This window comes from Oryctolagus cuniculus, chromosome 12 (genome assembly GCF_964237555.1).
Source record: "Oryctolagus cuniculus chromosome 12, mOryCun1.1, whole genome shotgun sequence".
NCBI classification, from domain to species: Eukaryota; Metazoa; Chordata; class Mammalia; order Lagomorpha; family Leporidae; genus Oryctolagus; species Oryctolagus cuniculus.
In genome coordinates this window covers 25733366-26237372 of record NC_091443.1, presented here as the reverse complement: position 1 = coordinate 26237372, position 504007 = coordinate 25733366, and the positions used below count along the sequence as shown (strand labels likewise).

The following is a 504007-nucleotide window of genomic DNA, read 5'->3' as shown; positions in this document are numbered from 1 at the left end:
CCATCTTCTGCTGCTTTCCCAGGCCACAGCAGAGAGCTGGATCGGAAGAGGAGCATCCAGGTCTTAAACCGGCACCCATATGGGATGCGGTACTTCAGGCCAGGGCGTTAACCCGCTGCGCCACAGCGTCAGCCCCCCATCTTAACAAAAAAGTCCATATCAACAGACCTTTGCAAAATCTGCTGTGTTGCTTTATAGTGCTGCTAAGTTCCTTGCTCTGGCCCAAAGCCCTCAACTTTCATTCTTTTAACAGTCTCTAAGCCAATCTATCTTCAAATGCCATCTATGTACTTCACTTGTGTTCAAAATTAAAAGTTTCCACAATTTTCCACCTCAAATGCAAACTCCAGACCATGAGCTTATGGTGGCCTTTCTGTAATTTAGCCCCCCAATTAGCATCCGATTACCCTCTATCCTCACTAACTTTTCTCATATCCCTAGTACAGTTTTTCTATTAAAACACTATTAGCATGTCAGGGGCCAGCACTGTGGTGCAGCAGGCTAGGCCACCTCCTGCAACGCCAGCATCCCATACTGGAGCATCAGTTCAATCCCAGCTGCTCAGCTTCCATCAGCTCCCTGCTAACGTGCCTAGGAGGCAGTGGAAGGTATCCCAAGTGCCTGGGCTTCTGTCATCCTTGTCAGAAACCCAGAGTTCTGGACTCCTGGCTTCAGCCTGGACCAGCTCAGCAGCCATTTGGAGAGCAAACTAGCAGATCAAAGATCTTTCTGTTCTTCTCTCCCATCCATTACTCTACCTTTCAAATACATACTCTTCTTTAAAATAAATGTTTTAATTAATAATGATCATAGAAGTTCACGTTGTATTATAGTTATGTGGAAGGACCAGCATTGTGGCACAGCAGGTTAAGTGTCACTTGGGATGCCAGCATCCCACATCAGCCAGTTTGAGTCCTAGCTGCCACGCTTCCGATCCAGCTCCCTGCTGATGTGCCCAGGAAACAGCAGACGATGGACCAAGTGCTTGAGCACCTATCACCAACATGGATGGAGGCCCAGGCTCCTGGCCTTGGCCTGGCCTAGCCTTAGCCAATGTAGCCATCTGAAGACTCAACCAGTGAATCTACCTCATCTATACATTGAAAATAATGGGGGCTGCTGCTATGGCGCAGCGGGTTAAAGCCCCAGTCCGCAGTGCCAGCATCCTTTATGGGCACTGGTTCAAGCCCTGGCTGTTCTACTTGTGATCCAGCTCCCTGCTATAGCCTGGGAAAGCAGTGGAAGACTACACCGATGTGGGAGACCTCAAAGAAGCTCCTGGCTCCTGGCTTCAGATCAGCCCAGCTCCAGCCATTGCGGCCATCTGGGGAGTGAACCAGCGGATGGAAGACCTCTGTCTCTGTCTCTCTCTTTCTCTGCTTCTGCCTCTCTGTAACTCTGCCTTTCAAATAAATAAATAAATCTTAAAAAAAAAAAAAAACTGAAATGTGTTCTTCATATTCAACTGAGTTGTTAAACAACTTACATGAATGCAACTGAGTATCATCATGCTCAGTGAAATAAGCCAAACCCCCCAAAAAAATCACATTTTCTGATTTGTAGTAGCTAATAAGTCAACAAAAATGTACTGTACATGAGTGAAAACAATCACATGAAATAAGTGTCATTTATGTACTTTAAAAAAATCTATTGGCACTGGCGTTTGGTCTGGGAGTGAAGATGCTGGCATCACATAAGGGAGTGTCTAGGTGCAGATTTCAGCTTCCTGCCAATGCAGATCCTAAGAAGCAGCAGTGTTGGCTCAAGAGACTGGGTTACTACCAAGCACAGGGAAGACCTAGACTGAGTTCCTGACTCCTGGCTAAAGCCAGCTCAGTCCTCAACCACCGTGGTCATTTAAAAGAGTGAACCAACAGATGGCACTGCTCTCTGTCTCTCAAAGACAAAGGGGTTGCACAAATACCCAGTGTTACTATTTTTCAGGACAAACCCTCAAAAAAACCGTTTGAGGTTACCACCGAGTGAATTAAACTTCAACACTGGTAATTCTGTGATAGCTCCTGTGATATGGAAAACTACTTTGTAATCCAAAATAAATCCTAAACTGCTGAGAGGAAACCACTGTCAGTGAAACCCTCTAACAAAGCGATACACTGCCACAACAAACAAACTTCAAAAGACAGTGAGGAGGAGAGGAAGAAACACACACAGGCACAGCTTTAACAGTCGGGCACTGCTTTACCTGTTTTCTCAGTTACTTCCTTTAATCCCCACAGCTAACTCCACCTGAGATACATTAAATCCTAGGAGGTTGAGTAACTTTTTCAAGTTGCAAAAATTACTCGGTGGCAAAACCCTAATTCTAAGGTTTATCTGAGTCTTTCTTCCGTACCACATGAACTTTCACTCTGCATGGCATGTCAAGAAATGAATGGGTAACATAGCCACAGATGAGTAATTGTTTTAATAATAAAAACAAAAGCAAAGAGAGAAGTAAAAAATAAAGATACAATGACTTAGTAACATATTAATGTCCCTGAATATTCCAACAAACTACAGTCTGGGCAGATGCGGCCAGTTCATTAAAGCGAGCTCTGGAGGGCGGCCTTCGGTACAGAAATTACAACACCTCTTGGAACACCTGCGTCACTTACCAGAGTGCCGGGGCTCAAGCCCAAGCTACGTTCCCCATTCCGGCTTCCTGCTAACACACACCATGGGAGGCAACAGGTGAGGAACCAGGTCCTTGTCACTCACCTAACTAGGTCCATGGCAGACCTGGACTGGGGTCCTCGTTCCAGGCTTTGGCCTGGCCCAACCCTAGCTCCTGGGGACATGTGGGGAATGAACCAGCAGATGAGAGCTCAGTTTGTCTCTATCTCATAAATAAACAGATAAAATAATAAAGTGAGCTCTGGAAGACAAGATTCGGGAAAAATGTGGGCAGGGCAGGTCATAGAAAGATAAGAATGTCTGATTACAGAATAAGGATTCAGAAATTAAGAAACCATAGAAGGCGAGATAATGAGAGGACACTTCAGAAAAGCTCACGCTGGTCGACCACCGAGCTGTTCTAAGGGGAGCCGGGGGTTAGAGGGTAAACGTAACAAACGCTTGCTCTGGAAGGGGCTGTGTGAGGGCAGTATGCAGAAGGCAGTGACTGGGCAACAGCTCCACTCGTCCCACTGTCAGCTGCTCCCTCGGCCCTTACACTTCCTTACAGCAAAAGAAAGCCAAACACCTTCCAAACTCAGCTGCTGGAGACCAATCCCAGGGCCTTAACATTCAGCTTCGAGTAGCACTTAAGATTTACCTTCATAGCAAAACTAGACGGCATCATATTTTTTGGCCACTCAAATTCTGTTGTGTGAATTCGTATGCCAGATTCAAGGAGGAGTGTAGCTTTAAAGTCTGGCCTGCAGAAGAAAAAAATATTTCTTTTAGGGCATATTACCAACGGTACCTCTGGGAGAAGACACACAGTACAGGTTTAAAAAACACACACACACACACAATCATCTCATATTTAATTACCAAAATCAAAAGTACATAAAGCGTTCTTACTTTTGAAGACGGATAAGGTAAGTCTTATTATCCACATCATAAACATTGTTTACTCTCATTCCTAGCAAGCTGAAAAGACAAGGAAAACATGTAACAAATCATACTCCAGTTTGAAACAAAAAATTACAATTAAAGGTACGAAAAAAGGAACTTCCGCTCTAAGGATCTGGGGTCAACCATTCGAGAACAGAGTGGCTATCAGCCAGACATCTCTGCAACGACTCGACACTCTTGGGGGCGGGTGGAGGACAACTCATTAACGTCTAATCCAATGATGTGTTGCAAAGACGAATAAAAATAAACGCGCCCCCTGCAAGCCTGACAAAGCTCGCACAGCTGCAGAGGGGCGAGCCTGCAATCCAGGTCTCAGTTCAGATCTGCAAAACCCAGCTAACACCCGGCTAGCGGGACGGCGCCCCCGCTCTCGGCGGGGTGCCGAAGACATCTGGCCTCTGCTCTCTCCAAGCTCCGCGGCCAGAGGCCACTCCGGCGTCTCGCGGTCTCCCACACGTCTGCCCCAGCCCGGCCAGTGGAGACGCCGCGCCAGCCACGCACCAGGGCTGCGGGAGCGACAGGTGGCCCCTGGCGGGCCACCGCAAAGACGCCCTGCACTCGCCCAGCCCGGCCTAGCCAGGTCCAGGGAAAAACACCACCAGGAGAGAGCCAACAGCAGGCTGGTCTCGCTCCCACCACGGGGCCCCGGCCTGGCCTCCTGCGCTGCCCGCGAGAGCCGCGGTCCCCTGCGAGACCGTACCTCGCATTCAGCTCCGCGAGTACCGCGCAGAGGTCAATGGTGCTAAACCGGGTCTTCATGGCGAGGTCCGAAGGTAGCCACCGCAGTTCTCGCCGCCGACTGCCCGACTGGACGCCGCGACGCTTCCGCGCAGGCGCACTTGGCGGTCATCTACGGCCGCCCGGAGGATCCAATATTCCTTGAAGCGAACGTCTTTGCGTCAGCAGCCTGAAGAAGGCTGTCAAGATGCCTTCAGACTTCCTTTCTGTGGTACCGAAAACAATTCAGAGTAGGTCCAAAATGTTTTCTCGGATCTGCAGTGCTGTCCTGACCGCGTACGGACGGAACCAGATAGCTTCCCGCCCCGCAGGCGGGGACTCGCGCCGGCCCCCACAGTGACCCCTACTGGTCGTCGCCATTTTCGCGGCGGAGGCAGGCGGCCGGGCTCCGGCACCGAGAACCACCACCCGGTTCGGCCCGGGTGCTGGGACTTGTGGCATTTTTAAAAGTAACGAAGCGGAACTCTTGGGTTCGTCCTGTGACGACCCTTAACGATTAGGAGGAACCTTCGGAAAGGACGTCCTACTTCATAGGGGCGGTGTAGGGTTGCTGGACACTCGGCGTGGTGCTGGGTATACAGCTGGCGCCCCATGAACGCAACCTGAAATAGTCAAGTGCTTTCGCTAGAGAGCAGTGAAGTAAAATAAGACAAGATTTCCGGGAGGGTGTGGGGTGTGGAGGAAGAGTTTAAAAGGGGGTGGGGGGCTTGTTGTGTCAGGATAGGTGCGTGGTCGCAAAAGCCGACTTTAAAGGGTGAGGACGCAAAAGAGACAGGGTCTCGCTATGTTGCCCAGGCTGGAGTGCAGTGGCTATTCACAGGCGCGATCCCACTACTGATCAGCACGGGAGTTTTGACCTGCTCCGTTTCCGACCTGGGCCGGTTCACCCCTCCTTAGGCAACCTGGTGGTCCCCCGCTCCCGGGAGGTCACCATATTGATGCCGAACTTAGTGCGGACACCCGATCGGCATAGCGCACGACAGCCCAGAACTCCTGGACTCAAGCGATCCTCCGGCCTCAGCCTCCCGAGTAGCTGGGACTACAGGCGCGCGCCACCGCGCCCGGCGGCTGCCGAGGCTGCAGGCGGCGGGCTTGAGTGTGGCTGCAACGCGACTTCCCGCCAGCAGGGGGCGGTGCGAAGCAGAAAGCGGGCGGCGGGCTGGAAAGAAGTCAGGGAATCGCCAGGTGCCCAGCGGTGCAGAGTCGCCGGCCGTGCAGAACAGCGGCAGATATAGAAGGAAAGACTGGGAGTCAAGGTGACCCTGGTCCAAACCAATCGCGTGAGGTCTAACTGCACAACTAAGCTCACCCCTAAGGCATGTCCAACAAAGCGGTTATTTTTGCATAGGAACAGCCCGTGTAAAGGCTCCGCACTGAAACACGTTTTTGAAAAAGTTGGGCTCTTTGATGGCACAACTCCCACCTTGCAGCGCTACAAAGATATGAGAGGAACAGGATACCAATTTAAGTTTGCAGCAGGACAGTTAGCCCGTCCACTAATTAATACTTTGTTTCTACTTTGGGGAGAAAGAAGGGGCATCCAAAGGTATATTCAAGAACATCCCTAAGAGGAGTAAAGATACAAAGGGCTTCAAAAAGTACAGGGACAAAATGAAATGTTAAAAGGAATTTTTTGGTGCAAAAAAATAACCCTTGAAATCCATGTGTAGTTTTTTCTTAACGCTCATTTTTCATGAGCTTTTCTTCATATGCATGGATTTCAGAACACTTTGTGCCAAATAAACATCTTTTAATTCAGTTTTCCATGAGCTTTTTAGAAATACCCCATAAGTGTAAAGATTACAAGGGAACTTTAATTACTACTGGATTCTATCATTTTTAAGAATATCATATATCTATTTTGAGAAAATTCTGAACCAAAGATACTTGAAAACTGTGGAAAAAAGAAGAGGTAACAGGAGAAAGGGAAATTGTTTGATTTTCAAAAGGAAGATATGAAAGCAAATACCTGAAACTGTAAGCAAGTGTGCTGACCTTCGACCCGACCAAAAACTTTCAGTGGATTATTAATGGGTGACTTAGGGCACCCATGGCTGTTTCTCAACCTTTAATATGCAGTAAAACATTCCTGGGAGAGCATTTGGCCTTGTGGATAAAATGCCAGGTAAGACCCCCGAGATCGGTCCCGGCTCTGTCTCCTGACTTCAGCTTCCCACCAATGCAGACATTTCCAGGCAGCCCTGGGGATCCGTGCTGGATCCCTGCCACCCACTGGGAGACCTAGATTCAGCTCCCAGCTCCCAGCCTAGCCCAGCTGTTCTGGGCATTTGTGGAGTGAACCAGCCGACAGGAGATCTCTCTTCTCTCCCCTTCTCAAACAATTTTTAGGAAAAATTCCTGGGTATCACACCAAAAGATTCTAATTTCTTAGTTAGCTTGGTTCAAGGTGTCTGCCCGGATGAAATGGGTCTTCCATGAAGACTGTGAGAAACAAAGTTGTGAGGAGAGCGCCACATCCTTGAAGAACAAGAGCTCTGCGGTTGGCTTCTCCAAGGCCAGGACTCCAGAGGTGCCTGCTGCCCCTGAATTGGGAATCCTAAATGCTATGAGTCATTAGATCCCGAAGCAGCAGGGGCTGGTAGTCCACAGCCAAGGGCAAGCTGTGTGTGGAAGGCACCATGAAAACAGCAATCCGAATCCAGGAGGCCTGTGGCTTTGGCTTTGCCTGCTTGGTCCTAGTGCTCACCAAGAGAAACAGACGGGAAACCTGGTAAATGCTTACTTAGGCTCTGCAAGCGGGAGCATTCTAGATCAGTTGAACAAAAGCTCTTATCACAGGAATCACGAGAACAGAGGCATAGATAGCCCCTCAACCAATTTCCAGAGCTGAGCCAGTTTAAAGACCCAGAAACCCTTGTGTGAAGAGGAGGCAGGGTCCCCTTGAGGAAGGACCCTGGTACACCACCAGAAAAGTATCCTGTTCACCTTCCTCCTAGCCTACCCCAATCAGACCTGCCCTTCCACAGAGACGATGATACAGTAAGAAGACGAAACAAGCAGAGGTCAGAGTATACTGCTCACTGGCTCCGGACTGGCACTAATTCCAGGACTGTGGTCCACCAGTCAGAGCAAGGGCTTACAATCAGGTAATCAACGGCGTTTTAGCTCTGATCGGTCTCACAGGGGGCTCACAGCGCCCCAGAACCCATCCTGTGGCTATTTCTGCAGTTTCAGAATGCACAATCGGTATAGACATAGTCACTGACAGACAGAACGCCCACACTGGCTCCCTGACCTGTGGAGTGAGCGCTGTGTTGCTGGGAAAGACCAAAGGAAAGCCACTAGGACGGCTTCTTTCTGTTGAACTAGTCAACCCCGGGCAACAGCACGTTCCTGAAGGAATGAGAGAGCGATGCCACCGTGAAGGACTTGAAAGATGCAAAGGGGGTGGCTGTCACCACATCCCTGTGGAACCTGCCCGTGCAGCTGCGCAGAAGCCAAACAGATCTTGGAGAAGGGCAGCGAACTGCAGCTACGACAGATGTGATGGAAACAGACACATCTCCTGGTGATGCAGTTCCGGTTCTGGCAAGTGCCTGTCCCTCCCCCACCTGTTAGACTCACGAGTAGCAACCTGCTTGTCGGCTGGTAAGGCCAACAACACACCTGCACTGTCCCAACTCAGAGGCGCAGCACCTCTCCAGCCCTACGTCAGAATTCAGTTTGACTGTCTTCCTGTTCCACAAGGGGTCACGCAGGTCACATTGATGACATTATGCTGATTGGACGTGGAGAATGAGAGGTGGCGGCTTCTCTAGACTTATCAGTAAGGCATTTGCATGTGTCAAAGAATGGGAAAATGAATCAGAATAAACTTCACAGCTCTTCGACCTCAGTGAGATTTTTCTAGGGATCCATGGGTGTGGGGCGTGTCAACATAGCCCTCCTCAGGTGAGGCTAAGTTACTGCATTGGGTCTTCCACAGTCAAGAAAGAGGTATGCCATGGCGTTTTTTTTTTTTTTTCTGGATATATTTATTTATTTGTAAGGCAGAGAGAGTTACAGAGGCAGAGAGAGAGTTACAGAAGCAGAGAGAGAGAGAGAGAGAGAGAGAGAGAGAGAGAGAGAGAGAAAGGTCTTTCATCCACTGGTTCACTCCCCAAATGGCTGCAACGGCTAGAGCTGGTCTGATCCAAAACCAGGAGCCATGAGGTTGTTCCAGGTCTCCCAAGCAGGTGCAGGGACCCAAGGACTTGGCCCATCTTCTACTGCTTTCCCAGGCCAGTGGCTGGAAGATCTGAACTCTCCAGCAGAGGGCTAGATCGGAAATGGAGCAGCCAGGACTCGAACCAGCAACCCATATGCCAGCACTACAGGCAGTGGCTTTACCTGCTACGCCACAGTGCCCTGGGCCCCGGACTGGTATTTTGGAGACAACAAACACATGCCTCATTTGGGTGTGTTTCTGCAGCCCATTCCCCCAGTGATGTGAAAAGCTGCTAGCTAGTTTGGAGCGGGGCCCAGACAGAAGGCGCAGCAATGCTCCAGCCTACCGTGCAAGCTGCGGTGCCACTGCCCATGTCAGGCGGCAGAGTCAGTCATGCTCGCAGCATGCCCGTCATCTGAAGCCCGGGGCAGGCCGTGTGCGTGAGTTGCAGTGCAGGTCTGCAGCCTTTCGAAGCAGAGTCCTGCTCAGAGACCTACTCTCCTTTTGAGAAACAGTTTCAGCCTACAACTTAGCCCTACCCGAAACTGAACACCTCACCAGGGGCCTCCAAGTTACTGCTCATAAGGACCTGGATGGTATGTGGCCCACCAGGCAGTAAAGTTGAGGGGGTGCACGGTGACAATCCAAGCGGCATATACAAGATAACGTTGGAGCGGGGTCCAAGGCATTGGAAAGTTACTTGGCATGGCTCAAATGCCGTAGTCCTGCCTCCTGCCAACTGGTCTCTCCCAGTGTGTATTCACGCCCTCGTGGAGAGTTCCCTGTGATCGCTGCCGGGACGGGAAGACCAGGGCCGGTGTCCAGACGGTTCAGTGTGACCTGCTGGCACCCCCTGACAGTGGACAACCTGACAGCTGCAACACCCTCGCTCCTTCCTGGGCCATCCCTAAAGACAGCGGCCCAGGAAATCAGCTCAGTGGGAAGACCCCTGAGCGGTTCACCTGGTCATTCATTGTGCTCAGAAGGGAAAATGAGCAGACACACAATTATAAACTGATTCCTGGGCTGTGATGGTTTCTACCGGTTTGCTTGCCTGGTCAAGAACTTGAACATGATTGAAAAATTGGTGACAAGGAGGCATCGTGTGGACCAAACTCTGTGAGTGAATGAACACTACAATACTGTGTCCCACGTGGATGATCCTCAAAGATGACCTCAACAGAAAGGCGTTTTAATATCCAAGTGCGTACCATGACTGGACCCTTCTGTGGGTGTCACTCAGCCTCCTTCCCCAGCACCCCTTCCCCGTCCTGAAAGAGGCCACAGTGGCAAGGACAGAAGTTATGTAAGATCTGGGTAACACAGACTTCCAGCCCCGAAGGCCAGCCTGGCTAAGGCCGCTGCTGCCGGTAACCGAGATGAATACTGAGTCCTCCATACAGCGTCACTACCTGGCATGATCATCCGCCTGGACCACTTCTATAGGTGCAAGAAACCACAGGGACCATCGAGGCTATCAGGGCAGTACAGTGGTTCTGCCTTAAGAGCGAGGAGCATCTGAGTGTCCGTTTCTCAGATGCAGCTAAACTGTCCAGACATCAGTTATATGTGAGTCGTTCATTTTATACACTTGTTAACCTTATATCACATTCATGTCTTAGGTATGTAGGACACAATTCACAGTGTTAAAAAATAAAACTAACAATAACAAAAAAAAAGTGAAGAGATAGAGGTAATAGGGATTGAAAATGGCCACAACTTTTTTAATACGCCCGCAATAGGATTTGTTCCCCTCCACCTTTGAATATGGGCTGGCCTGTGACTGCCTTGACTATTAGGGTGCCAGAGATGATGCTGGCCTATCACCTTTTTATTTATTTATTTTTTTTTGACAGGCAGAGTGGACAGTGAGAGAGAGAGAGACAGAGAGAAAGGTCTTCCTTTTGCCGTTGGTTCACCCTCCACTGGCCGCCGCGGCTGGCGCGATGCGGCCGGCACATCGTGCTGATCAAAAGCCAGGAGCCAGGTGCTTCTCCTGGTCTCCCATGCGGGTGCAGAGCCCAAGGACTTGGGCCATCCTCCACTGCACTCCCTGGCCACAGCAGAGAGCTGGGCTGGAAGAGGGGCAACCGGGACAGAATCTGGCGCCCCGACTGGGACTAGAACCCGGTGTGCCAGCGCCACAAGGCGGAGGATTAGCCTAGTGAGCCACAGCGCCAGCCCGGCCTATCACCTTTAAGAGGACTGGCAGTGCCACCAGCATTGTGGCACAGCAGCTAAAACCACCACCTGTGATGCCATATGGGCACCGATTGGAGACCTGGCTGCTCCACTCCCTGTCCAGCTCTCTGCTAATGCCCCTGGGGAAAACAGCGGAAGATGGCCCCACATATGGGAGACCCAGATGAAATTCTTGGCTCCTGGCTTCAACGTGGCCCAGCCCTGGCCATTGTGGCCATCTGGGGAGTGAAACAGCAGATGGAAGATCTCTTTCTCTCTCCCTCTCTCTGTAACACGGCCTTTCAAATAAATAAATCTTTAAAAAAGAGAGAGAAGACTGGCAGCTTCCAACTTCATCTGTTAGGCCTCAGTCCCTAAGCAGCGAGTATAATAACCTGCTGTTGAGAAGCCTTGAGACTACATGGAGATGGGGAGAGCCTCTGAGCCCGCTTCACGGCCAGGCCGCTGGGCCTCGGGATGAGACCAGCCAGCCGCCAGCTGAGTACCACAGCCAACAGCACCTGGGGCAGAATCCTCCAGCTGAGCTTGGACAAAATCACTAAACAGAATAAGATGGCTGTGATTTCAAACCACTAAATTTTGAAGCAATATGTTATACACAACAAACACTGCAAATAGGCAGATTGAAGCAAAATACACTAAGCAAAGGAAGGACTCTATTAAATTAAATTCAGCTTAAGGCAATCCATGTAACATGAGTCCTTGCTATCCAACGGCAACCTAATTTATGCAAACAAAATGAAACTATTTTTTTTAAAGATTTATTTATTGTATTTGAAAGGAGGGAGAGGCAGAGGCAGAGAGAGAAGTCTTCCATCCACTGGTTCACTCCCTGAATGGCAGCAAAGGCTAGGGCTGGGCCAGGTGGAAGGCAGAAGCCAGGAGCTTCTTGCAGGTCTCCCACGTGGGTGCAGAGACCCAAGCACTTGGGCCGTTCTTCGCTGCTTACCCAGGCACATTAGCAGGGAGCTGGATTAGAAGTGCAGCAGCCAGCGTCCATATTTGTAGCTTGACCCACTATGCCACTGTAACCAATAGCTGAATCTCAGCCAATCACAGGCTGCCAAGCCATCCAGCCCATGCCCACAGGGCATGTACCTCCAAGTCTCTTTTCTATCAAAAATACTCTCTTCCCATAATCCAGGGCTCTCAGGATCTCTGCTGCCTAATTCATGAATTGTTCTTTGCTCAAATAAACTTTGATGAATTTGTCTAAACCTTTTCTTTTTAGCAATTCTAACAGTAAAAAGAAAGCTTTGAGGGTAAAAGACCTTTAAGTCAGTGAAGTGTGTACTTAAAAAAATAAATGAGTCATAAACACTCATGTGAATGTTTATATCTCCTTGGCACGAGTGAGACCTTGCAAAGCAAAACACCAAAACCAAGAAAGAGCCAAAATAATAGGTCTAAATACACAAAAATTCAGAGTTGGTGAATGTTTTAGTCTATTTCTTATTGTTATAACAAAGTCCATGAGGCTGGGTAACAGATAAAGAAAAGGGGCGTGGTTAGCAGACCATTTTGGCAGCTGAATGTCCAAGACTGGTTTGGCCTTTGGTGAGGGCCTCTGGCTGCGTCACAGCATGGCAGACAGCATCGTGGTGAGAGGGAGAGAGCAGCGACCTGGTGAGACAGGGAGCAGGGGGGCGGGGGGGGGGGAGCGGGAGGCCAGGCTTGCTCTCATAGCAACTACTGGATCGCCCAGAACTACATCAGGCCCCTCCAGACCAGCACCCACGGTGACCCCATAAGGCCACCTCAGCACTGGGGAGTGTGCTGCTAGCACACAGACCTTTAGGGGAACACACTCAAAACATGGAGTTTCCAATATCTGAGCCACAAGCGTATCCAAGCTATAGCATTCCAAAGCAGACGTCCAAAATGCTCTGCCACAGGTACAAGCAAGAGCTTAAAATAAAGATACGGTCAAAATGCACACATGCCCATGCGCTTGGAAAAAGTGTCAGTGTGAGCCTGTGTCCAACAGCAAAGCCTTCACAGAGGTAGTGCACGCAATGCTGACTTGACTCCCTCCTCCCAAGGATCACTTTCCTACTCCTGCTCTAACAAGCCTCCACAAAGCTAGACGCTTAGATGACACAAATGTATTATCTTCTCTCTTGCTTTTCTTTAAAGTTTGCTTTCATCTACTTGAAAAGAGAGGGGGGGGAGAGAGAGAGAGAGAGAGATCTTCCATCTGATGGTTCACTCCCTACATGTTTGCAAAAGCCAAGGCTGGGCCAGGCTGAAGCCAGGAGTCCAGAACACCATGGGGTCTCCCACTCAGGTGGCAGGGGCCCAATCAGTTGAATCATCGCCTGCTGCCTCCTAGGCGCGTTGGCAGGGAGCTGGACTACAAGCAGAGGCTCCAGGACCCGGACTGGGATGCAGGTGTCCCAAGCGTGGCTTCCCATGCGCTGCCACAGTGCCTGCCCCTCAATCTGCTATCTCAGAAGTACCAGTGGGTCAGCAGGTGCATGCCTCCTGCAGTTCTAGGGGAGAATGGCTTTCCTTGCCCTTTCCAGCTTCCAAGGGTCGTCCACGTACCTCGACCAGTTCCCCCTTAGAACTACACTGTGCGGCGGGATCATCTCCCCACGAGACCCCCAGTGGAATCTCGTGTGGAAAGTCCCTTTCACCCTGCAAGGTCATGTGTTTCCAGATGCTAGAATTCCAGTCCTCCAGCAGCTCCACAAACAGGGTTCTGGCTGCTAGGACTCCGGGGCTAACTCACAGGCAGTGCTTCTGCCCAAAGCTAAGTCACTCGGGGCCCCAGGCAGGGGCCCACTTCTTGAAAAACAAACAAAATGTGTCAAAATTATTTTTCCCCCATTTCTAAAGTGGAGAAAGAGTAAAGCTCTTTATTTTTTTTTTTTAAGAATCATATCTCCACTATTTCCACTTCGTAAAAATTCGTTGGAGATACATTTTACATTCTGAAGACGTTGTCCTCAAGAACTTGATGCAGTCAGACCTAGTCCACGGGGGAGCAGAGCCCAGACAGTGGACCGAGCCACCTCGGGAAAGGCAGCGGCTGCAAACCTAATAATTGGCGTTAGGAGAACTGTTCTCCACTTTGTCCCCTCTTGTCCTCACTTCCTGGGGGAGGAAACAGAGTCTGTGTTTGACGCTTGGCGTCGTCAGACGTGCACGGATGTTCAACTGCAGGCACACACGGACCCCCTGACACATGAGCTGCACGCAAGGCCTGGCCACAGGCACCCACGGGCTGAACGCAAGGCCTGGCCACAGGCACCCACGGGCTGAATGCAAGGCCCGGCCACAGGCACCCACGGGCTGCACGCAAGGCCTGGCCACAGGCACCCAGCACTTTCCAAAGCCCAAGTCTCCTCGCACACTTCCGACCTGCTCCAGGCTGGGGAGCTGGGTCCCACGAACTGGGGGTGCAGGAGCCAGGCCCGCAGCGGGCCCGCCCAGAGCCCCGAATTTCCCCTTCCTCAGGCCCTTCGCTCTCGGCGGCCTGCGGGTCACGTAATGAGGTGGCGGCACGGGGCAGCGCACTGGGCCACGCCGACGCTCCTGGCCCGCGATTTTTCCCGCCTACAAGGCTCTCGCCTTGTAAGCGGGAGAACGTAAGCCTGTGGCTCAGCCAGTTGTCCGTCCCTAACACCCAGAAGGGACAGGGCTTCTGCGGCGGGAGGCAGGGCCGCGCCTGGAAACTGCCGGGGAAATGAGAGCCGCAGCCAGGCCTCTGCCGACCGCATTCGCGAATTCTTAAAGGGAACGCTCCCTGGGCTCCGCGGGGCGGAGGCCATTTTAGCTCTCTGGTGTGTTAACGAGCGACCCCTGGCGGTTCCGCGGGCGATAACAGCTTCTCTCAGAGACGATTTCGCGCCGCTCCAGTAGGGGTCAGTGGTGAGGAGGCGCCAAGCCTTTGGGCATCTTGGCTCAAACCGTTGATTTTTAGCCCTAAAGAGAAGTAAAACTGGAGACAAACATGGAAAAACTGTACGAAACAGCCTGTAACAGGGTGCAGTAATATCTCATCCATTTTTGGTTCACGCGTTATTAAATTGTTGAACAGGGAATGAATCCCCCCTAACAAATTTTTCTTAATTTTATCCTACTAATACTAATTATTTCTCCCTCAGCAATCTAAAATTTTAGATGGAGAGGGAGCAAAAGAGACAGGGTCTCGCTATGTTGCCCAGGCTGGAGTGCAGTGGCTATTCACAGGCGCGATCCCACTACTGATCAGCACGGGAGTTTTGACCTGCTCCGTTTCCGACCTGGGCCGGTTCACCCCTCCTTAGGCAACCTGGTGGTCCCCCGCTCCCGGGAGGTCACCATATTGATGCCGAACTTAGTGCGGACACCCGATCGGCATAGCGCACGACAGCCCAGAACTCCTGGACTCAAGCGATCCTCCGGCCTCAGCCTCCCGAGTAGCTGGGACTACAGGCGCGCGCCACCGCGCCCGGCGAGCCTCGGCAGCGCCGAGAGCATACTAAAGGCTGAGGCCCGGTGACGTCACCGGGGGCGGGGCGGGCCGAGCTGGGCCCCGCCCCGCGGGAGGCGGTCTCTAGGCGGAGGCAGTGCGCCTGCGTCGCGGGGTTCCGCCCGAGGAGGGGCTCTGGGTGCAGGGTTGCGGCCACGGGTGCCGCTGTGTTGCTGCAGACTCTGCTGTGTTCTGATGTCGCCGACGCTGGCCGGTGGAAGATGAAGCCTGTAGAACACGCAGCGAGAGAACAATGCGAAAGGCAGTCCTTGGTCCCTCAGCATTGCTATGCTCCAACAGCCCTTGTTAAATGCGTGCTGCGTGTTTGCGGGTGTCTTCCTGTCAATCTCCCGCTATTAAGGTCCGCACAGCCATGGCAGGTGGCCACGCTGTACCAGAGAGAGTGGCGCCTTGGAGCAGAGGTCGGGGGTCCGCACAAGGGCCCGGGCCCAGCTCGGCCCTGCTTTCCACGCCCCGGCGCGCTCACGGGGGACAGAGAGCCAGCGCCTGCGCAGGTGGGTGCAGGAGCTTGCGGGAACCTGCAGTCTGTTGGTGTCGGGGGAGGTGGGTGGGGCCGAGCCTAGGTTAGGCAGGACTTACGAACAGGAAAGAGTTTGCAACCAGGACAGGCGTGCAGCATCGGGCTTCTATTTGTCCCCCAAGCCCTCTCTCCTAAGGAGCGCAAACACCCCCTCCGCTTCTCTCCTGGCCGCAGACGACGGAGCCCCGTCCCTGCCAGGGGAAGAGACGAGAACCGGCACCTGTGCCCGGTGGCCGCTCCCCAACTCAAACTCCCTGCGTCGGGCTCTTCCGCCCATCTCCCTCCTCGCTGCCCGAAACCACTCCGAGTCTGGATCTGAGAAGCAGACACTGCCCTGACTCTGCCTCTCCGCCCACAGGGAAGCCCCTGAGCTTCCTGACGCAGGGGGCGCAACACACGCCCCCCAGTCTGTCACCCGTGGCCACGATTGTTCCCTGACGCCTCCTCTCCGCTGCCCGCCTCTGCGGGGTCTCCTTGGCCCAGCCCCTATCTGTTCGCTCCTAGCCATCCTGCTCTTTCTTGGAGCTGCCGCAGACACTGCCTGGTGGCTGTCACTGTGCCGCAGCACGGACCAGCTCCCCTGGTCCTGCGGACCTGCCCGGCCTCCTGCGTTCTCACTCTACCAACGCTCTGCGTGCCCCCTTCATCCCTGGGCTGGTTTTCTTCGTTCCAGGCCAAGCGCCTGTTTCTGGCTTATCCAGCATCACTAGGTGATGAAGTGGAGATAGTCAAACGAATAGCAAAATAAATAAATAAATAAAACAAATAAATACTATCTGCGGTAAGTACTAGTGGGACAAAGTACTGAGATAAGTGGCCAAGGGACCTACTTTAGGTAAGCCCTCTTTGGGGAGGTGTCATTTAAACTGGGTGGGGCTGGAAGAATCGGACAACAAATAATATACTTTGATTGCAAGCAACACGGGCTGTGTACGCTAATGAACTTCCCTTAAGGAGCTGAGCGGAACAAAGTAGGGCTGAGCAGAATGGTTGTTGGCCCCGATCTCCCCTTTTAGTACCGAATAGGTTTTTGGATGGGCACACGAGGCCCCGGCTTGAGACTGCATCTCCCGGTTTTCCCTTACAACCGAGCGTGGAATGTGAATGTGAATCATAGGTGCACCTGCATAACTAAAATCCACCCGTGGCCTACTATGTCTGCTGTTCTGCCCCTCTTCACCACCAGATGGCGCCAGTGCAGCCGGGCGGCGCCGCGGCTCTCGCCGGGGCCACGAGGGAGCTCAGGCCGGGCGCGGGGGAACCGGGCCACGGGAGAGCTCCGTGGGTGAGCCACGCTGCCGGCCCGGCCACTCCTCGCTCCCTGAGAACAAGCTTCTGTCACATCGAAACCGCGGGCTGCGGCACTTCGTCACAGCGACGATGTACTCTGCCCCGGGGGTCGGGGGTGGGCGCCTGGAGGACACGCCGGGTCAGCGCCCGGAGTCCTCGCGCTGCCGCCGGGGCCCGAGGGAACACGCGCAGGGCGGGCCCGGGAAGCTGACGCCACTAGGACGCCGCGGTTGCAGACGAACGACAGGAAGGGGCGTCCGCCGGGGCCTGCGGGCAGCCGGGACACCGGCAGAAGCCGAAGAGCAGGGATTTCCGGCCCCGGGAGAGCCGGCGCGGAGCTGGGGCCGCCAAGGGAGGAGGAGACGCGGGGCGGGCGGGGGCGGGCGGGAAGCGGAAGAGGGGCGGGGCCGCCGGGGGCGGGGCCTCCAGGGCGGGCGGGAAGCGGGGCCAATAGGGGTGGAGGGGCGGGGCCGTCGGGGGGCGGGGCCTCGATTAGGATTGGGGGTGCCTCTCCGGGAAGGCGAGAGGCGGGCCCCCAGGGAGCAGCCAACAGAAGAAAAGGCGGAAGGGGGGGAACCTCGGGCCAGGGTTGTGGGGGGAAGTAGATGGGGCACTGGGGGAAGGGGGAGAGGCGTGGCCTTCAAGGGGGCGGGGCCTCCAGGGGCAGGAAGGAGGCGGGGCCGCCAGGCGAGGGAGCGTCAGGGCCGCTAGGGGGCGAGGTGAGCGAATGCCCAGCGGGACCTCGCACCCCAGCCTAGCGGCCCCGCCTCCGGGGCTGGGGCCCCGCCCACTCCGCCGGTGCGGATGCGGGCCGCGGGAGCGTGAGCGAAGCTTGAGGTCTTCATTCTAGGGCCCAGCTCCTAGGGACGGACCCTGGTTCTGCTGGGTTTAGTAGAGGAGCGAGGAGTGAGCGAGAACGACACTGAACGCTAACATACTGCTCCTGAGTGGCAGTACTCTGCGTGGAGGGTATTGATCGGTTAGTCACATATGGCAGGTTTCTAACTGGGAATAAACCCCCACAGCGGGCAGTTAGCCCGTGGCACTGAGTAGGCCTATACCTTTAAATCCAGGGCCCGTTCTCTCATACTGGGCTATGCTTTGACTTCCTTCTGACAATTCTGCCTAAACGTTTTGAAATTTGAGAACGTGGTGGAGCTCCACGGTAGCCTAACTGTTTCTTCCGTCCATCCAGGTTTGATGAGTGACACATTATGGTCTCAACCCAAAACTTCATTCATTAAAATCTCAGTATTTCACAGTCTTTCCTTAACAAGTAGTTGTATCCTCACACCAGAGTGGCAAAAATTCTGGACTGTACTTTGTCAATTTCTAAAAAAATCATTAGAAAGCTTTTATTTATACTTAATTTGAAGGGCAGAGAGGCAGAAACAGAGATCTCCCACCCTCTAGTTTACTCACCAAATGCCTGAAATGGCTGGGATTGGGCTGGGCTGGGCTAAGCCAAGAGCCGGAGGCAGGAACTCAGGAACTCCATCCAGGTCTCCCACGTGGGTGGCAGGAACCCCATTACTGCAGCCATCACTGCTGCCCTGCAGGGTGAACGTTAGCAGGAAGCAAGCGTCAAACGCAGGCCCTCTGCTGTGTGGTGCCAGCCTCGTCACCTCTTCACTAAGCTGAAAGCACACCCAGGGTGCTTCATCAGCTAACACTGAAGGGCGCTCCCTTTGTTTGTGGATTGGTCACATTAGTCAGAATAATTGAAAAACTAATTTGCTTTGCCTGGTTTTCTATTCTGAAGGTTAATTATTTGCCACAGCTAATAATACATTTTTAACAGCCTAGATATTGGTGGGAAAACATCCTTTAACTTGCATACAGCTTTCACTAAGGTGAGAGAGGATCAAGGCAGCTTTCTTTCTTGAAATTATTTGTTTACTCACCCAACAAATAAATATTGAACACCTGCTATGTCCTAAGTGCCCCAAAGTGTCACCTATCAGTATTGGGGATAAATAATAATTCTGAGAATAAAATTATAAACAAGTAAACAATTTCATGATACAAGCAGTATAACTGTTTATAGGTTTGTGCCCATTTATCTTTTTCAAAAAAAAGATTTATCTTTTGAAAGTTTGAGTAACGGAGGGGAGATAGAGATCTTTCATTCCTTGGCTCACTCCCCAAGTGGCTATAATAACTGTGTCTGGGCCTGGCCAAAGCCAGGAGCAGAAACTCATCCTGGTCCCCCACATGACAGGGAGGTTTAAGCACTGTGCCAACCTCTGCTGCCTTCCCAGATGCATAAGCAGGAAGCTGAGCACCAGGACTCATCAGCACTGCGATATGGGATGCCTGTATCATCACAATGCTGGACCCACGAGTACACTGAATCCAAGATAAGTCACAATTTCTGAGCAGAGGAATGACTGGATAAGTGTCTCATCTTGCGTGACCTATGGCCCTGGCCAACGACTCAGATAAAAATCCTAGGGCTTTTCCTATGTGGAGGTGGTGAGGGGAATGGTTTCTTCCCCTTGACCTCCTCCTCTCATCACAAATGCGTGAAAGAAGGTTGAGGCTGCAGCTGGCCTGGTGAGATCCAATGACAGCCCATTTTCACTTCTTTTATTCGGGAAGGGGAAATTTTAAGCTTTCCTGAGTACTTTAAACACAGTTTTCATGTTACTCTGTCGTGACGTTAAGATGTGACCGCTGACTATATTGCCTCACGGGTGCTTGCTAGGGATGCTTTTTAAATCTGTTGGATCACAATTCACAGTGTTAATCATTTTACAAGAGATGGTGTTACATTCTGGTTTCTGTGTATGAGGTGGTATGAAACAGGGGTTCACACTTTTCTCGGAGGTTGTTTGTAGGGCCTGAGTACCCTGAAACCAGCCCTGTCTCTGTCTGTACAGAGTGCTGCAGGCACAGGCTGCTGTGTGCTGTTCAAGTGAAACCCCTCACTGGACGGTGACAAAGCTCTGCTTCATGTTGTGGCATAGCTCATTTCCCAAGGGGGAGCACAGCCTGGGGTGTGGCAGGAAACACAGAGAAGCAAAACCACCACACACCAGTTACAACATTCAAGTTCAAGGGCACAATCTGGAGTATATTGTCTGTTACAAAAGGGCATGTGTGTAATCAAGGCAAATGCTGAGCTATGATTTACTGTTTCAGAAGTAATTAATGCTCTTATACATTAGTATAATGCAAAAAAGAAGAGTGATTTATATGCTTTTGATCATAAGATTTATTAAAATAGTAAGTCCCTTTGGGCAGGTGTTTGGTCTGGCAGTTAAGTCACTGGTTGGGACACAGAATGTCTAGATTTGATGCTTGACGACAGCTCCTGCTTCAAGCTTCTCCCTGGGAGGCAGAGGGTGCTGGCTGGAGCGGTTGGCTTCCTATCTCCAGCGTCAGCCTCAGCCCAGCCCCAGACATCTCCATCTCTTGAGGAGTGAACCAGCAGATGGGAGCTCAATCTCTCTCTCTCTCGTAAAATAACTTTAAAAGTTTTTAAAAATAAAAAACTAAGTCCCTTTTTTCATTTGTACATTCAACCAACTAATTCCGCATCATTAGTCATTAGGGAAATGCAAACAAAACCACAACAAGACACTCTGTTAAACCTGCTAAAATCACTATAACAACAACAAAAACAAAACAGAAAATAACAGATGTTGGCAAGGATGCAGAGAAACTGGAATTCTCTTACTTTGCGGTAGTTACATCAAATGGTGCAGCTGCTATGTAAAACAGTTAATCAGTTTCTCAAAAAGTTAAACATGCAATTACTATATGACCCAGTTTAGATACAGACCCTAACAAGTCAAAAGCGGGGACTAAATGAATACTTGATAAATAATGTACATTGCAGCATTATACACTGCAATTAAAAGGTACAAACAACCCAAATGTACATCAACAGACTAATGGGAAAACAAAACAAGGTGTTTGGGAATATTATCCAGCCATAAAAAAGGAATGAAGTTTTGACGCATGCTACAAATTGGATGAACTCTGAAGACATGCAAAGTGAAATAAGTGAGACACAAAAGGAAAAACATTGCTGAATTCCACTTGCTGCCTCCCAGGTGTGCATTAGCAGGAAGCTGGATAGAGGAACAAAGTCAGAACTGGAACCTAGCCGCTCTGATACGAGATATGGGCATCCCAAGCAGTGTCTTAACCACTGTACCAAATGCCCACCCTTGTTTTTTTTTTATTTCTAAATTTCCTACTTGATTCTATTTTATATCTACTGTGTCTCTGCTGAGACTTTCTATTTTTGGCCAGGAATTCATATTTTTTTTCAATTGCCTTAAATGTGTTAATAATTGCTTATTAAAACATTTTACACTGGCTGCTGTAAAATCTTCGTCAGATTTTTTTTCATTTTGGTGTTGACATTTAAAAAATTTGGGAAGCAAAGAGACATTTAAAAAAATGAGAGACAAAGATAGCTCCCACCCACCAATCCACTCCACAAAAGCTTGCAACAGCAGAGACTGGGCCAGGCTGAAGCCGAGAGCCAGGAACTCACTCCAGGACTCCCTTGTGGGTGGCAGGAATCCACTGCCTCCCAGGTCACAGCAGCAGGAAGCTGGGGTCAACAGCAGAGCCAGGTCCTGATCCCAGGTCCTCTGACACGGGCTGCGGCTTTCCTAACCACTGGGCCGAATGCCCATGCTGGTGCTGCCATCTATGAACTACCTTTTTGCACTCAGTTTGAGATCTTGCCTCGATGAGTGATTGTTGACGATGACCTGGATATTTCTGGTATTTAGGACTCTGGATTGTATTTAACCTCTTATTTTAGCTGGCTTTCTCAACACTGCTCCGACAGGAAAAGCAAAGCACCACCTTGTTCCTGCCAGGTGGAAAGAGCAGTACAGGTTCCTCACTCGGCCTCTGCCGACAGCCTAGGTGGGTGGCTGGGGGCCCCGTGTGGGGAAGGGCTGCCCACTAGGCCACCCCTCTGTGGATTTAACTGACGCCAACAGATTCCATACGGCGATGGAGGGTGGTGCTGAAGGTGAAAGAGTAAAAGGAAGACAAAAACAATGTTTCCAATACACTCGCACGACACTGACGCCAATGGGTGGGCAGCTTCCCTCACACTGACCAATTCTCCAACTCTCTGGGCCCCAGCTGAGTGCCCTACAATTCGATTATGACAGTAACCACTCAGAGTTCAGTAGACTCAAAGGGTGAAGGTTTGGTCCCATAGATTGTCCCCTCACTTCAGACGCCAGTCTCAACCCCAGGTTTTGACCTATAGTTCTGATCGACTGGTTTCAAATCCACAGTTCCCATGACCCCTTCCTGGGGTTTGATCATTTGCTGGAATGGCTCCCAGAACTCAGGGCAGGAGTTCATTTACTTCTACCGGTTTATTATGAAGAATACCCAATACCCAAATGGACACAGGCATGCAGGGTCCATGGAGCTCCTGTATTCTTTCTGGGAGCAGCACTCTTTCAAGGCCGCAGTGTGCTCATCAAGCCCCAAGTTCTTTGAACCTTGTTGTTTCTCATGGAAGCAGCTTTGGTTAGTTAAGTTATTAGTCACTGGGGACCGACTTCATCCTTTGATAACCAACCTCCATCCTCCAAGAGTTGTCTCATTGGCATAAACTCAGGAAAGAGGGTACGTGGTGGGGGTGCTGTGGCGTAGTGGGTAAAGCCACCTCCTGCAGTGCCAGGATCCCATATGGGTGCCAGTTCAAGTCCCAGCTGCTCCACTTCTGATCCAGCTCTCTGCTGTGGCCTGGGAAAACAGCAGAAGACAGCTGAAGTCCTTGGGCCCCTGCACCTGTGTGGGAGACCTGGAAGAAGCTCCTGGCTCCTGGCTTTGGGTTGGCACAGCTCTGGCTGTTGTGGCCATTTGAGGAGTGAACCAGTGGATAGATAGACACCTCTCTCTCTCCCTCTCTGCCTCTGCCTCTCTGTAACTCTGCCTTTAAAATAAATAAGTAAATCTTAAAAAAAAATTCATATAAAAATGGAACTAAAAGATGTTAATTTTTTGTAAAAAAAATTTTGAAATATACGTACATGTTTTTCATAATATACATATTCTATGAACTTTAGGAAGTTCCTTCCAATGGCTGAAAGAGAAACTTGGTGCCATGAACCAGAAACAAAAACCAAATGTATGTCTCTTATTATCTCAGCATGATGGGGGTAACCACGGGAGAGAGGCTGGCTTCCTGTGATCACCCCAACTCTCCACTAAACTTCTTTGACACCACCCCAGCCAGGAGGGAGGACACGAGTGCTGCCACACTGCCAAGTGAGACTCCCCATGTGCTCCTCCAACACCAAGCGCCTGAGTGTGTGTCATTACCATCTGGAGAGGATGGATGTCATTGTTCCCTGCTCCGTCTGGCGAAGGGACAGGTGGTTGGGGCACGTCATTAAGAACCTAGCAAGTGCGGAAGCCTGGGCTGTCCGCCTGGCCTCTGTAGAGGCTGTCTGACTAGAGTGTAGTGGTTATGCTCTAAAAGTTCTTATTTATTTATATATTTGAAAGGCAGTGCAACAGAGACAAGGAAAAGAGAGAGAGAGAGAGAGAGAGAGAGAGATTTTCATGCTAGATTTTCATCCTAGGGCTCACTTCCCAAATGGCTACAAAAGCCAGGTCTAGGCCAGGCTGAAGCCAGGGGCCAGGAGTTCCATCTGGGTCTCCACCATGAACGGCCAGGGTTGGAGCAGCTGGGCCATCTTCCACTGCCTTCCCAGGCACACCAGCAGGAAGGTGCGTGGGACGCAGAGCAGCAGGGACATGCACAGGCACCCTGATAGGAGCTACAGCCATCCCACTGCAACACCACACAGGTCCCTCCAAGAGTTTTCACTACACTTGATCTTAGCCAAAAGGCCGAGAAGCGATTGAAGAGTTTTCTTTCTTCCTAGGTTGTCCCTTTCCTAGTCCTTTGGCTAATGATATCTGGATTGGAAGCGGGGCAACAGAGACTTGAACCAGTGCCCATATGGGATGCTGGCTTCACAGGCTTAACCCACTGTACCACTGCACCACCATGCTGGCTACTTATTGTGTTAACTTTGTGATTGCCCTTCTGTTTAGGGCAAATGATACTGACTGAAAAACTCTTCCAGTGATTCTGTGATATCCCTCTTTCCTTCCCAGTTAAGACACTGTTGCTACATCATGAAGGAGCACATCAAATTGTTCTAAGAACACTATAAAGCAATTCAGGGATAGGTCAAAAGGCCAGGACACAGGCCTTTATGTGTAGTGCTCTTTATAAACTGAAGGGTCGGTACACAGACAGATCCCTGGAAGGATCTGGAACAATCACCCTTGCTCTTCTTTACACATATGCGTCTTTCTCCCCAAAGACTAACTTCTATTGCCACCTGGACTCCAAGCCAGACAGGCTGTGACAAGGCAGAGTCCCTAGTTAGGATGCAGATCCATGGAGGAGAGACAGGTTGCTGCAGTCTTTCTTCAGATCAGATTCTAAATTCACAGGAATAAGAATCTGGTTAGCCAATCAGCAAGATGAGGCTGCTTGTGGTCCAGCTGGTATGCCCAGAGATGTAGGAGGGGACTTCAAAAACTGCATGGAAAATAGAATTTAAAGGATAAGTTTATTTTGCTGCAAAACTTTTGAGATCCATGTGGAGTGTTTCCCTACTATGCTTTTTCCATGAATTTTTTGAAGACTCCTTGCGTATGTTGAAGGATCGCATGGAAAAAACCAGGACAGCCAGGAATCTGCTCCTGCATTCCTGTGGATGGGAGCGGCAGTTGCCAGACAGTGCTAGGGGGTCAGACACACTGGGTAACTTACTCTGCTCCTACCGTCTTTGCCATGCTGTTAGAAGATTTATCCACATCAAAACTGTTAGAAGTTCAGGTCTGTATTCTTTCATTGTCAAGGTTACTACCACATAAGCAGGTTGAACTCATGGCTTATCTTTCCTATAATGTTGAAAAAATTAGATTAAGTGGCAGAAAGACTCGTTTTTACATCTGGAAATGAAATAAAGCATTTATAACTGCTTCAAAGACCCTGGGACTTCCCTTTTCCAGCATTAATCCTGTTAATTTGGAAAGTCAGCATGCAGGGTAGCTGAGCTCCGTCCCATGATGGAGAGAGCACAGGAATGGCTGCCCCTAATTCACCAGCGAGGGTCGCACACCACAGTCTCAGGTTTAAGAAAATACAGCACTACCTCTACAGCTAGTCTTTAAGCTCAGCAGGTTTATGTTACTGGACTATGATTTGTGGATATATAATCCAGTGTCTTTCTAAGCCTATTAGAATACAAATCTTTCTTACGTGAAAATGGAAATAAACCCATAAATTGTGCTCAGCTAATCTGCTGTTAAATGGGTTATAGTGAGGGGCCAGTGCTGCGGCACAGTGGCGCCTGTGGCGCCAGCATCCCATATGGGTGCCAGCTCTAGTCCTGACTGCTCCTCTCCCCATCCAGCTCTCTGCTATGGCCTGGGAAAGCAGTAGAAGATGGCCCAAATGCTTAGACCCCCTGCAACCCATGTGGGAGACCCAGAAGAAGTTCCTGGCTCCTGGCTTCTGATAAGTTTAGCTCCATCTATTGCAGCCATTTGGGGAGTGAACCAGTGGATGGAAGGCCTTTCTCTCTGTCTCTACCTCTCAAATAAATAAATAAATAAATATTTTTTTAAAAAAATAGGTTATAGTGTAACATTTACCTAGGATTTTACAACCATTTCCTCACTCATAAATCTTGGCCATTGTGTTTGAAATTGTAATTATATACTGATGGGTCAAAGGTTCTGAAAAACAAAAAGTGTTTGCTTGTTCCTGGTAATATATACTGTTTGCCCTTAGAGCAAAAAAAAAAAAAATTATACAGGGTATGGAGCAGGAAATTTGGTTATGATTATGATACCTGGTTATGATTTTCTAAGGAATTTTTCCTTTCCAGCTCCAAGCTGGGTTTGCAATTAGATTTAGTTGACAACAACACTAAGCTCTACTTTTCAATACGATCCTTTCTTCTTTCCTTTTTTCTCTTCTTTCATTTCTTGCTTTCCCACCCTTTATAAAAAATCATTTATTTATTCTGTCTTTGAAGCAGCATTGTATGAAGCCATTTTATTTACTTGCTTTCTACACTATAAACAGCTGAACATTTACAGGCTTACCAACTTTTTCTTGAGGTTCCGTAAGCTAATTATTTTTCTCTGGGTTCTGCGGCATGGAAAGTTCTTCCTCTTCTTTTTCACTACCAATCCAGCCAGTTAGAGGAACTCCCTTGAGAAGCTGAACCTCCAACCAGGAAGTCAGGAAATGAGGCAGATAAAGTCAAATACTATGTGAGAGGCAAAAAGTGATACAGCGCCATCGCATGAGTGCTCCTCACTCTCTTTGGTTAGTATCGTTGCCATCCCCGGGGACACAAGCAAATACAGAAAAAATACATAGCAGAAGGGAAAAAAAAAAAACCCAATAAATTAGGAAATCTTAAGGCAGAATCATGGGAAAGGCAGGAGAAGGATGTTAGACCTCAGACGTCTTCTCTGCCCCTCCAGGAGCTGCCCTGGGGCCCAGCACCCTCTCGGCTGTGGCACGTAGGTCACTGGATAGGACGACACAACTGACTGCTACCATCGCGAACACCACGCGCACTGCTGCTTTGCTATTTCACTACCAGGTTGGGAGTAGTCAGCCAAGCAGTCGGAATGACGTGGCCTCTCTGTTCTTCAGAAACAAAGCTCAGAGCATCAAAAGTGTACATTCTTCGTCAGTTGAGGCAGAAGTAATAATCTTGACCTAACTGAAAAATACTCTTCTGATACTGAAAGTCAAATTTAGGAGGTGATAGGCTTCTTCCTAACAGGGGATGCTATGGGTATTTCCAGGGTATGAAATAATACTTTTCACTCCCACAATTTCAGTGATTCAAATGAGTGATATCAAAAAATATATTCCTAAACTATCATAACTTTAACAGATTGAAAATGATGATCATTCTAGAATCCTACTTGTCTGACTTGATTTTCAAATGACTGCCTGATGGGAAAATTAATGCACTCAGGCGTCCAATTTGTACAATGTTGCTAGATGATTTTATTTTGCATACTTCAAATTCAATTGTGTACTGTTCAGGGTTCTCAATTACAATCAATAAAAATTGACTCGTTAACTTGAACAGGAAGTAATTTCATCAGAAGTAGATCAGGAGGCTCAGAACTGTGAGGAAGGCTGTAGGGTCAGGCAGGAGGCAAAAGGCACTGTGGGGACTATGCCGCAGGAACAGCTGGCTTTGGACACATGCAACTGGTACTTTCACGATGACACTTACTGCCAGTGGCATTTGTTGTCACTGGTTATCTGCTGTCACGCTACTGTGCACAGTCACAAGTTGTCATACTTGTTCTAGCAACTCTAGGACTATGAATCTCAGAATGCCAAACCTGACGTGGACTTGTTAACTGGCTGAGTACATTTCAAAGCCTGACTCCTGGGAGATAGGAAAAGGAACATCTAGTTGCCCACCTCATCTCTCCTTCCACCCGATCAGTCACAAGCTGAGCCCTAGCAGGGGTGAGTTGGCACAGCGGGTAGCCAAGACACGTAAGTACCCGTGGACAGATTTCAGTTTGGAAGCTTATGAATTTGGGGGCCAGCATTGCCACCCATTAGGTTAAGCTTCCGCCTGCAATGTTAGCATCCCTTATCAGAGCACTGGTTTGAATCCTGGCTGCTCCTCTTCCCATCCAGCTTCCTGCTAATGTGCACAGAAAGGCAGAGAATGGTGGTCCATGTACTTGGGCCACTGCTACTCATCTGGGAGACCCTGAGGAGTTCTGAGCTCCTGACTTCAGACTGGCCTATATCTGGTTGTTGTGGCCATTTGGGGAGTGAATCAGCTAATGGAAGATCCCTCTGTCTCTTGCTCTCTCACCATCACTCTGCCTTTCAAATAAGTCTTGAAAAAAGAAAAACCCAACAAAAAGAAGCATATGAGCTTGATCATCCTATGGTTGCCCAGCATTCTGTCTTATAGAGGTTCTATTAGTCACTAAATAACTTCAGCTATGATTACAGTATATTTTCAAAATATCTTCTTGCTAAGGAATATTCATGCTTTTATTTGACAGGTCTAATGTGTCGGTAGGTTATGCCAATGGTTAAAGTTTTACTGAAGCACACTATGCAAAAAATATATATGCATTTATCCTGGAGATGAGAGATAACAAAATAAGTAGAGTTTAGAACTCACAGAATGTTGATTGTGAGGGGCAGGTGCTGTGGTGTAGCAAGTTAAGCCACAGTCTGCAAGGCTAGCATCCCAGATGGGTGCTGGTTCAAGTCTTGGCTGCTCCACTTCCCATCCAGCTCTCTGCTAATGTGCCTGGAAAAGCAATGGAGGATGGTCCCAGTGCTTAGGCCCCTTCACCCATGTGAGAAGAAGGTCCAGACTCCTGACTTCGGGTCTGCCCAACTCCAACCTTTGCAACCATTTGGGGAGTGAACCAGCAGATGGACGTTCTCTTCCTCTCTTTCTCCCTTTCTCTCTGTAACACTGCCTTTCAAACAAATGAATCTTTAAAAAAAGAGTTGAATATGAAAGGAATTTAGTAATTAGTTCAGTGATATTCAATCTTAGCTGCACATTAGAAATCTCAAAATTTTTAAGAAAACAAAGACCTTCTGTGACTTACCTGTTCTGGAGTGTGGCCCAAACATGTTAGTCACTTAAAAGCGCTCCAGGTGATGCTAATGTGCAGACAGGCCTGAAAACCATTGACGTAGTTCAGCTTCCTGAGTTTACAGATGAACACATAATTTAGTATGATGGAAAAAAGAACACAAGACTTGGATTAAAACACCTTAACCCAGCCGGCGCCGCAGCTCACTAGGCTAATCCTCCGCCTTGTGGTGCCGGCACACCAGGTTCTAGTCCCGGTTGGGGCGCTGGATTCTGTCTCGGTTGCCCCTCTTCCAGGCCAGCTCTCTGGCTGTGGCCAGGGAGTGCAGTGGAGGATGGCCCAAGTCCTTGGGCCCTGCACCTCATGGGAGACCAGGATAAGTACCTGGCTCCTGCCATTGAATCAGCGTGGTGCGCCGGCCACAGCGCACTGGCTGCGGCGGCCATTGGAGGGTGAACCAACGGCAAAGGAAGACCTTTCTCTCTGTCTCTCACTGTCCACTCTGCCTGTCAAAAAAAAAAAACCAAAAAAACAAAAAAACACACCTTAACCCGAATCCTCTCTGTATCATTTACTGACCTTATGAAGGTTGTTCGCCCTCTGTACCTCTCCAACTGTAAAGGTGAACAATCGTAGGTCTCATCCCAAGAGATTCTTTAGCAGTCACACAGAGGGCGAGTGCCTTACCGAAGTTACACTGTGATAAAGCCAAGGAAAGTTGGGGAGTAACTTGAAGACGTGATTTGGTATTTGGCACTCCTGCGACTCACTTGACAATGATGCCACAGTGTTTGTTGTTTAAAGCTATAACTACTAAATAACTTGCTAAAATAGCAACAGTCATTCAAGATTTGGCTTGTGGTTTTATCAATTCCACCTTTAATAGTGCTAAAAATGAGGCCGGTGCCATGGCTCACTTGGCTAATCCTCCACCTGCGGCTCTGGCACCCGGGGTTCTAGTCCTGGTTGGGGCACCGGGAACTAGTCCCAGTTGCTCCTCTTCCAGTCCAGCTCTCTGCTGTGGCCTGGGAGGGCAGTGGAGGATGGCCCAAGTCCTTGAGCCCTGCATCCGTGTGGGAGACCAGGAGGAAGCACCCGGCTCCTGGCTTCGGACCAGCACAGCGCCGGCCGTATCAGCCATTAGGGGAATGAACCAATGGAAGGAAGAGTTTTCCCTCTCTCTCTCTCTCTCTCTCTCTCTCTCACTGTCTATAACTCTCTCTCTCTCTCTCTCACTGTCTAACTCTGCCTGTCAAAAATATATTGCTAAAAATGAGATAAAGGCGTCATATTCGGGTATAACCAAAGTAGTTATCAAGGCTTTGATTGGGATACAACTTTGAAAAATCTTTTAGTTAATATGAGAGGTAGACAGACAAAAAAGGAGAGCTTCTATTAGCTGGTTCTGTCCCCAGATACCTGTCTTCTTTAAGCTAGAGTTCAATTCTGGGTATGGCTAATCTAAGGACTCAAAATGATAAGAGAGACGAAACATTATCAAACATGTACGTGGTTGGACCGCCTTTGCTGTGTGGTAAGAATCGTCCTTGGAACTGGACGGAATAAAAAGAAATATATGACAAGGCCACATTAAATGAGTAATTTTAATGGGGATTTAATTTGCAAGGTAGAGTTACAGAGAGGCGGGGTGGGGGGAGACAGAGAGAGAGAGAGAGAGAGAGAGAGAGATGTGTCTTCCATCTGCTGGTTTACTCCCTAAATGGCCACAAGTGCCAGAGTTGAGCTGATCTGAAGCCAGGAGTCAGGAGCTCCCTCCCAGTTTCCCATGTGGGTACAGGGGTTCAAGGACTTGGGCCAACTTCTACTGCCTTCCCAGGCCATAGCAGAGAGCTGGATTGGAAGTGGAGCAGCTGGGATTCAAACCACCACCCATATGGGATGCCGGAACTGCAGACCTTGGCTTTACCTGCTGTCACAGCACCAGCCCCTGAATGAGTCATTTTTAAGAGCCACAGGAATTCAGAAATAGCAGTAAATAGTCTGGGTGTTACTGTGAAACATTCGTTTCATTTCAAAACAGAAAGTCCAAGCCATTTTTCACAAATATTTTTCTTACAAGATAGGATGTAAGTCAAGAATGTTCTGTGTTGAACAGATTAGAAATTACGAAATGGTGTTCTCAGGGAAACCTGGCTTGTAAGGAATTGGAAAAAAATCTCTTCATTTATAGGTTCGGACTTAAAAAGCAGAGATCAATGTTTCTACGGTTAATTTTTGGAGCTTTCAACTGTTTAAAACTTAAAGCAGTGAAATAGTACAAACTAAAAAATGAAGTATTTTATTTCATAAGTGTAAATTTGGCTTATCTGCAAAATATTTTACTGAATGGAAGTAATATTTTTGAAACTGAAGTTTATTATTTTGAAGTTGTTTCAAAAAGGAATCAAGGAAATGAAATGTTTCATCTGTGGTATGACTTAGTATTTGCCTAAACTGTTACCTTTTGCAGATGTTTTGGTTTTACTAAAATTCATTTATCCCCAAACTCCTTTATTTTTTTGAGAGGCACCCAGAGAAAGAGAGAGTTCATACCCACTGGTTAATTTCCCAAATGCCTCAAACTGCTAGACTGGGCCAGACTGAAAACAGAAGTTGGGAACTCAATGCAGGGCTCCCAAATGGGTGGCAGAACCCCAATTACTTGAGCCATCACTTGCTGCCTCCCCAGGTCTACACCGGCAGGAACCTCCAGTGGGGAGCTGGAGCCAGGTATCTAATCCAGGTACTCCAATGTGGGACACATTCAGTTCCAAGAACGATTTGCCTTTTATTTTTTTTCCTTTCATGATCACACATACAAACTTTCTATTTTTCATTATTTGTGTTTACTTTTTTGGCCATTATTATTTGTTTTGTGTTATGATTATTGAAACAATTCATTTGATAACTTATTATGTGTCGACCACTCTGTTATCCAATACTTAAGATGTGCCACGGTATGAAAAAGCTTATTGATCAAGCTATTCCTTTAGACCCACAGATAGAAAAGAAGAGAATGTACTTTCCCTTTGTTGTTTGTATTAACTGTAGCATTAAAGGCTTTCACTCATTCCAATCATGATTGAACTCCTGATGTGTGTGTTGCCTTATAGTACTGAGAACACTGTGTTGACAATAAATTCTCTCCTTCCATGAAGACAGACAGAAATACACAGAGAGATCTACTCTCTGCTGGTTCACTCACCAAATGCCCACACTGGCCAGAGCTGGGCCAGGCTGAAGCCAGGAGCCCAGTATTCAATCCGGCCATGTGGATGGCTGGATCCTGAGTACTTGAGCCATCATCTTCTGCTATCCAGGACGTACATTAGCAAGAAACTGGAAGGAAGCAGAGGAGACAGTAATTAAAGTAGGCATTCCAATATGGGGTGCAGAAGTCCTAAGTGGTGTCTTTAGCTGCTACACCAAATGCTGGCTGCCGACGATGATTTTCCAAATATTTGTTTCTTTCACATTTACTTGAAAGAGATTTCTAGCCATTGCTTTACTCCTTCACTTCCCAAATGGACACAAGAGCCAGGGCTGGAGAGCTAGAACTAGGAGCTTGGAACTCCACTGCGGTGTCATGTGGATGGCAGGGGCCCTAGCGCTTGAGTCATCATCCTCTGTCTCCCAGGGTGCATTAGCCGGAAGCCCGATTGGCAGCCGAGCTGATAGGACCCAAACTTATCCTCCGATGTGGTTTGTCGGTGTTCCAAGCGGTAGCTTAGCCTGTGGCACCACAGCGCCCACCTGGAAATGGTTTTTAAAACTTTTAGGGGCCGGCACCGTGGCACAGTAGGTTAGTTAATCCTCCGCCTGCATTGCTGGCATCCTATATGGGCGCTGGTTCTAGTCCTGGCTGCTCCTCTTCCGATCCAGCTCTCTGCTATGGCCTGGGAAAGCAGTGGAAGATGGCCCAAGTGCTTGGGCCCCTACACCCGCATGGGAGACCAGGAAGAAGCTCCTGGCTCCGGCTTTGGACAGCGCAGCTCTGGCCGTTGCAGCCATTTGGGGAGTGAACCAATGGAAGGAAGACCTCTCTCTCTGTCTCTACCTCTCACTGTCTGTAACTCTACCTCTCAAATAAATAAATAAAATCTTAAAAAAAAAAAAACCGTTTTAGCCGTAGGACAGTGTCAGTTCCAGGAAGATGCTAATGTTTCATCCTGCTTCTACTTTTAATTAATTTCAGAAAAGAAAAATTCTGGGATGTTCTAAATTACAAAGGGCTGCAGGATGAAGGGGCAAGATACAAGGGAAGTTAATCAATTAACAGCTAGAGGCAAGCCAACAAAGACTGTTCATGTAGGTTGATACCTTGACTTAAATAACCCCCAGGGCCACCGTACTCTGTTTATGTATAAACTTAAAGCAATAATCTTATTTATTTGAAAGGCAGAGCCTTAGAGAGGGACAGGATATCTTCCCTCTGTAGGTTCACCCTCCAAATATCTGGGCCCTATCTGTGTTGGACTCCATCCTGGTCTCCAACATGAGTGGCAGGTGCCCACGTACTTAGTCTATGTTTTACTGCCTGCCCAGGTACATTAGCAGGGAGTGGGATCAGAAGTGTGGCGCCCAGGACTGGAGCTGGCATTCTGATATGAGATGCCAGTGTTACAAGTAGTGGCCTAACCCAGCCTGCCACAACACGGGCCTGACAATCATTTCTCCTCAGGGACCTTCCTATTTCAAAATTTCCTCTGTTTCAAGTTATTCTACCTCTCTTATCTATCGCCAGTGTTGTTTCAATGTAAATACTTTCCTTCCTCACCTTTTATGAAAACATTCTTAGCTCTAGGTCCCGTGGACATTTTCCTAACTATTAATTAGTGTTGCTGCTGGTATTATGCAGAAACTTGTTTCAGAACCTGGTCCTTTTTGGGGCTAGAGTCTGTAATTGCTCCAGGGACCCTTTCATTTCACAGATTCTTCGCTTATAAGAGTTTGGGTTCAACATAGCACACATTCCATTGAAAAGTAACTGCAAGTCCAACAGACCAATATCCCATCAACTGTACTTGGACAAAAGGAATCTGTTCTTAAAAAACGATGTTACAATGGAACAAAAATAATACATACTTGTGTTTGCCACATATAAAAAAAGTCTTTTCCCAAATATAACAATTACTAAAGCCACTTCATAATTATGAAGCATTTTATTAAAATAAGATTTGAAACACCTGTGTGAGGTAGAAGGCCAGTGGCAAAATCTTTAGATAAGATTTATGATTTAATCCTAGCTCTGTGACCTTTAAAAAATTACTTAACCTCTCTGATCACCAGTTTCTTCATGTGTTAAATGTTAACACTCAAAGCTACTTCATGTGGTTGCTGCTCGTACCAAAATATTTTACAGGACTCAGGACAATGTTTGCCTTAAAAAACACAAACAATCGGTGACATTTTCCCAAGTGATATTTTTTATCTCAGTTTACAAATGAAGAAATAGATGTTCACAAAGATTGAGACTTACAGATTCACAGCTATAGGGAAGGCTGATTTGAATCCCAATCTGACTACAGAGCTGTCTTAGTTTTCTGACAGTGCATCTCACGGCAGATGGAAAGTAAATTAGATCACTGTTATATTAGTATCTTTATTTCAAGCTGAAGTTTACAAGGTTGTTTAATCTGCCTGATATTACCAAATTTTCTTTTAAATTAAAAAAAATATTTTTTGCTTGAAAGGCAGAACAGCTGACACAGATCAAAATCTTCCACGTGCTGCTTAAACTCTCCAAATGCTCTCAATAGCCAGGTGGAAGCAGGAGCCTGGAACTCAATCCAGGTCTCCCAGGTGGGTGGCAGGGAGCCAGGAACTTGAGCCATCACCTGCTGCCTCCCGGAGTGGAATGGGCCTTAGCAGGAAGCCGGATCAGGTGCTGGGACTCGAACCCAACCAAGCTGATATGCAGCTCAGCTGTGCCAACCAGCGCCTTAGTAACCGCTGTCAGATTTCAACTGGCGAAGTAAAAATGTTAGCATACGCGGTCATAGCATCTTTCTTAAATAAAAAAAATAAAAAAAAAAACAACTCAAGCGTATTTCCTGTTTTTTTTTTCCTCCCCTTATTTGATATTTACTTTAGCTTTCACTTTCTTTCAACTTTAGAGTAACCCTTCGATACAAAGATTTCCTTGGTCTTCCACCAACATGGTATTATTTCATCCTCCAAGCGGGGCGGAGTAAGCGAGGTCAGTTTACACAGGAGATCAGCGAACGAGGTTAAGTGGCCTCTCAGGTTCTACACCCTACGCTAAGGTGACTGCAGCACGGGTGGGTGGGTGGGTGAGCAGCTGCCGCTCCCATACTAAAAGGAAGTGACACTGGACTAAGAACAGTTCATCGCGTTCCAGAAAGCTCTTCACCGCCAGCTTTTACAAGAAACGTGAGCTGGTCCTGATGCAACACGGACAGGGCTCCAGTGTTCGAGAGAGGGGCTTCCGAGCAAACCCGAGCCCAGCCACGGCGCGCCACTGACTGGCGGGTTCAACACGAGCGCGCCGGCCTCCCATGCGTCTTCCAGGAAAACCCTGAACACCAGAGGCAACGATACCAAGGAGGGGGTCGGAGAAAAAGCTAAAAAGCGGCCAAGGCGTCCCCGGGAGACCCGGGGCGCGCGAAGTCCGCCGAACTTTCCGGGCCTGCAAGCGGCTCCGTGGGGGCGGCTCGTCCGGCGGCCCCGCCCTTGCGGAGGCTCCATTTCCCCACCTCCCCGGAGTATTTGCTCCCCGGACTGCGGGGGCGGGCAGAGGCGCGGAACGAAGGGGCCGCCGAGCGCGCAGACGCGGCGAGAGCGACAGGTGGGCGCGGGCCAGAGCCCGAGGCGCGCGGGCTCGGGCGGGCGGCACCCGCGAGCCCTCCGGGACGCCGTAGCCCCGCCCCCTCCGGCGCGTGGCGCCCGTGACGCTGGGCGCGCGGGCCGCTCTCCTTCCAGAGGTCGCTCTTGTCCGAACGGTCGGCCTGCGCTGCGCCTGCGTGGTCGGGAGGGGAAGTGAGGCGGTTTCTTGGGCGCCTTTTCCGGCAGCGGCAGCGGCAGAGCTGGGAGGAGGTGGCGGCGGCCGGAGCGAGCCCGTGCTCGGGGCGGCGGCTGGAGGTAACCCCCACCACCACCACCCGGCACCGACACCCGGGGGCCGAGCTGTTAAGGCGGGCGGCCTCGGCCTCCGCGCCCGCTCCCGTTCGGAGCTCCGGCGGTAACTCCCTTCTCCTTCTCTGTGTCTCCGCAGGCAGCGCGCTGAGTTCCCGCGAGGATCCATGACCTGACGGGACGCCGGCGCCGCGCTGCCTGACGGGTGGCCTGGGTCGGTGGCGAGCCCGGTAGTCGGCGGGCCGTCGGGCGGGCGGAGGAACGGGCACGGCGGCGGCGCTCGCGCGGCGCCTGCGGGGGGGAAGGGCAGTTCCGGGCCGGGCCGCGCCTCAGCAGGGCGGCGGCTCTCCGGGCGCAGACTCAGGGCCCCGGCGGCGGCGGCGGCTGGAGGAACCAAGTTGTGCGGGTCGGTGATGCCCGAGTGAGCGGCAGGCCCGGGCCTCTCGCCCCGTAGGAGGCGACTCCCACGCAGGCCGCACGGGCGCCCTCGCGGCAGGGAGGCTTCGTTTCGGTTTCGCGGCGGCGGCGGCGGCGTTGTTGGCTTGAGGGGGAACCGGGACACCTGAATGCCCCCGGCCCCGGCTCTTCCGTCGCGATGGGGAAGGTGCTATCCAAAATCTTCGGGAACAAGGAAATGCGGATCCTCATGTTGGGCCTGGACGCGGCCGGCAAGACCACAATCCTGTACAAGTTGAAGCTGGGCCAGTCGGTGACCACCATCCCCACCGTGGGCTTCAACGTGGAGACGGTGACTTACAAAAACGTCAAGTTCAACGTGTGGGATGTGGGAGGCCAGGACAAGATCCGGCCGCTCTGGCGGCACTACTACACCGGGACCCAGGGTCTGATCTTCGTGGTGGACTGCGCCGACCGCGACCGCATCGACGAGGCCCGCCAGGAGCTGCACCGCATTATCAATGACCGGGAGATGAGGGACGCCATAATCCTCATCTTCGCCAACAAGCAGGACCTGCCCGATGCCATGAAACCCCATGAGATCCAGGAGAAACTGGGCCTGACCCGGATTCGGGACAGGAACTGGTATGTGCAGCCCTCCTGTGCCACCTCAGGGGACGGACTCTATGAGGGGCTCACATGGTTAACCTCTAACTACAAGTCCTAATGAGCATTCTCCACCCAGCCCCCGGAAGGAGAGAAATCAAAAACCCATTCATAGGATTATCGCCACCATCACCTCTTTCAATCGCCACTTTCTCTTCTTTTGAATTTGAACTCTGGAGTTACAGTTCTACGGTTTAGGGAGGGGGGGTTGGGGTTTTTCTTTTTTTTTTGCTTTTTTTTTTTTTCTTTTCTTTATTCCGCTTTGCGTTAGGATGCTCTGATTTGACGTTTGACATGAACACAAAGTGCTAGGTGCTCTTGTTGACTTCCAGCAAATGGGGTGGGGGAAATACAGCAGTTCTTGGTAAAGTCCTTTATAATAATGGTTTGATTTTTTTATTTCTAGAGAATCTTTTTCCCCCCCAAATGTATGCTTTTTTCCTTTTTTTTTTATCCAGTTTCCTTATCACTTGCTGTAGATGGCTTATTTTGCATTCATGCAGACTATGTTGCAAGTCTGTTTCATCTAGTAAACTGAAAATTATTGCTTAATCAAACTGCCGTTTGTCTTTTATATTTAAGGCTCCCCCCCTTATGAATTCTAACTTAGTAATTTCAAATGTGACCTAAGACCAGTATAAGTAAACTTAGCCCACAGTGGCAAATAATGAGTAATATCATTGTAATATGTTCCAGTTGCACATCAGTATGTTAAACAGGTAATGTAAGAACTTATTTGAAATGTCAGCTATTAACTCCTAAGACATACATCATGCATGAGTAGGAATAAAACCCAGGGTCGTCATAACATAGCAAACTTAACACTGCAAAAAATATGAAAGTATAACCCGCCAAGGACATGAGGTTTTTTTTCACTGCAAAGTTAGCAACTTTTCCTTTTTTTAACATCAAAAATAGACTCCTTCCAGAAAATGGAGCAATAATGGTGTGTGCCACACACAGATATCTGTAGATATTTTAAGCGACTTTTGGGCAAAACTGGAATACTTATACATTGTTTCAAGTGTCTTAAGAGCAGTAGTATTAAAGTTACTGAAACATTAGTTTGTTCATTAATAAAGCATTTAATGATTCAAGTTATATGCACCTTTTACCTAGATGGAAAAATACACATTCCTGTTTTCACATTACTGCAACTGACTAAGCTGAAGATATATCATTTTTTATAGATGAGTGATCCACATCTCCTTTAATTAGAACACTGGAAAAGATGTTTTATAAAAAAGATATTTAATTTTGTTTGATTGTGGGATTAACTCGTGCAAATAGTAAGACAACCTGTTGGTTCAATAGTACACTGTCTCCTTTAAGAAAGGCAATGTGATGAATGAATGTTGGATGTGTAGACTTAAGGGATGACAAAGGGGAAGTGGGCTGAAGAGAGAACCTACAGATGACAATGAATGTAAACTTATTTTTCTTCAAGGGTAAGCAGTGTGCTCACTGGTGATATCCAGATCCTAACAGAATTACTTGGGTAGCAAGTTAGGACCAGTAGCTAGATTGAGACCACTATGGTAGTATTTTGAACCAAATGTTAATGCTTGATACAGAGTTGTGAAGCACCATCTGGTTCTTATATAGCCTTAAGGATTAATTTTAGTGATCCTCAAGGAATTAAACTTAGGGAATTTCAGAAATGTAGACTGCAAAGGCAGTATACAGGAAAAAGTGGAGTGGGTTTCGTTTATGAGGGTGTCTGAAAACAAAACTGAGCGGGATATCATGGTATAGTTGGACAGTATTGGTCCTTCATGCTTTGGCCATATTGTATAATGGAGCTTTTACCAAAGATATCTGAGAATCATAAGGCTATTTTAAAAAAAAAAATCAACCATTCAAAGTAAAACTCTTGACAAAGCATTTTTCTTCAAGCAGATGAGAAAAGGTGCTATGTTGTAGGCTCCGGCTGGTACAAAGGGATTTTTGAGTTCAAGATGCAACTAAAGTATAAAGTAGTCAGTTTCACTTTAGTGAAAGTATCTCTAAAAATGAAGCTGATCAAACACATCCTAAGAACATTATGGTTGCTTTTTAGAATCTCCAAAGCTCCACCATAAATATAATTCTTAGTGTTTTAAATGATCACATTTAAGGTACATAAACATGGGCTATACAGATATAAATGCTATAGTAACATCCTGAAACAAAACAAGCACAAAGGTATAAATGCCTAAACTGGAGGAAACTTGAAACCCTCATGTTAATTCTTAAATGTAGTATTTCTAACTTTTGACAGATTTGGTAGGCAGCCATCTTTTTGTGTCTTAAAATAACTGGGGGCATAGTTAAAGTTTTATACATCAAGTGATTGCTATTATGGAATGTTGCAGGTGAGATGTTATTTTTAGTTTATTTGAAATGTCTAACTGAATGGGGGGAGGGAGGGAAGCAAATATTTGAAATCTGGAAGACCCTAGACCTTTTGGTAAAAAATTGTAATTTTCACATTTTCTTTAAGAATATAAAAGGTTTATAATTGATGTGGTTAAATTGAACCATAACTATTGGTGATTATGGAGCAGGTAATTATAGCCTGCAGAAAAAGTTACAATCTAAGAATTTTAAAAATAAGATCCTGACATTTTTGTTTAATTGCATCAATTTCTGTATTTATGTGAATTTATAATCAGTAAGTTTTGAATGAGGTTAATCTTGTCTAATATAAGTAAATGAGTCTGTGATCTCCCCAAACTAAAAAGTACAGTACTTGGAATTGTGTTCTTTATGGTTGTAGTGTTGGTAAAGCACTAATATTGCAGAAAATAAAGGAATTACACAGTGCAGTTTCTCACGTTATGTTACTCGCTTCAACTAGATAAGTGGGACATGTCGGTGTGTTGGGCCCTGTTACTCTGCAGGTCTGTATGGTAAGAAGTGACTTAATTTGGGTGTCACCTGACTTTAATGAGAACAATAAAAAATAGATTGGGTTCTTGTAAATTTCACCATTTAAGGAAGTTTGCCTAATTTTGATTCCATAAAGCTTTATCTGATTTTATGATTTAGGACATAGAAACAGTTGAAAACCATTTTATAAAAAGTAGAGTCCTATAGCAGTCTTTAGCTTTCCCAAATTACAACCTTAGCATTTTGGGGGCAGAATTTTATCTGTTAAGAATTGGCCTATGGAGTTTTCTTAACCTTTGACAAGTCTTTGGGATTTTACAAGTTTCTTTTAGAGGTCAAAGTTGCTTGTCTGATAAGAATGGAAGGTAAAATCATGGATGAGGAACAGTTTATTGGATAAAAGTGATTTTAAGATTTTTTTAGAGATTTACTTTTTTTTTGAAAGGCAGCGTGTCAGAGACTTTCCGTTTGCTGAGTAACTCCCCAAATGGCTGCAGCAGACAAAGCCAGCAGCAAGGGACTCCATCTGGGTCTCCCACATGGGTGGCAGAGCCTCAAGCCCCTTCTGCTGCCTCCCCAGGCACAGTAGCAGGAAGCTGAATCAGAAGTGGAGCCCGGGGACTCGAACTGGCACTCCCGTTTGTGGCCACTTAACTTGCTATGCCACAACACTGGGCCCTAGACCGTTGTTTTGTAAGCATTCCCTCCATTATCAACAATTTTTGTGGTTGGTTTTTAGAATGCCATAATGGGATACATAGTAATGATTTAGCCCTCATATTTTTACTATATGATTTATGATAATTTGTCAGCAGTAGAAAGTATATTTCTTCATTACTGACTTTTTAAGCTTTAATATGAACTTAGAGTAGCCATGATCAGAATGGTGATAGAGGTTGCTAAGTTACAAAGTTATTTTCTTAATACTTTATTGAATATATATCAGAGAGTAAGGCAAATCTTACTTATAGGTGAAATTTGAATAATGTATTTAGAGCATAACATTCAAAAGAATCTAACTTCTTGCTTCATTTAAATAGTGAAAAGACAATATAAGAAAGATTACAGTAATGGAAAGTTTATAAAAATGGAATACTAGGAGATGGGGAGGCAAAGTAACTTCTCCCCGTCTTGCCAAACTTTGTAAAGTTGCCAGACTGGTCAGACTGGCAAGGAACATATTAGTATAAGAGAGATCAAAGGAGACAGAACAAGTCTGTAGAGGGATTTAGCAATTATAATTGAAATTTGTTACTAGATTAGCTAAAGTAATGGTAAACTTTAAGGGACTGAGAACCAACCACTGTGGGACAGTAAGTAAGAAAATCAGTTTAACTTTTAGCTGGTTTTCCCCTTTATTTAAAATATTTGACTACTTGAATTTTAAAATCTGTCAGTTTTGTCCTTGAACATCTTTTTGCTTGAATTATTTCACAAAGAGCATCTGTTTCCTCCACAGTATGTATTTCCTAAGTGTGAGGGTAGAGTGTTAGAGGGCCTACCGACCTGCCTGGCACTGTTGTGGAGGTGAGACACCAGTGAGAACACCTGAGGATCATCTGCCTGCCTGGAACCCAACCTGGAGAGGAGGTGGGCCACCGAGATTAGAGAAGTACAAGGATGTTAGGTGATCCACTATGTACTGTAGACTGTGTTCTCTACAGGGCACGGGTAGGAACATGTTTGGAGAAGGGCTCATTGAGAAGGTGACATTTGAGTAAATGTTGGAAGAAAATACTAGTATCAGTGTAATCGATACAGTGTAACAAACAGGTAGTATGTACGAGTGGTGTAAAGTTGGAATGGGACAAGTCTGGCCAAGGGCAAACCTGGCTGCAGCCTGTCTATACAAAGAGTGTGCTAAGAATGGATTTTACATTTCTAAAGGATTTTTAAGATTGTGAGAATAAAAGAACCAAGAATATGTGGCAAGGACAGTATTTAGTCTGAAAAACCTAAAATATTTACTATGTGGCATGTTAGGGAAAATGAGTCTAAAGCCAGCTGTTTAAAACATTATCAGAATAAGAATATCTGTTAATTTAAAGCAAATGATTAGCGTAAGATGAATGAGTCTTATCACTAAGAGTGGCATATATAATTTACCACATTGATATTTAGTCAGCCCTGAGTAGTCACTGAGTAGTCTATCCTGGATTTTTTTTTCTTAACAAATTGAAATGCATGAAAACAGCAGTTTCTCAGTATCAGTTTTATCACTTTAAAAATTTTTGTGAATCACTTTAAGTCTTTCCCTTATCCCGTATTTTTATCATAATGTTATTGGTCTTTTGCTTCTCTGTTAAAATGCCCTTTCCTCCAGATAACCTAGATTATTTTTGGATAGGTTCAGATAACATCATTCAACTATGGCTTTTATTCCCTTGGTATTACTGTAATGGATTCCTGAGTCCAGTAGTTTATATTATGAAACTTAGTAAGAGGAAGTATTTTATTGACTTGGAAATGAATATGTGGTGGGCTATTTGGTTTCTTCCAGTATTATTCCTTTGACTAATATCATTAGGTAGAATAATATGCCTCACATATGAATACTCTTGCCCATTGAGTGGTTCTGTACTAATATGGTAGGATATGGGAACCTGTAACTTTTGAAAGAGGAAGTAAGCCAGATAATTAAACAGGAATTACCAAATTAATTTTTATGGAGTCCATTTATAAAAGTGCTTTAAAAAATAAAGATGCTTGTAGTTCATAGACATATATGAAACCAGTTATTCATGACCATAAAAGCTGTTTTCCCTTACAGCTGAATAGATTGGCCTGAGAAGGCCAAAGCATATGAAAGGAGGAACTGGTGTTGTGGCACAGTGGTTGAAGCTACCACCTACAACACCAGCATCCCCTGTCTCAGGAGTTGGATTCTTGGCTACCTCCATGCTTCCTATCCAGTTTCCTGCTAATGCCCCACCCACATGGGAGACCTAGATGGAGTTCCTGGCTCCTGGATGTTACATGCATTTGGGAGTGAACCAGCAGATGGAAGATTTCTGTGTGTGTCTTCCTCTCTCTGCCTTTCAAATACATAAATATTTTTTTAAAAAGAAAGCTTTATGAAATTGTAAGTGGGGGCTGGCACTGTGGCACGGTGGTTAATCCTCTACCTATAGCACCGGCATCCCACATGGGTACCAGTTCTAGTTCCAGCTGCTCCTCTTCCGATCCAGCTCTCTGCTATGATCTGGGAAAGCAGTAGAAGATGGCCCAAGTCCTTGGGCCCCTGCATCTACGTGGGAGATTTGGAAGAAGCTCCTGGCTCTTGGCTTCAGATCAGCTCAGCTCTGGCCATTGCAGCCATTAGGGCAGTGAACCAGTGGATGAAAGACCTCTCTCTGTCTCTCCCTCTGAGTGTCTGTAAATCTCTCTCTTAAATAAGTAAAATCTTTAAAAAAAACATTTAAAGTGTACAATATATATGGTCTCTGACAAATTCAACGCTGTAGAAATTTGCGGTGTTGATAAGTGAATTTCTTACTTTTTAGATACCATACCAGCTCACTTTTTTAAAGTGAAGTTTACATAAAGAACACCATCCAAACTCTCATGCCAGTCAGAACCTAGGGTCTCAGGTCAGCTAGGGTGCACTTTGGAGTAAGTGTTAATAGTTTGGTTAAAATATCTTATTTAAATCTCTTATTAGAAATTTTTGTATAAGGTAGAAACTTAAGGCTAGGTAAGACATATGACATTCACAGTAACTAAAATCCTGTATTAAAATGAGAACCGCAAGAGAGATTATTGTTGTCTGGAGTAGGCCAGTAGGAATTGAGTTGCATCCACATTGTTGGAAGATTATAATATTACAATTTATTGCATGCTCACTGTGCACTGTGTGCTAGACACCTTTTTTTTTTTTTTAAAGATTATTTATTTATTTATTTGAGAGGTGGAGTTACAGACAGGGAGAGGGAGAGACAGAGAGAAAGGTCTTCTTTCTGTTGGTTCACTTCCCAGATGGCTGCAGTGGCTGGAGCTGCGCCAGTCCAAAGCCTGGAGCCAGGTGCTTCTTCCTGGTCTCCCATGCGGGTGCAGGGGCCCAAGGACTTGGGCCATCTTCTACTGCTTTCCCAGGCCATAGCAGAGAGCTGGATTGGAAATGGAGCAGCCGGGACTAGAACCAGTGCCCATATGGGATGCCAGCACCGCAGGCAGAGGATTAACCTACTGCGCCATGGCGCTGGCCCCCGTTTTTTGTTTTTTAAGATTTATTTATTTGCTTGAAAGAGTTACAAAGAGAGAAGGAGAGGGAGGGAGGGAGGGAGAGAGATCCACTGGTTCACTCCCTAAATGGCCACAATGACCAGGAATGAGCCAGGCCAAAGCCAGGAGCTAGGAGCTTCTTCTGAGTCTCCCACATGGGTGCAGGGGCCCAAGCACTAGGGCTATCTTCCAATGTTTTCCCAGACTCATTAGCAGGGAGCTGGATTGGAAGTGGAGCAGCTGGGATTCGAACTGGTGCCCATATGGGGTGCTGTACTATAGGCAGCAATTGATCCTGCTGCGCCATAGGGCCGGCCCCTAGACACTGTTTTAAGTGTGTTACATGCATTATCCTATTTTAAATGTGTAAGAGTATATGAGTAATTATATATAAACAGTATTTGAAAGGATAGACACACTTGAGTTGTTATTTAGTAAATAAAAACACAGAATACCCAGTTACATTTCTGTCACATAATGAATATTTTAAAAGTGTAAGTATATCTCAAGCAATAAAATTATTTGTTGTTTATCAGAAATTCAAATTTAAGGGGGCTGGCATTGTGGTGCAGTATGTTAAGCATTGCTTGTGATGCTGATATCCCATATCAGAGTGCTGGTTCGAGTCCCAGCTACTCCATTTCTCATGCACCTAGGAAGGCAGCAGAATGTGGCTCAAGTGCTTAGGCTCCTGCCTTCCATATAGAAGGCCCAGATGTAATTCTTGGCTCCTCGTTTTGGCCTGGCACAGCCCTGGCTGTAGCAGCCATTTGGGGAGTGAACCCCCAGATGGATGATCTCTGTCTCTATCTCTTTTTTGTCACTCTTCTTTTCAAATAAATAAATCTTAACCCTCAATTTAACTGACCATCTAGTTAAATCCCATATTTTATTTACCCTCAAATATTTGACTTGAGTGGTAGCAGAGAAGGTTCAAATGGAAGTTAAAAATGACATATTTAGAAGTCCTCAAAAGCTAACCCAAGTAATTTGGATATTGTTTTCTGTATAAGGGGAGTTAACACACACACATATAAGTTTATATACTTGAGAGTACTTCAAAAAGTTCTTGGCAGGGGTGGAATGGGGTGGTGTGGCACTGTGGTGTAACAGGTAAAGTCAGCACCTGCAGCACCGGCATCCCATAGGGGCATTGGTTTGTGTCCTGGCTGCTGCACTTCTGATCCAGCTCCCTGTTAATGTACCCGGGGAAGCAGAAGATGGCCCATGGGTTTGGGTCCCTGCCACCCATGTGGGAGACCAAGAAGAAGCTCCTGGCTTCCACCTGGGTCTGCCCTGGCCATTATGGCTACTGGGGAGTGAACCACCAGAAAGATCTTGCTCTCTCTATCTCTCCCTCTCTCTGTAGCTGATTTTCAAATAAATAATCTTAAAAGAAAAAAGTTCTCAGGGAAAACAGAATTAAAAGATAGTTACTTATTTGGGCACACAAAATTCATAGTTTTTTTTTTTTTTTAAGATTTTATTTATTTGACAGGTAGAGTTACAGACAGAGGGAGAGACAGAGAAAGAGGTCTTCCATCTGCTGGTTCACTCCCCAAATGGCTGCGTCGGCCAGAGCTGGGCTGATCTGAGCCAGGAACTTCTCAGCCTCCCACATAGATGAAGGGGCCCAAGGACTTGGGCCATCTTCTACTGCTTTCCCAGGCCAGAGCAGAGAGCTAGATCAGAAGAGGAGCAGCTGGGACTAGAACTGGTGCCCATATGGGATGCCAGAGCCGAAGGCAGAGGATTAACCTGTGCCACAGTACTGGCCCCCATAGTTCTTTTCATAATATACATTTTCCATGAATTTTTGGAAGACCTCACATGTACTTAGATGTCAAGCTTTTAATTCCATTTTCCATGAATTTTTTCATGTGTTTAGTAATCGCATTTTAAGAAGGAGAAAGAAAGATGGGGCAGGTATATGGTCCTGTGGCGCTTGGGACGCCTGGATTCCATATCAGAGTGCCTGGTTCAAGTCCTGGCTACCCCATTTATCATCTAGCTGCCTGCTATGAGCATCCTGGGTGTCAGTAGGAATGAATATCTTTAATCTTCAATACTTGGGTCCCTGCCACCCACATGGGAGACCTGAATGGAGTTCTAGGCTCTTGAATTTGGCCTGGCCCAACTCTGGCAGTTGTTGGCATCAGTAGATGGAATCTCTTTGTGTGTCTGTCTCTTTGACTTTCAATTAAAAAAAAAAAAAAAAGGAAGAAGAGGTGAATTTACCATGTGCTGTTTAAACCAGTATATACAAATATTATTTCAATATATTCCCAATGTAAACTAATTACTAATAAGGTACTTTACATTCTTTATTCCATACAAAAACTTTATAATCCAAATGTATATTTTACATTCAAACACATCGCAATTCAGACCAGACACATTCCTGTACTCAAGAGCCACATGTGGTCGTGGATATTGGATGGCTTATTCTTGAAGGATGCTTATTTCTACCTAATATAAAACCTGTAACTTCAGGAACTATGCTAGAAGGTACCTTTTGAATCATTTTAGAGATGATGAATTTAAAGGCCAGGGATGGGCAAACTATGACTGTTTTTGTAAATAAAGTTTTATTGGAATACCACCACAGCCACTAATTTGTGTATTATCTATGGCTTTTTTTTTTTAAGATTTATCTTTTTTTTTTTTTTGAAAGAACTACAGAAAGAGAGGGAGAGACAGAGATCCTCTATCCGCTGGCTCACTCCCTAGATGGCCCCAATGGTGGTGGCTCGGCCAGACCAAAGCCAGAAGCCAGGAGCTTCCTCCAGGTTTCCTGCCTGGGTGGCGGGGGCCCATGCACTTGGGCCATCTTCCTTTGCTTTTCCCAGGCCATTAGCAGGGAGCTCAATCATAAGTGGAACAGCCTGGACACGAACTGGCATCCACACGGGATGCCAGCATTGCTGACAGCGGCTTCACCCACTGTGCCCAAAGCCAACTCCCTATGGCTGCTTCTGCACTACAGCGAGTATTTGTGACAGAGATAATAGGGTTCACAAAGTCTAAAACATTTTGTTTGACCCTTCATAGAAAAACCTCGTCACTGCCTATTAAGACTCTAAATTAAGTCCAAAGGAAATAGTATTGAAATAGTGTATATGTGTGTGTGTGCATATATAAGTAAAATATATATTAGTATATATTCATGTGCCCTCTGAAAGCCTACCAGGTTCTAAGTTCTATACTGGGCTCTATTTTTTTTTACAAAGATTTATTTATTTATTTGAAAGTCTGAGTTACACAGAGAGAGGAGAGGCAGGGAGACTGAGAGGGAGAGGGAGAGGGGGAGAGAGAGAGAGAGAGAGAGAGGCGTTCCATTTGATGGTTCACTCCCCAGTTGGCTGCAATGGCCGGAACTGTGCCGATCCAAAGCCAGGAGCCAGGAGCTTTTTCCGGGTCTCCCACGTGGGTGCAGGGGCCCAAGGACTTGGGCCATCTTCTATTGCTTTCCCAGGACATAGCAGAGAGCTGGATCGGAAGCGGAGCAGCCAGGACTTGAACTGGCACCCATATGGGATGCCGGTGCTTCAGCCCAGGGTGTTAAGCCACTGAGCCACAGCACCTATACTCCTATTACTCCTACACTAGGCTCTATGAACAGTAATAAATATCTTTAATCTTCAAGAAACTCATTGTAAAGGAAAAATAGAAATGTGTGTGCAGATAATCACAATGATACACTGTAGTAGAGAGCGCGGTGAGTGCACACCAGTGAGGCCCCATGCTCTGGGTGAGGGGTGGGAAGTAGTTAAAAGGGTGGGAAGCTTCAGAGGAAGAGGTAACATTTGAGATGAGTTTTAAAGAATGAGGAGGAGTTGTTCAGGGAACAAGAGGTGGATGGCATTTTGGGAAGTGGAACAGTTATGAGCAAAAGCCAGAAGGTATTAGCGTAGCACCATGAGGGATCGACAGCTAGTGTATAATGCCCAGCGCAAGGTGGACTGTAGTGAGGTGGAAGTGAAAAGCAAGGCAAAACTGGATCAGGTAATGCCTTTGGCTTTTCTTAGGAAGTTTAAATTTATACTTTGGGAGCTAGAATGCCCTGTGGGATTTCTGAGCAGGAAACTACATGAGCTTACCAATTACTGGGTAAAGGCACGGGTAGAACAGAAATCTTAGGTGGGACAGCTAAAGCAGATCAGGTGAGTGAGAAGTTCCCTGAGTCAATACTTAGGAAGGAAAGAGCCTCATCTTGGGCTCACAGCTCTGAAAGTTTAAGTCCAAGATCCATTGGTTGGGTGTCTGGTGAGGCCAGAGGAAAGCAAAGGCACAGTGTGTGGGGGGTAAGAATCACATGGCAAGCCAGGCAGCAGAGAGAGAGAGAGAGAGAGGCTGGGTCCGTCTCAGTTCTTATAGCCAACCATCTCCTGAGAAGGACTCCTGTGGGCATGCCCTCAGAGACTAAGGACCTTCACCAGGCCTACTCCTAAACATCATAACTGGATGAAGTTTCCACCGTCTTAGTACCATTAACGTAAGGCTGCATGTGTTCAAGAGCCACGTCATGTTCGAATTCATGTGCTTTCACTTCCTGCAATCATTTGGTCTCCGGTAGTTGCAAGTCTTACTTCAGTCCAGCATGAATTAAATTTCCAAAATCTCATCTGCTACTCAAAGCAAACTCCTTTAGCTGTGAACCTATAAAAATTTGTCACATCCTTTGAAGAGCCCATGGAGGGACAGGTATAGAGTATAAATTGCCATTCCCAAAAAGGGAGACAGGGAAGTAAAAGTCTGAAACCCAGCACGGGCAGCATGCTGGACACTGCGTCATGGAGGATGGGCTCCCAAGGGCTCAGGCAGCCCACACCTGTGATTTGGTTGGTTGCAGCTCACAGGGCTGCTTTCCAGGGTGGAACCAAGATGTGCGCAACTTTGCTGGGCCGGCTTGGCAAGTTGCTGGCCGCTTCGGCTTTCTGCATTCTCCTCATTGGCTCTCCTCTCACAGCTTCGCTGGGCATCGTCCATCCAGGGACTTTATGCAGGGCCTGACCCCTGCTGCACGACTCTGCTTGGCCTCCCAGGCTTTCCTTTGAAATCTCCGTGTAAGCTGCCGTGACCGCATAACTCTTGCATTCTGTGCGCTTGGAAAACAAGCATCATCCAGACTATGCCGAGGTCTGTCGCCACCATGAGCTGCACCTGGTACTGCTGGAACCACGGCTGCAGCCCTGGAATGTTCAGCTGGCTGAATGCAGGGAACCAAATCCCCAGGCAATCTTGGCGAAGCCTGAACAGAGTTCCTCAGAGTGTTCTGTTAAAACAATTCTGCCTTTCCAGACGTTCAGAACTTTTGATATTTTTCTAATCTGTAGGCATCATGCTGATTGATTTAACCTCTAGGTAGCTAAAATACAGAGTTATCAATTCACTATGAAATGGTGGAGTAGTGGGTTAAGACACTGCTATGACACCAGCATTCCATGTCGGTGCTGGATCGAATCCTAACTGCTCCGCTTCTGATCCTGCTCCCTGCTGATGTGCCTGGGAAAGCAGTGGAAGATGGCCCAAGTGCTTGGGCCCCTGCAACTATGTGCGAGACCCAGATGAAGCTCTGAGCTCCTGGTTTTGGCCTGGCCAAAGCAGTATTGCAGTCATTTGGGTATTGCAGTCATTTGGGAGTGAATGAGCGAATGGAAGGTCTCTCTGTCTCTCACTCTGCCCTTCAAGTAAGTAAAATCAATCGTTAAAAAAAAGAAACTTCTCTCTTAAGATTTGTAAGCTGATAAATGCTTATACAAATCCATTTGTATATGATAAATACAAATGATTTTGTCAAATTTTTTTAAAAAAGAAAAACATCAAGGATATTAATCTGAAATTCAACTAAAAAGGATTTGTAAACTGGGTTGTAATGCTTTATGGCAGCATCAGCTCTGACATCAGATACTTTCGTTCACAATGATTTAGGAGTTAGTTGCAGGGGAAAAAAATCTGCTGGATGAGAAAATGAAGCACAGAATTAAATAGAAGTCCAGGGCAGGCGGTCTGTGTAGCAGGTACGATGCCTGGCACACGCAATCACAGCAGGATGCCTGGGTTTGTGCCCTGCCTCTGCTTATAAACCCAGCTTCCTGCTGATGGCTGCCTTGCTGATGGCTACCTGTGAAGGCCAAGGTACTCGAATCTCTGCCCCTCCCATTGGAGGTCCAGACTGAGTTCTCGGGGAGTGAACCAACAGTCGGACGAGCTTTTTCTGTCTCTGCCTTTCAAATAAATAATAAATATTGAATAGTACCCATCATTGAATGAGTATTGTGTGCTTTTCAGAGTGTTACAGGCTTTAAATATAATCCCCATAAGAGACCAACCAATCAGGAAGTGTTAGCTCCCATTTTACAGATAAGAAACTTAAAGTGCAAAAAACAAAAACAAAAAGCAGAAGTCATTTTCCCATGGAAGCACAACTCTAAAGTGGCAAAGCCTATATCCAAGTCTAAGTCTCACTGACTCCACTACAAAAGCCTTTAGGAATGGAGACTTAGTGAAGTGCAAACACGTTTATATAGATAGATACACGCAATGTATAAGCGCATGAGGGATCTTCAAAAATTCACATAAGATGCCTATTATGAAAAAACTGTGCATGGGTTTCAAAACTTTTGTACAAAATAAACTTATCTTCTATTTTCCCATGAACTTTTTAAACAAAGATTTATTTATTTACTTGAAAGAGTCAGAGAGAGGGAGACAGAGAGAGAGAGAAAGAGAGAGAGAGAGAAAGAGAGAGATCTTCCATCTACTGGTTCACTCTCCAGATGACCACAGCATCAGGACCCAGAAGCTTCTTCCAGGTCTCCAACATGTGTGACAGGGGCCCAAACACTCGGGCCATCCTCTGCTGTTTTTCCCAGGCCTTTTAATAGGGAGTTGGATTGGAAATGGAGCCGCAGGGACTCAGACTGGAGCCCAAAAGGGATGCTGCTGCAGCTGGCAGCAGCTTAACCCCCTGTGCCACAGACTCTTTACCGTCCTCTCATGTGTATGTGCGCAAATACTTTTTTTTTAAGACATCAAATCCAGTAGGACCTAGTGGCCATGACCCAGCTCATCTGCCTGGCCTCAGTTTGGCAGGTGCCTGTGTGTGCTCCTGAAGACAACACAACATTCTGGAGGGGCAGGGGCTTATCTGAAGTGTGTACGAGAGGGCTTCCCTCCAATGCCAGAGAGAGTCGGTGATTCTGAGTAATTCGCAGGCTCCTTTGTTTATCCATTAGCACCCGAGGGCTGGGTTGAAGAGAGGCTTTGGGGCTGGGGAGGAGTGCAGTGGTGAAGAGGAAGGTGGCCAGCTCTGAGTCCCTTTGGCCCACCCTATGTTGTTAAATCAGGTAACGTCGTAGGCAGTTGAGCTACAGCTCTTTCTGTCTTTGATGGGCGAACTCTGCAAGTCCCCCCCCCCCCCCCCCCCCGCAATGCAGCCTCAGTACTCGAGATGTAACTTGGCTTGCCTTTACTTGGAGAGAGAGGCCTGTGTTCTGTTTCAGTTGTGTCTTTGGCTAGGAGCCATAGGCGTGTGTAGACGCGCCTCTGGTGTGTTCATGTTCACTTCTCTTCATTTCTCTTTCTGGGTCTTTGTGTAAGCTAAGCTCATAAACTCACAAGGAACTCAACTCACAAGATGGATAAGTATTTATGAAGAATACAAGTAAGGAATAGTAGGAAGCACAGACTCATTTTCAGAATTTTATGCAGAGTAGCAGAAAAATGGTTTTAAGAAAATCATCTTTGTAGCAGTGACAACTATTCATTTTTAAGTGGTTAAAAAAATCCCTGAATCTTAAAAATAACTGAGAAAAATCTGTGTAGCATGTTTTAAATTTGACCCACTGCTATTTGAATTATATGCAGTGGGACTTCAATTTTAAAAGTATATAAAATCTTGTAGATGGGGCCGGCGCTGTGGCTTAGTGGTAAAGCTGCTGCCTGCAGTGCCAGCATCCCATGTGGGCACTGGTTCAAGTTCAGGCTGCTCCATTTCCGATCTAGCTCTCTGCTGTGGCCTAGGAAAGCAGCAGAGGATGGCCCAAGTGCTTGGGGCCCTGTGCCCATGTGAGAGACCCAGAGGAGGCTCCTGGCTTTGGATTGGCACAGCTCTGGTCATTGTGGCCATCTGGGGAGTGGGCCAGCAGATGGAAGATCTCTCTCTCTCTCTCTCTGCCTATCTGTAACTCTACCTTTCAAATAAATGGATAAATCTTTATTAAAAAAACTTGTAGAAAGACATGATTTATTTAAAAGATTATGCTATGGTAGCATAACAAAGCTAGCTCTAGTGTGAAAGGCTTATTTTTCCCCTGTACAGATTAAAATTGGAAGGGGGAGGGGACAAGTCAGTGTTGGGGCCACGAGGGTTGAATCATCTAAGGAAATGACTCATTGACTGAGAACCATAACTTTCCTTTTTCTGAGGCTTTGACTTTGAGAGCTTATTCAAAAAATATTTTTGCTTCCTATCTGAATTAAAAAATATGACTTTTTGTTTCTAGAAGGCTTTTAATAATATTATTTGGATTCATTAATTCTTTCAATAAACTGAAAAACAGGGATATTAAGGATAGTAGGCATGCTTTTCAAACTAAGAAAACATGTAGTGATTTGAAAATGTGGGGGCTCTGTCAGTATCTTTGTGTGTATTTAGCTCTAGGTTACCAATAGTGACTCTTAGGTGGCTTTTTTATTATTTATTTATTTTTATTTAATAAATGTGAATTTACAAAGTGCAATGTTTGTATTGTTGTGGCTCCCCCCTATCCAACCTCCTTCCCTCCTGCTGCCTCATAGGTGGCTTTTAAAACAAGTTTTTTGAGGTCAATAACTGATGACTCATTTATGGACTTAATAGGATAAACATGGGGTGCTGGTAGCTATTGACATATCCTATTTGTATTTGATACTCTGAAGTTTTTTTCCCTAGCCATGAAGTCTTCCTTAGGAAACTTAAGCCTGTAACTGAAATGGACACATCGCATTATGGCTCATTATTTTTTTGGAGTGGCCTAGATTTAAAAAAAATTATTTATTATTTATTTGAAAGGCAGTTACAGAGAGGGAGAGAGATTTTTCCATCAACTGGTTCACTCCCTAGCAACGGCTAGGTCCGGGACAGGTGGAAGCCAGGATCCTAGATCTCCATTCAGGTCTTCCACGTGGGTGGCAGGGGCAGAACATTTGGGCCCTCGGCTGTTGCTTTCCCAGGTGTATTAGCAGGGAGCTGGATAGGAAGGAAGCAGTGGGGACTTGAATGGAACCGGTCCTTGCTCATATGGGATGCTGGAGTCGCAGGATTCGGCTTAACCTGCTGCATCATGGTGCCAGTGCCTATGGCTTATTTTTGAAACTATACAAACTCTGAAATGTGGGGTTATTGTTGTGGCACAGCAAGTTAGGCTGCTGCTTTTGACATGGCATCCCATTTTGAGTGCTGGGAATCCCAGCTGTTCTACTTCCAATCCTGCTTCCTACTAATGCACCTGGGAAGGCAGCAGATGATGGCCCAAGTGCTTGGGACCTGCTACGCACATGGGAGACCAGGATGGAGTTTCGTGCTCCTGGCCCAGCCTCGGCTGTGCAGACATTTGGGGAGTGAATCAGAGGATGGAGAATTGATCTCTCCCTGTCTCTCTCATCACTCTGCCTTTTGAATAAATGATCTTGATTCAAAAAAAATCTGAAATGTAACTGATGACTAGGTTTGTGGGAATGATAGGCAGGTATCTTTTTTTTTTTTTTTTTTTTTTGACAGGCAGAGTGGACAGTGAGAGAGAGAGAGAGAGAGAGGGTCTTCCTTTACTGTTGGTTCACCCTCCAATGGCCGCTGAGGCCGGCGCATTGCGCTGATCCGAAGCCAGGAGCCAGGTGCTTCTCCTGGTCTCCCATATGGGTGCAGGGCCCAAGGACTTGGGCCATCCTCCACTGCACTCCCTGGCCACAGCAGAGAGCTGGACTGAAAGGGGGGCAACCAGGACTAGTTCCCGGCGCCCCGACCGGGACTAGAACCCTGGGGTGCTGGCGCCGCAGGTGGAGGATTAGCCTATTGAGCCACAGCGCTGGCATAGGTATCTTTTTTTTTAAGATTTATTTCTTTATTTGAAAGGTAGATTTGGAGAGAGAGAGATAAGGAGAGGAGAGGAGAGAAGAGAAAGAGAGAGAGAGAAAGGGAGAAAGGTCTTCCTTCTGCTGTTTCACTCTCCAAATGGCCACAAAAGCCAGAGCTGCGCCTATCCGAAGCCAGGAGCCAGGAGCTTCTTATGGGTCTCCCGCATGGTTGCAAGGGCCCAAGAACTTGGACCGTTGTCTACTGCTTTCCCAGGCCATAGCAGAGAGCTAGATCAGAAGTGGAGCTGCTGGGTCTGGAACCAGTGATAGGCAGGTATCTTAAAGTAATGCTGTACTAGTATGTGAAAAATTCTCAGCCTTTTTTTTTTTTTTTTAAGATTTTATTTAGGGCCAGCGCCGTGGCTCAATAGGCTAATCCTCCGCCTTGCGGTGCCAGTACACCAGGTTCTAGTCCCGGTCGGGGTGCCGGATTCTGTCCCGGTTGCCCCTCTTCCAGGCCAGCTCTCTGCTATGGCCTGGGAGTGCAGTGGAGGATGGCCCAAGTCCTTGGGCTCTGCACCCCATGGGAGACCAGGAAAAGCACCTGGCTTCTAGCTTCAGATCAGTGCAATGCGCTGGCCACGGTGGCCATTGGAGGGTGAACCAACGGCAAAGGAAGACCTTTCTCTCTGTCTCTCTCTCTCTCACTGTCCACTCTGCCTGTCAAAAAAAAAATTATTTATTTGTTTGAAAGTCAGAGTTAGAGAGAGAGAGAGGTCTTTCATTTACTGGTTCACTTCCCAGATGACCACAATGACCAGGAGCTGAGCCAATCCAAAGCCAGGAGCCAGGAGCTTCTTCCAGGTCTCCCACATGGGGGCAGGGGCTCAAGGACTTGGGCCACCTTCATCCTGGCCATAGCAGAGAGTTAGATTGGCAGTGGAGCAGCTGGGACTCAAACTGGCACCCATATGGGATGCCGGCACTGCAGGCGGTGGCTTTACCTGCTACGCCACAGCCTGGCCCCAATTCTCAGCCTTTCATTGTTGGTTGCTTATCTTTATGATTTGGATTCTTTGTAAGATGGATACAGCATTTTTGATTCTCTCCAATTCATGAATAATAGTTAAGACAGTGGAAACCAACTTGAGTTATCCTAAGTCCTAAGAATACTTTTTGTCATCAAGACAGACTTGGATATAGAATGAAATATTACATTTTTTTTAAACTTTACTGTAGTATCTTTTGGAGAAGATATTTTCAAGAAATGCTAACAGGTACTCTTCTTATTTGTTAGGGATCTTATGGAATAGTGTATGGATTGTAGACCTACTTGGGAAAATTTCTCAATTGCCTCCTGAGTAACTATAGTCCTAGTAGAATGGTTGGCAGGAATATATTTTATCACATGTTGAGATATGTTAATTTTTCTCCTTTCAAACTTGTGGTAACAAGGGCTGTTTTTCTGGCTGCATGTCCCAACCTAAAAAGCCTAAAGCATGCTACTGAATTGTACACCTCGGAGTCTCTGTGGCTTTGCTCAGTGTCAAAATAGTGACTTGGGCAACTGCTTGACATCTGGATTCTGGATGACAGTGTTGGAAATGATAGAGGAATCAGGATCTGGAAATGTTCTGTGTGTGATTATGAAGGCCATTCATAGGCTGGAGAGGCGACTCAGATATGAAACATTTTCCACCCTTTCAGCAGCATTTTAATTTCCTGCCTAATAGGGATGGTTTGGGCACACAGCATAGATCTTTGAGTCAGACATACCTGGGTTAGAATTCTCATCTTGTTACTAAATAGCTAAATGACATTGGAAAGTTTCTCTCCTCCTCTCAGTTTCCTGTTCTAAAAATTTGAATGGTAAGTTTCACCGGAAGTGTTTTATCACTAAAAGTAGTAATTTATGAGAAAGCCCCCAGCATAGTATTTGGCATAGTTGGTTCTATTTTCCTTGTTTCCTCTAGTTTAATCACTTAAAATATTAAAGCAGAAATCAAATTCAATATTTATATTAGTATCCTTGACATATTTATAGAGATTTCAATTTATTTATGTTTGCTATTAGTTATTTGAAAGAGAGAGAGAGGCCGGCGCTGTGGCTCACTTGGCTAATCCTCCGCCTGTGGTGCCGGCACCCTGGGTTCTAGTTCCGGTTGGGGTGCCAGATTCTGTCGCGGTTGCTCCTCTTCCAGTCCAGCTCTCTGCTGTGGCCCAGGCGGGCAGCAGTGGATGGCCCAAGTTCTTGGGTCCCTGCACCCGCATGGGAGACCAGGAGGAAGCACGTGGCTCCTGGCTTCGGACTGGCACAATGCCGGCCGTAGCGGCCATTAGGGGAGTGAACCAACGGAAGGAAGACCTTTCTCTCTGTCTCTTTCTCACTGTCTATAACTCTCTCTCTCTGTCTCTCTCTCACTGTCTAACTCTGCCTGTCCAAAAAAAAAAAAAAAAAAAAAAAAAAAAAAGGCAGAGAGAAATATCCAATCTATTGATTCCATCCCAGATGCCCACAAGTGCTGGGGCCAGGCCAGGCTGGAGTCAGGAACCAGAAACTCAGAACAGGTGAGGCCGTTTCCTGCTGCCTCCCAGGGTGTGTGGTAGCAGAAAGGTGGAACAGAGAGAGGAGCCAGGCAATGAATCTGGGCACTCCAATATAAGACTGTGGGCACTCCAAGTGGCAGCTGACCTCTGTGCCAAATGCTCACCTCTCATTCAAATTTTTCTTAAAGATTTATTTATTTGTTTGAGAGGCAGAGTTATAGACAGAGAGAGGGAGAGACAGAGAGAAAGATCTTCCATCTGCAGGTTTACTCCCCAGATGGCCACAATGGCCGGAGTTCAGCCGATCCGAAGCCAGGAGACAGGAGCTTCTTCTGGATCTCCCATGTAGATGCAGGGGTCCAAGCAGTTGGGCCATCTTCTGCTGCTTTCCCAGGCCATTAGCAGGGAGCTGGATCAGAAGTGGGGCAGCCTGGACTTGAATTGGCATCCATATGGGAGGCTGGTACCACAGATGGAGGCTTAACCTACAACACCACAGCACCAGCCCCTCATTCAAATATTTAAGGATGAGATTACATGCTGAAGAGTTATATGAAAATAACCTGGGAGTGGGATTATAGATGAAACAGTGTTGACCAGGAGTTCATAACTGTTGAAGCTGAATGAGTGGGTGCATGGGTGTTCATTATTTGTATGTTTGAAATTGTCTATAATAATGAGTGTTTAGATTTCAGCTGTACATAAAAGGTGTCCAGGGGCAGGTGTTGTGGTACAGTGGTTTAAGCTGCAACTGGGTCCTGTGTATGAGTGCCGGTTTAAGTGCTGGCTGCTTCGCTTCTCACCCAGCTTCCTGATAACGTGTCTAGGAAGGCAGATGATGGCTCAAGAACTTGGACCCCTGCCTCCCACATGGGAGACTGGATGGGGTTCTGAGCTCCTGGTCCAACCCTGGCTCTTGTGGGCATTTGGGTGTAAACCAGGGGATTTTTTTCTCTTTCTGTCACTCTGCCTTTCAAGTAGATGAAAAAAAAACATTTTAAAAAAATACAGTGAACAAAGATATTCTCACAGTGATGAGGAACCAACTATTTTTTGTACCTTTTTAAAGATGGCTGTTGAGCATTACTGATTCAAGAATGGTGGGAGCTTTTTCCCCTTCAACTACATAAAATGTGTAGTCACCAGTGCTTTGACTAAGAGGAAGGAGTGTCAAGAAGGAAGTCTGCAGAAATCCTGAAGAGGTTTGAATGCTTTTGTCTGATTATCTGAGTCACTGCTCTGGGTGGAGTCTCTATGGCATGGCTCCCGGCCAACATCATTTTCAGTTGGAAAGAGAGCAGCTGGGCCAAGACCCACAGCACCCAAAATGACTATTCCGACACTGGAGCCAGCTTTATATAATAAACATTTTCTCTCTTATATCAAGAACAGTAATGGAGAGGTGGCAGTTTCTCCTCTGAGCTGTATTAATTTTCTAAGAATGAATATATCCTGAGTTACAAACCTAATTGAAAACACTTCAGAGAGCAAAAAATGTGGGCCCCTCACTCATAGGGATGTGACAGTTCTAAATGACTTTTAAAAAATGTTTCATGATTGCTTAAAGCCGAATTAATCACTGCAGAAAGCTGGATCTACTTTTTTTTTTTTTTTTTTTTAAATCACAGCAAGTCTTACTGGGGTGAACTCTGGAGACGAGCATATTTGAGAAGCTTTCTTGGAAAAAAGAATTTCCATTCATATGTGTCAACAACTGATCACCATCATCTAGAAATACAACTAGATTAATGTGCTTAATATTTCAATCAAGCTGATAGTTTTGATAAATTATTTTTAAAGTACAAAGTTAGAAAGTAAGTGCTGGTTTAGAGAAAACAAAGGCTTGTATTTTACTCCTCTGTGTTTATCAAGTAACTGTGTATTTCTTAAAACTTTCCCCAAGGATTGTGGTATATCCTGGATTAGTAGTCCAATAGGTAAATAACTTTTCATTAAAGTCTCACTTTGGGAACTAGGATCATTCAACAAGGACACCTACCACCCTCTCTAGTCCTTAAGGAACTTGTGGGTATTACTATGAGGGTATTTATACAAAGGGCTCTGAGTGCCCACAAAGCTTGATTTAATTCCAAGGCTGATAGGGGTGTGAAGTGAGGAGGGAAGGTCAAGGACAGGGAAGGAAGGAAGTGACCTTGAAGGGAACTAGCATTTCTTCACATGGTTCTATTGTGGATACCACATCAGTTTATGGCCTTTATTTATCCTGCAAGAACTGCTTGAAATTACCTGAAATGAACAACGCTGTTCTAAGGTCCTTGCACACAAGGACAAGAACCTAGTACCAAGAGACTTCGGCGGAGGACTGCACACGACATAATCACACCAAAAAATTATTATTTTTTAAGTCTGAAACTTAAATGTAACAGTGTCCTGTTTATCTTATCACTCTACTACTGGTATTAAATTAGTGAAATCCTATAAAGCAACTAGAACAGTGGTGGTGCTGCATGCTAAATACTCAACAGATGTTAGTCTTTATTTTTTGGAATGATCTCACTTTACAAATGGTGGAAAACTCAGGTTAAATCATCGAGGGTTTCAGAAATACAGAGTAGCTCATATGGACTGTAAAAGCTGTGGCAACTTTAAAAAACTTTCGGCTGTTGCTCAGAAGTGCAAACACAGAGTTACCATATGACCTGGCAATTAAGTCCGCCCGCAGTTAAGGGGTGGGGACTCGGAGGGGTGTAAATACCAGGAGGTGGGATGACTGGGGGCTATTTGAGAGGTCGTAGCGTGGGCTGGTTATCTGTCCCAAATCTGGACAGAGGATTCTTCTGGGTGGCCCATCTCTTCATAGGGGAAGCCAAAGCTTAATATATTAAATGTTTAGAACAGAGCACTGTCTCATATAGTAAAAGGGGAATTAACTGCTTTATGATTAGACATATTGCTACCGAAGAACTGAAGCTCTCCCTTTAACTAATGGAAGAATTAAGTGTTTTAACTGTTGGCTGCCCCACACTCTGACTTTCAGACAGACTAGCTACTGCAAAAAGCTGTAATTAGTGGAATGCATGTGTGCCTACAGATTGTAACTGGCTTGGCAAAACACTTTATCGTTAGTAGATGCATGTTAACAAATGAATGTTAATCACTTTTAATGTATTAACATTCACATGAATTTACTGAATAAAGGGTGTGTGATAGCAAATACACTCTCTATGCACACACATTTATGGAAAAATGTGTATCATTGTAGAATAACATGCAACAAAGCAAACAATCAAAAACCAAACCAAAACAAAATGATGCAACTGTAGCCTAAATAATTAGAGTCTTTTTCTTTATCTTTTTTAAATCACTGAGTAACCGCAGAAGTAGGTAGGTCTAGCCTGGTGTTTCCCAGGGTTGTAGTCCAGGTGTCAGAAGTGAGTTTTACCCTCTGTGGTCCTCAGTCTTTTGGTTTGTGGGCTTAGGATCCCAGGACAGCTTACTGCAGTTCTAGGTATTTGTGCTCATTTCCAAAGCAGGAAGGAAAGGTGGCAGTCTGTTGGCCAGAGCTGTATCACAGGCCTTTCCTAGCTACTAAGGAGCCCCAGAAAACAAGCACTTGTAGCCTCTCAATGTGGGGGACAAGGATGAGGGGGTGGAGAAAGGGCTTCCGTTAGCTTTAGGAAAGGGAATTGTAGAAAAAAGCTGAGAAACATAGCTTTAAACGTTCTTTTAAGCAAGATCTGGATAAGCTAAGAGAAGGAAATTCCAAAAGGACTACACATCAAGGATAGAATGAACCTTGTGGGTGTGTTCACAGGACAGCACAGAACCCAGACCTGCTCAGTTGAGAACAATATTCAGACATGTTGGAAGGAGCTGGCGCTGTGGCGTAGCTGGTAAAGCCACCGCCTCCAGCGCCAGCATCCCATTTGGGTGATGCTTTGAGTCTTGGCTGCTCCACTTCTGATCCAGCTCCCTGCTAATGCTCCTGGGGAAACAATGGAAGATGGTCCAAGTGCTTGGGGTCCTGCACCATGTGGGAGACCTGGAAGAAGCTCTGGGCTCCTGCTTTGGCCTGGCCCAGCCCTGGGCATTGTGACCATCTGGGGAGTGAACTAGCAGATGGAAGGTTCTCTCTCTCTCTAACTCTGCCTTTCAAATTAATACATTTTTTTTTTAATATGAGTTGGAAAGTGAGAATGGGACTCAGCTTGGCTAAATAGTTAATAGGGCGCCACGGAAGGGTTTTGAGCAGGGGCTAATTATGAAGCCAGCATTGAGAGTATGAATTAGGAGACCAGCTGGGAGGTCAAGTCGACACTGCACGGCAGTGCAGTCATGGGATCACTAAAGCGGAAATGTGTAATTCCCACACTCAGCCATTTTTGACCTCAAATATCATTCGAGTCATTCGTTTTTAGCTGATGGCAGATGTTCAAACGGGAAAGTGCGACAAGTAGATGACAGTGGAGGATACAGACACGCCAAGGGCAGAGTGTTAGAGAAATTTTTAATTGCCTTGATGGTTTCATTCCCTGTCAGTCCTGAAGCTGTCACTTGGTGATGGCTTTAACCTCCATACTTGTTTCTGAGTACCATACTCTTCAAGTGCTCATGGGACATCTACCCTTGGACATGCCAATGGACTCCTAACGCATCTAAAATTTGCATCCTTTTCTTTCCTTCTCCTTGAATCATCCCTCTCATTCTTACTCTGTGTGTGTGTGTGTGTATTTTGCCTACTGTGTGATGCCAGCATCCAACCAGCTGACCACGTTGCACCTGTCTTTGATTGATCCCCCTTCTTACTGCCCACATCTTTTTTGCTCATAAATCTGATCATTTCTGCCTCTGAACCCAGCCTTCCTCTCCACCTCCCATGCCATGGCCATCCTTTTCACCTGGATTGCGGAAATGCCATTTGCCTGCTTGAGTCCTTAGCAGGGCAACATCGATACAGCTGCCAAAGAGATGTTTTTAGATACAAATGCAGCTGTCTCTTTCTTACTTCACTCCTTTCTTGGGTTTCCATGCATAATGAATAAAGTTGGAACTCGTTCTGGGGCTAGAAGACTTTCCACAGCACCCACTTTATCTCCCATCTCACATCCTTGTGCCTCCTTGCCTTTCTGATTTCCTTCAGGCTGAATTTGTCTTTTGCTAGACTTGATATTCTGTGCCATATGTAATTCTGCACCTTTGCCCCTACAGTTCTCCTTACCTCAGTTGTCATTTCTACCCTTGACCACTTCGGTCATCCATTTGCAACATCTCCTGTGAAGACTCCTCAGATGTGTCATTCCCTTTTCTCTGCTGCTGTGGAAACTCACATTAACTGTCAGTAGAGCATTTGTCACAATATATTGTTTTCAAGACTTTTTCCCCTCTGGATCCTTGGTCATGTGCTTTTGTTATGTCCTGGTGTCTTATACAGTGCATTGTCCATGGCTGGTATTCAACGTGTTTATTTGGTGTATTACTATAATTATGGATAACTTGTCCCTTAAATATGAAAAAGGGGTGGGCTTTGTGGTGCAGTGGGTTAAGCCACCACTTGGGACACCCTGATCTCATATCAGAGTGCCTAGGATTGCGTCCTGCCCCTTCTTTTGGTCCAGCTTCCCCCTAGTGTGCAGCCTGGGAGGCAGCCAGTGATGATGGCTCAAGTACTTGGGTCCCTGCCACACTCATGAGAAACCTGGATGGAATTCCTGGCTTGTGGCTCCAGCCTGACCCAGCCCTAGTCATTGTGGGCATCTGGGAAGTGAAACAGCAAATAGTGAAATTCTCTTTGTCCTTTCAAATAAATAAACTTTAAAAAAGAATAGAAGGGGAGGTGGCAAGGACTGAACCAAAGGAATGCTCATAGTTAGAGGATAGAGAACAATCTGCCCCCAGAGGATGAATCAGCGAGACTGGACAAGAATCACTTATGCACCACATTGCAGAGCACTCTTCTGGGTGACAGGAAGTACGGTGGCGTGCTAAGCTGCTGACGTGTTTGTTTTGGCTTAGTTTTGTCTCCAGGTTACAACCAGCTCAGATATCTAGAGGAGAACTTTTCTGTTATCTTGATTCATAGGTTCGGGACAGCCCTGTTGAGTACTGTCATGTTTCTGAAAGGCACTTAACCTAAAGGTGTTTGTATTGGAGTAGAAATTGATTTTCAACTGGGGAAGAGACACACAGGGCAGATGTCTCCATCAGAAAGCCCGGGGAATTTCCTTCTTATACCTTCGCCAGTGGGCTCAGTCCCTTTGCTGGTTTCGAAGTCATACATGCTTTCTGGGGGTTATGTTGCCGTGCTCACTGCTGCCCCCCTGGCCTGTCCTCAGCACCCCTGGAGTGGGAGTGGCTCCCAGCCACTGCGCCCCGTCCCTTCTTATGCTCACCAACCACAGAAGTGACATTAGCGTAATTCCAATGTGAGACAAGAAATTGACAATGAACATGATGCTCCAAATACTAATTCGAAATGGTTGTTATAACCTGGTGCTTACGCCTCATTCGATGTAAAAATTAAGTAAATATTTTGATTCTTCTGTGACCTATTGACTCAAATATGCATGCGACATAAGACCTACGTTGCGTGGTTACGCTAGCCTTCCTGTTCAAGGATTACTATGTTCATATATTCTGCTGAATGCTTCACTTTACTTCCCATTGATCCTGGCTCCCAGTGCTGGATAAACCTGATTCTTCTTGCGTTTCTGCCAAATGTGTCTGATTCTTTCCTAATCCAATTTTCCAAGTCATAGCCTCACCAACTGCCTCTTCTTTCCATAACTCGTGTCCCTGCCAACGTCTCTTCACCAATCCCCAACACCCCAACATACTCTCAACAATTCCTAGGCTTATTTGACCTACCCAAAAAATCTTCCTGTTGAAGTTTTTTTCTTTCTTTTTCCTTTAGTACATTTGAATTGTCTTCCTTGCATTTAGTACTCTCTAACTTTACAGCAAGATCTTAAAATTCTTAAAGTGAGCCATGACCTTTATGAAAAATTGGAAAAACACAAAAACAAATAAGAAGGTAAGAAAAATAATCTCTACATCCAACACCTAAACAGGTATAGTTTGTTTTCTTTTTTTCAATTTCCTCTTCACAAGAAAATGTATTTCCTTGTCATAAACTCTTTAAAACATAATTTGTAACAATACCATGTATTTCACCTTAAAGATCACAATGTCATTATTTTCCACGAGAATACTGACTAAAGAAAAAGGCCACTGGGCTCCAGCTACCTGCTGGTGGCCTGGAAAGAGCAGTGGAGGATGGTCCAAATGTTTCAGTCCCTGCCATATACATGGGAGACCCAGATGGAACTCCTGGCTCCTGGCTTCAGCCTGGCCCAGTCCTGGTTGTTGCAGCTATCTGGGGAGTGAACCAGCAGATGGAAGGCCTCTTTCTGTCTCTCCCTCTCTCTCTGTAGCTCTGGTTTTCAAATAAATAAATAAATCTTAAAAAAGAAAAAAACCAAACAAACAAGAAAGTCCATTGATATAATACCAAATTGTCTTCTAAGAATATTAAACAAATGTAATGTCCTCAATAGCAATATGTGAGCTCTAATCTCCCTTCATTTCTTCCAGTACTAAGTATTATTATGCTAATTTATTTAAGATTTATTTATTTATTGGAAAGGTGGAGTTACAGAGAGGCAGAAGTAGAGACAGGAAGAGAGATCTTCTATCTGCCAGTTCATTCTCCAAGTGGCCGCAATGGTTGGAGTTGGCCCGATCCAAAGAGAGGAGCCAGGAGCCAGGAGTTTCTTCTGGGTCTCCCATGCAGGTGCAGGGGCCCAAGCACTTGGGTCATCTTCCACTGCTTTCCCAGGCCATAGCAGAGAGCTGAATAGGGAGTGGAGTAGCTAGGACTCGAACCAGTGCCCATATGGGATGCCGGCACTGCAGGCGGCGGCTTTACCAGCTATGCCACAGTGCCGCCCCTGTGCCAATTCTACAGGCAACTTTTTCTCCTTAAAATAAGAAGCAAGAGAGAGTGCTCGAGGGTCTCCTTACTTCCTCATGGACCCCCAGTCAAATTGGGGCAGCTTTTTCCCGCTCAGTCTGCTGACCCCCACACCGAGCTGTTCCAGAGGCATCCTCACACACACACCTGGAAACCATGCTTCACCAGCCTGCAGGCTTCCCTCAATCCACTCCAGCTGACAACTAAAATGTGCCGTCACAAGTCCACTCCCTGACAACTTGACAGCCATTTCTACCTGCTAAAACCAGACTTAATCTCCAAATCAAGACAATAATAAACTCTTAATTCCAGCTAACATGATATGACTATCCTGCGTACAACCAATAGACACATTAATCCCTTTCCCCAAATATGAGGCAAAGTTCTCGAGTGATGTTGGCTTTTCTCCTGGTATCCCCTAGCTTAAATATTATGATGAAAAATTACCAATACTTAAATACTGATAACATTTAATACGGAAAATGTTATACTGGGGCAGGCCTTTAGACTAGTGGTTAAGATCCTCATGTCCCACAACACACTACCTGAAATCAATGCCAGGCTGCTCATTTCAACTTCCTGCTATTACCAATCCTGGGAGGCAGAAGTGACAGTTCAAGCATGTGGCTCCTGCCTGCTGCCCATGTGGGAGACTTGGATTGAGTTCTCAGCTCCTGGCTCTGGCCCTGGCCATTGTGGGCATTTGGAGAGTGAGCCAGGGAATGGGAGCTCTGTCTTTCTATCAGTCTCTCTCTTTGCCTCTCAAATAAATAAAAAAATTAAAAGTACTGCAAAATTAAAAAAAATTATAGCCACCTGAAAAAGGAATGAGAGGAATGAAAAACAAAGGTATTTGCTTCGTATATATGCATGTATGTATGTAGCTATATATACACATACACATACACGCACACAACATTCTTTGCCAAATCAGGAAGAAATACTCATGACAATTACAGTCCTCATGCCTGTAGCTGGTCACGTGGCCATAGCTGGTATTCGTAACTTCTGCTCCCCATTCTGAATTCCCTCTGCCTTCAGCAACCCCTTCGGCTGGTTACGGGTCTTCACCTGGCAAGGTGACGCAACCCTTCATTCCTGAAGCGTCTAGGCTTTCCTTTCCTCTCTTATCTTAGCATGAGTGGCTAAAAGGAACCACACAAACCTTCTATATTCTGCTTAGCCATTTCTTCCAGGGAATAGATTCAGTCCATCACTGAAGCCCTGGCTTCCATGGACATACCAACTTCCATACGGCACAGCCAAGTTCTTTGCAAACATATAGCCTGGATGACTTTTGTCCAAGAAAACATTTCTCATTCCCATTTGTGACCTCTTCAGTATGACCTGCACTGCCCACACTTCTACCAGCACTGGCTTACGACTGTTTAACCCATCTCTAATGAGTTCCAGGCTTCCGTACCCCTTTCTTCTATGGAGCCCTCGCTAGCATCACCCTGCATGCTCGCTTTACGATATTCTAGGCTTTTCTAGCCGTCTCTTTCACACGTTTCCAACTGCTGCCTGTAACCCAGTGCCAAAGCTCCTTGCTCACTCTCAGCTGTCATTACCCCAACACCCATCCCCGCTCTTCGCGCCAGTTTTCCGTGCTAGTTCTGTGGAATACCTGAGATGGAGGAAATTAAACAGAAAAGATGCTTATGTTGGCTCAGGCTTCCAGAGGCTGACGGGCGCCTGCATCCTCTCAGCTCCTGGTGTGAGCCATGAGCCTCACACGTACAGTGGAAAGGGAGAAAGGGAAGTAGACACAGGCAGAAGGGGGAACAGGGGCTGCCCTTCCGCGATAGCCCACCCATTCCTACCACACCGCTCGATACTGTCACACTGGAGACCGAGTTTCTGCACAGCCTTCAGCAGGGACGAACCAGATTCAACCTGGCACATGAGCATTTAAGGAAGAAGTTTTCAAATGGTGAAACAGACTTTCCCTTTAAAAATTCTTCAGAAAGAGAAGTGGTTAAAGGCCCAATTTGAAAAGAAACTAAGAAGCAACTGGTTATGCAAAATAATAGTGATTTCTAAATGGTTTTATGTTTAAATGCCTGCTGTCACAGAACTGGGATTCTACAAGCACCATAAAAACATGAGTTTTGTTTTTCTCTTGTAATGTGAATGTTGTGTTATCCATGGACAGTGGCACAATCCCTGTACCTATGTCCTGTCTTCTCTTCTGCCAGCGATTTTCTCTTTTCAAAAAATGTTAGTTTTATTTATTGGAAAGGTAGAGATAGTGATCTCCCATTTGCTGGTTCACTCCCTAAACAGGTGCAACAGCCAAGCCTGGCCACGCTAAAGCTAGAGCCTGGAACTCCATCCTAGGTCTCCCATGTGGGTGGCAGGGACTCAAGTTACTCGAGCCATCCTCTGTGGCCTCCCAGGATGTGCATTAGCAGGATTGGAAGCAGGATGTTAGGGACTTGAGCCAAGTGCTTCGATATAGGATGCAGGCATCCCAACCAGTGGTTGAATCCACTGTGCCACCATGCCTGCCCCAGACACCGACTTTGTAAAAAAGCATATCTGAGAGGCAGACAGACAGAGACAAATCTGTTGGCTTACTTCCCAAATGCCCCCAGAGGCCAGGAGTAGACTAAGCCAAATCCAGGAGTTGAGAACTCAATCCAGGTCTCCCATGCGGGTGGCAGGGACCCACCTACTTGAACCATCACCTGCTGCCTCCCAGGATCTGCACTGGCACGAAGCTGGAATCAGGAGCCAAAGCTGGGAACCGAACCAGGCACTCTGCTATGGTACATGGGCATATTAACTGGCATCTTATCCTCTAGGCCAAACGCCTGCCCCATAACAACAATTGCTAAGTCAACACTCATTATTGACGAAAGCACAGTAGTTGTCATTGTCCTTGAGGCAACTGTAATTTAGCTTGAGAAGTAGTGTTTACATATATGTCAAGTTTAAGATCACTCATGGGACGGGTGTTTGGCTTAGAGATTAAGCAGCTGCTTGGCTGTTCACATCCCATATCGGTGTACCTAGTTCAAGTCTGGCTCTTCCACTTCCAGTTGAACCTCCAGCTAATGTGCATGCGGGAGGCAGCAGGTAATGGCTTGAGTACTTTGGTCCCTGCCATCCTCATGGGAGACCCAGATTGAGCTCCAGGCTTCTGGAACTTAAGCGTGACTTAGCCTTGACTGTTGTTGAGTATTTGGGGAGTGACCCAGTGGATGGAAGATGTCTATCTGTCTGTCTGGGTCTCTCTGCCCTTCAATTAAAATGAAAAAAATCTTAAAAAGACCACTTCAAAAAAATACATAAGGAAAGAAAATAATTCACAATTTGTTTTGGAAAAATGCAGAGTAATTTTCCATAAACAATTTGAAGTCAATTCTTTGAATTAACGGGTTAATTTAAGTCAGGCAGAGATTGCTTGGCAAAGAAAGCTAGAAATGATGATTTGCATAATCTGGGCTCTGTTATAAGGTTGATGTCTGTATTTTCTGCTGCACTTCATTCCTTGGGGATTGCTGTGGAGTCATAAGCTCTTATGCACCTTTGGATTGTCTTGAGGGGAGTTATCTTTTTTTTTTTTTTTTAAGATTTATTTATTTATTTGAAAGTCAGAATTACAGAGACAGAGGGAGCAAGAGAAACACAGAGATCTTCCCCAAATGGTTCACTCCCATGGTCACAACAGCCAGGGCTGGGCCAAGCGGAAGCCAGGAGCCAGGAGCTTCTTCTGGATCTCCCATATGGGTGTGGGGGCCCCAGCACTTGGGCCATCTTCCACTGCTTTCCCAGGCCATTAGCAGAGAGCTGGATCGGAAGCGGTGCAGCCTGGACTTAAACCGGTGCCATATGGGATGCCGGCACTGCAGGCAGAGACTTAACTCACTATGCCACAGCGCCAGCCCCAAGGGATAAAAAGGCAATTTGATATTCAGAATGGTCTTTATCACAGAGCTCCCAAGAGTACGGATGACAGTGTTAGTCACTATCTTCTATATGAGAACCAACAGACGGGACTCCTAGAACCTGTAGATCAGGACAGCCTAAGTTCTGAACTGGTCAGGTTTCCCTCTGGGCCTCGAAGCAGCTAAGAATCTAATTAAATAGACCACCTCGAGTAGTGATGAAGTACTTCTCTCATGCACTGTGTCTCTCTATGCTAATGCTTCCTGGTATCATTATACTTGTTCTTTCCTCACTCTGATCTTTGTGTTTGCTTTTTCATCTTATATAAATTTTTGCAGTCTTTTGAAAGTGTTTTTCAGAACAAGGAAGAGTATTTTAATTAAAAAATGACACTGCTTACATACCCATCAAATGACAAGAACTACAAAGATTGACAACACCACGTTAATGGTGATGTGGCCCAGTTGGAACACTCCAATACTGTAGAATGTACTACATTTTTTGGGGAAAGTTCTGGTAGTTTCTTACAAAACTAAACATATGTGTTTTTGACCCAGAAAATAAAAGCATGTTAATAAAAAGAAGAAAAATGTCCCTAATTTATTTGTAACAAGCCCCAGAGTGGAAATAGCCTATATGCCCATCAATATTAGAATGGATAAACCCACTGTGATCTATTTATACATTGGACCCTAACTCAGCAATAAAAAGTAAACCTCTGACACATCAAGTAACATGGAGGAATCGTAGAACTGTTGTGCTGAGCAAAAAAATCTTTTCCAATGAGTACATAATTCATGATGCCATTTTTATGAAATTCTACAACAAGCACAATGAATCTAAAGTGGGAAACATTAGAAGGGCAACAGTGTGCGCCCGAGGGTGTGGAAGCGGATGAATCAGCAAGGGGCAGGAGGGAACTCTTTGGGGGCTACACTACTATTTTATTGATATATGTATATTTAAAATTTTACTTATTTTCATTTCATCTGAAAGGCAGAGGGACAGACAGAGATCTTCCATCTGCTGGTTCATTTCCCAAATGCCCACAATAGCGAGGGCTGGGCCAGGCTGAAGCCACGAGCCCGGGTCTCAATGAACATCTCCCATGTGGGTGTCAGAGGCCCAAGCACTTAAGCCGTGCCTCCCTTAGCACACCGGCAGCATTAGCAGGAAGCTGAACTGGGAGTGGAGGGCTGGGACTTGAACCAGGCACTCCAGATACGGTATACAGGCATCCCAAATGGTATGTGACTGCTGTGCCAAACACCCCACCCCTAATGCTTTATGTTTTCATAGAGGTTTGGGTTACACATGCGTGTACATTTGTCAAAACTCAGCAAATATACTCAAGTATGTCATTGTATACATATTTTACATAACAGCAAACGAATACTGAATTCTACTTAATAATACGTACTCAAGTATTTAGAGAAAAGTACACTCATGTAGTTTTCTTCAAAATGCATAAAAATAAGACAGATTAAGGGCACATAGAAGGATGGAGAGAGTGATAGAGAAAGCATTACTAAAATGGTAATGGTTGAATCTAGGCAGTGGGTATATAAATAATCACTATAAAATTCTGTCAACTGCTGTTAAAGTTATTTATAATAAGATATCGGGGGAAGTGCCCTTAGAGCTTCTTCAGTCTGCTCTGGCTGGATGTATCTTTTTCTATTGATACCTTAAATACATGCTCAATCTTCTCTCAAGGGAAATTCATGTCACACTTTCTGGAATTTACATAATGTCTAACTCAAGCTGTTTCACAGGTAATCAATTATGGCCCTCAATCTAAATATAACTCACTGTAAAAAAAAGGTGTTGGTATCTTTTGATAAATTTTGTCTTGATGTATTATATACACGGTGGCATTGTTCCAGGGGGCCTGGGTATAGGAGCAGATGTGTGCCCTATACCTGATCTCAGGATTTCCAGTATCTCTTATGATCTGGAAAGAAATTAATTCAGCCTCAGTAACTAGAAAAGACTGAGGAAATTTCCTACCCAGTGAGCAGAAGGCCTGGCCCATCAGTAATGCTGGTGTTCATATGCACTTTGCCATGGAGTTTGCCCTCTTTCCATTTAACATGTTGAGACTTCGACAGCCTGATAGGCCAACAGTGTAGGTTGGGTAGCATCTTTTCCCTGGAAAAGCCAGGACCAGCTTAGCTCTTCTCTCCCCAAGGCTTCGTGTTGACCTAGCACATAATGCCTGTACCACCAAGGTCATGGGCCAGAAGTGGTTCTGTCAGCTGGGACTGCTGAGGTGCCGGCTTGCCGGGTCTAAGGGAAACGGCATGGAAGAGAAGCCAGCCGACAGTGGTGTGAGGCAGGCTCTTGCTAGATCAAATTTAAACTTCCTCCAGGAAGAAGAAAAGGAGCTGATGAAATTCACATGCTTCAAAACAGGTGGGCTTAACCCCCATCAGAAAAACTCTTGATTAATGGAGATACAATACATGCATAAAGAAGTCATGCTGAAGTTGTAGATGTCGCAGTGATTTTAAATAGAAAACCTCCTCTCAAACCACAAGTGTTCTGTTTTTCACAGACACGACTCTGTGTTGCTCACCACTAGCCTATGGTTTGGTTGGGATTCCAGAATAGTCTCTCTCAGCTATTGAGTGCCCACCACAAGCCAGGCACTGATCCAGGAGCTGGGAGTATGGTTGTGTCCACACAGGCCAGATACTGCTTGTCTGGAGTTGATTATCTAAGAGGGAAGGCAGTGAATAAGTGAATGAATAACCCGAGAATTGGGGAGAATGAGCTATTGCTACTGAACGGTCATGGACACCCCTCACAGGAGCTGACATTGGAGCTGTGATCCCAACATGGAAAAGTCAGCCTTGGAATAAAGGGCTTAATGTGGGCACAGCAAACACGCAGACCCCGAATGGGGATCAGAGCCATCCCCGTTAGGTGAGAATCTAGGTTTGAGATTGGGAAAAAGAGCTCATTTTGGTCATATTAGGGAAATATCCATCTATTCTTATTTTATTTCTCAATAATCAAGAACTGACACTGAATTTTTATCAAATGTTTTATAGCATGTATAGAGATGATATGCTTGATTTGTCTCCATACAGTTATTAATACGTTTAATCATATTAACAGATTTTTTTTTGACAGGCAGAGTTAGTGAGAGAGAGAGACAGAGAGAAAACTCTTCCTTCCATTGGTTCACCCCCTAAATGGCCGCTATGGCCGGCGCTGCACCAATCCGAAGCCAGGAGCCAGGTGCTTCCTCCTGGTCTCCCATGCGGGTGCGGGGCCCAAGCACTTGGGCCATCCTCTACTGCCTTCCCAGGCCACAGCAGAGAGCTGGACTAGAAGAGGAGCAACCGGGACAGAATCCGGAGCCCCAGCCGGGACTAGAACCCGGGGTGCTGGAGCTGCAGGCAGATGATTAGCCCAGTGAGCCGCAGCGCCGGCCTAACAGATTTTCTAATGCTAAATTCAACTTATATTCCTAGAGTGAAACTCCCTTTGGTGTATTATTATTTTCATCTGTTTCTGAATTTTGTGTGCTGACAATTCAAGCTTTTTTCACGTTAATAGCCATTAGTGACGCTGATCTGTAGCTTTCTTGTGTGTATGTGTGTGTGTGTGTGTGTGTGTGTATGCCTCATGTTTTGGTGTCAGTGTTACTTTTACTGGTAATACAAAGTAATACTATTAATAGTAACATTACAAGTCAATATACAACATAGCAATATTACAAAGTATCCTAGTTCATATCTGTTGCTGAACAAAATATCTTAGCCTGGGAAGTTATAAACAACAAAAACGTATTGCTCACAGCTTGGGAAGCCGGGAAGTCCAACATCAGGGCACCTGCAGCCTTGACACCCATGGAAGCCCCTGACAAGATGAAAGTCCTTGCTACCTCCCAGAGCTGATGTAAGTGGAATGCGCTGACTGGATTTCCAGAATTTTACAGTGTCCCAGGTGATCGAGTTCAGAAGCCTTGGTTTAGAAAAACTCTCCGTGAAGCTACCTGGGGCTCGTGTTTTTGTTCACTTTCTTAGTTTCTCCTCTATAGTTGGTCTTCTTCGATTTTCAGTCTCTTTTTAAGAATTATAGCTAAAATGACATTTTCTTTGGTACGTACTGATATCACTGAGATTTTTCAAGTTGACTTGAAAAGTTGAGCTGTGTCAACTTTTATGAGTGTTTTAGTTTCTTTTCTACCTGTAACTATTTTTGCTACAGTTCTTTTGTATATTCAAGATTTCTTTTCTCCATTTGTATTTATTGTTAAGATTTTATTTGCCATAATTTTTTTTAATCAATTTGAAAGTGGCGGGGGGAGGAAAGGGGAATGGGGAGACAGAAATCCCTTTTACCTACTGGTCCATTTCCAAATGCTGCCCACAGCTGAGGTTGGGCCAGGCTGAAGCCAGGAGCCCAGAAACTCAACCTGGATTCTTTGATGTGGTTAGCAGGGACACAAATACTTGCGCCATCAACAACCCCTTGGGTAACCAAGGTGTGCATTAGTAGATAGCTGAAATTGGGAGCTGAGCAGGGACTTGAACCCAGATATGGGATGTGGGCATCCCTGTGTGAAATGCTCATTCTTGCCTGAAGAAAAAAAAAAGATTGAGGGGCTGGCACTGTGGTGTGGTGGGTTAAGCTGCTGCCTGCAATGCTGGCATTCAATATGGGTACTGGTTCATGTCCCAGTTGCTGCACTTGCGATCCAGCTCCCTGCTAAAGTGCCTGGGAAAGCAGTGGAAGATGGCTCAAGTGCTCGGGCCCCTGCACACATGTGGGAGACCTGGAGGAAGCTCTGGGCTCCTAGCATCATCCTGGCACAGCCTCAGCTGTTTTGGCCATTTGGGGAGTGAATCAGCAGGTTGAAGTCTTTCCAAAAAAAAAAAAAGAGACAGAGAAAAAGAGGAGGCAGGAGTTGGGGGAGAAAGATGGGAAAGAAGCTTTGGGGATTTGTTTCTACCTTTATATTGTTTCTTAATCTATCAGTCTCTAATTTATCTTTATAAAATTTGTTTTTCTTGAGAAAGTAACAAAAATAAGTAATCCTAAGATTCTGAGTTGTCAGAGCTTAGCTGGTTTTCATCCATTCTTTTTTTCTTATCTAAACGTAAGTGTTATCTAAGGCTACATGAGATCCCCTGGAACCATTGTTGTAGCTGTACCTCTGAGGTCTGATTTGTACTGTTTTCACTGCTTTTATGGTTTAGAAATTCTGGAATGTCAATTTTGATTTTCCCTCTTACCCCAGGGTTGTCTGAGGCAGACAACTTTTCTAGGTAGTACAAAAATTAACTTCTAGTATTACTGGATTTAAATCAGAGAATAATTTATTTTCATTTATTTTTAAAGACAGACAGACAGACACACACACAGATAACTTGTCTGCTAATTCACTCCTCAAATGCCCACAACAGCCAGGACTGGACCAGGCCAAAACCAGGAGCCCAGAATTGAAACTAAGTCTCCCACGTGGTTGGCAGGGACCCAAGTACTTGAGCCATCACCTGCTGCCTACCAGGGTTGCATTAGCAGGAAACTGGACAGGGAACGGAGGTGAGACTGAAACCCAGGCACTCCAGGATGGGATGTGAGCTTCCCAAAAGGCATGTTAACCGTAGTGCCAAACGCCCATCCCCTAACTTTTTTTTAAATTCAAGATGGAATTTTCATTCATGGGTCTTATGTCTTCGTTTTCTGGGTTTATTTCTGAGAGATGATGACAATGCCAACTCTGTCTATGACATCTTCAAAGTAGAAATGCCACGGATCTCTCATTTTTGCGAAGTGCCTGCTACACTGAACTGAACTAGGAAAGACTATGTATTATTTTTAGTACTTCACTAAAATCGCATTCTAGCATCCTATTCCAGTCTAGCATGCCAGGCCTATATACATTGTGTCACAGGTTGGAACAGAGAAAGCTTGTTTGCATGGAGATGTTAAAAATATCTCTCACCGGAATCATATTGAGCCAGTCTGCAATTCAAATTATTTTAAAATTTTTATTATGGTAAAATATAAAATTTCTCATCTTAGTCACTTTTAAGTGTACGGTCCAGTCGCATTAAGTATAGCCACATCATTATAGGACAGATCTCCACAACCTTTTTCTCTTGTAAGTCTGAAACTCTGTACCCAATAAGCAACAACTCCCCCTTTTTCCCTTCTCTCAAAGCCACTGCTCATGACCAGTCTATGTTTTTTTTTTTCTATGAATTCCACTGCTTTAGAAACATCACATAAGTGGAAATACACAATATTTGTCTTTTTGTGACTGGCTTATTTCACTTAGCATAAGGTCCTCCAAGTTCATCCATGCTGTAGCATGGGACAAGATGTCCTTCCTTTTTGAGGCCAAGGAATATTCCATTGTATTTGTATACCACATGTCCACATGTCATTAATCCATCCATCCATTGATGGGTGTTTGAGTTGCTTCTGCTTCTTGGCTATTGTGATGAGCAGTGGTGTGGCCATGGTATTAGCATGGTTCCTTTTTTTTTTTTCCCCAAAGATTTATCCATTTATTTATTTATTCGAAAGTCAGAGTTACACAGAAAGAGGAGAGGCAGAGAGAGACAGAGGTCTTCCATCCGATGGTTCACTCCCCAACTTGCCGCAACGGCTGGAGCTGTGCCGATCTGAAGCCAGGGGTCAGGAGCTTCTTCCAGGTCTCCCATGTGGGCACAGGGGCCCAAGGACTTGAGCCAAATTCTACTGCTTTTCCAGGCCATAGCAGAGAGCTGGATCAGAAGAGGAGCAGCTGGGACTAGAACCAGCACCCATATGGGATGCTGGAGCTTCAGGCCTGAGCGTTAACTCACTGTACCGCAATGCCAGCCCCTCTTCCTCTGCTTTCAACAGACTGGTTGATGCCCATCCATATAAATGAGGGCATCTTTGCATCTTTTTTTTTTAACAGATGTATTTATGGGGCCAGCACCGTGGTACAGTGGGGAAAGCCACTGCCTGCAGAACTGGCATCCCATATGGGTGCTGGTTCAAGTCCCAGCTGCTCCGCTTCCAATCCAGCTCTCTGCTATGGCCTGGGAAAGCAGTAGAAGATGGCCCAAGTCCTTGGGCCCTGTACCCACTTGAGAGACCCAGAGGAAGCTCCTGTAAGGAGCCAGGAAGTTCCTGGCTTCAGATTGGCCCAGCACTGGCCATTGTGGCCATCTGGGGAGTGAACCAGCCGATGGAAGACCTTTCTCTCTCTGCCTTTTAAAAAATATTTATTTATTTGAGAGGCAGAGTTACACATACACACAAACACACACACATGGGAGGAGAGAGAAAGATATCTTCCATCCGCTGGTTCACTCCCCAAATGGCCGCAATGGCTAGAGTGGGTTGATCTGAAGCTATGAACCAGGAACTTCATCCAGGTCTCCCACGTGGGTACGGAGGTCCAAGGACTTGGACCATCTTCCACTGCTTTTTGAGACTAGCAGAGAGCTGGATCAGAAGTGAAGCAGCTGGCGCCCATATGGGATGCCAGCATCACAGGCAGAGGCTTAGCCCACGATGCCACACCACTGGCCCCAACGGCATCTTCTTTACTCAGTCTACAGGTGCAAATGCTAACCTCTTCCAGAGACACCCTGACAGACACACCCAGAAATTATGCCTGTTACAAGGGCACCCTCAGCCCCATCCTCACTCACAAAAAATTAACCATCACAGTGAGTATGCAAACATATCCCTGCATCCTGCTGTCAATTCTTTCGAATCTATGCTTAGTGTAGGAATTTCTGGATTGTATGGTAATTCCATTTTTAATTTTTGAGAAATCTCAGCACTGCTTTTCAAAGCAGCGGCACCATTGTACACCCCCACTAACAGGGCACGAGGGTCCCAGTGTCCCCACGTCCTCATCAACAGCTTTTGATTTCCATTTTTAAAATCATAGTCATCCTGATGGAAGGATGAGGTGTATTCTTTTCTTTTATAAAATAATCACTTTAATTTGTGATCATTAGAAAGTTAATATTTATTTTTCTCAGTATATCACAAGTCTGTGTTGTATCTTTATCACTTTGTCATGTTGAAAAAAAACTTCTGATCGTTTTAATTATTTTTGTTTAGAACACATAATAGCTCTAATTGGACATTTCTGAAAACAGACATTTTTAAAAATATATAAATGTCTGTCAACTTACAGGACTCACTTCCAGGAATTCAACATTCCTGCTTATGTGGAATACTTTAAAAGTTCTTAGCCCACAGGTTCCTATGATCTGCTCATTTACTAAGATTTATTTTTATAATGCTTTCTACCATAGTCTGCTAAATACTTGATTCCATTAGATGCTAATAACAGGCCTGACTTTTTAAGTCTCTCCAAGCTTGTCAATTTTGAATTACTATTAACTTCTGCATGGGATGCTTCTGAACTGCCATTCAGGATATAATTGCCTGCGTGTTCTGCTGAGTCATGCGTATACTTAACGTACAGAACTGTTCCAAGCTATAGGTCACTTAAAGCACCTCACTTTAACCATTTCTTTGCTCAGGATTCTGAGAGATAAATGTAGCTACACAAGTGATTCTTGTCTGTGTTGGTTTTAGGAAGAAAACCATTTGTCTGCTTTGGGCCAATGTCCCTGGGCTACCAAGAGAGCCAATACAACAGTGTTGAAGAATGCGGACTTTGGCTCCCAGCTGCCCGGGGCCTCGCCTCATCTCTAGAAGTCATGTGAGCTTGGCTAAGTTTCTCAAGCTCCTGGTGACTCGGTTTTTTTCATCTGGAAAATGAAACTGGGGGGCTGGTGTTTGGCCTGGTGGTTAAGATGCCCACATTCCATGCTGGAGTCCAGGCTCTGGTTTATTTATTTATTTATTTTTAAATTTGACAGGTAGAGTTGTAGACAGTGAGAGAGAGAGAGACAGAGAGAAAGGTCTTCCTTCCATTGGTTCACTCCCCTAATGGCCGCTACTGCTGTAGCTACACCGATCCGAAGCCAGGAGCCAGGTGCTTCCTTCTGGTCTCCCATGCGGGTGCAGGAGCCCAAGCACTTGGGCCATCCTCAACTGCCCTCCTGGGCCATAGCAGAGAGCTGGACTGGAAGAGGAACAACTGGGACTAGAACCTGGTGCCCATATGGGATGCCGGCGCCCCAAGCAGAGGATTAACCAAGTGAGCCAGGGCGCCAGCCCCTGGGCTCTGGTTCTTAATTCCAGACAGGACCACAGTTGAGTCTCCCACCTGGGAGGCAGGAAGTCAATGATTTAGGTTACCACTGCTGCCTCCCAGAATCTGCATAGCAGGAGGCCAGCGTCAGGAGCTGAGGCTGGGTTTTGAACCCCGGTGCCCTGATATGAGATGTAGGCATCTGAACCTGCATTTTAATCACTAGACCAAATGTCTTCCCTCCTGCTTTTGAATTTAAATGTCCACATGAGTTCAAGGAGCAAAGTCCTATTCAGACTATAGCAAGAAGCCAATAAAAAGTGCTGGTTCAGAAAATAAGCATCCAAAGATGTGAATGAGATTAATAGGATGAAGTAACTGCATCTGCTGTGTTCCGCGAATATTTTAACTCTTGTGGGAGAGTGAAACTTCTCCCTGGGAGGAAGCTGTGAATTTCAAACAACAGCCCTGATGGCGGTGTTTGGTAGGGGCTGAGGTGTGGTGGCTCTGTCCGGCCATTCCCTCTCTTTCCTGAATCCTTTCCACTCACCGCCCCTCCACCTGTGTTTTCCTGTGGTTGGACAAAGGACACATTGAGCTGTTTGTGTGTAGGTAACAGGACCTGGCGAGCTAGGCAGAAAGCAGCCCTGTGTCAAAGGCAGACAGACGCCGTGAGAAGAAGAGGGCTTGGGAGCCAGAGGCTGTTTCCAATCCAGGCTCCAGGACTTGGGAGCTGACTGATCTTAGACAAGCCGCTGCACCTCATTTCCCCAGCTGAAAATTGGGGGTAAAATCAGCTTTCCAGGCTGTCCTGGGGCTCTAGGTAAACAGCTGAGTACTAAGAATAGCTTTTCTCATCCTTAGCTGAAGACCCACGTATCTGACCTGATTCTACTTTGGCCGGTTTGATATTTCCTGTCTCTTGCAGTGCGGTAGAAATATTATGATTTTTAAAAAATAAATACAGGTTCTAGTTGAGGTCATAGAAAAAGGGAAGATCGGTTTAGAAAATCACTGATTATATCAAAGGCTTACACAGCACGGCCACTTGCTCACCCTGGAACGAGTGCATCCTGGTGTTAGCTGAGTAGTAGCAGAAAGTATGATTTAAACTCTGAGGGTGGAAACGATCTTCTTTTAGGATTCCCAGAAACAGCTGCTGTGGTGTGGTGTGCACAGGAAGTGCTGAGAAACGCTGGTTCAGTATTGTACTAAAGCCCACTTAATACAGATTTATACACACATGCATTTTTTATAACTGTCATTTCTGCATCTCTGAGAATGGACCTTAAACAGTTCCATCAAGCAAAGCTTTTGCTAGGATCATCCAGGCTGGGTGTGAACACTGATTCATGCTTCCTCATTGTTGAGAGCTCCTAGTGTCTATAAAATAAGCATGGCCGGGTAGGCAGAGAGGTGGGACGGAAGTACAGCAGTGCGAACTGTGGCTCCAAGTGTTTTTCTACTTGAGCTCTGTTTCTCCTTTTTTTTTTTTTCTACTTAAGCTTTATTTTCCTAAATCAACATATTACTTTGATACTTTTAAACCGTAATCTCGTCCCTCCCATGCATGGACATACATGCACGCATGCACACTATTACAGGTGCAGTCTGGGCTGAAGCTAAACTCACACATTAAATATGGCACAGCGGGGCTACAAAGTCTACATTTCACAGTCCTCTTGGGTTGTAAGTAGTTATGTGTCCAAACAAGGTCCGAAGAGGTTTGGTCCCTGTGAGTATAGAAACTGACATTACAACCCATTGTTCTATTCATAGTCTTGTTTTTTTTTTTTTAAGATTTATTTATTTCTTTTTCTTTTTTTTTTTTTTTTGACAGGCAGAGTGGACAGTGAGAGAGAGAGAGAGAGAGAGAAAGGTCTTCCTTTTGCCATTGGTTCACCCTCCAATGGCCGCCGCGCCATCCTCCACTGCACTCCCTGGCCACAGCAGAGGGCTGGCCTGGAAGAGGGGCAACCGGGACAGAATCCGGCGCCCCAACTGGGACTAGAACCCGGTGTGCCGGCGCCGCTAGGCGGAGGATTAGCCTAGTGAGCCGCGGCGCCGGCCAAGATTTATTTATTTATTTGAAAGTCAGAGTTACACAAAGAGAGTAGGAGAGGCAGAGAGAGAGGTATCTTCTATTCGCTGGTTCACTCTCCAGATGATCACAACGGCCAAAGCTGTGCTGATCCAAAGCCAGGAGCTGCTTCCAGGTCTCCCACATGAGTACAGGGGCCCAGGGACTTGGGCCATCTTCTATTGCTTTCCCAGGCCATAGCAGAGAGCTGGATTGGAAGTGGAGCAGCCGGGACTTGAATTGGCACCCATATGGGATGCCAGCACTGCAGGCTGTGGCTTTACCTGCTATGCCACAGCGCTGGCCCCATAGTCTTGAAACTTGATATTGGTTAAGGATTGCAGAGACTGTGTGAAGATATTCATGTATAACAGATTTAGACTTTTAAAAGCAAAGTCACATAAGCATATAGCATAGACTCAAATGGTTTTTGTATTGGCTATGCATCAGTATATAACAAATTAACTCAAACATTCAGTGTTTTAAAATGATAGGGTACTGGCACTGTGGCATAGTGGGTAAATCCACCGTCTGCAGTCCCGGCATCCCATATGGGCGTCAGTTTGAGTCCTGGCTGCTTCACTTCCAATCCAGCTCTCTACTTTGGCCTGGGAAGGCAGTAGAAGATGGCCCAAGTCTTTGGGCCCCTGCACCCATGTGGGAGACCTGGAAGAAGCTCCTGGTTCCTGGCTTCAGACTGGTGTGGCTCCGGCCGTTGCAGCCACCTGGGGAGTGAATCAATGGATGGAAGGCCTCTCTCTCTCTCTGCCTCTGCCTCTCTGTAACTCTACCTTTCAAATAAATAAATACAATGATAATGCAGCTGGCAGAGGTAAGCTACTGCCTGTGACACTGGTACTCCATGTGAGTCCTGGTTCGAGTCCTGGCAGCTCCACTTCCAATCCAGCTCCCTGCTAATATGCCTGGGAAAGCAGAAAACTGCCCAAGTGCTTGGGCCCCTGCACCCATGTTGGGGACCCAGATGGAATTCCAGGCTCCTGGCTTGGCTCAGCCCTGGCCATTGTGGCCATCTGGGGAGTGAACCAGCAGATCTCTCTGTAATTCTGCTTTGAAATAAATGACTAAATAAATCTTAAAACAATAATAAACATTTATCATCTCACTGTCTGTGGGTCAAGAATTTGGGACACACTTAGTCATACATTTCTGGGACTTCTCAGGGTCTCTCATCAGGTTTCAGTTAAGAAGCTGGCCAGAGCTGGGCACCTCTGAAGGCTTCCCTGGGCCTGGAGGCCTCTCCATATGGCTGCCTGTGTATCCTCAGGACATGGCCGCGACTTCCTTCAGATCAAGTGATCCATGACAGATCCAAGGTCAGAAGCAGTACTATCTTTTACATCTTTTACAGCCTTGCCCCAGAAGCTGCTCTCCAGAATTCCTGAAATACCCTATGGGTTACACAAGGCTGGCTTATTCATCGTGGGAGGGGCTACACCAGAGTGTGAACACCGCCAGACAAGAGCCAGGCAGGGCCATCCCGCAGGCTGGCTTCCCTCGGTGCTACAAAGTCTGATAAAAAACATCACTCCCTCCAAGCTGTGAGGCAGAAGTAGAGGCGGTTGTATGGGGGGAGTTCCTTTTCTTCTGAGATAACCTGTTTGCAACTTTTAGCTGATTCTTTGGGTATGCATATTTTTTTTGGAGATTTTTCTTTTCCCCTCACTTTTTTACAAAAAAAAATTTACTTATTTATTTGAAAAGCAGAGAGACAGGGGGTTGAGAGAAAGAGAAAGATCTTCCATTTGCTGGTTCACTCCCCAAATGCCTGCAACAGCCAGGGTTGGGCCAAGCGGAAGCCAAGAGCCAGGATCCCCAAGAGGGTCGTTGATGTGGGTGGCAGGGAGCCAAGCACCAGGGCCATCTTCTGCTGCCTTCCCAGGTGCATTGGCAGGGAGCTGGCTCAGAAGTAGAGTAGACAGGACTCAAATGGGCACTTGGTATGGATGTGGGCGTCTGGAGGGATGGCTTAACCACTGGGCCACAGTGTCTATCCCTCTACCTCTACCCTCTACCTTTTCTTAACTCTTGCCCCAGTCACTGTGCCCACTTCTATAAACACTGTTCCTATTCTTATTCACATCCCCATCTGTTTGGATATGTTGCATTTGGGTGTCAATAAATACCTGGTATTGATCAAGGGATGGTGATACACTTCTACGAATAAAACATTTTAGTTTCAGGGAACAACTTGCCTGAAATGATATCTAAGTAAAACATTTACAAACTAGACAGTGTTTAAAATCAGGATATATAACTAGCTTATCAAAGAAAGAGCTAGAATTTATCGTCTGGGGTAGGCATTTGGCCTAGTGTTAAGATGCCTGCATCTGCCCATGTGGGTGACCCAGAAGAAGCTCCTGGCTCCTGGCTTCAGGTCGGCCCAGCTCCAGCCATTGTGGCAGCTGCGATGGCTCCAGTAATTGAGTTCCTGCTGTCGGGAAGGAGTCCAGGACTGGGCTCCAGCCTGGCCAGGGCCACTGTGAGCACTTGGGGAGTGAGCTAATAGATGGGAGTGCTCTCTCTTGCTCTCCATCTCCATCTTTCTGCCTCTAAGATAAATAAATAAAAATTTTTAAAAAGGAATTTATTTTTGTTATAATAGACACCTGGGCATCAAGGCCTATATGACACATTATAAAGTCAGATTTATTAGATGTGATGTGTTAGATTTCTGAGCCACTACCTACAGCCGCACCAAAAGCAATGTAGATATCTGTAAAGGCAGTTTGATGACTGATTATTCATAGAATGAACACCTACTTAACCTCTAGGTAACCTTTTAGTAGACTCACGATTGCTGCCTGCCCAGGGTCAGGTGCTGCCCCCAGCGCCCTGGAGGATACGCCTCCAGGGATGCTGTGCCCCTTAGGGTCCGTTGAGCAGGCTCCTTGCTCTGAGGCTGTCTGCGCATCGGGCAGTGAGTCGTGAGAGGTGGGGACTCTGCACGATCTCCAGTTCCCTGTGTCACAGATTTTCAGGCTCCTTCTAACTCTTCCGGTGACTTATCACTGTTTTCTGGGTTAGCCCCCATCTCACCATCACCCCTAAGCATTTATTCATTTAGAATGCATGAGGGCCAAGAAGCAGACTGAGCATATTTCATGTAAGTCTACAATGGATTTTAATTCTGCTAATAGAGTGAGCAGTTGAACACTGCCGTAGTAGCATCTGGGACCACCTGGGATCCAGCCGCAGGTGGGAGGGATCCCGCCATAGGGAGATGCCGCGGGAAGGGTTGTGAACCCACCCAGTTAAGACATTGAGCAGCCAGTGCAGGGTTACACGCACACAGGGGGCCTCACGAGGTTTGCAGCTGCCTGCTCCCAGCATGTGGGCAGGGAGTGCAGGAGTAACAGTGGCCTTTGGCCTCAGGCGGTCCAGCAGTTACACTCTCCAGCTGGGTGACCCTGAGTGGTTACCTAACCTCTCAAAGCTGCAACACATCCTCTTTAAAATGGGAGGTAATGGGTAATAGGTAACATGAGGTTGCCGTAAGAATTAATGAAAATATATGTCTAAGGTGCTCGTTGTACTGCCTGATACACCCAAATCATTCAGCTGTTAGTATTTAGGGAGCAGGCATTGAGTCTGGTTGTTAAGATACTTGCATTCCGAATTGAAGTGCCTGGGTTTGCTTCTGGGCTCAGACCCTGGCCCTGGGAGCAATAGTGATGGCTCAAGTAGTTGTTGGGTCCCTGTCACCCACGTGGGAGATCTGGATTGAGTTCCTGGCTCCCAACTCTGACCTGGCCAAGTCCTGGTTGTTGTAAGCATTTGGGGCATAAACCAACAGATGGGAGTTTTCTTTGGCTCTCAAATAAATACAATTATTTTAAAAAGTCAGATATTAGCATTTGTTTCAAAAAACACATACCTTGCATTGTCACTGTTTCTCACATCGGGTGCTCCTACCCCTCTTTTCTTTTTGATAAAATACTTTAAAATAAATCTTCAAGGGCCGGCGCTGTGGTGCAGCGGGTTAACGCCCTGGCCTGAAGCGCCAGCATCCCATATGGGCGCCGGTTCTAGTCCTGGCTGCTCCTCTTCTGATCCTGCTCTCTGCTATGGCCTGGGAAAGCATCAGAAAATGGCCCAAGTCCTTGGGCCCCTGCACCCATGTGGGAGACCCAGAAGAAGCTCCTGGCTCCTGGCTTCGGATTGGCGCAACTCGGCTGTTGCGGCCATCTGGGGAGTGAACCAGCAGATGGAAGACCTCTCTCTCTCTACCTCTCTCTGTAACTCTGTCTTTCAAATAAATAAAATAAATCTTAAAAAAAAAAAAGTCTTCACCTTGTTTAAGCAAGGAAAAAAAAGCCTCTTGGTTAAAGAACAATGTTATGGCAACAGTGAGATGAGCACTTTGGATGCGATGACAAGATGGATCGTGTCTGTGTGTACACAGCTGGTGAAGGCTGGGTTAACAGAGGAAGGGTCCCCCTTATAGGTAGACGTTGATCTAAGTTTTCAGGGTTCGAAGGGTCAGGAATGGCTTGGAGGACAGAGAACTTTATGCGAAGGCCACAAGAGGAAGGGAGGTGGGGCTAGGTGTTCATTAAGTGGGGAAACTTTCAGGGTGTGAACCCCAACCTAGTAGCTTAGGCAAAAATGGGTCTTGATTAGCTCATGTAAGTGCAATCTGGACTAACCTTGGCTCTGGGCAGGACTGGGTCCAGGGCTCCGATGGCGTGGGAAGGAAAGTCCCACCCTGCAGATGGGACCTGTCTAAGAGGCGCTCGAGACACATACCTTTGAACTCAGTGCCCCTAAGTTTCAAGATGGCACTGGCTGGCCTGGCCTGGGCCCTAGGTCCAGTCTTCCCCCAGTCGCTGTAGCCCTGGTGATATAGGGGTGCTCTGGGCAGGGTGGGATGACTCAGCCACGTGGGCTCAGCTCACTGAGCTCCCAGGACAGGACAGAGCACATGGAGCAGGCATGAGGAGCACCTCTGTAGCAGGCAGGGCCCTGCCGTACCTCCCCACACCATCTGCCCACACCCCACGGGCAAACCAACCTTCTGCTCCAATTCGACAGCATCCTGTAAGTCAACAGGACTCCCCGAGGTGACTGCAGAGTCACAGGGTCACACGGGTACCTGTTAACTCAGTCAAAATGCTGACCTGGGGTGGGCATCTGGCCTTAATTAGGATGTCCACATCCCATACTGGAGTGCCTGGGTTTGTATTTGGCTGTGGCTCCTGCCTCCAGCCTCCTGCTGGTGCAGATCCTGGGAGGCAGCAGTGATGGCTTAAGTGATTAGGTACCTGCCACCCACATGGGAGACCTGGGAAGCATGGATTGAGTTCCTAGCTCCTGGCTCTAGCCCCAGCAGAGCCCTGCCTGGCCTTGTGGCTACCAGGGGGAGTGAATCAGCAGACAGGAGCTCTTTTTCTATCTGTTTCTGTCTCTTTGCCTCTCCAATAAATTATATATATAAAAAAATAGCATGGGCGTGCACACACGTGTATGCTTGTGTGTGCGCATGCACACACACACAGTACTGCTGACCTGATGGTACTGGGTTATGTGGGTGACTTTGTTTCCAGTTTCCCTCTAGCGTATCACGCGTAGTCTTCAGTTTGCATAGATAATATTCTTTGTCCCTGTAGGAAAATTTCATGACTATTTTTAGGGCACTGTTTGTTTGCAGTAAGCAGCACACATCCTGTGCTTCATATGCATCTTTCAAAGGCTTCTGGGTAAGGAGGCCCCTGGGGCCGGGGCACGAACCACAGGAGAGAGCTAGCCCAGATCACGGAACGCCTTCGAAAGCCTTTTCTGCTTCAGATAAGTGGCTAATTAAATTTGGGGCTGGCTCTTGGAGAAGAGCCAGTTATGGAAACCAGCATGTGTTCATCACACTTGCCTTCAGACGCTCGGCTGCTCGCTGAAGCCGCGTCGGGAGGGAGGCGCGCCGAGACCAGCCGGCCTGGTGGGAAGCGTGATTCATCCTGTTTACTTTCCGGCACTCGTCTTGTCAAAGATTAATTCAGTAGAACTCAAATTCCCGAGGAAAATGGACCATTTATTGTTTCAGATTCAGGCTTCGGCACAGCAGGTGGATTTGTGAAATCGCCTCATCTGACATTTCCTAGAAATGTAAGCTAACATTATTCCACTTTTTGGCAACGGGAAATTCATATTTGAATGTTCCCCGAATCAGTTGGCAGGCCTGGGGATTTCGAACACAGTCATCTCTTGATTTTGTCAGGTGACTTTAAACCATGACACAGTCCTTTTTTTAGATCTGGAATTAGTCTCAGAAGACTCAAGTCATTTGCCAAAGGCCAGTGAATAATGTAGGCAGTAGAGCTGGGAGCTGAAGAATACTGAGAGGCCGCCTCCCCCACTTGGTGGAGTCACTTAGAGAAAGCGACTCTTGCTTGTGAAGTGGTAACTGTCCAGCACAGGGACTGAGAGAAGCTTCCAGCACTCACCTTTGTCTATGGCCTCCCTCCAGGTAGCTCTAGGGTTCGGCCACCGTGGTATCTGCCCTGGGAAGGACCCAGCAACAAGTGAGCCTGGGAAGCTGTGAATCCTGGCTGCTCTTTTTGAAGCCCACTGTCCCAGTGCGCTGGGCAAACGCACTTAACCATCAGCAGTACCTTACCCAGGGAATTATGTCCTTTGATCTTTCCACTGGAAATGGTAGTTCTAAGCGAGTTTAATTCCAGCAAGTACCAGCAGTTAATTATTTCTTAATTGTTAGACATGTCTGGTCTTTACCAGCTGCCTCTAAGACACCACTTACATTCACCACTTTATAATATCTTTCTCTACTCCTCTGGAGTTTCTGTATTTCATAATCTTTCAGGTTGTTCTTCAGGGTTTTTGCTCATTTGTTTTCATGGAAATCACAGATTTCCTCTGTATTTCTCTGTATCTTTCAGGTTATTCAATGTTACTATCGTTCCTTCCTTCCTTCGTTCCTTCCTTCATTTCTTCCTTTCTTCCTTTATTTCTTTTTTAATTTGACAGGTAGAGTTATAGACAGTGAGAGACAGAGAAAGGCCTTCCTTCCTTCTTTCCCCCCAAATGGCTGCTACGGCCAGCGCTGCACCAATCCGAAGCCAGGAGCCAGGTGCTTCTCCTGCTCTCCCATGCGGGTGAAGGGCCCAAGCACTTGGGCCATCCTCCACTGCCCTCCTGGCCACAGCAGAGAGCTGGACTGGAAGAGGAGCAACCAGGACTAGAACCCGGTGCCCATATGGGATGCTGGTGCCACAGGTGGAGGATTAACCAAGTGAGCCATTGCGCCGGCCCCATTATAGTCTTTTTTAATTTTTCAAATTGAAAGAGAGAGAGAGAAGGAGAGGGAGGGAGGGAGAGAGAACATGAGAAAGATCTTCAATCTGCTAGTTCACTCCCAGAATGCCCACAGTAGCTCTGACTAGGGCTGAAGTCAAGAGCTGGGAACTTCGAGGTCTCCCAGGTCAGTGGCAGGGACCCCAATTGAGCCATCGCTGCCACCTCCCAGGGTCTGTATCAGCAGGAAGCTGGAGTCAGGAGCCAGAGCTGGGAATTGAACTCAGGAACTCCGATACAGCTTTGTGGGCATCTGAATCACTACGCCAAATGCCTGCCCTTTCATTGTTTGTTATTTATTTATTTATTTTTAGTTAAGAGTGCGCATGTGTGTTTCCCTCCCCTGGTTCATTCCTCAAACGCCTACATTGGGGAGTTGAAGCCAGGAGCTGGGAACTCACTCCTGGTCTCCCATGTGGGTGGCAGGAACACAGTCACCTGAGCCATCACTGCTGCCTCCCAGGGTCCACGTTAGCAGGAGGCTGGAATCAGGAGCTGGAGCTGGGTATTGAACCCAGGTACCCTGAAGTGGGATGTGGGCATCCTAGCTGGCACCTTAACTGCTAGGCCAAGTGCCCACCCCCTCTTTCCTTGATTATAGGATTTCTGCTACCAGTATTTGTTAATAACTCTTATGTGGATAAAATGTGGGCATTTGGGGGTGGGGGTTAGAGAAGCGATGAGAGGGTGGATGAGTTTGGATTTAGACTTGTTTACTGAGACGCCTCTGGGATGTCCAGGAGAATATAGCTAACATGCACTTGGAAATGGCCTGGAATTGACAGGAGAGTTCAGGGCTGGGGCTAGATCTTTGCAATGATGGCTTACAAGTAATATGTGAGACGGTGAGGACGGATCCAAACACCCAAAGGAGAAAGCGTAAGTTGAACGATGGCCAGGTATAGAAGGAAGACCTGAGTGGTCAGAGAAGTAGGAGATTTTGGGGAAGAGTCCTGCCTTGGAAGGCACAAGCACTGTTGAGGCGAGAGTCTGGCCACCAGTCAGTCTCCGGTCTCAGAAAGCAGCTCTGTGGGGTGCAGAAGGCCAAAGCCAGATCTGCGGGGAGGAGGCAGGGAGACGGGTGGGTGGTCTGCTCAGGGAGATGCGCAGTGAGAGGTGACCGCGTCTCCGAGGGAGGGCGGAAGGTGAGTGGCCATGGAGAATGAAGAATGGGGTGGCGGGGGTGGGGGGAGCTGCCGATGGCTCGAGGTTTCAGCAGGGGGAGGACACTGTTGGGAGCACGGTGGTGAGTGTTGGAGGGGGCGTGTTCCTCCAGCCGAAAGGAAGGAGGCGAGTGAGGATCCGGGTAAGGAAGTAGAGAGAAACCGAGGGAGCTCTCATTCCTGCTGCCTTTCCCTTCTCCATGAAGCAAGCTGGCTCACCTGCTGGGGCTGTTTATAAGTCAGAACACCTGGTGTTCATGGAGCGCCTGTCTCACAGTTCCAGCCTGGCCTCTGAGTCACTTCGCACGTTCTCCTGAACCTTGCAAGCATGCTGAAGAGCTAACAGCTTACACCAAAGGCGGTGGGAGAGCTAAGGTCTCGTTTCTACGTGTGAAACCCATCCTGGGAACTTCTGACCAGCTGAATGGGGCCTCCAGGTGTGCAGCTCGGTCTGCAGTAGTACATCTACGCAGATCGGTGCAGCACGCAGTGGTGCCAAGGCTGGTGGCTGAGTCATTTTTGCCTTAACTAACCTGATAAACTGACTCACTGTTTAAGAATTTTGTATCTTCTTTGGAGAGAGAGTAAAACCTCCTGGGGGAAGGGAGGCCCCTTGAGAAACACTAGTGTTCATGATATAATAATAGGCTGGAAGGCTTTTTATTATGGGCTGAGTGTGACAGCTAAAAGAGGAAAGAAACGAATGTGAGTCATATGAAATCCTCATTCGGTGTCTTTCAGCCATTGTCAATCAAATTCAGGGAAATGCTGAGAGGAACTTCAATATTATATACCTGGCATGTATGTATTTCAAGATTTATTTATTTGAAAAGCAAAGTTATAGAGAGAGGGAGGGAAGGACAGATCGAGAGAGAGAGAGAGAGAGCGAGCTTCCATCTGCTGGTTTACTCCCTACATGGCCACATCAGCTGGGGCTGGGCCAGGCTGAAGCCAGGAGCAAAGAACTCCATCCAGGTCTCCCCCATGAGTGGCTGGGGCCCAAATACTTGGTCCAGTTCTGCTGCTTTCCCAGGTGCATTAGTAGGAAGCCGGATGAAAAGTGGAGCAGCTGGGACTTGAACCCGTGAGCATAAGGGCTGCCGGCATCACAGCTGGCGGCTTAACCTGCTATACCACAACGCCAATCCCTTGGCTTACGTTTTATATGAAAATTACAAATGCTACAGACTTCAGCTTCCGTCTGCTGAAAACGAGACTTCCACGTGGTCATCCCCTCCCCCTCGCTGCTACAGGAGGCAGACGACCCTCCTCGAGCAGGGTCACAGCCACGAGGGCGGGCACGTCGAGGGGGACAGAGGCTTCTGCCTCTCTGTGGAGCCCCAAGGATCTGAAAACTTGCTGCCTTTTGCTTCTGGATGTCTTACCTTTGCCCCGGGTTTCCCGTTTCGGAGCATGAAAGGGACAAATCCTAGGGCCCGCCCACCCCACACAGCCACAGAACTAAGCAGAGCTTGCCTGTTCTTGTCGCGGCTCCATACCACGCCCCAGGGCTGGGCACTCACACTTGCCAAGCCTCGGGTGTGACCAGCCAGAACCTGTTTACTGTTGCCCAGTGGCCAACTCAGGCCACGGGCTCCGCAGCTCCCAAGGGCCTCAGCTACACATGGGAACTTTGTCCTTCTTTTGTTCAAACTAACAATACGAGACCCTGAACTACAGAGTGAACTGAATGGAAATGTGAAGGGAAAAAATCTTATTCAAAGATTTATTTGAAAGGCAGAATGACAGGGGGTGGGGGGGGATCTTCCATTCAGTGGTTCACTCCCCAAATGGTCACGATGGCCAGGGTTGGGCCAGGCTGAAGCCAGGAGCCTGGAACTCCATCCAGGTCTCCCACGTGGGTGGTGGGGACACTGAAGTACTTGGACCATCCTCTGCTGACTTTCCCGGCGCATTAGCTGGATGGAACACAGAGCAGCTGGGACTCAAACTGGTGCTGCTGGGGGATGCTGGTGTCACAGGCGGCGGCTTAACCCACCGCACCACAATGCCAGCTCCAAGTGAAGGAAAATTAAAACAAGAGGCATTCAGAATGATTTTGCCTTCCCTTAACATTTCCATGTGCTAATAAACATGTGTTAAACATTTATCGGTCATCCATGGCTTATAAGTACTTTCTAAGAATTTTCCAGGCACTGTCACACAAGCGGTAGGTCCGAAGGTACCTTAGATGTCATCGAGTTCTTTCCTTTCCCAGACCAGTTGTCTACTCCGTCCTGTTTTGGATCCTGATAGACTTCCAGGCAAAAGGAGATTCTTTTGTCTGACACAGATCCTGAGGTTTGGACCTGCGATGCTGGCAGATGTGAGAGAGGCGCCCTTCCCCTCCTGGACCCAGAGCGCAGGCTCGGTCTGCTCCCTGCGCGCCTGGCCCAGGGCTGGCAAAGCTTCAGGGACGAATTTCAGACCGGGGATGACCCCTGGACGCCTTCTTCCTCCTGCCCACCCGAAGAGACTCAGAGCCCATCTGAGTGTTTTCCCCGCCCCCTGTTTTTCTCAAGTGTTCTTTGTTTTCTACTGAATCTCCCAACACAGCGTGTGTCTTATTTACTGCTGGATGTGTCTAAAATTGTATTTCCCAGCTCAGAAATAGGCCATATTCCTAGATTTTTTTCTTTCTTTTTGGACTTTAGCTCTGCCTCTCAGTAGGGAAATGAAAACAGCCTTCTACATTTGTAGTCCCACTCCCGTCAGATTAGAGGTGAGATGATAAGAGGCTAGAGGTGACACGAGAAAGGGTGCTCTGAACTCAGGGCCCTGCCAAGGCCGTGGGTCCCGGGGCCTGGGGAACTGCTGCAGCGGTGCTAACACAGGAAGCCATCGGTGACAATGAGCGGAGCCAAGTGCACTGCAGGAATCGGGGTCATGGGTTAGAAACTGATCTGGGAGTCAAAGTCTGAGCCCGGGGGAAGGTGTCGCAGGGCTCCATTCTGGGGAATAAGGCAAACACAGTTCCAAGTTTCCAAAACCTTCACACCCTCTGTTCTCCCTAAATGGCTGAGGAGGCGGTAGGCGTTTCGTGGAGTTTGCTTGTCTTCTGCCTGGCACCCCCTCTTCTGGTCTGCACCGCGGGTAGTTTTGGGGCACTGCAGTGTTCCACGTCGGATCTAGGGGACAGACACCCAGGGCACGAGGCTTTGAATATCAAGGGAGGAAGAGGAGGTTCAAGGATAGTTCAGGAGCCACTCGCGGTGACTGTGGCCTTCTGTGGCAGCAGTGGGACACTGGCAGAATCAGACTGTCCTGTGGATGACCGTGGCTGGGCTCCCCACAGCCCATTCTCTCTTGGTTTTCAGCCCATTGCCGGAGCCTCCTTCCCTGGTCCGCCCAGCCAGCCTGCGTGAGTAGATCAAGATCCTTCCAGGACATTCCAGCTCCTGAGAAGTTAGCCAGGCCTGCCTCCTGTTGCTTGCAAGCAACAGTTAGACTGGGTCATTGCGCTGGATGTGCTGTCCCCAGATGTAGAGCAGTGTTTCCTGTGCTGTTGCACTGTATGTGGAATGGTCTGGCAGCAAGCCTGGTGCAGCCCTTGGGGTGTCAGCGGCTGCACTCAAAGATATTAAGAACAATCTCAAGTGAAAGTTTCTGGAACATTTCCAAAGTGGATGTAACTAACTTAATGTGGAGAGATTCCACCGAGTATGGGCTCCAAACAATCACTTTGTCAGGATGAATCCCAGGCCACAAACCCATGTGACAAGAGCTGATGGGTTTGTTTCACGTATTTAAATGAACTGGGCTTAGTGAGAAGGAAAGGCACCTCCAGGCACACTTAGCTGTCCCCAGATCTCCCTCACCACAAGGGAAACCAGCGGACTCATCATCGGACCGCTCCGACTGCTGACATATCCACTGGCCTGGCCTTGAGGTCCCTTCAAACCCACTGGTTGCATTTTTTCCCTGCAGTATTGGAAGCATGGGGATGGGTAGCCCAGAGTTTATGTCTCCCCAGGCACATTACAGAGCTAAGCCTTTGAAGATTTTTTTTTTTTTTTTAAAGCAGTGGGCTCTTGGCCAGAAGCCAGAAACACAATGCAGGCATCCCACGTGGGTGGCGTGGGCCCAATCACTCTAGCCGGCATCTGCGGCCTCCCAGGCGCTAACTAGCAGGAAGCTGGAGTTAGGAATCCATCCCAGGGACTCCTCTGTGGGATGAGGTGTCTTAACCAGCGTCCAGGCTGCTAGGCTGAATGCCTGCTTCTCCCTGAAGATCTGATCCCCTCCTTAGGGCACTGTGAGAGGGAGGGCTGCCTAGGGGTAGGGCAGAGCCCTCAGCTCCTCCCTCCAGCAGTCTTTCAGTCTGATGGACATTCTGCTTTACAGATACTCCCTTACAGGACCCCCTGACCCTCACCTACTAAATCAGTCACTGGCTTAGGCTTTGGGGACTATAACTGAAGAAGAAAACCACTCCCTAGACAATGCGTGCTTTCTGCCCTGCCCGAGCCCTGTGAGGCAAGGACACAGCCTGCTCTGTGCTTGATCGGGAGAAGGGGGTGGGTCGCTCCATGGGCTGGGAGGAAGATTTTAAAACTTCATAGATATTTTGTTTTAAAGAAAAGATCTTGTCAACATTGAAAATTAATGAGAGGGAAAATAAAATAGACATTCCAAAAGGCTATCTACTACCCAACAGAAGGGTTACTTGGTTTTGTATTTGGTGGCACCATCTTCCATGGTTCCTTGTGGTTTCATTAAGGACGTGACCTCATCACCAAGTCACTCTGGTGTAGACGCCACTGCCTCCCTTTCCCCCTGACTTCTCAGAGTCAGGGATGAGGAGAGTTTCTTTCCTACGTTCTGGAAATCAAGTCTGCGATTCACACCCACCCCCACCATCAGTTAATAGGAAACTTCTACTCCAACTGGAAACCAATATTTGTTACAAATGAAATGGCTTAGACCCCTCAGTCCAGCCTTACCAGCACCCTCTGTGACTACGGTTCACTTGCTATGGGCTTGGGAGGCAAGGCTGCTTAGAAGAGTTATCTCAGCTGGCAGGTGAGCCTAATAAGCCAGCTGTTTCTAAAATACGCAGATGTTAGGGCTAAGACACTCATGCCCCACATTGGAGTACCTGGGTTCCACTCCTAGCTCCATTTCCTGCTAATACAGAGCCCGGCAGGCCACAGTGGTGGTGCAAGTGACAGAATTCCCGCGTCCCACACGGGAGACCTCGATTGAGTTCCTGCTTCCTACCTTCAACCTGGCTCGGCTTCGGCTGTTGTGGGCATTTGGGGAGCGAAATCGCAGAAGAGAGCTCTTTCTCTCTCCTCCTTCTCTCTCTGACCACTCTTTAAAAACTTTTATTTAATAAATATAAATTTCCAAAGTACAGCTTTTGGATTACAGTGGCTTTTTTCTCCCTATAACCTCCCTCCCACCTGCAACCATCTCATCTCCTGCTCCTGCTCCCATTCCATTCACATCAAGATTCATTTTCAATTATCTTTATATACAGAAGATCAATTTAGTATGTACTAAGATTTCAACAATTTGAACCCACACAGAAACACGAAGTGTAAAGTACTGTTTGAGTACTAGTTATACCATTGATTCACATAGTGCAACACATTAAGGACAGAGATCCTACATGGGGAGTAAGTGTACAGTGACTCCTGTTGTTGATTTAACAATTGACACTCTTGTTTTTGGCATCAGTAATCACCCGAGACTCTTGTCATGAGTTGCCAAGGTCATGGAAGCCTTTTGAGTTTGCCAACTCCGATCTTATTTAGACAAGATCATAGTCAAAGTGGAAGTTCTCTCCTCTCTTCAGAGAAAGGTACCTCCTTCTTTGATGGCCTGTTCTTTCCACTGGGATCTCACTCACAAAGATCTTTCATTTAGGGTTTGTTTCCCCCCCTCCCCCCACAGTGTCTTGGCTTTCCATGCCTGAAATACTCTCATGGGCTTTTTAGCCAGATCCAAATGCCTTAAGGGCTGATTCTGAGGCCAGAGTGCTGTTTAGGACATCTGCTGTGTATCCCGCTTCCCATGTTGGATTGTTCTCTCCTTTTTAATTCTATCAGTTAGTATTAGCAGACACTAATCTTATTTATATGATCCCTTTGACTCTATTTTTTTTTTTTTTTTTTGACAGGCAGAGTGGACAGTGAGAGAGAGAGAGACAGAGAGAAAGGTCTTCCTTTGCCGTTGGTTCACCCTCCAATGGCCGCCGTGGCCGGCGCACTGCGGCCAGCACACTGCGCCTATCTGAAGGCAGGAGCCAGGTGCTTCTCCTGGTCTCCCATGGGGTGCAGGGCCCAAGCACTTGGGCCATCCTCCACTGCACTCCCTGGCCACAGCAGAGAGCTGGCCTGGAAGAGGGGCAACCGGGACAGAATCCGGTGCCCAGACCGGGACTAGAACCCGGTGTGCCAGCGCCGCAAGGTGGAGGATTAGCCTACTGAGCCGCGGTGCCGGCCTCCCTTTGACTCTTAATCCTATCATTATGTTGAATTATGAACTAAAACTTATCACTTTGACCACTTTTTTAAAAAAGCATGTGCTGAAATTTTTTATTCCTTATACATGCTGGCTTCAAGAAGCAGAGAATCCATATTTGGGGGTTTTTACAAGGCTGACTCATTCCATACATATGTAGGCCAGATCCTGAAGATTCCCAGAAGAGGGAATTGAAGGAGGGAGTTGGGTCTTCCCAAACCCATGCCCACTGTTGGCTTGGAGTCACAAAGTGCCTGGGCTTCCAGAGAGAGGGGCCCATTGTCCCACTTAACAAGGCAGAAGCAGGTTGGTTCTGAAACTGGTTAATCCCGGGGCTTAGTGATGGCCAGGAAGACCCAGATGCTGCCCAGTTTTCCTCTCTGCCACCCTCTGTGTAGCTCCCAGGATGGAGGCATTCCCAGGCATCACATCCTGGATCTCCACGTTCAGAGGAGAGGAATGCTTCCTGCCACCTGAGCAGTTTTCTTCTTCTGCCTCCTTGGCAGAAGTGAATCAAGGCCAGTCCCTTCGGGTTTGACCTTCACAAGACAATTCTGGAGCACATGACCCCGGGGGGAACAAATGCAGGCTTTTCCTAGGAAAGAAGGACTGGACGTAGGCAGGCAGCTTCCGCTCCTGTTTCTCGAGCCCCTCTCCGCATTCCCTGGGTTGCAGGGGTTGCCTGTAGAGCTACCAGGCTTCCTCCGAGTGCCTCAGATCCAACCCACAAGCCCAGATGTTGCCCCACCTACATGGCATCCCCAGCAGCCTCCTAACTCCCTCCTTAAGGAAGTGGGGAGACCCTTCTTCTGCTGACAAGACCAGAAGAGAGCTTGGAACGCCATTCATTCATTCATTCACTTGCTATGCATTTACTTAGTACCTGCCATATGCTGACCTGTTAGGGTGCTAGGTGCTGAGTCTACAGAGAGAATTAAGGCACAGCTTCTGTCCTCAAGGAGCTTGTAGGAGAAACAAGTAAACAGGCAAACTATCCAGTGGGGTGGTGGTTCTAGAAACTGAGTTGTAGGTAGGGGATCAGAGAACTACTGATAGTGCGGTTTGAGGACATGTTAGGAAAAATAAGCATTTGTAAGGTAGCTTGGTAGATAACCAAGCCATATTGCTGATATTTCCAAATAACTGCCTTAAAGAATGAATTTTTGGCACTGGTGCTGTGGTGTAGCAGGTAAAGCTGCCACCTATGGCACCAGCATCCCATATGGGTATCAGTTCGAGTCCCAGCTGCTCCACTTCTGATTCAGCTCCCTGCTAATGTACCTGGGAAGACAGGAGAGGACAATCCAAGTTCTTGGGCCCCTGCCACCCTTGTAGGAGGCCTGAATGGAGTTCCAGGTCCTGGCTTCAGCTTGGCCCAGCCCCAGCTGTTGTGGCCATTTGGGAAGTGAATCAGCAGATGGAAGATTTCGCTCTCTTTCAAATAAATAACAATTTTTTTAAAAAATGAATTTTTGAAGAACAATCAATTTACGAGTAAGGAGTGCTATGAAGTGCTTCATATTAAAAGGAAGGCGTGGGGGTGAGGTTTGAGATTTCCAGCTGTTCAAAGCAGTTGTTGACTTTGTCATCTACTGATCTTACTAGCAACACTTCTTTTCTGAAGTCTAGAAATAGACCTATGTTTGATGTTAAAATACACTGTATCAACTTCTGAATGTTTCATTTGAACCTTCATCAAGTTTCAGAAGAACTAGATATTTTGGAATGAGCACCTTCATGACCTGCATTTCTCATACTCAAGGTCACCTTGACTTATTTCAGGAGTTGTTGGGGCAACCAGGGAGAGGCTGAATGATCTGGAGCCTCCTAATTCCTGAGACTCACCCTGGTGCCGGGTGTCTTCCTGCTAAAGACTTGCCCAATTACTGTCCCACGCTTTGCTGCTGTCTACACACACTCTTTCCCCTGGGGGAGGGTTTCTGCCTACATGATGTTTCTGTCACAACCATGTGAATGATGCCCAAATGTCCATTCTCATTCTGTTTCTCTTCCTAGCACTAACCTCACATTTTCAGATGACCAATGGGTGTTCCCAGTTCGCTAAGTAGATCCAGTGCTGGTAAACCAAACGCAGCACATGTAAGGCTAAAGTCATCGTCTCCTCCCTCATCAGCCCTCACAATTCTTTCCCCAACTTTTACTCAAGGTCAATTCCAATCCTGTCTTCTCTGTGAAGCCCTTTCTGATGATCTTTCATCCCCCAGATCAACATTTATTTAGTGCTTGTTATGGAACTTGACGGAAGACAGACCAGAGTCTGTGAGGTGACCTCAAAAAGCTCACGGCACAATGGAATAAAAGATATTGAGGTGGATGTTGTGGTGCAGTGGAGTAAGCCACTTCTTGAGATGCCCACAGACCCCTTCATGGGAGTGCCTGGTTCAAGTCCCAAGTGCTCTGCTTCCCATCCAGCTTTCTGCTCATTTGCCTGGGAGGCAGCAGATAATGGCTCAAATACTTGAGTCCTTGCCACCCATAGGGGAGACGTGAATGGAGTTCCTGGCTCCTGGTTTTGGCTTGACCTACCCCTAGCTGTTGTGAGCATGTAGGTAGTGAACCAATGGATGGGAGAGCTCTCTCTCTCTCTCTCTCTCTCTTTTCTATATTTCTCTGTAAACCGCCTTTCAAATTAATTAATAAATACATCTTTTTAGAAAAAGATCAGTCTATTTTGGTGCAAAAAAAATTTTAAATTCATTCATAGATTTTTTAAAAAAAATTATTTGACAGGTAGAGCTAGACAGTGAGAGAGAGAGAGACAGACAGACAGAGAGAAAGGTCTTCCTTCTGTTGGTTCACCCCCCAAATGGCCGCTACGGCCGGCGCTACGCCAATCCAAAGCCAGGAGCCAGGTGCTTCTCCCTGGTCTCCCATGCGGGTGCAGGGACCCCAAACCTGGGCCATCCTCCACTGCGTTCCTGGGCCACAGCAGAGAGCTAGACTGGAAGAGGAGCAACCGGGACAGAATCCGGCGCCCATATGGGATGCTGGTGCTGCAGGTGGAGGATTAACCAAGTGAGCCACGGCACCGGCCCCCATTCATAGATTTTTCAAACATGCATTTTTTTCCATTAACTTTTTTGCAGAGCCCTACCGTAATGAACAAACAACAAAGCCCTTCCTCCAGTGGGCAAAACACCAGATGGTGTGTGATAAGGGCCAGCAGAGCACCCGCTTCAGCTGCCACAGGTCTCTTACAACTGATATCCTAACACATTGCTGTGTGTCTAATAAAGACACACCTTGAAGAGCGTTTGCTTCTCTGGCTGGATTCTGTTCTAAGAGCTTACCACACAGGAACTCCCCATAACCTCAAGAGACAGCCCTTTTTACAGAAGAGGATGCTAAGGCCGAGAAGGTTCAGAGACGCCTCCAGGCTTACAGAGTTTGTAAATGATAAGATTGCTGTGTGTTAGGTGAATAAAGCTAAAAATGTAACATTGTAACAAAATCTGTTTGGGGTAAGAATAAAATATTTAAACTTGAAACAATGGCACAAGTTTTAATACACCTGCTTTTCAGTGTTTTCTAAACAATGTTAATGCCCCAGAGAAAATTAAAAAATACACTAAGCACATGTATGAAGAAACATTTTCCCTCTTGCCTTGGGCTCCTATATGGCTTGGTCCAGCATTGTCAGAGCTGAATTTTAGTTACACTTTTGTTGTTTGGTGCATTATGGACTTATTGACATCGATCTTGCTTTTTTTTTTAGTTGCATTAAAATAATATTTATCTTGATTTCTGGGTTTTTTGGCACCCCTGGAAACTCTGTGCCCAAAGTGGGTGACTCGCTCCAATCCCAGCCTACTGAGTGGTAGACAAAGGTTTGAACTGAGGTAACTGGCCCCTGGCTGTGCTCTTGACCATGACCTCACTCAGGTCCTAGTATTTTGATTCTTAGATCTACATCTGTTTCTACTTATAGTTCTAATTAAACTATAACTGCCTGAAGCCCAAGACCATCCATAATACTGCTTTCTTGGACTCTCAGTAGCATCTAGCTGGGTGTTTGGCACATAGTGGTGTTTCATAAACATTGGCGGAAAGAGAACCAAGAGACTTTTCTAGTATGCAGAAATTTACTATCACCACTAGCTACTTTCACCATGACTTGTAGTTCTACTTCCTTTGTGGCAATGGACCTCATATATTTCCTTTTATTTTTATAGAAATATGGGCTGGCATCACAGCGCAGGTAGTTAAGTTGCTGACTGTGACATCAGCATCCCATATGAGCGCCAGTTTGAGTCCCTGCTGCTCCATTGCTGATCCAGCACCCTGCTAAAGTGCCTGGGAAAGCAACAGAAGACAGCTCAAGCGCTTAGGCCCCTGCCACCCACCTGGGAAGACCCGGATAAAGTACCTGGCTTCTGGCTTCAGAGAGGCCTAGCCTTGACTGCTGTGGACATTTAGGGAATGAACTGGCGGGTGGAAGATTCCTCTTTGTGTCTCTTCCTCTCTCTGTAACTCTTCCTTTCAATTAAATAAATAAATCTTTATAAAATTATTAACTGAATAATCTGTCTCATATAACAATGATGAATGAACAAGTTAATAGAAACATTATGAAGATAAACTGTTTTCTTAAACCCAGTGTGTTAATAAAAACAGTATGAAGATAAAATATTTTCTTAAACCCAGTGTGTTCTTTCCAGTGAGACTTTTCACATTTTTTCAGAACTATGAAGTTACTGGGGCCAGCGCTGTGACGTAGCAACTAAAGCTGCCACCTGCAGTGCTGGCATCCCATATGAGTGCCAGTTTGAATCCCAGCTGTTCTCTTCCAGTCCAGCTCCCTGTTATGGTCTGGGAAAGCAGTAGAAAATGGCCTAAGTGCTTGGGTCTCTGAACTGTCGTGGGAGACCCAGAAGAAGCTCCTGGCTCCTGGCTTCAGATCAGCCCCAGCTTCAGCCGTTGCGACCATCTGGGAAGTGGACCAGTGGATGAAAACCTCTCTCTCTCTTCCTACCTCTGCCTCTCTGTAACTCTGCATTTCAAATAAATAAATAAATAAATCTTAGGAAAAAAATATGAAGGTCCTTCAAAAGATTTGTGGGAAAATGCAATTAATAGATAGGTTTATTTTTATGCAAAAGTTGTGAAATTTGGGCATAATTTTTATCCTATATTTGGCATTTTCCACAAACTGCTTGAAAACCCTTTCCATGTGGCCTTAGGGAAGATGGGCTGGGAGTTTCGGTTTTGTCAGTGAACAGATGAGCGCTCACTGAGAAGATCAGCTCTGTAGTAACAGTGTGGTGTTGCCGCAGCAGCACAGCTCTGCAAGGTGTGCTTCCTCCAGACCCGGAGTTCTGCCCTCTCCCCTCTAGCCCTGCTGCGAAACCCTTTTCACCTGAGAGTGCACCTGTCTCAGGGCAGCCGCTTCACGCCTGGTGGACTGTATTTTCTCTGGTTCTGCTTCCAGGAATGACAGGAGGGGGGGAGTGTTTTCCCTGATGCCCTTGAGCTACTAGGAATGTGGCTTCCTTAGGGGAGGGAATGATGATGAGGACAGCAGTTTCTTCGGGGCTTGTTATGTAAAGCCCTGGGAGAGCTCTCCTCAGGGTGTCTTAAAGACAGAATCAGGGGAAGGCACAGCACCAGGAAACCTTCTGGAAGGCTGCTCTTGCTGAGAGCTGTCACTGGATCAGGCCTACATCCTTCTCACCAACGCACTCTCAGAATGAAAGCCATGGAAGTCACCTTGAACTGCTTGGCTGTATGTTCAAGTCCCGTGAGCAGTTAGCCTCCAGTGGTTTATTTACTCAGTGTTCAAACGAGCCAGGAAAACCATCACCAACCTGAGATTTGGAAGTCTTAGGATGGACCCAGCTTCTGCTGGGAATCAAACACTATCCCAGAATCAGAATCTAACTCAGAATCACAGCATCACACCATGCAACAGGAAGCAATGTGTGCCCACCAAGGATCAGCAGGTAATCAACTGTCCTAAGGTTGCTCTCACTTTTTAGAAATGGGTGTAAGAACTGGATGGAATTGTTAGTCTACTCCAAAGATAGTTTTGCTGAACATGGTCCTTCCATTAGATTGTACCCTGAGAACTCTGCTCCGCAGTTGGTCCAAGCTGTGTTGGGGAAAGAAGAATCACCCTTAGAGGCCATGTCACTTTCTCAGTGCAGCCAGGGCCACATCTGCCTTCCTGGCTGAGGCTGCCGGGGACTGCAGACCAGCCTCTTACCAGCAAGGTGGCAAGTGCAACCAAGATTGGATTCACCTGAACTTGCATTATATCAATCTGCGCAGAGCAAATCCTATGGGATGCCACAGGAGGCTAGAGAATGCTGGCCAGAGACTCCATTTCCAAGTTCAAGAAGGAGACTTGGTTCAAAGTCAAGAAAAGACACTGTGAAGAGTGGTCAGGAGCCGGGCCAAGTCTCTAAGTGCTGGTGCTTACACATTTGCCTTTCGGAATCCTAAGGAATGGCAGGAATGTTTTGCGAAGAAGGCAGCCACATGTGAGGCCGGCCAGGCTCAGCTGAGGAGACAGTGGCAGGCAGCAATCAACCTGCCTGCCCTCTACAAGGGGACTTCAGCAAGTTTGTGGGGAAAACGGAATTGAAAGCTAAGTTTATTTTGGTGCAAGGCGAATTTGAAATCCATGTATAGTTTTTTCATAATATGCATTTTCCATGACCCTGTGGAAGACCCCTTGTTTATCAAGTCTAGTTCTAGATACCATGGAGGGGAGCTTGCAAATTAGAGACACAAGAGTTTCAAGTTGACCTCTCAGCTTCAGAGGTCAAAAGGCTAAGACAGTGACAAGTGGAGATATCTGGAAGCATGGGATTCAAAAATCAAAGGGAGGGGCCGGAACTGTGGTCCAGCGGGTGAAGCCACCGCTTGCAACACTGGCATCCCATATCAGAGTGCCAGTTTGCATCCCAGCTACTTTGCTTCTCATCCAGCTCCATGCTAATGTGCCTGGGCTCCTGCTATGCTTGCAGGAGACCTGGATGGAATTCTTGACCCCTGGGTTTGGCTTTACCCAGCTCCGGCTCTTGTGGGGACTTGAGGGAATGAACCAGCAGATGGAAGAGTTCTCTCTCTCTCTGTCATTCCTTCTCTGCTGCTTTGCTTTTCAAATAAATAAATAGGAGATGGCATTGTGGAGCAGTGGGCAAAGCTGCTGCCTACGACGCTGGCATTCCATATGAGCACCGAATCTAGTTCCAGCTGCCCGCTTCCAATCCAGCTCCCTGCTAATGCGCCTAGGAAAGCAGCGGAAGATGGTCCATGTGTTTGGGCCCCTGGACCCACGTGGGAGACCTGGATGAATTTCCTGGCTCCTGATTTTGACCTGCTCAGCTGCGGCCACTGCAGGCATCCAGGGGAGTGAACAAGCAGATGGAAGACCTTTCTCTCTCTCTCTAACTCTGACTTTCAAATAAATAAATAGATCTTTGTTAGAAACCCCAGCAAAACTCAAATCAAATAAATAAATAAACCTTAAACACAACAACAGCAACAAGTTGAGAGCTCATTGTGCAGCCTGGTGCTGGCCCTGGGTCTGCAGTCGACTGGACGGAGCTCTGTCCTCAGGGAGCTGTGACCTGCGTGGGGCCATGCAGCTCTCATTCCAGTGCAGTACCAGCTTCCATGACTGATAGATCGATGACAAGCACACGTTCAGGACTGTAGGCTCATCCAGACAGAAGCTTCAATTGGAAAGATCTACCATGGTAGGACTCTTCTCCCAGCCCCCCACTTCAGCAGCGTGGTGCACACTTCCAGGTTCTTTGTGTCACGTGTCTTCCATGCAGCGATTCCCCAATACCTCCTTGACTTTCCTCTTGCTGAGCACTGCTCTACCTCACTTGCCTCCCCAGGGAGCTAATTATCAGCCCCTGTTTTAGGGCCTACTTACAAGGAAAGCTCTATCAAAAGTAGCACATGCCCATAAAGGAATTCCTAAATGGTGATGAAGAAAAGCTCTTAGATGCGCTTCCCCAACCAAGCTGGGGCTTAGGAAAGTTGCAATAGGCATGGTCAGGCTGGTAAGGCCAAGTGGGTGCCTGTTAAGTGTTTACTGATGATACCAGCGACTTAGTGCAAGTTTATTTGGGACACGTTCTATTTATATAAAGAGGCAGAGGAACCTCGGCGCTCATCAGGATCAGAGCATGGGCTACTGTGGCCACGTTGGTAAGTTTACATCTGTGCAGGCTCAGAAGGTGTTTCAAGGCTGATCCCTTCCTAGTCTTAAGAAACCACGTTTCTGATGTAGCAGCCACTTAGAGTATCTGTTTGTTGGGTTTATGAACAGTTGTTCTAAGTTTTGGATTTTTAGCTGTGGGCTTTCTTACCAATGCTCAGCTCTCATAAGGGCTGTTGGTTTCTGAGCCAGTTCTAATTTGCTGGGATGCTGTTAGTATTTCCTCTCTTCCACTTCAGGGGTGGGAAGAGAAGGGAGCAATGTAGAGCTAGGAATAGCGTGTATGTGTGATGGGTGTGTATGTGTACATGTGTGTTTATATGTGTGTACGTATATATGTATTTATGTGTGCATGTGCATGTATGTGTTTGCATGTGTTCATACGTGCATGTGCGTATGCATGTGTGCTTATATCTGCACGTGTATGTTCATATGCACGTATATATGTATGCACATATGTTTGTGTATGTGCACGTGTGTTTGCACATGTGTGTATACATATATGTATATGTGTGCATGTATATATTTGCCTGTGTGTGCACATGCATGCATGTGTGTGTGTGTGTGCCCATGGATGTCTGGGCTACGAAGAGGAAAACTTCCAAAGTGTCATTTCTTCAAGGTCTTGAACTCTACAGAAATATCCATTCTCTTTAAGAAAAAACTTTTTAAACATTTATTTTCATTTTGTTTGAAACATAGAGACATAGAGACACAGAGAGAGATATCTTCCACCTGCTCTTTCACTCCTCAAATGCCCACAACAGCCAGGACCAGGCCAGGCTGAGCGTGGAGATGAGAATGCCATCTGATCCCCACATGGCTGGCAGGGACCCAACTACTAGAACCCTCAGGTGCTGCGTTAGCAGGAAGCTGGAACTGGAAGCAGGGCCAGGACTCGAACCCAGGCACTTGGATGTGGGGTGCAAGTTTCCCAGCGGCATCTTAACTGCTGTGCCAAATGCCTGCCCCAGAGATGCCCGTCCTTTCAATACAAAGCAAAACCTCCGTGTTCAGCACTTCCACAAGCTTCTACGTTTACCCATGGAAATACGTGTGGGACTGCAAGCCTCTTCACGCCTATGGCAGGTGCCCAGTTTCTGGTGAATTATATAAACCCCAAATGGATGAAATGCCCCTTCGGTCCTCCTTCCACCGTGGAGCAGAGCAGGACAGTTTTATCAAACTGCCAGCAGGTGAGTACGTTACCTGCTCGTCTGGTTCTTACTATTTCACGCGGGTTTCAGCCAGTGTTTCTACACCCTGCTAGGTGTGGGCGGCTGTGACTCATCGGGACAGGCTGTCACTCGGGGTGCTCGTCCTGGGTGCTGCCGCGTGCCTGAGGATCCACCTCTCCACTCCTTCCTCTCCTCTCTCTTGGAGATCTGCTTGGCTACTTGTCCCCAAGAAGAACCAGTTCGCTGAGTATTCAAACATTCAATTAATTCCTCTTTCTGTAGAAGTGGCCAAGCAGGTTTTTTTTTTTTTCTAGAAGTATAGACTGGTGTCTGAGGAAAGGTAGGGGTGGGGAGAAGAGAGAGGAGCTCAAAAGGCAAAGGAGAGTGTGGGGAAAAGCTGTGTTAGGAGTTTTATGATCTTTGTGCGTCTGTGCACAAGTGTATCACAAGAGAGCATTTTGGTGCAAATAACCTCAAAGTAATCAAACCGAGCCAGGAGGTCTCCTGCAAGGTCTGATTGCTCTGTCAAAACTCAGAGTGGGGCCTTTGACCTCTGACCCCCTGGAGCTTTGACCTCTGACCCCCTGGAGCATGCGCGCTTCCAGACTGAGGCTGCTGTGGGGGGAGCCGGCTGCACAGAGGTGGATGTAGCTAGGTGAGGGTGGGGGCCACAGCGGGGCATCCTTGTTAGCTGCCCATGTTGTTGATGGTTTCCCGTTCTAAGAGCCTTGCTCATCCCATTGTTCATATATTTCCCTCCTCTCAGGCATTTTTAGAGTGGGGAAGCTTGGGTACACCTCTTACCCAGAGCTTTTTTCTTCTTTCCAAAAACTTAACATTTCTAGTTTATCAAGAATTATACCCAGCTGTGGTGTAGGTTAAGCTTCTGCCTGCAGCGCTGGCATCCTATAAGGGCACCGGTTCAAGTCCTGGCTGCCCCACTTCCGATTCAGCTCCCTGCTAATATGCCTAGGGAAGCACTGGATGATGGCCCAAATGCGTGCGTCCCTGCACCAGCGTGGGAGACCCAGAAGAAGCTCCTGGCTCCTGGATTTGGATAGGCCCAGCTCCAGCTGTAGCAGCCATTTGGGGAGTGAACCAGCGGATGGAAGACCTCTCTCTCTGTCTCTCCCTCTCCTTGTCGGTAACTCTGCCTCTCAAATAAATAAATAAATCTTAAAAAAAAAAGTTATAGCCAAGGCTGTTTAACTCTGGTATTATGGGTAGTTGGTTCTCAAATAAGCTGTATGAGGGTACTTTAAAATGTTTGTGGAAAATGGAATTAAAAGACAAATTCAGGCCGGCGCCGCGGCTCACTAGGCTAATCCTCAACCTTGCCGCGCTGGCACACCGGGTTCTAGTCCTGGTCGGGGCGCCGGATTCTGTCCCGGTTGCCCCTCTTCCAGGCCAGCTCTCTGCTGCGTCCAGGGAGTGCAGTGGAGGATGGCCCAAGTACTTGGGCCCTGCACCCCATGGGAGACCAGGATAAGTACCTGGCTCCTGCCATCGGATCAGCGTGGTGCGCCGGCCGCAGTGCACCAGCCATGGCGGCCATTGGAGGGTGAACCAACAGCAAAGGAAGACCTTTCTCTCTGTCTCTCTCACTGTCCACTCTGTCTGTCAAAAAAAAAAAAAAAAAGACAAATTCATATTGGGGTAGGTTTTATTTTTAATCCATGCATAGGATGGAATTTTAAAAAGTTAATGGAAAATTCATGTTGTAAAAAAACCCTATGTATTTCCATATTTTTGCATCAAAATGAGTTGATCTTCTAATTCTACTTTTCCACAAACTTTTGGAGCACCCTAATGTATAAGAACCACAGGTGTTGCCCTCTGTGACTCTTTCAAATAAATACATAAATCTTTAAAATACACACACATACATTTCAGGACCAGATGGCTTTACTGGTATATTCTAACAAAAATTTGAAGAACAATTAACACCCATCCTTTTCAAGTTTTTCAAAAACACTGAAGAAGAGGGAATATTTCCTAACTCATCCTATGAGAACAGCTTTATCCTGATACCAAAGCTAGAAGAAAAAAAAAAAAAAAACACTACAAGAAAAGAAAACTGCAGATCAATAAACACTACAAATATAGGTGTTAAATTCAACATAATACTAGCAAAACAAATTCAGGAGATGTACCCTGACCAAGTGGGTTTATTCCAAGAATGCAAGGATGGTTCAAAAGATGACAATCAATGTAAAACATCACAGTAAAAGAATGAAAGGAAAAAAAAATCACATGATCACTTGACAAAATCAAACCCTCTTTTACTAGTAAAAAAATTCTACTCATAAAGCTAGAGTTAGAAAGAAATCTTTGGGCCAGTGCCATGGCTCACTTGGTTAATCCTCCACCTGCAGCGCCAGCATCCCCTATGGGCGCTGGGTTCTAGTCCCGGTTGCTCCTCTTCCAGTATAGCTCTCTGCTGTGGCCCAGGAAGGCAGTGGAGGATGGCCCAAGTGCTTGGGCCCCTGTACCCCGCATGGGAGACCAGGAAGAAGCACCTGGCTCCTGGCTTTGGATTGGCGCAGTGCCAGCCATAGTGGCCATTTGGGGGGGTGAACCAACGGAAGGAAGACCTTTCTCTCTGTCTATGTCTCTCTCACTGTCTAACTCTATCTGTCAAATAAAAAAAAATAAAGAAAGAAATCTCAACATTATAAAGACCATATATGAACAACTCTGTGGCTAATTCACTCAGTGGTAAAACACTGATGGCTTTTCTCCTAAGGTTAAAAACAAGACAGCAGTCTTCATTACTTCTCTTCAACACAGTGCAATGAAATTCGAGCTAGCACAAGCATGCAATAAAAAAAAAGAAAACATCCAAATTGGAAGTGAAGTAATATCATTTCTGTTTGTAGATGATATGATCTCATATGGAAGAAACTCTAAAGATCCCGCAGATAAAAACCAGAGCTAATAAATGAACTTGGCGAAGTTGCAGGATACAAAATCAACACACAAAAATCAATTACATTTCTGTCCTTTAAAACTGAAAATCTGGGGGCTGGTGCTGTGGCATAGTAGGCTAAGCCTCTACCTGTAGTACCAGCATCCATATGGATGCCAGTTTGTGTCCCGGTTGCTCTTCCAATCCAGCTCCCTGCTAATGGCCTGGGAAAGCAGTGGGAAATGGCCCAAGTGCTTGGGCCCCTGCACCCACATGGGAGACCTGGAAGAAGCTCCTGGCTCTTGACTTTTCATTGGCCCAGCTCCAGCCTTTGAGGCCATTTGGGAAGTGAATTAGCAGATGGAAGACCTCTGTCTCTCTCTCTGTCTCTCCTTCTCCCTGTCTTTGCCTCTGCCTTTCAAATAAATAAATAAAATCTTAAAAAAAAAACCTGAAAATCTGAAAGGGAAATTAAGAGAATAATGCATTTGCAATAACATCATAAAAAATAAAATACCTAAGAATAATGTTAACCAAGGAGACCAGAGAATTCTACACTGAAAACTACAAAACACTGTTGAGTTAAAGAAGACATAAATAAGGAAATGGAAAGATATCAATCTCTGTTCATGGATTGGAAATTTAATATTATTATGAAAGATGAAAATATTTCTCAAATCCATCTCCATATTCAATGCAAACCCTTACCAAAATTACAATGGCATTTGTTTGAAGAAGAAAAAGCCACTTTAAATTCATATGGTGTCTTGGGGCTGGCATTGTGACACAGCGGATTAAGCTGCAGCTTGTGATTCTGGCATCCCATACTAGAGGGCCAAGGTTCAAATTCTGGCTGCTCTGCTTCTAATCCAGTTTCTTGCTGATGTGCCTAGGAAGGTAGCAGAGGATGGCCAAGTACTTGGGACCCTGACACCCATGTGGGAGGCCTGGATGGAGTTCCTTGCTTCTTGCTTTAGCCTGCTGTATTGGCCATTTGGGGACTTAACCAGTGGATAGAAGATATCTCTCTCTCGCTCTCTCTCACTCTTGGTCTCCCTCTCCCTCTCCATAGCTCTGCCTGTCAAATAAATAAATACATCTTAAAAAAAATTCATATGGTCTCTCAAGGAACTACAAATATCCAACATAATTCTGAAAAGGAACCAAGTTGGAGGTCTCATACTTCTTGATGTGGACGCTCACCACAAAGCTACAGTGGTCTAAGCAGGTTAGTACTGGCATAAGTACACACATGGAGACCCGTGAAATAGAATAGCAAGCTTGAAAACCTTGCAAGTATGGGAAACTGGCTTTCAATGGGGCAAGGACAGTCTTCAGCAGTGTTGAGAAAACTAGATGACCTACATGCAGGAGAATGAAGTTGGACCCTTACTTTATACCAATACAGATTGTCCCTAACTTATAATAGTTAAACTAAAGATTTTTTGACTTTATAATGATGTGAAATCAACATGCATTCAGTAGACATTATACTCTGATCTTTTTCTGAGCCACTGATACGTGGAATGATTGTCTCTTTAAAATATTTATTCATTCATTTATTTGAGAGGTAGAGTAACAGACAGAAAGAGGGGCAGAGAAAAATGTCTTCCATCTGCTGGTTCACTGCCCAAATGGCTGCAATGACTAGAGCTGAGCTGATCCAAAACCAGGAGCCAGGAGCCTCCTCTGGGTCTTCCACATGGGTGTAGGGGCCCAAGTACTTGGGCCATCTTCCACAGCTTTCCTAGGCACATTAGCAGGGTGCTTGACTAGAAGTGGAGCACCTGGGAAACTAATTGACATCCATATAGGATGCCGGTGCCGCAGGCAGAGTCTTAGCCATAGCGCTGTGCCATAGCACTGGCCCCAGTGATTACCTTTTGTAATGCATTGTGATCACCCACAGCTCATGGTGTACTGTGTTGCTAAGCCAGGATGGTCAGTAGGTAGGTGTATTTAGTGTGTTTTCAACTTAAGATATTTTCAATTTGCAGTGGGTTTATTGGGATCTAATCCTATCATGAGTCAGGGAGCATCTACACAAAAATCAACTCAAAACAGATGAAAAACCTAAACTTAAGAGGCAAATTATGAAACTCCTGGAAGAAAACTCCAGGAGGAAAATCTTCATGACATTGGATTTAGCAAGATTTGTTAGGTATGACACCAAACACACAGAAAAACAAAAGAAAAATTAGTCAAATTGGGCTTCATCAAAGTTAAAAACTTTAGCGCACTGGGGCGGGCACCGTGGCTCACGTGGTATATCCTCCACCTGCAGCACCGGCATCCCATATGGGCACCGGACTCTAGTCCTGGTTGCTCCTCTTCCAGTCCAGCTCTCTGCTGTGGCCTGGGAGGGAAGTGGAGGACGGCCCAGGTGCTTGGGTCCTGCACCCGCATGTGAGACCAGGGAGAAGCACCTGGCTCCTGGCTTCAGATCCATGCAGCGCCAGCCATTTGGGGAGTGAACTAACAGAAGGAAGACCTTTCTGTTTGTCTCTCTCTCTCTCACTGTCTATAACTCTACCTGTCAAAAAAAAAAAAAAAAAAAAAAGGCAAGCAAGCTTTAGTGCATCAGGAAACGCTACGATGAGAATGAGAACACACAACAATGAATGGACGACAATGTCTGCAAACCATGCATCTGCCATGGGCTTTACAGCCAGAACACACTAAAGATTCCCACAACTCCAGAGGAAAAAATTCAAACAACCTGGCTCCAAAATGAGCAAAAGACTTGAAATTGACCCTCCCAAAAATATACAAATGGGCAAAAATCACAGAAGATGCTCAACATTAGTCATTATGGAAATGCAAATGAAAACCAGCAATGAGATATCATGTCCCACCCGTCAGAATGGCTGTTATAAAAGCAAAAAAGAAAAACAGCAGGTGTTGGCAAGGAGGTAGAGGTACTGGATCCCTCATACGTTGCAGGTGGGAATGTAAAATGGTACAGTTTGGGGGTCTTTCAGAAAAGTTGAACATAGAGTTATCATATGATGCATATGATGCTATGCCACTCCTAGGAATATGCTCCCTCTCCCCCAACTGAAAATAGAGTCCCAGGAATTTTCACAAGAGCCACAAGGTAGAAACAACCCAAACGCCCACCAACAGATGAATGAATTTGAAAAGATGGTATGGAGAAGGGGAAATGTGTGTGGAAAAGTTGAGTGAAAAGAGAACGCTCACTTTCCATGAGACTTTAAAGCCCTCTCACACATATAATGCGTATTATGCAGCCAAACAAGGAACACACTTGTGATATGTGCTGAGACATGCATAAACGCTGGACACATTACGCTAAGTGAAATAAGCCAGACAGCAAAGGACAGGTATTCTTTGACTGCACTTCTTTGAGACACCTGGGCTAGGCAAATTCCCAGAGCAGAGGCCACCAGGAGCTGGCAGAGGGGGAATGGTGACCTCTGGCATTACAGGTACTGAGTTTCTGTTCACGCTGATGAGACAGCTTTGGAAATGGATTGTGGTGATCAGTGCACAACCTTGCAAAAGTACTGATTCCACTAAGTTCTACACTTAAGATGGTTATGGTGGTGAATTTTACATTTTGCATATTTTTTACTATAGTAAAATTAAAAAAATAATAACGTCGCAAGAACCTACCCTTAGAAAAGCTGGGAGGCAGACGCAGTCAGCTCAGCATGGAAACCTGGATGCTGCGATTTTTTCTGTTATTTTGTTTTTCTTTAATGCCTTCCTCTCTTTCTCAGGCATGGCCGCGTTTGGAAACCTGTGATTTGCTCTGTGCCAGTTCTTTCCAAGGGGACTGGCGCCAGTCTGTGAGGAAGCATTCACCGGTCTCTGGGAAATTCTGTGTGTATTTTTCGTAGACCTACGTGTCGTGAGCTCCAGGACCTGCCTGACACCCGAGAGCGCTGTCATTTCCTTGTTTGGCGTGAAGGTGCTCACTCTGTCATGAAGGGATGATGCTGAAAGTCCAGGCTGCTCTTCGGTTTTTAACTTTTTAAAGGAGTTTTTATTTGTTAAGGTTTTATTTATTGATTTTTATTTGAAAGGTAGAATGACGGGGAAAAGAGAGAGAGAAAAAGAGAAACAGAGTGGTGTTTTCTGTCTGCTGATTCGTTCCCCAAAATGGCCGCCACAGCCAGGGTTGTCCATGCTGAAGCCCGGAGTCGGGTAGCCATCGGGGTCTCCTACGTGGATGGCAGAGACCCCGGTGCTTGGCCCATCACCTGCTGCCTCCCAGCGCTAGCATTAGCAGGAAGTTGACACTGGGACTCATTGGGACTGGAGCTAGGCCTCAAGCACCCTGTGATGGGCCATGCAGGCGTCCCAACCACGGCTTAACCACTAAACCAAGCGCCGGACCCCTCAGACTGCTTTTAAAATGTCTGTGTTTGGCAAAATAAAAATGAGTGCAATTAGGCTGGTCTTTCAACAAGCTTTTGAGATTAAAATGATTCATTAGATTGCAAAGTCTGGGAACTATTCTCCATACACCAACCATTTAAAAATATCAAAACAGAGACTCCTGCTTTTATGTTTACTGTAAAAAAAAAAAAAAAAAAAAAAAAAGCCCCATGCCCCATACGTTTTCCTGTGCTTCACAGGATACTGGGGCGCAAAAGGGGCAGAGCTGAAATGGACAGCTCTGGGTGCCGCAAAGCACTCTGGGGAGGCGGCTCCCTCTTCCTGGAGAACTTTCTGGGAGGGCGCTGTCCTCTCGCCCAGGGCCTTCCCAGCCTCGCAGGAGCTGCCCCGGGCTGTTCCTAGGGGTGCCTTTGCATTCCAGAGGCGGCAGCTGGCAGGAGGGAGTGCTGAGTCTGTGGGAGCCGGCCGCCCCACCCTTTGGGCGGATTAGTTAATTATTGAAAAGTGCTTGGGCAGCACAAAGGCTTGGAGCCAGTCCATGCGCGACTGCTCAGGCCTGTGTGGGAGCCGCGTGACACACCGAGGCTCTGCCGGGAGCCTGCGGACAGGGACGCTTCCTGCCCACCGGGGCGCAGGCCTTCTGGGTTTGGACGGTTCCAGAGAATTCTTACAGAGAGCCTGGACCGTCTCCAGAGAGACGTGCCATGCATTCGGTGTGGTGGGATTTGTGAGGTAGTTAGAGAAAGGAGCCAGAACAGGTCTTGTTTTTGTTTCTTGGTTTGAATTTTTTGGTGGTTAATAATGTTTGCTTTCAGGTCTTCTATACACAAACAAGGTCACACCGCGCGTTCTGCTCTCTGACTTCACCATGGGCCTCAGAGCGCTTTCTGGGTTGGGAGAAACAGGCTTTCTCCCTTTTATGTAACGGCGTCATTGCTGCCAGATCCGACAACCGTATCCAGGTTTCTTTACCCACGAGTCTAGTGAGGGCACCTCGGTGGGGGTGCATTTTTCAGCGTTACAAACAACCGCCACAACCAGCATTCCTGTGCACACACTTGGATGCAGACATGAGTATTTCTCAAGGTGGGGCTTGTGGAAGTGGAACTTCTCCATCAAAGGGCACTCGGATTTCAGTTTTTGGTAAATAATACCGAGCTTCTCACCCCTGCCCCCGACAAGTGCCACTTATTTAACCACCATTCGCCTCAACACTGGACATTATCACGTTTTAAAAATTGCCCCGGGGCCTGTGCTGTGGCTTAATGGGTAAAGCTGCCACCTGCAGTGCCGGCATCCCATACAGGTGCCAGTTCTAGTTCTGGCTGCTCCTCTTCCGAACCAGCTCTCTGCTATGGCCTGGGAAACCAGCAGAAAATGGCCCAAGTGCTTGGGCCCCTGCACCCACATAGGAAACATGCAAGAAGTTCCTGGTTCCTGGCTTCGGATTAGCCCAGTTCCGGCCGTTGTGGCCATCTGGGGAGTGAACCATCGGATGGAAGACCTCTCTCTCTCTCTGCCTCTCTGTAATCCTGCCTTCCAAATAAATATATCTCTTTTTAAAAAAAAAAGTGCCAGCCTCAAGTGCAGAAAAAAAGAAACCCAGAGTCATTTTAAGTTGCATTTCCCAGATTTGCAAGTGAGGAACATTTATCATATAGCTTGACCATTTCGATTTTTGGAACATTTTCCTTGAGGTATAAAAATACAGAAGAGGTATTCCAATCATACGTGTACTCTCAGCGAATTCCCACACAGCGACCACTGCCACCCACGTGAAGATGCAGAATAGTATGGACCTTGTCCCACCTCCCTTAAAGGAATCCCCATTCTGACATCCAGCCCCCATGCGCTGTCTGGCTCTGAACTTCATGCAAGTGGAACCGCACAAACATGCACTCTTACACATCTGGCTTTCTTCATTCAACTTGATGTTTCTGAATCATTCACGCACTTGTGTGTGTCTGTAACACGTCCACTTACGTTGCTTAGTATAGTCCATTACATGAATATACCGCAACATATTTATTGACGGACACCTGGGTCATTTCCAGCTCTGAGCTGTTAACAGCTGGTGTTGCTGTGAACTCGCCTGTCCTTCAGCATTCGTGTGCGTGCATTTCTGCTGCATATAGAATGAGATCCCAGCATCAGCGGTGCTCATTCAACATGCACAACTGTATTTGTGAGCTTCCTAGGGCTATTCTATGTATATTAATGGCTGGTTTGTGTTAGCAGTGATTTGTATGTGTTCTATGTATGCTGGAGACTAGTTCTGTTTTATCTGTTGCAAATATTTCCCTGAACTTTTGTTCATGGTGCCTTTTTTTTTTTCCACGAAGTTTAAAATTTATATGAGGTCAAACCTATAGTTCTTTTCCTTTATAGGTTTGGGGTTTATATTTTTAAAAATTGTTGGTTTTTATTTTGTCTTATTTAAAAGAGAGACAAAGAGAGAGAACGAGGAGGGCAGGGAGAGAGAGCTTTCACTTGATAGTTCACTTCGTAAATGCCTGCAATAGCCAGGGCTGGGCCAGGCTGAAGCCAGGAGCCAGGAACTTCAACCAGTTCTCCCACATGGGTGGAAGGAACCCAAGTACTTCTGCCATCCCCCACTGCCGCCCAGATACGTCAGCAGGAAGCCAGAGCAGAAGCAGGCACTCTGGTGTGGAATGCGGGCGTCCCAAGCGGCTGCTTAACCGGCTACAACACAACACCCACCCCAAACTTATCTTTTACTTCCCTTCTCCCACAAGCTCCCTGAAGTAGCCTGGTAGGTGGGACTTCCCCAGGCGTGGCTGCCTCCTTGAGAGAAACTCCTCTCTCTGGGCTGGCAGAGGTCACCTATGGGAGTCACGTGTTTGAACTCGGTTCATCTCTGCTTCGTGTGAAGTGGATCCCGCCGGCCACACCCGTGAGCCCGCAGTGCCCAGCGCGCGGCTCTCCGTGTGTGGCTGTGCTCCCGCTCGCCTCCCTGGCTGTCTTGCCACTTAGCTCTCCTGTTGGAGGACCGGAGCTTGAGCTGGAGAGAGCCAGGGACTTCCTCTTTGGCTTGACAAAGAGCCTGGTTTCGGGCGGGAGGAGCTGAGTGTGCAAGTGTCTGAACTGCTTTGCTGGGAAATTGCTCCATTGGCCGAACTCCAGGAATCTAATCCAAAGTGACTTGAAATCACACGTTTTCCTGCTTGCATTCTGAGTGTCACAACTGGGCTGGTGCCTGCCTTGAAGAGCATGACATTCTCTGCCGACTGTCACACGTGACACCAGCACTTGTGTGTGTGTGTGTGTGTGTGCAGCACACGTGGGGCCATCTGCATGGGCATGTTGCACAGACCAACTGCTCATACCTGCAGGCAAATTGTGATGAGAGAACATGGCGTGTGGCAGATTTTCTTTGGTTTCAAGGATCACGTATCCGGTGGGTTTATTTATTTATTTATGTTTAGTTTAGCATCTTCGGAGAAAGGGGATGGTGAAGAGGCTTCATGGAAAATGGAAATGAAAAGATGATTTTGATGCAAAATTGCTTGGAAAGCCACACTCAGGTGTCTCAGGCTGTGTCTTTCCCAGGAACTTCTCGAAGACCCCTTGGGAGGGCAACTGATCAGGTGGTTAGTTGGCCTTCCCTGGAACAGGTATCCTGGAGCACACAGTACGGAGGTGGAGCACGGAGCGTTGAGGAAGCCACGCGTGAGCTCCCTGAGCGAGATACTGAAGCTGGAGCCCCTCAAGCCTGCGCTCACGGAGCTGGCGCAGGGAGCGGGGCGGGCGCCCCTCTGCGGCTCACGCATGGCCGTGCCCAGGGCTGCGGCTGTGGGCCAGGTTTCTGGTCACCTCTACCCAGGCTCTCTCGTCAAGGAAAGGCTGCCGAGTGGCCTGGAGGGTGAGGGCTCACTTCTGGCGGGTCGGTAGACCTGGTTCTCCCTTCCTTTTCTTAGAGATGCGTCTCAGCGCCAGCAGCCTGGGTTGTGCAGGGGTGGGGGTGGGGCGGGGGGTAGTGGTCGGGACCCGGCATTTTCTCTAAGCTCAAAATAAGAACATGGGACTCTAGCAGCCACCCAACCCGAGACCTCAGGAACTGCTAGGTTCACTGCTGTCATAAATGCAGTCTCATGTAACGGGCTTCCCTCTTTGTATCTGTAGAGTTCTTCTGTAGAGTTCTAGTTTTTTTTTTTTTTTTTTTCCTGGTCTCTTGTATGCAGGCTCTCTTGGTTGTGAGAACTGAATGTGTTTGGGGACAAACAAGTTACAATTATGAGGGAGAAACTTGGCAGTGGAACAAACCAGGCCGAGTGCTTGACAGGCACTGAGAAACAAGGCTTCTCAACTCGTCTCAGACCGTGCTCAAGAGCCTGGGCAGAACCAGGAGCTGGAAGCCACACAGAGGGCAGCCGGTCGGCAGCCCCCCGGGGCCCTCGCGTCCACGGGGGAGGCAGGAGGACAGCTCAGCCCTGCTGAGCGGGTGGTGGCAACCGCAGAGAGAGAACTGCTGGGAGACCGTGAAGAGGCAGAGGGCTGGACACAGCCGGGGCAGGAAGGAAACGCGGGGTGGCGGGAACCAGGAGCTCCTTTGCATACATGTTTGGATTTTTCTGGGCTCGCCTAATCCTCAGTCTTTGGGAGTTTGCCTTTTGCGAGGGTAAATGTGGTTTAATAGTGAGCAAATATTAGTTCACATGATTAAAACCTGTTGAGTTGAACAGGAAATAGTCAAGGCAGATCTGCAGGTGCCTACAGGCAAGGGTGAAGCCGGAGGATTATGGGATGTGGGTGCCCTGCCCCCCCCCCCTCCAGGGAGTGTCCCTGGACCGGAGCCATCAGGAAGGGGGCGGCAGGGTTCCAAACTGATTAATACGGTGTCACCCTTGGGAGAGTGCAAGAGGCTAAGGCACCCGGGGTGCGGGCGTTTTTGCTGATTGAAGGGCGGAGAGCATCCCTCTGACCCCCCCCCCCTTCCAATTCATTCAGGACCTGAAGTTTCCAAGACAACTGCGCCTCTCAATCTGTTCTCAGCTGCGCTCCAGGTTTTGCTACACATATTTCAAAAAGACGGTCCCTGTGTGACTTAAAAAAAAAGGAAAGCCAGCTTTTCTCCAATCCAATTCCGTGGCAGGCCGTGGGTTTTCTTCCCGGAGGGGAGCTCCCTGCCCCATCACCATCCCACATTCTTCTCATTCCGAGGCCTGGTCACACCAGGACGAGCAGCCCTGCTCCTCTGGCTCTCGGTGATGAATGGGAGGCGTGCCCGGCTCGCCCAGCTCGGCTCTGCCCCCGGTTTCCTCCGGAGTGCGGGCAAACGGGCATGTGAGTCACCAGCATCCATGGCGAGTTCCGACACACGTTGGGAGCGAGAAGTGAAATGCTCATGCGAAGTTCTTTTTTCTTTTTTTTTTAAAGATTTATTTAAAAGCCAGACAGAGAGAGAGAGAGAGAGAGAGAGAGATCTTTCATCTCCTGATTCACGCCCTAAAAGGCTGCAATGGCCAGGGCTGGGCCAGGCTGAAGCCAGGAGTGTGGAATTCCATCCAGGTCTCCTGCCTGTGTGGCGGGGCCCCAAGCACTTGGGCCATTTTCTGCTGCTTTCCCAGGCTCATTAGCAGGGAGCTGGATCAAAGTGGCGCAGCTGGGACTCAAACTGGTGATCATATGGGATGCTAGCGTCGCACTCATGAGAAGTTAATTGTGTGATGGAGTCTGATTGTGCTGACAACGGAAATGAACCTCAGAAATGAGCAGGCTACAGGTGTCACTCAAATAATATGTACAAAAATAGACAGCCTTTGTGGGGCCTGGTCTCTACAAACCCTTCTACCCTGACTACCATTTGGACAACCACCTTTATCCCTCTCCCACCCCAAATGGTTTGAGTAAGGTTGGCTTCGCCTGTGGTTCAAGGTAAGGCACATGACCCCAACTGGGCAGTAAAGAAAGCATATCCCGTTAGCCTAAGTGATTGGTTCAGGAGCGCTCATCTGACCCTGACTGGCCAATAAGAGATTTCCTTAGCTCAGTGGCTGATGCAGGGGCGGGCCTATGACCCAAGCTGGGTGAGTTTGGAATTTCTGCTGGAACTCAGGGCAAAGGCATCCTCCTGTGTCAGGGTTCCTGAGTGAGGGGCGCCATCACTGAGGGTCCTGAGTGGGGGGGGGGGCAGTGTGGTGCACCAGGTTAAGCAATTGCGTGCCACACCTGTGCCGATTCAAGTCCTGGCTACTCTGCTTCTGGTCCAGTTTCCTGCCAATGCCCCCGGCAGTGGAAGACGGCCCAAATACTCCCACGTGATGGATCCAGAGGCACCTCCTGCTTCCCGGCTGCCTCCTGGCCCAGACCTGGCGTTGTGGCCACCTGGGGAGTGAACCAGGAGATGGGAGATCTCTTTCTGTGGCTTTCTTTCTCTCCTTGTCATGCTGCCTCTCAAATAAAGAAATCATTTTTTAAGAAGAAACCAAGACCTAAGTTCTATTTAAAAAGAAGAAGAGGCCGGCGCCGCGGCTCACTAGGCTAATCCTCCGCCTTGCGGCACCGGCACACCGGGTTCTAGTCCCGGTCGGGGCGCCGGATTCTGTCCCGGTTGCCCCTCTTCCAGGCCAGCTCTCTGCTGTGGCCAGGGAGTGCAGGGGAGGATGGCCCAAGTGCTTGGGCTCTGCACCCCATGGGAGACCAGGAGAAGTACCTGGCTCCTGCTATCGGATCAGCATGGTGCGCCGGCCGCAGCGGCCATTGGAGGGTGAACCAACGGCAAAGGAAGACCTTTCTCTCTGTCTCTCTCTCTCACTGTCCATTCTGCCTGTCAAAAAAAATAAAAATTAAAAAAAAAAAGAAGAATCTTGAAAGGTCTGTTTTTGTGGCCCAAGGGGGAGAAACTGACAGGAAAAGGGAGATTCCTGAAGTCTTCATTTGAGCACCTGGATCCAGCTATGCCTGAAGCTCTTTTCTTGGAAATTTTGATGACTTGAGTCAATAAATTTACTTTTTCCATAAGTCATTTTTTTGCTGTTTGTGCTTTTCCCTGGATAACAAAAAGTACTAGCCAATACAGGAATGTTCAACTGCCTGCTTAAACAAATCAAGGATGCTGTGGGGGTAGTTCCCAGCTAAAAGAAGCCAGCATGGTGTTAACATCATCCAGGTCGGCTCTCCAGGCTCTGATGACCAGGACGCTGGGACTTTGCTCCTCAACTCCCGGTCTGAGGCCTTTCACAAATGTGGCTGACTTCAGTGGACGGGGTGTTTTTCCATGAATCAGAGAAGAAATATGCAGTGGTGTAGCCCGAGCAGAATGATGTCTCTCCGGGCTGTGTGTTCTCAGGGCCCCATGTGGTCCGAGTGGATTGACTGGCAGCTGAATGGACAATTGAGAAAAGACTCCTTAATTGAGACAAACTCATTGAGAGCGGCCTGGGCCAGCTCGCACTCTGGGGGCGGGGGGTCGGGGGGACTCTTGGCTGTTTGAATTAAGGGCCACATCTGGAAACGCAAGGGTATAACCACTCTGATTGAGTGCTTACTGTGTCTTTGGTACTATGGACACGATTCGCCTACATTCTCTCGTCATCTCGGGTAGGTTCTCACCCCATTACCACCAGACGCTGTTCTCTCCTTATTCCCTAGAGCAAAACAATCCCAAGTGATGACTGCTGTAGCTCGAAGTTCAGGCTCTCCAGGGGACCGGTGTGGCCTCTCCACCAGCTGTGGAGGGCTACGTGATGCTGTTCTGGCTGGTGAGACGTGAGGGGAAGACTTCTAGGGATTTCTGGAAGTCTACTGCTTTCTAGACATGGGCACTGTCCCTTCTCCTCGTTCCTTCCTTCTCCCTGCCTGGAATGAGGAGTGTGAGACCGGTGGCAGAGTAGCCATGTTGTGACCTTGAGACAATCACAAGCAGGAAAGCCACATTCAGGTTCAGAGGCTGGTGAGGCAGCAACACAGAAGGAATGCGGGCTGTTGCTGAGCCTGGACAGTCCCAGTGCCTCCCTGGAAGGCACCTTCAGACCTGTCATGAGAAGAAAATCATCCAGCATCATTTAACCCGGGGAGGTTGGGTCTCTGTCACAGGTGACTGAGCTGCAGTCCCTAACCGTGTCAGAGAAGCCGAGCTGACAGAGGTCAGGGGACTGGCTGCTCTCACTTCCCGGTAAGATGATGTCTCAGAGCTGGTCTGACGCGGCGGCCACAGCCCGGTGTGGGAGGCAGCCGCATTTGAACATCATCAGTACAATGACAGTGGTTTGCATAGGGCAGGTGTGGGGACCACTTCCCTCTGCCCAGCGCCATTTGAATATTTATCACATCATCTGCAGGCCATACAAAACTATTGACTTAAATATTAGCCACCTATAGATTTGTTGAGTTCTGAGTTTCCTGCTGTGGTTACGTTGGCAGGGCCAGACCAGATGATTTTGCAGGGCTTTATAGTCCCTGGGTCAGCTGTGTCTGCCTGGCAGATGGCATCATGGGTGCCTGATGGGGGCCGGGCGGAGTGGGGGAGGAGGAAGGAAGTGATACCAAAGCGAAACAGCCAGGCCAAAAAGGGAGATGAGAAAACAGAAGCTAGCTTGAGAGAACGCAGGGGAGTGAGACACAGCACGGCATACGCAGGGGCCCACGGCGGGGCTGGGTGGTCGCGGCACCAAGTAGAGGGCAGCCTACGGTGAGAAACAGCTGGAGAGGGGCTTCACACAGCTGCCGCCACAGGAGAGGCCGCCCCCAAAACTTCACAGCTTAGAATGCAATTTTATCATTGCCCACACCTCTGCCATCTGAGCTGGGCGCGGCTGGGTGGTTCTGCCCAGGGAGTGTCTGCTGGGGCTGGAGCACCCCACAAAACTTCTTCACGCCTATGTCTGGGGCCTCTACCTGTGATAACTGGAAGAGCTGGCTGGCTGCCCCCCGCCCCACTCCTCCCACGTAGCCCCTCTCTGCGTGGACAGTTTGGGCTACTTCAAAGGACCGTGATGTGAAGACAGGTGGATTTCTTACACGGTGGTGGCTTCCAAGTGAGAAGAGGAGAAAGCGGCCAGTGCCCTGAAGGCCTGGGTTCAGGAGCCCCATTGTCATTTCCACTGCATGCTGATGGTCACAGCAAGCCAGGACCGATCAGCACAGTCACAGGGACAGGAGAGCCGATGGTGGGCTTCCTCGGAAATCTCTGGCCACAGAGGGCAGGGGGGCTGATGTGAGGGGCGCCCTTGGTGCCTTGTCTAGTACGTTGAGATCCGCACCACAGCTGGGGGCTGCCCTGTTTCATATGTGGAATCTGAATGTACATGGCTTCTTAGGCTGCCCGGCTCACCAGGGGGAAATGGATAGGGTGAAGAGGCCTCGTGAGGGCGGAGGGCTGGCTTCTCAGTAGCCCTTCAGTTCCCACGTGACGAGGTCTGGACTGTAAGGGTCCCACGTGTCCCAGCAGGTGCTCGAGCTGAAAGTCAGGGCATCTATTCCGCGGCCCGCAGCGGTCAGGAGTGACGCGAGCTGGGTGGGCGTCGCGTGCCATGGGCCAGGTGGGAGATTGGTAGAGAAGTCAGCGCAGGCAAAGCTGAACTAAGGTTGTACCTACCTGGGAGGTGCGTAGCCCTGGCTAACCTGGAAGTCAGGGAGCCAGGGAGTTCCCGGGACAGCAGAGGTCAGTGAGAGTCTACAGGGAGCCGTATGGACCGCTGAGCCGCATCATCCCGCCCTCCCGACTCCCACTCCTAAGGTCACAAAAAGCAGCGCCCCTCCCCTACTCAGTGAGTTCCCCAGCTGCCATCTTGGAGGCAGGAAGGAGACGGATGTGATATTGTAACGATCTCTCTCTCTGCCGAGTGTTTCTAGGACTGCACTAAAAGTCAGCCAGCGAGAGGGGCTGGAGGAAGAACAGGCTCATCGTAGTGAAATAAAGAAGCCATGTCAGGGAAACTGCCCAGAAAGAAGAGGACTGACTAAGCGCACGTCCAGGAGAGCAGTGGCCTCTGTGGGAGACGAGGGGGACTCGGGAGGCCAGGGGGCGTCTATTTCTCAGGTTAGGGCATGATCGCAGGAGTCAACAGTCTTAATGCCTGTCTGTGCGCTCTGAATAGTTCATAATGGAACTTTCTACTAGCTACGCTTCTTCAGAGATTTGGGAACCCCACCCCATGCTAAGTTTAGGTCCTGAACATATTGTGTGGGAGTGGGGAACTATAAAGAGACTGGGAAAGCAGTCAGAGTTCCTTGGTAGGAAAATCACCCAGGCTGGAGCTCAGGAGGACCAGAGCCGAGGCAGGAACGCCAGGGAGAGAGGGGGCCACCACCCGATCCGGAGAGACGGGACGTGACCCGGCCCCCCAGGGGTGCTGGGTGGCTTAGCAGTCAAGTGGGTGGACGTGCTGATTAACAAGATGTGGGCTGAGCGAGTGGGTGGAAGGGGAGCTGAGAAGAGCCTCCTGCTGAGGGTGCATTTAGGTGGACAGGGGTGGGCTGGAGGGGCCATGGGCCAGCCTGCAGGAGGTGACTGGGTGGGGCTTGGATGTGATGGCTGGGGCCCTAGGGAAGAGGGATACCAGCTCTGATGCAAACTGACCTGCAGGAGTAGGAGAGATGCCCTGGAGGAGAGCAGAGGGCAGAGGACGTGGGAGGGGGCAGCAGCCCCCCCCCAGCCTGAAACCGAAGAACTGCAGCATTCCCGGGTCAGCAGACACCCCATCTCCACCCTGCCTGGGGCCCCGGCCTCAGGCAGCAGAGGAGAGCACACCCCACAGGCCGCTCCAGCACCTCCCCACTGGGGCGCCCCTCCCTGCCTGCCCACTCTGATCTCTGTCTGCTGTCCGGGTCCCCCTGCCTGTGGCCTTGCTTTCTCCCCTCTCTCCAGAAACGTGAGGGGGGCAGGGAGGAAGGCGCCTCCCCCCGCCCCCCAACAGGATCCGGTCTGAGGGTCTTACTCTGGGAGCACAAGGCCCAGCGGGCTCCTGGGCTTTTTGCCCAGCAGGGGTGGGGAATGGCCCACGTGCTGATTAACAAATGAAATCATTCTGTCTGGCCCTGCCAAGGCATCCACAGGCAGGACTCAAAGTCAAGAAATCTACAACAGGCTCATTTTAACTCAGTCATTTCGTGTGTCTCCCGAATGATGCTGTAAATATCCAAATGGCCCTGGGGCAAAAAAAAAAAAAAAAAAAAAAAGGTTCCCAGCCCTGTGATGTATGGGTCCCAGATCAGTGGACACCTTTCTCCCAGCAGGGGTGTGTTGGACTGAGGAAGAGGAAGGGGTGCAGCTTGGAGACCCCCCTGGGTTTCTGTCTGCCTTCTCAGGGTCAGGGGCTCACCCTCCTGCCCCTGCTCCTTCCACAGCCACAGGTTCAGGTAACACACACTCTGGTGGCACAGCCTTGGTGCCTTAGATGTGAACTTCTGAAAATATGAGGAACTATTAAGAACATATAAGAAAATATGGGGAAATGCAAAGCAACAAAGTCGCAACTCAGAATGACAAATCCCTAAAAGCAACCTTCCAGAAAGTGTAGATTTCAGTCAGGAACTGAAAATGGGCCAATAGAAATGTTAGGGGATCTCAGTCGACCTCAAAGCAAGGCTACAGTCAAGAGTAACCGAGCCAAGAGTAATGGAGCCAAGCAAGGAGACAATTAAGGGACGGAGGTTTCCCCAAAGAAAATGTGTCACCGAATCGCTACACACTGCGGTGGCGTCTACTCGGAGAGCCTAGAACTGCCTTCCAAGCGGCTGCCTTACCGGCACTGGGAACTCACTGGTACAAACTGTAGCTTTGCTGTATAAAATGTGTGCCGAGCATAATCAGTGTGCACAAAGACGCATCTGCGTTCGCCTGACCTTTCTCTCCCCCAGTAATGAGGCTTTCCGGGAGCCGGGCAGGAGCCATCAGAGGGTCCATCAGCTCGGCTCATTCCTCTGCCCCCAGCCTTCCACGCCATCTCCGCAACAGGCCTGCCACTGCTTTTCGCAGACTGCTCTGGAAGCCTGCCCGCTGCACTGGTTTTCCATTTCCTTATCTTGAGCACCCGATGCTTCGTAATGTGACTTTCGGCTCTCAGGACCCCCAGTGCCACTGCTTTCCTTCTAAGATGGGAACCCTGCGCCACATGTACCGGCTGCTCCTCCTCTGGGCCAGCGGCTAGCAGCCAGCTCCTTGGACCGAGTAGCTGGGGAAAGGGTGTGCTAGTGAGGGGCATGTCCCAGTTACAAGTTTACACCTTAACAGGGGTCTAGGGAGGAATTCATTGAAAGGAAAGCGAGGCGCTGAAACAAGTTGGGGTGTGTGTTGGGGGTGGGAAGGGAGGCACAGGGAGGAGACGAGCAGTGGGAGGAGGAGGAGAAAGAGGAAGAAGGAGGTAGTGGCTGCCATTTGTAAGTTCAGCAAAAAGAACCCAGAGAGCACCTGCTGCCCCCCATCTGGAGATGCCCAGTGCAGGCACCTGGGACGCTGAGACCCTCTTAGAAAACTTGAAGGGGAATTGTTCATGGCGTTTCTAGACATACCATTTAGTAATACACTCTTGTTTAAGTAATCCTACATCTAGGAATGATTCCTAAAGAAAAATCTAGAATAAAAATAAGGTTTACCATCATTCACAGAATGGTTTTATGCATCTTGACCCATTTAATTCTTCTTCTTTTTTCTTTTTTTTGGTGGTGGTGGTGGTGGGAGGACAAACAGGGAAAGATCTGCCATCCACTGGTTCACTCCCCAAATGGCCACAACAGCCAGGTCTGGGCCAGGCTGAAACCAAGAGGCAGGAGCTCCGTCCAAGTTTCCCATGGGTGGCAGGGCCTCAAGCACTTGAACCATTCTCTGCTGCTTTCCCAGGTATAGGAAGTTGAAAGGGAAGAGGAACAGCCAGGAATCAACCAGTGCTTCGTGCAAATGGGATGCTGGTGTCGCAAACCCCTCGTACCATTCCTACACCAGCCCTGCTATGCAGTAACGTCACCCTCACTCCAGTCTGAAGTTAAGGAAGTGTCCTGTGCCAGCAGGCTGGTCTGCAGCTGGGCCAGCTGTGGGGAGGGGGGCCCAGTCCAAGGCCCCAGCCATCTGAATCCTCGCAAAGGGGAATGAGCCCCCCTTCCCAGAGTCTCCTTCCTCAGCCCTGGGTGGGTAGGTGGGGCATGACCCAAAGTCTCCTCCGCGCTTCAGGCAGGAGGAGCAGCAGGTGGTCTGCCCGTTTCACTCCCCTCCTGGCCAGGTTCCTCTTCCAAGATGCCTCCCTTGCCCCATCGGACAAGCTGGTCTCCTCTTTCTCCTGTGTTTTCTCAAGGGTTTTGGGGTTATCTCAGCAGAGCACAGGACATCTCCTACTGCCTCCCCTAGGCTCCCCGTTTCTCAGAATGTGGTGTCAGGGTCCAGATCAGAAAGAAAGAGCTGGGTGCAGCCCAGGGGATGGGCACCGTGGCTGTGGCCGTGGCCATGGCTTAGAGTAGCAACTCCAACTGTCAGTGCTCTGAGAGCAATGGCCTTGTCTCTGGCTCTCTGTGTCCCTGGGGCTGTCAGCGCTGGAAGGACAGCAGCTAGAAGAGGCGGGGGGACATGCAGATGGATTTGTTGAGAAGGGACTGAGCGGAAGGAGGGTGAGGAAAGCAGGATTACAGGTGGGGAGTATGGCAGAAGAGCGCGGAGACGGTAGGGCTCAGGCTGGCTGGGGCGCCCACGCTGTGGTCCTTTGAGGACTGCCAGTGGACACCCAGCCACTGTCTTTTCGCCTTCATTATTCTAAAGACACAGATTTCAGTCCCAGAATTTTTTTTTCTTTTTGGAAAACTGAACTTTCAATGCCAGCATGAGTAACTCGTCTAAAGTGGGTCACGAGGAAGTGGTAACTAATGCACAGACTATTTTAACTGCTGAATCAGAAATCGCTGCGCAGCGTTCTGAAATATGCAGAGGAAAATAAGCAAATGAGAGGAGTGGAAGGAATCCTGAAATCATAATTTTTCACAAACAGATTCTGGCTTGTGTTTTAATACATCCTTGGGGGTGGGGGGAGTCCCCACGGCGCACACTCCTGAGAGTGGACAAGTCGCGATAAAACTGCTGGACTGGCAGTCCCTCCAAATGGCATAGGACACCCTGAGGCCTGTGCCCGCTCGCACCCCAGCCTGGAAGCCTTCAGCACAGTCACGAGTGGGAGGGGGGCAGGGCAGGCAGGGCATACAGAAAGCAAGGCCACACACACAGTCTAAAAATCGGTTCTGTTTTCTCTTCTGAACACAAATAAAACCCATCTTGGTTTCTCATCAGAGATTTTTTCTCTTACTGTGGTGAAACAGGGTACTTAAATAAGTGCATGGGAAATGAGAAAAGCTGTTTATTTTTACTGCAAAAAAAAATTCTTGAAAATTTCAGTTTTTTTCTTAAAACACTTTTGCCCTGAACCTCCTCCTACCTAACATAAAAATCATCACTTATCCACTTTCAAGTGCACATGTCAGTAGCATTAAGTGTATCCGGAAGAGTGTGCAACCATCACCGTTTCTATTTCCAGAACTTTTTCACCATCCCAGACGGAGACTCTGTTCCCACTCAGCAGTAATCCCCTCTTCTCTCACACTCCGCCCTGATAACCACTATTCCACTTTCAGTCTCCGGGTTCGCACACCCCAGGAAGCAGCAAGCGATGGCTCAAGCAGCTGGTTATCTGCCACTCGTGTGTGAAAGAGCGGGACTCAGCTCCTGGCTCCTGGTGTCAGCCTTGCCTGGTGCACGTTTGGGGGAATGAAGTAGAGGACGGGAGATTCCCTCTCTCTGCTTTTCAAAAAAAGTGAATGAATTTTTTATAGATATAAGGAAATTATTAACAACTGAGCCCTACATTATGTATCTGTGACACAATTATTACTGAGTGGTTACTATGTTTGACACAAATGCATTTAGTTGGAAGAAAACAATTAACATTGAACTTGAACAAATAGGGCTCCTTTAACCCATTTGGCAAAAAGCCTAAAATTATGCAATTTGTGTCTGGTTCAGTATTCGCTATGCGGAGGCTGCTTCTTTCTCTTTCTGCTCTGTTGTCTTTAGCATAGAGACCTTTGTCGTGCTGCCACCCCATCGTTCCACAGTAGTTGTTACATCTCAAGGCAGGAAGAAGATGGGCAAAGGGGCAAGAGCTTTCTCCCACCTCACTTCTTTTTCCTGGAAAAGATATCTTGTCAAGAACTATGAATGGGCCGGCGCTGCGGCTCACTAGGCTAATCCTCCGCCTTGTGGCGCCGGCACACCGGGTTCTAGTCCAGGGCGCCAGATTCTGTCCCGGTTGCCCCTCTTCCTGGCCAGCTCTCTGCTGTGGCCCGGGAGTGCAGTGGAGGATGGCCCAAGTGCTTGGGCCCTGCACCTGCATGGGAGACCAGGAGAAGCACCTGGCTCCTGCATTCGGATTATCGCGGTTCGCCAGCTGCAGCGCGCCAGCCGTGGCGGCCATTGGAGGGTGAACCAACGGGAAAGGAAGACCTTTATCTCTGTCTCTCTCTCTCACTGTCCACTCTGCCTGTCAAAAAAAAAAAAAAAAAAACAACTATGAATGGAGGCTGGTGCTGTGCCACCTGCGATGCCAGCATCCCCTATGGGCACTGGTTTGAATCCCGACTGCTCCACTTCTGATCCAGCTCTCTGCTATGGCCTGGGAAAGCAGTAGAAGATGGCCCAAGTCCTTGGGCTCCTAGACCCCCATGGGAAACCTGGAGGAAGCTCCTGGCTTCTGGCTTCGGATTAGCACAGCTCCAGCTGTTGCAGCCATTTGGGGGATGAACCAGCGGATAGATCTCTCTCTGTCCTTCTGTAACTCTACCTTTCAAATAAATAAGTAAATATGTATTAAGAAAAAAGAACTGTAATGGGTCTGAGTCCTTATCCTACTTACAGGCAACAAGTTGGACTGCCATAATTTCACTGATGCTGCCAATATATGAAACTCCTGGATCAGAGACAATGGACTTAGTTACTGCCCAGTGAGCAGCATGTTCTTAGCAGGTCCCCTTGCTCTAAAGTCCCAGGGGGGCAGTATAGCTAGGCCCACAGCCACGCCGGCACATGCAGGGGGCTTTCACAGGAGAGGAGGCCTAAGCTGAGGGGCCCTCCCCCAAGTCTTGCACAATGGGGAGTAGGCAGGCCGCCATTCCCTCCGAAGGGGAACATTCTCGCTCTCTTCCAACGTTCCGGGTAGCAGCCACTTTGCTGGAGAGACAGAATCTCTGTATCCCAGGGCTGTGCGCTATGCAAACAGCGTTGGGTAGAGAGCCAAATCTCAGGCAGGCAGTGCCTCTGCTTGCAAGACACAGAGAAATGTGGGAGAACACCAAGACTGGCCCCCAGGACTCTCCCCAGGGAGCTCCGGCTGGAACCGCATCACGTGGCTGCGGCCTCTGGCTGCCACGGAGCTCATGACGCTGAGGATTCTCCTCCGGGCCCGCTACTGCTGTAAATAAACCTGTGGCTCGTTCGCAGGGAGGACAAGGATGGGGTTTCACAGGAGCAGAGCAAAACTGTGCTCAAGTGTTTATTTATTTTTTTATCAAATGCGTGGTCAGCACCTTCCCCCCCCCCCCATGGTGCAAAAAGTTTTATGGCACTTTATTTACTTATCCCTCCAGAAATAACTTAGACATTAAAAGTGTGGAGTTTTTGTCCCAGTCAAGAATTATTTTTACCAATTTTAAATGAGTGGTTGGTAGTTTAGGGCAGAATCTTCACACCACAGCTATGCAATGCCTACATGTACAAGCCCGTAATTTCCTATACCTTCCCCTGCAAAAATTGTACTAATTACTTTCACAAACCATTGTAGGGTGAGAATATAAATTATTTTTTTAAAGATTTATTTATTTATTTGAAAGTCAGAGTTACACAGAGAGAGAAGAGGTAGAGAGAGAGAGAGAGAGAGGTCTTCCATCTGATGGTTCACTCCCCAATAGGCTGCAATGGCTGGAGCTGCACCAAAGTGGAGCCAGAAGCCAGGAGCTTCTTTTGGGTCTCCCACATGGGTGCAGGGGCCCAAGGACTTGGGCCATCTTCTACTGCTTTCCCAGGCCACAGCAGAGAGCTGGACGGGAAGTGGAGCAGTCAGGACTTGAACCAGCGCCCATATGAGATGCCGGCACTTCAGGCCAGGGCAACAACCTGCTGTGCCACAGTGCCAGCCCCTATAAATTCTTTTTTTTTTAATTATTTAATTTTAAAGGCAGAGTTTTAATTTGAAAGGCAGAGTTACAGAGAAGCAGAGGCAGAGAAAGAGGTTTTCTGTCTGCTGGTTCACCCCCCAAATGGCCAGGATGGCTGGAGCTGGGCCGATCCGAAGCCAGGAGCTTCCTCCAGGTCTCCCATGCGTGGTAGGGACCCAAGGACTTGGGCTGTCTTCCACCACTTTCCCAGCCATAGCAGAGAGCTAGATCAGAAGTGGAGAGACCAGGACTTGAACCACGCCCATATGGGATGCTGGCACTGCAGGCGGCAGCTTTACCTGCTATGTAACATGCCGGCCCCGAGATTATAAATTCTTTTAAAAAATTTTAGGTCATACAATTTCCCCCCATCTTGGAACTTCCATAGCTTAAAGAACATACTGTGCTTTGGGAGGACAGGTGTTTAGTAAGAGGCTTATAAATATACCTTTTCTGTTTTCATTTATTTTAAGAGGATTTTTCTTCCACCTCACAACAGTCATTTGGGGCTGACAATGTTACCATAGTAACCATGTTCCGAAACGGTGGTTGCCAATGAATATTGATCCTTAGCAGCTCAACACCCTCACCGCAACGCTCACTGCTCTTCACGGAGCAGGCTGTGTTCAGAGAGCACACACAGAGGCCAAGGAATCCACACCTCATAGTGCTCTTAAATCAATAGACAAGACACCTGCTGCCTTTGCTGCCCAGGAACCCAGTCCAAGGCTTCCAGGGAGAAGTCACCTCCACCCGCATCACCATGGGTTACATGTCCACTGTCAGAGACTGAAACAAAATGTCTTCACTTCCCTGTCACCTGCGCCTCCAGCGAGCCCAGATGTAAATCCGCCCCCAGCCCCCCCCCCCCCCCCCCCCCCCCGCCATGAATGGACATGCCTTCCCTGGAAGTTTGCAAATTGCTTTTCAAAGCCCTTCCCCTCCTACAAGAGAGGGAGAAATGTGGATTGTGCGGGGCACTTACTGATGGCTCCAAACCGGAGGCCAGGCAGGCAGGGGCACAGGCGGACCCTGTGTGGCCTTTCCTCCCCCTTCTCCAACAATGGGGCCAGGGGGCCCTTCTTCTGTGATGAGAACGGGGAGGCTTGCCGGAGAGCGCGGCTTTGAAAACCTAATTTTCTTCACCAAGAACTAATAATGGTCTCTCCTGTGCCTGAAAATGCGCTCCACAGTGACCAGAGAAGCCACACACGAGGCCTCCACAGACCTAACTTGGCTGCTTCCTGTGCCCCGTGAGCCTTGAGCCAGCCGGGATGTGCCGATTTCACTCTGCGCTGTATCTAAGAAGAAAACAAACAAAAACCCTGCGGAGGTTCATTGAGACAACAGCCGTCACAAAAAGAGGAATTTGAACCCAGATAATGTTAGTTACATTTTAGCCACACGTTCCTGCAGCCTGCAGGCTAATAAGGTAACAAATGTAATTTGGTCCTTCCACATTAGATTAAAATTTAACCCAATCAGCACAGACTTTGTGTAATTAAAAGAATCTGCCCGTGTGTGTACACGCACGCACACACACACACACACACACACAGGGGTTATCTGTCTTTTGATAGCTCCAGAGCTGTCGCCAGGATGAAAGGACTGTAAGAACAAGTGAGACTTTTTATTTTTTAAAAATCCTGTTCGTGCTGTTTGGGGCGAGAGGAATGTGTTTTAGCGGGACCCGAATCTAGGGGCCCTGGGCGCACGCAGTGGCAGCTGGGCTCATGGCTCACTTACTGCGCTGAGAGCTGGGCTCTAGGCAGCTCGGACCCGCAGCCAGCACCCAGCACCGCGCGTTCCTTAGAGGATTTCATCAACTACTCATTAGCCGGCCCTCGCGGGAAAGCTGGTCTCATCTCCCCTTCCCCAGCTGCGGCAGGAGAGGCAGAGAAGCTGAGAGACTCGGCCAGCGTGGCACAGCCAGCTGCAGAGGCCCCCGCGCCTGGATACGAGGCCCCCGGAGCTGGTGGCTCAGCGAAGGCCCTCAGTAGGAAGCAGAGAGGAAAAAGAAACCGGGTCTAATGGGTGCGGGAGAACAAAGGGAGGCTCTGGACGTCAAGCCAAGGTCAGCGTCGCCAAGGACAGTGCAACTCCTCCCCTCCCCGGTGAGGCGGCGGTCAGGCTGCCCAGCCTCAGTGGTCTGTCCAGGGCTTCATCACGGCCAAGGTCACACTGACCCCCAGGTGCTGCACTTCTCCCCAAAGGCGGCCGCGGAAGCCCCTCCCAGGTCAGTTCTACAAATGCCCCCAGGGGGAACTTTTGTCTGATTCCTGAAGGTCACGTCCTCTCACCAGAGCCCCCGCCCCGCCCGCCCGGCCCCGCCTGCCCGGCCACGCTCCCAACACTGACAACCGTTTGCGCTTCCCAGGGGAATGGCGTCACCCCCGCCGCTCCCGGAAAGCATCCTGTCATATTTGAGTGCGTGCTGGCTTATCAGCAAAATGCGCCGTGGGCATGGCCTGTGTCCCCTGCGCGAGCAAGCTCTGCTTCGTCCCACTAACACACAGGAATCGGGGAACGGTCGCTGTTGCAAACAGAGAAGCAGACAGGAGCGGTGCCACGTGTCTTCTGGAATTTCTCTGCCTGCACTCAAAATCGCAGCCTCCAAAGTCGCCAACCTTCTCGCCACACGGGTCGTGGGCCCGAGGCGCGCCGCTGGCCCTCATACGTGCCGGCTACCGGGACGACGGCTGTCCGGATGCAAGACCACGCCCTCTTGGGAGAACCCATCCTCCCAGGCCTCACCGCTGAGTTTCCAGCAGTCACCGAAAGCCCTGAAGACAGTCCCTTAAAACGAGGCTTGTCAAGCCACCGACGACGGGCCCTGAGACACCTGTCCAGTCCCCGCCGCCCCCCCCCCCCCCCCCCCCCCCCCCGGCAAAGTCGCGGGCGCAGACCCTGATGAAAGACGGGAAGGGCTCAGTGAAGGTGACTTAGCCGCAAAGCCTGAGACGCAGCCACAGGATTCCTGCAGGTGGGCCAGACCCCGCTTTCAGAGTTGAGGGTTCCTGGGAGGATATCCGCCCCCTGGGAGGAGCGGGCACCAGCCAGCAGATCTGGCTTCAGAGCAGGGCTTGTTTGTTAAGGAGGGTGGGGCAGAAACTGCCAGTTGCCTGGCCAGTATTCGCTCTCCATTTCTTCCTTAGGAACACAACTCAGATTTTAATCTGGGCGGTATTTGCTTAGCTAAAAGCCTACACTTGGCAGCTGCAGTGGCAGCCTGATGGCCACGGAGATATAAGCACCAATTGCTGGGTGAGTCTTCTGTGTGACTCCTTAGGAGGGCACAGACTTCTGATGCACACCTTTCCCTCTGCTCCCTTCCTCCTGTGCCTGCCTGAAACAGGAAGGTCATGGTGATGGCTGGAGCCCCAGCTGCCACCTTGGACCATGAAGTGCTGCTCAAGATGAGAGCCATGTGCTAAGGGATACTGTGGCTTCCATTTCAGCCAGACTAAGCCTCTATTTTGTTGAAACCACTGCTAAGTCCCCACGCACGTGGGACGTCCTAAGCCTAGGGATCTCGGGAGGGCTTTTACTGGGGACTGATAACTGGGGTTATCTTTTTGGTTGATCATTTAATGGGATAAGCTATAAAATAAAGGTGATTTAAAAAGACAAAATATGGTTTCTGAGTTTAGTCATAGAAAGGTGTTGTAAATCACTATGTTACGTATTTATTTGGCTTAAACAGAAGAGCCTTTATTCTCACCCGTAACTGAGAGGTCTGGAGGTCAGGCGGGTTTCAGGCAAGGATTGATGTGGCAGCTGACAAGTCAGTGAAGACCCTGGTCCTTTTGGCTTTATTCTTGGGGTACCCTGCCTAGTGATCACAGAGTGGCTGCCAGACACAACCTGAGGCATGTGCATCCTGCACATACAACCAGAGAGAACAAACTCCTTTCCCACAAGTCCTTGACAACCTTGTCTCCTGGCCTGACCTGGGTGACCTCCCGTAAAGTAATCACTGGGACTAGGAAGATGGAGCCCCCCAGTGGGCTTGAGCCCACCAAGGGCTTCCTGTAGAAATCCAGCTAGGGACTCCCTGCACCCGCACGGCCGGGACGTATGGGAGTCTGCACGGGGGTAGGCCAGCAGGAGCCCTCTCTCTCTCCTGGCCGTGCTCACCAGGTAATGCTGTTTCCAGGGCCTTCGCTGTTATTGCTGTTCATAAAGTCAGGATCGTTGGGTTCCCAAGGTTATTTTTCCCAGAAATCCAGTGGTCACGCGGACCTGCGTGCGGAGTGCGGTTTCCAGGAAACCTTTGCTACTCTCACCCTCACTCACGGACTCCTCAGCAGGCGTGCCGTGGGTGCCGGTGACGAGTCACACACTCTGCAGGTCTTGCCTGAGGGGAGGCACGTGTAACAGGACATCGCCATATCGGGATATACTTCATTATAGTGGCACTAGCGCTCGGGGATCAGGGAGCAAGGACGGGGGCACAGGAAACAGCACAGGGGGGTTCTGATCGTGGCGGGGGCTGGAGTCGGGCACAGGGCGATACTGACAGGGTGAGCCTGTGCGCGTCCCTCGGGGACGGCCCTGCGGGGTTGTTGGGGCCTGAAGCTGAGAAAGGGGGAATGGGGCGGGGGCTCTTTGGAGAACGGAAGCTGTGCCCTTTTGCCGCCTCCCTGGGGCTGGCTGTGTGGTTGGGCTTCCGGGTTCCCGGGAGGGTAAAGTGGGTGGTCCTTAATTCAGGCTTTGGGAGTTGGGGGGGTGTGATGTCACGGAGTGGGAGTGAAATCCCGACACGCCCAGCCAGCCCGCGGCTGCTCAGACCCTGGAGCGCCTAGCTGGGGTTTCAGCTTTTTGTGACACTTTTTTTTTTTTTTTTTTTTTTTTTTGGCAAGAGTTTGAGACAAAGAGCTTGGTAACCCACATCGTTCCCAGCGTGGCATTTGTCTCTATTTAAAATCATCTCCCATGGGGGTTCAACGAACAATGTGCATGTCGAATTATGTCACACCCATTACTCGCTCTAATTCGATCAGGCTGGGTCAGGCAGTCCCTGGACGGACGGAGCTGTTAACCTCCCAGCACACAGCCGCCGCCGCCGCCCCTGCACTGCCCACGGCCTCAGCTGCGGCGAGGCTTAACCCTCCACCAGGAAGACCCAGGAAGTGCTAAGGAGAGGTCCAGCTAGAGATGACAGCGACCTGTCAACAACCCCTTTATTAGAGCTCCACCTGCAGAGACCGGACCACGTGGGTCGAGACCCCGGCCCTGGCCCTCAGCAGCTCTGCCTGATCTCGGGCAGGTTCTTGAGGTGTTGGGAGCCTCCGTTTCCACATCTGTGAAATGGGAACACGCACACAGCTCCACACACACTGACGTTCTCTTAGTGATGTTGAGTTCACCAGGGCTGTCTGAGAAGTAAACGCGATCACGCGGGTAACCTTTGGCATGATGCCTGGCACTCAGTGACAACCCAGCGTGGAAGGTGACTCGGGTGGGCACAGAAAACTTCCTTCCCAGCCTTGAGGGCAGCAGCGTGCCTTCGTGTGGTCATCCGCTCCATCTGCAGCGGTCCAAGCACTTGGGCCACCTTCTGCTTTCCCAGGGAGTCAGCAGGGGGCTGGAATGGAGCCCGTGTGGGATGCCGGTGCCGCAGGCTGCAACTTAACCCACTGCACCACAGCGCGGCCTCCCTCCACTTCAAATAGTGGTAAACTGAGGCACAGAGCCAGGCTCCATGTGCGCGGACAGTACTGCCCCTCACCAGGCTGGGGGAAATGGCAACAATTAAAGGGCCAGAGGCAGAATCGGAGCTACCTGAGTCACCGCTTCAACGGCAGCCAACACTGGGTACGGTGAACCACGCATGCCACCCCTGCTCCCCCCGAACAGCTGTGTGGCCCTGGACAAGCCCTGCGAGCGAGCAAATGCTGCTCTCCGGAGCGCCCTGTGGACGGTCTCCGGGTCTCAGCGGTTCCCAGCTCCAGCTGCTCTGAGCATCCATGTGCGTGTGAGCATGCGCGCGCCAGGGTCCCAGAGCCTGTATTGGAACAGTTCTAGATGATTCTTTTTTTTTTTTTTTTTTTTTTTTTTTTTTTTTTTTGACAGGCAGAGTGGACAGTGTGAGAGAGAGACAGAGAGAAAGGTCTTCCTTTGCCATTGGTTCACCCTCCAATGGCCGCTGCGGCCGGCGCACCGCACAGATCCGATGGCAGGAGCCAGGAGCCAGGTGCTTCTCCTGGTCTCCCATGGGGTGCAGGGCCCAAGCACCTGGGCCATCCTCCACTGCACTCCCTGGCCACAGCAGAGAGCTGGCCTGGAAGAGGGGCAACCGGGACAGAATCCGGCGCCCCGACCGGGACTAGAACCCGGTGTACCGGCGCCACAAGGCGGAGGATTAGCCTAGTGAGCCGCGGCGCCGGCCAGTTCTAGATGATTCTAATGGGCAGAGGGCACTGGGAACCTGGGGCAGATGCTTCTCTTGGTGCCTCGTGGCGCCCTCACGTTCAGAGCATCCCATCCCGCCCCGCCCCGCCCTGCCCCGCCCCGCCCCGCAGGGCTGGGTCGCATCAGTGCCAGCCCAACACGCCACTCCGCCGGAAGGGAGCTGCCTGAGCCCGGGTCTGCATCCGCATCAGTTTCTTGGCCAGTTGGGCTTTGGAGCTTACGCGTCGGGCTCGCCAGGGCCCAGCAGCGCCGTGGCCCTGGCTGTGGCCATCCACGGACTTGCTCCCTCGGGTCCAGAGCCTGCTGGGAGCAGCACTGCGGTCTGGGGCGGCAGATCCCCCTGCCCCGCGGCTGAGCAGCAGGCTGGGAGCCCCGGCCGCCGCTGCTGCACCCCAGGCCCGGGCCTGGCCGTGAGCGTCTGCGCTCACAGTCAAGGTCTCCAGCGGCCTGTGGAACGCTCCGGCCAACGCTGCCATTAGCTCTTCTGACATTCAGCGACTTAGCAGGTGGAGAGGAGGCTACTGGGGCTCTGTGGGGGCCAAGGTAGGAATAAACCAGGGCTTTGGGGCAGGCGCTGACCCCGGAAACCCTGAGTGTTAGAGAGACTAGGGGAGCAGGGGTCCACCCCGTCCACCCTGCAGGAAGGGGGCAGTGAGAGGAAAGCCGGGGCCTGGGCCCTGCAGACGGCCACCACCCGCCCGGTCTGTGCAGGCCCTGGACGGAACAAAAGGCAGAGAAATGAGGAGGCTGTCCCTCCCTTCCTGCTCACTGCTTGAGCGGCGACATCTCGTCTCATTTTCTCCAGCTCTCTACGGAGACCTGCGCCATGGGCTTCCCTGTCCTTGGGCCTTGGACTTGGACCCAGTCACTCCCCCCGGCCTCCCCCACCACCACTACACACCCACACACTGGGTTTCTTGGGCTTGCAGCTTGCAGAGGGCAGAGAGCAGAGGGCAGGGTTTCGGATTCCTCACAATAAGCTCTCTCTCTATACCCACACATGCACACACTCATGCACACACACATACGCACACGTGCAGGTGTTGCAAAAAAGTCGTGGAAAAGTGCAAATGACAAGGTGAGTTTGGGGGATGAGTGGCGTCAGGCTGCATCCCATTGTTCAAGCCACGGCTTGGAACACACACGTCCCATATTGAGGTGGCCAGCGTGAACCCTAGTGGCTTTGCTTTCTGTCTAGGTTCCTGCTAGTACGCTCTGGCAGCCAGTAAAAGGCTGGCTCAAGTGCGGAGGACCCCGCTGCCCACGTGGGAGACCTGGATGGAGTTTCTGTCTCCTGGCTGGGGCCTGGCCCAGCCCCAGCTGGTGCAGCCATCTGGGAGTGAAGCAGCGAATGGAAGGTCCCTGTTTCTATGTTGCTCTGCCTTTCAAGTAGATTGAAATAAACTAACATTACAAAACGAAGGTGGCCAGCGCCGCGGCTCACTAGGCTAATCCTCCGCCTTGCGGCGCTGGCACACCGGGTTCTAGTCCCGGTTGGGGCGCCGGATTCTGTCCCGGTTGCCCCTCTTCCAGGCCAGCTCTCTGCTGTGGCCAGGGAGTGCAGTGGAGGATGGCCCAAGTGCTTGGGCCCTGCACCCCATGGGAGACCAGGAGAAGCACCTGGCTCCTGGCTCCTGCCATCGGATCAGCGCGGTGCGCTGGCTGCAGCGCGCCAGCCACGGCGGCCATTGGAGGGTGAACCAACGGCAAAAGGAAGACCTTTCTCTCTGTCTCTCTCTCACTGTCCACTCTGCCTGTCAAAAAAAAAAAAAAAAAAAAAAAAAAAAAAAAAAAAAGAAGGTGAGTCTGGGGGGAGCGTTTGGCACAGCAGTTACGATGTGGCTTGGGTTCCCTGCATCCCATGTCCATGTCAGAGTGCCTGGGCTTGAGGCCCAGATCCGCCCCCAAGTGCATGCTGGGAAGCAGTTAGCGGTAGCTCATGTGCTTGGACTCCCTAGTGCCCAAGGGGGGGCACCAGAATGAGTGCCCAGGGCTGGCTGTTGTAGGCAGAAGTAAACCAGCAGGAAGATCCTTTTATTTTCTCAGATTTAACTCTCTAGTTTTTAAAAAATTCTTTTTATTTATTTTAAAGGCAGAGAGATTTGATTTACCTTAAACGGTAGAGTTAGAAACATACCAGGGTATTCCAATTCAATCCCATCAAGGTGGCATGTACCAATGCCATCTCACTAGTCCCAGTGATCAATTTCTGTTCACAATTGATTGTAATGATAGGACTAAGAACCAAAGGGATCACATAAACAAGAATAGTGTCTGCAAATACTAGCTGATAGAATAAAAAAGGGAGAGAATGATCCAACATGGGAAGTGAGACACACAGCAGACCCATAGAATGGCAAATGTCCTAACAGCACTCTGGCCTCAGAATCAGCCCTTAAGGCATGTGGATCCGGCTGAAAAGCCCATGAGAGTATTTCAGGCATGGAAAGCCAAGACACTCTGGGGAAAAAAAAAAAAAAACCACCTAAATGAAAGATCTCTGCGAGTGAGATCCCAGTGGAAAGAACGGGTCATCAAAGAAGGAGGTACTGGCCAGCGCCGCAGCTCACTAGGCTAATCCTCCGCCTAGTGGCGCTGGCACACCGGGTTCTAGTCCCGGTCGGGGCGCCGGATTCTGTCCCGGTTGCCCCTCTTCCAGGCCAGCTCTCTGCTGTGGCCAGGGAGTGCAGTGGAGGATGGCCCAAGTGCTTGGGCCCTGCACCCCATGGGAGACCAGGAGAAGCACCTGGCTCCTGCCATCAGATTAGCGCGGTGCGCCGACCACGGCGGCCATTGGAGGGTGAACCAACGGCAAAAGGAAGACCTTTCTCTCTGTCTCTCTCTCTCTCACTGTCCACTCTGCCTGTAAAAAAAAAAAAAAAAAAAAAAAAAAAAAGAAGGAGGTACCTTTCTCTGAAGGGAGGAGAGAACTTCCACTTTGACCATGGCCTTGTCTAAAAATTATCAGAGTCAGTGAACTCAGGGGGCTTCCATAGCCTTGGAAGCTCATGACAAGAGCCTAGGGTGATTACTGATGCCATAAACAAGAGTGTCAATTTGTTAAGTCAACAACAGGAGTCACTGTGCACTTACTCCTCATGTAGGATCTTTGTCCTTAGTGTGCTGTACATTGAGATTTAATGCTATAACTAGTACTCAAACAGTATTTTTCACTTTATGTTTCTGTGTGGGAGCAAACTGTTGAAATCTTTACTTAATGTATGCTAAACTGATCTTCTGTATATAAAGAGAAACGAAATGAATCTTGATGTGAATGGAAGGGGAGAGGGAGTGGGAAAGGGGAGGGTTGTGGGTGGGAGGGACGTTATGGGGGGGGAAGCCATTGTAATCCATAAGCTGTACTTTGGAAATTTATATTCATTAAATAAAAGTTTTTAAAAAAAAGGCAGAGAGAGAGAGAGAGAGAGAGAGGACGAGAATCTCCCATCTGCTGTTTCAATACCTCAATTGCCACAATGGCTGGAGCTGGGCCAACCTGAAGCCAGGAGCTTCTTCCTGGTCTCCCACATGGGTGCAGAGGCCCAAGGACTTGGGCCATCTTCTGCTGCTTTCCCAGGGGCATTAGCAGGGAGCTGGATTGGAAGCAGAGCAGCCAGGACTCACACACGGGATGGCAGCATAGCAGGTGATGGCTTAACCTGCTGCATCAGAATGCCGGCCCTGATCTCTCTGCTTATGTATCTGTTTCTGGCTCTTCCCCTTTGCCTTTCAAAAATAAATAAATAAATAGATGAATAAATGAATAAAATTGAAAGATAAGTGTATTCCAGAACAAAATACTTTGAAATCCATGCAAGCTTTTTCATAACACACAATGTCCATGAAGTTTTTGAAGATCCCTTGCACACCTGCCATGCATGGATTTCAAGTCCCCAAATAAACTTATCTTTTAATTCCATTGTCCATGAATTTTTTTAAAAAAAGATTTATTTATTTGAAAGGTAGAATCATAAAGAAGTAGAGGCATAGAGAGATAGAAAGAGAGAGACAGAGAGTCTTCCATCCTCTGGTTCACTGCCCAAATGTCCACAATGGCTGGAGCTGGGCCAATCTGAAGCTGGGAGCCAGGAGCTTCTTCCGGGTCTCCCACATGGGTGCAGGGCCCATGGCCTTGGGCCATCTTCTGCTGCTTTCCCAGTCCATAGCAGAAAGCTGGGTCAGAAGCAGAGCAGCCAGAACTGGAACTGGCACCCATATGGGATGCCAGCACTGCAGGCAGCGGCTTTACCCACCATGCCACAGCACCAGCCCTGTCCATGAACTTCTTGAAGTACCACCCACATCCCTGTCTGATTCTGTTTCTCTGGAAAACCTTTACATACACAGACATTCTCCAGGAGCCAAGCCTTGGCGCTGTCACTAGGCTAGGTCAGAGCACAGAGGAGGACAGCAAGATGTGGCCAGAATGAGGTCTCAGAGCGACCCAGGTGCAATGCAGGCCCCGTTGCTTAAGAAAGCAACCCCATCTGGGGGATGAGGATTCCGAGCAGGGTTCTTGAACACAGCCAGGACAAGAGGCTGCATCCTCGCCCCCCTGGCTGGCCGCTCTGACAAAACCAAGCCTGCTTCTTGGCAGGGGTCAGCGGTAATGTCAGCAATGACTCTGACACCTGCCCCCATGGGCTCCTTCTGCCAGGCGGCCAGATGGCTCATTACGCCCAACACGCAGGGCTCCAGGCCCGACGTCCTGACTCGGTGGCAGCAGATGGCCTGGGGGGACAGGGCCGTGGTCTCCCGGTTCCCAGCGTGTCTCCGAGACCCACTTGGCATCAGTAAGCTCTGGGCACACCAAGGAAAACCTTCCATCTGAGTGGCTCCGATTTAGTTTATTTCAGACTCCAGATAAGCCGAATCAAATGAAACACACATGACTGGCAGGAAGTGGTTGCTACTGTTTGGTGTCATTTCAAGTAAGTGACCAGAGTATAACTCTGAGAGATTTGACGTTTTTAAAGCAAACAAACCAGCCACTGGCCCTTCACTAAATTGCTGGTTGTCACACATTTAATAACTGCCTGCAAGCCTCATGGTTCACCGGAAAAAAAACCATCCGCAGCGACGGGCAGGAACGTGTGCTGTGTTTGCTTAAATTCATCTGGTGATGGACAGTTTGACTGGGACTTTTCTTTGCTTTTTAAGAAGCTGCAATTCAGCGCTGATGAGGAACGTGATCTCTATAGCTTGTGTTTCTCCCCGGGAACAAAGAAATCAGGCGGGACGCACAGACGGGACGGACGTGCCGCCGCGGTGACGTTCACGACTGTTTAGCCAGAGGACAAGTCTGGGTGACAGGGGCCAAGCAAGCCACCTCTAGGAGGTCTCTCCTGGGGCTTCATCTGTCCTGGGCCACCTCCCTGCTGCTGTCGCCCCACTGTGTGCTGGGCTCACAGTCACTGCCACCTGCATCTGCCCCCAGAGCTCGCCCACAGCGTTTCTTCCTCTGTCTCTCTAAGTGAGGCCTGGCCAGCCAGGAAGCCACAGCTACAGCACAGGGCTCGGTGATGAGCATCTGATGGCCCTTCTGTGACAGGCCAGAAGCAGAAGGTGACAGCGAATGCAGGTCTGAGGTTTGCGGCCACTTTGCAGGACAGCCTCGCGCTTGCCTCTTGGTGCCGGGCTCTGCAGGATTTGTCTCAGAGGCTGTTAGGTTTCTGGAGGCTCTTCTGGTCTGCTGTGTCTGTCTGCCCAGCACACATGACACGAGGGTGGATGCCGCAAGAGGACCGGGACACTGGTTCCTGGTGACACGAGCCATAGACCACTTGTGTGCAGTTTCGCAATGGTTCCCCCCCCCCCCCTTAAACACTTGCACATATACTATCTTGAGCACAGCGACTTTTTAGTTTTTTGGTTTTGGGTAAGGAATGATGTAATCTAACAAATGCAATCTTGTGAGAAGCCAGGCATTGTTGCAAGACTGCGTCCCACGTCAGAGAGCCCCTGTGTGCCAGGTTTCAGTTTCCTGGAAAGAGTTTTGCTCGCAAGCCCAAATCTCAATCACTTCGAGAGCTTCTATCCAGGGGTGTGCAGCAGGGTGCCCGGGGTGAACACAGGCCACTCCTTCCCCAGTCAGAGGTGCTCACAGACTTGGCAGGAACATTATATTTTAAATTAAAAAAAAAAAAAGCCATGAGCCTATTCTGGAGTCGTGTGCAAAACCACAGAGACCACCAGCACTAGTTCCTTTCAGTTTCTTCTGCACTGCCATAGCAGCACAGCCCCATAGTTGGTAAGGAACAGGGCCTCACTGAGCGCACGGTTCTGGGGGCGGTGAAGACTGGGAGAGCGACGCCCGGCCCCATCAGAGTGTGGCTGCCTGTGAGCAAGCGCGGGAGGGGGCGGCCCCACTCGCTGTCACAAGCCCACTGCCTCAATGCCCATGAGAACCCATGGGGCAGGCGGTGCCCCAGGACCTGAACACCCGCCCCTGGCCGCAGCTCCCATGGTGGGAGGTTAGCTTTCCAACACATGAGCCTCAGGGGACACACAGCACAGTGCCACCCCCCCCAGCCCTGGCCACAGCTCCCATGGTGGGAGGTTAGCTTTCCAACACATGAGCCTTGGGGGACACACAGCACAGCGCACTGCCCTCCCCCCCAGCCCTGGCCGCAGTCCCTCCCCTCCCCCCAGTGGACAAGGCCACCACGTGGAGGAGGGAGCGAAGCAAGGGCAGCCAGAGAGGGGTCAGCTGTGGGGGGCAGGTCTGAGGGGGCAGGTCAGGGGGGCAACCCCAAGGCGATGAGAGGCAGAAACAGTGTCCTGGGGACACTGCGGATGTCAGCATGTCCCCCCTGGAGGGGGCGGACTTTGAAGCCAGCCAGGGCTTCTCAGCTGTGGCCCTGTCCACTGTGAAGTTCCTGCTCCACTCTCCCTGGGTGACCGTAGCGGGGACGGTTCAGGGAACAGAGAGAGAGCCGGGGAGGCATGCTGGGCCCAGCCACAGGGGGCCCAGCCGGAAGCTCTGCTGAGTAACTCTGGTTTGAGCTGGAAGAACCTCCGTCAGGTTCCTGTGGGGCGGGGCGGGGGTGTGGGTGCTTGGCGGCTGGCGGGGTCCACCGTTTCCTCCTTCCCTGCCGTGGACAGGGACGGGGGGGGGGCGTGGGGGTGTGATGCAACAGGCCCTAACGGAGGTGAGGTCACCACAGCCGGTTTCGAATGCACGCACGGCTCTTCTGGCGGTGGGGGGAGGGGGTGGTGAGGGGCACTGGCTTAGGGCTCAGGCCACTGCGGGTTCCCGAGCATCGAGCTGCCCACGCCTCCAGATCTGCGGTTGCAATCACCCAGTTAGTCACTGGGTTGCCGCCACCCAAGTTTGAATAAGTGCAAATGTGACAAAGAAAAAAAAATGGAAAAAAAAGCTGTTTCAGGAAAAAAAAAATGTAAGAAACCAGCTTGTTGGGCTGTGCAGAGGGACCCTGGGAGCCCCCAGCCCGGGGAAGTGGGTCGTCCGCCTCTTCTCTTCTTCCTTTGTAGCTGGGATCTTGATCGCAGGGCCGCCGGCACTGGCCAGTCTGGTCAAACTGGAAAGATGGAAGCGCCAACAGCTTGTAACTCAGAGAGACGTTGGGTGAGCCCAGAGCTCTGCAGAGTGGAAGCCAGGAGGGGTGCAGGGTTGGAACCCCGACAGCTGTCACTCACCCAGTTTGACATGCCAAGCTGCAGGACCCTGTGGCCCTGGCTGCCTGCCTATGCCCTGGGGGGTGGGGGGCTTGGGTATTGGAAGTAGCCCCTTCCTGGAGGGCACAGGCAGGGCTTTGTACCCGTGACCTCGGAGCGAAGCCTGAAGTTCAGCGTGCCCGGCTCAGGCTTCCATTTTGAGAAACCTGATCCTTGGAGCTGAACACTCTGCTCTTTGTGCTTTGCTGCTCCGTGAGCTCAGTCCTGCAAGACTTTGGCTTCAGCTTCCCCCTGCACACCTGACGATGCCCTGGCTGCCTGAGCTCTTGGCAGAGCTGCCCCGGCGCCCCGTGTGCTGGGCACGACTTGCCACACCGAGGCTGCCAGGCTCACGGGAGCAAGACCCCCGCCCGTCTGCCGGCACGGTGGTCTCTTCCCACGTCCCCCACCCACGGCAGCTGAAGAAGGTGCCGGCCAGGTTGCTCCCTCCCGCACTGCTCCTGGGGGGGCCACAGCGCGGCTTCTCCGTGAGGTCAGCCTGGCAGTGGTTTCCGGACGCGCTGGCCTTCTTCCCGGTGTCTGCACACACGCCGCCTCCAGTGAAATCGCAGGGATCTTGGGACTGCTTGCTCTTGGGCCTCCTACTGGACAGGATGCAGGGAAGTAAGGGGTACCCAAGGAGCCTCCCACTTAACGGGAACCCCAAAAAGGAGGAGTCCCACGGTCAGCCAAATGTGGGAAGCTGCATACTCTATAACATTTATTTATTTAACTTATTTGAAAGGCAGAGAGCGCGAGAACTTCTCCATCTGCTGGTCCACTCCCAGCCTGTGTATCATGCTGGTGGCAGCGACACAACCACTGCCATCATCCACTACCTCCCAGGGAGAACAGTAGCAGAAAGCTGGAATTGGGAGCGAAGCTGCGACTTGAACCTCGGCACGCTGATGTGGCCATCCCAAGTGGCACCTTTTTCTTTTTACTTTTTAAAAAAAATTTTTAAAGGCAGCGATACAGAGAGAGAAGGAGGGAGAGGAGACAAAGAGATCTTCCATCTGCTGGTTCACTCCCCAAATGGCTGCAATGGCTGGCGCTGGGCCAGACCAAAGCCAGGAGCCAGGAGCCTTTTCCAGGTCTCCCATGTGGGTGGCAGGAGCCCAGTACTGGGATTATCCTCCACTCTTTTCCCAGGCACACCAGCAGAGAGCTGGATTGGAACTGGAGCAGCCAGGACTTGAACTGACACCTGCATGGGATATCAACATGGTGGGTGGAGCCTTAATTATTACCTTTTATTAATGATTCGAAATACATATTATAAAGGTTCTGAGAAGTCTTGTATTCCCCCCCCCAATTTTTTTTATTTATTTATTTGAAAGGCAAAGTGACAACAACAAAGAGGTATTCCATCTGCTAATTCATTCCCCAGATGGCCACAACAGCCAGATCTGGACTAGGCCAAAGGCAGGAGCCAAGACCTCCCTCGGGGTCTCCCACAGGGGTGGCAGGGGCCCAAGTATTTAGGCCATCATCTGCTGCTTTCCCAGGTGCATTAGCAAGAAAATGGATTGGAAGCAGGGAGCAGGGTAGTCAAGACTGGACCTGGCACTCTGATGTGGGACGCAGGCTTCCCAAACAGCACTTACCCTGCTGTACCACAAGGCCAACTCCCTGTTCCCTTTTTCCTAATTTTTTAAATTTATTAGAGATCAAATTTAACACACACACACACACACACACACACACAGATACCCACAACACCTGGGGCTGGGGCTGGGCCAGACTGCAGCCAGGAGCCAGGAACTCAATCGAGGTCTCCTCCCATGTAGATGGCAGGGACCCAAGCACTAGAGCCCCCACCTGCTGCCCCCAGCATCACATTGGCAGGAAGCTGGAATCTGGGAGCCAACACTGGACCCCAGGCATCTGACATGGGTTGTGGCGGTCCTAACCGCTGGGCCAGACAACACCCTGTTCTCCTGAATCTACTATTTCCCATGCCCAACACAACAGACTTTACGACTCTTCCTAGAACACCTGCTTATGTTGCAAGGAACTGAAGAATGTCTTCTGGAGTATTTGTAAACAAATGATCCACCAGTGATTTTCACCCCAAGGAAGCACCTCACTCTCCAGAGGGTGTCTGAACACAGATGGGGTTTTGGCTGTCACAAGGATGGGACACACACTGACACTTCATGCAGAGGGAGGGGGATGGGGACAGTGGGGTTGAACTGCAGTGCAGCCCTGTGCTAAGCCAAGATCTACCCACAATGCTCCCAGGCTCCCCATGGTCTGTGCCTGGATGCAACCAGCCCTGGGTTTGAGTTCTAGCACCTCTGGCTGTCCTCTGGTCCCTGGCTACTCCTCCGTGGGTGAGGAAGTCCCCAAGGCATTCAGTGTCACCCTGCAGGGGTCAAAACGAAAAACACCCTCAGCTGTTGGCAGTGGCACAGCCCTGCTCCCACAGACCCCAGCCAGGGCCAGGTTGCCGGGCTGCACATGGTGGGGCGGGGCAGGGTGGCTTGGGGAGTGGCAGGCCCAGTCGTGCAGGAGAGCAGAGAGCGGAGAAGTCCTACCCAGAGGGTAGGAGGAGCCTTTGCCTGAGACGGGCGAGGCTGGGGAGGAAGGGTCCTGCGCGCACATGCGAGGACAGCTGAGAACATGCAGCCTGCACCTGCCGCGTGGCTCCGCTGCCGCAGCTGCCTGGTCCACGGGCCTGGGTGTGCGCACGGCCTGCGGCAATGCCTGCTGCCCGTGTCCTCTTTCCCTTTTAGCGTGGGGGAAAGAAAAGATGACTTTTTTAAAAAATTTAATTTTGGAAATGACCTCTTGGGCGAAGTCGGGCCGAGTGTGCAATGCAACATCCCCATTTGGGGGAGGACACTGGCATCCAGCGAGCTCGGGGTCAGGCTCGCAGCCTGGGCTCTGCCCAGCCAGGTGGACAGCTGGGGCCCACACTCAACAGTCCTCTTCCTTCCCTACCTACCACCTGCTGAAGCAAAGCGTCGGCTTTTCCCTCTGTTAAGAAGAATTACAAAAATTAGGGTGGGGGGGGAGGCAGAAAGAAGGTCGACCAGGCCCTCGTGCTCCCTAAGGGAAGCTAACCTTGACTTAACACTCATTGGAGTCCACACATCCTTAGTACTGTACCATGTAGCGACACAGGTAGAAGACATGGAAATGAAAATGGTTTTTTCCATTCAGCAGAGATGCAAATGATTTCTAACCAGCAGACTGACTGACCCCAAAGGTCATGGTTTCGTAGGCTGTGGGACATTAACCAGTTTTTTCCTCACCTAACGTCACAATCTGACGACAGCATTCGTTCTGGTTCTCTAAGTGCACAAGATCTTTATTCTCATTTCCTCCCTGAACCGAGTCTGTCGCCCTGCAGATTGCTCAGCATCGAGTCCACTCCCTCTGTGGTCCCCACCAGTCCACCCACGGGGCGCCTGTGGGGTGCAGGAGGGCGCCGAGGGACCTGGGGATGTCTCCTCTTTGCAGAGGAAGAGAAGTCAGCTCCAACCACGAAGAGTGTGCACACTCGCGCGTGACTCCAGACAACCTCTCCTCTGCCTCCTTTGAGTTTCAATAATGCCAGGTCCAGGATTGAGAGCCTTGGGCTGTGCCCACCAGGATGCCTGCTATACCCTAAACCCCCACCCACCACAGAGTCATACACGTAACCCCAGTGCTCTGAGCATGGCTGAACCAACTGTGGCCGCACACCTGACCCAAGCCACTGCCCAAGTACCCACCCATTGGTTAAGCCGGCAAAGGCAGGCTCAGCCCACCTAGAGCAATGCAATTTTCCATCTTGGCAAACTTGACAAGGAGACCTAGAGCAAGTACGGCAGCAGACAAAGCAGGCATCTGAGATTGTGACCCAGGAGAGAGAGATGGAGGAGGGAGGCAGAGAGGTGGAAAGGCGGGGCACTTGAGTTGCTCCAACAGCTGAGCATGGAGGCGCCAGTGAATGGAGCCCGCAGCTGAGCTGCCTGGTGTGTAGACCCAGCTTTGATCGTGGAAGACTTCTGGGTTCCTGAGCCACATCCTGGGTTTCACCAGGCTCTACCCAGGTCTGCTGTCCCTGTCCTTCCCCAACATGTCAGCTGTGTGGGTTTTCATCATCCTGTCTCTGGCCCTTACTTTCTATCCATGTTGGGTCTTATATCTGTCAACTCTTCCTCACCGTAACAAGATATCTGAGAGAAGCTACTTCGGAAGGAAGGAGGTACCACATTTTTGGCTCATGGTTTTGGAGGGTCACCGTTTGAGATCAGGCAGGCCTGGTTTGGTTATCTGGTGAGGTGCAGGATGGCAGTGGTGCACACGTGGAGGAAGGAACAACATGGCGAGCCAGGAAGTAGTGCATGGCTGGGCCTGACTCTGGCTTTTATAATTAACCCTCTTAGACCTCCGACTAGCCTCCCCTCCTAAATACCACAATTGGGTTTTCCAGCTTATCAGTACTATTAATATAAGACTTTAACCGTCTTTGTGAATTCAGGGGCCATACCCTATTCAAGTCATAGCAGGCCTTAAAATACTCTTCACAATGCTCGAAGCAAACTCGTCTCTGCTCCCTCCAATCAAAAGACTTGGACCCACCCACTCGGCACTTCCAACAAGTACTAAGAAAAGTAATTAGTTACCTTCTTTCCCAGGCCGTTCTGCCCAGGGCCATCAAGGATTCTCCAGGAAAGAACACATTCCCTCGGTTAGACCTGGCCTTGCTCGCTTTCTCCTATCATTTCTATTTGACCATTCACTCATTCTCCCCACAAGCACATCCCAGATTCTAAAACAAAGGAGGTGATAGTCATGCTTTTTAGAAGCCTGCAGTCTTCTCCAGGGCTGTGTTAGGACAGTCAAACTGAGAACATGGGTGCCGTGTGCACCCCGAGGCGGGGGCGTGAGAACCTGGGGTGCAGAGGGCCACGCCCTCCCACTGCAGCCTGTGCTGGCGCCTCTTCTCCCTGGCTCTCCCTCTAACTCCGGCTTTCGTGCCTCGGGCCTGGAACCACGTGTAACCAAAGCCATATGCTCAACTTGGATTCATTAAATGGTGACTTCAGTAAAATTCCTGGTGCTGGCTCCAATGCTTTTGTGTTAGGATGGCCTTCATATTTGTTACCGGGTGTTGTTTGTTATGTTTAGCCCTGTGGTCAGATTCTATCAGTTTGTAAGCTTCAGTGTTGATGGGCTTCTCATCTTGATTTTTTTTTTTAAATAAGGGTTATTTTTGGTTTACTCCAAGAGAACATACCTCTGTCTTCTAGACTGTACGTAAGAGGCTCGTCTTTCTGGGAATAGACTGTAATGTTAATCAATTTTAGGAAATTGCATATAAAAAGCTGTGTTATAAACCCAGTCATCAGTTTTTGGTCCATAACTGAAGCACAAATGAAATTCTCAACCCAGTTTCTGATCCCAAGTGTCCAGGTCCAAAGGAAGTGCCCTTACCTGCTGACAGGCATGAGATGGGACGTAATGCTCAAGAGCCCCTGCGACCCTGGCCAGTCCCCCAAACTGCAGGTCCGTCATCTCAGCTTCCACCTCCTCCCCGCACACAGGAAGACGCTGGCTTCCTAAGGTGATGGCGAGATGGGAGGGAGTGCAAAGGGCCTGGGGTGCTCCTAGCCATAACCGTGGCTGGGTTTTCTTTGGCAGGTATGACCCATCTGCTCCTTGTAAGGGTACCGTTGGACCGACCGGGACAATGTTCAGACACAACTCTCAAGGCCCTGCAGGCCGTGTGGTCCCCACGTTTCCTGGGGCCCCTGATCTGGGGCAGGGTGCGGTAGGGAGCGGCTCAGCCGATACCGAGTGCCTGGAGGAGGGGGATCTGCAGGCAGCTGGACTTCCGCTTGGACTCGCCATGCACACTGCCTACATCCTCTGCTCGACCTGTCTGCATCCAGCTCTCGTGTCCATGGAGATTTTGCCATGATTTCAAACAAGAAATTACGATTCAAACAACACTCTTCTATCTATTCCTAAGCCTCCATCCCACTGTAGGGCAAGTGGCCACGCCCTCGGCATCTCCCTTGTCTGACCCACGTTCATCTAGTGCTCAGCTTGGACCAAAAGGATTTCCCACCCTCAGGGACTCTGACCCTTGCTCCTTCTGGCTGCCTTTCCCCTGTCTAATACGAGGTGCTGGGCATGATTTATGAAACCCAGGGACCCTAGATGTTATGGGCTGGGGGAGTCTTTGTTTTGGCTGCTCAGATTTGTCCTGTTGTTTCTTGGCAAACAGCCCTTTCCCTACGCACTGTGCATTTGGTACTGATGAAACTGACCCCGCCCAGGCACAGGAGTGACCCTGACCCTGGCCTGGCCAATCAACAGTGCATTCAGGGCCATGTACGTGATCCAAGTCAGTCCCAGGACTTGGCCACGAGCCTTGGAAGAGACAGCGTGGCTTTCTGGGCTCTGCTGACCTGTTCCTGTGCAGCCCTGGGGCTGCTGGTGGCCATCGCATCACACTGTGGAGAGGGAGAGCCCCACAGAGAGGAGTGACGGGGAGAGACCGAGTCCAGGTGACACTGTTGACGCACCGGGGTCCAGTGGCACCTGCAGCCCCTGGGCTTCCAGTTAAATGAGCTGATAAATGATCTTTCGCTTCAGTCCATTTGAACAAGCATTCAAAGCACCTGCTCATTCACCAGCTGGCTGAAGTGTAGAGTGGTGTCTAGAGTGCGAACGCGATGAGTTTCTGCAGGTTAAGGAGACGAGAAAGAGGCCCTGGAAGCAGCAGCAGAGAGACCCAGGCGTGGAGGTTTGCGTCTGCGGACTGCTGGCTTCAACGCTCTCACTGCCTCCATCACAGCTGGCTCCACTGTCTCCACTGGGCTGTTAGCAACACGCCTCTGACCGGGAGCCTCGGACAAACTCCCGGGGATGGCAAACTGGACCCCAGCCCGCAGCTCGAGGATGGTTCTGGAGCAAGTGTTCTGCTGCCAGCAGCCTCTGCAACTTCAGATGGAAGTCGACCTAGGGGGCAAAGGCAAGCTCAGGCCTTGCCGGTCAGAATCAGAGTCCGTTTTTATTTATTTAAATTTCGGACTTAGGGGTTTAATTACCTGCTGGACCATTAGATGGAAATATGTAGTAAATGCATAGAAGCAAGGTTCAGTAACTTAAGAGAGGGGCAGGGATTTTTAGATCAGTTTAGATTTTTAGACTGGATTATTTTTTAACATTGAAAATAAAGCTTTTTGTCACACACACAAAAAAAGAAAAAAAGTATTAAAGCTGGTTTATTCAATTATCCAAAGTACTTCTTACACATGATTTCACATTTTTGTTGTTGTTCACAATTCTTTAAATGTCAAGTTTTCTTTCAGCCAACCTAGCCAAAATACTAAATTCTCATTTTGGAACTTCGTGTGTGTTTATCATATCAGTGGGCCCAGGAAATCATCTGCTCCGGTCCTGCTGGGATTGAGATTCAATAGATCCTTTTTTTTTTTTTTTAAGATTTATTCATCTATTTGAAAGACAATGTCAGAGAGAAGGGGAGAATCAGAGAGGAAGATATTGTCTATCTACTGGTTCACTCCCCAGATGGCCACAATGGTCAGAACTGGGCTGATCTGAATGAAGCCAAGAGCTTCATCCAGGTCTCCCACATGAGTGCAGGGGCCCAAGTAATTGGCCATCTTCTGCTGCTTTCCCAGGCGCATTAGCAGACAGCTGGATCAGAAGTGGAGCAGCCGGGACTCCAACTGGTGCCCATACAGGATACCAGCATCTCAGGCAATGGTTTAACTCTCTGTGCCACAAGGCTGGCCCCAAAATTCAATAAATCTACAGCAGGTTAATTTTTAAATTGTTCATTTTGTACGGCCCACGAATGATGTAGTAAATATCCAAATGGCTCTGGGCAGAAAAAAAGGTTCCCCAACCTGGCAAGCCCTGCTGGTTGATAGCTTCCCTTTTAAAATATATAAGTATCTTTAAATTGTCATTTTCAAAGATACTCTGGGAAACAATCAAGAATTCAGCCTCTACAAACTCTCCTTCCCTTCTGTTACAGTGTGTCAACTTGCCATCTGACCGCAGGGTCTCTCGAGTCTTAACTTCTGCAGGATACAGCTCATGGAGGCTCCTACGGCAATGACAGCTGGCTGCAGCCACTTCTTCATTAGCAACTGTAATGGAACCAGGGCATTCTTTGATCTATACATTGTGACAAGGTTTAACCTCTGAAGGTCTTCTTTCTCCGGAAGCTGCTTCATCAATTTTGCTTTTTCTTCATTTTATCGGTGCTTAGCAAGGTTGTCATTCCAAAAGCATTTTGCAGAGCACGGCCTGAGCCAGTATCAAGGGACTCAAATTTCCATGCACTGATATTTTTAAGGTGTTTTTCAAATGTGTACTTTCTTCAAACTCACTATCAATGAATATTTTAATATTTATTTGAAAGGCAGAGTTAGAGAGACAGAGAGAGAGACAGAGACAGAGAGAGAAAGAATGAGAATCTTCCATCCGCTGGTTCACTCCCCAAATGGCCTCAATGGCTAGAGCTGGCCAGACTGAAGCCAGGAGCAGGGACCCAGACACTCAGGCCACCGTCTGCTGTCTCCCCAGGTGCTTTAGCAGGGAGCCGGATCAGACTTGAACGGGCACCCATATGGGATGCCGGCACTGCAGGTGGTGGCTTTACCTATGCCACAGTGCTGGTCCCACGTTTAAAACTTTCTTCAATGGAAGAGGCTGGCTTCTCTGAAAAGTTCTGATCATTTTCCTCATTGTCTGCTCTAAGATGTTTTCCCACACTGTAATGGGAACTAAATTACAACTGTTCTCCCGAGTCCTTCTGAGGTGTTGTGCTCATGGGTCGTTTTCATGAACTATTTATACAGACATCTATTTCCTTCTCCTGTGGGTGAAGGCTGGACTTGGGCTTCATGAAGTATAGGGCTTAACGCTCATGGTGGACATCCACATCCTCTATCGAACTGCATGGGCTTGAGTTCTGCTTCCCGCTAGTGCACCCTTGGGAGGCAGCAGGTATTGGCTCAAGTAGTTGGGTCTCTGCCACTCACAGGGGAGACCTGGATTGCATTCTCAGCTCCTGGCTCAGCCTGGCCCAGCCCCGGCCTTGTGGGCATTTGGGGAGTGAACTGGCAGATGGGAGTGCTCTGTGTACGTGTGTGTCACTCTGTCTCAAATAAACTAATTTTAAAAAATAAAAAAGATCTCAGAATCATTTTATCTTGGTTCTCATCATTCCCCGCATATGTCACCATCTTGCTTCTCTCTACCACATCAGTCCACTTTTTGTTACTACAACAAAATGCCCGAGGTGGCCGGCGCCGCGGCTCACTAGGCTAATCCTCCGCCTTGTGGCGCCGGCACACCAGGTTCTAGTCCCGGTCGGGGCGCCAGATTCTGTCCTGGTTGCCCCTCTTCCAGGCCAGCTCTCTGCTGTGGCCAGGGAGTGCAGTGGAGGATGGCCCAAGTGCTTGGGCCCTGCACCCGCATGGGAGACCAGGAGAAGCACCTGGCTCCTGCCATCGGATCAGCGCGGTGCGCCGGCCACAGCGGCCATTGGAGGGTGAACCAATGGCAAAGGAAGACCTTTCTCTCTGTCTCTCTCCTATTGTCCACTCTGCCTGTCAAAAAAAAAAAAAAAAAAAAAAAAAGAAAAGAAAAAGAAATGCCCGAGGCAACTAACTTTATAAAGGGAAAAGGTGTATTTAGTTTTGGAGGTTCAAGTTCAAGGTTCAGTGGCACCACTCGATTGGCCTCTGAAGAGGGTGGCAGGTGGCAATGGCACAGCTTGTGCCTAGCAAGGATCACACGTTGATCCAGGAAGCAGAGAGATGAGGTAGGTCTCACCCTGGTTTTTACAGGAACCTCCGTGGGAGAACTACCTCCTATGACCCAAGATCTTCCCCTGGGCCTGCCTGTAGGCATCACAATTGGATTAAGTTTCCATTCTCTTAGTACCGTTAATTTACAACTTCGGGGCTCAGAATCCTGTGCGAGTTTGGGAGCCAAATCATGTTCAGCCCCCAGCAAGCCGCCACTCTCTCCCTCCTTCCTTGTCAGATCCCATCCCATGCACAGAGATATGGCCAGCAAGAAAGGTTGGAAAAGGCTCCCTATATTCTGCATGCCAGCTAAATATTATTGGGAATACATTACAAAGAAAGAAGGGTAGAACGGACTTTGGAGACACAGCGCATGTCGGGTACCCCACGGCAGGCCACACAAAGCCCTCACAGGAGCAGCTCTGCTGCTAGCAACACCCGTAAAGCCACGCACCCTCCCAGGCACATTCGCAGGGAGCTGAGTCAGAAGTAGAGCAACCGGTACCTATCTGGGCTGCTCGAGTCATAGGCAGAAGGGAATAGCTAGCTGCAGACAGACCCCTCAAGATACCCTCCTGTCCTAAATGTTAAGAGAATGGCGTGGCACCTCACGGGGAACCTCCCCCCATTGTCTGTCCTGGCCACGCGCGTAGCCCTGCCTTTTGGGAGGAAGGCCACAAGTCCCATTGTGATTCTTCAAGGCAGAGGGAGTTAACGATGGGGTGAGGCCCACTCAAACAGGTCAGGAAGCTTCCAGGGAGCCAGCGATCAGGTGAGGGAGCTGTGTCCCCACTTGACCCGTCTTGGCTGAGATTCGACAATAGCGCTTTCTTCTCGAACTCCGGTGGGAAGTGTTTCTGGATGTCTCACTACCAGTTGATACCAAGGGTCGGTTTACGAGTGAGTGACCTGGGGGACAGCATGGAGGCTGTGGCATCCTGCAGCTCCTTCTCCGAGAACTGTGACTGGTGACACCACCTGACTGGTGACACCACCTTGGCAGGCTGTTAACGACCGTGTGACAAAGCGCCTTGAGGGAGGAAACTCAATCTCCCTGGTCCTTGGTGAACACTCACTGAGTGCTTGAATCAGTGGGATATGGGGGTAAGCATTATAATAAATAAATATTTATTATACGGCTGCTGTGTTTAAGGGACTGGCAGGTCAGAGAGATGAAAATGACACTGTTCCTACCCACAGAGAATTTAAAATCCAACAGGAAAAACAAGAATAATCCCAATAGGCTGTTTATTTTATGGCAATTTTCAAAAACAAAGCAACAAGTGGTCTCTGGGTGCCCGTGTCCTCCCGGTGTGGCCTTCGCAGCCACACCCCTGCCTTAGGGTCAGTTCCTGCCCAGCACACGGCTGGGGCTTCAACGCCATCTGTGTTTCTGTTTCGCTCATTCATTTGCTCACTTGTCCATTTCATGCTCTCCCCACGCGTACTGAGCACCCGCGGCTGCCTGGCAGGCTCTGTATCTGCTTCGCAGGTTCTGTGCAGCTGGCATCATCTCCCGAGAGTGGTTCTGGGTGTGAACGCAGGTGTTACTCAGTACCTCCTCTGATGGCAGTGGCTCCTGGCTCCTTCTCCAGAGTGGTCTGACACAGCCAGCTCCCCGGGCATCCCCACAGGCATTAACCAGGACCACAAGCATCCTTGTGTAGTCCTGGGCTGTCCTCGGGGTAATCAGCAACACCTGGACACAACCAACAAAGACTCTGTGTCCGTGGTGCCGAGTCACCCGACAGGTACCCCATGGGAAGTGACTTTCTGTGCGTAGCCAGGAGAAGGGAACGGAAAGGTGAGAGGGATGAGTCAACATTAAGGTACGACTTCCAAGGAGCACAAGCAGAGCTCAGTGCCAAAGAAGGAGTAAATGGTGGAGGAGGACGCAACCCCATTCAATGGCGCTGTGTGTGCAACTCAGGGTGCAACTCACCCTGCAGGTGCAGGGTAAACGACGGAATCTGATGCAGCAGCTGGAAACCTGACCCTCTCCTGGCTCTGCTGACCGAGTCATAGTCTAGGGAGAGCCACAGTGGCCCCCGAGCTTGGCACATAGCTGCCATGGCAGGCTCAGCTCCTGCTTCCTGTCTCAGGAGAAGCTTAAACAGAGCGGGAGGAGCCCTTGTGGAGGCTGGCTTAGCTGTGCACACCACACCCCATGAAAGCCACGCGTGTTCAGTCTGTAGAGTGATCTATGGACATGACAGCCTTCTTCAAAGGACAAAGGAGCGTGGAGGTGGAGCTGGCATGGAGCACAGGTATTTGTGGGCTGCCCTAGCTCCTGGTCCCTTCCCCTCCAGGCTGACCTGTGCCTGCCTCCTGTAGCCCGCGTGTTCTCCTGTGTCGCGGGAGGAGCCCTTCCTCCTCCCTCCGGGGCGGGGTGGAGGGAGGTGGGGGGCTCACCAGCTACCTCCTCTCCAGGATCTTACGCTTCTCCTTCCCAGCAGGACGATGACTGGGGCACGTCCCGCGGGCCAGGTGCCACGTGGTGCATCTACCTTATGCTGACGGACGCTCCTGCCAACCAGCACAGCCTCCCTCTGTACAGATGAGGACACGGAGGCTTAGAGGAGCCCCTGACATTGCCGAGCTCTCGCAGCCGGAACTGGGACTCGAATCCAGGTCCACCTGCCTCAAACCCCTAGCCGCACTCGCTTCCTGGCTGTGAAACACCCTCCTGCCATTTGCGGCCGAAGGCCATGGAAGAAGTCTCTTCCCACGAGTCTGCTTCCTCATCTGTCAGTCACCCGACCCGCAGCAGCCGCTCCCCAGAGGGCCATCAGGGGCCCGGCGGCTGACCCCGGTGGCCTCTGCTCAGTCCTCCAGGGCCTTCTGTGGCAGCGCCCCTGCCGCCCACGCTGCCTTCGTCCTCCCTCCCAGGCCCGGCTGAGCTCCATCCCGCCACTCCGACTCACTCCCAATCCTCATCTCAGGCTCCTCCTGCGAGCACCACCAGCCGTTTGGAAGGATCTGAGGACTCAGCTGAAGTTGGAAACCAGGAATCCACGTGTCCTTGTACGGGAAGGTCAGGACGTCTCCCCTAACCCCCAGAATTCCTCCATTGAGAGTGTCACTCCCCAGTGTGAGTATATTATGGGGTGGGCCCTCGTGAACTGGATTAATGACCCTAAAAGAGGTGCGTGGGAGCTAGTCCCTTTGGCCCTCCTATCTCTTCTGCCACGTGAGGACCTGGGGTCCATGCCTCTTCCTCCCACCTCAAGTGAGGATACAGCAGGAAGGCTCCCTATGACAAACACGCCCTTGCCCAACACCAGATCTGCTGGAGCCTTGATCTTGGGCTTGCCAGTCTCCAGAACCCTGCTCTTTCAAAGTTGCCCAGTCTATGTCATTTGGTTACAGCAATGCAAACGGACTAAGACAATGGGTAAGATACGGGTACACTTCCAACGATCCAGTCGTCCTCACACCACACTGGGCGGAGCTCATAGAGGGTGGGGAAGAGTTGTAGACTAGAGGGGCCAGAGGTGGGGACTGCGACTGCTTGGACAGCAGAGAAGCCAGCGGGGCGGAAGGCAGGGAAATGGTGACGTCCACTAAGGCAGGCCAAGGCCCTCGCAGGGGATGACTGACAGAGCAGGGGACTGTTGCCAGGATCACTAATGTCAATCAAGACCCTAGATTGTTGGATGCTCATCCTCATTGGCTCTCAAGCCCCCTAAAAGCAGGGCAAGTGGCAGCTCTATGTCCCTGGTTGATGCCTGTATCCCCGGTGAGGCTGGGTCTGTAGCAGTCGCAGCAGCAGGGTATGGGACCCCTTCAGGGCCTATTTTTCCCGGTTTGTCCTGAGCTCAGCACCCCTGCTCCAGCCAAGCAGGGCCGCTCGTGCCAGCTGTGTAGGGCAGCAGAACTCCAGGAATTCCCAGGGACCCCAAAACCGCTTATTAGAAGAACAGATGAATCCATTTCTCATGTGACTTCATCCAATTCAATTCAGCAGTATCCCGTGAGCACCTCCTGAGAGCGGACTCCGTGTGGCAGGCTAAGCCAGACCACGACTGAAAAGCAGGCAGACACACAGCCCGCAGTGCTATGGCTGTCCCCAGAGGTCCCCAGTGTGGTGGTGCTGAGGGGTGGGGCCTGGTGGGAGTGAATGGATCACTGTGCTCAGGTGAGTGGCTCAGGTCTCACTGGCTTAGTCGTCCCAAGGCCACCCCCAGGCACATGGCTGCTTCCTGCCTGCCGTGCTGTGACACAGCGGGGACGCTGGCGCTGTGCTGTCCCACCACTAGACCTGAGACACAAACCTGTACACTTCACAGGTTAGGGAGCCTCTGCTACTTTCTTACAGCAACACGAAACAGACCAGAAAACCAGACGCGTGAGGCGGACACAGGCGCACTTGGGACAGAGCTGCTGGGTGCTCCGAGAAGATCCTGGGAGTTTCATGTTCTCCTGCTAGGGGAGGGCGGAGGGGCATTGGCCGCTTCCCTCTCTGCTCCATCTCCCACCTCGCTTCACTCTCAAAGGGGTCTGAAGGGCTCTCTGTTCACACAGAAACAGTGCCCGGCTCGAAGCCCTGCAGCATTTCCTGGAGAATGGCCTCTGTGGTTGTTTCCTTCCATGCCAACAACAGCTGGGGTACCACAAGGGGTGCCTCCTGCCAAGTGCCGAAAGAACATAAAGAGCCTCCCAAAGTGAGCCCCGTTCCTTTCCCGACATCCCCATCAAAGTCCACGTTTCCCCTGCTGTTTCAAGCAGCAACGCCTCGCCTCGGCCAAGCAGGACTGCAGGTTCAGCAAGACAGGAAGACAGGGCTTAGGGTCTCTTCCGAGACTTCTAGAAGAGCTCCCCTCCCCAATCCCTTTCATGCCTGATGGGTGCTGAGCAGTCCTGGGTGCCCACATGCTAACGATGAGAGCTACAAAAGCCCAGGCACAAGTGTGGCGTTCAGTTGCTACAGGCACTCTGTGGGCCAGAGGCCTTCATCTATCAGTACCCTGACCACCAGCCACAGTGACACAGGAAAAAGAGAGTCTGGGGCGAGAAGCTGAAGAGAGGAACTGATTGGACCTGCAGGGGTGGACTGGCCCACCAAGCAACAGGCGGTCATGTACACAGCGGGAGGCTTGGAGGCAGGGGTGGAACTGGGTGATCCAGAAACCCTGTGCTGGAGGCTGAATCCAAGACTCAGGGCGCCAGGACTCTGGTTCTGTGGGGGCTCCTCGGGAGGTCCCCCTGTGGGGACGCCCTGGAGCTGGACTGGCCCCGGTGTACACCAGCAGCCCTGAGAACACATCTCGTCTGCAGATGCATTGCACACTATCGTAGCAAATCTTGATCCAACAGTTATAAGCCCGCAGAGCCACAGACTTATGAGTTCTTTTGGAGCAAATGAAATTTGGGGATACTGCTTGACTGGGCCACAGGTGTGCCGTTTAGACAGTGTCTGCCTGTGACTGCCCTCACACAGGCCAGTGCTACTGACCTTGCACTTGCACTGCTGGGTTTTTATTTTTTTAATATATATATATAGCACAGATTTCTCTGTATGCCCTTAGCCAGTCAAAGTTTTTCCTCCACGCTCAGCCTCCTGCACGCCTATGGCATTTGAATTTGCAACCTTGGTTCTAAGGCACCTGGATTAGCCAGGAATCTGAGTTTCAACAAAAATACACACAAAGGGTGCCTGGTTCATGCAGCAGGGGAGGATAGCTGAGCAGGAGAGAACTGAGACACGGCAGGGACACCAGAGAGGGGCCGGCGCCCCTTTCTGCTGGTCACTTCCTGTCGTCGTAAGAGGCATCGTTCTCCTTTGGTGCAGATGCCAAAGAGCTACCTCTCACCACAGAGAATCAGCCCCAGCAGAGGACGCCGGCCTCCCCTGGGTCACACACCCAAGAGCTGCAGGTCAGTTTCTTCTTCAGTTAAACAATTACGGAGCTGCTCACTGCTCTAACCAGGTCACACACAGTAACTGAATCAATCTCCATTTAAGAAACCTACATGAGTGGGAACGGCATTGTGGCACAGCAGGTTAAGCTGCCACTTGTGGTCCTAGCATGCCTTATGAGTGCTGGTTCAAGTCCCAGAGGCTCCAGTTCCAGTCCAGCTCCCTGCCAATGCACCTGAGGATGGCCTGAGAGCTTGGGCCCCTGCCACTGGCTCATGGTTTTGGCCCCTCCTAGCCCTGGCTGTTGTGGTCATTTGGGGAGTGAACCAGTAGATGGAAGATCTCTCCTGGGTGCTTTTGCTCTATCTCTGTTTCTGCCTTTCAAATAAACAAAGTTAAAAAAAAAAAAAAAAAAAAAAAAAAAGCCCACACAGTAAATGAGGACATTTAGGCCTAGCAAAGTGGTTTCTCCAAGGTCACACAACTGTTGATTGATGGAGCTGGAATCTGAACTCAGGCCAGCCAGAGGACGTAGTGGGAGCATGACCTGCACGGGCAGCGTGGAGGTCCTGTCTGCGCCCACCCTTTGGGCCCATGACTGACAGTCCCACCTGTAGCACACGTGCTGGTGGGGGAGTGGCTCTCTGGAGAAAGACACCAGGCAGAAGGCAGTTAACGTAGGACCGTCCCAGCAATGTCTTGGGTCCGGTCTCTCTGCTCCCCAGCCAAACACTTGCGATCTGCGGTAGCTTGGGGAGGACATTCTGGCTCAGGGCCTCTTTTCTCTAAAGTCTCTAAAGTTGGAGGATAAGGCACATCTTCTGCAGTTGTGAGGATCTGGTGACCTTTTAGCAGGGCATATGGAAAACTCTAGAAGGTGCAAGCCATGAAAACCCAACTTTCCCACTGGCTTTCCTTGGGAAAGGGTCCATCAAAGCCCTCTGCTCTCACATGTGGCCACATGGAGTCTATGCTTCCGAGGGTTTGCCAGATCTTGCCACCTTGCAGTTTAGCCTTGGAGTTTCAGGGTAACACAGATGAGCTGGCCCTGCAGATGGGGGCAAAGAGGAGGCTGGGTGGCTGGGGCTGAGGCTGAGGCAGAGCAGGGCGGGGGGTTGAAGGAATGCCTTGTGCTCTCATCAAACATGAGACAGAGATGGAGAAGAAATGAGGAGGGAAAGGAGCAGAATGATGGAAAAGAAACTAAAATTGGTAAAACTCTATGACTGGCCATTGACCCTTAGACATACCCACTCGAGCAGTTGTTTTTAAAATCTTATGCAGATGGGAGACCAGGAGGAGGCACCTGGCTCCTGGTTTCGGATTGGTGTAGCTCCGGCTGTAGCGGCCATTTCAGGGGTGAATCAACAGAGGGAAGACCTTTCTCTCTCTCTCTCTCTCTCTCTCTCTCATTGTCTAACTCTGTCAAATAAATAAATAAAAATTAAAATCTCATGCAGAATCCAAGCTTGCAAAGTGGAAGAAAGTTCTGGAGGGAGGGAGGGCAGGGGCTTGGGGAGCAGTTTGCTTGGCCTCCCTGTTGTCGTCCTTGCAGGTTCCTCAGAACAAAGTTTGAATGTCAGATCTAGGTCAACCCAGGCTCCAGGAATACCAGGACGCCCACCTCCTCTGTTTGCACACCACAAGTGAATTCTCTATTCTATAATCTACCCCAAAACCTAGCGTCTTAAGACAGTAGCCATTTTGTTTTTTGCTCATGACTCTGAGATCCTGGGGCTGGGCTCAGCAAGGTGGCTCTCAGCCATCTTCACATAAAGGTTTCCGTAGGGCTGGATCATCTCCGACGGCCTCACTCTCCTGTCTGATGGTCGTGCAGCTGGTTGGGTTTCTTGCTAGCTATGGTCTCTCAGCCTCAAGGCAGCTTCTCTGGGACTCTTCACGCACAGCACAGCACAGCACAGCACTCTAAGAAGGCAAGAGTGAAAGCCGGAAGACCTCTTGAGATGTGAGCCAGGAAGCCACGTATCATCATTCTTGCCACATTCTCTTGGGAAAACGAGACACCAGATCCAAGGGGTGGAGACATGGACTCTTGATGGGAGGAATGTCAAAGTAGCATAGAAGATAATTTTTTCTTGAGGAGTTGGAGGTATTTGTGACTATTTTTGCAATTCACCATCTCTCATTTTCCATATTCTTATTTCGATAAACTTGGCATGTGTCTGTGTACATAAAGATGACAACTTGTAGTATGTGTGGGCGAACGTGGCAAACTCTGCTTGTTCCTCACTTATTATTCAGTCTCCATTTCCTTCTTAGTAACGGAGCTTCAGTCATTTTTTTTCAGGGTGGCAATTTGCCCAATTACACATATTCGCCTCCCCAGATTCCCTGACAGCTGGGGCCACCATGTTACCAAGTCTTGGCCAATGGTTCTAACTATAGAAGTCTTCGGGGGAGGGCCTTCAGGAAGGTTCTTTTCTGGATAAAAGGGAAGCATAGATTTCTAGGAACAGACTCGGCGTCACTGGCTTTCCCCCTCTCTCCTCTTCCTTTCCCATCTCATTTCTGCCTGGATCACAGGTACAACACCAAGGCATGGAGTAGCCATGTTGAAACCCTGAGGATGACGTAAAGGATAGTGGGAAGAAAGAGCAGAGGCATGATAGCATCATGGGACCTCTGCTCTAGTTTTGGACTCCCAGCTCTGGGCTTCTTTAGAAAAATAAATCCTTCTTGGTTAAGTCAACAGAGCAATGGTTTCTGCCACCAAAGCAGGCACTGATGAGGAGATGAGACTGGGAAGGAAGCAGAAGACAGACCATGAAGAGCCATGAGGACACTGTAGCTGCTAGGAAAAGTGAAATGAGTCACTGCCTTTTGTTACGTGTGTGTGTATGTGTATGCGTGTGTATGTGTTAGGGTGAGCGTGAGCACAGATGGATTTGTGCCTGGGTGTCGGGGTAAATGTCAGAAAATTACCTCAATCCCTCTGATGTTCCTGCAACAGATCTGATAATGGACAGAAATCCAGCTCACCATTCCAGAGGCTAGCAAGCCCAAGAGCCTACTGCCAGTTTCTGGTGAGGGCCTTCTTGCTTTGTCGCAATATGGCAGATGTCATCACAGAGCTGAGGCAGATTGCCACCCTTGCTTCAACAAACCCACTCTTGTGACAACGAACCCACTTCTGCAATAACAATGTTAATTCATTATGGGGGCCAAGCCCATGCTTGCATGGACTTGCATGGACTTGCATGGACTTGCATGCTTGCATGACTGCACGGAGAATTCAGTTTCTAACACAGACTTTGAGGGACACAAATCCCAGCGGAGATGCTATGGCTGTTGCAGAATGTAAGGTCAAATCGGAGTCTAGATGTTGAAAGACTGAAATGCTAAGTTGCCAGTGGAAAGATAAGTTTAATGGTGATGACTGCGAGCCCTGCACCTGGATTTTAAAGATGCGGTCGGAATGGGAGGGCTGAGTTTCAGTGCCTGGGGCTTCGAGCTGATGGCAGAGGCTCGGGATGAGCTCACAGCGTGAGCTGAGAGTGCCAAAGGCCCCGGCTCGGGCTCTGACTGCCATGATCCCCTAGGATCCCGGACACACAGGAAGGTGACCCTCAGCCTCTACATGACCCAAGCACGGGGCTGAGCACCGTGTCCATCCCAAGACTGGTGACTGGAGCCCATTGGAGAAAATCCAAGACACCATCTGGCGATCTGGGAAAGTAAATGAGAAAAAACTGGAGGAGCCTGATAAAATCTGTAATAGTCTTGTAGCACCGAGCACAAACCACACCCGAAACTTTGTGTCTTAAAGCAACAGTAACCCTGCATTGGCTCACAGCTCTGCAACCTGGGCTGGGAAGCTTTACTCTGCCCTGTGTGGTACAGCGGCCTGGGTTGGGCTCACTAATAAATTGGACCTGACTGGCAGATCGCGTGGGGCTGCAGGAGCCGTGATGGCTGCAGTCCCAGGTCTGCTGCCTCGGTGGGAATGGCTGGAATTGTGACAGGAGGATGTGCCTTGATTTTTATTTCAAGTTCTTGCCCCCTACAGACATAAGACTTTAATGCAGAGGCAAAAATAATGTGCACAGGTTGAGAGCAGGATATATGTGAAGTGAGGGAGCTTAGGTGGGCCACGCCACACAGAGAGACACCTGCCATGAGTAGGCCCGAGGGTTGCTTATGGGTGGAGGCCAGAGAAGGACCAGTAACAAGGGCAGGAAGCCAGGAACCACAGAGGAGCTCCTCCTTTGTGTTACAATTCCCTTCATGGGGGTGGGGTCACACCCTAATTGAATATACAAGTTGGGTGGAGCCTGGGCAGGGTTTGGTGTGCTGAGGTTTTGGGGGGGGGGCGGGGGGAGTTTCATGGCACCTCCATGTGGAGTTTTTGTATGGCCATAATGGTGCCTCCTCGCTCTGCTACCCGGGTGAGGCGTAGGTGCAGCACAGCAAAGTGGGCATACTGGATTGACAGGTAAGGGGTGGAGCTCCAAGGCAAGGCAAGAGGCAGAAATGGTGGAAAAGTCTTCAGCTCACCTAGTCCTATCTAACCTTCCCGCCTACCTCCCCCTTATCAGAACATCTGAGGACTGGCTGCGCCTCTCTCCTCGCACTTGTTCATCTTAAGGACGCTGGCCTGGGCTTTGTGGCTTCTCCAGGCAGTGAGATGAGGACAGTGGCTGCTGCAGGCGCCTCACGCCTGGGCACGGGACTTCTGCCCCATTCTGTTGAATTCACAAGTCATAAGCCAAGCCAAGTGTCCCGTGGAACGTGACCACCAGAAAGTGCCAATTCAGTAGTGGGGCTGTGGAGATCATCCCACGGCAGTTCATTGAGATAACTAGCTTCTACTATTCCTGGAGTTTTGCCAGGTCCCAAAGGACATTTCCTTGCCCTAACTTATCTGAAACATACAAGCAAACTGAGAAACAGTCAGAGGTGTGCTGGTGAGATAACAAACAGCGCTCATTTGTAGCGTCTGCCAATTTCCACGATGCGAACCCTCCTCGAGTCCCAGCTGCAGCCACCCATGTCCCCGCACGCAGGGTGGGAGGAGGTGTGGCAACAGCCGGCCGGAGCACTGCCCTGTGTCTGGTCCATGGTCATGTCTGCACACAGATGTGGTAACGGGACTTTCTCAAAAATCCCACATGGTCAAGAATGGAGGGAGGGCCTGGGACTCAACCAAGACGCAGGTTGTAGGCTTTGGTTGTGACATCACCCTGACTCCACAATTTCTCGCCAACAGCTGAAAGGCTGCTATGGAGAATCAGTAGCTGTATTCTAGGTTGTTCCAGAAGGCAAGCTAGGAGTCCGTGTGAGTCTCAGAGAGGCCGGTTTCAGTGTACCATGGAACTAACTTGACAGCCAGAGAAGCCGCTACTGGCAGGTCATTTCTGCTGTCCCCTCGTCACAAAGTGTCTGTCAAGGGCCAGACCTTGAAGATTTCCGAGTTAGGGGGGAACCTCCATTTGCCTCTTGGATTCTGGTTCTAAGAACTTCCTGAAGTCCCAGATCTGGGATCTCTTACAGGAAGAGACGAAGGCAAGAGAGGGAGGGAAGAGGGGAGGTGGGTGTTGGGTCCCGGGCGGAGCCTGGGCAGACAAGGCCAGTCCTGGGGAGCCAAGGCTCCTGAAGAGCTCAGGGATGAAAAGTGGGGTCTGCACGAGGCCACTGCTCTGGTCCAGGTGCCCGAGCCCCTGGACCCCGAGTGGGAAAGCACCTCTGTTGTAGCCCCATCAGCTCAGACGACAGCAGCATCATGGTGTCCTCAGCGTGCTGGGGGCAGCCACGGATCTCGGTTTTTTCTCATTTTTCCTAGGAGGAACCTTGTGGAGGCCTGGGTGCTCATGCCTCTCTGACTCAACAAGAATCCACGGCCCTTGGGGCCGGCCCTGTGGCGTAGCAGGAAAAGCTGCTGCCTGCGCCTGCGGTGCCGGCATTCCATGTGGGCACTGGTTCAAGTCCCGGCTGCTCCACTTCTGATCCAGCTCTCTGCTATGGCCTGGGAAAGCAGTAGAAGATGACCCAAGTCCTTGGGCCCCTGCACCCATGTGGGTGACCCAGAAGAAACTCCTGGGTTCAGATTGGCACAGCTCCGGCCATTGTGGCCAATTGGGGAGTGAATCGACGGATGAAGGGCCTCCCTCTCTCTCTCTACCTCTCCTTCTCTCTCTGTGTAACTCTTACTTTCAAATAAATAAATAAATAAATCTAAAAAAAAAAAACAACACATGGCCCTGCTCCCCACAGCTGCGCCCCGGCCCTGACAGGTGTTGGGTACCGGGCTGGAGGCAGGTCCTGGCCGTGTCCCCGTCAGCCCTAGGGCTTCCTGAAGCCACAGAGGTAACTGCTTTATAAGGAGAACCATGGCATAGGACACTTCCTGAAGGAGCTGCCCCAACCCCTGAGGGAGAAATCCTTCGGGAATCAACCCCGGGCTGTTTCCTGGCTGCTCCTGGCTCGGGCGTCCCCAAGTGCGCCAAGAAATGCCCTGGGAACTCCTGCGGAGCGCTCACCACGCGTCTTGAAATGGATCACTCAGCTCTGGGGACAAGTCCCTCACCACAAACACGGCATGAAAAATGCCACAAGGCCCTGGGTTTCGGGAGCTGTAGTTTCCCTAGGCTAACAGCAAAGGCGGGCGGGCAGGCAGGTGGACCAGTGGGCAGCTCCCATGGTCAGGGGCCACCTGCTGCAGTTTGAGTGCAAGTCCCCGAAAGTTCACGTGTTGGGAACTTAATCTCCAAATTCCTATGCTTGGGGTGTCTGAAGGGAGCCTGTGGGAGGTGATTAAGGTTAGATGAGGTCACAGGGACTAGTGGCTCGAGAAGAGGAAGGGAACGCTCGCACGATCGCTCTTCCGCCACAGTGACAAGTTCAGGGTCCCCTGCAGACACCATAACTCTGCTCTCGGACTTCCAGCCCCAGAATCGCAGAAACACGGCTGTGTAAACTACCCAGTCTGCACCACTCTGAGAAAGCAATAGAAAAAAAAAAAAAAAAAAAAAGACACTACAGCCCCAGCACAGATTTGCCCAGGGCTCTGTAACCCTGGCGATGCCCACACTCCGTCCTGCTCGGGAGCCCCAGCAAGTGCAGGCCACTGCTGGTCACCCCTGGGGCGGAGGGGGCGGGAGGTAAGAAGCAGTGACTGTTCCAATGACCACCCTCTGCGGGCAGGGCCAAGGTGGCTGCACTTGACTCTGAACCACAACTTGGGCAGCTAGGAACCATCACCGGGTGCCACCCAGGCTGGAGCAAGCTCTGGGAACCAGGGCTCAGGGGTCCCTGCTTTGGGCTTGCGTGGGAATGGAGCTGAAAACCCCTGGAGACGGGGAAGCAGCTGTTACACCAGAGCCTCCCATCCCCACTTCCTCACTCCCTGCCCGGGAGGACTCGGCCTCCCAGCCCAGCCCTGGAGTTGCTCAATGCACCAGGCCTGGGGCCTGCAGCAAGCTCGGGGATCCGGGCTCGGGCTCGGGCCCAGGCTCTCCTCCTTGAGGCCCAAGCTGCCTACTCTCCCCACTGCTCCCCTCAACAACCTCTCATTACCAAGACCACAGACGGTAGGGAACTGGGATTGAGCGAGGCTCAACACCTGCCTTCTCAGACAAGGCGCAGAGCTGCTGACGTGGGCAGGGCACTCATCCAGTCAACAGAAGAGCCACTCATGACCTGGTTTGGACCTCTTGACTTTTCATGCATCACCCTCTCCCCGCTTCTCTCCCTTCTGAGGTGGTTAAGACAGCCACGGTCCAACGTGGCACCCAAGATCCCAGCCTCCTGCTACCACACCGTGCACAGCTGCCTCTCTGGTTGCATCAAGGTCGGCTACGCTGTAACCAACAGAACACAGAAGAGGTGATCAAGAGGACCCCTGAGATAGGTAAGACAAGACTATGGCGTGTGTCTAGAATGTTTTCTCTGACTTTTGCCCTTTGTCTTCCTCCTCTGTCCTGAGCTCTCTTACTCTGGAGGAAGCCAGCTACGGTGTGGCGAGGCCACTGGAGCAGACCACGAGAGGCTCGGGCTGTGAGGCGCTAACGCCTCTGGCCAACAGCCAGCAAGGGAGTGAGGCTGCCCAGCAACCGCGCGGCTGAGCCTTCTGGGAACGGCTGCCCAGGCCAAGAGCTGGACTGCAAAACCTCATGGAAGACCATGTGCCAGGGCCACCAGCTAAGCCACTCCTGGATCCCCAATTCATGGAGACTACAAAATGGAGATCTGGGGCAGGCACGGTGGCACAGCAGGTTAAGCTGCCACTTGGCATGCCCGCACCCCATAATGCGTTGGTTCAACTCCTGGCTGTTCCACTTCCAGTCCACCTCCCCGTTAATACATCATGGAAGGCAGCAGATGATGGCTCAAGTGCCTGGACCTCTGCCACACACAGGGAGCCCTGGGTGGAGGGCTGGGCTCCTGGCTGTAGCCTGGCCCACGCTTGCTGCTGCAGGTGCTTGGGGAGTGAATCAGTGGATGGAAGATCTCTCTCTCTTGCTCATCATCCTTCTGTGCCTCCGCCTTTCAAGTAGATGAAAAACAAACATTTTTTAAAAATAATAGAAATAAATGTTTGTTGTCTTAAGTTGCATAGCTATAGAGAAAAGCACTTTTTTTTCTTGGCTTTTAATTTTTTCTAGGGGGAAAAAAAAGTAATGAAAGCCAATGCCTGGTTGCACCCGAGCCAGTCAACAAGGCTTTGTGCTACTCCACTCCAAGGGATGAACCTGTGACCGTTTCGAATACAGGAGGCTTCCCTGGACGCCTGGGGCGAGAGCCTCACTGGCACAGGACCAGGTCATCTTCCCAAGCCCAGAGGACAGCATTCCAGGAGGTGAGCTGCTAAGATACACGAGCTGTCTTTACTGAAATTGTGAGCATGTGGCTGGTACAAACGTTAACCAAATAAAACTCACAATGGCTAAGCCTTAGAACGCATGACGAACGGGCTTCCTCCTCGGTGGCCGTTTCAGGAACAGGGAGATTCCCCAGGACTCCAGCCTCCTGGTAGGGGTCCCGCCTCTGTTTCTCAGCGGCTTCAGTGAGGGCCGACTCAGCACTCAGTTTGTCCTCCCCACCCCCACTCACCCCCAGGTGGGTCCAGCTCTGGTGCTATGATTTCAATGGGGAATGGCACCCAAACCCATGCAGTAAGTCCCTAAGTCATGGACTGCTGGCACTAGGAGGGTGGAGGCTTGACCCATCATGGTGTCCAGGAGGCAGGCCTAATAGGGGGTCCCGAGGGGCGTGCCCTTAGAAGGCCATTCCCAGGAGAGAACTGACAAGGGCCCAGCCACTCCCTCCACGTCCCGGCTCACCATGCCCACCAGATGGCTGCAGCAATGGGACTCACGCAACCTTGCACTGTGAACTTCCAAAATTATGAGCAACCTTGCACTGTGAACTTCCAAAATTATGAGCAAAACCAAACCTCCTGTCTTCGTAAGCAGCTTATCTCAGGTATTTAGTTGTAGTGACGCAGACCCCACAGACCTGTCTACCATGGAAACATCTCCGAGAGAGAAAGCTGTCTGAAAGAGCCCTTTACTAACGCATACCTCTGACAGACTCTGATCCCAAGTGCACTTTCTGACTCACTCACCGTGGGCCCTGACTACAGGGTCCCGGAGCAGTGGCCTCCCTCCCACTCCTGTTATGTGCCCCAGCTGCGCTGCGCCTTGCTTTCCCTCCAGAAAACCTGGAGCTAGCAGCAAAGCCTGGGCTTTTGGGTACCCGGCATTTGCTTCCGAAAATACAGCTCATCTAGGTTAATGCTTTTTTGGTTGTCCTTGAAGTGCAGATTCAGAGCCTTTGGGAAACTTCTGGCTTCCGATTAAAAAAAAATTTTTTTTAAAGATCCAAGAATACAGGCGTCACCTTTCCTTTAGAGAGGATTTTGGTCAGACACCCTGGGAGCAGACCAGCCAGAGAGGTGGCGGGGCGGGCCTGGGAGGGCAGGGCAGGGCAGGGCAGAGCGCACTGGCATCTGGATGGAAGAACGTGGAGTGAACTTGACACAGCTCGGGTGGCGCTTGCCGGGCCTGCTGTGCCACAGCCAGCGGCCTCAGCCCTCCAGCTGTTCTCCCCCAGGAGCAGAAGAAACTGAAGAAGTTGGGGCCAGAAGTGGGTTTCCGCCAACGGGAACAATGGGTGTAATTGTGCTTCGCACGCCGCACAAAGCACTCTCCCAGAGCATTCGGCACAACTGTGCACACACTGCTTCTACCATGAGAACCGCACCGTGGGGGCTTCCCCGGCGCTCTTTGGAAACTCAGAGATCTGGGAAGACCAGTCCAGAGAAAAGAGGGATTCCATAGAGATGCTGGGGGGTGGGTTCCTGGGGGACCTCTCTGAGCAAGGGAAAATGTGAGTGCTCTGTGTGCTTTAGGAGCTTCTGTAAACTCATGCAAATCTCTCTTTTTTTTTTTTTTAAAAGACTTTTGTATTTATTTGAAAGGCAGAGTTAGAAAAAGGGGAGGAGAGGTCGGTGCCGCGGCTCACTAGGCTAATCCTCCACCTTGCGACGCTGGCACACCGGGTTCTAGTCCCAGTCAGGGCGCCGGATTCTGTCCTGGTTGCTCCTCTTCCAGGCCAGCTCTCTGCTGTGGCCAGGGAAGGCAGTGGAGGTTGGCCCAAGTGCTTGGGCCCTGCACCCCATGGGAGACCAGAAGTACCTGGCTCCTGCCATCGGATCAGTGCGGTGCGCCAGCCGCAGCGCGCCGGCCGCGGTGGCCATTGGAGGGTGAACCAATGGCAAAAAGGAAGACCTTTCTCTCTGTCTCTCTCTCACTGTCCACTCTGCCTGTCAAAAAAACCAAACAAAAAAAAAAAAAAAAAAGAAAGAAAAAGGGGAGGAGAGACAGGGAAAGAGATCTTCCACCTGATGGTTCACTCCCCAAATGGCCACAGTGACCCGGGCTGGATGACCAGGATGAAGCCAAGAGCTTCTTCTGGGTCTCTCACATGGGTGCAGGCACCCAGGGACTTGGGCCATCTTCTGTTGCTTTCCCAGGAGCATTAGCAGGGAGCTGGATTGGAAGCTGAGCAGCCAGGACTCAAACCTGCACCCATAGGGGATGCTGGCACTGTAGGCTGTGGCTTAAAGTGCTGTGCCACAGGGCTGATCCATGCAAAATCATTCTTAATACAACAGGCTTGCTTTCTCTTTAACATTCGCTAAGGAGAGCCCTGGCCTTGGTTCTGGAATGCTCCCAAGGACAGAGGAGAAATGGTCAGCAAACTCACAGGAGGGAGACTGACTCTCGGGCTGCCGGAGGGTGTTTTCACGCTGTTTCTTGTCCCTGTTTGTGAGCTGTGCTCCAGTCAAACACGGTCTCCAAAGGCAGGGGCTGCCCAGAGGAAGAGTCGGGTGCAACCGAGAGCAGCAGTGTGGGGTGCTGTTAAGAGCACGCTTCAGCCATCCCAACGGTTGGACACCTAATCCCCAGCTTGTATGTTAACGGTACTTAGAGATGGGGGCCTTTAGGAAGTCATCAGGGTGAGAGGAGTTCATGCGGGTGGGGTCCCTGTGATGGCATCGGTGGCTTTAGGAGAGGAAGAGAGGGGCTGGGGCTGCGGTGCAGCGAGTTAGGCTGCCACCTGCAACGCTGGCATCCTGTGTGACCGCTGGTTCAAGTCCCGGTTGCTCCACTTCCTATCCAGCTCCCTGAGAAGGTGCCTTGAAAGGCAGTGGGTGATAATGCAAGCGCTTGGGCCCCTGTGCCCACGTGGGTGATGCAGATGAAGCTCCTGGGTCAGCCCCCCCCCCCCCCCCCGTTCTTGCCATTCGGGGAGTGAACCAGTGTATGGAAGACATCTCTTTCTCTGTAACTCTGCCTTTCAAATAAATAAATCATTAAAACCTGCCCCGTCTCACCACATGAGAGCCTCCACCAGGCCACGGAGCGGCGTGACAGCAGCAGCTTCCGCAACCAGGAGCCGACCCAACCTCTGCTCTGCACCAGTTACCCAGTCTCGGGCATGTCGCCACGGCACAGGAAACAGACTGGGACAGTCACATGCCACCTGCTCACCTTGACAAAGTTAGCTTCTCCAGGCCACAGCCTCAAGTGCTCACCCACCTCCCAGGCAGGTTGGGCGAGACTCTAATGAGAGGGTGTGGGGCTCTCCTTCGCACACTGAGCAATGAGTAACCTCTGGGCTGCTTTTCACTGTGCCTGACCCCCAGCACACTGACGACCTTAGAGCCCAGGGCTGCCCGAGGGGCAAGAGAGCTCAGGTGGGCACACTTGATGTTGCTGTGGGGTCTTTGCTCTATGCCCTGCACCCCCAGCCCCACGGGGTCCACCTTGGGTGGCTGCTTCTCTCCCTGCACCGCCTGTCACACAAACCAGTCTGCGGATCTGCTGCCCCCTGCCCCCGCAGCCCCTGCTGATGGCTCTCGAGCCCGTCTCTGCCCTGAGCCCAGTCCCAAGCACCTTCGGAAAGGCCAGCCACATGTCCACCCGCCTTGGAGTCCACCCCTCTAGAAGTAAATTGTTGTCTCAAAATGGCTGCAACCCCCAACGGCGACAATCTAGCAAGGAAGGAATGGTTTCTCCCCCGTCCCCTCTCAGCTCCTTCTTTCAATGTGCTGTAGCTTCAGTCGTGCCCCTCCCAAGTTCACATGTTAAAGCCCTAACTCTTTCTTTTTACTGGCAGAGTGGACAGTGAGAGAGACACACCCCCCAATGGCCACTGCGGCCGGCGCACCGCGCTGATCCGAAGGCAGGAGCCAGGTGCTTCTCCTGGTCTCCCATGGGGTGCAGGGCCCAAGCACTTGGGCCATCCTCCACTGCCTTCCCAGCAGTGGAGAGCTGGACAGGAAGAGGAGTGACTGGGACAGAATCTGGTGCCCCGACCAGGGCTAGAACCCGGGGTGCTGGTGCCACAGGCGGAGGATTAGCCTATTGAGCCATGACAACAGCTGAAGCCCTAACTCCTAAAGCCTCTAAGCCTCCCTCCCTCCCTCTCGCTTCCTCTCCCTCTCCCTCTCTCACCATAAAGGAAAGGCCATGGGCAAGTCCAGCAGAGAGGACTCTCTGCCATAAACCAACTCACGCCAGCACCTGGATCTTGGACTTCTGGCCTCCAGGACTGTGGGGAAAATATCTATTTCCTAAGCCACCCAGTGTGAGCAGAACACATAGCCGAGCACGGAAACATGGCACATCTTCCTCCAAGACGGCTCTGGGGCGGATGCTTGGCCTAGCGGTAAAAGCATTTGGCTTCCACATGGGAGTTCCTGGGTTCAAGTTCTGGCTCTGCCCCAATTCCAGCTCCCTATTAATGCATGGTGATGGCTCATGCCCTGGCTCCCTGCTACTCAGGGGGGACCTGGACCGAGTTCCCAGTTCCCACCTTTGGCTCAGTCCAGTCTGGGCCACTGCAGGCATCTGGGAGTGAACCCACGAAGTCCCCCCCCACCCCCAAGTGTAGAAATGAATAGCATTTTTAGCTGTTGAAGTTTCCTTTCCTTGCTACCTTGCGTCAAGTCTTCCTCTGACCTCTGTATGCCTGTCCCTACTTCTCGGAACCAGCTCCCCTCCAAACTTCTCCCCCATTTATCTGACATCCTGAGAGCAGCGCTCGCTCCTTCCATCGGTCAGGGCGGGCGAGGTTATGCGACGGTCACACACGACCTCAAAAGCTTCACACGCAACTGGCTCGGCTGTGGGCTGCCTGCCTTTGGACGGTGCTCTGCTCGTGGAGAGGGCAAAGACCACGTGGCCAATCGTGCGACAGTCATGAAAGCTTCTGCCTCCCCATGACACGCGCCCCTTCCAGCCACGTTCCCTGGCCAACGCCTCACACGTCCAAGGCTTCTGTCCTCTGCAGGAACGTGGACTCCCGCCATGAGGAAGGGAAATGGTTACCTGCAAACACTGTCGCGACCTCCCACTGTTCTCCCTGCCTTCCAGCTTCCTGCTTCCCCTGGGACCCCAACGCCACAGGCTGAAAGCCCCGCCATTTCACTGCCTCAAGAAGCCCACTCTCTCCTGCTTAGAGCGATTTCTCTTTCCTATGAATTTATAATCCATGGTTCCCATACTGCAACTGTTCCTACAACCTGGGGTTCAAGCCTCATCTTCTGGACTTGTCAGGGGCCAACCTGGAGTAAGTCAGCTGTCTGCTGGCCACAGCCACTGGGTGCTCTTGGGAGCTGCCCAGCCTGGCCCCAGCACAGTGGACGGATGGACCCGCGGTGGCCCAAGTACAGGTTCACAGAGGATCAGAGCCGGGACCAAGGTAACCTCTGCTGGGAATGAGAACTACCAGAGAAGGAATCCACCATGGCGGGTAGAGGCAGAGAGGAGGCTGGGAGGTTGTGACAGACCCCGGCAGGTGGAAGTCCTGCAGATGCTGACGTTAGAGAACAGTAGCAGAGGGAGCAGAGAGGCCAGGAGGGAGGGACTGGGTCTTTCAAGAGCAGTGGAGAGCCCGCCAGGCCTCCCTGCCAAGCGCGGGGCCCTATGATAGAGCCCCGCGTTCCTGCGGTGACTGGAGGGGTCTCTGTCCTCATCTCCAGGGAGGCCCCGACACAGCGCCTCCCAGTGGAGGAGCAGCAGCTGCCGCCTCATTTCCTCCTTCCCATCCAGACCGCAGACGCCCGTGGGGGCCTCCATGAGCCACCTGCAGAAGGCTGACCGCCGACTGTACACGGCTCTGCCTCCTGTCCTCGTCTTTTCGTAGCCAACTCCAGCAAGTCAACTCAGCGAGACTGACGACGAGAGAGACAGGGCCGATTCCCCTGCCTAGGAAACACTTTCTGCGCCCGCTCAGCACAGCTTCTGGCAACTTGCTGGAGGCCACAGTGCGGCCCCTGGACACAGAGACTTCTTGAACTGCTGGAGCCCAGTCTCCAAGCCACGCATTCAGATCCCCCAGGATAAACTCTCAACAAGGGGGTAACATCTGGCTACAGCGAGGGGTGAGCAGTGAACATGAACAACCATTGGCCGAGCAAGAAGTGGCACCAAGGCTCATGGTGACTGAACTGCCACTTGTGCTTGACAAAGTGCCCGTGTGCTCAGGGCAGCCTCAGCTGGGACGCTCCGGACATGGGGCAGGTTAAGTGACAGGCGGAGCAGCCAGCAGGGCGCAGCCTAGCCCGGCAGCCGCTTCCACAGTCTTCTGCATTCTTTGACCCATCCCCCCTCCCCCCCAAGCCTTTCAGTCTCCCAAGTCGAAGGCCAAGGCAGGCGGGTGACCCCAGGCAGGAGAGGTCTCCTACAAAGTTTCTCGTGTGTGTGTGTGTGTGTGCACGCACGCGCGTGTGCGCAGGAATCATACAACACAGACAGGCTGCACAACGTGAAAGATCCGTAACACCTGGACAGACAGACGGATGATGGATATTGACCGTGAGGCCCGGCCAGGCAGCCCTACTTCCGGGAAAGTGCCCTTGTTTCTTGTGACTCCCAAGAGGTGAGCAGAAAAGGCCTTGCTGTAGGATTTGACCTCCCTCGAGATCCACCAGTGGCCTGTAGGTGGAGAGGGCTCGCTGGGTCTTCTATAAAGATGGAAAAACCGAGGGAGACTCCGGCCTGGCTGGAGAAGAGCTCCAGAAAAGGGGCCCAGGAGGGGGCAGGAAGCTGCTACTGTGGACTGTATTCTGGGTTTCAAAGCAACCCTGTCTGGCATGGCCAAGGACAAGGGGGTGAGACACACACACACACACACACACACACACTGCCGTATGGGTGCCTGTTCAAGTCCTGGCTGCTCCATTTCCAATCCAGCTCCCTGCTAATGCTGTCGAAAGCAGAAGATGGTCCAAGTGCTCGGGCCCCTGCACCCATGTGGGAGACCTGGAAGAAGCTCCTGGCTTTGGACCAGCTCAGCTTGTGCTGCTGTAGCCACTTGGGGAGGGAACCAAGGGATGGAAGACCTTTCTCTGTCACTTCCTCTAACTCTACCTTTCAAATAAGTAAGCAAATCTTTAAATCACACATGCACACAGCCTCTGTGGCAGGTGGTCTTGTCTGGGAACAGGGTTCCTCTCTGCACACCACTCTTTCGAGAACCAGTGTGTCTGACCCAGGATGTGTGGCCAGAGCCCAGCTTCCAATTTGCATGCTTGCAAACGGAGGGGCGCATGCGTGGGCTCCACAGGCAGCCACCAGGGGTCAAATCGCACCTCCCTGACGTCAGCTGCTAACTTCAGTTAGTTACGTAACCGCTCTATGCCTCAGCTTCCTCATCTGTTTTTTTTAAATTATTTTTTAAAAGACTTATTTGAAAGGCAGATTTATAGACAGGCATGGGCATGGGCATGGGCATGGGCAGAGAGAGACTGATTCATCCATCCACTGGTTCATTCCCCAAACGGCCACAGTGGCTAGAGCTGTGCAGATCCAAAGCCAGGAGCTTTTTCTGGGTCTCCCACATGGGTGCAGGAGCACAAACACTTGGGCCATCTTCCACTGCTTTCCCAGGCCATAGCAGAGAGCCGGATTGGAAATGGAGCAGCTGGGACTAGAACTGTCACCCATACGGGATGCCAACACTGCAGGCGGTGGCTTCACCCACTATGCCACAGCGCAGGCCCCTCCTCGTCTGCTACAATAACGACAGCAGTTCGAACACTGAAGTCCTCAGGACAGTTTCGGCACACGGGGAACCCTGCTTGTTTCCTTGTCGTGGGGGCGAATCACAGCCTCACTGTCGGACGAGCACCTGCTTTTCAGAAAGACGCAGCCTGCAGGGGCCACGAGGCTGATTTCGCCCCCTCGTCGGCCAGAGCAGCATGTGGGGACCACTCCCCGTGTCTTCAAGCGAGGTGAGGTGGCAGGATTGACGGAGACCGGCAAGGACCACCAAGCTCCTCTATAAGCTGGCACTGGGAGACCAAGTATTCACTGGCCAAGGCTGCTGCCACCACGCACCACCAACCAGACAAGTCTCTCAGTGCCAGGGGCTCCGCGTCCGAGATCACAGCGTGAGCAGAGCCAGCCCTGTCTGAGGGCCAGGAGGGAGATCTCGCACGCCCTCCCCCAGGTGCTTGTGGGAACACCGCTCCCACTTCTTTTTTTTTTTAATTTTTTTTTTTTAATTTTTTTTTTTTGATAGGCAGAGTGGACAGTGAGAGAGAGAGACAGAGAGAAAGGTCTTCCTTTGCCGTTGGTTCACCCTCCAATGGCCGCCGCAGTTGGCGCGCTGCGGCCGGCGCACTGCGCTGATCCGATGGCAGGAGCCAGGATCCAGGTGCTTTTCCTGGTCTCCCATGGGGTGCAGGGCCCAGGCACTTGGGCCATCCTCCACTGCACTCCCTGGCCACAGCAGAGGGCTGGCCTGGAAGAGGGGCAACCGGGACAGAATCCGGCGCCCCAACCGGGACTAGAACCTGGTGCGCCGGCGCCGCTAGGCGGAGGATTAGCCTAGTGAGCCGCGGCGCCGGCCAACCGCTCCCACTTCTGCCACACGCTCAGGCAGCGCGAGTCTGTCTGCAGATCTGCCTTTCACCTGCACATGAGCAGGACTAGATTAGGGCTGACCCTAACGACCACATTGAACTTGGCTGCCTCTGTAAAGACCCCATCTCCCAACAGACCTACATGCTAAGGCTGTGTTTGCTATTCTCGGGCAGGGGAGCAGTGGGATGCAATCCCACACATCTCTGGCCTCCTCCGACCATAGACCAGTGCGCCGAGGGCTGCCCGTGCCCCAGCAGGCCCCCAAGGTTGTAGCCAGACACCCTGTCCTCCCACTTCATCCTGACCTCACGGACACGGCCAGAGGCACTTGGGCTATCCTCCACTGCTTTCCCAGGTGCATTAGCAGGGAGATGGATCCAAAGTGGAGCAGCTGGGACTCGAACCGATGCACCCACATGGGATGCCAGAGTTGCAGACTGCGGCTTTACCTGCTCTGCCGCAGCGCCAGCCCCAGGGACTGCTTGCTAGGTGGCCGACTTCGAGTGACCGGGACACAAGAACCCCAGATCCAAGGCCATTTGCTGTGAGACTTCTCCTTTCTGAGCCAACTGCCCCGGCTCTGATCAGGGCACAGCCAGGTTCCCCGGGGCTGTACCCTGGCAAGAACCGAGCAGCCCCCAGCCCGTGGGAGAGGTATGGGCAGGACGGCTAGGCTGGCCTCTCTGGGGATTCCCACACCCACTGCCAACCCCCCGCAGAACCGGTTCCAGCCAGAATCTCGCCCAGGACAGCAGAGACTGCCACAGTGTGGATAGGCTTGAGATCTGGAGGTACAAGTGGCTGCCCGGGGTCTGGGAAGGCAAAGTAGGTCGTTTTCTCCCTCCCAGCCGCACATCAGCCCCAGCTCCTGACCCAAAGGGCTCTCTTGAGCCATCTCTGCTGCTTGGGGCAACCTTGGTTGCGCTCCGCTGGGTGAGAATGCCCACCCCACCAGCCAGCCGCTTTGTGGAAGCTGCTTTCCAGAAACCCAGCAACCATCAACCCAGGTGTCCTGCCTTCCAGTCTGGGGTAGAGGCTCTCCCGAGGCCAGCTCCTTAACAAACAGCGCGTTGCAGCACCACCTCAGACAAAACACGGAACACCTGCCATCTCGTTAGTTTTTTTTTTTTTTTTTAATTTTTACTTATTTATCTGAAAGGTGCAGATAGAGAGAGGGGGAGAAAGAGAGAATACCCAGGTCTGCTGGTTCACTCCCTCAATGCCTGAGACAAACGGCCTGGGCCAGGTTGCAGTCAGGAGCCAGGAACCCAATCCAGGTCTCCCACGTGGGTGGCAGGGACCCACCAGTTGGGCCATCACCACTGCTTCCCAGGACGTGTGTTACAGGAAGCCAGAGCCAGGCATGGAGTCAGGACTTGAACCTAGGGACTCTGGTACTGGGGAGTGGCACCTGCCACCACAGGCTTTTCCAATCGTGGATGGGGTGTTCTGTCCTCCGGCAATGGATCACAGGATTTTAAAGGGGTGGGGGAGGGGATAGAGCGCACTGATCCCGAGAAGCTCATGGGTCTCCCCCAGCATACCCAGCCCCACAGAGACGCGACCCCAAGGCTAAGTGAAGACGCATGTCCAGCCCGGCAGACACAAGCTGCCCTGCACCCGCCGTCCACAGTCACCACGGCCATGTTGGCCGGGACCCTTAAGACACTCGCCCAAGCCATCCTCACCGTGGGGGGCCGTGGGGTTTTGCAGGCAGGGCTGGGCATGTCTCCTCAGGGCTGTCCAGGGCCGATTGTCACAGACGCAGGGCTGCTGGGGACCCATCGTCAGACCCCCGGTGACCTGAAGGCCCCAAAGGGGAGAGCGTTCCCAGGCGGTGCTCCGGGGGCCCCGCGCACGGCTGCCACCATCCCGGGGGCTTGGTGATTCCCTGCCACCTCCGTCACAACTCCCTGCTCAGCCTTCACATGGGTCCCCGGCGCAGCCTCTGCTCTGTGCAAACACCAGCGTGAGCGGGATGGCGTGGACCTCCCCTGGCCCAGTGCTAGGGGTCTCCTGGGGCGCAGGCTCCAGAGCTGCTGGCCGGTGGCCGGGTGGAGAAAAAGCCACGAAGGTGCCCGTCATGGCGGCCAGGCCGGGACGGAGCAGGCAGAGGCAGCCCGACGGACAGAGGCCGGCTCCCTTTCTTTCCCAAGTGGATCCCGCTGCTTCCAGCTCATTTCTGGAGGTCACAGAGCAGGGAAGAGGAAGCACAGGTGTTACTGCACAGAGCTTCGGGGACACCAGGCATGGCGGAGGGAAAACTTCTCCAGCTGCACCGTGCTGGCCACCCCGGGGAAGGGGCGGCGTCCCTCCAAGAACCTGGCTTTCTAACGGCTTCCACTGCCGCCCGTGGGGCTGCTGATGGCGAGGAGGACTCCACCTGGCGGAGCAGGTGTGGCACAGTCCACAGGTGCTTGTGGGTGGGAGCCCCACCCCCCACCCCGTGGCCTGCCACAGCTGCAGCTCATCAGGGTCCCTTCCCTGGGCGAGGCAGGCCCAGCCTTGCCCTGGCTGCTAGGCCAACAACACAGAAACACCAAAGGGTCCCCTCTCACCCCCATCAGGGTGGAGCAGGGTGGGGCCTGGGGGACAAGGCCTGCCCAAGCAGAACGTCCCCTGTGGGAAAGCAGGCGTGACATGAGCTTCTGTTTCTGGGCACAAGTGAAGGGCAGCCCCTTCCCGGTGGGCTTGGAACACCCCTTGGGACTTCCAGAAGCTGCCAGAGGTTTTGCCTTGTTACATGTTACACGTTAACGTGGTACAGGGCGGGCAGGGACGAAGCTTCCCCCAGGGGGCTCACTCTGGCCGGGGCTATGGCTCTCCCCAGCCCTGCGTCCCACGGCCCGGCCCTGCCAGAGGGCCTGGTGGTAGCGGAGACCTCTGCCCGCAGCACCCCTTCTCCCTGGGGACCTCCTGCAGCCCTCCTCTGACCTGAGCACTTTCTGTCTCTCTAAGCCGCTTCCTGTTTCCTTTTCTGGGTCACACGCCGGGCTCACAGTTGCTGTGAGTCACTCGAGTCTGGGTTCATGCCCAAGACAGCACAGAGCAGCCTGAGGCCCCCGGAGCCAGGCATGCGCGGGAGCCCGCTGACTTGGCTGCATTTCCCTGCAGGGCTCCTCGCAGGCCCTGGCTTCCCAGGTGACAGCGGACAAGTCAGGGTGCACTTTGTTGACGACGGCAAAGACTTCCCTGGATACCTCGCTGTGGCCGTACGGGCAGGCCTAGCAGGCAGCAGCAGGGGTCGGCGGAAGATGCGGGCAAGAGGCTGCTGGAAATCACTCACTTCTAGTAGCTCAGTGCAGAACAAGCAGGAAACCGCAGCTCAGCCGTGGACGGTGTTCAGCGGCCAGGTCTGCACAGAGGCAGAGGGGAGCAGGCCTTGCACAAGTCCACTGCTCTCCCTTTGCGACTCGTAAGCAGTGTTCCCGCCCCGCTGTCTCCTCCTCACTGGGGAAAGACTGTGCGGGAGCCCGGAGCGGGACGGACAGGCAGTGGATGCCTGGTCCGCCCCTGAGCCCGTTGGCAGCAGGCTGTTTTTGCCTCCCAGTCCCACTCCCTGGACTTCTTCCCGTGGAACTGTGCCTTGAGCCAGGACACCCCCGGGATGGCACGGAACACACACAGGACACACCTGGGATGGCACGGAACACACACAGGACACCCCTGGGATGGCACAGCACACAGGACACAGCTGGGATGGCACAGCACACAGGACACAGCTGGGATGGCACGGAACACACACAGGACACAGCTGGGATGGCACGGAACACACACAGGACACAGCTGGGATGGCACGGAACACACACAGGACACCCCTGGGATGGCACGGAACACACACAGGACACCCCTAGGATGGCATGGAACACACACAGGACACAGCTGGGATGGCACGGAACACACACAGGACACCCCTGGGATGGCACGGAACACACACAGGACACACCTGGGATGGCACGGAACACACACAGGACACCCCTGGGATGGCACAGAACACACACAGGACACACCTGGGATGGCACAGCACACAGGACACAGCTGGGATGGCACAGCACACAGGACACAGCTGGGATGGCACAGCACACACACAGGACACAGCTGGGATGGCACAAAACACAGGACACAGCTGGGATGGCACGGAACACACACAGGACACACCTGGGATGGCACAGCACACAGGACACAGCTGGGATGGCACGAAACACACACAGGACACCCCTGGGATGGCACGGAACACACACAGGACACCCCTGGGATGGCACGGAACACACACAGGACACCCCTGGGATGGCACGGAACATTGCAGAGCTCTTGTCTTCTCCCTGGTCGCAGTGTGAGCCTTGCACGGGGGACGAGGCTGGGGCAGGGTCCCTGCAAGCCTTGGCCGTGTCGCAGACCCCTGCACACAGCAGCCTCTCTCAGCAGGGGCAGGCACGGCAGAAGGAAGAGCAGAGAAAGGCCGAAGCCTACATGTAGGCCGGCCTGGGAGACAGGGATTGGGGCGGGGGGCCTGCTGTTCCAAAAGCAGCCAGGAGTGCACAGTCCCGGCTCAGCGAGGGCGGTCATCTCCCCCGGGAGAAACAGCTTTTCCCAGTTGAGTCCTACAGAGACGCAGCAATGTCACATGTAGATCTAGCCAAAACTGACCCCCCCCCCAAAAAAAAAAAGGCAAAAAATTGTCACGGGCAGGCATTTGGCCTAGTGGTTAACACACGGGCTAAGACGCCCGAGTGCCTGGGCTCAATTCCTGCTCTGCTCCCCATCCCAGCTTCCCACCAGTGCAGACCCTAGGAGGCAGCACGTGATGACTCCAGCAACTGGGTCCCTGTTACCCACATGGAACACCTGGATGGAGTTCTTGGCTCCCAGCCGTGGCTTTGGCCTTGGCCTTGTACTTGGCCCAGTTATGGCTGTTGTGGCTAGATGGGAATTCTCTCTCTCTCTCAGCCTCTCAACTATGGGAACATAAAGTCATTCTCTTAATTACTGAGGGTTTAGGGCAAAAGGAATTCTCATATCCTGCTAATGGGAATATAAACTGGAAAAACTTGGCTGCTTGGCCCCTTGGCGGTGTTTGAGGCAGTGACAATGCTCACTCTGCAGCCACCATATGTGTTTTCCTCTCCCACAGGAAGACTACATTACCCAGCCTCCTTTGTGGTTCAGAGTGATCATGTGACTGAGTTTTGAGCAGGGGGAAGGTGGGCTGAGGCAATGATGTGAATCACTTCCAGGCCTCGCTCTAACACCACCTGCGCAACTCTGTCTTTCCCTCCATTTATTTATTTTAAAAATTTCTATTTATTTAAAAGGCAAATGAGAGAGAGAGATCTATCTCTGGGTCACTGTCCAAAATGCCTACACCAGCCAGGGCTGGGCCAGGCCAAAGCAAAGAGCCTCAAACTCAATCCGGGCCTCCCACGTAGGTGGGAGGTACTTGTGCCATCACCTGCTGCCCCCTGGGGTGTGCAATAGCAGGAAGCTGGAATTAGAAGCGGGGCTGGGACTTGAGCCCAGGCACTCCAGTATGGGATGCGAGGGTCCCAAGCAATCTCTTAACTTCTGTGCCAAATGCTGTCCCCCTCTTCCCTCTCCCTTCATCAGCTGAAAACAAGGGACCCGGTGCTGAGTCCCCAGGCCCTGGCTAATCGCCGTGTGGACAAACCCTGGTTCTGGCTAACTGCCTAGCGCCTCCACTCCCAACCAGGCGACCAGACTGAACTGTCACACAAGAGCCATGTGTGTGCACTGGGTCAATAGAGAATGTGTTTATTGAGGGTATTCCTTACAAGCCTGAGCCCATCCTGCAAATCCTTGAAGATGTCATCAGCTGAGACCAAGCAGCCACGTTCTTTAGAACACATGCTAAGAAAGTAATTAGACAGTCACTACAGCACTGATTATAACAGCAAAAAAATGATAAACAGCTCTAATCTCTATTAATAGATGAGTCATTAAATAGATCATAGCATTTCCACAAGAATATTATTTAGACACTTTAGGTCGTTGGAATATACTTATTGAGGGGCTGTGTTGTGGCACAGTGGGTTAAGCTGCTACGTGATCTATTGGCAGCCCACTTCACAATGTTGGTTCAAATCCCAGCTGCTCTGCTTCTGATCCGGCTCCCTGCTAATGCACCTGGGAAAGCAGCAGCAGATGGCCCAAGTGCTTCGGCCCCTGCCACCCACATGGGAGACCCAGATGGAGGTCTGACTACTGGTTTTGGCCTGGCCCAGCTCTGGCTGTTGTGGGCATTTGGGAAGTCAACCAGTGGATAAAAGACAACTCCCTCTCATTTCTCTCTCACTCTCTCTGCCTTTCAAATAAAGAAACAGAAAGGTATTTATCGACATGAAAACATGATACAATGTTATGTGAAAAAGAGCAAGTAACAAAACACGAAAAGTATTGTTGCTCCCCCTCTTCATGGAGGAACGACACTAAACCCTGCCTAGGCTTCATATCCGAGTCACGGCACCATTATGTCGCTCCCCCTCTTCGTGGAGGAACGACACTAAACCCTGCCTAGGCTTCATATCCGAGTCACGGCACCATTATGTTGCTCCCTGTCTTCGTGGAGGAACGACACAGGACCCTGCGCTGTTCTTTTGTCTGCTCGGCCCTCCCCGGGTTTGCTGCTGGTTCTTCCCGGGTGGGCTACCGTCCCTTCCACCTCCGTGGAAGGGCGGTTCCCCCTGGCCACTTTCCCCACTTCCGCAGGGGAGCGGCACACCGCCGGCCGGCTCTCTCGGGGGCTGCACAGGTGTTCCCCTTAGATGTTCCTCTTAGATGTTCCTTCTTAGATGTTCCTGGTGCATGCCGTCTCTCTCCTCCTTTATAGTCCTCCTCTGCCAATCCCAACTCGGCTGCCCACACGCCGAGTACGCTGCTCTCCTCCAATCAGGAGCAAGTCCTACAGTTTATTGGCTGAACTGGAGGCAGCTGTGTAGAAGCTGTTTTCTTCTCTCCCAGCGCCATATTGTGGGAGAGCAGATGCATAGAATAAGTCTTAATTCCAGTAACTTAGTCTAGTCTGAGTTGCTCCCAGTTGCTCCCCACAAGTATGAACTCAGAGCTACTAGAAAATATATCTGCATTTTTAAAAAGTCGGAAAATATACCAAAAAAAAAAAAAATCTGGGTACTCGGACTATAGACAGTGCTTCTTCTCTGTAGTTTTAGGCTTTTCCTACATTGAGTGTAAACTTCTTGAGTGAAAAAAATGCTTCCAAGTAGCCTGCAGGAGACAGGTGACCTCCCTGGCCCCTGAAGTCTGGCCTCGCTCGGGGGTGCAGCCACCTGCGCGCACACGGACCCGGGCCCCGGGATGCTCTGCGGGCTGCCGGTCCTCCTCTCGCGACCTTCGATTCTCCGTGATCTTCTCCACGAGAAGCGGCCTGCAGGCCTCGCGTGGACACGGAGCTCCGACCGGAAGGAAGGGTCTGTCAGGGTTTTCTCCGCCAGCTGCTGGGCCTCAGAATGCTCCTCTTCCCGCCCTCAAGTAGGCGATTTGGGATACTTGGGGCTGCGAAGAGCAGGGCCGGAAGTGACTTGATTCTGAAGCCCTGGCGCCGAACCCTCCGTGACCTGTCCCACGTAGTCAGGATTGAGTGAGAATTCAGATAATGCATTTCACACCCAAAACACTCAGGGTTTCTGCGTTTCAAAGTGATCCCCCCAATTCCCCACCCAAGAGGTAGCTTTCTGTGTCCCCCACCGCACCCCCTTTTTAATATTTCATCTGTTCATCTGAAAGGCAGAGCCACAGAGCGGAGAACCAGAAAGCTCTCTCGTCTGCTGGTTCACTCCCCAGATGGTTGCCCTGGCCAGGGCTGAGCCGGGGGGACACCAGGGCTCTATCGGGGTCTCCCACCTGGGCGGCAGGGGCCCAGGCACTTCTCTCCCGGGCGCACTGGCAGGAAGTGGGAAAGCTGGGACTCCTATGGGATGTCACCGTTGCAGATGGCAGCTTCCCTGTGACGCCACAACACCAGCCCTATCCGTCCTTCTTCAATCCGGTGTCTGAAGCTGCTTGGCCAACAGAACTGAGACAAGAGACCCACACACTAGTTTCTTTGGAAACTGGCAGCTTCCACGGGCTGCCTGGCTCTTGGAACCCAAACCCCAGAAAGGGGGAGGAGCTGGAAGCTCCCTCTGAATCGGGATCACAGCACAACAGCAACAGCTCTGCAGAAGACTCCAGGAGCATGTGGCCGTGACCGTGGACGTCAGAGATCCGAGTGCAGGAGCCGGCCCCGCCGGGCTGAGCCCAGTCAAGCCCTAGAACCCTGAGCGATGAGACTGGGATGGCTGTTTGAATTTTAAGGCAACATCCCTGACTGAGTTCCGGTGGTTTGCTCTTCAGCGATGCACAGCTGAAGCCAATCCTGTTCCCAGGAGGTCTCAAGTGGGGCACAGCCCTCCTGCTGCCTGGTGCCGTCTGGTGTCCTCCAGCGGTCATTCAGCCGTTGGCAGCCACGTGCTAGCTGGGCTGGGCTGGAAGTTTCCAGAAGGCAACACTGACCTGGCTCCTTCACCTCGGCGCGGAGAGCTGGGGCTTCCTCCTGGCTCCGTGGCCTCCAGGCAGCCAGACTTGGGACATGGTTGCTGGCTTCTAGCACAGCTCTCTGAAAAGGCCCAGAGTGGGCACGGCATCCTCTCTGCCTCCTCCTATCAGAGCAGCGAGCGGAAGAAAGAGAGAGAGGTGGACGTGACCGTAGCCGTTCTAGGACAGCGTCTCGAGCCGAGGAGGAAGAGGGTAACTACACAGACACACGGAAAGATGCCAGACACCCAGATACCCCCAGAGTGGGGCAAAGAACCGGGCAACTGGTGCAGCATGAGGGAGCAGCTCCCGTGGACCGCGAATATGGCTTAGAGGACGGCCATACTCAAACGCCACCAGGAGAGGCTGCGGGAGTTTCCCCCGCCCTGCACCCCAGGGCTACTGCAGCTCCCAGGCTGTGAAGTCCCCGGAGGAATGTGGCCGATTCCGTGCCTAGAGAGCACCGCCTCATCGACAGCCCAGGAAGGGGCCACACAGATCTATGAAAACATCTCGGTTCTGTACTGAGCTGTCTGCCTGGGCTATCCCGTGTACTCTCTTCAAGGCTGGCAGGCTTCCTGCAGAGGAGGGAGGAGGGAGCAGGGAGCAGGGAGGAGAGAGGAGAGAGAGAGAGAGGAGAGAGAGAGAGAGGAGGGAGGAGGGAGGAGGGAGGGGAGAGGAGAGAGGGGAGAGAGGAGAGAGGAGAGGTGAGGGGGGGAGAGGGGAGAGAGGAGAGAGAGGAGGAAGGGGAGAGGGGAGGGAGGGGAGAAGGAAGCGAGGGAGAGGGGAGGGAGGGAGAGGGGAGGGAGGGGAGAGGGGAGAGGGGAGAGAGGGGAGAGAGAGAGGAAGGAGGGGAGAGGGGAGGGAGGAGAGAGAGGAGGAAGGGGAGAGGGGAGGGAGGGGAGAGGGAAGAGAGGGAGAGGGGAGGGAGGGGAGAGGGAAGAGAGGGAGAGGGGAGGGAGGGAGAGGGGAGGGAGGGGAGAGGAGGGAGGGGAGAGGGGAGAGAGGGGAGAGGAGGGAGGGGAGAGGGGAGAGAGGGGAGAGAGAGAGAGAGAGGGAGGGAGAGGGGAGGGAGGGAGAGGGGAGGGAGGGAAGAGAGGGGAGAGGGGAGACAGGGGAGAGGGGAGAGAGGGGAGAGGGGAGAGAGGGGAGAGGGGAGAGAGGGGAGAGAGAGAGAGGAAGGAGGGGAGAGGGGAGAGAGAGAGAGGAGGAAGGGGAGAGGGGAGGGAGGGGAGAGGGGAGAGAGAGAGGAAGGAGGGGAGAGAGAGAGAGAAGGGAGGGGAGAGGAGGGAGGGGAGAGGGCAGAGAGGAGGCAGGCAGGCGGCTGCTGTGTGGCGGTCTGGGCAGGAGGGGACCTAGCGCCACAGCTCCACCCCGGGCAGGAGCTGGCTCGCTGAAGGATGGGAAGGGAGGGCTGCATGTTGGGAGCGCAGAGGAAGACAGAGGGTGTGGGGTGGAGGGCGGTCAGGCAACCCTGGTCAGCGAGCTGGCACGTGGGGTGGGTTCTGTCTGCGTCCCTGGGTACCATGGATCACCCCAGGCCCTGCCCCTCCCCACCTGGGACTTGGTTTCCTGCACACACACACACACACACACACGCCCTTTGCTCCAGCCAGGGCGTATGACTCCTTGACCCCTGACCCCTGACCCCTGACCGGGTCCCAGCTCAGTGCCCGGAGCCTAGCACGTACTGTTTCTTCCCCATCGCCACCACTGCTTCATCTATGTGGTTTCTGTTCCTTCGTTAAAATCTGACCTGACCGTGTCACGTCTCCCACCAAGCATTTACCAGAGCATCGGCTTCCTTTGCGTTTTCATGCGCACATCACGTGGCGGCCTAGATGTCTCTGGCTCTTCCAGTTGCCTGTGGGCTCCCTGAGGGTGAAGCCCAGCGCTAGGACCAGGCGCGGTGCTCCGCACGTTGACACAAGCACGTTTGGCGTGGTGTGCTCTTGGAGCCCGAAAATGTGCACTCCAAGGTCAGACCACAGCAGCAAGATGGCCTTGGGAGGTCCCTCACTGGGGCCGTCCACTCTCCCAGGCTGCTCTGTGGGGCCAGACTCAGCACCTGCAGCTCCTCCAGGAAGGGTCTGGCCTCGGCACGCTCAGGCAGCAAGCCCAATGCTGGTCACGACACTGACCCAGTCATCCCTCCATACTAAAACTAACACTGGGCATCACGCCCACTGTATTTGTAACTCTCCAACAGGTAGGACTCCCTCAGTACAGGCCTAGAGGACTTCTGGATTCAAAGTGTGGCCCAAAGAAGTATTCTGCTCCCCGATATCCCCAAGTCGCGGAAACTGCCTTCCTCATCCTGTGACCCCACGCGCCCCTTAGTGCCTCCACCCTCTTCCTCCCGGGCTCGTGTGCAGGCTCGGCAGCCTGGGTCCCCCACCTCATCCGGTCTCGTTGACGATGTGGTTCTTCTTGGCCCTGTGGGCTTTCTCCTGGGAAACTGGCTGCTGGCTCTGTCTGCTGCCCCCAGAGAACGCGGGGCAGGTGGGAGGCATGGAGCGGGCTGTGCCTGCCTGGACGGTGAGTGCCCTGTTCACTGATGCACGGGTTCCTCCCACAGTGGGAGGAGCCACAGGTCTGCTCTCACCCGGGCTCGGCCACCCCCAGGGGGATCGCACCCCAGGAGACCCCTGTGCCCCACAGAACCTCTCCATCCTGGCCGACCTCACCCCTTCCACAGGTGCTTCTACGGGGCCACGGCTGTGCCCAGAGCATCAGCCCAACCAGAAGAGAGCAGAGCCCTGCTCCCCCATCTTTCAGTTACCGCAAGGTGCTCATGGGTGTCCTGGCCAGCGCCCGGAAAGGCGGCAATATCAGGTTCTGTTTTTTTTTGTTGTTGTTGTTGTTTTTAAAGATTTATTTATTTGAAAGTCAGAGTTAGGGAGAGGGAGAGAGAGAGATGGCTGCAATGGCCAGGGCTGGGCCAGGCCAAAGCCAGGAGCCAGGAGCTTCTTCTGGGTCTCCCACGTGAAGCCAGCCCTGGTGCTCACGCTCAGCTGCCATTCAGCACTGCTCCTCCTCTCGGAGGTAGGCTGCACCTGCCAGCCGCTGTCTGCTTCCCTCGTGGGTCAGGGTTTGAAGTCCTGTTTGTCACTTGTTTTCCATCTGTTCCCAAAACGTTAAGCTTCCAGGGGACGGTGGCTTGTCTGGCTTGCTAGGTTATAGCCGGGTCACTCAGCACAGCCTCACTACAGCCTGTGGCGTACAGGACATGTGCAACAAATATTCCCCCACCCCCAACGGCCGCAACAGCCAGGACTGGGCCAAGCCAAAGTAAGGAACTCCAACCAGGTCTCCCACATGGGTGCAGGGGCCCAAGGATTTGGGCCAACTTCTGCTGCTTTCCCAGGCCATAGCAGAGAGCTGGATTGGGAGTGGAACAGCCAGGATTCAAACTGGTGCCCTTACGGGATGCTGGCACCGCAGGCAGCAGCTTTACCTGCTGTGCCACAGCGCAGGCCCCATCGCTGCTTGTTAAGTGGGTGTGCACAGCAGCTGCCGTAAGAGCACACGTCAGCTGGTTCCTACTGCTGGGGAACCAGGTCACTGAACTCCTCTGCTGTCATGGGGGGCCTCCCCGGGACTGTGTGTGCGCCTCTCAGGCAGACCCGCATGAGGAAGCGCTCAGTTCGCAGGGCTTGCACATCTTTAAGAAATACGAGCTTCTCATCCACACCATCTCCCTGTCCCAGAAGGGCTCCCGAGAGGCGAGGTCGGCCGGGTGCTGAGACTGCGCTGACCCGTGCAGCATGGAGTCCCCTCCCCGCACCCTCGCCTTGGCTGCGCTGCACCTGCCCTCTCCGGTCCTGTGACCCACGTAGGACGTTCCTGGCCAGTACCTGTCTCAGGGGGAAGGCAATGCTTCCCTTCCACGTTTCTGCTCAGTTACCTCCTCTTCCCCTTGGAGCGGGATAGGATGGGGGCAGGAAGGCCTGAGCAAAGGTTTAATCCTTTGTTTCAACGTTGCAGAGAATTGCCGCCTGGGAATCCATTTTTCCTGATTCTGTTTGTGCAGAAGCCTGACTCCAGCTCCTCTGGAGTGCAAACTGGACCAGGGAAAGGCTCAGAGGTGTCCTGGAAGCCGCCGCCCATTTAGGGAGCAGCTCTGGGGCATGGCATGGACACTGGTCGGGGTGCTGTTTCTTTAATACATTTCTATTTATTTATTACTTATTTGAAAGAGAGAGACAGAAACAGAGAGAGGGAGGGATATCAATCGATCTTCTATTCTCTGGTTCACTCTCCAAATACCCACAAAGTTGGGGCAGGGCCAGGCTGAAGCTAGGACGCAGAAACTAAACCCAAGGTCTCCCACACGGGTGGCAGGGACCCAAGTCCTTGAGCCGTCACCTGCTGCCTCCCAGGGTGCACAAGAGCAGGAAGCTGGAATCGGAAACGGAGCCAGACTCAAACCCAGGGACTCTGATAAGCGACGTGGGCATCCTAACCAGGGCCTCGACTGCTCTCCAGGTGCCTGCCCTGGTGTTCTGTTGTGGCTGTGTGAGTTCAGAGGCTTTGTCGGTATGCAGCGGGAGGAGTCTCACAGACTGGGGGGAGCCGATTCTATGGATTGGAAAAGCCTTGGCTGCCCCAGCTGTGCCAGCCCCCTCTGAGGCCTGGGGAAGGTGCCCCATAGCCAGCAGCCCAGCAGCAGGTCACCAGGCCCTCTGGCTAAGTATGGGAACTAGGAGCCGGGAGCCACGAGAAGGTGCTACCTCCACAGTTCTGCTGAGGGCCTCAGCTTCCGATGACTCAGCCAGGGCTGCTCCTCCTCAGCACGCCGTGGGTGGCTGGGCCCGGATCCCAACAGCACCCAGGCTTAGGCCTGAGCAGAGCCGTCCCTGGTGCAGGCGGCCCTTAGCTCCTCTGCATAACCCGGTGTGGGAGGGGCCGGGCCACCTGCCCAAGCCCAGGAGCCCGGTGCAGAAATGTGTCACCAGGGGAAGAAGGAAAAGCAACAATGACCAAAGGCCAGGGTTCAGCCCCAGCCGCTTTCCAGCTAGCAGAAGGTGCCGTGTCGCCTGGCGTGTCACTCGTCTGTGGTACAACTCCTGGGAGCCACAGGGAGCCGCCGCGGGTTGGAATCTGAGTTCGCCACCCACGGGTAACAGCCGAGCCCTCCTCCCGCCAGCGGGTCAGGGGTGGGAACAGGGTCCCCTTCCTCCTCACCCCCGGGGCCATTTCCAGTCTCAGAGCAGAGGCGGCTTGGAGGCTGGGGCTTCACCTGGGTCTCTGCCCGCCCACTCAAAGCAGGCCAGGCGGGAGCCCCTGGGGATTCCCGCGGAAGTCCTCTCGGGGTGGGGGGGTGGGGGGGGCACCCAGAAGCAGGGCCTGGCAGCCTGCTCCCCTCTCCCCTCGCTGGCTTTTCCTGGCTGCTTCGCCCCCAGACAGCCTCCTTTTTGTTGCTGTTGCTGCCGTAAGCCTATTCGGAGATGTCTCGTCTCACCGAGACCTGAGGAGTGCGGGAACCGAGCCCTGCTCGTCCCAGTTTCTATTAAAAAAAGAAGAAAAAAAAGACAACTTCTCCCAGGGGAGATTCCTTACACTCGGGGCTCTGGGTGCTGGGGGGCAGAAATCTCCAGAGCAGTAAAGGGCTAACAAGGGTGCGGGGGCAGCGAAGCGCGGCCTCGCTCCAGGCTTGTACCTAGCCCAGGCACGCTCTTTGGGAGGGGAACGCGAAACCCTCCTCACTTCCGGATTTTACGGAGATCGGCGATCAGCGGCACTTATCAGGCTGTTGAACCGGGGCCCGCATCCTGCCTCCAGCGGCCTAATTCCTGTGCAGGGCAAAGCAGCCCCGGTTCACCATTCCGCAGGTGTGCAGAGACGTTTCTAGGCGTTTCTGGAAGCTGGCTGCAGCTTCTCCCAGTTAAGGCCGTCTAACAGTGCTGAGCCTTCTTCTACAGGCTACTGTTGGGACGGAGCTCGAGGACTCCAGCTCTGCCCGCTGTGGGTTCAGCTTTGACTTCTGGGAGCACTGCCCATGTGGGAGGTTCAGAGCCTGAGAAGTTCCTGGGCCCTGGCCAGTATGGGCCGTGGTGGGAAAGGACAGTCAGGGGCCCGGGACAGGCCCCAGGGCTGGCCCTCCTCCCTCCCCTGGCCCCACGTTAGATGGCCAAACGTCCCTGGGACGTCTTTGGGTGTTCCTGCTGGGTGGTGGGGTGCAGGTCCATCTGCTCTTCTGGAACTTGAGGCCCTTGAACCCCCCCCCCCAAACTGCTCCTGACACTTTCCAGGCCCTACATGGACTCCCAGCATCTGGGCAAAGTCCCCTTTAGCCCACAGCCCCTTTCTGTTTTCACTGTCTTCCTCCTCCTCTCTACACCCTCCCCCCAACACACACACAGGCCACCACCACCTATTATAGTGAACCCGCGGCCACCTTTCCCCATCACTGCAGCCGGTGCCCTGAGGGAGCCCACAGCCCAGCTCACAGAGGCACAGACACTTCCCAGCCCTTCCTAGTGACGCACGCTCCCCACACCCCGCGACACACCCACTGCAGAGATTATATGGGGGAGGAGGGGACAGCTGTTGGGGCCCACATCCCATATTGGAATGCCTGGAATCCAGTCTTACCTCTGCTTTCTATCTAACTTCTTGCTGATGTGCCTGGGGAGGACTGAATCATGGCTCCACACACCAGGTCCCTGCTGCCTGCATGGAGACATGGGTGGAGTCCCTGGCTCCTGGCTTCAGGCTGGCCCAGCCCTGGCTGTTGCCAGCATTTGAGAAGTGAACCATGGATGGAAGATCTCTCTGCTTCTGCTTCTCTTTCTCTTTGTCTGCTGCTATGCCTTTGAAATAACTAAAAAATGAATAAACATTCTTTTTTAACTGGGGAGAGGGGCCTCTTGCTGTAGCAGTGGAAAAGCAAAACCATCCATCAACTTAGAAAAAACAAAGATTCACACAGGTAAGCACTAATAAGGCTCAGCAAGTTTGCCAGACACAAAATCAACCTGCAAAAATCATGAGCGTCTGTCTCTACCCACAGGGGCTGCCAGGGAATATCACTAAAAAGATGCCATTCACACCAGCAACAGGAATCACACGATATCTAGGCATTGAGCAAGAATACATGAAGTTTCTATGCAATTTTTAAAAATTCTAATAAGAAGCAGAAAATGATCTGAATAAACAGAACATTCCGTGATTCTGGATTGAAAGACCTAATAAAGGGTGATTTATATTGGATGACTTTATAAAGACCTAATCATATTAATGATTGGCCTATAAATTCAAAGCAATGCCAATCAAAATTCCAGCTGGATTTCTTTTTGAGGCGCTCAATAAATAACTGATTAAGTTTTAAAAAGGAGAGTACAGGGGAGACTTGTTCAAACAAACATACAACACCACCGTGATGATGGCTCAGTAACAGTCCAGTAGGCTGTATTGTTCCCAGAGCGGATTACAACAGAGCCAGGAACACCCCGCGTACCATACCTCTGCAGTCACGCTTCGCCGAAGGACAGTGGTAAGTTCTGAGAATTTGTCCAGCAATTTCGTTGTTATGCAAGCATCACCAAGAGAACGTATGTGGTCTAGGTTGACCAGTTGGCCTCTTGTGCACAAGGACACAATAAATATGAGCTGCACAAGCCTGCTGCTGGGTGAAAGTTCCACGGCAAACTTTTCTTATGAATAGGAGCAGTGCACCCTAATATACTTTTTTTTTTTTTTTTTGACAGGCAGAGTGGACAGTGAGAGAGAGAGACAGAGAGAAAGGTCTTCCTTTGCCGTTGGTTCACCCCCCAATGGCCCCCGCGGCCGGCGCACCGTGCTGATCCGAAGCCAGGAGCCAGGTGCTTTTCCTGGTCTCCCATGGGGTGCAGGGCCCAAGCACTTGGGCCATCCTCCACTGCACTCCCTGGCCATAGCAGAGAGCTGGCCTGGAAGAGGAGCAATCGGGACAGAATCTGGTGCCCCGACTGGGACTAGAACCCCGTGTGCCGGCGCCACAGGCGGAGGATTAGCCTAGTGAGCCAGGGCGCCGGCTAAATTGCATTTTCAAAGATACTCTGGGAAACAATCATGAATTCAGCCTCTATGAACTCTCCTTCCCTTCTGATACTTGTGTAGCCTATTGAGCCGCGGCGCCGCCCTAATATACTCCCTGAAAAGTGCAGCATGGGCTGAGTGTCGTGGCGCAGTGGGATAACCTACAGCATAGCATGCCGGCATCGCATTTTAGGGTGCCGGTTCAAGTCCCAGTCACTCTGCTTCCAATCCAGCTTCCTGCTCATGCGTCCTGGAGGCACTGAATGATGGCCCAGTAACTGGATTCCTGCCACCCACCTGGGTGACCTCAATGAAGTTCCAAGCTCCCGGCTTTGTCCTGGCACATCCTAGACTGTTGTACACATCTGGGCAGTGAACCAGCAGATGGAAGATCTCTCTGTCACTCTGCCTTTCAAGCATATGACAACAGATAAACACTTCTTAAACCATGGGTACAGTACATACTCAGACCTACTCATCATTAGCAGTGTCAAGTCCGATGCACTGCGCATCAGTGTGTGTGCTGCATGGCACAGAGCTCTGCTTCCACCAGCGTCCCCACCACCACTCGCAGTGTGATCCACCACTCATCTGGACAGCTCTGACATCAGCAGGAATTCTTCAGCTCCTATATAATCTATGGGACCACCACTGGAAGTGCAGTCTGCCGTTGACTAAAATGTTCTGTGGTACATGACTGTGCGTGTGCTCATATAGACAGAAACCCAAAAAACCACCTTCCAGGGCAGGCATTTTGTGCAGCAGCTGAGTCACGGCCAGGGATGCCATATTGGAGTGTTTGGCCCAGTTCTGGCTGTTGTGGGCACTTGGGGAGTGAACCAACAGATGGAAGATATCTTTCTATCTTTCACATAAAATGAAAATAAATAAAACATTTTTAAAAAGAATTTTAAAATCACATGTTCTCAGTGGGTTAAACCATGGTTCTTTGGGGACATCTTGGGACAATGCTACCACTGTCACAAGCACACCTGAGGAATAACAAAATCTGCATCTTCAGTCCCTGTGTGATTTTTAAATGAATGACATGAAACTGGATCTGAGGAGAGGCTGACACTTAATGTCGCACAGGCTGAAATTTCTGGAGCTGCCAATGAAGTTGGCGGCAGCCACACATCTCTGTGGCCCCGGATGTAAGAGGCTGAGGCCCAGGAGCTGAGGCCTGTGTGAGAGGCCACAGGGCTTCCCCCTCTGTTCACAGAAAACCCCGGTGGCCACCGAGCAGGGAGCACCAGCTGCCAGAGGAGCTGGGGGAGGTGGGCTTAGACTGGGACAAAAAGGCAAGGACTCCAGGGAGCGGCCCATCCTGAACATTCCGCGTTTCTAGGGACCAAATGTCTGTGCCCCCAATACCAGCTGCCCCCGCCCCGCCCCCAGCATTCAGTTTGAAATCCTAACCTTCAGTGTGACAGTGCTAGGAGGCGGGGCCTTTGTGAGACCCCTCAGAGTGCCTGTGCTTATCTAAGAGGTCCCAGTGTGAGGTATAGACAGTGGCTAACATATGGCTTGGGACACCCATATCCCATGTTACAGTGCCTGGGCTCAAGTCCTGGCTTCACTCCAATTCTAGCTTCCTGCTAATGCACACCCTGGAAGCAGCAGGTGATGGCTTAAGTGCTTGGGTCCCCCCACCACATTGGAGAACCAGACTTAGCTCCTGGCTCCCTGCTTTGGCCTGGCCCAGCTCTGCCTGTGCAGATGTTTGGAAGGTGAGCAGATGGGAGATCTTGTGTCTGTCTGTCTCTCTCTGTGTCTCTGCCTTTCAAATACATAAAACAGGCTGGTGCTGCGGCTCACTAGGCTAATCCTCCGCCTGCAGGCTAATCCTCTGCCTGCAGCGCCCATACCCCAGGTTCTAGTCCCGGTTGGGGCACTGGTTCTGTCACGGTTGCTCCTCTTCCAGGGCAGCTCTCTGCTGTGGCCCGCGAGTGCAGAGGAGGATGGCCCAGGTCCTTGGGCCCTGCACCTGCATGGAAGACCAGGAGAAGCAGCTAGCTTCAGATCGGCACAGTGCGCCAGCCACTTGGGGGTGAACCAACAGAAGGAAGACCTTTCTATCTGTCTCTCTCCCTCTCACTGTCTAACTCTGCCTGTCAAAAAAAAAATACATAAAACAAATAATAATAAAAAAATTTTAAAAAGAGACCCCAGAGACCTCCCTCATCCCTTTTTCCACATAAGGACAGTCAGAAGACGCCATCTATGAACCAGAAAGAGGGCCCTCCAGAACTGTGAGGAGTAGATTTCTACTGTTGCTCAGCCACCCAGTCTATGGTAGCTTGAACACACAACACCAACAACTTTGACCGGAACTAACTCGTGCATTCAGTTCTCCTAAATTTCTAAAAGCAAACAAAATTTTATCATTCATTTGGGATTTCTATCCTCTTCTTGTAGGCAGGAGCAGTCTGGGTTTTGCTGCCAAGAAGGGACCCATTCAGCATAGCGCCACATGTTACATGGCCCTCTGGTGAGCTCTCACTCGAGTATCAGACGGACAAGGAAGAGGGGGCTGAACTAGAACTTGAATAAACCTGCACATCACTGGACTACACACATCATTAAAATATTGAAGGATTTCAAGAGTTAATGACTCAGCAAAGATGGAAAATGTGCTTAAATGCAAAGCTCAGTCATTAAAAATGCATTTGGCATGCCACATTTGCCTCCTGTGAAAAATACCTCTAGAAAGATACCTCTAGGCAGGACGGCCATAGCCTGAGAGGGCAGGCTGGAAAAGGGAGCGACAGCGCTCATTTGGTGCCCGATGAGGCAAGAGCTGTGAGGTTCTCAGATTGTCTTCCTGTGGGGGCTGGCGTCGCCCCCACCACTTACAGCAGCAGCCAAACCGGCACTGCAGAGGCTTCCAGACTGTGCCAGGCACAGATGGCACTTTCTCAGCCCTAGGAGAAGACTCCAGCGTCAGGCTTGCCAGGCGAAGTCAGGGGGTAAGGCAGCTGGAGGTAGAGGCGCGCGAAGAAGCAGGGAGGGAAGCGACTCCCAAGTGTTTCTTCTCTTGTACCAGATCTCAGTTACCGGATTATTTTGCTAGGGCTGCCATAAAAAATGTGCCACAGACTTGGTGGCTTTAACCAGAGCGGTGCAGCATTTTCTCAGTTTTGGAGGCCCAGGATCTGAGAGCCAGGCGCTGGCAGGGTTTGTGTCTGCAGAAAACTGAGCAAAGGATCCGACCGACGCCTTGGCCGTCTCACTCCCGCGCCGGCACATTGCCTTCGCCCGGCACACGTCTGTGCCCTAGCTCCTGCTTCCGATAAGCCCACCAGCTTTTAACTTGATTACTTCTGCAAAGACCGCACCTCCAAACACAGTCACATTCACAGCTACTGGGGGTTATGGGACACGATTCAGCCGCAGCTGTTACTAGACGATTACAATACTTTCAGAAGGAGTCTGGGAGCGGCGTACTTGATTTGCTGTCAGAGAAAATAAAAAGATCAAGGTATACAGAGCGACTTTTGCTTTGCTGAGGTCATTGATCAGTCCACGTCCAACCCACAAGGACTCCTACTGACAAGCTTCATTAGCAGTGAAGGGGCAAAAGCCAGGGCTATGAACCATGAACCAGAGATTGCAGCAAATAACCTAACTCTCCCAAGCTGCAACGAAACAACGGCAGTAGGCTGGTGAGCGGGGGTGTAGCGACTGGGCTTCAGCCTCCTTCTGAGAGCTTTCCGTACAAGAGTTACGAAGACTAAAACCTACACTTCCCACACTGCTTTGCAGCTGGGGTTCTGGGCTTGGATTGGCTACCACGCCATGCCCACCCCCCAACTCCAAAAAGATGCACGGATGTGAGATTTGGAGGACACCTTCTCACTGCTATTTCTACTGATGAAGCCCGGTCAGTAGTATAAGCCCGGTCAGTAGTGTCAGAGTTGCCTTCAGTGCCCCAGGATCTTTTTTTTTCCTTTTGATTTATTTATTTGAAACACATACACACACACACACCTCTCTGCTGGTTCAGTCCCCAAATGCCCACAACAGACAGGGCTGGGCCAGGCTGAAGCTGAGTCAAGAATTCCATCTGGGTCTCTCAAATAGGTGGTGGGTCCCCAAGTACTTGAGCCATTACCCTTCGCCTCCCACGTGCATGCTGGCAGGAAGCTGGAGTCAGGAGCTGAGCCAGGGCTCCAGCCCAGGCACTGCTGTACAGGATGTACTCATCCAAGTGGCATCGAACCCCCTGTGCCCAGTGTGTGCCTGGAGACAGAGGGGCTTGAAGAAAGCTGCAGTGGTGGGGGCAGCAGTGCTGGAGGACCCCTGGCATCTCCTCCAAAGCCATGCTGGCCAAAGCCTGTTACAGCAGCACAGGGGAGGTCCAGCAATAGGGAAGTGGTGGACTAAACCACACCCACACAGAGCGGGGGGCTGGGCAGCTGCCTAAAAGAAGACAAAGACTATCTCCATACAGTGTTTCGGAATCACCTTCAAGACACACAGCTGTTGAGAAGTGGAGAAGGTGGTACACTGCCACTTAGTGTGAGAGAGAAAAAACATCGTGGAAGAAGAACTCAACCAGAAAGAGGTGATCCAAAAGATCTCTTGTCACGGTAAAGATGGTGACAACGACATCAGATCCAAAATTCTGGCAGCGAAACTGGAAACAAAGGAGCAGGTGAGCAGACTCAAATCCTCCAGCCCAGTTCCGAACCCGGTGGTGGAGGGAGGGAAACAATGGTTGGAGAAGGTGGGGAGGGAAGCGAGCAGCTATCGAGCACCTGCCTTTCAGAGCGCCTGGGCTTGGCGCTTTGCGTGCAATTTATCCTTCAGTCCTTCACAGCTGTGCCATGAGGTAGGCGTTTCGATCGTCGCCATTTTACAGATAAGGACTGGAGAGCAAAGAGATGTCAAGCAACTCAATCCCATTCACCCAGGCCCTGGACCCACTCCTACAGTCAATCAATGTCTCTGTCTTTCGATTTGAAAGAGAAGAAAAACAAAAATAATAGTTGGCATGTATCTATAAGAATAAACTCAGTTGGGGTCTCCCCTGTGGGTGGCAGGACTCCAATTACTTGGGCTATCACCTGCTGCCTCCCAGGTATGCATTAGCAGGAAGATGGAATTGGAAGTAGAGCCAGGACTCGAACCCAGGTCCTTCACTATGGAATATGAGTATCTCAAGTGGTGACTTCACTGCTATGCCAAACACCCACCCCCATCATAGTAATACTGATGTAGAATGACTTATAGCTTTAATATTAAAAAGCTTGTCCATTTCAGCCAATAGTGCTTTATAAGATATTGGTAGTATTCAATTCTTTGTTTTAAAAAGTAAAGTTGCAGCACTTTAAGAGTGCAGGAACGAGTGGTGAAAATGAAACAAATGTTCATGAGTGAAAACAAACAGGTCTGTCAGACTCAGAGCAGCAAGAGGAGGAAATCAGTCAATCAATCTATCAGTCAATCCCCTCCGCACCAATGAGAGTGAGGGGAGAGCCCGGGAAGGAGGTTCTCGCATCTCCCGGATCTCAGTTGCTCAGGGACTAACTAGAGGGAGGAGGGCACTGCTCAGCCAAGGGCTCTTTGGTTCCCTCTTGGAACCACCTGAGGAGCTTTTAACCCCTGCTGCTGCCTAGGGAGATTTGATCTCACAGTTACGGGGTGCAGCCTTGGCTTGGGATCTTTAGGGCCTCCTGAGGTGGTCCCAACATGGAGCAATTTGACAACCACCGGGCCCCCTGTTCAAGCGTAGTCAGGGCCAGTCCTGGTGGCATCACCTGGGAGAGCTCCCTGGCCTGGCCCAGAACGACTGAGTCACCATCTGGGAGGGAGGTGAAGACAGGCAACATTTGTACAAGCCTTCCACGTGACTCTGACACACCCTACAGCTTGAGAGTCACTGCTCTAAGCAACAAACTAGAGACAGATCGTCACCCGCTGCGGTTTGCTTTGTCAATTATCACAGGACAGGTATGTTGATTACAAAGTGAGATAAAGCTGATGGACGCAGAGACTCTGACTTCCCAGGCCTTCTCCCTAATAACAGAACCTTGAGGCACGTGGGAAAGTGTTGAGATGTGACTTGGAATCAACTGGGGCTTACTGTAGTGCCTGGGAAGGGAGCAGTGTTCTCAAAACATGATGGTGCCACCACGTGCTGCAAGCAGCCAGGGCACACAGTGGTTGCTCAGGGAGAACGCAGTCGGATGGGCCAGGATGCGCCGCTGAGGCGACCCCACAGCCCGGCGACCCCTCTTGCTGAGGCATCTCCCCTTGGCTGGTGTTTTTGCCTCTTGGGGTTCCCACAAAAACTGCCAGGAGGCTGTCAATGGTGCAGCATCTGCTTCTCCGTAGGCGCCTCATGTCTCAGCTCAAAGGTCTCGGGTTTACTTCTTCACCTCAGTCATGGCCACTGCCACCTTGACCCTGAGTCCTTCCTGCCTGAGTTCCCTGGGCACGAGGTCTCCCTGGCTGCCCCCTCTTGTCTGTGGCAGGGAAGATGAGAAGAGTTCAAAACCTCTTTGGAGGGGTCAGGCGTTTAGCACAGAAGTTGAGACACTGCTTGGGATGCCTGCATCCCAGAACAAGGTAATCGGGTTTGAATCATAGCTCTGTTTCCAATTCTAGCTCCCTGCTCATTTGCACCCTGGGAAGCAGTAGGTGATGGGCCCAAGTACTTAGGTCCCTGACATCCCATGGAGATCTGGATTGAGTCCATAGCTTCTGGCTTTGGCCTGGCCCAGCTCCAACTGTTTTGGACATTTATTTGGGGGAGTGAACAAACAGGCGGGAGAGCATTCTCTCTCTCTCCCCTTATCTCTCAGTATCTCTTAATCTCTCTCTCCCTTTCAAATTAAAAAATAATAATAATGACAAATCCTCGTTGATGAGAAACCTTGTGCTTGGAGTCCCACTGCAAATATGTGCAGCACCCCTAAAAACACCTGCCACTTAGTGCCGAGGATCTGACATCACACAACCCCCACGAAAGAGCAATAGCTCAGGGCTGGTGCTTCGTCTCTGCACCAGGAATTCAGACACAGCGGCCCCACTCGTGACTCCTGCCTTCTTCTGCTGCCATCCCTATTCCGCGAGCGCTCACCTGCCAGCCAGCACCGTGACTGCCCCAGCGTCACCCCGAACGTCAGGAAGTGACCCGCCTTCACCTTCTCAGCAGCTCCCCTGGCCAACTTTTCCCATCCACTCAGCGGCATCAGCCACAAAACAAGGATGGGTCTCGTTCACCCGTCTCCTCTCTGTTCTCTATGGACAACTGTGTATCGTGAGACGGGAAGGCGGGGTCCACACAAGGAGAGGTGAGGAAGGCGACACACATCGGTTGAGCACGCACCATGATGCATCAGACCACGTGCTGTAGATGATCTCCGTGATCTGCTTGGCAATCCATCAAGATGGACACAGGGTGAACGTCACAGACGCCCAGAGGTCACGCAGCTAGAATCCAGCCCATGCTCTCCGCACCACACCAGACTCCCCAGCCTGACTTCTTCCTTTGCTCACTCCAGAGTGTGTGGCTTCCCTGGTGTTTTGGCCAGTACCACCCTAGCCAGGCCGGCAGCACCTTCTTCCTGAGTCACTGTAGCAGCCTCACAGTGCTCTGTGTCCACTTTTTCCTTTGCCTGTGTCTGGCCACTTTGTATGTCTTCCATGTCCTCCATAGCACATGGGCCATGGCTAGGCCTGGGTAGACAGCACATTTTTTTAGTAGAACGAGCTGGGTCTGGTTCAGCAGGACATTTACTTTCTGGAAGTTCTTGGTTTTTTTTTTTTTTTTTTTTTTTTTTAATGTGACAGGGAGAGTGAGGATGAGAAGGAGAGAGAGAGAAAACAGCTCCCTCCACTGACTCATTCCCCAAATGCCCACAATGGCCTGGGTTAGGGCTGGGTTGGAGCCAGGAGCCAGGACTAAGATCCACATCTCCCATGTGGACGGCGGGAATCCAAACACTTGAGCCATCAGAGCTGCCTCCAGGGATTGCGTCAGCAGGAAGCTGGAGTCGGGACTGGGGCTGGGGATCACAGCAGCTGTGATATGAGACGCAGGTGTCTCACCACCAGGCCAGACACCCACCTCTGGGGTGATACTGATTAAGCTTAGGCATCACCTGCTGGTCTGTGCCTTGTGAGGATGGGCAGAAGTAAAACCACACGAGATGTGGACTGGGGTCATAATGTGGATGACTTCCTACCACCTTTCGTGAGGAAGGGTGAGGAGAGAAGCTGCATGGGGTCACAGCTGCCCTACAGGGCTGACTCTGGCTGACGGCTTCGCTCTCCTCCCGACAGATCTGCAGCCAGCGGGGTTTCCCTATCGCTGTACACTCTCAGGTGGGACAAAACCCAAATCCCAGCTATTCAATGCACAGACCTGAAGCCTCCAGTGCCGACGAGAGTCTGTAAAAGCCACCGAGGAATGGCTGAACTCTCAGGAGCCTGGGATGAAGAAAAGAAGTCACCAGCTTCATCTAACCCACGAATACACACCTTGAGGTGTGCATTTCAGACAGGCAGGTGGATTTTATAGTGAAGGTCTATACGCTGATCTGGTTTAGCATATAGGGAAGTGAACAAGCTCACATTGCAGATATTTCTGTTGCTGACCTGAGTTTAAAGCAAATGAGTGTTGTGTTAGGAGGTCCCAGTGAAATCAGGGAGGGGTCTTGTACAAGTGGCCATTTGCCAGGGACCAGGCAAGAACACACAGCTGATTCTTTTTATCTGCCATGAGCGTGTCACTACCAGGGATCCAATCAGGTCCCCCCACTCCTTCCTGGTAAGAAATTCAAAGGATTTTGACATGGGTACCCAGACATTCAATGTACTTGTTATCATCTGACCTGCCTGTCATACTACACAGCAAATCTGTAGGTTATTAGGAAAACCTGAGCAGAAGACAAGGATGGCTAGACTCAGCATTTAAAATTTATTACAGCATTACTTGTAACAACTTAGGACTAGACATGATTGAAATAATCTTTAACAGATGACAGCTAAATAAAGTCTGATAGAACCAATGAATCCTGAGATATCATGATCAAGAACAGGTAAATATGTGATAACACTGAATACAGAATATGCTACAAGAAATGTTAAGTGAAAAATTGCAAGTGCAGAAGAGTGGGTGTAGGGTGTGTAATCCTCTCCTTTGTGAGTAAAACGGGTATCAAGCATTATCATTTATTCAAACTAAATTACAGGTAAGTGCTTTTTCTCATGCATTTACCTGCTACTGAGTTTACGGTAGCTCTCTGAGAACTCATTACATAAATTAATCTAAGAAGCTATGACGCCATCCTCTCTAAATCAAAACAAGAGAGAGAGAGATTAAAAAACTTCCGTTTACAATGGCTAACATATGCAATCAACCAAAGTGTTCATCAGCAGATGCATGGCTAAAGAAAATGCAGCTTATAGACACATTACTGAGCCAAATGAAAAGGGAGGTCATTATGTTAAGTGAAATAAGGCAGAGATAGAATGGTAAACACTGCATCTTCTCAAAAGCTGGAAGTTAAAAATGTTGATTTTGAAGAAGAGAGTAGAATGGTGATTAGCAGCGGCTAGGATGAGCAGAGGGGAGGAGGAGAGAGGGAAGCTGGATAACTGGCACCAAACTCCAGTGTGGTAAGAGGAGTAGCTCCCATGCTCTGTACACAGCAGGGGGACCACGGTTTATGACCGCTCATGTGCTTTATGAAGAACTGCGACAGGAGTTCAAAGGCTGCAAACACAAAGAAAAGATCTGAGGATGGAAACATTAGTTCTGATTTGATCATTACACATTGTGGACACGCACGGAATTATCACACTGAACCCTACAAATGTGTCAGTTTTGTCAATTAAAATAACATACTTAGAAGCCCTATGATTATGTAAAGGGGCGTGGAAATAGATTTGCTGTCATTGCCTTGTTTCATTATCCTCCACACTGAAATGCAATGCTCCCCTTAACCTCGTATGGGTGGGTATGGTAGAGGTGTGACTCCTCCAACATTGTGCAATACCAAGCACAGCGGTGGCTCCTTGGGCCATCCATGAGAGGAATATGGAAATACAAGGAAGGAAGGAAGGAATATGGAAATCACAAAATAAAAGAGGTCATGTTTCCAAGGAATTTCCAGACCAACACAACAGCAGGGCAGACGAGGGATTAGGGACTGTACGGATTCCACTCCACACACTTAGCCTTGGCATAGAAAGGTGATGAAAAGCACACATTTGGGCCAGCACCATGGCTCACTTGACTAATCCTCCGCCTATGGCGCTGGCATCTCATATGGGTGCCGGGTTTTAGTTCCAGTTGCTCCTCTTCCAGTCCAGCTCTCTGCTATGGCCCAGGAGTGCAGTGGAGGATAGCCCAAGTGCTTGTGCCCCTGCACCCGCATGGGAGACCAGGAGAAGCACCTGGCTTCTGCCTTCAGATTAGCACAGTGCCAGCCATAGTAGCCATTTGGGGAGTGAACCAATGGAAGGAAGACCTTTCTCTCTGTCTCTCTCTCTCACTGTCTATAACTCTACCTGTCAAATAATAAAAAAAAAAAAAAAAAGAAAAGCACACATTTAAAAGGAATGTCGAAACAGTTCCCAGTCTCATGGGTTTGCAGCCTTGACCCTCCCAAGGCAGCACAACCCAGCAGATGAGAACATGACTCTGAAGCCAGGCTCTGAGACTTGATGCTGACGCTGCCATTTCCTAGCTCTTTGGCCTTGAATAAGCCACTTTCTGGTCTTGGTTTTTCATCTGTAAAATGAGGATAATTCGGGGCCAGTGTTGCAGGGTTAAGCCACCGCTTGCAGTGCCAGCATCCCATATGAGTACTGGTTCAAGTTCTGGCTGCTCCACTTCCGACCCAGCTCCCTACTAATGCACCTGGGAAAGCAGCGGAAGTGGTTGGGCTCCTACACCCACATGGGAGACCCAGGTGGAGTTCCAGGCTCTTGACTTTAGTCTGGCTGAGCCCTGGTGTTGCAGCCATTTGGAGAGTGTACCAAGAGATGGAAGATTGCTGTCTCCCTCTCTCTGTACCTCTGCCTTTTGAATAAATTTTTTTTTAAAAAGAGGCTAATTTGGGGCCGGCACTATGGTGTAGTGGGTAAAGCCTCTGCCTGCAATGCTGGCATCCCATATGGGCACCGGTTTGAACCCAGCTGCTCCACTTCTGATCCAGCTTTTTGATGTGGCCTAGGAAAGCAGTACAGGATGGCCCAAGTCCTTGGACTCCTGCACCCACATGGAAGACCTGGAAGAGGCTCCTGGCTCCTGGCTTCAGATCGGCACAGCTCCGGCCGTTGCAGCCAATAGGGGAGTGAACCAGCTGATGGAAGACATTGCTCTCTCTGCCTCTCCTCTCTCTGTGTAACTCTGACTTTCAAATAAATAAATAATCTCTTTTTAAAAAAGAGGATAATTCTAGCATTATCTCCTAAGATGGTAAACATTAAAAAAATACACACTAAGCATTTAACCAATGCTAGACTTTAATACATACATACTTAAAAGCTAATCTGTTTCAGAAAAAGTCACATTTCTGCACAGTAAGCATTAAACGCTTGAAAACTTTGACTGCTTCTCCTAGCTCCCAGCTCCCTGGGGTGATGAATTAAAATAACAGACATGATCTTTGTCTCTTAAAGTTCTACACAGCCGTTTTCCTAAGCAATGCAAATTAGCTTAAACTATTCATTTTATCTCAAAATCATTTCTGAATCCCACAGTCATTAATTTCAAATCCAGACTTGCCTTTGTACTTAATAATTAGCTCTCTTCCCAGGAGCTGAGACTGTAGCACTTTCATTCATTTACAAGAACTTTAGGCTCCCACCGTGGAGGCGGTGTCTAAAAATATCCGAGAGAGAGCCCTGGATCTGGATCTGGAGTGTTAGCAGCCGCCATCTGCTGCAGCAGCGAGGAGACAGTGGATGAATGGGGTTTCTACTTCTGCTGTGCAGGCAGGACATGGGACTCCAGGAAGGGGCAGCCCTGGGATCCTGTGCAAGCCCGCATTCAGCTGGACTCAATTTCCTCATCTTTAAAGCAAAGACTCCAAGAGGACAGGAACCCTGTCGGGAAGCCGGGCTCTTCCTTGTCCTGTACTGAAACAGGGCCCTGCAGCCTGGATCTTACCAACATGCACCTCAACACTCAGGCGCAGTGAAACGGAGCGGCTGCCGGGCGGAGTATGCTCATTCCCCACAACCCGCCCACGGCGGAGCTGTGAATTGTTCAGATGCCCGGAGAGCTCTAGCTGGAGGCCAAAGTGTGAGCCTGACTTCTCTGTAAAAAGAGGAAAATGGGCTGGATGGCTGAAACCCCCCGGAGCTCTGCACGGCCTATCCATGAAGACCTGGCATAGCCGCAAGCCTGCAGGGCCACCATGTTGTGGGTGGGGGCCCGAGGATGGTGGGGTTCTCATGGGGTCCTTCCTGGCACACAAGGTATGGAACGGCACCACTGGCCTTGGAGCCTATGCTTTTCGTTTGCTTCGCTTTAGCCGTGCTGGTTTCATAAAGCGGCACCCACAGATGCTCCTAGAACCCTGGAGAGCCTCCAGGACCAAGAGTCTGTGCACTTGGGGCCAAAGCACCGCCTCCCCTCGGAGTCAGGCCCCTCCACAGTTTCCCTCCTGCGCAGAGCTGGGCTGGGCGGAGCTCCCCTGCTGTGGGCTTTCTGCCTGCGTCAGGCAAGGCTGCAGCTGAGCAGAGCGAGCTGACCTCACTCTCGGGTCTGGTTTCAAAGCACACGCGTCACTCTGATTCCACCGCAGAGGCACACAGCCTGAGTCTACCCTCTAGTCCTGCCTGGAGCATTGCAGTCTTCCTGGCCAATCTCGCACTCTCGCACACAAACATTCTCATTCATCCTCTTCTTCTTTGACCCTATTTCGCAGTTCAGAACAAGCACATCCGAAGCAAGCCTGTTCTCTGTGACAAGGAGTGTATACAAAAGAAGCAAACCCTGAGCTCCTGAGGCTGTCGTTCAGGGGTGTCTTGGAACCATCCTCTCTTTGCAGGGCTCAGGGGCAGCAGCACTCAGAATGAGAGACACACACAGCTCTGAGGAGCAGCTGTGTTCTTCTGCATTCTTTCACTGCTCTGGGAAAGGCTGTGCGAACAGCACCGACGGGAGCAAGCAAGTTCCCAGCACCATGGGCGGAAAACCGTGTCCACTGGGGCTCTTCCCTGCCCCGATGCGCTCAGGCAGGACGCCTGGGGCCAGGCAAGCGAACCAGCACCCTCCTGGCGGGCCTCCAGCCTCCCAGGGGCAGGGCAGGGTTGTGTGGGACTACAGGTGTGGGCCTCGGCCTGGTGGGCCTGCCTTCGAGGTAGGAAGGGACAGGACTTGGCCTGAGCAGCCTCTCAGGGACACCAGGAAGAGCCCAGGCCTCTGTGTCCTTGAGGAAGAAAACACCTCCCCAGGGACAGGAACACCCTGCTTCACTTCCCCGTGGGCCTTCACTCCCAGTGAGGCCCCTGGATGATTTTGGCAAGTAGAAAAATAGAACCACCAGTCAAATCTGAATTTCAGATAAATGACAAATATTGTTTCAGTGTACTATATTGTTTTAGTATACCAATACTGAACCATTATTCATTTTTTTTTTTGACAGGCAGAGTGGATAGTGAGAGAGAGAGACAGAGAGAAAGGTCTTCCTTTTGCCGTTGGTTCACCCTCCAATGACTGCCACGGCTGGCGCGCTGCAGCCGGCGCACCGCGCTGATCCGAAGGCAGGAGCCAGGTGCTTCTCCTGGTCTCCCATGGGGTGCAGGGCCCAAACACCTGGGCCATCCTCCACTGCCTTCCCAGGCCACAGCAGAGAGCTGGCCTGGAAGGGGGACAACCGGGACAGAATCCGGCGCCCCGACCGGGACTAGAACCCGGTGTGCCGGCGCCGCTAGGTGGAGGATTAGCCCATTGAGCCGCGGTGCCGGCCCATTATTCATTATTTGTCTGAAATTTCAAACCACTGTGTAGGCAGCTAAGTTTCTGTGTTTTGGTCTTTTACATAAACTTAGCTACATCTGCCTGGTTACTCCCCAAATGCCCACAGCGGCTGCGGCTGAGCCAGGCTAAAGCCTGGAGCCAGGAAAGCAATCCGGGTCTCCCACATGGGTGGCAGGGACCCAGCCACTCGAGCTATCATCTGCTGCCTCCTAGGACGAGCACCAGCAGGAAGCTGGAATCAAGAATGCATTAGGCACTGCGGTGCAGGATGCAGGCGTCCCAGCCACCATCTTAACTGCGGGGCCACAGGCCTGCCCTGCTGACATCTCTCCAATCAGGCCCTCCCAGGGGAGGGGGGACTCTGGCTAAATGCTCTCAAGCGGAAATCTGTTCAATTCTGATTCTCCTGGGATTTCTGATGAAAAGGCAAAGGCTCCAGGCCTCATCTGCTGAATACCTCTAGGGGCAGGGCTTAGAATACACATTTCATCAAGTGCTATCTGATTCTGATACCCATCTGGGCCGGTTGTCTACGCTTCTGAGCAAATTACAGGTAAAAACAGAGGCTGAACACCACCAACACTTTTCACCTTTCAGTTGGTGCTGGTGAGGAATCTGGCCTTGGCGTAGTATTAAGGTTCTGGCTCATGTCTCGCAGGAAACCACAATCAAAGTGTCGCTTTGGGCTGTTGCGATCACAAGACTTCGCCAGTGTTAGACAATCTGTTTCCAAGCTCGCTTACGTGCCAGTGGCAGGCCTGTGGTCCTTGCTGGTCGTGGCTGCAAACATCAGTTCCTCACCGCAGGAGGCCCATCCGGGGCTACTGCAACCAGGAGGCTCCTCCACAACCCTCCCACCCCCACCCAGAGATCAGAGGGAGGCAGGCAGGAAGAGAGCAAAAGCGAGCCCTCAAGGAAAGAGAATTACACAAGAGCACGAATACCAAGAGGCAGGAATCACGCAAGGTCCCCTTAGAGGACACCAAAGTTCAAGTTTAAGAACCATGATGGGGTCCAGCGCCGTGGCTCACTTGGTTAATCCTCTGCCTGCAGCGCCCGCCGGCATCCCATATGGGCACTGAGTTCTAGTCCCGGTTGCTCCTCTTCCAGTCTAGCTCTCTGCTGTGGCCCAGAAAGGCAGTGGAGGATGGCCCAGGTGCTTGGGTCCTGCACCTGCCTGGGAGACCAGGAGGAAGCACCTGGCTCCTGGCTTCGGATCGGCGCAGTGCTGGCCGTACCGGCCACTTGGGGGGTGAACCAATGGAAGGAAGACCTTACTCTCTCTTTCTTTCTCTCTCTCTCTCTCTCTCTCTCCACCTATAACTCTACCTTTCAAATAAATAAATAAAAATCTTTAAAAAAGTATTTATTAAAAAAAAAAAAAGAACCACGACGACAGATCAGCCCTTAGCACACAGCAAGCAGGCCCACATTTAAAATATGGGGCCCAGTGTCTTTCTTTACTTAATTCCCTCTGCTTCCATCCCTCCTCTCACTCCACCCCCTTCGTGATGTGAGACAATAACAATGAGAAACTAAGAAGAAATGAAAAAAATAAAATCAAAATGACAATTTCGGTAGAACAGAAGAATGAAATGAAAAAAATAAAATCAAAATGACAATCTCAGTGGAGCAGAAGAATGTTTTAAAATGCTTGCAAGTATTGTTTCGGTAAATGGAAATTATATTCAAATCCCATGCATATAAAGTACTCGATGTGGCTCGTGGAGAATCTCCTACGAGAAATAATGGAAAAACACAAGACAACCATTGTCTCAGTTTGCCCAGAACTCTCCTGTGCTTAAATATAATGATGCACACAGGGAGCCATGTGAATAAAGAGACGTTGTATAGGTTTGGAAAAGACGAGTCACCTCTAACATGAGACGGAGGCCCCCACACACAGTCCCTTTGCACCTGCACAGCCAAGTCTGACACTTTCGTTTTCCAGCACCCAGCCACGGTGGCCTCCTGGAAAACTGCACACAGACCACGACAGCCATGTATGTCCACAATTTTCACTTGCATTTGCAGTTTAACCCCAAATTGATTTACAATGTCCACTGCAGAAAATGTTAAGCTTCCACAAAAGACAGTCATCTCATTGTGTCCTTAGTCACAGGTTTCCCAGAAAATCTTTGCAAAGTCCTGACTTAGAACACATGATTCGTTTTTCATGGCTCTGAAGGTGTGAGTCCCTCCATGCAGGGCCAGAGTCATCCCCAGAGCACCCCCTTCCTCACTCTCTTCCACTTGCACTCCTCAAGCTTGGGGCGACTTTCTCTTGTTGCTGGGAAATGCAGTAATTTGAAAATTGTGTTAAAGTGTGCAACCCCTCTCTTTTTACCTCTGCCTTTACCAGTGCTGGACAGCCCTGCACAGTTATGTGACCCAAAGTCCCTAATTCAAAACAGACAATGCAATTTTTAACAGCCTCTTTTCCTTTGGGACGGGCTAATTAGCAAGGATGGCCATAATCTGCTTTTTGTCCCTCATTCTCCTCCACGCACCCCTCTGTGGGTGAGTCTCAGGTGCCCAACACGATGTTGGCTTGATATTGATGCAGACCTGTACGTGTTCTGTCCCTGCCACTCTGCAGCTGCACCTCAGTGGAGAGAATGGTGTCTGCTGTCCTATGGCAGGGGGGTTTTAAGGATCAAATAAGACTAATGTAATGTAAGTAAGAGCCCTTTTAAGGCCTTAGAGTGCCATACAAACATAAGGAGCTTGGTTTCGTTATGTCAGTTCATTGATGTACGTTAGGCATCTGGCCAGCTGAGTATCCCTATGCTATTATTATTTTGATTATGGTAAGGATTTCTACTTACTGATCATAGCAAGCTTATCTAATAATTACAACAATCCATATTGTTACAAAGTTGTTTGCCCATGCTTTTTTTTTTTTTTTTAACAGATTGATTTATTTATTTGAACGTCAAAATTACATAGAGAAAGAGAGGCAGTGAGAAAGACAGAGATCTTCCATCTGCTGGTTCACTCCCCAAATGGCTGCAATGGCCGGGGCTAGGCCAGGCTGAAGGCAGGAGCCAGGAGCTTCATCCAGGTCTCCCATGTGGGTGGCAGGCACCCAAACACTTGGGCTATATTCTGCTGCTTTGCCCAGGGAGTTGAACTGGAAGTGGAGCAGCCACTGCATAGCCCTGGCCGAAAGATACAGAGCAAGAACATCAAACTCTGGAAACCCACACAAGACCGTCTTCCGGCCACTTCCCTACCGCACAGCAAACAAACTCAGGGGCACAAGGGCTGAGCCGAGAGATAGAAGCCCTGCACATTCCGACGCTGGCTGGGGAGGGAGGTGGCTGTCAGGGGAAGCCTCTCGCTCTGCCCTGTTAGGAGACAAAGTGGAGTTGGGTACCCTCCCCGCGGCCCACAGGCTGGGGACCCCGATGGCTTGCAGCCTTGGTTTTCCCATCTGAAAAACTGAAAGCACTATGCAAATCTGGCTGTGTGGTGTTGGTATCACTTTCACTTGCCTTCTTTTCCACAATAGTAATAGCTACCAGTTGAGGACTTTCCATGTGCCAAGATTTATGCCCACTTAACCCATCCAACAGCCTCCTGAGCTGTGCATCCTCGTACAAATGAAGAAACCGAGGCCTAGAGAAATTCAGCAATGTTCTCCCTGATGGTCACTCTGTACCACGGGGCAGCCACTGAACTACTGTAAGTGCTGATAGCCTTGTATGGCCCATGCGACACCTGTGGTTGTGAGAATTCACAGAGTGCCCCGGGACAGCGCCTAGCACGGTGCAGAGTGGGACAAGCATTTCTGCTGCGGGCACTAGCACGGACTTAGCGTCTGTGGCCTCCCAGAATGTCTATGTACAGATCCTAAGCCCCAGTGTGATGGTTTCAGAAGGTAGGGCCTTTGGGGTGGATGAGGTCATGAGGGATGACACCCTCGTGAGTGGGATTAGCGGCCTTAGAGAAAGACACAAGGGCTGGCTGTCTCCCTCTTTGCTTTCACACACATGCAGACACAGAAAGAAAGCAGCCATCTTCCAAGCAGGAATAGAGCCCTCACTAGACACCAGAGCTGCTGGCACCCTGAGCTTAGACTTCCTAGAAGTGTGAGAAACAGCCTGGGGTGTATTTGTTACAGCAGCCTGGGCTAAGACACCACCTCACACCCCAAGTCGCCAGCCCCTCTGCACAAAGGATGGTCTCATCCCCGGTGCTGAAGGGGGAGGCGGCCAGACTGGCTGGAATCAGTGACCGAGCTGCCTATTTTACCAAATTCCGTTTTGGGAAACAGTCTTTCTGGGAGCAAGCACTCAGCCTAGCAGTTAAGACACCCACATCCCACCTCAGAGTATGGGTTCATTCCCAGCCCCAGGTCCTGACTCCAGCTTCCCACCACCTACAAGGGACATCGGGATTGTATTCCTGGCTTGTGTTCCTGGCTTCCGGCTCCAGCCCTGGCCCAGCCCTGGCCAACAAAGGAATTTGGGGGAATGGATCTGCACATGGGATTCTCTGTCTGCCTCCCAGGTTTAAAAAAAAAAAAAAAAAAATTCTCCCTGAAAAGAGACAACAGATTTGAAGAAAATTTTAAGTCTTTTATTATGATCAGTATCTTCTTAATAAATACACTTAAAAGAAGTCTAAAACTACTCTATTAGTCAGTCTTGACAAATAAAATATTCCATAAAATGATGGTGAAATGTCTCTCTCTTTTTTTTTTTGGACAGGCAGAGTGGACAGTGAGAGAGAGACAGAGAGAAAGGTCTTCCTTTTGCCGTTGGTTCACCCTCCAATAGCCACCGCGGCCGGCGAGCTGCGGCCAATGCATCGCGCCAATCCGAAGCCAGGAGCCAGGTGCTTCTCCTGGTCTCCCATGCGGGTGCAGGGCCCAAGCACTTGGGCCATCTTCCACTGCACTCCCGGGCCACAGCAGAGAGCTGGCCTGGAAGAGGGGCAACCGGGACAGAATCCGGCACCCCGAATGGGACTAGAACCCGGTGTGCCAGCGCCGCAAGGCAGAGGATCAGCCTAGTGAGCCACGGCGCCGGCAAATGTCTCATATTTTTAAACACAGCTGTAAAGACTATAAACCGATCAAATTAATCATCTGACACCTGAAAATCAACAACGCTCCAAAGCCTGAAACTTTCTGAGTACAGACACAATGTTCAAAATGCTGAGCTTGAGTTTCCAATCACCAGTGTTCAGCTACGGTGGCTTCTTTTTCTTTTTTAAAGATTTATTTATTTGAAAGGCAGAATTACAGACAGAGAGAGGGAGAGCCAGAGAGAGAGAGAGAAAGAGAGAGAGGTGCAACAGCCAGGGCTGGGCCAGGCCAAAATCAGGAGCTAGGAGCTATGTAGATATTAAAAATGCAAAACTTGAAATGCTTTTGGTTCCCAGCATTTAGGATAAGGGATATGCAACCTTTCTACTAAAATGCTCATGCTGCCACAAAACAGTGCCACAGAGTGGCCGGCATTGTGACGGAACAGGTAAAGCCATCGCCTGTGATGCCAGCATCCCATATGGAAGCCGGCTGCTCCACTTCCAATTCAGCTCCCTGCTAATGACCTGGGAAAAGCAGCACAAGGCGGCCCACGTGTTTGGGGCCCTGCCACCAACATGGGAGACCTGAATGAAGCTCCTGACTCAGCTCTGTGGTGGCCATCTGGGAAGTGAACCAGAGGATGGAAGATCTCTCCCTCTCTCTGAAACTTTCAACTAAATAAATAAATTAAAAAAAAAAAAAAAAGTACCGCAGACTAAAGACTTAACCAAGAGGAATTCTTGTATAGTCCCAGAGGCTCCCAGTCCCAGATCAACATGTTCTGAGGTCTCTCTGCCCTGGCCTAGTGTCTTCACGTGGCTGTCCCTCTGTGCATGTCTGGAGACTAATGTTCTCTTCTTAAAAGGACATGCTAGACTAGGGCCTGCCCTAATGACCTTGCTTTCAACTAATCAGCTCTTTAAAGTCCCCATTTCCAAGTCACGTTCTGAGGTACAGGGAGTTAGGACTTTAACAAAGATGATTACATATATAACAAATATGTTAACCCTCATCCACAAATATGTATCTACAGATATATACTTATCAAACACATCCCTGTTTATTGGAATATTTATATTTATATTCACTGAATGTATTTGAGAAAAGCATATGCATGAACACACTCATACAGCAGTACTCTTTGGAATCAGCTTCTGTTTTTTGTTTTTTGTTTTTTGTTTTTTTTAATTATTTGAAAGCCAGAGTGACAGAGAAAGAGAGACAGAGAGAGAGACACAGAGATAGAGATGTTCCATGTGCTGACTCATTCCTCAAATGCCTATGACAGACAGGGCTGGGCCAGGCAGAAGCTAGGACATGGGAGCTCCATCCGGGTCTCCTACGTAAGCCATCATCTGTTGCCTCCCAGTATGTGCATTAAGAGGCAGAGGGATTGGAGGCAGAGGAGCGAGGACTCGAACCAGGCTCTCTGATGTGGGTGCCCAAAGCAGCAGCTTATCCTGCTGCATCAAAACACCCACCCCCAAATCAGTTTTTGATAAACCGATTCCTGAGGTAAATTTGACAAACCAATCATGTGGTAGGTTGACACTTTGCTGAACTGTCTGAGAATTAACAACTGGGCAAACTGATACAGAGCTTTGAAGAAACCTGGGAGAATCCAGATCTAACCACACACCCCCATCCTCCAAGAACGCCCAGTATTGCTTGGGAGAGAAAGCACACAAAGCCACAAGCTCCTACTTGGATAGTAGCAGCAACTGCTAAGGCCACCCTGAAGAGGGCCTTCAGACCTCTGGGGAGCGCCCGCTGGGTGGAGAGCTCCCCTGGGGGCCCAGGATCCTGACACCCACGGTGTGGGTGGAAGAAGGTGCGGAAGATGACTCCAGAGGCCATTTCCATTTCCCAACACTGAATTCCTTTCACACAGCCCGTTCTCACCACAATCCAGTCAGGACATGTGGCCCTTTGTACATCACAGATGCCACTTCGAGCCACTCCAGCAATGGATCTGCGGCAACTTCAACTTCTTAATGTCAAGGCCCAAGGCCCCTTGTTCATTCATTCAACAGTGAAAACCTGAGGACAGTGGCAGCAAACCTTTTCCACTTCCACATCTGTGTCTAAACGGAGCCTTGCTTCTTCCTGCCTTCCGTCAGTCCTGGAGAAGAGGCGACCCTGCTCTCTTCGGATCAATTCATCTGCCTGCGCCCTGCACATCCCCCTCCCCTCCAGGCTCATCCACTCCTCACACTGTCGCCGACAGAAAGCTTCTTCCTTTATCTTCAACCACAAGCCCCATCCCATGCTCTTCTAGAAGCCCCTCAACCCTCGCCTCATTCCCACCAAACTTTGTGAAATGAGCTATTTCTCTCCCTTTCTCCACTCCTTCTGCCTCATTTTTCATTTCATGCCTACTCAGTTTGTATTTCTTACAAGGTCTAACACACACACACACACACACACACACACCCCATAGGTACTCAAGACAAGACAGCTAGATTATAATCACTGAACTGGGTCATCAAAAGGTTCCTTGAGCATAAGTGCAAAAAAGATGGCACAGGATACAATGATGCTACTGCTCTTGTCTTTAAGGATGGGGTTATGAAATGAGCAGGGTAAGAAAGAAACATGAAAAATGGCAACAGAGCCACACAGTGGACATACAGGACAGAATCTCTGAAGTGGAACTCTCTGAGGGTGGGTGTTGTGGTGCATGGTTAGGCTGCTGCTGGGGATGCCTGTATCCTGTATCGGCATGCCTGTTCCACGTCCCGGTTCCTCCGTTTCTGATCCAGCTGGGTTCCTGTCACCCACATGAGAGACCTGGATGGAATTCCCAGCTCTTGGCTTGGCCTGGGCCAGTCCTGGCTGTTGCAGGCCTTTGGGGAATGAACTAGAGGATGGAAGATCTCTCTCTCTGTCTCACACTCTTTGTCTGCTTCTGCCTTTCAGTTCAAACATGAAAATATATGTGTGTGTGTGTGTGAATATATATACATATATATGTGTGTGTATATATATTTTTTTTTTTTTAAAAAAGAGACATCTGGGGCTGGCACTGTGGCATAGTGGGTAAAGCTGAAGCCTGCAATGCTGGCATCCCATATGGTCACTGGTTCAAGTTCCAGCTGCTCCACTTCCGATCCAGCACCCTGCTAAGCGCCTGGGACAGCAGCGAAAGGTGGTCCAAGTGCTTGAACCCCTGCAGCCATGTGGGAGAAGAGGCTCCTGGCTCTGGATCAGCTCAGCTCTGGCCACTGTGGCCATCTGGGGAGTGAACCAGTGGATGGAACTCACTCACTCTTTCTTTCTCTCTCTCTCTGCTTCAGCCTTTCTGTAACTCTGCCTTTCAAATAAATAAATCTTAAACAAACAAAAAAAGGGAGACACGTGGAGAGGCGCTGGAGTCTAGGTTAATGGCCTTCCTCCTTCCCCAGCCCTGTGCCTAGATGAGTATAAATAAATCCCAGGAAAATCAGAGCAAGGCGTGAGGGCTGTCCCCACGGGCTGCAGTTGGGGGTTTACGTAAGTGTGCTAGGTTGCTGGGACCCCGTCTTGTTGAAGATGAGCAGTGTTCCTGGAGAGGAAAGGTATCCGTAGACAGGCGCCTCATCCAAGGGACGGCTCAGTGGCGTGGGTCGGCACAGGGCACGTGGGACTGTCCGAGTGGGTAAAGCCAGACGCCGGTGGTCGCTGCGCAGGCCGTTTCTGCGGCTGTAAACTGAGGGGGGTGCTCACAGATGGAGCACAGGCAGCAATCTCAGGGTGTTTCCCTGCACTCTCTCCTCATCTTCAGGAACCTTCTGGGCCACGCCCTCCCAGGCAGCCGCCCAACTTCCTCCCTCTGAGCTAGCACAGCAGAGAGGAAATGTCGTGGGCCGTGGGTCGCTGCGGCTGAGCTGCAGGCTCGGGGTGGGGGGAGGAGCCTGTCCTATGGGCTAGGGTCCCTGGGGCTTTGGTGCCCTGGACGCCCAGTGTCCAGGGCCTGGCTTCAGCCTCTGTAGCACAACTTATCATGGGGCTGGGCTGCTGTTAGGCCCCTGAGCTTTGGCAAACCCAAGGTGCACTTATAGTCTGTGTAAGAAGACCCACAACCCGAAGTCCTTTCAGGGACAATGAAATAAAACAAGGTATTGGGCTGAGAAGTGCTTCATCTGATAGGCTGGAGGAGTCAAAGGAAAAACATCTGTAAACCACGTCCCGCTCCAGGCCCTAGTAATAAGCATGATAACAAGTATTTATAAAATCTTGGGACACCATGAATGGTCAGTTCCTGCTCACTCCTAGGCACTGGCTCCCTAGCCAGGCAGCAAGCAGCCTCCTGGTATCCCCCGCACTGCTCACCGGGCCTGGCCGGCTGAACATGAGTGAAGACAGAGGATGGCGCCCCGCCTCCGTCATCTGGGCTGAGAGTGATGGGGGAGATTGAAAAGATCCGGTCCAGGATCAACCAGGGTTTGAAAGGAAGACAGCCTGAGAGCGGGGGAGCTGGGCCCTAATCCACCTCCACCCCTCTCAGGGAAGCCCTTCCGCTCCCCGGTCAGCTCATTCAGACGGCACTGCGGGCAGAGACGCGCCCTCTGCAGAGCTGTTATCCGGCTACAGCACAGCGTGCTGGCTGAGAAGGGGAAAGAAAGAATCAAGCTTTTGTCAGCGGTGAGCACCACCAACCACGGGAACCCACACTTCCACCCAGCTCTCAAGTTGACATTTGGTTCTTACACCCATTTTCCTATTTCGGCATCCCAAGAACTCTGGGGGTGGACAGAAAAAAAGCGTCATCACCACCCCCACCACCCCAGACCAAGCAACCTGCCTAAGGACTCGCAGCAAGTCAACGGCAGAGGCGGGCGCTCGGCCCTCACCCTCTGGCTTCCGCTCTGGCTCAGGAAGTTTCCACCTAGTGGTGCCAAGGCAAACCTTCCACCAGGAGAGGCAGAGTGACCTGAGGGGATCCGCAGGGCCACTCTCCCACTCACAGTCACTATGTGGCACTGACCCTTTGGAACGATGCCCCAGGGACTCCTCGTGAGTCAGAGCAGAGGGAAATCCTCCATGGCTGGACAAGGGTCCCTGAGGAGTCAGGGGAAGCTAAACAGGCAGGACCCTGGACTCCCTCTTTGCAGAAGCCCAGCCTTCCTGCCAAGGACCTCAGGGAAATGCAGCAAACAAAGCCTTCGCTTTGGCTGCAGAGTAACTGTCACACTATTCAAGGCTACTGTGAAGTTTCATCTGTGCCCTCGAGACACTGGGAAGAAACAGAAACCCACAGATTCCACCAGCCTTTATGACTTAATTGCAAAGCCACTTAACAGCTTTCACCCTCCCTTACACACACACACACACACACACACCTCTTTCTCTCGCTCTCTTGCTCGCGCTCTCTCTCTCTGTCATTTCACAGGTCTGGACAGAGATCCTTCTCAAAATGCAAAGCTCAGAATTGGTAAGTGGCAGTATTAGCTTGCGTCTTACATGAGCCCTGATCAAATTAAACAAGATCACATACAACAGCACTCAGATCAGCTTTGACAGTCACAGGTCCATCCGTACTCAGCCACAACATTTAATCTGGTTTCCTACTTGATGGTAATTTAACTCTCCTGCAACTCCAGCCTATTATCTGTCAATCATCAAGGCTACCTTGACCAGTCTAGGACTCCACTGTGGGAACAGTAGGTCAGTCACTGCATTGTGTTTCTGGAGAGGTGAACTTGGAAAGTTATTCAAGGATAATCCTGGAGACTTCTGAGACTCATGGTCTTGTTTCAGAGTTTTTAATATAATATTTAAAATTTATTTAATTATTTTTCATTTTATTTCAAAGGTAGAGAGACAAAGAAATAGACAGAGAGATCTTCCATTCATCGGTTCACACCTCAAATACACTCAACAGCTAAGGCTGAATGAAGGTGAAGCCAGAAACCCCAAACTCAATCCAAGTCTCTCATCTGCTGCCTACCAGGGTGCACACTAGCAGGAAGCTGGAATCAGAACTGGAAGCAGGACTCGAACCCAGGCACTCCGATATGGGATGCAGGCGTCCCATGCGGCACCTTACCTGTGTGACAGAGGCCTACCTCTTGTTTTAGAATTTGCTTTCCTCTTAACTGACAATCACAACATAAGAAATCTAAGCATCACATACAACCAATCACAATTAATTTAGAAACCACTTGAGCTGGCGCTGTGGTGCAGCGGGTTAACGCCCTGGCCTGAAGTGCCAGCATCCCATATGGGCACCGGTTCAAGACCCGGCTGCTCCACTTCCAATCCAGCTCTCTACTATGGCCTGGGAAAGCAGTGGAAGATGGCCCAAGTCCTTGAGCCCCTGCACCCACATGGGAGACCCAGAAGAAGCTCCTGGCTCCTGGCTTCATATTGGCACAGTTCCGGCTGTTGAGGCCAATTGGGGAGTGAATCATCAGATGGAAGACCTCTCTCTCTCTCTCTCTGCCTCTCCTCTCTCTGTGTAACTCTTTCAAATAAATAAATAAATCTTAAAAAAAAAAAGAAACCACCTTATTGATTTACTTGGAATAAGATGTGTAAACTGATTTACTTGGAATAATAAGATGTGTAAACTGACTGTATTTGCAAATCTGGTGATGTAAAATTTAGGCTCATTTCAGTCTTTCTGAGTATTCTGACGGCTCTGCAGTATCACTCTCAAGGCTGGTAAAACAGATATGACAGTTCCCCCTCCTAATCCATGGGAGATGTGTTCTGAGACACCAGGGGATGCCTGAAACCACAGGCAGTACAGAATCCTACACACACTGTTTTTTTCTATACCTATAATAAAGTTTAATTTATAAATTAGGCATAATTATTAGTTAATAACAGTGTTACTATTAACACATAGAATTATAATAATATACCATAATAAATGTTATTAAAACTTATGCATTATTTCTGGAACTTTCCATGTAATATTTTCAGGCCACAGTGGACTGCATGTGTCTGAAGCCATAGAGGGCAGTATTGAATAAGAGGGGGCTACTGTATCGCATCTATAACATCTGTACCCCAAGGGTCAGCTCTACTTCATCTGGTATATACTGGGCAAGAGGAGGTTTTACCTTGCGTCTCACGTGAGTGGCCCACCCAGTGTGGATGCCTCCCCCACCCCTTCCAGCTCTGTCCTGTCTACCTGGTGAGCTCTGCTGGTGCTTCCAGCTCCTTCCCATCTAGAAATTCCTGTTCCTTTCTCCCGGAATATGGGGCAGGTATGTTTCCTACACACGGGCTCCTTTTTCAATTTCTGCCACCACACATAGGCTGCACCCAAGTGTCAGACTTTCCTCAAAGCTGCGTAACTGAAGGGAATTAGCAAAGGAAAAAAAGTAAAACCCCACACACAAGTGGCTTCCCTGTAACCCAACGGAAGGATGGCAAGGAAATACTTCCAGCTCCTCCACTTGCTCTTCAGAGAGCAAACCTCCCTCTCCGCGACCACTCCTAACGCCCCTCTACTTCCACACACCCCTACGTCTAACCACCAGAGTTACTCTGGCCCAGCCCCCTCTTCTAAGCAATTCATTTATTCAGCTCCTGAATTATTCCCTCTAAATAATGATCCTATGATGGAGAGGGAGAGAAGGCGGCTTGACAATTTTCCAGGCACAAAAGAGGTGGATTTGCTTTTTTGTCAACACATTTAAACCAAAACACTCCTACAACATCCTTTTGTTTCCTCACTTCTGCTTTCTGACTAGTTTTACGTATACTTTTGTAGTTTGATAAATATTTCCAGCAAAAAATACTATCCCGGGAAGCTCCTAAATTAATTGCTGAGATGATTTAACTGGAATAAGGGATAAAATGCACTTGAAAAGGTAGACTACTTCCTGGGAAAAGCATTATTTGGGAAGGATCTTTTTAATTTTTAAAAAACATTTTATTTGAGGCAGAGTCAGAGAGAGAGAGAGGGAGAGGCAGAGAAAAAAGTCTTTCATCCACTGGTTCACTCCCCAAATGACTCCAATAGCCAGAGCTGAGCCAATCTGACGCCAGGAGCTTCTTCTGGGTCTTCCATGTAGGTGCAGGGGCCTAAGCACTTGGGCTATCTTCCCAGGCTGCCAGCAGGGAGCTGAATGAGAAGAGGAGCAGCCGGGTCATGAACCAGCACCCACATGGGATGCCAGCACAGCAGGTGGAGGCTTAGCCTACTCAGCCAAGGCGCCAGCCCATGGGAAGGATCTTAAAAGTAGGGTTTGATAGGCAAAAAGGTTGGAAGGATCTACCAAGTTAGGACCTGACCAACTGCAAAGGAGAGAGACCCAACATGAAGCCAACAGAACAAAGTTAACCAGGACACACATCTTGAGAGTCTGGGGGTGCAGCTGGCTTCAGACATCCAATGGAATCATCAGGACAGCATCCAGAATCCTGTCTCTGTATCCAGACTCTGCTTTACTGTGCTCATCTTTACTCTTGGGAGCTCAAAGCTTACTTTGTCCTTAAGCACTGGCTATCCCAAGTCTGTCTTACCTAGGGGGGACTTTGTGGGGTTAGCTTGTGTCATGCGACATCCACCCATGAACTTTTAACTGGGGAGATGAGGCTGTTTGCTTAAAGGCTTTGGTCATGGGGTAGACGGGTCAGTGCAGTAAGTTCTTCGAAAGAGAGGTTTTTTTTTCCCCCCTCTTGTTTTCTTTTTGGTGTCTTCCCTCATTTTTCTAGAATATGGACCAGGTATTACAACAGCAGCTCAAGCGTCATGGTACAAAGAGGACACTGCTCACAGTGAACTAAGCAGGGCAGCATCACTGAATAAACCTGGAAGCAGAGGTACAAAATCCGAACTTGGCACACAGAAGGCTGACGGCAAGTCTCAGTGTACCAAGTACACAAATGGCTGCTGAAGAACATCATCACAGCTTGACCCTGAAACAAAAGCAGACGTTTCATGATTTCATCTGATTATTCCTTGAATTCTGGTATTTCCCAGAAATACTTGGGCCATACATTCGGGGTGATCTGTAAGACCTCATCTTCCTCTCTCCACTCTCTTTTGCCTCTCAACCACTATACATAGCTGCCAATTACACACACAACTGCCCAGCATCACGGTGTGTGGCTCTTTAAGCTGAGTACTTTATAAAGAGTGCCATTGTAAGGGGACACTGGGGCCAGTGCTGTGGCATAGCGGGTAAAGCCGCCACCTGCAGTGCTGGCATCCCATATGGGAACTGGTTCAAGTCCTGGCTGCTCTACTTCCGATCCAGCTCTCTGCTATGGCCTGGGAAAGCAATGGAAGACGGCCTAGGTCCCTGGGGCCCTGTGCCCGCACAGGAGACCTGGAAGAAGCTCCTGGCTCCTGGCTCTGGATCAGCCCAGCTCCAGCCATTGTGGCCATTTGGGAAGTGAACCAGCAGACGGAAGACCTCTCTTTCTCTCTGCCCCTCTGTTAACTCTGCCTTTCAAAAAAAATAAATAAATCTTTAAGAAATGAATCTTTGGGGGAAAAAAAAAAGTAAATGGCAGTCACTGTGCTGAATTTGAAATCGTTCCTTCCTATCAAAGCTTGCTTTTTTCTTCTTCTTCTTCTTCTTTTTTTTTTTTTTTAATTTGGAAGGCAGTGAGAGAGAGAGAGAGAGAGAGAGAGATCTTCCATCTGCTGATTCATTCCCCCAAAGAGCCACAACAGTGGTCGAAGCTGAGCTGATCTGAAGCCTGGAGCCAAGAATGTCATCCAGGTCTCCCACATGGGTGCAGGGTCCACGCGGGTCATCTTCCACTACTTTCCCAGGCACATTAGCAGGGAGCTGGACCAGAAGTGGAGCAGCCAGGACGTGGGGATGCTGGCCACACAGGTGGCAGCTTTACCCACTACACCACAGCTCCAGCTCTGAGGCTTTTGCTTTTCCTAGACCCATAATACCTCATTGACTTAGAATGGTTTTTCATGTGTCTTTTTAGCTTCTAAGTTCAATAGTATGAATTCTCAAAATGAACAGTTTAGGCTTAGGCTGGGCAAACGGCCTCCTTCCCCACCTTGCTCCCGAGTATTATCTAATTTAGCAATCACCATGGTGCTATCCAGCAGATACTCAGTTTACAGAAAGGGACACTAACATTGACAGAGTTCAACTTGCCGGAGGACATACAGCTAGATTAGGCGGTAATCAAGTGAGTCATTTTCTCCTTCACAGAAAAACAATCTGTTCAAGACTTGGGCACAGAAAGGGAAGGTGATCAGATTTAGAACTGAACTGGAGCTGTCTTCCAGAGTTAACTGGGAGTTCTGTTCCCAATGGTCACACTATGCCTCTCCTGTTCCCCGGTTCCCTGGTATCTCAAGAACCGGACAATTATTTCACAGGGACAGAGAATAACACACTGAATGTGGATGTCCAATATATGCCTGAGAGTAAAAGGAGAATTTTGAACAGAGTTAAAAAAAAATACTCCCTGAACCCACATGGAAAACCTGGATGAAGCTCTTGGCTCCTGGCTTCGGCCTGGCCCAGCCCCAGCTGTTGCGGCCATTTGAGGAGTAAGCCAGCAGATTGAAGATACTGTCTCTATCTCTCTGTAACTGTGCCTTTCAAATATAGAAACTAACTCTTTAAATAAAAATTCCTATATCAAGATTTGGAAAGAAGATGGTAATTTTAAAACAACATTATTATAGCTACATTTGTAAATGGCACTGAAGTCCAAAGACACTGTCTGGTTAAACATTTATTATTTATGGAAGCGTGAAACTTGTTTTTCCTGTTTTCAAGTTTCAGGAAACTAGGTTCTAGGTGCATTATATGCCATGAGGTTATTCTTTATAATTATTCTGAATAGAAGTGAAAAGCGTCTCAGTTAAGTTTTGGATAAAAGCTTTTGGATTCTATTTGGAGCACCTCAATATGGAGCTGTGGCATGCACGCCCAACAAGCAGGTTTTTAGGACACATTCTTTAAAAGAACCAGGTGGGGTGCCGAATACAGCAACATGGGGTTGCTTGTACAGTACACACAGAATCCTGGCAAAGATTTGTCAAAGCAATTATGAGCCAACACACGGGCTAAAACTCACAGTGTTAGTGTCTGGACTTCAGAAGATTAACAAATGTGAGTTAAATGTAATTTTTAAAAAAGATTTATTTATTTGAAAGGCAGAGTTAAGAAAGAGAGGAAGAGACCCACAGAAAGAAAAATCTTCCATCTACTGGCTCACCACAACAGCTGTGGTTGGGTCAGGCAGAGGCCAGGAGCCAGGAACTCCATCCAGGTCTCCCATGTGGGAGACAGGCGCCCAGGACTTGGGCTATTTTCTGCTGCTTTTCTAGGCAAATTAGCAGGGAGCTGAATCAGAAGTGGAGTGGTGGGGACTGGACATGGTGCCCACATAGCATGCGGGCATCATAGGTGGCTGCTTAACTGATTGAGCCACAAATGCCAGACCCTAAAGGTAACTTTTAAAAATTGCTCCAGAGTGTTTAAAAGCACTGACCCATCAAGGGTTTAACAGACTGCCAGCGCCACCTCATTAGAGCTAATAACACAAGGAAACTTGTTAACTACTCAAACGTTTAAGTCAACAAGAGCTGCATCTGGGCTAGCACCTTTTTAAAAGTCTTATTTTTGTTTTGCAAGGAAGAAATATTCGTTTTCAACCTTATAAATATTAAAAAAGATTCTTCATCAAAATGAATTAATTTATAAAAATGTTTCTAAAAGTTAATACCATCCACTTAGTTTTCATGACAAGCTTTTCCACCCACTGAAAAGAAAGTAGGGGCTAGTGCTGCTCTTCGCAGCACCGGCATCCCAAATGGGCACCGGTTTGAGTCCTGGCTGCTCCACTTTCAGTCCAGCTCCCCACTAATGTGCCTGGGAAAGCAGCAGAAGATGGTTCATGTGCTTGATCCCCTGCACCCATGTGGGAGACCCAGATGAAGCTCCTGGCTCTGGCCTGGCCCAGCCTCAGCTATTGTGGCCATCTGGGGAGCAAACCAGCAGATGGAAGATATCTTTGTCCCTCTCTCTATGACTCTGATGTTCAAATAAGTAAATCTTTAAAGAAGAAAAGAAAGAAGCCTTGAAAGTTTACCACAGTGTAGTTCGGTGTCTGTATCACTTTACGTTGGCTGGTGGACAAGCAGGAGCAACTCAGGTTTCAGTCATTCTTTTCATTGATTAACAGTCAGGGAGCCTGAGGAAGCAGTTAAGCCCCTGCCTCCCACCACACACACTTATTACATAGAAAAGGAATTATCATTTATCCATAAAACAACTAATACAAAAGTATTTTAAAGAGTTACCTTGTTCTTTCAGAGTTAAAATTTTGTTATGCAGAAAGATCAAGTCACAGACCTTAGAAAAACGACCTTCTGCTATGCTTTTAAGCTACCTGCTATCTAACTGGCCTCAGGTTTAACAGAGATAAGAACCTCAGAAGGAAGAACTGGCCAAGGGTCGGGGCAATGGAATGTTAACCCTGGAGCTCCAGCCAGCAAACCCAGGCTCCCACACTTAGAAGTAAAGATTTCCTCTACCACCAGTGACCTTCAAGTGCTCACACTACTTGCTTTAAAACCATAAAAGTGAACAGCAGTTTCCTTCGCCATATTTTTTTCCTTTCTAAAACTGCTTACGTGTTTAGATAACCTTACTGTGGAACAGTATTCTTCACTTCCTGCCATCCCAGCTGCCATTCCCACAATGACATGGGAGGAGGGGAGGACTTTCACACGTGTCTTAGACTCTTAGAAAGAGGCCTGGGTCTCACACCTCAACACAGAGACAATCGGCTTGCACTGTGCACGTTTTCCAAGTTCCACCCGTAACTCCACTACTATAATCAAACTTACTGAACTCTAAACTCTGTGCCAGTAAGTGTGCTGCAGCTATTCAACTATTTTAATGTCCATGGCAACCTGAGGTACACAGTATTATGCTCCTCACCTTCCACTTCAGAAAATAAAGGCACAGAAAGTTTCAGTAACTTTCTCAAGGTCGCACAGCTAGTTAATGGCAAAACCTCAACTCAAACTATTATATGGTCTCGTCTCAGGGTCTGTATTCTGACAGTTTCCAGAATGTATGTCAAAAAAATGTTCAGTTCGTTTCAGCATATTTTTAAGTCTATTATTTGCAAAACAATGGCATCTTGCTATTAATAATCAATTACTTAGAATGCTTCTTACAACTGATGAGGAATCAAGGTAACACACCTTGGAAGGACAGTCTTATTCCTGTCACCCACACTCTTCAACAGGTACCTATAATCTAAGGTAATATATCTGACATCAAGTGTTTGGGCACCTTTACCTATGTGGGAGACCCAGATAGAGTTCCTGGTTCTTGGCTTTGGCCTGGCCCAGTGCTGGCAACTGCGGACATTTGGAGAATAAACCAACCAGTGGCCAGAAGATCTCTGACTTTTAAGTAGATGGAAAACAAACAACTGATGAGAAATCACTATTCGTAGAACTTCAATGCAAAGGAACTTAAGACATTATCTTCAACTACCACAAAGACCTAACAGTATTAACTGGTGAAAATAGGTTTTCTATCCAGAATTATGAAAAGCATAAGCTTTTGTTTTCCTTTACAGTAAGATTTTGCCACAATTTTTTCCTGTGTTTGCAATAGACTGAAGTTCTCTATGGTACTGAAACTAAATACTTGTGCTGGCACTGTGGTGTAGCAGGTAAAGCCTCCACCTTCGGGCTGGCATCCCATATGGGCGCCAGTTCAAGTCCTGGCTGCTCCACTTTTGACCCAGCTCCCTGCTAACGTGCGTGGGAAAGCAGTGGAAGATGGCCCAAGTCCTTGGGCCTCTACACCCACATGGGAGATGCAGAAGAAGCTCCAAGATTCAGACTGGCCCAGCTCTGGCCATTGGAGCCATCTGGGAAGTGAACCAGCAGATAGAATTCTCTCTCTCTCTCCACCTCCAACTCTGCCTTTCAAATAAATAAATAAATCTTAAAACAAAATAAAACAAACCCTAGGCTGGCGCCGCGGTTCACTAGGCTAATTCTCCACCTGTGGCACTGGTACTCCGGGTTCTAGTCCCGGTCGGGGCGCCCGATTCTGTCCCGGTTGCCCCTCTTCCAGGCCAGCTCTCTGCTGTGGCCCGGGAGGGCAGTGGAGGATGGCACAAGTGCTTGGACCCTGACTCACATGGGAGACCAGGAGAAGCACCTGGCTCCTGGCTTCAGATTGGTGCAGCGCGCCGGCCGTAGCGGCCATCTCGGGGGTGAACTAACAGAAGGAAGACTTTTCTCTGTCTTTCTCTCTCTCACTGTCTAACTCTGCCTGTCAAAAAAAAAAAAAAACCTAAATATTTATTAATGAATCAAAACTCTTTCAAATTCTGATGTTTTCTGAGGAAAGAAAAAACAAAAGTCAGACAGCTGACCTAAACTTGCAGGATTCTGAGACAGCTGAGGACAGAGCTGCAGGCTTTTAATGTAAAAGCTTCTACTCTAATCAGGAACATGAGTTTGAAAACTAATTAAAATTAATTAGTAGTTCCAAGTACCTCAGATGTAAAATCATGCATTATGTAAAAGGTACTTTCAAGGTGAATTTAATTTTCAGAACTTCACTTGAACTAATTTAGCCTCTTAAATGTCTCCCTCTCATAGATAACAGCAGAGAAAATGTTTTATGAATTTCAATTTATGTAGCTTTATAAATGACATTTAAAAGGCTTATCACAATGAAATGACAGAAGGAAAGCCGGCGCCGTGGCTCAATAGGCTAATCCTCCACCTTGCGGCGCCGGCACACCGGGTTCTAGTCCCGGTTGGGGCGCCGGATTCTGTCCCGGTTGCCCCTCTTCCAGGCCAGCTCTCTGCTATGGCCAGGGAGTGCAGTGGAGGATGGCCCAGGTGCTTGGGCCCTGCACCCCATGGGAGACCAGGAAAAGCACCTGGCTCCTGGCTCCTGCCAGGATCAGCGCGGTGCGCCGGCTGCAGCGGCGGCCATTGGAGGGTGAACCAACGGCAAAGGAAGACCTTTCTCTCTCTGTCTCTCTCTCTCACTGTCCACTCTGCCTGTCAAAAAAAAAAAAAAAAAAAAAAAAAAAAAAACAATGAAATGACAGAAGGATAAACCAAACAAAATTTTCTAAGAAATTGTCCAGTTTAACTTACATCCTTACATTCTAAAGTAACTCATAAGTATACTTATTCTTTCAAATCTAATTCAGCTTTAAAATACAAGTGTGATTGCAACTCTCCTTTAACAAAAGGGATTGTTTCAACAACTTTGCTATCAACTGTTCAAAGACTAAGACAAGTAATGCCCCCTACAGGGAACTCTCGGAACAACAGTCCTATTCCTGTCACCCACACACTTCAATAGGTACCTGTAATCTGAGTTAGTATTTTTTATATAATTTAACCAAAAAAACTTTAAGGGTAAAAAAAATTAAATGCTGTGTAAAATACCCCACTAGTCTTCTGGATTCATATTTCTTAAAATAATATTAAATAATCTAACTTCACATGCAAGTTCACCAAACACATGATCCATAGCCCATGGACTAGGAACTATCGCAGACTGCAATGTGAGGATATGCAATTAATTGCACAGACCTTCGAAGTTAAGCTGGTGTGCAGGAAGGGCTGGAGTCACAGGACAGCAATCCTTCCTCTAGCTGTTGAATCCACTGTTCTTCGAGCAGCATCACCTTTACCTTCCTGGCCCAATTCTCTAAGTATTCAGGCATTTCAGAGGATTCTACATTGGGCTTGAACATTTTTCCCTCCCTAAGCAGCACAGGCCCATTGTAATCACAGATGGTTTCATTTTTATGTATTTTCTCTTCCTTTCTCTCTGCTCTCTGCGCCTTGGGAAGTAGATGCTAAGAGGCTTCTTTACTGCAATGGCTTTCAGTTTAGACTAAACATGAAAACCATCTGGAGCTCTTTTACAGAAGTACCACACCTCCTATTTAATTGGACTGGGCTAGGGCCTGAGTTTGGCTTTTGCCTGCTTTCAATTTTCCAGGTTACTGCATGGGCAGCCTGGCTTGACAAACACTCCCTTATGTGGGGTTGCAACCCTTTCTTTAATTGGCAATGACTGCATTTTGATAACTGGTTTGTGTTCCATGAGCACAGCAGTAAACTCCACTAGCCCAGAGGATTGGGACTTATTCCTGGAAAGTTTCCCCAGGCATTGGCCACCCCTTGACATTTCAGCTAGCTGTATTCTGACTGGTTACAGTCAGACAGAATAACCTCCCATATCAACTCAACCCTCCCCCTGCAAATGTGTGCAAAGCCCGGGGAATGGGGGAAGCCAGGAGTTGGGAATTCCATCCAGGTCTCCCACAAGGTTGGCAAGAACCCAACTGCTTGAGCCACCACTGGATCCTTGCCCGGTCTGCATCAGCAGCCAGAGGGACTGAACCCATGAATTCTGATGGTCAAGAGTTAGCTGTTAGGCCACATACCCAACCCTGTACCTGCCTTTTTAACCTCCCCAGTGCCATGCCGCCATAGAGATCTTCAAACTCCCAATTCATCACTTCTCAGCCTCGAAGGATCATAGTCAATGCCCTTTTCTCACAGGTGCTCCCACCATCCCTTCTCATGGTTTCTGAACACAGTCTGTTCCCTCATAATGGGGAGAGCCCAAAGGGCTGAAGGCTATTCCCCCAAAACTGCATTCCTCCACGAGGGAACTCTCCCAGGCCTTCCCAGCTCTCTGTGGAATAGGGGCTGGTGAGAGAGGATGTTCTCTAACTAGTACCTCAGTAAACCCTGAAGTTTGCTGGTCCAAACCACCAGCAATGATTTGATCTTAGAATGTGAGACTTGGCAGGGCCACCGCTACAGCATGGCATGTGGGTACTGGTTCTAGTTCTGGCTACTCCTTTTCTGATCCAGCTCTCTGCTATTGCCTGTGAAAGCACTGGAAGACAGCCCAAGTGATTGGGCCCCTTCATCGGCATGGGAGACCCAGAAATTGTTCCTGGCTCCTGACTGGCCCAGCTCTGGCCATTGCAGCCACTGGGGGAGTGAACCAGAGGATCGAAGACCTTTGTCTTTGTCTCTCCCTCTCTGTGCCTATAACTCTACCTCGCAAATAAATAAAAATCTTAAAAACAAAACAAAACAAACTGTGGGACTCATTTTGACCTCAGCTTTGGTTTTACTCACTCCAGAAGGGGAGACCAGGAGTCCCACTCAACTGTTACAAATTACTTACCTCTAAAGTACCTTAGGCCAGGGATTTACTAGAAAGGTGGTAAGCAAAACTAGCAGGACAGGGAGGAGAGAAGTAAGGAAGTGACTTCCACAGGGTTGTTCCAGGAAATTCTGGATGATAAGTTGCACCTGTCCAAGACTAAGGCACCTAGAGTAAAGTTAAGGGGCCCTTCAGGCTGAAGACCCACAGGTACTGCACATTAGCAGAGTGAAAGGTGGAAGAGGACAGAAAAGTTGCAGGGAAAAAAAAGATGAGGAATCTGGGTGGACTACTACAGTTGTTTTCATGAGTTCTACAATGTTACAGAACAAGCTAGGTAATGGCTAGTGCTACCACTAGCACAGCATCATGCATTTGGGTTACACTGACTTTTTGGCATAAGTTGCTTAATGAGTTAATAAGGGCAGTGTGAACAAGGTATTTTCAAACAGAGTAAAAAACTTTACAGACTGATATAAGACTGAAGGGAAAGAACTCTATTTTTGACATTGACCTTTAAATTGCACTGATTTTGTCCATTCTGGAAAGCAGTCACCTGTGTTGGATATTCATTTTCTGAAAATTTATTTCTGAAACATTCAGAGTCACAAGGTCTCAAAAACAGTGTTTATTTTAACACATAAAATGTGCCATCTAGCACCAATGCCTGTGCATACCAGAATTCAGTTTGGCTACTACTTTTTGGAACTGGCAATTCAAGTCCTTGACAGATGAGCCTGTGAGAGCAGATGATTATCATAACGCAAAAGTGATATGGACAGAATAAAAATGATTTGGGAAGCGTATCCAGAACAACATTTGTAATTATTAAAAAACCTGTTTCATGTAAGCAAGTTAACACCAGTGTTTTTTTCTTGCCATATTTTCTTGTAAGACAAACCTAAGAGAAAAGTACATGAGACACTCAAGTCCACAAGCCTGAAAACAGGCTTTACATTCTCATTCCATTCACAAATGGAAAACTTTGTAAAGATCCTTTTGTTGTCCCCTCCATCTGTCTTCTCAGCAGCACAGCACAGTCCAATTTATTATTTAAACCATATACACATACTCAGAAGAGGAAAATAAGAAAAATTTGGCCAATGTAAGTGTACAAGACAACATTCCCATTTTTTTTAAAGTAAAAGAACATTTGAGTACAAAAAATAACTTAGAAGAAATGAAGCAACTTGAAAATTTATCTGTCTTGAAGATAACTAAAATTTTCTGGTCTGAATTTTAAAACATTATATTGTAATAGACAACTCTCTTTGAAATTGAATCAATGTTCTCTTTAGTTTTCTGAAACTAAGTTGAGTCAACCATGCTACTTCATTATTTATTTTTTGCAGACTTTAGACTAATCCCAATCCTAATTTTTGAGTAACTGATTCCCAGTGTTTCTTATATGCAGAATCTGATGCTAAGTAAAACCTCAGTTGGATTTCAGGCCCGTCAGTGGGCAGGCAGGTATTTTTTGTATTTTACACAGATTGTGGTAGTTGTCCTCTATACATTGGATGTCTAAAGACATGCTGGAAAAAAATCTGTGAACACAATCGTCCCATGCTGAATTCACATGCTCCATTCACATCTTGAGCTTACCCAGGTCGTCAAAGGGTTGGGTAAGATAGCTAAAAGCTTCATGATGGACATTTCTACAAAGAGAAAAAAAGAAAGAAAGAAAGCTTACAGAATTGTTGCTCACCACCAATTAGGTATTCACTAGGAACTGAGTATTAGAGAAGATTCCTAGGAGTGGCTAACTGTCAATTCAAGTGAACTACCATAGCATCATATAATGTTCTTAGTTGATACCTAAAAAACAAGCACCCCAAGAGAAAACAGATGCTTTAGACATTATCAAAAGAAAAAACTAGTATGAGACATTTAGCCTAGCAGCTAAGATGCAGGTTGAAGGGCCAGAGCTGTGGTACAGTGGGTTAAGCTGCCGTTGGCAGTGCCAGCATCCCACATGGGCTGGTTCAAGTCCTGGCTGCTCCACTTCCCATCCAGCTCCCTGTGATTGTGCCTGGGAAAGCAGTGGAAGATGACCCAAGTCCTTGTGCATTCATGTGGGAGATGCAGAAGACTTAGCTAATGGCTCCTTGCTTCAGCTTGGCATAGCCCCAGCTGTTGCAGCCATTTGGGGAGTGAACCAGCATGCAGAATATTTCTCTAACTCTGCTTTTCAAATAAATCTTAAAGAAAAAAAAAAAAAAGATGCAGATTGAGACACCTGCCCCCCACATCAGAGTACCTGTGTTCAATTCTGGGCTCCTACTCCTGATTCCAACTTTCTACTAATGCAGAACTTTGGAGGCAGTGGTGATGGCTCAGGTAAGTGGGTCACTACCACCCATGTAGGAGGCGTGAGCTGAATTGCTGGCTGCTAGGACCAACCCAATCCAGCCATGGCCATCACAGTCATTTGGAGAATGAAAGAGTAGACTGGAGCTCTCTGTCTCCTTACCTCTCAAAAACTTTTAAAAAGACAATTTGTTTAAAGGATATACTACCACAAAAATGAAAAGACACAGACTGGAAAAATTATTTCCAAGCCATGTATCCAAGAAGTGTCTGGTATCCAGAATAAATAAAGTATTCTTATAATAAATCAGGAAAAGACAACTCAGTTTGAAAATAGGCAAAGTATTTCTCTGGAGACACAAAAGGATACTCACCATCGCTCATTGCCAGGGAAATAAAAATAAAAACCGCAATGAGACACTGTTTCACACCAACTAAGCTGGCTGTAATAGCAAAGACAAACAATAACAAGTGATGGTAAGGATGTGGAGAAACTGGAACTCTCATCCTCTTATGGTGGGAATGTAAAATGGTACAGGAGCTTCGAACAGTCTGTCAATTTCTCAAAAGGTACACAGAGCTCTCATATAACCTAACAATTCCACTCTAAGTATACACTCGAGATTTGAAAATACATGTTCACAAAAAATTTCCACATGAATGTTCATGGCAGAATTACTCATTACAGTCAAAAACAGGAACAAATGAAAAGGCCATTAATTGATGGACGGATAGGATATGTATATCTACACAAAGGAATGTTACTTGACAAAAAGTAAAATCCTGGCTTATGCTAAAACAGGACCTTGAAAACAGTGCCAAGTGAAAGCAGCCAGACACAGACAACACAGTATATGATTCCATTTATATGACATGCACAGAACAAATCCAGAGACAGCTTAGTGGTCGCCATAGGCAGGGACAGGTGGGGGTGGGGACAAGAAGTGACAGCTAATAGGGATGCAATTTCTTTCTGGGGTCATAAAAACCTTTAAAGTTAGAAAATGGTGGGGCAGGCTGTGGCACAGCAGGTTAAACTAGCACTAGCTCCCACACACCATCCTGGAGTCCTGGCTACTCTGTGCTTCTGATCCAGCTTCCTATTGAAGTCCCTGGGAGGCAGCAGATGACTACCCTAGTACTTGGGCTCTTGCCACCCACATGGGAGACCTGGAAGGAGTTCCTGGCTCCTGGCTTTGGCGTGCCTACCTCCAATTGTTGTGGGCACTGGCATTTTGAAAATGAATCAATGGAGGGTTTTTCTTTCCCTGTCTCTCCCTCTGCCACTCTGCCTTTCAAATAAATACTTTAATAAAAAGAGCAAAATAATGTAAAAAAATGAGAAAGTGATGATTTCCTCAACTTTGAAAATACTACATCACTGAACTGTATACTTTAAAAGGTGAACTTTGGGGCAGGCATTTGCCACCGTGCTTTAGATGCTGCTTGGGATGCCAAGGTTTGAGCCCCAGATTTGCTTCAGATTCTAGTTTCCTGCCAATGTGCACCCTGCAGGGAAGCAGGTGATGGCTCAGGTACTTGGGTGCCTGCTACCCTGCGAAAGACCTGTATGGAGTTTCAGGATCCTGGCTTCAGCCTGGCCCAGTCCTAGCTGTTGTAGGTATTTAGGAAGTGAACCAGCAGATGGAAGATTTCTCGGTCACTGTGCTTTTTAAATAAACAAAACAAAAAAAAATTTTAAAAGGTGAACTCTGCCATGTGAATGCAGATCCGAATCACTAATCCTAATACTATCATCCCTTTCCCCTTAGATTTAGACTTAACACCTACTCCTGTTCCCTAAAAGTATAAATTATATTTACTTTTGGCTAAAATTCAGTCAGAAAACTTAAGGAACAAATTCACTCAAAGCAAAGAGAACAGAAACAAGCAGGAGTTATTAAAATCAACATCTTTAATTCATAAAATTCATCATGTCCCTGACTTGTGTCACGTATACAAAAGGTGTGGTAATACAAACATGGGTAAGATACAATTCTTCCCTTCTACAGGCTCAAACTCTAGATGTCACAGAAGCAACCAGCAAAAAAATATGATGGTTATACCCAGGAAAGGAAGCACCAACAAAGGAAAATATTGAGAAACTGTTTAATTGACTGTATTTTTCTTTTATGGACAGATCTACCTGGCTGTATTTTACTTTGTTAAAAAAAAATTAGTGGCTGAACAAAACTCAAAATGATTAGAACTGGCATTTAAAAAACCTCACAGAGATAAAAGAAACTTAAGCTATGTCATTTGTCTGAGGTAATGCCCAGTTACAGAGCTACAAAACTTACCATGGAAGGGACCTTTAAAAAAAGAAGCACACCTCATTTCAGAGCAAGAAACCAAGGGAAGATAGTTTAAGTGATCGCAACACTGAGAGTCAGTGCCTCCAGGAACCATCAGAGCTCTTTGAGCACATCAAAATCAAGGTCTACACTGCACAAAAGCCCAGACACAGTAACCAGCTGATGAAACCTCCCACTCCCCAGAGGACGAAAAACTGGGAATGTACTTACCGATTTTTTCTTTCTTATGTATATAATATGAATATCTTCACTTCGATACTCTTCATCATGTTTTTCCAAAGGAATTTTTTCAAAGTCAAAGTCTAATTGAAGGAGCTGTAAATTTAAAACAGAAATGTTGCAAATTCGTAACATGAACTGACCTGTGGCGACAGAAATCAGAACAGTGGTACCTCTGGGGAAAAATCAACTGGAAAGAGGCAATGTGGAAGCCTCTAGAGGTCCTGAAAATGTCCCACATCGGGGCAGGAGTAGGTAAAGCTGCTGCCTGAGAAGCTGACATCTTGGACAGGCAATGGTTTGAGCCCCAGCTACTCCACTTCCAATCCAGCTCCCTGCTGCCAGGAAAGCAGCAGAAGATGGGCCAAGAACTTGGGCCCCTGCACCCACGTGGGAAACCCAGAAGAAGCTCCTGGCTTCAGATGGGGCAGCTCCAGCCATTGTGGCCAGCTGAGGAATGAATCAGCGGGTGGAAGATCTCTAACTCTGCCTTTCAAATAAACAAATAGATCTTTAAAAAAAAAAAAAAAAAAAGGAAGAAGAAAGAAAATGTCTGTATCTTCATGTTGGAAAGCAGTTACCTACATTTATGCACATGAAAAATTGTTGAGTACTGGATTGTGTACATTCACATGTTTGTTTTACCTCAACGAAACTTTAATATAAATATTTCTAGGCCGGCGCCGCGGCTCACTAGGCTAATCCTCCACCTAGCGGCGCCGGCACACCGGGTTCTAGTCCCGGTCGGGGCACCAGATTCTGTCCTGGTTGCCCCTCTTCCAGGCCAGCTCTCTGCTGTGGCCAGGGAGTGCAGTGGAGGATGGCCCAAGTGCTTGGGCCCTGCACCCACATGGGAGACCAGGAGAAGCACCTGGCTCCTGGCTTCGGAGCAGCACAGTGCGCCGGCCGCAGCGCGCCAGCCATGGCGGCCATTGGAGGGTAAATCAACGGCAAAAGGAAGACCTTTCTCTCTGTCTCTCTCTCTCACTATCCACTCTGCCTGTCCAAAAAAAAAAAAAAAAAATTCTAGTTTTAAAAGGTCACTATCATTTTGCATATTCAAAAAAAAAAAAAACAGAAATTTTTAAAAAACATTTTAGTGGGGCAGGCAGTTAGCCTGGTGGCTAAAACATCTACATCCGACATCAGAGTGCCTGGGTTTGATTCTTAGCTCCAGTTCCCAATTCCAGCTTCCTGGTAATGCAGACCATGGTAGGCAGTGGTAATGACTCAAGGAATTGAGTTCCTACCACCCACGTTAGAGACCAGATTGAGCTGAGGGATTTGAGGAGTAAGCCAGCCAATGGGAGTCTTTCTTTCTTTGTCTCTCAAAATAAAAATAAAACAAAAAATTTTAGCACAGCCATATACTTGCTTTCTCATTAAAGAACAGTAGTCCTTTCAGTAGACAAAACTGCACCTAGCTGTTCCTACAAAATCAGTCACCTGTAATGGAATGGATGTTTGCCCATATAAAGTGGGTATGGGTACCACCAGGGGAAAAAGGATTGAACTTACATAAGACTATGTACTATTTGTGCAACCTCCTGTGGGTCTATCTATCTCAAAAAAAAAAAAAAAAAGTTGTAAATAGGTAGGTATCTAGGTTAAAGTTTCATAAAAATGTGACTGAAAAACAGAAGCAAAAATTTATCACCTGTACATTTCCATCAGGTATTCTCCAAAAGTGAAATACCCATCATTGATGTTTCTCAAAAACAAACATCATGTTGAATAAAAATTAACAACTTTCTCACAAAAGAGGGTCACCATTATTATTTTATATTGTTCTATTAGATAGTGTATCAACCAATGAGAAAAAAAGATAAAGTGTCATGCAAGATGAAAAAGAGGGGAGAGGGCTTAGAAAAATCATGGGTTGTGCAGATTTCTCCTTGGGGTCACACCAGCACAATGTTTACCACCCCAAACTGCCATAAGATACTTGAACTCAGTTATATAAAACCTCTCTGGAAGATAATCACTACAAAGAGAGATTTTCTTACCTCAAAGTATTTTTTCTCGATTTCTGGATTTTTCCCCATTGTTCGTTGTTCATAACAACATATAATACAAGTCTCATATCCACTGAGATCTTTTAGGGTTTTCAGCAATGGCTCCAAAGACTATTGAAAAAGGAATACATATTTTTATGACAAATATTTTCTACTATAAAAGGAACATGGGGAGTGGAGGGATAATTATAATTATTATAATCAATTACTCATCTTTAAATCTATCCAACAAAGCAGATGTAATTCAAGCTCCACAAATGATTGGAAAACAACTCTTAACTAATCAACTCCATTTTATCGAATTTAGTTTCCAGAAAAAGCACTCTAATAACTGTATTTTAAAGATTCCATGAGAAAATAAATGGGTTTCAATCTTTCAAATTTTCATTTTACTTAATCTAATTTAGGATTTAGCAACCGACAATTAACCTTTCAGAAGTCTAACCCTGACATTATTCTGATGACGAGTGATGCCCATAACAGTGTACAGACTGACATTTACAGAAAAACCTTTCCATGCATCTAATAAATCTTGCCACAAGGAGTCCTTTGGAATGCAACTTAATTCTCAATGTCATTTTTAACATGTTCAGCTAAGGAAAAAATAAGATGACCTCAGCTTTTCATTTCACAAATGGCAAAATTCTTCAAAAAGTTTACAAAAGCGATTTTACACCTTTCTCAACATGCTTCACGGGCCCTTATTTTAATCACGGGGGGTGTATCATGCGTCCCTGGTGACTTCTATCATCTCTTCACTGCATCATCCACTATAACACAGTCTGAACTCAGAGACGCTAAAATGTGAAGAAACGTGTGCTTTAGAATCCACGAAATACAGCTCATCTCAAGGAGGAGACTTCGCTCACTGAATGCTTACCTCTTCATAGTATATGCAGTCGGCCATCAGTATGTAGTCTGGTGGCGAAGGAAAGTCTTCTATTTCTTCCCCCCTTAAAAACGTCAAACAAATATTTTAATTGTTGCTTGAATCATGTACCATACTCTTGTCTTATAATAAAAGAACTGGAAACTCCCCTTCGTATTAACCACCCTTTCGGTGAAAAGCAATTTAAAGGCAGGCTACAGATCGCTATCTTAAAACAAGCTGAAAGGCCATACAAACCATTTCAGTACCTTGGCTTGAACAGAACCAGTGACAAGATGCTTGTTCATGTCAATATTCATCTTCAGCAGGTCCTGCAGTTCCTCAAGATCGGTGACTACAACATGTGCCCTACAAAACAACGTCGATGAGGACTAGGCACAGGCTGCGCAGTGGGCACCGGGCTGCACCCCGCCGCCAGCGCTTACCCTAGGGTGGCGGCCATGAGTCCCACGGCTCCGGTGCCTGAGCCCAGTTCCAGGACCGACCGCCGGCTCAGCAGGTGCGTCCCGTCGCCAGAAAACCCGGGTGTTTCCAGGTATTTAGAAAGGACAATAGCTGCGTCCCAGACAACGCAACCCACGCCACCGGAGCTATACTGCTGCAGGCGTAGCACCGTGCCATCCCGCTTCTCCAAAACTCGCACAAAGCTCCGTAGTGGGTCCTCCTCCGACGTCTCCGCAGTTGCCGCCATCGCAGCCAAACCACAGGATGCGGCGCATGCAGTGACGTCACACCCACGCGCACGCCCCGCGGCCCCGCCCTGAGTGGCGGAGCTGGCCGCATGGTGCCACGGCGCGTGCGCGAGTTCCCAAAGCCGCGGGGGCACCGTTACGTGGGCGGGACCGAGCGCTATGCCCCGCCTCCCCAACCCCTAGTCAGCAGAAATCTCTTTTCCAGAAAAACCGAGTGCGATAACCCGCCTGTAATAAAACAAAGGAAACTTCACATTGTTTCTGTATGGATGGAGACGGATTCGCACGGTGGTCACCGCCTTAAGTTCAGGCAACTTCCAAGATCCAACCAAAGACGGCTGTGATCCCGAGTCTCCTCGCCTGCTGGCTCCCGGTTTTCACAGGAATGCGTACAAACGTTGCTGAAGCTTGTCGTTTGGGCTTAACAGTGAAGGCAGTTATTCCTCTAGAGTTTACGTCAGTTAAATTCTTTGGGATTATGTGATGTGTTGCACAAAACAAAATAACGTGTGTATGAATCTACAGGATTCAATCTCTCCTTGGTTTCTTATAATAAAAACACGTATTTTAAAAGCCTTTTAAAAATTAAGACTGGGTGATTTATTAATCTTGTTAAGAACTCTGATACAAAGCACAGTAAAAGGCCACAGACCAGTAAATAAACAACGTGGCTTTGGGCTACTTTACAATTGCTGCTACAGCACTGTCCGCAATATGCTTTTCATCACTTCCAATGAGGGTGTACAAATACCAAAAAAAAAAAAAGTGTCACTCCTCTGATTAAAAAGTTTAATAAAGCTTTAAGTATTTGCTGGTTTAAATATTACCAATCTAAAAAATTTTTTTAAAACATTTCAGTTAACAGGAGATTTACAGAGACGGTTACTAGGTTTTGAAGGCAAGGCGGTTGGTTCCTATGCCATAAGAAGTTTCTCCTCTGAATTTACGCATTAGTAAAGTAGCAGATTGTATTATAGTCCTCAAGTCACTGAAATTTATATAGGTTATTAGCATTATCTTTAAATATACAATATAAACAAAACTGTACATTGATGGCATATTTGTTTTCCAAAACAATAGGCAACTGATGAGCTAAAGACACCGTAGTCTGCCAAAAACAAAGGCACATCTGAGTGAGATACATGCCCTTTCTCCTCTATGATCGGGTTATGTAGTCCTTGCTTACATCTGACAAAATAATAAACAGTGCATTCTATTATTTTCATCCTACTTTTCATTTTTGTCTTCAGCAGCAAATACTGGCATTTAAGACATGGCATTAAACAGTTTAAGAACTGTGGGTGTTATTCACAATTCTCCTAGATGTAAAAACTAGAAGTAAAAACTAGAAGATGGTCAAAGAGGTTTAAAAATCAGTAACACCATTAGCTTCCATGTTTATGTAAATTCATTGCCTTAAAAAGGCAGCTATTACTCAAATTTGAAAAATTCCACAAAAGCACTATCCCTTTTCAGTGCAATCAATGTCACTTTAAATCATATTTTAGCAGAGTCTACAGTGCAATTATAAATTCATTATACTGGCCTTTTGGCAGCACTGAGGATCCAAGACAAGGCAATGCTACTGACCACCTGAGGAAAATGGTGCACGACTTTTGAATTTTTATTTTTCCAATTCTTAAAAGCTTATTTGATCAGTAGCATTTTTGTAAAAGCATTACAAAATAGTACTAAAATACTATGCCTTTTTTGAATAAATTAAAAAAAAACTTTACAAATACTATTCCAGTGTCAATGACTACATATGGCTAAGGTCATTGAGGAGTTTCTGCATTTTCTAACAAAGACAGTCCATACAACGGAGGGTGCGAAAGTTCCCGTTTGTAAGTCTTTGGTGGCAGTTTTGGTAGGTGAGGGCTTGAATTCTGCCTTGGAGGGACAGGTGGAGCTGGAGGATGAACAAGATTATTGTGACTAGAACTAAGAACATAGCATCGACGCGGTACCCTTGGAGAGGGAGTGCTAGGAGGAGTGCTTGGTGAATTCGGACATGTATTAACGTCTCTGAACCACTCTGGATCTCGGTGAAGATGTCCCAGTGGAGGAGGCTGAAGATTAAATGGACAGTTGATAAAGTGTTCTGGAGGCCGAAGGGGAACCGGTGGAGGGGTATCAGGAAGAGGATCTCTTGGCGGTGGTGGAGGTGGGCTGTGCAGAGGTCCATCAAATGCACTAGCAGGAACAGGAACTCTGGGTTTTACCTTTGGAGGAGGAGGCTGTCTCGGTGGAATAGCAGGAGGGTCATCATCAGATTTCATATTCCCCTCAAGAAAAAATAAAGTAAGTAAGCTACTTTTCTGTTCTCCTGAAAATTTTGTAATAAAAATTTAAAGGATGCTGTATCAAGTTAAATCCAGAGGCTCAGAATGGATCAATCTGATTTAATTATCATATTTATGAGTAAATTCCTCCCAGATGAATTCAGGGTTCAATTTAATATTTTTATATGAGATATTTAAATTGAAAACTTAGAAAAGGAGAGGGAGGGAGAGTGGGAGGAAGAAACATGAAAGGAAGAAGAGAATATCATTATACAAGCTGTATCTATGAACTATATTTGAATCTGTTAAAATCCAAATAATTTTTAAAAATATAAATAAATAAATGGATAACAGAACATAAATCCTCAGGTTATTTTGCTGGTCTTACATTGTAGAAGTTTATTTATTTGAATTACAGTGATAAGTAAGTGAAAATAACACACAGTTTTATAGACAGGAAAGGACGTAATGTCGGAGTCTTAACATCCAGTTTCTGCTTACCAGGCATCTACTTCTACTTGCCCAGTGAGGCTCAGAGCAGTAGATCTGAAAGTGTGATCCAGGGCCTGAACCAACAGTACCAGTAGGGAACTTACCAGAAAAGTAAATTCTTGGGCTCTACCCCAAACCCACTGAATCAGAAATTCTGGTGGTGGGGCTCAACAATCTGGTTTGTTGTTGTTGTTGTTTGACAGGCAGAGTAGACAGTGAGAGAGAGAGAGACAGAGAAAAAGGTCTTCTTTTGCCGTTGGTTCACCCTCCAATGGCCACCACGGCCGGTGCACTGCGGCCGGCGCACTGCGCTGATCCGATGGCAGGAGCCGGGTGCTTCTCCTGGTCTCCCATGGGGTGCAGGGCCCAAGCACTTGGGCCATCCTCCACTGTACTCCCTGGCCACAGCAGAGAGCTGGCCTGGAAGAGGGGCAACCGGGACAGAATCCGGCGCCCCGACCGGGACTAGAACCCAGTGTGCCGGCGCCGCAAGGCGGAGGATTAGCCTAGTGAGCCGCGGCGCCGGCCAACAATCTGGTTTTAACAAGCCTTCCAGGTGACTAATGCACACTTAAGTTTGAGAAGCACCAATTCAAATTTGAGGAATTCTTTAAATACTAAAGTTCTTTCCGTCTGTACCAGAAATAAAATGTACTCAGTATCTGTCATTTACCCACTCTCTTATTTTTTTCCTGAGGATTGAACAACTAAATATTTTCCAAACATAACAACATAAATGTTGAAAAAACATAAAGGATAGCCAAAATATAACTGGCAGACTCCGTATAAGAAAGAGCACTATTTAGAAGATCCACAACTTTGAGTAAATAGAGGTAAATCAATGTCCTGGTGATTACCTTGGAATTTGACACATCGTGATCAACCTTTTTTCGAGGAGGAAGAGGGGGAGGAATCAGTGGCTCTTCACTTAATTTATGTAAACTACCACAGGAACTGAAGAAGGACTCTAGAGGAGAAAAAGATTAGGATAAACACAATTCATTGTAATTTGTGATCCCTTTTGTAATAGCATTTGTCAGACTATTATTGCTATTACTGTCTTTTAGACTTTCGGTTTATCCCCTCACCCTGCCCCCAATAAATGGTAGCGTGTGGCACCTGTGGCACCTATTAGTGCCTGATACATGGCAGATATCACAGATTGGGGGGTAGGGAACACCCGGTCCTGACGTGCATGAAATCTTTAGCTCTGGCCCTGCCAAGGCAACCACAGGCAGCATTTAAAAGTTCAAAAAATCTATAGCAGGATAATTTTTAGGTTGATAATATTATATGGCCTGTGAATGATATAAATATACAAATGGTCCTTGGCAGAAAAAAGTTTCCCCGCCTTTGCAATAGATATCTAAAACATTACACAAAAACAAAAATGTTTATATATGCTGTGGTTGCTTCCAGAAAAAACATCCTAAGAAGAGATCATGTATTGCTGAGGTATCATGTATTACAATGAGGTGCCTTAGGTGCATTACCACGAAAATAAGAAAACCTCCATATGGGGGACCATAAAGTAGGTTTGTTTCATATAACTTTCTCTTTGCCAGTCCCTCATTGATAATGTATATGTTATTTAATAACAAAAGGAAATTTATGAAATAATAAAGGGTTAGAGGAAATTACTACTAAACAGGTCAACCAAAGAATAAGAATTACTTTCATTTTGATTTCTTTTATCTATTTCATATAATTATTAAAAACTGTAATTACAGTTCAAGTCCCTGTTCATATATAACACAGACATTATAAAAGGCAGGAACTATGTCTTGTTTGTCATCATACTGAGATTGGGTTCATAGAAGCTAGCAGGGAATTAAGTTGATGAGTTTAATTTTAAGCCTGCTAAGTGAACTTCTTATGAGACATCCAAGTAGAGATACCAAACTCATTACTCCATGGCAAAAACCTCTGTCCTGATCATGTGACTCTGCAGTTAACTCTGACGCACGGGCCAGCAGCTAACACAAAAAGGATGCCTGTGAAGTATGCATGGGGAGGCAAGGCAGAGCACCCCCTGCTATGGATATGTTCCTCATGCCGAACCAGCATCCTCTGTTCTTTGTGAGAGCTCCTTGTGGTGGTGGTGATGAAATCTGTCCTATTCAGGTTAGTCAGCCAATCCTGTCCAGTGCACCCTATCCCACCCAAGAACAGGCCTCATGTCCTCACTTTTTTTTAACGTTACCAGATTTTTATCATGTGCTTCAGGAAAAGCTAACTTTACTCTTTAGTTCTAGCTCTGGAGATGAGGCTTAATTAGCAATCTCATTCCAACACCCAGGGTGACTGGTTTAAGTGTAGACATGTGACTTAATTCAGATACCAGCAAAATCTCAAAGCTTTCCAGAAGCTGCTGAAAAGAAAGTTCCTTGCTCTTCTAGAACAGCACTGGGTAAATCTGTCTCTGTACCCCTGCCCTCATTACTTGACTGAACAAAGCAGCATATAAACTTTGTTACTCTTGCCAGCATCCTCAGGGCCTGGAGTGCAACAGCCTTAGATAAACCTGATCATCTGGACAACACAGAATCAAAAAGAAACCCAGTCACCGAACCACTGAAGCAACCAGTCTTAAAACAGTCTTCTTCTAGACTTCCAATTACATCTATGGAGAATGCCTTCCTATTGTGTAAGCCAGTCTTATACATCGGTCTTCTCCTTACAGAAACACACACATGGAAGCAGAAGACATCTAAATGGTGGGGGTTCCTGAATGTGGGTCTGACTCTACAATCACCACTTAACCACAAAGTTACACTTCTCCATAGCAGGCATTCAAGTGTGAATAGTTTTATTTTCTATCAACAACATTCTCTCTAAGATTAGTTTTCATGAACATTTTTAAATAGTTGCAGTATTCCAACTTGTGAATGTGAGATACTCTATCATATCTGTAATGTTAGTTAATTAAGTCACTTCCAATTTTTTGCCATTCATTTATCCGTCTATCCACTCAACAAATGATTGTTGGGCACCTTATATATACCCTTAGGTACTCTTCCAAGTACTAGTAATATAATAGTGAAAAAAATAGGGTAAATTATTTTTTCCTGGAGTCTAGGGTATGGAGAGAGAACAGATAATTTACTAAATGTATAATGGCTAGAAATTATAAAAATAAATATTAGGTAGGGAAGGGATATGGAAAGCAGTAGAAGAGGAGCAATTTTAAATAGGATGATTAGGAAAGATCTCACAAAGGTTAACATCAAGCAAAAGCCTGGAGGAGGCCAGGGAGCAAGCCGTGAGGCTGAATGAGCGAAGAGCATCATAAGCAGAAGGAATGGCAAGAGAAGTCCAAATGCAGTAACATAAGGTGCTTCAAAAAGGTATGAAATTAAAAAGCTCATTTTGGTGCAAACTTTTGAAATCTGTGCAGTTTTTTTCATAATACATACTTGCCATGAACTTCTATTTTTAGAAAAAGATCTATTTATTGATTAATTTGAAAGTCAAAGTTATTACAAAGAGAGAATGGAGGGCGGTGGGAGAAGAGAGAGAGAGAAAGAGATCAATCTTCCATCCATTGGTTCACTCCCTTGATGGCTGCCATGGCCAGGGCTAGGCCAGGCCAAAGCCAGGAGCTTCTTCTGGGTCTCCCACATCGGTGGCAGGCGCCCAAACACTTGGGCCATCTTCTGCTGCTTTTCCCAGGCCATTAGCAGGGAGCTGGATCAGAAGGGGAGCAGCCAGGACTCAAACCAGCACTCATAAATTGTTTAGGAGAGATTTTGTACGCAAGAATTTTAAAATATTTTGAAACAAAATATTTTCCATGAAGTTTTTGAAGCTCCCTCATATGTCTACTGTGTTCCAGTGGCAGAGAAGCTGGAGTAGCATGAGCCAAGGGACAGAACAGTACTTGAGGAGGTCTACTAACAGATCAAAGGAGGTCAAACCATGTAAGCCTTTGTAGGCCCTTTGAAAAATCCTTTGCTTTTACTTGTGAGACAGAAAGCCAATGGAGGGCTTTAAACCCAAGCAAGACAAGGTCTAACTAAAATTATAAGACCTGTCTGCTGTGTTGAAAACATACTGAAGTAGAGAAAACTGGAGGTTGCAAAGTAGAGAAAATTGGAAGTTGCAGTGCTACTGTAAAGAGAGAGAGAAAGAGTATGGTGGTTTGGATCAGGTGGCAGCAGTAGAGATGATGTGGAATGGTTAGCTCATGGATATGTTTCTAGAGAAATCAAGATTTGAGGATGGGGGCCGGCGCTGTGGCTCACTTGGTAATCCTCCACCCGCAGCACCGGCATCCCATATGGGTGCGGGATTCTGTCCCAGTTGCTCCTCTTCCAGTCCAGCTCTCTGCTGTGGCCCGGGAGGGCAGTGGAGGATGGCCCAAGTGCTTGGACCCCTGCACCCGCATGGGAGACCAGGAAGAAGCACCTGGCTCCAGGCTTTGGATTGGCACAGCACCAGCCGTAGCCGCCACTGGGGAATGAACCAATGGAAAGAAGACCTTTCTCTCTGTCTCCCTCTCACTATCTATAACTATACCTGTCAAAAAAAAAAAAAAAAAAAAAAGATTTGAGGATGTATCACACTTGGGTGTGAGAAAAAAAAAGAAGTAAAAGATACCTCTAATATTTTTGGCCTAATAATGGTTGCTATTAGAATAAAGATGAGGAGGTAGTAGGAAGAACAACACTGGAGGGGATAAGAAGCTTGACTGTGAAGAATTTAAGTTTGAGATTCCTATTAAGACATCCAAATGGAAAGTTCAGCAGTCTGAAGAGAAGGTCTGACTAGAGATACAGGCTTGAGACTTATCACAGAAATGATGAGAATAAATCATGATACAAGAAGTGACAACTAAATGAATAAGAAAAGAGGTCTGAGGACTGAGTCCTACAACTAGCTGTCTGACGGTATTAGTTTGGAAAGATGAAAAGGAGAAAAGACAAGAAAGAGGGATGAACAATATGATCTGCACACATGTGACTTCATCCAAAAAAATGTGTGTATATAAATAAGGGCAAGACTTTGTTGTTCTTGTTTGTTCCAGAATTCCTAGTACTTAGCAGAGTAGCTGGTACAAACTAAGTACAGGCTGTGTATTCCTTATTCAAAAAGTTTGGAACAAGGAAGTGTTTTGGAGGGCCGGCACTGTGGTGAAGCAGGTTAAAGCCCTGGCCTGCAGTGCCGGCATCCTATGAGGGCATCCTCTGGAACACAGGCTGTTCCACTTCCAATCCAGCTTTCTGTTAATGCACCTGGAAAAGCAGCAGAGGATAGCCCAAGTCCTTGGGTCCCTGCACCCATGTAGGAGACCTGGAAGAAGCTCCTGGCTCCTGGCTTTGAATTGGCTTAGTTCTGGCCATTGAGGCCATTTAGGGAGTGAACCAGAGGATGGAAGACTTCTGTCTCTTCCTCTCTCTATAACTGTCTTTCAAATAAATAAAATAAATCTTTAAAAGAAAAAAGTGTTTTGTATTTCGGACTCTGGAATATTTGCATATACACAGAGCTATCTTGGGGATGGGACTCATAACACAAAATGTATTTATGTCTTACACACATGGACAAGCATGACACATAGTTCATGTCCACTGAACCATCAGAAAGCAAAGGTGATAGTCTTAGCCTCCATGTCATCTGTGGCAGCCCGGCGTCACCATCATTCCTGACTGAATTTATACATCCCTGATTAGCAATAATTCTCTTACATCTATTCACACATAAGTACTTAGAGTAAAAATGCCAGTAATACAGTGAAAAAAAGAATGGGTTCACAGTAACTAAGCATCACAGTAGCATCACCAGAATACCTTTATCAGCTGTTAACACCAACAACCACCAATAACCTTACCACACAGCAGAGAGTAAGCAAAAAAACACAGTGAAGAACCTGTCACTGGTGTGTCCCGCTTGCACCTGTGTCATTATAATTATGCTCTGTGGGTGTACTTTGAGAAGTCCCAGCTAATGGGGGCTAGGAGGGTCTTTTTTCCTTCAGGAAAGTGGAATAGTGTGCCTGCATTTTGACTACATCCTGTCACATAGGGCCAGGTGTAGAATTTTCACTTTTTGTGTCATGTTGGCACTCAAAAAGTTTTGCATTTTGAAACATTTCGTATACTGGATTTTCAGATTACAGATTCTCAATCTATATTCAGTTTTCTGTTAAATGACTAAGACCAAAGGGTGTGAACGTTTTTATGGCTTGATATGTTGTTTTCAGATTGCTATCTAAGACAGTCATACTAATATAAGGTGAATCCAAAACATCCATGGAAAAATGGAGCCAGAAGATAAGTTCTGGTATAACAATTCTGCAATCCATACAGTTTTTTCATAATATGCATTTTCCATTAATTTTTTGAAGTACCCTCAAATGCCAATTTACATGGGATAAATAACACACTTTATTTATTTGAAAGAGTAACAGACAGAGAGGGGATGACAGACAGAGAGCTATAGAGATCTTGCATTTGCTGGCTCTCTCCCCAAACTGACAGAAGAACTAGGTCTGGGCCAGAAGAGAGCCAGGAGTCAAGAATTCCATCCTGGTCTCCCACATGAGTGGCAGGGGCCCAAGCACTTGGACCAAGATCTGCTGCCTTTCCAGGAACATTAGCAAGAAGATGGTTGGAAGTGAAGCAGCCAGGACTCAAACTGGCACTCTGATATGGGATGCTAATATGGCAAACGGGAGGTTAATCCACTGGGCCACAGCGCCAGCCCCAGTAATGTACCTTTGACACAGCCTTGCTCATACTTAGAAAAAAATATTAACTCAAAAGACTGAACTGGCAACCAAGTATGCCATAATTAAAATCCCTCTTAGATTTTGAGGGATGACAGTTATCTATCTGTTTCTTTACAACATGTATTTTCTTTGAAATGCAGGATCTATTCATGTCTTGTTGATGGAGTCTTACTGTTTTTCTTCTTTTGTTTGAGCACTTTTGATATTACTATCTTCTTTCTTTTTAGGGGGATGTTTTAGGGATATTCAGAATTTTATGCAGTTATTCTGAACATTTTCCTACCCAATGAAAAATGTATTTTACTATCATACAAAATAATGTTTAGAATTCCTGGTTCTAAAATGACACAGTGTTGCAGTTAATATTATGTCTCTCCCCCACTCCCTACCCCCTCTATATGTTGAAGTTCTAATGCCCAGTACAGGTATTTATGACCTTATTTGAAATATGGTCCCTGAAGATGTATCAAAATAGGACAAAGCATTAAAGTGGGCTTTAATCCAATATGACATGACAGTGTCTTTTGAAGAAGAGAAGAGGAGACACAATGGGAAAGAACACAGCCATGTGACAAAAGAAGCAGAGACTGAACTGATGTATCTATAAACCAAAAGATGCCAAGGCTTGCCAGCAATTGCCAAAAGCTAGAAATGGCAACAAAAGATTTTCCTTTCCAATTTTCAGGGGGAAAATGGCCCTGCCAATAACTTGATTTTTTATTCCTAGCCTCCATAACTATGAAACAAAAAATTGATCCTTTTTTAAGACTTTCAGTTGGTGGTATTTTGTTATGGCAGCACTCAAAAACTAATACACATGATAAAGACATCTCTACTACAGAACAAAAAAATAAGAAAGATCCATAAATTCCAAGAAATACCTGAAGTTTTAATTCACAAAGGCAGACTACAATGTAGAAGGAGACAATTGAAGGAACACAAAACCCAGAGAGTGATAGTGATATGAAATTACTATTCATTCTTTGCCAAACAATGTGCTAGGTATTCTACATAGTACTTGCATTCCATCTTTAATAATTTAGAGGAGGTAATTTGTTCAAGATCACATAATCCCTAGCATGTAGACAGGTCATAAAATGATGAAAACAAACTATAGTAAAGTTTCAAGAGTACACAGCTAGAAGTAATTCATCTATAAGATTTCTTTCATTTCTTATTCTTCAAATGTTGCTAAAACCCGGTAATCCAAATGTAAATTTAATCAACCAGATTATTCCCTTTACAATTGTTTTATTAGAATCAACTTATATGCTTACTTACTTGAATGTGGCAAGAGCACTGGAGCAAAGATGCTATTGCTGCCTATTGGAATAAGAAAAATCAATTCGCAAAGGAGGATAATTTATATATATGGCTTCATTTTGTAAATATCTGCATAAAGTAATATCAATACATATACAGCACAGAACTTTATCACCATCTTTTGCTATGTAACCTTTTAGAAAAGGAACCCAGTACTCTTTGTACCTGGAATGTTTTTCCTTTCTTAGCATAAGTGATTCCTACTTTATCATAGTCTCTCCTTAATTTCCCGCATAGAACTTACTTACCTGTTTTCTTACTGTCTATTGCTCCCTTATGAGGGACTGTGGAGCCCAAAATGTACTAAAATCTTTGTTGAATGACTAAATTAGCAAATAATATGCACAGGGGTAGCATCATGATGTAGGGGGTTAAGCTGCTGCCTGCATTGCTGCTATCCCATATGGGAGTGCCAGTTTGAGTCCTACTTGCTCCATTTATGATACAGCTCTTTGAGAAAACACCTGGGAAAATAGCCAATGATGGCCCAAATACTTGGGCCCCTGCCACCCATGTAGAAGACTCAGATGGAGTTTCTATTTCCTAGCTTCAGTTTGGCCCAGTGTAATCCTTGCAACCATTTGGAGAGTGAATCAGCCAATGGACAATCTCTCTCTCTTTCCCTTTTACTCTACCTTTCAATTAAATAAATCAATCTTCAAAAATAAACAGTACATGGGGCTGGCGCTGTGGTGCAGCAGGTTAATGCCCTGGCCTGAAGCACCAGCATCCCATATGGGCACTGGTTCAAGACCCAGCTGCTCCACTTCCTATCCAGCTCTCTGCTATGGCCTGGGAAAGCAGTGGAATATGGCCCAAGTCCTTGGACCCCTGCACCCGCCTGGGAAACCCAACAGAAGCCCCTGGCCCCTGCCTTCGGATTGGTGCAGCTCCGGCCGTTGCGGCCAACTGGGGAATGAACCAGCAGATGAAAGACCTCTCTCTCTCTCTCTCTCTCTGCATGACTCTGACTTTCAAATAAATAAATAAATCTTTTTTTTTTTTTTTTTTTTTGACAGGCAGATTTAATCAGTGAGAGAGACAGAAAAGTCTTTCTTTTTTCGTTGGTTCACCCACCAAGTGGCTGCTATGGCCGGGGCGTTACGGCTGTAGCGTTGCGGCCGTTGCACTGCGCCGATCCGAAGCCAGGAGCCAGGTGCCCCATCCTGGTCTCCCATGCGGGTGCAAGGCCCAAGGACCTGGGCCATCCTCCACTGTACTCCCGGGCCACAGCAGAGAGCTGGACTGGAAGAGGAGCAACTGGGACAGAACCGGCGCCCCAACCGGGACTAGAACCCAGGGTGCCGACACCGCAGGCAGAGTAGATTAGCCTAGTGAGCCACAGCGCCGGTCAATAAATCTTAAAAAAATAATATGTATAAACATTGCACAGATGATGTTATTATGTTAATCACCATTTTTACAGTTGGATGTCATTTTTCATACTAATACAGCTTACAAAGAATTCTATAGTGTCCTAATTAAAAAGATGACAATAATTACCTGAAAAACAAAATTCCTTTTTATGAGTGTATTTCAGACACTTACCACAGGAACTGTTGAGATCCACATCTAAAAACACACTACTAAGGTCTGAAGAAGCAGATACTGGTGGAGTAGACGGTGTATTTGGAGAGGTTGGTGCTGACACTGTTGATTCAAGCTCAGTTTCAGCAATCCGACTAAAGCTTATTTTATACGGTTCTCTTTCTAATGGCGTTGGATGACCTCGTAAAGTGCCTGAGGTAGAGCCATGTCGGCCTGTATTGGGCCTTATTCCAGGAGATTTTAAGGAGATGGTTGTTTTCCTGGGCTATGAAAAGCAAACATAACAAACATCACTAACTTGTGGTACTTTGTTCTTATGACTTAGAGTTACCTTAATAATTTTTAAGCACACAGTTAAGAGAGTGGAATACAATCTCAATCTCTAAGAACAGCCTGTAGAAATTTCTGGACTTAATTAGCTTACTCTTTAAGATGGACTTGAATATAAGGCAATCTCTTTCCCTAACTGTAGAAATAAATTCTTGACAATATGTGTGCAAACAACTTTTTGCCCCTAAAACGTATGAACCTAAACTTCTCTTTCAAATTATATATCAGTTTTACAAATATCTATGGGGAAAATGATTTATGTGACACATTATGCTATGTGCATCAGAAAAAAAAAATCCCCCCCCTTCTTTTCTGTACTGAATGATAAACCTCCACAACAGTACTTTACAGTTTTTGGAGAAAGTTACTCTCGTTGTCCTCCACCCTAATTTCTGCCCCATTTAAAAAACTCTAGCAGTGGTAAACCAAATGAAAAAGATCACAGAACTCAGATTCTCAACTGTGCCAATATCTCTGGAAAACTTCATTTATTCCCTGTAAGGCTCAGTTTTCTTCATTTGTAAAATGAGGATAAGATCTCTAACATACAACTGTTGTGAAGATGAGATAACAGGAAACTACCTAGCTTATTATTGCTTTGCCCAACATTCTTGTTATAAATGTTTCTACTTCCTTTCAAACCTTGCTACATTTTCAGTTAGCTACTTAGAAATTGGTCTTCCATTATTCCTGTAACCAATGCAAATGCCTGGAGTAATGAGAATCCTGGCAGCTAATTCTGTGAGAGAAATGGGTTCCAGTGGCAATCATGGATCAATGAACCCTAATGGCAACAGACATGGTCAAGCCAGAGGAGCCATGATACATCTGGCTTACTCCTTCCCAAATCTTTTCAGTTCTTTGTTCAATTCAGCTACCTGTTAGATTCTCACATCTTTCCCTCTTACATTAGAAGGGATCAAGAGTGGACAGGTAAACAAGTGGTCTATTGGGAAGGAAGAAGTCAAACTGTCCCTATTTGCAGACACATGATTCTTTATTTAAGGGACCCTAGGAACTCCACGAGGAGACTATGGGAACTCATGGAAGAGTTTGGTAAAGCAGCAGGATATAAAATCAATACACAAAAATCAACAGCCTTTGTATACACAGGCAATGCCACGGCTGAGAAAGAACTTCTAAGATTAATCCCATTCGCAAAAGCTACAAAAAAAATCATATACCTTGGAATAAACATAATCAAGGATGTCAAAGATCTCTACGATGAGAATTACAAAACTTTAAAGAAAGAAATAGAAGAAGATACCAAAAAGTGGAAAAATCTTCCATGTCCATGTATTGGAAGAATCAATACAACCAAAATATCCATTCTTCCAAAAGCAATTTACAGATTCAACATGATACCAATCAAAATATCAAAGACATTCTTCTCAGATGTGGGAAAAATGATGCTAAAATTCATATGGAGGCACAGGAGACCTCGAGTATCTAAAACAATCTTCTACAACAAAAACAGAGCCAGAGGCATCACAATACCAGATTTCAAGACATACTACAGGGCAGTTATAAACAAAACACTCTGGTACTGGTACAAAAACAGATGGATAGGCCAATGGAACAGAATAGAAACACCAGAAATCAATCCAAACATCTACAGCCAACCTATATTTGACCAAGGAGCTAAAACCTATTCTTAGAGCAAGGACAGTCTATTCAACAAATGGTGCTGGGAAAACTGGATTTCCACATGCAGAAGCATGAAGCAAGACCCCTACCTTATACCTTACATAAAAATCCACTCAACATGGATTAAAGATCTAAATCTACAACCTGATACCATCAAATTATTAGAGAACATTGGAGAAACCCTGCAAGACATTGGTACAGGCAAACACTTCTTGGAAAAGACCCCAGAGGCACAGGCAACAAAAGCCAAAATTAACAACTGGGATTAGATCAAATTGAGGAGTTTCTGTACTGCAAAAGAAACAGTCAGGAAAGTGAAGGGGCAACTGACAGAATGGGAGAAAATATTTTCAAATTATGCAACTAATAAAGGATTCATAACCAGAATCTACAAAGAGGTCAAGAAATTCCATAACAAAACAAACAACCCACTTAAGAGATGGGCCAAGGACCTAAACAGACATTTTTCAAAAGAGGAAATCCAAACGGCCAACAGACACAGGAAAAAGTGTTCAGGATCACTAGCCATCAGGGAAATGCAAATCAAAACCACAATGAGGTTTCACCTCACCCCGGTTAGAATGGCTTACCTATAGAATTCAACTAACAACAGATGCTGGTGAGGATGTGGGGGAAAAGGCACACTAATCCACTGTTGGTGGGAATGCAAACTGGTAAAGCTGCTATGGAAGATAGTTTGGAGATTCCTCAAACCTGAATATAGCCCTACCACATGACCCAGCCATCCCACTCCTTGGAATTTACCCAAAGGAAATTAAATTGGCAAATAAAAGACATGTCTGTACCTCAATGTTTATTGCAGCTCAATTCACAATAGCTAACACATAGAATCAACCTAAATGCCCATCAACAGAAGACTGGATAAAGAAATTATGGGATATGTACTCTATGGAATACTACACAGTGGTAAAAAAAAAAAAGAAATCTGATCACTTGCAACAAAATGGAGGAATCTGCAAAACATCATGCTGAGTGCAATAAGCCAGTCCCAGAGGGACAAATATCATATGTTCTCCCTGATCTATGACAACTGAGCACCTAAAAGGTAACCTGTAGAAGTGAAACTGACACTATGAGAAATAATAATTTGATCAGTTCTTGTACTGACTGTTGAGGAACAGCTTACTATTTTATTCTTTTTAGTATTTCCTTTTTCTACTCAATACCATTGGTTGAACCCTTTAATTAAGAATTATTCTTAAGTGTTTAAATCCAGCTGAAAATTGATCCCTGTTAAAATTAAGAGTGGGAATAAGAGAGGGAGAAGACGTACGGTTTGGCACATGTTCCCTCAACTTACCTCTAGGGTAAAGCTAAAAACTTGCCATGGGACTCCAAATCCCATTAAGTTGGCAGGTACGAATGCTATCTTACTAGTTAAAGTGATCAATTTAAGTTCATAACTGATCATAAAGATAGGATTAAGTGTCAAAAGGATCACATAAATAAGACCAGTGTCTGCTAATAATAATTGATATAATTAAAAAGGAGAGAATAATCCAACATGGGAAGCGGGATACACAGCAGACTCATAGAATGGCTGTCGCTCCCCGTCTTTGTGGAGGAACGACACAGGACCCTCCGCTGTTCTTTTGTCTGCTCGGCCCTCCCCGGGTTTGCTGCTGGTTCTTCCCGGGTTGGCTACCATCTCTTCCACCTCCGTGGAAGGGCGGTTCCCCCTAGCCACTTTCCCCACTTCCGCGGGGGAGCGGCACACTGCTGGCCGGCTCTTCTCGGGGGCTGCACAGGTGTTCCTTCAGATAGATGTTCCCCTTAGATGTTCCTCGTGCATGTTGTCTCTCTCCTCCTTTATAGTCCTCTTCCACCAATCCCAACTCAGCTGCCCACACGCCGAGTACGCTGCTCTCCTCCAATCAGGAGCAGGATCAGCTCCTGGAGGTCATCACTCAAGTTGGCGAGAGGCAGCTGCGTAGAAGCTGTTTCCTCCTCTCCCAACGCCATATTGTGGGAGAGCAGATGCATAGAATAAGTCTTAATTCCAGTAACTTAGTCTAGTCCGAGTTGCTCCCCACAATGGCAAATGCCCTAAACAGCACTCTGGCCTCAGAATCAGCCCTTAAGGCATTTGGATCTGGCTAAAAAGCCCATAAGAGTTTCTCAGGCATGGAAAGCCAAGACACTGTGGCAAAAAAATAAAAAGAAAAGAAAAGAAAAAATTAAAAAAAAAAATGACCTGAATGAAAGATCTCTGTGAGTGAGATCCCAGTGGAAAGAAGGGGTCATTGAAGAAGGAAGTACCTTTCTCTGAAGGGAGGAGAGAACTTCCACTTTGATTATGGCCTTGTCTAAATAATGTCAAGGTTTGTGAACTCAAGAGGCTTCCATAGCCTTGGCAGCTCATGACACTGATCACTGAAGTCATAAATAAGAGTGTCAACTGTTAAATCAACAACAGGAGTCACTGTGCACTTGTTCCCCATGTTAGACCTCTGTTCTTAATGTGTTATACTATGAGAATTAACGGTAAAACTACTCTTCAAACAGTACTTTATACTTTGTGTGTCTGTGTGGGTGCAAACTGTTGAAATCTTTACTTAGTATAAAGTTGATCTTCTGTATATAAAGATAATTAAAAATGAATCTTAATGAAGAATGGGATGGGAGAGGGAGTAGGAGGTGGGATGGTTTGGGGTTAGGAGGGCGGGTATGGGGGAAAAACCTCCATAATCCAAAAGTTGTACTTATCAAATTTATATTTATTAAATAAAAGCTTTCTAAAAAAAGTGGCACTAAGATAAAAGTAAGATTTTATCAAAAGCCTGATATTTTCCTCCATAATATAATTTTAGAAATAGTATAGTACTATAAAACAGTATAGTACTATAAAACAAACACCTAGAAACAGCTGATTATATTGCAGTGTTAAAGGAAAAAGTCACTAAATAATGAAAATAACACTAATTTTAAAAGCAGAACAATTTTTCTAAAATTGGACTTACAAATCGAGGTGGCTGCTTGCAGTTTCGGGGTTCAATTTCTAGAGACTTGTTGAACAAATAATCTGTAAACTCTTTTTCAGATGCACTTCCCATGGGGTTAAGGTTTTCAAAGAATCTCTGGAATTAAACAAATACCTATTAAGTATATATTTTAGGTCTTACTACAGTAATGTCATATTAAAAATTTTGAAAAGAATTATTTCTCATCATTTTAGTGCTAAAACAGTTATCAATGAAAGAAGGGATCACATCTGTGAAGTTCACAAGAATTGCTCATTCTAGTTTCTCTGCTTTTGAATAAGATTGTATAATTTCTGTAGAAGCTATATTCAGGCCTTAAAGTTAAATTAAGATGAGCAGTTTGGGGCCAGTGCTGAAGTGCCTTAGGTTAATTCTCCTCCTGTGGTGCCAACATCCCATATGGGTGCTGGTTTGTGTCCTAGCTGCTCCTCTTCCCATCCAACTCTCTGCTATGGCCTGGGAAAGCAGTAGAAGATGGGCCCCTGCACCCGTGTGGGAGACCTGGAAGAAGCTCCTGGCTCCTGGCTTCAGATCGGCTCAGCACTGTCTGTTGCAGCCATTTGGGACGTGAACCAGTGGATGGAAGATCTTTCTCTCTGACTCTCACTCTCCCTATAACTCTACACTTCAAATAAATCGTTTAAAAAAAAGATGAGATTTTCATTTATTATTATATTAACAGCTCAATAGTATCACTTGTCATTACTATGATAACATATATAAATTGTACTTACTAAGAAAACAGCATGATCATCACTAATCTGACACTAAATATAGAACAAAATTACAGGTATAATCCACAATTAAATTTAGAAAATCACCAAAAAATGGAGTTAAGTTGGATTAAGGTCTATTCAAAAGTAATTTCTGGAACAACTAGAAATCTGAACTTAGATGTCCTAACTTCTAATGCAAAAAAATGTTTTAGGTTTAAATTTAACCAGAACATTTAGATGATGTTAGCAAAGTACCAAAAAAGAAGAAGAAACAGTAATCTCACTAACCAGACATCTCTCACTGTTTACATTTTATCATTGGAATATCCTCCAATGTTTCTCCTGTGTGAATAAAAGCATATATATTGAATTTTTCTGCAAAAGTGAGGTAACACCATAGAACTTGGTGTTTTTTTTTTTTTTTTAAAGATTATTTATTTGGAAAGTCAGAGTTATAGAGAAGGGGGGGGGGGCGGGGAGAGAGATATCTTCCATCTGCTGGTTCACTCTCCAAACTGCTTCAACAACCAGGTCTGGGCTGATCTGAAGCCAGGAGCTTCTTCCAGGTCTCCCACATAATTGAAGGGGCCCAAGCATTTGGGCCATCTTTCACTGCTTCTCCAGGTGCATTGGCAGGGAGCTGAATCGGAAGTGGAGCAGCTGGGACTTGAACTGGCACCCATATGGGATGCCAGCACTGTAGGTGCTGGCTTTACCCAGTAAGCCACAGCGCCAGCCCCTATACTACTCTCTAACAACATTAAGTTGTTCTTATACTCAGCTTAGCTAAACTAACAAAATGACCAAATAGTGATTTAAAGGCTTTCAGAAAGCTATAACAGCTACTCTTTATTTTCTCACTGTTTTTAAATATGATTTAGAGTGTTTAACTATGGTTTAAAATGTGAATAGACGGGGCTGGCATTGTGATGTAGAATGTAAAGCTGCCACCTATGACACCGGCAACCCATATGGGCACCAGTTCATGTCCTAGTGGCTCCACTTCTGAGCCAGCTCATTGAAAATGGCCTGGGAAAAGCAGCAGATGATGACCCAAGTGCTTGGGTCCCTGCTACCCATGTGGGAGACCTAGAAGAAGCTACTGGCTCCTGGCTTCAGTCTGGTCTAGCACTGGCCATAATATCACAATTTGCTCTAATTTGGAAGGTACCTTCCATTTTATGGTAACACAAAATCAACATTATACACTATTCCTGAAAATAGGACATTAGTTGATAGAATGTTGAAAAAAACCTTCTGTTATACATATATTCACCACTCTCCTGACCTTTCCTCTATGAGTCTTCTTTTTTAAAGATTTATTTTATTTTATTTTATTTTTTGAAAGGCAGAGTTACACAGAGAGGAATAGAGAGAGAACCTTCCATCCAATGGTTCACTCCCCAAGTGGCCTCAACGGCCGGAGCCACGCCAATCTGAAGCCAGGAGCCAGGTGCTTCTTCCCGGTCTCCCACGCGGGTGCAGGGACCCAAGGACCTGGGCCATCCTCCACTGCTTTCCCAGACCACAGCAGAGAGCTGGATTGGAAGAGGAGCAGCTGGACTAGAACCGGCGCCCATTTGGGATGCTGGTGCCACAGTGCCAGCCCCTATTGAGTCTTTAAACACAGAGTTCATCTGAAGAAATCAGTCATGTAATGTTATCACAGCACATGTAAAATACCTAAAATGGCTTTCAATCAATGGTAATACTAGTAGCAGATTTTCTTTTTACTGCATGGACATCAGAAAGCTTCTTCCATTTCTACTTTGTGGAATTGTTGCTTGAACCAGCTCACAAAGAAGCAAAACTTTCAAGACAAAGTACTTAATAATATTAATAACTGTAGATAATGTAGAATAATTAACTTATCTAGTGACTATTATTATTTTCATAGCAAGATAAATAGCATCATAAATGACTATGGTATTTCTTAGAGAACACTTTTTAAAGATAAGCAAAGAAAATATTTACCCTCATTTCTGGTTCTATCCGTAAACAGTAAGGCTGATTCTGATATTGCTGAATTTCCCCAGTAATTTCAGCAACTTTCCTCCTCTTACTGAAATTGATTAAGTCTTTCCCTTTCTTTTTTAAGAAATCATTATTTCCTTCTTCAGTCTTCAGTATATTTGTTAAATATATTCCTAGTAAAAGAAAACATTTAAAGAAAAGTTATTTTAAAATTGGTTAATCAATATTTGACCTAATAAAATTGAAAGGCATCATATATAATTCAGCAATTCTACTCCTGAAATGTTGATATGTTTAATAGACTTAGTCATTAATTTTCCAGTAAGAATTATTCAACATGGAAATAATTTAAAATAAAAAGAAAATGAACACTACTAGTCTGATGGCAAATTAAGCTTTACTGGGGCAGGAGTGTTGTACAGCCATTAAGTTGCTGCTTGGGATATCCATATCCCATACTGGAATGTATGCTTTCCTGATTCCCATACAGCTTCCTGCTAATGCACACCCTGGGAGGCAGAAGATGGCTCAAGTACTTGAGTCCCTGATACCATGAGGAAGACTTAGATAAGTTTTGGCCTCTTGCTTTGGCCTGGCCCAGCCCAGGCTGTTGTGATCACCTGGGGAGTAAAACAGTGGATGGAAGACTCTTCTCTGTCAAATGAAATGAAAATAAATATTAAAACTTTTAAATTAAAATTTTCTAAACCCTAATTTCACAGTCTAAATTTTAAGTGTTAAATCTATTTTTAAAAAATTTTCATTATTTGCAACAGAGTGCCAGAGAGAGAAAATGAGAGAGAGGGAGAAATCTATCTATTGGTTCATTCCCCAAATGGCTGCGACAGGTCTGGGCCAGGCCAAACTCAGGTGCCAGGAACCCCATCAGGGTCTTCCACAGGGGTTGCAGGAACCCAAGTACTTCAGCCATCTTTCATTACTTTCCCATATGTATTTGCAGGGAATCAGACTGGAAGTGAAATAGCTGGGACTCAATAAGTGCTCTGATACAGATGCCTGCATCACTAGCAGGGGCTTAACACACTGTGCGACAACACTAACCTCTGTGTTATATTATTATGACAAATTTTTAATATATGATTATAAATATTTAAGGTTAATAATCTTAAGTGATTATTAATCAGTATTTTAAGCCAATTTTGGTTAATAAGATTACATAGTTATAAACTAATTATTTTCAGAGCCAGTAATTCAGATAGAAAAATAATTATTTCTCACCCCTGGAATATAAAAATGATTTTAATCTCTTTTTCATGCATAACTAATGATTCATTTAAATTGACAGTTCTCAATTCGAAGCAATTTTGTCCCCCATGGGATATCTGGGAACATCTGGAAACACTTTGGGTGATCACAGTGAGGAGAAGCATACTACTGGTATCCAGTAAATAGAGGCAAAGAGGCTATTAAACTTCCTACAGTGTACATGAGAACCCTTCACAACACAGAACTAACTGGCTCAAAATGTCAATAGTGCTAAAGCTGAAAATGATTCAAATCATTCTTTATCAATAGAAAAGTGATGAGCTGCATAACAGTTTCAGTCAACAACAGGCCACATATTTGATGATAGTCCCATAATATAATGGAGCTGAACAATTCCTGTCACTTAATGATGCAGCATTCATCATACTGTTGTAGCACAACACATTACTCATGTCATGTGGTAATGTCCACGTAAACAAGCCTACTGTGCTGCCAGTCATACAACGGGGTCGCACAGTTATCAACAGTACATAATACTTGCTAATGATAAATGATTATGGTGCTGGTTTATATATTTACTATATCATACTTTTTACTGCTAAGAGTATATTCCTTATACTTACAAAAAAAAAAAAAGTTCCCTGTAAAACACTGACATGTTACAGTGGCAGTGGCCTCACTTATCTCATGTTTGCTGAGTCTCTAGATTGTCAGTCACACTGAGGCACTGACCTACTGACCTATCCCATCTGAGTTTGTCAAGTGTACTCTGTGATGTTCATGCAACAGTGAAATCATCTAAAGATGCATTTCTCAGAACGTGTCCCTGTCGTTAAACACATGACTACGTTTAAGAAAACTTTACCTTACAAAATGCTGCCTAATGTATATCAATATCTTAATTCTGAAAAGTCACCTAAAAGCCTCTAATATAGAGAAAACATGAGTTAAAAAAAAATGGGGGAAACAAACATTGCAGCAGTGATGTAACTAGAGAGATACAATAAAAATAAGTTACCATTTCACCTGTGCCTACTACGTGCTAGACTTTGTATCAGGTAGTACAGTTAAAATATCTTTAAGTCTTACAACAACTCAATGAGGTAATTGTCATAATCATTATTGCATAGGTAATGATGTAAAGAGTTTAAGATTTTCTTAGTAATAAATATAGCCAATGAAAGTAGATAAGATGATAAAAAGTAGGGACAACCTGCCTCTACTGCCTAGCCTTTTCTTTTGGCTACAACACACTCATTCTCTAAATACATTCATATTTAGTAACTTACCAAAAAAAGGCACACAAGGTGGATTGATTGACTTAAGTTTTACTAGGTATTTTTTAAAGTGATCTTGACTCAATTCAACAGCTTCATCCAAAATTCTTCGTTTTCTTTCCTGCAATGCCTTTAAAAAATATAAATTGAGTATAATTTTTAAAACAATTCAATCATATTTAAAATGTAGAGTTTTAAATTTTATAAAATTGTTATTCTTTGGCATTGTCTGAAATGATTTTTTTCTTTATAAGTATAAAACCTAAAACTTTAGTTTTTTCCAAAATAAACAGAGGATTAAACAAGAAAAAAAATTTCTTCCTCAGGACTCTGTTAGTTATAATTCTGATTAGCTAGGAATTCAAGTTACAGAGGTAGGAGAAGAAAATTATAATCCCTTGGTATTCAAACAGTTTTCTATTGAAAGAAGGGGTAAAGTGAATTTTGGTAAAGAGAAGGAAAGTAAGAAGATTCTAACAAAAATGTAGTAAACAAATTAAGCACAGGAACTTCTTTTATATTTATTACATTTTCTTACTGTAAATTAATTTGAAGTATATACACATGAGGCAGATGTTTGGCATAGTGGTTAAGACTATGGTTGCGATACCCACGTCCTTTTTAATGAGTGTCTGGGTTCAAGGCCCAGCTTTCTGCTAATGTGTACTCTGAGGCAGTGGTTGGGTCCTTGCCAGAACTGGATTGAGTTTTTGGCTCTCAGGCACTTTGGGAATGAACCAGTAGGTGGGAACGCACTCTCTCTCTCTGCCTCTCAAATAAATAAAATAAAGAAATTAAAAAAAACCACTTTTTAAAAAATTTATAACACACGAACACACACACACACACACACACACACAAAACCCATAGCAAACATTACACTTGAAAAACTATTCTTTATCCAGTCTACTGTTGATGGGCACTTGGGTTAGTTCCAATTTCTATTCACAATTGATCATAATGATAGGACTAAGAGCCAAAGGGAGCACATAAACAAGACTAGTGTCTGCAAATACTAGCTGATAGAATAAAAAAGGGAGAGAATGATCCAACATGGAAGCTAGATACACAGCAGAACCATAGAATGGCAGATGTCCTAAACAGCACTCTGGCCTCAGAATCAGGAAAAGAAAAGAAGAGAAGAGAAGGAGGAGAGAAGGAGGAGAGAAGGAGGAGAGAAGGAGGAGAGAAGGACTATTCAACGTATTTCCTTTAAGTTAAAGAAAAAGCTAAAATAAAGATGACTGCATTGTAGCCTTTTCAGCACTACAAAAAAGTCCTAGCTAACACGGACAAGAAAAGAAAAAATTCTGTCACTATTTATAGAGCATATGACTTTCTAGGAAAAAACTTAAATAAATTCACATATAGACTACTAATGAGAATTTACTAATGTTTTCTATAAAACCAATAACCAAAAATCAACTTTATTGTTATATATGAAAACCTATCATCAATAAAGAAGACATGATTTTAAAAAATAATCTAATAAAAATTTAACAAAATCAGTGTGAGCTATCTGTCAGGAAAACAATGAAAGTTCACTAAATGAGTAAATAAGGGCAGAGATAAACTACGTCCATGGTTGGGAAGATTCATCACTGTTAAAATGTCAATTCTTCACTAATTGCCTTATAAATCCAATGCAACTCCTATTAAATATTCAAATTTTTAATGTAACTTACACAAATCTAAAATTTACACAGAAAAAACAAAGGGCCAATAGGTCCACTTTTAAAAATGAAAATAAATAAGGTTGGTGGAAATGTATCCTATTCCTTCTTAAGAACTAATATAAAGTTATGGCAAGTAAGACATATGGCACTGACACAGGAGAAATCAAACAGAAAAAAGGAACAGAAGAGAAAAGCCAGAAACAGCCCCACACGTGTGGACCTTGACTAACAGTACAGCTAACACTTCCGATTAATGGGGCAAAGATGGAAATAAATGCATGGCAGCAACTGGGTAGGCATATAGAACAAAATTTGAAATTAGACACTAACATTATTCATATTCAAAATGCATTCTTAGCTGTACTAAGATTTCATGAGAAAGACAAAATATTAAGACAACAGAGGGGAAATCTATTAAATTGAATACAAAAAATGCTAATTACAAAGTAAAAAATAAGTGTATTTGACTAAATTAAGAATTCTTGTTCTCAAAAAGAATCATAAGAGATTAAAAAAGAAAGGGCTTCAATCTAGGAGGAGATATTGATAGCACACATAATTGACAAAAGATTAGAATAAAGAATATAAGAGAATTCATACAATTCCACAAGAAAAAACAATGAAAGTCTGAAAACTTCCACAAGAAGAAATACAAAGAATCAATAAACATTTGATATTAGGGAAATAGAAACCCAAACTACAAGACTAGAAAAATTTAAAGGATTAACAATACCAGTGTTGGTGACTACGTGAAATAATTGGATCTCATAAATTTTTGATTAGAGTGTAAATTACAACTACTTAAAACAATTTAGCCTTATCTAGCAGAGTAGAAGACACCCATATCCTATTATTTAGTAATCTACTTCTACAAATTCTTTTAGGGTCTTGCATGTGTGTACATGTGTATATACATGTAAAAAATGCTCATAGGACAAATGCTGATGATTGCCCAACAGGGGAAACAACCCAAATAATCCTTAACTAATAAGTGAGTGAGTACACTTTGGTAAATTTATTCCTATAATATGGCTATTAAATGACTATGAGCTACAGTTACAAGAAAAATCATGGAAAATGTTAGGAGACATAATACCGAGTGAGAGTCATTGCAGAGTTATATTCACATAAAATTAAATATTCAAACAAATAAATAAAGTTTAGAGACATAAAGCGTAAAATTCAGAATAGTAGCCGGTGCCGTGGCTCAATAGGCTAATCCTCCGCCTTGCGGAGCCGGCACACCACACCGGGTTCTAGTCCCGGTCGGGGCACCAGATTCTGTCCTGGTTGCCCCTCTTCCAGGCCAGCTCTCTGCTGTGGCCAGGGAGTGCAGTAGAGGATGGCCCAAGTGCTTGGGCCCTACACCTGCATGGGAGACCAGGAGAAGCACCTGGCTCCTGCCTTTGGATCAGCGCAGTGCGCCGGCTGCAGTGCGCTGGCCGCGGCAGCCATTGGAGGGTGAACCAACGGCAAAGGAAGACCTTTCTCTCTCTCTCTCTCTCTCACTGTCCACTCTGCCTGTCAAAAAAAAAAAAATTCAGAATGGTGGTTGATCCTGAGGTGGCAAGGAAGGAAACTGGATGCCTCAGAGATAGGTTTTTTTTTTTTAATTTTTATTCTTTATACTTAATACATAATTTTACAAATACTGTTGTGTATCCAATATTTTCAAAAAAATTAAAACCCAACATATCAAAATGAATAAAATATGCCAGAGTTTTTCAAAATCAGACTGAAATTAAAAATTATAGAAATTAAAATGCATACATAAAGCAGTTTTTCCTCTCCTCTCCTCTAATTACAACCCACTAAAGAAAGCAATGTTAAGAAAGGAATATACACAGGGGTTGGTGCTGTGGCGCAGCAGGTTAAAACCCTGGCCTGAAGCGCTGGCATCCCATATGGGCGCCGGTTCTAGTCCCAGCTGCTCCTCTTCCAATCCTGCTCTCTGCTATGGCCTGGGAAAGCAGTAGAAGATGGCCCAAGTCCTTGGGCCCTTGCACCCACGTGGGAGACCTGGAGGAGGCTCCTGGCTCCACTTTGGTACAGCTCCGTCCGTCGCAGCCATCTGGGGAGTGAACCAGCAGATGGAAGACCTCTCTTTCTCTCTCTACTTCTCTCTGTAACTCTGACTTTCAAATAAATAAAATAAATCTTACAAAAAAAAAAAAAAAGAAAGGAGGCCGGCGCCGCGGCTCACTAGGCTAATCCTCCGCCTAGCAGCGCCGGCACACCGGGTTCTAGTCCCGGTTGGGGCGCCGGATTCTGTCCTGGTTGCCCCTCTTCCAGGCCAGCTCTCTGCTGTGGCCGGGGAGTGCAGTGGAGGATGGCCCAGGTGCTTGGGCCCTGCACCCCATGGGAGACCAGGAAAAGCACCTGGCTCCTGGCTCCTGCCACCGGATCAGCGCGGTGCGCCAGACGCGGCGGCCATTGGAGGGTGAACCAACGGCAAAGGAAGACCTTTCTCTCTGTCTCTCTCTCTCACTGTCCACTCTGCCTGTCAAAAAATAAAAAAAATTTAAAAAAATAAAATAAAAAACAAAAAAAAGGAATATACATTCTTCTATACTATTGTCAATACTCAAGTAATTTCACTTAAAAATTTATAGTTTTTCTTTTTGTTATACTACAATGGAATCATAAGTTATTCTGAAGCTTTCTTATGGATTTTGACCATAACAATCACAAGTATTTTTCCAAGACAATATACATAGATCCACTCACTTTTTTTTTCCATAGCTGAACAATATTTCACACTACAGTTGTTAAGATAATGCATGTAATTATTCTCCTAGTGAGGGGCATTCAGGTAACTTCTTGTTTTCTACAACTATAAATAAAGATATAGTGACTATGTACACATAACATTACAAAATCTGGTACTTTTACTTCTTTAGGATTTTCTTTAAGATATGTGTACTTCTGATTTCAAATACATTGCTAGATGACTTTTCAGAGAGACTGTAAAAATTCACAGCCCCAAAGGCAATATTAAAAAAAAAAAAGACTTATTTTATTTATTTGAAAGACAGAGTTACAGAGATAGGCAGAGCCAGAGAGAGAGAGAGAGAAAGAGAGAGAGAGAGGTCTTCCATCCCAATGACTGTAATAGCCAGTGCTGAGCTGATCCAAAGCCATGAGCCAGGAGCTTCTTCCAGGTCTCCCACGCAGGTGCAGAGGTCCAAAGAGTTGGGTCATCTTCCACTGCTTTCCCAGGCCATAGCAGAGAGCTGGGTCAGAAGTGGAGTAGCTGGCACTCAAAACAGAGCCCTGGTGAAGCAGGCCAGGGCTTTAACCCACTGCACCACAGTGCCAGCCCCCCAAAAGCAATATTTGTATAGGCGAGCTTGTAACTTACTACCCTTCACTAACAGAGTTTTGATTTATGAAATATGTCAAAGTGTATTTTTAATTGAAAAGCAGGTAAAAACAAAGGTATATACAAATGGGAAAATACAGAGTTTGACCAAGTTAAAATCTTTAGTATCTTCATAGTCTATATAATAATCAATAAAATATAAACACCAAAGGACATGAACAGATAAATCACAAAGAAGAAAAGCAGCCAAAAAACATTTAAAAAGAGACATTTAATTTTTAAAATGAGTTTTTATTTTTGACCCATATAATCTACAGCTCGCTACCTCTGCCTCTGTAATTCTTCTTTTCAAATAAATAAATAAATATACAAATAAATCTTAAAAAAAAAAAAAAAAACTAGTGAATACCCAGTAACATTTTTCATGTCTTATTAGGAAACACTTTGGCAAAAGTATGAGAAGTTTTATCTCTCCCTCTCTCTCCCTCACTCTCTGTCTTACAAAATAAATAAAATAAATCTTACCAAAAAACCTATGAAAAGTCTTAAAATGTACAAATATTTTGACACAGGATTTCCACCAATAGAAATTTATTCTAGGGGGCTGGCAGTGTGGGCACAGCAGGTTAAGACACTACTTGCAACACCAGCATCCCATATAAACACCCCTACAAGTCCCAGTTGCTCCATTTCCAATTCAACTCCTTGCTAATGTGCCAGGGAAAGCAGCAGAAGATGGCACCAACACTTGTGCCCCTACTTCCCACATGGGAAATGCAGACGGAGTTCCAGACTCCTGACTTCAGCCTGTCCAGGCCCAAGCTGTTGAAGCCATTTGGGGAGTGAACCTGCAAATGGAAGATATCTTTCTTTCTTTGTCTATTGTCTTTCCCTCTCTCCTTGACTCTGACTTTCAAATAAATAAATCTTCAAAAAAATTTTATTCTAGGAGAAAAATCAAATTTTTACAAAGATTTGTATATATGGATATCCTATGATTTTTTTTAAAAAAATGTATCTATTTTGAAAAGCAAAAAGATAAAAAGAGATGGATAGAGATCCCCCATAGCTGGAACATGGGCCCAGACTGAGTTCCTAGCTGGATCACTGACCTGCACCAGGTATTTGGGTCACACTGAAGTGAAGTCAAGAGCTAGGAACTCAATCTGGGTATCCCACGTGGGTGGCAGGGATCCAACTACTCTTCCCAGGGTGCGCGTTATTAGCAGTAAGTCAGAACTGGAAGCAGAGTTGGGACTTGAACCCAGGATGCAGGTATCTCAAGCAGTATCTTAACCCTTTTTTTAAAAAAAAAATTTTATTTTATTTATTTGAAAGACAGAGTTACAGAGAGAGAGAGAGAGAGAGAGAGAGGTCTTCCATCCGCCGGTTCATTCCCCAAATGACCACAACAGCCAGAGCCGAGCTGATCCGAAGCCAGGAGCCAGGAGTTTCTCCCAGGTCTCCCACGCAGGTGCAGGGGCCCAAGAACATGGGCCATCTTCTACTGCTTTCCCAGACCAAAGCAGAGAGCTGGATCAGAAGCGGAGCAGCCGGGACTGAACCAGTGTCCATATGGGATGCTGGCACTGCAGGCCACGACTTTAACCAGCTGCGCCACAGCGCCAGCCCCAGTATCTTAACCCTTATGTCAAACGTCAACCACTAAATTATTTAGCACAGCAAAAATCAGAAATAACTGAACTGTCCCATAATAGAGTTGATGGAGCAAATTCGGTTTATTCATGAGATATAAAACCATGCAATCATTAAAAACCTTAATTCTGAAAACTAGCTAATAAAAGAAAATTGTGTATGTGAAGACAACACAGGTCACAAAAATCTATGCACAATATAATCTCAATTCTGTAATTAAAAATACACACAAAAATATATAATTCTCTTTCTTTCATCTCTAACCTTTTTAATAAATATTAAATGCATTATTTTATTATTGAAACATTCAAATAAATTTTAGAAAGAGTTCTTGCCATGTTGTGTGTTTTTTTTTTTACTATATACTTAAGTTGATTAAGAAGGTATCTGTATAACTGAAGATGCTTTCTCATTTATGTGAGACTATCAACCAATGTGCCACTGAAAAAAATTCACTTGGGTCTTTATTACATTTAGGTAAGGATATTAAAAAGAGGCATAAATCCCATATTTTCTGATGAACCCTAGGCTTATACTGCACACTGATTTTTATCCAGTATCTTTTTATCACTGTGTTTAAGGGAAAAAGATGTATTTACAAAGGATTTACTCAAAATGATAAGTAATAGAAGTAATCTTTCAAATTAACTTTATCTTCCTCCAAAAGGATGAAACAGCGAAGCCTAAAACTTACCTCGAAGGTATGGTCTAGTCTGTACACTGACACTGAATTTACTGCACTGACGATCTCCAATACACCATTGAAATTATTCAAATCTTGAAAAACTTGCAGAATTTCTATAATTCTACTTAGTATTGACACACGTTCTTCAAAATTTTCTGCTTCCACAATGCATCTAACAGCAACAAAGAATTCACGAATTAGAATAGTTTTTTCACCTCATTGAGAAAACAAGAAACCTATTTTACAGGCTTTAAGCTTGAATATGTGTTCATACTATGACTGTTAATGAGTAATAAGTCAGCGTAAATAAAAACTTACTTTTCAAACCAGAGGGTAAGATTTGTGGTATGACGAATCATTTTTAATAAATTTGGAGAATTTATTTCTTTATCTTCTTTGGTCCACACACTCCCCACAAGCTCAGAAGGTTGGACTTTCCTGTGGAATTCAAAAAATCATTGTAACTTAACTCTTACCAAGAATCCTAAATCTCAGGAAAAGGGCAACTTTTATGAAGGATCCTAAAACTAAGAAAAAAGACAACCCAAAGCATAAATGACCGAGCACATAACAAATAATTCATAAAGGAGCAATCTTGAATAGCTACAAACAAAAACCACTTGGTCTCTTACTAAGGAACAAAAAGAACATAAAACTGCAATGAAACCCCACACTACTCCTGTCAGACTAACAAAAGTCTGATAGTACCAGTTGGGTAAAAATATGATAAAGAATTCTCCAACATTGATACAGAAACAAAAAATTATAATCACTATGCAAAACAATTTGGTAATACCTTATAGTACTAAAGATACATGAGTTTGTGGCTTCCAAAAATGTTTTGCCTTAAAATAAACTTATCTTTTAATAAAATTTCCACTAACTTTTTTTAAGATTAATTTTATTTATTTGAAAGGCAGAGTTACAGAGAGTGAGGGACAGAAAGAGGGAGATATCTTCTGTCCACTGGTTCACTCCCCAAATAAGCTGCAATGGCAGCAGCTGGGCTGGTCCAAACCCAGGAGCCAATAATTTCTTCCCATGGGGGTGCAGGGGCACGAGCACCTGTACCATCTTCCATTGCTTTCCCAGGCACATTAGCAGCGAGTTGGATAGGAAGTGGAGCAGCTGGGACTTGAACCAGTGACCATATAGGATGCTGGCACTGCAGGTGGCAGTTTAACCTCCTAGGCCATAATTCCAGCCCCTTTACTAACTTTTTAAAGTACAATTATACATACTAGATGGACTCAGCAATTCTTTTACTAGTTAGTTATATACCAAACAAAAACTCTTATACAAAGCTATAAGAAAACATTTATAATAATGTTCAGTAAAGCACTGTTTCAAGAGTGAAAACTTCCAAATAACTTAGTAACTCAACAAGAAGCTGCAGTGTTCATGCAATGGAGTACGACAGAGCAGCAAACCAAAACCAGACTTATGAGCTACTAAAACACCAAAATCAATTTGGTAAACCAATGCTGAAAGAACAATGCATACGTACATACAGTTTAAAAATGTGCATCGGAGCCGGCACTGTGGCATAGCAGGTAAAGCTACCACCTGCAGTGCCGGCATCCCATTTGGGTGCTAGTTCGAGTCCCAGCTGCTCCTCTTCCGATCCAGCTCTCTGCTACGGCCTGGGAAAGCAGCAGAAGATGGCCCAAGTGCTTGGAACCCTGAAACCTGCGTGGGAGACCAGAAGCTGCTCCTGGTTCCTGATCAACATAGTTCTGACTGTTGCAGGCATCTGGGGAGTGAGTCAGTGGATGGAAGACCTCTTTTTCTCTGCCTCTGCCTCTGCCTCTCTATAACTCTCAAATAAATAAATAAATCTTAAAAAAAACAAAAACAAAAACAAAAAAAAAAAAACAGTAATTGAGCTCCTGCCACCCATGTGGAAGGCCTGGATGGCAATCCTGGCTCTCCCCTTCAGCCACAGGGTTGCTGTGGACATTTGTGGAGTACATCAGGATGGGTGCACTGTGCCTCTCAAATAAATTTTATTTAAATGTGCAAAACAGGGCATCAGCATTGTAGTGCAGCAGGTATAGCCACTGCCTGTGATGCCAATTTGTGTCCTGGCTGCTCTACTTCCAATCCAGTTCCCTGAAAATGGCCTAGGACAAGAAGTGGAAGATGGCCCAAGTATTTGGGCCCCTGGCACCCACATGGGAAACCTGGATGAAGTTCGTGGCTCCTGGTTTTGGCCGGTCCAGCCCTGGCCGTTGTGGCCACAGGGGGAGTGAATGGAAATCTCTCTCTCTGCAGCTTGACTTTCAAATACATAAATTTTTTAAATGTGCAAAATAACACCATACACTGTTTAAGAATATGTGTTTATGTATAGAAACTATAAATATATATAGGGCAACAGTAAATAACAAATTCAGATTAGCAGTTATTTCCTGGGAAAAAGAAAAACAATGGGATTGTGAAAATTACGTGAAAGATTTCAATTTTTTTTTTTTTTTTTGACAGGCAGAGTGGACAGTGAGAGAGAGAGACAGAGAGAAAGGTCTTCCTTTTGCCGTTGGTTCACCCTCCAATGGCCGCCGCAGCTGGCACGCTGCGGCCGGCGCACCGTGCTGATCCGATGGCAGGAGCCAGGTACTTATCCTGGTCTCCCATGGGGTGCAGGGCCCAAGCACTTGGGCCATCCTCCACTGCACTCCCTGGCCACAGCAGAGAGCTGGCCTGGAAGAGGAGCAACCAGGACAGAATCCGGTGCCCCGACCGGGACTAGAACCTGGTGTGGTGTGCCGGCGCTGCAAGGCAGAGGATTAGCCTAGTGAGCCGCAGCGCCAGCCGAAAGATTTCAATTTTATCTGTAAAACTTTTGTTACCCATGAGCTCTCAATATATTACTCTCTATCTTTTTAGGATGCTTGAGATATTTAGTAAGAAGAGCTGAATAAATTACTGCATAAACTAAATCAAAAATACACAACTGAAAAGCAGATTAGTAGCATTGCTCTCAATATCCTACACAGATGTGGTTATTCATTAAAAAATATGAATATAAACGGTCACTTACTAATAGTTTTGAAATAAGTTTTGAATAGCACTATTATTTCACCAGAAACTCAGTTTACAAAGAATGTCAATATTTTATGTATGTTATCCTTATTCCATAATACATATCAATTAACACAGGTATTTCTAGGTTCTCAAAGCAGTTCCACAAGGAGCTAATTGGTTTGTTTCTTTCTGATGTTCATTTATATAACAGTTCCACTACAAAGAAAACCTTGATTCAGTACTATTTGCTTACCTCCAGTCACAAATCCCTTTGCTCCCATCTATAAAAATTCTCAAAGCATAAAAAACATAACAAAAAAGCCTACCTAAATTTCTTTTTTTAAAAATTTATTTATTTACTTGAAAGTCAGAGTTACACAGAAAGAGAGGCAGAGAAGGGGGGGGGGGTCTTCCATCCGCTGGTTCACTCCCCAACTGGCCGCAATGGCCAGAGATGCGCTGATCCAAAGCTAGCAGCCAAAGACTTGGGCCGTCTTCCATTGCTTTCCCAGGCCATAGCAGAGAGCTGGATCGGAAATGAAGCAGCTGGATCTCAAATCGGCGCCCATATGGGATGCTGGCACTGTAGGTAGTGGCTTTACCCGCTACACCACAGCGCCAGCCCCCTAAATTTCAAATTACTTCAAATATAACACAATGCTTCTGAACTAGATACTGATAATCTCCAGTGGGTATGCCAAAGGCTTGATTCTGAATGGCACAGCCAAGAAAAATCAGAGGCCAATTCCAAAGAATATAAAGTTTATTTGTGGTGCTTTCCTACATATCCCTTAGCAATAAATTTATACATTGTTGCTTTTCCCAGTGTAGTCACAGTAAATCGAATATGGCTGCTAATCAGGACAGCTTCTTAAGTGGGCCTGTTTCTGAATGCGGAAAAGCTTCTGGTTTAATGAGAGTGACAAGGGCTAGTTTTTTTTGACAGGGAATTGTTAGCTGCAAGAGCCTGAGTTGTCAGGGACAGAATAAACCCTGTCTCATTCAGTACTCGATTCATTTAGTTGTCAAGAGCCTAGCATCTGTACTGACGTGGCTGAATGACCTCATTCTACAGCAATGTGAGAAAGTCAGTAGTAGTAGGAGAGGGGTGATTACCTTGAAAGTGGTTACTCTGCTATTGCTTTTAGTCTTCTCTTTTGCACTCCTCTATGAAGAATGGGTAGGCCCTAATCTAGGCCTACATATTGATACAAGATTTATACCTGCAGGACAGGTTACAGTTAAAAGCTGTGCTGTAAGCTGTCTTCTAAGTTCACAAGAGATGAAGTATTTTTTAGCACTCATGAATAATTTGTAAAATGTTATAATAATAGGTAGAGGTATGTCTATGGTTCTTAAAAACAGAGAAGGACATTTGATTAAGATATTTGTTGTCTACCTGTAAAGATCAGATTCCAAAAGTGTTAGCTGACGTGCGATTTCTATTGGATGCAGTGTCATGAGATCAAATGTTTCAAACTGTCCAGGCTTGCTGATATGCCATTCAATTGGTGGAGGTGGACTCTCAAAGGTAATATTATGGCTTATTCCATTTGCCTGAGCTTGCTTCTTCCTCTTGATGATCTTAGCAATTGATTCTACCCACTTCTTCATAGCTTTCCCTAGAAAAAGAACAAATAAACAAAAGCACCTTTTACTTGACAGATAGAAGTGCAAATAAGATCTCTTATTTTCACCTCACTTCAACAACTACCAACTCAGGGCTCAAGCCCCTCCTCTCTCTCCAGGTTATTCTGAAAGAAATTCAAGATACCATACCATGCATTCATGTTTAAGTATCTGTCTCCAAACGTCTCTTCAAAATAATAACTCTAACACCATTATGCATATAAAAAATCACAACTTGTGGGGAGCAGGCTTTTCGCCTAGTGGTTAAGATGCCTACATCCCACATCAGGGTGTCTGGGTTAGATTCCTGGTTCTGGCTCCTGCTAATGGAGATCCTGGGAGGCAGTGGTGATGGCTCAAGTAATTGAGTTCCTTGCCCATTCATTTGAGAGATAGGGATTGAGTTCTTGGCTCCTCGCTTTGACCCAGCCCAGTCCTGGCCATTGCAGGCATTTATAGAGTAAAGAGCAGACTCCCTAAATATCTCTAAAATGATAGAGAAAATTTTTTAAACTGACAACTTATCTTCAACTATTGTTGGTGTTAATCTCTTTTGTGATGTTTCTTTGCTCGTGATAATTCCTTATATTTACTATTTTACTGGGAATTGTATTCCTTTCTCATTTACTAGTTGAACTATTTGTGTCTCACAAATGTTTTATTATAGTTGGTTTGTTTGAAAAGACACAAACAAGATAGACTTACTGTATTTAGTCAGTATGTCTCAAGTCTCCTTTAACCTGTAGGTTTCCCCTTTATCAATCATTTTTAAAAAATATTTATTTGAAAATAATGAGAGAAAGAGGGAGAGACAGGAGACAGAGAAGTCTTCTATCTGCTGGTTCACTCCACAAATGGTTGCAATGGCCCCAATAGGCCAGTCTGAAGCCAGGAGCCAGGAGCTTCTTGAAGGTTTCCCAGGTGGGTGCAGGGGCCCAAGGAATTGAGCTGTCCTCTGCTGCTTTCCCAGGCACATTAGCAGGAAGCTGGATCTGAAGTGGAGCAGCCAGGACTTGAACCAGAGCCCTTATGCAATGCTGGCATCACAGATGGCAGCTTTATCTGCTACGCCACAATGCTGGCCATTATCGATCATTTTTGCTTGCAACTCGTTTGTTGAAGAAACTGAATCACTTGTCCTTAAGTGTTCCTCAAACCTGCAATTTGTCACTTTCATCCCTAAGGTTTTACCTGCCATATTTTTCTGTAACCTATATTTTCTGCAAGCCAGACACACGATCCAGAATTTTTTTTTTAATACAAATACTTGCTAAGAACACTTCTAAGAGAAGCATACAATGTCTAGTTCTCTGTCTTTTTATGATGTTTGTCCACTCATATGCCCAGTTCCTTATTATTTTACCAGGAATTGAGAAAGGGTGATAATCTTTCATTTCTTCTTCACATATTAGTAGAATTATTTCTATAAAAATAAACTTTTCCTCATGAATTATTTAGTCATCCTCAGGTATATCTCAGGTAGGAAAAACTTTAGACATTAATATCACACCACTTACTCTTGATTTATTCTAATGTGTATGTATGTGTGTGTGTTAGAAGTGGTGCAGCCAGGATTCAAAGCGGCATTAACGCGGGATGCTGGTGCTGCAGACCACACCTTAACCTGTTGCGCTACAGTGCCAGCCCCTTTTATGATATTCTTAATGTGTTTTACTGTCAAATAAAACATAACTGTTCTTCATCCAATAATAAACATTTATAACATATTTATTTGTTTAAATGTTCATGGCCTATAATTTTACTTCATGGGTTGTGATTTAGAGATTTCAAGTAGGAAATTCCCATCTTTAATGTATCAAAATATATCAAAAACTTTTCCAGTGGAAATAAATCTTACTAAAAAAAACTATTAATCATCCAAAGCTAGAAAACAAGATCAAGGAGAATATGTAAACAAAAAAAATTATGCACATTTTTATTTAACTGAAGCAACGGCAACTCTGAGACAAGGTAAAAATTAAACAACTTAAATTTATTAAAGAGTATTTTTGACTTCTTTAAAAGAAAATATTCTCCCTAAAAACTGAAAAGGCAAGGTTCTAAGACTTCAGATTATTTCTGAATAAATATTATGGGCTCCTTAGTCTATAAAAAAACATTCCAAATATTATTTCAGCTTTTTAGAAATGAAAAAGTTTAGCTTTTAATTAAAAGTCTCCCAAATTTGAAAAAAATCATGTCCAACAGAATATTTAATCAAACTTTTAAATAAATACCTCTTACACTTGAAATGAAGGATTCTAGTCTTTCAAGCAATTCCGAATCTCTTTCAAAGTCATAAAAATGGTGTTCAACCCAGTGCCGAAATACATTTAAGATCCTGATGAAACGGAAAGAAACGTATTTTAGTGAAATCTGGCCATTACTTAGACTTCTTTCCTTCCTCAAATGCCAAGATGATAGCTTGTCATACAAGGGTCAATATAATACTCAGAATCTTTGACCTGTATCTAATTAATAGTTTAAGCGCTTCAATACTGTGAAAAATGCAGGTCTCCAGATCATGCATTATTTTAAAACTATACTTCAAAATATTCCTAAAAATAAAAATGTAGTTTTTTTATGTTAAGGAAAAGTGTTTTTATGTTGTGGAAAATTAAATTTAGTCTATTTTGTTTTAAATTCAAGTGTTACCATCGATTTTTATGTAATCTACAAATATACCTACTTTTTTTTTTTTTTTTTTTTTTTTGACAGGCAGAATGGACAGTGAGAGAGAGAGACAGAGAGAAAGGTCTTCCTTTGCCGTTGGTTCACCCTCCAATGGCCGCTGCAGCCAGCGCACTGTAGCCAGCGCACCACCACTGATCCGAAGCCAGGAGCCAGGTGCTTCCCCTGGTCTCCCATGGGGTGCAGGGCCCAAGGGCTTGGGCCATCCTCCACTGCACTCCCGGGCCACAGCAGAGAGCTGGCCTGGAAGAGGGGTAACCGGGACAGAATCTGGTGCCCCGACCGGGACTAGAACCCAGTGTGCCGGCGCCGCAGGTGGAGGATTAGCCTATTGAGCTGTGGCACTACCGGCCACATTTTCTTATTTTATATCCAAAGAAAAATAGTACTTTTAACAGAACTATCCTGTTCTGCAGTATCACAAAAATGATTACATACAACCTTACAAATAATGATGAGTAACATTTGCAAACATAATATTCCATTCACCAACAAAGAGATAGCATACATTAATAACACTAGGATTTTTTTTCCGTTCTTACTTCAACCAATGACTATTTCCAGGTTAGTTTATATTTATCCCTAACTGACAGACAATGAGTTTTTCCGCCCGCAGGCTAAGAAAATATATTTAGGAGTGAACATTTCAAAAGGGTTAAGGCACCACTAGTGATGCCCACATCCCAGTGGGCATGCCCACATCAGAGTGCCTGGGTTCAAGTCCCAGCTCCACATCCAATTCAGCTAACTGCTACTGTATACCCTATGAGAGCAGGTGATGGCTCAGGTCACTGGGTTCCTGCTACTCATGTGGAATATCTGGATTGAATTTTAGGATTCTGGCTTTGGTATGACCCAGCCTCAGCTATTCCAGACATTTGGGATGAGCCAACGGAATCACTGTGCCTTTCAAACAAATAAATAAATTTTTAGAAATAAAGTACATTTAATTCTCAGTCTCTGTCACGGTATCTGTAATAGAACGACCTTAAGTCATGTATTTGCTTAGTTCTGTGGCTTAGAGAACATTTGAAGAGATCACAAAGGTGTTAGCTTTAATTTACATTTAGACTAATTCAAATAGTTCTATTTCTACTTTACCTGTTTTCTAGTTTCTATAGCATTCAATATTTTTTAAAGTTATTATCACATAATGGGGAGGTTATTTGGCATGGCAGTGAAGACATAGTTTGGGACATTCACATCCCATACTGGAATGCCTGTGTTCAAGTCTCCACCCAGCTTCCGGTTCCAGCTTCCTACTAATGCTCACCTTGGAAGTCAGCCATGGATGGCCTAAATACATGGGTCCCTGTCAAGTACATGCCAGATACCAGATACTCACTTTTTACTAGATCTCCTAGCTTCAAAGTGGTCCAGTCCCTGCTGTTGCAGGCATTTGGGAATGAACCAGCAGATGGCATGTATCTATCTACCTCTCTGTCTCTCTCTGCCTTTCAAATCAGTAAAACAATTTTTTTAAAAATTACTATCATATAAAAGAAAAAACATTATCAGACTCCATCAAAATTAAAATTTTATGTTCATCAAAAGGGATCATTAAGAGAACTAAAAGGCAAGCCACACACTGGGAGAAAATATCTGCAAAATGTTTACTTGACAAACAACTGGCATCTAATCCTACTCAATTAACTTCTACAACTAGCTAATAAAAAAAACCCTCAAAATATAAAAGATTTGTACAGATTTCTTCAAAAATAAGTGTGATTAGTTAATACAAGACAATAAGAAGTTCTGAACGTCATTAGTCACCAAAATGGGATACTCAGCAATATGGCTAAGATACAAAGACTGATATTACTAAGTTCTCGTGACGATAAACAGCAAGTGGAACTCTCACACATTGCTGGTGAAAATGCTGAGATAACATTTTGGCAGTTTCTTTCAAAAGTAAACATATACCCATCTTATGACCCAACCATTCCACTCTGAGTTACTATCACAAGACAAGTAAAAAAAAATACATTCACAATAAGGTAAAATTCATAGCAGCCCTATTCATAATAAAAAAAAAAACTGGCAAAATCCAGGTATCCTCCAAAAGGAAAAAATAAACAGGCTATTTTCATATAATCAAACACTCCATCCACAATAAAATAGGACAAATGAATTTCAGAAGCATATTGAATGAAAGCAGTCAAACACAAAAACAGAATGTAAGAAGCCATTTAAATGAAATTCTAAAAAGATAAAATTAATCTTTGGTGATCAGAAGACTGCCATTGGTCAGTAGCAACAAAAATTGATTAGAAGGGGCATAAAGGAACTTTCTGGGGTATGGTAGCAATCTATTTCTGGAAAGTTTTAGGTTATAGAGATGTATGTTTGTTAAAATTCAAGCGAAGTACTCTTAAGGTACATTGTTTCATTATATGCACATTTCAAAACAAAAAATAATAAATACTGAACAGTAATGATATACCAGTTGAAGAATTTAATTAGAAGCATTCTTTGAAATACATCCAAAATTAGACTGACTGACAGAAAAACAATAAAGGAATAGGTAAGTGATAAAACAAGAGTTGTAAAATATTAACAATAGATCTAAGTGGTGGGCTTATGGGTGTTCATTGTAAAATTCTCAAACTACTCTGGATTGAAAATTTCTATGGGCCCTGATGTGGTGTAGTGGGTAAAGTTGCTTCCTGTGATACTGACATCCCACATGGGCACCAGTTCTAGTCCCGGCTGTTCCACTGCTGATCCAGCTCCCTGAGAAAAGCAGAGGAGAATGGCCTAAGTGTTTGGTCTCCTGTACCCATGTCAGAGATTTGGATGATGCTCGTAGCTCCTGGCTTTGGCCTAGCTCAGCCCTGGCAATTGAGGCCATCCGGGAAATGAATTAGCAGATGGAAGATCTCTCTTTGTCTGTCTCTCCATCTCTCTGTGTAGCTCTTTCAAGTTAAAAAAAAATTAGAAAAAATTACTGGTGCTGGCGCTGTGGCACAGTAGGTTAAACATCTGCCTGGGGCGCCAGCATCCCATATGGGCCCCAGTTCAAGTCCCAGCTGCTCCTCTTCCAATCCAACTTTCTACTATGGCCTGGGAAAGCAGTGAAAGATGGCCTAGGTGCTTGGGCCCCTGCAGCCACAGACCAGAAGGAGGCTCCCGGCTTTGGATCAATGTAGCTCCAGCCGTTGCGGCCATTTCGGGAGTGAACCAGCGGAAGGAAGACCTCTCTCTCTGTCTTTCCTCTTCACTATCTATAACTCTACCTCTCAAATAAATAAGTAAAAAAAAAAAAATAAAAAATAAAAAATAAAAAAATTACTATCGTGTATACAGAACAGGTTTTAACAACATGGCTTGGATTTCAAGGCCATCTTCAACTCTACTCCACTTTCTGCAGTTAATCTCATCTACTGTTACTTGTAATGCTTTCAATTCCTTTCATGTCAATTATATCCTTTTCATTTCTGCCTACTTATCTTTGTTCAGACTATTTCCTATCACCATGAGTATCTATAGTCATCTTTCTGCCTATCTAAATTCTATACATGTTTTGGGCCAATCTCATATATTACCTCTTGAAAGATGTCTTCCCTAATTACTCTGTTCTAATCTCAGCTATAGCTGAGATTTTACAGTAATGTATTTTTCTGAGCTACTTAAACATTCAAAGTAGAGTAACTATCTCATATAGCCTTCTTCCCCAATAAAATCATAAGGGTACCATAATATGATAGTTCACATAATTGCTATATTCACCATAGTACAAACTGAGAAAACAGAAAACATCTAGAAATAATTTATTTGACTAAATACCTAAGATTATATTTCACTCTGCCCTATATAACAATCTCCTAATTATATGCCTCATATTAAGGGACTTATTATGAATGTAGATTAGTATAAATGTACCAGCGCCAGAAGAAAAGAATTAATTATTTCTTTATTGCTAGTGGGTAAATAATATGATCTTCTGATACAAACAATGATATGTTAAAAGTTTTAGCTGAAAGACATATACTTATGAGCATTATCATTCCTTTAAAACTGCATTTATTTGTGATAATTATCCTAGAAAACAAATAACTAATAAACTCAGTTTCAAAGTTATAACTGATTTGTTAGCAATCATCAAGGAAACTTAACACTCACAGAGAAAAATATTTTTAGACAATATACATGTAACATGACAACAGTTTCATGGAAAGAAGTAGGTAACACACTTTGGTTGTCACTTGGACTGTAAAGAAGACTAATCAAAGGAGTTTCCAGTTTTCAACATTAAATACAAAATGCTATGGAAACAGACATGGTTACAATCCTGACTTGGCTACTCTGCTTAATATGACCTAGTCCAAACTATGGTACAGTGTAAAAAAGCCCAGGATTACTAGGTGATCACAACAGAATATGAATTAAAAGAAAAAATACGGGGAAAGATTAAGGTTTTTAAAAAATTGGTGAAAGAGTAGGCAAGACTATATGATATTTTATAATTTTAAAATTTATTTTCATTTTACTTGAAAGGCAGAGACACAGATAGAATGACAAAGACACAGAAACAGAGACCTTCCATCTGCTGGCTCACTCTCTAAGTACCTATAATGACCAGGGCTGGGCCAGCCTGAAGCCAGGAGACCAGAAGTCCATCCAGGTCTCTGACATACATGGCAAGGACCAAAGTACTTGGGCCATAACCTGCTACCTCCCAGGGTGTGCATTAGCAGGAAGCTGGAATCGGAGGTGGAGCCAGGAATCAGACCCAGATGCCCCAAAACAGGACCGTGTCACAAGTAGCATCTTAACCACTGTACCAAATGCATTCCCTGACATTTTGTAATTCTTATTTACAAAAAAAAAAAAAAAAAAAAATAGGTATCTTAGTCCATAAGCCAATAATATCAAATGCCAGAGGTATCTGTTGCAAATAACACAGTATATTTAAATAATTAAATTTCTTTAGGATATTTAACAGTAGCTTCATACAGAAAGAAGTCTCAAAGCTTAACTTAAATTATGTGAAGTTAACAATAATGCTTATTTGAGTTAAGAACTAAGAGCTAGCAAAAAAAAAAAAAAGAGCTTCAGTATTAACTATGTACTTAAAGTTGAATGGCACATAGAAAATGTAATATTCAGGGCAAACCTCAGTTGTACTGGTTGCACATACTCCTTGCGAAATCTTTTAAGGTCTGCACTGATTGGCTGCTCCCCTTTCTCTATTGCCAATTTGTCGGCTTCAGTAGGTTCAGGTTCTGGAATTTCAAACCTGAGAGAAAAAGCAAACACAAAGAAATCTATTCACATATAAATGAAAAGGATTTCAAGTACAACAGGAAAAATTATTTTGACTAAGCAAACCCCTTTCCTATCATTTCAAGCAAAAGTACAATTATATTTCAAACTTCCCATAAGATACTATACAGCGCGAGAAAGTGCCCTTCAGTTGTTCAGTACTAAGGTTTGGTAGTCTCACTTTTATCAAAAAAAAGTTCTATAATAGCACTACAGAAAATGTCTACAGGGAGATAAAAAAGATCCAAGAAAAGAATCCATGAAAATTAAAATCTCTTTAAAGAACAAGACAAAAATGGCTTATCTAATAATTCATCTCTTTTTTTAAAGATTTATTTATTTACTTGAAAGACTGAGAGAGATCTTCCATCTGCTGGTTCACTCCCCAAATGGCTGCCATGGCCAGGGCTGGGCCATGCTGAAACCAGCAGCACAGAACTTCATTCAGACCTGAGCACTTGAGTCATCCTTGCTGCTTTCCCAGGCCCACTAGCAGGGAGCCAGACTGGAAGTAGAGCAGCCGGGGCTCGAACCATTGCCCATACAGCATGTTGGCACTGCAGGTGGAGGCCTAACTGGCTGCATCACAAAACTGGTCCCTAATAATCTACCTTGAATATTTATATTTTAAGGGGCTAGTGTTGTGGGGTATTGGGTTAATCCACTACTCATGGCATCCCATACTGGAGCGCCAGTTTGAGTCCTGGCTGCTCTGCTTCCAATTCAGTTCCCTGCCAATATGCCTGGGAAGGCAAAGATCCAGGATGGAGTACTCCAGGCTCTCGATTTTGTTCTGGACCATCCCTGGCTGTTGTAGTCATTTGAGAAGTGAACATTGGATGAAAGATCAACTGCATCCTCTCTCTCCCTCTCTTTCTCTGCATCACTCTGCCTTGAAAATAAATAAATAGGGGCCGGCGCTGTAGCACAGCGGGTTAAAGCCCTGGCCTGAAGCGCCGGCATCCCATATGGGCACCGGTTCTAACCCCGGCTGCTCCTCTTCCGATCCAACTCTCTGCTGTGGCCTGGGATAGCAATGGAAGACGCCCCAAGTCCTTGGGCCCCTGCACCCATGTGGGCGTCCTGGAAGAAGCTCCTGGCTCCTGGCTTTGAATCAGCACAGCTCCAGCTGTTGTAGCCATCTGGGGAGTAAACCAGCTGATGGAAGACGTCTCTCTGGCTCTACCTCTCTCTGTAACTCTTTCAAATAAATAAAATAAATCTTAAAAAATAAGTTTAAAAAAATTAAAAATAAAATGTTTAAAATACATTCATAGGGCCAGTGCTGTGGCACAGCGGGTAAAACCACAGCCTGCAGTGCTAGCATCCCATATGAGTGCTGGTTCTAGTCCCGGCTGCTCCTCTTCCCATCCAACACTCTGCAATGGCCTGGAAAAGCAATAGAAGATGGCCCAAGTCCTTGGGCCCCTGCACCCAAGTGGAAGACCTGGAAAAAGCTCCTGGCTCCTGGCTTCAGACTGGCACAGCTCCGGCCATTGCAGCCAATCAAGGAGTGAACCAGCAAATGGAAGACCTCTCTATCTCTCTCTCTGCCTCTCTTCTCTCTGTGTAGCTCTGACGTTTATATAAATAAATAAATCTTTAAAAAAAAAAAACACAAACAAACATTCATATTATTAAAATGAAAGTTAGGGTCTCCTGTACCCACGTGGGAGACCTGGAGGAAGCTCCTGGCTCCTGGCTTCAGAACAGCCCAGCTCCAGCTGTTGTGGCCATTTGAGGAGTGAACCAGTGTATAGAAGACCTTTCTGTGTCTCCTTCTCTCTGTCTGTGACTCTACCTCTCAAACAAAATAAGTCTTTAAAAAAAAATCTTGCCCGGCCAGCGCCGTGGCTCACTAGGCTAATCCTCCACCTGCGGCGCCGGCATCCCGGTTCTAGTCCCGGTTGGAGCGCCGGTTCTGTCCTGGTTGCTCCTCTTCCAGTCCAGCTCTCTGCTGTGGCCCGGGAAAGCAGTGGAGGATGGCCCAAGTCCTTAGGCCCTGCACCCACATGGGAGACCAGGAGGAAGCATCTGGCTCCTGGCTTCGGATCGGCACAGCGCACGGGCCGTAGTGGCCATTTGGGGGGTGAACGAACGGGAGGGAAGATCTTTCTCTCTGTCTCTCTCTCTCTCTCACTGTCTAACTCTGCTTGTCAAAAAATAAATAAAAAAATAAAAAAATCTTGCCCAACCATAGGAAATATGACTAAATTATAAAATTTAATGATTTTGCTTTCTATATTTTGGGCATGGAAATCCAACTAAGCTGATCTTCATAACATATTACATTGACTTAGTCTGATAAATTTAGTTTCATGGTAACAGTCAAGATAGAATTATGGCAGTAAGGTTTTTTTGTTTTTCAAGATTTATTTATTCATTTGAAAGGCAGAGCAATAGAGAGACAGTCCATTTGCTGGTTTATCCCCTAAGTGGCTCTAACAGCCAGAGCTGAGCCAGGCCAAATCCACAAGACCCCAGATTGCCCACAAAGGAGGCAGGGGTCCAAGTACTTGAGCTTTTATAGGCTGCCTTCCTAGGCATATTAGCAAGAAGATGCATAGGAAGTGGAGTAATCAGCCAAGGCTCTAATATGAGATGGTAGTGTCACCACATTACAACATGGGCCCCAGTATTAAATTTTAAAATGTGAAACAAAAATCATTTTGGAGTACAGATTCTATATTTTAAATTATAAGGCATTTTATATGCCACTAAAATATCAAAAATTTTTTAAACTAAAGCTTCATCTCAAAAATTAATCATAGGCACCGGCATTGTGGCTCACTTGGTTAATCCTCCATCTGCGACGCCAGCACCCCCGGTTCTAGTCCCGGTTGAGGTGCCGGTTCTGTCCCGGTTGCTCCTCTTCCAGTCCAGCTCTCTGCTGTGGCCCAGGAAGGCAGTGGAGGATGGCCCAGGTCCTTGGGTCCTGCACCCACATGGGAGACCAGGAGGAAACACCGGGCTCCTGGCTTCAGATCGGTGTAGCTCCAGTCATGGCGGCCATTTGGGGAGTGAACCAATGGAAGGAAGCCCTTTCTTTTTCTCTCTCTCTCAGCCTCTCCTCTCTCTGTGTAACTCTGACTTTCGAATAAATAAAATAAATCTTAAAAAAAATTAATCATAAAGGGGCCAGCACTGTGGCGCAGTGGGTTAACGCCCTGGCCTGAGGCACCAGCATTCCATATGGGCATATGGGTGGCGGTTTGAGACCTGGCTGCTCCACTTCTGATCCAGCTCTCCTGAACAATCTTCACTAAAATAGTTTTTTTTTTTTTAATTCTCCTGTTTGTTCTTTCTAAATACCACTTGAAACATTACTAACAGCTGAAAAGACTTCTATTATAAACAATTATTTCAGTGAGTACATTATCTGAAAATGACAGTAATACTGCTAATTTAATGACAAATAAATTATGTTCAACACTATCTAAGTATATATACTAGGTACTAAATACTTTGCAGGGTATAAAATAGTAAACTTTACAAAATGTTCATGTAAGTAAAATATGTTTTTCTTACCGTTCAATCAGTAAGCTTAGCAATTCTTGTGGTTTACAAAACGAACGATATGTAGTAAGAAAAGTACGAACAAAATTGGGATCTGCAAAGGAAGAGCAGAAAACAGGTTTCATGTTCAACTTATTCAGTTTAATTAATTCAGACTATCATCACATTTTGAGGCCTTTCTTCCTTTCTATTTTTACTTTGAGCATTATTTGAGGCATTTCCTGCCAATCATGTTATTTCTTGATAAATGAGTATTATTTTCAAATTCTCATTCAAAATATAGGAATATCAAATTTTCCAAATATTTTAAATGACTTAAGTTAACATTACATTTTAGAGACATTTGTTTCTTCCAATTTTGCAGTATTTTTATATTTTGGAAGCAATCCATTTTTTATAAGCCTCAACAATATTTAAACTTCATTAAAAAGCTTTTTGGTTCCAGGCTCCACATAAGCACTTGTAATGAGTTTCACATACCTGCATACATATGATATGTTAACCTTTCAATTAATTTCACAACAGTTCCTCCTTTTATAATAGGGATTCCACTTCTACTTTGCAAGTTGTCTTCAAAAACAATGTTTTCCTCAGAGTCTTTTACCACAAAACGATACACTTCTGGACTTGGTAATCTCAGTGGTTGCTCATTTTCTTCTTTCAATAATACAGAATCCAGCATTCGATCTAGAGTGCTGCGGTAATGAAGAGAGATAAGGGCAGCCATCCAATTATTTTTCTCTTCAGCTGACTTAGCAGCAAATGTTATGCTGTTTTCTTCTTTGGACACCAATTCAAAAGCATGCTTGCATTCACAAGTATCTTCTTTATCACAGATTTGTATTTTCCTCATGACAAATTTTTCTTTTAATCTGTATTCTGCACTGCTGTAGCCTGGAAGCCGGGTCTGGCCATGATTAGGTTTACAGCTGATCATTAAGCCATCAAAGAGAAAAATATGCCGTTCATGCTTTGCACCAATTCTTGTCAATGGTCCTTCCATAATGAATTCGTTACAACACTGTCCAATATCTTTGCCTTCCCATCCATCTATATTTTTCTGAATTTCATTCATTTTTTTGATAGCCAGGTGCTTACTTCTTAACTGACGATTATAAAAGGGGCAAACAGGATCCCTGAAAGAACAAACCAAGTTACATTTAGCTTATTCAACAGCTAGGCAATCCCATAGCTTCAAATGTGAACTACCCCAAATTAAGTGACAAAAACGTAACTAATCATATACTACATTTTACATATAGCATTTATTTCCTTCTAATTTTCCCACTAAATAATATATGCCTTCATTTCATTTTTGTGAAAGTATTACATGTGCTACATTTCATTCCTAATACTTTAAGAACTAAAATTGTAAAGAATCTTAAATTTCTTGTACAGTTGCTACAAAAAAATAGCTAACTTTACTTTTTAAAGTTGTTATGTGTATGTATCTTAACAATATGGCAATACTAATGTGAAAACTAGAAGAGTGAAAGAAAGATGTGAAAGAAAAGTATAACTTTGAAGAATGCAATGTTCACTATATATATTACATTTCTTGAAAAACCAGGCATTAAATACAGTCAATATGCAGAGGCATTCATTCGTGTTTTCAATGGAATTACCCAGGTCGGCGTCTAGGTGAATACTGCTTGTATATTCGGTCCATACTACCTTGGAGATTCATGAGAGCAGTAATAGCTTGGTTCAGACACTCTCTGTCTTCTTGCTCTTCACTACATGCTTTTAATTGCTGGGAAAAACCAAAAAGAAAAATTAAAACTACATTGGGCCATCAACTGCTGCCTCCCAAGTACATGAGCAGGAAACTGAATGGTAAGTGGAGGTGGGAGTTGATTTCAGGCACTCTGATACTAAGAGGCAGCTTAACCCACCAAGTCACAACAACCAAATAAGTGCCCCTGCATTTTACTTCTTTATAGTACATAATCAGGGTTGGCACTGCCTGATCATATAGTATACACATCTTCAAATTTAAAAGATAATACAAAGCAGTTTTCCAAAGGGAATTGTACAGTTTATACTCTTTACAGAATAAAAGTTCTATGCAAAATATATATTAAGAGCTCATGATACCAGGTTAAGCCTCCACCTGCAACGCCAGCATCCCATATTGGTGCCAGTTCAAGACCTGTCTGCCACACTTCTGATCCAGCTCCCTGGTAATGCATCTGGGAAAGCAGTGGAAGACGGGTCAAGTACTTGGGCCCCTGCACCCACGTGAGAGATTCAGAAGAAGCTCCAGGTTCCTGGCTTTCACCTGGACCAGCATGGGCCATTGAGGCCTTCAGGGAATGAATCAGAGGATGGAAGATTTCTCTGTCTCTGTCTCTCCTCTTCTCCTTGTAACTCTGCCTCTCAAACAAATACAAACAAATCTTGGAAGAAAAAGAAGAGTTCATGTTGCTGTTTATATACATTTTCAGACTTTCAAATATCTGTTATCTGGTATGATGAATGTAATGCCACTCTGTGCTTTTTTTCTTAAAAAGATTTATTTATTTGAAAGTCAGTGTTTGAGAGAGGGAGACACAGAGACAGACAGAGATATCTTCTATCAGCTGGTTCACTCCCCAGACGGCTGCAACAACCAGCACTGGGCCAGGTCAAAAACAGGAATCGGGAGCTTCATCTGAGTCTCCCACGTGGGTGTCAGGGGCCCAAGCACTCAGTGATCTTCCACTGCTTTTCCCAGGCCATTAACAGGGAGCTGGACTGGAAGTGGGACAGCTGGAAAATGAACCAGTGCCATATGAGATGCTGTCGTCACAGGTAACAGCTTTACCTGTTACTCCATAACACTGGCTCTCATCCTGTGGTTTTAATTTGGTTTTCACTGATTATTAATGAGCTTGAATATATGTTTACTGGTCCTTTGTATAACCTCTTTTGTGGGAATATTTAAATTTCTTGGCATTTTAAAGATCTTTTCTTCTGTGGTCTGCCTTGCCATTCTACATTTCTGTTTCTTCCTGTTGTTGCTGTCAATGAATTAAAACTGAGGATAATATGTATTTGGTCCAAGGATTATAGTTTCATTGTTCACAGGGGTCATTTCTCTTCTGTTCATTCTCTGAGGGCTTACAGCACTGATACCCTTTAATAAGAGTATCTGCCACCTTTGAACAAGCATCAGAATTTATCAATGACTTGCTGTTTTCCGACTTCATGTTCCTTATGTCCTTTCCCTTGATCTTTCAGAGTGGTTCCCACAGTGAACATGTGAGAGTTGGGAGATTTTCTGGCAATCACCCATTCTCATTTTTCACATTATTACCACTGATTTTCACAGACTCCAGCTAACATATGAAGATCTTTGCCTACTTTCAGACTCTTTCCCCTTTTCAAGTATAATTACAACACATCTTACTCAGTAAAATTTTCTTCCTCAACTTTTTCATTGTTCTTTAGAAGCAAAGTATCTTTTTGGTTGATTATTTTGTGCCTCTCCCTTGGAATGCTGAGTTGCTGCTTTAGACCACCAGCGCAGACTTTGTCTATCAGATCCACTAGTAATAATATCAAAAGCCAGAATAATTCTATGTATATATTTTTTCTTAGATTCATTTATTTATTTGACAGGCAGAGTTATAGACAGGAAGAGAAGGGGAGGGAAGGAGAAGGGGAGGGGGAGAGAGAGAGTCTTCCATCCACTGGTTCACTCTCCAAATCGCCAAAATGGCTAGAGCTGTGCTGATCTGAAGCCAGGAGCCAGGACCCTCTTCTGCGTCTCCCAGAGGCCCAAGCACTTGGGCCATCTTCCACTGGATCAGAAGTGCAGCAACCAGGACTCCAACTGGCACCCATATGGGATGTTGGTACCAGAGGCGGAGGCTTAATCCACTGTGCCACTGTGCCACAGCACCAGCCCATCTATGTAAATCATGTAGGCATCCAGGCAGTAAAATCATTCAATGATTTGATGAACACCTACCTTAAGAAACACTTTTCTATAGAGTCCTATCACCCACAGTAGGAGCCCACCAGATTCCATGCACAAATAGATGAGCAGCTTGACTATATGTACCACATGGAGACTAAGGGATCCATAAAGAACTTATAAAAATGACTTCAAGCTTCATAGAAATAATAAATAATACACAGGCAGCCTCAGATGTATATTTAAATTGGTAATTTTTTTAGATAATGTTCATGTCTTCACAGAAGTTCTATCATTATAGTTGCCTTCTAATATTTTACAACATTTAAAAACTCTGGTTTAACTATTTAACTGAAACATGTCTTTCCCTATCTAGATGACTGGTTTTTATCTTTTTATGCTTTTTGATTGATTTATTTGAGGTGGGGAGGAGAACAGATACAGTGAAAGCTGCCAACTGCTATTCACTTCCCAAATGCCCACAATCCAGCCAACACTGGAAGTTAAAAACTCAGTCCAAGTCTCCCATGCAGATGACAGAAATCTCCCAGGGTCTGCATTAACAGGAAGCTGGAGTCAGGAGTCAGAGGTGGGTATCAAACTCACACACTTTGACATCTAAACCACTGGCCAAATGCCCACCCTTAGATGATTAGTTTTTAAAATTTTTAAAATTGTTCTTAGAGCTACTGTGTCTGTCTCTGAGATAAGGATTTTCATCATGATACCCTGAGCCATCCTAAGGCCACAGTTACTTTTACCATAAAGTAATCATTAGTCTCCAGGTCTTTTTGGTCAATGTCGCAAGACTACTGGTTGGTCAAATAATTAACGTAAAAGCAAAGAATTATTTTTTAAAAAGCTACATATACATTTTTGCCATGTTGCTTGGTCCTAAGAGGAAGAACACTACAAATGCACATAAAAAATGTCAACTTCAATTATACTTTTTAAATAAAATAAAATAAGATAGAGGCTTTAGCCTGGCCTGTCCTCAGCTGATGCATCCATTTGGGGAGTAAGCCACTAGATGGAATATCTCTCTCTCTCTCTCCCTCTCTCTCCCTCTCTCTCTCTTTGTGACTCCGACTTTTAAATAAATAATAAATCTTAAAAAAAAAAAAAAAAAGACAGAGGGATGGGCATTGTGGCACAGTGGCTTACCACTTGGTATGCCTGCATTCCATATCCGAGGGCCAGTTCAAGTCCTGGCTGCTTCACTTCTGATTCAGCTTCCTGCTAATGTGTCCATGAAGCCGCAGATAACAATTCAAGTAATTTAATCCCTGCCACCCACAGAAGAGACCCAGGTGGAATTCCTAGCTCCTAGTTTTGCCCTAGATCAGCCCTTGCTGTTATGGCCATTTGGAGAGTGAACCAGCAATGGAAGACATCTCTCTTTCTCCCCCCTCACTCTTGTCATTCCACCTTTCAAACAAATAAATCTTCTTATAATAAATGAGAAAGACACTTAGAGAAATATTATACATAAAAGTTATAAATTAATTATATAAAACAAAAGTTAAAAGACTCATATTATATGTCTCAAATTAATTTAAAAAATTCTATTCTCTCAGGTTAGTACTGTGAGATCCTATATTAAGAATTCACATATAAAGACACATTTTTGGCCGGCGCCGCGGCTCACTAGGCTAATCCTCCGCCTAGCGGCGCCGGCACACCGGGTTCTAGTCCTGGTCGGGGCGCCAGATTCTGTCCCGGTTGCCCCTCTTCCAGGCCAGCCCTCTGCTGTGGCCAGGGAGTGCAGCGGAGGATGGCCCAGGTGCTTGGGCCCTGCACCCCATGGGAGACCAGGAAAAGCACCTGGCTCCTGGCTCCTGCCATCGGATCAGCGCGGTGCGCCGGCCGCAGCGCGCCGGCTGCGGCGGCCATTGGAGGGTGAACCAACGGCAAAGGAAGACCTTTCTCTCTGTCTCTCTCTCTCACTGTCCACTCTGCCTGTCCAAAAAAAAAAAAAAAAAAAAAGACACATTTTTTTCTGTCTAGCACATGCAGATGATTTGAAGACAAGTAAGAAATACAGGATTCTCTCCAACATTCCTGTAAAGAAGTTATAAATTTTTAGTTACTTTATTTTTATGAGTAAAAAGTACCAAAAACACTACGATGACATCAGTAGACTTCAGGCCTCAGAAAAACAAATACTCAGGCTCAGGAAGCTTTCTTCTTACCTTTAATAATTCAAAATAATGCCAACAATGATACACTGGAACTAGCATAAGGCGTGGAAGGACATAACGAACTGCCTCTTTAAAGCCATCAGCAATGGACTGTAAAGTAAAAAGATACAAGAGTGTATCTCAGATATCAAGGATATATAATAGCAGTACCTTAAAGAGAAAGGCTTTCAAAATTCAAGATACAGACATTTATCAAAACTACAAAGGAAAACATATTCTGTATTGAAATTGAAGGGCTATATAAATCAAGATTTTCCCTTCCCTTTGTTCCTTTAAGTTTTTAGATAAATATATACATGTGTTCCTCTCTTATACAGATAAAGTAACTTTCACAGTAGTCCTCTACAGCTTGTCTTCAAACATTTTTGCTTCAAGGAATTTTGAAAAATCTATGCATTCTCTTGCACATTTTTATGTCATCATAAAAAATGCTTTAAGTTTAGATAGTTACAAAGGATGTATTTTGGGGGATGCTAAATACCGTCAATGTGACAAATATATTTTGCCAAACATTAATTAAACACTTTTCAAGTGTAGCTCATTTAATTTATGAAAAACATCTGTTACATAACTTAACTGACAAAGCCAATCTTCAATGACAACCAACCACATCAGACTTAATTTGTCAGAAAATTTGACTTTAATCTGAAATTCAAGTAACATGCTAATATCATGGTCTTAAGGACTGGAAGCACCTACAGAAGCTACAATTGCTCTCAAGACAGAACACCCAGGTATGAGAACTTCACAAACCTCTCCTCTCAGCTACCAGAAATGGACGACCAAGACTTTAAAAAAGAAAAGTTAGTATTCACCCCACGATAACCATCTCACCTTTTAACTTGAAGATACTCAGATAGATATGACAAGACATACACAAGCAGATAGGACATTTCACTATCAAGAGTTTTTACCATAATTATCCCCATACTCTTCTTTTGGAAACTCTTTCGCTTTGTACTCACTGAACTCTTCCACAGGAACAATATATTATGCTTGGGTTTTCTGGTTGGTTGGTTGTTTGGTTGGTTGGCTGATTTAGTTTAATTTTGCTTTTGCAGGGGGAGGTATGTACTCTGGAGATTTTTACACCCTGAACCAATATATAATGAGAAATTAATATAGCAAGAGGTATTAAATAAGAGAGGCAGGAAAAAAGGATGTAAACCAACACAAACAAGATCTCCGGCAAACTAGGAATTGATTTCCTTAAAAGCTATCTGTGTGGGCTGGTGCTGTGGCATAGCAGGTAAAACTGCCACCTGCAGTGCTGGCATCCCATATGGGCACCAGTTCGGGTCCCGGCTGCTCCACTTCTGATCCAGCTCTCTGCTATGGCCTGGGAAAGCAATGGAAGATGGCCCAAGTCCTTGGACTCCTGTACCCACGTGGGAGACCCGGAAGAAGCTCCTGGCTCCTGGCTTCGAATCGGTGCAGCTCCAGCCACTGCGGCCAATTGGGGAATGAACCAGTGGATGAAGGACCTCTCTCTCTCTCTGCCTCTCCTTCTCTCTCTAACGCTTTCAAATAAGTAAATAAATCTTTTAGAAAAAAAAAAAAAAGCTATCTGTGCTTTTACATCCCTTGAAAAATGTTGGTGTAAAGCTGGAGATGAGTGTACCTTAGTTTTGAATACTACTATTCAATTGAACAAATGATCTTCTAAAAGTTATAAGGGATTCAAGAGTCACTATTGTTGATTTCAAATGTCTGCAAGGTTGATTTACTGGTATTTTTACACACAAGACAAATACCTACAAGAATGATATACAATGTGAAAAAGAATTTATGCTTCTTTAAAATATCCTCACAGATAACTAATTTATAATTCTCAGATCTGAGTAACTTAGGTTAAATTGTAACTTGTTCTGAAGTGAGCATTATGGCATAACAGGTTAAGTGGCTGCTTGGCATGCATACATCTCATTATCAGAATTGCCTAGATTAAGTCCCATCTCCAATTCTGATTCAGCTTCTTGCTAATGTGCAACCTAGGAAGCAACAGATGACAGTTCAAGTACTTGGGAAACTGCCACTCACATGGGAGACCCAGACGGAGTTTCTGGCTCCTGGCTTCAGCTCTACCTAGTCCAGGCTGTAGCAGATATTTAAGGAGTGAACCAGTGGATCTCAATCTTTCAATGTCTGTCTGTGTCTCTGCCCTTCAAGTAAATAAAGAAATCTTTAAAAAATTAAGAAATAAAAGGGGCTTGAGAGAACTTGCTTGCCCCTTGCAGCATGTAAGGGAGAAAGTGCCATTTATGTACCAGAACAAGACCTTGCCAGACACTGAATCTGCTGGAGCCTTGATCTCAGATTGCCCAGCCTCCAGAACTAAGATAAACACGTTTTGTTGCTTAAAAGCAATCTAATTCACAGTATTCTGTTTCAGCAGCCTGAATGGACTAATAAGGCATTAATTAATTAATTAATTCAGTGATCTGAATTACTTTGGATTTTATATATTAAACATATATATTTTATATATATATAACATATATATATATATATAAAAATGTGTGTGTTTTTGTGTGTGTGTGTGTGTGTGTGTGTGTATGAAGTCCAGAGTTTATATCCGGATAAGAACACAGATGATAGTATTGTGACTAAGAATGGTTAACCAAAAAAAAACAAAAACAAAAACAAAAACAAAAACAAAAAACATGGGCCGGCGATGTGGCATAGCAGATAAAGCCGCCAACTGCAGTGCCGGCATCCCATATGGGCACTGGATCAAGTCTCAGCTGCTCCACTTCCAAACCAGCTCTCTTCTATGGCCTGAGAAGGTAGTGGAAGATGGCCCAAGTCCTTGGGCCCCTGCATCCACATGAAAGACCTGGAAGAAGCTCTAGGCTCCTGGCTTCAGATCAGCCCAACAGATGGAAGATCCCTCTCTCTCTCTGCCTCTGTAACTTTACCTTTCAAGTAAATAAATAAATCTTTTTTAAAAAAATAGACAACTGGCTGCAAAGTGAAAAAATGAAAGGGGATATGTCCATTTGTTTATTTGCTTGTTTTAGGAAATCAGATTTGCCCAAATTCATATGCTGAAGTGAAACAGCCAATTTAAATGATTAGTGTCTATAGCTGATAAGGAGTCAAGCATCATTTAGGACAATGTAATCTTCGTTTATAAGGGTTGAGAGAGCAAAACTACAACTTTGTCTTCCTCCACTTATTTTCACTTTATCTAATGGCATTACTGAGCCAACTAACTTGCATAATTATCTGCATACTTCCCCTCAGTGTAGTTCTATCTCCTTTACAATGTAAGCCTGACAGAGAAAACAGAGAATATGATTTTATATATTTATATAAAATATATTTATATATTTTACATATATAATAAATATATAAAATATATGTATATATTTTTAAGATTTCTCCAAATTTTCTTTCTGAAAGGAATATGATACTGAAAATAGCTCTCCATATTCATTCCAATATCTCACTCAGTATTTTTTATATACTAGAAAAAATTTTTGCATTAAGAACAGAGCAAAAGAATGTAAGACAGAAAAAAGAAGACAACATTCAGACAGGCTCTAAATGAACAGGATTTGAAAACTGAAGAACTATTTTCCAACTGCTTTATAAAAGGATTCTAGATCCATAAACATTTAAAGGATAAAATGACAAAATATTTGTTTTGTGGCCAGCACTGTGGCGTAGTGGGTAAAGCGCCGCCTGCAGTGTCAGCATCCCATATGGATGCCAGTTCAAGTCTCAGCTGCTCGACTTTCGATCCAGCTCTCTGCTATGGCCTGGGAAAGCAGTAGAAGATGGCTCAAGTCTTTGGGCCCCTGCACCCCATGGGACACCCAGAAGAGGTTCCTGGCTTCGGATAGGTGTAGCTCTGGCCATTGCAGCCATCTGGGGAGTGAATCAACGGATGGAAGACCTCTCTTTCTCTCTGCCTCTCCTTCTCTCTGTGTAACTCTGACTTGCAAATAAATAAATATATACATATGTATATTCGTTCTGTTTTGTATTTGTAAATAAAAATAACATTCAGTTTAGGTTTACCTGAAAGTGTAGAGCAACACCAGGTCTGGCCATCAACTTACTGAAATGTTCATTAAACTCTGGTGAAAGAATGTCCTGGGACAACGTTTCGTAAGGATCAAATGCTTGCTCCTATTTTTTAGAAAAGGAAAATGTGTTAAGTAAAAGAACATCTTCTCTACTAATATGGTACAGACTATTTAATGACAAATTTTCAACTAAATCCTTAACTAGCTTCATCACTTTTTGCTCTCTTCTTTCCAAGGAGACAAACAGTAATTATGACTGAGACTGGTAAAGTTTTAAAAATCTAAGTAGTGATGTTGAACAACTGTTGACAAGGTCTACAATTCCAAAAACATGAGACTTTGTGGTCACATGTACCAAATTAATAAAACGCTTATGGACATTTATCTTAAGGAAGAGAAAAGTGTATTCATTAGTAAAAGAAAGCTAGGATTTGAAATTCAGGTGGGCTTAACTAGGTTGAAATGAGTTTTCACTTAGGATACTTTCAAAGGAAGTAAATGTTATACTTCTATTTTATCTACTCAATAGTTTCTAAAACTAGAGAAAGAAAGCAGAGCCAAGATAATACACTACAAAATAACAAAACAGAAACTGCCCATGGTTTGTCTAATGTCTGTTTTTAAAAATTCCTAATATTTTATAATATTCAACAACTCCAATGTTTGGTTAGACCTAAAGTTTTGTTTCATTTTTTTTCTGTTTTAAAAACACAAAAGTAGTATGTTTCTCCAGCAAACAAACAAGTATTGGCAAGCATGCTGAAATAAGAACCCCTGTCCCACACACTGCCAGGGGACACGTAAAATGGTAGTTCCTCCAAAAATAAATCAAAGAATTATTACATGAACCAGCAATTCCACTCCTAGGTATATACCTCAAAGAACTGGAAACACTGTAGCATTTTTCACAGTATCTACAAGGTGAGAATAATCTAAGCATTCATCAACAAATGGATGGATAAACTAAAGTATGGTATATATATTCCATGAAATATTACTCCACTACACAGACGTTCTGACACATGCTATAACATGATGAACCCTGCAAACATTAAGGTAAAATGAAATAAGACACAAAAAATAAATACTATGTAGTATCACTTATATGAAATATCGAAATTAGGCAAATTCAGAGACACAAAAAGTACATTAAACATTACAAGAAGTTAAGGGGAAGAGGATCGGGATTGCTCACTGGTTAGTTTCCATTTGGGGAATGAAAAAAAAGTTGGGGAAATAGTGATGATGGTTATATGATACAATGAATTCAATCTATGCCACCAAATCAGACACTTAAAATGGTAAAAATGGCAAAATTTATATTTATATTTATGTATATATGGCAAAATAAACAATGAAAATACAGGAGTTTAGAACCATGATATCTGAGAATACGGCAAGTAGGTCACAAATTAATATGATATCACAACATAAAAATTTCCTAAAAACCAAGGCTGAGTATTTTGGCCAGGCATCAGTAACTGAATACTTCTACACTATCAGTTTGTTTTACAAGGCAGAGATTATCAGTTAGTGTTAGAGATTATAAAGTTAGGAAATATTCTTAATGCAATCCAAAGACAGCACTTTTAAAGCCCTGTTTTCCAAAAGAAATAAAAACAGCCAGTGAGTACGGAAAGATGTTCAACATTATTAGTTAAAAAACAAAAAAGCTAAAGCTAAATTAAAGGGCAATGAAATGCAATTTTTTTCCCCAAAAACTGTCAAAAATGAGTAAGAAATCACTCAAAATTAATATGAGGGAATGGAAGGAATTCTAAGAGTACTTATACAAGCTTAGGGAAAAAAATTCAAAGTTAAGTTTATTCTGGTGTAAAAAATTTTTAAATCATGAATAGTTTTCTAATACCAATTTTCATCAACTTTTTGAAGACTACCCATTTGCAAAATTTTATGCATCAAAATAACTTCTCTCTTAATTCCCCCTTTCCACAAACTTCTTGAACAATGAAACTTAACTGGAAGTGAATTTGGAAAACTCTTTCAAAGTTTCAAAAATGTACTTAGTTGTTTAATATTACAGTTCCACTTGCAGGAATATATCCTAACAGAAAAAAAAAAGGTATAATGCAATTATTTATTGCACTGTTGTTTTAATAACAAGAAATAAAGGGAAAAACAACAAGCTATGGAAAACAGGTGGTTAAAATGTTGCAGTATCTCCATATAATATGGTACTATTTAGACATAAAGATTGTATTGAAGGATATTAATATGGAAAACGTTCATAATACATACAATAAGAAAATCAGATTACAAAATAGGACTCTATTTTTTGTAAATACATATGGGTAAATATATAGAAATACATATACATAAGTTATAGCTGGTGTTGCAAAGCAGTTATTTTTCATTATATATATATTTGTCTATTTTCTGAAAAATTTGATAATAAGCTATTTTACTTTTATAATCATTTAAAGGCAACAAATGATTTTTCACTTTTCTATTTTTGAAAACTGAGGCTAAAATCCTTAAAAGCTAAAAGCTATATTCAATAAAGTTTCCTTTCCTAGAAGAGAGTAGTGACTACTAGAAAGTAAGGAGGGACTAAGTGGGGAGGGTTGTAGAGGGAGGCTGACCATCAGGTACACAACACAGTTAGACAGGAGGAATAAGTTTTGTGTTCTACAGTACAGCAGAGTGAATACAGTTTACATCAACCTATCGTATATTTTATGAAGAACTGGAGGAGCAGAGCATGAACGTTCCAAATGATAAGGAGATGGAAATGCAAATCACCCTGACTGGATCATTATGCAGTATATACATGTATTGAAATGTCACACTGTATCCCCTAAACATGGACAATTATGAACTATTTTTTTTTTTATTTTTTTATTTTTGACAGGCAGAGTGGATAGTGAGAGAGAGAGACAGAGAGAAAGGTCTTCCTTTGCCGTTGGTTCACCCTCCAATGGCCACCACGGCCGGCGAGCTGCGCTGATCCAAAGCCAGGAGCCAGGTGCTTCTCCTGGTCTCCCATGGGGTGCAGGGCCCAAGCACTTGGGCCATCCTCCACTGCACTCCCGGGCCACAGCAGAGAGCTGGCCTGGAAGAGGGGCAACCAGGACAGAATCCGGCACCCCAACCGGGACTAGAACCCAGTGTGCTGGCGCCGCAAGGTGGAGGATTAGCCTATTGAGCCCCGGCGCTGGCCCAATTATTAACTATTAATAAAAAAGAAATGAAATTTTTAAAAGTTGGTAATAAGTTATTTTCTTCACCTTAAACATACTCTCCATTAAAAAAATTCCTAAATTTTACTATGCTATTATATAAATTTATGCTATAAATATTACTCTAAATTCACTGTAATGAAAAATTACTAAAATCACTAAAAATTAGAAAATGTGATTTAAGTTTGCTGTTGGTTAAATCTTCAGTATTCTTTGAACTAGCCAGCAGTATTTTCTAATTTTCACAAAAACAAATAGCTAAAGTAGTTTTATAAACCTACTTCTGCCAAATCTTCAAAACAGCTGCCAGCTAAGGGATGCGGACTGCTTTCATCAGTCATTTCCACTGTGTCTTCAATCAAGCCTAACAGCTTCACAGTTAACTCATGAATATCTGAAATGTTGCTGAAAATCTTTTCAATATCCTACAAAAGAAAAAGAAAGGCTATATAAGACATGTGAGGTCGAGAATTATGGTTAAAATTATTAAATATAAATAGTAACGTGAGTGTTATGGGCATATTTTCACCCAATCTCATATTAACATATTCCAAGACACAGTAAAAAGTCAATCATTAGAACAGAAGAAGAAAAAAATCTCTTGGATTACAGACAGTAAAAAAAATTGGGAAGTACATATTCTAGACAGTTTTGTTCAGTAATTCAAAAATATTACATTGTGGGTGAATCTAATGATTGCTTACAGAAAGAAATTTGGCACTCCAGGAGTCTAAGCATTTAAGATGCTAAAAGACCTGATCATAGTCTTATAGATCTGGTTAATGACAATGGGATCACTAGGAAGTAGGCTCCTAATCCAGCTATAACTTGGCTTTCAATTTTTATGTGACATGCTATGTAAACTTTTATTTTTCAAAAGTTCCACTGCTAAAACTAAAATACTGCTTTAAAGTACTCGCCAAAAGACTTGTAAAAACATGGGTCTTTTTTTTTTTTTTTTTTTTTTTTTTGCTAGAACACTCATCTTTCTCACCAATTCCAAATCAAGAACTATAAATCTCAGATACTGCATGGCAGAAAAAGACTGCATTCCAGTGTAAATCTCCCTACCTATTTTTGTATCCAATTTTCACTGTCACTGCATTTATTACTTCAGTACAACAATTCAAATATTTCTAAAACCCACCAATACATAAATAAGTACTTTTATGTACTCATAAGCTACATTACTAGTTACCATTTTTTGCTATTTGCTTTGGGGAAATATAAAATTTCAAATCCAAAAAGATACTTACAGAAGGTTTAAAAAGCTTTCTGTCAGACAGGAAGGCTTCTCGAAACACTTTTATGATCATATTTAGTTCCCGTAGATACTGCCTTTCTGCTGCAATTTCAGTTCTTACAAGGTCGTAGTAGTTTAATTCTCCTGAAGAACTAGGTTCTTCCTCACAGAGAGAAACCAAACCTATGTCATCCTGATCAAACATGTCCATCAAAACCTGGGAAATATAAATCAGTGATGTAGAACCTAATTTTCCTTATTTTCACAAGACTGGTTGAAAGTACTTGAAATTAAAACACTGGTACAAGAAATTGTGGAAATTCACACATAGTTTTTTTCATAATACAAATTTTCCATGAACTTTTTAAAAATCTTCATAAACAAATAAATATTCCTGGAAAAAATTCAACCAAATGGTGAAATACCTATCTTCATTTTTGTAATACATACATACATACACACACATATATATAATATAACAAAAAAGAGCATATCTTCAGAAAATAACAATCTGAGCCAAAAATCCCAGGCTCAGCTGCTTACTTAACAGTGATTATGAATAAGTTAATCTGTTGACTCAAATTCCTTACATGTAAAATGTAACTGATGGAATAAAACAATGAGATAAAGCACCTAAAATGCATACTACCATATCTGGCAATGGTAAGTATTCAACATGATAGATATCCATCATATTATAAGAATGGTGGTATGCACTTTGGTAAGTTGCAAGGAGAAAACTAAAATTGTACTACTGTAGAGGCAGATGATGAATAACATTGCCCTCTCTGGACTCAACCAACCACAGCCAGAAAATATTTTTTCTTGTCATTATTCCCTAAACAATGTAATATAACAATATTTACATGGTATTTACATTGTAGGACTTATCAAAAGGAATCTAGAGATGGCTTAAAGGGTAATGGTGCATATGTGTATGTTTATGTGTAAATACTATGCCTTTTTATACTGAGGCTTGGGCATCTGCAGATTTTCGTATCTCTGAAGGGTCCTGGAATTAATTCCCCATGGATGCTGAAGGAGGATGTATTTCCAACACGGAATTATTACACCAACAACTGTGATTATGTTCACTTGCATATCACTAATGTTTACATGGCTGTGGTACAGATAGCTGCTATACATTAAAATCAACCACCAAGCAAGAAACACTTGTAAATCAAAAGCAATAGGAAAAAGGTGGCCAAAACTTTTCTGTAATCCTGAATTTCAAATAAATAAATAAATATTTTTTTAAAAATGACATTGGAATTCACTGCCCTCTGTATAAAATCTTAAGATAACAGCCATTCACAATTTAATCCCAACCTGCTTTCCTAGGCTCAAATCCTGTGACACAGGCCAGCGCCGTGGCTCAATAGGCTAATCCTCCGCCTTGCGGCGCCGGCACACCGGGTTCTAGTCCCGGTCGGGGCGCCGGATTCTGTCCCGGTTGCCCCTCTTCCAGGCCAGCTCTCTGCTGTGGCCAAGGAGTGCAGTGGAGGATGGCCCAGGTGCTTGGGCCCTGCACCCCATGGGAGACCAGGAGAAGCACCTGGCTCCTGCCTTCAGATCAGCGCGGTGCGCCGGCTGCAGCGCGCTGGCTGTGGCAGCCATTGGAGGGTGAACCAATGGCAAAAGGAAGACCTTTCTGTCTCTCTCTCTGTCCACTCTGCCTGTCAAAAAAAAAAAAAAAAAAAAAAAAAATCCTGTGACACTAAAATCCTTCCCCACTCCTTATTACTTGCTCCATGCAACCCATCTTCTTGCCAATGAACACCATCACCTTCAATTCCCAGCTACCAGAATCCGGCGCCCCGACCGGGACTAGAACCCGGTGTGCCGGCGCCGCTAGGCGGAGGATTAGCCTAGTGAGCCGCGGCACTGGCAGAAACAGAGTAATATTACCATGTAAGAAAACATAGAGGCCGGCCCCGCGGCTCACTAGGCTAATCCTCCGCCTGCAGTGCCGGCACTCTGGGTTCTAGTCCTGGTTGGGGTGCCAGATTATGTCCTGGTTGCTCCTCTTCCAGTCCAGCTATCTGCTGTGGCCCAGGAAGGCAGTGGAGGATGGCCCAAGTGCTTGGGCCCTGCACCCGCATGGGAGACCAGGAGGAAACACCTGGCTCCTGGCTTCGGATCAGTGCAGTGTGCCAGCCATAGCGGCCATTTGGGGGGTGAACAAACAGAAGGAAGACCTTTCTCTGTCTCTCTCTAACTCTGCCTATGAAAAAACAAACAAACAAAAAACATAGAACCTGGGGTCAACATTGTGGCACAGTGGGTTAAGCTGCCACCTTCAATAATGGCATACCATATGGGCACCAGTTCGATTGTTGGCTGCTCCACTTCCGATTCAGCTCCCTGCTAACATACCTGGGAAAGCTGAGGAAGTGCTAGGGCCTCTGCAACCATATGGGAGACCCAGATGAAGCTCCTGGCTTTGGCCTGGTCCAGCCCTAACCACTGTGGCCACTGGGGAGAGAATCAGAGGACTGAAGATATCTCTTTCTCTATCTCTCCCTTTCTCTAACTGTGCCTCTCAACAAATAAAATAATTAAAAAAAAAAAAAAGAAAGCATAGAACTCAATCCCTATTATGTATAAGTTTGGAAAATTAAAATTTTTTAAGGTTTATTTATTTATTTGAAAGTCAGAATTATACAGATGGAGGGGAGGGAGGGAGGGAGGGAGGGAGGGAGAGAGAGAGAGAGAGGCCTTCCATCCACTGGTTCACTCCCCAATTGGCTGCAACGGCCAGAGCTGTGCTGATCTGAAGCCAGGAGTCAGGAGCTTCTTCCAAGTCTCCCATGTGGGTGCAGAGGCCCAAACACTTGGGTCATTCTCCATGGCTTTCCCAGGCCACAGCAGAGAGCTGGATTGGAAGAGGAGCAGCCAGGAGTAGAACGGGTGCCTATATGGGATGCCGGCGCTTCAGGCCAGGGTGTTAACCCGCTGCACCAGAGCGCCGGTCCTGAGAATTCAATTTCTTTAGAGCTGCTCTGAGTGCTTATTTCCTCTCACCTTTCTTAAACACCAAATTCCTTCTTAAGCATTTATGTTCTTCTTTTCCAGTTTAACTGCTATTTTTCAAAGAGTGACAGAGTAGAAGGTGAGTTCTCCAATTCCTGCTTAAGATCATCTGACTATTCTTAGCAATCTCTCAGATGATGCTTTTATTTTTAAATGTGATGGGGAAAAGTTGATTCTCAAGTTCCCTGTCAGACAATTTATACAGATCACCAGAAATCAGTTTTTCAAAGAATTTATTAAACAAACAGTTTGTGAGCTCTTGAAATAGTGATCACCAGAAATCAGCTTGGATTTACTAAGATCACGTCATGTTACATGATCTCGTTACTTCACTCACATAACTAGACTCACAAAGTGATCTAGATTTAACTTACCACAGGAGTGTCCTGTGATAAAAAGGGATCCTGACAGGGGAGTCTGAAACCAGGGTCAGTAAACTATAGTACACAGGCAAATTCAGCCCACTGCCTGCTTTTCAGATGACGTTTTACTGGAACACAGCCCAGGCTCATTCATTTATGGCTGCTTTAATGCTACAAAGTCAAAAATGAGCAGTTGTAAGAAAGACTATGGCCCACAAAGCCTAAAATATCTATCCTCTGGCCTTTTACAAGTAAAACTGGTTGACTCTGCATTAGACAAGAGCTGAAATAGTAGCTCACTTAAAGGCTACAATGAAGAAAAGTGGTAACAGAAAAATGTCTCTAATAGCATATATTTAAAATCTCATTTCTTATGTTGTCTTTTTTAGTATTTTTATTCAATAACTTCAATTAAAACAAAGTTGTTGGCCGGCGCCGCGGCTCACTAGGCTAATCCTCCACCTTGCGGCGCCGGCACACCAGGTTCTAGTCCCGGTCAGGGCGCCGGATTCTGTCCCGGTTGCCCCTCTTCCAGGCCAGCTCTCTGCTGTGGCCCGGGAGTGCAGAGGAGGATGGCCCAAGTCCTTGGGCCCTGCACCCCATGGGAGACCAGGAGAAGCACCTGGCTCCTGCCTTTGGATCAGCGCGATGCGCCGGCCGCAGTGCGCCGGCCGTGGTGGCCATTGGAGGGTGAACCAACAGCAAAGGAAGACCTTTCTCCCTCTCTCTCACTGTCCACTCTGCCTGTCAAAAAAAAATTAAAAAAAAATAGTTGCCCAGATTTCTATACATTAGAAAAAGGTAATAGGATATCTAAAACGCTGAATGACAGAACAGGATTCTGTATTTTAAATTTAAAATATTTAAATATTCTGGATCTCTGCCTCTCTGCCTTAGTAACAGTATGAAATTCCCAAAGATAAACCCAAATTTAATGTTACTTAAAAGAAGAAAAAACTCAAGTTAAAGAAATCAAAGACAAGAGCTGGCACTGCCATGTAGCAAGTTAAGCAACACCACATCCCATGGGGGAGTGTTGCTTCAAGTCCTATCTGTTCTGCTTCCAATGCAGCTTCCTGCTAATGCACCTGAAGGACAGTGGAGGACGACCCAAGTAACTGAGTTCCTGCCACCCAATTGGAAGACCTGAATGGATCTCCTGGCTTCAGCTTGGCCAAGCCCTGGCTACTGCATTAGCAGATGGAAGATGCCACTCCCCTCCACTCGTCACTCTGCCTTTTGAATAAATAAATAAAATATTTAAAAAAAGGAAGGAGGGGAGTGCTCAAAGGCAGAAATAGAAAACCTTAACTGGAGTTCCCAGTGGCTGCATCTGGGACAAATCTGAACACCTATATAAACAATGAAGTAAGGGATTCTGGCCTTGAATAAAATAAGAATCAATGAATCTATATTAAAATAACCAAATAAAAAATTTAAGGCATGAAAGGAACAAAATACTTAGTAACAAAATATCCCACACAACATTTATTAATTACAAAACAGAAGAGTAACTCAAAGAGAACCCTAGCAAAAAACCCCTTTATTTTAAATTTCAGTTTCCTTATTTGACAAAGAGCACTCCTATCTGCTGGTTCACTCCCTGAATGCCACTGACACCCAGGGACTAGGCCAAACCAAAGTTGGGAGCCAGAAACTTAATCCAGGTCTCCTATGTGTGTGGCAGGAACCCAATTACTTGAGCCATCAACGCAGTCTCCCAGGGTTCGTATTAGACAGGAGCTGAAACTGGCTTTTGAACTCAGGAAGTAGAAAACAGAAAACAGTGTCTAACCACCAGACCACCTACACAATCCTTTTAATCAAGTAATCAAAGTGAATACACTGCTAACAGGACACATAAAAATTGCATCCACATGCAGCATGGGAGAAGATAAAATGAGAACACAGTACAACTTGATTCCAATCAAGAGAAAATATCAGAAAAATCTAAACTGAGAGACATTCTAAACATCTGATCTGTAACCTGTAATTCTTTTTTTTTTCTTTTTCTTTTCTTTTTTTTTTTTTTAACTTTTATTTAATGAATATACGTTTCCAAAGTACGAATAGTGGATTACTATGGCTTCCCCCCCATACCGTCCCTCCCACCCACAACCCTCCCCTTTCCCACTCCCTCTCCCCTTCCATTCACATCAAGATTCATTTTCGATTATCTTAATATACAGAAGATCAGCTTAGTATACATTAAGTATGGATTTCAACAGTTTGCTCCCACACAGAAACATAAAGTGAAAAATAATAGATGATTTTTTTTTAATGATGATGAAATCAGATCAGACCTATTGTCATGTTTAATCCCAGTGAGAGTCAAGTTGGGAGTTGATAGTTTCTTTTCTTTTCTTTTCTTTTTTTTTTTTTTTACAGAGGATCAGTTTAGTATGCATTAAGTAAAGATTTCAACAGTTTGCACCCCCATAGAAACACAAAGTGAAATATATTATTTGAGTACTCGTTATAGCATTAAATCTCAATGCACAGCACATTAAGGACAGAGATCCTACATGAGGAGTAAGTGCACAGTGACTCCTGTTGTTGACTTTACCAATTGACACTCCTGTCTATGGCATCAGTAATCTCCCTATGCTCCAGTCATGAGTTTCCAAGGCTATGGAAGCCCCTTGAGTTCTCCGACTCTTATCTTGTTTAGACAAGGTCATAGTCAAAGTGGAGGTTCTCTCCTCCCTTCAGAGAAAGGTACCTCCTTCTTTGAAGACCTGTTCTTTCCACTGGGATCTCACTCACAGAGATCTTTTGCCAGAGTGTCTTGGCTTTCCATGCCTGAAATACTCTCATGGGCTTTTCAGCCAGATCTGAATGCCTTTAGGGCTGATTCTGAGGCCAGAGTGCTATTTAGGGCATCTGCCATTCTATGAGTCTGCTGAGTATCTCACTTCCCATGTTGGATCACTCTCCCCTTTATTTATTCTATCGGTTAGTGTTAGCAGGTACTAGACTTGCTTATGTGCTCCCTTTGACTCTTAGTCCTTTCATTATGATCAATTGCGAACTGAAATTGATCACTTGGACTAGTGAGATGGCATTGGTACATGCCACCTTGATGGGATTAAATTGGAGTCCCCTGGTATGTTTCTAACTCTACCATTTGGGGCAAGTCAGCTTGAGCATGTCCCAAATTATATATCTCTTCCCTCTCTTATTCCTACTCTTATGTTTAACAGGGATCACATTTCAGTTAAATTTCAACACTTAAGAATAACTGTGTATTAATTACAGAATTAAACCAGTCATATTAAGTAGAACAGACAAAAAAACTACTAAGAGGGATAATGTATTAAGTTGTTCATTAACAGTCAGGGCTATGCTGATCAAGTCACCGTTTCCCAAAGTGTCCCTTTCACTTCAACAGGTTTCCTTTTTGGTGTTCAGTCAGTTGTCACCGATCAGGGAGAACATATGGTATTTGTCCCTTTGGGACTGGCTTATTTCACTCAGCATGATGTGTTCCAGATTCCTCCATTTTGTTGCAAATGACTGGATTTCGTTGTTTCTTACTGCGGTATAGTATTCTAAAGAGTACATATCCCATAATTTCTTTATCCAGTCTACCGTTGATGGGCATTTAGGTTGGTTCCAGGTCTTAGCTATTGTGAATTGTGCTGCAATAAACATTAGGCTGCAGACCGCTTTTTTGTTTGCCAATTTAAATTCCTTTGGGTAAATTCCAAGGAGTGGGATGGCTGGGTCGAACGGTAGGGTTATCTTCAGGTTTCTGAGGAATCTCCAGACTGACTTCCATAGTGGCTTGACCAGTTTGCATTCCCACCAACAGTGGGTTAGTGTCCCTTTTTCCCCACATCCTCGCCAGCATCTGTTGTTGGTAGATTTCTGAATGTGAGCCATTCAAACCGGGGTGAGGTGGAACCTCATTGTGGTTTTGATTTGCATTTCTCTGATTGCTAATGACCTTGAACATTTTTTCATGTGCCTGTTGGCCATTTGGATTTCCTCTTTTGAAAAATGTCTATTGAGGTCCTTGGCCCATCTCTTAATTGGGTTGTTGGTTTTGTTTTTGTGGAGTTTCTTGATCTCTTTGTAGATTCTGGTTATTAACCCTTTATCTGTTGCATAGTTTGCAAATATTTTTTCCCATTCTGACGGTTGTCTCTTCACTCTCCTGACTGTTTCTTTTGCAGTACAGAAACTTCTCAATTTGATGCAATCCCAATAGTTAATTTTGGCTTTGACTGCCTGTGCCTCCCGGGTCTTTTCCAGAAACTCTTTGCCTGTGCCAATATCTTGAAGGGTTTCTCCAATGTTCTCTAGTAACTTGATGGTGTCAGGTCGTAGATTTAGGTCTTTAATCCATGTTGAGTGGATTTTTGTGTAAGGTGTAAGGTAGGGGTCTTGCTTCATGATTCTGCACGTGGAAATCCAATTTTCCCAGCACCATTTATTGAATAGACTGTCCTTGCTCAAGGAATTAGTTTTAGATCCTTGATCAAATATAAGTTGGCTGTAGATGTTTGGGTTGATTTCTGGTATTTCAATTCTGTTCCATTGGTCTATCCTTCTGTTTCTGTACCAGTACCATGCTGTTTTGATTACAACTGCCCTGTAGTATGTCCTGAAATCTGGTATTGTGATGCCTCCGGCTTTGTTTTTGTTGTACAAGATTGCTTTAGCTATTCGAGGTCTCTTGTGCCTCCATATAAATTTCAGCACCAATTTTTCCAGATCTGAGAAGAAGGTCTTCGGTATCTTGATTGGTATTGCATTGAATCTATAAATTGCTTTTGGGAGAATGGACATTTTGATGATATTGATTCTTCCAATCCATGAGCATGGAAGATTTTTCCATTTCTTGGTATCCTCTTCTATTTCTTTCTTTAAGGTTTTGTAATTTTCATCGTAGAGATCTTTAACGTCCTTGGTTAAGTTTATTCCAAGGTATTTGATTGTTTTTGTAGCTATTGTGAATGGGATTGATCTTAGAAGTTCTTCCTCAGCCATGGCATTGTCTGTGTATACAAAGGCTGTTGATTTTTGTGCATTGATTTTATACCCTGCTACTTTGCCAAACTCTTCTATGAGTTCCAATAGTCTCTTGGTAGAGTTCTTTGGGTCCCCTAAATAAAGAATCATGTCATCTGCAAAGAGGGATAGTTTGAGTTCTTCCTTCCCAATTTGTATCCCTTTAATTTCTTTTTCTTGCCTAATAGCTCTGGCTAGAACCTCCAGAACTATATTGAATAGCAGTGGTGAGAGTGGACATCCCTGTCTGGTCCCAGATCTCAGTGGAAATGCTTCCAACTTTTCCCCATTCAATAGGATGTTGGCTGTGGGTTTTTCATAGATTGCTTTGATTGTATTGAGGAATGTTCCTTCCAAACCCAGTTTGCTTAGAGTTTTCATCATGAACGGGTGTTGTATTTTATCAAATGCTTTCTCGGCATCTATTGAGAGAATCTTCTGCAGTCTGTTAATGTGGTGTATCACATTGATTGTCTTGCGCACATTAAACCATCCCTGCATACCAGGGATAAATCCCACTTGGTCTGGGTGGATGATCTTTCTGATGTGTTGTTGCATTCTATTGGCGAGAATTTTATTGAGGATTTTTGCATCTATGTTCATCAGGGATATTGGTCTGTAATTCTCTTTCAGTGCTGCATCTTTTCCCGGCTTAGGAATTAAGGTGATGCTGGCTTCATAGAAAGAATTTGGGAGGATTCCCTCTTCTTCAATTGTTCTGAATAGTTTGAGAAGAATTGGAGTTAGTTCTTCTTTAAATGTCTGGTAGAATTCAGCAGTGAATCCATCTGGTCCTGGGCTTTTCTTTGTTGGGAGGGCCTTTATTACTGTTTCAATTTCTGTCTCAGTTATGGGTCTGTTTAGGTTTTCGATGTCTTCCTGGTTCAATTTAGGTAGGTTGCATGTGTCCAGGAATCTATCCATTTCTGATAGGTTTCCCTGTTTGCTGGCATACAAGTCCTTGTAGTAATTTCTGATGATTCTTTTTATTTCTGTGGTGTCTGTTGTTACATTTCCTTTTGCATCTCTGATTTTATTGATTTGGGTCTTTTCTCTTCTTTTTTTAGTTAGTTGGGCCAATGGGGTGTCAATTTTGTTTATTTTTTCAAAAAACCAGCTCCTCGTTTGGCTGATTTTTTGTAATGTTTTTCTTGATTCAATCCTGTTGATTTCTTCTCTGATTTTAATTATTTCTCTTCTCCTACTAGATTTGGGTCTGGTTTGCTGTAGGTTTTCTAGATCCTTGAGGTGAATAGAAAGCTCATCTATTTGGTGCCTTTCCAATTTCTTGATGTAGGCACCTATTGATATAAACTTTCCTCTTAACACTGCTTTTGCTGCATCCCATAAGTTTTGGTATGTTGTGCTGTTATCCTCATTTACTTCCAGAAAGTTTTTGATTTCTCTTTTGATTTCTTCTATGACCCATTGTTCATTCAGGAGCATGTTGTTCAATCTCCATGTGTTTGCGTATGCTCTAGGGATTCCTGAGTTGTTCATTTCCAACTTCATTCCTTTATGGTCTGAGAAGCTGCATGGTATGATTCTAATTCTTTTGAATTTGCTGAGACTTGCTTTATGGCCTAGTATGTGGTCAATCCTAGAGAAGGTTCCATGTACTGCTGAGAAGAATATATAATCTTTAGCTGTAGGATTGAAAGTTCTGTATATATCTGTTAGATCCATTTGGGCTATAGTGTCGTTTAAATCTACTGTATCCTTGTTGATCTTCTGTCCTATTGATCTGTCTATTTCTGAGAGTGGAGTATTGAAGTCCCCCAGTACTATTGTATTGGGGTCTAAGTCTCCCTTTAAGTCCGTTAACAAATCTTTTAGATAAACCGGTGCCCTGTAGTTAGGTGCATATACATTGATAATTGTTATATCTTCCTGTTGAATTGATCCCTTAATCATTATGTAGTGTCCCTCTTTGTCTCTCTTAACGGTTTTTGTGGTAAAGTTTATGGTGTCTGATATTAAGATGGCTACGCCTGCTCTTTTTTCATTTCTGTTGGCATGGTATATCTTTTTCCAGCCTTTCACTTTCAGTCTGTATGGATCTTTGTTGGAAAGATGTGTTTCTTGTAAGCAGCAAATAGATGGGTTTTGTTTTTTAACCCAATCAGCCAAACGGTGTCTTTTAACTGGACAGTTCAGGCCATTCACGTTCAATGTGACTAATGATAAGTGGTAACTTTGCCCTGCCATTTGCCAAAGATAAGTTCTAATATATGCTTTGAATTCCCTGTGATCTTTTGCTGTGAGCTTTCCTTCCTTGGTTTCCTTCCTTTACCTTCTTTCATATTGATGACCGTGTTTCTTTGTTTCTGTGTGTAACACATCTTTAAGCATCTTTTGCAGGGCTGGACGAGTGGCAACAAATTCTTTCAATTTCTGTTTGTTATGAAAAGTCTTTATTTCACCTTCATTCACAAATGATAGCTTTGCAGGATATAATATTCTGGGCTGGCAGTTGTTCTCTCTTAGTACCTGGGCTATATCTCGCCATTCCCTCCTAGCTTGTAGAGTTTCTGATGAGAAGTCAGCTGTGAGTCTGATTGGAGATCCTCTGAGAGTAATCTGACGTTTCTCTCTTGCACATTTTAGGATCTTTTCTTTATGTTTCACTCGCGTTCCAGCGCTGGTGTGTTGAGTCTGCCGCTGATGTCCCGAACTGTGGGCTCCCACGCTCTCCACGCAGGTCTGCTCCCCTTCCAGCGCCGATGTGTGGACTCGGAGCCCTGGACATCCCAAGTCTCCCCGCTGTTGCACTCCCCTTCGAGCACTTGCGCGCAGACCCTGCAGCTTGCGCAGCTCAGTCCCGCGGCTCGGCTTCCGCGACTCAGTCCCGCGGCTCGGTCCTGCGGCTAGGCTTTCGCGCGCGGTGGGCGACCTTGTTCTCCCAGTAGGTCCTCCGATTCACGCCCACTGGATCCAGAAGAGTTTTGTCTGCAATATTTTCCTGGTTCTTTTTTCTGAGGCTACCGTAACTCCCCTTTTATTAAACTAAATTTTCCCGGACTATCGGTGCGCGCCCTCACTATTCCGCCATCTTGGCTCCGCCCCCTCTTTTCTTTTTTTTTAAAGGTCTTCCTTTGCCATTGGTTCACCCTCCAATGGCCACTGCGGCCGGCGCACCGCACTGATCCAAAGCCAGGAGCCAGGCACCTCTCCTGATCTCCCATGCGGGTGCAGGGCCCAAGCACTTGGGCCATCCTCCACTGCACTCCCGGGCCATAGCAGAGAGCTGACCTGGAAGAGGGGCAACTGGGACAGAATCCGGCGCCCTGACCGGGACCAGAACCCCGTGTGCCAGCACCTCAAGTTGGAGGATTAGCCTATTGAGCCACGGCGCCGGCCTAACCTGTAATTCTTAAGTGTCGAGGTCATAAAAGTTAAGGGAACAAAGAATTATTTCTGGTTGAAGAAGAAAAAAGATACATCACAGCTAAATAAACAACACATGATTTCAAACTGGATTATTTGGCTATTAAGGACATCATTGGAACAACTAGCAAAACCTGAATGGGGTTAGATGATGTTAATATGTTAATACCAATGTAGTTTTATTGTCATATTCTTGTTTGTAGCACACTCTATGTTGGCAACTTACTTTCAAATGGTTCAGTTAAAAAGGAAGCACTTCTGGGGTAGGCATTTGACACACTAGGACACACACACCTGGGAGTTTTGAGTCCCAGCTCCATTTCTGACTTCAGCTTCCTACCAATGGGCATCCTGGAAGTCAGCAGTGATGGCACACGTGTTTGGGCCCCTGCCTCTCACCTGGGAGACCCAGAATGAGTTCTGGGCTTCTGGCTATGACCTGGCCCAACCCTAGCTACTGCAGTCATTTGGGGAATGAACCAGCAGAGAGATCTCTCTCTCCCTCTCCATCTCTGTCTCTGTCTTTAGCCTTTTAAATAAATATAAACTTCTAAAATATGTAATCTAACTTTAAAGTCAAAGTAGAATAAGGAATTATTACTGTAAAACAAAAATGAAAATCATTTTTTGAAATTATGACATAATACAATGGATTTCAAACATAAACGCACATCAGAATCACCTGGGATGTTTTCAAAAACACTGAGACTTGGAGGTCCAACCCAGGCCAATCAAATCTTTAGGGTTGAGATATAGATATCCATATTCTCTATGGATTAAAAATGCTTCCTGGTAATTCTGATGTGCAGTGAGGGCTGAGGTTCCCTGGCATGTGCCAGGTCCTGAGGTTGTTCACTTGTCAAAGCTCCATTTAGGCATTTCTCTGTGATGTCTTCCAGTCCCTTCCAGTGACTACTTTCACCGAACTTTAGATTTATTCATGGAACAATTTTAATCACACTGTACTGCAATTATTGTTTATACTATTTTTATTTCACACTAAAATAAATTCCTTCTAACACAAGGAGTGCTATCATATGCAATTTTATACCTTCAATGCTCAGCTTAGTAACTGGCACATAACAAGTTCTTCAAAACATTGATTTAAAAAGATTTTTTTTAAAAAAGGAGAAAAAGTAGGAAAGGGGAAAAAAAAGAGGGAGGAAAATGAAAGACTCAATTTCTTCCCCTAAATACTTTACAGCCAGGAAGGAAGTCATATCTGCAAACAAAAAATTACTTAAGGGAGTGTCTTTGGCATTACAAAGATTTTTTCTCTCTGCCTCTGTCTCTGTGAAACCAAGTATGTTCTACTTGGGGTGGGTGTTTGATACAGAGGTTAAAATGCTCACTTCCCACCTCAGAGTGCCTGGGATTGAGCACAGGCCCCACTCCCAATTTCAGCTTCCTGCTAATAATGTGCCCCAGAAGGTAGCAAGTGGTAAGTCAAATAGTTGGGCCCCTGTCGCCCACATGAGAGATACAGACTAAATTCTCAGATCCTAGCCTTTCTTCCTGTACATAAAAGGTTCTTAAAAGCAAAGCAAAACAAGGCCGGCACCACGGCTCAATAGGCTAATCCTCCACCTAGCGGCGCCGGCACACTGGGTTCTAGTCCCAGTCAGGGCGCCAGATTCTGTCCCGGTTGCCCCTCTTCCAGGCCAGCTCTCTGCTGTGGCCAGGGAGTGCAGTGGAGGATGGCCCAAGTGCTTGGGCCCTGCACCTCATGGGAGACCAGGAGAAGCACTTGGCTCCTGCCTTCGGATTAGCGTGGTGCGCCGGCCGCAACGTGCCAGCCGTGGTGGCCATTGGAGGGTGAACCAACGCCAAAAGGAAGACCTTTATCTCTGTCTCTCTCTCTCTCACTGTCCACTCTGCCTGTCAAAAAAAAAAAAAAAAAGGAAATCCCAATCATTCCACAGGTATGAAAATCTAGAAATATTAAATTTATTCTGTAAAGCCAGGATTTTTCTGTATTTCAAAACCAGGAATTGTAAAAAGTACTAATAAAATCACGAGTTAAGAGATTGAGACAAAAATGACATATATTCATTATTATTAAGTAAATTTAAATACCTATAAACACTTACCTTATCTGCACACATTGACACTTTAATGTCTTGCTGAGATATTTCATAATGTCGGATATTAAAAACATAATTACCAGCCAATTTCAAAATATCAGCTGAGATATACTCTAGTACAGCCACAATATATAGGGACACATGGTAATCCACTTTGTACCCTAAAACTTCCTGTGGAAAAAATAAATAACTTAATTCCATGCAATGTCACTTTGAAGTATCAGTTAAAACTGTAAAAATTCCTATTTAACACACTTGTTTATTAAAACAAAACTTTCTATAAATCAACTGTCTAAACTCATGGGTGCCACAGGATACGAAGTGAGTCTTTGGTCCCAGTATCAAGGCCTTTACTCTTTTTTAAAGAGACATCTAATCTAACGAATCTGCTTTTCATCATATGAAAATAGCTGATTTTAATATAGAAAGCTTGAGACTTCACTAAAAACCTCGGAATATATTACGCAAAATGCATTTTACAAATAACTATCTTCCATCTGTCTTCAAATCTATTGTACACTAAGCATATTCTATTGGCTAATACCTCCTAAGCTACTTTTTGACATTTTTATAAAAATATCTGTGAAAATATAGATTAATCTATTTTCTCAGTCAACAAAAGGTTGAGAATCATGGCCTACCACATAAGAATCAATCAAATGCAGCAGTCATCAGAATATGCCAAAATGCATTATCACCATTATTAATTTTAACATTATATGAAAGGTAATCTGATTACATCAGAATATATTTTTAGCACATATGAATATATACATGTATGGGGCCAGCGCTGCAGTGTAATGGGTAAAGCCACCATCTGCAGTGCCGGCATCCCATATGGGTGCCAGTTCGAGTCCTAGCTGCTCCACTTCCAATCCAGCTCTCTGCTGTAGCCTGGGAAAGCAGTAGAAGATGGCCCAAATCCTTGGGCCCCTGCACCAAAGTGGGAGATCCAGAAGAATCTCCCGGCTTCTGGCTTCAGATCAGTGCAGCTCCGGCCATTGCTGCCAACTGGGGAGTGAACCAGGGGATGGAAGACCTCTCTCTCTCTCTCTGCATCTCCTTCTCTGTGTAACTCTGACTTTTAAATAAATAAACAAATATTTAAAATATATATATATACATGTATTTATATGTTTACATACAAATACATACTCATGCTAGTACACATTAACAAGCCCAAGCCACAATTCTATTTTAACACAAGAATGCTACACAAATAGAATTATTATTTGTTATTAAAAAACTTTCCCATTAACTTGTTCATACCTTCAACGAAGGATGGATTTTGTCCACAGGCAGTAAAAGAGGATTTCTTCGTTTTCGTTTCTCTATGGCAGATTGTGCATCAGCAATAGCCCATTTATCAATTGGATGAGGAAAGGTCTTTTGAACTCGTTCCTGTTCAGATCATAGCAGAATCACTGTAGTATTAATTTAACTGTTCACAAGTAGAAAATTCATATAAAATTGAAATTTATCATTATTTTTAATGCTAGCATTAAAGATGCTAGCTAGTGACACAGAATATTCCGATTCTTTTAATAACTGAATTTTTTGGTTTAAAAAAATATTAACAGGACTATCAAGATTTTTCCACACAATTCTGATGGGTAAAGAAAACAGTAGAGTTGAAAAAGAAAGTTTGAGGATAATTAAGATGAACTGGAGGGGCTGGCGCTGTAGCGTACTAGGTTAATCCTCTGCCTGCGGCACCGGCATCCCATATGGGTGCCGGGTTCTAGTCCTGGTTGCTCCTCTTCCAGTCCAGCTCTCTGCTGTGGCCTGGGAGGGCAGTGGAGGATGGCCCAGGTGCTTGGGCCCCTGTACCCATGTGGGAGACCAGGAGGAGGCACCTGGCTCCTGGCTTTGGATCGGCATAGCTCCGGCTGTAGCAGCCATTTGGGGAGTGAGCCAACGAAAGGAAGACCTTTCTCTCTGTCTCTCACAGTCTGTTAACTCTACCTGTCAAATTAAAAAAAAGAAAAAAAAAGAAAGAAAGGATGAACTGGAGGAGCCAGCACTGTGCCACAGCAGGTTAAAGCCCTGGCCTGAAGCACCAGCATCCCATAAGGGTGCTAGTTCTAGTTCCAGTTGCTCCTCTTCTGATCCAGCTCTCTGCTATGGCCTGGGAAAGCAGTAGAAGATGGCCAAAGTCTTTGGGACCCTGCATCCACGCAGGAGACATGAAGAAGCGCCTGGCTCCTGGCTTCGGACTGGCACAGCTCCGGCCATTGCAGCTATCTGGGGAGTGAACCAGTGGATGAAGACCTCTCTCTCTGACTCTGACTCTACTTCTCTCTGTAACTTGTCTTTCAAATAAATAAAATAAATCTTGGGGCCGGCGCCGTGGTGCAGTAGGTTAATCCTCTGCCTGCGGTGTCAATGTCCCATATGGGCACCGGTTCTAGTTCCAGCTGCTCCTCTACCAATCCAGCTCTCTGCTATGCCCTGGGAAAGCAGTAGAAGATGGCCCAGATGCCTTTCGCCTGGGAAAGCAGAAGATGGCCCAGGTCCTTGGGCCCCTTCACCCAAGTGGGAGACTTGGAAAGAAGCACCTGGCTCCTGGCTTCAGATTGGCGCAGCTCCAGCTGTTGGGGCCATTTGGAGAGTGAACCAACAGATGGAAGACCTTTCTCTCTGTCTCTCCCTCTCACTGTCTGTAACTCTACCTCTCAAATAAATAAATCTTTAAAAAAAGAAAAAAAGATGAACTGGAAAAAGCAAAAGGTAATCATATATCGCATATATGGGAGAGAGTAAAGGCAAGAAATAGTGTATTAGTGATTTTAAGTATGTTTCCACAGTTGAAACTACTTACTCAGAAGTTGCTAATTTATTAATATTTATTATATAGCCATTTACCTTTTGCTAGTGGTAGAGCTTCAAACATAGGTAATAATTTAAAAGAACAGATATCATAACCTCTTGGAAGATCAACTGGGTTGGGGAGCTCAGAATGGATATGGAAGTATTCTAGCAAGAATAATTCAAGCCTTTGTGATTCATCTAATCTTAAATTTAACCAGTGACTGGCATGAATAATTAAAACTGCTGATAGTGGAATCAAACTCCAATTTAGCAGGGTTTCCTATTTTTAAAATTGTAGCCTCAGATTTTGGCAGATTTCATGTATGGAGACGTGCTCTTTCAATGTATTTACTTAATGTTCAAACATTATAGCAGAGAATGGGAAACAAATGCTCAGTGCCAACAATCCTTCAAAATCTTAATAGCACATCACTCCAAAATTAAGATTTTTTTTCCTTTACACTGAAAGTTGCTACTTTATCATAGAAAAAACTTCAAGAGAGATAATGTAAATAGTGTAGTACAAAGGTAATTTCTTAAAGCTGTACTGACATGTATTTCTAAAATTCTAGAAACATTCACCAAATAAACAAGGCAAAACAAGTATCTGGACACTAATCTACACATACTCTTTTAGAGGAAAACATTTTTAAATCAATGACAACCTTCAGATTTACATTAATGCTTTACTGTGGTAATATTTATATGAAGTAAAATGCACTGAGATTAGATATGCAAATCAGTAAGTTTTGAAAATGTTTATATCCATGTAATCACAACCCCAATTAAGATGTAAAATATGTCTATAATTTTTTTTTCTTTTCCCAAAGAAACCTTTTATTTAAGGAATACAAGCTTCATGAATTTCATAAATACAACTTTAGGAACATAGTGATTGTTCCCACTGTAGCTGCCCTCCTATCCACACTCCCACCCCTCTTCCTCCACCCTCTCCTATTCCCAGTCTTATTTTTTACTAAGATCTATTTACAATTAACTCTATATATAGAAGATTAACTGTACTAAGTAAAGAGTTCAACAATTATATGGAAAAAAAAAAACTGTCCCTCAATAGTCGAGACATGTCTATAATCTTGATCTTCATTCCTCATAGGCAACCATCATCTTCATTTATACCCAATTGATTTTAGATGTTTCCCAATCTCATAAAAATGAAATCATATAACACGTACTCTTTTAGGTCTAGCTTTTTCCACTCTCTATGCCTGAGAATTGCAGCTGTACTACTACAGATATCAACAGATCATTGTTTTATTGTATTATTGTGTACTATGCCACTTTATCAATCTACCATATTTGTTTATCCATTTTCCTACTGGCAGAATTTGAGTTGCTTCCAACTTTTGGCTATTATGAATTAAACTGCTTGCCATTCATGTGTAAGTCTCTTTGTGAATATGTATTTTCATTTTCTAGGGTTAAATACCTACGAGTAAAATTGCTATGTCACAGGTTATTAGCAACTTTTCACGAAACTCCCAATTTTCCAAAATGTTAATACCATTTTATACTCCCACTAGACTTGTGTAAAACTTGGAGTTGCTCTACATCCTTACCAACATTTGATATAATCAGTCTTTAATCCCTTTTGGTGCATATGAAATGATATCTCAGAGTGGTTTTAATTTTTGGATATTAGTGCTCACTCTGTCTTTTATGAAGTGTCTGTTTAAGACCTCTGCTCATTCCAAGAAAAGTATCTGTTTGTTATTGGTATGTTGAAATTTTAAACATTTTCTAGATGTAAGTCCCTTTTCAGAAATATATAATAAAAACATTTTCCCCTAATCTGTTATTTATACCTTTTAATTTTCTTAATTTTATTCTTCAATAACTATTGCATTTTGAATTATCTAAAAAATTATTTGCCTGGCCCCAGATTATGAAGATAGTCTCCAGCATTTTCTCCCTGGAACTTAGGAGTTTCAGCTTTTATGTCTAAGGTTACCATCCATCTTGAATAAATTTTTGTCTGCTGTGTGAGATACTTTCAAGGTTTTTTTTCTTTATAAATTTATTTAGTGGTTCTAGCACTTTTTTTTTTTTTTTTGCTGAAAACTTTTCCTAAATGAACTGTCTTGACATCTTTGTCAAAAATGAACTGAAAATATATACCAAACATAATTTTTGTGGTTTTTATTTCCACAATAATTTAGAATAAGGAAGATTTACATATAAAAATTTTTTTACAGTGGTTCAATGACTTTTTAAAGTAACAAAATAATTTTTACCTCCACATCTTGAACAGTTCTTGGCTGGGCCATGCATAATTTATTAAGCAGCTGAAAAATCAGCTCTTCAATATAATAGAGAGACTCTTCATTAGCTGAGAGATTGGGATGTACTTGCTCCTGAACCTTTAAAAAAAAGTTTTTGGTTAAAGCACTGGCAAAAAATAGGAACTGAACAAAGTCAAAGAGAACCACACATAAAATTAATAATATTTTACTAGAACAATTACTCAAATAAAGACATAAAACAAAATGAAAGGAAAAAGTTATATTTGAGGGTCTATGTAAACTTTTAACCTACACAGCCCTGTTTCTTAACCTTTTTTGGCACCTTTGAATACCCATCAAAAGCCACTGAACTCTCTTCTCCCTACCACCAAACAGCATATACACATAAAGTATTCTACATAATTTCAGGATTCATGAATACTCTGAAGTCAACTAATCCACTAGAAGTCACACTAGGTCATCAATCTTCACAAAGAGGTACTATTAAAACACCCTTCTATTCTACAATTCACAGAACTTAGTAAACACTACTCAGCTTTTACAAACGCATGCTCTTATTGCCAACACCTACCTACGGTGAGCCGCCTTTGTCATTTTTAATTTTCCTAAAGTTAGAACCCATCAATCTGTCCTAAAAATAATCCAATTAGACTGGATATGAGAAATATGGTGAAAAGCAGTGCTTAGCACATAATTTAATAAGTGCTCAATAAATATTTGTTGAAAGAAATATTATTCTTTCTACTCTGTGATATTAGAAGGATGTTAGTGCTACTGGCACAAAAAAGAAAACAAAACAAATAGTCTCAGAGTTATTTTGAAAAATAGAATCAGTAATTAAAGCTTTCTCAAAAGAAAACAGCATGGAATTGACAATTTCTATCTCTATTCTCAAAACTTAGCATTAAATTCTCCCTCACATTTGGGTCATGTACCCAGCACTAAATCAACCATTGCCAAAAATGCTTGACTTACAACTTAGACTTTGCCATTTCCTGAGCGATCCACCTCTGAACAAAATGAGGGACAAAAGATTAGCTTAAGATTGTATATTACAGCCTTCAATATTATGTAGGTCTACAGAATCTGTACCTAAGTCTGTTTGTTTGCAATATTAGTTACTTGTATATTCATTCTTACTCTTCTTTTAAAAATGATTTATTTTATTTATTTGAAAGGCAGAGTTAGAGAGAGAGAGAGAGAGAGAGAGAGAGAAAATCTTCCATCTGCTGGTTCACTCCTCAAATGGCCACAATGGGCCAGATGGAAGCCAGAAGCCAGGAGCTTCCTCTGAGTCGGCCACGTGGGTGCAGAGTCCCAAGTACTTGGGTCATCTTCCGCTGCTTTCCCAGGTGCCTGAGCATGGAACTGGATTGCAAGTGGAGCAGCTGGAACAAGACTAGCGCCCATATGGGATACTGGTGTTGCAGACAGCGGGTGTGCCACAATGCCAGCCCCATCATTCTTATTCTTGATCAGTGTCTCAGAAGTTTATCACTTTCATTAATCTTTTCAAGAACCACCTCTTGGTTTTGTTGATCCTATTTTATGTACAATGTATATTTCATTTATTATTCATTTATTATTTATCTTCATTATTTATTAACTTCCTGGTTTTTAAGGCATAATAATTGTACAATGGGAACCCAGAATAAAGTACTGTGTGTCATACAACCTGTACATGTACAGAAGAAGAAAAATCTAGCCAGCAGAAGCAAAGAAAACTAGGGAACCACTAGAACTTAGTATACCAGAGCTGTGTCAGACTCTACAGGTATACTGAACACAGAAATCCAGAATTAAAGAAAGGAAGTAAACAATGAAGATACAGAGGAAGAGTAGAAAAAGGGACACCTATAGGAGCCACTCCCAGACTGCCACACTCTGCACTTGACCTCACCTCATCATCCTTCTCTTAACAGACATGCCAAAATTAAAACCATCTCTGGGTGCTGGTGCCGTGGTATAGTAGGTTAAGTCTCTGCCTGTGGCATTGGCATCCCCTATGGGCCCTAGTCTGAGTCCTGTCTGTCCCACTTATGATCCAGCTCACTGCTAATGCTCCTGGAAAAGCAGTGGAAGATAGACCAAGTGGTTGGGCCCCTGCACCCACATGGACCAGGAAGAAGCTCCTGGCTCCTGGCTTCAGATCGGCTCAGCTCCAGCAGTTGTAGCCATTTGGGAAGTGAACCAATAGATGGAAGACCTCTGTCTCTCTGTAACTCTGCCTTTCAAATAAATAAATCTTTAAAAACAAAAAAAACTACATCTTATACTGCTGGACTGATTCCAAGTCCCCCAATGAGAACTTGCCTTTCCAGTGTTTCTGCTTATCAGCTCCCTCTCAATATACTTTCTCTTCCCAAAGTATCACGGCTTCCTTCAGTACATTGGCCTTCTGATGCAAGCCATCATAAAGACTTATCTTGGTTTGATAACAAATCTCTTCCATTTTTCTCTAAATATTATTTTTATAAAAACCCATATATTTTAATATGCAATGTTTCTGTACTCCTTTAGTTAAAAATAGCTTCTGCTTTCCATCCTTGTTTCTTCTTCGACCTTAAGAATCTAGAAATATAGTTTTTATTTTTTAAACATTTGGGATTTTTTAAAATTTAATTGACAGGTAGAGATAGAGACAGTGAGAGAGAGAGAGAGAGAGAGAGAGAAAGGTCTTCCTTCCATTGATTCACTCCCCAAATGGCTGCCACGACAGGCGCTGCACCAATCCGAAGCCAGGAGCCAGGTGCTTCTTCCTGGTCTTCCATGTGGGTGCAGGGACCCAAGCACTTGGGCCATCCTCCACTACCCTCCCAGGCCACAGCAGAGAGCTAGACTGGAAGAGGAGCAACCGGGACTAGAACCCAGTGCCCAAATGGGATGCCGGCACCGCAGGCGGAGGATTAACCAAGTGAGCCATGGCGCTGGCCCCAACATTTGGGTTTTTTAAAGTTGTCTTTTTTCATTGCTTTTTAGAATAATAAAATGATCAGAAAATACACTTTCAATAATTTTAATTTTTTGAAATTTGCTGAGGCTTGCATCACAGCACATTATATGGCCTATATAACTTCAACGACAAGGTCATTAACATTAAGTAAGAAATGCAATAATCTTAAGCAAACTCATTCGGAAAACAGACAAAGCAGGCTCTTTTTTTTTTTTTTTTTAAGATTTATTTTATTTATTTGAAAGACAGAGTTACAGAGAGAGGTAGAGACAGAGAGAGAGGTCTTCCATCTGCTGGTTCACTCCCCAGATGGCCGCAACGGCTGGAGCTGCACCAATCCGAAGCCAGGAGCCAAGAGCTTCTTCCAGGTCTCCCACGTGGGTGCAGGGTCCCAAGGTCTTGGGCCATCTTCCACTGAAGATGGTCTTTCCCAGGCCACTGCAGAGAGCTGGACTGGAAGAGGAGCAGCCGGGACCAGAACAGATGCCCATATGTGATGCCGGCACCTTAGGCCAGGGCTTTAACCCACTGCGCCACAGCACCAGCCCCAAAACAGGCTCTCTTTAACATAAAAGCTAAAAAAAGCCGGCGCCGCAGCTCACTAGGCTAATCCTCCGCCTAGCGGCGCCGGCACAGCAGGTTCTAGTCCCGGTCGGGGCGCCGGATTCTGTCCCGGTTGCCCCTCTTCCAGGCCAGCCCTCTGCTGTGGCCAGGGAGTGCAGTGGAGGATGGCCCAGGTGCTTGGGCCCTGCACCCCATGGGGAGACCAGGAAAAGCACCTGGCTCCTGGCTCCTGCCATCGGATCAGCGCGGTGCGCCGGCCGCAGCGCACCGGCCGTGGCGGCCATTGGAGGGTGAACCAACGGCAAAAGGAAGACCTTTCTCTCTGTCTCTCTCTCTCTCACTATCCACTCTGCCTGTCAAAAAAATAAATAAAAAAATAAATAAAAAAAAAAGAAAAAGTATAGGCTATTTTCACCCATAAACCCAGAAATGAAGGCTTACATAAATTATCCACTTAAGTGAGCATTTGGCCTACCGGCTAAGATGCCAACTGGTACACCTGTATCTCATACCAGAATGTCTGGCTCCCAGGTCATGCTCCACTCGCAACTCCAGCTTCCTGCTAACGAACACCCTTGGCAGCAGCAGGACTGGCTCAGGTAGTTTAGTCCCTGCCACCCATGTGGGAGACCTGAGTTGATTCCCCAGCTCCCAGCTGTCAACTAGCCCAGCCACAGCTGGCATTTTAACAGCAAATCAGTAGTAGATGAGAACTCTCTCAGTCTATCTGCCTGCCTCTCCCTGTCTCCAAATAAAGTATCAACTAAATTGCATAATATATAAAAAGACTGCACAATATGACCAAGTTGAATTTATTCCAAGGAAGATGAAGTGAGTTTAATGCTGTAAAATGAAGCAATGTAATTCACCATGTCAACAGATTAAAGAAGAAAAATAACATGATCATCTCAGTAGATGTAAAAGAAAGCATCTGAAAAAAATTCAGCATTAATTCATAACAAAATCTCTTAGTGACCTTCCTCAAGTTGATAAAAAGTTATTTTTCACTGATTTTTAGAATAATCACATGTGATCAGAAAATATACTTTCAATAACTTTAATTTTTTGAAACTTTTGACCTTCAAGTTCTAAAGAGTATCTACAAAAGCACTAGAATAAAACAATACCTGATAGTAAAACACAAGAACTTTTCTTTTTGCGACTGAGGAAAAGGTAAGGGTATCTATTATCACTTCTATTCCATACTGTACTGGAGGTCCTAGTGCAATAAAGCAAGAGAACCAAAAGTATAAAAATCAGTCAGGGGCAAACAAATTTGCAGATGATTACTCATTGTGATGGTTAATTTTAGTGTCCAGATACTGAGATTTGCATCACAGCATGTTATATAAGCCTACATGACTTCAAAGACGTAAAGTTTTAATGACCTGGTTTAACATTATTTCTGGGTATGTCTGTAAGAGTGTTTTGGGATGAAATGAACATCTGGACTGGTAGACAGGGGCCAGAGCTGTGGCGCAGCAGGTTAAAGCCCCAGTCTGCAATACCAATATCCCATATGGGCACCAGTTTGAGTCCCGGCTGCTCCACTTCTGATCCAGCTCTCTGTAATGGCCTGGGAAAGCAGTGGAAAATGCCCCCTGCATCCGCATGGGAGACACAGAAGCACCAGTCTCCTCCTTGCTTCAGATTGGCCCAGCTCTGGCCATAGAGGCCATTTTCGAAGTGAATCACTGGATGGAAGACCGACTCTCTCTCTCTCTGCCTCTCTGTAATTCTGCCTTTCAAATAAATAAATAAATATTTACCCAAAAAAATGGACTGGTAGACTACCCTCCTCAAGGCACATGGCCTCATCCAGTCTAGTGAAGCACTGAATACAACAAAAGGCTGAGTAATAGAGAACTCTTTTTATCTGCCTGTCTTCCAGCTGAGGTATCATTTAGAATGGAACTTATATCCACCAGCTCTCCTAGAACTCAGATCTTCTCAATCAGGCTGGACTTATTTCAGTGTTTTTCCTGGTTCTCTAGCTTGCCAAATGCAGACCTTGAACGTCTAAGCCTCCATAAACTCATAGCCAATTGCTTTAATAGTCTCCCTTTGTGTGTGTGTGTTTGTGTGTGTGTGTGTGTGTGTTCTAATGGTTTTGTTTCTGTGGAGAATCAATACTGCACAAGAGGCAGGCATTGTGGTGCCGTGGGTTAAACTGCCACTTGGAATGTGTGCATCCCCTCTCAGAGTGCCTGGGATTGAGTCTACCTCTGCTTCTGATACAGCTTCCTGCTTGGGTCCCTGACACCCATGTGGGAGATCCAGATGGAGTTCCTGGCTCTTGGCTTTAGTCTGGCCCAGCCCCAGCTGTCTCAGGCATTTGGGGAGCAAAATAACAGATGGAAGATCTCTCCTGCTCTCTGTCTCTCTCTGTCATTCTGCCTTCCAACTAGGTAAATGAATAAAATTTTTAAAGCAAAATTGTGCAAATAAGTTTTGTGAATTGATTTTTTTATCAGCCTGCTCAGTGACTGAATTTTGAATCCAGCTTGCATTTGTCTTGGCAGGGCCAGACCAAGTGATTTTTTTTTTAAAGATTTATTTATTTTATTTGAAAGTCAGAGTTACACAGAGAGAGAAGGAGAGGCAGAGAGAGAGAGAGAAATCTTCCATTCACTGGTTCACTCCCCAGTTGGCCGTAACAGTCAAAGCTGTGCAGAATCGAAGCCAGGAGCCAGGAGCTTCTTTTGGGTCTTCCACACCAAGGACTTGGGCCATCTTCTACTGCTTTCCCAGGCCACAGCAGAGAGCCAGATCGGAAGTGGAGCAGCCAGAACTCGAATTGGCACCCATATGGGATGCTGGCACTGCAAGGGGCAGCTTTACCCACTACCCCACAGTGCCAGCCCCGTGAATTCATTTTTTAAAAAGAATTATTTTATTTCAAAGTCAAAGTTACGGAGAGAGAGGGGTGGGGGGAGAATCTTCCATCCACTGGTTCACTACTCCCCAAATGGCTGCGAAGGCCAGGAGCCAGAAACTTCATCCAGGCCTCCATATGAGTGCAGGGTACCAACGACTTGGGCTATCTCCCATTGCTTTCCCAGGCACATTAGCAGGGATCTGGATCAGAAGTGGAGAAGCCAGGTCGACGCTGTGGCATAGCAGGTTAAGCCACTGCCTGCAGTGCCGGCATCCCATGTGGGTGCCGGTTCAAGACCCGGCTGCTCCAGTTCTGATCCAGCTCTCTGCTGTGGCCTAGGAAGGCAGAAGATGGCCCAAGTACTTGGGCCCCTGTACCCACATGGAAGACCCAGAAGAAGCTCCTGGCTCCTGGCTTGGGATCAGCCCAGCTCCAGCCATTGCGGCCCACTGAGGAGTGAACCAGCGGATGGAAGACCTCTCTCTCTCTCTCTCTGCCTCTCCTTTCTGTGTAACTCTGACTTTCAAATAAATAAATAAATCTTAAAAAAAAAAAAAAAAAGGCCCAGCACTATGGCACAGCGGGTTAATGGCCTCGCCTGAAGCGCCAGCATCCCATATGGGCGCTGGTTCAAGTCCCAGCTGCTCCACTTCCAACCCAGCTCTCTGCTATAGCCTGGGAAAGAAGTAAAAGATGGCTCAAGTCCTTGGGCCCCTGCACCCACGTAGGGGACCCGGAAGAAGGTTCTGACTCCTGGCTTTGAATTGGCGCAGCTCCGGCCACTGCAGCCAACTGGAGAGTGAAACAGCAGATGGAAGACCTCTCTCTCTCTCTCTGCCTCTCCTCTCTCTGTGTAACTCTTTCAAATAAATAAATATAAATCTTTTAAAAAATAAAAAAGAAAATGTTGCTAGGAAACAGAAAATATTGTATATAAATGGAAAAGAAACTGATATTTTTCCTAACAAGCTTAATGAAGCTAGTTATTATAATTTCAACAAATACAAACTAACTGATAAAAATAATTTGAAGGGGGGAGCGGAAAAGAAGATGACCACAGGAAAGTACTAATAAGGAAGTAGTACTCGTTAAAGAAGTTTGTGTAAGCAAAGTTTAAGTAACAGAGTTAGAATTTCATAAGCCAATGTCAGAAAGTCAGGCTTTATATTCTTCTTTTAAATTCAAAATAGGTACTAGGTAAATACTTCCTTTCACACCACATACTTCTTTAATAACAAGAAGAAACTTACATACATCTTAGCATTCTACAAGATTTGTAGAAAAACAAAACTTCTTTTCATATAAAACACTTACATGGCAAGTACAGCAATGGATTTCCTAAGTTGTTTTCTTACAGAATCTTTCCATAAAAGACCAAGGATCCTACTAAGTGAAAATAACTAATAATGTCTAACTGAGTTGGACTTTTAAAAAAATGTATTTATTTATTTATTTGAAAGGCTGAAGAAAAGAGAGACCGCTCCCAACTGCTGGTTCAATGCCAATATGCTTGCAATGGCTGAAGGTGAGGAATTCAATCCAGGTCTCCCACAAAGATGGCAGAAACACAATCACTTGAGCCACTGTCTTCCAGAGTCTGTATGTGTAGGAGGCCGGAGTCGGGAAAGCAGTGGGGTATCCATCCCAGGCACTCCAATAAAATGTGATGTCTTAATTGCTAGGCCAAATGCCAACCCTCAGATGGATTTTTTTCTTTGATTATGGTCTCTGTAAGTAACTTAACAAAGTACTCAAGTTTTTTATGCCAAACTTATTCATTTAATATGAAAATAGTCCTAAGGACAAATACACAATCCCACTCATAAATACTCTAATGAGACATCAAGATGACAATGAAAAGACAATGGCAGTTTTGTACTTCTACAGTATTTATTATCTCAGCACCCAAGAGACAGTATATATAAAATCAACTAATCAAAACAAACTCATCTCTATTTTTCTGAAAGACTAGTCAGAAAAAGAGCAATTAAGATAATTTTCAGTCTTTAAAAGTATATTAACAAGTTAGACCCATATTTTAGTTACACCATATTTTCAAAGTGCCAGAAGGTTATTTCCTTACACATATACTATAAATAGAATAGTGGTAATATTATAAATACATGTATAAACACATAAAGTATTTTAATTTTAAATTTTGTCCTAAATACTGCATTTGACAAGGTATACAAATTTTATTTTCTAATTTATATTTTTCAGTTTTACATATTCACAGTAAAAAATTTAAGTAGCACATGCTAACATTTGAGTTTCAGGTATAATCTGAAAATAAATGGCTTTGGCTACACAGTCTGACTGGCATTTATTTATGCCAAATTTGTCATTCTATCACCAATATCTTTAAAAATTTTTTGCTTTTCTTTTTTAAAGATTTATTTTAAAGGCAGAGTTACAGAAAAAGCAGAGGTGGGGAAGGAGGGAGGGGGAGAGAGAGAGAGAAAGAGAAAGAGAGGTCTTCCATCTGCTGTTTCACTCCCCAGATGGCTGCAATGGCCAGAGCTGCACCTATCCGAGGCCAGGAGCCTCTTCTGGGTTTCCCACATGGGTGCAGGGGCCCAAGGACTTGAGCCATCTTCTACTGCTTTCCTAGGCCATAGCAGAGAGCTGGATCAGAAGTGAGGCTGCCGTTACTCAAACTGGTGCCCACATGGGATGCTGGCACTGCAGGCGGCTGCTTTACCTGGTATGCCACAGCGCCAGCCCCACAGAAGTTTCTGATACAGAAGTTTCAAATATCAGCTGAATACACTGGAAGTTTTTTCATTCTGAAAGTCAAGTCAATTTAAAAAGAGATATTTCATTCAAAGATATTCACTAAAACTACAAACTACTGCTGACAAGAGTAGCATGTTTGCTATGCAGTCAAGATGATGCCTGGCACTCTAGAATCCTGTATCAGAGGGCTTGGGTTTGAGACCCAGATCAGCTTCAGATTCCAGTTTCTAGCCAATGCTGGAAGGAGGTGATGGCTCAAGCAACCCAATCCCTGCCACCCACATGAGAGAGCTACAGTATGAATTCCAGTACTTGGCTTTAGCTTGGCCCAACCCAGGCTGTTGTAGGTATTTGGGGAGTGAACAAGTGGCCAGGGAATCTCTTTCTGTCTTTCAAATAAATAAAATACATACTTTTTTAAAAATAAGAGAGAAAAACTTTATTCATAGATTAGAAGACTCAATATTGATAAGATGTTAATTCCTGGGGCCGGTGCTGTGGTGTAGTAGGTTAAGCCGCTGCCTTTGGTGCCTGCACCCCATATGGGTGTTGGTTTGAGTCCCAGTTGGATCCAGCTCCCTGCTAATGGCCTGGGACAGCAGTGAAAGATGGCCCAAGTGCTTGGGCCCCTGCACCTGTGTGGGAGACCCAGAAGAAGCTCCTAGCTCCTGGCTTAAGATCAGCCCAGCTCTGGCTATTGCAGCCATTTGGGGAGTGAAACAGCAGATGTAAGACCTTTCTCACTGTCTCTCTCTCTCTCTCTCTCTCTCTGTAACTCTGACTTTCAAGTAAATAAATAAATCTTAAAAAAATGAAAATTAGGGCAGTGCTGTGGTGTAGTGGGTAAGGCCACTGCCTGCAGTGCCAGCATCCCATATGGACGCCGGTTCGAGTCCCGGCTGTTCCTCTTCCCATCCAGCTCTCTGCTATGACCTGAGAAGGCAGTGGAAGATGGCCCAAGACATTGGGCCCCTCTGCACCTGCGTGCAAAGACCTGGAGGAAGCTCCTAGCTCCTCGTTTCAGATAGGCACAGTTCCAGCCGTTGTGGCCAACTGGGGAGTGAACCAATGGATGGAAGACCTTTCTCTCTCTCTCTCTCTCTGCCTCTGCTTCTCTCTGTGTGTAATTCTGACTTTCAAATAAATAATTTAAAAAAAAAATGAAAATTAAAAAATGTCAATTCTTCACTAATGGTCTTAATTCAACACAATCCAAATCAAAATTCCAGCAGGCTTTTTTGTAGAAATTTACATGTGGATTTAAAAATCCCTACAATAACCAAAACAACTCTAAGAACAAAGCCCTAAGACTAAAATCATCTGGTTTCAAGAATTTTCATAAAGCTAGGTTAATCAAAATAGTGTGATGCTGATGGAAAGAAAAGCAAAAAGATCAAAGCAACAAAACAGAGATTCTAAAAATAAATCCACATAATATATGAATGAATGATTTTTTTCAAAAAGACATGAAGATCGTCAGCAAAGGAGCAAGGACAACCTTCTCAAGAAATGGTGAACAACCAAAAACCCATATGCATGAAACCAAATATATTATGTACAGAGTCATCATATCACATATAAAAATTAACTAAAATCAACCATGGCACTAAATGTGAAACCTAAAACTATAAAACTCCTAGAAGAAAAACAAATAGAGAAAAATGTTGTCACCCTTAAGCAGAGAATGTTTTTTAAGATTTATTTACTTATTTGAAAGGCAGAATTACAGAGAGATAGAGGAAAACAAAGAGAGGGAGAGAGAGAGAGAGAAACAGATCTTCCACTTGCTGGTTCACTCCTCAAATGGCTGCAACATTTGGAGCTGAGCTGGTATGAGGGCAGGAACAAGGAGCTTCCTCTGGCTCTGCCACATTAGTGGCAGGGGCCCAAGTCCCTGGGCCATCCACTGCTACTTTCCCAGGCACATTAGCAAGGAGCTGGATCAGAAGTGGAGCAGCCAGAACATAAAACAGCACTTGGATGAGATGCGGGCATTACAGGCAGTGGCTTTACCCACTAAACCACACCACCAGTTCCCCTCTTTTCTTTTCTTTTTTTTTTTTTAAGATGAATTTTATTTATTTGAAAGACAGTTACAGAGAGAGGTAGAGACAGAGAGAAAGGTCCTTCATCCACGGGTTCACTCCCCAGATGGCCACAATGGCCAGAGCTGCGCCAATTCGAAGGCAGGAGCCAGGAGCTTCTTCCAGGTCTCCCATGTGAGTGCAGGGTCCCAAGGACTTGGGCCATCTTCTACTGCTTTCCCAGTCCATAGCAGAGAGCTGGATTGGAAGAGGAGCAGCTGAAACTAGAATCAGCACCCATATGGGATGCTGGCGCTTCAGGCCACAGCTTTAACCTGCTCCACCACAGTGCTGGTTCATCTTTTTTTTTTTTTTTTTTTTTTTTAATTTATTTATTTGAAAGGCACAGTGACAGAGACAGAGAGGCAGAGAGAGAGAGATCTCCGTCTATTGGTTCACTCCCCACATGGCCACTACAGCCCAGCCCATGCTGCATCAGGCCAAAACTAGGAACCAGGAACTCTGAGTCTCCTACGTTGGTGGCAGGGGCCTAGATAAATTTGGCCATCTTTCACTGCTTTCCCAGGCACATGAGCAGGGAACTGGATTAGAAGCGGAGTAGCTAGGACTTGACTGACACCTAAACATGGGATTGTGGTATGGATGCCTGTTTAGTCTTCCTGTGGGAAACCCGGAAGAAGTTCCTGGCTCCTGGCTTTGGATCAGCACAGCTCCAGCTGTTGCAGCCAACTGGGGAGTGAACCAGTGGATGGAAGACCCCACCCCCCCCCACCTCTCCTCTCTCTTTGTGTAACTCTGACTTTCAAGGAAATAAATAAATTTTTGGAAAAACAAAAATCCTGGAATAGTAGGGGATGGACCAGGCCAAAGCTGGTAGCCAGATATTCAACGCAGCTCTCCCAAGTGGGTAGCAGGGATTTAACTACTGGAGCCATCCACTGCCTCTGTGGGTCTGTATTAGCTGGAAGCTGGAGACAGAAGGAAGAGCTGGATACCAAAGCTAGGCACTGTATGTGGGACATGGGTATTCTAACTGACATCTTAATTGTTAGGCTACATGATTATCTCCAAAATGTAGTTTAATTAAATGCAGGTAAGTACAGGATAGAAATGTCATTCTATTTAGTTTAACATTAGCTGAGGACTTATCATAAAATAACAAAATACATAAGAAAGATTGGCTCAAGTTAAAATTTTTGTTATCAGAATTGTATTTGGCAGGCACCGCGGCTCACTAGGCTAATCTTCCGCCTGCGGTGCCGGCACCCGGGTTCTAGTCCCAGTTGGGGTGCCAGATTCTGTTGGGTTACTCCTCTTCCAGTCCAGCTCTCTGCTGTGGCCCGGGAAGGCAGTGGAGGATGGCCCAAGTCCTTGGGCCCTGCACCCGCATGGGAGACCAGGAGGAAGCACCTGGCTCCTGGCTTCGGATCGGTGCAGCGCGCCGGCCATAGCAGCCATCTGGAGGGTAAACCAACAGAAGGAAGACCTTTCTCTCTGTCTCTCTCTCTCTCACTGTCTAACTCTGCCTGTCAAAAAATTTTTTATTTGAATGGAATTAAATAGCTTATGAGCCATTTCCCATAATGTCACCTTCATACAAAGCAGGCCATTCGCCTATAAAGCTAAGAAAGTACAGACTAGAAATGATTCCCTACTTGTTCCAGCGGCAGAGCATTTGGAAGTCAGTACTCTTTGCAGAATGTGAAACAGTAAGACATTTATATTCCACCATGGTTAGCAAGTGCAAAGTTGGTAAAAATGATTATAAAACTTAAAATCAAAACTAGAGACATGGGGCCAGCGCTGTGGCACAGAGGATTAAACTGCTGCTTGCACATATACCAGCATCCCATATCAGAGAACTGGCTCAAATCCTATCACTCCGAGTCCCACCAACTCTGATCCAGCTTCCTGCTAATGCACCAGGGAAAGCAGTGAATGGTGACCTAAGTACTTGTGTCACTGTCACCCATGTGAAGTTCCTAATTCCTGGCTTTGGCCTGGCTCACTCCTGGCTGTTGAAGTCATTTAAGGAGTGAATCAGAAGATGGAAAACTGTGTGTGTCTGTGTGGGGTGTCCTTCTGTCACTCAGACTTTGAAATAAATAAATCTGTTAAAAAAAAAAAACAAAGCCGGCGCCGTGGCTCAATAGGCTAATCCTCCACCTAGCGGCGCCGGCACACCGGGTTCTAGTCCCGGTTGGGGCGCCGGATTCTGTCCCGGTTGCCCCTCTTCCAGGCCAGCTCTCTGCTATGGCCAGGGAGTGCAGTGGAGGATGGCCCAGGTGCTTGGGCCCTGCACCCCATGGGAGACCAGGAAAAGCACCTGGCTCCTGGCTCCTGCCAGGATCAGCGCGGTGCGCCGGCTGCAGCGGCGGCCATTGGAGGGTGAACCAACGGCAAAGGAAGACCTTTCTCTCTCTGTCTCTCTCTCTCACTGTCCACTCTGCCTGTCAAAAAAAAAAAAAAAAAAAAAAAAACAAAAAGCCAACCTATAGGTGTATGTCTATTAGAAAAAAACAAGTATGATAAGTCATTTTCCTTCGAAGAAATCTCTACATCTCTTGTTCATTAACTTTACAATATTCTGCTAATCACTGGACAGTAAAGATTTTTAAAACATTTCTGAGAGAAAAATAATACTGGCTTTTTCCCTCCTGCGAACTAGAAAAGATCAATATCACTAAATTTGTCTTATTCATTAAAAGTTTAAGAATTCCTGGGTGGGGCAATTGTTTAGCCTGGTGGTTAAGATGCCGAGGAAGGGGTTGGTGCTGTGGATAGTATTCTAAGCCTCCTTCTGTGGCGCTGGCATCCCATATGGGCGCTGGCTTATGTCCCAGCTGCTCCTCTTCCAATTCAGCTCTCTGGTATGTCCTGGGAAAACAGTAAAAGTTGGCCCAAGTGCTTGGGCCCTTGCACCCACACAGGAGACCGGAAAGAAGCTCCTGGCTAAAGGCTTCAGATCAGCCTAGCTCTGGCCTTTGTGGCCATTTGGGAAGTGAACCAGCGGATGGAAGACCTTTCTCTCTGTTATTCCCTCTTTCTGTCTGTAACTCTACCTCTCGAATAAATAAAATAAATCTTACAAAAAAGAAAAAAGGAAATAGCAAGATAGCAAGACAAATTAAAAAAAAAAAAAGATGCCAATGAAGACATCCCCATCTCCTATACCAGAGTACCTTGGATTTGATGCCTGGCTCCAGCTCGACTCCAGTTTTCTGGCTAATGTCTATCCAAGGAAGCAGCAGTTATGGCTTCAGTAATTGGTTTCCTGCTCCCCATTTGGGAGACCAGGATTGAGTTCTCAGCTCCCTGCTTTCATACCAGTCCCGCTACAGCCAATGCAGACACCTGGGGAGTGAAAGATCAGATGGGAGCCCTCTATCTATCTCTCTACCTCACATATAAACAAATATACAATTAAATGGGGAGGGGGGCGGATCCCTGGGGCAAACTCCTACATCCCTCAGCATTCTACCGTAAGTATTCTTTCTTGAAGAAGATGCTTGACATGGAACTTGTACCAAGGCAGAGGGTCTCCTTTCCCTCCTTTCCTTTCACAAATGCCCTCCTTCCACTACACTTAAGGAAAGGCAGAGCTCTCACATATCCTGAAACTCACCATGGCACTACTCTAGGATGAAATAAATAAATACTAGAACACTAAACGGAGAGAACTGTGCTTTTATTTCAGTAACTTGCCCCTTCCATCCTATTGTCAAAAAACACATCTTCCTGATGGCCCAAGTGCTTGGACCCCTGCCACCCACGTGGGAAACCCAGATAAAGCTCCTGGCTCCTGGTTTCAGCCTGGCCCAGCCCTGGCTGTTGCGGTCATTTGGAGAGTGAACCAGCAGAGTGAAGATCTCTGTGTGTGTGTGTGTGTATGTGCACACGCGCGCGCGTGTGTGTCTATTTCTCTATCTGTAACTCTGCCTTTCAAATTAGTAAATAAATCATTTTAAAAAATTCTCCTCAGGGAACAAGCCAGGAAAATAAAGAAAAAAGAATATTTTTAAGACATACTTAAGATATATTACAGCCGGCGCCGTGGCTCACTAGGCTAATCCTCCACCTTGCGGCGCCGGCACACCGGGTTCTAGTCCCGGTCGGGGCGCCGGATTCTGTCCCGGTTGCCCCTCTTCCAGACCAGCTCTCTGCTGTGGCCAGGGAGTGCAGTGGAGGATGGCCCAAGTGCTCGGGCCCTGCACCCCATGGGAGACCAGGATAAGTACCTGGCTCCTGCCATCGGATCAGCGCGGTGCGCCAGCCGCGGCGGCCATTGGAGGGTGAACCAACGGCAAAGGAAGACCTTTCTCTCTGTCTCTCTCTCTCACTGTCCACTCTGCCTGTCAAAAAAAAAATAAAAGATATATTAAGGTTACTACTACCTAGGCCATTCAATAGAAAAACAATCAAGTCGGGGCCAGCACTGTGGCACAGCAGGTTAAAGCCATGGCCTGAAGCGCCAGCATCCAATATAGGCACCGGTTGTAGTCCCGGCTGCTCCTCTTCCAATCCTGCTCTCTGCTATGGTCTGGGAAAGCAGTAGAAGATGGCCTAAGTCCTTGGACCCCTGCACCGACGTGGGAGACCCAGAAGAAGCTCCTGGCCTCTGGCTTCAGATAGGCGCAGCTCCGCCTGTTGCGGCCATCTGGGAAGTGAACCAGCAGATGGAAAACCTCTCTCTGTCTCTACCTCTCTCTGTAACTGTCTTTCAAATAAATAAAATAAATTTTTAAAAGAAAAACAATCAAACCAAGTTTTCATACCTTAGCTAGCTATATATATTTTAGATATTTATTTATTTATTTGAAAGAGTTACACAAAGAGAGAAGGAGAGGCGGGGGGGGGTGTCGCTCCCCCTCTTCGTGGAGGAACGACACTGAACCCTGCGCTGTTCTTTCGTCTGCTCGGCCCTCCCCGGGTTTGCTGCTGGTTCTTCCCGGGTTGGCTACTATCCCTTCCACCTCCGTGGAAGGGCAGTTCCCCCTGGCCACATTCCCCACTTCCGCAGGGGAGCGGCACACTGCCGGCCGGCTCTCTCAGGGGCTGCACAGGTGTTCCTTCAGATGTTCCCCTTAGATGTTCCCAGTGCATGCTGTCTCTCTCCTCCTTTATAGTCCTCCTCCGCCAATCCTAACTCGGCTGCCCACACGCCGAGTACGCTGCTCTCCTCCAATCAGGAGCAAGTCCTACTGTTTATTGGTTGAACTGGAGGCAGCTGTGCGGAAGCTGTTTACTTCTCTCCCAGCGCCATATTGTGGGAGAGCAGATGCATAGAATAAGTCTTAATTCCAGTAACTCAGTCTAGTCCGGTTTGCTCCCCACAGGGGGGTGTCTTCCATCCGCTGGTTCATTCCCTAGATGGCTGCAACAGCCAGAGCTGCACCAATCCGAAGCCAGGAGCCAGGAACTTCTGTCTCTCTCATGAGGGTTCAGAGGCCCAAAGACTTGGGTCATCTTCCACTGTTTTCCCAGGCCATAGCAGAGAGCTGGATCAAAAGTGGAGCAGCCTGGACTTGAACTGGCGCCCATATGGGATGCTGGCACTGCAGGAGGTGGCTTTACCCACTATGCCACAGTGCCAGCCCCATCTAGCTATTTTACAAATTGAATTCAGAAAGTGAGATGATTGGCATGACACATATTAACACATTCTTTTTTTTAATATTTATTTATTTATTTGAAAGGCAGAGCTAGAAAGAGAAGAGACATCTTTCATGTGCTATTCACTCCCCAAATGGACACAACAGGCAGAGCTGAGCTGACCTGAAGTCAGGAGCCAGGAGTTTCCTCCAGGTTTCATACGTGGGTGCAGAGGCCCAACCATTTGTGCCATCCTCCACTGCTTTCCAGTGCATTAGTAGGGAGCTGGATCAGAAGTGGAGCACCCAGGACTTGAACTGACACCCACATAGGATTGCAGGCGGCAGCTTTACCTGCCATGCCACAGCACTGGCCCCAACACAGTCATCTGAATTAAAAAATTAAGTCAGATTTTTGAAAAAAATATAAAAATGATGATCCTGGAAGGCTTGACAGCAACAATGCCAGAATCTCATATCCGATGTGGCATCCCACATCAGAGTGCTAGCTCAAGTCCCACCAACTCCGCTTTTGACCCAGCCTCCTGCTATGCACTTGGGACAGCAGCAGCAAATACTTGTGTCATTGCCACCCACATGGGAAAATCTGGATGGAGTTCCTACCTCCTGGTTTTGGCCTGGCCCAAAGGTTGAAGTTATTTAGGGAGTGAACAAGCAGATGGAAAATCTGTCTCTTCCTCTCTGGCCTTACTAATTCAGTTATGTAGTAGTTAAATTCCATAAAACAAGTAAATGCAGTAAACAGAATTCAAAGATGGCCCCCAAGTCTCTCACCCACTTATATAAATGCCCAGCATAGTCCCCTCTCCTTAAGCATGGGCAGCACCTGTGAATATGATGGGCTATCATTCCTGTGATTAGGTCACTACATGGCAAATTCCTGTGATGAAGTCACCACAGCCACTAGTCAACTGACTTTTGAGTTGATCAAAAGGGAGTCCTATGGGCCGGCACTGTGGCGCAGTAGGTTAATCCTTCACCTGTGGCGCCAGCATCCCATATGGGTGCCGGTTCATGTCCCTGCTGCTCCTCTTCTGATCCAGCTCCTTGCTATGGCCTGGAAAAGCAGTAGGAAACAGCCCAAATGCTTGGGCTCCTGCACCTGTGTGGAAGACCCAGAAGAAGCTCCTGGCTCCTGGCTTTGGATAGGCTCAGTTCTGGCCGTTGCAGTCATTTGGAGAGTAATCCAGCAGATGAAAGACCTTTCTCTCTGTCTCTTCCTCTCAATGTCTGTAAACTCCACTTCTCAAATAAATAAAAATCTTTAAAAAAAAGGGGGGGGGGCGTGCAGTCCTGACCTAATCAGGTGAATCCTTTAAAAGTGGGTCTAGAAGCACAAGACAAGAAGTAGCAATTTACGCATTTCTGTCAACCTTGAAAAAGGAAAATGACCTGCTATGCTAAGGGCTGTTTAGCAAGGAATGGTGGCAGCCTTTGGGAACTGAGGGTATCAATCCTGTAACTGAAAGGAAATGAATTCTGTCAATAATCTTATGATTATTCAGCTTGGGAGGAGAGATCAAGACTCAAATGAGAGACCAAAGCCTCAAACAAAATCTTGATTTCAGACTTGTAAGATGCCAACAGAAAACCTAGCTAGGCAGTTCCAAGACTTCTGACCTACAGAAACTGTGAGATATAAATGGTTATTGTATTAAGCCACTATGTCTATGATAATTTGTTATCCATCCAATACAATCAGCTAGAACTGTAGCTCCAAGGACTCAATAAAAATATATTTAAGAACGAGATATGGGGCCAGTGATGTGGTGTAGTGGGTTAAGCCACCACCTGCAGTGCTGGTGTCCCATATGGGCACAGGTTCAAGACCTGGCTGCTCCACTTCTGATCCAGCTCCCTGTTAATGCATGTGGGAAAGTTGCAGAAGAGGCCCAAGTGCTTGGACACCTGTGCCCACGTGGGAGACCTGGAAGAAGCTCCTGGCTTCCACTTGGCCCAGTCCCAGCTGTTGTGGCCATTTAGGAAGTGAACCAGCACATGGAAGACCTATCTTGCTTTGTCTCTTCCTCTATCTATATATAACTTGGCCTTTCAAATAAAAAAAAAAAAAAACTTCAAGAAAAAAAGGCTGAGATAAATTAAAAAGACATTTTATCAATATATATTGTATTGGTCACAGTGTAATGAAATTAATATTATTTTTACCATCCAATTTTTTTGGATACACTGAATTAAACAAAGGACCTCTAAGTAAAAAAGTTAAAAAAGTAAGCTATAGTTATTATTTTATAAGTCCTAGAAAAGCCAACAAATGAAAAAGCAAATAACTCTAAAAACCAGGTAATGAATTATTTTCCAACTCAGGTGATTTCCAACTTCTTGCTTTAAACAAAATTAAAGGAGAACCTAATTAAGTTGCTGGTTAAGAAATCATCAAAAGCAAACTTTGATGACAGGTATACTATGTAATTTTAAACAGTCATATAATTTGAAGTTAAAAACTGGATTTGGTATCTTTAAATGTTTCTTCCATTTATGTAACAAAAGTTCTTAGGATTTACATCTATAAAAATGGAAACAGGAAAACAACTGATGCTAAAACCTGATTTACTAGAGCAAGACCCTATCTCATTATAACAATAAATAATATTTGCTCATGAAACATGAACTAATTTAAAAATCATACAGAGTATACATATATTATTGAGATAAGCATATTCAATATTCATATGGTTGGTTCTAGGGGAAATTTTTAAAAATTGAATATTAGACTTTTTATTCTTATAAGAAGTATAAATACAAAGGAGAGATAAAAGACTTTTAAATATATATATATATATATAAAACACACATGTATGTGGGGGAAGTGGAATGAAAAGGTCACAGGGATAAAAAGTAAAATTATCAACTGTTAAAGAAGCACTCTGACATGTATTTTTAGAGATTTTTATTGATTTGAAAGGCAGAGTTACAGACAGAGAGAGAGAGAGACAGAGAAAGGGAAAGAGCTTCTATCAACTGGTTCATTCCCAACATGGCCACAATGGCTGGGGCTGAGCCAGATCATAGCCAGGATCCTGGAACTGGCATTTTAGATGGCAAGGGCCCAAGTGCCTGCACCATCTTCTGCTGCTTCTCCAGGCACATTAGTAGGGAGCTGAAACAGTACCGAAGCAGCTGGAACTTGAACCTGCACTCATATGGGATGCTGCTGTTGAAGGTGGCAGTTTAAACCCCTGTACCAGAAGGCAGGCCCCAACGTGTGCATTTTAAAAGGATGGCAGGTATAAAACTATTTGGGTATTTAGATTGCATTACATACACTTAAAAGACTGATGGAGGGGTCAAGGTTGTGGCATACTGGTTTAAGCCTCCATTTGCGATGCCAGCATCCCACATGGGTGCCGTTTCAAGTCCTAGCTGTTCTGCTTCCAATCCAGCTTCCTGCTAATGTACCTGGGAAAGTAGCAGAAAGATGGCCCAAGTACCCCTGCACCCATGTTGGAAACCCAGATGAAGCTCCTGGTTTCAGCCTGGCCCAACCTTGGCCACTGTGGCCATCTAAGGAGTGAACAAGTAGATGGAAGATCTCTGTGTGTGTATCTCTGCCTGTCAAATAAATAAATAAATCTTAAAAAAAAAAAAAGACTGACAGAAACGTTTTACAACTTCACTATTTATAACACATACAAAATCATCCTCTGAAAGTATTTACAATGAAACAATGAAAATTGTTAAATATCAATGGAAAAACATGCAGGTTTTGTGAAATTCTTTGGGGGATATGCAGGGAAAGAAATTAGAAAATTTCTACTTGAGGAGAAAGAACAGAGAAGCTGCAATGTGTGGTATGAGAGAGGGAAAGGATGATAACTAGGTTGCTGGCTCAGGAACTGGGTATATCATTTATCCTGGAGATGTAGGTTTTTGGGAGAAAATAACAAGTCTGGGTTATGTTGTGAACACCTGTGAACATCCCCATGGAACTCTCCAAAAAACAAGACAGATGTAGCAGTTTTAGATAGACTTCAAGGAAAGGTCTCTCCAAGAAGTTTTACTATAGGGTCCGGCACTATAGGTGACGGCATAGCGTCATCTGCTGTCTGCAGTGCCAACATCCCAGATGGGTGTTGGTTTGAGTCTCAGCTGCTCCACTTCTGATCCAGCTCTTTGCTATGGCCTGAGAAAGCAGCAGAAGATGGCCCCAGTCCCTGGACCCCTGCACCCAACCTACATGAGAGTTCCAGAAGAAACTCCTGGCTCCTGGCTTCGGATCGGCCCAGATCCAACAGTTGCAGCCATTTGGGAAGTGAATCAGCGGATGGAAGACCTCTCTTTCTGTGCCTCTGCCTCTCTGTAACTCTGCTTTTCAAATAAATAAATAAAAATCTTAAAAAAAAAAAAAAGACATTTAACTATAAAGGTTCAAATGACTTTAAAGGGCCAGTTAGGTGATTATCTAGGGAAGGGTGTTGCAGGCAGAAGATACATCATCTACAAAGTTGTGAGACTAGGAACAAGGAAGCCAGTAAAAGGCAGGAGTAGATCAGACAAGAAAGGGTAGTAAATAAAGTAAGAGCATTACAAGGCATGAGGGACAGCACCAGAACATACAAGAGCTAGCCACTGAAAGGACTTTGATTTTTTTTTTTTTTTAAGATTTACTTGAAAGAATTACACAGAGAGAAGGAGAGGCAGAGAGAGAGAGAGAGAGAGAAGTCTTCCATCCGCTTGCTCATTGGCCACAATGGCCAGAGCTATGCCGATCAGGAGCCAGGAGCCAGGAGCTTCTTCTGGGTCTCCCATGCGGGTGCAGGGGCCTAAAGACTTGGGCCATCTTCCACTGCTTTCCCAGGCCATAGCAGAGAGCTGGATCGGAAGAGGAGCAGCCGGCTCTCAAACCGGCACCCATATGGGATGCCGGCGCTTCAGGCCAGGGCATTAATCTGCTGCACTACAGCGCTGGTCCCAGAACTTTGACTTTCATTCAAAGAAGCACTAAGTTCTTAAGAAGAGTGACACAATCTCACTTTACTGTGTTGAGAGGAGATGGAATGAGGCAAAAGTAGGAGAGAGGTGAACAACAACGAGGCTGTCTCAATACTCTAGGAAACTGATGATGACTTGGCTCCAGGTGACAGAAGTGGAAAAGTACAAAATGATGTCTGAATACAGTTGTAATGTGAAGTAGAGCTGAAAGGATTCGCTGACAGATTAGAAGTGTGACATGAAAAAAAGAATTAAAGCATAGCTACAGATTTTCAGTTTGGGCTGGCATTGTGGCACAGCGGGTTACGTGGCTGCTTGGGTTACCCAGATCCCATATCAAGTGCCTAAGGTCAAGTACTGTGTCGGGTTCCAATCCAGCTTCCTGTTAATGTACACCATGTACATTATGTGCATTAATGTACACTTCATTCCCTGCTACCCACGTGGAAGACCCCAGTGGAGTTCCTGACTGCTGATTTGAGCCTATCCCAGCCCCACTAGGGCAGTAAACCAGCAGATGGAAGATAATCTCTCTTTCTCAATCTGCCTTTCAAATAAATAAACTTTAGAAAAGACTTTTAGTTTGAGCAACTAGAAGGATGAATAGCCTCTTACTGATAAGGGAACCACTACAAAAGGAGCAAGTTTTGGGGGGAAGGAGGGATGTCATTATTAGTTGAGATATCTAGCATGTCTATGTGGAAGCATTCAGAAAAAAGACAAACATCCCAATGTAGGAGAGATCTGAGCCAGAATACAAATTTGGAAATCATCAGGTACAGATGATACATGAAACAGTGAGGCAGAGTAGAATATCTAGGAGAATGAGTGTAACTATAAGTCTAAAAACTAAGCTGTGGGGAGGTCAGAATGAGGTGACTGGGAAAATAAGGAGGAACATGAAAGGAGAAGACCCAAAGGAAAATGCAGAGAAAACCAGGAGAGTCTGGTGTTCTGAAAGCCAAAGGAGGAAAGGATTTCAAGGAGGAAGAGATCAACTGTAACGTGCCTCTAAAAAGTCGATTTAAAAACTACAATAGTGCTTTGGAAAGGAAGAGATACTGTTTTGAGTTTACAAAATCATTTAATGTAGTGGGGTATAGAAAACTACTTGAACTAATACTAGTGCTCATATATCCAGATCTTACTGGTATTTGCACTGTGTTGCTTCACTCCTACACAATAACATATGAATTACTGACTGCATTATACAGTTCAAAAGCTTACTACTTACTATCATGTTTTTATGTAAAAGAAGAAAAGAATTTCAGGTTGTTAATTTTTAACATTTCTATATCACATAATGCTAAATCTATTAGTCCCATTAAAATCCCTTGCTGATCCAAATATGCAGGCTAACAGAGGATATAATCAAAGTACTATTCCCTTGAACAAGAGGCTATGGTTAATATAAAAGACATATATTTGATTTATGTCAAGTGGTAATATAGGTAATGCTTTGGCTACTCAGCATAAAACACTTTAATGGAATATTACTGCTCCAAATATACCATACCAAAATTAAACTGAAAATAGAAGGCGACTACTAAATCATGGCTGACAGGGAGCCAACTGCAGCAAGTTAAAACGCATTCCTAATGCTCATCCAGTACTGGCTGAACCCCTTGAGTCAGTTTGGGTCATTATTAGTTTGGAGTAATTCCAAATGACTCCCTCGAGTTCTACTGTTACATTTAGTGGCTTTAAGAAATCCAGATCTGGCCTAATGTCAAAACAAAAACAAAAATTAAAAAAAAAATCATAGGATGTCTTACTAGTTTCTTGTTTAGACTGATATTTCTAAACACAATTCTAATCAGGTTAATCTAATTTCTTCGGTGTATAAATGATAACTCCACAGTAAGTACTTCTTATTCTCAATTAGAGACACTAACTAGGTCTACCTATATATAGTCTACCACAGTGGCCTTATCTCCTTTTTTGGTTTGTTTTTTAAAAACAAGTCCTGTTCCTATCCTTCCCTCTGTTCAAATTCTCTCCCTTTCTCTTGTTAATTCCAACTGATCTTTCAGATAATTGTTTACTTCCTTTTCTATCTCTCCCAGGCCTCTGCCACAGCCATGTGGGATGCAAGCTTTGTGACAGTAAGGGCCTTGCTAGGTCTTCATGACCAAGAACAGACACTAGACACTCAGTAATTTATTTTAATATATCCTCCAGAATTCAGTACATCTTAAAGAAGGCTTCTTTGACTCCATTACACACCAGTGACATTAATTTTATTTTCTCAAATCACCCTATACTTTTCTTGTTGGCCCAAGGAAAGATCTCCTGTCATTTTGGGACCAGCACTGTAGCATAGTAAGCTAAGCCTCCGCCTGCCACGCCGGCATCCAATTAGGTGCCGGTTCATGTCCCAGCTACTCCTCTTCTGATCCAGCACTCTGAGATGGCCTAGGAAAGCAGTAGATGGCCCAAATGCTTGGTCCCCTTCACCCGCGTGGGAGACCCAGAAGAAGCTCCTGGCCCCTGGCTTCAGATCGGCTTAGCTCCGACTGTTGCGTCCATTTGAGAAGTGAACAAGCAGATGGAAGACCTTTCTCACTGTCTCTCCCTCTCTCTATCTATAAGTCTACCTCTCAAATAAATAAAATATTAAAAAAAAAAAAAGATCTTGTGCCATTTTCTAAAACAAACTTCTGAGACACAGGCACAAAGGCGGAAACACAGGGCTGATGCTGTGGTGTAGTGGGTCAAGCTGCCGTCTGCAGCACCAACATCCCACATGGGAGTTAGTTCAAGTCTGGCTGCTCTACTTCCAATCCAGCTCCCTGCTAATGTGCCTGGGAAACAGCAGAGGATGGCCCAAGTACTTGGGCCCCTGCACCCACGTGGGAGACCCAGATGAAGCTCCTTTCTCATGGCTTCAGCCTGGCCCAGGCCTGGTGGTTGTCATCTGGCGAGTGAACCAGCAGGTGGAAGATCTCTCTCCTCTCTCTGTCTCTCCCTATCTCTCTGTAACTCTTTCAAATAAATAAACAATTCTTTAAAAAAAAAAAAGAAAGAAAGAATTAAAAAAAAAAACACTAAACCGCATCAGATTTTACATACGCGTTTCTGAATCAAAGCTCCTAGTTTTTCTTTGCCATAGATTGCTATTAATTAATCCAGACATTCTCTCACATCTCTTGCCTTTTAGATAGCTATCTACCAGCAAATTATCATGGGATGGAGAGATTCATATTTAACCTGAATCAAATTAGACTCAGTAACAAAATAACTCAACCAATTCTTTCTGGCTCTCTCTGACATTTCCAACTACAGATGGTAAGACAACAGACATTTTCTTTTCCATGGATAGCTTGGTTCAGAACAATTACAGAAAGGACATCTACAAAGGAAGGATCAGGGACTGAAAAATCTGATAAAATTATTTTCAGATAGAGTGGGTATTTAACATAGCATTGAAGACACTCGTGTCCTGCATCAGAGCACGTGAGTTCAATCTGGGCTTCAACTCCTGACTTCAGCTTTCCAACAATGCAGATCCTAGGAGGCACTGGTGATGGTTCAAGTGATAAGATTTCTGCCACCATGTGAGAAGCCAGGATTGCATTCCTGACTTTGGGAGCTCCCGACCCATGAGCCAGGAGCTTCATCGGGGTCTCCCACATGGGTGCTGGGGCCCAAGTACTTGGGCCATCTTTCGCCACTTTCCCAGGCCATTAACAGGGAGGAAGATTGGAAATGGAGCAGCTAGGACAAGAATTGGTGCCCATATGGGATGCCAGTGTCACAGGTGACAGCTTTACCTGCTATGCCACAATGCCAGCCCCACTCTGTATGTTTTTAAGTGCCAACGTGAGGCTGTGCTTTATAAATAAAGAACAAATAAGCAAAAAGGTAAAGAACAATATTTCTATTTCCAAAAGTACTTTGCCATAAATCTAATTTTTCAACTTTTGTGTTTCTACATAGTGAAATGAATACTCACTGTTTTTGAAAAAACCCTTCCATTTTCAACATCAACAATGGTGCTTTAAAAAATAAATACATACTCATAGAGACATGTACACATGAGCATACATACACATGGGAACTTCAAAAAGTTCATGGAAAATGAATAAGCTGTAAGTTTATTTTTGCGCAAAAAATTTCTGACGGATGGGCATTTGGCATAGCAGTTAAGATACCACTGGGATAACCGTATTTCACATTGGAGTATCTGGTTTAAGTCTTGGCTACTCAGCTTCTAATCCAGCTTCCTTCTAATGTGCATCCTGGGAGGCAGCAAATGATGGCTGACATACTTAGATCTTTGCCACCTATGCTGGTGACCCAGATTGGGTTCCAAGCACCTGGCTTTAGGCTGGCCCAACACTGGCTGTTGCAGGTACTTTTGTGGGAATTAGCTAATGAATGGAAGGTCTCTCTCAATCTCTGTAACTCTTTTTTGTTTTAAAGATTTATTTATTTATTTATTTGAAAGGCAGAGTAACAGAGAGGGAGGAAGAGGCGGAGAGATAGAGGTCCATCTGCTGATTCACTCCCCAAATGGCTGCGACAACCAGGGTCGGGCCAGGACAAAGCCAAGAACCAAGAACTACATCCAAATCTCCCACAAGTCTGCAGGGACCCAAAGACTTGGGATCATTTTCTGATGCCTTCCCAAGTGCATTAACAGGCAGCAGGACAGAAGTAGAGCAGCTGGGACGCAAACTGGTGCCCATATGGGATATCAGCAACATGGGCTACAGCTTAACTTGCTATATACCACAATGCTGACCCCACTCTTTTTTAAAATATACATATATATTTATTTATTGACCCGAAAGGCAGAGTTACAGAGAAGCAGAGGCAGAGATAGAGAGAGTCCTCCATCCACTGGTTCACTCTCCAAATGGCTGCAACAGCTGGAGCTGGGCTGATCTGAAGCCAGGAGTCAGGAGATTCTTCTGGGTCCCCCACGCAGGTTAGGGGCCCAAGGACTTGGGCCATCTTCTACTGCTTTCCCAGTCCAAAGCAGAGAGCTGGATTGGAAGTAGAGCAGCTGGGACTCGAACTGGCGCCAACATGGGATGCCAGCACTGCAGGCAGCAGCTTTATATGCTATGCCACAGCACTGGCCCCTCACTCTGTCTTTAAAATACAATGAAAAATAAGAGCCTTCTAAAAAGTACTTAAAAAAACTTTTGAAATCCATGCACAGTTTTTTCATACTATGTATTTTCCATGAACTTAAGACCACCCAGGTCTCCCATGTGGGGAGCAGGGACTCAGGCACTTGAACTATACTCCTCTGCTTTCCTGCCACATTAACAGGGAACTGGATCAGAAACAGAACAGCCAAGTGCTACAACACGGAATGCTGGATTGCAATTGGCAGTTTAACCCACAGGGACACAACATTGGCCCCCAAAACTTACTCTTTTATGTTCTTGCAGGAAGTTAACTAATTTTGTATCTAACCTAACAATCTGAGCTCAGTACTCTTTTATTAAACTGTCTATAAGTACTTACCTCCTCAAAGTTTCTCATGAGCAGCTTTGACATTTTACTAGTTCTCTAAGTAATGGGTTGAATCAAAACCAATGACACGTGTCCATTGACATTTGCACAAAAATCATGATTTTACCTTTCTGAAAGCTGTATTTTAACAATTTCAGAGACACTGCATTATGTCACACTGGGTTAAGCCTCAACTTGTGATGACAGCATTGCATACTGGAGCACCAATTTGAGTCCCAGCTGCACTGCCTCAAATCCATGACCCTGCTTAGACACCGTGGAAGACAGCAAAAGATGGCCCAAGTATTTGAGCCCTATCACCATGTGGGAGACCAGGATGGAGTTCATGGCTCCTGACTTCATTCTGTCCCAGCCTCAGCCATTGCATACATTTAGGGAGTGAACCAGCAGATGGAAGATCTCTTTCTCTCTCTGTCCCTCCAGCTTTCCCTCTGTCATTCTGTATTTCAATATATATATATATATGTGTGTGTGTGTGTGTATATAATATATATGTAATATATGTAATAAAATATATAATATATATATTTTGGAAGTTCCACCAAGACACCCAAGTGGACTAACTTGATAGAGTCAATTAAACTACATTACTCACTTCACACACACATAAATACTCCTTACAGAACTTGGAACTCAGAAATACTATTTCATTTTCATGAAACAAAACATCGTAATTTAGAATTTTCAGTCTAGGTGATAAACACCTTTAAACAAGGGCCTTTACTTTTTAAAATCCACCTTTGTATTCTTAAGATCCAGTATGGTATCAAGAACCTAAAATGTGTTCAGTAAACACTAAATGAATCAAAGAAGCTGGAATACACCACATGCTCCATGGTAACACCAACAAAAGAAAAAAATATTACAGTAAAATCCGGGTAGTTTTATATAGCTAGTCAACTGCAGAAAGGAAGCGAAATTCTAGATGCTTGAAATGTAAAGGCAGTCTCCCCAGAAGTGGCAGAAATCCTCACTGCACAAAGACATGGTTACAGACACCACAATTTGAAATTTTCAGCAAAAGAAGAATGAACTTCAAGTCCCTTAAGAGCTACAACTTGGGGCCGGCGCTGTGGTGTAGTGGGTTAAAGCCATGGCCTGAAGCGCCAGCATCCCATATGGGCGCTGGTCCTAATCCCATCCAGCTCTCTGCAATGGCCTGGGAAAGCAGTGGAGGATGGCCCAAGTCCTCGGGCCCCTGCACCCACGTGAGAGAGCTGGAAGAAGCTCCTGGCTTCGGATCAGCGCAGCTCCAGCTGTTGTGGCCATCTGGGGAGTGAACCAGCAGATGGATGACCTCTCTCTCTCTCTACCTCTCTCTGTAACTCTTTCACATCTCTCTGCTGTGGCCCGGGAGTGCAGTGGAGGATGGCCCAAGTGCTTGGGCCCTGCACCCCATGGGAGACCAGGAGAAGCACCTGGCTCCTGCCTTCGGATCAGCGTGGTGCGCCAGCCACAGCGCACCGGCCGCGGTGGCCATTGGAGGGTGAACCAACAGCAAAGGAAGACCTTTCTCTCTGTCTCTCTCACTGTACACTCTACCTGTCAAAAAAAAATCTTTAAAAAAAAAAAGAAAAAAGAGCTACAACTTTTAGCAGACACTACAAACCCACATGTTGCAATGTCTCCAACACCACAAAATGATATAATCCAGATTACTCTGACCAAAAATTTTCCAAAAACATAAAAAATGCACCTCAGTTCTATAAGAGCAAGTTAATAAGTTTTTTTTTGTTTTTTGTTTTTTGTTTTTTTTTTGGACAGGCAGAGTGGACAGTGAGAGAGAGAGAGAAAAAGGTCTTCCTTTGCCGTTGGTTCACCCTCCAATGGCTGCCGCGGCCGGCGCGCTGTGGCTGGCACATTGCGCTGATCCGAAGGCAGGAGCCAGGTGCTTATCCTGGTCTCCCATGGGGTGCAGGGCCCAAGCACCTGGGCCATCCTCCACTGCACTCCCGGGCCACAGCAGAGAGCTGGCCTGGAAGAGGGGCAACCAGGACAGAATCCGGCACCCCAACCGGGACTAGAACCTGGTGTGCCGGTGCCGCAAGGCGGAGGATTAGCCTAGTGAGTCGCAGCACCGGCCTCTAAGTTTTTTTGTTTGTTTGTTTGTTTTGTATTTGCCTCAAAAGACTAAACTTTCTTAGATGTATTTATTTCTTAGGCATAGACAATACCATAAATGTAGCATATGACAACATAGTATCCACATAAGGTACCTATATTCCAGGAAACAAGTAGGACATACAAATGCAAAGTAACAGCACCAAAGCAATGTACTAGGATGGGATGCTAGTCCTAGCTTTGTTTCCAGCTCAATCTGAAAAATTAATCTGTATCAGTACATGAAGAATTATTAGAGTCAAAGCTACCAATTAAGTAAATCATGCAACACCCACTCCAATGCCATTTGCTACCAGAAAGTACTAACGGTTATACACCTGTGTCCCAATGCTACCCATAAGGCCTGCCTGACAACCGCACTCACACTTCTGTGTGGCAGCAGGGCTAATTAATATCTAAGCATTTCCCTCTTTTTAATTTAGGCCAGGTTTCATTATCACTACTCAGCACACTTTCCATTTCTTTCCCTTTCTGTACAGAACTGGGCTGTACATGGAAGAAAAGTCACTTTAATGTCCCGCTTTAGCACTTGCTCTAGCAGTGAAATAACTCTGCAGCCCCCTCAGTCACCTCCACCAAGTTCTCTAAAAACACAGGACTTGGTGTTTGCTCCACGAGAAGCAGCAACAAGTCTTTGTGAGAAGGAAAATCTGAAACTTCAAATGCATGAGGACAATGTTTTTACCTTTAAAACACATGTCTTACTTTCATTTATGAAACTGAATGTGCAAAGACTTATTTTCCAAGCGCTGTCTTTTACGTTTTTATTATTTTATATTCCTTCTTACTTGGCACAGAAGGCAGAAGGGACTAAGTTTGCATCAAGGGCAAAGGGAGCCCACGTTCAGCTGCCATTTACGGCCTTCCAATGTGCTTGGACCTCAAAAAGGATTTCTTATAAAAATGACCGTGTGATTAGTAATTAAAATCACAGAGGAAGCCTGACGCCGCGGCCTCCCGAAGAGATGCGCCCTAGCAATGCACTCAAACTCCAAAGATGGATTTCGATGAGCTTGCCCCTGGTTTGTTCCTTAAAATCCCTCCGAGTCCTCCATCGCACCTAGGGAAGACACGCACGGAATTCTTTAAGGGAAATCTTCTGTAAGACACCTTTGGCAGGAAGCGGGAGGCGCTTTAAGTTCACCTTGAGAGCTGCAAAGGTGAGAATCCTGACTCACTGACATTCACACACGGGCTAAAGAGCCGGGCTACCAAAAAACAAAAACAAAAAAGCTCTGCCTCTCCGGCAGTGGGACCCTTAGACCAGCACACTGCCTACGGGGGGCTGCCCCCCAAAGTCATTACCCCGCCCCCAAAAGGTGTTTTTGTTTCAGAAACTGTCTGAACGCCAGCGGGACCTTCTCGTGCCGAATTCAGCCCGAGGACAACAAATTGGTCAACGGCGGAAGTTGCCTTTCGAAACGACTGCAACATGAAATCCAGTTTTATGATCATAACAAAACCTTCCTTCCGGGATCAGGCAAAAAAAAAAAAAAAAAAAAAAAAAAAAAAAAAAAAAAAAAAAAAAAAAAAAACTTGAGAAAAGGTCTTTCTGGATGCAACGGGCAATCGCTGACCCTCCCGTCGCCAGCCAAAAACACACAGCTCGGCCCCGGGGTCCCGAGCCCTCGGAGGACGAGCTGCGCCCCGGCAGACCCTCCAGGGGGCCCCCGTGCCGGACACCTCGGCCGCCCGCTGCGCCGATGCAGCCCGCGGCCGCCCCGGCCCTTCCCTCGGCCGTCCCGACCCCAGCACTGACCTTCCGCAGGGCCGGGACCAACAATCCCCGCCATTTCGGGCTGTTCTCCTCGCTGAAGAACTCGTACAGCTGCGGCGCCTGCTGCATGGCCCCGGCAGCAGCGCCTCCGCATCGGGGGCGGCCCGTGGGCCGGGCCGGGCCGATGGCCTGACAGGCAGGGCACGGGCCGCCTCGCCTCGCCTCGCCGGCGGCCGCCGCCTGCCGCCCGGGCCCAGGCGGCTGGGAGGCGGCGCCGGCGGGCGGGCGGGCGGGGACCCGGGGACGGCTTCCTCGGCCCGGGCGGCCCCGCTGTCGCGCAGCTCCCTCAGAGGAAGCGCCGCGGCCCGCGAGCCCGGGCGACCCCCGGTGGCGACCTCCTTTCGCCGCGGCGCTGGCCGGCTTCTCGGGCGGCTCCTCCTCCTTTGTCTGGGTCCGAAGCCCTGAAGGTTTCAGCCGGCCTCACCCCCGCCCAGACTCCCGCTACGGCCGCGGCGGGCGGAGAGCGGCGGCGGCGGCGGCTGCTGCTCGTCTCCTCATCGCCTCATCCCCGCCCTCTCGGCCCGCAACACCGCCCGGCTCGGCCCAGCCCTGCCCGCCCGAGTCACCTCCAGAGGGCCCTGCGGACTGACGGGGCGCGCGCGTCGGGCGGGAGAGCCACACTCGCGCGGACGGAGCTGGCCGCCGCCGCCGCCGCCGCCGCCGCCCCCGCCCCTTCAGCAGCGGCGCAGAGAGCGCGGAGGCCGCAGACGAGCTCCGGGGCCCCGCACTCGCAGCTCGGCCCGCCCCCTCGGCCCGGCACTCATCGTCCCCGGCCGCCGGAGAAGCCCCGCACGGAGCATGCGCGCCGCGGAGCTGGCAGCGGCGCCGGCCAGGCGCGGAGGTGCTGGGGCCAGGGGGCCCGCCGGGGGGTCCGCCTCTCCCGGGAGCTTCGCCTATTCCAGACAGACTCGGCAAAGTTACTGACTCTTTTTACGCATACTCTTCTTCCTCCCCTCTAGCTTCCCAAGGCAATCGCGATTCGGTGCGGCTCTTGAGGAGTCCGTGGACTGCGGTGGTGGGAGACGGTCTAGGGTTGGTGAGGGAAAAGGGCTTTGGGGTTAGACACTGTAATTAACGTGTTTGTGGCGGACTTGGCTCCTTTGGATATAGGAGACGGTAACTTTCACTTGGTGATGCTGTGGGGAGCCGAGAAGAGACGGCTTGGAAATCTCTTAGCCCTCGGTGGCAGGGCCAGAAGTGGCAAATGACAATGACGTCCATCAAGCTTGAAGTGAAAGGTCCCTCACTTGCACAGGCCCCTGTGTGTTCACAAAATCAGATCATTAAAAAAAAAATCAGTAGATATTTTTGAGCTATTAATCTATCCTCCACTTTGTGTAGGCTTCGGGTCCTACCGAATCTGGATCCGATCCTGCGAGGAGGTATTTACTCGTTAGCAACTCCCAGTAAGATCTCCGACCTTAAGCTTTTCCAAGTTGAAGAAGCATAGACTCTGGAAACTGTATGATTAGCACAAATTCCATCTCATGAAAGATACTGAGCACATGACTATTAACCTGCTGTAAAGAGGACAATCAGTCCTTCACGCCCTGTCCCTGGCCACCAGTGAGGAAGGGAAAGACAAGCTCCAAAAAACCAAGTCTGTGCCACAATTTCAGGCCCAGGACCAGTGGCTGAACAATTATCCTCCCCCCAAAAACGCATCGTGTGTTCAGCTTGGCAAAATCAAAAGGGCAGAGTGGGAAAACTTAAAGAGATCATTTTTAATCAAGTACCCAATGAGTCAAGAATGTCGTGTAATAAATGGGCACATCCACATTCCCCGCACTTGGGATAGTGGAAGCTTGTATTTCTACAATTAATCTTAGTGTGTGAGGGCTAAGACCTGCTTATATACAGTGTCCTCACATCTCTCTCCTGTTCCCAGCCCCCAGCCATAAACTACCAGGCTGTCGCTGTATCTTCTCCTGGGAGAGTCAAGTTGTTAGTGGTAAGTTTCATTCTTGGCCAAGGATATTAGAAGGCTTTTTCTAGGGCAGATCTGGCCTGAAGACATATTTTGTTTGGCCAAGGTTGTATTTAAGTTTTTGACATTGTGGTTCACATTTTACAACCCAGAGATTACATATAAAAATGTGTATTTCCAGCTTCTCTTGACAAAGATCCAGCTACAGGGAGTCCTACGGCATTTACGCAAGGGAATACTGAGCAGGCGCAGGTAGTGGCTACCCTCTTTAGAAAAGTATGCCATCCCATTTCCAGTTGGCTGTCCTCCCCACCTGGCACTGCTCACTCTTTTATGTAACCTGCGCCGTCTCTGCAGGCGCCTGAGTTGTGATCTCTGGGCTGGAAATATGATCCATGTGGGATCATCCAAGAGTGACACCAGAAGAGTTCCCCAACCAGACAAATGAGCCATCCAGAAAAAAATATTAGATTCATACCCACACTCGACACGAGGATAGATTCCAGATATGTCAAAGATTTAACTGTCAGAAATAAAGCCATAAAGTTATAAGCTCAGAGTACAAAAGACCTTTTCATATGACACAAAATCTAGAAGAGAGATAAATTCAACTTTAAAAAGAAAGCCATAAACTAAGCCAAAAGGCAAATAGCAAACTGGAAAAAAATATCTGTAGCTCATCTTTGAAGAGTTAATTTCTTTAACATATAGGCAAGGTTTTACAAATAAAATTTAAAATAGCCGGTGCCGCGGCTCACTAGGCTAATCCTCCGCCTAGCGGCGCCAGCACACCGGGTTCTAGTCCCGGTCGGGGCGCCGGATTCTGTCCCGGTTGCCCCTCTTCCAGGCCAGCTCTCTGCTGTGGCCAGGGAGTGCAGTGGAGGATGGCCCAAGTGCTTGGGCCCTGCACCCCATGGGAGACCAGGAGAAGCACCTGGCTCCTGGCTCCTGGCTCCTGCCATCGGATCAGCGCGGTGCACTGGCCGCAGCGCGCTGGCCGCGGCGGCCATTGGAGGGTGAACCAATGGCAAAGGAAAACCTTTCTCTCTTTCTCTCTCTCTCACTGTCCACTCTGCCTGTCAAAAAAAAAAAAAATTAAATTAATGGGGGAAAGGATAAAAGATATGAAAATACAGTTCACAGAAAATGAAACCTAAATGTCTCTTAAACACATTAAAAATACTGAAGCTTACTCTCATTAAAAAACTACAAATTTGGGGTGGGCACTATGGCATAGTAAGCTAAGCCTCCACCTGCGGTACTGGCATCCCATAAGGGTACCAGTTCAAGTCCTGGCTGCTCCACTTCCAATCCAGCTCCCTGCTAATGGCCTGGGAGAGGAGTGGAAGACGGTCCAAGTGCTTGAGCCCCTGCACACATGAGCAAGACCCAGAAAAAGCTCCTGGCTCCTGGCTTTGGGTCAGCCCAGCTCCAGCTGTTGTGGCCATTTGGGGTGAACCAGCGGATGGCAGACCTCTCTCTGACTCTCCCTCCCTCAATCTGTAACTACCTATCAAATAAATATATGTATATTTTAAAAAAAGAAAACTGCAAATTTAAATTACATTGTTAATTTTTACACTTAATTTTTTACCAATTAAAATAACACAAATCAAAATGGTTGATCATACACTATGATGGTGAAGATATGGGGAAACAGGCACCCTAATATATAATTGGTGGGAAAATAAAATATTTTTAAGTTTTTGTTTTTATTTTATTTGAAAGGGAGGAAGGGGGAAAGAGAGAGAGAGCGCACAAGGGAGAGGGAGAGGGGGAGGGGGAGGGGGAGTATCTTCCATCTAGTTAAAAATAACCAAACCTCTGTGGAACATTCTCCAAGATGTGCTGCAAAGTGGAAAGAACAGGCCATACTTATGCAATACAGAATAGAATATGGTACCACTCATATTTTTTTTTAAAAAGAGACTGTATTTTATTATAAATTATTTATCTGCAATGCCACACAAGATTTCTGTTGCCACAGGGATGAAAACGGTGGCTGGAGGACAGGGAGAGACTTTACTGTGTACTTTTTTGTGACTTTTGAATTTTTAACCACATAAATGCAGTATTTATTCAACATATTGCTTAGTTAAAAGTAACTTCATGAAAAATTTTGAGTTCCTTATATATATTTGCTTCAAGTGTGAAAAAAATGCAAGTATTAAGCCTGTGCATACTATAAGAGGGAGGGTCTAATAAAAAGTTCGATCATAAAATTTAAACTAAGATTAATATTCTAACTACTGTGGTAATAATTTGGTGCAACTTTGCATGCTTTTTTTGAAATGTAGAGTTATTTTTTGGGAGATCATTCGAATGACCCAAGCAAATCCTAGGTTTTAAAATGCAGTTAATACTTACCATAAATCTCTCATTGAAAAACATTGGCTAGGACTTACTCAACATTTCTCCCATTTACTCTCTCATACTTCCTCAATTTATTTAAAGCTACAAGTGCTGCCAGTCAGCAGCAAACCAAAGCAATACCACAGGAAACAATAAATGTTGTTGTCCTTCACTGCCATGGTTCATTGCCATTGCTGGCTGTTTTTCTCACAGTTCATCTGCATCAAAGAAGTCAGAGCAAGTGCTCAGGTGATCCTTTGCCCTTTGACCCTTCAATGAGACTCAAACTGAGAAAGCCCACCCCTGCATGCAGAGCATCAAAAAATGTCTTCTCAGGAGGAACTGTAATTTTTTATGAAATTCCATGACTAATTTTTTAAAAATCATGCTCCCCTCTCCCCAAAGCATTGTCTTTGTTTCATATGAGAAGGGTCTTCAGAAGGTTCATGAAAAATGGAATTAAAAATGAATTTATTTTGGTGCAAAATGTTTTGAAATCCATGTATATATGGAGTCTTCAAAAAGTTCATGGAAGGGGCCGGCACTGTGGCGCAGTAAGCTAAGCCTCTGTCTGTGGCGCCCACATCCCATTCAGGCTGCTCCTCTTCCAAAGCAGCTCTCTGCTAGGGCAGAGGGAGCAGAAGATGGCCCAAGTGGTTGGGCCCTGCACCGGCATGGGAGACCCAGAAGAAGCTCCTGGCTCCTGGCTTCAGATCAGCTCAGCTCTGGCCTTGTAACCATTTGGGGAGTGAACCATTGGATGGAAGATCTTTCTCTCTGTCTCTCCCTCTCTCTGTCTGTAACTCTATCTCTCAAATAAATAAAATCTTTAAAAAAAAAAAAGTTCATGGAAAATGTGCATTCTGAAAAGTCTATGCATATATTTTAATATTTTTTGCACTGCAAAACTTATTTTTTAATTCCATTTTTCTTTAAGGTGTTTTAAGTATCCTTGTACTATCTCTCATAGAGTAGCAATCATGTCCCCTGGTATGACAACACTGAAGTCATCCAAATATTGCCACCATTACCAGATGGAAAGTCATGTTTAATGAGTATGGAACAGACTGTTCCAGACACCAACTTCTTTATTTTTTTAGAAAAATTTATTTGAAAGTCAGAATTATACAGAGAGAGGGAGAGAGATCTTCCATCCGCTAGTTCAATCCCCAAATGGCCACAACAGCCAAAGTCAGGCCAGACTGGAGCCAGGAGCCAGGAGCTTCTTCCAGGACTCCCACATAGGTGCAGGGGCTCAAGCACTTGAGTCATCTTTCTCTGCTTTCCTAGGCACATTAGCAGGGAGCTGGATTGGAAGTGGAGCAGCTGGGACAGGAACTGGTGCCCATATGGGGTGCTGGTGCTGTAGGTGGTGAATATACCTGCTGCAGCACAACACTGGCCCTAAGACAGCAACTTCTATTATAAAAGTGAAATGGAGGGCCGGCACCACGGCTCACTAGGCTAATCCTCTGCCTTGCGGCGCCGGCACACCGGGTTCTAGTCTCGGTCGGGGCGCCTGATTCTGTCCCGGTTGCCCCTCTTCCAGGCCAGCTCTCTGCTGTGGCCAGGGAGTGCAGTGGAGGATGGCCCAAGTGCTTGGGCCCTGCACCCCATGGGAGACCAAAAGAAGCACCTGGCTCCTGCCATCGGATCAGCGCGGTGCGCCGGCCGAAGCGCACCTGCTGCGGCGGCCATTGGAGGGTGAACCAACGGCAAAGGAAGACCTTTCTCTCTGTCTCTCTCTCTCACTGTCCACTCTGCCTGTCAAAAAAAAAAAAAAAAAAAAAAGTGAAATGGAAAGGCACCATTCAAGTGCTTGTTAATTATATTATTGAAATAAAATCTTTCCAAGTCCTGATAATTATAAAGTTGGGCTGTCAGCAATTAAAGTCCTCATAATCTGTTCAGTACAGCTCCCAACTGGGGGTTGGTTTGTCAATAATCACATATGCATATGGATCTTGATCACAAAACAGGCATTTAGTAAAGACAAGAAATAAAACAACTACTGGTTAGCACACCTCAAAGTGTTAATAATTATGGCAATTTGCTTAAATTGTTTACTTTTGTGCATAATTACTGTGATGGATAGAGTATATAGCAGGTAATATCCATTCTCTTCTTCCTACTGTCAGAGATTAGAAAGGTAAAAGCAATACTTCCTAAATTCCCTTGAAGCCAGGATTTTGCATGTGATTTAAGTTGGACCCATCAGATGTACTGATGTCAGATCTAGGAGGCAGAAGCGAGTTGGAAGCTGCAGCTCTGGCATTTTTGCTGCAACAGCTAGATTCACTGCATGGCAGTTCCCTGTGTGTGCATCCTAATTGTTTGGAAGCGCTTTCATGGTAGCCTGCATCTGTAGGGTGCCTCTGGGACTTGTTCCTGAAAGTTCAACATACAGTCTACTTCAGCAGCCTTCTAATTATTAATAAGCCTAAGAAGAAATGTATTCTTGTTTAGCTGGAATAGATTCTATTCTTTGCAACCGAATTCAAAATAATATACCACCAACACAGACTTCCTCCCTCAGGGGTAGAATATGTGAGTTTGTATCAAGTAGCCCACAAAATGGCTTTTTTTTTTTTTTTTTTTTTGACAGGCAGAGTGGACAGTGAGAGAGAGAGACAGAGAGAAAGGTCTTCCTTTGCCGTTGGTTCACCCTCCAATGGCCGCTGCAGCCGGCGTGCTGCGGCCAGCGCACCGCGCTGATCCGATGGCAGGAGCCAGGTACCTATCCTGGTCTCCCATGGAGTGCAAGGCCCAAGTACCTGGGCCATCCTCCACTGCACTCCCTGGCCACAGCAGAGAGCTGGCCTGGAAGAGGGGCAACCGGGACAGAATCTGGCGCCCCGACTGGGACTAGAACCCGGTGTGCTGGCGCCGCAAGGCAGAGGATTAACCTAGTGAGCCGTGGCGCAGGCATTGTTTTGTTTTATAAATGCAATGCTCTAGTCACTCTACTACTCGGAAATTTGGTTCTTTTGACCAAATGCTCATGTATTCCTTACTTAGGAAAACACGGTGATTTTTCTGGTGTGATCCATTGATATGGCCTTCTTGAAAACTTTCGTTGCTTCTCTTGGAAGCTGAGTATCTTGGAATGATCCTTCAGATTCCCTTTACCCCGTGACTCCCCACTACCATAGCCATTTGTAGAGTAACTGCCATCGTTTTTTTGTTTGTTTGTTTGTTTGTTTTTTTAAGATTACTTATTTATTTGAAAGACTGAATTACAGAGAGAGAAGCAGAGAGAGAGAGAGAGAGAGAGAGATGTTTCATTCTCTGGTTCACTCTCCAAATGGCCACAATGGTCAGGGCTGGGCCAGGCCGAAGCCAGGAGCCAGAAGCTTCATCCAGGTCTCCCACATGGGGGCAAGGGCCCAAGAACTCAGGCCATCTAGTGCTGCTTTCCCAGGCCCATCAGCAGAGAGCTGTTTCAAAAGTGGAGCAGCTGGGACTCAAACCACACCCATATGGTGGGATGCAGCACTGTAGAGCCACAGACAACTGCTGCACCCACTGAGCCTCAGTGCCAGCCCAATAACTGCCATCGTTGTATACTCGTTCCATAGGAAACCTCTATCCTCTCAATTAAAAATGCTGGTAGAACCTTGCAATGTTCAATGGCATGTCACCTTCCCTAACATAATGTGGTATTTAAACTTTTATTTATCTATTTTCATCTTATAGGAAAGGCAGAGAAAAACAAGAGCAGACATAGAGATCTTCCATCCACTAGTTCACTCCCCAAATGCCTGCAACAGCCAGGGCTGGGTTAGGCCTGGAGCTAGGACCACAGTTGGGTCTCCCACATGAGTGGCAGGGACCCAAGTTATCTGAGCCATCACCTCCAGGGGTGTGCAGATGCAGGAAGCTGGAATCAGAAGCGTAGCTGGGACTCCAACCCAGGCACTCAGATATGGGATGCAAGCATCCCAAGCAGCATCTTACCAGCTGTACCAAATGCCCTCCCCTAACATAATAATAATATTTCATACTAAACTTTTTATTTCTTTAATTACAGAAAACTAAGAAATTTTGGTGAGTAGTCTATAAACTTAAAGTACAAAATTCTGACAGGCACAGTAATTGAAATGAGCAATTTGATAGCCCCAGATTCTAAAGCACAAAGTTGGGTATTAGAAGACAATCTTGGGGCTGGTACTGTGGCATAAAGGCTGCTGCCTGCAGTGCCAGCATCCCATATGGGCCCAGTTTGAGTCCTGGCTGCTCCACTTCCAATCCAGCTCTCTGCTATGGCCTGGGAAAGCAGTAGAAGATGGCCCAAGCCCATGACCCCTGCATCCGCATGGGAGACCCAGAAGAAGCTCCTGGCTCCTGGCTTTGGACTGGCGCAGCTCTGGCCATTGAGCCAATTGGTGAGTGAACCAGCGGATAGAAGACCTCTCTCTCTCTCTTTCTGCCTCTCCTTTTTCTCTCTGTGTAACTCTTTCAAGGAAATAAATCTTTAAAAAAAAAAAAGAAGACAATCTTTTCCTATCAGCCTTTAACATAACCAACATGCTTAGTTCCTGGTAATTAGAAGGATCCAGGCAATTGGAACTTTGTACTTGCCTCAGCTAGAATTACTGATCAAACATCTAACAATCAGTTAGGAGGAACTAGGCATTCTGGGAAACAGAAATTGAAATGTGTGCAGTATGATTTGGGAAACTTGTCCCCAGTCCAAAAACATCCTTGTTCATAAATTGATATACTTAAAATGTATCTCTCACATCGCCAGTGGGAAAATTTAAGTCAAATGATATCTGAAAAACATGGAAAAAACAATCACCACTCCAGCTCTTTCATTCCACTCCATCTTGTTTGAGATCACTGAAGTTAAGAAAGGGCATTCTCATTACAGAGTTTTAAACAGAGCTTGACTGAAGTTTAAAGTTCTCTAGCAATAGAGAACTCGCCGACCTTGAGGTCCTTTCCAAAATTCAAAGTTGCACATCCAGGCAAACCAAGGTGTGCCATCACACCTGTCTGTTGCCAAATCTTTTTTTTTTTTTTTTTTTTTTTGACAGGCAGAGTGGACAGTGAGAGAGAGAGACAGAGAGAAAGGTCTTCCTTTGCCGTTGGTTCACCCTCCAATGGCCACCGCGGCCGGCGCGCTGTGGCCGGCGCACCGCGCTGATCCGATGGCAGGAGCCAGGAGCCAGGTGCTTCTCCTGGTCTCCCATGGGGTGCAGGGCCCAAGCACTTGGGCCATCCTCCACTGCACTCCCTGGCCACAGCAGAGAGCTGGCCTGGAAGAGGGGCAACCGGGACAGAATCCAGCGCCCCGACCGGGACTAGAACCCGGTGTGCCGGCGCCGCTAGGCGGAGGATTAGCCTAGTGAGCCGTGGCGCCGGCGCCAAATCTAAATGACAAAATTTCTCATCTTATCCAAGAGGCAGAAAATATTAGCACCTAACAAAAAGAACACAATCCTTGAGGCCAGAAAACACACAGCTGGTTGGTTATCACCACTGCTCTTCTCTTCAGGGATTTGGGATTTTATTTCTCGTCTTAAACCCTTTAATGGGCACCAACTCTTCAAAAGCATCTCTAGGGAGCTTTCTCTTTCTCAAATCACCTTGCCCTGTCCTTGCAAATCCTGATAGAGAGACTTCAAAAACTCTCAACGAGTACATTAAAAATTTAGTAACTGGCTTCAGAATTGCTCCTCAAAAATGTTCATAAGATCTCTGGATAATACATGCTCTGAAAGATGAAACATCTGACCAAAGCAGTGTAGATGTAGATCAAGGGCCCAGGAGGGCAGAGCCAGCCCTTAGACGCTGCAGACACCATCTGCACACTCACAGGGATGGTTCCCAGGCACAGCCATCGGGCTTGGTCTCCAGAGCAGGCCCTGTAAACTCCCTTGTCGGGGCTGGCACTATGCACCACCCTCGTCACTATCCTCTGAAGAAAGTTCTAAGAGTCCAGGTTATCCCACAGGCCAGTGGGGAGATTTTCAAATGGCCTCAGGCTAAATGGAACTCTGCCAATAGTAAAGGCAGCTCCCCAAACAGGACATGCTCTGAAAGGGTCATGGGGTGGACTTCGATTGACACTTATGTGTATGGATAAAAGGATTACGTCACATAAGGTCAATCACCCAGAATTTACTTGCTTGTGCTAAGAGTTCCTCCCAAACTACTCTGAAGCTAAAATCTAAAATGCTTCTCTTCTAATTCGTAATATAAATTACCTCATTATTATAATATATACAAATACAGAAGCAGCTTGCTTTTTTTTTTTTAATGATGGGCTGCTATCTAAAGCTCTGATAGTTTGTTTTATACATGGGAAATGTATTTGAATAAAAGTTTTCATAGACCTTAAAAAGTTGCTCTCCACAACACCCAAGCTCATTAAAATATTTTTAATATTAATATACATTTCCTCTCAGAAATACACAAAACTTTTAAATATCATATCAGTATTAAACAACAAAGCCCTATTGATACAAATATCAAATGTTTTACAAACATAGTAACCTACATAATTCAAAACATTTTCAAGAAATTTTCCACTTGTATTTCTTGTGAGTATAACACAGACTCACAGGGAATGAGGATTGCATGAATTACAATAGTTATTTTTGTGATTTCAGTCTTTCACAGTATGATGTGTATGCAATTTTACTGCTGATGAAATAGAACTACAATAATCTCTACTTCTTGGTTGTCTTGTAATGGAACAAAACAAATAATCTCTGTGTTGTAGTTCTTGCAAGAATGAGTTTTATTATGAAGAACCGGTAGGGTCTGCTTCTTCTGTGAGTGACTTGAGTGTTTTCAGGGTGTCCATCCCCAGTGTTGAGTAGTGACTGCCTGTTCTGTGCACCTGGGATGTGCTGCTGCTTGAACATAAGCTGATGAATGTCCTTGCAGATTAATGGATGAGGTAGCTCAGTCAGTGTGATCATCAAGTCTTGAAGTGAAGGGAAAAGGCAGCAAACAGAAGCTTTCCTGTCGACCAAAATGCACATTCTTCTCACTGAGTCCTCACACAACTTTGGAGAAAGAGAGAGCGAGACAAGGAAAGGAGAGAGCCCACATGAGAGAACGGATGGCAACGTCCCCCTGGACAGGGCTCTGTTACCATGGCTTCCCCAGTCAGGTCGCCGCGTCTCCGTTCTCATTTCTATTCCCCAGCTTTCCAAAACAGTAAGCATCATTGTAGCAGAGAAGCCACACGCAAACACACAGAATACAACACAGCACTGGGCACCGACTCGAGAGACTCATGAAGTGCGTGTGGACGTAAGGCACTTTCGCGGCTGACAAAAGTGAATGCCTCAAAGTGAAGGTGTGAACCCAAAGCGGAGAAGTAACCTCATAAAATTCACAGAAGCCCTGAAAAACCACGTACGCGTGACTCATTAGCGATTCTGGCCAACATCTTGAGAACCCTCGTGTGGCCGAAGAACGGATATATAAGAGAGGAAAAAAAATTATTTTAATTCCAGTTCTATACATCAGGGTTAAGATTCTTAAACTGCTCTAGTAAAATCCTACCTGTTCTACGTCCTTTTAGTTTCTTAGTCACAGAAGACTGAAGAGCAGGCAACAGTCTGGAAGGGCGGACCACTGCGAGACCCTAGGGAGACCCCTCACCACATCAGCTATAAGGGGCCCAGGTGTCACAAAGGTTTTGAGTTTGTTCTGCGAAGTTATTTCTCACAAATGAGAGCTAAGGTAGAATCTAATTCCTTCCAAAGCTGTGGTGTGGTCAGGCCAAAGTCAGAAGCAAGGAACACAATGGAGGTTGCCCACGTGGGTGGCAGAGACCTCATTATGGGAGCCATTGGTGGCGGCCTCCAGGGTCTATATCAGCAGGAAGCTGGAACTGGGAGCCGGAGTCGGGAATCGAACCCAGGCACTCCATCACGGGACATGGGCACCTCGACCGGCGTCTTCACTGTGAGGCCAGAAGCCCACCCCCAAATCAAGAGTTTTTAATTTCAAATACAAATAATGTTGCTCTAAATAATGTGAGCTCTTCTATGACTCTTCAAGATTAAGAGAATGTTTACAACTTATGCTATATCATATTTTCTTATCTAGGACAGACTAAAAAGCTCACGTATTACAACACTAAAAAACTGACTTAAGGGAAAAAAAATCAGATTTTCATAACATCATTCTCCCAAATTCTACAAGAGCCAAATATTCTCTGACTCATGGTTGCTAAGGACAGGGTATTAGCAAAGCCAGGGATTCGGAACAGATACAGCTGTATCACGCCTCTTTATTCACAAAGTAAAAGAACATGGATCTTAGTTAAAAAAAATGTTCATATGTTACATCATTTTAACAATCCAGCAGTTATCTCTGCCTTAAAAATGCTATCTTAAAAACATTTTCTTAAATTAAAATGGAAGGATGCAACCAGTACACAACTGTTGCAGATGTGCAATTACAATGCATACCTAGCTCCTTTCATGATTTATAATTCAAATCTTTGCTGCACTTCATCTGCAATCATTTCAGAAATTGCAAGCGAAGAAGTGGCAGCAGGGGAAGGTGCATTTCTCACATGAAGAATGCGACTTCCAATATCCCCAACTCCTCCATCAAATACAAAATCTTCTACCAGATTTCCGTCTCTGTCCAGGGCCTGGGCGCGTACTCCAGCAGGACCTCTGTGAAAGTAAAAGAGTGGTTGTCAGCCAGCTGGAATAGACAGGGCACTTTACGAGGCTGTGGTTTTCAGTCTTTATTCTGTAAATGTATGATTATGTGAGAAAACCTGATAGATCTGGATTTAGCCCAGGGTTAGGCTGTAAGATATGTTTCCTTAGCCTACAGCATAAGGTCTATTACATAATAATGCTTATTAAATAAGTACACATTTGTCCTTTCCAAAAGCAGCAGATAAATCCACATTTGAGATAGGTTATTTATTGAATTTTTAAAAAGATTCATTTATTTATTTGAAAGTCAGAGTTACAGAGAGGGGGGGGGGGAGAGAGTTCTTCCATATCTTAGTTCACTTCCCAAATGGCCACAACGACCAGAGCTGGGCCAGTACAAAGCCACAAGCCAGGAGTTTTCTCTGGGTCTCCCACGTGACTGCAGGGGTCCAAAGACTTGAGCCATCTTCTGCTGCTTCTCCCAGGCCATTAGGAGGAAGCTGGATCAGAAATGGAGTAGCTGGGACTTGAACCTGCACCCATATGGGATGCTGGTGTCTCTGGTAGCAGCTTTATCCACTATACCACAGTGCCAGTCCCTAAAGTTCTGTATTCTGAGTACAGATATGAGATTTCTGTTACTTTTGAAAATAGTTAAAATTTACAGGAGAAATCAAAATTAACTGGATTTTTAGGATCCAAAAGCACCTCCTCAGAAACTGTTCAAGAAAACCTGCTGTGAAAATGACTGTCAGACACATCACCAAGATTCAAGAAACCAGGCAAAAGGGGCCGGTGCTGTGGTATAGCAGGTAAAGCCAACACCTGCAGTGCCGACATCCCATATGGCTGCTCCACTTCCCATCCAGCTCTCTGCTATGGCCTGTGAAAGCAGTAGAAGGTGGCCCAAGTCCTTGGGCCCCTGTACCTGTGTGGGAGACTTGGAAGAAGCTCCTGGTTCCTGGCTTCATATTGGTACAGCTCTGGCCATTGTGGCCAATGGGGAGTGAACTAAGGATGGAAGATCTCTCTGTCTCTCCCTCTCTCTCTGTAACTCTGCCTTTCAAGTAAATAAAAATAAGTTAAAAAAAAACTTTCAAGTAAAAAATCAGATATATTGCTTAGAACACAAAATGATGGACTGGGACTGCCAGCTAGCATTTCTCAGGGTGAAGCTGTGTATGAGTGCAGAAGACAGCACGTGGTCGTGGTCCGTTTGGCGCAGTCTCTATTTTACGGTGATAACCCATCAAAGCAGCATTTCTCCCCGCTTTCCTTGGGAAGTGCTGCTGTTGCTGTTGAGGTCTCTTGGGGTGAGTTTTCCTGCTCCACTCCTTGCACTAACAGGAGACCAGTATGCTGGGGACACACAGTGCTGTGAGCAGGTCTGAGGCTGAGTGTCCCGTGTAAAACCTTCCCCTCCACAGTTCAGAGCAGCCCCTTTGCCCCTTCTTAACATTTAGAAGTTAATACTAATTAACCATGGTTTAAGTTGTGACTAATTTCTCTGCGAAATATCAATTATGTTCTCCATGTCTCCTGCATTTCTGTCCAACTATTCAAAACCTATAATCCAAACTGAGAAAAAAAAACCATAAAATACTGTTTTTCTTAGGATCTCTTTAATTTCCAACCAAAGTAGCTATTTAGCATGAAATGTTTAGACTACCAAATTCTTTCGTGTCCTTTAGCATATGAGGCAACACTAGGATTTTCTTTTGCAAGATTACCTATGGGCTGTCCCGTAAGAACACTTCAGCTTGAGATAAGTGTTACATTGGAAATCTCAGATAAAATAAACTTTGTCCTTGAGGGCAAGAACAGTGTATTGGTCAACACTCTACCTCACCTTCATATTGAGAGCTATATCTTATACACAGTTAGTAGTCAACAGGACTAGAAACTTTATTTTTTATTTTATTTTTTTAAATTATTTATTTGAAAGGCAGAAAGATAAAGGGAGATGGAGGGAGGGAAAGAGGGAGGGATAGTAGGGAGAGGGAGAGGGAGAGATATCTTACTCCTCCTCGTTCACTCCCCAGATGGCCACAACAGCTGGGAATGGGCCAGGTTGAAAGCAGGAGCCCAGAACTCCATCCAGGTCTCCCACATCGTAGCAGGGGCCTAAGCACTTGGGCCATCATCCTATGCCTCCCCAGGCAAATAAGAAGGAATCTGGATCAGAAGTGGAGCTGCCAGGACTTGAACAGGCATTCCCCATTGCAAGTGGCAGTTTAACTTGCTCAGGCACAGTGCTAGTTCCAGTGCTAAACACTATACAATTTTAAATTTCAAATTCTCTTAATTCAGCTACATTTAATTGAATGCTATCTGTAGCCATATATTTATAGTTTATAGCAATGTTTATAGCTAAGTTTAATGGGAATGTTTATCCTAGAAGCTTATCTCTCTGTGTCCAGAAACAAGAACACATAAACATGAAACAAATTGCATTTACTCATCTAGATTCCAGTGTCACATTCTTCTGGTGGGACAGACAATACACTATGGGATGGGGCAAAGAGCTATGAAAACTACAACGGACATCTTTGACCAACACAAATAAGAGACTCAATCATTTTTATAAAATTCACAGGATCTACTGCTATTCTAAAAATATAGATCTGCCTGGGAAATATTTATTTGGACATATGGTATAAGAGAAGTAAACCACTCCTATTTAATTTTCAAATATGAAGGCAGGGGGTATTTTTGTTATTTATCTTCAGACTTACTGGACTTTGACAGGAGAACGTGGTTTTTCTGTGTCCAATTTTTAAATTTTGTGAAGAACTGTTTTAGGGCTTAGAACATTTTGAGCTTTTGTGAACATTCCAAAGAGGGCTTGAATAATACAGGAGTTTATAATGGAGACGGATGAGGCCTGCAAGTGTTTTAATTGTGTTATTCAAATCTTCTCATATTTTGTCTGCTTAATCCATGTTTAAGCAACAGTCACCTACTACAATTATGGACTTGTTGATTTCTGCTTGTAACTATGCTAGTTTTTTTTCCTCTGTATTGCATAGTTCTGTTATATACATCAAGTTTATCTCTAATGATATGTCTAATATGGTATCTCTATTGAACTCAAAAAGTTCAATGAAAATGGAATTTAAAGATAAGATTATTTTGGTGCAAAAGTTTTGAAATTCATGCAAATGAATCTCCAAAAAGTTCATGGCAATGTATAATGTTTCCATAAACTTATTTTAAATTTCATTTTATGGCCGGTGCCGCGGCTCACTAGGCTAATCCTCCGCCTTGCGGCGCCAGCACACCGGGTTCTAGTCCCGGTCGGGGCGCCGGATTCTGTCCTGGTTGCCCCTCTTCCAGGCCAGCTCTCTGCTGTGGCCAGGGAGTGCAGTGGAGGATGGCCCAAGTCCTTGGGCCCTGCACCCCATGGGAGACCAGGAGAAGTACCTGGCTCCTGCCATCAGATCAGCGCGGTGTGCCGGCCACAGTGCGCCGGCCGCGGCGGCCATTGGAGGGTGAACCAACGGCAAAGGAAGACCTTTCTCTCTGTCTCTCTCTCTCTCTCTCACTGTCCACTCTACCTGTCAAAAAAAAAAAAAAAAAAAAAAAAACCTTAAAAAAAAAATTTCATTTTATAACCTTTGTAAGGTACCCTCATGTAATATTTTTCTTTTTCTTTCTTTTTTTTTTTTTTTAATTTTTGACAGGCAGAGTGGACAGTGAGAGAGAGAGACAGAGAGAAAGGTCTTCCTTTTTGCCGTTGGTTCACCCTCCAATGGCCGCCGCTGCAGCCGGCGCACCGCGCTGATCCGATGGCAGGAGCCAGGATCCAGGTGCTTTTCCTGGTCTCCCATGGGGTGCAGGGCCCAAGCACCTGGGCCATCCTCCACTGCACTCCCTGGCCATAGCAGAGAGCTGGCCTGGAAGAGGGGCAACCGGGACAGAATCCGGCGCCCCAACCGGGACTAGAACCCGGTGTGCTGGCGCCGCAAGGTGGAGGATTAGCCTATTGAGCCACGGCGCCGGCTAATATTTTTCTTTATAATAATATTTTTGCCTGAAAGTAAATGTTTTATCTGGAGTGAATCCAGTACTCATCTTTCTTTAATATTTTGCTTAAAACATAGATGGATTTTTAAAAACACAACCTAACAATCTCTAAACTACTGAGTTAGGTACATTGACGTTTATTGCAATCATTGATGTGTTTTCTACTACATTATTTTAAGGTATTTAACCTGATTTTTCTAAGGTTTCTATCCTCCTCCTCCTCCTCCTCCCTCCTCTTTTTTAGATTTATTTGAAAGTCAGAGAGAGAGAGAGAGAGAGAGAGAGAGAGAGAGAGAGAGCGCGGTCTTCCATCCCCTGAATACAAAAGAGAAAGGGAGAGGCAGAGAGAGAGGTTTTCCATCTGCTGGTTCACTCCCCGAATGGCTATATGGGCCGGAGCTGGGCCAATCCGAAGCCAGCAGCCAGGATTCTCTTCCAGGTCTCCCACATAGGTTCAGGGGCCCAAGAATTTGGCCCACCCTCTACTGCATTCCCAGGTGTATTAGCAGGGAGCTGAATTGGAAGTAGAGCAGCTGGGACTCAAACTGGCACCCATATAGGATGCTGGCACTGCAGGCTGTGGCTTTGCCTACTAAGCCACAATGCTGGCCCTACAACCCCTTCTTAATTAATTGAGTTTTCTATATTCTTTTTTACTCCTCTTCTAATTAGAGGTATATTTCCATTCTCATATTTAGTTTTATTCTGAATGTGATGTCTTTTTGTCAGTCCTAGAAAATTCTTAGGTACTCTTGTTTTGGAGTATTGTTTCTTAATTTCTAAGGAATTCCTATGTGAGATAGGCTGGAATCTTTCCATTTTCTTTCCCATGTCTTTTAACTTCCACATTGCACCTTTATCTTACAGTAATGTTCTCTAAATTACCCTGATTTTCACTCTCTCTCTCTCTTTCTCTAATTTATTTAAAATGAGACAGGAAGGGACATTTATTTAAAATGGACAGAGCAAACAGGAGGGAGGAGGAAGAGAGAGAAGGAAAAGAGTTGGTTAGTCGAAGCAAAATCCACACACATCTGGGACCACCATTTAAATTAACTTCTGAGTTTATGTTACTAAACTAAGTGGGTGCTATAAATTGAAACTCCACAGTTGTGATGCATTTAAAATTCTTTTAAAGATATGTTTTTGTATTTGAAAGTCAGAGAGAGAGAGGAGAGAAGGAGAGACACAGAGAGAGATCTTCCATCTGCTGGTTCACTTCCCAAGTGGCCCTAACAGCAGGGCTTAGCCAGACAAAAAAACAGGAGCCAGGAGTTTCTTCTGGGTTTCCCATGTGGGTGGCAGTGCTTGGGCCATCTTCTGCTGCTTTTCCCAGGCTATTAGCAGGGAACTAGATCATAAGTAGAGCAGCTGAGACTCAAACTGGTACCCATATGGGATGCCAGCATTGTAGGCAACAGCTTTACCCACTACGCCACAACATTGGCCCTGGATTTTAGATTTTTAGAGGATTCCTCCCACTCCCCATACCCAAGCCCAGGGCAGATACAACGCCTTAACACTTTCTAGTGACAAAGGAAATATTTTTTCTAGACTTCCTTCAAGAGTCCCTTTATACTGGCTTTATACTGGACTCTGGGTTCCAACTTTCTACTTACAGGGACTCTAGGCCTCCTTTCCAGCACTGAAGTAGCAATGAAAATATAAGCCCTTATTGGGGCCGGCACTGTGGCCCAGCAGGTTAACACCCTGGCCTGAAGCGCCTGCATCCTATATGGGTGCTGGTTCTAGTCCCGGCTGCTTCTCTTCCGATCCAGCTCTCTGCTGTGGCCTGGGAAAGCAGTGGAAGATGCTCCAAGTCCTTGGGCCCCTGCACCCACGTGGGAGACCCAGAAGAAGCTCTTGGCTCCTGGCTTCAGATTGGTGCAGTCTAGCCGTTGCGGCCAGTTGGAGAGTAAACCATCAGATGGAAGACCTGTCTCTCTCTGCCTCTCTTCTCTCTGTGTAACTCTCTGACTTTTGAATAAATAGATTTTTTTTTTTTTTGACAGGCAGAGTGGACAGTGAGAGAGAGAGACAGAGAGAAAGGTCTTCCAGTGCCGTTGGTTCACCCTCCAATGGCCGCCGCGTCTGGCGCACCGCGCTGATCCGGTGGCAGGAGCCAGGAGCCAGGTACTTCTCCTGGTCTCCCATGGGGTGCAGGACCCAAGCACTTGGGCCATCCTCCACTGTACTCCTGGGCCACAGCAGAGAGCTGGCCTGGAAGAGGGGCAACCAGGACAGAATCCGGCGCCCCAACCGGGACTAGAACCGTTGTGCCAGCGCCGCAAGGCAGAGGATTAGCCTAGTGGCGCCGGCTTATGTTTATTTTTTAAATAATAAAGTGGCGCCGGCCGAATAAGTAGAATTGGATCAGTGCGGTGTGCCGGCCGCGGCGGCCATTGGAGGGTGAACCAACGGCAAAGGAATACCTTCTCTCTCTCTCTCTCTCTCTCTCTCTCTCTCTCACTGTCCACTCTGCCTGTCAAAAAAAAAAAAAAAAAAAAAAAGGATATATACTATGTATATTATCTTTTCTCTAGACTCTTGGATTTTGAAGTGTGAGTGTTTTCAAATTCTTAACCAAGGGAGATTTTTCCACCTAGAGGACATTAGCAATGTCTAGAGACAAAACTAGAGTCCCCAACCACAATGAATTATTTTATCCAAAATGGCAACAGCATCAAGATTGAAAAACTCTAACCTAGATCACATTTGACCATTACAACTATCGTAGAAATGCTGGCTTTGGCTCTGGCGTTTCACAAGGACATAGTATAGTCTAGGTATCAACAGAAAGCATCTTGCCTGAAAATTTACTCTAGAATTCCCCAAATGAGACATCTTCCAAAATAATATGTGTAAAAAAGAATACAGCATATTTACATATCTTTTAAAAAATTTATTTGGAAGGCAGATTACATAGTAGGGGAGACAGAGAGAGAGAGAGAGATCTTCCATTCATTACTTCGCTCCCCAGATGGCTGCAATGGAAGCCAGGAGCCTCATCCGGGTCTCCCACATATGTGGTAAGGGCCCAAGCACTTGGGCCATCTTCCGCTGGTTTCCCTGGTGCATTAGCAGGGAACTGGATTGGAAGCTGAGGAGCCAGCCCTCCAACTGGTGCCTGTATGGGATGCCGGTGTTGCAGGCAGTGGCTTTACCCATTATGCCACAGTGCCAGCCCCTCATGTATCTTTTTCTTTTACATCTTTACAGTGCTAACAAACTGCTGTTAGAATTAAGATGTCAAAATTAATCACCAGATAAATCAAAGAAGTTTATAGCTCAAATGAAGAGCATTTAAGATTATCATTTAACAATGAGAAGTTTACATACCTAATGCATATATTTGACTGATTATAACTTCACATTCTGATCAAATATTCACCAATAAATTATTTGCTCTAGCTAGGCAATGTGTCAGGCTGGACACCCTTGCTGAAACTTAAGGACACCATCCTGTGCAACATATCCCACTGAGGGTGTTGCTTCAATTTTTTTCACTCTCTAGAACTGCTTGGGGCTGGCACTGTGGTACAACAGGTAAAGCTGCCACCAGCAACATTGGCATCCCATATAGGTACCAGTTTGAGTTCTGGTTGATCCACTTCTGATCCAGCTCCCTACTAATGACCTGGAAAAAGTAGCAGAGGATGGCCCAGATGCTTGGGTCCCTGCCACCCACGTCCGAGACGTGGAAGCTCCAAGCTCCTGGCTTTGGCTTGGCCTACCCCAGGCTATTGCAGCCATTTAGGGAGTAAATCAGTGGATGGAAGATCTCTGTATCTTTCCTTCTTTCTTTAACTCTGACTTTCAAATAAAAATAAATAAATCCAAAAAAAAAAAAAAAGAACTGTTTGATATGCTTTTGCCACAAAACTAATGGGAGGGCATTTATGGTTTTAATACACTGCATTTCAAGATGAAATAAGGCAGGAATTGAGCTTCAAGCTGTGGAAAAAACTACTGATATTATTATTATTACTATTCAATAATAAGGCATATAACAAGGTACAGAGAATAACGTAATGGATACCCATTTCTTATCAAACGGGTTAAGAAATAGAGCATTACAGATACGGTGGACAACCTTGTGGAACTCTCATTTCCTTCCCTCCCCAGAGGTAAGCACCCTTCTGAATAAGGGGTTTATCACCTTCATGCTTGTTTTTAATTTTCCATTACCTATGCAACCTATAAACAATCTATGGTATTGTTAGGCTTGTTTTCAGACTTACAAAAATGGTATCAAACACCCTTCTTCGCCGGCACCGTGGCTCACTAGACTAATCCTCCGCCATGTGGCGCCGGCACACCGGGTTCTAGTCCCAGTCGGGGCGCTGGATTCTGTCCTGGTTGCCCCTCTTCCAGGCCAGCTCTCTGCTGTGGCCAGGGAGTGCAGTGGAGGATGGCCCAAGTCCTTGGGTCCTGCACCCCATGGGAGACCAGAAGTACCTGGCTCCTGCCATTGGATCAGCGCGGTGTGCCGGCCGCGGCGGCCATTGGAGGGTGAACCAACGGCAAAGGAATACCTTCTCTCTCTCTCTCTCACTGTCTACTCTGCCTGTCAAAAAAAAAAAAAAAAAAAAAAAAAAAAAAAAAAAAAACACCCTTCTTCGACTTGCTTTTTCTAATTGACAATTTCCTGCATTTAATAGCCACAGGACTCAAGAGAAGATGGGTCAAATGGAAGTGCTGAATACATTCAGTTTCTCTGTTGCTACAGAGAAACTCACCTGGTTGGGTTGAATGCCCCCAGCTGCTCCTGTCTAGAGTGGCTGTGTGCTGTTTCCTACTGCACACCAGCGACACCGGTCACTAAGACTCACACTCTCACACCCAGAGACAGGAGCGGCCCTAAAATACCCACAAGCCCCAGCTCCACCACCAGAAGCCCGCTGTTCTGGGGGGTGTCCCTCAGGCCTCTCTGAAGCGGAATATGAGTAGTGAATTCGCCGCAACTGCTTTGACACAGACTTCACTGTGCTCACCTAATGGCTTTTCCAAGAAACCGTAACAGCAGAAACAGAAACCAGATTTGACCAGTCTGTTCAGATATAAAGCGTGACCAGTCTGCTAGAATCCACCACTGGTAAGAAGAGAGCTTTTATTGACTGAGAGAGTGAGTGAGTGAAAATACAGCCCAGGTGTTTCTCTCCCTTCCGTTCCGGAAGGTAAGCAGTGATTGGGTGGGGGGCTAAGGTCCAAACATGAACTGGGCTTTAATAGTTCTTCCAAGGATTCAGAGGTTGCCTCAGAGTGATGCATCAGGCAGATTTAGATCAGGACGGCCCCTGGGGGAGGCAGCTGACACCGCTCCTGCTCTGGTTTCGGCTCCACGGTCACGCCGATGACATTTTACAACAGGCCTGCTCAGCAGCTGCTCTGAGGAGGCGGGCGTGCCGTGCTCCCGAAACTCCAGGGGGATGGACTACAACAGAGGAGGAAGCCCCTCAAAGTTCACTGCTGATCGGGCCCAACAGATAAACAGCAGATCGGCTGCAGGGGATGGGGGAGGTGAACAGTCCAAAAACATCATCAAAGAGGGAAAAACACTTAAGCTTGGGTGGTATTCAGGATACAGATCCAGTCCATAAAGGCTTTTATCCCCAAGGAGAAAAAAAAAAAAAAAACAACTAAGTAATCCTTACTTTGCCTCACAGGCTGGTAGCAAAGACTTAGATTGCTATGCCCAGCAAAACACTTCTGCCCTCAGAGGAGTAGGACCCGAGAAAGAACAAAAGAAATGGGACAAAGAAAGGTGGATGCCAGGTCCCGGGGTTTCTAAAATGTTTCAAGAACCACTCAGAATATGTTTTGATCGGTGGCCGGCCTAACAAGTTAACATGGTGATCAATGATCTGACACAGAATTAAAGACAAAAAGGTTCTGGAGTCACAGAGTTAAGTGGCCAGGGAGTTTTTTACTATTTAATTGAGGGACAACTGTGATCATGAGTGATTACTAGACACAATGACGCTTTCAGTTCAGAGCTGTAAAGCGGGCTGGGTGATTACAGATGGACAGCACCACAGGCCATGATGCAGCCATGACTAATACACACGCTGCAGGGGAATTCAACGACTTAACTGGGAAACATGGCAGATCCTGCGGACATTCTGATGGACCCTGCAAGACTGCTTACTGAATACAAAGTCAACCCATACCTCTGGGTTACTTATTCGCCCAGGCCAGCACTGTATTCACGGCCTTTCCGGTCTCTCCTCACCTGAGGATATCACCGATGGTAATTTCCGGGATGAACTTCTGAAGGTGCTTCACTGTTTCACCAAGAAAACAGGCTTTATACATTTCACTAACTCCGTAGGAAAAATTCTGGAACACCAGTTTAAACAAGCCACTGAAAACAGAGAAAAATATCTTCATGAGAGGAATTAGGAATTACTTATTACTAAAAAAGCACTTTTACAATCATTCGATTTTTCAGTTTTGATGGCATCACAGACATTTGTCAAAGTCAGAAAAATTACTTAATAAAGAATATCAACTTTTGGCCAACGTAAGAAGAAAATTTCATCAAACCAAAAAGGAAACATCTTCCAAAGTCAAATTCCCAAGGAATGCTGGTTTCAAATTGGGATTCTATAAGGTCTACTAACATCTAGTCTTTTTTTTTTTTTTTCAAAGATTGATTTTTATTTATTTGCAAGGCAGAGTAACAGGAAGAAAGGGGGAGAGAGAAAAAGATCTTCCATACAATGATTTACCCCCCACAAATGACCACAATGGCTGGGGGTAGGGCTGAGCCAGGTCAAAGCCAGGAACCTCAAATTCTATCCTGATCTCCCGCATCACTGGCAGAGGCCCAAGTTCTTGGGCGATCTCCTGCTATTTTTCCTGGTGCATTCGCAGGTAGTTAGATTGGAAGTAGAACAGTGGGGGCTTGTAGTAGGATGCCAGTGTTGCAGGCAGGGGCCTGACCTGCCATTCCAGAATGCTGCCCCCACCACGGTCTTTCTTAATGCGAATATTACATGTTTTCAGCATATGTAAAAGACATTAACAGACCTTCACATCTGCAGAGTCTATGTATGCACGTATGAATGTAAAGAGGTATTTTTTACAGGCTCCACTCTAAACCCTCTGCTTTGGAATCTAGGAAGGGTGAAATATAAGCTAAGTATAGCTTTTAAAGGTTTCTAGTGACTTTGATATGGAACTCTCCAGAGATAAACAGCAGAAAAAAGACCAAACAAAATACCTCACTAAGTTATTTCTTACCATAGTGAAGATCCTACACTGGAGGTCAACACAATAGTACATACAAACGAAACAATCCCAAAGGAAACAATCTTGGTCACTGTCAAATTCTCTAATCTTTTACAAAATGACAGTGATTGGCTGGAAATAATCTTATCAAAGCAAGACACCTACTTTTAAAAGAAAATCTTTTGTTTGCAAATTTCATATTCTTTTTATTTTCCTTTCCTTAACAGAGAAGGTTAGCACTGTGGTCAAATTTGGATTGCCAGATGTATGAATGGCTTTTACATTCTTATTTTTTTCTTTTTAAAGATTTATTGATTTGAAAGGCAGAGATACAGAGAAAGAAGAAGAGAAAGAATCTTCCATCCGCTGGTTCACTCCCCAAATGGCCACAATGGCCAGGGCTGGGCATGCCAAAACCAGGAGCAAGGAGCTTCTGCTGGGTCTCCTATGTGGGTGCAGGGGCCCAGCACTTGGGCCATCTTTTGCTGCTTTCCCAGGCCATCAGCAGAGAGCTAGATCATAAGTGGAGCAGCCAGGACTTGAACTGGCACCCACTGGGGATGCTGGCACTGCAGGTGAAAGCTTAACCTTCTATGCCACAGTGCCAGCCCATATTTTCTTTTTTAATTTTACTGATTTATTTTTACTTATTTAGAAAGGAGAGAGGGACAGAGATTAGAGAGAGACAGAGACAGAGAGTGATATTCCATCATGGTTGACTCCCTAAATGCCTGCAACAGCTTGGGCTGAGCCAGGCTGAAGCTAGGAACCCAGAATTCAATACAGGTCTTCCACGTGGGAAGCATGGATCCATCATCTGCTGCCTTCCAAGGTGCGTCTTAGCAGGAAGTTGGAAGTGGAAGCAGAGATAGACTCAAACCAGACACTCTGATATGGGATGTGGCAATTTTGACCACTGCTCCAAACACCAAGCTACTTCATCTTCTTTTTCACCAAGATATCATGCTAGCTCCTCATAATTTTCTGGAGGTTAAAATGTTACATTTACTCCACAAAGACCTTCATTTGGATGAATAGGAAATTCAATATGCAAACAACAAACACGAAGATTTCCACAAGAAATAGACTATGAAGACAGATTTTCCACATTAGAAACATAAGTTACGTAGATGATTTTTAAAGAGAATAAAGTTGTTACCTATTGATAATTATATCCATAACATCTCTGGCATTGAAATCAAAGGGTCTATAACCTTCCCGTTTAAAGGCAAGAATTGCATTAGGTCCTAGCCAAATGCTGCCGTCCATCCTTGGTGTGAAGTGGACTCCTAGGAAAGGAAACCGGCTATCTGGCACCTACGGATTTAATACAGCAAAGAACTGTTAGCCCTATTTAGCACACCATCTTACTACAGATGCAAACATTCAGCTGGTAACATAAAAACTGTCTTCCCATGTGTTTAATTTGCACTGTGAGCTGTGCTCACATATATATTACTATTTTTAAAAGATTTATTTATTTATTTGAAATGCAGAGTTACAGTGGGGCAGATGGGGAGAGAGAGAGAGAGAGAGAGAGAGAGAGAGAGAGGTAGGTCTTCCATCCGCTGGTTCAGCCGCCAGATGGCCGCAATGGCCAGAGCTGTGCCGATCTGGAGCCAGGAGCTTCCTCCGGGTCTCCCACATGGGTGCAGGGGCCCAAGGACTTGAGCCATCTTCTACTGCTTTCCCAGGCCATAGCAGAGAGCTGGATCAGAAGTGGAATAGCTGGGACTTGAACCAGTGCCTATATTGGATGCCAACACTGCGGGCAGCAGCTTTACCCATTAAACCACAGCACTGGCCCCCATATACATCACCATTAACCTGCTTTGAGTTAGAAATGCCAGCCAGGAAACACTGACGCTATTGGCACTGGAGCACTCTGTCCTACCTACTCATCTTGCTTGGTAACGAGAAAAGAGATGAACTGTGCTACTTCGGGTTATTTTCTCTCTCCCACATTGAGGATGGCTGTGACTGGCAAGCAAAAGCAAAGCTGCCAGGAAAAAAGAACGAAAAGAGAAAGCAAGAAAACACGCACATGCATAGCAGAGGCGTCTGCAAAGGGGAATGCATTCAATCCAGGCAGATGAATGTTTAGGCAAAGTCAAAAACATCAATTGGCTGAAGGCTGGCAACTTCATCTGGTTCAGCTAATGTATTTAAGGGGTTCATTCATTTTTAGGGTAGTTTCAGGCAGAAGAATAAACTGTTCCTGTAAAATGCCTCTGTCTTCTTCCTCCTGAAACCATGTGGCAGCCATGTCCCTGTTCTGCGCCTCTAGTGAACCGAGAAATATGGTGTCCAAGCCCAGTACTCTTGCAACTGCACCCTAACCAGGGAGGAGGAGAATCCTGACGGCACTGCTCACGTCCACATGTACGCTCATGGATTCTGGAGATGCGTATTACTTGCAGGTAGCTCATTACACTTCAACGACCCTGACATCAGAATACAGCGTTAGGGATCGACCTGCAGAGACGAGATGAAATGCCTGCACAAACAGACTTCTGAAATCTCCCTTCAGTTCAGGGGAAAATATTTTTCATTCCTTTTATGGCCACAACTCGAAAAGAGTGAGAAGACAGACGTATTACCTACCGGATAAATGTTCCCTTTTACAAGATAGCATTTTTCTGGCTTCAGCAGCAGATAATCTCCCCGGAATGGTACAATTCGAGGATCAGGATTGCAGCCACTTAACTCGGAAATGCGGTCTGAGTAAAGCCCCGCACATGTCACAACATACTGACTCCGAACTTCCTCTCCCTGGTGCAAAACAGAAGTGCAATTTGTAGAAAGCAGAGAGGAGCAGAATGCACCAAGAAGGGGACAAGAGATGACAGGAAAGAAAATGAAGGTAGAGAAACAGGTTTCTCTTCTAAAAGAGGATATTCAACATGGGTATGTATCAGCAAAAAAATAGTTCTCCAGTATTTATAGTTTAGAGACAACAATGGCTGACCTTGGGCACTGTGGCACAGTGGGTTAAGCCACTGCTTGTATTGCCCATATGAACAATGGTTCCAGTTCTGGCTGCTCTGCTTCTAATCCAGCTCCCTGCTTTTGCGCCTGGGAGAGCAGCAGAGGATGGCTCAAGTCCTTGGGCCCCTGCCACCCATGTGGAAGACCTGGATGGAGTTCCAGGCTCCTGCCTTCTGCCTGGTCTAGCCCCAGCCAATGTGATCATTTCAGGAGTGAACCAGCAGATGAAGATAATCTCTCTCTCTCCCCCTTCCTTCCTCCCTCCCTCTCTGGATAACTCTGCCTTTCTAAATAAACAAATAAATCTTTTTAAAAAATAATGGTTGAGGGGCTGGTGCTGTGGCATAGCCACACCTGCAGTGCCGGCATCCCATGTGGGCTACGGTTTGAGTCCTGGCTGCTCCACTTCCAATTCAGCTCTCTGCTATGGCCTGGGAAAGCAGTGGAAAGCAGTGAAAGATGGCCCAAGTGCTTGGACCCCTGCACCCACGTGGGAAAAGACCCGGAAGAAGCTCCACACTCCTGGCTTCAGATTGGCCCAGCTCTGGCCACTGTGGCCATCTGGGTAGTGAACCAGGGGAAGACCTCTCTCTCTCTCTCTCTCTCTCTCTCTGCTTTTCAAATAAAAAAAATAAATCTTTTAAAAAAATGTTTGACCCTTGCAAGGATAATTAACAAACAACCCACGTGGGACAGGTATTTGGTGTAGCAGTTAAGACAACACTTAGAACACCAGCTTCCCTTATTGGAGTACCTAGGTTTGAGTCCCAGTTCCACTCTTGATTCCAGCTTCCTGCCAATGTGCACTCCGGGAGGCAGCAGGTGATGGCTCAGGTAGTTGAGTCCCTGCCATATGGGAGACCTGGATTGAGTTTCTGGCTTCCAGCTTCAGGAAGCCTGGCTAGCCTAGCTATTATAGACTTTTAGGAAGTGAACTAGTGGATGGAACTTCTCTATCTGTCTCTGTCTCTCTGCCTTTCAAATAAATAAGTAAACATGCTATGCTTACATGCACACACAAACCTGTTTTACAGTAGAGAGCTTCATCATTTGTTGCATGAAGAAGCAAATGTCATTTAGATGGCCGCCACCAATTTGGCATCCTTTGTGCTTTGGACAGCATCTCCTGTCCTGAGTAATTACCTTATTACTCTTGAGTTATTTCACACTAGTCAATCCTGCTCAGTACCAACTGCAACCAGGCCCCCAAGCTATCTTTTATTTCTGATCAATATTTACTTTGCAAGCTGAGGTTACTTTAGCAGCTTCATCCATTCAATTCGCACCCCCAAAAAGAGCACACACTACTGTCAGGGTTTGTTTTAGTGGTCAGGAGACTATTAATCTTAGGCCATTGTAATTTCCCACACATTTTTTTTTTAAAGTTGAATAACCTAGTCAAGTTTATTATTATCCTGATTTAAAAAAAAAAAATTCACAAATAGAATGTGACTTTCCAAAGAAATCTATCCAATGTCTGTGATCACAACTAGATTTTATCCTAATCGATAAAAAATGGTTAGACAAGCACGTAGTATCAAGAGTCTTCAACACAGTGGATTCCATTTTGTTAAGAACAAAAAAATAGAAAATAAGTAGTATTTAGTTTTCTTAGCTCTCCATAGTATATGTTATATAAAATTAAAGTTTTGCTTCCAAAAATATGTTTCCATGTGGTTGGGTGGTGTCCAGGGCCAGAAACACCAAAGACAGGAGATGTTTAACCACAGAAGTGTCATTTTTCATAAAAACTAAAAAATATCCTTCAAGGTCTAAAGTCTTCTGCTAGGCATTTTAGTGCTACAAAGTCATTTTTAAATTAAATGTGGAATAAAAGCTACAAAAAGTATCCCACACATTTCTATGGCTATTAAGGGCACATTTTTAGCTTCACTCTACCAGGTTTAGATAATTTCATCACTATTCACCACCATAATTTAATTCCCATCTCTCTACTTATAAACAACCAATAATTCCTTGTTCCTGGTAACTTCTTGTTCTTAGATTGTTTACTTCCTTTTTTAAAGATTTCTTTCTTTATTTGAAAGGCAGAGTTATGAAGAGGAAGAGGGATGGGGAGAGAAAGAGAGAGATCTTCTACCCACTGGTTTACTCCCTAAATGGCTGCAATGGCTGGGACTGGGTCAGGTCAAAGTTAGGATCCAGGAGCTGCATTCAGGTCTCCCACAAGGGTACAAAGGCTCAAGCACTTGGGCCATCCTCTGTTGTTTTCCCAGGCCATTAGCAGGGAACTAGATCAGAAGTGGAGCAGTCAGGACTTGAACCAGCACCCATGTGGGATGCTGGAGATGCAGGTGGTAGCTTAAGACACTGTGCCACAATGCCGGCCACCGGATTGTCTTTTTTTTTTTTTTTAAGATTTAATTTATTTATTTGACAGGTAGAGTTACAGTGAGAGAGAGACAGAGAGAAAGGTCTTCCCTCTGTTGGTTCACTCCCCAAATGGCTGCAATGGCCGGAGCTGCACCAATCCGATCCAGAAGCCAGGTGCCTCTTCCCGTTCTCCCATGTGGGTACAGGGGCCCAAGCACTTGGGCCATCTTCTACTGCTATCCCAGGCCACAGCAGAGAGCTGGACCGGAAAAGGAGCAACTGGGACTAGAACCAGTGCCCATATGGGATGCTGGCGTTGCAGGTGGAGGATTAACCTAGTGCGCCACAGCGCTGGTCCCCCGATTATCTTCTAAGCCAACCTATTTCTGAAGCCTTGGAATTCTCACCTCACCACAACACTCTCTTTCCAGCCCTCACTGATTCAGCCTTGTTCTGCTGTGCTGTATTTTCAACTCTAAATGCATTTGATTTTTGCTCTTGCCAGAAAGTGAAGCTCCTTTTCAGGGGTTACTACAAGTCGCATTTTTCAGAAAACCAGATGAAACTTCTTTACAGTGAATTAAAATGAAAATTAGCTAGACTAAGCCATATAGTTTTAAGACCCTTTAAGTCAAAAGGGCTGTGTCAGCAACAACAAACACTGCCCTGTTCTAATATCGTTCTAGTGCATCCAGAGTTTTATACTAAAAGCACAAGACATATTTTTATGTGATTTAAATGCACTGTTCCTACTTAAAAGGTCAGTAGTCCTTTTTGTTCTCAGAACACAAGATGTGGTAGAAAGGCCTACCATAAATGTAAAGATATGAGCTGAATTTGCAGAGCGGCACTAGCATGCAATAGCCTAATTACTCTCTTTTTTAAAAGTTTTCAAGAAAGAAATTAAAACCAGCACAAGTGTCTGAAATAATTTTGTGTCATACATAAAACAATAATTAAATCCAGCAACATATGAATTTCACTTTCAAATGGAAAGTTAGATAAACATTGAATAATCAATCATAAATTTATTTATCTGAAAGGCAGAGAACAAAGAGAGAGAAAGAGAGAGAGAGAGAGAGAGAGAGAGAGAGACATACAGATCTCATATCTGCTGGTTTACTCCCCAAATGCCCGCAACAGCTGAGGTTGGACTAAGATGAAGCCAGGAGCTGAGAACTCAACCTGTGTCTCCCGTGTTGGTGGCAGGGACTCAACTACTTTGAGGCATCACCTACTGCCTTCCAGGGTATGTTTTCACAGGAAGCTGGAATCGGGAGCAGAGTCAGGACTCAAATCCAGATATTCTGACACGGGATGCAGGAGCTCCAAGCAGTGTTTCAACTGATAGGACAAACACCATCCCTAATCCTAAATTTCTTCTTAAACAGTGCATCTCTTTTGTTCTTTAATGAGTGAAAAAGATGTTTTTCCCATATTCAATGTACAAATGTGCAACTTCTCCCCTAAAAGTTAATTTTTAAAAATTCCTTTCTTTCCATTCATATAAAAGCACAGATGGTCAACTTGGTAAGTGAACCCAAAATTCTGAATTTGAACCCCAAAATTATACTATAAAGAAAATAACAAAATTGTCTAAACAAAATGACAAAAGCATAAACAACTACAATAACTGGGCGAAATAAATATCCACTGGTATCTCACTGGTCCTGTTATACATTCCATCACATGACATAGCATACTCTAGTGAAAATGTCCTGCACATGGGGGCAGGCACAAAAACAGCCTGCTATTCTTTCTTTGAATTGAAACTCTGGTTGCTCTGCCACTTAGATCACATGACCCAGCAGGTCTGATGACAACTGAAGTGTCTGTGGCAGGTGGCAAAGTCTCCAGGGCTGCTGGCAGGCTTCTACAGGTCAATCACAGCACAGAACTTGAAAGTGTCGGAGGAAACGTGAAACCAGCCTCAGCAGCATCTTCCTTTTGAGAAAGTGATTCTGTTTCTGAACGCACATCTGACCGCAGATCACCAAGCCACCATTTGAATGACCCATTATATTAACTTGGTCACTGTCTGACTCATCAAACCATAAAACTGGGTAAGTACAGCAATATTCTGTCATCAGGAAGAAGGACAAATATATTAGGGTTATACAGGTCCTCTGCAGGCACAACACTGCAGGGGCAAGTGGTTCAAATTCCTATAAGCCCTACTCCCGCTAAATTGCCTCTTTCTCCTGTACCTGATTCTGGCCCTATGACCAGTTGACCAAGGAAGACAAAATATAGGGCCAGTCTGCCTTTGGGTCTACACAACATTCGCAAAGCACTTTGACAGTGTAAGGCTGTGGCACTGGAGCCCTACTTTGGAGCGGCCCTGAAAAAGTGTGGTGAAGCGCAATCTCTGCAGTGGGCAGAACTTTGAACATAACACCCGGTTATCTATCTTCCCTAGAAGTAGAGAGGACCAGAGTATGGATCTACACCAGAAGTATGGATCTATGCCAGAAGTATGGATCTACACCAGAAGTATGGATCTACGCCAGAAGTATGGATCTGTACTTCTTCATGTTCAGTAACTAATGGATTACCTAGATAGTCAGGAAAAGGAGCTGTGGAAAAAAGATCTGTGAACATAGCACTCCGAACAGCACAGATGTAAAGATATTTGGGTACCATAGGAATGCTTATGGAAGAGTAATCTTGACTGTGCCAGATTACAACAATCAGCAGACCTGCTCTTTCCCCAGGGAGCCCTGTCCTTACTGATGGCTTTATAAACTGCACAGTTAGTGGGAAGAATAGTCTCTTCAATAAATAGTGCCTGGAAAGCTGGATATTTACATGTAATTGAATGAAATTGGAACTTGACCTTAAACTACTTATAAAAATTGACTTGAAAGACTTAAATCTAAGACCTAAAACTATAAAACTCCTAGAAGAAAACATAGGGGAGAAGCTTGACATTGGTCTTAACCATGACTTCTTGGACAGGACATCAAAAGCACAAGCAACAAAAGCAAAATGAAACAAATTGGACTATATTGAACTAAAATGTTCCTGAACAACAAAGGAAACAATTGACAGGGTAAAAAGGCAACCTAAATAATGGGAGAAAATATTTGCAAGCTATATATCTGGTAAGAGGTTAATATCCAAAATATATAAAGAACTCATACAACTAATTGGCAAAAACAAAACAAAACTTAAATGATCTGATTTTAAAATGGGCAGAGGATTGGAATAGATTTTTTTTCAAAGACATCCAAATAGCCAATAGGTAAGGGAAAAGGTGTTCACATAATTAATCATCAATGAGGTGCAAATCAAAACCACAACGAGAAAGCATCTCGCGCCTCTTAGAATGGCTAAGATCAAAGACAAATGATAACAAGCACTGGTGACGACGTAGGATGCACTGCTGGCAGGAATGTGAACTGGTACAGCCATCAGTGAGAAACAGAAAATTAAAAATAGAACTACCATATGATCTAACAATCCCACTTCTGGGTATCTATCCCCACAAATCATAATCAGTATCTCAAAGAGATAGCTGGTCTCCTAGGTTCAATGCAGCACTATTCACAAAAGCCAAGAGATGAAAACAATCTAAGTGTCCAACAACATGAATAAAGAAAATGTGGTATATGTGCACAATGTAATATTACTCAACTATAGAAAAAGAAGGAAATTCTGCCATTTGTGAGAAAACAGATGAACTTGGAAGATGTCACGCTAAGTATAAATAAGCCAGACAGTGACAGACAAACACTGTATGGTCTTACTTTATATGTGAAATATAAAGAAAGCTGAATCCATAAAAATAGAGAGTAGGATAGTGGTTGCTAGGAACTAAGAGAATGGGGTGGCAGAAATGGGAGAGATACAGCTCAAAGGATACAGGTGTTCAGCTATATTCTGATTAAGTCCTGGGCATCTAACATATAACAATGGTGACTACAGTTAATAACATTGTATTGTATACTTGAATTTGCTAAGAGAGCACCCACCAAAAAAGCTCCTAACTATGAAGTGATGGATATGTGAACTAACCTGATCATTGTATGGTAATCATTTCACAGTATATTCATGTATCCAACTATGACATTATACTTGTACATCTTAAATATGTAGAACTTTGTCAATTATTACTCCATAAAGCTGGAAAGAAATAGTTACAGCAGCAAAGACGGAGAGAAGATGCATGAGCTGAGCAATGGACTCACTCACCAAGGCTGGATCTGTCCACAGCCACTGAGAGCTCGATCTGCAGACAGCAGAGAACAGCACAGCCATAGGCACATCCCCAGGACCACTTCCAGCACAGAAAAGCAGGAGCACTTAGTTCTCACTGGAATGGACAATCGATTTGCCTTTCTTGCCCACAAAGCTTGTGCAAAAACTACCACCTGTAAACTCACAGGATGCTTTCCTTACCATCCCAGTATCTTACACAGAAGCGTTACTTCTCTTACTTCTCATTAATGAACTTATTTTGCAGCAAATGAAGAGAAGAAATAAAGCGCACGCTTACAGAATTTCCTGATGACCATTTTCCCTATCATCCTGTAGTCACTGGGTGACAGAAAGTAGAATGGGTTTTTGAAGGCTGAATAACAACACTAGCTAGCTGGCAACACCTTGAAAGGTTGGGCAATGTCCTCCAAGGATGCTATCTGTGCTATAAATCAATGAATGTATCTACATTATATATAATGCATATAATTATACATAATATTGTTTCTCCCATAGCCAGGAATCACATGACTGGAAATTAAGAGGTAAGAATGGGAGTAGCTCCTCACTATTACCCCAGGGACACATGAGCAAGGTTTTTGCTTTCACTCCCTATACCTTGGTGCTCTGATGATGTGTAGGTCTTAGTTCCCTATGGGAAAACACTTTCATTGGAGAATCAGCAATGGTTCCATTAAACTGGAAGTTGATACTGGCATACTTGGCCACTCCAGGCTTCTTAGGCCAGTGAATCAAAAGGCAGAGGGAATTGCTGGGTTGAATGGGAAATTTGTCCTGGCTCTTAAGGGGAAACACAGTTGCTACTACACAGAGAGCTTGAGATGATAAAGGAGTACTTCTGGAATACACTCCAGGGGCAGCTCTATTCTATGTACTGTTTTAAGAGTTACCAGGAATTACCACAACCTTAAATAGGCAGGACAGCTAATGGCACACATACTTCAGGAATGAAAATCTGGGTTACTCTACCAGACTGGGAACCATGACCAGCTGAGATACTTGCCAAACGGAAGGAAAACAAGGAATGGGTAGTGGAAGAAGGAAATTATCTATCAGCTGTGACCTTATGACTAATTACAGAATATTGTAGTTATGAGGATCTTTTATTTACTTTGAAGTAAAATGTCTCTGTCTATAGATTATTCCATTCTTTCTGTGTCCCATTGTTAAGGACTGAATTGTGTTCCCTCAAATCCACACACTGAAGCCTGACTTCCTAAAATGAGTTGGAGACATGACTGTTAGGGAGGTAACTAAGGCTACAGGAGGTCATAAGGGAGGCCCCTAATCTAATGGGACTGGGGTCCTTACACACAGAGGAAAAGACACTCAAGATCACTCTGCATACGCACAGAGAAGAGGACGTGGGAGGACTTGGTAAGAAGACGGCCATTTACAAGCCAGTTAGAGAGGCCCCGGCAGACAGCACCCTGACCTTGACTTCCAGCATACGGGACTGGGGGAAAAGAAGGAAAGAGAGATTTCTGTTGTTCAGGTCACTCAGTTTTGGTGGCATTCTGTATGGCAGCTTGGGAAGAGTAGGACAGCCCTCCCTGCCATCCCCCCATTATCAGACAGAAGGTTTCTCCCCATCAATACCACTAGCATTTGGGGCTGGACACATCTGGGTTTTAGAGGTCTGTTTCCCACACTGAAGGATGTTGAGCAGCAACCTTGGCCTTTACCCACCAGATGCTAGAACACTGTTCCTCTCCCTCTCCCTCTCCCCCTCCCCCTCTATCTCCCCAAGCTGTGTCAAGCAAAAATGTCTCCTGGGGAGCAAAATCGCCTCCAGGTGAGAACTACTAATCTAACACAAGATGCATAAACAGAGGCTAACCTTGTACTGCAGTACTAAAGTTCCAGGATCTCACAGGAGGAGTACGGCTCAGCTAGAAAAGAATGCACACCACCCAAAGATGGATAGAGTGAACTTCCCTGAGGGCTAGTTACACCCTGTTGGGTGGAAGCACAGTTTTACTACTGTCTTTATTCTGAAGCTAACTATGGCAGTGAAGCGTGCATATGAATGCCTGGGTAACAAGGGGTGGGTCTGTACTGTGTCAACTGGGTTAAGCTGGAACGATGCTTGACAACTCGCTCCTCCGTATAGTTCCATCTTGAAGTACACCGAGTCAGGCACTGCCTAAGATGTGGCAGGCAGAAGGAAAGCAGTGGTCACTATTGTTTAAAGGTCATCCCCATCCAGTGTGGTCCAATGTAGAAACAGGCTGACACCCACTGCCACGGCCCAGTGAACCCCAGATCTCTTTCCAACTCTGTTTTCCAACTACTGATCCTTAAGACCTGCCCCAGTTTGCTGCCTGGGTGCAGACCCAGAGGCAAGAGCACCCTCAGAGCTCTGAGAGGGTTCCCTTTTGCAGCCCATCAACCCTCACACCCAGCAGCTGGACACGTGGAGGTACCATCTGGGATGCAGAGTCCCATCCGGATCTCTGCTTACCCAGATCCTTTCACAACTGCATGAGGCCTGATTCCCACCAGGAATCCTAGAATACTCAGGAATGACTCTGCTCCCGGAACTGGACCCTGACGCTGCCATAGACAAGGCAATCCACGCTTCTCTGTCTTTCTGTGATTCTTGTTTGACACTGTGTGAGAAAGAAGAAAAGCAGCTCATCTCCCTCTGCACAATCTGCACACCCCCTCAAAGTTTTCTCGTTAGTAAGTAAGTTAACCCAGACCGGGAAGCAGAGCAATAAAATACCTCTCAGTTTTGCCTTAAGAGTAACCATTCCAAGTGTTTATTATGCTTTTCTGTGTGTGCCATTTTATGAAGACATTCCAAAGCCAAAACTCTTCTTAGAATAAAAGTTGTTAAATATCTCTAAAAGAATTTCTCTTGGGGTTACTGTTACATTAGACCAATTTCATTCAATGGCTTAAAATACAGCACCGTGTGAGGTGGGCTTTTGGAACAATGGTTAAGACATCTCTTGGGATGACTGAAACCCGTATCAGAAAGCCTGGGGTTGAGTCTCAGCTCTGTTTTCAGTTCCAGCTTCTGGCTAATGTGCACCTTGGAAGAGAGCAGCTGATGGCCCAGGTACTTGTGTTCCTACCACCCATGTAGGAGACCTAGACTAAGTTCAAGGCTCCTGGCTTCAGCCTAGCCTAGCCTAGCCCAGCCCTGGCTGTTACAGGCATTTGGAGAATGAATTAGGAACAGTGTGTCTGTGCCTGTCTCTCTTTTTTTAAATAAATAAATATATATATATTTTAAAGACAACACTTTGGATTAATTCAACTTTTTACTAAAGGGGAAGGGAAAAAACAGAAAGTAGTTTGGCTTAAGGAATTTTACCTTTGTATTCTTTATAACAATTGGATATTTCATCCCTGAAAAAAAAAGAATTTGTAAAAGACTTATTTTTAGCAAAAGAAGATCAATATTATTGGAAATATTATATTAGTAACAAATGTAAATGAATTTCTTCTATCATAACCACACTTGCAACCTACTTTTCATTCTGAAGTGTTTTACCAAGTAATAAGACTAAACTAGTCCACATTTGACAGTCTTGAAAATTCTGGCATGTTTTTTAGCTCATTCTATTTTAATTTGTTTAATCTGTGCTTATAAACCGTTCCCCATCTGAGCTCCAACACAGTGCCAACTTTTCCTTGAATGACAGTCCTAGAAATCATGTATACAACGGATCATGATAAATCAGTAGGTATTTTCCCACAAGCTACAGTTATTACAGAAGAAGTTGTGTCGTCCAAGTGTTGCTGACCTGATTCCTTGCAGGTTCTCTGTTGCTGAGAGAAGCAAGGTTATCACCACCCAAAAACTTCCAATATTAAACCAACTGTCTATCAGATTAATTTCCACTCGGATACATGGGATCTCAGTCTTTTAGTGTATATGCACAGCAAATAAGATTACATCTACCTCTACTGTAAATTAGATTCATTATGCTGCCTATAGACAACAGCCTTAATTACTTCACAATTGGTTCATCTTCTTAAAATTTACAAGGCCGAGGAGAACGGCCTCGATCGTCTTTAAAACCTGCCTAGGAAGAAAGAACATGGCACTACTTTTTTTTCTCCTTCAGATTTCCCAGTAGCAAATAGAAGCCTTTCAAACCTTTCATCTGATTTAAAAAAAATATTCACACCCTCAAAACAAAATAAACTCTAAGTGCTGTGTAAAACAGGAGTGGGGGTGTTCAGAATGGCTGAATCGTGTTATGAACACGGGATGCCTTTCTGAAACATGGGTGTGCCCAAGAATCATCCAAAGTTTTATTCCAGGACCAGTGCTGTGGCACAGCAGGCTCAGCTGACCTGGGATACCAGCATTCCTTATTGGAGCTCCAGCTCAAGTCCTGGCTGCTCCACTTCTGATCCAGCTCCCTACTAATACACCTGGGAAAGCAGCAGATGATGGCCCAAGCACTTAGAGCCCTGCCACCCACGAGACCCAGATGGAGTTCTAGGCTCCTGGCATAAGCCTGGCACAGCTCTACTTATTGCAGTCATTTGGGGAGTGAACCAGTGGATGGTAGATCTCTTTCTGTCTATCTGTCTGTCTCTGTCACTCTGTCTTTCATATAAATAATATAAAAAATAATAAATAGAATAAAATAAACATTTTTAAAAAGGTTTATTATTCCTAGGCCTTCTCCCTCCCTCCTTCTCTCTGTAACTCTTTCAAATAAATAAAAAATCTTTTTTAAAAAAGACATACCCAGACTCTATAAATGAATAATCTAAAACTCATGTATAGTTTATTTTTTAGACTAAATTTTGAATATGAAATTGGCCTTTTCTAATTCTTTTTTTTTTTACAGGCAGAGTGGACAGTGAGAGAGAGAGAGACAGAGAGAAAGGGCTTCCTTTGCCGCTGGTTTCACCCTCCAATGGCCGCCGCGGTCGGCGCGACGCAGCCGGTGCACCGCGCTGATCCGATGGCAGGAGCCAGGTGCTTCTCCTGGTCTCCCATGCGGGTGCAGGGCCCAAGCACTTGGGCCATCCTCCACTGCACTCCCTGGCCACAGCAGAGAGCTGGCCTGGAATAGGGGCAACCGGGACAGAATCCGGCGCCCCGACCGGGACTAGAACCCGGTGTGCCGGTGCCACAAGGCGGAGGATTAGCCTAGTGAGCCGTGGCGCCGGCCGGCCTTTTCTAATTCTGAAGAGAAATACAAGAGCATAATTTTATGGACTATACACTGACTACATTTTGGTGATCATTGGTAATAACACAATTTCCTGTTGCCTTATATTGTACGAGTACATCAATTCTCCCAATTTCTCCTAAGTTCTCCCCAGACAGTAAGTTTGGTTTGATTCAAGAAGTATTGGTGATATCAAAATTTCATTTTGAACAAGCAATTCTGACTCTAACCTGCAGGGCAAAGAAGTGTTTGGGGACCTTTGAGGAGCCCTGGCTGTCCAACACCCAACCGCACACTATCCCTTGTGCGCCTGCCTCTGAGACCTCCAGCCTAGCTCCTGGTGACCTTTCCATTAGCACCAATCCAGAAAAAGTGACCCCAAGGTTTTTAAAAAGTCACTACAAGTATTCAGTAGAAAAGATAAGAATGCTTACCATCTTTACTTCTCGAAGGGCTTTCTTTAGCCATTTCAATATCATTTACTTCAAAATTGGTTAAGATAGAACCACCCGCTTGTTGGAAATCCTGGGCAAAGGACAAAGCAACCTGCCGATAGTCCACAATGCCAGTGTATGGACAATCTACAGCCATTAGACCCTGGAACAGAATTACAACAAAGTCAGGACAAGAATCCATGAGGTTTGCTCAAAATTCCATTTTTCGCTGAATCCTTTTGTTTATTTTGATAGATAACATACATTCTCTATGCCTGGGAAAAATCTGATACTGTTTAAGAAAAAAATAACACAAAAGTTAGCTCTTTAAGTGTCTAAATGTGACACTGGGCATATATATAATGTGAGTGACAGATTCGAGAAATGATACTGCCCACTCCAGAAAATTCCTACCAAAGACCAGTTTTTCCTTTAGAGAAGCAACTTCAGTAAGGTGATCTCTCTTTTTAAAATTTGTATTTATTGCTTTAAATTGTATTTTAAAGGCAGGGAAACAGAGACAGAGAGAGGTCATTCATTTGCTGGTTCACTCCCCCAAATGCCTATACCAGCTGGGGTCGGATCAGTCTGAAGCCAGGAACCTCAAACAAAATCCAGATCTCCCACACGGGTGGCACAGAGCCAGGTACTTCAGTCACCACCTGCTGTGTCCCAGGTGCACATAAACAAGAAGCTGGGTTTGGAAGTGGAGCCAGACTGGAACCCAGGCACTCTGATATGGGATGTGGAGGCACTTCTTGGTGTCACACTGAGTGTTTTCAGTCCTAGTCTTCCCTCTCCGTATCTGATTCTGATCAGAATCATAACTGATTCCGAGTTGAATTCTACTTAACCAAGCAATTAGGTTTTAAATAAGCTCTACTGAGATTTTCCCAGCAGCATACCAAATACTTATGGGGGTGGGGGGAACTCAGGTGAGTTGTTCTAGCTATCCTCAATGTTTGCAGAGCAATGCTGTAACCTGCTTTTGCTTTTGCCATTTTAGACATGTCCAGGGGCTGCTGCTATGGTGCAGTGGGTTAAAACCCTGGCCTGCAGCACCAGCATCCCATATGGACACTGGTTCAAGTCCCAGCTGCTTCACTTCTGATCCAGCTCCCTGCTAATGCACATGGGAAAGTAGCAGAGGATAGCCCGAGTGCTTGGGTCCCTGCACCCATGTGGGAGATCCAGAAGAAGCTCCTGGCTCTTGGCTGTGGATCGGCGAAGTTCTGGCCTTTGCATTCATCTGGGGAGTGAACCAGAGTACTGAAGACCTCTTTCTCTCTCTATCTCTACCTCTCTCTCTCTATCTCTCTCTGTAACTCTTTCAAATAAATAAAGTAAATCTTTTTTAAAAAAAAGACATACCCAGACTCTATGATGAATAATCTAAAAACTCATGTTTAGTTTTTTAGACTAAATTTTGAATGTGAAATTGGCCTTTTCTAATTCTGAAGAGAAATACAAGAGCATAATTTTATAGACTATACGCTGACTACATTTTGGTGATCGTTGGTAATAACACAATTTCCTGCTGCCTTACATTGTACAAGTACATCAATTCTCCCAAACAAGTTTTCCTAAGCAGACCACTCACATATAGAGGCTGGTAAAACGGTAACCTCTGCCATCCTCTCACCCGGCCGGCACAGCACTGTCGCTGTTGCAGTTTTATAACAATATCTCTTATACTATTATTTTAAATATTTCATCACCCTGCCCCTCCCCGAACAACCTGCTTAGCCCTTAAAAGCTTTTTTTTAAGTGAAAAGATTTTTTTGTTTGTCTGTTTCTAAAGATTTATTTATCTTTTTGAAAGGCAGTGTTACAGAGAAGCAGAGGCACTTAACACTTGTGTGGGAGACCCAGAAGTAGCTCCTGGTTCCTGGCTTCGGATTGGCCCAACTCCAGCTGTTGTGGCCATTTGGGGAATGACCCAGCAGATGGAAGATTCTCTCTCTCTCTCGAGAAACAGAGAGGTCTCTCCCCTCTCTGGAACTCTGCCTTTCAAATAAATAAATATGAATCTTTAAAAAAAAAAAAGCTTTGACTTTGCCACTCATGCTGACCAAAGTCTCCAGGTGGCCACTCACACTACGGATAAAGGCTCACAAAATACCCAGTTGTCTCTTCAAAGACTGGGAGAAACACTGGCAAAGACTTCATCAATTTCCTGACAGTCCTGTTTGCAGAATATGAGAGCAGTTGTTAAGGATGGGCAATCATCCCTTCTGTTTTAATACAGGTGATACATGTAACACTTCATATTAGACTTGGTCACTGTCCCAGTACTCCATAAGTTTAGTAGCTGTAACTCAACTTTGGCCCATAACAGTATTCTGGCTACAATAACCGTGGAAGCTAGCTCAGGATAATACTAAGTCCAAGTTGAGTTCACAAAAACTTCCTTACCCAGCATGAGACTGTGTGACTAGTATGGTAACAGTGGGACAGACTGCACTTCATTCTAGATCAGTAGTTTTTTGGAATCCCAATACCCTTCTTGGTCATCTTGTGCCTGCATGGCCCAGGACAATGCCTGACACACAGGAGACACTCCTGCTTACGGAGGGAAGGGACTCGAGGGTCTGTTTTGAAACATGCTCGATCTCCCTCTCCAGGCCTTCCCTCCTTTTCCTAGGCTTGGCTTCGCTCTTCCTCATGAGGTGCTGGCATGCCCCACCTAGACCTGTGTGGTAGGGAAAGGTGGACAGAGTCCCCTGGGCCAGGGCTGCCTACAGGACAAAGCCAGCCAAATCAGGAGGGGGCTGGGGGACACAGCGCTGGGGCTGTCAGCCAGGAGCTGGGTGTGCACCGTCCAGGTCAGCAGGTCAGTCAGAGCTTGAAATCTGAGGCTATGGCACATTAGGCGGCTGGAAAAGAACCAGGCAAGTTGGCCAGGGAAAGCTGGGAGGAGACTGAGCCAGGAGGCAGGACCAGATGAGTTGTAAGAAAAGGCCAAGGTCAGAGGGAGCAGTTAAGCTCTGATGGAGCTGATAAGAGTTATCCTCCAAGGTCAAAGTTTACTGAGGCAGTTTAACGTCTTCTAGTATCCTCTCACGGCAGAATGCAGTGTTCTTAAAGGGGCCTGTGAAGAGAAGCCCTTCAGAGCTGTGCAATGAAACAACTTCTTTCAGAGGGCCTGGCAGAATCAGAAGCCACGGGAGCTGCACCCACCATCCCTGCAGTGGTGCTGAGGCTGGGGGAGAAGGGAGGGATCCCTGCAAGGCGCTGGTGTGAAATATCCGACTGTACTGCCCACCAGCTCTAGGCTCAGCTAAGCGCGTGTGAGCACTCGCGATGACAAGCTGGTACCACGTAAAGCACCTCGCTTCGTGGAGGCCTCCCAGGATACACCCTGTGCTAAGTTACTCACTCAGCCTGCCAGGGAGGGGTGGTCTCTGAGGTTTGTTTGTTTGTTTGTTTTGGCAGCATATTCCTTTTTATTTTTTTAAGGTTTTTATTTAATGAATACAAATTTCATATGTACAGCTTTCAGGAATATAGTGTTTCCGGCCGGCGCCGCAGCTCACTAGGCTAATCTTCTGCCTGTGGTGACGGCACCCTGGGTTCTAGTCCTGGCTAGGGTGCTAGATTCTGTCCCTGGTTGCTCCTCTTCCAGTCCAGCTCTCTGCTGTGGGCCGGGAAGGCAGTGGAGGATGGCCCATAGTGCTTGGGCCCTGCACCTGCATGGGAGACCAGGAGGAAGCACCTGGATCTTGGCTTCGGATCGGCGCAGTGCCGGCCACAGCGGCCATTTGGGGGATGAACCAACGGAAGGAAGACCTTTCTCTCTGTCTCTCTCTAACTCTGCCTGTCAAAAAAAAAAAAAAAAAAAAAAAAGGAATATAGTGTTTCTTCCCCCCATTCCTGCCCATTCTCTCTTTTTAAATTCTATCTGTTCTTATTACCAGACATTTGGCCTTATTTATTTGATCCCTTTGACACTTAATTCTATCTATATGATCAGTAACATACTTAATATAATCACTTTAACATGTAAGATGGCATTAATACCTGGCAACTTAATGGAATTTGGAATCCTATGGCAAATTTTTAGCTTTACCCTAGGTGTAAGTCCGTGGGAATGTGTGCCGAACTGTACATCTCCTCCCTCTCTTATTCCCACTCTTATTTTTTACAGGGGATCAATTCTTAATTAGACTTAAACACCTAAGAATAATTCTGTATTAAGTAAAGAGTTCAACCAATGGTATTAAGTAGAAAAAGAAAAATACTAAAAGTATAAAATAGTAAGCTGTTCCTCCACAGTCAGGACAAGTGCTGATCAAGTCATTGCTTCTCATAGTGTCAGTTTCACTTCTACAGGTTTCCTTTTAGGTGCTCAGTTAGGTGTCAGAGATCAAGGAGAACATATATTTGTCCCTTTGGGACTGGCTTATTTAACTCAGTATGTTTTCCAGATTTCTCCATTTTGCTGCAAATGACTGGACTTCATTTTTTTTAACCACTGTGTGGTATTCCATAGAGCACTGTAGGAGACAAAGTCCCAAGTTTGCCAAAATACCTCTCCTTCTTTTAAAATTATGGTTTCAGATAAAATACAACTTCCTTTGGGTTGACAGCCATATTTCATTCAGTGCCTAACTGTAGTGTCGGGGCCCAGGGTAAACAAGAACATTTTGGTTGAATTGAACAGGAAAAAAAAAATCAATCCTGAATCAGCTCCAGGGCAGGATGGTCCTTAGGAGCTGTGTGACCTTGGGAAAGGAACAACCAGCTTTGCCACTTGTGGGAAACAAGAACACACGCATATAAGTGATCTTATCTGTACACACGTGCCTCATCTACCTCATTCCAAGCAGTCATGACAATCACTCGGCAGGTGTGGAGAACACCATCAGTCTCCTCCTCAACCTTTATAACAGGTGGGGAGTTCCTTTTTTTTTTTTTTTTTAAAGATTTTATTTATTTATTTGAGAGGCAGAGTTACAGACAGCGAGAGGAGGAGACAGAGAGAAAGGTCTTCTTTCCATTGGTTCACTCCTCGGATGGCTGCAACAGCCAGAGCTGCGCCGATCTGAAGCCAGGAGCCAGGTGCTTCCTCCTGGTCTCCCATGCGGGTGCAGGGGCCCAAAGACTTGGGTCATCTTCTACTGCTTTCCCAGGCCACAGCAGAGAGCTGGATCGGAAGAGGGGCAGCGGGACTAGAACCTCCACCCATAATGGGATGCTGGAGCCGCAAGCAGAGGATTTAACCTACTGCGCCACGGCACCAGCCCCCTGTTTTGTTTTTAACAGTTAAGCATCATTCAAAGAATCACTGGCTCCTATTCCTATTTTTTCATCTTTAGAGCCCTTCACGGGGACAAATGATTGACAATAATTGATGAAATGGTCCAAATTCCCCAAATTTCAGTGTCTGGGAAACCAGGAACCCTATTTTTCAAACTCTACAATCAAATTATTTTTACATCATGATCAAATCTACAATGAGGTCAGCAGCTCACTATCTCACTCATTTTTTATTTTTCTTTTTGATAGTAATCTTAAAATACGAAAGAGTTTTTCATTAGGAAATAAAAATGCACGGTAGAGGGCGGGCACTTGGTAAAGCTAGTTTAGTGGCTGCTTATGGCTCCTGCATTCCATACCAGAGTATCTGGATTAAGACCAGATTCTTGGGGCCAGCACTGTGCAGTAGTGGGCTAAGCCTCTGCCTGTGGCACCAGCATCACAGATGGGCACTGGTTCATGTCCCAGCTGCTCCACTTCTGATCCAGCTCTCTGCTGTGGCCTGGAAAAGCAGTGGAATATGGCCCAAGCCCTTGGGCCCCTGCACCCTCATGGAGACCTGGAAGAAGCTCCTGGCTCCTGGCTTCAGATCAGCTCAGCTTTGGCAGTTGCAGCCATCTGGGGAGTGAACCAGCAGATGGAAGACCTCTCTCTCTCTCTCTCTCTCTGCCTCTGCCTCTCTGTAACTCTGCCTTTCAAATAAATAATAAAATAAATAAATCTTAAAAAAAAAAAAAACACAGCTTCTTGGCTTCTGATCCAGCTTCTTGCTAATTTGTAACCTTGGAGGAAGCAGATGATGGCTCAAATACTTGGGTTCCTGCAACCCACATGGGAGACCCTGACTGAGTTCCTGATCTCCTGGCTTTAGCCTCACCCAGCCCCAGCAGGCATTTGGGGAATGAATCAGCAGATAAAAGATCTCTGTCATTAAATAAAATGAAAATAAATAAAAATTTTTAAATAAATGTGTGCCAAAAATTGACGTCTTTCTAAAAAAACATCATTTATTTATTTGAAAGGCAGAATGAAAGAGAGAAAGACAGATAGACATAGGGAGAGATCTTTCCTCCATTGGTTCATTTCCAAAATGCCTACAATAGCTGAGGCTGAGCCAGGGCTAAAGCCAAGAGCCAAGAACTCCATCTAGGTCTTCCATGTGGGCGGCAGGAACCCAAGTACTTGGGCCATTATCTGCTGCCTCCCAAGCTCATTAGCAGCAAGCTGCTTTGGAAGGGGAACCTAGACTCAATCCTGGGCACTCTTATATGGGATGTGGGCATTCCAAGTGGCAGCTTAACCTGCAGCCTCACAACACCCATTCCAACATAACTTTTTAAAAAATATTTATCTGAGGGGCCGGCGCTGTGGCGTAGCAAGTAAAGCCACGGCCTGCAGTGCTGGCATCCCATATGGGTGCCAGTTTGAGTCCCAGCTGCTCCACTTGCACCTGAGTTCCTGCACCTGTGTGGGAGACCTGGAGGAAGTTCCTGGCTCCTGGCTTCAGATTGGCACAGCTCTGGCCGTTGCAGTCATCTGGGAAGTGAAGTAGATGGAAGACCTCTCTGTATCTCTCTCTCTCTCTCTCTCTCTCTGCCTCTGCCTCTCTGTAACTCTGACTTTCAAATAAATAAATAAATCTTTACAAAAAATTATTTGAAAGGTAGAGTTACAGAGAGAGGTAGAGACAGGAGAAAGAGCAAGAGAGAGAGCTAGATCTTCCATCCATTGGTTCACTCCCCAAATGATCTCAATGGCCAGGGCTAGGCCAGGCCGATGCCAGGAGCCCGGAGCCTCTTCCAGGTCTCCCATGTGTGAGTACTTGGGCCATCCTCTGCTGCCCTCCCAGGCATATTAGCATGGAGCTGGATTGGAAGTGGCGTAGCCACCAGTATCAAACCAGTATCCATATGGAATGATGGTATCATAGGCAGTGGCTTAACCCACTATGCCATAAGGCTGGCCCCTCCAACATGATTTTTGAAGGAGGTTATAAACTGATTTATTTTCCAGGATAATACTTGATGGGAACATATCAGGGAGATTCTAACACCCTCATCTCACAACGAAATTCATGAAATTACATAAAGCTATGAAATAGCAATACATTTAGTGCACTTTCAGGAAGCACTTTTTTTTTTTTTTTTTTTTTTTTTTTGACAGGCAGAGTGGACAGTGAGAGAGAAAGAGACAGAGAGAAAGGTCTTCCTTTGCCATTGGTTCACTCTCCAATGGCCGCCACGGCCGGCGCACTGCGCTGATCCGATGGCAGGAGCCAGGTACTTATCCTGGTCTCCCATGGGGTGTAGGGCCCAAGCACTTGGGCCATCCTCCACTGCACTCCCTGGCCACAGCAGAGAGCTGGCCTGGAAGAGGGGCAACCGGGACAGAATCTGGCGCCCCGACCGGGACTAGAACCTGGTGTGCCGGTGCCACAAGGCGGAGGATTAGCCTAGTGAGCCACGGTGCCGGCCATGGAAGCACTTAATGATAAAATTTATCAGAGGCCATTGTTTGGGATGGAGTGCCTCCATGAGGCCCCAAAAGACCAAACCAAAATGGAATTACTCATGCCAAAGACCCATGTCACCAAACCAGAACTTAGTTGATTATCTCACCTTCCAAGAAATCAGGAGAAAGGGGCAGCAATCAAAACTCCCAATAGGCAAGTTTAGCCAGCATGATAAGGAAGACCTCTCTGTTTTAAGCTTAAAAGAAAAATAACTGTGGAACGATGAATCTGCTGTTTGTTCCCTGTTTCTGCTTTCCTTAGCCCTTTTCTGCCTAGACAGCCAAGTTTCTCTGCTCACCTCAGAAAAGACTCTTTTCTAATATTTGGATGAGACATCCTTCCATTCATGAATTATTAATACAAGGCGATTAGATCTTTAAACTAAATTTATTACGATTTTGTCTTTGGCCACACTCAGCCGTTTTGTAAAGCACTGTATAGACAAGAGATAGGAAATGAGTTTCATTTCAAATTTTTAAAAAGATTTATTTATTTATTTGAAAGGCAAAGTTATAGAGAGATAATCTTCCATTTGGTGGATCACTCCCCAAATGGCCTCAATGGCTGGAGTTGGGCTGGTCCAAAGCCAGGAGCAAGGAGCTTCCTCCAGGTCTCCCACGTGGCTGGCAGGGGCCCAGGCACTTGGGCCACTCTCCGTTGCTTTCCTAGGCCATAGCAGAGAGCTGGATCAGTAATGGAGCAGCAGGAACTTGAACAAGTGCCCATATGGGAGGCTAGCATCACAGTGGGTAGCTTTACCCACTATGCTACAATGCTAGCCCCAATCTCAATTTTTAAAAATAAACTTAACTTTTTAAAGAAGGTTTAAGACTGCAGCAAAGCTGAGCAAAAAGTACAGAGACTTCCCCTTGAAGAATGGCCTCAGCCTACACAACCAGCTCTTCTATGGAGCATCCCTGGTTTTGCAACATATTAGGGACTTTCTCCAGTGTTTTTATTTATTTGTTTGTTTTTAAAGGAGGAGTACTTCAGGTTTATGTTTGGGCCTGGGAGACCTGATGGCTCTTTTAAAAAAAATTATTCATTTATTTTTTATTTACTTGAGATGCAGACAGAAAGAAATCTCCCAACTGTTGGCTCACTCTTCAAATGCCCACAATAGCCAGGGCTGCACCACCCCAGGCTGAAGTCAGGCTCAAGAGCTTCATGTAAGTCTCCCACGTGGGTACAGGGACCCAACCACGTGGACCATCCTCCATGGCTTTCCCCAGGCCATTAGCAGGGAGGTAGATGGGAAGTGGAGCAGCCTGGACATGAACTGGCATCCAAATAGGATACTGGCATCACAGGCAGTGGTATTACCCACTAAGCTACAACACCATCCTCTCCATGTTTTTTAAATAGCCTGTTTTGCTCTAAAAAGGAACTGATATGAATTATAGAAAAGTAGTGAATTATAAGTAAAGTAGGGGCAGGCATTGTGGTGTAGCAGGTTAAGCTGTCCCTTGGGATGCCCGTGTTCCATGCTGGATACTGGGCTCAATTCCCAGCACCTTTGCTCCAAGCCACCTTCCTCCTAATGTATCTTGAGAGGCAGTAAATAATGACTCAAGTGCTTGGACCCCTACCACCTATGGGGGAGACCCAGATGGAGTTCCTGGCCCCTGGCTTCGACCTTACCCAGCCCTGGCTGTTGTGAGCATTTGGGGAGTGAACCAGTGGGTGGACGATCGCTCTCCATCTCTGTTTCTCTCTCTTCTTCTGTCACTCTGCCTTTAAAGTAGATGAAAATAAATAAACACTTTTTTAAAAAAGTGAAGTAAAAGAGGCTAGGCATTCAGCCTGGTGGTTAAGATGCTCAGCATCCCACATTGGGGTACCTGGGATCAGTATTTGGCTCTGGCCTGAGGAGGCAGCAAGTGATGATTCAAGTATTTGGGTTCCTGCCACCATCTGGGACATCTGTACTGAGTTGTCCGCTCCCAGCTTCCAGCTGCTCAGTTTCAGCCAGTGCAGTCATTTGAGAAGTGAACCAGCAGATGGGAGCACTCTGTCCCTCTCTGCCCCTCCGATAAATAATTTTTTTAAAAAGTAAAACAGGGGTCGGCACTGTGGCGTGGCAGGTAAAGTCATTGCCTGCAGTGCTGGCATTCCATATGGGCGCCGGTTCATGTCCTGGCAGCTCCACTTCTGATCCAGCTCTCTGCTATTGCCTGAGAAAGCAATGGAAGATGGCCCGAGTCCTTGGGCCCCTGCACCCGTGTGGGAGACCCGGAAGAAGCTTCTGGCTACTGGCTTTGGATCGGCCCAGCTCCAGCGGTTGCAGCCACCTGGGGAGTGAACCAGCAGATGGAAGATCTCTGCCCTCCCCTCCCCACTCTCTGTAACTCTTGCCTTTCAAATAAATAAATAAATAAGTCTTAAAAAAAAAAAAAAAGTAAAACATCAGGAAAGGAGGAAATAGGAACCAAGGGGAAAGAATATACATAAGTAAACATCCCTAACATCTTAACAGATTTGACAGAAAAATATCCAAATATGTAAATCCATGTGAACTTAATTGTTCACATAAGCATACAATAATATCTACCACTTCTTTTTTTTTAAAATGTTTATGAGACTTATAATTCTTTTAATTATCTATTGCTAATGTTTTTTTAAGATTTATTTATTTATTTGAAAGTCACAATTACACAGAGAGAAGGAGAGGCAGAGAGAGAGAGAGAGAGAGAAGTCTTCTGTCCGCTGGTTCACTCCCCAGTTGACCGCAATGACTGGAGCTGTGCCGATCCGAAGTCAGGAGCCAGGAACTTCCTCCGGGTGTCCCACATGGGTGCAGGGGCCCAAGGACCTGGGCCATCTTCCACTGCTTTCCCAGGCCACAGTAGAGAGCTGGATTGAAAGTGGAGCAGCCGGGACTCGAACCGGTACCCATATGGGATGCCGCTGCCTGCAGTGCCGGCTTTATCCGCTACACCACAGCACCAGCCCCTATCTACCACTTCTACAAGTAGCATTTTATTTAATTCTCAGAAGAACTTCCATTTTACAAATGAGGGGTCTAATGTTTAGAAATAGCATAACCTGAGGCCAGTGTGTGGTACAGAGGGTTAAGCCACTACTTGCAAAGCTGACATTCCATATTAGAGTACCAGTGCCAATCCTGGCTGCTCTTTTCCAATCCCACTTCCTGCTAATGAACCTGGGAAGGGAACAGAAAATGGCCCAAGGACTTGGACCCTTGCTACCCATGCAGGATATCAGGATGTAGTTCCTGGCTCTGGCCTGACCCACACTTGGTTGTTATGGCCATTTGGGAAGTAACTTCTCTCTCTCTTTCTCTCTCTCTCTCTCTCTTCCCCCTCCACCCCGTGTGTGCGTGTGCGTGTGTGTGTGTGCATATGTGTGTGTGTGTTTCTCCTCCTCTCATTCTGCAATTCAAGTTAATAAATAACTCTTAACAAAAAAGACAAATAAGAACCCAAGAAGCAGATGTGAGACTTGAATTTATGTCTGGAGAGATGAAGAAGAAATGTCTTCATGTTCTCCAGACTATATCCCATAAACAGTGTTTCTCTAATCTTTTAATAAGCATCGCCTGGCAAGGAGTTCAAGGTGACACTCTCTTAAACAGATACTACAGTCTAGGTAATATATGTTCTCAGTAATAGGGTGGAAGCCATTCACCGAGTATCAGTGGAACTGAGGGCTGGACTGATAGTCTCCAAACGCTTACCAAGTGAAAGTTGACAGGCAGAGTGACTATTAAATTATTATTCATGTTGTCTCATGAATAAAGATGAGATTTCCCCCAAGCGTGTTTCAAGCAAGCTACTCTACTAACCACACTTCACACTCAGGCCAGCCTTATCTTTCCAAAAGGCAGATCAGGCACTGCAGCTACCTTCCTCAGACAAGCTAAAGCAGCTCCCCATGCCTGCTGGATAAACTTCAGAGTCATCAGCATGAATTCTGGGACCTGAGTATGGGCCTGACCCTGCCTTTTGCAGCCTCGCCTCTTGGCTCTCTCTACACACCTGATGCTCCAACCACATCATCACTCAGAGTTTTGTAAATATGCCATACCTCTTGCTTTTGCTAATGTTGGCACAGGAAAAGGAGCAAGCAGGTGACCAGAGCTTGTGGCAGTGCCTTATTGTGTCTGACAATGTCACTGCTTCTACAGTGGAATCACTTAACTGACTTCTCATGACTTCTACCTCCTGCAAACGCAGGTTCAGCTTCCATGCACAGGATTCAAGTGAAAATATTCCTTTGAACACATGCATGAGGCTGCAGAATCGCTTACCCTGCAATATGGCTCCTTCTTCTTTATATCTTCCTGCTGGATCAGCCTCAGGCCCTGGACACCATTCTGCAGGCCTCTCTCATACAGGGCCTGAAGTCTGGGAATTTCTTCTTGTTCAACGGCTACTATAAGCTTAAAAAGAAAAATGGTAGAGAACATGGGTAGAGTTGAATGTATCATCAGCTGCAACAGACACAGCCAACAGAAGATAATAAAATGTTGTATGAGGTTTTCAAAAGTTCATGGAAAATGTGCATTATGAAAAATTATGCACAGATTTCAAAAAATTGTGTATTAAGGAATTTATCTTTTAATTCTAATTTCCATGAACTTTCAAAATAATGATGATTGACTGATTGATTGAGAGGCACAGTGACAGAGACAGAACTCTTCCACCTGTTGTTTCACTTCCCAAATGGTAGCAAAGGCTGGGCCTCGGCTAGGCCTAAGCTGGGGGTGTGGAACTCCACCTGGGTCTCCCACATGGGTGGCAGGGGCTCAAACAATCGGACCATCATCTGCTACCTTCGCAGGTGCATTAGCAGGGGGCTGGAAAGGAAGTGGAGCAGCCAGGAGTGGAACTGGTGCTCCAATATGGGAAACCAGTGTTGTGTTGCAGGTGGCTGCTTAACCCACTGTGCCACATGCCAGCCGCTTCCCATGAACTTTTTAAAGTACCCTCATCTGATTCAAACACTGTTGATTAAAATTGTTTTTCTTTAGTGTCTACTTTTCCCTTTCTGCATGACTTTATTTTCATCCTCCATCAAGAAAAGTTGTAACAAAACTGCATTATAACAAAGTTTCCCCAAAAGTGATGAGGCCTCTATTTCTACTTCTGTCATAGCAGGCCATAAGCAACCCTATTCCTTTCACTCTCTCAGTACCAAAGAGGAGCACAAGTTGCTTAGTCATTATATGTATTTATTTTTTCCAAAACAGCATGGCCTTATTCCTGTAAGAAAGTGTGAAGTCCCAGTGGGCAGAAAGACAGCTGGTACTCAGTGCGATGGGCTTTCAGAGGGAGAAGCCATTCATTCTTCAAGAATGAATTACACATGCGGCCAGGCCTGCACATCCCGAGTCCCACATCTGCAGCTTCGATCAACGGTGGACTCAACAGATGAGCAAGAGCTGCAGCCCTAAGGAACGAGTACAGACTTCTCCCCAGTCACTATCCTGAGCCAGTACTTCCATAGCGCGTACACTGTCTGGGGCATGGTAAGTAGTCCAGTGATGAAGCACACAGGAGGGTATGAGTTATAAGAAAACACCTTTCCACTTTTTAGGATGGAGCTGAGCATCAGCAGACCATGGCAGCTGTCGGTGTCCTGGAATCAGCCTCCCATGGATACCAGGGTTAAGTGCATTTAGGAATGCATTCTGTTGCAGAGAGAAAAACAGCAAATCCAAGCATCTGCTTGAAGTAGTTTTTCTGTCACTCAGCAGCTGCCAGCAGGGGACAGCAGAGTCGCAGTCACAGGCACATCAGAATGTACAAGTGACCACATGGCACTAAGGAGTCAACACTTAAGAGGTAATAGTTTTTGTTTTAAAACTTTATTTATGGGGCTGCTGCCTGCAGTGCTACCATCCCGTAAGAGCACTGGTGGCTCCTCCACTTTCAATCCAGCTCTCTGCTGTGGCTTGGGAAAGCAGTGGAAGATGGCCCAGGTCCCTGGGCCCCTGCGCCCATGTGGGAGACCTGGAAGAAGTTCCCAGCTCCTGGCTTCGGATCGACCCAGCTCTGGCCATTGTGGTCATTTGGGGAGTGAACCAGCAGATGGAAGACCTCTCTCTCTGCCTCTCTGTAACTCTGCCTTTCAAATAAATAAATAAATCTTTAAAAAATTTTTTTTATTTATTTGAAAAGGAGAGAAAGCATCTTCCATCTGCTGATTCACATTCCAAAAGCCCTCAGCAGCAAGGGCTGGGCCAAGCCAAAGCTGGGAGGCCAACTCCACTCGGGTCTCCCACAGGAGTAGCAGGACCTGAGGGCTCAGGCGCCACCTGCTGCTTCCCAGGATGCACATTAGCAGGAAGCACAGCCAGGACTGAAACCTCGGCGCTCCAGCACAGGGTTGTGGGCGTCTCAGCACTGTCCCAATCACCCTACTGAATGACTGCACTAGGTGTTACTTTTAATTACGGCAGAAAGGATACTTACGTTAAAAAATTTAACCTTAAAAAAGAAAGTAGAAATGAAGGACATGCTCCCAAAAAGTGAAAGGAAGAAAGAAAAGCTCACAGAATGGGAGAAAATATTTACAAATCATGTTGATAAAATACCTATCTAGGGGCTAGCGCTGTGACGTAGCGCGTAAAAGCCACCGCCTGTGGTGCCGGCATCCCACATGGGCGCAGTTCGAGACCCGGCTGCTCCACTTCTGATCCAGCCTCTGCTATGGCCTGGGAAAATAGTAGAAGATGGCCCAAGTCCTTGGCCCCTGCACACGTGTGGGAGACGCGGAGGACGCTCCTGGCTTTGGATCGGCGCAGCAGAGCGGCCAGCAGAGCAAGACCTCTCTGTTCTCTCTTCACCTCTCCTTCTCTGTGTAACTCTGACTTTCAAATAAATAAATAAATAAATAAATCTTTAAAAAAAATCTACCTAAAAATGTATTCTATATGTATGTAGTACACAGAATATATTTTTTAAAAATCTTTTTAAAATTTATTTATTTATTTATATGAAAAGAAGAGTATCAGAGGGACAAGGCGGGGTGGGGGAGAGAGAGAGAGACTTCTGTTGGTTCACTATTGTAAAAGTAAACCTGAGAAAACAATTTTCCTCACAATATTCAGAAAGAATACTGAGGAATAAGTTTGATGAAAGAAGTATAAGCCTTGCAGAACCAAAAATGACAAAATACTGCTGAAAAAAGAAGATAAAAATAAGCAGAATTTTCATATTCCTAGTTTGCAAGATTTAAAACTGTTAGGATGGCAATATTCTCCAAATTGATCTACAGATTCAACACAACTCCTGTTAAAATTCCAGCAGCATTTTTGGAGAAAGTGATGTTACTTCCAAAATTGGAAAAGCTAGCGTCCCAGAAAAGAAAAAAAAAAAAAATTGGAGGATTCACTTCCTATACTGGCCTAAGAATAGACCGAATGGACATATGCATCAATTGAGAATCCATTAACATTTATGCTCCAATGATTTTTGAATAGGGTATCAAAAAAATGTAGAAATAGTCTTTCCAACGAGCAATGGAACAACTAGATATCCACACACAAAAGAATGAAATTGGTCACCTTCCTCGTGCCATATATAAAATGAATACAAAAGTAATCATAGTCAAATGTAACAGCTAAAGCTAGAAAATGCCCAGGGTGGAGGGAGGGAAAGAAACTACGAGGAACTCCTTGCAACCTAGTCTTGGGCAATGATTTCTTACATATAATATTAAAGTACAACAAAGCAAAAAGATAAGCTAGACTACATAAAAAACATCAGTGCTTTCAAGAAAGCAAGAAAGAAAAACTACAGAGTGGGATAAAATCACAGAGCTGATCGTGGTAGTTCCTCCAACCGAGGTTTTGCTTTCTACGGTTTCATACAGAGTCAACCAAAAGTCAAAAGCATTAAATGGAAAATCCTAGAAATAAATAACTGATAAGTTTTTTAAATTAATATTTATTTATTTGAAAGAGAGAGAGATTGTGAAAGGCGGGAGAGGGAGAGAGAACACACTCTCACCCACTGGTTCACTCCCCAAATGCCTGCAATGGCCCAGACTGAGCTGGGACAAAGTCAGGAGCCAGGAACTTAGTAAAGGGCTCCCTCATGGGTGGCAAGAATCCGATTACTTGAGTCATCACTGTTACCTCCTATGGCCTGCATAGGATGAAACTGGAATTAGGAGCTAGAGCCAGGAATCAAACACAAGTGCTCAGCTGTGGGACATAGGTATCCAAATGGATGCTATAACTGTTTACCCCAACAATTTATATATTTTAAATTTCAAGCTGTTCTGAGCAGTGGGATGAAATTTCACATCATCCCACCACGTGCTGCCTCAGATATGAGTCACTTCTTTGTCCTGCATATCCATACTGTATGTGTCACCTGCCTCTTTGTACTCAGTGTTGACATCAGTTATGAGACTGGCATCAAAGTGATTGTGTTCAAGTTAACCTTATTTTACCTAATAACGGCCCAAAAACACAACAGCAGTAATGCTGGCTATTCTGATATGTCAAAGACAAGTGATAAAGTGCTGTCTTTAAGTATCGTCTCACACTATCATAAGAGGGGTGAGGATAAGAAGGTATTTTGAGAGACAGAGAGAAAGAGATAACATTAGCATAAGTTTTATTATAATACATGGTTATAAATGTTATTATTAATTATTGTTATTAATCCTATTGAGGCTAATTATAAATCAAACTATTGTAGATATGTATATCCATAGTTTACACCATCTTCTGCAGGTATTGGAATAAATCCTCTATTAATGGGGGGGACTGCAGGATAATGTATCTGGAATATATAAAGAATACACACAACTCAGGAAAATATGATCAATGAGCAAAAGATTTAAAATGGGCAAAAGAATTGAATGGACATTTCTTTAAAGAAGTCACATGAATGGTCAATAAGGAAATGACAAGATGTTCAACACAGATCCTGAAAATCCACTTCTGTATATAAATCCAAAGGAAACAAATTATGTCAGAAAGACATACACATTTCCATGATCACTGCACTATTACACACAATAGTCAAGATAGGGAATCAACCTAAGTGTTCATGAATAGATAAAAAAAAAAATGTAGTCCATGTACACAATGCAATACTATTCAGTCTTTAAAAAAGAAGAAAATACTACATTTTGTGACAACATGGACGGATCTGGAGGGCATTATGTTAAGTGAAGCAAGCCACGCACATAAATACTGCATGATCTCATTCACATGTGGAATCTGAAAAAGTTGAACCCATAGAAGTAGAGCGTGGAATGGTGCTTACCAGGGTGCAGGTGGTAAGGAGATGTTGGCTAAAGGCTATACAATCTCAGTCAGATAGGAGGATTAAGTTCTGGAGATCTACCATAAAACACTGCAACTACCGTTAGGAGCAATGTATTCTTGAAGATTGGTAAAAGAGTACATTTTGAGTATTCTCACCACAAATAAATGGTAAGTCTGTGATAACCAATATATAGGCTATATATTGGTTAAATATTATATTTAGCCATTACACACATATACATATTTCATGCTAATCACATTATTAATCATTATATTGAATAATATTCATATATTATCTACAACAGGTGTAATATGCTGAACATGATAAGTATATACAATTTTGTCAATTAAAAATAAACTAATTTTTGAAAATAAAGATACTCAACACCATTGAAACTGCACTAAGTTATAGCCCCTATATTCAATAGGATGGATAAAATAAAAAGGACATTAACAGATTGGTAAGGATATAGAGAAACTGGGGCCCCCATAACTGCTAGTGGAAATGTAAAATAGTAAAAAAGCACTTTGGAAAGCTATTTGGCAGTTCCCCAGAATGTTAACTATCCCAACAATCCAACTCACAGGAAGAAACACATACAAGAGGTATGAAAACATATGCTCACGCAAACATCTGTACACAAATGTCCACTGAAGCATCATTCATAAAAACCAAAAAGTGAAAACCACCTAAATTCTTTCAAATGATGAATAAACAAAATGTGGGATATTCATATAATGAAATATCATTCAGCCATAAAAAGGAATGGAGTACAGATTCATGCTAAAATGTGGATGAACTTTGAAAACATTATGCTAAGTCAAACAAACAGTTCACAAAAGACCACATGGTATATGATTCGACCTGAACAGGCAAATCCACAGAAACGTAAAGTATAGTAATGGCTGCCAGGGACCAAGGGAGATTGGAATAGAGAGTAACTGTGGGGAGCAACTCGGACTAGACTAAGTTACTGGAATTAAGACTTATTCTATGCATCTGCTCTCCCACAATATGGTGCTGGGAGAGGAGGAAACAGCTTCTACGCAGCTGTCTCTGACAACTTGAGTGATGACCTGCAGGAGCTGATCCTGCTCCTGATTGGAGGAGAGCAGCGTACTCGGCGTGTGGGTAGCAGAGTTGGGATTGGCGGAAGAGGACTATAAAGGAGGAGAGAGACAACATGCACCAGGAACATCTATCTGAAGGAACACCTGTGCAGCCCCCGAGAGAGCCGGCCAGCGGTGTGCCGCTCCCCCGCGGAAGTGGGGAAAGTGGCAGGGGGAACCGCCCTTCCACGGAGGTGGAAGGGATAGTAGCCAACCCGGGAAGAACCAGCAGCAAACCCGGGGAGGGCCGAGCAGACGAAAGAACAGCGCAGGGTCCTGTGTCGTTCCTCCGCGAAGAGGGGGAGTGACAAGTAACCATCAATAGTACGGCTTCTTTTTGGTGTGAAAATATTCTAAAATTAGTGGCAATGGCAGCACAATTCTGTGAACCTACTAAAAACATTTAAATGGCTGAACTACATAGATATGATAGATATGCCAATAAAGCTATTTTTTAAAGTACATGCAGGGGAAGGCATTTGGCCCAGCAGTTAAAGACACTAGTTAAGATGTGCACACCCCATAACAGAATGCCTCGGTTTAATGCTTACTCCAGCTTCCTGCTAATGTAGACCCTGGGAAGCAGTGGTGTCAGCTCAAGCTGCTGCCCACATGGGAGACCTGGATTGAGTTCCCATCACCCAGTTTTGGGCTCTGGCCTGAGGCCATTGTAGGCATTTGAACAGTGAACAAGTGGATGCGAATATGCTCGTTTTCTGTCTCTCTCTGCCTCTCAAATATATTTTAAAAATAAAATAAAAAAAAAAAAGTAGAGTAAGTCACATCATATTTTTCAAAGTTATTTCCTAAAATTAGATTTCACAAAGCACACAGATACAAAGGAAGGAAAAGCCAGGTATTTTTAAAAATTCAACATTAAGCATCAGTGTGAAAGTGTTAGTTACGAGTAAGTCGAGGCCCAGGTAAAACACCATACCTTGCCACATTGCTTGTAGGAAATTCCCTTTTGGTTACAGTACTCATACATGAGGGCTGCACCCTGTACACATAATTTAGCTTTCAGAGATTCAGGTTTATAATAAATTCCACTATGAATGACCCCACTGTTATGTCCAGTCTGGTGAACAGCTACAGAACAAGAGAAACAGGGTAAGAGAAAGCACATGACTCAGAAAAAGCCTACAAGGTGAGAGAACAAACTTACACTTGAAGCTTTAGGAGACTTTATCTTTCAAAATTCTGCCTGAATTTGCTCAGATCACTAGTAACTTTCTCCAGGAGCCATCCCTAGTTCCCACACCACACCTTTTCAGCCCATCTCTCATTTCAGCTCTAAGTTTGGTGCGCACGCTCACCTCTCACTACCAGCAAACCATCTGTGCATCCTCCACGGCTCGCTGCATTCTGGCCTAGGGCTATTTCTAACTTTTTGGGAGGCAGTGGGGCTCAACATATTATGGACAATCCTCAACCAAAGAAAGACACACTCCTGCCCCTCAGAGGCCCTGGTGACATCAAGTTCTCCAACACTGCCTTTGTATGGCTGTTCCTCTTTCCCAATCTTAACTCTCCCCACCCCCTCAACTCCTGCCTTCTCATATAATCTCTCAAATAAATCAACTACACCCAAGTCCTTGTCCCAGCCTCTGCCTCTAGGAGAACCCAAACCAAGATACTAACATGGACACTCAGCTCCAGAGTCAGAAGCGACAAAATGACCAGGTGACCAAGTCAGCCCAAAGGCAACGCTGACAGCATACATACCCAAGTCTTTCTCCTTTTCCACAACACCAATCGAAAGTGCCGGATGTCGCAGGATGAGTGCTCTGGCAGAGGCAAGCCCCACAATTCCACCTCCGACAATGACTACATCAAATGAGCTTTAAGAGAAAGTCACTATTAAATACACATGTTCACAGTAGGGCTCACCAAAGGTCACAGGCATAATTCTCAACATCGATGACCATTATACTATTAATTTATAATCAGATATGTATTGGGCTTTGAGCTATTTGGCTTCACTTCATGAACACACCTTTTAAAGCTGCTTTCTGCTGGTCAGCAGATTAATCATGAACAAACCTTTAAAGTTACATGCACTGCTGGTCAGTAGGTAAGTCAGCTGCAGCCCGCTGGCGGGGAGGATGGCTGCTTGCCAGGCTGCCTGGGTCTCTATCGTGCCCAGTCCCTGGCTGGTTATATCAGTGATCATGCTGGGTTAAGCGGCAGACTTCTCTTTACCTTCAGTCCTTCCAAACTGAACTGTAGGATTCTGGAGGACAGGCTAACACACTATGCCTTTAACACCTCAGTGTGCAAGAATCTATACTTTCTTTTTTCTGATAAGAAGTAAACTACAGTTAGAACATCAAGCCTAAAGGAAATAACCAGTCCAGAATGGGCTCAGAACCACAATGTTAACCACAACAAACCTGGATTACACAGTCACCTGAAAGATTAGAAAGGGCATGAATAATTTCTCTAACTCTGCAACTAGAAGCTTAAAAGATTACATGGTCAACAAATCCAGGTCTTATGAGATCAGAAAAGAGGGAAACTTCAGAGAGTAGGCCCTCCCTTTGAAAAGTGACCTAAGTTTCCATTTCAAAATCCTTCATGGAAGTACATCAACTTGGTAACAAATGCTGTCACATCTGCAGCTACATGAGAAGCCAGAAACAGCCCCTGGACAACTTAGGGTCTAATGTGTGAGTCTGATAAATTTAATCCTATATATTAAGCTAATTTTAGGGTCAAAAGGGCATAAAATTTTCTCCTTTAGTCTAAGTGCATCATAACTTGGACAAGGATAGCCTCTAGGTGGCGCTCAACAGGTAGTTCTCTGCAGTATTACTGCATGGTGGGATCACAACCTGTTACCAAGGGGTGTGTGGGATGGTGAACAAGGTCCACAGTTAAGAGAGAATAAAAAACAACAGCATAAGTGAAATAGGATTCTGGGTCCACTACATTAATAGTGGTTATTGGCAAATGTTCACACTGGTCAACTAAAACATTACTAATATCAGCAAAGTCCAAGCCTTTAAATATGCTTTTAAAAATATAATTTCACAAAAGGGTAAAACACTCATATTCTAATATAGTTACTTACATGATTTACTAACCTTGACCCTTTTTTTTTTTTTTTTTTGACAGGCAGAGTGGACAGTGAGAGAGAGAGAGACAGAGAGAAAGGTCTTCCTTTTGCTGTTGGTTCACCCTCCAATGGCCGCCGCATCGCACTGATCCGAAGCCAGGAGCCAGGTGCTTCTCCTGGTCTCCCATGGGGTGCAGGGCCCAAGTACTTGGGCCATCCTCCACTGCACTCCTGGGCCACAGCAGAGCTAGCCTGGAAAAGGGGCAACCGTGACAGAATCCGGCGCCCCGACCGGGACTAGAACCCGGTGTGCCAGCGCCTCAGGCAGAGGATTAGCCTACTGAGCGTGGCCCCGGCCTAACCTTGACCCTTTTTACAACTTCTACAATAAGCAGATCTTTTAGGAAATCTACACATGATTCCCAAGAATTCCACAAATATAATTACTGGTAAAACAGTCTTTACAAACCTCCATAATCTTTTACTAAGGTAGGTTTTCAAAGCATTTACAAATCTTTAAGTTATTGGTGTGCATATGACTTAGTCATATTTTATGTACTTTTTTCCTAATCAAGGTGATATCTATACTGACCAATAAACTGTAAGTACCCTTCAAGAACAGCTGGGCCCACAAAAGGAAGGGGTGTGTGTGTGCACCTGTGTAAGAAAGCCACTTCTTTTCTACTTTTTTTTTTCCCTTACTCCCAGGTCGGGCTATGATGCTGTGCTTAGCTCTCAAGCTTCACTTTTCTGAAAAAAGCAGCACCACCTTCACACTCCACAGGAGTAGTCTTGACTCGTACAGTAGTGTTTCTCATCCTTGCTCCCTCTGGGGAACTCTAATAAAAACCCTTTGGTGGGAGCAGGTATTTAGCCTAGTGGTTAAGCCATCTGCATCCTACATGGGAGTCCCTGAGTTCAAGCCCAGGCTCAGGCTTCTGACTCCAGCTTACTGCCAATGCAGACCATGGGAGACAGCACTGACAGCTCGAGTAATTGAGTTCCTGCCACCTATGTGGGAGATTTGGATCGAGTTCCTGGCTCCTGGCTCCTGGCTCTGGCCCCAGTCTAGCCCCTGCCGTTGTGAGCATCTGGGGATTGAACCAGTGGTTGGAAGTTCCCTATCTGTCCCTCAGTGTCTCAGAAATAGAAACAAAACCCAAAAAACTTGGCAAGGTGGAGCTTCTCCTTTGTTACAGTCTCTCAACCAAAAAATTTTACTTGGCTCTTGATTTTGCAGATTCTATTGCAATCATTAATCAAATTTTAGTTTTTTAAAAAGCTTTTTTTTTTTTTTTTTTTTTTGACAGGCAGAGTTAGGGAGAGAGAGAGAGACAGAAAGAAAGGTCTTCCTTTTCCGTTGGTTCACCCCCCAAGTGGCTGCTACGGCCGGTGCACTGCGCTGATCCGAAGCCAGGAGCCAGGTGCCTCCCCTTGGTCTCCCATGCGGGTGCAGGGCCCAAGGACCTGGGCCATCCTCCATTGCCTTCCTGGGCCACAGCAGAGAGCTGGACTGGAAGAGGAGTAACCGGGACAGAATCCGGCGCCCTGACCGGGACTAGAACCCGGGGTGCCAGCACTGCAGGTGGAGGATTAGCCTAGTGAGCTGCAGCACCAGCCCTAGATTTGCTTATTTATTTGAAAGGCAGTCACAGTGGGAGAAGAGGCAGATGGAGGGAGACAGGGAGATCTCCTATCCAGTGGTTCATTCCCCAAATGCCCAAAAATGTCAGCCCAGGCCAGGCTAAAGCCAGGAGCCAATAACCTAATCTGAGTTTCCCACAAGTGTGGCAGGGGCCCAAATACTTGGGCCATCTTCCACTGCCTTCCCTAATGTTAGCAGAAAGCTGGATCAAAAGCAAAGGAGTCAGGACTTCAATCAGCATTCTTTTTTTTTAAATATTTATTTTATTTAGTTGAAGAGTACAGAGAGAGGTAGAGCCAGAGACAGAGAGATCTTCCATCTGCTGGTTTACTCCCCAAATGACTGCAATGGCCAGAGCTGAGACGATGCGAAGTCAGGAGCCAGGAGCTTCTTCCAGGTCTCCCATGTGGGTGCAAGGGCCCAAGAACTTGGGCCATCTTCTACTGCTTTCCCAGGCCATAGCAGAGAGCTGGATCGGAAATGGAGCAGCTGGGACATGAACCGGTGCCCATATGGGATGCTGGCATTGCAGGCTGAGGCTTTAACCTGCTGTGCCATCAGCATTCTGATAAGGGATATAAGTCTCACAAACAGCAGCTGAACTGGATGCACCACGATGCTGGCCCCATTAATCAACGTTTCATTTTCTAACATAAAACTATGCATTAAATAGACTTTTTCCAATTATTTATGTCACCTTTACTTCCCGCCCTCAAACCTGAAAAATCACTGTTCGACACAACAACATGAGGTGATGGAGGCACCCTTCACAAGGAAAGCACGGAAGTCCAAGCAGCCACTCTGGGAAAGACGCCCAGAACAGCAGCAGGTGAGCACTGGAGGACATCTGAAGGTCAAGGGGACAGCTTTTTCCACATCTCAGTCGCAAGCCAGCACCGATGAGCAGTTTAACAGTAACTTTTTAAAAAGCTTCTGATTATGAAAAAGGGCAAACCAATACAAAGTTAGAGAAAAGAGGACAATGAATCCCCATATACACATCATGCATCTTCAAAAGTCATCAACGCACAACAAATCTGTGCCTTCCATACCCCATGTATTTCATTCCCTCCTTTTTAAAACAATTTTGATGCAAATCCTAAGCATCATTATTTCATTTGTAAATGTTTCAAAATGTTATTTCTAAAGGTCTCTTTAAAACACACATGCTGGGGCACAACTGTGCCACAACACCTGTGATGCAACATCCCATATGAGCGCTGATTCGACTCAGCTTGGCCCAGCCCTGGCTTTTGTGGCACTCGAGTAGTGAACCAGTGATTGGAATATAACTCTCTGTCTTCACCTCTCTATGCTTTTCAAATAATAATTTAAAAAATCTTAGACACACACACACACACACACACACACACACACATACTACCACCTTAGAACTAAAAATAGTAACATTTTTTATATCAAATACTCTGGATAAAGCCCTTAAAAGAAAATAGAATAAAATCTTTGGGACCTAGAGTTGACATCAAAAACATAGTCTATAAGAAAAATGTGGCTAACCTGGATTCATCGAAATTTAAAACTTCTTGTGGCCGGCGCTGCGGCGCACTAGGTTAATCCTCTGCCTGCAGTGCCGGCATCCCATATGGGCGCCGATTCAAGTCCTGGCTGCTCCTCTTCTGATCCAGCTCTCTGGTATGGCCTGGGAAAGCAGTAGAAGATGGCCCAAGTCCTTGGGCCCCTGCACCCACGTGGGAGACGGGAAAGAAGCTCCTGGCTTCGGATTGGTGCAGCTCCGGCTGTTGTGGCCATCTGGGGAGTGAATCAGCAGATGGAAGACTCCCCTCTCTCTCTCTCTCTGCCTCTCTGTAACTCTGCCTTTCAAATAAATAAAGTAACTCTTAAAAAAAAAAAAAAGACTATTAAGAGGATGAAAAGATAATCAACAAGATTGGGAAAAAAATACTTGCAGCTACATTTTTGATAAAGAACCTGTACCTAGAATATGTAAAAGAGTCTCAAAACCAGCCACAGGACAAAAGGAATTAACAAATATTTCATCAGAGGACAGATATACAGATGGCCAATAAGTACATGACAAGATTCAAACACTGTAAGTTTCTGGATTATTCAAACACCATTGCCTTAGGGAAAGGCAAATCAAACCATAATGAGAGGGGCTGGTGCTGTGGTGCAGCAGGTTAATGCCCTAGCCTGAAGTGCCTTCATCCCATAGGGGCGCTGGCTCGATACCTGGCTGCTCCACTTCTGATCCAGCTTTCTGCTTCGGTCAGAGAAAGCAGGAGAAGGACCCCTGCACCAGTGTGGGAGACCCAGAAGAAGCACCTGGCACCTGGCACCTGGCTCCGGATCAGCACAGCTCCGGCCGTTGCGGCCATATGGGGAGTGAACCAACAGAAGGAAGACCTTTCTCCCTGTCTCTCCTCTCACTGTCTGTAATTCTACCTCTCAAATAAATAAAATATTTGAAAAAAAAAAAAAACCCATAATGAGATATCACTACACTCCTATTAGAATGGCTAAAATTAAAAAGTGACAGTAAAAGTGCAGATGAGGATGAAAAAAATTGGATCACTCACACACTGCTGGTTAGGATGTAAACTAGTACAGCTACTCTGGAAAAAAGCATGGAAGTCTCTTAAAAAACTAAGTATGATAAGCTGGCGCTGCAGCTCATTTGGCTAATCCTCCGCCTGCGGCACCTGCACCCGGGTTCTAGTCCCAGTTGGGGCGCCGGTTCTGTCCCGGTTGCTTCTCTTCCAGTCCAGCTCTCTGCTGTGGCCTGGGAAGGCAGTGAAGGATGGCCCAAGTCCTTGGGCCCTGCACCCGTATGGGAGACCAGGAGGAAGCACCTGGCTCCTGGCTTCGGATCGGCGCAGCACGCCGGCCGTCGCGGCCATTTGGGGGGTGAACCAATGGAAGGAAGACCTTTCTCTCTCTCTCTCTCTCTCTCTCTCTCTCTCTCTCTCTCACTGTCTAACTCTGCCTGTCCAAAAAAAAACAAAAAACAAAAAACAAAAACAAAAAACAACTAAATATGTACTTACTCCATGACTCCTCATCAATGGCATTCTTGTGCATTTCTCCCAGAGAAATGCGAACTAATGTTCACACCAAAACCTGTACACAAATGTTCACGGCAGCTTTGTTCATGACAGCCAAAAACTGCCAACAGCCCAGACGTCCTCCAGCTGGTGAATGATCTGTACCACACACCCATACCATCAAATGCTACCCAACAATGGGAAAAAGCAACACGAAAACCCTACTACCAATATCAGCAACACCGCGGATGGATCTCAAGGACCTCATACTGTGATAAAGTCAATCTTAAAAGGTCATATCCTGAGTGACACCACTCACACAGCATCCTCAAAATGGTGATGATGGAGAATGGCAGTTGTCAAGGGTTAGGAAGGGTGGGGAGGTCGGGCGTTCATATGAAGGACTGTCTTTGTGGTGATGGAATGTTTCTTTATCTTGACTAAAGTGGTGTTCATGCAAATTAACATGTATGATTAAATTGCATAGATCTACACACAAACAAATGCATGCAAATTAATGAAATCTGAACAAAATCCACAGACTGTGCCAACGGCAATATCCTGACTTTGGCACTGTATTAAATTAGATGTTATCATTGGGGTAAATGGGGGTTGAAGACAACATGGGACTTCTCTACTATTTTGCAACTTCCTATGAATATATAATCATTTTCAAAATAAAAAATATTTTAAAAACTTCAGTAATCCTAGATTTCTTCCCTTAATGAAAACGTTTCTTAATTGTCTACAGATCCCACAATCCCAGGGCTATTAACGATTATCTCATTCTAATTCCCCTCCAATCCACTGACACACAGAAGCCAGAGTTAACTTTTCAAATAGCAACCTTTAATCACCCTGGCCTCCTTAAAACCGTTTCTTGTGGTTCTTAGAATAAAATTAAAGCCGTGCTGCGATACAGCCCCTCTCCTACGTCATGCAACGCCATCTGTCTTCGAACAAGCTCTGTTCACACCCACGGAGCCCACCGTCCGGCACGACCCGCTCCTTCGCCAGAGAGCAAAGGCAGACAGCGGGTCTGGAATGTGACCCCCAGCTTCGTCACAAGACGCTGCATTCTGCAGACTCTGATGAGCAACGGAGCTGCTTCCGACAGGGGCAGCTCCAGGCAGCGGGCCCCAGGAGCTGAAAGAATTAACACAGACTCCAGCTCTTCCAAGCACCACCAGGGACGCTTCCTGTGCGCCAGGGCCTTTTCTCTTCAAATCGACCCCCTACGGGAGACACTAAGATCCTATCCACAACCGATCCTCTAAGGCGGGTAAGGAACCCGCCCAGGGCAGAACCAAGGGGCTGTGGCCAACGCCACACTCGCTCTTGACCTCTGTTCAACACCGCCTGACCTCGCGCCCAGAAATGCAACAGACGAACCCTGCAGGTTGCCAGCTCCTGGCTTTCCAGGCTGGAGCTCCACACAGGATCCCGACTTCCTCACGCCTGGGACAGGGAAGTAGGAGCAGGGGCCTAGGTCTAGCACAGGGCACCTCGGAGACAAGCAACAGCAGCGAAGGCGGCGAGGGCGGGCCACCGGCCACTCACCTGCTGCTGGCGCTACGGTCACCTCTGCACAGAGACCAGGGCTTCCGCCACGCTGGTCCGCACTCCCTGGGGAAGCCCCCGCGGAGAGCCCCGCGGGCCCCTCTGCAGGCCCCCCCTAGATAACGCAGCGCCGCCACCATCGCCTGAGCCCCCTCCTCTCCTCTCAGCCTGAACTCCAGTCGGCTCCCGGGCGTGCTCTTTCTGGCTCCGCCCCTCGAGCAGGGACCAATGAGGGTTGCGCCTTTGGCCCACGTGGGAAGGCGCCGGTGGCCAATAGGCGCGCGCAGCGGAGGGCGCAGGGCAGGCCGGCGCCGTAGACGCCGGGGACGGTGGCTCACTGGTTCTCTCCGACGCTGTGAGTAGCGGAGCTAGGCCGCGAGCGGGGCGGGGTCGGCCGGCGGTGGTGGTCACACCTCTGCCCGTCCCTTCTCGCGGTGCTGAGCTGACTGAAAACCTGGCCCGCCGGGTCGCGCGCCACCGATCCTTCCCGCAGAGCGGGAGAAAGTCTGGGCGCGATTTTGGTGAAAACTCTTGGGCGCGTCCAGCGGCTCCCCTTCCCCGCTCGACCTGCCCCCTGCGGGCAGCTGCAGGCCCAAGGCTGGACATGGCCCGGCCCACACCGAACCCAGGGTCCACCCAACAGGGGCGCCCCGGCTGGAGGGAGGCCCCTTGTAGACTTTTCTTTTATGAGGTCACTGGCGGCGGCTCATAATCAGTGACTGATTCTCCTTGTAAATACTCAGTTCTGGGCGGGGCACTGGGGACTGGATGGACAGAGAGCTTGGTCTATAGCGTTCATCAGTCTGTGCCTTTTTCTGAAATCCTGGGCCAACATACAGTTGTAAATTCACCTTGTACAGGTCGGCTCACCTCTGTTTCCTTACCTGTAATGTGCGGGTGATGAGCTACGTAGGCTCTAAGGCACTTTCTTACTAAAAATGTGTGGTTCTCTGTCTCCGTGCTAGTTTAACACCCGTTTTCGGTGCTCGCTGGCAGTTTGGAATCCATAGAGTCCACGCAGCTGCACAGATCATGAATAGGGTAGCGACAGCTCTGGCCGGAAGGGCTTGACTTGCCTGGTCAGGTCGCTAACAAGGTGGCTCTGGGAAGCCAGTTCACCTGTCTAGGACTGTCCACAGATCCTCAGTGAGATGGACCCCCCTCCACACACACACCCAGCAGATGACAGGAGCCTGAGGCTTCTCGGGTCCTGAGCCAAGTGAAGAATTAGATAACCCGCAGCTGTTCACTACCAGGACAGCATATTTTGATTTTTTGGTGAGAACAATGTAGCATGTTGCCTGCTTGTTCCATCACGGTTGGAAAAAAAATGTTGTAAACATTCAACTTTTTGAGATGGTTGTAGATTAACAGTTGTTAACAATAGAAATCCTGTGTATTTTTCACTCTGTCTCCCCATCTTGCCTAACTGGAGTATAATATCATAACCAGGCTCTCGACGCTGGCAGAACCCATTGATTTTACTCAGATTTTCTGAGTTTAGCATTTCTGTGTGCACCATTAGATTACGTGTTGCCACGTATGTAGACTGTGGTGTACATCACCAAGGTCCCAACACAGCAGTTTCATCACTACGAGAGTCCCTCCCCCACCCCTTTGATAAGAACAGCTTCCCCGTGCAGCTTGGCCCCCATCTGCCCCTCTAAAATGTTGTCATTTCAAGAATGTTGCAGAAATGTAATTGTACAGTATATAACTTTCAGAGATTAGCATTTCAGTCAACTAATCCCTTGAGATCCATCCAAATTTTTGCATGTATTCATAGCAATAGTCCATTCCTTTTTATGGAATACATTCCATAATATGAATATACTGCAGGATGTTTAACCATTTGCCCATTGAAATATATTTTGAATTGATTCCATTTTTCAGTTGCTAGAATAATGCTATTATGAGCATTAATGTATAACTGTGTGTGAATGGGTGTTTTGTTTTTCTAGGGTGAGTCCCAAGAATCAAATTGCTGAGTTATATGGTAAGTGCGTTTAATTTTTTAAAAAATACTTTTAAAAAGTATATTTATTTGTCTTTCTTTTTTTAAGTATATTTATTTGTTTGTTTGAAAGGCAGAGTTACACAGAGAGAGGGAGAGACAGAGAAGAGAGAGATCTTCCATCTGCTGGCTCACTGCAAAAAGCCAAGTTGGCCAGGGCTTGGCCAGATAAAAGCCATAAGCCTGGAACTCCATCTAGGTCTTCCATGTGGATGGCAAGGGCCCAAGCACTGGAACCATGTTCCGCTGCTTCCTCAGGCACATTAATAGGGAGTCAGGGGCCCAGCGCTGTGGCGCAGTAGGTTAATCCTCTGCCTGTGGCACCTATTCTAATCCCAGCTGTTCCTCTTCCAATCCAGTTCTCTACTATGGCCTGGGAAAGCAGTGGAAGATGGTTCAAGTCCTTGGGCCCCTACACCTGTGTGGGAGACCCAGAGGAAGCTCCTGGCTCCTGGCTTCAGATCAGCTCAGTTCAGCTCAGCTCCAGCCGTTGTGGTCATTTGGGGAGTGAACTAGTGGATGGAAGACCTTTCTGTCTCTCCCTCTCACTGTAAATAATTAAAATCTTAAAAAAATAAAATAGGGAGCTGGATTGGAACTGAAGCAGCGATGACTCAAACCAGGGCTCATACGGGATGTGGCTTAACCACCTTCTGAGCCAGAACACAGTATATATTTAGTTTGTAAGAAACTGCCTGACTTTTCCACAGTGGCTGTACCATTTTATACTCCCACCAGCAATGTTTGAAGTACTTTTCATTGTCAACAGCATCAAGGTGGTGTCACTATTTCTTGTTTTAACCATTCTGGTAGGTATAAAGTAGACATCATTGGTTTTTAGCTTACACAGGATACAGTTGATCTGATACTAGATTGAATACATAATTACATACTTTAGGGGCTGTGATCAGACTTTTGTCATGATTTTTAAGAATTATCAAGTGACTTTGAGCATGTGTTTCCTTGCTTAGCAAGGGGGAAATGACTCAGAGTACACATGCTCTCTTTGTACAAATTGCTCTGCTTGACTCCCCCTCTGTCGCTCCCCCTCTTTGTGGAGGAATGACACAGGACCCTGCGCTGTTCTTTTGTCTGCTCGGCCCTTCCCGGGTTGGCTGCTGGTTCTTCCCGGGTTGGCTACCGTCCTTCCACCTCCGTGGAAGGGCGGTTCCCCCTGCCACTTTCCCCACTTCCGCGGGGGAGCAGCACACCGCCAGCCGGCTCTCTCGAGGGCTGCTCAGATGTTCCTCAGGTGTTCCTCTTAGATGTTCCTGGTGCATGTTGTCTCTCTCCTCCTTTATAGTCCTCTTCCACCAATCCCAACTCTGCTACCCACACGCCGAGTATGCTGCTCTCCTCCAATCAGGAGCAGGATCAGCTCCTGCAGGTTACTGGTCGAACTGGAGGCAGCTGTGTAGAAGCTGTTTACTCCTCTCTCAGCGCCATATTGTGGGAGAGCAGATGCATAGAATAAGTCTTAATTCCAGTAATTTAGTCTAGTCTGAGTTGCTCCCCACACCCCTCCAAGGTTAGACTGTACGGTAGCTTGTGTCAAATAATTTCAAATCAAAATCTTACCTGGCATTCATACACCTTGTCAGGTCTGTGGCTAGAGACATTCATATTTCTGATACACCCTTCCCACTTCAGGTTCACTGTCTTCCAGGGAAGTCCAGAACCTATGAGAAGTTAGTTCAGTGAGTGCCGTGTGATGTTTGAGGGGAGCAACCGAGACTAGACTAAATTACTGGAACTAAGACTAATTCTATGCATCTGATCTCCCATCATATGGCGCTGAGAGAGAGTAAACTACTTCTACACAGCTGCCTCACCAATTCAACTGATAAGCTGCAGGAGCTGATCCTGCTCCTGATTGGAGGAGAGCAGCATGCTCAGCACGTTGGGAGAGAATACCAGGAGAGTTGGGATTGGTGGAAGAGGACTATAAAGGAGGAGAAAGACAACATGCACCAGGAACATCTGAGCAACCCCTGAGAGAGCCGGCCGGCGGTGTGCCGCTCCTCCACGGAAGCGGGGAAAACGGTGGGGGGGCGGAGGTGGGGGCGGAGGGGGGGCCGGCAGCAAACCCGGGATGGTGTCATTCCTCCACGAGTGGGGGAGCGGCAGCAAACCCAGGAACGGCCGGGCAAAAAGAACAGCTCAGGGTCTGGTGTCGTTCCTCCACAAGTGGGGGAGCAACAGTGTTGATCTAATTAACTGCTCCTAAGGCCTTTGCTTCCAATTTCTAGTGGACTTTTCTGTTGGTCTGTCCTTAGGGATGGCACATACCTTGGGAATTGAATTAGAATCAGTAATTGATGATTTATAGTGGAATAGTTTAGTAATGAGGGAAAAACCTCCCCTATTGTGATTGCTTTACACTCCTCTGCCCACAATGTATGGCCTCAAAAACTGTGTTTTTTGTTTTTTGTTTTTTTTTGACCGCCAAGTTAACTGTCACTTTGAGTAGCCTAACTAATTATATTGAATATGTAAAATCAAAACTTATACTTTATTGACATTTTTTTCACTCACCTTTTTTTAATTAAAAAGAACAGATTTCATGTAGTTAATAGATAAAGTTCTAAAGAATATAATGATGGGACTGGTGCTGTGACATAGTGGGTAAAGCCACCACCTGTGGCACCAGCATCCCTTATGGGCATAGGTTCAAGTCCTGGCTGCTCCCCTTCCAATCCAGCTCCCTGCTAATGATCCTGGGGAAGGACTGGAAAATGGCCCAAGTACTTGGGCCCCTGAACCCACATGGGAGACTGGTATGAAGCTCCTGGCTCCTGGTTTCTGTCTGGCCCAGCCCCGGCTATTGTGGCCATTTGAGGAGTGAACCAGCAGATGGAAGATTTCTGTGTGTGGGTGTGGGTGTGTGTGTGTGTGTAACTCTGATTTTCAAATCTTTTTAAAAATAATACAATGGTAAGAACTTCTACTTTAAAAATTACTGTTGTTATGCAATCCTAAAACTCTAGATCAAATCTACAGAAAAAACACTTTGTAAATATCCTATTTTGAGTAACACATTAGCAATCTGGCCTCCTCTAAGTTATAAACACAATTGCAACTTTTAGAAACACTGTTACACACTCATGGCTATAGGCCAAGTTCTGATTGGAATGTTTGCTTTGGTTTTTGTTTTCATAATTTGAATTCCTGGGTTATTTATGGCAGCAGCAATTTAGTAGTGGCTGTTTCCTAACTGCTTTTAACCAGCTTCTTTTAATTTGCCAGAGCAAATCCAACAACTCACCACTAGAGGTCTCCTCATTCCCAGTGGTGGTGCTTGGACTCAAGCAAAGAAAACAAGAATTCCCAAAATTGCTTGGCTAAGTTGCTGTTCTCTGTAACTCTGCCTTTCAAATAAATAAATAAATATTAAAACAAAAAAGAAAATGTAAAAGTAGCCTAATATTTTTAAACCTTTATTACCAAATATAAATTTAATTTTATCTATAATTCATTTCAAATGTAATATCTAGTTCTTTTATAGATCACAGCTGAAATACATTTGGCCTTCTCTTTAAGCCAAAAGATAGGCCAAAATTAAATGAAATTATTTCATCTTCAAAGACCACCACAATTTACTTGCTGAATAAGCTCCTCTGATTCACCTTTCTCCGTGGAAATGTGTCAACTGTTGAAGACTATTAACAAATATTTATTAAGTTTTACATTATGTTGAAACAAATGGAAATGAATAAAATGTTTCCTTGCTTCCTTTTGCTCTACATACTTTTTGGCTTTCCAATGGGAAACTCTTGTATGTTTGTTTGTTTGTTTTAAGATTTATTTATTTGAGGGGCCAGCGCTGTGACGCAGTGGGTTAATGCCCTGGCCTGAAGTGCCAGCATCCTATATGGGCGCCGGTTCTAGTCCTGGCTGCTCCTCTTCCGATGCGGCTCTCTGCTATGGCCTGTGAAAGCAGTAGAAGATGGCCCAAGTCCTTGGGCCCCTGCACCCGTGTGGGAGACCCGGAAGAAGCTCCTGGTTCCTGGCTTTGGATCAGCGAGCTCTGGCCACTGCGATCATCTGGGGAGTGAACCAGCAGATGGAAGACCTCTCTCTCTCTCTCTCTCTCTGCCTCTCTTCTCTCTATGTAATTCTGACTTTCAAATAAATAAATAAAATCTTTAAAAAATATTTATTTATTTGAAAGACAGAGTTACAGAGAGAGGTAGAGCCAGATAGAGAGGTCTTCCATTTGCTGGTTCACTCCCCAGATGATTGCAGTGGCCAGACCTGAGCTGAACCAAAGCCAGGAGCCAGGAGCTTCCTCTGGGTCTCCCATGTTGGTGCAGAGGCCCAAGGCCTTGGGCCATCTTATACTGCTTTCCCAGGCTATATCAGAGAGCTGGATCGGAAATGGAGCAGCCAGGACTAGAACTGGTACCCATATGGGATGCTGGCACGCAGGCTAGGGCTTTAACCCACTGCACCACAGTGCTGGGCCCCCACAATGGGAAACTCTTAATCATTGCCTCAAAAGAGCCCTCTACTATGAAGCCTTCCCCGTACTCCCTTCTTTGATCTCATGTGGCCTTTGTTCTGACCTCTATTAAGACACCATGTGGCATTCATTCATTTCCATGTCATCTGTTGTCTTCACTATTCAGTACATTCTGTGAGGTCAGCAATCATATTTTTCTAAGTGTCTCTTTCTCATGTTGTGCCTGTTTGTGTGCGTGTGTGTGTGTGTTATTTCTTTTCAACTAAGTACATTATTTAATACATGGACACGTATTAAGTGAATCAGTGCAGAGTAAATGGCCATGGCATTTGAGTAGGGTCTTGAAGTTGGGGAAGGTTTCTACAGAGAGGGTTGGTGGGGATGGAGCGGCAAATTGAGGTAACGGCCTGAATAGCAGCTAAGAAGGTCCAGACTGATAAATGAGTTTGGCAACCAGTGCAGTGTTAGGGGTAGGCACAGTTTCAGAGAGCTTAACAAGAAACTGGAAGGGTTGAGAGAGTGAGAGGAGGTAGCAGGGGGAGAGATTTCCCGCAATGAAAACAGAATGCTGGTGGAAAAGGGATAAAGGAGGGTGTAGGTGACCCCCTGGGTCCTGTCCTCGAGTGTCACCCTCACTGTTACCCCTGGGTCCTGTCCTCGAGTGTCACCCTCACTGTGACCCCCTGGGTCCTGTCCTCGAGTGTCACCCTCACTGTGACCCCCTGGGTCCTGTCCTCGAGTGTCACCCTCACTGTGACCCCCTGGGTCCTGTCCTCGAGTGTCACCCTCACTGTCACCCCCTGGGTCCTGTCCTCGAGTGTCACCCTCACTGTTACCCCTGGGTCCTGTCCTCGAGTGTCACCCTCACTGTTACCCCTGGGTCCTGTCCTCAAGCGTCACCCCTCACTGTTACCCCTGGGTCCTGTCCTCAAGCGTCACCCCTCACTGTTACCCCCTGGGTCCTGTCCTCGAGTGTCACCCTCACTGTTACCCCTGGGTCCTGTCCTCGAGTGTCACCCCTCACTGTGACCCCCTGGGTCCTGTCCTTGAGTGTCACCCTCACTGTGACCCCCTGGGTCCTGTCCTCGAGTGTCACCCTCACTGTGACCCCCTGGGTCCTGTCCTCGAGTGTCACCCTCACTGTTACTCCCTGGGTCCTGTCCTCAAGTGTCACCCTCACTGTTACCCCTGGGTCCTGTCCTCGAGTGTCACCCTCACTGTGACCCCCTGGGTCCTGTCCTCGAGTGTCACCCTCACTGTTACCCCTGGGTCCTGTCCTCGAGTGTCACCCTCTCTGTGACCCCCTGGGTCCTGTCCTCGAGTTTCACCCTCACTGTCACCCCCTGGGTCCTGTCCTCGAGTGTCACCCTCACTGTTACCCCTGGGTCCTGTCCTCAAGCGTCACCCCTCACTGTGACCCCCTGGGTCCTGTCCTCGAGTGTCACCCCTCACTGTTACCCCTGGGTCCTGTCCTCGAGTGTCACCCTCACTGTTACCCCCTGGGTCCTGTCCTCGAGCGTCACCCCTCACTGTCACCCCCTGGGTCCTGTCCTCGAGCGTCACCCTCACTGTGACCCCCTGGGTCCTGTCCTCGAGTGTCACCCTCACTGTTCCACAGCCTAACTCAGTTTGTTCCTCAGCTCCAGAGCAGTCCCCTTGCAGGTGTCTTTCTAGCCCTTTCCTCCTCCTCCTCCTTCTTGAGCTTGAACCACCCAGTGATTGAGAAATGGGCCCTGGACTGTGGGACAGAGAATTGGAGTGTTTCAGCACTCCACCAATTAGCTGCGAAACATTGAGCAAGTCCCTTCAAACACATGTGTGTGTTAATACCCACCTTGTTCCAGGAAGGATTTAGGGTGTCAGCAAGTTACTTAATACCAGAGCTTCGGTTTCCTCATCGCTAAAAGGGAGATTTGGCCCCAGTGATCTAAATTCCTCCCAGTGCTAACATTTTATGACTCTGATTCCAAGGATTTGTTGGTCACCTCCACTTAGAAGTCCTGCCAATATCTTACTGAGAATATGAAAAGCTGGCAGAAAGTAAAACTAAACCCACAACTTTGATGTTGATTTTTCCTGTTACAGCATCACTATCCTAACAGTGACCCCAAAACAAAACTTGATGTCATTGTCAACTCCTCTGGTCCCTGCCCCAGACATCTCAGTCATGGGAAATGTACCCCAGCAATGTCATTCCTCTCCTTTCCTAACTAGCCCCTTACCTTTGGCCACATGAGATTGAAGCCCTCACTGCTGTCTCTCCCATCCTATTAACTCTCAATCTTGCCGCCGCTGAGTAAATTTCCTTCTGATTTTTTTTTTAAAAAGATTTAATTATTTTTATCTAAAAAGGAGAGTTAGAGAGAGGGAGAGACAGAGAGAGCGTTCATCCTTTGGTTCACTCCCCAAATGGCTTTAATGGCCTAGGCTAGGCCAGGCCAAAGCCAAGAGCTTCCTCTGGGTCTCCCATGTGAATAGCAGGGGTCCAAATACTTGGGGCTTCTTCCTCTGCTTTCCCAGGGGCATTAGCAGGAAGCTGGATAGGAAATGGAGCAGCTAGGACTGGAACTCTGGCACTCCTATGAGGTGCTGGCATCATCACAGGTATTGCCACACCACCAGCCCCTGCTAATTTTCCTAAAGCACAGCTCTAACAATACCAGTGCTGCGTGCTGTTACCTTAGTGACTCCCAGATGCCTGCAGAATGCACACCAAATGCCCTCCCCGGCCTGGCAGCATGGTGCCTGTTCTCATGACCCCCACGCTAACCAACCTGAACAGCAACCTGCTGTAAATGATCCTGCCTCAGCTCATTACCCGGCATAAAGTTTCCTGGTACCTGTGTCTCTTGAAATCCTGTCTTTATGGCAGCTCTTTTGAAATCCTCTCTTCCTTATTTTAACTCCCTGATTTGGTTGTCATTTATTTGAACTACGCAGTGACTTGTTGTGGGCCACTGTGCCTGCGTATTAACCTGGCAGCTCCTCAGGGGGCAGATGCCAGGTTTCATTTATGTTTCCCCCCACACACACACCTGGCACACTCCTGGAGAAACACTAATTGGAATAAATCGGATTGAGACCTAGATCAAAACTCACTGTCTCAACCCAGGTTATAGATTTCTACAGCTGGGAATCATCTGAGCAAATCATCACCTTCTACATGTAAGAAAACCCAGGGTCAGAGAGGTGAAGCCACTTGGCCCCCCCCTCCCGCCCAAGTGCTCTGTTAGTACTACTCTGGTGACACCCTTGCAGCCTTGTCACGGATCCATTTTCACGCGTCCTTCCTCTTCCTGGGTGTAAGCATCTTAACCTCAACACGTTAGGCAACTTTAGTTTGTCATTTTGACGCTACTAGTGTAGACTGGGGATAGAGCTGGCTGGTTTCATCTCACTTGTAGTGCCACTGCCTGCATGAACACTAGGTGGCCACACTGCGGACACAACTCCAGTTGAGGTTTAAACAATGGAACTCAGTGTTAACCCTGGAAAGAATCTTAGACACCATCCAGTCCAGCCGCTTGTTGGCAGCAAAAGCCCCTACCCCCGAGAAGCAGAGACGGGAGCGCCTCGGTAATTGCGGAGTAGCCAGTGCGTCGTCAGCTTTGCTGGCACAGAAGTATTGACCATGAGGTTATGAAGTGAGTAGGCAGGGACTCTGACTGGCCGTCAGTGATCTAATGTGAGTTCTGTTTTGCATATCTAGATCAAATGATGCTGTTGCAAAAAATCCCCCAGCAACTGTGCAGCTTAAAGAAATGCCCATGGTCATGTGATTCCAGATACTTCTGGGGCTGGTTGAATGCAGTATTTAATAAGTAAGTTACTCTAAAGTGAAGAAAGGTGGGTTTGTTACAGCTAAGGAGTTCCCAGTAGCTTTCTCTAATTCTTCTTTTTTTTTAATCAAATAGTTTTTGAACAATGTGTGTAGTAAGACCCGAATTTTGTGTACAGACAAAACATACACGTGAACATAGTGGGGAAAAAGACCAGAAAAAAATAGATTACGAAATAACTGTGGTTGTAGGATTTCACTGTTTTTTCTTATTTGTCCTTTGGATGTCTTTAGTTGTCAAAAATGAGTACATATTACTTTTGTAATCAGGAAAATGTAATAAATGTCATTTAAAAATATTCTTTGGCTTCTTAAGATATCCTTTTGAATGATATCAAGGGAACTTAAGTTGTTAAAACATCAGTAGGTAACATGCTTAGAAGTGTTTTGAAACTGATCTTCTCGTTTAATATATTATTATGATCACTAACTAGAGAAAAAGGCACATGTAGAAAGTAATAAATATCACTGCTGAGATTAATTTGGAAATGGTTTCAGAACATTGCCTTCTTTATCCCTTTATCATTTATACCAGTGCCAACCCAGTGTTATCATTCATTTAATACGTAGTGCTGAGTGTCTCTGGTATCAGACTCTGTGTTACACATGAATGAGTGAAGGCTCATATGTGCCTGAAAAACTCGTGTAAAAAATAATATGCCTTGACAGAGTTCAGTTGGAAACACAAAAGCAAAAAATGAGCACATAGAGCTGCAGAATGGGGTTTGGTTTTGATATACTTACCTCCCTCCTCAGTTGTTTGAAATGAAAAGTTGTTGCTGTTTTGTGTTCATATTGGAATCTGAGACACCAGTGATTATAGTTGAAGTGAGCTTCATTTGTTCTCTACAGAGTGGATCATGACCGCATCAAGGATGTCGGCCCCAACAGGGCTGCGTCTGAGTGGCTGCTGCGCTGTGGGGCCACCGTGCGCTACCACGGCCAGGAGAGGTGGCAGAAGGACTACAACAACCTCCCAACAGGCCCTCTGGACAAATACAAGATTCAAGCCATCGATGCCACTGACTCCTGCATCATGAACATTGGATTTGATCACCTGGGTAACTACCCTGTCATTTTGCTCATAGTTCCTAGCGAGTTCTTGTGACTATTACAGTCACAGGCAGGTGCTTTTAGCCCAGGTCAGTATAATGAAGGTTGTTCTTCCCGGATTATTTTCAAGTTAAGAAGAGGTTACAAACACCTTTTCCCCACCCAGCTAAGCTTGTTTCTGGATGCCTTTATGTTGTGGTTTATTCACTTAAAATGCAAGCCTAAACTATCTTTGTCCAAGATCCCACCACTGAGAGGCCCTCAGTAATTGTATCCAGTTATTCCCCTGCTTGTGTGGGCGTTTCTTTCTCCAGTGCAGGGCTTGTGCCTGCCCAGCGGCCCTGTGCTCAGCACTACCTGCACAGTGAACACGTCGTTCGGCTCAGAGGGTGAGCAGTCATCCCAGTATTCATGGGACTGGGACGCTTCCAGAATTGAGGACTTCACCCCTGGACCCAGGACAGTCCTGGGCAGACTGAAGCAGTCTTCTTACTGATAAATTAGATTCTTAAACGGTGCTTTCTCTCCCTGCAGAGGGCCTAGAGCATGTTGAAAAAATCCGGCTGTGCAAGTGTCATTATATCGAGGATGACTGTTTGAAGAGGCTTAGTCAACTTGAAAAATTACAGAAAAGCTTATTGGAAATGGAGATAATTTCCTGTGGGAATGTCACAGACAAAGGCATCATTGCTTTGTGTCATTTAAGGTAGGTGGTCAAGGCCAAAATGCAACCTTGACAATGATATTAAGGCGAGTGAATAATCAAAATTTAAAATAGTTGAGAGATGGTGTCTTCTTTTAGGTTTTGAAAAATATAATTTAAGAAAATAATTTCAGTTTTACTTGTAACACTTTAAAAGTTAAAATGATCAACTTTAATATATTAAGATTTTAAAGCCTAAAGAGGGTTTTTTTTTTTTAATTAAATCTATATACAGCACCTAGAATCATGCCTGCCACCATAAGCCCTCAATAAGCATTAGCTGTTACGTTTCCTCTCCATCTTTTAAAGTCATTTTCCTCATGTTTTTGGTATTTCCTGACATCTGTTAGCAGTAACTGGACAATTGTTTGAGGTGAAAAAGAACCTTGAGATATTCACCAGCCTCTGGAGCCTTTGACACTGCCCGACGCTGTAAGAGGTTTCATTAGTAGGCATCTCCCGGTTAGGAAAGCTGCCATGCATCCCTTGTGCTGCCAGCCAGACCTGTGCCACAGCCGAGAGAGAGCATGTTACTCAGCTCCAAATGTGAAAGCAGATTTCCAACAAGGAACGTTTAATTCTAAAATTGCAGGAATCTGAGTCTTATCAGAATGATGAAGAATACACTTGTTTAATCAAATCCCATTGTTCAAATTCTGACTCCAGTTAATATGGGTCTGGTCTAATGTAATGAAAGGATCTGCCAATAACCTGAGCATCACAGGAAGCCTAAGAATTTTAAACATTAAGATCAAAAGTACAAGATTGTTCATCTCTTACATTAATTGAGGCTTCTGAGCTTCATCTTCCAGTAGAAATGAGTAATTTTAAGGCCTTTCCCACGTTTTTTCCTCTTTTTGGGTTGATTCACTTAATTCACATGTAAAGGACATCTATGGCATCCCATAAATATATGCGCACATGAGAGTACTTCAAAAAGTTCAGGGAAAATGGAATTAGAAGATGTTTATTTTGGTGCAAAATATTTCTGGAAATGCATACATATGAAGGGTCTTCAAAAAGTTCATGAATATGTATAATATAAAAAAACTATATGTGGTTTTCAAACTTTTTTTTACTCTAAGACCACTGTTCTAAAAGACTTTCTGAAGGTATAGGGCGGTAACACATTATCTGATTTTTCCTGAAAGTAATGACTTTATTTTAATTCTATGAAAGTCAAGGCCACATTGACCTTTTTTTCCTTCCATTTTTATAGAAACCTCAAGTATTTGCTGTTAAGTGATCTTCCCGGAGTCAGAGAAAAAGAAAATCTTGTTCAAGCCTTTAAGACCGCACTGCCTTCTCTGCAACTAGAATTGCACTTGAAGTAAAACAGTAGTGACCAATAAGTGTCTTATTTTAGTATAAAGGAGCATTTCAAATCGTTGGTCCTAAACAACAACAGATATTATATGATCATTCACAGAAGGATGAAGAAGTCTTATCATGGCATTGTAGAAATGGAGAGTCTACGTAGTAGGAAATTGTTGGATGTGACTCACTAAAGCTACTCTGTTGAAAGTGAGACTTGAATACAATAAACCATGTTAATAAAGATGCAAATTAGGTAGCATTTAAGTTGTAAGATTCAGTATTTAATACAAATACCCATATAAATATCTTCTCATGTAGACAGATTCATCAAAGTGATCAGGGAGCATAACATGGATATCTATTTATTATAACTAATTTGTATTATATTTAACTTTAAAATTGTTGAAGCATGTTATTATAAGTGCACAATCATGATGAACTAAAACCCAAATTACAGATTAATGAAGTGAAATATGCAAAGTAGCTGAAGGTTGTTGAGGCCTCCATGTATGTGGCTTCCCGGTCTGCATGCTTTTCTCATGATCCTGCATCTCTGTGTTCTTAATAGCATATCAACTTGATCAGATTAAATGCTTTCTAACCTATGTTGTAAGCTTAGGTTAGTTTTTTTTATGAAAATTGGACAGAGATACTTGTCTTAATTCATATAGTGCTGCTGATGGCAACAGAACAGAGGAAATACTGTTAAAGACCAGCAGGCTAAGCTTTTCTCTTAAAAAATAATTTCATAATAAACACCATAATGCAATTTTCAAGCAGAAAGATGAATTTTAGTTGTTTTGGAAACCAACTTATGTAAATAATACATAGCATAAATTATATATACTGTTTACTAATATAATTGCCACTATCAGTGAAATCCACTGGAAAACAGAGAATAGAAAGGATGGAGAATGGTGTCATGTGATACAGTGTGATTCCATGCTGAAGAAAAGGATTATAGACACGGTTAAACTGAGCATGAGCTGACTGGACGCGCCAGAGAAAACAGCTCTCTTTGTCGAGGGGTTCACTGCCATGTGCTGACAGAACTGATTCGCCATGATTTGTGCACAGCTGCATTTCGATTCTGAATGATTTTCTGTGAAACTACTGGGTGAACTGGGCAGTTATAGTCATCTGCCTCTGTCAAAAAAAAAAGACAAAAATGTTAACTCTTTGTAGAGTCTGGGTGTTCTTCCCTGTCATTGGAATCAAGGTGGCATAGCCGGAACTGAATAACACAGGGACTATTCCTTAACCCACTCCTAGGTCTATGCAAGAAGCTACAGGAATTAGGAAGCCTTAGGATGTCATTAAACTGGTTGGGTAACCAAAATTATTGGACAGATACCAGTATGTAGTGGATTGCTCAGCAATGAGTGAGTAGGTCAGGTGCTGTCATGAAGAAAAGGAGCACAGAAAGAAAATTAGGGTGCAGAAGAAATGTTCTGAAGGTACAATAAAATACAGCTTTGAAACCATGGCTGGGAACTACGAGGAAACAGTGGCAGCATACACAGAAGAAACAGTACTGAGCTGTAAGAAACAGACATGGAGCTGCATGTTGCCCTGTGTCCATGGAACAAGGATGAAAAAGCTTATGGGTTAGGAGCAGTTGGCCAAATCAAAGCTACTTACATGTCATCAACTTCAGTCTTACGGTACAAGGCTAGGAATCCTCCTTTTAAACTAACTTCTTATTTGTAATATATTACTTGTTAGGTAAGATATACATACACATGTGTGTGTACATGTGTGTGTGCACATAAAAATGTAAAAAGATGTTTCAGGGAAAACATCAATTTACAAGCTAACAACTTTCATGACTCGAGTTAAAAGCTCAGAAGCAGGTCCTTCCAAAACCCTGATCAGTATATACAGTTCTCCCTGTAGATCTATCTACAAGGGTGAGGCTGAGCTGGAGAAAATGAAGTGGTATTAATTTTCAGGCTGACAGGTTCAGTTCCTGCAAAGCCTGTAGGACTTGTTCTACTCTTTGACCACCTTGGGCAGCTGCCAAGCTTCATGCATTGTTTGCGAAGAGAAACGGGTCAGCAAGAACATATGGATTCCAGTAAGTCCATCCGTCTGCAGACTGACCAAGAGGCAGTCTTCACTGAAGGGAAAGGCAAAAGTCTGGTAGCAGCACATCAGCATAGCTTTAAAACTTTCAGCAATGAACTATGAAGTCTTTATGATAATCCATGTGATTTTAAATACTTTGAACTTAAATATCCTCAAAGATTGTTTTAAAATATCAAAATCAAGAGAGAGAACAAACAGGAAATGGAATTTTAAACATTTTGATTTTAGGAACTAAAACTATCCCTAAATATGATGTTGAGACAATTTGAAAGGGGGGTGCGATCAGACTCAAGGCACCAGAGCGCTGCAGACACACATACGGGCATTCTGTAACCCATTTTTCCCCTGGGGCATGTGGTCTAACTGAAACAGAAATATTTGACATCATCTAATTTTGCCAGTAGTATAGGCGGTAGATACAGTTTATACTCCATCCATAAACTTGACTGCCTAGATAAACAAAGACAAAAGTACAATTCCAAACAAGTCTTTCCCTTCTGGACACCACAGTCAGGCATGGAAGACTGGGTCTGGAATCTCCCTTCATCCCTTGCCAAGAGGCCTCCCAGTTATTGGCTTGTGTTTTCTCCTGGTGTGTTCCCAACATTGTAATTGTTTTCAATCAAATGTGTAACATTTCTTTTCAAATAACGGATCCATTCCGATGGCATCAATCCCCTAGCTCCTTAAATATTTGGGAAGCGGTAGTCCAGTTTCTTCGTATTACAGTAGTACTTCTTCTTATCCAGAGCCGGAAGGATGCTGCTGCTCGTGAGCTGGGGTAAGTACTGCAGCTGGAAATACAAAACAGTTTTTACTAACTTTAAATCAAACAGTTGAATCCTTTAGGACTTAAAAGCAATACGCCAGCCGGTGCCGCGGCTCACTAGGCTAATCCTCCGCCTTGCAGCGCCGGCACACCGGGTTCTAGTCCCGGTCAGGGCGCTGGATTCTGTCCCGGTTGCCCCTCTTCCAGGCCAGCTCTCTGCTGTGGCCAGGGAGTGCAGAGGAGGATGGCCCAGGTGCTTGGGCCCTGCACCCCATGGGAGACCAGGAGAAGCACCTGGCTCCTGCCATCGGATCAGCGCGGTGCGCCGGCCGTGGCGGCCATTGGAGGGTGAACCAGAGGCAAAAGGAAGACCTTTCTCTCTGTCTCTCTCTCACTGTCCACTCTGCCTGTCAAAAATAAATAAATAAATAAATAAATAAATAAATAAATAAAATTAAAAAAAAGCAATACTCCAACTAGTGAGGTTCCCCTCCCCAGTTCTTTTTTAAAGTTATTTGAAAGGCAGAGTTACAGAGGGAGAGAGAGAGAAGGATCTTCCATCTGCTAATTCACTTATTCCTCATGGCTGCATCAGCCAGGGCTGGTGAGGTCGAAGCTAGGAGTCTGGAACTCCATCCCGGTCTTTCACATGGGTGGCAGGGGCCCAAGCACTCAGACCATCCTCCTTTGCTTTCTGAGGCACCTTAGTAGGGAACTAGATCGGAAGTGGAGCAGCTAGAACTCAAAACAGTCCTCATATGGGATGCCAGTGTCGCAGGCAGTGGCTTAACCTGCTGTACTGCAATGCTGTTTCTCCTGGTTGTTTCTCCTGTTTTTTGAAGTGGACATATTTCCATCAGGACCCTTCACAAAGTAGAAGGGACACAGGGCTAACTGGGGTTGGGGAGTCCGTTTCTGGCCTGTTTTGCTACCTGGGTCATAGATGAGAGGGAGTAAAATAGAATCATTGTTTTCTTACTGTGGCTTACCTGCAGCCACGCAGCTCCTGCGGGTTCCTAATGGACTCCTGGCCCTCCTCCCTCTGCCAAGCCTCATATCACCCAGATACCATTTGGTGTTAGGGAGCAATGGAGGCTACAAGTGGCAAGACTAAGGCAAGCTGATGCTCAGCCCAAGAAGCCTCTAGACAGACTCAGAGGTGACCAGAAGCCAGCTCATCTTAGGTATGGTCCCAACTACAGCTCATTCGGGAGTTTTTGCCTTAGGGCAAGACTGACTATCAGGCTGTTTTATCAGTTTTCCCAGTCAGGAATTTTCAAGGCTGGTCGTGTGTGTACGGATGCTGTTCTGTTGATAATCACTGGAAGTGCTCACTTCCCCTAGCAAATTCTGACAACTCAGGGATCAGGGAGGAAAACCGTTCCTTTTTTGGATAAACCTGGAGTGTTACTACTGAGGGCAAACGTGATGAAAAAGAACTACAAATCTGATTTTGTTTCTCTGAAACACAAGTGCGTTGAGCTGGACTCATGTTCATGAACCTGGCAGCAACCTGCACTCATGCACACTGGTAACACTGGCCCCTGTGTGGCCGCAGGAAACAGCAGGGCGAGGACGCCTGCAGGGTTCAGGGAGGAGGGGCTCCAGGAGGCAGATGTCCCTGGGCCCTGGTGGGGAGAGCCTGTGACCTGTTTCTTGACGCTGGACTGATGGTGCAAGCTACAGTTGCCACCAAGGACTCCAGCTGGGTTCCAGGTGGCAGGTCTGAGAAAGCGTAATCAATCAGATAACTCTTATAAAGCAGTGCGCCATCTTTACCCCAGGCAGGTGCTTTCGGCTTTGTCTTAAGTTTTTCCTTGTTGGTTTGTCGTGGTCTTTGGCCAGCTCTCTTGTTTCTCGGATGCTGTCAAAGTAGGGGTGCTGCAGCAGCTGTTCACAGGTCAGCCTCTGAGCAGGGTCCATGTGCAGGCAGCCCTGGGAGAGCAGAGAAGCCCCTCTTACTGCCTTAAATGGTACTGATGGCATCTTTATGTAAGTAGAGAAACACACCTGTCGTAATTTGAGTTACTTCCACAGTCACTCCTGACTACCCACATAGATTCCACACACATAATATATGCCCATACACATACATGCATACACACACGTGGTCCTTTGTGTGTACTTCGTAAAAAGCAGTGTTTCCATTAAAAAAAAAAAAAGAGTACTTCACATGTGGCACAAATAAAATTCAAATTGCAGAAGCAAGTCTCTGCCACTCTAGGTCTCCCATTCCTCCTCCTAGAATCAGTTACTCTGTGTGTGTGTGTCTGTGTGTGTGTGTACACACAGGCATGTCCTTCCAAAAACCCTCTATGCATCACAAGCATTTGAGTATGTGGGGAAGGAGCGGCCTAACATGCTGGCCTTTGAATTACATCATTTGTATCTGTTTTCTTTGCCTTTAAGTAGGCCATGAAACTTACTTTTTTTTTAATTATAAATGTATCAGTAGATAATTTTTGAAACATGTAGGACATCAATACCTTACACATCTTTTAATTAGTAATGTACCTCATTTTAAGTGAGGGTTGCATTCCTAAGAATGTATATGTAAAGCAAGATGTAAAATCAAAACACATTCAGCTGTACTGGGGCCTTGGCTATTTAAAAGGCTCCCATGGTTTGAAGAAGATCCCTTTATAAAACAAACACCAGCCCCCTAAAACTTCTATTCTGTGTAATTTAGATTCCAAAGGCAATTTTTGAACTTTATTCAAAGTGAGAAATGCTCACAGATGTCTTCATTGTAATAGAATGTGACCCACTTTAGAAGCTGAAAATAGACTTCAAAGGAGCAGAATTCTAAAAGAAACACTTCCTCTCTTGGAGACCTAAGTAATTAAGAGACCCCACTGAGGACCACTGCCTGGGCCTCCTGGTCTGCTCAAAGCAGTGATTTTACCTTTAAGAGTCCCAGGGCAGGATGAGATATGTTTGGAAATCTTAATTCAAGGGGTTCCTGTTGAAAAGCAAAACAAAACAAAACGGGGGGGTGGGGGGGGCTTTAAGTCACAACATGGAATCAAATTACATTTACCTCTACTGAAATTTCTTTTGAGCAGAAACATCTTCCTAACACCACCTCCACCCCCCCACCCCTCCCCCCACCTCCCCACCCCGCCCAGCTCTCCCTCTGTGCACTCCCCATGCCTGTTTCACAAGCTCCACCGCCCACCTGACAATTAGCTTTTCCAATACAGGTAGCAAATTCTAATACTAATGAAAAAAAAAAAAACAACACTGCTGCGAAATGGTTATTTCAGCTTTTTTCTGGCTCAGGTTAAATAACTTGTCTTTCCTAGAATAATTCCTGGCATTTATACTGACATTAGAAAAAGCAGGCCCTAATTACTGCATCTGACGTTTATATAGAGTTTCAACATAGCTTTCCCCGCACCCAGGTGAACAGATGCCCCTTGGTTTTCTGGAATAAGCTTCTGCGTCCTCCCACAAGAGCCTGACTTTGTCCTCACCAGCCTCCTGTTGCCAGAGGCCCTGAAGCCTCAAGTCCAACCTCGGCCCACGGAGGGCTGGCTGGCTGCAGGCACAGTCACGTGCTGCAGAGGGTCAGGACCAAGGCCAGGCGAAGCGGAGCCTGGCAGCGGGCACACAGGCCAGCGACACGGATGCACTTGGCCCTCTGCCACAGGCCATGTGAGGGGCGAGGCGGGACAGCAAGCGAAACCAGCGACCACAGAGCGCTGTGCACGCACAGCTGGTGGGGGAGGGTGTGACTGACAGGCTCTTCCCTGGGCACACAGTGGCAGTGCTGTGGTCACGTGGACGGCTACCAGCCTCCGGCCGAGTACACTCTTGTCACTGGTAAACGTAGGACAGAAGACTGCCAGTTTTTGGAGTTCCTTACGTGCAACAGGAGGAAAAACAATTCCTAAAGCACATCTACATTGGCCTCTGCCCAGCGCCAGCCCCTGCCCCCCTTCCTGTGCGCATGCCCAATCTGAGCCCCGCTGGGCCCTGCCGCTTCAGCAACTGTGGCGGTGACACCGCAGGACCCCTCGTGCCTGCTGAGCTGGATTCTCAGCCCCAGGAGTCAGGGCCTCCCGGTCAGGGTTACCGACTGCACAGAGGGCCCGGCCAGATGTCCACCAGCACAGCCCCCGCAGCACTCCTTCCTGTGTTTCTGTCAACAGGAAATCTGCTGCAGGACAACCTCTGGGACACCATGGGAAGCTTCCTACGTTCATGAATTCGGGGTTGTTTCTGAGGCATCGCGGTGGACAATCGAACCGGAAATCACTAAAGGATATTTAGTGCAGAACTGGGAATGTCCAGGTCAGGGGGGAGCCAGATGGGTCGCCTCCCACATGCCAGGTGTCATTCCTGTGTCTCTGTCCCTAATGCTGGCGCTGCAGGAGGGGACGAGGTGGGGAAGTGGAAGCAGTCACTGTGGGACAAACCAAGGGGCTGAAGGCACAGACAGGATGCAAGGACCAGGGCACATGGCACTGGTTCCTTTCAGTTTCAAAGTACCTCCTTCGGGAGAAAACCTGGATTTCACAAGCCTTGCTTTTACTCTGAGATGTCTTAAATGCAATGGTAATTTGTTTTGATTGAAAGAAAGAGAAACAGACTCTCACTAGTTCACCCCCTAGATGCCCACAGCAGCCAGGACTGAGCCAGGCTGAAGCCGGGAGCCAGGGACTCTGTCCAGATCTCCCATAGGGGTGGTGGTAGAGACGCAAGTACTTGAGTTACCACCTGCTGTCTCCCAGGATGTCCATGAGCAGGAAGCTAGAACCTGGGGCAGGACTTGAGCTTACAGCCAGGTACCCTGGTACGGGATGCAGATATCCCAACTAGCAAGGCCAGGCACCCACCCCAGAAATGCTTTTTATTTTGATACGGCATCGTTAGGAGACATTCAAACATTTTTTACAAACATGAAGAATGAAAAAGCAATCACTCCACAATCTCCACAATCCTATGAGGAGATACCTACCTGCTGTAAACAGTTGGAATCCTTGCAGTACCTTTTTTTGTACAAATATAAAAAGCTTTGCATGATATACCATCACATTATTTTGTATTTTTATATTTAAATATAGAAATTCATGTATTAAATATTTATTGCAATTAGATCAAATTATACATATTGTTCTAGAACCATTTTTTTTTTCATTTCATTCGTTGTAAACTTCTTTCTGGAAAATGAATGAATATAAAACTAGTCACTTTGGCTATGTGATATTTCTATTGTAATGACGTCACATAATAGACTTAATCCCCTCCTAAGGGAATGCACTAAAGGAAATGGCTTCTATTAAATACTGCCATAGCTCTGTGCCTTTGTCTAATGGTTTCATTGGGATAAACTGTTCACAGTGGGTTAAGGGTGTGAACATTTAACGTCTTCCAGGTTTAAAAATGAGTCTTTCCCCCGCTTTGGCCAAGGCGGGCGGTGCCAGAGTGCGGCTGTCCTCTAAGCTCATTGCCGTTTCTTTCTCGTGGTCTGGGGGATGTGAGGACAGTAGAGTAGGGGTCTGGAAGATACTGGGGAAGGAGTAGTTAACTTTTCCTGGGTGGACCAGGTTGCCCGGCTCTGAGCTACTTGGGTCAAGTGCTGAAAACTATAAAGAACAGGTATGGCTGGGGCTGGACAGTTCAGCATCCCTGCTGGGCAGGCTGGCGCGCCTCGGTCATCAGCAACCTCTAAGCCAGCAGTGAAGGCCAAGGTCTTATTGGCCAATGTGCTCCCCTTTTCTGTGAACTCAGCTGGCTCCTCCAGGGCAGGGTAAGCCACACGGGTCACTCACCAGCGCTTCAGGGTTGGGAATTTGCACCCCACTGAAGTACTGATTGGTGCTGAAGACTTGCTGGTGCCTGGGAATGAGATCCCCTTCGGGTAAGAGAAAAGAAGAGAGTACGTGAGACGGGTTAGCAAACACAGACCTCTGTGTTCCCTCCACTGCAGCTGGGGCTATCTATACCCAAACCTACGGCAGCTGTCTTCTCTTGCTGTGTCTCTTTGCCTTTCAAATAAATAAATAATTTCTTTTAAATTGCGTAAGTCCAACAAGTGCCAATCAAAATCGTATGAACTGCATCTCTATGGGTCATGGTAACTGTGTATTGGCCTAGCAGTGAGAACAGCACCTGACCCAAAGAAAGCACTCCATCAACGCGGGGGGGGGGGGGGGGGGACACACACACAGCAGGGAGGAGGTTCTAGCTGGGAGGAACTTAGTGACCAATTAGAGGTTCCATTTCCTCTGCTGCTGAGGTGCACTTAGGTGACGCAATGGCAGGAGCCTGTCTGGGGCCAGTGTCCTGGCACAGCGAGCTAAGCTTCAGCCTGCAGTGCTGGCATATCAGTTTAAGTCCTGGCCGCTCTGCTTCCCACCAGCTCCCTGCTACTGCGCCTGGGAGAGCAGCAGCAGATGGCCCGAGCGCTTGGGCTCCTGCACCCACGTGGGAGGCCTGAATGGAGTTCCAGGCTCCTGGCTTCCGCCTGGAGCAGCTCCAACTGTTGGAGCCATTTGGGGGCTGAACCAGCTGATGGAAGATCCTTCTCTTACTGTCTCTCCCTCTCTCTATCACTCCGCCTTCCAAATAACAAATAAATCCATAAATAAATCTTTAGCAGTATAAAGAACAGGAGGCTTTCCATTCTCCAGGGGGCTGTGCGGAGCTCATCCCGGGCCCACTGCAGTCAAGTGGGCTCAGGCTGCCCTCCCGGGAGATTCTAGGACTCTGACGCCTGGAGAGTTTCGTTCAGAGAAGGTGAGGACCTATCCAGCGGGGCTCCCCTGGGGCACACCCCGGCCCCTCCTAGAGCAGTGTGGAAAGTGGAGGCCCCAGCCAGGGGCCTGCACGTCTTGCCACGGGACTGGGCTGGAGTTCCTACCCAAGGTATCAAACTCTGCTTTTTTTCTGTTTTGTTTTAGAACTTTACACCTCACTCAAATCCAAAAACTGCTGCCTCATCCCCTTTGGGACAAGCGACCAAAACCAGAGGGGGCTTCAGCACCTTGTGGGAAGTGAACTGAAACTCGGGTTTACTTTCAGGAAAAAATGTTTTGAAATCTCCGCATATGGGAGACTTCAAAAAGGCCATGGAAAAAAGCTACACATGGATTTCATGTGTATGTTTTTTTTTTGCAACAAAATAATTTTATGTTTTTTTCCCCTAAGATTGATTTATTTATTTGAAATTCAGAGTTACAGAGAGACAGAGTGAGAGCTTCCATCTGCTGGTTCACTACCCAGGTGGCCATAACAGCCAGGGCTGGGCATATCCAAAGCCAGGAGCTGGGAGCTTCATCCAGGTCTCCCACGTGGGTAGCAGAGGCCCACATACTTGGGCCATCTTCCACTGCCCTTCGCAGGCCATTACCAGAGAGCTGGATAGGAAGCCGGGACTTGAACCAGCGCCTGTATGGGATGCTGCGGCATCATAGGTGGCAGTTTACCCACTATGCCCAGTGCCAGCCCCAATTTGTCTTTAATTCTTTTGTTGCATTAACTTTCCGAAATCCCTCACGTATACCCTCAAATGCCTTAACCCTGGACCTCAGTGAGCTTCATCATGAGCATGGTTCTCTGTACCTTAAAACCTTCCTGGAGTGCCAGTTTGATTCCCAGCTGCTCCAGTTCCAATCCATCTCCTGACCAATGTGCTTGGGAAGGCAGTGGAGGATGGCCCAAGCCCCTGGGAGACCTGGATGAAGCACCTGGTTCCTGGCTTTATCCTGGCCCAGCCCTGGCTATTGCCGCCATCTGGAGAGTGAACCAGTGGATAGGAGATCTCTCTCTCTCTCTTTCTCTCTCTCTCTTTCTCTCTCTTTCTCTCTGTCAGTGTCATTCAAATAAATAAATAAACTTTGAAAAACAAAAATATCCTCTTCCATCAGGGCTGGCGGGTACCCTAAAGCCACTGGAGCACATGCAGCCGAGAAAGGCACCGTGCCCTGGCAGGGGCTGCGAGGGGCCCGACCCGGCATGCAACAGAATCACGTCGTCAGCAGGTGTTTACCGCCTGCTGTGTGTGGATGCTGGCACGGGATAAGCAACAAGAAAGACACGATCTCATTGTCAGCTTTCTGTTTCTTAGGGGAGACGAGAGGACAAGGTAAGGCATGGCGAGGGAGATAAGACAGGAGCTTGCATAGAGAAGGGAAAGGGTGCTTGCAGCAAGGAGATGGGCTCGCGGCCTTGCTGGTGGCAGCCACTGCCCGGGGGTCTTGCCATCCGTCCCTTGCCTGCCTTCCCCTCCCCTCCCCAGCCCAGTCCCCAACTCCAAGGGCAGAGAGAAAGGAAAGGGCAATGCGGTGGGTGAGCAAGACAAGACGAGAGACTTCAGATGAACCAGCCTTTCTCTTGACGTCTTCCTCCGTGGAGTCTGAATAACCCTAACTGCTCAGGAAGCCTGGGGTGGGGGCCATCCAAGCCGATTACGATCTCATAATAATTACGCAATGAAATAAACCACGATTGTTGTGATCATCAAAGTTCTTTAAAATTAACTTTTGTTTACCTGAAAGGCAGAGTGACAAGGACACACACACACACACACACAGAACTTCAATCCGCTGGTTCATTCCCCAGAAGTCTACAACAGCCCAGGACAGGCTGAAGCCAGGAGCCTACAATTCCATCAGTCTGCTGTGTGGGTGGCAGGGATCTAAGCTCCTGAGCCATCTCCTGCTGCTTCCCAGAGTCTGCAATAGTAGGAAGCTTGGATCTGGGAAGCCGGCGCTCCACTGTGCCAAACGCCTGCCCGTGACCCTCATTTAGAGTTGAAATTGATCTAAACCATGAGTTGGAGAGAATCTTGTGTCTTTGGGAAGGTTAGTGAGCAGTCAAAAAGTGCTAATTATCTTTGTAAACTTTTAAAAAAAATTATTTCTTTATTTGAGACAGACAGATGGAAAGAGAGTAAGCTCCCGTCTGCTGGTTCATGCCCCTAGATGTCTGCAATGGCTGGGGCTGAGCCGGGCTGGGGCCAGGGACTGAGAACGCAATCCAGGTCTCCCACCGGGGTGACAGGAGCCCAGCTGCTTCAGCCATCACCTTTTGCCTGCCAGGATGCACATGATTAGGAAGCTAGAATCATGAGCTGGAGCCAAGGTGGAACTGGGGTACTTTGATATGGTAAGCAGGTTTCTTACCCAGCATCTTAACTGCTAGGCTAAACACTTGTCCCAGTTCATTAAAAAAATTTAATACTTATTTAGTATTTGAAAGGGGAGCCTTGGGGCCCTTGCTGTGGTGCAGCGAGTTGACGCCCTGGCCTGGAGTGCCGGCATCTCATATAGGCGCTGGTTCTAGTCCCGGCTACTCCTCTTCAGATCCAGCTCTCTGCTATGGCCTGGGAAAGCAGTAGAAGATGGCCCAAGTCCTTGGGCCCCTGCACCCATGTGGGAGACCCGGAAGAAGCCCCTGGCTCCTGGCTCCTGGCTCCTGGCTCCTGTCTTCGGATCAGTGTAGCTCCGGCCATTGCGGCCATCTGGGGAATGAACCATTGGATGGAAGACCTCTCTCTCTCTCTCTCTCTGCCTCTCCTCTTTCTGTGTAACTCTTTCAAATAAATAAATAAATAAATCTTAAAAAAAAGAAAAGAGGCCTGCACTGTGGCACAGTGGGTTAAACCCCCTGCTGCAGCACCAGCATCCTATTATGGGCACTGGTTCGTGTCCCGGCTGCTCCACTTCTGATCCAGCTCCCTGCTAATGCGCCTGGGAAAACAGCAGTGGATGGCAAGTGCTTGGGCCCCTGCACCCACATGGGAGACCCAGATGAAGCTCCCGGCTCCTGGCTTCAGCCTGGCCCAGGCCCAGCCTATTGCAGCCATTTGGGGAGTGAAGCAGAGGGTGAAGATTCTCTCTCTCTCTCTCTCTCTCTCTTTCTCCCCCCTCCCTCTCCCTCTCTGCTCTTCAAACAAATAAAAAATAAATTAAAAAAAAAAGAAAGAAAGAAAAGGCAGAGTGACAGACACAGTTTTCATTTGCTGGTTTATTCCCCAAAGGAGCTGCACAAAGCAGGCCAGGCCAGGCTGATGCCTGGAGCCAGGTACTGCATCTTGGGTTCCCATAAGGGTGGCAGGGACTCAAGTACTTGGACCATTATCTGCTGCTTCCCAGGAGCAGCAGCAGGGCGCTGGATCACAAGCGGAGTAGCCAGAACTTGAACTGATGCTCAAATGAGATGTGCAGGTCCCAAGCAGTGGCTTAACCCTGTGCCACAACATCCGCCCCCAGTTCAATTTATTAAAACAAACGTGAACACCCGTAATGGGGTCGGGTAAGTGGGACACTGAAGCTTTCCTTCCCTGACTAATGTGCATTAGAAGAGACTAAGAACAAGGCTCTGTCCTGCACCCACATGGCTAAAATGATCCCAAGATATTCCCAAAAGACAGAGCAAAAACACCACTTACCCAGGGTTTTCCTAATCAGGTAGAGCTGATCCACATCTGATTTTCCAGGCCACAGAGGCACCCCTGACATCAGTTCCGCAAACACACAGCCAATCGCCCAAACATCGACTGGGGGCCCATACTGCGTGTCTCCCACCAGCAGCTCGGGGGAGCGGTACCACCTGGTAGCCACATAGTCTGTGTAGTAGTCACTGGGGCCGGCTGACCAGGGACGGGACATGGAACACAGAAAGCACAGTTGGGAGCCTGGAATCAAACCTGGGAAGGGGAAGATCTAAGACCTAAGACCTAAGAGTGGAAAACCACTCTTAAAGTAGCATTTCTGAAAAGTATTTTTAGCAAAAAATATAAAATCTGCATAATCTACACATCACATACATATTTAAGCCACTATATGCATCTACATACATCTACATGTAGCTACAGAATGATTATTTATGGCAAGCTGATGTCCTAAATATACAAAAAAGCTAGTTTTCTAAAGCATTTAGCATATCGAGAACTTTACCCATCTCTTCCATTTAGAGAAAAGATCAATACTTACTCAATAAGCGAGCAAATCCAAAGTCACAAAGCTTAATCACGGAATGTTTTGTGATGAGGATATTTTCTGGTTTCACATCTCTATGTATGCACTAGTTACAAAAATCAAACAAAACAGACTTTTAAGGAACAAATGGGATGAATGGAACACATAAACATTTAGCAAATATTGGAGAAATCATTTGAATCTCTCACAGTCACTGGCCTGTTGAAAAATAGCAAAATGGCAGCATAAAATGTAATACTCATAGCCTGAGTCACCCCAAATTCCTACAGGGTCCAGACTGAGAAGGGGTCAAACAAAACATAAAAAGGAGGGTAGCCGGACTTTGCAGATAAAAACACGGGATGCCAAGTTCAATTTAAATCCTACATAAGCGTCAATTTCTAAGTATAGCCACATCCCATGCGGTACTTGGGACTCACTTATCCTAAACAGTGACACTTGTTTATCTGGAATCCTGTGTTCCCTCTGACAACTGCAGGTGACAGGGGAATTGTGAGAAGGTTCTGGTCACAGGAGCTGCAGGGGGGTGCCAAAGCAGAATTCACACTGCAGAACGCGTGTCAGCCTAGTAAACAGGACAAGCCCTGGGCCTGCTGAGATAAGCTGGGGAAGACAAGGGTGGGACCTGGAGCCCGCCCAGTGATCTCCCCTCCAGCCCTGACATTCGCCCCGACAAGATAAACAAGAGCGGGAAGCAGCCAGCCGTCCGTCCTCGTCACCGCTGGGGACAGTCGCTAGATGTCAGCTCTGTCCCACACTCCTCCAGAGCTCCGCCTGCTGCACCGGCCCCAGGGGACGTGGCTCAATCACCTGTGGTTTCCAGACCACAGCCCACATTCTTTGCCAGGGTGGGTGTCAGAGAGAAGAAAGTTCTAGAATCTTCAGTTGGTTTTCTTACTGAATGACAATTCCCTTGGCAAAGAACAGCATCAACAACCTAATTAACAACCACATTACAACAGCAGCAGCAACAAAGACAGTTGGGTCTGAACAGCACTCAGGGTTCCTACAAATATTCCCTTCTCGAAGGAGTTTTCCTGCCTGGAGGGGCTGCTGGTCACTTTGGCCATCTGAAAGACCCTCCCTGGCCTGCAGCCTGAAGTCCTGTGGTTACTCTTGACTTTCCAGAATCTGGAGAGGAGACACGGCTTCCTCATGGAGGGGGGAGGGGCAGTTTCCCTTCCAAAGGACCTTTGTGCTGGTGCAGGGGGGAGGTGGCGATCAGGGTCAGTGTGTCCCCATGGGTATTTGTTATTCTGGAAAATTCGGGGGGAAAAGGCAGTATTTGAATTGTCTTATGATAATCTCTCTGGCTGTCAACAACCCAGGGCTCAGATCACTACTGTTTTGCCGCCAGCCTGACATACTGCTATAAATGGGAATGCCGACGAGTCCCATGATGACATGCGGTCAGAAGTACTAGTAGGCAGGAATGTGCTCCATGTCTGCTCTGGGAATTCTTTGCAGGCTTCTGTCCCCTCCCCCATCTGCACATGGACACCAACGGAGCTCCCCGGGCCTGTATTGGATGTGTCTTTACTGGCTCAGACCTTGCCTCCCTGCCCCCGCCCTGCTGGATCCCGTGAGCTGACCCTCAGGGATAGTTACTAGTGATATAGGGGGTGCTCTCCCCGCTGGACAAGGAAGATGGCCGTCAGCGAAGGGGAGGCTGGCTACTACTCTCTTACTCTCTCCTTCTGGGGACGCAGCCTCAGGGAAAGCCACTGGGCAGCCTGCAAGCCAGGGGGTGCAACCCTCCGAGCCCAGTGGTCCCTGGTGGCTGGTGGGACCACGCAAAGCCGGGGGACTGTGCTCGCTCGCCGCCCCAGTGAGGCTCGGACGCCGGCAGCTGGGTTCTCCGTGCAGAGAGCGAGCAGCAGGTAGCTACTGAGGAACTAGAAAGTCACAGCACCTGTGCCTCCCAGGAGTTCCAGGTTTGCATGGGCTGCCCCGTCCTGTCTCACCAAAGCAGACAGGACCTCCTGTGCAGCAGGCTTGGGACTCCACCCACTGCACAGGGTCCCTCCTCAATCCCAGAGCCCTTGGGGGAGGGTGTGAAAGAATTCAGATTCCAAGTGCACGGGCTTCTCTCTGACACCTGCGTCATTTCTAACCAGTAAGCACATAGGACTGGGTGCTTAAAATCCCAACAATGCCTGTTTCACACGACCAGAGCAGGGAGGAAGTGCTGGGCGGGTATTTTTAACCTCCACTTACCCACCACCAAGTTCATGGAGAATTTGTACCCACATGAGTATGATATCAACTCTGGACAAGGCTCTAGCTGGGCTCTGCGCTCAGCCTGCCAAGTCTCCACAGGAGATGGCGGGACTTACGTTGTGGGTGTGGCAGAAGTTCACGGCCTGCAGTGTCTGCCAAGTTATGCTCTTCACGAGATGTTCTGGTACCCTGGTGAAAACAAGAAGCGCGCAGACGCATTCCTCAGAGCAGCAATGGAATTCGTCTCGAGGGGAGAAAAAGTAAAGCGAGACAGGCTTCAGCAGTGGACAGCCCTGGGCGGCACGTAGCCACTCCAGCCCCCAGGCCACCCTCCCACCAGCACAGAGTGTCAGGGACACGGGACCCCCACACCGCCGTCTGCTCAGGACAGCAGGCCCACAGGAATGCAAGCAGCCATGACAACACTTCAGAAAGCTGGTGGACGATGCAACTAAGACCTAGGTTTATTTGGTGCAAAAAATTCCCCTCAAAACCTGGTCTTCAAACATTTCAAGGAAAATGCATACTATGAGACAACTATGAGTAGCTTTCAAAAATTTTTTGCACCAAAATTAAACTTATAATTTGTTTTTTGCTACGCACACAAAAATTTTTTTGAAAGATTTATTTATTTTATTTGAAAGTCACAGTTACAGGGAGAGAGACAAGGAGACAGAGAGGGAGATCTCCCATCCACTGGTTCACTCCCCAGATGGCTGCACAACCAGGGCTGGGCCAGGCCAAAGCCAGGAGTCACAAGGTCTCCTGTATGGGTGCAGGGGTCCAAGCACTTGGGTCATCTTCTGTTGCTTTCCTGGGTGCTTTAGCAGGGAGCTGGCTTGGAAGTAGAGCAGCTGGGTCTCGAACCAGCACCCATATGGGATGCCGGCATCACAGGCGGTGGCTTTAGCCACTATGCCATAGTGCCGGCCCCATTTCCACAAAATTTTTGAAGAGCCTTCATATTTCTACAGGAAAGGACCCCGGCCATGAAAACCTACAGGGATTTCAGCGAGTATTTATGACTCCTTATCTCACATATTCCTCATTCCACCGGGAAGCGGCATGGTCCTGGAGCTAACTCCACTGATGTCAAGTTAGTTAGCAGCCAGCATCAAAGATGCTGTTTATTAGTTCAAGTTGCTGCAGACAATGGCCTGAAGCAAGATTCATCTTCCATGTGCAGGCCCACAGTTTCTCAAGACTCCCTTGACTGCACGGGTTCTGGGCGGGCAGGCATTGTGGTCAGTGCGGTAAGCTGCTGCTTGGGATGCCCGCATCCTGTTTCAGAGAGAGCTGGTTTAAGTCCTAGCTACCAAGTTCTTCCCATGCAGTTTCCTGCCACTGTGCCTGGGAAGCACTTGGGCTCCTGCCACCCACGTGGAAGATGCAGAAGGAGTGAGTTCCTGGCTACTGACTTTGGCCTGGCCCAGCTCCAGCCACTGTGGCCATTTGGGGAATAAACATGGGTGGAAGATTGATCTTTTCTCTCCCTTCCAAAAGACAGAAAAACAGTATGAGAGTAATGGAGGGAGGGAGGGAAGGAGGGGGAAAGGGAGAGGGAGAGGGAGAGGGAGAGGGAGAGGGAGGGAGGGGGGGGGGGAGAGAGAGAGAGAGAGAGAGAGAATCTTCCATCTGTTGGTTCACTCCCCAAATGCCTGCCACAGCCAGGGCTGGGCCAGGATGAAGTCAGGAGCCAGGAGCTTCATCAAGTTCTCCCATGTGAGTGGACGGGCCCAAGCATTTGGGCCATCTTCTGCTACTTTCCCAGGTGCATTATCAGGGAACTGGATCAGAAGTGGAGCAGCCAGGACTTGAACCAGTGCTCAAATGGGATGCCGGCATCACAGGGAGCGGCTTAACCTGCAGCTGCACAACGTCCGCCCCTGGAAATTTTTTTTTTTTTTAAGATAATGAGATTTCATTGATGACACAGAGGAGGTTCCCACTGCACACCATATAGCAGAAGTCCATAATGATTAACTGCTCAGTGAGGCCGTGCGGTCCTCGGCCCGCCCTGCTGCTCTCTGGCAGGCAGCTGCATCCGTGCACCTCGTCCTGCCTCTCCCGTCCCCACAGCAACTACACGCCAGGCCTCTGATGCCCGCCTTCTACCCAGACTCCATGCTTAAAGAACCAGGGCAACCAGAAGCACCAGCTGCCCCTTGTGCACATCAGAAAAAGGTACCTCACTGGGGAACATTTTGCAGAAAAGACAAGGGAAGTTTGCAAAGCTCGTGGAAAATGAAATTAGGGGAAAAGTTAATTTTGGTGCAAGGAAAAAAAAATTGAGAGCTATGAATCTGAGGGATCTCAAAAAAGCTTGTGATAAACGCGCATTACAAAAGAACCAGGCATGCATTGCAAAATTTTTTGCACGAGAACAACCTTATCTTTGACTCGCATTTTCCGTGAGCTCTCTGAAGTTCCCTTGTGCACAGCAGTGAGTAAAATGGACTATAAAGGGAGACCCCCACCCACCGGGTGGGCTCACTGCTTTCATGAATCAGATATTAAACAGAGCCGCTGTGCTCCTGAGCCAAGGCCGGTAAGTAAGCCGGGGAGGAAATTCTTCAGTAGTTGTGTTAAAGGTGACTGCAGAATCTCACTTCCAGCCCCCGGGACAGGCTACAAGGCCACGCTTGTCACAGACCAGCCGTCCAGGAAATCCTTTCAGGAGATCAGAGGACGCCTGAACAGAGGGTGGAACAACAGGGCGGAAATGAAGAAGCCGCCTCCAGGAAGAAGAGCTGGGACACTGCTCAGTCAGGGCTGTGGCCCTGGGCTCGCAGCAGTTTCTTGCCAAATTCTCTCCCTTGTTGTGGCAGCACATACGCTGCAAAAGCCTCACCTGTGCGGACAGAAAGGCCTAGAAATCACACAGCCAGGAGAGGCGACCTCAGGGGCAGGCTATCCCCAGCCTCCATTCTTGGGCCCAGAAGGAAAAAAAAACAACAACAACAACAACAACAAAAAACAGAATATATATTGGTTATTCAATGAATGAAGTGCAGTATAGATAATAGATACAAGGCCATTGGTGCAGGCAACTCGAGTCTCTGAAAACATCTGCCGGCATGATGATGCTATAGGGGTATCTGAGAGCGAAGGGTGACAGCTGGCGCTGGTGCTCCTCCCTGTGCCTGCAAACTGCCCCAGGGCGCCACAGGCGGGCGGGCTGCTCTCACCGCTTCTTTCTCACTGTTTTCCCTCTGGAATGTGGGGACCTCAGAGTCCAAGATTGCTTTCAGCTGCAACACTGAGATGATAATAGGAGGCAGGCTTTCTCTGTGGGAGAAGGGAGTTACAAATATAGAACGGCAGAAAAACAAAATACATTCTGCGGTGTTTGGTGTTGGGTTGGATTTCAGAGATATTCCAACACACACACACACACACACACACTCAAATAAGTTCTTGGAAAATGGGACTAAACGATAAGTTTGTTTTGATGAAAAAACAATTTGGAAATATATGCACATGAGGGATCTTCAAAAAGTTTGCAAAAATGTGTATTAAGAAAAAGCAATGCATAGATTTCAATATTTTTGCACCCAAATAAACCTGTAATTTAACTTCATTTTCCACAAATTTCTTCATGTCCATCTCCTCCTTCAATCCTCCCTGCCACACACACACACACAGACACACAGACACACAGACACACACACACACACTGTGAGGGGGCCCACATAGGTGGTTCAGAAAACCTCTCTGGGGCAGGCACTGTGGCCTAGCAGGTAAAGCCGCCTGCAATGCCAGCATCCCATGCGCTGGTTCAAGTCCCAGCTGCTCCACTTCTGATCCAGCTCTCTGCTACAGCCTGGGAAAGCAGTGGAAGATGGCCCAAGTATTTGGGCCCCTGCACCCGCGTGGGAGACCTGGAAAAAGTTCCTGGCTCCTGCCTTCGGATTGGCCTGGCTCTGGCCATTGTGGTCATTTGGAGAGTTAAACAGCAGGTGGAAGACCTCCCTCTTTCTCTCTCTGCCTCTGCTTCTCTGTAACTCTGCCTTTCAAATAAATAAATACATCTTTTTAAAGAAAGAGGGGCTAGCACTGTGGCGTAGCGGGTTAAAGCCCTGGCCTGAAGTGCCGGTATCCCATATGGGTGCCGGTTCTAGTCCTGGCAGCTCCTCTTCCAATCCAGCTGTCTGCTATGGCCTGGGATAGCAGTAGAATATGGCCCAAGCCCTTGGGCCCCTGCACACACATGGGAGACCCAGGAGAAGCTCCTGGCTCCTGGCTTCGGATAGGCGCAGCTACAGCCATTGTGGCCATATGGGGAGTGAACCAGTGGATGGAAGACCTCTCTCTCTGTCTCTACCTCTCTCTGTAACTGTCTTTCAAAATAAATAAAATAAATATTTTAAAAAAGAAAGCCTCTCTGGATAAGGGAACATCTGGAGCAGTGGTTAAGGTGCTAAGAGGTGGCTGGATTTGGCCTTTATGATTTTCTGAGGGATTGGATGTGAAAGACAGGAATAAAGAAATGATGCCAAGGTATTTAGCTTGAGTAACGGTGACAAGACGTGCCCTCCGCCGGGAGAACACAGGCGAGGGGTGGATGGAGTATTTGCGGTGCTAAGTGGCTATCCAAGCAGGGTTCTGCGCAGCCTGCTGTGGATCCAGAGGGAAGGTCAACCGGAAATACAGGTTTGAAAAGCACAAGCATCCACACAGGATTCAGAGCCTGGGGCTGCCTGAAGCCCAGGAGGAGGCGACGCAAGTGACCAAGGGGGAGCCGTGGAAGGTGGTTCTGGGGCTCCGGCCAGGGAGTGAGCTAAGAGTTCGCGAGGGAGAAGCCAGTGTCCCCCGAGGCCGAGCGCACGCCGCGGTCCACGGGGCTGCCAGACTCACACGTTCGAAAGACCAAAACCCACTGGGTCTGAGAGAACAGTCGAGGTCACCGCAGTGCGCTGTAGAGTAGGGGAAGTAGCTGAATGAATGGCAGCTGGCTTCAGAGATCCGCGAGCGCGGAAACCGAAGCCAGGGGAGGGATAGGGGAAGAAGCAGCCAAGTCACCCCCAGAGACTCCTCCAAACGCTCCAGGACTAGCAGCCGGGATCTCTAAGGGGCAGAGCTGGGAGCGAAGAGGAGCATGGGAAGTCTGCTTAGGAAAAGATCCCAGGAAAGCAGCAACAGATCGCCTGTTCTGTGCCCCCAGGGAGCGCTATTTCTCCTGCCTGGTGCAAGGCTGCAGTTCTGTTCCCTGGAGAGGGTAAAATCAGGGCATTTGGCACAGCCGAGGTGGTGAGCACACTCGGACTGTGAAAACAGGGTCAAGATCATGTCCACGCGACCTGTGAACACTGAGCTTCCCAGCCCTGTTGCTCCAGCAGGCTCCAAGAAAGCCCATGGTCAGCCGAAGATCCCGACGTGGGGGTCCACCCCACCCCCCACTCCCCACCCCGGGGGTCCACCCCCACCCCTGCCCAGCCGATCAGCCTGCAGAGAGGCTCAGAGCTCCCAGGAGTCCCTCCTCGTGCCTGGGGGGTGGGGGTGGGGTGGGGGGGCGGTGGACATGATCACAGGCTATGTGATGCCCAAGGAAGCCTCTGATAAGGTTAGAGTCCAAAAACCAACAGAAAAAAAAAAAACAACTACAAGACTGTGGAGTGTAAGGAGAACTTAAAAAACAAACAACCATCCACACCCGCAGAGAGAGAAGCAGAGCTCCGGCATCCATGAAATCAACACAGGAACTGTGAGACAATGAGAGGAGCAGCCAAGAGACCCGCACTCAGGCGGGGGAGGTGCAGGAAGAGCAGATCAAACAGAGGACAGGAAGCCGGCGAAAAAACCATCCATGGTGCTTTTTCTCAGACAGAAAGGGCCCATAACCGCCAGCATCAGGGATGAAAACCAAGACCCACAGTTCTCATACTCCAAAACACTGAGCACAGAGAGAAGATTCCAGAAGCTTCGCAAACTTCTGGAAGTAAACAGGGACCAATGCAAAGGCATAGAAAGTAGAATGGCGTGAGAGTAGTTCACAGCACTGGGAGAGAAGAGGCAGTAAAACGGGGGATTTTTGCTGTTGTTGTTGTTAAAGATTTTTATTTATTTGAAAGGCAGAGTTACAGAGAGGCAGAGAGAGAGAGAGAGGTCTCCCATCTGCTGGTCCACTCCTCAAATGGCTGTAATGGCTGGAGTTGGGCCGATCTGAAGCCAGGAGCCAGGAGCTTCTTCCTGGTCTCCCTTGCAGGTGCAGGGACCCAGGACTTGGGCCATCCTCCACTGCACTCCCAGACCACAGCGGAGAGCTGGATAGGAAGTGGAGCAGCCAGGACTCAAAGCAGCACCACCATGGGAAGCCGGCACTGCAGGTAGCAGCTTCACCCGCTGTGCCACAGCCCCGGCTCCTGAACTTATGAAGGGCTATTATTTTCACCCAGGAACAAAAACCCGGGGCCAGTGTTGCGGTGCAGTTGGCTAAGCCTGCGATGCTGACATCCCACATGGATGCTGGTCCAAGTCCTGGCTGCTCCACTTACAATCCAGCTCCCTGTTAATGTGCCTGGGAAAGCAGTGAAAGATGGCTTAAGTCCTTGGGCCCCTGCCGCTCATGTGGGAGACCTGGATGAAATTCCTGACTCCCAGCTTCAGCCTAGCCCAGCCTGGCTGATGCGGCCATTTGGGGAGTGAACCAGGGGATGGAAGATCTCTGTTTCTATGTAACTCTGCCTGTCAAATAATGCATAGATAAATCTTAAACACACACACACACACATACACACACACAATAGTAATGGAGCCTTTTAAAATTAAAAAAAAAAAAAAAAAGACAAACCCTGCACTTTAAATGTTAATTAAGGGTGAGAATAGAGACTCTGCGGGCAGGAGCAAGTCTGAGGCTCTTTTTCTTGCATCCTCCTGTATTCCTCCTCAAGGAATGCTCTCTACAAAGGAGTGTAAATCCTAATAGGAGGTCATAGGAGTCACAGAACCCCAGAGGTCCCGCCCAGGAGGGAAGGGCCTGGAGCCCAGGAGTGCGGCGTACAGCCAGTCCCGAGTGCCATGGCGTGACTTAAAAGCCAAGCACGTTCATCGTTGTCATCACCGCGCCCTCAGCCTTCTACCATCTTAATAAATACGAGTGGGGCTGACAAACGAGCTGAAGAGCTTTGGAGGGGCCTGGTGGACGGGCCAGCCTCCAGCAGACAGGCTGCAAGCCGCAGCCCCCACTGACAAGGTCGGCTCCAGAATGTCTGATCCCACACTGGTGGCAAATGGTGGCTGTGGCTGAGCTCCCGACCTGTGGTAAAGGTGAGGGCCAGCTCCCTCTCATCCTGTACTGCCGTTAAGAACCCCAGGGGGTTCCAGGTCATATGCAAGTGCTTCCTTCCGCAGACTCACAGATGAGTTCGGCTGTGACCTCCGAGGCAGGAAGAGGTTGTGTTTCCTCTTGGACTTGGTTCTTCTCCACCATGACGGGACCAGGCTATTGAAACATAGACAAGCCCTATCCCCAGCTCCTCTCCCTAGTACACAGTGCCCAGAAGGGGCTGGACGGGACCCAGCTGGGTTTGGGTCGGTGGGATTTGTACTCCTGAAGATGTAGGCTCCCCAGGTCTAGAAATGGGGGGATGGGAAAATCAAGGGCACCTCTACTTGCTTTTGTCCCAAACCAAGAAGGAAGGGGCTTGGGGAGCCCCACTCTGTTCCCTCGGTGGGGGGGGGGGTGTCAGGTGGTCTGTAGTTTAGCTGCCTTACTGAGAGCTGCAGTGGTCTCTCCAGGGTCCACTGGTTGTCTGCACGGCTCTGCAGAGACCCTCCTGCTGGGGAGGGTGGTGGGGAATCCGTTCTCTGCTAGTGAAGACTTGGAGGAGGGGCGCAAGCCCTCACCTCCGCGACTTCACCCGGCTCTTCCTGACCAATCTGGGAATTTTGCTTCATCCCCTGGAACATGAGGGGCTCCTGCTTGACTCCAAGGAAGGGTGGGGTGGGGAGGGATGTCGTTGGAGATGTTTGCACCCCAGATTTCTGTGTGGTGGAGCTGTCTTTTTAACTGATCAGAGATGGATGTGCTTGGCCAAGGGAAGCAAAAAACCTAGAAAGAGGAAGGCAGGGATTCCAGGAAGTCAGGAGCCAACCAAGGAGAAACATCGGGAACTCCAAGGGTGACAGCAAAGGGGGTCCCAGGAAGACAGCTGGACAAGGAGGCTGGGGCACAAGACGGCACCTAGAGGGAGGAGGGCACCCAAAGGGAGAACGTCTCAGAGAAAAACACGGAATTGATCAATCAGCTGGTGTGATTATCCTATGGAAAATATGAGAGGCTACCAAGAGCAGTGGGAAACTGGGTTGGCATTTGGAGCAGTGGGTAAGATGCCTGCATCCCATATAGGAATGCCTGGTTCAAGTCCCAGCTCCTCCGCTTCTGATCCAGCTTCCTGCTGGTGTGCTCCCTGGGGTGCAGCACTGTTGGCTCAGGTGATGGAGCTCCTGTTCCCACATGAGACCTGGATTGCATTCCCAGATCTCAGCTCCAGCCTAGCCCCAGCCATTGCAGGCATCTGGGGAGAGAAGCAGTGGGTGGGAACTTCCTCTCTCTCTGCCTCTCAAATGAATAAGTCATTGATTAGGGAATTAAAAGATAAAATTTGTAAAATATATATATTATTTTGAGGAAAAAATACAAAAGGAAGCAACAGCATGATACAAAGCTCAGATATAAATAATATTTACATACATATAATTAAAACAGTGAATACTGAATAAAATTTTTTAAACTGTTTATTTATTTGAAAGGCAGAAAGGGAGAGGTTGAGACAGAGAAAGAGAGATCTTCTATTTGCTTGTTCACTTGCCGAATGCCTGTAGCAGCCGGGTGTCTGCGATACTCAGGGAGAGGTCAGGCAGAAGCTGGGAGCCAGGAACTCTGTCTGGATCTCCCACGTGCAGGGTAGAGACCCAAGCACTTGAGCCATCACGTGCTGCCTCTCCAGGTGCACTAGCCGGAAGCTGGATCAGAAGTGGAGCAGCTGAACTTGAACACTGATATGAGAAAAAGTTGTCCTAAGTAGTCCCTGCTGAGCCACACCAGCTGCCCCTGATACAATGTTGCGGTCCCACATTGGGGGATGGGGAAGAGGAAACAGAGGGGATAATGCTAAAGAGAGCAAAATCCTCACGTATCACAACAGGAAGGCTGTGGGTGATGTCTACAATCCCACACATCAAGAAACAGCAGTATGCTACACTTTTGACATTGTCTATTTCTGGATTTGATTTGTTAATGATTTTTCAGGAAATTTTCCACCTAGCTTCATGAGGGACATTCATGTGTCATTTTCTTTTCTTCAAATGTCCTTATTTGGCTTTGGAATTAAGGTACAGTGGCCTCGTAAGATGACTTGGAAATTCTCCTTCTTATTACATTTCCTGACAGAGTTTGGGTAGGATTGTTATTTTTTCTCTTTCTTATATGTCTGATGAAATTAACTCATCAAATATTTTAGTAATAGAATCCATAATAAGAAAAACATGCATAAGTCCACATTATTCATGGTAAAATAAATTCGTTCAGCTTGGCAAAAACTTACAACCAGGAGTCCTATTTTGAGAACTTCTGAAGGAAAAACACAAAAGAACAACAATGTATTTGTGGGGAAATTTTTTTTAAAGATTTTATTTATTTATTTAAGAGGCAGAGTTACAGAGAGAGAGAGAGAGAGAGAGAGAGAGAGGTTTTCCATCCGCTGATTCACTCCCCACATGGCGCAATGGCCAGAGCTGGGCAGACCTGAAGCCAGGAGCCAGGGGCTTTTTCTGGGTCTCCCACGTGGGTGTAGGGGTCCAAGCACTTGGGTCATCTTCCACTGCTTTCCCACGCCAGAAGCAGAGAGCTGGATAGGAAGATAGGATTTGAACTGGCACCCATATGGGACGCCAGCTACAGGCAGTGGCTTAACCTACTATGTCACAGCGCTGGCCCTGGGAAATTTTATAACAGAATCATGATTAAACTACATACTGAAAACAGACGGAATGCTCAACAAGGGAACACGGGTTAGGTGTAATGTAACTTGATGTAATAGAGTCATTAATAATAGAGCTACAGCCTACACTGCAACGTAAGTGGAAATGTGCATGAAAGAATATTAAGTGAGGGAGTGCACTGAGAGGAAAGCAGTCATCCCATCACACAACCCAGCAGCCCCGGCCGCCAGGTCGGCTGCTTTCACCACGGTCCTCGGCCTTGTAGACACAGACACTTAACTTTGCCAGCACACCAGGACGGTATCCATGTCCAAGGAGCAGGTGAACATTAAACAAATTAACCGGCCTGATACATGACACTAGCAGCCGGCGGCTTAGTCACCCGTGCTCAGATGCCCAGTACCAGCTCTGTTCTCTTCACCGGCCGCTCCGTCAAGAAGGCAAGTTACAGTGGGTATGGGGGCAAAGGACGGGGTTCAGAGCAAGCAGGCAGGCAAGCTGAGCCGAGATAGCTGCGTTGGATTCTCCTCCGCGATAGGAGGCGCTTGTCATGAGAGACAACGCACGCCATCAGCCGCTTCCAACGAGGCTGGCGGCCGCTCTGAGCGCGCTGTGAGCGTCTCGGCCCTTCACGTACTCCGCGTTGGTTTCACAAAGCAGCTCTCGGGAGGCAAAAGCTGACCCATCTCTCCAAGCTCTGGGGGAAGGCTGTCCTGTGCCTCTAACGTCCAAATAACAAAGTTGAAACGAACAGAGAGAAATGAACGCTTAGGGAAGTGAACACATCAGACCGACTGTAAAAGATCCCTTCGGAAAATACGGCAAGGAGAAAACACGTCTCTCTTGACGGAACCACCCTCTCCACGGCTGCCCCGCTGTATCTGTGACAGCGATGGTCAACCAATCGACGCTATTCAAGACTTATTTCCGCACAAGGCTACAAGCAAAATGGGGAGAGGAGGGAGGAGGGCCAAGCTCTCATACGAAGAATATGTTCTAAGCGTTCACTGTAAAGAAATATTTATAGAAAAATTGTTCACTGTAGCCTCATTAGGAGCAGAGAAAAACTAGAAGCAAATGAAATACTTATCAATAGGGTATTGAGGGGCTGGCACTGTGGCAGTGGATAAAGCTGCTGCTTGCAGTGCCGGCATCCCATATGGGTTCTGGTTGGAGTCCCAGCTGCTCCACTTCTGATCCAACTCTCTGCTGTGGCCTAGGAAAGCAGTGGAAGATGGCCCAAGTCCTCTGGTCCCTGCACCCACATGGGGGACACTGGGGAAGCTCCTGGATCTTGGCTATGGATCTGCTCAGCTCCGGTGCAGCCATTTGGGGAGTTGGCCAGTAGATGGAGGATCTCTCTCTCTCTCTCTCTCGGCCTTTCTGTAGTTCTGCCTTTCAAGTGAATGGATACATATTTTTAAACATAAATCAATAAGGCTGGCGCCGTGGCTCACTAGGCTAATCCTCCGCCTGCGGCGCCGGCACACCTAGTCCCGATCGGGGCACTGGATTCTGTCCCGGTTGCCCCCCTTCCAGGCCAGCTCTCTGCTGTGGCCAGGGAGTGCAGTGGAGGAAGGCCCAAGTCCTTGGGCCCTGCACTCCATGGGAGACCAGGATAAGTACCTGGCTCCTGCCATCGGATCAGCGTGGTGCACCGGCCGCGGCGGCCATTGGAGGGTGAACCAACGGCAAAAGGAAGACCTTTCTCTTTGTCTCTCTCTTACTGTCCACTCTGCCTGTCAAAAAATAAAAAATAAAAAATAAATCAATAAAGTATTGAATAAAGACATCATTGTCAACCCATATGATGGAATTCTATACAGCCATTTAAAAATATCAAAGTAGGGATAGGTGTTTAGCATAGCGGTTAAGACATTGCATAGGATATCTGCATTCCCTTCTGCACTGCCTGGCTCTGATTCCTGACTGCACTCCTGATTCCAGCTTCCTGGGAATGCACACCCTGGAAGGCAGCAGATGATGGGTCAAAGATCTGGGTCCTGGTCACTCACACTGGAGACCCAGCTTCTGGCTTGGGCGCAGCTCAGCCAGCCCTGGTTGCTGCAGACTTGTTGGGGAATGAACCAGTGGATGGGCAACATCTCTGCAAATATGTATGGTTAGGAAGACAGATCCAAAATAAAATATTGTTGTTCATAAATGTTTAAAACTATATGGCACCATGGAGGGCTCGCATTGTGGTATAGCACTTAAAGCTGCCCACTTAAAGCAGTGGCACCAGCATCCCATATGGGTGTCAGTTCAAGCCCTGCCTGCTCCATTTCCAATCCAGCTACCTGCTAATGGCCTGGGAAAAGCATCAGAAGATGGTCCAAGTGTTTCGGCTCCTGTTACCCACATGGGAGACCTGGATGAAGCTCCTGGCTGGTGGCCATCTGGAGAGTGAACCAACAGATGGAAGATCTCCCTCTCTGTAACTCTGAGTTTCAAATAAATAAATAAATCTCATATATATAATATATAATAAACAAATTATATAATAAATATAATATTATATAATATATAATAAATAAATAAATATATGGTAATGTGAGGCCAGCGTTGTGGCTCAGTGGGTTAAGCCACAGCCTGTGACACCCACACAAGCATCTGTTAGAGTTCTAGCTGCTCCACTTCCAATCTCGCTCCCCCGGAAAGCAGTGAAGGTGGCCCAAGTATTTGGTCTCCTGCCACTCACGTGGGATATCTAGATGGAATTCTGGGCTCCTAGCTTTTCAAATCTCTAAAAAAAAATGTATGACACCCTATCCTTTGTTGATATTGGCTAACAGATCAAATGAGGAACCAAGGATAATGGACGTCTTCTGACTCCTAGTGTCCCAGATCACCCATTAACAGCATCACAGAACTGGAAGTCCCTTTAACCTTCACCCACTCCTAAATTCTCAGTTTCACAGGCAAGGGCACCTATAAACAACTTGACCATGGTATGGGCATATCCCACAGATGGGCTGACCTGCCTTTACTGGAAATATACTTAGAAAGTTTTATTTTTGAATTTGAGGTCATTAAATTGAAAAAAAAATGTTTTCCCAGGAATTTCAAAATCCTTGGTGGATACAGTGTAACAACATTTACTCCTTAATTTTGAGAAGTCAAACTTTTTAATTACAATTCAAATAGACTCGAGACTCGATGAATATTTGATACAATGGGCAGTGGCATATTTTTAAAGCAAAAGTCCTTAAGCTTCAGAATGAACAGAATGATCTGGCTAAGAATAAATCAGAGCAAAAGTCTGGTACAGCAGTTAAGCCACCAGTTGGGATACCTGTATCCCGTACTGGTGCCTGGGTTTGAGTCTTGATTCCAGTTTCCTGTTAACGTACACTCTGGGAGGCAGCCAAGTGATGGCTCAAGTGCTTGGGTTGCTGCCACCCATATGGGAGACCTGGATTGAGTTCTTGGTTCCTGACTTCAGCCTGGCCCAACCCTGGCTGCTGTGGGCATCTGGAGAGATAAACCAGCCAATGGGAGATTTTCTCTCTCTCCTCTCTCTCTCTCTCTTTCTCTGTATTTCAAAAAATAAAATTTTGAAAATATGATTTTTTCAAACTTGCTCAATTAAACAAGTCCTTCAGTAAATGCGTTTAACAAACCATAGTATTTTATCACTTGGTAACAAGGTTGGTTGTAATTGATACACATTTATCAACTAGTCTTTCCTTTTTTTTTTTTTTTTAAGATTTATTTTTTATTTGAGAAGCAGTTAATGAGAGAGAGGGCGAGAGATCTTTCATCTACTGGTTCACTCCCCAACTGACTACAACATCTGAGGCTGCACCAAACCAGGGCCAGGAGCCAGAAATTTCCTTCAAGTCTCCTACGTGCGTGGCAGGGGCCCAGGTACTTGGGCCATCTTCTGTTGCTTTCCCACGTGCGTTAGCAGGGAGCTGAAGCAGAAGTGGAGAGGAGGGAATGGAACAGGCGCCCTGAGGTGAGAAGCTGGTGTTGCAGGCAGTAGCCTAACCTGCTACTCCACAATGTCAGCTTCTGGTCTTTGTTTTTTCTAACCCATTCCAATATTAAAGCATTTTCTATTTTCTGGAAAATGCATAATGTATTTTGCCCCGTGGAATTTAAAAAGAAAATATTTCAAAACTCTCATCACTCCTTAGCCTGTTCTTTTCTTCAGCTCAAATTATATGCCAAAAAAGGGCTGACTCCCGACTGCTTCTGACCCCACAAATTGGTGTTCCCAAGCTCCTCAATCTAACACAATGCCTCAAACTGTCTGCAGCATCTCCCTAGTCCCACATGGCCAGGAATAACCTGTACTAACGAGTTTAGCTGAAAGTGCCACTTGGGGGCTGTCAAAAGAGCAAACACCAACATAAGGCAGGCTTTCTCCTTGAATTTTTCTGTTTCAGGAGCTTTCTAAAGGGCAGCGTCTGCCCTCTGGCTCTCTCCGGCTGTGTAAGTCAACAATGAGCCAGTGCAAGGTCCTAACAAACCACAAGCCGCTCTAATCCCATTTGCCTGGAGGTCATGGCAGATCCCACAGGACCAACCACAAGCATGGGGCAGAGCAAGGCCTTGGTCAGGGCTTGAAAGAGCTGCTTAGTCTCCAGCCACTGAAATGTGGCTGTGAGCAGGAACAGGAGCACAACTCTACGGCTCTCACCTATAACCCACTCTTCATGTTGGTCCCAGCCCAAGCAGGATGCCCAAGAATAGAGCAAGGGAAGCAGAGGATAGGATACCCCTCTCCTACTCTTAACTTCTCCAAAGTCTCTTTTCCTTTCAACTCAAAGGCCACCTCCCACATGAAGCCTGCCTCAACTGAGTTACTTTGAATATTATCTCCCAGGGACCTGCTAATCATTCTGCTCACTCCCTCCAGTCAGTGATTGGCCCAGGATTTGTTGCATTACATAGGCTGAGCCAATCAGGTTCCCAATGGGGTTTGCATGCAGATGCTACCTTCTTCTAGAATGTTCTCTCTGGTTGGACAGCTCTTTGGGGTCATACCAGCTTGTGGCCATGCTTTCTGTTTTGGATTTTTCCCTTCTACTGCTTTCTATCCCATGCCACACACATCCCCTCCACCTTATAAGGGAAGTTTGTTTGCAGGGAAGATTGAAGCCAACACAGTGAGAGAAAAGAGGTAGCAGGAGATGAAGAGGGAGAGGGAACACAATCACTTGGGTGTCTTGCCTGAAAACTTCCAGCCAAGGAGTGAGTAGGAGCTGCAATCAGCCAGCCTGAATTCTGCACACCCTGGAAGGGGCTACCTTCACTTGAGGAAGGGACGCTCCTCTCCTTTTTTATTTTTGATTTTCCTTCAGACAAAGGCTCTGTTAACCAAGCCTTCTTCTAAGGCACACAAATGTGCTGCGTATGCCAGAGAGAGAGAGATGTGTGTGAGATTAGTGGAGCCCTTAGAGTCACTCCCACCCTCCCCAGTAACAGCCAACTATGCCTACATCACTTGGGTTTTCGTCACTTGCAACCAGAGAAGTCCTAATTCCCCAGAACAGACACCCACGTTGGTTCAGATAAAACACCGTGCTTGTTTTAGCCTTGACCTTCTTATCAGCCACTGCTGTGGGACTCTTCCTTGAGTCATGGGATTGTTAGCATCCTTCCTTTTCTTTCCTGGCCACCCAGACCACATCTAATGCAGAGACAAGGCGATAGCAAAGTCAAGTTCAATTTGACAATGCTGCTGAGAGTGTCTTCATGAAAACGACTACCTGGGATCCCTTTCGCAGCCCCTTTGGTCCTCTCTCCGCTGAGGACCTGGACTGCAGTGTGTGTTACAGACACTGCCTTATCTTGATGATGCTTCGTGTGCGAGGCACGCTCACTTACCCCCGCTGGTGTCGGTCCAGCTCGTGGAGCACCGTGTGGTCGCAGTACTCGAACACCAAGTGAAGCCTCCGCTTCCTCCTGAACACTTCCAGGAGGTTGACGAGGTTGGGATGCTTGAGTTGCTGGAAACACACAAAGCAAGGTGCTCAGTCTGAGCTCTGAAAGGCAGCTGTAACATTACTCCAATGAAACAGAAGCACACTAGGGACAGGGGCATAGCACGGCATTTAAGGCGCGGTGTGGAACACGCCGGTCCCACACTGGCACACCTGGGTTTATTTTTCCCAGCTCTGGGTCCTGACCCTAGCTTCCCACTAACGTGCATGCAGGGAGGTGGTAGTGACGGCTCAAGTAGTTGGGTTCCTGTTCCCCATATGAGAGACCCAGGACTGGGCTTCTACCTCCTGGCTTTGGCTTGGTCCAGCTCAGACTGTTGTGGGCATGTGGAGGGTGAATCAATGAATGAGAGCTTTTGTGTGCTCTCTCTGCCTCTCAAAAAAAAAAAATCAATAAAAATATAAACTTGAGAAAAAAGAAAGCTGCTTGTCTGTTCAGAGTTTTACTTCTTGGATTGAAGGAGGCTGGAATGTCTCTCTTCCTCCTCTTCAGAGCCATTTGTTGGTAGCTTGTAAATGAAAAAATCTAACTCAGGTGGATGGTGGAAGCAAAGAGGAGCATGACAAGGCTAGGAAAGAAAGCAGAGCGGGAAGGAAGGGGAGACTCCAGTTTGTGCAAAGCCAGTCTTCCAGGCGCTGAGCAGATGTCCCTTCCCAAGAAGGTCTCCGTGATGCCCCCAGGTGGTTCAGTGCCCTGTGTCCCTTATGTCTCAAAGCCCTCCCAAACTATGCCTCTTTCAGAGTCACTCTATGACAAATACGCAACTTTTATTTGGTAATCATCATTCAGTTCATTGTTTCATGTCTTCTGGGTACACATGCAACAGACGAATTCAGTAGCATCTAAGAAACAAGGCATCGGGAGCTGTGTTCCCTCCTTGGCTGCACCCCAGCACACCAGGCTTTCCACACTGAGCTGTGAATGCATGAGTAAACACGCTCCCTAGCTGATGAAGCATTTTCAAAACAGAAAAACAAGGAAGCCTCTTCAATCAGACACAGCTGTCAAGTGTGTGTGGCGAAAAGGCAGCAAGAATGTTGGCTTTGGCAGAGAGAGATCTGGGAGTCAGCTTGCTGACCCCTCAGTACATAATCCCACCAGAAAAACTCCAGCTAGGCACTGGTCTCTCTTTTTTCATGTGCTAAGGAAATAGAACAATTTCACAGAGAAACATATCAATCATGGATTGCCTCTGGGGTACCCATCCTTGTTCCTTGCTCTAACAGATCACTATTAGTATCTGCTTTAGTTATGGTGTGATTTGAACAGCTGGCACATCTCTCTCCAATTCCTCTTTGATAGTGTTACCAGATTATGTTCTATAAGAATCTTGGAGTCATGTGTTACTTTGTCATATTAGCTTCCTTCTGCCCATTTGAGATATTGTTATCAAAGCACGGGACAGAGAATTTACCATCCTAATGATGGTTAAGCGTCTAGTTCCATGGTATCAAGTACAGTCATGTTATTGCATAACCATCACTATCATCCATCTCTAGAATGCTTTTCACTTGCAAAACACTGGCTCCCCATTGCCCCCTCCCCTGAGCTCTTGGTAACCACCATTCTTCTGGTCTCTATGATTTTGGCTACGCTAGGCTCCCCACAGAGGTGGAATGATACAGCATTTGTCTTTTTGTAAGTGGCTTATTTCACTCACCGTAATGTCCTCAAGCGTCATCCCTGAGTTAGCATGTGTTAGGATCTCCTTCCTTCTTAAGGCTGAATAACGTTGCACCGTATGTGTACGTCATTTGGCTTATCCACTCACGTGTCTCTCAGTGAACACTAGGGTTGCTCTCACTTCCCGGCTGTTATACCCAAGGCTGCTAGGAACAGCATTTTCATTTGCAAAACTGAATCTGTGCCCATTAAACAGTCACTCCCCATAAGCGTTTGCGTGACACTGTTTTCCACATTTTCACTTTTAAGCAGGGACCAGGCATCCGTTTGGTTTGGTTTGTTTCCCCCAGTTTCTCCAGGCAACTCAATGTGTTGCCAGAGGTATTAATCACAGGAATGCATGTATTCCCTAAGCGATAAAAGATGGGAGGAGAAAAACGAAGTTCTTGAACTGCATTCTGCAGCACTTCTGCAAGGGCGGGAAGAATAAAAGCCGCCTGCTAGGGAGACACTGAAAACATCGACTTTCTCATTTTCTTTGTAAGATCCCTCCATATCCTCAGGACGTAACATTCTACCTGCGGAGATTACACTTGGCGAAACAGTAGCAAACCTCCACAGGATCCTTAAGCCAGTATCTTAAGTCTTTTTGTGCTGCGGCACTGAAGTTGTTCAGGCTGGGCACTTTATAAAGGGCGCAGATGTGTTTTTGACTGTTCTGAGAAGTTCAAGCCCGGGTGCTGCCCTGGCGTCTGCTGAGAGCAGCTCTCTGCCTCCAAGATGGCGCCTGCTGTTGGGCTTCACACGGCCAAAGGCAGAGGGGCGAGGGAGCCCTCCCTCCACCCTCAAGGCCGGTTACCAAGAGAACAAAGCCCTCAGGCCTCAATCACCGCCCAAAGGCCACACCTCCCCCCACCCCCAAAGAAATCTTTGATTTAATGGGTACAAATTTCATAAGTACAGCTTTAGGAATATAGTGATTCTTCCCACCATACCCCCCCTCCCATACCTCACCTCCTCCCTCTCCAGTTCCCAGTCCTATTCTTCTTTAAGATTCATTTTTAATTAACTTTATACACAGAAGACCAGCTCTATACTAAGTAAAGATTTCAACAATTTGCAGACACACACACACACACACACACACACACACAGTGTTTGAGGGCAAGTTTTATAGTTAACTCTCATAATACAACTCACTGAGGACAGAGGTCCTACATGGGAAGTAAGTGCACAGTGACTCCTGTTGTTAATTTAACAATTAACACTCTTATGTATGACGTCAGTGATCACCCAAGGCTCTTGACATGAGCTGCTATGGCTATGAAAGGCTTTTGAATCCACAATCTCCGTCAGTGTGAAGACAAGGCCATTAGCAAAGTGGAAGTTCTCTCCTCCCTTCAGAGAAAACTACACCCTTCTCTGATTGTCACTTCTTTCCACTGGGGTCTCTCTCACAGAGAAAGCCACACCGCTTAATACTGTGCCTTCAGGGTTAAGCTTCAACATGAATTTTGGAGAGGCCAAGATCATTCCAACCATAGCAGTCCATTAGCGACATCTGGGTCTTAGAACAGAGGGTACCCCAAGCTATAAAATGCCACATTCAAGTTACTGTACCTAAAAGCTTTTCCCCAAAATTAACACTGTCCAGATGTCACAGGATAAAACTACTATTTTATTCCATCTATATATATATACATGTATGTATGTATGTATCTTCCTACCTACTGATAGCTACACACACACACACACATATATATATATATCAATTATAAATATGTTTGAGAAACAGAGAGAGACAGGCAGACACAGAGAGCTTGTATCTGCTGGTTCATTCCCCAAATGCCTACAACAGCTGGGACTGGGCCAGGTCAAAACTGGACGCTGGGAGCCAGAAACTCAACCAAGTCTCCCATGGGGGAGCCATCATCACGGCCACCCGGGTGTGCATTAGAGGAAGCTGGAGTCCCGAGTGGGAGGTGGGTACTGAATCCAGACCCTCCAGAGGGCACCCTAGCCCTCTGATGACTATTGCACTGGCTTGGATATCTCAAACAGCAAGCCAACAACCCAAGTCAAAGGGGCACCCAGCAGCTTTCTGACAGAATTAGCAAAAAGCAGAGGGCTCCTTTGGCTCCCAGATCTCAGCGGCCCCAGGCATTGCTTTCACTCTCGGTACTGACTCCACCCACAGACTTCGAACCTTAGAATCTTTTAATCCTCCACGTTCTGCATCTAGTCCTCGCTTGTACCCCCAGTCAACTTTTCAAACCCAAACTGCACACGAAACCGGCTTCAGTTCCACTGCAGTCCCTCACCCGTCTCTGAGTGCCAAGACCGGCACCATCAAACCTGCCACGTCCAAACTGGCAGCGCTCACGGCAGGGCACGGCTGCCGCCTCGCTCGGCTCCGCTGGCCTCTGCAGCCTCACCACCTCCCAACTCCTCCTCGACACACTGGATGTCTCTCACTTCCTCGGGCGCTCGTGCCCCACTCACCACCACCGCGGTCATGCGCTCTGTCCAGCTTCCCCTGAGCCACCCTAACACAGCTCAGATGCCCTGAAAGAGCTGTGACCTTGCATCCCACGCAAGGGGTACCTCCGTGGCAGGTGAAGGGCACTGTCACATTGGTCTGAATGGGACAATATGCACTTATTACACCCATCATGCCACGCTACTCTATACCTTTTGAAAAATCTAGATTCTCAAAGATAAAATAAACAAATGGGATTACCTAAAATTGAAGAGTTTCTTAACAGCAAAGGAAACAGTCAGGAAAGCGAAGAGGCAACCAACAGAATGGGAGACGTTATTCGCAAACCACACAACAGATAAAGGACTAACAACTAGAATCTACACAATGATCAAAAAACACCACAGAATCAAAACAAACAACCCAATAAAAAAATGGGCCAAGGACCTTAACAGGCATTTTTCAAAAGAGGAAATCCAAATGGCCAACAGGCACATGAAAAAATGCTCAGGATCCCTAGCCATCAGGGAAATGCAGATCAAAACCACAATGAGATACCACCTCACTCCGGTTAGATTGGCTTACATACAGAAATCAACCAACAACAGATGCTGGCGAGGATGTGGAGAAAAGGGGACACTAATCCACTGTTGGTGGGAATGCAAGCTGGTAAAGACACTATGGAAGACAGTCTGGAGAGTCCTCAGAAACCTGAACATAGCACTACCACAGGACCCAGCCATCCCACTCCTTGGAATATACCCAAATGGAATTAAAGGGGTGAAAAAAGCCATTTGCACCTCAATATTTGTTGCAGCTCAATTCACAATAGCTAAGACATGGAATCAACCTAAATGTCCATCAACGGATGACTGGATAAAGAAACTATGGGATATGTACTCTATGGAACACTATACAGCAGTAAAAAACAACGAAATCCGGGCATTCACAACAAAATGGAGGAAGCTGGAAAACATCATGCTGAGTGAAATAAGCCAGTCCAAAAGGGATAAATATCACATGTTCTCCCTGATCGATGGCAACTAAACGAGCACCTAAAATGATACCCATTGAAGTGAAATGGACACTATGAGAGACAATGACATGAGCAGCCCTTGTCTAGACTGTTGAGGAAAAACTTACTATTTTGTTCCTTTAGTATTTTTGTTGTTGTTGTTGTTGCTCGGTTTGCTCTACACAAGACCACTGATTGAACTCTGCAATCAATGCACAACCATTCTTAAGCGTTTAAAAATTAATAGGAAATTGATCTCTGTGGAACATGGGAGTGGGAATAAGAGAGGGAGGAGATATATAGGACGGCACATACTCAATCAGACCTACCTCCAATGGTGGAACTGGAAATGTGCCAGGGGATTTCAACTCAATCTTACCAAGGAGGCAGGTACCAATGCCAGCACACTTGGTAAAGAGACAAATATAAATACACAACTGATCCAAAAGATAGGGTAAGTGTCGAAGAGATTACACAAATAAGACCAGTGTAAGCAAATAATGAAAGATAGAATCAAAAGGGTTGAGAATGATCCTGCGGGGGAAGCAGGTCACACAGCAGACTCATAGAATGGCAAATGCCCAAAGCAGCACTCCTGCCTCAGAATCAACCCTTGGGACATTCGGATCTGACTAAAAGGTCCATGAGAGTCTCGCAGGCATGGAAAGCCATGACACGGTGGCAAAAAAACAATCTAAATGAAGGATCCTGGCGAACAACACTCCAGCAGAAGGATCAGGCCATCAAGGAGAGAGGCACCTTTCTCTGAAGGGAGGAAGGAACCTCCACTGTGATATGGCCTTGACTAAACAAATTCAGAGCTGGTGAACTCAAGGGGCCTCCATAGCCTAGACAGCTCATAGCAAGAGTCTCGGGTGATTGCTGACGTCATAAATAAGAGTGCCAATTGTTAAATCAACAACGGGAGTCACTGGGTTCATGCTCCCCTCGCAGGATCTCTGTCCTTAATATGTTTATCTATGAAACTCAAAAACAACACTACTAGTCGAACAATACCCTATACCTGGTTCGGTTGTGTGAGTGCAACCTGATGAAATCCCTGCTTAGTATATACTAAATTGATCTTCGGTATATGAAGGTAACCGAAAATGAAACGTGATGAAGGGGGGAGAGGAGAGAGGAAGTGGGTGAGGGGAGGGCCACGGGAGGGAGGGAGGTCGGGGGGAAGCCACAACAATGCAAAAGATGCATTTTATATTCTACTTAAAACTATTGGTTGAGCTCTGTAATTAATACACAATTACTCTTAGGTGTTTAATTAATGCTATAACTAGTACTCAAATAGTATTTTACACTTTATGTTTCTGTGTGGGAGCAAAATGTGGTAATCTTTACTTAACATACGCTAAATTGATCTTCTGTATATAAAGATAATTGAAAATTAATTGTGATGTGAAGGGGAAGGGGAAGGGAAGAGGGAGTGGGAGAGGGGAGTGTTGTGGATGGGAGGGAAGACACGGGGGGGTGGGGAGGAGGCTATTGTGGTCCATAAGCTGTACTTTGGAAATTTATGCTCATTAAATAAATTAAAAAAAAAAAAGAAAAATCTAGATTCTAATAACTGTACAATATTCTATTCATATAACATGTAGGTTCTTTCCAGTAATTGGCTATCTTTTTTAAAAAATTTATTTATTTGATAGGTAGAGTGATGGAGAGACTGAGAAAGAGATCTTTGGTCTACTGGTTCATTCCACCAAATGGCCACATTGGCTGGGTTGTGCCAGGTCAAAGCCAAGAGTCTAGAACTCCTTCCAGGTCTCCCATGTAAGTGGCAGGGACCCAAGAACTTGAGGCCACCTCCGCTCTGTTTTCCCAGGTATATTAGCAGGGTGCTGGATCAGAAGCAGAGGAGACAGAACTTGAACCAGTGCTCCGATATGGGTGGTGGATTAACACGCTGTGCCACAACACCGGTCCCCAGTCAATGGCTATTATAGATAAGGTTTTGATGAACAACTTAAAAGCTAGCTGGCCTTAACTTTGAATAAGTCAGTGAATTCTTCTAGACCTGTTTTCCATCTGCAAGAGTAGGAAGTTCAAGTGCAGCAGGGACATAAAGCACATGGGACAGTGTCAGAAGCATATTAACCTCCCTGTAAAAGTGAACTACTGAATCTTTGGAGTAACTCTATTTTTATTCAGCCCGATTTTCTCTATTCCTTTCATTCAACAGTATTTATGTATCTTTAGGTACACGTGGTACTGCACTGAACCCAAGGACACACACGACGTGAGCACTGTCCCTACTCTCAAGGAGCTGAGAGCCTGGGAGGGGAGACAGACACTTGGGAAGCAATCACAGATTCGACAAACGTGACAGCAGGTCAAGGGATCCTGGTCTGAGGGTGAGGGGCGGCCCAGCGAAGACGCCAGGAAGCAGCCGTTAAACTGAATGGTTCACTAACTGAGAAAGAAGTCGACTGGGCAGCCCTAGAGCCCCCGAAACATGGCGTCAGGGCTCTGAATGGAGATGATCGAGCCGCTTTCCAAAAGGATTGCAATATTCACTGCTCTGCTGGGACCACGAAGGCGCTGGTTTACCACACCACGGCCAGTTCTTCAGATAGCGTAAGGCTGTGATGTGGATCGTCAAATCTTCCTCCCAGCGTCTCCAGCCACACAAGCTGTCACATGATGTATAAGCTACTGTCTTTCTCTCTTTTAAAAATATATTTTATTTATTTGAAAGCAGAATGAGAGAGAGAGAGAGAATGAATGAGAATCTCCCACCCACTCCCCAAGTGGCTCCAACAGCAGGGGCTGGCTCAGGCCAAAGCCAGGAGGCTGGAACTCCTTCCAGGCATCCCACGTGGTGAGCCGCTGTCTCTTATCCTCCTCCATAAGACAACTTCTTATGATTTCAAATGGCTAACAGCATTTCTCAACTTCCTTCCAGAATCATTTTAATTGAGACAGGCGAATCTCCAAGTCTAAATGCTAACCAATGGTTGAAACAGTAAATTGTAAGTATTTGAAAATAAATTCTTAGCTCCTCCAGATGGCCAGGACTCCAGGTGATCAGGGCAGCTGAGAGCTGGTGCCTGAAGCCCCTGGCTGTCCCGGCTGTACTCAGGTACCTGACAGGCATCTGTGCAGCACCCAGCCTGCCTCACGCACCGCTCTAGGAACCAGAGACACGCAGGGGGGGAGACCGAGGACTCAGGCAGCAAACAGAGGAACAGCTACCAACAGGCCCTCTGTGTTCACCAGGTTAGGCCGCCTCAAGGAAACGGGCCCTGTGTAAGTGACCTTGAGCTGAGAGCTGAGGGTGAGTAAGGTGTGAGGAGACCACGGGCAGGGCTGCTGGCGGAGGGAGAGGCAACAGCCTTCCAGGCAGGGTGACTGGCCCCGAGCCAGGAGAGAACTTGGGCCACTTAAGAAGCCGAAAGCCAGTGTGGCGTGCAGTCCAGCTGGGAGAACTGGGGCCAGCTAGACAGAAAATAGACAGGTCCTGGAGGGCCTTGTGTTGTGGAGCAGTGGGTTAAGCTGCTGCTTGCAACACTGCCATCCCATAAAGGAGCTCTGGTTTGAGTGCTGGCCACTCTGCTTCCAACCCAGCTCTCCGCTTGGGAATGCACTTGGGAGAGCAGCAGCAGCAGTGCTTGGGTCCTTGCCCCCATGTGGGAAACCCAGATGGAGCTCCTGGTTCCAGGCTTTGGTCTGGTCCGGCCCTGCTGTTGTAGCTATTTGGGAAAAGAACCACCAGATGGAAGATTGATCTCTCTCTCTCTCCCCCCTCCCCATTACTTAAGCTTTTCTTTTCTTTTCTTTTCTTTTCTTTTCTTTTCTTTTCTTTTCTTTTCTTTTCTTTTCTTTTCTTTTCTTTTTTTTTTTTTTTTGACAGGCAGAGTTAGACAGTGAGAGAGACAGAGAGAGACAGAGAGAGAGAGGTCTTCGTTTTCTGTTGGTTCACCCCCCAGATGGCCGCTATGGCCGGCGTGCTGTGCCGATCCGAAGCCAGGAGCCAGGTCTCCCATGTGGGTGCAGGGCCCAAGGACCTGGGCCATCCTCCACTGCACTCCCGGGCCACAGCAGAGAGCTGGCCTGGAAGAGGAGTAACCGGGACAGAATCCGGTGCTCTGGGCGGGACTAGAACCCAGTGTGCCGGCGCCGCAGTTAGAGGATTACCTATTGAGCTGCGGCACTGGCCACTTTGCCTTTCAAATAATATACATCTTTTTTTAAAAAAAGAAATTTATAAGAAGTGCAATGGGAATCCACCGAAAGGGAATTCAGCAGGCTGTGATACGCTACCATTCAGGTTGTTGGTTGTTTTGAACTCACCGCAGCAGCAGGATAAAGGATGGCTTGGAAGAAGCAAAAATGGATGACAGGAGACCAGGCCAAAGCCTAGGGACAGCCGAGAGAGGACGGTGGCTTTGACCAGTGTGGAGTTGGTACTGTTTTATGTTTTGTTATCTGAATAAACAGGATGCGGTGACAGACCAGAGGCAGGGGACAAGGGTGGGCAAAGACACGAAGATTCGGACAATGGCGCCGACAGCGATGCTGCCACCAAGAGGAAGAGCAAATTTTGGGGAAGAAATGGCTGGGTTTTGGCCCCTTGAGTGGACAGGGGTCAGGGTGGCCGACGCTGGAGAAGCAGGGAGCGAGCAGGAGAGTAAGGAAAGCCACAGGCAGGTGAGAGGGGAGCAGGAGCGAGGGGTGAAGGCGTTCAGAGTCTTGTGCCAGCCACGCGCTGGATGGGGAGGAAGCAGAGACCAAGAAAGAGGTCTTCCAAAGACAAGAGACAACAGCACAGCGGGACACCTCGGGTGGGCGGACCCTGGAAGGAGGAAGTGGTGGGCGTGCCTGACGCTGCTGGGAAGTCGAGTGACCAGAGGACCAGGGCCGCAGCCTGCAGGACCGGGGGCATGCGACCTCACTGGGGACACAGCTGGCGCGTGGGGAGACCCGGAGCCAGCGTCTCTAACCACCTTCCTGCTCCCTTGGCTGCCTCCACCACCCTCAGAGCTCGCGGGTGGAACTCAGAGGGAGCACTCTGGGCCTGAAACCAGGCTGCGGTGGGTCCACTGAGGTCTGCACCGAGGGTGGGATCCCGGCTCCGACATGGGGAACACTTGCTTTCGTGAGGGTTTCCACGTCTCTGCTACCGCACTGAGGGGACTTCCTTAGGGACACGCAGAGGCACTGGATGAGAAGGACCAGGCAACACGCCGGGAGAAGGGTTTGCAGGCTTACTCAACAGGCGCTAACGTACAAGTGACCTTGCAAGGGCGCTCTACAGAGACACAGCTCAGGACTCGGTTAACCAGAATGCCTCCCCACTGAAGAGCGGGGGAAACCAAGGTCTCAGGCCTTGGTCATATTTCTCAGTACATTGCTTCATACCAGCTCAATCTTGGGGTGGGGTGGGGGGTCCTCGCAGGCCGTTAGCGCCACCTTCAGGTATGCTGTTCAGGTTTAAAGTTCGCACCTTTGCTGCCCTCTTATTTTGGTCTCCCATTTATTTTCTCTCTGTGTATTGAATGCCGACACCCCACATTTTGCTGCTAAGTGAAACCTGTTCTCTGACTTTAAAAAAAAGACTTGGTGTTGCTGGTGTTAAATTTAACCTGAGCTCTCCTTGGTTTCCCCGGCGGATCTGGGAACATTCCAGCTCACTCGTGGACACCTTCCGCTATCTGCCATCAGCCCTACGTCTGTGTCAGCCACCCAGGCTGTGATAAGCTCAGGCCCCACACCCTCGAAGGCCATCCGTCTGGCCTGCTTAGCTCACAGGATTTTTTTTTTTTTTTTTTTTTTTTGACAGGCAGAGTGGACAGCGAGAGAGAGAGACAGAGAGAAAGGTCTTCCTTTTCCATTGGTTCACCCTCCAATGGCCGCCGCGGCTGGCGCGCTGCGGCCAGTGCACCACGCTGATCCGATGGCAGGAGCCAGGAGCCAGGTGCTTTTCCTGGTCTCCCATGGGGTGCAGGGCCCAAGCACCTGGGCCATCCTCCACTGCACTCCCTGGCCACAGCAGAGAGCTGGCCTGGAAGAGGGGCAACCGGGACAGAATCCGGTGCCCCGACCGGGACTAGAACCCGGTGTGCCGGCGCTGCAAGGCGGAGGATTAGCCTAGTGAGCCGCGGCGCCGGCTAGCTCACAGGATTTTGAAGGCTCCTGTACAAGCTGCCAGCACCCACTGGTCAGGAAATGCTGCCTTCCAACACTGACGGGATTCTCTTGGAAACAAGGGTGATCCGACAGCTCCAGGCCGGCGGCCTCTACAGCACTGGCGAGCCAGGGCTGGGAGCTGTTCACTTTCCATGAGGCTCTGACACTGCAGCCACAAGAGTGGCCCTTGGTCACCACCCTTACATTACTGATTTGGTTAAGGCTAAAAGTAAAATATTTATGGACCTGTGTTTCTATCAAAAGTGGAAAAATGGGAGGCAGGCGCTCTTCTTAGCGATCAAGATGCTATGTCTAATATTGGAGTTCAGTACCTGCCTCTGGCTCTTGATTCCCGAGGAACCAGAAGCAGATAAACCCTGGGAGGCAGCAGCTGTTGGCTCAAGTGCTGGGATGCTTGCTACTCACTGGGAGACCTGGACTGGGTTCTGGGGTCCTAGCTTCAGCCTAACCCAGCCTGGGCTGTGGCAGGCACTTGAGGAGTGAACCGGCAGACCAAAGATCTCTCTTTGTCTTTCTCTGCCTTTCAAGTAAAAATAAATAAAAAAATAAAAACGTCTTTGAACTTGACTCTGGGTCTTAGTGACCTAGACTTGTGCAGTTGCCATTGGAGCAGAACGGAGCCTAGAGCCTGGCGCTGCTCTCACCTCCTCCTTGCCCTTCCCAGGGACTTCAGGGCAGCGCAGCACAACCCAGGGCCCCTGCTGGGGCTTTGCCCCCTTCCCTGTTCCCCACTCCTGCTGTCTGGTATCACTTCCCCCAAAAAAATGCCACTGTCTTTTGTCTCAGACACTGCATGGGCTGAACCTGCTGCTCCCAGCGCGGGGCATGGCTTACAGAGTTCAGGAGGGAGTTCTGGGACCAGGTCAGCCCCCACCCCACCCTCACCCCGTGGCGGCTGGGGGAAGGGGGCCGGAGGAGGCCTTGGTGGGCTGCAGCTGCAGCTCTGCTCTGCTGGGCTCCGGGCGAGGTGCGGGCTGCCTTACTCGACTGGTAGTTAGGAGGCCACCGCAGGAGGGGGCCCAGGTTAGCTCCCAGTCCACTGGAGGAGTCAGGGGCCCAAGACGAGCTCCTGCAGCCACAGGATCCCGAGCCGGAAAGTGGTCTCCAGATTAGAAAAGCAGCACAGCCACAAAGATGACAAGACACAGCCTCTCAGCCCACGCCCACCCCCACCCCGGGCTCTTTCGCCAAAGTCAGGGCTATGGCGGGGAAAGTGAAGAATCCTGGGATTGGAGTTAGGGACACCGGTGGGGGAGCAGCTCTGAGAGTCTGAAACCTCCAAGTTCCCTCTGGGCCACGGGAGGCGGCGCGTACCCTGCTGCCCTCGCGGAGCGCCTCATTTTAGGAGGCAGCCTCAGATGCCCCACTTGATGTCCCCATGAGAGAGGGATGTCAAGTACTGCGCTGACACAGGCTGAGGGGGTGGTAGGTCCCCTTCTGTGGGGGGGTTCTGGCTGGAGCAGCAACCGTCCCCAGAGAAGGATGAGACCCCGAGTCCTAACGGTGCTGCACCATGCAAGTGGTGCACACACGGCTGGGCAGAGGGAAAGTTGTGGCCGTGGCAGCGCTGGCCCATGGCCTGGGGCTTAATTCCTCACAAGGATTCCTGGGGACAGTCCTAAATAGGTTGCTGGCAGAAGCCAAGTGGGACATGTGGGGATGCGCTCAGCACCACGCCGAGAAGGCTGGGGAACTCCAGGGGCTGGGATGTTAGAGGGAAAACAGGATGGGGGGGCGGCAGAACGCAGCCGCTGGCCGTTTCCTTGGAAACAGCAGGAGGTCACCGGCATGGGCTTGCATCTTGCGGGGGCTGGCCCCTGGGGGCTGCAGGGACATGCTTGGGCTCAGTGGGCTGGAGACGCTACCAGTGAGCTGAGCTCTCTGGTTCCAGTGGGACAGGTGAGATTCCAGGGAGGCAGGGTGTACCTAATTCCCACCACGGGAGGCCAGACGAGGCTTTCTTTCTTCAGACAGGAACTCATCACAAGGTTCCCGTAGTGGGGAGAGAAGGGCAGCTGGCGGGTGCAACCCTGGGCTTGCATCACAAGGTGACAGGCAGAAGGCTGACGTCAAGCGCTGGAACGGGAAACTGCACTTCCTCATCCAGTTTCTAGATCTAAGTCAACGATGGACAACCTGCTACTGCTGACTCATCTGAAGAAGGCGTCCGCGATGCCCCCACAAGGAGCTGCAAACATTTCCCGAAGGAGCTGCACCCTTTAACCACAGGGACAGGGGAGGGAGGCACTCAGACCCTTCGAGGGCTGTGCTACAGGTCCAAGCCGGCACCCACGATCCCTCACCCCCAGGTTCAAGTACTGCCTCACAGCAGAGTCTTGCCTAGCAGGTCCAAGTGGCGCCCCTAGAGATCGTTCCCTACACTCCCAAGAGCAAGGCTGGGAGAGTGGCGCTTGGTGGTTGGAAAACGCTCGCATTGGTCCGAGGAGCTATGGAGTACGAGCCAGATGGCAGGAGGGGTCCAACAGAAGTCCCTGAGGCTGCCTCTCCTTCCGCTGATCAAAACAGCATGCAAATCAGGGGGCTTGTGCTGTGACACAGTGGGCAAAGCTGCCGCCTGTGACACCAGCGTCCCATATGGTGCCTCTTTGAGTCCTGGCTGCTCCACTCCAATACAGCTCCCTGCTCAAGGCCTGGGAAAAGCAGTGGAAGGTGGCCCAAATGCTTGGGTCCCTGCACCCATGTGGGAGACCCAGAAGAAACTCCTAGCTCCTGCAGGCCCAGCCCTGGCCGTTGCGGCCATCTGGGGAGTGAACCAGCAGATGGAAGATCTCTCTCTCTCTCCTCCTTTCTCTGTAACCCTTTCAAATAAATAAATATTTAAAAAATTATTTAAAAATATAGCAAATCAGCAGCAAAATCAGACCCCAGGTGACACTGCGGAGATGAGCATCACCGTCAGAGAAAGGACGCAGGGCTGGCGGGCCACCAAACCCCTGACAGTCAGCAGCCACCACGGTCCATTGCTGGGCTGGACGCGTCACTTTGCTGGAGGAGTCATCCACGGTCTCAGGCACTTGACACGCAACCACTGATTGGACGACTGCGTTCTTTCCAATCCCAATCAGTAGGCAGGATCGAGAGCGGTTCACGTTCACTGCCCTGCCCGAGGCCAAGGTTAACCCACGCTCTCTTGTCCCAGTGCAGTGTGCACAGGGAACTTGGCTCTGTCACAGTCCACGGAACAGCCTGCACTGCACTGCACTGATAGCATCACGCCAACTGGGCCTCCTGGTGAGCAGATCCGGCAAGTTCTCTGCACCTCAATGAAGACACTCGGGTGCGGGGGGGAGGAGAAACGCCTCTGTGGAATGCAGTGTATGTGACATTCTGGGCATCTAATGGCCTGGGTCATGTTGGAACAGCCTCTTTTTAAAATACTTATTTATTTGAAAGGCAGAGTGACAGAAAAAGAGGAGGGAGGGAGGGAGAAAGAGGGAAAGAGAATGAATATCTTCCATCCACTGGTTCACTCCTCAAATGGCCACAAGGGCGAGGGCTGGGCCAGGCCAAAGCCAGGAACCTAGAACTCCATCTAGGTCTCTCACGGGGTGGCAGGGGCCCAAGTACCTGGGCTATCACCTGCTGCTTTCCCGGGCACGTCAGTACTTGAATTGGTGGCTTAGCCTGCTGTACCATCAGGCAGGCCCCAAATCAACCTCTTGTCCTTTTTTCCTTTATTATTATTATTATTATTATTATTTTGAGAGGCAGAGAGAGAGAGAGTGAGTGGGGGAGAGAGAATGAAATGTGGAGGCGGGGTGATGGAGGGGAGAGTGCACTCCCATTCATGGGTTCACTCCCCACATGCCTTGAATGGCAGGAGCCAGGAGCTGGGAACTTAATGCAGGTCTCTCAGAAGGGTGGCAGGGACCCAACTACTTGAGCTGTCACCACTGCCACCCAGGGTCTGCACTGGCAGGAATCTGGAATCAGGAGCCAGAGCCAGGATACGGGATGTGGGGACCTTTAACTGGCACGTTAACCTCTAGGTCAAACGTCAGCCCCCATCGTCTCTAAGGACAGCGAAGGACCGTGTTGCACCTTGTATCTCCCTACCGGTAAAGGCAGCGATCGCTCTTGGTGGGGCAGCACTCACCTCCCTGGAGGACACTGCTCTAATGCCCAAGCGTCATGGAAGGCTGCCAACACTCAGGAGCACCCAGAGCAAGAGAGGACTTCCCAGCGATCACAGCTGCCTGCCACTCCGGGGGCGTGACCCAGGGTATCCAATCCTGCTACAGGTATCTGGCTCCAGCCACGTCACAGGGCATGAGCAGAGTACCTGACCATGGGGTATCAAATGCTTAGGTAACCTGGAGATGGGTGAGAGGGATACCCTGTCACAAGCCTCCATGGGTGTGTGGTGGCCATTGACTGCCCTACAAGGGATTAGGCCCTAGCAGGTTGGAGGGAACGAGCAAGTTATAAAGAGAGGCGGTCCCTTCTCCCATGTCACTGTTGTCACTCCTTCAGCCTGGATGTCCAGCTCAAGTGGGAGTTTCCAAATGATGGAGGAGAGAAGCCTGCAGACTGGCACACAGATGGGTCAGCCGGTGAGGCTGGCACTGATTGGACATGGATGTCCAGCAGACAGCATTCCCACTCACAGCAGAGACCTTGAGGACAACGGGGGGGGGGGGGAGGAACCTGCCCTGTGGGCAGAGCTTCAAGAGGGGCCCTTGGGTGGTTCACTTTGTATGGAGGGAGAAAGGACCTGAGACATGCATGCATCTGCAGTTAGGAGCAAATAGCTGCTCTAATAGGAGTCTGGAAGGTGCAGGAATGAAAGATCATTTGGAAAAGAGACAGACACTGTACTTGCAGAAGTGGGCAGGAGCTTGAGGGTCTTGGGGCTCCATATTAATGCCCAACCAGGAGCATTTACCATGGAGGATGCACTGAGCAATCAAAAAGGTGTTTTTTTTTTTTTTTTTTTTTTTTTTTTCCTGGTGGCTGTCAGTTTACTCTCAGTACCCTGATGCATGGGTAATCAACACATGACCACAGTGACCACAGCTGCAGGGATGACAATTACGCTAAGCCAATAGCACTGGCGCCTCCCTCCGTGGCTGAAACCACCTGCCAGCAGCAGCAGAAGCTGAAACCGAGCCCATCCTGAGTGCTGTCCTTCAAGGAGACCAGCTGCTGTGAGGACAGCGCAGCAATTTGTCCTTACTGGAATGGACTTGAGAGATGGGTTTGACCTTTCCTGTTTGCACCACAATCCGGGGGCCTTGTAAATATCTGCTTCAGTGGCTTGGGAGTCCACCTGACAGCCTGCCACGGGGCCCGTCATACAGCAAAGGAGACATCCTAACCAGCACGTGGCTGGGGAGCCACCGGGTGTCCTATACACCTCACCGCCCACAACCGGCCAGCCTAACAGATGATGGAATGTGTCACAGCCCTTTGTAGGCACACGCCCTGAGCCAGGGGCCAGCATGCGGCTTCAGCAGCTAGAACCTGTGGGTCTTCACCCAGGAGCTGAAGTACGACTGGACTCTGATCACTACTCCCCACGACCCACTTGTGGGAACCGCACTTCCTGTCCCCAACATTCCCTGAAATGCGCAAAGCTTTGTGTGTACATGATCGGCCCCTGGACAAACCCGAATGTCCAGTAACAGGGAAGAAGTTCAGTGAGCCACGGGGGCCTCATCCCACACTCAGATGATGAAATGCTGTGAACATTAAAAAGGAAGTGTATTTGTGTGCATCGACATGACAAGATGTCCAAGATATACCATCAAGTACAGGACAGGAAATGACAGAACATAGAATAGAATGGCACTTACATCAGAGGGTTCATGGAAGAATGAAATTAAAAGGTTCTTTATTTTTGTGCAAAAGTTTTTGAAATCCATGCATAGTCTCTCCATAATACACATTTTCATAAATTTTAAAAAGATCCCTTGTAAATATGATTTCAAATATGTTTTATACCAAACCTTGACTCTGAACTCTATTTTCCATGAGCTTTGTGAAGTACCTGCACCTGTCCTTCTATAAGGCCACAAGTACCCTGGGACGCAGCTGTTTGGGAGAATGAGAAGGGAGAGGGAAGGGCAAGACAGGCTGTCTTTCCATCCTACATTCATTCTTCTGTGGTTCCAAGGTTTGTTTTTTTTTTTTTTTTACATAAGCATAAATTATTTTCATGATTTTTAAATGATCTGCAGAAGTCTCTTGACTATATTGTAAAACCAAGGTAAATATTATGAAGTTAGTTTCATGGAGCTAGTTAATAGATCAGTGTTAGGGGACAAGCAATTTTCATTATGACAAAACTATCTAGATTATTACCATTATCTCTAGCCTAGAGGAAAATATTCCTCACCTATGTCCGCTTTGCTGAGAAATCCCCCTGGAACACACACTCTCTCTTTTTTAAAAATTTATTTATTTGAAAGGCAGTAACAGAGGGAGACAGAGAAAGAGAGAAAGAGAGACAAAGACTTCCATCTGCTGGTTCACTCCCCAAGCGCCTACAACTCCAATAGTCAGGTTGAAGCCAGGAGCCATGAACTCCAGCAGGGCCTCCCGTATGAGTGGCAGGGAGTCAAGCGAAACCAGCACTGCCGCCCCACCCCTCCAGCACCAGAGCAGGACGCTGGACCGGAAATGGAATAGCCGGGATTCGAACCAGGAACTCCAACACGGGATGCAGGCATCCCAAGCGCTGGCTTAATCAGCTATGCCACAGGGGCCCCCAAGCTTCTCTTTTGATAACGGGAAGCTTCCTCAATCCCGCACTTTCTCTAAATGTCAAGAAGTCCAAGACAACCATCCTGCCTGGGGGCTGGCTAGAGAAGTGAAAGATGCGACAACCGGGAGTGGGAGGAGGGGTACTGAAGAAGCTGGACTCGCTGGCTGCAGGGACAGTGCCTGGGGTTTAGAGAGAGTTGGCTGGGGCCACACGGCGGGGCGGGGGTGTGGAACGAGCATGCGCAGGCTGGTCCTCGGCTCAGACACCTGCGCTGAGATCCCCTCCGGCTTCCAGACCCAGCTCGGGCCAGAGATGCGCATGGCCGGTGCTGGGCCTGTTCTACAGACTGACAAAGTGTGCGAAAGGCACTATCGCGATCGAAACAGAAGATGACGTGGGCACAGCCGAAACTCCACGCAGCGACATTCTGAGGCTTACAGAGCCCACGGAGCGTGTCGTTTTTACGCGTGGTTGATACCATCAGCTGCTTTGGACACTCTGACCTTTCCTTGTCCCAACAAGAAGGCAATTTTAGCCAGCAGTGTTTTTACTGGAGGGCTTTTAAAGTTAATAAACAGTAAAGGAGGTTAATAATTAGTGAGAAAATATGCCTGTTGAGAGCAGATTTGTGGTCTGAAACATCAGTCCCTGCCAAATAAAAAGGTGAATTTAAACACTGAAAAAATTTTAAAGTGAAAGACAAAAGCCTTGCCCATTGAAGACATTTTCCATCCCATATAAAAATTACTACCTTCCAGTGTGGCTTGAACGTGGTACCATAACTATATGCTACTATATGCTATCCAGAGATGTTTTTGTTTGCAAAATTTAAAAATATTTTACAGCACCGGGTTCTAGTCCCGACTGCTCCTCTTCCAGTCCAGCTCTCTGCTGTGGCCCGGGAAGGCAGTGGAGGATGGCCCAAGTGCTTGGGCCCTGCACCCCATGGGAGACCAGGAGGAAGCACCTGGCTCCTGGCTTCAGATTGGCTCAGCACCAGCTGTAGCAGCCATTTGGGAGTGAACCAACAGAAGGAAGACCTTTCTCTCTCTCTCTCTCTCTCTAACTCTGTCAAATAAAAAATTTACATGACAAAAAGAGCAAGAGCATAATTGTGTTTCTGTATCAGTGTGAATGACAAGATCACCTCTTCCGAGTTTCTGGGGTTCTTCTGTACTTCCTAAGGTGACAGCAGTTAATAATATTGTATGTTTCAGAGAGGTGAAGTGGGAGGTGACAAATTTTGGAGGTGATGCATGAAAATGCTAATCACCCTGATTCGATCACTGCAAACGTCCTCACACATCATATTGTGTCCCATGCGTGGATATAATTATTTATGAACAACAACAACAACAAAACAAGAGGCCGGTGTTTGGTGTAGTGCTGAAGATGCTTGGGACACACGCACTCCCCCTCCCCACTGCATTTCCAGCTTCCTGCTCAAGCACACCCTGGGAAGGCAGGAGGAGGCAGCTTGCCCCAAATGGTAGAGTTAGAAACATACCAGGGGATTCCAATTCAATCCCATCAAGGTGGCATGTACCAATGCCATCTCACTAGTCCAAGTGATCAATTTCAGTTCACAATTGATCATAATGAAAGGACTAAGAGTCAAAGGGATCACATAAACAAGTCTAGTACCTGCTAATACTAACCGATAGAATAAATAAAGGGGAGAGTGATCCAACATGGGAAGCAAGATACACAGCAGACTCATAGAATGGCAGATGTCCTAAACAGCACTCTGGCCTCAGAATCAGCCCTATAGGCATTCGGATCCGGCTGAAAAGCCCATGAGAGTATTTCAGGCATGGAAAGCCAAGACACTCTGGCAAAAAAAAAAAAAAAAAAAAAAAAAAAAAAAAAAAACACACACAACAAACCCTAAACGAAAGATCTCTGTGAGTGAGATCCCAGTGGAAAGAACAGGTCTTCAAAGAAGGAGGTACCTTTCTCTGAAGGGAGGAGAGAACCTCCACTTTGACCATGACCTTGTCTAAACAAGATAAGAGTCGGAGAACTCAAAAGGCTTCCATAGCCTTGGAAACTCATAACTGGTGCATAGGGAGATTACTGATGCCATAAACAGGAGTGTCAATTTGTAAAGTCAACAACAGGAGTCACTGTGCACTTACTACTCATGTAGGATCTCTGTCCTTAATGTGCTGTACATTGAGATTTAATGCTATAATGAGTACTCAAACAGTATATTTCACTTTGTGTTTCTATGTGGGTGCAAACTGTTGAAATCTTTACTTAATGTATATTAAACTGATCTTCTGTATATATAGAAAATTGAAAATGAATCTTGATATGAATGAAAGGGGAGAGAGAGCGGGAAAGGGGAGGGTTGCGGGTGGGAGGGAAGTCATCGGGGGGAAGGGGGATGCCAATGTAGTCCATAAGCTGTACTTTGGAAATCTATATTCATTAAATAAAAGTTTAAAAAAAAGCAGATATAAATGAAACTTTTGTGGCTTGTGACCTAATGAAATCTTATAGCTCTTATTTGAATACTTAAAAATATTTATGTAAATGTATTACTAATTGTACTTGATCAACTGCAGAATATTCACATATTTTGTAATAACTTTACTTAACTGCAAATGTGATTGAAAAAAGATTGGCTTTAGAAATATGTTAACTTTGATTGATATCAAATAAACAAAGAATCTGAGTACTTACATCTTTTCAATTAATGCTTCTTTAAACTCTCAGTATAGTTTGTTATGCTGTCATTTAATAAATTTTCCACTGAATATATAAAAACAGGTACTTGGGTTTCTGCTGCCCACATACGTGGAAGACCTGGATGGGTTCCAGGCTCCGGGCCCATCCCTGGCTGTTGTGGGCATTTCATGAGTGAACCAGTGGTCTGCCTTTCAAATAAATACAGTTCTAAAAAATAAAACTTCAAGAAAAAAAAAAACCCCTGTTTATTCTGCCTCTCCCTACTGTCTGATCGCCTCTTTTCTAGAGTCTGCATGAGTGGCTGAAGGGGGGCGGAGCACAGGTGACCCGAGACGGTGGCATGCATTTAATCTCCTTACAGACCGTCTTTAAGGAGGCCAGGAGCCAGCTTGTTCATTTCTGCTGCTTTTGTTCCTTTTGTTTTCGCGGCAGCTTTATCACTTAGGAGTTCACTGCATGGCAGGGAAACAGTCCTTCCAGATAAACGCACTGTCAGCCGAGCCGAACAATCATCCAATGGACAAACACAACAGCCGGTTACTATTTGCTGGGAGTACATTATCTTGTAAAAATAAAATGAAGCAGGTCTCCACTTGTTGAACAAACAGGGAGGGGCGATGATAAGGGGGTTTGTTTGGTTTCCATCACTGTGGGCAAGGGACTGCTCGGCTTTGTCTCGTGCGTGACTGACACCCAGGTCACGAAACACCCACGCCTGCCTACACCGGCTGCTGGCAGTGACCGTCAGGTGCCAGCTCACGCCTCTCTGCGCCCAGTGAAAACCGTGCGATCCGAAGGCTCCAGGCTGGCGAGCTGTAGGCCTGCACGTGTGTTTTATTTGGCCTGAATGGTGTTCTAAAACATTTTAAATGGTTTTTCAACATTTGAAAGTCGAGAGAGCTCACTCTCACTGACAGGAACCAGGTGTCCCCGAAGGCCCGGCTGGTGACAGGGCTAGGGCAGGATGAGCCTGGGACATTTTGCTGTGCCACACGGTGAAGAGCAGGAGAGAGGTGGGCGTTCGGCACTGTGGTTAACTGATTGCCTGAGGGGCCAGCGTTGTGGTGCAATGGAGGTGCAGCAGGTTAAGCCACCATCCAAGACACGGGCATCCCATACAAACACTGGCTTAAGTCCTGGCTGCTCCACTTCCAATCCAGCTTCTTGCTAATGTGCCTGGGAAAGTCCAGGTTCTTGGGCCCCTGCCACTTGGGAGACCAGGACGGAACTCCAGGCTCCTGGCTTTGGCCTGGCCCAGCCCTGGCTATTGCAACTGCTGGAGAATGAACCAGTGGATGAAAGATCTCTCTCTTTCTTTTTCTCTCCTTCTCTGTCTCTGCCTTTCAAATAAACAAATAAAATTTTTTTTATTTTTTATTTTTATTTTTTGACAGGCAGAGTGGACAGTAAGAGAGAGAGAGACAGAGAGAAAGGTCTTCCTTTGCCGTTGGTTCACCCTCCAATGGCCGCCGTGGCTGGCGCGCTGCGGCCGGTGCACCGCGCTGATCTGATGGCAGGAGCCAGGTGCTTCTCCTGGTCTCCTATGGGGTGCAGGGCCCAAGCACCTGGGCCATCCTCCACTGAACTTCCCTGGCCACAGCAGAGAGCTGGCCTGGAAGAGGAGCAACCAGGACAGAATCCGGCGCCCCAACCGGGACTAGAACCCGGTGTGCCGGCGCCGCAAGGCGGAGGATTAGCCTAGTGAGCCACGGCGCAGGCCACAAATAAATCTTAAAACAAAAGGTTGGCCTCTTGGGATGCCTGCACCCCAGATCAGAGTGCCTGAGTTTAGATACGGGATCCACTCCTAGTTCCAGGTTCCTGCTACTGCACACCAGGAAAGCATCAGGCTCAAGTAGTTGGGTCCCTTTCACCTACACGGGAGACCTGGGTAAGTTTCTGGCTCGCAGCTCTGGCTTGGCCCAGCCCCAGATTTAGCAGGAACTCGTGAAGTAAACCAGGGGAAGGAAGGATCTCTTTCTGTTTCTCTGCCTGAGAAAGAATAAAATAAAGAAAGAAAGATCAGGACAGAAGGTAGGCTGGAGGAGATCCCAATGGTCTAATGCATGACTATTTGAGAATCAAAAAGAATGATGATAGTGATGGTTCATAATGTGCTGAATTTTTAAAAAATTCATGAATCTATAGTAACAGTAAAAACTGTTGAGGCAGGTGAGGAGTTAAAGAGAAGTTCTTTTGCACAGAAAAAAAACTGAACAGAAAGGATTGTAGAAAAACAACTTTTATAAAAACTCTCATTATAACCGATTCAGGTAAGGATGATCAGTGGATATTAAAATCATTTGGCAAAAGTACATATAGGAGAGTACTATAAAACATTCATGGAAAATGGAATTAAAAGATAAGTTTATTTTGATGCCAAAAAACCTTAAAATCCACACATACAAGAGGTATTTAAAAAGTTCATGGAAAATAAACACATTGAAAAAACTATGGATGGATTTCAACACATTTTTGCACCAAAATAAAACTTACCTTTTAATTCCATTTTCCACGAACCTTCTCAAGTACCCTCATACATATAGTTATATACATCTTCCCCCCCCACACACACAGGCAGAGTTAGACAGAGAGAGAGAGAGAGAAAGGTCTTACTTCAGTTGGTTCACCCTCCATATGGCCACTATGGCAGGCGCGTTGCGCCGATCCGAAGCCAGGAGCCAGGTGCTTCCTCCTGGTCTCCCTTGGGGTGTAGGGCCCAAGGACCTGGGCCATCCTCCACTGCACTCCTGGGCCACAGCAGAGAGCTGGACTGGAGGAGGAGCAACCAGGACAGAATCCGGCGTCACAACCGGGACTAGAACCCGGTGTGCCGGTGCCGCAAGGCGGAGGATTAGCCTAGTGAGCCGCGGCGCCGGCCTACATCTTTAGTTATAGTTATACAACTGTTATTGGGATAATACAAGAAGTTACAAACACTAATAACATCAAGTCAATGATCTTTTGAGTGTGGAAATCTTCATGTGGTCATCTAGAAGAATGTTTCTGCCCCAGAAGGTTCACGCTAAGTTTTTCAGAAGATGGTTGAGCCCAGAGAGTGTGAGCTGTGTGTAAGGGCGCAGCAGGGACCCGGAAGGCAGCGGGATTCTAACAGTGATGAAGGAACCTAGTTAATGGCACAGTAGCGACCACTGTGCTTTTCTTCCTATTTCTATATATTTTGAGGATTGGTGGTTGTTTTTTTGTTTTGTTTTGTTTTGTTTTCCAAAATAAAAAGTTCCAGGGAAACACCGAGGAGACTTTACATTCTGATTTCTGGCTTTTTAGCCAGGACTTAAAATCCAGCACCCTGGGCTTGCAGTCTGTGGAGCAGCACACAGCCATCCACTCCCGACGTGAGGTCCCAGGCACAGGTCGTGGTCCCAGCTTGAAGACACCTGCCTCCCGCACTGCAGTACCGGGGTTTCACTGCCACCTCTGGCTCCTGATTCCAGCTTCCTGCTAACAGACCTCGGGAGATGGCGGTGATGACTCGGGTCACCGGCTTCCTGCTAGCCACTGGGAAGCCCGGGAGTGACGTTCTACTCCTGGACGTGGCCTGGCTGAGTCCCAGCCCCCGTGGGGTGGGAGTTGACTGTCTTTCTGGGGAAGGAAGGAAGGGAAGGCACAGGGAGGGACAGGAGCTCTCCAGTTCACCCAGGCTGCACCTGTCTCTCTTGTACTTGACTCATTTACGTTCACAGTGGGAGCCTCGGAGACCTGTGAGTTTCTCATCCCCTACGACCCATGGAGGAGAACGCAGGATGTGGGTAGAGGGATTTGCAGACCGTTCTCACTAACCCATCTCAACAAGGCAGTTCCACCATTGGATAGAAGGTACCCAAACAAGGCCCCTTCTCAGCCACAGCACAACCGACTTCTTCAACATTTCCTCAAACATCCTCCTGAGGTCTTCACTGGGCTGGGGAACCTGCCTTCCGCGAGCAGCCGGGGAGCAGACGGCTTGGAAACTTCTGGAAGCTCAAGTGAGGCTCTGCAGTGGGGTGGGTGTACCTGGCACTCTGCCAGCACTGAGCGGACCGGGGCGCTGGCACAGAGCACCACCAGCGGAGTGCTCAGTCAGTGCTGGGGTAACGGGGAACCCTCACAGGTGCTACTCCTCGCAGCCAGGCCTGCCTGGCACGGAATCTGCCAGCAGTGTTTCTGGTCTGATGTTTGAAAGGTGGGGCCATCTTGGGGGGCGGGGCCCTCTGTGTTGAAATTCCACCAAGAGGCAGGAGTGTAACACAGCAGTGAAGTCACAAGATTGCCATGCCCGCATCCCACATCTAAGTGCTTGGGTTTGAGTCCTGCCTTGGCTTCCGATCCAGCTTCCTGATAACCTGCACCCTGGAGGCAGAGATGATGGATCAAGCACTTGGGTCCCTGCCACCCACATGGGAGACCTGGATGGAGCTCCTGGCTCCTGGCCCCGCCGTGGCTGTTGAGGCCATCTGGGGAGTGAACCAGCAGATGGAAGCATGTGCCTTCTCCTCCCCCACCCCCTGCTCCTCTGTCTCCATCACTCTGCCCTTCAAGTAAAAAGGAAACAAAAATTTTCAAAGAAAGAGAAGTCAAGAAGTGCACCCTCTGCCCGTTTCTCTCCACACGGCTGCTCTTTCTGACTCTTCTGCTGTCCCCCCGCCACCATGGCTGAGCCACCTGACCGCTGTTAGGTGTGTGGCCCGACAGCACCCTGCCCCTCTCAGCAAAAAGTCAGCGAGGCGATGCCGAGACAGAAATCACAGGTACAAGGTGGGCCGGGTCCCAGGAGGCACTGGAGCTGTGCACGGTCACCTGAGAGCTTTGAACAGCATCAGCACCCAAAGCCCCCAGCCGCAGCCCCTGTCCCCAGGCAGGCACACGGCCCCAGAGCCCACAGAACACTACTGATGGTGTGGAGACGGAGCGGTAAAGGGGGTGCTCCGACCGTTCTGTAGCTAACCGCTGCTCATGACTAACTACAGTCATAGGAGTGCAGCTGTCGCACTTGCCCGCACCCCACGCACCTTACGTCATTGCTGTTCCCCAGAGGAGTCTTTTTTCGTATTTTTCCTAGTCACTCACCGAGCACTGTGAAATTCTGATACCACAGAGAACTGTACCTGCACAGGCACCAGACAGAGATCTGTGCTCTACGCCAGCAGGAGGTCGGACTTTTCTGCCCCTCCCTGCAAGAGCCAACTTTCATCCTCTTGGGCGTGAAACTGTTCTCATTAAGAACGCATACACTAGGGGCCAGTGTGGAGGCACAGTTGACTAAGCCACGCTTGGGACATCTGCTTCCCATATCAGAGGGCCTGGCTTGAGTCCCGCTACTGCTTCCAATCCAGCTTCCTGCTAGTGCGTGCCCTGGGCAGCAACAGATGACAGCCCAAGAACTTGGGACCCTGGCACCCACATGGGAGAGTCAGATGGAGTTCCTGGCTCCTGTCTAAAGTCTGATCAAACCCGTGTTATTGCAGACATTTGGGGAATAAACCAGTGAATGGAAGATCTCTATCACTTTGCCTTTCAAATTAAAAAAATTTTTTCATATACTACATTGAAACATACTAGAGTTTCACATGGATATTCTCCCCACCCCCATGCGTATTCCCATATTGGTTTGAGGCAAACATAACTTTAGCCTTCTAAAATAATCCAGGGGCAGGTGCTTAGTCTAGTGGTTGACACCCATGTCCCATACTGTAGTACCAGCTCTTACTCCTGACTGTAGCTTCCCACTAATGAAAACCCAGGAAGCAATGGTGATGGCTCAAGTAAGTGGACCCCTGTCGCCCATGTTGGAGACCTGGATTGTGTTACTGGTTTCTGGCTTACGCCTTGGCCTAGCTCCAGTCATCATAGGCATTTGGGGAATGTACCAGAAGATGGGAGCATGCTCTCTCTGCCTCTGACGTAAAGTAAAACCAAATCAAATCATCAAGCGGTTCTGCAGTGAGACAGAAAGAGTGGCTGCCCCAGCAGGAACTGCATGTAGACTTCCACAGAAGCCCCAAATCTCACAGCTGAGGCCCCAGCTGGAGCAAGGCAGGGGTGGGGGGAGGAGGGAGCGCACCGTCATCGGGACTTTAGAGCCCGGTGTTTGCTACTTGAAGGCTCTGGCATATGAAAGCAGTGGAGTAACCCTGGGGACAGACAGAACTGTGCCTGCATTCCCGCTGCTCGACCAAGAGGCCTTGGCACACCATTAACCACCCTGAATCCACCTGCACATGGGGCTAGCAAGATCTACCTTCTAAAGCGTCATGAGTGTAATCTGTGCAGCCCAGGGAATGACTGACAGTCTGTCCAAGTCTCCGGGGTCACAGCCCTACCTGCCAACTGACATACGTGTTTCCCTCTCCTGCTCTCCCACGTTTCATGTCTTTGGGGGGAAGGGTTATCAAGGGTAACATTCTAGCTACTGCTTTCAGCAGTTGAGTGCCGTGGAGCTGATCTGTTCTAACGTCCCTGGTACCACCTGCCACATGTGGAAGCATGCATGGGCACCCCATGGTGCCAAGGTGCTACCCTGGCCTCCAATCCTTCTAAGAGTGCTACTCGTTCTGTCCCTGCTGGATGGAATCCTTTCCTTCTCGCACTTTCATCCGAGAGAGGAGGCCCAGCAGCAGAGGCGTGGAGCCTTGCTGAAACAAGGATTCTGATCTGGCAAGCTTTTCCTGGCTGGGCACATGGATGTTCCCCAGGTGGCTGAGCTGGGCTCGTGCACCCCACCTGCATCACGCAGAACCAGTGCCCGCTTCCCACCACAGGGCCTCCAGCCCATCGCGTCTGATTTTGGCTGCAGGGCGATTTGCCTTCCCAGCACTTGTCTTCTGCCATCTGGCTCCTGTTGTGACCACTGCCCCGCCCCTCCAATTTGCCTTGAATAGGCTTTAGTTCAAGTTTTGGAAGTGGGGGGGGGGCTCTTTCCTGTGGGATTCATGTGTTATCTGCACATCAGCAGGTGTAACATGCCCCTTATATGAGAAGTGCTACATGCACGGCTTGGTGCCACTTACAGACCCTGTTACATAAAGAGTAAGGGTGGGCGCATTAGGTTAATTCTCTGCCTGCAGTGCCAGTGTCCCATATGGGCACCGGTTCTAATCCTGGCTGCTCCTCTTTCAATCCAGCTCTCTGCTGTGGCCTGGGAAAGCAGCAGAAGATGGCTCAAGTGCTTGGGCCCCTGCATCTGCATGGGAGACCAGGAAGAAACTGGCTTCGGATTGGTGCAGCTCCTGCCGTTGCAGCCATTTGGAGAGTGAACCAATGGAAGGAAGACCTTTCTCTCTGTCTCTCCCTCTCACTGTCTGCAACTCTACCTGTCAAATAAATAAATAAAAAATCTAAAAAAAAAAAAAAAAAAAAAAAAAGAGTAAGGGTGGCATGTGGAAGGAATCTGGCAACATTCCAGATAAATAAGAGCAAATGTAATCTCCTAGGTCATTTTATTACACTATTACATGTGCTTTTGCTAATCGTAACTCAAGGTCATGATTCCAGCACTTTTTCCTCCTACGTCACATTTTCTCTCTACTGGACTGACATCACCAGCACACAAACATAGCTACGATGCCCATGTGAGAGACAACAGCCACTCTGAAAAAACTTCTCTTAACTCCACATCTTCCAAGCACCTATGGCCCCATTTCTCCACTTCCCTTTTCAAAATAAGGTTTCTGTCCATAAACTGCTACTTCTTTTTAAAATTTTTATTCATTTTATTTTTAAAATTTATTTGAAAGGCAAAGAGATAGAGAGATGAACACAGATCTCTCCTCTGCCCGTTCATTCCCCCAATGCCTGCAATAGCCAGGACTGGGCCAAGCCGAAGCCAGGAGCCGAGGGCTCAACCCAGGTCTCCCCTGTAGGTGGCAGGAACCCAAGTACTTGAGCCATCATTTGATGCCTCCAAGGGTGTACATTAGCAGGTAGTTGGAATGGCAAGCAGAGCTGGACTCAAACCTAGGCGCTCTAAGATGGGACGGAGGCATCCCAAAAAGCAGCTAAACTGCTGCCCCAAACCCTTGACCCTCCCCACTTTCTCATGAGACAGTTAAAAACAGGTGCCGACACTGCTGTCTCCACTTCACTCCTCTCATCTTTCCGGAACCCTTGCTCATGAAGTATTCATTCCAACCATTCCACACAAACACCTCTCATCCAGATCTCAAATAAGGGGTGGCACTGAGGCACAGTGGCTTAAACCACGGCCTATGAGGCCGGCATCCCACACGGGTATCTGTCAGGTCCTGGCTGCTCTACTTCTAATCCACATCCCTGCTAACGTGCCTAAGTATTCTAAGTGCTTGGGCCCCTCCACCCATGTGGGAGACTGGATGTTCTTGGCTTCTGGCTTCAGCCTGGCCCTGCTCTGCCCATTTGGGGAGTGGACCAGCAGACAGAAGGTATCTCTCTGTCCCTTGCTTTCTGTAACTCTGTCTTCAAAATAAAAAATAAATAAATCTGGAGCTGGCGTTGTGGCATAGTGGGTAAAACTGCTATATGCAATAGTGGTATACCACATGGGAGCCAATTTGGCTTCTGGATGCTCCACTTTTTTTTTTTTTACAGGCAGAGTGGACAGTGAGAGAGAGAGAGACAGAAAGGTCTTCCTTTGCCGTTGGTTCACCCTCCAATGGCCGCCGCGGCCGGTGCGCTGCGGCTGGCGCACCGCGCTGATCCGAAGCCAGGAGCCAGGTGCTTCTCCTGGTCTCCCATGGGGTGCAGGGCGCAAGCACTTGGGCCATCCTCCACTGCCTTCCCGGGCCACAGAGAGCTGGACTGGAAGAGGAGCAACCGGAACAGAATCCGGCGCCCCGACCGGGACTAGAACCTGGGGTGCTGGCGACACAGGCGGAAGATTAGCCTAGTGAACCATGGCGCCGGCCACTCCACTTCTGATCCAACTCCCTGCTAATGTGCTGGGAAAGCCCTGGAGGATGACAAGTACTTGGACCCCTCAACCCATGTAGGAGACCCAGATGGCATTCTAGGCTCCTGGTTTTGGCCTGACCTAAGGCATCATGGTTGTTTTGGGGAGTGAACCAGCAGATATAAGATTCTCTTTTTTTAGATTTTTTTTAAACATTTATTTATTTATTTATTTGAAAGAGTTATACAGAGCAGCAGGGGGTGGGGGTCTTCCATCCACTGGTTCACTCCCTCAATGGCTTCAACGGCCAGAGCTGCGCTGATCCGAAGCCAGAAGCCAGGAGCCTCCTCCGGGTCTCCCACACGGGTGCAGGGGCCCAAGGACTTGGGCCATCTTCTACTGCTTTCCCAGGCCATGTGGGATGCCAGCACTGTGGCTTAGCGGGTAAAGCCACTGCTCTCTTGCTGTCACGCATCACTCTGCTTTCCAAGTAAACAAATCTTCATAAACATGCCACAGCACTTCAAGAAGATGACTTTCCAGATTTTTTGCACAAAAATCAACTTATCATTTCATCCCAGACTTTGAAGTCCCTTTGCAGATCCTGTAAGCGGGACATCAGGTGACCATGGGAATCTTTGTTTCCAGAAACAGTGGTTACTGTCATCAGATTAGGATGTACAAAAAGTAAATGAGGTCACCGCTCTCGGCAGCAGCCAGAGAAATGGGACGGACATGGGCGATCACACACACACACATACACCATCCATACGATCACCCGCAGGTCCTCACACACACTGGGACAGACATGGGCGATCTCACACACACCACACGTACAATCACCCGCAGGTCCTCACACACACGGGCTCGCACAGGTGGGTCAGAGCAGCCTCAGCTCGTGGCTGTCACCGGCTCTCTCTGGGGAAGGACTGTGCGTGTCTTCTAGCACTGCCTTTCCTGGTTCAGTATTAACACGTGTTCCTCCTGGGACATACTGCTGGTAAGTGGCTGGTAGCTGGTGTGTTTCTTTTTTTTTTGGACAGGCAGAGTGGACAGTGAGAGAGAGAGAAAGGTCTTCCTTTGCCGTTGGTTCACCCTCTAATGGCCACTGTAGCCGGTGCACTGCGGCCAGCACACCACGCTGATCCGAAGCCAGGAGCCAGGTGCTTCTCCTGGTCTCCTATGCGGGTGCAGGGCCCAAGCACCTGGGCCATCCTCCACTGCACTCCCTGGCCACAGCAGAGAGCTGGCCTGGAAGAGGGGCAACCGGGACAGAATCCGGCGCCCCGACCGGGACTAGAACCCGGTGTGCTGGCGCCACAGGTGGAGGATTAGCCTAGTGAGCCGCAGCGCTGGCCTGTAGCTGGCATTTTAAAATGCTGACAACCTTATCCTAATCTGTAGAAAGAAAAAAAAAAATGTTTGGAATTCTATTGGCCCTTGAAGTCCAAACACCTTCAAATAAATGACGATTTTCTAGCAGAGACATCTTGGCCAGCGTCTTTCTGTTCAGAAGAAAGCCGACCTCCTCAGCTGGGCACTCACAGCCTCCCCCCGGGGCTGTGTGAAAGAAAACCCCAAGAAGTCGCTGAGTCGCTGACTGCATACCTGCTGCAGGCCCAGCCTCCCGGGCTTTTCCTCCCTCACACCACCACCACGCTGCCACCGGGGCTGCCTGGAATTCACACACAACCCCATCACACACCCCACATACCCCCCCACTCACAACCCACACACACACACCCCACATACCCCCCCACAGCCCATACACACATACACACTCACATACCCCACACACACATACACACCCCACACAACCCACACACACACACACACTCAAATACCCCCCCACAGCCCATACACACATACACACTCACATACCCCCCCACACACACCCCACACAACCCACACACACACCCCCACTCACATACCCCCCCACAGCCCATACACACATACACACTCACATACCCCACACACACATATACACCCCCCCACACCCCACACACCCCACACAACCCACACACACACCCCACATACCCTCCACACAACCCCCCCACACCCACTCACATACCCCCCACAGCCCATACACATATACACACTCACATACCCCACACACACATACACACCCCCCCCACACCCACTCACATACCCCCCCCACAGCTCATACACACACACCCACTCACACACCCCCCCACAGCCCATACACACATACACACTCACATACCCCACACACACACCACACACACACAACCCACACACACACCCCACATACACCCCACACACATACCCCACAAACATACACACAGCACACACATACCCCTACAAACACATACACACACCACACACATACCCCACAAACATAGCACATACACACACCCCTACACACATATACACTCACAATCATACCACACACCCATATCCCACAAACACACACCCCACACACATACCCCTACTAACACATACACACACTATACACATACCCCACAAACACAGCACACACACACACCCCTACACACATATACACTCACAATCATACCACACACCCATATCCCACACACACCCCACACACATACCCCTACTAACACATACACACACTATACACATACCCCACAAACATAGCACACACACACCCCACACAGACCCCACACACAGACCGCTACACATGCACACACTACTACACACACACACACCCCTACACACATACACACACCACACACACACACCCCACATACACATAACACACGATACCCCACACACACCCCACACACATACCCCTACAAACACATACACACATTATGCACATACCCCACAAACACACCACACACACACACCCCTACACTCACACACACAACCCACACATCCCCATACCACCCACCCACACTCACACCCTCAAACACACCACACCACACACCTCCCCTCCACATCACCCCCCCACACACACACTGGTTTTTCTTTTCCCTTCTCTCCCAGCCTGTTAGCACCCAGCAGCCATCTTGGTCAAGATTCTGGCCTCGACAACTGGGTTCCCTCAAAGAGCTGCTCTCTCCCCAGACACCGTTCCTGGGATCCCCCTTCTCTCATTCGGCCTCCCTAACATCTCAAAGTCTAGCTCTGACACTATGTGCGCCACTCAGCACCCACGGAGGGCTCTTACCCGCCCTGCAGACCCAGGGGAGGGAGCGTGTGTGTGCGTGTAGAAGTCACCTCACGGGCTGTACGGCTGCGTGCCAACACCGTGACGCATACTTGGGTCTAATGAATAAATCAACGGAGAAAATACTTTATGTAGCATCCCCTTAATCCACTCATTCAGCAACTACTGATTACGCAGCTATTCCGGGTGAGCAGTATCACAGAATTCTGAAAAGCAACAGCTCGCAAGAACCGACCGCTAGCCACGCACTCCCAGCGCCTCGTCTGAGCCGGGGGTGCCGGTGCCTGCGCCTGCGCACAAGGTGTGGGAGCCGTGCGTTGAAAGTGGCCCTGTGCCTGCAACTCTGTCCGGAAGAGCACGTCCACACTCTGCTTCCAAGAGAACAAAACTCCTTTCCCAAGTTCATGGCAACACCGACCCTTCCCGAGAGCGTATTCTGTTAGCTTTTCTCCCCCAGTTTAACAATAACACCTATTGGAGGCCCACTCCGTGCCGTGCCGAGTAGTGGGGCACAGAGAGGCGGAGGCAGGGTCCCCACGGCGGAGGAGCTCAGCCAGTGCCCTGCAAACACAGAATTGGCTCCCTGGAAAGGGAGATTCCAGGGCACTCCCAGGCGGCCTTCAGGCTCAGAAATCGATTCTTCCTCTGCTAGGAACAGATTTTTCTCTTTGCAGCAAATGAACCCTTGGGAATGCGATTATCACCTGTAGGGGGAAAGCCGGAGAAAGTGCAAGCACCCAGCAGCCGAGAGAGACACAGAGAACTCTCCCCCTGCGGAGAGGGGGAAGGGCAGGGTAGGGTGGTCCCCAGGCCCTTGGGCAGGGTGCGGAGAGTGAGCCTTAGGACTTGATCTAAGGACAGCCAGGCAAAGGACACCGAGACCCAAAGCGAGTTTTCCTGTTATCCACCCATTCCACAGATCCAAGCCTGGCAAGTCCCACACAGGGTCCTGACCTAGAAATGACCCCAGGCCCCTAGGCCACGGGGAAAAGAGAGACGCTCAGAGGCAGTGGAGGAGCAAGTATAAGAGTCACTCCAGGAGTTCCCTACCTGCCACTCAAGCACCTGTGCCTCCCGTGTCATTGAGTCAGCTTCTAAGAGAGGCCACAGAGGCCAGGGCTGTGCTGACAAAGTGACTCCCCACTGGATGCATTCCACATCGCCACATTCCGGAAAGAAGCCGTTTCCATCAGGGGCTCCTGGTAAGCAGCTCCCCACACCTGCTCTGAGAGCACGGTCTCCTGGGGCCAGCTCGCAGGTACTTTGGCTGCCGGTCTCCCTTCCTAAAGGAGCAGGACATTGGGATGCCTGGCAGCAGATACGCGTGAGGTGTGATGAGAACCTGACAGCTAACAAACAGACTGACCACAGGTGACTGACTGATTCTCCAAATGGGCGAGAATGCCAAGAGAAAGGAGCCTGGGAGTTTAAAAAAATCAAGAATGTTTTTGGTCCTTGTTCTACCAAAGCGTGACGGCTCTTGAAAAGCCAGGTCTACAGGTGATACAGGAAAGAAGCAAATAGAAAGTAAGTTAGGGGCCGGCGCTGTGGCGCAGTGGGCTAAGCCTCCACCTGCGGTGCGGAATCCCACATGGGCGCTGGTTCTAGTCCTGGCCACTCCTCTTACAACCCAGCCCTCTGCTATGGCCTGGGAAAGCAGTAGATGATGGCCCAAGTGCTTGGGCCCTAGAACCTGCATGGGAGACCCGGAGGACGCTCCAGGCTCCTGGTTTCGGATCGGCTCAGCTCCAGCCATTGCAGCCATTTGGGGAGTGAACCAGCAGATGCAAGACCTGGCTCTTCCCCTCTCTGTCTATAAGTCTACCTCTCAAATAAATAAATATTTTTAAAAATGGTATTGTGCATTTAAAAAAAAGCAAATTAAAATATTCAGAGTGTCTCTGAAAGTGAACATCATCTTACCCATAACTTCTGGCTCTTGAAAAACTTGGTGGAAATGGAATGCAAAGATAAGTTTATTCCAGGGCAAAATACCCACCCACACAGGGGGTCTTCAGAGAGTTCAGGGAAAGAGTATATAACGAAAAGAACTATGCATGGAGCTCAAAACAACGCAGCAAAATAAGCTGAGTCTTTCAATTCCATTGTCCCTGAACTTGAGAAGTAGCCTGTGTACCACTGTACCTGTGTGTCACCGGGGACGGATGGGACCGAGTCCCACGCATTCCTGTGACAGTGCGGCCGCTCGCTTCTTTCTCTAAAGCCCCAAACTTCACTGCAAAGAGAGCGGGAGCCGGTACCTTGAGCATGCGGATTTCCCGAAGGGCGATTTTCTTTATGACAGGGTCATCTTCGGATTCCAGAAACCTCTTGATGGCCACGATCTGGCCCGTGTCCCTGTTTCTGCATTTGAAAACGACGCCATAGGATCCTTCGCCGATCTTCCCGATCTTCTCGTACTTCTCCATCACAGAGAGGGACACGTGGACACGGATCTCCGCATAGTTTGGAAAGGTCGCCCGTGGACTACGGCACGCGCGGACTGCACTGAGGCCCCAAATCACCAGGGTTTTGGTTTTCTGGGCTTTATTTCCCCCAAGGACCTAGAACAGAACAAGAGCACCTGTGAGAGTCAGGGATGGGCCCCTGTCTTTCAAGATTTTCTGGTTTTTTTCTTTGCTCCTCTGCAATGGCAGCTCTGTCAGGCGCCACAGCCTGGGCCGGCCCGGTGAGGCTCCCGCCTGTAACCCATCACCCTAAAAGGCTCGCCCTGTAAGGCAATCTGTCATTTACGGTTCACTGCATCCAATCTGAGACACCCGAGCTCGCCGGAGACCCGGGAAGGCGAGGGGCTCCCCCGGTTCTAATGTCGGGGCTCATTTCCCCGCAGCAAGCGGACACCCGCGGGCTCCCCGGACCTCGGCCGGCCGCTCGGGGCCTCCTCCCCGCTCGGCGCCGCCGGCCTTTCCCAGCCCCGCGCCGGGTCCGCGCAGCCTCGAGCGGCGCCACGTGGCGGGTGGCCGGCCCCGGGCCCTGCTCCGCGCCTCCCGCCTCGCCCGGGACTCACGGCTCCGCGGCGGCCGCGCCGCGCTCCCTCCTCGCTGGCTCTCTCGCCCGGCTGGGCTCGCGGCGGGCACGGCCCGCGATCCCCATGGGAACCGCGCCCGCCCCGGGGCTGGCCTGGGCGGGGCTGCCGCGCTCGCTGCGGGCACGGGCGCCGGGGCCGGCGGCCGCGATGGGGGCGGCGGCCCGCGCTTTCCCGCAACGGGGTCGCCGTCCGCTGGGGGCCGCCTTGGGGGCAGCTCCTCGGTCGGTCGAGACTGGGGCTTGGTATCGGGGAGCCAGCGCTGGGCGAGGAGTGAAGTCAGAGATGCGGCGAGGCAGCCCCCCGCCCCCGCCCAGGCAGGCAGGGTCCCACGGACCAGGCGCCTTCAGGTGGGCCAGGTGGAACGTTCCAGGTTTTAGGATCCCAGCTGGCGGTCTGAGTACCGCAGGGGAAGCTGCAGGACCTGGGGCGATCCTGAAAGGAGCTGAATTGCCAGTGCGCAGAGGCCGGTGCACCTGCTCCTGCGTCCCGTTCCTCCCGCCCAGCCCGGAATCACTGTGCGGTTTCCTGGCCCAGCACTCCGCTGCCCCGTGTAAACCTGGGTGGGGCCCAGGATGGCTGGAGGTGACCTGTGAACCCCCCTGAAGCTGCTTGCCCGTGGCGACCCCTGTAACTTTGCCTCTCCCGGAATGTCCTGTAAATAGGGTCGTACTTTCTGTAGCCCTTTGAGGGTAAGTTTCTTTCATTTAAACCACAGTGGCGGTCAGATTCCTCCCTGTTGTTCCATTTATCAGCCTGCGGTCCTTTTCAGGGCTGAGTAGGTTTCCATTGTCAATGTCCCTGTGCGTGTTTATTCATTCTCAGTGGAAGACTATCTGAGCCCTTGTAGAACCTGCCACTGTAAACACTCAAGCCTGGCCCTTCCTATGGACACGTTTGCATGTCCCTGGGGAAAATGCTTAGGAGGAGGCCTGCGGGGTTGTATGATAACTATTTGCTTTTCTGACTCCCAGATGTTTTCCTAAGTGGCTGTTCCAGTCGGTTTGCATCCTTGCCAGCCCTGTGGGTTCTCGAGAGCTTAGCTGTTCTAATAGGTGGGTGACAGCCTCCTGTGGTTTCAGTTTGCATTCCCCTGGTGACTAACCCTGAGTAGTTTTGCATGTGCGTATTTGCATCTGGCTGTTTTCTCTCTTGCAGGTTCTAGGACATTTGGGTAAATTCTTCGGGATTGTCAACGCAATCTCCTCTTTGGCAGATACGGACCGTGCAGTTCCCTCCTAATTGGTGTGCATTTTCTTGCCTCGCTGCACTGGGTAGAATAGATATCCGTGTCTTATCGCTGATCTGAGGAGGAAAGCACTGTCTTGTTCCATTCTGGGTAATGTTGATGTTTTTGTAGATACAGTGGCAGGCAGCGTCAGAGGGGCCCCACGACACCTGCCCCAGAGAGGGGTGGGCGTGGCCTTCTGGTGCCTTCTAAGGAACAGACTTGGTGACACCTGATGGGCTGTCACTTCTGAGATTAGGGGGGAAGGACCGGGACTCCTGCCTTGGATTTTCTTGGGTGCTCTGCTGGTCACTTGCTGTGAGGGAAGTCAGGTGTCATGTTGTGAGCTGTCCCCTGGAAGGGTACGAGGGGCTGCCAACAGCCAAAGAACTGAAACCCTCAGTGAAGTCATCCATGACAATGGGAACCCTGCCAGCTCTGTGCATGACCTTGGCAGTGCCTGTCCAACGCAACACCCCGGTTCTAGGGACCTTCCAATGATACTGGCCCAGCTGACAACCTGGGCTCAACCCAGCAAGAGACCTTGAGCCACGCACCTGGCGAAGCTGTTCCTGGAGTCTTTAGCTCTGGAAACAGTGAGCTGATAAATGTTGGCTGCAAGGTTTTGGGGTAGTTATGCAATGATTCACAAACAACACAGAAGCTGAGCAAGTTCTCTGGTTCCCAGTGTGATTCAGTGTGTTTCTGCTTTTCAAAAATCAGAAATGGGGGCCAGCACCATGGCATAGTGGGTAAAGCTACTTCCTGCAGCAGTGTCGGCGTCCCAAATGGGCCCCTGCACCCATGTGGGAGACCCGGAAGATGCTCCTGGCTCCTGGCTTCGGATGGGCTCAGCTCTGGCCGTTGCGGCCAGTTGGAGAATGAACCAACAGATGGAAGACCTCTCTCTCTCTGCCTCTCCGTATCTCTCTGTGTATCTTTGGCTTTCAAATAAATAAATCTTTTTTTTTTTTTTTTTTTTTTAAAGAGTAGTTCACTCCCTAGATGGCCACAACAGTTGGGACTGGGCCAGGCCATAGCCAGGAGCCAGGACTTTATCTGGGTCTCCCATGAGAGCTGCAGGGGCCCAAGCACTGTGCCATCTGCCACAGCTTTCCCAGGCCATTAGCAGGGAGCTGGATCGGAAGCTGAGCAGCCAGGACTTGAACGGGCACTCTTACAGGATGGCAGCATTATGGGCAGCGGCTTAACCTATACGGCACCACAGCACTGGCCCAGCCCTCACCCCCATAAGCCTTTAATGCCATAATTTGTCCCGTAAGCACTTTAAATGCGGGGCAGAAATCTTGCTATGCTGTATTTTCATTTCCACTCAGTTCAGAACACTTTCTCATTTCCCTGTGGCTTCCTATTTGACCCGTGGGTTATTGTCAAGTGTGTTGTTTAATTTCCAACTATTTGGGGATTTTCCAGATATCTTTCTGTTATTGATTTCTAGTTTAATCACATTGTTTTTAGGGAATTTACTTTGTATGATTTAAAGTCTTGACATGTGTTGGGCTTTGATTTATGGCCCAGACTGTGGTCTGTGTGGGTGAATGCTTCCTTTTGCCGATTTTGATTGTATTCTGTATTTTGGAATGAAGCGAGAAAGTCAGTGCAGATTTCTCCATTGCCTCTGTGTGTGAAGTTCATTCCAGGTTAGATAAAAAATTAACTTGAGGGATTCCACAAAGTTCAGTTACCAAGGAGCATGGCAGAGTTCCAAGCCCACTAGAAGGTAGGGTACGGAGCCAGTACGGTTATTTATGCTACGTGGGCTGTGAACCAGAGAGCTGGCGTGACTTGCAGCTGCAGGTTGTTTTGTTTGGGGGAAGTTGGAGTAAAATGTTAGAGAACAGCTTTGGGGAGGGACAGACAGTTGGTGTCACCATTTAGCACTGGGGAGAGAGAGGATGCTCTCTCTCAATACTCTCAATCAACGGTCTTTCCAGCCAAGCGATCTGCCATGGCGGTGGCTGATGGCAGGGCAGGTGCAGCCCTCTGGAGGCTGAGGAGTGGTCTGCCACGTGGGGTCTGTGTCGTAAGCAGGCGCTGGTGGTGAGGCTACGTTATTTTCCACGGAGAGCGATCTTGCCTTTACAGTGCTGTGTAATTGGAATACTTCAGTGTCCCCGAGGCGGCACAAACAGTCCTGTGGAATTTTAATCACCTAAGGAAATAACAAACATTCAGCAGAGTGACACGTGGTCGCAGAGAGCCCAGGTGTGCAGCATTCCTGCCTTCCTCCTGGTGCTTGATCTCGTGCAAGGTAACGACTATGGCCGCCCCAAGGGCAGCAACTACTATTTAGCCAGTGCTTACTTGGTGGCAGGCCATATGCAAAGATGGTTTTGTGTCGGAGCCTCACCCTAACCCTAGGAGGTGGGCATCAACATCGACCTGAGGTTTTAGATGAGATGCTGGAGCAGATGAGCTACCTGCTGACCCCGGGGCCCTGCTGCCTGATTTGCTAACGCTCCCTGACTCACGGTGGTTAATGGGTCGACATTGACCCAGCTACCTGTGATGTACAATGAGCAGCCTCCTGCTTTTCTCTTAAAGTTCCCCAGGAAGATGTGTCTTGTCAGCACGCTTGCTTCTCACTGGCCGGCTTTAAAGAATTCCACTGGCCACTTCTGTCTGGGAAGTGAACCAGCAGATGGAAGATCTCTCTGATTCTCCCTCTCTCTCTGTGTAACTTTGACTTTCAAATAAAGAAATCAGAGAGAGAGAGGGAGGGAGGGAGGGAGGGATCTCCCATACGGGTGTCAAGGGCCCAAGCACTTGGGCCATCTTCTGCTACTTTCACCAGGCCATGAACAGAGAGCTGGGTTGGAAGTGGAGCAGCCAGGACTCGAACCCATGGCAGTATGGGATGCGAATGTTGCAGGCAGCGTCTTTACCAGCTCTGCCACAGCACCAGCCCCACTGTTTTGACAGTGATCATCCTAACAGGTGTGAGACGGTATCTCTTTACCATTTTGATTTTAGTTTCCACACATGGAAGTGGCTTCAGCTCACTTCAGCAGACAGGGATTTATCAAGGGCTAGTGAATAGCTTCTGGGAGCCCCAGGAGGGTCAGACCCAGATCTGGAGCTGGCACAGCCAGAAACAGGAAGCCCACTCTGTGGTAGCCTCAGTCAGACCTCAGTGCCGCCACTGCAGGGACCACAGGACACTGCTGGAACTGGGCACGAAACCTGTGTCCAGCTGCCCCAGGAGACCAGACTCCTTGGCACCATCCAAGCCAGGAAAACGGATGGAGGACAGCACGTGCTTCCTCACGCTCCTCTCTTTCCCACCGAGAGGCGTGAGTGGGTGAGGTTGGGCCGGCTGCTGAGCTGCCGAGAAACGGAGTTGCAGCTTCTGCCTTGGAGAGGCCAGATCCTCCATGAGCAGCACGAATGGAGGGGAGGGTTTGCAAAGACAGAGCATGAGAGGCACCCACTGCATTATGCATTCCCCTCATAATTAGGGTGGTGATAGCCACGTCACTGACTTCAAGGTGAAGCAAGACCCCTCACGTGGAATGTCTAATACGGTGCCTGGCACAGGGCAGGTGCCAACGATGCCACCCATCTCCTTTCTCCAAAGGGTGAGCACCATTTCCGCTGTGTGGGGCAATTTTAGGAACCTCAGGAGAGCACAGTGAGTCCCTCCCCCGATATCCTAGTACAAAGTTCCATGTTATTACACTGGTTTAACTTCTGATCTTAGAAAATCTATCTCCCCATGGGAGACCAGGAGAAGCACCTGGCTCCTGCCTTCGGATCAGTGTGGTGCGCCGGCCGCAGAGCGCCGGCTGTGGCGGCCATTGGAGGGTGAACCAACGGCAAAGGAAGACCCTTCTCTCTGTCTCTCTCTCTCACTGTCCACTCTGCCGTCAAAAAAAAAAAAAAAAAAAAAAAAAAGTGTGTGCCTTGGTCGGGGGAAGTGTCTTCAGCTGGGGCAGGGTCTGAACCAAGAAATGCAACTGAGGTATCCCATGTGGGTGGCAGGGACCCAGGTACTTGAGCCACCACCTTCCCCAGGGTCTACATTAGCAGGAAGTTGGAGTTAGGAGCAGAGCTGGATCTGGAACCCAGGCATTCCAATTCCAATGTGGGATGTGTGTGTCTTAATTACTAGGCTCAATGCCCACTCCTAGGAGCTTTTTTTTTTCAATAAAAGATTTATTTATTTGAGACGCAGACAGAGGGAGAGACAGAGATAAACGTCTTTCATCCGCTGGCTCACTCCCCAAATGGCCACAATGGCTGCAGCTATGCTGATCCAAATCCAGGAGCCAGGAGCTTCTTCCTGGTCCCCCACACAGGTGCAGGGGCCCAAGGACTTGGGCCATTTTCTACTGCTTTCCCAGGCCATAGCAGAGAGCTGGATCGGAAGTGGAGCAGCGGGGACTTGAACTTGCCCCATATGGGATGCTGGCGCTTCAGGCGGCAGTTTTACCCACTGCACCACAGTGCCGGTCCCTCCTAGGAGCTTTAATAGAGGTTGTGGGATCCTGGAGGAGATTTTGGAATTCAGCTTTAAAGAATTCCACTGGCCATTGTTATTCAGCAACCACAATCACACGCTTGAAAGCCTGAACCAGTGTTTACAGTCAGATGGCTGGGACGTCCTGGCAGGTGCTCAGAGACCAACACAGACCTGTGGATTCTCTGTCCCTCAGTCATCCACCATCATCACTGGCAAGTAACAGTCCAGGAAGACTCGGATTTGAGAAACATGACCAGGATGAAGTCATAGGCCCCAAATTAAATGTCCTGTTTAGAGCATGTGAAATCTCACACTTGCCAAAATGAGGAAAGAATGTGTGGTCAAATATCATGATCCAACAAACCATCTCACTCACATGTGGTGAGTGGTTTTGTGCCTTTAAGCTTCACCACGTGGTGGTTTATTGCTATCTGGGACACGTGTTGCTTTTACTAGCCCAGTGTCCATTTCTCCTCCTGTTAAACCAACATCCATTCCTTCTGCTCCGGGTATGTGTCTCAGTGGCACTGTCACTCCAGTTTCCTCGCAGTCCATGGTCAAGGGGTAATCACAGCCAGGCCAGGCGGATTCTCTTCCCTCCGAGTCTGTCTTGCATGAAAGGCTACAATGCAGGGTTTCAGCATGGATTCCTGCTGATGGCCCGTAGGGACCGTCCACTGGCTCCCTCGCCTACATGTGCTCTGAGTCAGCTCTTCAGCTTTTACGTCGATTACAACCAAACAACCTTGACACCGGAACTTGATTCAGTTCTGACAGTTCCTCTGCTTGGAGTAGCCTTTATTTCTATCTTTATGTTACCTTTATGTTTCCAAATACTGTTCCCTTAAAGACAAGGGTTTTCTAGGTATGTGAGCTGTTCCTGATAGATCTCTGTTTAAGCAGTCACAAAATGACTGGATGCATGAACCCTATTTTTCAGTGGATTAAGATAGGCAGCAGATAGGGATGCGTGAGATTAGCTTTCCCTTGAAAAGAAAACATGCTGCAAGCAATTAGCTCGTTTTGGGAATTCACTTCAGCACTGGCCCGGCTCCCCAGGCTGCTCCCAGCCAATGACGGAGTTCTGTGAAGATGAGAAAGCGGAGTTGTTCCCTTCCAACACAGGATTACTCTCGCAGGCAATTGGCTTCGAGCTCCCCAGTGACTGGCCAACACGTCCTCAGAGCTGCACTCAGACTGAGGCTCTGTCCAGTCCTTCCTTCCTCATTTCCTGTTTGTCAGAGGCGCACTCTCCCCCCAGCCCCCACTCCCACTTTTTAAGATTTTACCTACTTTATTTGAAAGGCAGAGAGGTCTTCCATCTGCTGGTTCACTCCCCAAATGGCTGCAATGACCAGAGCTGGACCAATCCAAAGTTAGGAGCCAGGAGCTTCTTCGGGGGTCTCCCACCCAGGTGAAGAGGCCCAAGGTCCTGGGCCATTCTCTGCTGCTTTCCTAGGCCATAACAGAGAGCTGGCTCGAATTGGAGCAGCCAGGACTCGAACCGGCGCCCATATGGGATGCCCGCTGGCACTGCAGGCGGTGGCTCTACCCACTACACCACAGCCCCGGTCCCTCCTCCCTTTATTCTTTATACAAGGTGTTTCCTCAAAGAAGTTCCTTGCATTTCTACTTGCATCTCAATGGCAGTTTCTGGAGAACCCATTCTGTGACAGTGATTAACCTTGGTTTTCTCTTGTAAAACTGGAACCTGTCTACATCATAGACTTAATGTGAAAATTAAATACCCGCCCCCCCCCCCAGTAAAGGTCTTAGCACAGGTTCTTTTTAATAACATGCTTTTATTGATGTATACACACATAAAGAAAATGCATACATCGGGAGTACACGTCTTCCATCACAATGCACAAAGGAATAGAACATCTCCAGTACCTCAAAAGCATCCCCATACATATATCCCCCATCTCCATCATTCTTCCCTCACTGCTCCTCAGATAACCATTTCCCTGACACCATCCATTTGTCTACTCTTGACCTTCATATAAATGAAACTACACAACACATAGCGCATGTCTGGAGTCTTAGATGGGACACCATTATGTTTTGGATTGAAACCCCTGTTGTGGTGGGTACTTTGTCCTCTCTGATGAAGCACGGAGTTGTGACTTACCACAGTTTATTTTTCCTAGTCTTTATGGGTGTTCAGATTGTTTCCAGACTTTGGCACCTGTGAAAGCCAATGAACAGTTATGTGTACTTGACTTTTGGGAACATGTCTTTTGGCTGTAGACCTGGCATCAGAATTTGAGAAATCAAGAAAGAAAGTGTATGTTCAGTTTGTTTTTCAATGTGACTGTACAGTTGCCGCTCCTACCAACAGTGTAAGCATTCTGGTTGCTTTATAGCTTCATCCCTTCATACTCTTCATTCATTTTAGCTATTCTGGTGGATTGTATTACACTGTGGTTTTCTTTTGTATTTTTTTTTTTAAATCTGTTATTTCTCTGGTATCTAATATAATTGACATCTTCTCCAGTGTTAACTGCCCTCTTGAATGTTGTTTAAATAGCTTTATCAAAGCATATCTTGCATACTGTAGTCATTTACATTATCAATGATTTTTTTAGTAAGCTTGAGTTGTGCAACTACTGTCACAATCTAATTTTATAACATTTCCATCATCTCAAAAAGAAATCTCATGCCTATTTGAGGTCACTCCCCATTCTCAACCTCTGCCCCATGCAAATCACTAATATACTTTTTCTATACAGAATATATTTTTTCTATTCTGGATATCTCATGTAAATGGAGTCATTACAGTATGTGACCTTTTGTTACTGGTTTCTTTCACTTAGTATGTTTTTGAAGTGCAGCCATTGTAGCACATACTTTGTTCCTTTTTATTGCTGAACAGTATTCTATCGTGTGCCTATACCACATTTTCCTTATCCATTTACCTGTTCACGGACACTTGGGTTGCTTCCACTTTTTGGCTGTTATGAATGCTGCCGCTAAGGACATGTTTTCTCTTATGTAGGGTAAATTAATCGGTCAGATGTTTAACATTTTAAGAATCCCGTGACCTGCTTTCCAAAGTGGATGCACCATATCCCAGTAGTAATGTAGGAGTGCCCCAGTTTAACCAGTATTTTTTTCTTCTATCTTAGCCATTTTGGTGGGTGCATAATGGTACTGTATCATGGTTTTATTTTGCAGTGGTGCTGTTTTGTCTTTGATAACCAATTAAGTCAAATCCATTTTAACAGACTTACTATCTCAACGTTACCTTTTGTGGAGTCTCTGCTCAAAAGGATTTGCCCATTTTTGTTGGGCTGTCTGCCTTTCTAAGTTCTTTGTATCTTCT

General features: G+C 46.9%; 7 protein-coding genes, 1 long non-coding RNA gene and 1 other non-coding gene across 25 annotated transcripts in view; 3 read left to right on the top strand and 6 right to left on the bottom strand.

Moving 5' to 3' along the window:
- The window catches only part of NEMF (nuclear export mediator factor), a gene marked incomplete in the record, with an annotated part of 57237 nt that extends 52625 nt beyond the window's left edge, over positions 1-4612 (bottom strand). For both annotated transcript variants that reach the window (XM_070053687.1, XM_070053688.1), the window contains 3 exon segments: positions 3275-3377; positions 3526-3594; positions 4280-4612. In XM_070053687.1, the coding sequence (XP_069909788.1) occupies positions 3275-3377; positions 3526-3594; positions 4280-4338 (231 nt within the window).
- A 473-nt stretch (positions 4613-5085) lies between these two features.
- RN7SL1 (RNA, 7SL, cytoplasmic 1) lies at positions 5086-5383 on the bottom strand. The gene has a single exon (NR_037953.2).
- Positions 5384-15261: 9878 nt separating this feature from the next.
- Positions 15262-16457, top strand: LOC138844620 (uncharacterized). The gene is made up of 2 exons (XR_011380730.1): positions 15262-15661; positions 15862-16457. It is a non-coding gene; the product is annotated as an uncharacterized lncRNA (long non-coding RNA).
- A 19570-nt stretch (positions 16458-36027) lies between these two features.
- On the top strand, positions 36028-39581 carry ARF6 (ARF GTPase 6). The gene has a single exon (XM_051822816.2). The coding sequence runs from the start codon at positions 36308-36310 to the stop codon at positions 36833-36835; it is 528 nt and encodes a 175-aa protein (XP_051678776.1). The 5' UTR covers positions 36028-36307; the 3' UTR covers positions 36836-39581.
- A 189095-nt stretch (positions 39582-228676) lies between these two features.
- VCPKMT (valosin containing protein lysine methyltransferase) lies at positions 228677-237069 on the bottom strand. The gene is made up of 6 exons (XM_051822818.2): positions 236237-237069; positions 236049-236159; positions 235803-235875; positions 234914-235033; positions 232899-233003; positions 228677-229721 (listed from the first exon to the last, which is right to left on the bottom strand). Exons 1-6 carry the CDS (start codon positions 236500-236502, stop codon positions 229707-229709), a joined length of 690 nt encoding a protein of 229 aa, XP_051678778.1. The 5' UTR covers positions 236503-237069; the 3' UTR covers positions 228677-229706.
- A 10-nt stretch (positions 237070-237079) lies between these two features.
- On the bottom strand, positions 237080-347602 carry SOS2 (SOS Ras/Rho guanine nucleotide exchange factor 2). 2 transcript variants are annotated; one of them, XM_002718299.5, is made up of 23 exons: positions 347157-347602; positions 316040-316165; positions 312246-312377; positions 310983-311147; positions 297108-297311; positions 296133-296276; positions 292644-292754; positions 288609-288707; positions 284141-284268; positions 282996-283651; positions 282528-282609; positions 278851-278973; positions 273281-273384; positions 270814-271036; positions 266709-266828; positions 266400-266562; positions 259064-259181; positions 256548-256720; positions 253837-253953; positions 248879-249143; positions 247289-247330; positions 240135-240244; positions 237080-238788 (listed from the first exon to the last, which is right to left on the bottom strand). In XM_002718299.5, exons 1-23 carry the CDS (start codon positions 347241-347243, stop codon positions 238279-238281), a joined length of 4002 nt encoding a protein of 1333 aa, XP_002718345.2. In that variant the 5' UTR covers positions 347244-347602; the 3' UTR covers positions 237080-238278. The 2 variants fall into 2 exon arrangements, with proteins under 2 accessions (XP_002718345.2, XP_051678777.1); XM_051822817.2 differs by lacking the exon at positions 247289-247330 and having other exon boundaries at positions 347157-347373.
- Positions 347603-357824: 10222 nt separating this feature from the next.
- Positions 357825-414235, bottom strand: L2HGDH (L-2-hydroxyglutarate dehydrogenase). 5 transcript variants are annotated; one of them, XM_002718232.5, is made up of 10 exons: positions 413896-414235; positions 406335-406450; positions 405547-405698; positions 398520-398651; positions 386479-386641; positions 384223-384257; positions 373959-374126; positions 372514-372671; positions 370354-370485; positions 357825-360104 (listed from the first exon to the last, which is right to left on the bottom strand). In XM_002718232.5, exons 1-10 carry the CDS (start codon positions 414033-414035, stop codon positions 359909-359911), a joined length of 1392 nt encoding a protein of 463 aa, XP_002718278.2. In that variant the 5' UTR covers positions 414036-414235; the 3' UTR covers positions 357825-359908. The 5 variants fall into 5 exon arrangements, with proteins under 5 accessions (XP_002718278.2, XP_069909777.1, XP_069909778.1 ...); XM_070053676.1 differs by lacking the exon at positions 373959-374126 and having other exon boundaries at positions 413896-414129; XM_070053677.1 differs by lacking the exons at positions 405547-405698; positions 406335-406450 and having other exon boundaries at positions 413896-414087.
- On the top strand, positions 413479-428065 carry DMAC2L (distal membrane arm assembly component 2 like). 6 transcript variants are annotated; one of them, XM_008269635.4, is made up of 6 exons: positions 413479-413617; positions 415857-415891; positions 424081-424192; positions 425062-425270; positions 425797-425968; positions 427185-428065. In XM_008269635.4, exons 3-6 carry the CDS (start codon positions 424086-424088, stop codon positions 427297-427299), a joined length of 603 nt encoding a protein of 200 aa, XP_008267857.1. In that variant the 5' UTR covers positions 413479-413617; positions 415857-415891; positions 424081-424085; the 3' UTR covers positions 427300-428065. The 6 variants fall into 6 exon arrangements, with proteins under 6 accessions (XP_008267857.1, XP_008267858.1, XP_069909787.1 ...); XM_008269636.4 differs by lacking the exon at positions 413479-413617 and adding an exon at positions 414132-414250; XM_070053686.1 differs by lacking the exon at positions 413479-413617 and adding an exon at positions 414198-414250 and having other exon boundaries at positions 415857-415929; positions 423967-424192; positions 427185-427541.
- On the bottom strand, positions 427178-495115 carry CDKL1 (cyclin dependent kinase like 1). 6 transcript variants are annotated; one of them, XM_051822825.2, is made up of 10 exons: positions 494954-495115; positions 494187-494489; positions 459089-459210; positions 443425-443497; positions 441083-441173; positions 440539-440739; positions 435917-435999; positions 433045-433101; positions 431919-432074; positions 427178-430164 (listed from the first exon to the last, which is right to left on the bottom strand). In XM_051822825.2, exons 2-10 carry the CDS (start codon positions 494352-494354, stop codon positions 430057-430059), a joined length of 1059 nt encoding a protein of 352 aa, XP_051678785.1. In that variant the 5' UTR covers positions 494355-494489; positions 494954-495115; the 3' UTR covers positions 427178-430056. The 6 variants fall into 6 exon arrangements, with proteins under 6 accessions (XP_051678785.1, XP_069909784.1, XP_069909781.1 ...); XM_070053683.1 differs by lacking the exon at positions 494954-495115 and adding an exon at positions 494805-494909; XM_070053680.1 differs by lacking the exon at positions 494954-495115 and adding an exon at positions 494706-494843.
- Positions 495116-504007: the final 8892 nt, after the last annotated feature.

Bases quoted from the DNA above. Each gene is read 5' to 3' on its own strand.
- ARF6 (XM_051822816.2), top strand. From the start codon at position 36,308: ATGGGGAAGGTGCTATCCAAAATCTTCGGGAACAAGGAAATGCGGATC.
- VCPKMT (XM_051822818.2), bottom strand. From the start codon at position 236,502: ATGGCGGCAACTGCGGAGACGTCGGAGGAGGACCCACTACGGAGCTTT. The intron at 236,160-236,236 runs GTAAGCGCTGGC...GTTGTTTTGTAG, and splicing joins CTCATGGCCGCCACCCTAGG to GGCACATGTTGTAGTCACCG. The intron at 235,876-236,048 runs GTTTGTATGGCC...GACGTTTTTAAG, and splicing joins CAAGCCAAGGTACTGAAATG to GGGGGAAGAAATAGAAGACT.
- SOS2 (XM_002718299.5), bottom strand. From the start codon at position 347,243: ATGCAGCAGGCGCCGCAGCTGTACGAGTTCTTCAGCGAGGAGAACAGC. The intron at 311,148-312,245 runs GTATGAACAAGT...TTTTTTCCACAG, and splicing joins AAATCCATCCTTCGTTGAAG to GAAGTTTTAGGGTACAAAGT. The intron at 247,331-248,878 runs GTAAGTGTCTGA...TTATTCCAATAG, and splicing joins GGATCTCAACAGTTCCTGTG to GCAGCAATAGCATCTTTGCT.
- L2HGDH (XM_002718232.5), bottom strand. From the start codon at position 414,035: ATGGTGGCGGCGCTGCGTTATCTAGGGGGGGCCTGCAGAGGGGCCCGC. The intron at 374,127-384,222 runs GTAAAATTCCTT...GTTTTGCACCAG, and splicing joins TTGTTATAAAGAATACAAAG to GGAGAGGAAGTTCGGAGTCA. The intron at 370,486-372,513 runs GTAACAACTTTA...CTCTGTTTTCAG, and splicing joins ATGGATATAATTATCAATAG to TGGCTTGTTTAAACTGGTGT.
- DMAC2L (XM_008269635.4), top strand. From the start codon at position 424,086: ATGATGCTGTTGCAAAAAATCCCCCAGCAACTGTGCAGCTTAAAGAAA. The intron at 425,271-425,796 runs GTAACTACCCTG...CTCTCCCTGCAG, and splicing joins CATTGGATTTGATCACCTGG to AGGGCCTAGAGCATGTTGAA. The intron at 425,969-427,184 runs GTAGGTGGTCAA...CCATTTTTATAG, and splicing joins ATTGCTTTGTGTCATTTAAG to AAACCTCAAGTATTTGCTGT.
- CDKL1 (XM_051822825.2), bottom strand. From the start codon at position 494,354: ATGGAGAAGTACGAGAAGATCGGGAAGATCGGCGAAGGATCCTATGGC. The intron at 433,102-435,916 runs GTGAGTGACCCG...GCTTTTCAACAG, and splicing joins TTCCCAACCCTGAAGCGCTG to GAACCCCTTGAATTAAGATT. The intron at 432,075-433,044 runs GTAAAATCACTG...CTGCTCTCCCAG, and splicing joins CTGCCCTGGGACTCTTAAAG to GGCTGCCTGCACATGGACCC.